We start from the raw sequence: 574,786 nt of genomic DNA, 5'->3' as shown, positions 1-574,786 counted from the left end.
TGAGTGTTTTGTCATGCTGGATGATGCACAGCTGTTGTCTGGAATGAACCCTGTGGCTCTGTGGTCTCCTGGCTGTGCTCACGACCCACGCTGGGTCAGGGGTGTCAGAGCTTGAGATGGAAATACCCATCCCCTCCAGGGTTTCAGCGATGATTGGCAGGTCTGTCTCCCCCTATGGCTGACCTTGAGACTTCAGACCCCAAAGAGAAACACTGGTGGGTGGTGGTGGAGTCGGGGTCATGCTGTGTTGACTGCTGTGAAGAGGTTTCTGCAAAGTCACCTTCTTGAGAGCAATGTGACCAAACAATGGATGAAGTCTAAAGAATAACATATAGAACAACAGAATTAAAACTTTCATTCTCTCCCAGGGCTCTGAATGTTCACACCACATACAGTACCATCATTAAATTAAACAAATATAAATGTTCATAGTCTTCATAATGGTACAAAACAGTCTGAAAGTTCTAGGACATATATTACCTCTTTGATTTTCATTACAGGAAGGATTATCTCACTTTTAATATACAAGAAATAATCCAGAAAAAAAACCTCAAGATATACAAAATGTTTAGTAACGGCTTTATCTGACTATTATCTGCTCAATAGCCACCTGATGCCCTGCTGCCACTCCTCTTCCATGAGACATTGCCAGTTATATCCCACAAAGAAACAGGAGCCAGGACCCGTCCGTTGAGAAAGCACCCAAAGTTACAACTTTAAAATGGATTAGGTAAGTAGTAAAGCAGTAAAATTGTGAAACTCATGAAACACAACGAGTCACATGTTTTTCTGCTGTTTGAGGAGCCTAAGACACTTAGTAATTTTTGAAACAAATGTGTTACCATCTGAACACAGGATGGTGTCAGAGAGTCACTTCCTCTAAGCAGCGCTATAGTGTGTGTGGACAGCAAGAACAGGAAATGAAACATAAGTAATTAACATTTCTAAGATGGTAAGTCATCACAGTTACTGAAACATCAGAAGAAAAACAAAGACAGAAATACTTGAGGGTATATAATTTCCAAGGCAATTTAGTGGAACAGACTAAAATCATAAACACAGAAACCACGAGAGATGAGTAGCCTACAGTGAGTTCAACAGTAACTTCTGCTATGATGATAATTGAAAGTTGAGTCATTATTTTTATTTAGCTGTATGTCCAACAGATGCTGTAACAAGTTCAACAGAGTTAACAGCCTAAAAAGTGAAACCAGATGTATGCTATAATGAATGTCCACTGGTACGAGTGTTATTGTAGTCCACCACACACAAAGAAATGCAAAATTCATGAAATAATCAACATTTTTGTCTTCTAGCCAAATAAAAGAGTAATTTGGATGGACAAGGCAGAGTTAAAGTCATGCTGAAAGTATTTACAACAAGTTTCAAGTTATAGTATTCCTTTGAATGAATACAAGCGATTATGCTTAAACTGCTGTATGATGTACTTTTCATTCTTTTTATGGACACAAAATTATGTATATTTATCATTTTGGACAGGAAACCATTACTGCAAGCGGAAGTGGAAAATCTAAACCTCTTATTAGACACACTTGTCTGTCAAGCTTAAAAAAAATCTACAGTACCACATAAAACAAGTTGTGGTACTTCAACATTGGAATTCCTGTGGTAATCAGTGCCTTCCTGTTATACATGTGTTGTGGTATTTTTGTGGTAGTCTGAGATTTAGTGACCTTTTTGACAATTCACTACAAGATATTTTGTGTTAAGACATATGAGTCCAAGTTTGACATTGTAGTTTCTTATTTTGTAGTGTGGAGCAGAAACAAAAAAAAACAAAGTGTGTGTGTGTGTGCGCACCACGTGTTTTTTGACACGTGAAAGAAAAAAAAAAGATCCTCTCAGTCATAGTAAGGGGAAAATAATCAGGCTTTGTGACAAGGGGTGGTCGGTAGCTGTTTCCTGTCTTTATGCTAGGCTAAGCTAGCTGGCTGCTTGCTCTAGCTTTTTTGACATGCGACTGGTATCAATCTTGTTTTCCAACTCTGAATGAAAGCAACTGAATGTATTTTGCAGATTATACAACATATAGTTCCATCCAAGTCATATGATTGAATAAGATGACCTCCAACACCTTGGATGTTTTACTATATGTATCACTGAATACCAATAGTTAAAGTTACAGAAAATGGTCTTTGTCTAGATTGTCCAAATGTGTTCCTGGAAATCTTGCATGCCACCAAATCAACGGTTAAGGAAGAAAATGGAAACATACAGATAAACGTACATGATACAAAGTAGCACTAATGAGTAGCCATACACAAGGTAGCAAGTGTGCAGGAAACTGATTGGTTTGGCAACAATCAAGTTCAAACTGTCAAACAGTGGAATTAATTGTGTGAGTGGAGCCAAATGAGCCAGTGAACGTACTGTTTACTACCACACCTTGTAGAACTGTTGTTGAAAGTAGTTGAAAGTAATATTACACTCCAGGTTGTGCTGTTGTACTGAATATCAGCACAGCTGTAATTATCCATGCTGTTATTCGGTACAACAGCACTCTCGCTTCTGTAATATTGTCAGATGCTTCCTTCAAAACACTGCACAATGAAGACGCGGCCACAAGCATAAACATTATTTATAAGACCTTCCTGTGCCCTATATCTCCAGTTTACATGTTTATAATTTTCTTCTTCATTTTCTGCTGGCCTTTATGCCTTTTGCTGAAATCTCTTTATGGCCTCAGGCCAGGAACACCATGTTCCCTGTTGTCTCGGCCTGGTCTAATCTCTCCCTGCTTGGACAGCTCATTAGCATCTGTCAGCACGCCCAAAACTCAAAATGACCCTCGAGAGTTGAGGCGATGTCTGCGAAGACGTGGAAGTGAACAGAGTCGATAATGTTGCTGGAGTGTTTTGATGACAGACATGACTGTTGGAAGGGACCACAGCCATTACTCTGCTGGGGGGAGCATGTGACGACAAGGTAGCGCTGAGAGACCTGTGTTGAGAATTAAGGTTTAAAGAAAAGTGGGCAAAGTTGATGTAGGTTACATCATCGGTTTACAAAGCTGGCTTATAAAATTATAAATGACTTTGCCAAAAAAATCTTATTACCTTTATTTCCCATGTTTCCTTTGATGAAACCTTCAACAAAGATTACGTTAAAGCTTCCTTGCAGCTGGATGACAGAGCTCAATTCTCACAGCAACATTTTATCACCCATCTTGCATTAATTAAATCAGAGTGCCTCTCATTCTGATCACATTGTACAAGTGTGGGAATGGCAGCTACTTCAACCAGCCCACATTTCGACTCTGATTCATAACAACCGCAGCCCCAATGGGCCCAGACAGGACCACCGTCCTGTGGGCATAATACATACAGAGTGAAATCATAACAAATCTCTTCCTCACAGGATCCCACCACATGACTTCATTTTGGGTGGGGGAATTATGGCATTCAATCAAAATACACTTCTCATGACCTCAGTTTGGATAGATCTTCTTCTTCGATACCACATGTCTGGGGATGACTTCATATAAGGGGAGGAAGGCGCCTGTCAAACAAATGTGCCTTGTTTTGGGGGGATTTCTGTGATCTGATTCACACAACAAAAAGTTAAAATATGTCCGAGGCTGCTTTAGCGCTGGTGATTCCTATCTCCAGGTGCCCAATGGTTCTTGGGAGAGTGAAGGAATTGAAAGAGTTTATAAGCAGAGAGTGCAGGTGGCTGTCAATTGTGTTTCTGTCTGTGCATTGTGTCTGCTGCAGTGTGTTTTCATTTTATTGAACAAAGCATTACGTCAGCCCCACACCCACACAATCCAGTAATGGCTATGTGTGAACAAAACTGCTCTTTGGTCAGATTTGCTTTGCAACATGGAAGAACTGACAAAGAGGGAGTGAAGTGTCCGTGTCCGTATGATATAATTCCTCAGTGAGTTTATCTGTTGATTTGCTGCTGTGTCTTTTGTTTGCTTTGGTTTCCACCTAGATATAAGAATGTCATTATGTTCACCTTCCCTCTGGTGACAAGACTTTCGCTGCATGTAAAAGAACAGTGACGCTGTTGTGCACTCCTTTGACACCTTATGTTTTAAAGATACAGTATCTATGGTCTGGATAAACAAAGACGTCATCCGACCACCAAATGATTTCAGTGTATATTATAAACTGTCAGTCATTAACATGAGCTACAAACAGATAACACTGTCTGGCAGGTAAATCTTGCAGTAGTTGTTTAGTCCGGTCAACGTCGACAGATATTGAAATAGTAAGGAAACACAAACAACCAATCACATTGCAGCAAACAATTGTGCATTATAAAATACGGACCAAGTTATGTGATTGTTATGACTACATTTCTCTTGGCATGCAATTTAATGTAAGTGTTGAAATTGCTCTTGATGACCTGCAGGAAGTTTAATTTCAGTTTGTTGCAAACACAACATTGACATTACGTCACCTTTAATATGGAGGAAGTAGCAAATGGTTACCTCAGTTACACATCCAGCAGTTAAAGAGCAACAAAATTATTTATTTTGATTCGTAACCAGGTGAATAAGGTCAATATTCAATCTCTTAATGCTCTGTTTTTGTCTCTAGATCAACTCATGAGGGACATAACTGAATCTAAGCTGCTAAATACTGTACTTTGTTCATCATCTAGGTGCTAGCTATGTCTGTCTTTAAACTTGTTCTGAACAGGTAGGTTACTATCAGTTTAGCAGAGCTTTTATACTAAATAGAGCTGTCTGTTGCAAACAGAAATCGATCGAACAAAGTATCCAGAGCCGTATAGACAGAGAGTCGCGTCAGTGGAGGTCCAATATGCTCCATGATCCGCCATTGGGATGTCGCAACTCTATCTCTCTACGGCTGTGAATGTACCGTCCCTCACTCAGTTAGTCAGTCACATACACACTCATGTGTAGGGCTGACTCCAGCGGTCAGCCAAAAAGTATCAATTATAGCCACTTTAAGATATGAAAGTGAAGAATGTAAATGCTAGAAAACTTATCATAGCTGAGGCCCAGTTGTACCAGAGAGTGTTACAGCAAGATTCCTCCACATACATTTATAATATATGCAGAGCTAGAAGCTTGGTTACAGGAAATATTCACAGCGCTAGCTAGAAGATTACAGTAGCTGGCGAGCTAACAGCAACCGGGAACATGCTAGCACAGTCAGTCAGAAGCTCCGGAAATTTCTTTCTATTTTCTCTGCACTGAGACGTTTACATAACTCTCTGGCATTTTGATCCAAGGATTACACATTATTTCATCAAATAAAGAACGATTGAAGGGGGGATTTAGGTTTTTCCAAGCTAGGGCGTGAAGCTAATGATTGTCTGATTAATTCACTGAGTTTATTACAAGATGTCTTTATTGACTCCTCTCATAACTGTAGGCAAACTATTCTTTCTTTTCTGAAGTAGTTTTTACTCTGACAGGAAATACTGAAGTTAAATTGGACTGTGTAACACATCTAAATAGCTGCAAAGGCTTAATCTAATGCTCTTATACTTTCCATTTCCTCAAACCTTAGCATTAGATGCTTGTTACCGGAATTGAGGAAATTTGCACGGTAGCCTATTGTAAATCATATATGAAATCTTCTGGTTTGATGGCAATTACACTTAAATAATAATAATAATTTAGCTCTATATTTTAAATTTTTCTTTTTAGATTTTAAAAGCTAGTGTGACTTGTTGAAGTTGCTGTTTAAGTGTTTAAAAACTATAGGCCTACAATCAATTAAAATAGCAGCTTAACCAAGTTCAAGTCTAAGTGTTTGCGTTCTGCTGCTTCTGAGCACATGCAATGTAACTATTCCCAGTGATGCAGAGCACAATTACTGTACCTCAGATTTAGCCTGCTAGCCTGTGTCTCTGCAATAGGGCCAAAAACAAAGTCTAGCTGCCAGACCTGGAGAGTTTAGCCTCACTCAGCCCTCCTCAGTCAGCAATTTGGTGGTTCCTTGGGACCACTGTTAAGGCTTGGGTGGCTGCGTCACCGGACTTTCCCAGGACAAGAGAATGGCATGGCGTGGTTCAGCTGTCACCAAGGGTCAGCAGGGAGAGTTGGTCCTTTAGCTGGTCAGCCAAAACATCTAGCATTCAGCTAGCCTCAGCTGCTAATAGCGCTGGTGTTGGCAAGAGTGGACGAGTTAAATATAGAACCATACTTTTAGCATCAAGTCAAAAAGGGTAGAGAGGGACAATGGAGGATGCTGCTAAGTGAAAAGATCTGGCCCTGTGACAAAGGGCATCACACCGCACCTCTGCCTCGCTCCTCACTGGGTAACGGCCTCTTTCAACTGCTGAGCGGGAGTACAAAAGTGCCTCCCCACCTCCCTCGCCCCCCCTTCTGCCTTTTATTCTCACACACTCTTCAACTGACTTCTAGCGAGGATAGGAGGGAAAGAAAATGAGAGGTGTGTTTTAGACAGCCGTGCAGAGCAGAAGTGGATAGGCTGTGGGAGTGAAAGAGGGAGGGAGGGTGAGAGAGGGAAGTTACAGTGCTCTGTGAGCGCTCTCTTCCATTCCCTCTCTGACCTGAGGAACTGAGAGGAGAGAGAGAGAGAGGGCAAAGCTTGAGATGGCTCTTGGCACAACTCAGTAGACACTACAAGTGGACCACACAGGCCAGAGGATATCATTGGATACTTTCCTTGCCTTTCTCTAGGATTACCCTTGGTGTGACTACTAATTGCTCAAACCTGGGGACAACACAACAGCAGGTAAGTCAGCTTCTCCTCAGTGTCTCTTAATGAATGCTTTCTTATTCTACCTACTTTAGCGTGGGAAAACAGCCACAGAAGCACACACATATGCCTCCAGCAAAGTACAGCTTATCAGCTTTTCTGCTTTCAGGCTGAAATACAGGAAACAGCTGAGCTACAGGTGCAGCTGCTTAGCTGTCATTTATTTATGAAGACAATAAAAAGCATTGATTGATAGAAATCTACTTACTTGGCTTAAATGGAGCTGTGGTTGGAGCTACTTTGCACGATATGAATGAAACAACTATTCCCTGACGCATGCACTTAATTCAGCTTACTTTTTAATCATTTAAATAACATGGATTTTGACATGTTGCATTAATAACTCGGCAGTTAGAAGACAAGGGACCACTTTTGGTGCTGTTAATGGCGATACAGAACTGGCATTGTGACAACACATACAGAAAAGAGAGTCATGAATCAAACATTTCTCTATGAATTACATCTTATACTACTGTATGAATAAGGCCATTTAGTGTGAGGGCTTCTGTGGGAGGAGAAGCCCACAGCTTCACCAGACAACAGGGGATAATGGTGCCCTGAGATATTGAGAATGTAGGAGAAGTAATCCATCTTATTTGGCAGTTCATGTTAAATGATATGCGCTCATATAGAAATACACACATGCAACTTTCAGCTGCTCCCACAGCTGCCAAATCCAACACCTCTGAAGCGCTGTGAGTATCTCACGATTGCTCTTATTGTACAGCAAATACATTACACAGAGTACATGTATACACATCACAGCCTGACACTGAGACGCTTCTGAGGCCTTCATGAGCTGCAGCGAGATGACATCTTTCATCCTGAATATTTATGGATAGTAATGACGCCAAAATGAATTCCATTTTATCTGCATGAAGTCATCAGCCTGTTGGAGGAGACACATGGCTCCTGCTAGCCGCTGTCCATTTGTCAAGCAGCACATCTCCTTCCCTCAGTAAACCTAAAAGAAAACATGAAATGTATCTCGCCCTCTGCAAGGGAATCTAACGCAGGTGTGGCTTACACCGCTGTCAAAGATCCTCTCTGTCAGTGCTCAGGGGCTCTGTGCAACCTCACCCTTCCTCCCACCCTCTCCAGCTGATTTGGTCTCTGTGCTCTCAGTGATATCACCGCTAAAACAAGACAAAGAGAACAAGTGGCAAGAGATTACTCATTAACATTTTTGTGCTTGTTCCAGCCTTATCTAAGCTTATCCGCTCCAGCTCGGCACATGCCCTGTACCGAGTCTGTGGAGCTCAATCAGGCGAATGGCTGCACGAGAAAGACGGATTTGCGAATGTTGACTGGGCAGTTATCAGTCGCAGCCCGTGAATGAATCAGTCTTACTGTAAATCAATGATGTGGTCCCTGTGTAAACTGAAACGAAGCGGGCAGAGCTTGGATGTCTGCCAAAGCAGCATTGATTTGAGATGCACTAAATGTGTCACTGGCTTACCTCATGATATTACTATAGCTCTATGTCACTCAAGTGACATATTTTGTTAAGGAGGTAATCAAGTGTAACTGTGAGGTGCAGTGGTAGCGTCTTTGTTGCAATGTTTAGCGAGACCAATGTTAAACAGACAGATGAGCACACTGGGAATGGACAGTCAGGATGTGTTATTAAACTCAGCAATGCTGTGTTTCTGCATCGTGTTCTTCTTGCATGTGCAGCTTGTTTTTTTTAAGAACAGCTTGCCTCCTAACACAAGAAAAAAGCTTTTCACAGAAAGAATAAGAAGATTAAAAGCCGATAACGTAATTTGCATTAGCAGAATTAAGTTATAAAGGACTAGACACTGAGCTTTGAAGGGAAGAACTCGTGTCTTTCAATGCTTCAAATGCATTGCTTTCATGATTCTTTGACACCTTTACGGTCTCCTGCACATTATCAACTCTCCGACCCCATTCCTTCCTCACAGTGCATGCGTGACTGCATGTGTGTTGTATGTGAGATTATAAGCACACACATAAATCTGTTTTCAGGATATGTCTACATGCATGAACACACACACACACACACACACACACACACACACACACACACACACACACACACACACACACACACACACAATATACTGGGAGATGGAGCTCATTGCTGCCAGTAGTTGGTGTCTTCCCCATGCGTCTGGTGGGCCTCAACAACAGCTGACACTGACACATGCAGCTCCAGTCGTATAAGGGCCTCTGGTCTTGAATTCCAAAAATGCAGTTTAGACACATTTGGATATTTCGCAGAACAGTGGTACTTATAACTCGTGGTTTAAAAATAAGTCCTTAAATGCCATGGCAACTCAAGATCTTTTAAAGATCATTTGATATGTAGTTAGCGAGATGGCACAGTAGAAGGTTCTGACATGTAGTAATATTAGAACTAGTGAGGTCATACATGAAGTATGCATACTGTAGGGATATCCCAAGTTTTAAAAATATTCATCAGACTTTAACAGGATAACATAATGGAAGGTTTGATGTAAGAGACTTCTTAAATTCCACAGAAGGGAAACATTAGTTGAGCTCAAACATATTCCCACCCTCTCTACCCATCCCATGCTTTTCCCATGCACCCGTGCTTCATGACAGGAAGTGACATAATCACGATTCTTCCACTGAACTTGTGTGTGATGATGACAGCAACAAAAGACCCAGAGACTTTCTCATGTGATGTCACCCACATAGAGGGAACAAAAGTGTGTGTTTACAGATAGCACCAAGATAAGACTGGTCACTGCAGGTCATTGTCCCTTTGTGCTGAAGACCAAATATCGCACTGTAATTTCACACATCTCTTTGTGAGACAGAGTTCCTCAACTCCCTGCCATTTTATACTCTGTGTTGTTTTTGTCCCACCTGCAAAAATGCATTTCATTGTCTTTACGGTTAGATAAAAGTAAACAACTGTCACGATACCATCACAGAACAATACCAAAGCTCGACCACAAAACTTAAATGGGTACTGGTGGTGAAGATTTGGAATAGTGTGGTTAGCAGAATATTACATTATCATTCCAACTTCTGCAGTGTGTCACACTTTTACTCTAACTGTCCAAAACAAACAGACAAATACATAGTTAAACTTTACAAAGTGTCTCCCCTGATACGCTCCGATCCCCGTTCACTCTTGTAACTCATGCGCACACACTCACTTTCAATCTCTCTCACTCACTTGCTCCACCACCCACACTCACGCACTCAGCTATTCCCAAACAGAACTACGCTTGGAGTACAACACGAAGCTCACACAGTTGCAAGGTTGAGGACATTGAACCTACTGGAGCGCAAGACGTGCGCTTTGACAATGACAAGCAAAGAGTCCTGTGCGCCAATTTGTTTCATATATGGCAACCCAGGGTGACGAAATGGGCAGTGGGCGGTATCACACGGGCCAAAACGCACACAGACGTTCCTCACCGGAATGGAAATTTCAGAAGGAGAATATACCGGCTGCAGCATTGCTGTCGGAGAAGCCAGTATTTCAACGTAGCATGTTTCCTTAATCTCTGATGACATATCATGGCCATTTTATGATAAATTCCAGTAATTACATATTGTTCCTTTAAAGCCCAGAAATGTCTCTTCTACACCTTTTTTTGGTCTCCACCGTCTCACCCCAAAATACCTTGGTCTTTTACTTGCCAGATGTTTATCCCTCTTCTTTGTGGTGGTTTTGGTCTGCAGTTGGCATGTCAAAGTTTCTTTGACAACAAGAGTAAAGCCCCTTTTACATGGTCAGTTCAATCCACAACTGTTACGCCTCGTCTTTAACGTAAAACACACGGAGGCTGAATGGTGGGGCAAAGTCGTCCCAGTCAGCCAGCACCAGAGGTTGTAACAGAGGCAACAGGGTCAATGTAAATGGCGGAGCCAGTTAGCCGGTTAGCAACGAGGGTAACTTCATTACCACTCTGGCAGCTCTCTGAACTTGTACTTAGGCATAACATTGCTGTGAGTTACATGCTAATGCTAGAATGTTCACGGTGACAATGTTATGGTCTTAGAATGCTTGTATAAAATTTCATGGCAATCTATTCAATTATTGTTGAGATATTTCTGTCTGGATAAAATTGGTGGATCCAACGACTGACAGACCAACATTGCCATCAGTGGAGGCATCTATAAGCATGGCTAAAAGCAGCTGCCTGCTGCTAGCAATCGTTTAATAAGAGCAGTGAGACTGAACCATGCAATTTAGTTCTGATCTGTCGAATGTTAAGTGATAATAGATCTCTGTAGAATGAGAAAAGTAGAGACCTAGTTCTTTACATTATCGAATAATCCAAACTCAATGGATTGACTTACTGGGACTAAGATAACAAATTAAAGCCTGGGTCTGAAAGTAAAATTAAATAGCTGGTTCAATTGATGATGACCACACTTGCAGCCAAAATACTTTATTACATCTACCAACCAATAAAAAGACAGGATTGAGGAGTGGTCATAGTCTATATATAAAGATCTTAATATACAGTCTATGGGCACGCCCATAGAATGTATATTGAGTTACAGGAGCATGTGATGATATATGTTTAGAAATTCAATTAACTATTAGGGTTTTAGTTGTCAATGTATCTACAGTGACTTCAGATTTATGAACCTCAAACACAGTTTAATGTCTCTGGTCAAAGTGTGGAACCAGCATCACTTGGAGCAATATTTTATAAACCTGCTCAATAACCACTGTAGTCACAAAATGTCAGGAGACACAGGGCTTCAATGAAAACAAAGGAGTTGTTCAATCAAACCAATGCATTTATTGATTAAAACCTAATCAATGAAGATCCAAAAGGCCCCAAATATTTTGACACAGCGCTAGACAAGGACAAAAAACAGGTTACTTCTTCCCCTCAGAGAATGTAGGACCACTAGCCGGGACAGGGACTACAATCTGAGGAATTCTGATCTAGTATGCATTTAGACGAGACTTCAGACAAATGGCTGATCCCATGACATTGCATTGCATCTGAGAGAGCTTTATCCATATGTTGTCTTGCTGTTTCTATTCATAGAGCAGCCAGAACTTGATCTCCTCGCTGTAAAAATGATATCCACTCATACCCATTGGTTTGGAAGAACCCAGTGCTTGATAAGACGCTCTCTTATCAGGACTCAATAAATGCTGCAGTTATTGGAATTCTCCTGAATTTTCAGGCCTTAACGTGTAACTTAAATGCATGTGTTCCTTTTCACCAACATGTACATGAAGTAATTATGACAAATGGAGGTGAGTCATGTTTTCCAGCAGCTGCATCAATCCATATGCTTAGTAACAGTATGTGTGGCTTTAGATCAGTGGGGTTGGCATGTTGTATGTTTGAATACATTATATATCAAAGTCTCCCAGACACATCACTGTTCATTATGCATGTTCGAACAGCATTTTTTAAACCATAAAGATGTGCTGTTGCTCCTGCGAATATATAAACAGGGACTGTACGAGTTCATAAAAGAAACAAAATGAATAATTAACAAAGCGCCACCAGCAGAAATATCATAAATATGTCATAGTATATAAGTGACTTATTCAGGAGCTACTTGGGCTGTTTTTTGAAGCAAGGAGCAAGTATGTCTGACCTGACAGTAGGTTCACTATTAAAATGGGAAGTTACAAGTTGAGAGGTACCAACGTTGATCTCAGTGGGCTCATTACTGAAACCTTAACTGCTGAAGCTACAGAAGGCTCCAGTGAGAGGATCAGGTTAATGTAACATCAGGAGAATACTACAAGATGAAACCCACCACCTATGCTGACATTTTGCTCCAGCATGTCATGCCAACATCGGAGTTATTGTCAGGATGAGGTATTAATAGAAGCCATCATAAAAGGAAGACAAGCTGTAAATGCTTGAGTTTCTCACATGTAGGCTCTTCGACAGTTCTTTTGAAGACCAGCTCCAGCCATGTTTTGAGACATGCTCTGCTTGAAATAATAAATTGCGTCTGATATGTTTTTCCCCTAAAATATGTTTAATTACCTCGTAAAAAATCCTCCCAAGGCATCTTCTTCTTCTCCCTCATTAAAAATTCCCCAATCTGCATAGTCCCCGCCCACTATCGCATTTCAAACTGCCCCCTCTGTTGCGAAAACAAAATGTCTCTGCCACTGTTTAGTAGCAACTTATTGAAACTTAGCTAGCTTGAAGTTAAGTAATTAGTAGTAGTAACATTAACGTTAGTAGTCAGTAGTGAGTTTGTAAAAATTACAATGACAGTTAGAGCTGGCTCGTGCATCGTCAACGTGGTTGCCATAGGTTACACATAATGATATGCATAGCATCACCTCATCCATTCACAGGATTGACTCCTTAGGTTTGTGACGTCTCAAACCTGCCTATCTGAAAACGTGTTCAGCCTGTCCTTGGTACACTGCAGTTTAAAAGCAGACAGGCCCAGCCATGGCGATGACTGCTTAAGTTGTCCATGATATGTCTTGTAGCACATGAAAAACACCACATGGAGATGTTTACAAGGTTAAAATCTTGATTTTCACTGGAGGGGGTCTTTAAATATTACTAGAAAACTGCACTTAAAAAGTAGAATATCAAGGGAATGTGACAGTGTTGCTATCTGAGTCTGTTTTGCAACCCTTCTCTGCCTCTGGCATCTTTATTTTCTTAGAACATGGCTGTTATGTAAAATGTGACCCCAGAGGTCACTGGCTGTCTGGGCTGGAACACGCTGTCCATCATAATCCTGACACAGGCTTCAGCTTTGAACCCTCCCAAAACTTTCAATATCAAATGGATTGAACTTGTAGCTTTGAGTCTCATCAACAGCTTCAGTTCTGATGGAAATTCCCATATCTTGGCGGGTTTGTGTGTTTTTCTTGTCAGGACGGAAGAGCTTCCCGAGTGTACTGCATTTTATCAGTGTCCTCTGGCAGAACAAGTTGCCAAACACTCGCATGCAAAGAACATTTCCCACTCCTTATTTAGTCACATTGGGATTGTGGTGTGAATATATATCAAACGCACTGAATCAAACCAATCTTTTTCCCTCTAACATATGTTGTTACATTATTTGCAGCTGCTGTCCTCATCCCTCTTTTCTGGTAAATTAATTTGGCCGAAAGTTGGACATTTATCACCAGCCCTCTCCCCCTCCTCACCTTTTGTCTGAATCACAGACCAGCAAAATTATCTCCTCAATGATATAAAATGTGTTACAATTATAGGACTTGGTCTAGTGCTATCAAACCCCATCCCCCCAACAGTTTGCATTTATGCTATCATTGCTAATGCTAATGTTCTAGCTATTTTTTTACAGCTCAATTTCTGGAATACTTGCACATGAGCGCCCGTAGGGTTTAAATTCAGACTATATACAGGAACATCAAGTAGAACTAGTAAATTACTTAGTTATAAATGTCCTTCAGATATTTTGCAATATACAGTATCTTGAATTGTCTTGTTTTGCCAAATCCAGAACCCAGATATATTCAACTCAGAATGATATCAACACCAAAAAGCAGCAAATCTTCACATCTGAGAAACTAAAGCTATGAGTATTTGACATTTTCTCTGAAATAAAGAATTTTTAATCGACATTTGCTCTTGCTTAATCTTCTATTGACTGACTAACCCTCTGATCAAATAATTGCTTCAAATCTTAAGCCTAGTGATCATCACTGACACTGTGAAGTAAATCTGCGGTGTGTTACTGTCAACTCCAGGCGTTGCAGGTTTTTTAGGAGCTCTGTATTCTCATGTATGAAGTGCTTGGAGTGGGATAAAGTCCTGGTATTCAGTAACGTGCTGACCAATGACAAAAATGTTATAGCCCCTTTTTTATTTTGGAATGGAGCATGTGTTTCGTTGAGGCCTATAAATACTGCTAAATGTGACAACTGGACTTGCCCAAACCATGGGATAGATTTGGGGTCCTGCTTTAAATTTAGGCTCAGGCCTTGACTGGGGCCTTGCAGGCCTCTCAGGGTATTAGGCCACCCTTTCATATCAGAAGACACCATGGAATAGGATGCTTTTCAATCCGACACATTGTGCCGATGGTTTAGATGCCTTGAAAATGGAGGGCATTGTGGCGTGTTGGCCTCTGAGTAAAGGACTTATTGTCTTCCAGCTCTCCTCTTTTTTCCATATGGACAAATGGGAATATTGCATGTCAGACTGGAATCCAGGCCACGTGCATTAGGAATTCCCATTTGTTGCCCTGGAGAATTCACTACAAGCAAGTCTGCAGTGAGAAAGTCAAGGTGGATCAAAGACTTGTCATCAATAGGGGTTGGTGACGAACGAAATTTGATGTCAAAGACTTGTCAAACAAAGTGTTGTCATCAGTCTAGGGCCTGTGAAATTGTAAGGATTCATACTATTATTACTATCTCCTACAGCTGTCAGGAAAATATTTTATATGATTCTGTGTTACTTTGGATAATAGTTTATGATTTTAAAAGGTGCTATATCAACAATATTTTTCAACTGGATCAGACGACAATGTGCAATGTAAAAGGTGTTGCTTATGACAAACCCAAAAAGAATGATCAACTTGTTTCCCTTGCTTCTATTGAGTGTTTTAGCATCCTACAGCTTATAGTTTTGGTTCATCAGACACAGCATTCACCTTTTTCAGGGAAAAAGTTCTAAAAACCCTGTAAACTAAGGGACTTAAACAGCACCAGCAACATCAGGCAGCCAAAGTTCGAAGCTGGCACAGGGCAACATTTTGAACAAAAGAAGCTGATATTTACATTACGAGTTAGAAAATCCACAGGGTATGTTTTATGTTAAATTTAAAATTAAAATTAGCTACCGTCCCACAACCGCTTACTAGCATCTAACAACTTACTAACATTCCCTTTTGATACATAGTATAGTGTTAGATAGTAAAATAGGTATGGGGTAAATTCCTAGCTAACTGTAATGTTAGCAAGCTAAGTATTGTTAGCTAGGATTTGGAGGAGTGCTTTTGTTAGCTGTTATGACCATAGACTGTATAAAAAGATGGATGACATGACAGCTCCCTAAAAGTGAAGCCAAAACATTTCGGGTGCCCCCTTCTGACTGGCTGCAGTTTAGGTCATAAAGCCCGCCTCCTCCATGTTAACAGATGGGACATGAGTCAAACTATAAAATCAAAATACACGCCAAATCAATTTTTCTCAAACATAGTTTCAGTCATTACAGTTAGTTCTTATCATGCTGATTTATGTCCATTTGTTCATTTTTCTGGCAAGTTTAGTTTAAGTCGTTATTTGATGCTATGAAAAGGAGGGAACGTAACTAACACAATCACTGCAGTCACTGAAGTTTCCATATCAGGGAACGTCTGCTTCAGACCAACACAAAGAAGCTGCGGGATCTTTTCTGTTTTTTCAGTGATTTAAGTGTGTGTTTTGGTTAGCGGAAGTGGCTACAGCGGCTCCACCCGCCAATCTCTACTGTGCAACTCTGGCTCCAAAAGCGTCACCAGTGCAAGATAGCAGCGCCTGTCACAGGGGCTATTTTGGCATTAATTTCGTACAATGAAAGCAGATGGAGACGTGTCGTCCATCTATGCAGTCATTGGTTGTGGCTAAGCTGTTGGTACAGAGCAAGTTATGGAATACTTTGTTTTACCTGGAAATATGGAACATTCTTCCGGATTTTTACTATCCTTTTCAGTTGATGTAAATGGAATGGTAAATGGACTGTACTTATATAGGGCTTTTCTAGTCTTTGCGACCACTCAAAGCTGCTTTTACACTACAAATCACATTCACCCATTCACACACTGATGGCAGAGGCTGCTACGTAAAGTGCCCAACTGTCAATCAGTTACCACATTCATACCCGTTGGCTATGCCAGCGGGAGCAATTTGGGGTTCAGTGTCTTGCTCAAGGACACTTCGACATGTAGCCTGACGGAGCTGGGGATCGAAACTCCGACCTTCCGATTGAAAGACGACCGACTCTACCACTGAGCCACAGCCAAGAAAGTCAAGAAAAGATGTACGAAGTTCCCTGTGTTTAAAGGCTTTATAAGATTTTAACGAACCTAGTATAAAACAGTTGCACATTATAACAGCTGATTGTGACATCAGAGAAAGATGGCCACCTTGTGAATATGGTGAATGTTAATTAAATCATTACTCATAATAACTTTTTATCGCCATTTAGCTCTCATCTATAATTACGCACACCCACACTCTGCTCATTGCCCTGTTGACCGAGAGGGACACCACAAACGAGGTGAGCTGTTACAGTAGCTTCTCTGAATTTACGTGGCATCAGCCCAGAAATTAAAAATAAACCTGGTGCCTAAGTCAGTGTCAACCATTTTGCCGCCCGTACTTGGGAACTCTGCCCGAGTCATTTACAGCACTGCACATGTTTCTATATTTCATCACTCATGCCACAGTAGTGCCAATTTTAATGCCGTCCACCACTGGGCCTTTCTCTGGTCATTCAAACTCTCTGGCACTGCATGAATGGTTGGATAACCACTATAAATGGTTTGTGTACGCTGCTGTGCTGTGACTTTTAACTCAATGATAGTGAGCCCACAGATGAAACTTATACTTATGGACAGGAAAGAAGGCACTGCAATTAATCTCCAGTTAAGAATCAGCTCTCTTTGGAGCCAATGTGCACTCTCTGAACTCCCAGAACTACAATAAGGAATGCACTTAATGTGTTGCTTTGTCAGATTTTTTTCTTTTCTGTTTGAACTTAGAGATGCATTCACTGTTATCTTGTGCTATGTATATGTGCTTTTGTCTTTTTCCTGGAAACAGGTAGGATTCAAAGAGATTGGTTTCAAGCATCATTAGAAGTCACTGCATTCTTAACTTTGCAGACCACTATTACAGAGGAAGATAAACATTTTTCTTGACGTGAACCGAGGACCATTGCTAGACTTGCTTTCAAACATTTGGAAACCTTACACCCCTTTGACATCACTACTTTTAATCTGGTAGGACTGATCCAAATTGTTATTGATGTTCTACTTTAAGCCTCCCAGATGCAGATGGTCTCAAAATGATTAATATCTGGATACAGTTGTGTGTGTGTGTGTGTGTGTGTGTGTGTGTGTGTGTGTGTGCATGTAAGTGTGTACTCTACCATGTACCTTAATAGTTGTGTTTTTAGAATGTATTAGCGTGCATCCTGTGCTTAAGAGCAACTTCATGACATTTTGGCAAGCCTACTCAGTACATGATTCAGAGGTCAGGGTGCTGTGATCATTACAGTGCTACAGTGGGGATTTTTGGGGCCCAGGGGTGTTTTCTTTTGGAAGTTAATACAGGTGTTGATGTCAGATCTAAAAGCAAAAACCAAGAGTGAACTTGCTCATTGTCTTAAGGCTGATGTTAGAGATATTAAACAAACACATCCCCACACTCACCAGCATACACAATTGAACACAAAGAGGGGCAAACACACCTCTAGTGAAATGACCTACAGTGCATGAACATTTGTTACAGTAATTTCCAGGGAACTTTCACAACCAGCTCTTGATCAACTGATTCGAGGGAATTATAGGAAAGCCTTTCCCCACATTTGTGTTAAGGAGGAAATAAACAACCAAATAGGCTTAGAAACTCATGTGATGCTAATCTTCAGTTAAATTAGTGACACAATGACCAGTGTGCTAACAGCTATGCTAAGCTGACTGCAGTTTGCCACTTCCTTCTTTTAGACTGCTGTAATACCTAAACTCACGTGTCGCCATTAAGAATGCATGAAAACTAGTTAGTAGGCAAAAAGAGAAGTTAGTTAGAAGTTAATTAGTAAGGTTAAAGTACTGGCTCAACAAATAGCTAGCTTGTAGTAGCCTATTTCTTAAATGGTGACAGCTAAAGCTTATAAACAGTTGTAACAAGCTAGCTTAAGGACACAATTAAACAGCTATAAACTTAGCTAATACGTAGCTAAAAGTGATGTTTAAATGTTTGAAATAGTTAACTTAATGTAACACTAATTTATGAAAAGTTAATAAAGTACTGACTAAACATAAAATGATAAGCTAAAGTAGTACATAATCATTTGAAATTGGTAGTAAAAGTAATTCATAACCAGATGATATAGCCTAGTTAGCTAAAAGTAATGGATTAATGGCTAAAATAGTTAGCTAGTATTAATGCTAATGTATAAACAGTTCAAGTTAGCTAAGCCTTGTAAAAACACCCCATTGTAAGCGTTAAATGCAACCTTGTCCAAATCAACCATACAGTATTTAAACAGTATGTAATAGTATCAAATAAAATTCACTTAAAATAATTTTTCTAATGACTTTAGGAACATTAAAGAGGGTGAGGGGAACTTTAACTCTTCAAACATGGATGTGGAGTACATTAAACAAGGTAGGAACCACTGAAATAATGCACTGTATTAGCAAAGATGCATAACTCTACAATGTTATCCTCCCAGCAAACTGTATGTTTAAGTAATCAAGGCTACAACACCAGCATGCTACCGGCCACCTCAACGTGGCCTGTGTCGTTACATATGATGAATGTAGTAAAATTAAATTTAGAGTCTGTCAACAACGGATTTATTTTCAGGATCTGGATAAAATGTTTCACTCAGACCTTTAATGTCAGCAGACAAGGTTAAAGCACCCAGGAGTGCCACAAATGTGCTTCCTGACTATCAGCACTCAGCATGAGATACACAACCCCTGTGAGGGAACGGGATGTGTCAGGAATGCACACACCGCCATACAGCACACACACACATAGTGCTGGATAATTATTGATACATATGCCAGATAAGGACCGTTACATGGAAAAGTGTTCCAGTTGTTATCTGGTGTATTTGTAAGCCGACAGCATCATAGTGTTAATAAGATTGGATATAGGTGAGTCTTAGCAACAAATGGGAAGTGTGTTATGAAGAAATGTAGTCAATGCCAAAGTTATAAAACTCATGTGACAATGCACCAACACAATCTGAAATATTATAGTGGACCAATGTTTAGATAACTTTCAACTGAAATGGCAAAAAAAGTTGATTCTGTTCTTTGTGCAGGTAGAGGATGAGGTCCAAAAGCAACGGGGTGGAGAGCCCAGCCAATGGGGTCCTTGGGGTTCCGCAAGGGGACCCTGACATCAGCCCAGAACAGGAAGTGGGTCTACCTGTGAAGAGCCTGATGACCAAAGCTCAGCAGAAGGAGGGTGAGGATAAGGTGATCTCTGAAAAAGAGAAGCTGCTGTGTGATTCCCCTGTCGCTGGAGAAAAAAAAGGGGACGTCATGGATCTGCCCAAAGAGGATCTGCTGAGACTGCTGGGGATCATGGAAGGAGAGGTTCAGGTAGGTTGGGTGTTGTTTCCAAATGTATTTTGCATATTATTTCTCTTCAACCCTTGACCTCCTGTAATAAGTAGGGTGAGCGCAATAATGAAGGGAAGAAAACATTCCTTTAAATGGCATTGTGTCTGTTTGAAGGAAAGTGTCTATGCTTTCATTAGACAGGCAGTTGGGCTGCATTTTTTAGCACAATAGCTCTATCTTGTGGTTTAAAGTGGCAGTTCAACATGCCTGAGAAAACAAGCTTCCCAAGTCACTGTTTAAACAAAATTTGGAATCCCTGAGAGAAATTCCATAGGCAGGTTTAATTTAATTTAATTTAATTTATGTTTTGACACCCTTCAAATGTAATGTAATATACCCAGAAACATTAGAACAAATAACCCATTCACACATTATTGAGGCCATTTTTAACGCATTCTTTCTCCCATTTGCATGCCTTTGACAAAGAAACTTGTGTCTCTTCAAACCAGATGGTGTGAACAAAAACTCCTCCTCCTCGAGTCATAATATACTGTAGCATGTGTATATATATCTATGTGATTTCAGGCCAGAGAAGATGTTATCTGCATGCTTAAGACCAAACCAACAGCCCCAGGGGCCCTCGAATCATGTTATGGATCTGCAGCTCCTGGTTCAGCCCTGCAGGCCCTGCAGAGGGACGGCTTCATCACTGGCACCGTGCCGCACAACCACAGTGTCTACCAAAAGCCTTTGGTTGAGGTCAGTTAGCAACTTTACTGTCAACCTGTTTCTACTGTCAACCCATTTTGAAAACTCAGAAACTCAAACTCTGAGGGATTATTATTATTATTATTATTTTTTTTTTTCAGGTTTAATGGGTTTCCAATCATGACAAATCTTTAAGTCATGTAAAATCATGACAAGTCAAGTCATTTGTCAGTGACATGCTGGAAAGCAGTGTTAATAATATTTAAGTGGTCAACAGTTTGATGTGAAATTCCTAAACAGTCGGTGAAAGTGTGTACAACTTTTGTGTGTTTCTCTTGGGTGGCTGTGAATATTGCATTTTTGCCCTTTCTCAGCTGGAGCATCTGCAGGAGAAGCACAAAGAGACATACAGGAGGATGCTGGGACAGTTGCTGCTCGCTGAGAAGTGCCATCGCCGTACAGTGCACGAACTGGACACAGAGAAACGCAAACATGTAGACTACATGAACAAGAGCGACGACTTCACCAACCTTCTGGAGCAGGAGAGAGAAAGGTGAGGAGGAAATGAACTCTGAAGCTGGGGCACTAAATTGCCACATGATTTAGAACAGCGGGACAAAACTTTTTAGTTGGGCTACTAAGGATTGAGTTACTATTATGAATTATGGAAAAAAAACTCACCAAAAAAACCCTTTATGAGATGCCATATTGTAACATTATTGCACGTGTTGGTCCATATAGATCTCCTGGTGTAAAGCTTCCAAATGAGTTTTTGGTCGGTTTCTTACTGCACAATCTTTCAAATTTGCCAACGTGCACAAAAGAGTCCACACGAAAAAGGGAAAAAAGCTAAAACTTTAGCAAGAAAAGAAAAGAGAACCTAAGGGCCTGTGTCCACGTTTTTTTTTGGCGCTGGCAAAAAAAACAATGTTGCCTATTGTCAATAAAACCAATGTTCAGCATTTTCAGCGCTCAGCATCCTGAGTCCAAAAACTCTCTCAGCATCAGCAGTTTATTGTTGCTGCGCTCACAATGCACTCAGTTGAAAATTCTATTGTAATGTCACTTCTCCCTCACCGACCAATCAAAATCAAGAAGGGGCGGGACTTCAGATATCAGCTTTGTCCAACACCAATGGTGGAGGAGAAGCGTATCGTTTCGTTTTTAGAGGGTACAATTTCCAGGTGTAGAGCTGCTGTTAATGCAAGAACATGATTCCTTTCCATTGTTTTCTTTGTTAAATGTCCTTGAATAAAAGCAAATATTAAGCATACAGAGCAATTTTAAACAGACTTAATGATAACTACCAAGGGAGCCAGACAACTTTTATAACCTAGCAACAGTAAGCGTCCGCAAGAAGCATTCTGAAATTGAGGTTGTGGGTGCTGCCAGCGCAAGAAACAATGTTGGTGGACACAGGCCCCAACCCTTCACCAATGCATGTCTTATTTAAACACTGACATATTTATGTCAACATTTGTGTGACACAATTCAATTTACATTAAATACAGGAAAATTGCATCTTTTGTACTTCTGTCATACATTTTCTTTGTGTAGGCTATTGTAATTTTATGGAGCGGAAGATAACATTAGTTATCACTTAAGTGGTACCATAAGACAGTGTTTGATGTCTATATAACTTCAACTGGTATATTAAATCAAACAGTATGTTTTCCATATGGGGATTCATGACAGTAGAGACAGGATAAAGAAAATGATGGATTACAGAGAAAGGGATACTGAAAACGTGGTAAAACCAATGTGGAACGCATAAAGTCAAAGGGGTGAGAGAATCCAGGGAGAAAGTGTGGTGGAGGAATCTATCGACATCGGAGAATGTGTGAAAGATGGCATCATCAGCCATGAGAGGGAAGAAGAGACGAGAGGGGGAGGAGCTGGTGACTAGAGTGATAACCTCACATACCTTCATGTGACCGGGAGGAGGGAGGTGGAGAGGGGTGAGGATGGGGTCAGGCTCTTTGCTGTGGGAAAGAGGGAGGTCAGTGGTAGAGAAGGGGAGGAGACATGGGTGGAGGAACAGGAGAAAAAGACAAGAGAAGGGATAAAGGGCTTTGACGGGAGAAAATCTCCCATGACATCATCTGTGAAACGAAGTCACCGCTGAGGTTGCGACCTGGCTTGTTGGTCAAGGGGAGACAGGGGATGAGAGGTCAGGTGGAAAGAAACACTCGGAGAGGGGACGGTTACATCACGTGTGTGGAGGGCCTCACGCAGATCAAACAAGCTTGGCTGTGAGAGTGGAGATGTGCTCTGAATGTGTATGAGGACAGAGGCCCTAATTAACGTAATTACCGATGAAAGAGTTTAATTGGCTGTTGCTTGTTAGGGAATGTTTTTTGTTGCATTTCCCATCACACATGATTGTCCATTCTCACACCATAACCATGACAGATTGGGATGTTGTGTGCATTAATTGTATGTTGTAGAAGTTAAATTAGCATGTGCTTTTCTTTGCATATTAGCATTAGAAGTTAGCCTACAGGCATGAGAGTATGTGTGAAGGAGAAAGCATCTGTACCATATAGGATATACTGTATATATATCCATATAGTCAGTCATGTGTAGAGCAGACTGGAGACCACTTATATGCTGCATTTCATGTACTGTCAGAACTTCAAACAGTTCATTTGCAGCACTGACCCAGTGAAGGCACTGAATACATCTCTTCCTTGAGCTTTTACTGCAGGACACAGGAAACAGACCATGGAAGTTAAATCACAGTCGTGACAGCCGAGCTGCCATCACACAGCAGAGAGGGCGCTGGGAAATGAGCAGCAGACTTTAGCTTCGTATCATGGCTACTAGTTTGACGGGTTTCAAGAGACAGAAAACAAGAGTATGGTCATAATTCAAAACATTTCAAAACAAAGAATTTGTTCTTCATCGTAAATCAATGTGCACACATGAATATACTTGAGTAAAGTTTGATGTATGTTTTTATATTTTACTGACAGTCGACTGAACTTTACTGCATAATATATTTAAACTGAAGGGAAATATATGCATGAAAAGGTACAGATGTAAAGCAGAGAAATAGAATCATGAAATAAAAGTCAGGTTTTTATCTTGATGTACAAGTAAATTTGTGCATCTTACCATCTAACAAAACAGTTGTTACACTGCAGGTGGGCCTTCAGTGAACACAACCATGCTAGCTACTCTGATGGGCTGCACTTAGGCACTGCGATGCTTTGAGCTAAAAGCTGACATGCTAACAATGAAAATGTTAACACAGTGAAGACTAGCAAGTATAAGTTATACAATATGCACCATCATTATTATTATAGAGCTAGGCATGCTTATATTTGCCACAAATACTTGAAGATATCACACAAAAGCCCCTTTCCCACTGGTCAAAAAAACACACACCTGCTAACACCCGGCTTTTTTACTTAAAGGGAAAGGTTACAATCAGCATTCAGACCCAGGTCAAATGACTCTGCAGTAGACCCAGGTAATTATCACTTCGACTCCGATCGTCATTGATGGGAACACCAAACCCGGGTCTCCACATTAATCTCTGCCCCCTTTCTGGCACTATACTATGCTCCGTTGGTAACTTCTGCACCTCCTTGTCATCTCAGCTACAAATTCCACCCGTCTCCGCCCGAGCAGCGCTCGAACATCATTCCAAATTTGTTGCTGCCGAGTTCAGTCTGATACACAGACTGAATGAGTAATACATACAATAAAGACCTAACCACTGTAACATCTTCACTGTTTACTAACTCTGTTTCCGGTGCGTTTGTGACATCAGACGGTGATGCAGCAGAAAAGAGGCTGAAAGAGTGTACTTCACTGGCAATGGGAAAAGAGACTATCTGCATTTCCCGGGTCTGAAAAACCTGTGTCAACACGTTAATTTTGGTGGGAAAGGGGTAAAATTGACATTTTGACCTGACCCCAGCACTTGATATTTCAGGGATCAGATTACCAAGCTACTAAGATCCGTCCTTAGGGGAGCATTAATGTCTGTTCCAAATTGCATAAGGTGTCAACCTCATGGAGGCACTGGAGAAATTTCAGGGATCACCAAATTCAGACAATGAATATAGACTTCATTGCATGTCATCCACCGCCAGTCTGGACAAAAGTGGTTGACTAAGGGGCCAAGGTTGGGTCCAAAATCATTACCCATTCACTTCTCCCCACTCTCTATAAAATAACTTCTGTTAAAAAGACACTACCCAGCTCAGTTTCTCTTCTCCATAGACCATATTCACACGGCTGCCATTTTCCTGTGATGTCACACTCAGAGTAAGAAGCTCAAATGCTGTTACAATGTCATATAATGTCACACTGCTGTGTTCCAGGAGTAATATAAATGTTGAGAATCTGACAAATTATCATTTCAGCACTTCCTGATAAATAAGCAACTGAAAAAACATGGAAAAGACAAAAGAGACAGAAAACAACCTATTTGTTAGCTAGCTAGTGGCTGAATGCTAAAGTTAGCTGTTGTCAGACTGTAGCTTATAAATTGGCATATATAACCAGATTTCCCTCCAGATTTTTCTTGTCAGTTGCTGATCAACTAAGAAGAAATGAAACAACATTATAACAGCATTTGAGCTTCCCATCCTGAGCATGGCGTGAGATTGTATTAGACTGTATAATAAGTAGTGAGGGATCCCTGACAAAGCTCGGGTGACATTGCAATCCCTTGAGCAGGGCTGCTTGCATGAAAAAAATATTGTGCCATGATCAAAAGCTTTAAAATTGATAACAGTACGCCCAGGCTTCAGTTTGAAGCATGCTATAAATCATAAGTGAACTACTTTACTTCCACTTGATCCTCGGTTTGCATGCAAGAAAGAGGCGACCTCCTTCTAATGCCAGGTAGTTTCCAGCAGGTTCTTTGGCTCACGCGCAGGTCGGCCTCTGTCACCTCAGAGCAAAGGGGATGAACTCTGCTGGGTCTTTATCTGTCAGCACCTGCAGAGCCCAGATTCTTCTATGTGTCGCCATAGAAGGACACGAAACTGACTCGGAGTCTTGAGCAGACAGAAACAGGAAATGTAAGGAGAAAATACAGACAAGCACATGAAGCGTAAAGGCTGATTCAAAAACACATGACGACATTACATTCTTTGCACAAAAAGAGTAGCGCCAACGCCTTTACAGTAGCACGCACATTTCTGTCATGTCTTGTGCTGCTCTGTTTTGACATTCACTCTTTCAGGTGGGATGGAAGCATGTCATCTTCTCATCTTTATCACTGCGATCTCCTCCAGCCATCTGGGTGAGAGTGAGGAGAGAAAAGTCAAAAGGTCTTGTGCCAAACATCTGCAGGAATGCAGAGGATGGGCACATTCTAACTGGTAGCCATCAGCCATTAACACCCAACTCAGACAACAGGCAATTTATATGTCAAGAAGTTAAAATATTTAAGTGGCATGTGTCATGATTAACTGAAGAAAAAGCTCCTGTTCCAAAGAGTTTAAAGCCACGCACACAAAATGAAAATGCACACCTGAAACTTAAAACTAAAATAATTGTTTTAGTACAAACTTGACATTCTTCTTCTTGAATTGTACGATGTCCCCTTTGCTTCTGATTCCTCTCCTTTAACACCACATAAATCTTATGCACTGTACACTATCACCGGCTTTCAGAGGTTAACTGTAAATGCTTTTACTCTGTCAAGAGAGGTCATTACTGTACAGCACTGTTTGGACAGCTTTTTGGCAGCTCATATCTGCTTGAATCCTCAACGTCCATACACAGAGGGGCTGCAGTGCCTCTGAGCAAATTCCCCAGGAAGCATGGGATGAGATGTTCCATGACGAAAAAAATGTTCTCTCATGGATGTTGGCTTACAGATCACACCTGTGTAATTGCTTAAAAAATATTCTTTTAATTGACTAAGAGGCCAAAACTCCCTAATTTAAACAACAGTCAACATACATATTTCCCTATTTTTATACAGAGAGATGACCCTTAATTAGTCTGCATTCCTTATCGGAGTCACTGTGTTTTTTGGGGTTTAAGCATTCATAGCTTTGTACAAGCATTTGTATTCTCCAGTCAGGTTTGGATCCACTGTTTACCACCAATCATCCAGTTATTTCTCCCTTAGTAACAGAGCAAAGCCTCGAAAGACTAAGCTTCGGTTCCTACACGTGTTGACCACTGCTGCAGATACCACTGACATCATGACTTTGACCTTAACATGAAAGTAACTTTAGAAGGCCAATTTCTAGGATATCAATGCCATCTGACTGTGTATGTATGAATTTTAAGAGCTGCACTCAGAGATCTGGATGGCTTCTTTGCACAGTGGCCAAAACCATTAATTCCACTTGGCAATGAAGGCGGCTGTTACTGTGAATCACTGTAGATGTTTACTGTCATTTGCAAACTGACTTTCTGCATTTAGTGTTTCAGATTCAAATTCATTCATAGAGGTTGTACAAAAGGGGTCTGTTATAAGATTAAATATATGTAAACAGTTTAATTCAAAAGTCAGAGCACACCCTTCATGTCCTCCCTGATCTTTTTCACCTCAAGGGAGACATCAACCTCATCCCAATCTGGTTTCCTCATCACATGTAAACTTTGCAAGGAACCCAGTTCAAGTCCATTTTCCCCTCGAGTGAATCTACAGCAGACACACTCTCCTGTCTAATGTACTAGTGAGATTATAGCTTCTGGTTGGCATAGGCATTATCCTGTACACTTTGTACGATGGAGATAAACTTGAATTTGCACCAGCTTTGTGCCTTTGTTAACTGTTGTTACCCCTCAAACATGCCATGTTTCATAAAGCAGGAAAATTGCGGGGAGTTCTGCAAAGCACTCCTCCTGTGGCAAGGGTCCCACCCCCTTCACAGTGTCCACAGCAGAGCAGCACACACTCTCATACACACATTACTGCCTTATATGGATGAGGTGACATCACTCCGTAGAGGTCCGGTGGTGCTCCGATGTATGTATTCACCTTTCATTGTCCTGATAACATGCTTGGAATGTAAGGAGGAGATCTGTGGAAAAGGAGACCGCTCTACGACTTATGTATTCTTAGTGGATTTTGTATAATGGCAGAAAATACCTTTGTGTTGGCTATACAGCATCCATAGTGGGTAAGTTTTTGATGTTTTTTTCTGTGTAAAGTTTCATATGTTTTGTGACTGTGTCCATTAAAAATTAGTGTTTGAGCTGTGGATGCACAATCCTCCTGGTTGTACTGGTGCCGGTATTAATTTGGTTTCCTTTTTGCAATGCAAAAATGTCCAGGTTGAATGTTGTATGTCTGTGGGAGTGTGCAGAGAGAGGATGCAGCTTTGCATTCAATCTGCTTTGCATGCATTTTGTTGGAGCTGGGATGAGAATGGGCATGAGCAGCATAGAAAGAAGCTCAGAGAAAAGAAGACCACTTGGTGAGAGGGTGTTAAACTTTCACTTGCAATTTGTGTTCTTAGTCTCTATCCTAACAACAGAGAGAAAATACCAGGAGAGTTTGGGATTTGTGCTGTGGATCTTACGAGTTTTCCCTCCTTAATGAAGAGTATAGTTTTCTATTCACATTTTTTTCTATCTAAAATAGATACCATCGCTTTAAATGTTACAGTAGTTATAGTTAAAATATGTAAAATACATAAAATAATATCTTGTGTTTGCATATTTTGTATGTGAGTTTTGAGATTATAACTTACATAAAGAAAATCAATGCTCAAACTAATCTTATAATATGTTTGAACAGAAAACCACTCGTGACCATTGCAACATTAACTGGGATGAAACGTGATCACAAATACAGAGACGTAGTTACGGACTTGAAAATCAATAAACACCTAACTAATACCTTGTCTTTGTCTTTTCCCTCCAAATCTTAGACTGAAGAGGCTGCTTGAGACGGAAAAGGCCTACCAGGTTAAAAAGGAGAAAGAACACTCTAAACGCCTGGCCAAGGTGCGAGAGGAGCTGGTCAAGCTGAAGTCCTTTGCCCTGATGTTGGTCAATGAGCGCCAGCAGAACCTAGAGCAAATGGACCAACAGAGCCAGCGGGTCCAGGAACTAAGCCAGCAGCTTCAGCAGCGGGAGCAGACGCTAAGTGAAGCCAGGGAGCGTGCTCAGGAGGATGGCCATAGGGTGCTGAGCCTGGAAGCTGAGCTTAAGGAGAAATCTGCCAAGCTCACCCAACAACACGAGGAGATGAGTGCCAAGCTGGCCAGCCAGGAGATCCACAGCCGTCAACTTAATGCCAAACTATTAGGGCTCACGCATAAAGTGGAGGAGCAAGAGGAAAGCAACAGAGCTTTGAGGAAATCTGAGGAGGAACTGCAGGAGCTGAGGGAGAAGATTGGCAAAGGGGAATGCGGCAACTCAAACTTGATCGCTGAGTTGGAGAACTTGCGGAAGCGACTGCTGGAGATGGAAGGAAAGGATGAGGAGATCACCAAGACTGAAAATCAGTGTAAAGAGCTAAGAAAGAGGCTATTAGAGGAGGATGGTAAGAGCAAAGACCTCAGGCTGGAAGTGGAGAAGCTCCAGAATAGAATGATGGAGTTAGAGAAACTCGAGGCAGCCTTCAGCTTAAGCAAGGCTGAGTGTGCACAGTTACACACTGCTCTAGAGAAAGAGAAAGGCCTGACCAAAGAGCTCTCAGATGAAGTCATCGCTCTCAGGATCCGTATGAAAGAGCTTGAGTCTTCTGAACTAAAGTTAGAAAAGTCCGAGCTGAGCCTTAAGGATGACTTGAGTAAGCTGAAGTCATTGACTGTTGCTTTGATGGACGAACGAAAGACCCTGATGGAGAGAATGAAGTCCGATGAGAAGAAAAAAGACGAAATGAGTAAGATGGTCAAAGCTGAGCAGGGTAAAGTTATGGAGGTGACTGAGAAACTGATAGAGGAAAGCAAAAAACTCTTGAAGATGAAGTCAGAGATGGAAACCAAAGTAGAAATTCTCACCATTGAAAAGGGGGAGTTGGGCACCAAGCTAGCCTATGAAATTGATAAAACTAAAGATCTTAATTCTAAGGTCAGTCAAATGAAAAAAAGGTTGGATGGGTTCGAGCAAGGAGAAAAGATATCAGTAAAGAATTCAGTAAAATGTGAGCTGGGAAGAATGTCCGACCACATTAAAAGAGAAGACAATAAAGTTAAGGAGTTGACATTTGAAATTGAGCGCCTGAAAAATCGTCTCAAACAACTTGAAGTAGTTGAGGGAGATTTGATCAAGACAGAGGATCAGTACGACATGTTGGAAAAACAGTTCATGACAGAACGAGACAAAGCCAACATTCTTTCCCAACAGGTGGAGGAAATGAGGAGTCAGATCGCACGAAACAAAGCAATCGAGAAAGGAGAGGAGGAAAGCCAGGAAGAAGACCTCCGACAGCGATGCAAGAGAGAGGAGGTCAAAACCAGGGAACTGAATGCCGATGTTGTAGCCCTCAAGGAGAAGATCCATGAACTGATGCATAAAGAAGACCAACTTTCTCAGCTCCAAGTGGATTACTCTATCCTGCAACAGAGGTTCCTGGAAGAGGAGGAAAAGGCAAAGAATATGGGCACTGAAGTTTTCCATCTCACCAAAGAACTGGAGATTGCAAAGCGCCACAGTCGAGCACTAAGGCCTAGCTTGAATGGAAGAAGAATGGTCGACATTGCTGTGACATCCACTGGAGTACAGACAGAGGCGTCGTCCACTGGGTTAGCAGAAGAGGATACCCCAGCTGTATTCATCAGGAAGTCTGTTCAAGAAGAGAATCACATCATGAGCAACCTCAGACAGAAGTGCCTGAAGAAGCCAACAGAAAAGAGCGCCGGTATAGAGCGTTTCCCTTCAAATAGCAGCGACTTAGGTATGAAGAAATCCTGGATTCCCTGGATGAGGAAAAAGGACAACACCCATCATGAGACCAATTTGGAAAAGCCCTCGCAAATGAATGGAAATCATTTGCCTTCTGAGCTTACCATGACCCCAAAGCAAGGGCAGCCTTTACACATCCGAGTAACACCAGACCACAAAAACAACATGGCCACTCTTGAGATTAGCAGTTCTACTGCTGAGGACGTTTTCTCTAGCTCAGCTCCCCTAAGCCCCAATCCATCTCAACCTAAATCCAGAATCACAATCATTCCCAACTACTCTGCTGCAACCAACAAGAAGAAGTCCACCATTGGACATCAGGGCCCTGAAAGAGCCAAATCTCCAGTCACCATCACAACGATATCCAGAGCCAAATCACCAGAAAGCAGCCGAGCTCCATCCTCTGCCTCAGGAAGGCCCTTGTCCCCTGTCTCAATTATGACGGTGAGCACTGCTATAGTGCCTGAAGCATCTGCCTCCCCAGAACCCCAGGAGATGACCATGGGCCGAGCTGTGTTCAAGGTTACCCCAGAGAAGCAAATGGTCCCAATGCCTATACGGAAAGGCCACAACAACACCGGAATCATCACCGCGACTGATGATAACAAGATCCATATTCACCTAGGCAACAGCCTCAGCCCAAAGATGGTAGTCAGGCCGGTGGCTGCTGTGACAGAGAGCAAGGAAATGACCTTATCAACTGGAACAGTTTTACGTTCCCCCCGCCAAATCACCACCACTACTACCAGGAGCACACAGAGCAAAGTGATGAGCAGTATCACCATTTCCCCTGTGGCAACCAACACTTCCAGACCCACACAAAGCATGGTAAGTTTAACTTTGAGGTTGGTTCATCCAAATTATGAAATAAAATGCTCTCTCATTGCTTAGTTTGGTTCATCCATCCTGGCAGATACCTGCACAACAGAAATTAACCCTTTTGTTAGGACTACTTGGAACAGTCCATTGGAAGCTGGTTTAAAGTATGTTGTATGTAAAAGCCCCTCAAAAGCAGACATCCCAGCACATTGGCAAATTTAAAACTATAGTACAATATTTTGGGAAAATACACCTACTTGCTTTTTAGTTTGTAGCTAGATGAGAAGATCAGTACACTGCTCATGTCTTTCTGTTAAAGACGTATATGTACCTGATAGATGTTTTCCACACATTCACTCACCAGAGTAATGTTTTATCAGTATAAGTTCCTTTTCCTCAGTCCACTGCGGTAAATGCGCTTGGCTGGCCGCCATTGTTCAGAACATTTTTCAGGCCAGAGAGATCACATGACCCAAAATCTGGGCTGTGATTGGAGCTTTTCTGATGTAATTCTGTATGTTGACCACAAGAGGTCGCTGCTGATCTGACTATTTTAGGATCGGAGGAGGTTGATCTTTTTCAATATAAAAGTGTACAGTCAACATTGAACAATGACGTTGTCTGTTGATGTTGATGTACAAGTTGATACGTATATCAATACCTTAAGTTAACAAAAACTGTCCACTAGAACTTTTTAAGCGTCATAATTACCACATTATATATAAAAACCCAACAAAGTTTAAACTGGAAACTCGATTGTGTCACGCTAAACTGACTATAACCATTTGTAAAATAATATTTTGACATTTCACAAGGGATATATAGTTACATTTCTACACTGATGAAACACACCAGTCCAGTCTTTGAGCTAAGTAGAGCTATCTGGCTGCTGACTGCAGGCTTATCTTTAATGTACAGTCATGAGAAAGGTATTGATCTTCTCTTGTCAGTCTCAGACAGAAAGTGCTCATTTCCCAAAATGCCATTGATTTCATTAAGATGCAACTTTGTTGTATTTTATGTGTGACAATGGTTTGATACGTTTCACTACACATCATGTCAGGTTTCATGAGGTGAATTTAACAGCTTCATTTCACACTGCTAAGAATGGGAGCTGAAGCAACACAGTGTTGGGGTTCCATTGGACCCTATAATATGCTCTTTGTGGATCAGATGGATAGCGTGACAGAAATGGCCCTATGTGCAGGCCTCATAACACCAGAGCTAATGATGTGGCATTTTGCCACTCTGGTACAATCATGCTGTAATTTATAGTTGTTAGCCAGTGTTTACATTCACAAACAGCAATGCAGGGCTCTGTGCCCGCCGGCTGACACAAAACAGCCTTGCAACTGTAACAGCACACTGAAAACTAGCCTGGACATGTGCTCGGGCTGAAGTGAAAGAATGAGTAAATATTTACATTTTTCATTCACACAGTTCCTATAGTACATATGATCAGTTACATTGCTTATAAACTCTGAATTCCTTCTTTCCTGTAATGGGTTTGACCCCTTTTCCATTATTTACACTTCATGTCCTTCCAAAGTGCTCCACTGTATTCATTCTCCTGCCTGAGAAACTGTACTCTCTTTCCCTATTGTCAACAGACTGGGCACGATGCCCAGCCAACTCGTCCAGGGCTGACCCGCATCCCAATGTCCAAGAGCCTGAAGACGGGGAAGGCTGTGCTGGGATCCCTGGGGATCTCTGGTGGAGTGAAGCTGGAGTCACGGGCTGAGAGTCAGTCTATGAGGATAGAAGTTAAAAAATCTACAGTAAATAGCCATACTTTACAAAATGGTGGAAAAGCCTGAGGAACATAATAGTTCCAACAAATACTCAGATATACTGTATATGAATATGGTGCTTCATAGAGATCCAATATCTGTATACAACAAGGCATAGAGGCATTTTTGTCAATAAATAAGCCTTTGATTTCTATTTTTTGTAAAGTCTTATGTACTTTTCTGTTTCGTATCCATTTCTGCTATTTAGATGGAAACATATTCTCTGTATTTACAGTGTGTATTGTAATGGGCATTTGAGTTAAATATTAAATCAGACCTTGCTGCTACTAACTGTTTCTTGCTTTGGTGGTTGTCTCACATCTTAGGATATTTTTATTATGTTTTATAAGGACCCATTACAGGTCAAAATACTCATTTTCATGTAAAGTATGTTGATTTTGAAAGGTTTGTACTGAAATGTATTTTAAATAAATGTGATTTCAAAGCTAGTGGGAAATGCTCATTTCCATATGAAAATAAGAAACCCAAATATAAGGCAAAGACTGTAAAAGTACTCCACTGAAAATACTCCACTACAGTAAAAGCTGTGCATTTCAAACCTTACTTCAGTAACAGTACAGAAGTGTTATCAGCCAAATGTAGTCAAAGTTTGAGAAGTAAAAGTCATTGTGCAGTAAAAGAGTATCACAGTTACAAAATAGGATGACAACTTGTGTGTGGGTTGGTAAACTTTGAATTAAAATGTGAGTGATGTGCTGAATATGAGAAACTGACGAAGCTGACTGCTGGAGAGAAGACGTCAGCTATCTGCAGAACAGCCCCATCTTGTGGCCTCTCTGTGTTACTGTAAAAATAATCAAGTTTACCAGAGATTTCACACAAAACAGATTCTGTTTGAGTATAGCAGGCTAGGAGCAGGTCATACTGGACCACAGGCCATCAGGGATCAGACTCTCCACTTCCTCCTTCTCCTTCACAGTGACAGATCCCCCTCATAGTAGATGGCTATTATGATAGTTCACTGCATCACCAATTCCTCTTCACTTGTAGTTGACCAATTTTGATGAATGAATGTTGACAGATAAGCTGATGAAGTGTTACATTTGCTTGTTTGACTTATACAATATTACAATATTTTTAAGTATACTGAAATGCATCTATAACCCTGGCATTATCATTTCCATTACCATGTCTTTTTATTGACAAAAAAACAAAGATGTAAATGACATTTAAAAAAATCTTACAATATATATCCTGCTCATGTCTGTTTTAGGATTACGACTCAATATAAATGAATAAACAATGTTATTTATCTTAATACTTTTACATTCAAAGGAAGCCAGGAAACAAATAATTGATTTGACAAAAATGTACCCTGATTAGTTCTTATTTCAGTTCCCTCAATGTAGCCAACTGTCTTTCGTGTGCTCTCCTGTCATCTGGCTACTGTGGTCATCAAACCTTAAAAAAACAACAACAAAAAAACACCTTGCATTTTTGTTTTGTTCAAAATGACCTAAACCCCAGGGGACAGATGTTATATGAAAAAAAGACAGAAAATGCTGATTTTATCTAATAATCTTAAATATAATTATTTTATTCAAAATGGGCCTTATGTGTCAGAAGTATTTAAGGTAAATTTTACAATAATACCCATCAATCAATTATCTATACTGCGTTCCCTGTTCAGGGTCACTGGGTGAGAGGTGGGGTGCACCCTGGTCATTTTCAGGGTTGCTACATAGAGACAGACAACCTTTCACATTCACACCTGCCAGCAATTTTATGTCTTTGGACTGTGGGATGACGCCAGAGTACCAGGAGGGAACGCATGCACTGGGAGAACATGCGAACTCCGCACATAAAGGCCCCAACGTTCCTGGATTCGAACCAGTAACCTTGTAGCTGTGAGGTGACGGGGCAAACCACTGCACCAGCGTGCAGCCTTATTAGATTCATATTTATTCAACATTAAGAAAGTTGAATGGGACCCTGGGACAAATGGAAACAGAAAAATCATCACATGAAAGGTCACTTGTTGTAATATTTTGAAAATCACAGGGTTTTTTTCTTTTCCTTTTTCATTGTCATCTTATTTTTAAGGGACAAATTACAACTTTTCCTCCTTTATTACAATCTGAACTCAGGTTAAATACCTCACATAACCACAGTGGAGATCGAATTCCTCTCACCTGTCAGTGGAGTGCTATGACTCCTAATGAGCTATTGTTTTGCAGTATGACCTTTGACCCTAGCAAAGGGAATCATAAAGGTATATTCCAGCCTATGGAGGTGTCGTCCTCATAAAATGCTACATGAAGACACTGATTTAGTTGGCGAGTACATACACTTAACAAAGCAACACAAATGGAGCAAGTATTCTATCAATGCTGCTTTAAAAGGCGTCACATGGAGGAAAAGTGTACCACTGTTTAAATCCTCACTCGTCCTCTATGTGGGTGCTTAAAAGCCTAGCTCACAAAAACAGGACTCACAGCTCTCAGCCCTGTCTTCAGAACATGGTTGTCAGTCTTATTTGTAGTTAAAATGAGCTCGGAGTGATGGCTGAATTAAACTGCTGCATCTATGCCTACCTGCCTTTGTCGTAAGAGGAATCTGCAGCGACAGGCCAGCTAGCATTCAGCACTACCTGTTAGATCAGAGGATTTCATACTATATCTCCTATACCAAACATTTCATTAGTAAAAAAAACACACCTGATTTCTCTTTATGTAGAACAGAAAAGAAACAGTTTCACTTGCAAATTCAAGAGTCATTTTGATATCATGTATATATTTTCTGTAGTACAAATATCACTATTTTCTGAAATGCAGATCTTTTGAATAATGTAATTATGATCACCCATAACATATAATACAGAGCCCATTTAATCTAAAACAATAGTAAAATACATATTCAATAGATGCAAAGGTTTTTCTTTTTAAATACTATTTATGTTTCAATCTTGTCAAGGAGTCCTTACACACTTCAAAAAAAGCCATTCTCCTCTAAACAAACTATTAAGTGCAAACAAGTTTTTTCTATTTAAAAAACTATTAGCTTTGTGACAGAGGGGAAATAACAAGCCGATTCCCCAAGTGGTTCCAAACCTCTTCAAAATATTTTGCTAGTTGGACAATTATTTATAGTTTATTTCTAGTGTTAATTGGCAAAACTTGAAAAATACCTGCTGAATCAAATGGGGGTTTCTATTCATTATTCATATGATGATCAGCACAGAAAATGTCTAATCTAATGATTTCTGTGGTATCAAAATTCAACATTAAGGAGTTCAATTGTAATTCAATTTTATAATTGGGAGCCATGTTCATAAAATTCTTAGTCTTTAGCAGGTTTTTGTTTTTTTTGCTAAATATTTTAAACCAGTTTTTGAAACCGTTTCATCAATGTAAATCTTTACCTTTAGCATCAGCTGTTTGTGCAATACATTGTTAAAGGGGCGTCTTCATTTTCGGTGATGATGTAACAGCTACGTTTCATCACGCTATTGGCTCAGAAGCTTCCGGCTTCTTCTTCTTGGATGAGATTAACAAGACAGACAAAATACTACTACCACTACTACTACTACCACAATGAGTAAGGTACAACATTTGGATTGGGTATAGGGTAAATGTCCTTTCTTAAAAACTTAAAAAGTTTGCCTTAACGTTTTGTCTCTGGCTTACTACGTGGGATTAAGCAGGGCCCGTCGGCTTTCAACTACAGTAGATTAGTTTTGCTCGAAGCGGATTGCAGCCATGATGGCGTCAAGCTACAACGCTAAGGAAGATGACGGAAACCACTCGGGTGCTGCGAACCACGGAGGCGCAGGGGCTGTGAAGAGTAAAAAGCCGGATAACACAGCGTTCAAACAGCAGCGACTACCAGCTTGGCAACCAATCCTGACAGCAGGCACTGTGCTACCCGCTTTCTTCGTAATTGGTCTTATCTTTATCCCCATCGGCATCGGCCTGTATGTCTCATCAAACAACATCAAAGAGTTCGAGGTACAGTAACAGCTGACCATTTAACTACCTACCTAACTTCACAACCCCACTGACTAGCTCCGTCTAGGTTCTTCTACATAGTACTATTTACTAAGAGGCGACAGCAAGCCATGTAAATTCAATGTAAATCAGCTAAACTTGTTCTGTGAGAGGCAAGAACGCAAAGCTTTTTCACAGCTGTCAATTTAAGTATCTCGCAACTAAATAGCTAAAACTATTGCAGTTTCATTGATTGTTACAATCAGTGCTTTTAATCAATCAAGCAACCAATCAATCAGACTTTATTTGTATAGCTCTTGAAAGACATCTAAAATGTAGCACAAAGTGCTTTACAAATACAGAAAATAAACAAAAACAAAATAGAAACAACCTGCACCCCTACCCCCCAATTCACGCACAAGGCTTAAATAAAAACAGAGCAGACAAAAATGAGGAAACGCTATCGTGAACTTATAATGAGGAAACACTGGAGGTAGGGTTAAAATGTTAAAACTCAAAATAGCAGAATACAATGGAGAACATAAATGAGACCATAAAACATTAAAAGGTTATCCATAAAAATAAACTAGAATAAAATAATAAAACACAAAATAAGATGATATGACACTAAGTAAATAAATAATCCAGAAACTGGTGTAAAGTAATAAAGCACTAAAGTAAGATAAAAACACACTTAATCAGTATATATGAATCACTAAAACAGATTAAGATGCAAAAGATAAAAAAATAAGTAAATAAATAAAATAAAATTCAGTTAGAAGTCAGACTAAAAAGGTAGGTCTTTAGTTTTTAAAAAAAAAATTTGACGCTCTGTGCTGCCCTCAGGTCTTCAGGTAGGCTGATAAAAAGATGCCTCACTGTAGGTTTTGGTTTTGACTTTAAACTTTAATTAAACTTTGTAGTCATCTGGTAAATGCACTGTACTTATATAGCGCTTTTCTAGTCTTGCCACCACTCAAAGCTGCCTTTACACTACATGTCACATTCACCCATTCACACACACTGATGGCAAAGGCCTAAGTGCCAATCTCCTAAAAGATCTATGCTCATTCATGATGACTATGCCACCGGGAGCTATTTGGGGTTCAGTGTCTTGACAGGGGACACTTCGACATCAGTACGATAACTCGTTTCCTGTATTTTGTCCACACATTTACACCAAAATCTCAGAAAAACCTTTAATTTATATAAATAAGGGTAGATGACAGAACCCCCCCCATTTTCAATAGGTAACCTAAAAAATAAACCAAAAAAATTTAATTATTTAACCTTCATAAAACTTAAAATCTTCACTTCTGCTATTATTTAATTGTCTGGTTTCTAATTTTCAGATTGATTACACTGGTGTTGACATCTCCAATCCATGCTACACCTGTGCCAAGAACTTCAGCTGGAACAGCACAACACCGTGTCAATGCTCTGTGTCCTTCACATTGGAGCAGCCATTTGAGGTGAGTACCTGCTTACAGGATGCCGACCTGATGAATAATATATGCTTCCCCATTAAAAGTAATGGTGTTGCTTGAAGCATAATAAAAGAACAAAATGCCCTACTGACACTAAAGGCCCATTAAGTTCTATTTGAAGTCCAAAGAACGGCGCACTCAAGGTTTTTATAGAGCATTATCATTGATCTTTGTAGTCTCAAAATATGCAGCCCATTAACTTTCAGAGGGCTTTTATTGATTACTTATATAAAGCTCTCAGCGTTTTCATCTAAACATTTTAGACAAACCAGTGTCGCTAAGTGCAGTTTATATTTAGGTTATAATTTAGCATGATTGCAATCTTAAGGTGCAACTGAAAACCCAAATGTGTTTTTTTTTTTCCTCATCTAAGAATATTCAAAAGTTCTGTGAACTGTGAGCTATGTACAGAGAGGGTTGATGATCTTAAGACTCACTTAGATGTCATGTTGCTGCAGTATTTCCTAGCTTGTACTGATAAACTCTGTCTAATGCAATCTCTCCTCCCTTGCAGAGCAATGTCTTCATGTACTACGGCTTATCAAACTTCTATCAGAACCACAGACGCTATGTGAAGTCTAGGGATGACAGCCAGCTGAATGGTGACCGCTCAGCTTTGACGGTATGATCTTGAGAATATTATAGTATTAAAAAATGCAGAGATATCACTTAATGCTTTTTTAATCAGTTTAACCCTGCTTCTTATTTTAGAACCCCAGCAAGGAATGTGAACCATACCGTACAAGTGAGGGAGCACCCATTGCTCCCTGTGGAGCCATAGCTAACAGTCTTTTCAATGGTAAGTGAGTCATGGTGGACTTTTTTTTCTCCTCAGCAGTGTATGCAACAAATTAATTATTGGCTACTCCAGACTTCACTTGAAGTCTCACCTGACTTTATAAACTCCTACTATAAGCTCCTTAAAGTCTGACATAACAAAAGTTCAGCTCATTAGCTGCACTTACTTAAAGCGACAATATTAAATGTGGTATTTCTTTGTTTCAGACACTCTGGAGCTGTATCATATTGATTCCAATGGCACCAGAAATGAAATTCCTCTGGTTAAGAAGGGCATCGCGTGGTGGACAGACAAGCATGTGAAATTTAGGAATCCTGGTGGAAACAACAACCTCACTGTAGCTTTCCAAGGTGATTTTAGCAAACTGTGCAAAGGATCTTTTAGCTCAAAACACTGGTGTTTTCAGTCACTAGCTTGGTTTTGTCTTGTTCTTTCTCAGGCACATCTAAGCCGGTGAACTGGAGGAAGCCAGTGTACGAGTTGGACCCTTCAGATCCTGAGAACAATGGCTTTATCAATGAGGACTTCATTGTGTGGATGCGCACAGCTGCTTTGCCTACCTTTCGCAAGCTCTATCGCATCATCCAGAAGAAGTCTAGCACGACCCCCACTCTACCCAGCGGCATATACGTCTTGGACATCACTTACAGTATCCTTTGAATTACAGCTAGATAAAACATCGTCACTTAGTTCAGTTTTGATTTGAGTTATACTTGAGCATAATTGCAGTCCTTAGGTGAAACCAAAGTGTCATAGAATGACATCTATCCCATCTGAGGACATAAAAAAACCTGTATTGGATACAAAAGAACATTTTTCTTCATTGGCCATTGAAACTAAGCAAGCCTTAGGCTATAGAGCTTACAAATATCCTTTTCCCACAGAAATTAGCGCGTTGACACAGGTTTTTCAGACCTGGAAAGACCCGCAAATAAACGCAGATTTTCTTTTTTTACGTTGCCAGTGAAGTACAGTATACTCCTTTTGTTCTCTTTTCTGCTGCGTCACCGTCTGACGTCCCAAACGTGCCGGAAACATGGTTAGTAAACAGTGAAGATGTGACGGTTGTTAGGTCTTTATTGTATCTATTACTCATTCAGTCTGTGTCTATGTCAGTCTATTTATCAAACTCGGCACCAACAAATTTGGAACGATGTCCGGGCGCTGCTCGGACAGAGATGGGCGTAATTTGTAGCTGTGCGTGTCATAGCATCGTCCCGGAAAGGTGGCTGCGATTAACGTGTTGAGGCGCTAATTACCCGGCTCTGAATGCCCTTTGTAACCATTCCCACAAAACAAAGAAGCCGGGTGTTAGCGGGTTTTTTGACCAGTGGGAAAGGGGCTTTACACACTATGATATGTGTCCTAATATAAAGCATGAAGAGGTAATATTATTATTCAGAAATACACCGATTATAGCTCAGCTTAAATCAGATAGATAGGTAGATAGATAGATATGTTGCAAATCTAGGGTCACCAATCTAAGCAGAGAACAGCAAAACCGTAAAACATCAAGTAAATATCTCAATAAATGGAAATTAGCTTTTCGTAAGCTTGCTGTGATGTACTATTATATATACTCTAAAATCAGTTCTTTTTGTTTCATGTCGCTGTTAGAAACATTTTCAAGAAACTTGTTTACAGAGTTGTCTGGAAAACTGCTAGGTACCAAATTCCAGGCGAAAGCCAATCACAGGTTGTTTGATCTCAGCACGTTTATTAATAGAAGGCTATCTGTGTTTTGCCAAGCCATGTTATCTAAATTTCAGATGATGAAATTTACAAGCCATGCACACTTATCCAGTAGGTTCTTCAAATTACCAGATAATTATAGTTATACTTGAACAAATGTCACTCTGCAGTGGTTAGAAAGAAAAAAAAAGTTAGGTGACTTTATTGACACTAAAAGCCGAGTGTACCTAAGCAATGATCAGTGATTAGGTTGGAGGAGTCAGACTAATGGATATTTAATACATTTGCAGGGTCATATGATCTTAACGCATTAGGATTTTATTAATTTTGTTGGCCAAATCAATGATTCAGAGAGGATGTTTTGGCTTTTACACATTAAAAGCTTGAGCCCATTAAATGCATAATTAATAGTAGGACACAGTTTATTTCTTGAAGACATCCCTTTGCTGAGCTGAAAGATAAATGAATAGCAGTGATGTGTGATGTGTAACCCTGTCTCCAAATGTCTTTCAATTGGTTGTTTTTTCTTTAACCATATGCAATCAGATTACCCCGTGCTCAGTTTTGATGGTCGCAAGCGCATGATCCTGAGCACCATCTCGTGGATGGGAGGGAAGAACCCCTTCCTCGGCATTGCCTACATCACTGTGGGCTCCATTTGCTTCTTCCTGGGTGTGGTTCTGCTCATCATCCACCACAAATATGACAACCGCAACAACAGTGCAGATATTCCAAACTAGACTCTTCTTGTGTCGCTTTCCTGCCTCTGCATGCATGGGTGACCCTAAAGGGTCCGTTGTGGACTGCTTGTTGATGTCAGCGTGAATACACTGGTCTCTGTCATTGTCTGTTGTGTGTTTGTGTAAGGACGGCAGTTTCCTTCATCAAAAGCTGTGTTTATGTGTAGGGCAACAAAAGAAGAATGTTGTTTGAACAGTTTGTGTGTCTGTACATATAGCTTAAAGTCTGCTGCTAAGAATGTAATTTCCTGTCCACAAAAATGTTTTTAATTTTCTATTTATCTATACATTATCAAAGTATCTGTTTTACTTTAGCAGTGCTTTGCGAATGGCTTAATTATTGAAGGATGTATGTATTTTCATTGCAAGTTTTTGTCCCTATTATGTACTGTTCCATCTCCTGCTGATGAATGTACCATTATATTTCAATGACATACCTCTCTGGTCTTTGAGATTACCTTGAATATCATGGGATAATCATTGCACGTGTGTCTTTTATTATGGCGAGCATTGATGTTTAAAATGAAGCGTTTTATCCTAAAACAGTAATGGATACTCTTAAAATAAGAAACTAAAGTAAGGTTATCTACCCTCTCTGTTGTGACTGGTTGTATAAGATGACTGCGCCAGTCACAAGACATCTTTTAGAAATTAATAGTCAAATGTGTATTAATCATGAAAACATTATCCTATACCACTATATCCACTATATCCCTTAATGCTTAGATTCTGGGCAATGTCTCAAGCTGATTGGAGCACAAATTTTTATTTCATTTTTTACAGTTTGAGCTGTATGTTAAGTTATCTGGCGTTCTTCAATGTTGACCAAATAAGCACTTTAAAAGTGTCACATTTGTTAGTTTATTCCATTGTTTCACCTCATCCTCTGTTATGATAATACGTTCTTGATTTATTTAAAGTTAGTAAATTGTTTAAATTGGAAATTTCTAGGTTTTATAAGGTTTGTAGGGTCCAATTAAACAACTTGGTGAATGTATGTTATTTGTGATGTTATTTTAGATCACTACAACAGGTGAAAGTTTCGCCTATGCACAACCACTGATTTGTTGTAGATGGGTTTTTTTCTTCCTTTTGCTTCTCTTATGGTTATAATAATCACATATCGAGTACTATATTAGTATTTATGAAATTGTACTAATAATAACAATGTCACGCGACCGGATGTGACAGGCCCACCGATGGATTGTGGGAAGTCAGACTGTCAGTGTCCTTGCGGTGTAGCGTTACCTGAACCTCTCCGTTCAACATACAGAAGTTTGCCAACATGTACAGACAACTTATGGTAAGCGAGACGTTTAATTTAAGTTATTTATCGTAAAACGGTTCGGTTTTGTCACTGAAGTGTTAATTGTGGATCATTATGGTGTAACTGACAAATATTTGTTAAAGTTTACTTAGTTTGTGAGCACGAGTAACGGTCCATAAGGACTTCAAACTTGATTTAGCTAACGTTTGCCAGCTAGCAGTTTAGAGCTATTAATAATGTGAAGACAAGTTACAACGTGTAAGTGGTACATATAGTATTGTTTTTACATAATGTTATTATTGAGTGTCAATTACTTTCACTCAGTTAACGGCCTTGCCTGCTTCAAAATCCACTTGACCACCACGAACCGTGCGTCGTTACGTCAAGCATGTATCAGGGACGTAATGTATGTACTCGGCAAACAGGCAGACGACAGGGTTTTGTGAAAGATCACGGTCAAGTTGTTAGGTTAGTTTTTTTGAGACTTTTTTTTTTGGTGAGATTGAACTGAAGTAGGTAGTCAAGCAATTTTTGTCAGATTGCCATCAGTCCACGTTATTTTGCTAAAGAAAATCTATCCCCAAACCATTAACAACCATGAAATAATTTTGGACATATGCATTGATTGCATTATGAAGAACCACCTTTATGAAGCTAATAAGATGAAAGCAGTGAGTTGACCTCTGTATTGACTGACATGCAAATGCAATGCAGTGGGTTTGCCAGAAGAGGTCACCACTTTCATTGTAAAGCGCTTCAAACAACGAACTATTTTTAGCTCACTTGCTTGCACTAGTCTAATGCTTCATAAATTATGATTTCTCCTATTACTTGTCAAAGCCAGCTTGCTGAACTATCATAGAAACTTTTCCAACTTTTTCTAACTTAAATACACTTTGTGTATTCTCATTTTGTGCTAGTGCCAAGAAGTTGTTTTTTGATTGTTTGTCATTCTTACATTCTAACTGTTCAAACCACATAATTCTCAGTTAAGTGTTTGTGCCACCAGGGACTTCGGCAGCTTTCTAGGCGGACCATCTCCAGCAGTGCCCGCAGACAGATTGATAACACTGTAAAGGAAAAACAAAAAATGTTTCAGGTAGGGTTAATCTATTTAAGCTCACAACGTGTGATCCCATCAATGTCCCATCTGATCTTTTCAATGTCTCAGAAGATGTGTGACTCCTGTGAACCACAGGAGTAGCCTTGTCTGATGAAAAACTTAACTAGCTTAAAGATGAAAGTTGTATATGCTGTATATATATGTATATTCATTTAGCCAAAACAGTATGCAAGATTTGTGAAGAATGAGCAGGTTTAAAGCACTTTGGGCTAAAATCCCAACCATAACATAATTTGTAGGCCTTTACTTTTAAAGTAATTATGTGCCTGTTTAAGTTGTGGTTTGCAAACTTTGTTTTTGTTTGTCAGTGTTTATAGCTAGATAGAGAATGAGACCTTTTTATACGGATAATGGTAATGTTAAAGCTTCTACTTTATTCCCAGGTTCTGGAGACAGAATCTAATTGTATCCTCTTTGTAGCCTGACAGATAAGTATCACTGGGTTTTGCCCCTACAATGCTCAAATGACCTTCAACTGTAGCTGGGACTGGTTTTATACTAATAATGCTTGCAAGCTGCTAATTAAAAATCTATTGCAAAATCAGCGTTCCAATGTGGCAGGCTTTGCTGATACTTGCATAGTGCTAGAAATTACTGTAGCCATAGTTGACAAATGGCCTACCCATGCTTCTAAATCCCAGAGCAAGCACTGCTTCATTGCATAGTGTACTGTATGCCACCACTTAATAGCTATGGTTAACCAAAGATGAGCTCAACAAAAAAATACATACCATAGAAACAGGAATACATTAAGCTAAAAGTTCTTCATTAATATTGTATATAATGATATGCCTTTATTCTCCACTCTGTGAACAGGAGGACAATGGTATGCCTATCCATCTGAAGGGCGGGACGAAGGATGCTCTGCTCTTCAGAGCCACAATGACTCTCACTGTGTTTGGTAAGTCAGCATTTGTCTGAGATTTGATGAGTCAGGCTCCCTCCAGATGTCTCAGTCTGTGTTTTGGGGAAAAAAAAACTTTTATACACGTGACTTGACCCCCAATGTTATTACTGAAGAAGTCAAATAACTGTAATTTCAAAATGCATCATGCAGGGTTGTTTGAAGTCAGGACAATTAGCTTGTGTTGTATCTCAGTCACATCTGTAATACTTGTTTGATCTCTTCTCAGGGAGTGGATATGTTGTGTATGAGCTGTTCAGTGCTGCAATGCCCAAGAAGCCACAGTGAAGGACTTTACCATGTGATGAAACCATAATGCATGTGCTGTATGTAATGCATAATCTCTTGTTGTGCAGATTGACAATATCTGAAGTTATTTGTCCTCTCAATAATATCAGTATTTATGAATGTATGTAAGAAATTATTATTTATTGATTGTACAAATCATGAGGTGAAACAAAAATAAAAATATACATCTGTATGAAATGTGTGACCTTTAAGAACGTGGTGTATAATCCCGGTCGGATTGGATTGGATTGTAGAGCTTTGCTTTGACCACTAGAGGGCACCAAAAACCAATCAGTCAGAAGCGCTCTCATTGTGGCAGCGTGAGAGCAGGCTTTAACTGAAATACTTTGCTTTTTCCAACAAAGTTTATTTTACTTTGATCCCAACATAAAAAAAATAAACCAGATAATATGCTAACTCTTGTTTTGGTTCATATAAGCATCTTGAACATTTTATGTGGAATACCACGACAGACGGAGCAAAGTGATCTCTGTTTATAAAACATAAAAATAACTTTTATTTCAGCTGACATATGTGTAAACACATTGGATAAGGTTGCCTGTTGTCCATATAAGACACATCCCCCTTAGTGTTGTCTGACCAACTGGTGCCCTGCTGTGAAGTCACATTGGCACTGGAAACTCATTAAATCACCAACCAAAGGAATGCAGGCAAAAATGTAATTTCCAAACTTTGTATCGGTCTTAGCGGGGGACATGCATCAACTGACGAGGCAGAGGTTTCGTAAGAAGCCCATACGATGGTAAACTGAGAGCTGGGAACTGCCCCCCTATTAAGTAGCCGATGGTGGAAAGATTCTTCCCACTTGGAAAGAGGCTTTTCCTTCTTGGACATCTGCTGGCGGAGCTTCCAGTAGCCAGAGAGGAGAGAGGGATCCTTTTGCAGCTCCTGAAACTTTTCTCTCACTTTCCAGAGGGGGAGGCTTCCAGCAGGCTGCTCTCACAGTTGGTCGGTTGATTTTTTGGGGGGTTGAATAGGTGAGTACACTGACTTTTATTAATGAGTTATTTTGGCATTTTAGAAAAAAAAGAATTAACTTAATTTTGAAAGTTTTACCTTTTTGTGAGTTTTGCCATAATTTGATCATTCAGCGGTAAATCTATTTTTTTTAACGAGGACAACGGCATTTTAAGACGAGTTAAATAACTTGAGATAACAGTTTAAGACATTTAAAATGTGTTACGTTTTTCACGTATTAGACGCTCACGTCAGTGAATTGAACTTTTAAGCCATTAAAAAAAAACTTGAATCAAAGCTGAGTGAGGGTAGGATTTAAACACGGAGATTTTCCGGAGAACGATATGCATACCTATTGTGCTTTATTTGATACATTAAGTAATTTTAATAAGATGAAGCCTAATTGTGCCGGAATTTTGTCGGGGCTGCAGTTTTGCTGCTCGTGCACCAGGCGGGGCGCACAGCCCGTGGAAGAGATCACAGACGCTGAAATCAGCCTTTACTTTATGAAAGTGCTCTATGCACGAGATTATTCTAAACACATGCAAGGATGGTTGCACTGTTATTTTTTTGCGTGCACTTATGGTATGAGGTGTAAAAGTCTCTTACTGATGCGTATAATGTAATAAAACAGTCAAAGAGAAATACATCTAGTCAAAGAGAAGCTTTATTATATTCAAAAAAATAGATTTGTGTGACCAGGGACTGAAATCAAAATGCCTTTTTAAATTTTAAACATTCAAATAAACACACAAATAACTTATATTATGACTGAGTTCTTGGTAAGCAAACCCCATCTCTGTGGGGCTTAAGCGAGCGAGACCATAGGTAAGACTATAGTGTATGTAGTGAGCTGCAAAGTGAGCTTTTCAGGATGGCTAGAGGGCAATGGATTTTCAGATTATTCATGTAAAAATCAATTATGAACAAGTGTTGAATTTTTTTTTTGTTAATCCCTCAATACCAAACACATACAGTGTATAACTCTTTACTAAGTACCACCTCAGGGTATGGGCGTCAGCTGGAGGCAGCAAGGTGTGGCACTTATTGTGTAAGGGAGTCTAGATGGGTCTTGCAGTTTCAGCAATGAGAGCTATTGATATTGAGTCCCAAGTATTTTGGGAGGGCATTTGGTCCCACTGCATATGTTATTAATCATGTGGTTGTGGTTAAAGGCAAACTGGCTATTCCTCAGCTTATGCTTTGACTAAATATTAACAGAGAAATTAAAAAGACATAAACGTATCCTTAGCGTTTGGTGACTAGTCAAACCCCCAAAGTGAGCTGTATCAAAGATCTTCAGCTTCAACACGTTTCCTCTCTTTGTCCGCAGACTGGTTAATGTGCTGCTGACCTTCAGGGCCAAACATGAAGATAGGGCTGTCACTGGCCACAGCTGCCTTGCTTGCAGCCCTGTTATCCTGCATAGATGCTCAAGGTAAATGAAACCATCCGGCCCCTGTCCACTTACATATACCATTCCACTCTGTCTCTTTATCTCCTGCTTCTCTTCTTTCACCTTATATCTCCACTGGTTGTTTTTGTGACAGGGATAAGCCTTTTACTTTAATGTCAGAGAGTCATTACATAGACACTGAACTTTTTGTATTGATAAACTGAATAAAGTTATCTTATTTCGTGTGTATGCTATTTCATAATGTGACTTTTGGACTGCTGACTGATTCCTTTGTGACAGACATGCTTTTATCCCTCATTTGTAGCGTATTTTGTCAGATTAATCTGTCAGGACTCATTACAGGCTTTGATGTTGAATCCAAATCCAGAACTCATTTACTTCTATAAGGCTGTAATTTAGCTGGTTTAAACCAATGCTTCAGAGGCAATTTTCTCATTCAGATTTGGCTTGGAATAAACCAAGCACCCTTAAACTTATTACATTTAAAATTATAATTAAATGCATTAAACAGCAGGGCAAAGAGTAGAGCAAAAGTCATTATATGGCAAAATGTTTCCCCATAAATGTTTAAGCAGGGCTGTTCCTGTTTCAGTTTTATGACAGCAAGCCTGTGCACTTTTTCCAAAGCAAAATTTGGAAGACCGCCAGGTCCTCGGTAATTAGCCACTGAAATGCTACATCACATATTTTTAAATTGTTATGATTATGCTGAGGTTGTAGTAGGAAATTGTAAACCTGTGTCAACCTCCCTGCAGCCAATTTAGAGCTGCTGCAGTGGCTTGGTGTTTTAAGTCATTAAATTACTTATGGAACCAAAGTCATAGTACAAACATTGGAATTTGAGCCCAGTTATGGAAATGCATTAAAAAAGACCCTCAAACTGCATTTAATTAGAAGAACATGTAAAAGGTAGAGTAATGCAAGTATTAAAGGAGGTAGTATCTGTTGAGAAAATTTGCCTTGTTGTGAAATTGAAAATGGAAATAACCAAGGAAATCACAAGTGCTTAAAAACTGTACTTTGGTGACGTTCTTGAAAAACTCTGTTACTTTCCGACCTCGATTTCTTCCTCGTACATTACTGTTTTAAGAGCTGTTAAATACTTCTTGCTGTACACGCCATAAGAGCTAACATGTCATAGACTGTTAACACTCTGTCAGTAGATTTGACAGAAAATGACTCAAAGTAATTTCTTATGCAAACATTTCAGCCCAATATAACAGCAAATATGGAAATATGGTATGGAAACCTTTCTGATTTTTTCCTTTTGAAAGCCCTCTGGCGGGATGAGAGGAGTCGAACGTCTACCCTCACATATCTCCACTAACGGAATGGAAAGATGAAATATGAGAATAGCAAATTAATCCTCAGACAGCACAAAGACAAAGAGCCTTTCTAGGGCTCCTTTGCGGGCTTTCGCAAAAACGCTGAATTGCAGTACATATGGAAAGTTAATATGCAGTGGTGTTTAATGTCAGCACATGTTGCGGAATTATTTTGGCATCTGTCCTGCCTCTTTGGGAGAGTCGGCGTTCTTTCCTCGTCTTCTTGGTCTCTCCTCCTGGCAGTAGCTCTGGCCAGGATAGCTGGCTGGCTGGTGTACTGGCTTCAGGCTGAGGTTACTAACAGAGCAGTAGCCAGACTCTGGACCCTGAGCGCCAGAGGTGTCCTTTATTAGGAACTGATGGGACAGACATCAACATAACAAGAGCAACCACAAGGTCCAAATAACATACCAGAGATTATTTTGACAGAACCGCCTTTGTGCCTCGAGTGTATTTTAAACCTGAAGGACATATGGTCAGAGAAGTTGTAACAAACTGTGATGCTCGGACCATCTTGAACAAACGTGGGAGTGGCAGGTGCCTAACTCATGCAAGTGGAAGTGTTTTATCCAAACTTTTCAATCCAAACATCCATCGCTTTGCTACTTTCCACCAACCATCCACCTTAACTCCTACACACCTACACTCAAAGACACACACACAAACTTCCAAACCCCTTACCATTTTGATGTTGGAGTACTCGCGGAGAAATCAGGGGGAACGCAGTCCATCGGTCCTCCTTGAGTTGATATGCCAGGTTGGTGATCCTCCAATCCTCCAATTATTTGGTGGGCTCCTGTTTGTCATCTGCCTGTGCATTCAGTGTGTCCCAAGCTATGGCTTCCTCCTCGAAGTGTATTTTAAAATGATATTCTTGCCTCCAATGGCATTCTTATTCTTACTTAACAGCTGGCTTGCACCCACATCGCAAAACTATATACTTTGTCTAATGCATGCTCATTTACTTGACAATACATCATCCCTAAAATGGTATGCTACAACTGGTACAACTGTTGATATATTAGAGCCTGGTCTAGAACTTAACCTAAGAGAAAGTTATATCACCCTAACCTATTAACAAAAATGTATGTGTCTTCTTTCCTGTCTTTCATTGTGTCACTATGATGAATGTTTGTAATGGAACACTAATTCCTGTACAATCACATGAGTTTTTTTGTGAATGCATGAAACATATCAAGAACTTAGTTTTTTTAATGAATGAAGAAGTTAAATACATTTAAAACTAACTGTATGACAAATGACAGCGGATAACTTGCACTTTCACTCAGTGTTTGCACTTTGGTAGAGTTTGTATGGAGTTAGGTTAGTTGTATACAGTGCTTGAGTTGCTGGCCGTTGGTTGGGCAACTCAAACAAATGCCATTTTACTCCGAAATGGCCAAAAGGAATTTTGCGCTTCGACTCTTTTAACACTCAGATTTAACTCTGTGCATGTAAACAACAATGCTAAAATCTAATACTCTTCCCCTAATGAATGTAAATCTGTTTTTTCTCGACTGGTAGCCTCGAAGCTGTAAGAAAGAATATCATTTTAAAATATGTTTGTCATCTCTGTCTGTGTGGTCCCACTGTACATGGAAACTACCGTCCAGTCCGTCAAAGTTGTTGAGCCAAACAACTTTCTCATGTACATGATGCATGACGCTGTGATCAAGTCAGCTTGATGTAAAGACGCGTGGTCTTGTCACACTGTGTATGTCTTCCTGTATTTATTTTAATGTACACACTCTTTAGTTTATTTGAACAGTCTCTTGAGTGTCAACAGTAATTTTGTTCTCTTATGCCTTCATGTGCATTGTGCTGCCAATGAAAAAGTACACAAGGGTCTCCGGCGACGAATTGTGTATTCTTTTAAAAGGTTTGCAATGGATGTGTGCCACTCACTCGTGCAAAGAGTTTTAACCAAATAAATATCAAACCACTTTTCATGTTTGAAATATGTTTATATACGACGTATATATAACATATGGAGTTCAATTGTCAAGAGTTCCTTCAACGACTACATGGCAACCTTGATTCCATTGTATAATCAGAGACTTGTGAATGAAGTCACAGTTGTATTTTTGTTATGCTGAGATCAACTATACCATAAAAGCAGTTAGTGTGTGGTCAGAGCATGCTTTATAATGACTGCACTCAGCATGTGTTGGATGGTTCACTCAGTGTTTGCACTTTGGTAGAGTTTGTGTGGAGTTGTGCACATTTTGTGTATGACAGTGCTTGAGTTGCTGGCCGTTGGTTGGGCAACTCAAACAAATGCCATTTTACTCCGAAATGGCTTTTCACACTTATTTTAAATGTTGTCACGTGTCACCCTCACAAATGGACGTCAGTGCTATGTGTCTGTCCCCAACAACGAACCATTCCACTTCAGTCATGAAGTGTTTGTCGTTGGGATTAATGTGAATGCTTGACTGGATTATTTTGAATTGATCAAAAATATAACCATATTCATACAGAGGCTGTTCATGTTTGTTGTGATTTAACAATGTTTCGCCTCTTATTTGCAGTGGAACCACCCTCAAACTTGAAATTTAAAATTCTAAATGAGAACACAGTGGACATGTCATGGACAAGACCCTCGTCAAGGGTAGAGGGCTTCAGAATACAAGTTATATCAGATGCAGGTATGTCCCTATGGAGTTTGTTGGGGATCTTAACCCGCTAATGTCATACTTTCCAACATTTGATTTACTGTTAAATTCCCTTTCTAGATGAACCAGCCAGAGATTTTACCCTTGATGCATATGCCACCACAACCTCAATCACTAACCTGACCCCTGACTTGGACTACTCAGTGTCCATAAACTCCTTTGATGGGTCAGAGGAGAGTATTCCCATCTTTGGACAACTGACCAGTAAGTTTACATTTTACAGCAAGTCTTTTTAAGACTGCTCCGAAAAAAGCTGTCTATAGATTTTCAATTGAAAAATGGAAGTAAACAAATATTTTTTGTATAAGACACTAAAACAAGGTTAGGATTGTGTTGTCAGTTTACCGACTTTTGTTATGTCACAAAAATAACTCTTGTATCTCATTTGTGTGCCATAAAAATGAGGGTTGTTTAGCCTGTTCTGACAAACAGAAATCTTCTCCTATTGTTTGATGATATGCAAGAGAGTAATATTCTCCTTTAGAAAAACTACAACTTATTTCATTTAAGGTTGTCATCTAGCCGTGAAATGTAGCAAGCAGTAAGAAATCACATCTGTGTTTACTGACCCGTTGAATTTCTCACAGCTTCACTCTAATGCAGCATAAAGATATGTGTTTGTGTGCATGTGGTTTTGATCCTGTCAACTTTTATGATGTGTTCATTTTCTTGCCTTTTTTCACTGTGAAAAAGCACACAGTGAGTAAGGGGCGTCATTGTGCAGCGCCAACTCACCAAGTGTTTCCTGTGTTTCAGTTCAGTCCAGTAACACCAGTGGACGAGTCGTGAGGCCAAAGATAGATGCAATCAGTGAGTATGTTTACTCTAGTGTCAACCAAAATCCGAACAGGGCCTGTCCTCCACGTAGTATTTCAGTTTTTTTGAGTAAAATATTTTCCCTTCATGACTGTCACCATGTTTTTTCCTCGTTGGAATAATTTGGTCAGGTCTACAATTTACTTTCTGCTGGGGTTGTCACCGTGTAAGCAGAGGATCTGACAGTGACAGGAAGGGCACACATTGGTTCCTTTAATTGAAACCAGTTGGGTCATTAAGAAAAAAGGGAAAGGAAGGCTTGAAGCCTGGAGACATGGGTTCTGGTGTGCGTCATGAGGGGAGGGAAAGGGAGCAGGAGGGGGTTGTCAAGAAATGACGTATTCAATGTGCCACCTAGAAGCAAGTGCCGTCCCTTAAACTGTTAAATATGTGGCAAGGATTGCATTTCTCAATCTGATGGCAAACTGTCCTCTGCTCACGTCATGACACCAATCTGTGTGGATATTACGATCCCATTTCTTTCAACCTGTTGATTCTCAGGGAAACTTTACCCATACGTCCAGATTCTCCTAAAACCCCCCAAATTGTTTGACTACAGCCCGACTTTTATGCCATCATTTTCTACATAAGGTCAGGGAATTTTAAGGGGGAAAAAAAGTCCTTCCAAGAATGGTGCTGCAGAGATGTGAAGAGCAGAATTTAGAATCAATGAGATTAAGGGGAATGAGGATTGAAGTCCATCCACATAAGCTGTGCCAAATATTTCAATAGAGTCATCTTAAGTGTTCCAGAAACTTCATCAATGATTTAAAGCCCCGTTTGATTTCTAAGTATACAAGTGAACATTGCTGGTTAAACCTCTGCTAAATGTTTAGTCTATGAAGCCACATTTTTGCCGGCTGTAATGACTATACCAGTCGGCTGTTTGGCACCGGAGGATATTTCCTTTGATGTCAGAATGCAAATCTCATAGCCATCCAACTAACTGTCAAGGAACTGATTTTATTTAGACTGACAGGAGAAAAAATGGATCACTGTAAAAATGTAGTTCCAAGACTAAGCTGCTGCCATACCTTTGTTGGCACATTTCTGGCCTAGACAGTAATTTAATTTGACATGCGTTTCATCATTTTAAATGTTTACACCTATCATTAACCGGTTGTAAAGCTAAACCATTCCAAATCTGAAAAGTCACAATAACTTCAAATCTGTTATTTAATTTTCTAACTGACTGACTCTCATTTCGCTTCCGTCTTTCCCTAGAGTGCTCGGTCAGTGCTATAGCAGATTTGGTTTTCCTGGTGGACGGCTCATGGAGTGTGGGCAGAGAAAACTTTAAGCACATCCGTAGTTTCATCGGCGCCATGGCAGGGGCCTTTGACATTGGTGAGGACAAGACTCGGGTGGCCGTGGTTCAGTACAGTACAGACACCCGCACAGAGTTCCCCCTCAATCGTTACACCAGAAGAGGAGACCTGCTCCAAGCCATCAGCTCCCTGCCGTACAAAGGGGGAAATACCATGACAGGTAAGGCTAAGAGTACAGAGATGGAAAAGTGTTCATTCTTAGATTTGTACCCTGCTGTAATTGAGCCAATATGGGTTTGCATGCTTGGATTGAAGATGCAAGACAAATGCTTTAAAATACACATACATTTCTGTTTAAAGGCGATGCCATAGATTACCTGCTGAAAAACATCTTTACGGAGGCAGCTGGATCCAGGAAAGCTTTTCCTAAGGTAGCCATGATCATCACTGATGGAAAATCCCAGGACCCAGTGGAGGAGTATTCTAAAAGGCTTAGGAACATTGGAGTGGAAATATTTGTCCTAGGTATGGTTTATTATTCAGTGTTCTGTTGAATAAGCTCTCCCATGTGAAAGTCTGCCTGTTCTTGGAAATAATTTCATTTTCCATTGATTGCAATATCCATATTTGACTCGATAAAAGTCGTTTACGCAATGCACTAAAACTGTCAGCAGACTACCACATCTGTAATGCAGCCGCTGTGTAAAGAAAAAATTGGTTTGATGTTTTTCAAATTCACATTTTCCCACATAGGTATCAAAGGAGCAGATGAGGAGGAACTAAGGGAAATGGCCTCCACACCTCACAGCAAACACGTGTACAATGTTCCCAACTTTGACTTGATCCAAGAGGTGCAGAAAAAGATCATCACAGAGGTGTGCTCCGGTGTTGATGAGCAGCTCAGCTCTCTGGTCAGCGGAGAAGAGAGTAAGTCAGAAGATCTTAATCATATGTGTCACAATATATGAGGTTCTATGGCTTTGACGCAAACATTTTGATGCTAAATTAATCTTAAAACTCATGTGAGAATATATTTCCTGCAATTTTCCCCCAGTGGTGGAGCCAGCCTCTAACCTGCAGGTCACAGAAATTGCTTCGAAGTCAATGAGGGTGACTTGGGACGCCTCCCTGGGTGATATCACAGGCTACAAGGTGACCCTTATCCCAATGCTAACTGGAATGAAACGCCAAGAGCTGTACATGGGACCCGCCCAGACATCCATCAATGTCCGTGACCTTTCCCCTGAGACTGAGTATGAGATCAGCCTGTATGCCCTCAAAGGTTTGTCTCCCAGTGAACCAGTCATGGCCATGGAAAAGACCCAGCCTGTCAAGGTGTCAACAGGTAAGGTCGTGTTTGATCTGTTATCTTTGCTTAATTTTGACAATTGACTATATATGCATGTGTAGGTACCTTCTTTCATCAGGCAGTCATAAAAGGTCTATAACAAACCTATTATGTCTTGTCTTTTTCAAGAATGCTCTCTGGGAGTGGATGTTCAGGCTGATGTGGTCCTTCTGGTTGACGGCTCATACAGTATTGGATTACAAAACTTTGCCAAAGTCCGTGCCTTCTTGGAGGTTCTGGTTAATTCCTTTGACGTTGCGCCCAACAAGGTCCAACTCAGCTTGGTCCAGTACAGTCGCGATCCACACACTGAGTTTGCCCTCAACACCCATCATGACATTAGTGCTGTCGTCAAGGCTGTGCGCACTTTCCCCTACCGTGGAGGCTCAACGAACACTGGCAGAGCCATGACCTATGTCAGGGAGAAGATCTTTGTTCCTGCCCGTGGAGCAAGACAGAATGTTCCTCGCGTCATGGTCCTGATCACAGACGGAAAGTCATCAGACTCCTTCAAGAATGCAGCAACCAACCTGAGGAATATTGATGTGGAGATCTTTGCCGTTGGTGTGAAGGATGCAGTGAGGTCAGAGTTGGAGGCCATCGCTAATCCCCCGTCAGAAAATCATGTCTTTGAGGTGGAGGACTTTGATGCCTTCCAGAGGATCTCTAAAGAGCTGACTCAGTCCATCTGTCTGAGGATTGAACAGGAGCTGCTCAACATCAAAAAGAGGAGTAAGTTGGAGGATAAATCCAATAACTATGACCTGGCGTGTAGCCACATTATAAACCAATGACCTCTTGGCATTAGTTTTGGATATCTACCATTTGCTAAGTATGCCTGTACCTTCATGTTGGTCCATTCTGTCCTCATCAGATATTTCTCTTTAAGAGTTGGTGCCATACAGAGGAGCCAATACAATTAACAGAAAGCACCATAATTGTTACAGTACAGTATAAATTGTTGAACGTCAAGGCTCAGGCAAAATTTGATCAAGTTACACAAGCTTAGCCTGCCAATGAACATACCAAAAAACCTGATGCATGCTTCTTGAATAAGCTCTATCAGTCCATATGTTATCATTTACTGAGAACCCACAGAGACTGGAACAACAGTGCTTTTATGACTTGACCATAATTCTGATTCTGAAGGCCAGCCTCTGAGCTGTGGTTGTTTAATGCGGTGAAAGAATGATGATACCAAACAATAGGCTTATTGATACCGAAGCCTGTAGTCCCAAACCACACACCACTTATTGGGCATTCACTGCTTGGTAACTGAATTTTTTTTCACCTTAGCTGAACAAGGTTACAGAAATGCTTTGCTTTTCAGCTAGGCGTAAAATGAAGTTGATGTCTGTGGCCAAAGCAATGGGCAGGGAGGAGAAGGAATACAAAACAGCTACATTTGCCCCATAGATCTTACAGATTTACTCATTTGCAACTTTTCCATGTTTTGGACATTTGCACTGGCTTTGAATGACAGACATTCATAACAACTTATCTTTTACTTTCAGGTCTGCTTCCACCCACGAGCTTGGTGTTTTCCGAGATTACTTCCCGAAGCTTCCGTAGCACCTGGACACCTCCTGCTGCAAATGCCATGTCCTACCTGGTGCGTTTCCGCAAGGCTGAAGACGTCACTGGAGACTATGTTACCCTGGCAGTGCCCGGTGATACCACTACTGCTGTTCTGCCCCACTTAACTCCCCTCACCACCTACGAGGTCAATGTCTTCGCTCAGTATGACAAAGGAGACAGTTTCCCTTTGATTGGTGAAGAGACCACTTTAGAAGGTGAGATAGACTTACTCGGTCCAAGTCCAACTCTGTAAAAGTCGTCAGAATGAGAATGTTTAGGATCTAAAATTTGCTTTCCTTTTCAGAGCAAGGGACTGTTCGAAACCTAAGAGTTTCAGAGGAGACAATTGACAGCTTTAGGGTGTCATGGGAAGCTGCTCCAGGTCCGGTGATAAGGTATCGTCTGTCCTATATCCCGCTGAGTGGTGGTGGGGAAAATCTCGAGGCCCAAACCATTGGACCAGAGACTACTATAGTTCTCCAGGAGCTTTTCCCCCTTACAACCTACCGTGTGTCTGTGTCTGCTGAGTACTCTACAGGCATGGGGGATGACATGCAAATAGATGGAACCACCAAGGAAGGTGAGTTAGAAAAACATGTTCTCCGGAAATTTGTTGTCTGCGCATTGGAAATGAATTACTGATCCATTTTTTTTGCTTTCAGTCCGTGGCTCTCCTCGTGATCTTCGTGTCTTTAATGAAACCATCTCTACTATGAAACTGGCATGGCAGGCTGCTCCAGGAAATGTCCTTCAGTACCGCATTGCCTTCAAACCTTCTGAGGGCGGTGAAAGGAAGGAGATATCTGTCAAGGGAGATACAACCCTGGCTCTGCTGAAGAACCTCCAACCAGCCACTGAATACGAGCTGTTTGTTAGCGCTCGCTATTCTTCTGGTGTGGGTGAACCTCTTCTGGGCACCGGAACCACCTTGGAAGGTAAGGGAGAACACTACATTGCTAATGTCTTTTTTGAGACCTTTGACGCATGGTTCATTGGATTTTTACAGCCAATGTGTGACAGATATTTGAACCATGCTTTGTTGCTTTAGACTCAGGAAACCACATTTGTTGTTATTGTTATTTTGTTAAGTTTATGAGATCCTGCTTGATGTAAAACTACTGGAATTGGGTCAGTTTTCTCCCCTCAAGTCCTTTTAAGACTGTAGCATTCGGTATTTCTCACAGACTACATCCAAATTAAGGAAGTTAAGCTTTTGCTTTGTAAGGTTGGTTGGGTATATGGGCTGCGGTTAGAGGGGAAAAGACAGGAATGTGGAACTTGCTGTAGTACTTTTGGCATTGAGTGAAGGTTAGGGTGGCTTTGCCGCCCTGAAGGCAGCGAGATGGAAATGGGTGGGGTGCTTGTAAACTTTGAGAACATATGAAATGGCTTGGAACAGACTTTGACAGCCATATGCCTGCTTGGTAATGCCTTTACATCTTGGCCTGAGACATAGAATGTATTGTGTAACAGAGTGTATACAACTTTAATATTAGTGACTGGAGACTATGTTAAGTACAGTTCAACTGACACTGGGTTAATTGAAGGAAATGATACATACCATAGATGGTTGTTTATAGACGGTGTGGATGACACAACAGGGGGCAGGTCTTCTGTTGACGTCACACACAGTCAGATGAGGGATCGTTGTAGTGCCTCACCACAGGAGACGAAGTCAAAAAGAGTTCTTTTGAGAGAGAAGGTGGGAGGTTATAGCTCTGGGGGGGGGGCACTTACCAACAGAGGAGCATACCTAGCTTTCAGTCCGTCTCACTTATAATTGTGAAACCAGTGAATGAAATATGAAATTAGTAGAACCTGGCTGAGCATTGAATTATAGTGTGGAGTTAGCAACCCAATATTTTCTTTCTGTTTTGTTCAACTTTTGTATGCCGAGATGAAAGCAGCACAGCGGCTGTCTGTAATCTTGTCCATGGTTACTGGACTTGAAATGGACTCATCTCTGAGGGCAGTTTGAGGCCACAGACACATCAAAGCAGCTCTATTTATCATAATAGCTAGGGGAGGGGGGGGCTTTTTGTTCCTTAATGTCTTCTTCCTGCACTCCTTGAAGTAGTAACGCTCAATTTAATGGATATTTATTGCAGAGCACATGGACTTGTGCAGAAGGTTTAAAAGCAAAACTCTAGAAATTTAACATTTTAGCAACAAATTAACATCTGGAATAAATAATTTTTATATTTACATGACTGCATGTTTGTTTTTTTGCTGTTTTTTCCTATTTTTTTCTGTTCCCACACTGACCAAAGGGCTTGGTTGTGGTCTTCGAATTTGTTTCCACATGTCAAATCTGTGCTGTCATCTCCCAAACACCCCCACAGGAAAAAGCTCCATGACAAAGCACTTTGTTTAGCCAGCTCCATTAAGCTGTCATGACGTCAGCATGCCTCAACACTGATCTCATTGTTTTGAGTGTCACTCACTTTGAGTGACCCTCTCTGTGAAGTCCATGTGGGCGAGAACTGGAAGAGAGTGGCTCGCACAAAGCCCTCCCTTGTGGCTAACGGTGAATGGTAGCCAATACAGAAGCCTTGAGCAGGACAGGATTATAACTTCCTGAAATGACTCAGGAGGAGGAAAAATAAGGTGTCATTGTGAATGCTTAGATGAACATCACAAATATGGTAATTATAAACAAACATGGGAAAATGATTTACTTAAGATGAGGCAGTTTTATCCAGCATGTGGAGGACGTTACCTTAGAGGACCTTGTAAGCTGTTTGAGCTGTCCGTCTGGTCACAGTGAGAACTGTCTGTTCATCTTCCTTAAGGGTGGGGCAAAGGACAGGCAGAGGCAGAGAGCGAGAGAGAGAGAGAGAGAGAGAGAGAGAGAGAGAGAGAGAGAGAGAGAGAGAGAGAGAGAGAGAGAGAGAGAGAGAGAGAGAGCGAGGATGAGTAGAATTAAAGGTTCTTCAAAAGATTATGTGAGCTACAATGCTTCAGGGTGGCCTAGTGGAACTGAGAGGTCAAATATTCAACCCCTGAAGCAGCCATTGCACCAAACTCTGTAATCATTAACTGCTTGTATGACCCGGCAAATGTTTCCTAATGTGCCTCAGGGACTTTGGTTCAATCTTTAACTTGGGCAGCAGAAGGCCAGGTGAAACTGCAGCATCTTGGTTTGATTTCCGTTTAAACTGATGCCTTTGGGAACTTTAAAGACGGACGTTTGGCTGTTTCAGCGGTTGTCCCAGACTGTTTTCCCTCGCCACTCTAAAGGTCCTTTGAGGTAAAAGGCCAGGGACAGACAACCTTGGCACAAAGACACTGACAGCTTCATCTTTGTGGCTCAGATGCATGCCGGCGTGAACCAAAAGCAATAAAGTGAGGAAGTTTGGGGTTGGGTGCCAGTGCTGAGATGGCACTTTGTCGTAACTATGTATTTCCTGCAGTCATTTTTGAGGAGTTTACAGAGAAAGCAAGGCTGAGTAAGTGAGAGCTCAGTTTGGTCTTTTGACTCAGTGTCTGTCTGCTTTTTTATACTGACATCCAAATAACTAACAAGGCTGGGAATCACCATAGACGTTGGCCTGTTGCACTGAGGAATCCAGCTGCCATAGAAAATCATTACGATTATTTTCCCAGCATGAGCTTGTCGACTTTTTATGAACATTTCTATCGCCTGCAGGCATTTTTGTAATAGCTGCAGCCATTTTCAAGCTTTAGACATCTTTGGCTGCAGATGTGAAGGTTATGCCAGCACATGTCCTGGAGCAAATCTCTCAGATGATCTTCTGTTATGTCACATGTGGTTTTCTGGAAAGAGGGTGAGGCTGTGAATTTGTGATCTGGTCTTGTCAACATTCTTAATTTGAGAGTACACTTCTCCTTGAAGGGTGGGAAGCAGTTGGAGAGCTGAGAAAGAAGATAATGAGATTCAAGTTACGTGTTTCTATGTTTATATACACAAGCCGCAGCAAATTCTCTCTGTTAAGAATTGTGACAGCCACGCAGATAGAGTTATGATAGTGGGCGAATGCATATATTACATGCAAACTGAAGTTTTCGCTAAATCTGTGCACCATGTGTTTCATGTATGTGCACTCCTTCTCTTGAGCCTGTCTGCAACCTGATGAAAAGCGAGCCACCGTCTGCAGAAGTCATTATCTCGCGATCCTTTCGTCCTTGGTTCACACACAGCCGGAAAAGTCAGTCAAGGTTATCCTCTGCTTTTGGCAAAGATAACCCCTTTGATGGATTGATCTGGATTTTTATAAGCGGCCCACACTGTTTTCATGCTCCTCCAAAATCTGGAACTCTTCATTAGTCGATGCTCGTGGCCATTACTCCTTAAATCAGGCCTCTGCTCTGAAGGTGCGTTCTGCTACGCTTGGTGGCCAGGGCTGCTGCTGTTGTTACTGTTCAGATCAGTTTCTTATGCATCCTTAATAGATGGATGCTAAGAAGGACTTATCGGTTGACATATAGACGATATGACTGCTGGTTCTGCGGCACGGTTGATTAACATTTCCGAATTTCCATGCATCGCACTTGTGGTTGATTTGTGATGCATCCTGCTCTTTGCAATTGGCTCTTTCATTAAACCATATCTGGTGAGGGTTGATGAATGAAGTTTGAGATAGACCACCCGGCTGCACTGCTTTCCCTGTGATTATTTTGCCATTAGGTGCTGGCATGCAGGGGCCGAGGGGCTTGAATGAGGATTAGGATCCCGGAGGTTGTGTGGGAGGCTGCATGTGGCAGCCCATTCTGGTGCGGTGCATCCTCTAAATGGCAGCCAGACTGGAGTGATGAGAGTCCATCACTCCATGGGCATCCCTCTCAGCCAAGCATGTGTTGGCTGCTTGTCATGAAACACCACCACAAATTCCCTCCACTGTATTTCTTTCCCTCTCTGCTCTCAGATGGTCTCTCGGGAAAAGTGAGCGAAGGAGGAAAAGGGAGAGAGCGCAACATCTGCGATTGTAGCAAACGCACATTTGTGGATCAGGTTTCATCTGTTTCTATGGAAAATTAGAGTGCTGCCGGGAGAGCCACTAAGGATATGTGATTTGTGATTAGTTTTGCAGAGATTTTTCCACCAGTCTGTAATTATGAAGGGAGAAATTCACGTTGTTCAAGCAGATCCTTAAGGGTTAAAACAGAGACAGATGAGCGATTTAATGCTGAGGTTTCTCTCGCTGACCATTTTGTGTCTCACTCACTTTGTCAATCCTCCGTGTAGCTGCATTAGAAAGGAACACCACATGTACAAAACATGTTTGTACCTCGGTACTAACACAGCTTAGTCCAATTATTTTGCATCAGACCAAATCAAAACAAAGAAAATCTGTGAGAGTTCTTTAGGTAAACAGAAGTAAACCTGTAGTGCTACTTATTCTCTGTCTCCATCTCCATGATGTATAGACTGATGTCAAACTTTATTTTCTCTAACTCTGTTCCTTTTTATTCATCCACAGAGCTCGGCTCACCCAGAGACTTGGTGACCAGTGATGTCACTGAGAGCAGCTTTGCTGTGTCATGGGAGGCGGCCCCCGGTAACGTTCGTCGGTACCGGATCAAGTGGAAGTCTCTTTTCACTAACGAGGAGGGAGAGAAGGCAATCTCAGGAGACACCACGGCCACAGTTCTAGATGGTCTGACCCCGGAAACACGTTATCAGGTCTCTGTGTTTGCAGCCTACGGCCATGGAGAGGGCCAGCCATTGGTTGGAGAGGAAACTACGGATGGTAAGATACTTTAGCTACTCCGCAAAACACTTATGCCAAATATTTCCCTTTTCCCTTCTTCTTTGAGAACACTTTTCTCCTCTTTTGCTTGCACTTTATTTTTCTATCCTAAATGTCACACCTTTGGGATTTCCCAAAAAGTGTGAAGCTAAGGTAAATGTGAAACCAAAGCTCAAAAGCCATAAACTCTTTAGGACCACAAAGGGACAGCTGCATGTTTTCTGCTTGCATTATTTATTTTTTATGTGTAACTGTTAAAAAGATCATTTTTAAAGCCAAGGATGCAGTTCAAGACGTCCATGTAATAAACACATCTTAGGCCATAATATTTCGTATGCCTGTTGAGTTAGAGACATAATTTAGGAGATCATCACTGTGAAATATGGGGCAGTGAAGCAGGTTTGAAAAGGATCCAGGAAACACAGCTTAGCTGTTAGCACCATTTGTAAGCAACACCTACCGTTCTGCAGGGAGATAACGTCATAGCTGTTGGCGCAGGCCTGAGCCGTCAAGGATACAGAGTCTTTGTGTGCAAGTCTTTAAGACTGTGCGTGTGTGTTATATGTATGTACAAAGGTGATGTAATATCCAGCACACCTGCACAGGGGTTTCATGAGAGAGATGAGATGCAGGGCAGATAGACGCTGGCCTCTCCCTTGTTAGACTACACTCATGCCTGGATGAGAAAAGCACATTGAGTGGAAACTCGCACCAGTTGGGAGGGACTTTGTCCACCAGTTAGTGAAATGGAATGTGCCCAAGGAAAAACATTTCCAACCATCATTATTGTTTATTGATTCTGGCAAGCGAGAAAAGCAGCAGACATGCACAGCGAACACAACTGCGAGGCAGCTCTGTAGACTTAGATGTTCACTTTGCTCCCACTATCTGCTGTTCTCTTTGCATGCTCTCGACTCCTATCACAGGTCTCTCAGGGCAGAGTCACACACGGCAAACTTGGATGCACTGTTTTTTTCCATCAATAAAAGTCGTCCCTCTGAAGTGGAGCGTTCTGAATATTTTCCTTGTTTTCGGCCTCTGACAGCTCTAAGTTGCCTTTCCTGCTCTGAATAGAAGAAATGCTCGAAAGGATGCACAATGGAAAGAAATAGAACTATGGCTTTGCTTAAATTCACTAGATTTCCAAGCCTGGCGCCCAAACCCACCAACTAAACACGATCAATCATGTAAATTTGGGCCTGTTTAATGTATACCTCTGTAAATGTGAAATATTTGGGTAGGTTTGTGTCCACACGCATTTGGAAACTGAGCAGATATCCGGATGAAAGACTGTGAGGTAGCCAAGCGTGTAACTATTTAGTTTACTTACCAGCAGGAAAGCTATGCTGCTTATATTTCCAAAGGTATATGGGTATATAGGCGCCTTAGCGCACATTTAGCGTGCATTCCCATCTGAACAAGGCCCAAAATCTACATTTTCCCCCAGACCATCCATTCATCATTTCTCCTCTTTTAACCTTTCTTTCCTTCTTTACAGTCTCGGCAGCTGGCAGAATAATTGCTGTCTCTGAGGAGGCGGAGAAGAGCATGAAGGTGACATGGCAACCAGCACCTGGAAATGTACTCAACTACCGCGTTACCTACAAACCAAAGGTGGGAGGGCGGCAGCTCGCAACCAAGGTGCCCGGTGGCACGACCTTTACTGTTCTGAGGCGCCTTACTCCCCTCACCACCTATGACATCACTGTTCTGCCTGTCTACCGTTCTGGAGAAGGCAAAGCGAGGCAAGGAGAAGGAACAACATGTACGTTGGTCTATCAGGCAGCACACCACAAATGTTTCTCTTTCTGATGCCAAGTTACTGATTATCCAATACAGACTCAACCACATCCTCATCACAATCATAATCAACTCTCTCTAAATGACTAAAGCCATATTACGGTTAATGTGCACATTTATCTTCATTCGAGGATTTTGTTCTTCATATTTAATCATTCAGTTCACAATTTCCTCCTCTCTTCCTAGTGACACCTTACAAAGGTCCCAGGAACCTCCAGACTTCAGAGCCCTCTAAGACCAGTTTCCGTGTGACCTGGGACCCTGCTCCCGGTGATGTTAAGGGCTACAAAGTCACTTTCCACCCTGTAGGGAAAGACATTGACCTGGGAGAACTTCAGGTCGGTCCCTATGACAACACTGTGGTGCTGGAGGAGCTGAGGTATGTCTTTAGGCTGGTATTTCCTAATCTTCAGTATATCGTGCAAAAAAAAAAAAAAAAATCTGACGATTACATGTCTTTTGTTTGACAGAGCTGACACCAAATACAGCGTGAATGTGTTTGGTGTGTTTGAAGGAGGCGAGAGTATGCCATTGGCTGGAGAGGAGGCAACCACTCTCACTGAAACACCCGATCCTCCGTTTTATGTGCCAGGTAAAGTTATCTAAAATTGTGCTATAATCTCACATATTTATGACAAAAATCTGAAATATAACCAAAGGAATAACATGTTCTCTGCTAAAATTAACTATAACATGAACCACTGAAGTGGTTTTACTCTCTGCGCCTGTCATCTGTTAAAGCAGTGTCTCCAGTGTGTTATGTCTCTTGGAAGCAATAGTCAAACATTGAGACTCTTATCACTTAGTCAAGTTTAGCTTAGGAATATTCGATGTAAACTCACGCCTCATAAAAGCTGAAGAGTTTCTCTAAATGCCTTTCCTCAAAGCTAATTGTCCCACCAAGTAACAGACGTAATGGCTGCTCCAGCTGTCTGCCCTTTTCTCGCTTACTTTACTGTGTCACTTTGGGCTTCCGCTTTTTATTTCCACTCCAAGCGCAGCCAGTGTAGATTCAAGCCATACGCATATAATGTGTTTGCAGTTCTGAAAATGTTTTTACTACCTCGTGAGTCAGAGCGCGGCAGGCAGTAAGTGTGAGAAGAGGAAAAAATGTTGTGCTTGCTGGAAGGAACTGTAAAGGTCAGTTTGGCCGCCCAGCTGCAGGTCTGTTCCTAATAAGGACGCAGATTCAGAGACAGACGCAGCTTCAGAAGATAAAAGAGAAGAGGTGAGAGAATCTTACCCTCCCCTGTACTGTAGACAGACTGCAGGTCAGCTCTTAACAAGCCGCTGGAACTTTAGGCCAAGAAAGTTATACTTGTGGCAAAAGCCTTACATAACATTGTCTTTTAATACTTGTCTTGTTAACACTACAAATGTTATTCTTTCTTTCTTTGTTGATCTACCTCTAGCTGACATGTTTCTGTAACTCTGCAGACTTTCATTGTAGTCCCTTCTTTCTTGCCAGTGGAATCTTGACAGCTGTCTGCCCGCCAATGGGGTGGGGTCTTAGTTTCCCCTGTCAGCAAACGATCTGTAAATCAAATATGTAACCTGTTTTCAGTTGCAGACAGTGGCAGTTAGTGCAACATCTGCCTTTCTCCAGTGCACATCTGCAGCCCTTTTTTTTAGGTGCCGAGGATCAGAAGCTTTCCTTGTCATCAAACAGTTGTTTGGAAAACAGGATCTGAATGTTACCGTGTACCTCTGGAGGGCACAGTTATCTCTTCTATGGTGGCCTTTGATATGTCACAGGCCATTAAAGGCTTGCTCTCCTGATTTGCCTCGGGGACTCGTGGATCCAAACAAGAACAACTGAGAGGAAAAACTGCCTCGACATGCCAAAAGACAAGAAGATGATCATTATAACACCTGGAAAAATAAAGTTCTCATTGAATGTTTTACTTCATGCTTTGTAATATGTTGTTATGTTGTTGATTATACCCTGGGTGATGTTTGATCTTTTGTTTGGTTCAAGGCTTAAAATGAAATTGTGTTCTTATCTCTTTCTTTCCTTTACCTCTCGCACCTCTTTGAGCACCTCTTTCATCATTACAATCCACCACACACACACAACATTTTATGTACATGAGAGTTGAACATGGATTTTCTTTAAAATACTTAGTTTGAAACAGTCAACTTTGTCCAATAAAGACACTTATTAATGTTGCCCTTACAGATGTAACTTGTAGGACCACAGCACAGGCTGACATTGTGCTGCTGGTGGATGGGTCCTGGAGTATCGGACGTCTCAACTTCAAGACCATTCGTGCCTTCATCGCCCGTATGGTGGGAGTCTTTGACATCGGCCCTGACAGGGTCCAAATTGGTGGGTACAATCAGAATAAGGACAGATATATTTGATTCATGATCTGAAAAGATCTCTGCATAAGTATGACACAAGTATTTTTTTGTCTTTAGGTCTTGCTCAGTACAGTGGAGACCCAAAGACTTATTGGCACTTGAATGAACATCCAACCCGGGACTCCCTCCTGAATGCTGTGGCTAACCTGCCCTACAAAGGAGGAAACACCCTGACTGGTACTCTAATCTATGTTTGTCTAAGTTAATTTACAGCTCCTTGGAACAGCCCATATTATTCTTCTGCGAGCACACTCTTAGATTGTGCATCTGTGATGTTATCTTTGCAGGTCTGGCTCTGAACTACCTCCTCCAGAACAATTTCAAAGAGAATGTCGGGATGCGACCCAACGCTAGACAGATCGGTGTGCTGATCACTGACGGCAAATCCCAGGACGACGTCAATGTCAACTCTCAGGCCTTGCGCGATCAGGGCATTGAGCTCTATGCCATCGGTAAGCTTAAATCAGCTTACACAAACTAATTGTATGAATTAAGGTAATAAATGGTAAGAACTCTAAATGTCTTCTTTTAGGTGTGAAGAATGCTGACGAGAACGAGTTGAGGTCCATTGCCACTGATCCGGATACTATCCACATGTACAATGTGGCTGACTTCTCCTTCCTGTTGGACATTGTTGACGGCCTAACTGAAAACCTCTGTAACAGCGTCAAGGGCCCAGGTACTTATGAGTTTACATTAAAATATGCATCATTGAGGAACAGTATACGGGACTGCAAGAACAGAAGCCCTCTTATTTACAAAAAAAATCCTTCATTCCAAGTGATAGGGAGTATAAACATAGAGTGTATCATCCCAGACCTGCAGACAGTTGCATGGCTGGCCAAATGTGGAAATCAACACTGGAAGCAAAGAGCAAGCCAAGCGCTTAAAATGATTACAGACTATTATTTTCTTCTTCTACTAATATTCTTTCAGCCTCCCTGGAGTAGGAAATCATCCGCTCCTTAATTCAATTAAAGAGCTGCTATCGGTTACTGTAGGGGAACTCCTCAGAGAGGATGGAGGAGTCTCAATAAGTACTGTGGTGTGTGATTCTGTTAGGACATATTAGTAAACAGGCAAGCTTCTATCTACTGCTGGGTCTATTTTTTACTAGCTTATTCGTGTATAACTGAAGTCACTAAGTGATGCTATACTTTTTTATGACGATGTTTAATGTCTTCTTATGCTTACATCTGAATAGGAGGTGCACCAGATGCTCCTACTAACCTGAGAACATCCGAGGTGACTCACCACTCCTTCAGAGCTACCTGGGACGCCCCTGAAGACCCCGTGGAGAAGTTCCGTGTCGAGTACATGACTGCGTCTGGACTTCCAGAACAGGTATTACCTGCCAGATAGAAGAATGCATCTGCCTCACCACTAACTCAATCATTCACAAAGCTGCAGGAAGTGTAGCACATCTCCCTGTGCTGGTGTTAAGGTTTTAGTTGGCTGTAGTGTGTCCTGATCCACTGTTTTTGCAAGTAATGGGAATCTCCACTCAAGCTTCTATTTCCAGCCTCCGGTTTGTTTTGGCCTCTCGTTGTTTAGGTTTCTAATTACATTAAGATCTCACACAGGGAAAGGAAACAAAAACAGCTCTCAGTTTAGAGGATTAGAAAGCAAATAATGACCTTATGATAGCTCTATTGGCAAGCAGGGTTTTGGCTCCGCAGTCTGCGGAATAGATGCATCTTTGGTGTCTGATTCCAATTACATGTAGGAAGATGTTTGTTTTTGTCGAGCTCCCATGGTTTTGTTTAACAGTGAACATAGAGGATGAGGTTTTATTATTGTTTATGCATCTGGAAGTGAAGCACATGCTGAGTTTGGCAGGGGGATTTTTGCTTTTAATTGGATAGCTTTACAAAACGCTCAAGTCAATCATGTCAATAGATAGAGCCTTTGGTTGTTACTAAACTTCTTTTTGCAGAAAGTATCTACATGCACCTAAAGTTATCAATAAGCTTTGTGTCGCACACTGTCACAGACGATTCCTTTAGCTGCAGAGTTCTAACTTTCCCCCTCTGCGTTAGGTGTTTGTGGACGGGACTGAGAGCACAGTGGTTCTCCAGGGCCTCACCCCTGAGACAAAGTACATGGTCAACGTCTACTCGGTGGTGGGAGAGGAGAGCAGCGAGCCTCTTGACGGAGCTGAGACCACACGTATGTCATCTCTTTCTGGCACTTATCATTTGATTTAAGGAGATTCACATATACAGATCCATTTAGGGTAAACTTTGCAAGTGGAAATGTACACTGCTGAAACTAAGCTGCTTAATAACAAATCACCTTTCTTGGCTCCGATCACCCAGATAAATGGGCTTGTCACACAGCAACAGTTTAAATTTCAGCTGGCTCTTGACCAATAATTTACCTTCAACCTTTACTTTAATGAACCGCAGCTTGTAAGCACCGAGTAAGCATAACACCAATTTAATGCACTCAGTGACTGCACTTCCTCTGTCTCCTGGGTCTTCATTTCTTAAATTTCAAAGGTATATATCTTGGTCTGTCTTACCATGTGGCTGCAGAAAGATAGTCAATCTTAATTAGACAGAAATTCAAAAGGCAAATACATGATTACACTGGGCGTAAGTTTATGTTCTTTCTTTCTTTCTTTTAAGATGTTGTTAATAGTTTTATTGGTGCTCTCTAGAGTAGCAAAGAGTTAACAGTGTTATATAGCATCAATAAAAGTTCTTATAAAACAGCACAGATTGTTGAGATTACACAGTTTGAATGGCCTGAGAACATTTTCCTGCAATCAAAGGATAATCCCTAAAAAGTGTGTGTATCGGCTCCTTTGGATAACTTGTATGGATAAGAAGTGTGTGTGTGTATTTATGTGTATTCACATGTTAAATTGCCGTTAACATCACTTTCTCGTTGTCTAGTGCCCCTGAGCGCCGTGAGGACGATGGACATTTATGATGAGCAGACCACCACCATGCGGGTGAGATGGGAGAGGGCGCAGGGTGCCACTGACTACATGCTGCTCTACAGCGCCATCAATGCCACTCAGCCAACAGCTGACCAGGAGGTAAGAGACATTCACAGAAAGCACTGAGAATACATCCTATCTGAGCGCTCGGGCGTGCAGCCAATCAGCTGTGGATTTGACGGATTTAAACAAGGAACAAGCGACCACATTCACATGTGTTTATGAGTAGACAGGATCACACGTTCGCATGCATTCATATGCACCAAACACGAGAAGTGACCAGACACTTCGGCTTACTGTCAGCACTTCTTGACATGACATTTTACAAAGCCACCAGTGTTCGCCTCACCATTCAGCACACAAGGCAAAAGGGAAAACACAGAGAAACATTGTCAGTCCCGAGGGGGTGGGTGAACCATGAGCTCAGTCTGCCAAGGGAACATCATCATTTGTTTATGAGGTGTCAAACCCAGTGGGTCAAAACCGGAATCAGCAGATGTGTCGCAACCAAAATATTTCTCCCACTGTTGTTATCCAAATGTCTCTGTCTACGTCACTGAGGAGTCCCTGTCATCTGCTTCCCCTTTGACCTTCTGATATTCTTTGCTCTGGTCCCTTTGCAGATCAGAGTGGGAGGGGATACAGCCGATGTCCAGCTGGTGAAGTTAACCCCCAACACGGCCTACTCACTCTCCCTGTTCGCCCTGTATGGAGAGTCAGCAAGTGAACCACTGACCAAGCAGGGAGTCACTCGTATGTACCTTAAAAATCATCATAGATTTCATTAAGGCACATGTATTGCTTATTGTTCATGTGTGGGCCACAGTGGACTCTCCTGAAACTAACACTAACCTTCTTCCTGTTGTTCAGAGCCCCTGCCACCTGCGGGCGAGCTGAAGGTTCGTGACATCACCCACAGCGCCATGAGGCTCATTTGGGATGCTGCTCCTGGACCTGTTCGCAAGTACCTTGTCACCTACAAGCCCGAGGATGGAGATGCAAAAGAAGTGAGTTTGGTTCCGACCCTCTTCTTTCCTTGGTATTGCTGAAACAATGGAATACAAGTAAACAAGATATCAGCAGCTTATGTTTTTAGCAGCACCAAACCCTGATGATTTTCCTACAAACCTTCATTGCCTGTAGTCTGTTTGAGCCATTAGGTTTGATGGTGATGAATTTCTATCAATATTTTTGACTGATGGCTCGATATATTGGCTGAGAGCTCCTAATGGAAACTGCAGGCGACTGGCCGGACGTTGGGGAATGTTTTGGAGTCCTATGAAAAGGTTATGAAATTCTCAGAACACAGTTTTTGGGGGATTAAAGTGAGGTTTTAGTACAGGGGATTGGACCAATACTTTATGGTTGTATGTCGCCCTTTGGGAGTTGTAGGGCAACAGCAGCAAACCTTGTGGTTTGCCTTTGCTACTTTCTTAGACATAAATCAAGTTGAGTTGATCCTTAAAGCTCCAACGATGGAAACACACATGTGAAAGTCACCCAGAGTGCCAAATTGTGAATGTCAGAAATCTAGTGTGTGGGAAGAGGGAACCTACTACCCAGAAAGTAGCAGAATGTCATGTTGAACCTCATGAATCATGTGATAGAGCTCAATAAGCGACTATAACTCCTCGCAACACAGTAGGCATATTCCCATATTATTCCAGGTGAAGACTTTCATGGTTTCATTGTCCAGGAAGACAAATATGTTGTCTGTTAAACTCAAATTAAAAGGCGGAAGATCTGACAAACATATGGAACTGTTCACGCTAATGAGTGTTCAGAATGAATCCCTTAATTGCAATTTCTTGAAATGAACCTAGTAAAACTTAATGGAATCAAGAGCCATAAAAGCAGTGGGTCGTTTCATAGAAGTAATCCAGGTGTTTGGTCGAAATCTGTTGCTTTTTTGTTGTGATTCTTGTTTGTTCACATTTTCCTCTGGAAACAAACAGTTTTATACCTTCAAGTCAAGTTTCCTACCAGTCTTATTAGGCGCACATTCCGGCTGTCGCCGGTATTCCAGGAAAGTGGTGCTGTGAACGGAATTACAATTTCACAAGACTTGGCAAATTTTGGCTGAAGAGAAAAACATCTGAAGTTCTTTTAACGTTTAAAGTTATTTTGACATGATTTGCAAAGCTCCATATATTTGCAAATGGATTTCATGAAATGATATTAAACAAGCGTGTTTATTCTACAGCTGGAAGTAGAAGGAAGTGTGACCACCAGAATACTCGACAACCTGATCTCACAAACTGAATATGGCCTGGCTGTTACTCCCATCTACGATGAGGGACCTGGTCAGCCCATGTTGGGAGAGGGAATCACTGGTAAGAATGAAAATTGTCATTATTATGACATTAAAGATGATATCATTGGCTGTTTCCCTTAATGAGATAAAGATTACACTTAACGTTCCTCCCTCTCCTCTGAAGATGTGGTTCCTGCCCCAAAGAACCTGCAGTTCTCTGATGTAACCCAGACCAGCTTTAGAGCCACCTGGGAGCACGGAGCCCCTGACGTGGCTTTGTACCGCATTGGCTGGACTAAGAAGGGAGATACCAACTTCCAATACGTAAGAAAGAAACATCTGTCCAAATATTTACAATTCATGCAGGTATTTATTCATGAGTCCTGCAGGAAGCATTTTGGCGATGCTTTTAAAAAGACCTCCAGAGGAGGCAGTGAGAACATCTAAAAAACAGACCTTTGCACCAATCCGGTTATAATCCCTCTAAAATGGATCTTGTGTTGTGTTAGTGGTTTGTATTGGCAAAATATTTTAGTCAAGTGCCTTCCCACATGCTCTGTTTGTGTTTTCCTCATCAGGCCATTCTGAACAATGATGACACATCCCACGTTCTGGAGAACTTGGAGCCAGACACGCCCTACGATGTGTCTGTCACTGCAATCTATCCTGATGAATCAGAGAGCGAGGATCTGCTGGGCACTGAGAGGACATGTAAGATGCACACACACCCCGGCTGCTCTGTGATAATGAATAAACACTCACTATAGTAACACTGTTCTTCTCGACAGAATCTCTGTTGCATTGACCAGTGATTAACCTTTTGTTTTTACCTTTTGGAACTATGCTGTGAAAAATGTTTAGCGAAGGGTATCCCCATTATACCTTTGTATTTTTGCCTCTATAGTGTCCAGGCAAGGTGGTAGTAGCTCAGGTAAGTATTTGTGGTAAAGAAAGAGGATGCTTTTTATTTCAAGTGCTGAAAGCATGTTTATTACTCCAACCATTGGAGAATCATCATTTCATCATCAAGCTGGGCCCTTAACCCATCCACTGCTCCAATGGTGCTGTGCTGCAGCTGAAACAGCCAGTTTAATTATGTGTTTGTTTGTCCATGTCGTCTCTTTTTGTCCCATTGTCCATGCCAACCATCCCATGGCTGTTTCTCATCATATTCACACTCAGTCAAATGTCCATTCATGGCTGAAGAAGGATTTCAACGATGCATGCCCTTGAAAAACAGGGATTTGAATCCTTTCCCATTCCATCATCCATCATCCGTCATCTTTTCATCCATCCATCTATCATCGCATTCATCCATGCATTTATCAGTCCATCCATTATCATCCTTTCATCAATCCATTGCTGTTCAAGAGAATCCATCACTGCTTCCGAAAAGACAAAATCCCAGACAGGGATCGTCTTTTCTTCTTTAAAGCTGCAATCCTTGATACAAAGACCTTTAGCTATACATAAAGTAAAAAAAGTGCATCATGTAGAAGTTAATTAACTGATATTTTTAACATAAACTGCCTAAGGTATCAAGGACTGTGTCTTTAAAAGATGTTTTTCAGGAAATCCATGAAAGAAATGCTTCACCACTTATAACAGTAAAACTTATTGACATGGTTCTAACTGCGATATGTGTGTGCATGCGTTTTCCAGTAATTCAGGGACCTCCCACCAACTTAGTTGTGTTCAATGAAACCACCACCAGCATGAACGCCAGGTGGAATCCGGCTCCGGGCCGCGTCCAGAACTACAAGATCACTTATGTCCCAACAGCTGGAGGCAGGAGCCAGACTGTAAGTAACACAACAGACTAACACAACAATCCACACGATACACACTGTGTTCACTCTAGTTTGTGGGGAAAATATGAACTACTTCTTCTTTAAATGTCCTATTCTAGCCTGATTCATTGGAGCTCAATCTATAATTTATAAACAAGACAAACTGCTGTTCATGCAATTAAGCTCAATCAATAGATTTGTTTCTCCCTACAGAGATTTGCCTCATAGAAATAATAGTGTTCTGCTAAAACTCACATTAAGTTTAAAAGGCAGCATTAATGTGCTTCTTATTTTTTCTAAATATTTCCTGAGTCTGTAAAAGTCTCCTGCTGGTCATTGATTTTTTGGCTGCCCTACTGAAGTGCAAACGTCTTTCTGGATGAAAGTTGAATATTTCGTTTCAATTAGCTGTCAGACATTTCTCACTGTTTCCACAAGCCAGACTTAAAAGTAAGACTCAAATGTGCTAAATGGTGCATGCACACGCTCGTAGGAAAGACTACACAATGATAACCACACTGATAAGCTGCTTAAATCAACAATAAATGTCCCAACCAATTTTGGTGGAAATGTTTTCCCAACTACTTGGAATTTATTGGCTGTCAGGAGTTGCTTAAGGGAGATACATTTAAGTGTTGTAAAAGGTTCACATGACACATTGTGAGGGGCCGATCATTTAACAGCTCTTAAAAGAGATAGTAAACAGATATCCAGCGATCAAACATTTATCTTTACTGTGCTTTGATGGTTCCCATGCAGTCTGTGCTGCTTGGCCATCTGCAAGTTGTGTGTGTGCACTTAAAATTGAAAGCACTTTCCCTGTCAGGTAAGTGTATGTTTGTATAATGAGAGGGTACTCTGCTACAGGTGTGATACATTATATACAGTAGAGGGTGCTTAAAGTGGCTGTGCACACAAACGTAGTTATTAGTTCACTCTCTTTCACCTTTTAAAAAAAAAGGCTCAGATGGCATCCAACATTTGTCACGCTGGAGAGGGTAGCTGAGGGTTTAAAGTAATTTCTTGTAATTTACCCTGTCAGACGTTCTGTTAAAACTCAGCTTTAGTTAGCGTTTAATTGGTTGACCATAAGTTTCCCTTTTAACATAAAATGGAATATTTTCCTCTTTAGTGCTTAATTAAATTAAGTTGTGCTGATTGCCTGGGTGATATCATGCTGAAGGGTTGACGGAAAACTGGAAGCCTACACACTTGCATCAGCCAAGTCGTCTTGGTTCACTGTCAGGATTTCACTGACTATAGCTAGTCCAGGGAGGGTTGCATTATTTCGTCTGGGAAAACAAGTCTGTTTTCGGAAATGTCTGACACACATTTTTGCACTTGTGTACAAGAAAACTAATGCAGTGCCAAATGATAAATCATGCAGCCTTCTGTTTTTCTTGTGCTGTTAAAAGATTCATCTACTTGGTGTAGACACAGAGCTGTGTGGCAATAAATGAAACTATAAAAGGATTAAAATGAACATCAAAGCACAGGCGTATACGGTATTACACACGAATCTAAATGCTAGCATGGACTCCTAGCTCACTTAGACTTCCTGTTTGTCCTCACTCCCTTAAGCTTCTGCCAAAAGTAAAGTAGTAAATTCATCACCAGTCTTGACTGTTTAGAGAAGACATCCGACTGTTTCTGCCATCAGCATGCAGATTTACCTTGGCCAGCGTGCTGTGTATTTTTTCCAAAACATTCTTCCTCTGAAGTGTTTACAGACGAGTATTTTTTAAGGTGAAATTCTTTCCATAAAGTTATTGACATCAATTTATGAGATCCATGGAGAGTTGTTAAACTCTTGATCCCATCCAAGACATGGATCAAATATCTCGTCCGAGTGTGTCCTGGAGCTTCTACAGGTTGTTAAAAACCATAGCCAGACAGATGAACAAAAACAAGAGAGAATGAATCGACTAGGTGGCTTGTACTTCAAACTACTGAGGAAGTAAAGTATTATTTCAGTAGCTGAGTTAACCATGCTGTGTATGATTAACGATGGGCCACAAACATTTGTGACTGATTCCAAGAGTGGTAATTGTTGATGAAAGAAGATGTAAGTAAGCTAACATTTATTCATTCCCAAATAGACCCAGGTTGGGGGGAAGAAAACCACTGTCCTGCTTCCCAAGCTGACCCCTGACACTGAATACTCCATCACTGTGGTGGCCTCCTACGCCAGAGGAGTCAGCAAGGAGCTTAATGGCCTTGGAAAGACCAGTAAGTTGTCCTCTACTTTTGTGCTCCCAAATATAAGGTGACACCAATATTAAGTGTCTGACGTTATCATGGTTTAATGTGTTTCTTATTGATTTAGACCTTATGGGCACTTATTGAATATGACTGTTCAGTAACAGTGTTTGAGATAAATGTGCAGTAATAAGTCATCATGTCTCTATCTTATTCCAGAGCCTTTGGGTGGTGTTCAAAACCTTCAAGTAACTGACCCCACTACTAGCACCCTTAATGTCCAATGGGAGGCTGCTGAGGGCAACGTGCGTCAGTACAGGATCTTCTATGTCCCTGCAGCTGGAGGAGAAGAAGAGATGGTAAGCTTGTGCATTAGAGCACGTTGCTTAAAATGTATCCACAATAAAGCCTTATCTGCGGTGGCCAGAGCCCAACCTGATGTACAACTTGTTATAATTCCCTCCAGGCCCAGGTATCAGGCAGCACTTACAACACTGTGCTGAAGAACCTGCAGTCTGACACTGTCTACACCGTAACTGTGGCTCCCGTCTACCCCGCTGGAGAGGGTCTACGCATGTCTGAGAATGGCAAAACATGTAAGCACTGCATGCATGTAATCACAAGTTACAATGGTGATTCCTGCAGGGAAGTTCAGGAGTACTAACAACCTTGTAGGACAGCTTTAAGGGTTTAGAATAGCTCAAGCTGAATGAGAGGAGGAACTCTGAGAATGACATCCTGCATGACTGCTGTGGGACTTTTTTCCCCAAGTCAGGAATCCTTCATGTCTGTCCAGAGTGAACTTATTGGCCTTAGTTGTTGGCTTACTCTTTCTGTATGTCACAAACCTTAAATAAAGCAGTCATTTGCTTCAAAATGACGTCCAAACTCTGTAAGCTAAGCCCTAGTGATCAAATGCCAAGTTTCTCAATGGGTGATAAAATGCACACATAATTTACACCATGCAAATGTAACATCAAACTTAGCATAAATTCCCATTGTTAAGCTCATTCAGCTTTGTTTGAACTTCATCGAACAACAGAGACTTTCCAGTTTCTCCCACAATTTCAGACCACCGATCTCTGCTGGTAATGAGTCAGCATTTTGTGGGGTGATTGCGTAGGAAGGAATTCCTCCGGGTTGGCAGGATTATAATGGTGTCTCCTCTCTCTTTACCGTAATATTGTCCATTTATAGGGTGGAATGAAGGGTAGTGGTCAGGATAATAGTGGGTCTGGGGAATGGGGGAGGGGATTTATTGAGTAATTGGCTCTCCTTTGGGAAAAAGAAACAGAAGGGGGGGTTAGAAATGAATGGAGAGCATTATACGTTTTATGGCTCTCAGCTCACTTGGCTAAGGTCGTGCTCCATTCCTGCCACTGTTACCCCAATTTTCCCTTTTGTACCAATAGTCCCTCATGTTCTGTGGCTTCTCCCTAGACCTGTTAACCAAACTCTTATACAGTATGTACAGTATTACGGCAACAAATCCTTTTACTGCTAACCTTGTAACTTCAGTGCCTCTGTAGAAAACGGTGTCATCTCCGGTCAAGCAGCACTACCTCCTTTATTCTCCCCTGTTCATCCAATTTAAGGAAGAACCGCTCCAGCTATTTCAGCTTCCTTAGCTAGTCACTGACTGTTAATTGCGCCTTTAAATTCAAAGCAGCTTTCTAGTCAACAGGCTTTGGTGTGTGAAACTTTAAAGTACGGAAGCTCGCTCACTGTGTTTAGCCCACTGTGTTTTTTCCCCTGCATTTATTGGCTTATTATGGGGTGCGGCACAAAGCCTCTACACATCTGCTCTGGTTTCTTTTAAAGGCGAGCTTCACACAGGGCTGCATATACGCCTTGTGTATCCTTTTCATTAACCTTTAGGGCACTCACAGGAAGTGTCCTGTTGATAGCAGTATTGTTAAATAGCGTCTTAAACGTGTCTCTGTTGGTTGCTGGGCAGCATTGTTTCCATTTTATTGAAATGTTCTCATGTAGTCATTGGACTCGTCCGTCCACAAAGCTAGTCTGGACCATGTTCATTTAAACACGTTCAAACACCCCACATGAAACTACAGAAGGTAAAGCTTTAACGTTACTGAAGCACAAATACCAAAAGAAGTATCCTCTAATTTACTGACCTCTGTCCATTCCCCATTTACCTGTCAGTACCTGTCTACCAATCTCTCTGTTTTTCCCTCCTCTGCCTCTCTTTCCATCTGTCCTCACAATCTGTACAAACCACTTGAATTGCTGCCCTTTAACCTCCCTCTGTCAACACTCTTTACTCCGAACCATCTTCCTCTCATCACTCTTTGTGATTTAACTTACCCTGACCATCACCCTAACCTCTTTCTTTGTTACCTCTGTCTCTACCTATTATCAAACATTCCTGGCTCGGCAGTGGAGCGCAGCCCTGTCAAGAACATCCAGGTTTTCAACCCGACGACCAACACCTTGAATGTCCGCTGGGAGCCTGCCACAGGCCCCGTCCAGCAGTACCGGGTGGTCTACTCTCCTCTAACTGGCGCGAGGCCCGCTGAGTCGGTGAGTTTCCAACCACTGTGTGGGAAGAAGTGTAGTATAGCACATATGCACGCAAAGAAAGAACATTTACAAAGATGTTAAACTACACTCAAATGCATCTTTATTCTTTAAGCTCAGCCAATCAGTGATCATTGTAACAGCCTCTTCCTTAAGTTTAAATAGACAACATTAGTCTGTTCACCAAATGGTCCATGTGAGTGTTTTTTAATGCATACATGTGGGCAGTTACTGACAGCTGAATTCTTCTCTCTCACTAACTGCAAAAGGTTTTAACCACGACTGCGTTCATTAAAGCAGAAATCCTTACAATGCACCTCCTAGTCTTAGCACGATATGTGGCATCTGGCACCAGTGTGCCCACATCGTCACGTGCAAAAGATTTCTGGGTGGTTTAAAGAATCCACAAGCAACTTTTGAAGTGTTACTTGCACCATAAGTTCTCTCTGCAGCATCTGCACCAAAGATTGCACCATTAAGAACAGTTTCTTCTTTGGGACTCAGTTTACATCGGCTTTGAAGAGCGAGGCACACTCTGGTTTATTGATTGAGAGGTGCTCTCTGCTGTTAGCCCTGTTTCTTAGCACTTTTATGGCAGGCTCAGGCCTCTTTCCATGGCTAGATCCAATGATATGCGTCAGTGGCAATGTGGTCTTTCTCAGCCAGCACCATCAAATTTAACACCAGCTGGAGATTTGTAGCACGAATTACCAGCTTTACCGGTGTCGCCTGTGATATTATTCTTACACCGAGACTCTCAACACTTCAGTACATCTTTAAACCAGGAGAGAGCCGACTCAAAGAACTGCAAGCCAGGACAGTGCTGTTGCATTTTCACGTGACATGAAGAGACAGTAAGCAGATTCACCCATTTGCTCCTCTAACACTCACATACTTTACTCGCTCGCAGAGGTTATCACCAGGCCAGAGCCCTCCAGGAGCACTTAACGTACTCTGGCCAAATAACAATTACAGAAAGAGAGAGTGAGGGGGAGGCTGGGTCCCTATGTAATCAGCTGTCGTCACTGTCAGACTGGGTTAAACATTGGTGCCGGCTGTCAAACTTCAAAGGATTACTTGGCTCTTCCTTTCACTTAGTGCTGACAGCAGAGGGTTGTTGAGTAAAAGGAAGGTGTTGTAGGGAGTGAACAACACGAGCAGCTGTCAGAAAAGAGGCGAAAGGTTTTTGTTTGTGTATGTGCAGAGCGGGGGGTTTGCATCATGTCTGTGCGCCCCTACACAACTGCTAACGTTTAAATAAACACATTTACTCCTATCTGTAGTGATCCTGTTAGGAATAAAGTCTTTACATGCTGATATAAAACTGATTGCTGATGTGTTCTGTGTCTCTGCTCAGGTCTTGGTACCAGGGACCACCACTACGGCTCTGCTGCAGCAGCTGCTCCCAAACACCGATTACAATGTTGGAGTTGTTGCTCTGTACAGCGATGGCGAAGGACCCAGCATCAGTGATGATGGGAAGACATGTAAGAACCTGGGTTTAAAGACAGTCAGTGACAGACAGACAGTAACTTTTCAAGCAATCAACAATGTGACACAAAGAGATGTTTGGAATGTAAATCACAAAGCAGCTATTTTTTCTTCTCCGCTCAGTGCCCCGCAGTGGCCCGAGGAACATGCGTGTATACGACCCAACCACCAGCACTCTCTCTGTGAGCTGGGAACACGCTGAAGGTCCTGTCATGCAGTACCGCATCACTTACGCTCAGACCACAGGAGACCCCATTGAGGAATTTGTAAGCATGTTTACGATTCCACATAATTCCACTGTTTAAGTTATAATACAAACCACTGCACCCACTAATATGATGCTGATTTCTTCTTTTATTAATCCCTTTGTTCATGTGGTATCTCTCATGTCTTTAGACTACAGTACCAGGGAACAGAAACAATGTGGTCCTGCAGAACCTGGATCCAGACACTCCCTATAATATCAAAGTGACAGCCATCTATAATGATGGACCAGGAGGAGAGCTAGAAGGAGATGGACGCACAGGTATAAACTCTAAAATCTCTTCAGTCCATGTGTGCATTTTTAACGCTAAGATCATCTGATTGCATGAAACTAAGCATACTGACAGACACGATCAAAGGAAATATTGTAGCACCGCACACCAGGGAAGGTACTCCATAGCAGATAATCTAAATAGATTGATCCACTGATTAGGATCCTTAATCACTGCAGCAAAAGTGGAATAACTGAAATTCTTGACTTGTCATCAAGGCCAAAAGAACCATGAGTCTTGCCGGAGAGTTATGAACTGGCCGTACTCCAGAGAGGGAAATTGCTTGCCTGCAGTTCTGGCCAGTGTCTTGCCTAATTTAGTTTCTCAAACAAAAGAAGCCTATTACATATCATGATCACACTCACTGCTTGAGGCAGCTTAAGTTTTTTTTTTTTTTTCAAATTTCTCTGATGTGGTTGAATTTATCATCCGATTGATGAAATGTAAGATGCATTAATCTTAATCCAAAAGCTATAATACGCCATAATAAGGGAATTACCCTGCTGATTATTCACCGACACTTAAATCACTCGTTCCCATTGCAATGTAGCCAAACACGTGTTGACTGTGCTGTCCTGTCTTGCAGTGGGTATGCTCGGCCCCAGGAATCTTCGTGTGTCTGACGAGTGGTACACGCGCTTCAGGGTGTCCTGGGACGCCGCCCCTTCCAGAGTTAATGGATACAATCTCCTTTACAGGCCTGAGGGTATGGATGTGTTCTTACGAGGATAAAATAGTGATAAAATATGTATTTTTATTATATTCTTCATCAAGTAACAACATTTTATTTTCTCCTTTCAGGCTCCAATGATGAGTTTTTGGAGGTGATGGTTGGAGACGTTACCTCACACCAACTGCCTAACCTGAAACCTGGAACCACCTATGACCTGCAGGTGCTGGCACAGTACAACACAGGCCTCAGTGCACCACTGATTGGACAAGGCACCACATGTAAGTTGATGGTGCTATTATGTTTGATTGACAGGTTTATCTGTGCAAAATTAAATGGATTTTTGTAGTTTTCACTGCCAGATGTTGTTGTGAAAGAACAGTATGTACTAAGTCTACTGCTTTCCCTTCAGTGTACCTGAATGTGACAGACCTGACCACCTACAATGTTGGCTATGACTCATTCTGCCTCAGATGGGCCCCTCACAGAGCTGCAACCTCCTACAGGCTCAAAGTGAATCCTTTTGACAGTAAGTGCTGTAGTCTATCAAACACTATAAATGTCATGTTGAATTAGACTTTGAATTTATTAGATAATGGCAACTTAAACCTGTCTTATCTGGATTTTCTTCTCCTTTAGCCTCCAAGAGCGGAGCTCAGGAGATCACCGTCAGAGGATCTGAGAGCTCTCACTGCTTTGATGGCTTGACTCCTGACACTCTGTACAACGCCACAGTTTACGCTCAAACCCCCAACCTGGAGGGACCTGGAGTCAGCGTTAAGGAGAGAACATGTAAGATAAGAAACTCAATGCTCGGTTAATTCTAACTAATGAGAGTGCAGCACTCATCGGTTAAAGCCAAAGGAGCCTCCAATTTATTTAGCATTTGAATTTCTGTTTTGTCTTCATGCAGTGGTCAAACCCACAGAGGTGCCAACTGAGCCCCCCACCCCACCTGCTCCAGTAACAGTCCCGCCTGCGCTGGATGGTGAGGAGAGCTTTGACATTAGCTTCTGTTCTCTTAAGTGATAAATCTTACGGCTTAGCTGAGATCAGGCTTTTCATTAACATCATTGTTCCTGCTCTGCAGTGTGCAAAGGTGCCAAGGCAGACCTGGTCTTCCTGATCGATGGTTCCTGGAGTATTGGAGATGAGAGCTTCATCAAGGTGATCCAGTTTGTCACAAGCATGACTGGAGCCTTCGATGTCATCAGTCCGAAAGGCATGCAGGTCAGAATAAACCTTGGTGCTATCTATCTTCTGTTTATTTTCCGAACATTTTCTTAAGATCTTATGTAATGTTCGAAAGATGTCTTTGCTATTTCTTATGTGTTTTGTGATATATAATATCATTTGTTTTCTGTTTAGGTTTCATTTGTCCAGTACAGCGACGACGCCAAGACTGAGTTCAAGCTAAACACCTACCATGACAAGGGAATAGTGTTGTCAGCTTTGCAGACTGTGCGCTACAGAGGAGGCAACACAAAGACAGGTACACCTCTGAGTGTTATCTTCTTTATCTTTACATGGAGAAGGTGGCTTTTCTGGATTTCGTGTTCTCCGGGCATCTCTCATTCTCCTCCTCCTCCTTCATCCAGGCATATCTCTGAAGCATGTCTATGAGAAGGTTTTCACCTCCGACAGCGGCATGAGGAGGAACGTCCCCAAGGTGCTGGTGGTGGTCACAGATGGACGCTCCCAGGACGATGTGAAGAAGACTGCAGAAAAGCTGCAGCACTCTGGTATGTGTGAAATTATAAATCGTTCCCATGTGTGTTTTGGTTTTGTGTTGCATGAACAGTGCATACTGTATGGAGCGGAGCTGTTTCGGATTATCCTAATTCCTGTTTCGCATCCAAACTTCGATTTCCTTCATCGGAGCCAAAGTTTGTGGCTGATTTTATAAACTGTTTAATAATCCCAACAGCGGCGAAACTGCCTGTGGTTATTGGAAGCCTAACAATGGTCTTTGTGTTTAATGTGTGTGTGTTTTGTCCCCACAGGCTACAGTGTGTTTGTGGTCGGAGTGGCCGATGTGGACATGTCAGAGTTGAGACTTATCGGCAGCAAGCCCAGTGAGAGACATGTGTTTGTTGTGGACGACTATGACGCGTTTGCCAAGATCCAGGACAACCTGATCACCTTTATCTGTGAAACAGCCACTTCCAGTAAGGCAGATCATAATATATCATTAACACATGACTAAAGTAAATGATATCGCTTATTGCTTTTGTTTTTACAAACCTTTACAATTTTCTGTCCTGTTACAGCTTGTCCTCTGATCTACATCAATGGGTTCACAACACCTGGTGAGTGTACAGCATCACAATACACAGTAACTTATCTCTACAGGCCTTGTTTGCGTGATCAAAACTATGTTTCAAGAAGGTCTCTCTTTTTCCATTGTGTCAACATGGCTCCGTTTTCTCTACCCTCAGGCTTCAGGATGCTGGAGGCTTTCAACATCACCGACCGGACGTTCGCTGGCATGAATGGTGTGTCCATGGAGCCGGGCTCCTTCAACAGCTACATCGCCTACAGATTGCACAAGGATTCCTTCATAAACCAGCCCACCAAGTAAGAGATGAGGCTGAAAAGGATTTGTGTGTGTCAAACAGAGGAAGTGGGATTCTCACTGTATGCATGTTCCCAGCCTATTGGTCTTATCTCTTGTGCACTATAACCCTGCCCAGCCCACAGTCATTATTTATAATAGCCCCTGCAGTCTGAGGGGATTCCCAAGTGCCTATTTTTTTGTTGCAACTGGTTGAAAAAGAGCTTCTAAGAGGAATCAAATAATTTGGTTAAAGAATTCAAAAATCCCTTCCTCCCACCTGTTTCTTAATAATATAATGACCACAGAAATAACCCCTGGGTCAAGAGCTTTGTCTCTTCCCTGTGCCTCATTTAAGAGGCCTTAGGCAACTACAAAGTATCTAAATCTCCTCAGCATACTCTGTTAATATGTGTAAAATGATGCGTATTCCTTGTGAGTGGGAACAGCCGTTGACTTAATGCGCATAAATGAGAGCACTTTGAACTGCAGCAAGGAAGAGGGGACAGAAAATAATTCCAATATGTGGACAATTTCTGCAAGGCCGGAGGGAAAACTGGCAATAATTTACAGGTTCTGAGGCCTGTGTGACAAACTGAATGCTGTGTCATAGAAGCAAGATGTTAAGGTCTTAATATATATTTCTAAAATGCGGAGTCATGACTCATGAAATGTATGTTTTTCACACTAACAGGGAGATCCATCCCGATGGTCTTCCCCCATCCTACACCATCATCCTGCTCTTCCGCCTGCTGCCCGACACACCCTCTGAACCTTTTGATATCTGGCAGATTTCCGACAAGAACAACAACCCCGAGGTCGGGGTCACCGTCAACCGTAAGCCTCCCATCCTGTTTTGGCCCTCAGCTGGAGGGGAAAGCTGCTATAGCTGACCCAAAATATACACAGCTGTGCACTTTAGCTGCCTTCTTTCTCACTCTGTTTTAATTTACAAAAAGCCGAATTTAATTGAGCTTCCTCTGATATGATATGCAGCACAAATAAGGTAACAGAAGCACACAGAACTAAATATGACTGACTTTGATCCTCTGCTCTGATTATATTTTGTAGTTGTCTTGACTTTTTGATAGCTTCAAGAAGGCATCATTTTTAAATAAGTATCTTTTACAAATTTGCACACATGGTCAATGCATGCAAATAATTACAGGCAAAGCCCTAATCCCTACAAGCCTTCTCTTCATCCTTCTTCTCTACAACCATGTGTTCTCCATAGTCCTGTCTGTGCTTTGCGTGCCACCCCATCGTAACACGCTGTCACGGATTCATCAAAGGCTCTTCTCCTTTCAGCTTCCAGCAAAACAATCGCCTTCTACAACAAGGACACCCGAGGAGAGATTCAGAAAGCCACGTTTAACGAGGCCCAAGTGAAGCAGGTTTTCCATGGCAGCTTCCACAAGGTAAACACAATGCATGATTCTTACAGAGAGGAGCGCGATGCTCACCACATAGTGATGTCTTTAAAGTCGGGCTTTAATAGGACAGACTTTGAGTCCTTTGTGGTTACATGTTGCTGATTTATCTTGTTAGATCTTATTTCAGTCAGAGTTTTGTTTTCATTCTTTTAACTTCTTTCAGAGATATTGTTTTAAATCATTTAACATGTCTCGGGGCGACTTTTATGCTTAATTAAAGTTGGCTGACATTTTAACAGGACAAACAGCCACTGCTATGTAGCTGTTTCATGTTACCTGTCAGAACGTCCCTGCTCTCTATCTTAGAGTGTCGCTGCTGCTGTCAAAGTGAACAGTAAACTTTTCCTGTGGGCAGTTAATTTGATAAATGGGTGGTAGAAGCTATAAATACATTTCAGGAGAGGTTGGAGGGAAATTCTAATACCTCAGGGACCCAGAGTAGTTGTTAAACTAATTGTTAAAGTTAACGCTTAGGGTCTGATCGCATCTAGACCAAAGACTATCCTGGAAGTAGTTAGGTTGATTCCAAGCCAGTCTAATCCCATCTGCATTACAGGGTACTGGATTGAATTTTATTTTATTTATTGTGATAATATTTATAATTGTTCTCCAGTCTTTTACTTCTACACCAATCTCGGATCCCATTGGCTATAGTCTGACGACGATATAGCCTCTGGGGACAACGGTGAACATGCCGGGCATGTAGCCGGCGGTTAGCGATAAAAGACTTCCAGTTAAGACTTCCTTAACGTGTGCTGCATTGTTTCCAGAAAAAGAAACCTTTTTCTTTGCCGAAATTTCGACATCATGATGCAGATTAGTAAAAAGTCAAAATGAAGCTTTTTCAGGTCTGTCCTCAAGAAGAGAAGAAGACTTTTAAAATGCTCGTTTGTTGAATGGAGGTCGGATCGATCTGATACATTTGAGGAAGTTGGGAAATCTGAACGGCTTTTGTGACGCCGTCTCAGGGAATTTATCTCAAGTTGAATTTTTGATCTAGAACGGATTGTTAGCTGTTAGCATGTAGACGTCTGTTTATAGAGATTAATAAGAAGCTAAATCACCATCAGATGACGCTGATGGGAGCTGGGATGTCATTACGGCGCATTACGTTCCGCCTGCTTTTGCTCTCCATACGGACTGTTTTTCCTGCATATGGTGCAGCCTGCTGATGCATGACTGGTCAATATTACTCAAAACCAGAACACTTGTCATCCCTAAAATCCACGTCCCTGTCTGCAGTATCTACATTTCTATGTAGAATCTGTAGATAGAAATTACTTCTGCACTAAAACAAAAGTTGGAAGACACATTAATATAATGAATTCCTGAAATTGATAAATCAAAATTTCTCATTTCTACAGATCTCATACTGGAACTCAAAATCATCTCTTATTAGACTTCCCTTGCCTTGTAATCTCCCATCTCTCTCTTAGTTTGTAACACAAACAGATTTCTAATACAGTATAGTTTTGAGTCCATCATGACAAATGTTTATGATGTCATCAAGGTTTATCTTACACTTGGCTACCTTTCATAGTCACAGAGGACTATACACAGTTGGACAGCTGTGTCCATCCTACAAAACTAAACTTTGTGAAAAATTGTTGCAGTGTCCCTTTAAACGTTTGCTTCAGTTATTATATTAGAAGGTATAACACTTGCAATATGTAATAAGGAAACTTTGCGGTTGTGGGAGCACTTTGGCAATTTTTAAAGCACACATTATTGGCTGAAAAATGCAAGCATGGCGAGCGATGGATTAAAAAGTTGAATCCAGATGTTTCCGATGTCATTTTCTTGACTCTGAAATGTATTCATCCATCCACACTGCCTTTTATGTAAGAAATGAAGAGTTCCCTCCTTTAGGCTAACGCTTATTGAAATAATTATTCACATCAAATACTCCACTCAACATCATACTTTCATCTTACTTAATAACAATAACCACCCACAGTGGTGTTATTGTTTTGATTCTTTGTTTCTTTTCAGTGGTCTAAGCCCGACATTAACCCCACATGCTAACCTTATAACTGTGATACACAGCAGTGATAGATTATGGAGTCTCTTGCGGCCGCAGCAAGAGGTAAAAAGAGACATCAAATGCATTTAAGTCCAACTCCAAACAGCAGCAAAAAAAAAAACATCCTCTGTTATGTTCCACCACCGTGGGGTGCAGAGACTAGAACAATGGAGGACAGTATATTTTCATACCGAGCTGGAATAACTTAAGATGTTAGATTCATCGCTGGTGGAAAAACGACTGGTTCCAATGTACTCAAAGTCACGTCCAATTGCACTGAGTCTGTTCCCAAGGACAGCTTGTCCCCTCTTTAGAACAACAGTTTCTTTTCCCCCTGATACTAAGGTAATCAGAATGAATGAACCAGGGTCTTATCCAACATCAAAGTTCGCCCACTTCCTCATATTACAGAGTTTTTGAACAGGGGGCTGAAAGCGATATAACAGCCCCCAAGTCAGAGAGTACTGTAAGTGTCCTTTCAGTTTGACCATTAAGCATCTACACGATTAATTGCAGCTTAACTCCATGAATGAACAGAACCTTGGAAAATGTTGGGTCAGGACTTGAATGACATCACTGCTGGTCTAGTTGGACTGTAGCCTGATCTGTGTGTGTGCGTGTATATAAGTGTGTGTTCTCCCAGTTTGTGGCCTCAGTGGAGCCTGCAGTCTGACTGTGCACTGGGTGGCTAGTTTGTAGTGCAGTAGTTGTTCTTCAATGAGGTGCAGCGGTTTACCTAGCTACTTATTTACTGGTCTGCTGAGTAAGTGCCACTTCACACAGCTGTGGTGGTGTGTGTGTACATGTTGTCAGCGGTTTGCCAACACTTTATCCATGGCTATTACAGAGTGACCTCAGCGTTTTTGTGTGTGTGTGACTGTGTGTGTGTGGGTGTGTGTGTTTGGGTGCTCAAAGTGACCATTAGGGTTGTCACAAATGGCACTGTCCATGTGTGAGGAAAAACAAAACTTAACCCTAAATTATATGTTGATCTTTAGGTTTCAGATTAATGAGTTACAGCTCCAACAAAGGATTATTATTACATTTTTACAGATTCTATCCTCAATTAATTAATTTATTCTTTAGTCTATAAAATTTAAAGGGCCAGTTGGCCGATTTTCAACATCAGTCCGATCATGCTATTATGGGGAGCTAATGCTATTATGGTAGGAAAAAAATGCAGTTTCGCTCTTTGCCGTTAGAGGACACTATCCACTTCTACAATGGGCCCAGGAAAACCTGGCCTCCGCCAGATGACGCGTTTTACGTCATCTGGCGGAGGCCAGGGAGCTTGCTAAGCTACACTTCCTCAATCTAGGACGCCCACCTCCTCCATGTCTCGTTCAAAATCATCAGGTTTGAAATGTAGACTGCAGACCCAAATATTTTTTAGACGATCCACCAGTATATTCTCGTCGTATTTCGGATTCTGTTCCACTCTGAGCCGTTGCCTGCAGCGAAAACGGTAGTATTTCACTCCAGCGTCTCTCGCTGGGCTGTTCCTTTCAGAGTGAGGAGCGCAATGCACGCTGGGTGTTGTAAGAATGTAGAAGGGGCGAAACCACGAGCTGTTTGTAAAACTTTCTCCACAGCTATGGCGCCAATTTCAGATATTATCGCCTCGATTACAGAGAACACCAACAGTGGCTTTTTCCAGGGGCCGATTGCTCCTTTAAGCAAAAACAACAACTGGCCATCACATCTTCTCAAAGTCCATGGTTGCCTTTTTAAATGTCTTGTTTTTTCCAAACCAACAGTCCAAAACTCATATTCAGTTTAATATTTAAGACGCTTGTACTGTGAAACACTGACTTGACATATAATGCCACCATTTTCATATTTACTAGATGCTGCAAAATTAGAACGTTAAATCTTGTCTTTTTCCAGGCAGTGCCACATCATTTCAACCCAAACCTCAATTCTAATTTTGTGCAATCATTGATGCTAAATAATTTAATCCACAATTTTGGTTTGAACATCATAAATCTACATCTACCACACTACTTATTTTGGAGTGTTTGCAGATCTGGCTGGTTAGTAAAGAGTAACCCAGGCCGGAGAGGTTGTGTTCTCCTGCTCATGCTCCCAAACATGTGGGAAAGCTCTCAGAGATGACTTCAGCAGATGCTAGCCACTCACTAGCCCACTGGGGAATCCCCACCCACACTCCAGTCCGGAGTGGGAACCTTCCTGTTATAACTAAAGTGAAGAAGACTTTTTCCATGAGTCGCAGTGACTAGACTACATTGGTTAAGCTTGAACATGCACGTTGCTGTAGTCACCTAACAGCACACTGTGCTTTGCTCGAGGCTAAAAAACACTAAAACCTTGAACTCAGTCCTTCAAACTTTCCTGTCAGAGACTTTATTGTGGAGGCTTTGCCAATATACACAAACACTAATTAAGACAGAGAAGGAGGTGTTTGCCAAAATTTGCCTGAAAGCAATTATAAACTAATTTGTGACAAGCTTCTATTGGACATGAGGTTGCTTCGTTCTGTGACCTGTACAAGTAAACACACTGAAAGAAGAAACAGGAAATTATCTTCACAAAAAAGTCCTCATTGCATATTTGCATGTGCCAGATCAGACATGGAGGCATCCCAGTCTAAAAGTGATACAATGAATATGATCAGCCAATCTAATGGAGATTCTACACCGATTATGGGTCTAAATGAAAGCTAACTTTTTCTTGGAGGCGTTTTATGGAGAGCACTCACACCTGCTTATGAGTGCATGCATGAAATCAAGTCTCAGGATAATGAAACCAAGGAAAAGTTAAGACGGAGCCAAGAACGATAAAATCTAGTCTGATAGAAATCGTTGAGCTTTGTCAAGCGTTCTGGAGCCGAGACGTTGTCAGCCTGAAATGGCTCTCTGACTGTGGAGTGTTGACACAGTGAAGCACAGTGAAACCGTCTGCGTGAACAATTGGTGAATGAAAATTGCTCCTCTGTCATCGCTTCGCTGCTGTACGACTTTATCACGAGCATCGACAGAGCGAGCGGTGGTCACTAGAGTGCTGGTTCATCTGAGGCCTTATTTTCCAGTGGCTTGTGTTTTTGTGTGTTTACTTACTGGTCAGTGAGGTAATATATACATGCTCACTATTTGCCATCCCAATATATCATCCAAAGCTGTTTTGGTAAGCCCGTAGGCGCATCATGGTATAACGTCTCCATGCCAGGATCCCGGGATAAAAGACACCCCTCTCTCTTTGTGGTCACCAGATCCTTTTTTTTCTGTTGCCAAGGAAGTCAACTGTAATTTTGTGATTGGTTGCCAAGAACTGTGGTCTAGTCTGCGGTCGGTATGGCTTTGTAGAAATAAATGGTAGCTTGCTTTTCCTGACATAAAGAAAGCTTGTCTGAAAGAGTGAGGGAAAAGTATGGAAAATGTAGGACTTTTGATGGCACACCGCAAATGATATTGTTTCAAGATGTTGAGCAGGGTTCAAAATCTTTCACTCTGTCATCCTGTGTTGTTGTAAAATCACGGACTACAGCTTTAAATCTCTATTGAAATAACAGCAGTTGTATATTTGCCTTTTTTGAAGTCCATTCATCTTTAGAGGCATCAAACAGCAGCCCCCTGCCAAATCAGTAACCACGCTTGGGTAATATCAGAATCTACAATTAATGTGGTTCTGCAGAGACTAAACAATTCCCTGAATGTAGCAATTACATTAAACACAGTATCAGCATCTTTATATGCTTCAGACAACATGGTTTAAAGGGGTTCAGTGAGGTTGTGTCTGGCCTTATGGTTGCACTTTCTTAAATAAGTTCCCTTCTCTTAAAAAGGGCAATCATGCCACTTCCAAATAGAATTAACGCCAACCCAGCATTTCAAAAGCTCCAGATTTCTTACTACTCTGCCAAATGTTTGTGTTGCAACAAAGCCCCGCAGATGTGATGTATTAGGAAGACTGGTTTTGTTAATGATGCCCTCTCTCCATCCTCTCCCTCCTGCAGCTCCACATCACAGTCTCTCCAGAGAAAGTCAAGCTCAACGTGGACTGCCAAGAGGTGGCAGAGAAGCCCATCAAGGAGGCCAACAACATCACGCTGGACGGCTATGAAGTGCTTGGCAAGTTGGTCAAGTCTGGAGGCGGGAGGAGGCAGTCTGCGACAGTAAGTGAAAAAGACAAAAATTAGAAGGCTTAGAAAAAAACTTTCCAACGAATTAATATCGAAAACTTCTGCTGCGTTGATGCACAATTAATTTTAAAGTGCTCCCAGTGAGTGCAGCAGGGATCTATTTGTCTCTTTAAAGGAACTCATTGTTCATTTACAACTGTGCATTTTTCATCACTAATGAGAGCCATTTGTAACACCCCTGTTTTTTTTTTTTGCTCTTCTCCTGTTGTGTAGTTCCAACTCCAGATGTTCGATATTATCTGCAGCTTGAGCTGGATCAGCCGAGACAAATGCTGCGACCTGCCCGCCACAGTAAGAACAAGTGTCACTTTAGGAACGCCATCTGTGGCGATACTTCGGCAGATTTCTATCACATGTTTTGATGCACATGTAGGACCAGACGATTAATCTCTATGTTTAGAATAAACAGTAGAACCATTGCGATTGTATCTACTATATATACTGTACACTGCAGGCATATGCATGCATACCTCAAGGTTCATGCATGCTCGTATGTAGTCATTACTGATAACTAGATTGCTGTTTAATAAGAGAGTGCTGTAGCTGAGCTGACTAGAACCTTGTCTCCTGTGTAATTTGTGCTAATCGGCCTGTTGCCAGTATGATCCCCCGATTACATGCAAACAAGTTCTCCTTAGATCACAGAGCAGGCAATAAATCTCATTTGTTTTGATACACTATGATAAATACAGGATGCCTGCACATTTATCCAATTATGAGTAATTCATCTATAATTAGCATCAGATATTAATAAATCACATGAATGACTGCAGTGTTATACAACTCATATCCCAAAAAGAGAACAAAGTCTGCTGCTGTCACTGAGCACACAGACTGTGCAGGAGTTAATCACAAGCCACTGTTCCATCATGACCTCTGCTGGGTTTCTATACTGTCACTTCTTCTTCATCTCCGTGCAGAGTCAGACTCACAGTTTTGCCAGGATACTGTCGCACAGCTACATCAAGGATTTCCTTTTGTGCCCCTCGTATTCTGAAGTTTGCCAAGACATGGTCTTAATTATGAGTGGTTGAAGTGTACGTGTGTTTATTCCTCTTCTGTCTTCCTCTTCAGAGAGATGAGGCCAAGTGTCCGTCCCTGCCGCACTCCTGCACATGCACACAGGACAGCATTGGCCCTCAGGGGCCTCCTGGACCTTCGGTAAAGACATCCCTCCTTGTCTTCTGTGTCTTCACTCATACCTTTGTCTGTGCTCACCAGATGGCATCCATATTTTCATGATGATGAAAAAGCCATACTTTTCTCTGCTAGTGTTATAATGACTGCACAGCTATAATAAGCTACCTGCCATTTGCCTGGTAAACATTTTGACCTTAAGTCAACTGAGGATGGCCCTCGCACAGGGAGTGGTATTTTCTTTTCCTTCCGAGAGAGCCGTCGGGATCAGACCTGTGGCACGCTATGAATCGCGGGCTTAGGCAGAAGTGTCAAAAGATAAATGCCTGTCAGAAAAAGGTCTGCACTACGTATGCCTGGTAACCCTACTAAGCCCCTGCGAGGATTTCGTAGAGCCTGTTTTTTTTTTAAGTGCTTTTGGAATCCGCTCCTGATGTTACACTCACTCTGTGTTTCTGGCTCTTTGCTCTTCCAGGGAAGCCCAGGTTCTAAGGGACCAAGAGGAGATAGAGGAGAGCAGGGCAACGCTGTGAGTAACACCGTACATCAACTTAAGCACACACATGTCTCATATTTTTCTCTTCTTATTCTGTAACTTAAGCACACAAATTAATTGACCCCTTTCATAGCCAGTGAAGCTTGTTGACGCTAAATGATGCTAAATCCACACATGATGGTTCTTCAGCTACAGCTTTAAGCTAGCTTACATAATCACATCTGAGTTCAGTTATCCACTGTATATTGTTCCTCAGCGTGATTTAAAGGGGGCCTGTGTCAAGTACCATTAAGCCCCATTTCCAGTTTTAATGTTCATTCTCTGTTTTGCGTTTTTATTTTTGTAGCTATTAAAAGTCTTTTTTTTTGTCTGGGTAACGCTGTAGGGTTCGATGGGTCCACGGGGTGATCCAGGACTTCCAGGCGCAATGGGACCACCGGGTCCACAGGGCCCTAACGGACTGTCTCTACCCGGGGAACCTGTAAGTTAACATACACTACAAAAAGCCCACCGAGGGAAATAACAGTGAAATATTTGAGATTGTGAGAAATGTGTAGACCAGCGTCATTGTTGCAGATCCACCAGTTTTATAGCTAAAGCCACTTTAAACTCCCCTTTACCTCTAGCCGGGCAGAAAGCTAGAGCTTCTTTATTTTCCTACCTGCAGATGTTCTTGTCAAAACATGACATCAATCACATTTACAGTATAAAACAAGGACTAAAGCTTCTTTCAATTCTCTCCTTTCCTCTTCCTCCTGCACCTCCAGGGTCGCCAAGGACCAAAGGGAGATGCTGGAGACCAAGGCCTGGCTGGTCTGCAAGTAAGTCCTCCCCTCTCATTTTGTGGTTTATGAACAGGAAACAGGAGCGTATCCATAGAGAGCAGCGTTGCTACTGGAGCCTGGACTCAGTCCAAACAGCAAGATTGAAACCACAGTCAGAGTGGGAGGTTTACCATGCCATCCTCAAGGGAGACCCACACTCTCAATTCAGCATGTTGATTGACAAACAGTAGGAGGCCGGTGATGCAGTTAAATTATTATGGAGCCCAGACTCGTGTTACCAAAGGGGGAAACGGGGAATGGAACATGTTCTCTCCCAGCCTCGTAATTGAAGATGATCCTGACTTGGTTGAGACTAAAGGTCTGTCTGAAAATTGAGCATTTTTGATTCATAGAAGATGCCGTTCTGGGGACGTCTTGGATGAACATGAAAGTCAAATAAAACCAGACTCACCGAAAACATTTGCAGCTCTTATATCATATGTCCTTACTGTATATCACCACTTTGTCAAGTCAGGAGCAGATCCGAGTTCAAGCTAAACTGCTGTCACATCGCTGGGAAAACCTTTGGGTGGAAGGGCATTTCTGAGTGGGCTGGTATTACGTAGCCATCTCTTGGCCGAGCAAGCCATCATTCATCCAGATGAGATCATTCCGCCAACTCCCACCATTCAACAGGAGGAACATCACCAATGGTTATTCTGGCATCTGAATAAGAAAACTCTGACATGGGGGAAAAGTCCTATTCTATGAACTCCAGAGTGTACTGGCTAGGTATCTCCTCACAATAACACGTATTGTTCATCATGTGTCAACAGACGAAGAGAAAAATGTTCCAGTTTATAGTTACAAGATGATATATTATCTTTGGCTAAATAAGTGGGAAACTGCACCATTTTTTCCTGTAAGTTCTAGTGGAAGAGAGGCATCAGGGAGCTGTTTAAACGTGTTCTTCCTGATCATTAGCATTTGATTAAGTGTGTCTGCTTTTTTCCCAGGGTTCTCCCGGGCCACGTGGTCCTCTGGGCCCTGTTGGACCGAGCGGAGTGCGGGTAAGACCTACCTCCAGGCCTGCTTAGTGTACACACTGTGTTAAAAGCCTGCAAATGTATCCAACACTTAGTTAAGCTAATGTTTAGCATTTGATCACCCACTTAGCTCGGTGTATACAGCAGCACTGTTGTGTAACTGTTGTGTGAAGACAGATTCAAGGCTGAAACCAACATGAAGCCGTGACACTGATGTATTGCATGAACACGGGGTCCCCAGCGTGCTGTAACCCATGTGCGATTGTATGTTGTTTCTACATAGGGGCCACCAGGAAAGGAGGGACAATCTGGACCCAGAGGCCCCCCAGGACCCATGGTGAGTGTGTGTGTGTGTTTACATCTGAGTCTTTGTGTTGTGCAGGACAGAGCCAAATAAATACTCCTTGAAGCGTGCTTTTTCTCCTGATCGACCTGCAACAATTACTCCTCGGGCTCCACATTTGCATTCTGCTGGAACAGGGCATAAAAAAGAAGACTGTAGGCCCCCTTCACTGCTATAGGGATGGTGCATGCATCTCGTTTTCTTCTTCTGTGGTTTCAAGGAGGTCTGAATCTACTTAATCCAGCCATCACGCCAACAGGCAACATGCCAGTATGCAATTCACATGCACTATACCATCCTGAGTGCTCCAAGACCCATTAGCAGTTCCGTTGTCTGGTGTGTTTATACTTGTGTGCGTGCATCCTATCCCTGTTGGCTGTTGTGCACGTGTGTGTTTCCATCTCCTCTGTAGTGTTCTTGGCGGCTTGTGCCACAATCCCCCCCACCACCCCCTCGCACATGTCAAAGCATAGATCCCACCTTATAGCTTGTTACACAACAGTTAACAGGGTGCAGGAGTTAAACGTTGCAATTATGTTTACTGTGCGGTCATTTAAATTAAACACTGCTCTTTGTGTTTTCTCCTTTTTGCAGGGAAGCCCTGGAAATCCAGGTGTACCAGGAATTACTGGAAAACCAGGGAAACCAGGAGACACAGGAAACCCAGTACGTGCTGAATAACAAGACACAAACTGTGGTCACATGACAGCGTTATGGGAATGTTGAGGTTGCTGCTGTTTCTAACACTGTTCTTCTCATTAACAGGGAACTGTCGGCCTTAAAGGAGAGAAAGGAGAGAGGGTACGTGTTATGTTTTATGAAACTACCATACACAAGTTATCATACTTTACCAATACGATAATCAATGCCATGACTTCATGAAAATGTATTTTTTTCTTCAGGGAGATTTTGCGTCCCAGAACATGATGCGCTCCATTGCCAGACAAGTTTGCGAACAGCTTGTGAACAGTGAGCAAAACTTTTCTTCACCTTTACGAACTTTAAAGTCTTTAAAGAATAATCCAACTGATTGTCGTTCTTCTCTTGTAGGTCAGATGACCAGAATCGACATGATGCTTAACCAGATTCCTTCTGGATACCGTAGCAACTCTCCGGGGCCAACTGGTCCTCCTGGCCCTCCTGGCAACGAAGGATCCCGTGGAGAGCCTGGACAACAAGGTCGAACTGGTTTCCCCGGAAACCCAGGTTTACCTGGAAGTCAAGGAGAGAGAGGTAGTTTATCTCTCTTTTTCTGAATGTTTGGTAGCGTTACAAAGAATTGTATGACCTTGTGTCGTCTACATATGATTCCAGTTACCAATGCGGCATATATATGATCCTGAATCCCTGCGTTTGTGATTCTAACTCTAACTGTCTCTGGTTTATGTAGGTTTGCAAGGAGAGAAGGGCGAGAGGGGATCTCCAGGAACTGGTATCAGAGGACAAAGAGGCGCAAATGGGCCACAAGGTAACACATTGTTTTATTTTTCTCTCTTTTCTTGGTTAAAAAAGCCCAAATTTCCACATGAACATTGTTCTCCAGCAACCGTAGGCGGTCAGCTTGTCTCCCACTGTTGTCTTACGGCTTTCTCTGTACAATAAAACTGTTTCACAGTGACAGATTGTCCCCTGCCTTCACGGACCTTACAGGGACACTGAGTTCTCCCGTTAGTCCAATTAAAGTGACACATTCCAGCCAGAGGCTAAAATTTACCTACACTATGTGTCTCAGGCACCTTCGTTTGGGCAGCTGCTCCGCATAAATTCTTTGGAGAGACCCCAAACATATTCCCAATTCTTTCCTTTCTTAAAGTTTTATGCCTGGTGTATATTGAGCTTCTCCAAACACTGCTCACATTTCAGATTTTATACAGTCAATGGAAGGAATTTACGTCCATCATAAGGAGAGAATTTCTGTCTGGAGTTTAGACAATCTTGAATCAGTTTTCAGTCAAGGTCACGACTGTTTTATAAACAGTTGTTACAAATTGTTGTAATGTTGGTTTGTCAGTTTGAAGAAGACCATAGTCTTTTTTTAAACTGATATCAAATATGTTTCTGTAAAAAGCCACTTCAGAAGGTTTCCTGTCCCCAGGGAAATCATAGCAGAACAACAGGAACCTCTATTGATGTCTACCCCACAATACCAAACAGTGACAAGTCTGTTTCTGTGAATGAACTGAGACACAACTGAAGACCAGTGGGAGGAAGTCCACTCTGATGACTCACTTTTGTGTGTGTGTATTACATATGTGTGTGAGAATTGGATTGTGGTACAATGAGTTTTCTTTGATGGCTTCATTGACAACACATGGGCTCACTTAAGGGAGAGAAAGAGAGAGAGAGGGGGAAAATTCCATCCTGAGTTTTTACCGTCTAGACAGACGGGGCCGGGGGGCTAACTCCATGCAGCCCAGGAGTCTTTTTTTCTTGGTCAAGCTTTTTAATTGAGCCATTGAAAAATGTAAATTACAGTGCCGCGGCCCTGTGTTAGCCCCGCAATTTTCACTGAAGATTTACTGGTGATGTCAGCGGTGTTTTCTGTGTCGAGTTCCAGAGACTTCAGAGAAACTGGCCTTACTTACCTTCTCTCTCTACCTCTTGCAGGGCCACCAGGAGAGTCAAGAACAGGACCCCCTGGTCCTTCCGGCTCCGCTGGGGCTCGTGGCCCTCCTGGTCGCCAGGGTACTCCAGGGGTGAGGGGACCACCAGGACCCCCTGGTTATTGCGACTCCTCTCAGTGTGTTGGCATTCCTTACAATGGACAAGGATACACAGGTACACTCAACACTGTCTAGGGCCTGCATGGTAATACATTAGATTAAGACTAAGTGTATGCAGACTAATGACATTTGCTACTCTTCTTCTTTCTTTGACAATGTATGGAGATATTAAAGTCAGAGTGATGGTTTTTAAATATAAAGCAGTTAAAGCTTATTTACATGAAAAGTTGACTGACTGTTCAATAAGCCCCGCTCTTTAAACAGAGGGTACCTGATTTAAGATAGAGGTAGACAAAAGGAGGATTATTACTTCTACCCAGCATCAAATGAATTTTCTGACAGACGTAACTGTTGCTAGTATGCTTTCTCGGGACTCCTTAAAAGCACGATATTTCACCCAGATGGGTGTGGCTTTGCAGTACGTAACAGTGCATGCGTCGGCGAGCTCCTTGACCATCAGCCTTCTCAGTGCTAACTGATAGCAAGATAACTTTAGGTTAACAGGTTGCCTTTGAAACAAGCCTCGCATGCAAAGCACTAGGTAACCTTTGCCCCAAGTTACAATCAGGCGCGAGGCCTCCTGTAGGTTTAATCTCGGAGTAAGGGCAACGATTAGGTTAGTAAACAACTTTTTAGGTTACAGTTTTGCTAGCTTATCCGAAAACTGACGAGACGACCCGAATGCAAGCCAACGAGAATGCGCATCAGGCACACAACACTCCTGTGTGACGCAGGACATAAGGCACCGCCCAAGGGTTAAATGCATTGTTTTAAGGGAGTCCCATGTTTTCTCAGCCATAGCTAGCAAAATAATTAAGCTAATATTAGCTCCAAAAGTTATTTGTTTGGCTAACCAAAACCAGAATTCTGTGAAATGTTCTTGTAAACATGCACTTAAAGGACAGGTTGGATTAAAGGGTTCGGTGAGCAGTCGGTTAGGAGCCTCTCTATTTCAATACCTCCATACATTTGAAAAATAATTTTATAACTGGCATGTAACATTCTAGCTAGTGGTGAATGATGACTTGCATTAAATCAAATAAGATGCTTACAACTTTGTTCCACAGAGAAAAACTCACACCCTCTTTGAACTATTTTCAGGTTTGGCATAATAAACCTTCTAAGTCACCTGTGCCGCTTACACTTTGACGTCCCATTTCTGAGATGTTTGCCCGTTTGCTATGGGGCATGTAAGGATAATCACCATGGACATAATTATTGAACATTATAAAACACAAACATTACGAAAGCCAATAAACAGAGCGGAGCGGACAGGCACTAACATCATCTCACAGCTACGAGCTACATGATGGCAACCTGCTGGCCTGTTTGCATCTTGAACCACAAACCGGTGGTGGGGAAAAAAAACAAAGACTGAGCATTTCTACAAAGGAAGGAGCATGTACAAATACCACCCATAAAACAAGTACTAACAAAGGGGATTTCATAATTGAAAGCAATGTTAATGTAGAGGTCATGTGTGTAAATAAAACTAATTTTTGTGCCTTGTAAATGATGTATGAATCAGGACATTTCACTAAAAATCAAGTTAACATCTGTATTGAGCTTGTGCCTCATAACCCGCTGCTTACTTACCACCAGCATAACCTCCGTTTATGGCGCCTTAAGTGACTCAAACAGCTCTAGTCCAGACTGAAGCATGTTCCATTTGTACTTTTAATCATCATGTTTTGTACGCTGACCACACCGGTGCTAAATGTTGCTCTCTTGCCTTTTCCATGTGTCCATTGTAGTATGAGCTGGTTATTTTACTACGTCTTATTATCCAGTAACTTGATGGATTTATTGTAAATTTCATCGCAGCATTTGAAAGTGTTTTTATTTACCTTTTTTTTCTGTACTTAAGGAAGTTTGACACAGGGAACTTTCTGTAATTTCATAGTGCAATATATTTCAAATTGTGCATTTAAAAAGTTGGAGAACCATTTTTTCTGATTGGCCATCCCAAATATTTTTCTAGCCAACCGCTACCCACCTGAACCCGAGGTAGTGTCTATACCCGAGGAGCCTGCTGGAGAGTTTGAGACAATACAATCACCCGGTTACACACGAAACCTACGAGGAAAGAGATCACTACCACAAGACAAAACAGAGAGGCTAGCGTCATAGCTGAGCTCTCAGAAAGTGTAATATTGAAATGACGTCCGTGATCATTTACATGAGGATTTTCAGAACAAGTACTTATATGGGTTTGATACCCCTGGCTTTAGTGAACATATATTTTCTGACATGAAAAAGTTTAGCAAGATGAATGCAGACCTTCATGTTCATTCATCACAAACCTGTGTGCTTGCTAAGTGTTCCATTTAAGTGTCTGCTTGTAATATAACTGCAAGTGTTTATCGGACTCCAATGTATAATGCACTAATCATGTGAAAACCAGCAGGACGTACAGTATGTATATGAACATTTTCAGACCACCCACGTTGTTGTTGTCAAACTTCAGTATGTAAAGCTGTTTCAGATCCTCCAAAGGTAAAAAAAAGTGACGATTAATTTGATCCCCAAAGATTTTTCATTGTGTTTTTTTTTTGCCTGTTAACCAAATGATAATCTGACTTATTGTAACAAACTAAACTTGTTTTTCTTTTGTTTGTTACCCAAGGTGGAATTGCATGTTTGTGTTGTATATTTACTGAGGAAGTCAGAATATAGTTGTTGTTTTCTATCAGTGCAGTTTGGATTTGGTTGCAAGACTATGGACATAGAATTGCTTTTCTCATGTTTTAACTGCACATTTTGTGAATTCCACACAGCCTTATTTTCTTATTTATTTCTGAAACAGAAGAGGCATTTTTCAATAAAACTACTGAAAATGTAGAATCTGTGTCAGATTTCCACTCATTTTGCTGATCATCCCTTAAAGGGGCCATATCTTTTAAATGGATATTCTCATATTTTGCATGGGTTCCGCATTTTTGGGTGTTATTGTTCACAGTGAAAACTGTGTTTTTCCAGAATTACATGTTTAAAAAGGTAGCCTCTGAAATGGACCGTTCAGAACAGCTGCAGGTTTCTGCAAGTTCATCAAAGTGCTGTACAACCAAACATAAAAGTCATAAAAACAACACAATAAAACACTAAGACCAATTAAAAGACAACAGGACAATAAAATAGTAAAAAGCGTTATGACCAATAATAACGGAAACAGACTAAGAATAATAAAAAGGTAGGCCTAACTCTCATGGAGAGCCTAAAGCCAAGGGATTAAAGTGCGTTTTTGAGGTTTGATTTAAAAACAGGCAGGGTGGAGGACAGCCGGACATGTGGAGGAAGAGCGTTCCAGAGCTTTGGAGCTGCGTCTGAGAAGGCTTGGTCACCCCTGAGCTTCAACCTCGACCTTAGGACAGCCAGAAGCAACTGGTCAATAGATCTGAGAAACGTGAGGTTTTAAAATGTCAGAAAGAAAGATTGGAGCAAGCCCATTTAATGATTTATAAGTTAATAATAAAATCTTCCTAAAATGCATGGGGAGCCAGTGAAGAGAAGCCAGAACAGGGGACATGTGCTCACGTTTGCGTGTACCAGTTTAAAGACGAGCTGCAGCGTTCTGAATGAGCTGAAGGCGAGACAGAGAGGCTTGGCTAACACCAATGTAAAGTGCATTGCAGTAGTCAAGACAGGTGGTGATAGAAGCATGCAGAACTTTTTCTAAATCATTACAAGATTAAAAAAAGACTTGACCCTGATTAAAAGCCGCAGCTGAAAAAAGCTTGATTTGACAACTGCATTTATCCACTTGTCCATCTTAAAGTCCTTATTACAGAGGATTTCATGACAGGTTCTAGGGAGGACAGGTCCAAGTTGGGGGCGCTGCAGCCTCCAAATTGACCAATCATCATTCACCGCCATTCACCTCAGGCTGCAAACTTTCCATTCCGATACCTCCTGGCGTTTCTGGCTCGTACATATAAGGCCGAATAACCGATCCAAGAGCAGCCATGTTTTCTACATCTTTTGAGTGACAGTGTAGTGTGGCAGCTCCTCCACGTGGGATTGTACACCTGGGGGAGGGGCTACGTGGTCGCTCCAAATACTATCTGGAGCTAGTCTAACCTTTGAACGGCTTGTTCGTTTCGGCCCCGAAACATAAATCAAAATATATATACAGTTTTTTAAACGAGACAAACTTCACAAACGTGATTCAAAAACACATTAGAATGATAGAAAACAGATATGAAACAGAATATGTCCCCTTTAACATCTCACAGTGTCTGTACATTGTGTATGCAGCCCCGAGTGAAGAACAAAGCTCAGATCCTCAGCAGCTGTCTAATGACTCCTCAACATGCAACCATCTTTCCTTTTATTCTACACCCCTTTACATGAAACAGAGTTTATTTGATCTTGAATGACAGAACCAGTTCTTCCCAACACTGGGCTTTGAGGAAAACGCTTTGAAGTTTGAAACTTTATTTATTTTGACAGCTGAAGATATTTTGCGCCCTCCACAATGTCAGCTCATGTCAAAGCACCAAGAAGAGAAAGCAGAGCGTCTGATAACAAACAGTCCACAAATAACTAACATGTCCAACATGTGAGCAGCTTCAGAGTCTTTTACATACAGTGTGCTTTTATGCTTTCAGGTTGAAATGATTAACTGTAGATTTCCATGAGGAAACAGTAGAAAATCAGATTAGGCCGATACCAGCCCTGGAAAACTCATAGATCCCTCCCCGTTAAGCATATCTAAAGGTGAAATGAAAGATGTATGAGGTAAGTACCAAGTGACCCCGTTTTTATGTGTGGTGATGAAGGGAAAGCATGTCTGAGGAGGAGTTCTGCACGAATGCCAGAGATAAGAACAAGCAGGAGGGGTGACGTATGGAGGCCGAATGGGAGAAATCCAGTTTGTTACTCTTATTTTAACAAGCAATGTATAAAGCAACTTACAGCAAAAGCCCTTCAATCAGCCTTTAAATAGATTTTATGGGAGGTTACATTTCATGGCAGTTGGAAATACTTGCAGGTGACGGTCTTGCAGTATGAACGTCTGAACAGCTGCTACATGTTAGTCATGAAGGGGACGGAGGAGAATCTGCAGAAGCGTTTCACGTACAGAAATGAGCTTACATGAGAGTAAATGTAAGGAACATCAAGCTTTAGCAGTACTGTCATATACAGGAGAATAAAACCTGCAGTGATGGTGTCAGTGCACACCTCATGATGGTGGATTAAGATATTTAGCTAACAGCAGCATTCTCAGACATACTGGCCTTGCTGAAATATCTTCACACCTGTTGTAAGTGATACGCCATTCATACGTTTTCACAACACCGGGCTCTGATTACTGTTTCAACACCATTCATCGTCCTACACAACGCTTTAGCCATCGAGGCCCCTTTATGCCACTGTAACCAATCAAACCATGTTTCCCTAAAGGTATACAAAACAGTCTTCAGTGATGCCATCCTCACCGTAACCCCTCTGGTTTCTGTCTGCTGAGTTTCTTTACGTTTGTTGACAAACCAGCATGCATCTGTGTTCACTTTGTGGTCGGAGTTTCAAGTGGGCTGTTCAGAGTCTGCGGTTGTTACGGTTTTGAACAAACTCCTGTTTTATCTCCAGTTGTCCCCCCACAAACAGCAGACAAAGTGTCTCTTAGAAAGCAGTTGATATGACAATTGGTGGTTTGATGCCGCAAGCAATTACAAAATTAAGGCTGACAACTGCATTCATTGATTTATTCGGCCTTTCAAGGGCATGGGAAACAAACAATAAACACAATGTTGACATATTATTGTCAGCGTGCTGACCCTTACATCAACCATCAGGACACCTGGCAAACATGAGTTTAATATTTAAATTTTCTTTTGTTGTTTTTTTTTTTTTTTACCTCTGATTTGGTCTCAACCATCTCCTGAGGGAAGTATTTGGCTTCTTAGCTATTAAACGTTCACAAGCTAGCCACTGACTTTCTCTGCCTGCTCTGAAGTGCTAGGTGGCTCGCATTCAGTGTGTTTTTTACAGAGATTTTCTGCTGCAAACAGCAGCTGGTTGCATGTGGAAATGGTGCTGATGGGAGCCATGACAATTCAAACAGTAAAGGTACAATTTTTAAACCAAAATAACAAGCTGACAGATATAAAGCACTCAAATGCGCTAAGTTAAAGTACAGATTTGGGTAGTATTATTCTGCAGATTAATCACGACAAGCATTTCTTAAAATATAAAATAAAGATAAGTGCTGCTTTAAACTGTTTTTATTAGTCCTTAATCTAATACAGGAAGTGTTTGTGAGTGACAAATCATAGCTAAAGGATTAAGCTCCACCACTCAGAAATGTCAGATCTGGGATCAATGTTTTACTCATGCCATATCAAAGAGTGAAGAGCAAACTGATATGACCGTATAAATTGAATGTTTTATGCAATTTTACATCATTTCAAACTTTCTAAAGTTTCCAAGCCTTTTTACACTGTATCACTATGGCAGCAACAGATCCATATCAAGCATGTGACATCAACATTGGCACATCAAAACACGGACTGAGATTCAAAGAAAGCAAGGCTAACTACAGCACTTCACCACTTCTCGATTTACTTTGGAGTTGTTTAACTGACTAAAAGTTTAAAGAACACGAAGCACGCTGCCTGGCTCCCAGTGAATTCTCTCACAGCAGTTTATAAGATTCAGTGCCATGACAGAATGAAACCATGCATATGCATTGAGATGAAATAGCCTCATACTGAAAAGTAATCATAAGTGACTGTAAAGTAGAGTTTTATTTGGACTTTTAGGACCACTATGAAAGCAGTACCATGAGAATTGGTGGGATGACAGCTCAATAATGGAGATCACATGCTGAGGAACACGGACAAGTGGAAAGTTTTCTTATTTTAAACATGTAACAGCTCCCATCCTAATGTGATCCTTTGTACAGTGCATTAATCATTACAATGCAGACCCTACATAGAGGTATAAAACACAGTCCTCAAATGGTCTTCTGGCAACCAAAAGCACATGTTAATATAAGTTGCTCTGATGTAAATGGATGGTAAACAGACTGTACTCATACAGTGTCAACCACTCACAGAGCTTTTACACTACATGTCACGTTCACCCTTTCACACCACAAATCAGTGAAGCATTCATCCACATTCATACACCATAGGCTATGCCTTCAGGGTTCAGTATTTTACCCAAGGCGACTTTGACATGTAGACAGGATCCAACCACCAACCTTCTGATTGGAAGGCGACCCACTATACCTCTGAGCCCCAACAAATGTACTTATAAAGCGCTTAACTAGTCTTGTGACCACTAGTCACACTGCTTTTACACTACATGTCACATTCACCCATTCACACACATTCAAACACTGATGGCAGAGGCTGCTATGTTAAGTGCCCAACTGTCAATCAGTCATCACACACCGTCGGCTAAGCCACCAGGAGCAATTTGGGGTTCAGTAGGGAGCTGGGAATCGAACCACCAACCTTTCGATTGAAAGACGACCGACCCTACCACTGAGCCACAGCCGCCCCAAAACCAATTCTGACTTACAGTTTAGACAATATGCCACATTACAGGTATGGTGCATTTAATATTTATACTCTATGCATATCATTTTCCTGCAAAGAGCCAGGGCTGCCCCTGAATAAAGATTTTCCCTGTGGACTATAGGTCTTGAGTCATTGTTTTGGGGCTTCAGAGAAGTTCCAGGACTAAGAAAAAAGGTTAATATGAACCCTACGCTAAAATAGAGAGAAACGCAAAACCATTAAAATCAGCCTTTTACAAGTCAAGCATTCAGCAAGCCTCCTGTTAACGACTTGCAAATGGCAAAAGAGGTAATGATTAAAAATGTTTCTGAAGAAACAGCAAGGAGACAGAACATTTATTTCAACAATTTCAACTTAGTATAACTTCATCCTTTCCCTGCTAGGTCCTACTACTCTAGTGGGGAGTGTACTGGTGTCTTTCTACTGAATCATGTGTCTTTAGCTGGCTTGTTGTTGCTTACTAGCTAACAAACTGGTGACGAATGGTGGCAAGACGTTGTGGTAACATTTTGAAAATGTGTTAATCACTTAGTATAGTGAACTACTGTAAAAACATGGCCCTTTGTACACAACCTAGTCTTGAACCTGAGCTTATCTAGATACTTTCTGCTGATGACTGTAATACAAAAATCCATGGAAAAATGCAATTTACTGTATCCGCAGTAAACATGACTCCTTGATGGGGTTTAAGGCTTTTTATTTTTCTGTAACTAACCAACCAATGAAAACTCAGTAGGCAAAGACTCTTTCAATTGACCAACGTTTGGTTGATTATGTGGCTCAGCCCCAGAAAGAGCAGATACCAATGTAAGAACTCTAAATAAGAAGCTAGCAGCTGGTTAGCCTAGCTTAGCACAGAGACTGAATAATAAAAGAAACGGCTTGCCTGACTCTGTCCAAAAGGTAAGAAAACCCAACTACCATTGGGTTATACACTATTTAACACATTATATCTAGTTTTTTTAACTTAAAAAAACAAAAATCATACTGTTGCGTAAGAGATCCTGGCTGGTTTTAATTCGGACAAAGCCAGGCTAGCTGTTTCCCCTGCTATGACAACTGGCTGCTTGCTGTATTTCCACAAAATGTTGAACTATTCTTTCCAGAATCCAGGAACCTGTCACAAGCTTCACTTGGCTGAAACATGGACTCATTCACACATGTAACAGAAACTGACATATTATATGAAGTCTATTCATACAAGAGTTTAGCTAAGGTTTAAAACCCTCAATAGGATAATGAGAGAGGTTGACCAATATGAGTTTATGATGACCAATACTTATAAAGGGTTTAATTCAATGGCCTTTTCTACAAGGCAACTCGTGTTCAGATTTTATGGTTTGTTTTTCTTTGTTCCAAAAAAAGTTGTCCCCTGAATTTTTCTTTTGGCAGTGTTGACAAGCCTCTGAACCAACACTTAGACTTTGTCACACTCCAACTTTCCAGCAAAATGCAGAAAAACTATAACGTTTAGTTTTTTATGGAATCCAATGAAAAACCCATTTACAGTAAATTGCGACATTTCCGTAATCTGTACCATATACTGTATCTAATCTTGTTTGGCATTAATGTGGGGGACTCAGTGCACAAAGGGAAGGGGACAAGAATGTATATGAATTGCTTCGCCTAAAGCAGCCACCCATTAAAACAGAGCGGTTTTGGTTCTTGGCTCGCCAACCAAAATCTGAGGAAGGAATGAAGTAGTGCTTTTGAACTTAAAGGGGGGTTTGACTCCTCAGAGGGCAAATATTCAGTCAGCATACAGACAGTAGGTTTCCACTGGCTGAGAAGCCAAAAGCAACTGCAGAAAAGCACTCCCCTTTGAATATGGGAAAAGGAGAGCCACAAGTTCTCCAGCTGACCTTGTAAAAACTAAACTTTGATTGTGAATGATTCCCCTTAAAAACCCCATGTCCTCATTTGCCGTGTTACCTGTCACCAAAATGTCCTCCAGACGTGTATAAAAACAAAGAACTATGCAGTGTTTTAGATAATAATCACAGTTGATGCCTTGCAATGGTCCCTGTTACTGCTGCCTGTAGTATTGTATAACTTCAATCACTATTGAGAGAGACGTATGACTCTCAATAGGAAAGAGGTATTGAAAGAGGAATCATTATACAACTGATATTGTTTCAACCTTTTTGTCACAGGATTCTTAAAATTAAGCTTCAGATTTCAGCCATGGTTGATTTGGCAGCATACTGGTAATACATACTGTGATAACAGCATGTGCATTACTGGAAACTCTCCTTGAACTGCGACTTTGTCAGAAATGAATCACAAGAGCAACTCAAGGTAGTTGTTTACAGTGCAGCCAAACAAACTCATGTTGCTTAAATAAGGAGGTCCATAATAATTCCAAACACTTTAGATTTTATGGGTCTCACTACACCAGTAGTTTTCCACAAAACAGCAGGGCGATATAAGGATCTGTTCACCTTGTAGAGAAGCCTGCAACTCTTCATCTAACAGCTCGCTGTGGCTGCTCCATACTGTTTTTTTTAATCCCCTTGCACGATTTATAAATGATCAGCTGATGAAATAATGCTGACAGTGGCTGTTGTCTTGTTTTATGAGCACGTTTTTGATGAACTATCAGTAAGCTCAACCCCTATGACAGCCTATTTTGTGTACTGTGGCTGTTTCACAATAAAAGCTACCATTTGTATTACAATTACGTTTGAATCAGAATCAAGTTTATTGCCAAATAGGTTTACACACAGGAATTTGACTTGCTGTTTAGGTGCAGAACAATTAACACAGAAGTAGAATGATACGGATGAGTGGATGATACGCTGCGGCCCGCGCTTGTTCTTGGCAGTGGCAGAAGCGTACGAGACGGTGATGGAGCAATGACGGCGGTGTAGAAGTGCACCATCATTGTCTTTGGCAGGTTGTATTTCTTCAGCTGCCGCTGGAAGTACATCCTCTGCTGTCCCTTTTTGATGAGGGAGCCGATGTTCAGCTCCCACTTGAGGTCCTGGCTGATGATGGTCCCCAGGAAGCGGATGGACTCCACAGTGGAAACAGTGGAGTCACTGATGGTGATGGGGGCGGGTGTGGCTGCATTCCTCCTAAAAGCTACAACCATGTCCACAGTCTTCAGAGCATTAATCTGTAGAAGCAGCAGCTGTGTTTGCAACGAGCTGACAGAATTCAGGTGATTGTTTCCTATGTATGCGTGGATTGGCAATTGAACTCCAGTGGCAGAAAGGCAGATTGCCTCACTTACAATCTTAGAACCCATCAGGTATTGTCTGACGATATCAGAACGATATAGCGTCTTGAACCAACGACCAAGTTTTGGGGCTTTTGGTGTAGACAGTAGTTATTCCGGGCCTTACTTCCGTTTCCTTACCCTGTTCATTGTTTACAGTTCATCTAGCAGTTCAACCAATGAGAATGGAGTTGGAGTTTAGAGACAATGTCCACGACTGCATTGTTGAGCTGCACTCACATGTAAATGTCACTTTACAGAGAATTTTAAAAAGCCAAATTGTTGTCAGATGATAGCTGATGGGTTTGGGAATTGCACTACAGCTCTTGCGGTCTGCCTCTCTCTACACGGACTGCTTTCATCAGCAGAATCTGTACCAATTTTCAGACAATAGTTAGCATCAAACATGTGGTTGGTTTCATTTAATGAAAGCCTGAAGGATTATAGGTATTATAATATAATAATATAACTTCCCTAGTTTAAGTTATTGAACAATGAAAGGCAGGAAAGTCAATGAAAGTGCATCACCCAGGTCAGCGCTCTGCACTCTGTTGCAGGACATGGAGTGCACAGCTGTGGAGATCACTGGTTGAAGGCCAGAAAGTGTTTTGATTCCTCTGCCTCTCCCAAAAAAAGGTTGTATGTTTGCGAAATTTCACAGCATGGTGGTCTCAGATGTTCTGTTGTTGTGACTAGAGGGCAAATGTGGGGGGAAACTTATTCAGGGGAACACAAGATAATGGTTGAATCTTTGGCTCGGTCACATTTTAAATTCATCCAGCAGCGTAGGTGTGAATGAACCGGAGTAGAACCTGGCAGATTTAACATATGCCTCCACCTTTTTCCTCCTAATGTAACCAGTTTGCCTGTTAATTTTTTTCCTGATGGGGGTGTTTAAACACTCCTAGGCAGCTGTGAAGTATTTTATTTGAATAAGTCATCCCAACTTTCTACACGGTCCATCTGCCTCCATTAGAAGTCACTTATTTCAGGTTTATTTTCCAGCGTTTTCAGCCCAGTGAGGTTTTACAGCATTACAAGCCAAATAATGATGCAGGAATCAAACATCTTGTGGCAGCACACTGCGCTTCTAGTTAGCCTTTCTCTACAAAAATATCAGATATTACAATGCAGCTGCTTGTAAGAGGGATCTAGCATGAGTCAAAATGAAGTGTGACAAACATGGTGGGAAGATGTCATCCGTGTCATCTTGTATTGATTAAGTGACATCCACATGTAAGAGTGATTTCAAGCGAGGACTGAGGAAAGATTGTTAAGATTGTTCCACGCTGAAGTCGTTTGGAACAGGACACATGTATTTATGCAACCAGTTGTTGACGGTAAAATAAGATGCGATGCAATTAAAAGTATGCCTCGGAGGACGGAGAAAGTTCTGGTGACAGGATGCAGCTACATGACTTCACACAAGCTCAGATGAGCTAAGACAGGATGCTCGTATAAACAACCTTTAAATGACGAACAGATATCTGTCAGTAGGTGTTCCATGTCTCTCTGGAGAGACGGGCACACGAGGATTAAAAGCGTTCTTGGTTTTGAAATTGAGTGTAATTCTGGCCAAAGTCTTGCTCGTGATATAAATCAGTAGTTCTCAGCCTTTTTTGGTTTGGCTATAGGCCTTTAAGTGGTCGTGGGTTGTGTGCTGTGATTTTCCCCTCTCAGATTTGTCTCATTTGAAGCCAATAGTGGTAAAGATATTTAAGCTTGTCAATGCAAAAAAAGGCAGGGCCTGAAGCTTGGTGATGCACGTGTGTCTACTTGCAGGGGAGGTGTTTAACTGCTGTAGCTTAAGGGAGGATCATTATTTCGTTAGCTGGCCTGGCAATGCTAGCGCTAGCCAGTGACAATATCTCATGGAGCTTTTTCTCTATTTTTCTCTCTTCCCTTAACTTCCCCCTGGAATATCATTCACCATTACACACCATTTCATCAATAATATGTTATTAAAGAGGGAAAACATTTGTTTCATGGGGAAAAAATACAAATTGGAAAATAGTTAGAGGGAAAAAAAGATTTATTTTCTGTAACAGATTTTTTCCTTTATCCTTTTAATCATCTGGTTACCCTTTAAATTCACCTTGGGAATGCTTGGGAGGTCCTGTCCCAGAGTTTGGAAACCACTGGTCAAACTCAATCATGGAATAGTATCAATAAATGGTTGTTGACCTAGTGAAAAATCTTAGAACTCTAGACAAAACAAAAAGCCAAATAAAAAAAGGGATACATTTCACAATAGCTGGAAAGTTGGACGATGCAACCAGACATTAGAGACTGAGTTCATTCACATGTTTGTGGGTGATGCTGTTCAGGTCTGATTGCGTGGGCTGGACAGACGGTTCCTTTTTCCCCAGAGGCTAGTGGAGGGGGAGAAAAAAAATGGCTTAATAGGGTCAATGTAATGCTGTGTCACTCTTTCCTGTCAGAGTAACTTTGAGAAAATCCTCCTCAGTTTCCCCTCCAGGCTGCAGCAGCTGGCAGAGCACGTCACGATGACCTGTGGACCCCGAACAGAGGAAGCGTCTCCATGACTCAGCTCCCAGAGGGGTCTGTGAATGTCTGTGGGAGAAAGCAAAGGGGCTGCTGTTCTGGGAAAGACAAATAGGAAAGAGAGAAAGTATGGAAATATGTGTCAGACTGATTATGTTTTAATTCTATCCTTTTTTGACCTGAAAGGAAATGACGATTTAACGATATATTAATGTCAAGACTTTGATTTAATGGTCAAAAGCTGCAATCAAGTGTTATTTTAGGGTTTTAATTTGATCACAAAACCCTGTTTTAATTTTTGAAGGTTTTACAACTTACCACAAATACTCTGAAATGTAGTTGAAGGCCCAGTAAAAAAAAAACTAAATGAGAGGTCCTTGAATTAGTAATGCTTCAAAAAACTATTTTAGAGGTCAAGAATTAACTTTCCAACTCTTCCCTGTTTAAGGTTACAGTGAGGTTTTTACCACCGAGTTAAATCAACTGTACGTGTAAATACACTGAATTCTGGTAATTGTCCGTGACAACCACTTTAATAGTTGTCTCGCACTGACATTTATAATATCTTGAGAGGTTTTCTGTTTATAAATCGTATTAAATCTTACATTTTTGCAAGATGACGGACCATGACCTCATTAAACACTTGAGAGTGTGTTACCCACATGAGAAAGAATTTGGTCTCTACATATAATGTCATTCTGCCTATGAGCCATCTTGTAAACATGTGTGGGACCCATCGTGATGTTAAGCATGTAAAGGGACACTGGGCACCCCCCCAACCTCATGTTTAATTTTTGTTGTTTTGTATATCCATTTGTTTAGTCAGAAGGTGATTAATATTCATGTACAAAAGCATCAGTAATATTTTAGTAGGTTTATCTGTGGTTAAAATGAGTAAGGCTCACACAGGCACTTCTGGGCAGCTTAGGGGTCTTTAGGATGCACGTTGCATATGCGTCATTCAGAAGACTGAGATGTCCGGTAATATTCAGCCACGATGAGCTGATGTGCTTGTGTTTCTGTATTTCCAGGTGAGCAAAAGTGATGAAACAATGTATAAAAGTAGCGACACAAATGTGTATTGAGTGTGTGAGAGAAACGGATGACTTTTTATTGCAAATAAGTCGGTTTTGTCTAAGTTTTGTAATTGATTCTCCTTAAACTGCCACACCTTCCGTGTTTGCTAGTTAGGAAAGTGAGTAAAGTAACCACATGTGTCCTGCTTTAATATTAGCTGTGTGAGTGTGATGAATATTGTCAAAGTACGAGTCAAGCAAACATTTATTGCCTTACGTTTGAGTGAGCGAGAGTGTGAAGCATATGCGTCATTCAGAAGACTGAGATGTCCGGTAATATTCAGCCACGATGAGCTGATGTGCTTGTGTTTCTGTATTTCCAGAGAGGAGTAAACGTATAAAAAACCCATGCACGCCTGGAAGTCTCTTTTGTGTTCCAAGTGTGCAACATATGTCTTGTAAAGATTCCATGTTAAATAGGTGTTTTGGCTCGACAAAAGTGTTTTCAGAAAGTCGGATATCATCAAAAACATAAGGATTTATCCTCTACAGATCATGGCATCCATTGAAATTCCAGCCTTTACGGCAGTCCTTGACGTCTTGGGAACAAAATAGACACTTAATGGAGAGTCCAACATGTAAAGGGATCGTCTCCTGGGGAACATGAATCTGCTCTGGAAGTTCATGCCAATCAACTGCACAAAGTGAAAAAATACAAGTAATTTCTAAGTGGTTCACATGTGATAGTAAAACGGAATGCAAGATTGGTGCTGCATCAGTGGTCTGGAGCTTTGGGGAATGGCCAAAAGAATGAGTTAGAATGAGTTTGAGGGCTTATAAATAGACCTTGGGGGATGAGCTCAGACTTTGGAATAGATCCACAGCTCCTTCTTGGTGAGAAGATCCAGTTTCGGCATCCGATTAGGAGGCCTCTTGGGCACCTGGTTTACCATCATCTCCAACTGGAAGTAGACAGGGCAGACATGAACACACACTGGGAAATTCTACCATGTGACCTGTGAATGCTTTGGGATACCCTTGGGTGAGCATAAGGATGTTGCCTGGGAGAAGGACGTATGGGCACAAATGCTAAGCCTGCCACTACTGTGACCCAGACCTTAGATTTGCATCATAAAATTGATGGATGGATGCTTGGTTGGTGCTAGACGAAAGGTCAGGAGGTCAGCAAAACAATAATGTGTCCTTCGGGAGACCTACAAAACCTACGGCAAATTTCAGGCCGTTAAGTATTGCCATGAGCCGAAAAACTCAAGGGGAAGCTTAAACCGGATTGCCGTGCAAGAAGAAACCTCAGAGTCATCGAGCATTTAGAACCTCTTCTGGAGACAATTAATGATTCATTCCTAATTTCGCAGTAATCTGCCTTTGGATTTAAAACAAGTGGTGGTAGACCAATTTGTTTTACAAACCTGTCATCCTTAAGCCTAGCCAACAGTCAGGCAAAATAGAAGGCTACAGAGTAGAGAGTGTAGAAAAATGTTGGTTTAATTCAAAGGATAAGTTTGTTAAGGTAACTTAGACAGAATTTGAGTCTTGAGTGAATTGTCACCAATTTTAGAATTGGTGGGCCTTGACAAATCGTAGAAGTGGTTTGTTCTGAATGTAGCTGGGAAGAAAGCTTTCTAAAAATACTACCACAGAAAACTTGGATTAAAGCTTCACGTTGTTTCTAGAAGACTGAGAAAAACTGAGCTAATTCCATCCATACTGCTGCAGTTAACAAGTAGTGAGCAGCCAGCAGTGTAAAACTACATGCACAGCAGCCCTTCCATGTGTCCCTTGGTGGTCATTTTGAGGCATTTTACAGCTTCACACTGAAGTCATTGTCGGATGTCTTGGTGGAACATGTTTAAGGTTACAGAACGCACAGTACATCACAACTCAGTGCACTGACATGGTGTTTCCATCAAAGGTACTAAAGTTGTCACCACGATAAAATGTGGCTACAACGGCCTGTATTCAAATGATAAAAGATTTTTTTAGGAAGAAGTTAATCATAGATAGTACACCTGCAAGTGTAACATAAATCATTATATTTCTTGTTGGTTTCCTCTTTTGAACTCTCCGGGAAGATGATATGAGTAATTTCTTCCTCAGACTATAATGAAGAGGGGGGCAACATAGTTGAGGTGTTATGAGGCATGATGGTCTCCATCCCTGGTGGGAGGGACATTCCAAGTGGATGATAGCGGAGGTTTTATAATCCTGTTCCTATCAGTGATGGATTTCACAGATGATCACCGTCTGCTGTTACAGAGGAACCGGATGACAACTGGAGGAGTTGTGGTCGTCCCTTTTCCACCCCAGCATAATGCCTCAACAAATAATGTGCAATGGCAGCAGTTGGTCCTGGTTTGAATTTAATACATTGTCAATTCTAGTCAAATGAATGTAAAAAAAAAACATGATTCTTTTTCACAGTAGTGAAAAATGAGCAATATATTCACATGTTGCATATTAATGGCATACACATATAGAGAGTAACATGGTGTCTACTTCAGTGTGTTTAGTGTGTGGACCCTTTGTGTCTGTTGCTATGTCTGTCTCAGCACATTTGCAGTTTCCAATGATGACTCTAGCAGATCTACCATTTGAAATTCTTATTGACTTTTGAAACAATGCCTCCTTGATTGCACAGAGGTAGACCATAGAAGACTCCTCATATTTTGCTGATGCTGGCAGCTTGTGTTAGCTGCAGCTAAAAAGTGGGCTGCATCCTATATACCATTGCGACCATATGTTATTGTGTTGCGGTATTTTACCCAGACGATGGGGCTATTATCTAGCTAAAGTTGTCGGTTGTGAAGTGGTGACTTCACACCTCCGCATTAAACTGCTACAACATCTCCTATTTACAACATGCTGCAGTGCTGTTTGACTGCAGCACTTGATTGTTTCTAACGCTTCGTCACCGACATGCACCGTCATGATTGTCATTGCAGTCACCACCCTCACAACAATCAGCGTAACCCCTAGCTACAGCATAGGTAGCTAGCAGGATTGCAAACTCGACATGGCAAAAACAGATGGTAGTTTGTGATTTGTGTGTTTTGAAGGTGTTATAAATGAAAATAAATTGAAATAGTGTTGAAATAATACACATTTTTATTAATAAATAGTTATAGAAAACCGTATCTCCCTCTGGGCTACCCCCCCAAAACAGACAGCATCTTATATTCCAGTGCAGTGAAATATTAATTTCACGCTATGTCTTTCCACATGAGTTTTACCTAAATAAAAGTCATAAAACTTCAAAGATATAGGAATTTATTTCACTGATACAATGTCAGAGTAACTCACACATATTGTTTTCACAGTATAATTTGGCTACAAAGGCTCTAACCTGCAATGAAAAAAGTGCTCCTGCAGCTAGCTAAGAAGTTAACCTAACCTATAGACATAGCTGACTAATCATGTGTCAAGCTAGCTCCTGTAAAATAATCTTGTGAAAAGGGTCTTAAATGCAAAATGTAACATTATGTAGGCTTTAATGAACTAGATCGAGGCTAAGCTGTCCCTAGCTAAATGGTAGCTAGCTAGCTGGTGACTACTGCAGGTATTAAGGTAGGAATGCTAACAGTCGTAGCTTACTGTGGGGCAGATGAACACCCTGTGTAATCTGTTCCCTGCACTTTTTCTCTTGTATTTTTTCTTTTGAAAGGTTTTGTCGAGTCATTAAAAGCTCAACAAACCTGCTACAGCTGTGAATCTATCATTGGACGATCACTGTTCGGATAAAGGGTATAGGAAAAGGTTATATCTACTCAGCAAGTGGAACTTGTACTAATTAAACAGTTCATCAAAAATGGTTGTGTTTGGCCCCTGTGAAAGCAAATGCGATTCATGATTGTCCTCGCTTTTCTTGTTTAAACATGAGGTGAGCAGCAATACCAGAACACAGAATAATATCCCGGTAATTAACTTTAATTACTGCAATTAAGCCCAGGTCTCTGAAAGAGGATTAATCATTATTCTTTAATGGTCCAATAAATCTTCATCTGAACAAAAAGAGTCTTTTCTTTTGTTTTACTGTTCGAAGGACTCCCAGCACACACCAGATGCAGAAAGGCACATCTGTTAAAATGAACTATAGATATGGAAATAATAAACTAAGGTTTGATCAGATAGGTTTGATAAAGATGCTGCTAAATGACAAAAAGACAGTTGTTTGAAGTGTAGCCTAATTTTTCTCCTCACCTGGTCTAACAATGTTGTGCTGTCGCTTTTGACATTTTTTTTTGCCTGATTCTGGGGAAAACGCTGCCTGGTAATCCAATTGAAACTCAATCACAGGTTTAAATGGATTAAGTCTGAGTTCCCTGTGTCATTTTAACTGGCAGGTTGACCATTTTGCCAGAGTTAATCAAATTTTCGTTTTTTTAACTGCTGTTGGATGTAATTTTCAAATCTTTGTGTGATGTAAATGCTTTTAGAATGAGTCATGAATGGAAGGTTTTGATGTCTGATGAAGTTTGTAATTTTGGCCTCATTCTCAGCCCTGGATGTCAGCTGACTGCTGATTAAAAGGCTTTTTGGGCGGTTTGGCGGTCCTGGTTTTGACCTCAAATGCATTCAAATGGCTCCTCTCACAAAACGATATACTGTTCAACACAACTTGGAATTTCTTGTTTAATTTGAGCATCTCAGTAGAGCTGAAATCAATTAGCATTGATTTGCTCTCAGCCAATTTCATTCTCCTTTGTCTCCCTTCTCAACTTGTTTACCCGATGTCAGTTAAATGGAAGTTGTGGTTGAACTTTTTCTTCGTGACCCAGAAGTTTGGTGGTATCTGACTGTTAACTTTTTTTATTCATAGTCAACAAATCCAATGAAAAGACCAAAACCATATATCGTTCGAACTGATTTAAGTGTAGCTAACGTCTGATATAGCTTATTTCTCTGCCATAGACATGCATTGTTGTCCAAGTACAAACGAAAAAATGCACACACTTACATTAGTCACACTGGTTGACATGTTCATCATTACAATTAACAAAGGCAATATAGTTTGTTTACATATTGCGCGCCTTTTGCTTCGGTTAAGCCGGAACGCAATGTAACAACACACACTGGCGTGTCTTTATTGCTTGGTTTAATTTAAAATAGCACAGGCAGTGTAATGGCGGAGCTTTCTTATGGCACTGTTGTTAAATCACAATGTAAAAAGGGCTACAGTCAATACCACATCAACTGCTAGCTTTTGTAAATACAAAGAGCACCAAATATTAATCCACAGCTAAAAGTAGTTCCCATTAAAAACACCATTTATTTCTACTTCAGTAATATTTGATAAAAAATTAGAATGCCAAGCTGTTTGAGGAAATCCCTGGGCCTTTTTTTAAAAGAAAACATTAATCCACTTTTTAAGATGTACATCTTTGGTAGGAATAAATGGGCTCAGAACTGAATGACATAAATAGGGTAACAAAGTCTGAAAGTAGTGGGAGATAAATAAGTCATTATTGGTTTGTTTTTTTCTAGGGATTTGTTAACAATAGAAAAATAAAGCCACAACATATTTATTCTTTGATAGTCTTTTCTCTGATTTGAAATATTTCTTCACAATTACTGTACCCGAAAATATGTCTTTCTTTGGCAGCGTAAAAGGCATTTACTTTATAGACTTTTCATCCAACTATCACTTGGAGCTTGATCTTGTTTAAATAAAAAATGGCTATCTTCAGTTTCCCGGTAGCTTTTCGTTTGCCTGCACCAAGAGTCAAGTAATATAATACCTGATGGACTTATGTCTAAATCCCTCAGGCTCTCCCATTGTTCAGTCCGAATACACCTTTTTTCACTTTGTATATATATCATGACATGAACTTTGGGCCAAACCGTTCTATAGCTGGGGTTTTGTTTGGGTTCATGGGGCTCCTTCATTGCGCTCTGTGTAGATTTTAACTTTGTCTTCATACTTATAGACCTTATAGGTCCAAACTTTCCTCTGCTCAGGCAGAGTTTAGTTACAGGCAGGAGACACCAGAGACTCCCAACAGTGAAGGTGATTTTCTTGTCTGAAAACCTCCCATTTTCCTTTGTTTAGCTTACAGGTTTAACGCTTCCTTTTGGGCTGTCTTCACTGCGATTCCATCTGGGAGGTTTGTTACACAACTTGCCCACTGAAACTGATCCTGACTCATTAAACGTGTCTTCCTGACTCATTAAACGTGTCCTGGTGACTTTGTGGTTTAAGGTGTACACCGTATAAAATTAGTCTCTGAGCCTTCAGTTTATCATGCGTCTTTCCAAACATTTTTGTTTCTCTTTTAACTTTGACCAGTGTAAAGGCCTGAAATTTGTGGGAAAGGAAAAATAAAACATTGATAATTTTGGTATTTCTTCATGTCCACATAACAGCAAGAAGCTGCACTCTGTGGTTTAGAAAACTTGAACTTGGACTATAGGACCGTTTAGCTGCTACTTGTAGGTTTGATAATACATCTGCAGCTACCACCTCCTGCTGTATTGTTGTCATGAGCAAAAGAAGACAATGACTTGAAAAAGTAATCAGGAAGCCAAAACCGCATGCTTACTAAGCTGTCATGACCAATTTTTCTACCAGCCTTACCATGAGCCGAATTCCCTTTATATGAATCCTGAATAGTACTTTAAGGAATAATTTGACATTTACATGTTTATTCGCTTTCTTGTGGAGAACATGAGGACATTAATTAGTCTCATGGCTGTAAGCTAAATATAAAGGTAAAGGCAGGAGAGTGGTATTCTACTCATGTGGTCGCTACTCGCTTGCACCCGACATGCCTGGAAATTGTTAGCACTTGTCGCACGTTGGCACTTGATTTACCTTGCTTGTTGTTCTTCTTCTTTTATTTAGGGAATGTAGTGGAGGAAATGTGGAAGTTGACAGAAATATAAACATTCAAGTTAAGTACAGATACTGCCAGAAAATACTTCAGAAATACTATACCACTGAGCATAGCCTAGCATAAAGTCTGTGAACTGGGGAAACCTGGTTCTCTTCATAGGTAACAAAACTACCAATAAAGCTCAGTTATTAGCATGCTAGCTCTAATTTGACAACTTTTAGCATACCTTAGTGTAAAATAAGCTTAATGTAAGCTTAATGTTAAGTGTTAGCTAGGCCAATTAAGTTTTGATCAAGCTAAGCTAACTGTCCTCTGGTTGTAGCTACACACATGGTGGTGGAACAGGATTTTCATGACATTGTTCTCAATAAGAAAGTGGATTTCCTGAAGTATCAAGCTCCTATATGTTATATGTCACATATGCCAGGTAGCCTACTGCAACTTTAGCTTGTATTAAATACACATTGGGCCTACATCAGCTGAAGATATGCGTGTGCAGGATTTGTGATTGACTTTAGGAGTTAATAACACAACGAGTGTAAAAAGAGTAATTATTTTGAACCAGGGTGTGTGTTGGTATTTCCCAGTTCTGGAAAAGATGACTCAGATTTGGGCCTAGCTTTTCGATGACAGACAGAAAAATAAAGATTGAGCCTTCAAGTTGTTGTGCTCAACACATGGCATTTTCTCTCTCATTTATCATTTATAAACTTGATCCACTGTCGTATTTACTTCACCTGTCTCTGAAATCACACCATCTTCCATGTGTTTTCCATTACCCAGTGCTAGCTGTAGTATTACAGTGTTGTGACTGATGGTCGAGCCAGGTTTCAGCAGATGTCTTTGGTTTTGTTTCTTATTTTCCTCCATCCCACATGAGTTTACTGTGAACAACAGTTTGGATTAGATTGGAAAGTTTACACCAGACCCCCTCCCCTCTGAGTCCACTTAAATCTCTGCACGGCTAGATTATAATCACTTTTTTCCCAGGCCGAGGAGGTAAGTGGATGAGCGCTCTTGCGTGATTCGAAGGTAGTTCCAGACTAATCTTGGGGATTCCTCTGAGGTAACCCGCCTCCTGTATTATTTTACAAGGACACCTGCAAACAACCACAGCTTGAGGACAAGGTGACTTCATTTTCCTGTCTGCAGATTAAAAAGTTATCATGATGAAAATGTTATTACTTTCCCATAGCGCTTTTTATCCATCTTCCTAAAAGACATCATACCCTCATAAAGAAGGCCTGTCTGCCTTTAAAACTGTCATGCTGTCAGAATCTCTCTGAGAGATGAGCCAGGGCTTCTTGTTTGAAGGATGGCAGGTAGCACAGGCCATCGTTCTGTCCAAAGACTGCTTCAAACAAGGATCTGATGGTGTATGATGTGATATGAATTGTCTTTACACACATTATAACTGCACTGATGTGCTGGCTAACAGTGATTCCCAGAAGGCTTCCTCCAATGTGAAACAAATGCCCTCTCTGTCTCAGTGGGACTTGTGTGAACTTTACCAGATTTGGGTCTTGTTTAAAAGACTGTCTAAAAAAAGAAAGCAAAGTGCCTGAACAGCATCCACTAGCAACTAAACCCTAAAAGGAGACATCATCCACTTATAAAAGTCTACTTCTTATGTTCATGAAAACATTTCTCACAGTATTCAAACTCATTCCTCATAATAACAAAGATGCTAATGTTCATCTTTAACAGGAAGGTAATTGATAGCAAATGTAAGGATATAACTTTAATACAAAGATTAATGGAAGTTTAAGGCAGTTTGACATCATGGGTAATTTTCTCTTAAAAGTAATTTTAGTAGCAAAGAGTGATGTTAAACAGCAAAAGAACAATAAGGCCTTTGAATATGACTCTGTGATTTGTAGGGAGAGTGAGCATTTACGCAATGTGTACTGTAAGCTGGAAATGAGCTTCAGTCGGGTCCTTGGATGCACTGCGCCATCCAGACCTCAGTAAGAAGAACTATATTATTATTAATTTATGCAGCTGCTTTTTTTGGATGCTCACATGGATGGATGTAGAGAAACCTCTCTGTTGGTTTGTCTGGGCACCAAGGCTGAGAGTCGCTTAGTGTCCTCCTGCAGTGAGTCAGCAGGCCAGCTTCCACCAGAGTGTGAGATCCTCTGGCTGTGAGCCACGCTGTTTGGGCCACTGAGGCCAAGTTTATGATGACGGCCACTCAGACAGTGCCTGTTAGAGGAACAGTGCTGCCTCCAAGTGACTGGGAAAGTCCAGTCAGCCAGTGTGTGTGTGTGAGAGAGAGAAAGAGATTAGTCAGAGATATAGTCTTGTTTGATTCCTTGTTGTGCGTCACGTCCTACAAACAACTTAAAAATGGGAGAAAAAATAAACGGCATCTCATGTAGCGAACATCAATGAAGGGTCATGATGTGTAAAATCTTATTATAAACATCTTATAAACATATTTAGAATGTAGTCTCAGAAATGTGCTCATGTTTGCACAGATTTACATTTTATTTTACTTTTTGACCAAACCAAACTGTGGGCTGTTCAAAGTTCTCCTGAATTTCAAAGGTCGCTTTGAAGGTTAAATAGTGCTATGGAGGAGTGGTTTTTTTTATATGGAGTTCCAGATTTTGTTTACATTATACACATGCAGGAGGACACAGGCAAGGCAACACACATGTCTACTAAAGATGTCATGGCAGTCTGCTGATTGAAAGTTGGTGGCGTTAAGTTGAAAGAAGTTTCGCAATGTACCCACAAAGGCAATGAAGAACACAACATGATACCAGCAAACACTGATGTAGATTTCAAATTGTTAAAAAAAACAGCTTTTAAGGTTTATAAGGAAGCAAATAAAGAATATTTGTGAGGTCCCAGGGACAGAATTAACCTTTTTCTGGTAGAAACACAGAATGAAAACAGAGTTTTGTTCATTTTCTGGAAAACTCACAGAGCACCTTGAACATGGGCGTCCTTTACTAGGTGGGGCTTTGGAGGCAGGACTGGTGTAAGCAAAAAGGCAGAAGACCTCTTCTGCAGAAAACATCTTGACGTGTCACAGTAGGAAAAGCACAGATATGAATAATAAACAAAACAATGGCTGAGTTCCATGTAGCTGCTTCAGTTTTATGGGCCCCTTTATGTGTATGCTGGATCACTTTTTTGGCATACTTGAATTCAAAAGAGGCATATAACAGTTATTATCAACACTTGTGCTTTTACAGCAAGACATAAATAGTAAATGGGCTCCACTCAGATAGCGCCTTTCTTGTCTTCCTACCCCCGAAGCCGCTTTTACACTACATGTCACATTCAACCTTTCACGCACACATTCACACACTAATCAAGGCCACTTTTCAGCTGGTCATTCACACTCATTCATACACCAATGGATATGCCTTTGATACTTCCACATGTAGACAGAAGGAATTGGGGATCAAACCACCATCCTTCCAATTGGAGGGCGACCCACTCTACCAACCTACCTCTGAGCCACAGTTGCCACCACCAACCCAACCGCCATAGTCAAATGTGACGAAGTATTCTCTTCCCCTGCCGCAGCCTGAGCTGTAGCCATCGCCTCGCTGTTTTCTGTATGGGTCTAATGTGCAACATCTGCATCTGTTCATTTAGAAAAAATAATGCTCCACGTGCACGTGGCACATGCAAGTGTTGGGCTTCTTCGTTAATCAGCAGTTTTAGTTGGAAAGTCAGTGTTTTTGGAAAGAATAAAGTGTCTGAATTCTCTCCAGTGCAAGCAACAGAAGGTCTTGTTAAGCAGGTTTATAAAATCAGGTAACATCAGAGCATCAATAACAAAATCAAGACTTCTGAACTGTTGAGTCAACTTAATCAAATTAGACTTTTTTCCACTGGCAGATTTAAGCTTCAAGCTGAACCTTCCAATTTGAGCAGGCAGTACAAAGTTTGCTCAGTTTTAAATGGTGGAATGAATGTGATGATACAAAAACATGAGCGTAAGGAAAGACAAACCTGGCAAATTAGTAATAAATGGAAGACTTGTGAAGAGACACGGCCCGAGTCATCTTTGACTGCACTCCATCTACCCACAATCCATTTCGTTTGTCACCAAGCCAAACAACAACACTTTAGGCCACAGGAGCAGCAGTGATGTTCATTCAGGGACCTGTTTCTTTACGCACTGTAGAATTCTTTGTCAGAAGTAACGTCTGCTTTCTGTTAAACCCAGTCTGAGTAAAATGTCTGCGTTGGCTCTCTGCAGAGGCTTCACACCTTAAAGTTGTTATTGATTTATTTATTCATGGCCTCAACGTGTCCCTCGCTGCTGAGAAATATGTCGAGAAAATGGGATCCTTGTCTGTGCAGTCAGGCACTGTCTGCTTCAATTAGAAATGTTCAAACCATAGCCGGAACTTTTTCCACTGTTTGCTCTTCATCCGCTCACATTTTCCATCTGCCATGGAAGCTTAAATTCCAGCGTTTGGAAGCAGAGTCTTTCTTTCTTTCACTTTTGCACCTCACATATCAGCCAAAATGTCAACAATATAAGTATCAAAACGCTGGGAACGCCTGGTGCTCGGTTCCTTTTTAAATGTACCATAGATTGTGAGTTTTATTCGGAGATGCAAATTGTTTCTGTTACTTGAACAAGGTAGGGGTTTTCTTCATCCAAATGTGCATGTCTTACAGTCAGGCACAGCTGTATGTCTCACATTTTTATAGCATGTGTTCCCTCTTTCCACCCTCTACAACAGGTCATTTATAGATGCTTTGTAATTCCAATCTATCCCAATGAGCTTCAGAAGAAAATGGTGAATCATTGGAAACCGTTTAAGACTCTTGAGTAATTTTCCGCAATCATTCCAGTAAATAAACAGTTTTTTGGGAAACCATAAATAGCAGACGAATGATTGTTACTTTGGCACCAATATTACATCATAATGTCGAACCAGGCTGTGGTGCTTTGTTTGAGGTTAGTTTGGTTTTAGCATGGTATCAGGTGAACCATGGAAAGAATGGTCATCATTCAGTCTGCTCTTGTGTTGTGTTTATCTGTCATTCTTACATGGAATTCACAGGGTTTTTTTCCTTGCCAGCTTTAGTTGTTCTTAAAGGGACAGTTCGGTTTTTAAGTGGGGTTTGTTTAAGGTACTTATCAGTAGTAAGTGTACTACATACAGTAGATTACAGTCGGCACAGATTGATTTTTTCAAACTGCTTCACTTTGACGTCAGACAATCCTTTCTCTCAGCACTATGTGTCACTCTGCACAACGGTCCTGTATACCTACAGACAGCTGATCTGATACCGTGCGCTGCATGCGTAGGTATACAGGGCTGTTGTGCAGAGTAAGACATAGTGCCAAGGGAAAGAGCCGTCAAAAATACAGTGTACACTTCAACTGAAATGTGTATTTATATGTAGGATTCTTTTAAGTGGCTAAAGTACATGGTACTCCTGACCCTGTAAGAAATCATCGGGGCTTACCTTAGCTTTCATGTGCGGACAGCTTCTCCTAACACGGGCCATGCTAACTGTAATCTTGTGGGTGGCTGTGGCTCAGTGGTAGAGTCGGTCGTCTCTCAATCGGAAGGTTGGGGGTTCGATTCCTTATCTAACTGTGCTTGGGCAAGACATTGAAGCCCAAATTGCTCCCAAAGGCATAGCCATTGGGTATGAATGTGCATCGATCTGATTGGAGATTGGCACTTCGGCCTTTGTCATCAGTGTGCGAATCTGAGTGTTAAAGGGTGAATGAAACATGTAGTGTAAAAGCAGCTTTGAGTGGTCGGAAGACTAGACTTGTAAGTGCAGTTCATTTATCTACTACACTTACAATAAGTACCTCACACAGTACTTCAAAAAACTTTAACTATCCCTTTAAGGCAAATTTAAGTTTTGTTTAAATGACATGATTTGTTTGAGACACATCTGTGTATCAAAGGATACAGGACTGTTAGATAGATGGTCATATATACCTTTATTTGGCAGAATAAGTAAGCATGATTCTTAATGCAGCCAGTAAAGGAGTATGTGGCATAAAGTTTCACGGCACAAATAGAAGCTAAATTATGCATTTTGTCATACAAGTTTGACAAAAAGCGAAGCGGAGTTTAGTCTAGCTTTCCTGCTGTCATAACTTGTATTTGTAAAAGCTCTTCTGTCCTGTTTGACCTCTTCAGTAGATGACTAATGCTGTACTCAAATGTCTGGGAACATGGCATCATTGCAGAAGAAGTGAGACTGAGATCTTTCCTGTGGGTAATTACATGCAAACCAATTCCTGTTTCATGCAATGAGTCTGGACATTTTGGGTTTCTCTTTGTTGGAAAATGAAAAGGCTCACCCCCGCATTACACCATAGACTTTGGGGGTACGATACCCACACTCCCAGAGTCCCTGCCAGAGTTTGTTTTTTCAAATGAAACCATAACGCTCGTGCTCTCCTCCTCCCCTGAATTAGCTGAAGCAGCATTGAAGAGAGGTTGAAAGATCACATTCTTCCAAGCCAACACTGTTTAATGGTTGCACACAGAAGCAAGAGACAAGAGGAATTTTTCCTAATTACTTTAAACCTCTTTTGAGGGATGACGCATCAGGGGGACTGAGGTTGCTCTTTGAGGCTCATATATGCTTTTAGGGGAGGAAGAGGAAGGAAGGGCCTCCTCCTGAGAAGATAGTAATCATTTTTTATATCCGGGGTTCAGCCTTTTACTTGTTTGCTTTGGTTTCCTTCAATAAAACCAACACCACCTGTCGAAAAGGTCATATCATATAATTAAATTCTTCTGGAACTATTAATCACTCAGCATGAAGGCCGAGGTTATCTGAGTTCATGACACGCTGAGTTCAAGATCGTTAAAGTGTCCTTATGCTAAACATTTCGTTGTATTATGTTACCCACAAAACTTTATTAACATATAAATGTCAATGTCTTTAAAGCTGCTCTTATCCTAACGTGATGAATGGAATGAACAATGGTTGAAACAACAATGTGACATTGTAAAAAGGGGTTGCTCATAGAGTTTATCCCATGGTAAATTATCACCTGTTCCCACAACAAACCATTTCAGCGTCTTTCAGTGATTTGTTTTGTTTTACAGCCTGCACCTTTTTTGTTTTGGTTCAGTGTTGTTGCTCTCGTAAGCGTTGTTTCCATTAGCAGCTGACAGCTGTTTTCAGTGAGAAAGCTAAAAAAAACACAATAGGTTTTGTCTACTCGACACCAAAAAAAGGCTGGACAACTAAGTGACGGTAGTTAAAGTGTAGCATTTAGGGGCGCTCAGTCGGTAGAGAAGGCGCCCCGTATACAGAGGCAATATGCTCGATCAGCATGTCATGCCGTCTCTCTCCTCCCACTTTTCCTGTCATATCTTCACTGCACTATCTATAAAAATCTAAAAAGTGAAGTATTTAGCAACTAGATATTGGTCATCCACTAATCGGAGGATGAGCAGTGTGATCCCAGGCTCTTCCAGTCTGTATATGAAAATGTCCTTGGGCAAGATACTAAACCCCAACTGCTCCTGGTGCAAATGGTTTGTGTTCAGCGCTTGTAGCGGTAGGGAGACAAGAAAGGAAAGAAAGACGCTATATAAGTCAGTCCATTAACCATTAACCAAATTTCCCCCAAGAGATGCTGAAGACTAAAAGAGAGCTACAGCAGAGTGAATATTGGACTTACAATTGCCAGCTTGCTTGTAACACAGCTCCAGAATGAGTGATAATGTTGCTCCAGAACTGCTGGATATGTACAAGATAACTATCTGCTAAGTAGTTTACCGTATCAAACTCAAAAGGAATATGTCATTATTGTGTTTACAACTTGTTTCCACTGCGTCTTAGTGGTTAAAAAACTGTATTTGCAGGTTTAAAGATAAGGGGCTCTATTTAGACGGCAGAAGGCGCGCAGTCTAAGTGATTTAGGCCGTGTCCGACGCACTTTTCTTGTTAGACGGCACACAATCTGGGCGCTAACCGAGGCGCAAGGCGCAAAGAGGTTGGCTTAAATCCCTGTATTATTCATAGACGTGTTTTCAGCAAAACATGACTCAAACCAATCAGAGTGTCAGCTCTTATTCCCTTTAAGAGCCAGGTGCGCCTGCAGGCAGGCATATCGCTATTTACACGGCGGATTTTAGTCATTCTTCTTATATAAACCGGACCTGACCAGCACCAGCTGTGCATCCCTGTGTTAGTGACAATCAGAGACTCGTGCTGTGAACTCTCTGATGTATGTCCATAATGCGCCCTTTAAATAGCAGAGAGACTGCGCCACAGACTTTAGACTTTAGACCAGGTTTTTGTTGGTCTGAGACGCATGCATCATTTTATGAATATCTATGTGCATGGAAAAATGTATCGGTAAGTATCGAAAACTCCAAGGAAAGGTGGTAATTGGTAAATGGACTGTACTTTTATAGTGTTTCTCAAGTCTTCCGACCACTCAAAGCACTTTTACACTACTGTACATGTCACAGTCACCCATTCACACACACACACACACACACACACACACACACACACACACACACACACACACACTCATACACTGATGGCAAATGCTACTCTGTAAAGTGCCAATTTCCAATCAGGATATAATGATTGATGCACCTTCATACACCCATGAACATGGAGCAATCTGCAGGTGTCTTGCCCAAGGACACTTTGAAATGTGGACTGTAGCACTCAGGGATCAAACAACCAACCATCCGATTGAGAGACAACCGACTCTACCACTGAGCAACAGCTCTCCTCGTAACAAGGAAAACTAATTTAATTACAGTATGCAAATGGCTTAAGTAATAGGGGTTGATTTTACGCCCGTGATTCAGTGTTTAAACAGTATACTTTACTGTAATAACATAATTAAATACGATTGTTCAGCAAATGAACAAAAATCGACTTCTTGTGAATCACATTTCCTCTTCATGCACGATAAGTTCAGCAATATTAGGAAACTCAGGAGCAACTGTTCTGCAGTTTGAAATGAGTCTGCAAATTGATTTAGTTAATGTGCATTGAAATGCATGCCTTCTTTTCTGACTTTTTCCAGACAGCGATTGTGTTAGCTTGAACATTTTAACAATGGGAAACTCTGTCACGAATATAATTACAGGCCCTATAACAGCAGCAGTCAACAATGAGAGCCGCTGCACCCTGGGAAGTAGGAATCCTTGGTGTTTTGGCTCCAACACAGAGAATGACAAGCATGACCAATCCTCTCTTATTTTCTATTCGCACCGTCTGCCCATTAACCACAACCACAAAAGTGCCACTCAGCAACATGTGAGCCTCGGGGCAATTGTAGCTGGATTCAGGGTTTAATGGTTATGGCGGCCACAAAGGTTACTGAACTAAACAAAGAACGCCTCTTGCTGGGTTGGTGGTCTGAGCATAATTCTTTGACCTTTTCACTCTTTCACCTTGCTGCATAGGTCAAAGGTCACCATCTTACATTACTAAAAAGGGTCTGTCTTCTGTCTTGAGAATCTGACATACTGTAATAATAGGAAACTTGGATTAAACAGCAGACTAGCTCCATCAGTTGTTATTTGATCTTTGTGTTTAGGTAACCAACATGACAACCATGCAATTATAGGTTTTCAAAAATGTCAGCACTTCCTGTGAGAAGGATAAAGAGTTTGCAACTCTGCCATGAGAACTGAAATCAGAGAGATCTCCACAAATGTCACAAAAAGTAAAATCTAATATATTTCCTTGTAATTTCTCAGATGGGGAATAATTGCATATTGTAAATGTTATCAGCTTTAAGAGCAGCATCGCAGCATCAGACGACTATAACTGTATCCGTCCGTACATGACATCACGTAGAGTGCGGTTAGCCGTCTGCTGGCTTCCAGTCAGCGGCAGTGTCAGGGAATGCTCCTTAATTACCCCAGTAAATAGCACATCCTGACTCACTCTATAATTTGACATTAGGAAGGAGCTTGTAATGCTGAAAATAGCACACATTGGTCAAATTTGTGCTTAAGTGAATGGCAAACATTACCAGCTTCTTTGCCCTGAGTTACGAGGTAGAGTTTTACACAGCTGGTCTTTGAAGGTTATCTGACCATCTGTTGTGCTGAAGCACTTCATGTTTTCAGTGGGAAATAGATGTTGGGGAAAAACTCAACCTTCAATTGATAACAGTGACTGTGTTTGATCAGTTTGTGATGGTCTGTGCATTACAGGAAATGGCTTTTTTTTTTAAATGGTTTACTCTTTCTTTCTCTACTTTTACAGCACTTAAGCTTAGTTTGAACTCTAAAAGAAGACAAAATAGTTGCTGTTACTTTGAGACATTTAAGATATTTTACACATTCAATCACAAATATTTCAGTCTTGAGCTTGTGAGCACAACCCACTGGCGATAATCTGTATTTAAGGGAGCAGACGCCCAGATTTAACCAGACGTCTACGGCTGACTCCCTTCGTTATGGTTGTAACTCTTGCTTTTCCTCGCTTTCGTTTGTAGACTGTTTGACTTAATATGAGTGTCAAATTTTTTTCTTTTTCTTTGGATTTCCACTTCTTTTTGAAGGTGTATCTGTATCTTGTTCAGCCATAGTAGATAACCGTCTCCTTGCGTGCAGCCACTTAGCTCCGCCTACTCTCTGACAGACCAACCTCTCCTGGGTGATGGAAAATACAGTCACTAACTGGCCGTCGCTTGTGATTTTTTCCGCGAATGTCGCCACAGAGACCCAGTCTATAAAAATATGATATACTGCAAATGCAAAGGCTTTCATCAGTGGGCCATAGGCTCAATCAACATTGTGTTACCTCATTCGGCGATAGTGACTTAAAAGACATTTATCTAAATAAAAAATTTCGAGATTGTAACTTTAAACATTGATGGCCCTGTAAGGACATTTTCCTGAAATTCCACATAAGTGCCGCCATGGCCAACATCGTACATTACTTGTTATTGAAAATCTTGAACATAGGCAGAAGGACCGTTAATATTCTACCTTCATCAGTAGAAACATTGGAGGACCAAAACATGCACAAAAGAGGTCCTAAGCTGTTCACAGACTGCAAGGCCAGTACGATCCCTTTCCATACTATTAATTGTAGGAGGCAGTTTAATTCTGAGATGTTTATTGCTGACACTTTAAATTGAGCCTGGTTAAATTTTTAAAATCACAAGCACTATTCAAACGGCCTAATGGTGCAGAAATAAGCAATCAGTGTCTTTTTCAGAGCAATTTCGACCTAACCTTTGCTAATGTAAGACAGCATTACAGCCACCATAAGCTCCTAGTCATTCCAGTCCAATTAAGGCAATAGCAGCCAAACCCCTGAGCATAAATGATTGTAACTTGTAATAATAATAACTATAAAAACCTTCACCAACAAGAGTTTACAAAGCGCCTTGACAAAGAAAGCATAAAACTAAACACCATAATTTAACGAAATAAATGTTAAATATATTAATATAGTTGCTTCATTGTGTGTCCTTGCTATCAAATCTAAGTAACTAAGCAGACGCAGTTGTAGACATAAAACAGAGACTCTGCAGTTTACAATATATCATAATGTCCAGTGGTGGTGTTAAGTGATGGGAACGTACAGCAGTAAACTCGCAGTAACAGTCTGAACACCCTGTGGAAATATGGAGACTGGCCTTGAGCTCTTGGGATTATTGAACAGGATATGGCTTCTAAACTTGATCTTGAAATGAAAAAGACAAAATAAATACAGTAGTTACATGAAGCAGATGAGTAATGAGGCCTGCCATAGCTGGTCTTAATGCTAAAGGATGATATTAATTAGTGTAGGCGAGAGCTTTCTACAGTGACCTAATATAAGCTATTCAGGGAATATTGTGTTTCATAACATACAGTAATGTGTTTCATTACTGAGAGTGATAAATATGAACTCTAACTGTACTTCTTAACTGTAATTCCTTAGTGAAAACGTTCCTATGATTCGTTTTGTAACACACTTAAACACTGTAACACATGGACGTTAAGAGGAATATATTTCATCGGTCATCAGCTTTTAGTCCACTACGATCAGCTTTCCATGAGCGGGTGCACAGCCTTGTAAAGTCTCGTATTCCACTGATTCACTGACTCCAAACAATTCGTTTGTTTCCTGGAATTTGATTTAATAGATGGAAATTGTTTTATAAAAAAGCTTGTGTGCAGCGTGTCCCACTTCTGTTTCGTCTGGTTCTCACTCCGATGGCAACCATGACTGCTTTCTCTTCATCCACATCCAGAACAATTACATAACCATTTTCCTTTATGTATCTAAGTTACAACATGGAGCTTTAAATAAATGCAACTTAATTTAAACCAAAGGGCATACATGTGTTAGCTTAATAAAACAAAAGCTGTGCTTTAGGTGCTTGTATTGTATGTGATGTTACCAATTTTGTTATGTCTTGCAACTATAGATTGTTGTATGTCGTACATACACTGGTTGATTGATTTTTCATACAGAAAAAAAAGATAAATAATGTTATTACACAGGTGTGTGTCAAAATACTTGATTCTGATTCGTTCATTATGGCAATCCGAGGACTACTATTTCTCGATAGCAGACTGTTGTTATGAAGAACAGACCTTTGCTAGGAATGCAGCTCTAATCACAGAATCCGGAGGACTAACTGTAATCATGTCAATCCACTGAAAGAAGTCCGGTAAATTTGATGTTGGTCTGTTTACAGAGGGAAAAACAGAAAACAGTAGGAATCAGCGGAGAGAAAGCAATAAAGGTTACAAGGCACAAAAGCTGAAGGCTACGACAGAGAGATCTGCAAAACTAAGGACGGCACACGAAATAAATATTAAACAAAACACAGTGTGGGATACAGTGGTGTTTAAAAAAAGGGTGAATGGAAAAGGAAATGTCAACTGACTCTGAAAATGATGAGACAGAAAACCTCGATCAGCTAGCTTAGCTCATTTTAAGAAGGCTACAGAGTTCACCGTCGCTATGGACGCAGCTCTAACTGTGAGTGTAACAGACTATTTTTTAACAGAAAATGGAAATATAATCATTTCTAAATTAATATTCATTTCAAAATCTATATATTGTGTAAAATAATTGATTTCATAAATAAATAGCTGTGTAATAAGTGGGATATGTATAGTGTGTCATGAGTTTCTAGTTTAGTTCTGGTTTTGTCTTGTATTTCGGTGTTCAGTTATTATTGTTTCACATTGTCACATTGTCTATTGTCATGAGTTCTCGTCGTTTAGTTTTGTATTCAGTTTATTCTGTGTTCTTGTCAGTAGTTAGTCTTGTTTAGTTTAGTATTTCACTTGTGTCTCTTTGGTTAGATAATTTCCTGTTTTACTTTGTCACCTTGTCTCTCGTGTTGATCCACTTCCTGCCTTTGTGTTTCCCGCTTGTTTGATTATGTGCCCTACCCTGATTGTTTTCACCTGCCCTTGATTGTCTCACCTGTGTCTGATTAGCCTCACCTCCTAAGTTTATTTAGTCTTTGTGCTCCCCTGTCTCTGTGCTGGTTCATTGTCCTTGTCTTTGTCTGTGCAAAAAACCTTACGCATGTCTTCCTGTGTTTGCCGATGTATCATTTAGGATTTTGGATTTTGGATTGCCCGGCTCCTTGTGGTTTTGCCTGTTTTTGTTGGCTCTTCAGTTGGATTTTTGTTTTATTAAATCATTTAAATCTGCATCTGGGTCCTCACCTTTTTGGGAACAATGAACCCTGACATAGTGAGCAAGTTGTTATCGCGGAATGGAACCCTGAAGGGGTGAGACAACAACCTGAGTGTGAGCGATAACAACAATATCATTACATGTGCAATCAATCAAGCGCCACAGAGCTTTACACAAAAGCAACTTATTTTAAACTGAAGTATATTTTTTTCTTAGCTTCTTTCAAAATAAAAGCTCTGTTGTGTGTCCTTGTGTTGTATGATGTTATTTTATGAAAATAATTGTTATATTATTCTACTAACAATTGTTAATATACAGTATACTATATACAATAAATGATAAATAAAATGCCATAAAAGGTTAATTAAAAGCTGTCAGACTGTCGTACATGACAAAGACACCATCCATAAGCCGGGTGGGTTTACAGGATAAAGATGCTCAGACTTCTCCTGAAGTGTTCTGTAACCAAAGTCTCAGTTAAACTGAAGGTGCCTTTGTTGGCCTTACCATGTCGTCCTTTCAACTGAACCACAAAACCACACTTTCCATGGTGCCGTTCTCCCAGACAGCCCGCTCTGCCACTACCTGTAGAGGCAGGATCTGAGGGGCCATGTGGGCTTTGTGACTCATAGAGTCCACAGCTGAGAGGCCTTACATACACATTCAGGGCTGGAGCAGTAAATCACACTTGCTCCTACAGTACTGTGAGCCCTGTTTGCGGTATAGTGCTAATATAATGCTAATACCTGGAGATCAGCACTTAAACAGTAATTAAACCTAAAGATTTGAAGCACAGGCCAACAGGACTAGGAAAATGAAACTTCAGTTGGTTCCGAAAATCTATTAATTGCTATTTATTGTACCCGGGTTCTGGGAAATTTCTCTTACATACGCAACAAGGGTTTAAAGAAACAAATGCTTTTTATTGTCAAAGTATTTTTATTACTGTATGAGGACACTGGTAGGCAGAACGTTGTCGCCACACTGAAATTTATATAATCAACCCCAGCTCTACATAAAAACCCTAAATCCTTTTCAACATGTCATTTAGGGGACTGTTAATAATTGATACCATTAATGTTAAATAAAAGGACAAACTATTTGCAAGACAAACTCAATTCATCCACAATTAATGAGGAAACTCTTTGATAAAATCTTTTTACAGCACACACTTCAGAGGAGATATCACATGCAAATTCACGCTTCATAGCTTTTTGCTTCGCTAACGTTCGGCCTTGTAGTCAGAAAAAACTGGCGATTGCTTTCAAGTGTGTTGGGTGCTAGCCCAGTCATATGGTTTCTGACGACGCATCATTCTACCACCTGTCGAAAACAACTTGAAGCTGCCACACTGGCTAGAACTGCTCAGTATCATCTTCTGTACTTTTTTTTTGCTTTGTTTAAGGAAAAAAGTTTGTTTTAGACTTTTCTATCTATCTTTCCTTTTTTATAAAATACCTGAGAGTTTTACCCTGTCAGGCCTCTGAAACATTTACACACTATAGGGCACTCAGAGAGCGCAGACCACTCCCTACCAAGGCCGATAGTCCAGTTTTATATGGTATGCAGATCTGCATCGCAACCTCTTAGCTATAAGAATGATGTTAAAATATGGTTGTGCATAGCTAAAGCGTCATCATCTCAGCTGTGTATATGTCATGTACTTCTAACTAAAAAATCATGCTATGATCATGTCCAAATACTTCAAATACTTTTCCCCGAAAAAGGATGAAAATGACAAAATGATCTGTTATCATTCAGGCACGAGGGTTACAATTTGGTCTCTAATATTGTTTGTTGAGTCTGATCAGCTGTTACTTTCTTGTTTGCGAGTTGGATTTAGATCCCGTTTAGAATTGCATGCTGCTACATCCTTCCACGGAATTTCGTGGCAATGGGGGCAAGTAGTGTTTGTGTAATCCTGCTATAAAACAGAATAAACAAAGTGAACCATAAACTCTGGTGTTGAAGTAGTTGTTGAAATGGTCACAACTCAACATCATAGTATGCAACTAGTAATAAGAAGTCAGAAATAGACTGTGTCTTACTTTATAGGATGGGGAGCAAAATAAATACACTACAGTCTGTAGGTATGCTGCAGCTACATTATTGTCGTAAACAACTAATATTCAGAGACCACGGGTTTATATTTCCATAATGTTTGTTAAATCCTCCGGCCTTGAACTTCAACTTTAAGTGGAAAGAAAAAACGCATGACAGATTCTCGCACTGGTGGAAAAAGATCTCTAAGCGTTGCCACATGTTCATGTAGACGTCGAGAAACCATCATGTAACAGGAGAAATGCAGACAAGCACAGATAGTTTCTGCTTCGCGGTTTGCCATAAGATTCATAAATGAAATTACCATACAGCTCCCAGTGATCGCCAGGATGGAGATTCTGAGTAACAGCCATCGAGGGAGGGAGTAAAGGAGACGTCTGGGATGATGATTGTGGACACGGTGTGATGGACCTTCTTCTGTCCGTACGTCTGACCTGTTCCAGGTGTGTTTTTATGTAATGGTTGGTTCTATATTTACCCTGGCAAGATAAAACATTGTTGACCAAATGTACACGCATACATTGTGATTAGACTACAGAATGTATGCATCTGAACTTTTACCTTTATTAATTACTTTTACTGGAGGAAAGTGTCCTTTTTCAGCAATGTCCTCGTCCACACATTTAGGCTTTGAAGGTGCTCATTACATCCACAGTCTGGCATGCTGACTACTGAACAGCTCCACTGAACAGTGGGGGGTTAATGGCCTTGCTTGAGGCACCAAGATGGTGCTAATGAGGGAGCTTCCCGTCATAAGTCAGGGAGGTGACTTTTCACAATGTGTACTAAAATAATTGACTCAGTTTATCATGAAAAATCTAAACAATCAATCAATATGTATTTATATCATCAGCACCAAATCATGACCAAAGTTATCCTAGGACACTTTACATAAAGAGCAGGTCTATACCGTACCCTTTATGAAAAATATTTACAGAGACCCGGCATGAATCATCTGTAAGCAAGTACATGGTAACATTTGGCAACCATGGCAAGAAAAACAGGCAGAAACCTCGAGCAGAACCCGAGTCATGGTGAACAGCCACCTGCCTCAAGTGAAAGGGCAGAGAAAGTAGAACAGAGGGGGAGAGAGAGAGAGATGGATAGAGACAGACAGACAGACAAACAGAGCAACAATACAGACTAATGGCTACAATGTGGTAGCTCAGTCTGAAGGGACTTGGCTTGGGGACTAGAGGGTGACAGGTTCAAGTCCTGGTACAGACCAATCATGGAATTAGGGCTGGTGGCTGGAGAGGTGTCAGCTCCTTTCCTGGACACTGTCGAGGTGCCTTTAAGCAAGGCACACAATCCCCCATCCACCATCATCATGTGCAGCCCCCTCACTCTGACATGTCTCCATCAATGCATGTCCATAGGGTTCTGTTTGTGCTTGTGTGTATTTCGGGCGTATGTTTGTGAAAACAGAATTGAATTTCCCCTCTGGGATTGACATAATATGTCTTAAAGTAATACGAAAAAATATGTGTTATATTAGCAAGAACAAGTATAGTTAATATCAGTATGAGTGATGATAACAGTTGAAGCGGTTGAAGTCAAACAGGTCAAATATTAGCATAAACAGCTGGAATTATTATTATATTATATAATACGTAAATATTATCAGTAAGACTGAAAGTGGCCACGAATATTATAAACGACCAGTGACATGTATGTCACGGTCGGCCTAAAGTTAAGAGTTCCAATAAAACCACCAGCAGATTTCATTCCTTTAAGAGAAGGATGCTAAGGAGGGACTTCCTGCAGATATTGGCGTTAATAATAGCCAATAGCATTAGAGAATTAAAAAAACAAAACCTGACCCATAACGAGCTAGCTAATTGGTAGGTGTCTGTGATGTCCAGAGATTCATGAAGTAGAGATATAAATGTCTTGCTTCTTTGGCTGGCAATAGAAAGATGCATTCTGGGAAGCAGGACTTCCCAGACAATACTGACTCATCAGAAGCAGGTGTCCAGAGGGGCTTTCATCTCAGTGAAGTTGCCAAGGGCATTTGTAACAACCTTAGGTCCAAGTCTTGTTCGTAAGTCATCACTCACTTTCTCATTTGCAATCTCACAACACGACCATAAAGCTGTCACTACATTTTCAAAGACACCCCATCATGCACCTCAGTGGCTCACAGATTACTGGAATGATTGGAAACACATGCCACAGGAGCTGTCATTAATGTGGAGCTTTTACCTATGAATCAGGCAAAAATTCGGATTAAACTAACATGGAAAGAACATAGCTGTCCCTGGTGTTGATAACCAGCAGCAGGTTACTTTGACGGACAGCAGGATTCAATTGTCAGATGAGGCAGCCTGTGTGAAGTAAAATATTTGCGTAAGATTCCGAGAGCTTCCTTTCCCCCGAGCTCTGATGTACAGTAACAGCCTTAATAATCGTGTCCTGATGTAACGGTGGTATCACCGCTACTGCCCTGTTTATCTCTCGAATCTCATCCCTGGTCAGCTTTGGTCTTTGAGTGTTTTTACAGCATAACTGGACACAGACTTTCCACTAAGATCTGTCAACGGGGGATGAGTAAAAGTCTGCCTGGGCCACGTCCATCAGAGGAAGACTCCATATTTATGCCTGTTGCCAGCAGGCTAATTCACAACACATGTGCTGGAGAGTGAAGAGGAGGAAGTCTGGGAGCTGGAGAGACAGAGACTAATGCTGCTACTGCATTTTAATCCTACTTCATTAAGTAAAGATTATACTTTGTAAAAAAGATTACCACATGAGGCATCCTGGTGAGATGGCACGTGTGACATTGGGTATGAAGCCAGCAACTATCGCACTTTCCTCATCCCCTTAGTCTTCATTACGTGTCACTTTTCCCATCCAGGAGATTCAAATAAAGCACATTGGCGAAAAAATATTTCACATCAAACACTCCTTATACTCACTTTAACCCCTCATAAAAACTCTTCTCATTATTAAAACCATAAATTGTCAGTGGCAGACACATGAAGTTAACATAATTTCAACAATGACATCATCGTGCAGACTCCATGTTAACAACAGCTGTAGCTATTAGCGATAGTCATCTTGGCTGTAACAATTACCGATGAATTATGAGGCTGCAAAACGAGGATGCGATTTTTTTTTTCCGTCTGTTTGTCCATTATTCACTGATAATCCTCCAGCGTTAGCAGAAAGATGTACCCTGGCTGCGGCCGGCCTTTCCTGGCTACAAGCATGCTAATCTGTCCCAATGGGTGGTCAAGCCACCAGCCTGCGTTCAACTCATCCTTCCCGGCTCAACCTAAGCCACACAGCTAACCCTAAGTGGAGTGAATGGAATAATGAGGCATATTGTTGTTAAATTTTAAGCAGAGTCAATGGATCTTTTTTCTGCCTGATCAACACAGGATGGACCAAATAACAAAAAAACCCTGCTCCCAGGAAGCAAATCACTACCACCTGTTTTGGGCTTGTCCTAAAGTTCACACTGTGCGGTGTAAGATCCACAAAGAATTAGCTGCCAGGAAGGCAATAACAAAAAGAACGGCGTAAGCCACTAACCTAGAGGACTGGTGTGATATAATCTATCTTTATAATGAATCAGATCCCCTTCTTGTTGAGTGGAAATCCTATATTGCCCCAAAACACCCTTCTTGTGTTTAACTCAGTTTATGGAAGATAAAAATACCTGTGTGTATACATATCTGTATCTTCTTTTACCTCCTCTACATTTTGGCTTTCTTTCATTAATATAGGCTACTGTAAAAAAGCCGAAAAAGATGGATCACTCTGGAAGGTATCTGAACAATGATGAGTGTATAACCATCTATGATTCTATGTGATTTCAACAACAACAACAAAAATATATATACACACCGATCAGCCAAAGCATATGTCCAACAGAAGAGCTACTGAGGCTTAGATTGCTGCAAAAGTTCATGTTGATTCTGATAGAAAGGTGTCAGAACACACTGCATCACAGTCTGTTGCGTATGTGGCTGCGTTGCTGCAGATTGGTCAGGGTGCCCATGCTGACCCCTGTCGAAAGCGCCTACAATGGGCATGTGAGCATCAGAACTGGACCATGGAGCAATGGAAGAAGGGATCTGATGGTCTGATGAGTCACGTTTTCTTTTCCATCATGCGGATGGCCAGGTGCACTATGGGAAGAAGGCAAGCCATTCATTCCTGCCTTTCATGTGGACGTTACTTTGACACGTACCACCTACCCAAACATTGTTGCAGACCAAGTACACCCCTTCATTGAAACTTTATTCCCTAATGGCAGTGGCCACTTTCAGCAGGATAATGCTCCCTGCCACACTGCAAAAATGGTTCAGGATTGATTTCAGCAACACGACGAGTTCAAGGTGTTGACTTGGCCTCCACATTCCCCACATCTCAATCCAAACGAGCATCTGTGGGATGTGCTGGACAAACAAGTCCGATAGATGGAGGCCCCACCTCGCACCTTACAGGACTTAAAGGATCTGCTGCTAACGTCTTGGTGCCAGATACCTTAGCGCACCTTCAGAGGTCTAGTTGAGTCAGGACGGGTCAGGGCAGGGGGGCCGAGACAATAATAGTCAGGTGGTTATTATGTTACAGCTGATCAGTGTAAATCACATGCATCAGTCACACAAAGAACTGTGAGCTGTGAAGAACTGCGGTCTGACAGTTTCTGTCCAACAGCAACTGCAGAAAGCAAATAAAGGCAACTTAGCTGTAAGAAGAGGCCATTTGGACACTGTCAGAAACATTTCAAATTGAAAAAAGTTTAATGAAAACATATGCTAAACATTGAAAAATTGACTGTCAAAAGCAATGACAATAAACACACTATCAGCATATCACCACTACACAAATTACAGCCTCAAACAACAGCATCACAAGCGTTGCTCAAATTTACTGCGGGGCTGTTGTTTGTGATTTAATGCACATTTCTTTTCATTTCCACAGGCTGTATTTTCTGTGAAGATAAATAGTGACAGTTTCTCTTGATATACTGAGATTGAACCAGATGAAAAACAGCTGCAAGAAATTATTTTTTATTATCATGTTAATGCGTTCCATCTGTAACGAATCTATAGTTGTGTTGCTCTGAGATTAAAGGCCTTTTCTTAGAACATCATTCATATAGTATGGATCCAAATATTTAAACCCACTGTGTATGTACTTTTAATGTGTTATTATTTATGTTCGTTAAAAAATGAAGCAGTCTGGTGTCTACATGTAGTATTTAGTGACAGTCCATCAACTTTCTTTGAGTCAAAATATTAAAATGACTTCAGGTGGTGTAGAAGTCAAAATTTAAAGTGTATCTGATCTGAACACATCCAATGAAACAATGGACAAATAAACTGTACTTATCTTTCATCGCCATCTTTTCCAGAGCTGTGTGAAGCTGTTGTTCAAACAGGGTCAGAGGAGTAAAATTCATACATGGCTAAAAGAGATATTTCAGTTTCTCTCCTGGCATTCAACCACCTCTCGTATCCACACTGACCTAAAATGAGCACTGTCTGGATTTTTTATGTGTCTCTTCACCACAGACGGTTGAATTTTGTTGTTTTGGAGAAGACTGACTGGGGGGCGATATCTGTGTGACAAAAACATCATCTACCACAGTGTGGTAGGTTAAATAATATTCTTTTCTTCCTGAACAGTTTTCTATTTACCCGTCTGTGCTTTCTGGCCTGTTGTCGTAGGGGAAAATATAATCACAAACAAATCTGTCTTCTTGGGCCTGATTGTACACTCACCGTGAAATTCTGAAAACCACCAAACCCGCTTGTATAATAATGGCTTCACCTTTAATCAGCTTGCAGAAATGTGAATGTCTTAACATCGGATATTTTCGATGACATTTCTGAGCAACACTCTACACTGATGCTGTTTGAAGGGTGTCGGTTCATGGAGCATTGTGTGCCAGTTATGAGGCAACGTGCAATGAATGATGCAGACGATAAACAGACTGGAAACTAAATACACGTAAGGAAAAAAAATCATCACAGCAAGCACATTAGCTGCAAATGAGCTGCAGATTGTTGGAGAGAGCTGATGCAGGTATTTGATAAGATTAATTTTCTGTGTAACTACAAAGATATGTGTGGGAATGGAAACTGTAAGACTGCTCTGTTCCTGTAAAAGGAATGGAAGAACAGGAGTGATGAAGTGCCATCATGACTGGTCAGAGTTCCAATGAAATCTAAGCAGTTTTTCAAGTTTCCTTTTTATCCCATACATCTTGAATTCATTTTCTACATATATGCCAGTATCTGAAAAACAAAATTCATAATTCTTCATGTTTATGACTTTGTCATTTCCCGAAAAAGATTTTTGACATCCAATGAAACGCATCCTTAAATTTTAAGGTCGTGACCCCATGGCTAGAAATGCTGCCAGTTACTCTCCACAGCTCAGGGACTACAAGCTAGCTAGCAGGTTAGCATCTCATGCTAGCTAACCCCTTTGATTTTCCCGCCACTCCGTTGTTCTCCTTGGGTTTCAATTCCTGTACATCGAATCAAATAGCACTCTGCTAGCCACTTCATGGGGAAATTAAGTTATCACAATACCTGGATTATCTATTTTAATAATATTTAGTGGATACATCTGAATGGAGTAATATGGAATGCAATACCTTCTACCATTGGGCTGGCTTTGTAGCGGTGTCTCAATTCAGGAGCTGCATCCATGGTTTACAGAGGGTTTTCTGTTTGCGACTTGCGTCACAAAGCGTCGTTCATGGCGCCACTCCTGTCGCCTGGCAACAGGTAGCTAGCTGGCTAACTAACTAGCTCACATAACGTCAAGTAACTTATTATTTTGCAGACACTTAAAATGTTTCAAGCCCCCTTTTATTTTCTGATATAATCATTAGCTATTTGATTGAGTTGAAACCAAAAACGTTAACATTTTAAAGTGTATTTGTCTGCAAAGTCCCCAATCTTTTTTGAATTGTCGCGCAATGAATCTCGGGATACGTTGGGCTAAGAAGGATGCACCTAGTGGATCCTTCATGGCTCGGGAAAAGGAGGACGCATTTGTCAGCCGCATCTGAGGGAGCCTTTGAAATGGGACAGCCTTCGATGTGCCGCGGTGATGCAATCGGCCTTCAAATACATCCTTCGAAGGATGCACCCCCTGAATTGGGACACAGCTGTTGCTCCCCTAAAGGTCAACTTTGCCAAGGCGACATACAACTGGTCAACAGCATGAATTTTGCAGTTGAACAATAGTTGACCTAGATGTAAAATATTTTTGACAACTTACTTGTGCATCAGTGATCACACCAATTACTGTATAGATAATTACTGTACTACGCTAAAGTTTAAAATGTTGTTGTGACCCGGCCTACATACCTTTTGACTTATAGAAGTCAGTGTAACAACACTTAGAAATGTGTACACTAAGAGGCACTGAAAACACAACACTGTCATTTCAATTTTTTGGTCATTATTATTTCTTCATTGGATATATTCATTTAAGACTCATCAATCATTTTATGACAAGCCAGAAATTGTACAACAAAATAAAAACATTCAGGAACACAACACTGTGCTTTGAACTGACAAGGTTGTTGATTTTGCAGAGAAAGGTCCAATCCCACCCACACAACAGCATACATCCGCTCCACATTGTCCAACATGTGTTCAGTGGGAATCATATTCAGAAAAAAGGAAGTATCAACCCCTAAACGCACTGCCACTCTTGTTTCTGTCACAAACTTGTGCTTTGTGTGGCATGCTGACTAGTGTGTCTTAACTGGGTGTTTCTGGCCTTTGGTTAATGTTAATGTTAATTGTCAGTATTTTGGTGTCATACGGTTAAAGTTGTGCCGGGAAAAGTACAACAGCTCATAATGATGCAGTCTAACAATCCAGAAGTAAACATCTGCAAGGCCTCATGTCACGCATTCTTATCTCAGAGTCCTTTCATCTCTGTTATTGCATTGTTCCATTAGGTTTTGCCCGTCTCTGAGATGGTTGATTTCCTTGTCAACAAAATTACCGCCCTCTGACAATCCTTTGTTCTTATTTTTCCAATACTTTTTCTTTGCTTATTTCATGTTGTTGAAATTTGGATATTGTAGATAAAGAGAAAAATATATAATCCTTTTGACACTGATACATTTAATATCAAATACATGTCTATTTGAAGGTCAGTCTTCTGACAGCTCAGATCAATTGACCATCATCCAAATCAAATGTACAGTGCTTCCTTCTCTGGCATGGTGAGGACATCGTGCTGATGTTCATCATAAACAGCTCAGCAAAGCAGAGTGAGGGGTCTGTGGGTTGGATGTGGACGAGTGATGCTGGCTGAGTTGAGATCAAGATGTTAGACAGTGAAAGGCACAGAAATACAGAATATTATCACACAATGAAAGTGGCCAGACTGTATGATCTCTTTGAGCCAGCAGCGGGCACTGGACCAGAATCCTGCCCTCAGTCCTACTCAGTCCTGCATCTGGCCCTGTCATTACGCTCCACACACCATGATGGGTATTAGTGATGATAATGGAGGCAAGCAGTTTACCTTATTTAGCTGCAATGTCGTAGCCATGAAGGTTACATACTCCATCGAGATTAAGCAGACTGGATCAGATGGAAAAAAAATGTGTTCAGCTAGATTCGATGTGAATCTTTCTCCGTGATTTAGAACAACATCTGGGAATTATGAGCTGTTACTAGCAGACATCTGTTTATTTTTAATTCTTAGGTGTTTTAGATGACCTCATAACGATAGACAAACACACATTAGGTTTCCTTATTTAGGTTTAGTAGGCATTATTAACCTTCTGCCAAGCTCTATGGCTGCCAGCAGGAATATATTTCAAAAGCCATGACTGAATATTTACCTGATTTCAGGATGAAGATGAGGCATTTGAATTCGATGGCCATCCCTATTTATTTAAGCCAGAGTATACGGACAAAGAGCTACACTTTCTTTACACCAACACAACAATCTCTACCAAAATCTCTCCAACTCTAACTCACATTTCCACCGTCCTGTTCAGGTAACATCTCACCACCCACGGGATTTCAGAGAGATTCTTCTCCTTGGGCAAAACTTCTGTTTCTGGTTACACAAAAAGGATCTTACTCTTTAATAAAAGGACGATCTTTGTAAGGATCATTCCTGTAATGTTGTCGGACACCTGGAGTCACAATCTGAGCCTGTCAGTGGCAAAAATATGCACTTTTAGTGGATGTACTTTGATTGGGCGCCCCAGGGGATTATGTTGCAGCCATTGCTGCCATATATATTGCGGCAGACCGATTCCAAAGTTTTTGTTCCTATGAGTCATTTCGGCACCCAAATTTGTAAAAAAAAAAAAAAAAAATAGGGCCCAGGTTTACAAATACCTAACTTCTTCTTTAACACCAATAGCTCCTAAGTTAATGAATATATTGAAAATGAGAATAATTCCGCTCTATCAAAATACTTGTACATTTTGAGCTTGAATCCACAACCTCAAAATGAAACAAAAGATTTACTAAAAGAAGTGTTTACACAACCCTCTTCCTCATCCACGTTAAAAGTGCCGCTTACCTTTATTATCCTTGATTCATTAACTCAGTGTAACACATACACCATGAATGTAATACATACACCAATCAGATAAAAGGAAGAGTAATGAAAGTAAGATTCCTGATTGACAAGAAATGTAATTCATCTTATTAAATGTGCATGTTGTTGTGTATAAAGAGAAGACACAAAAGTCACTTAAAACCAAGAAGACTGAGCACAAGAGCTGCACCTGGACCCAGGACCAGAGGAACCTGGTAGGAGAGCATGATCTTAGAGATATATTGAGACATTTATTCAACATTTATTCTGAAATCACTCAAAAAAAAAATTGGTAATTCTGTCATGAGTGCTTTGACGAACCTGTAAAAATGAAAAACTTAATTTTATAAATTCAACAGTCGTGATTTATTCCTCATTATGATCATACCTGTTAATAGGTTGGTAGTTTTAAAAGCAAACAGACAACCTTGAAATATTCTCCATACGTCATCTTCTTCTTTTTCTTCCAAATGGAATTTCGCATTGCCCAAACATAAGCAAAAACAACCACAAAAAGTGTTTCTCAGTCAGCAACAGTGTGCTATGAGAGTTTCACCTCCGGGTTTAATGGCCTTAGCAGGCATTTCTACAGAAGCCCTTAGTGGACATGCATCCATACATTATATTTACTCAGTTCTCCTGTGTAGAGTTATTTCTGGTTGTTTTCTCGAAATTTCGACTTATTTTTCATGTTATCACGAGATAACGATGCGGCACCATAACAACGTCAGATTAAGATATAACTCGTAGCCCTAGAGTTGTAAAAGCACAAAACAAACATAGAAACAGGCTTAACTTACCTCATTTGTGTGGGCAGGGGCAACATGGCATGTCGTGGTCTGTGATATCACAGTGACCAGCCTGCTTTGTTTTCTAGATCCCCGAAAATTATCCCATTTTCACGAAAAAACAAGCTTTGTAATATCGAGATAATAATAATAATAATATAACAATAATAATACGTTTAATTACCTTGTAAATGAGTCATGAGTCATTCTAGTTTAGTTATGTTGTTTTGTATTTTGGTGTTTAGATATTATTTCCTGTTTTGCTTTGTCACTTTGTCTCTTCTTGTCTTGAGTTCTTGTTGTTTAGTTTTGTATTTAGTATAAAGTGTTCCTGTGTTGGTTTTATTTTGGTTTAGTTGTGCATTTCTTGTAGAGAATTTCCTGTTTTACTTTGTAGTCCTACGTTTGGTTTCTAGTGTTTCCTGTTTTATTTTGTAGTTCTTGCCCCTTGTATGTCATGTCTTGTTTTACTTCCTTCCTTTGTTCTGTTTGCCGCCTTTTAGATTGTGTGCCCTGCCCTCATTGTGTTCACCTATGTTAATTAGTCTCACCTGTCCCTGATTACCCTGTGTGTATTTAGTGTCTGTGTTCCTACCCTTCTGTGCCAGTTCATTGTCGTCCATCCTGTGGAGTCTATGTCTTTGACCTTCCTGCTGTGATTTTGTTCCTCGTGTCTTCTTTGGATTATTTTCGTGCCTCCCCTGATTTCCTTGTGGCACCTTGTTTTCCCTTGGACTATCTGTTTCCTGGTATTGTTTGTAAGTTTTTTTTTTGTGTCTTTTGATTTTCCTTTATTGTCTTTTGTTGGAGTTTAGATTTTGTTTGTAAGTTTTTGCCTTTTTTTAATTAAACCTTATATCTAAGTCTGCTCCTATCCGGGTCCTCACCTTTTTGTTTCTACTGAAACCGTAACCGAATGAACTGGCCTAACATGGACCCAGCAGACTTTGAAAATGTTGATTGTTTTAACAATCCCCTGCTGACTCCTGCTCACCGGGTCCAGTCGGCTCCCCTGCTGACTCCTGCTCCCCGGGTCCAGTGCACCTGGATCTGGTTCCCCATTGTTGGCGGTCCGCCCGACACCTGCTCCTGGTTCACCTTCGGTGGTCCGCCCGACACAGGCTCCTGGTTCCCCGTCGGCGGTCCGACTGACACCTGCACCTGCTCCTGGTTCTCTGTCGGTGGTCCAGCTGACACCTGCACCTGGATCTGGTTCCCCATTGTTGGCGGTCCGGCCAACACCTGCTCCTGGTTCACCTTCGGTGGTCCGGCCGACACCGGCTCCTGGTTCTGGTTCCCTGTTGGTGGTCCGGCTGACCCTAGTTCCTGGTTCTCCGTCGGCGCAGACGGGGAACCAGGAGCAGGTGTCAGCCGGACCGCCAACAATGGGGAATGTTTACAAGGTTAAACACTCTATTTTCAGTGGAGGGAGTCCTTACAATTTCTGACGGTTTCAGATTTTAAAATTAGTGCATATGGTCATTATGTTGTGAAAATGTGTGAACATTTTGTCTTTTGCCAGCACTTCACACACATTACTTTATCCCAAATTTACAACCAACTCTCTAATCTACTGCAAAGTTATGACACCAGAAATGTATTTTGAGCAAACTACTTGGGAGTACTTATTAAGTCTGCCTTTGTTCTTTTTAGCACAACAAACATGGCCCCACCAAAAACACGTTCAGTAGACACGCCTGAAAATATCCTCATTTAGCTGATAGCAGTTATGGTTTGACTGTAAAATGAGCACCTTTGAGAAGTCTAACACGAAAGTGCGAATCTTTTAAAGAGACATCCAATCTCAACAGGTTTGATTGATTTTACGTTGTAAAGCTTGTAATATTTGCTATGTAACATTTACTGTTTACTCCAGTAAGTCATTCAGATGCTTAATAATGGGATGGTTGGGATGGTTAACCAACTTTCATCACCAAGTTCACGTGATGTATAGTTGTGGTTTACATTCTACACATTATCTATCCATCCATTATCTTTACTGCTTATCTTGTTCATGGTTGCAGGGGGCTGGAGCCTGTCCCCACTGTCATCGGCCGAGAGGCGGGGTACACCCGCGACTGATCACCAACACAGAAGGTAGAGACAGACAACATTTCCCACTTACAGTCACACCTACCAATTAACCCAATCAGAGTCACAAATTAACCCAAGGAGCATGTCTATGGACTGTGGGAGAAATCCCAGAGGGAACCCACGCATGCACAAGAAACTCCACACAGAAAGGCCTCGTAAGTCTGAACCGTTCGTGTGGCAATAAACGAGAGCCTTGTAGGTATATTGATATTAGGCTAAGGATAAAGCATAAATGTTTTGATGTGTCCAAAAAGAGTAGCAAGTTTAAGCTTTTTCACCTGTAATATTCATTTTACTTTTCATTAAACTTTTGTTGGAGGGGAGGCATACGGAAACATTTTGTTTGTTTCACCCACTGTGTAAACCCCATTTGTGAGTTTGTGTGAACCTGCAACAAGAAAACAACATTTTTGGAAAGAAGTTTTGCAATTTTGTCCTGATGCTTGAAGCTCACATTTTAGTTGGTGAACATGTGTTGCTGTAATATTGTAAACAGACTCATTACATCAACCACAGGCATTATAGAGCAGAATACTGTGCATGTACAAGGACAAATGGTTCAGTAGCCTTTTACATAATATATATTTATGTTGTTCAGTGGTTTCTGGCACTGTCACTCACACAGAGTATATATTACAGTCTAAGCCTCTCCCCCGCTCCCCGTCTTTAGCCATGTGCTTAAACATTTTCCTCCGTTTTCTGTCCTGCGGTTTAAGGGAAAGCTTGTATTTCCAGGAGATTTGTATGAAGCTTCGAGCAAACACTGGAAACACCTCAACTGGATTTGAAATTAAGCTGGAGCCTAATCAGAGACCGGTGGGCGAATGCACACAATCAGCAGAAAGTTCCTCCAAGCAGAGGCAAAAATGGCGGGGGAGGAAGGGGAAGATGTTGAGGCGCCACAAAGAATCCCGGATACTATCACACATTTACAGACTGATCCATTAACATTTTTGGTTTTGAGGAGTTTATCTTCACTATTCAAAGCAAAAGAACACAATGTTTTGTCTTTTAAAACTTGTTTGTTTTCTTAACATCACAGAATACATTGAATAGAATAGTCTGTGACCCTGATAATACCAACAGACGTTTCCTGCTATTGCAGCCTCTGGCACTTCTTTTCCATCAAAATTTATTGACCATCACTTAATTTCTATCGTGATGCCACTGTAAACAGATAGGATGAAGTATGATAATATTTTTAAAGGATTTGCCACGGCAGTCCCTGTTTATGTCTCCAGCCAGACTGGTAGGAAAGAGTTCCTCTGACTCCTCCAAAGTAAACACGACGATTTAATGATCTTCCCAGGTAATTCTCTTTTAAAGGATATTCCGAAAGCAGCACGGCTTTTAAGCAAAGAAATGTCAATACCTCTCTGGCATGAAGCCTCATCCCTTGAATAGTCTATTATGATATGTATAAGAAAACTCCTACATCTTCTCTTGCATTAATCAGGTTTAAGTCAGTTATACATTTTACAAATGATGAACAGTCCATTTTTCATCTTGTGACAAGAAATGTAGAATAGAGCTATACAAAGAATACAAGACCATTATTTACTTTACCTTTAAAACGACTCTAGTAGTACCGTAAAATATGGAATATAAGTCGCACTGGAATATAAGACACAGTCTGGTTTTGGGGGTATCCCACAGGGAAAAAGGTTTTCTATAGCTATTTATTAATAAAAACATGTATACGAGTTATTTCAACACTGTTACAATTTATTTTCCTTTAAAACACATTCAAAACACACAAATTACAGCCTAACATCTGTTTTTGCCATGTCGAGTTTGCAATCTTGTCCATGATGAAGCGTTAGCAACAATCAAGTTATTTTTCCTCTCTTTAAACAGCGAGGAAAACAGCACTGCAGCGTATTGTAAATAGGAGACGTTGTAGCGGCTTGGATCTGGAAACAGTTTAATGCGGAGGTGTGACGTCACCACTGCATAATGCCACCATCTGGGTAAAATACCGTAACACAATAACATACCTCCCTCTGCATTTTGCATGGTCGCACCGTTATATAGAACAGAGCCTACTTTTTAGATGAACAAGTATTAAAAGTGCGTCTTATACACCGAATTTTACAGTATATCATCAATGAAAGAAGTCCAATTTGTGTTTTTTGTACTTGCTGGATTCTTAATTTTGTTATGAACCATGGTGAAACAGAAATCAAAGCTGTGTCGTGAATATTAGAGTTGAGTTCCACTGTTAAATATAAAGAATATAAATAATACAGATAATAATATAATCTAAAGCCCCATCATTGGACTTAACGGGATAGGCCTATACATCAGACTGCTATCAAAAGTCAGCACGTTTTCTGCCTCCACAGCTCATCACATGTCTGCACTTTGTATTTTATGTTTCACTTGCGGCGCTTTTTTATTTCTTTTTCGGTTTGGCATGCTCTGCTTTTTCCAGTTCTTTTCTCCAGCACAGGAGCATAAACTTAATACTACCTAATGGCCGCATCTTCCTTTTTGACAGGGTGTTGAGGAAAATATTCAGAGATTTAAAGCCCTATTTTCCTCCCACACAGAAACAGACAGCACCTTTGGTCTCGTAACATATGTGTTTATCTCTGGATGTGGGATGCATAATTTTGGATCATAGTTTTTAAGGAATCCTCATCAGGTTGTTCAGAATACATGCTGAGGTGATCATACTGGACTTAATATTCACAGTGTTGGGAGAACTAGATGGTCCTAGTGCTTGGAGACTCACAGGATTTCCATAATGCTTGGTGCGTGAGTCTCTAAGAGTTTCTACAGATGTGTGAGATATATTTCCATCGCTGGCTTTGGGCATAATGTCACGTACCTCCTATCAAAACACCCAGCGCACCTCAACACGGATCAGCCAACAGTCAAACCTGATCCTGACTGGAACAGAGCGCACCAAACTCCCTTGACCGGTTTCACACATTTTAATCCGGACTGTGATCACACAGTGTGTGTTTTGCAGACGCTGAAGAGAATGTGGGCATCCAGACTCCCTGTTGATTTGTGACACCGCTGCCAGGCCTCTGCTGAAAAGAGGATGCAGGCGGCCTTTTTTTAAACTTTCTACGAAACGTGTTCGAATTGACAATGTCTTTAATTCTTCCGTGCAAAAGAAGAATGAAGTGCATGAAAATTCACTGAGTGATATTTCAAACCTAGTAAACAACTACATTCTCACAATAAATTTTTCCACGTTTCAAGTGAGTGAGTGTTACAAGAACAAATAAAAAAAAAAAAGAGTGATGTTTTTAACAGATTTTCATGTGGACAGTTAAAAGTTGCAGATGTTCTCCGTCCACTTAACTTTTTTTTCCTCTTATTTATCTCTATCGCTATTTTTGTGTTGCTGAAAGTGCATTTGTGTGTATGTGTTAATTTTGCTGAGAACATAGAACAGACAGAGGATGATGGGAAATCAAGCATCCTAATTGATAGTTTTAGACAGACTCTCTGTTCTCTGGTTGTTCAAGACATACGTGATGTTTCTGTTGGTGAGAAGTAACGTTGTTACCTCGTTCCTTCAGGCAGAAATATAACGACCAGCGATAAGCTGAAAGTTGCGGCTGTTGCTCATTACGACCGAGGCCTCCGGAGCGCATGATATCTGCTGCTCAGCGGTTCTGTGTTTTGTAAGTCGACAATCTGCAGGGATGGAATACATTTCTTTTTCATGCCGAAAGGCAGCTTGAAGTATTTTCAGGATTCATAAAACCCAGACTCCCTTCTCATTTGAAATAAATCATTGCATAAAAACAACCTCAGTAGTTTTTCTCTGGATTCCAGATAAATGGAACACACATTTCATCGTAGCATTTCATTAAGGATGAAATGCAGCACACAATGGAACAATGAATCTTTGTAGCTTATTCTGTAACATGATGAGGACATGTGATTGTTTTCAGATGACACCTCCTGTCTCCTGTCCATGGCCAGATTACCTGTGAGGGGACTGCAGGGCAGAAAATTACTGTGAGTCCCTGATGGTCCCTCATAGAAACGTTCCCTTAACCCACTTTGCCCAGAGTCCCAGACTCCCCGTTATGTCTTCACTGGATTATTACCCTGCCAGTCAGGATATGTATGTAGCCTACCATGTAAGCTTATTCTCAACAGAAAAATATAACTTGATTATGACACAGGCGCCACTGAGGGCCCTTAATATTTTCTTGTCGGATATGCAAGAAGCATGGTCAGTACACCACTTTGGTCCAGACAAAATTGGATGCATTGCCATGAAATTCATGTTTCTTTCAAGTGGCTTGGATTATCTCCGGACTTTTCCACTAGTGCAATCATTAGGTCAAAGTTTCCATTTATCCAATATTTGAGCATAACCATATGCGCGTTATTTTATTGCTAATTTGCAGATATTTGCAAGCTATTAGACTAAACTAAGGTGGTTCACATGGTAAACATTAACCTGTTAACCTTAAGTCTGTTAGTATTGTCATTGTGAGAACGTTGCCACACTAGTGTTAGCATTATGGCGAAGCAAAAATTAGCAAGCTAAAACACTAAACTCAGGTGTTAGCGTTATGGTAAATAGTCGTAAATTAGTAGTAAAGTAAATAGTAGCAAGCTAACACACTCGCCTGGTGGTTGACATTGTTAAAAAAAATGTTAAGTTTGTTAGCATAGTTATTGTAAGCATGTTGCAACTCTAGTGTTAGCATTATGGCAAAGCACCACTGTTCCTGCTGACAAGCTCATACAGCTGCTAGAATGACTGCTTGAACCCCCCTGAGGAGCTTTTAGCTGGTTATGAGACAGACTAAAATTAATACTGATGCCTCTATGACCAACAAAACAAAACATGACCATCTGCGAGATGATTATAGTACTTATAATGCTTATTACCATTGCCACCGGGTTGGTGTTAGACAATTAACCGCTAGCTGTCAAAACAGCCGGGGTTTTTTTGGTTCATTTTTTACATTTTCCACGACAAAGATTCACATTGAGTAATATGTTGGACAGTTAAAAGGAAGCATGAGATTTTTCCTAAGTAAGTCCTCCCTATACATTTACCGGACCAGACCAGGGCAGCAAAGAGGTAAAAAGAATCACAATGTGTCCACAGAGTATCTCACAGCACCTTTAATGTTCTTTTTTGATGAATATCACCAACAAGTTTATGAGAATCAAATTGCAGACAAAGTCAGAAATATTTGCCCAGTTCCAGCCAGTTTTACTTCAATTAATCAACAGTGATTGTAATCTCAAAAAAAAGTTCTAAAGTGTATTAAATGTATTCTTAGTTCCTGAGAAGACATTCAACTGTAACATTTACCACATAATATGATTCTGTAATTAAAAGGTATTTTAGGCAACAGCTCCGACATGCAGCACTTGTAAATATACATGTAATAACACACTGACAAGGAGGTGGACTTGTTTTCGTCTCTGCTCTCCACAGATGTAGCCAGTATAAAACCAATCTGTTTATTTTCTTTAAAAGTTCAAACATGCTCCTGAAAAGATGTTATGTTCTCTACTGCCTCTATAGGAAATAAAAAGAAGTGCATTCATACTGGAGGAGCAAGACAGAGAAGTGCAGGAAAGGTGCGTCAAGAGAAGGGATTCCCCTCCGTCATAATGCTAACATGTGTGGCTGTTTCTCACCCTCTGGCACATGTACAATAGACAGGTCACAGACAGTCAAAACCAACGTGGAAGAATTCAACGGCAGCCGGTTTAGTTGCACGATGTGAATTTTACAGCCTCTTCTGAAAGAAATAAAGTTTAAAATAATGTTGGCAGGGCTTGAAAGTTGACCTTTTGCATTGAGGATGCAGTTCCCTGAAGAAAGGTGCAGATCAGGACACATGGAGTAATGTCATGTTTGAAGTGGACTCTGTTATAGTAATACGTCTGCTCTTGCAGGTGCACTCGCTGGATGGTCTTGAAACTAAACAGAACTTAAAATTAAAGCCTAAACGTAATTATTGGTTTCTTTGCTTTTAATTTTCAGATGCTTATCGTGGGTTGAGCTTTCCTGCAAAACTTTCCGATTGTTTTCCTTCAGCTGTGCCCGAAGCTTTTATTTTTGGCGTCGCTTGCAGAAACGGGCCCCCAGCTTTCTCTGATTGCAGGCTGTCAATCATCTTGTGTGTTTAATGGCTTGTCCGCATGGGGATGTGGAGCCCCCACAACAAAGTCTGCTCTGCCTCTGCAGCTGAGACGTGTGAGTAAACGAGCTGGGAGTAGACTTAAAAATGATTACTGAGCTGTTGGCTGATTACAGTGTATACAGCTCTGAACATGGCCCACACATTTGAACATGTTTGATTACGCTTCCTCTTCTTTATGTTTAGCCTCTTTAGATTTCACTTTAACTGCTGTATTCAAATTTGAAAAAAAAATATGCCAGTGCACACTAGGACACAAATAATACTTCAAACTAAGGACAAGATTAAAAACAACCGTAACGGAAAAACCACATGAATTACCATGTTTTCCACACATGATGATCATGTGATCAGATGTTCTAAAATATGGAGTGCATGTGAAAAACAGGAACTTACATGGGCTTCAAAATTAACATCAAGAATATGTTCTAAAATTGCTGACACCACAATTATGTCTAAGATACAAAAATAGAGCCACTAACAACTTTTTGTCGCAGCTTAGCCTAACTACTGGACACAGGGTAATACAGTTAGCCTGTTTCTGACAAAAAAAAAGCTTACCAGTACTTTTAAATCTTGCTAATAAACACACGTCATTTGTTTAAGTGTAAAAAACGCTAGCCTGCTGATACCAATCTTCTGATCACATTCTTTATACTAAGCTAAGCTAATTTGCTGCTAGCGTAAATACTAAATGGACTGTACTTTTACAGCGCTTTTCTTGACTTCTGACCACTCAAAGCTGCTTTTACACTACATGTCACATTCACCCACCCATGGCGATGACCCAAGTGCCAATTTCAATCAGGATCTATGCATTCATACCAAAGGACAATTCAACATGTGACTGTGGCAGTCAGGGAATCGAACCCCCAACCTTCCGATTGAGAGATTGCCGGCTCTACCACGGAACCACAGCCACATAAATCCCCATACCACAAAACCTAAAAAGTCTCATTGGACTTTACAATCTGTGCAGCATATGACACCATCTATCCCTGTCTAACATCTGCATTAAAAGTATTTTGACAGTCATATTTTTGCATGACTTTACATCCATATAATTCACACAATATGAGCTGACTCCTTTAGACTCCTTATATTCACTCCACTGCAGGGCAGTTATTCTCTCTGCCATCAGAGCACCACCCCTCTCTGCTGCCAGTGGAGCAAAGGCATGAAAGAAATGGACTTTTACCAAGAAGGAAAATAAGAAAATATATTAATTCATCCCACATGACATTTAGTTCATTCATTGCAGGCCTATAATTCTCTAATAAATATGAGCAGCCCCAATTCGATCTTAAATGAAGCTGTGTGAAATTATTTGGCTAAATATATTAATGAATGAAAGTCTCCATTTCTTTCTATTTTGGTGGTTAATAGTATTTCAAACTTCATTACAAACAAAGCCATTGCTTGTGTCTTAATCTACAATTCCTGTCATTTTCTATTAATTGTGGCTGTAAACCAAGTTCAGTTTATTAATAAAACTGCTGTAGAGTCATCGCTGAGTTTGCAGGTCTGCCAAATTTCACATGTCAATGTCTTATTTAACATAAACCTTGCCCTAACTGCTTAGGCGGTTATACTTTTTCAACAAGGCCACCTGTCTACTTCTGCACTGCAAAAGTCAACTCTAATTTATTGTTCCAAAGAGGATCCTGGAAATGGCGCAACGGCAGACGGATCATCGTCTGCTCCCTTTTTTGTACAAGCTGTTGAGTGGAAAATACTTCAGCTTTGTATTTAGACACTCAGACAAAGTATGATAGCAGCTGTTAATGAGGTTAATTATGGCTTCATCTATGAAATGTTGGTCACTGACTCGTCTTTAGAGTTTGGCTACCTCTTGTGATCTATCCAGCAGACAAATCTGAGGTGAGAAGTCATATTTTAAATAGCCATGAGGGCCTGCATTCTTTATAAGACACAAAAATTATTTCCCCTCTACGACAGGTTCATTACTATCCAAACGACTCTCGCACAATATTTGTCCAATACAAACCATCATAAGTAACTTTAGATGACGGTGTTATGTCATTCTCAGTCTGGTCGAGAGTAACTCAACTGGTTATGCAATGGCAGTAAGAGAAAAGCTCCAAATGTCTGGCTATATAAGGCTTTCGGCAGCACACTTGGTACTGTTTGTCCTCTCCAGGCCTCACTAATCTTTGTACAAAGATCTTCTTTAGAGCCCAGCCAAGACTTTTTCTTATTTATTAACATCATACAAGGAAAAATAGGAAAAACTAATACTGGCACTGATGTATTTTCTTAACCGTCATGGAAAATTACCAAACACAGTGCCCTCCTGGGTACTATATGGCTGTCTATTGGGAATTATTAGGCTGGTACTTAGCAACGATTCATCATAATTTAAGTGGTTCTCAATTTGTTCCTTAGTTGTTTCCTAGTTGAATAATCATTAACTGATCATAAGCTTTAAATTTGATTAGGCAGTTACTCATTAAACATGCTGTGAGGAGTGGTTATGACTGGGTATGAAACAGACTGAAATAAATACTGATGGCTCTATAAGAGCTCCAGGGGTACAACAGGCCATCGGGAAGAAGATTGATTACTTTGCTATAGTTATTTTTAATGCCTGTAACAACTGCCACCAGGTTGCTGTCAGAGAGGGCATCCCTTAGTGTTAGGCATTACCAATTGTCTTTACTTGTACTTTGTGTGACTAACCTCTCTGCCTGTTCCTTGGGGTGCGTGGTTTGTCCGTTGTTTGTGATCTGTTGTAAACCTCTTGAAACTCATATCAATTGTTTGGTGCTCCCCTCCCTGAGCCACTCACTTGGCTTTCGGTTAACCTTTGGCTTGTTTTTCTGTACTATACAACATTGCACCACACACTTCTTCAGTCATGCAGCCTTGTGATTCCACTCACCATTGTTACTTTAACGTTTCTTTTTAGTTATTCCTTTTTTTTAATAACTTTTTAATGGATCTTTTTGTGCGCGTCTCCGCATTTAGTCATGGCCATGCGGCCTTGTGTGTGACCAATGGAGTCTCGTCCATCCAAATTAGATTAGTTTTAGGCCAGGGTTTGGTGTGCTTGTTTATGTTGAGTTTTATTTGCAAACTCGGTTTCGGCTGTGGTGTATGGTAACATTCAGCAGACCCTGTGTTTGGGAGACGTATTTTGGAGTGGAAAGTTGATTGTTTGGTTTGGCTGCTGATGAAGTCAGGGGAGTTTCTTCCTTGTTTAGTCAGTGTGTGTTGACACAAGTAAGAGGGGGACTGACATCCCAATGCTGGGCTCTCCTGCTAAGGCTGGCATGTAAGATTGTTGGTATTGAATGGTGGGGGATGCTGAAACAGGTGTCAGTTGCCTTGGAGGATGTAGTCCGGTTGGTATTGCAAGACCTGTTGGGAAGTGGAGGATTCTGGCACCAGGTTTTATTATTTTCTGGTTGATATCTCTATGACGTCTATAACGTCTTGTTATTGGCATTGTCATCCAGAACAGAGTTGGTGTTTACAAAGTGTTGGAAACACGCTGACATGAGGTTGGTAAAAACTTTTACTTCATCGTCAGATCTGTGAAATATAATTCTTTTGTGTTTCAATGTCTTTCGAAGTGTGGCCTTGAGAATACGAGTTGATCCAAACTTTCCTCTCTGTCTCTTTTTTGATGAAGGGTTTGGGCATGGAGCGGACTGTTGTGGCTTGCTGGACTTACTTAGTCCCACAAGCAGCGGAGGAAATTTCAGCTTCTTTTGACGTCTGCTGGTGAAAACTTTGGACATAATCATCTCTTTTCCGTATGAATCATCTGATGGAGAAAGAAAGACGACATCCATTTCGTACAACACAAGTAACCATTGCTGTACTAAACTCCTTTCACTCTTAAGCCCCCTCATCGTTCTTCAAGGACAAGCATTTATCTGTAATTTGCCATCTATCGCTAGCTGGGTCCCATCACACTGTAATTCTAATTCTCTGGACAGGGAAGCCATGCCTTGTTTTTGGCTCCACCTTCTTGCCAACTGGAACCAGATTATTATTATTTTATGATGAACAGCCTAGCTTTGGAGTAGGCACTGATTTGGCTTTTGGGTGGCGTTCGGCTTGTTTCTCTGTACAACACTGCACCAAATATATCTCCACTCATACAGCCTCCTACACCACTGATTTTAATGATTAGATCCAATATTACCAGTTTAAACCTTTCTCAAACCCCTTGCAGCAGTATGGAGTTTATTAATTTTAAAACCTTTTGGCCAACAATTGGATTCTACAGCTCAGTGGAATTCTAGCAAGTCAGTAAACTTCTGTGGACAATAATGATCAGGAAGCTTTTCAAGAAAATGCTTCAGACTCCAGTGTTCCAAGAGAACAGCAGCCGTCTTTGTGCACTTCCATTCGGGGAAATGCTCCAGGCATTAATTACTCCATTAATCTCCATTGTCCACTGGATGTGGTTGTTCTGCCGTGAAGATTCATGGCTGGACTAAGCGTTTGTTTTCTTAGGCATATTTATGGTTTGATTGATTGACGGCTTACCAACAGGCTTTTCAAGGGAAAAAATGATGAATGCCAACTTTAAAATTATAACAGGAGGTGGCAGGAAAGAGGAGTCTTTTTTCACTCCTGTGATGATACGCTTTGTAAAGAGAAAAGCTATATCAAGAAAATATCAGAATATATGAGTTTAGAGACAGTGATTGTGATGGCTTTTGGGCACAAACCATAGGGTATTGTTTTTTGAGTGTGGGAAGGAGGCAATATTTTCAGCCAGAAGCAGTTTATAATTTTGTCCTAAAATAATGAATCTTTTGACAAGTAAAGAAACAAGTCTTTTGGTAAAGTTTTGTGATCTTCTCCTTGATGCAATCAGCAACAGACTGTCACAGCTTTGTGCTGTACTGTATTTTGTGTCTTTATAAACAAATTCAGAGATGATTTATGGCTCTAAATCAAAGCACTTTAGGGCAATACTTGTATGATCACATGTCCTGTAGCCAACGGTACAAACTTAACCTTGCTGAATGTCCCTGTGCTTTACTTAAATTACCCAGCAAACCTTGTGTTTAAAAAGAATAAATTAATGAAATACTTCATGGCTTTTTATGTAAAATGGATTGTTCTGCGTGTGTTTCACGGACCTCCATGGTCATTACTTTAGCAACAGACAGAATAATGTGGAAGTCTGACTACCTCCTCATCCTGAACGTTATTCACTGAGTGGACAAGCTGGTATGGACTTTAGTGCAGATGGATTTTAAACAGTCACAACTGGACGGTTTACCAATACACCATAAACTACATATTAACATGCAATAACAATTATTGTCGTTTTTGCACAGTAGATCGATGGAACTGATTACTAACATGAACACTTACATTATTGTCTTGCCAATTATGAAATTAAAAACCCATGGCGTTGTAAAAACTGTGGAACAATAAACAGATTTCTCTTTTATGTCTAAACAAAGATTTAACAACAGTCCAGTCCAGCAAATGTTAAAAGATCAATTGTGAAATCTGCTCAGCATCTTCCCCATAAAGTAAGATGTTTAAATACTCGTCAGTGGGACTCCCACCAGTCACGGTCTTTGTATAATGTCAACGTACGGTCAAAATCTAATCTAGCTCAAGTAATACATTGTGGGAATATGCAGGTTTTTCATGCTTCCTCCTCTCAGATCAACAACCACCTGCTTTCAATTTAAAGCCAAGGTTCACGAGGGTAGAGATGAAATGTGGAAAGTTCCGTCCACTACATATTTCGTGTCCAGTGCTCTCGGACCTGCAAGTGGTTGATTTATGTCGAACATGTTGCACACTAATTCAATATGCCCTTTTGCTCTCTCTCTCTGTATCACTGACAAACATGCAAACAGCCATGGATCACATCACAACGCTACCAAACAGCATGCACGAAAGGAGATAGAAGCAGCTGAGACAACAAGATTCAGGTGCATCGGCTACTCAACGACCCTGCAGTTATGTTGTTTTAAAATGTTGACATCTGCTTCATCCAATTCTTGTAGAAGGGAAGAGTGCTGCTCTAAATAGAACAAAGGATGAGGGATAGAGAGAGCTTACAGATGAAGATTAGGCGTAACCTTACTACATTGTCAAACTATTCCATTCTCTGCTGACATAGGTAGTCTACTGTGTTGCATGCCAACATACAATTATAGAAGCATTGAAAGAAATCACACAACAGGAAGAAGTCTCATTTGTGAAGGAGCTGCTCACGTAACTTTGATGTTTTCTTTATAACGATGCCGCAACTGCTAGCTGTGGAAATGTTCATGTGGAAATGTGGTATAAAGAGTGTTTAGAGTGAGTTTAGCTATCAGAAAATGTAATCATCATCATACAACTTAAGCTGATGTGGTCCACTCCTAATTTGTTTTTCTCGTGGGTCTGCTTTCGTGACCATCTATCAAAGGCATCTCTATATTTACAACAAACAAAACCCAGACTGAAGCCTTCCCAAAAAACAAAATGTGACAGGAAATGGGCTAATGTGTGTTAACAAGGCTACACCTTGCTAAATTAAAAACTTGTAAAACGGAAACGGATTTATACATGATACAAATATTTATTTCCTGTACTTTAAGGTGTAGCTAACTGAACCAACCGACAAAGTAAACATTAGCTTGCTTCAACTGAAAAGAAGAGACTATATATGTTCGACATTCCTGACCTAACAATTGAATAAGTAACACAAAATAACATAATATTCCTGAAAAAAACAAAACATTGCACTTATGTAAATTAGTGTTGGGAATTACGACTCTTAGAAGGGAGCCGGATCTCCGTCGCTTTCCTGAGGCGTTCTTTCGAACGGATCCGAAGTGAGAGTGGTCAGACTCGCAAGCGTGCCTGCACTTCTCAATTAATCAACCTCATTGAACTCTGTATGACCACAGAGATGTCAACAAAAAAACAACAAACTTGGTGGAGGGTTATGATGTTGCTCACCATTGGCACTATGTTGTGGTGACATGATTCCGCTGCACGTGACCTAGTACAGCGGAGTTGCAGTTGAAAAAAGCTGTCTGGTAATCCGGCATAAAGGGGAGTGGATCTAGGGCGGGCAGTGAAATTTGGGTGCAACAATAAGAAGGACGGCTCTCACCTACAACTCGGTTCCCACCGTTCGCACCAAAGAGCCGTTCAAAAGAATCGGATTGTTTGCGAACATCACAACACTAATGTAAATTACTGTGCTTTGCTAAAAGACCAAATAACGTTAGCTAGCTAGGTTAGCATAATAGAGAGCAGAAAACGGATACAAACTGACGACAAATTATGGAGCCAAGTGCTGGATTGTCACAAAATGCCAGTTAGTAGCTAAACACAACATTTAAGCATATCAAAGGATTTTTTCTATGTCTACCAGAAGGGGAAAATTATATTGACAAACTCAATAATGTCTGTATGTGTCTCTTCTGCTAACCTTTCTTTTCTTGAAGAAATGATCTCCTGGAATGGCCAGAAGTCATATACTTTGATAACAACAACTATTTGATTAAATCATCTGGTAGATTATCATTTAACCTAACAAAGATCAAAACCAGGCGTTCAGAGCTTAGTTTCAACCTCTACAGTTGCTCTGGCCAAAAACTGAGAGTCAGTATCCCACAGTTTTCCTGTTTTTCCTGCTGATGCCTCGCATCTTTTTCTTCCTCTAAAAGGCTTACTTTTTCTGATACATTTCATAATGTATGCACTTTAAAGAAAAATGTATTGTAAATGTAATGTTAATGTATTTTTACCAAACTTGTAAAAAGACAAGTTGTATGACGCTCCACTAAAAGTAATTGTTGTAAGCAGTGCTGCAGCATGTGATGCTAGCAGTGACCTCCTTCTTGTATTTGCACCTAGCAATCTCTTATTGTAATTACTAGCTAGGACATTTCATGTGTAATAATAGTGCAGCAGATTTAGTAATTAGTTTAACACGACCTAGTTGATATTTTTTTATGCAAAAGTTTTAAAAAAAAAACTGTATAATCAGGTCCAGGTTTCTTATGGTTCTACTTCTTCTGTTTGTACTGTGTTATCTGCATCTAAAACAAAGTCCACTGCTGGATTATTTTATAATGCTACATGTGTCTTTAAAAATCGTTCCCTTGAGCGTTCATTCAAACAAGCACAGAGCAGAAAATTTCTGACAAAAAACAAACAGCCTGTGCCTTTAAGCGAGCATTTACTCTCTGCTGTCAACATTTGTGGATATCTGAAGGTAAATTGGGGTGAAATGGCAGCAGAGATATTCGATCTAACAATTACTGTATTGCCTTCCCACAAAGTCTCTCCTCAAGTGACTCTTTGTGTCAATGCAAACCAAATGGCTCAGCCACACAATAAAATCTTGTGCTTCACATCTGGTGAACAAAATTGCCTCTTACCACTGTGAGTGACTGCAAGGTATGAGGAGGGATTATTATTATTATCTCCAGACGGGGAAATTAGATCCATGGATTGAGTACCTGAGATTAAAGGCTGTATTTAAATGACACTGAAACACCTTGAGCTTTAAGATACAGAGCTCACTTAATGATGACATTGTAGGGATCTGATGCCACACTCACAAGCGTCCATCAAATAATTTATTTGGTCTGCCCTCAAAACTTCTCTTCCTCTGTTTGCATGTCGCCACGCTTCAATGGAAGAAGGATGTGGAAGGATGTGATCAAACTAAATATGGCCTTGAGTGGCAGATTTGACTATACCAGCTCCAAGCATTTGGTTTGTTCAGCTTTGGAGCTTTGAAATCAAATTTAACATCTCGGATTACTGCTTGACATCTCCATCATCTGCTGAGTGATTGGTCTTAATCCACTCCTTTTGCTTTTAGCCCCACAGCAGACTTTTACCCGGCCATGTCCCCAGATATGACCAATTACGATAAATGCTGTTTACTGTAATTTCTTTGTCCTTGTTGCCAACCAGCTTTCATTATGTTTTATTTACAATAAACAAGGCCTTCACATGTCACTGTGCTTGGCTGCTCGTAAAAGAAAAAAACTCCTATGGCTTCAGTGTGTGATAATAGTCCTTTTAACCACAACAATATGAGCAATAACAATGTACTCTATTTAGATGAAGAGACGGGCTATGTTTCTCAGCATTGTGAAACAGTGATTGAATAGCACAAGACCTTGAAGGCACAGCCCTTATTATTTACACCGAGAACCACCACAACATAGATGATCTTCTATAGCAAGTTATAAATCCTCCTTTTGTCGGGCCAAAATACTTCTGGAGACCTTGAGAAAAACTTGCCAATAATGTGAGAACAATCTACAAAGCAGTTAACATAATGTCTATGGGTTTCCGCCCCCAGAATCACTACATTAGCTCCACTGAGTCAATATATACAATATTAACATGTCTTATGATGTAAAGAAGGCGAGGAAATGGAAAGCTGAAAGTCAGCAACTCATGAGCCTTAAATGTTTACATCTCAGCCCCCTGAATGAGGAAGTGCACATGGGAAGCACCTCAGATGATTGTTGTTTGACTAACCCAGAGCTAATGGTGTTGCTTGATTGTGTAAAAGAGAGATCATTAGCGGTGTAAAGCTTCCTGACATCAAAGGACATATGTTGATAGAATCTAGTGCATTTTCCCATGCACCATGTCGCACAAACCTCATGAGATTTGCTTGAGATAAATCTTTTTTTTGTTCATTTGTTTATGTGTTATTTGATTTCAAGAATATTTTAGACCACAATAAAAAAGTTATCACTCTAAATCCTGTGTCATGTCAGTGTTAACCAGATAGTGGCTAACTTTGTATGCTGTGGTTTGCTGCACTTCAGCCAGAGATATACTTGCTTTTAACTACACGTTTGCGTCCGCTTGATGGCTGCCATGCATTCTGTGCATCTGTTTTAAGCATCGGCTGTGCAACTCCTCAAAAATGTATGCTGCGCATACATGACTCGAGATGCAGAATGCACGGTAGGGGCCATGTTTAGGCAGAGGTTATGTGACAGGGTCAACACAGCAGCAGGAACAACATTAAGTATGATAAGTATGTGAACATTTATGACGCAGCTGGTTGTGTACACAAACGCACAGCTAAAAAGCAAGTTCATCTCTGGCCGTAAGGCATTTGTAAGGTTTTCTGAAAAACATTTATGTTTTTACCATGAGATTGTGTAACTACCTCACCTTTTGTTTAGTCACTTCCTGTTAAGGTACGTCCTGGATCTGCAGAAATGACCAGACAGACAGTATGCTCTGGAGGTAATCCACTGCCATCCACTGTGAAGCATCTTTAAGGAAATACTGTAAGTAGTTGTAGTAATTGACAGTAGTCATGATAAATAAATTGTATCAGGAGTTATTTCATGAAAAATTGTTTTATAATTGTTTTCTATAAGAAAAATGTGTTTATTTACAATTATGTATGATATAATGCTCTTTAAGAAAACAGAGACTGAATATTCGTATCTTTTCATGTTCAGTTTTCAGCAGCATATTAATGAGAAAGCTTGACAATAAAGGGTACATCTTACTATGACTGGTTATAGACACTGTTTCAACAACAATGTTGACGAGTGCATTGAGAGTGAATTATTTTGAAATGAACGAGCAACGACCCTGTTCCCATTACGCAGAAGGGTTTCATCCAACGTTAACATAAAAATATTGACGATATCAACTTGAAAAATGTATTTAGCTCCAAACATAACAGCTTTTTATCCACGAAAAAGTCAATTCTAATGAAGAGCTGGAATGAAATTGTAATTATGTGAAAATGATGACTCTCACTTACCTCAGATATAATAGGTGCTGTGATAAGTGCTCACAGCAGCTATTGTTCCATTTAAGACATAATTATCTTTAAATAGAGCTATGTGCTAAATTTAGACCTTGAGGTTTGCCTTGGCATTATAAAATGACCCCAAAAACACATTTGTTTGTGACTGGTAAACTTGCATGATTCTTTGAAAATGAGCTCAGCTTTCATGTGGTATGTGCTGCCTATATGAAGGCAGGCGAAAGAGCAGCTGGACCTGCCGTGTCCATAAGAACGGAAAAACTCCCTAGACAAGCCAAACCTCATGTATGGCCGAATCCCCCGACTCCGACATGACGCTGTCTTTATAGCAAAGATCAGCTTACATGCCCCCGATCCAAACCACAGTCCTGATGAATGAATATGCAAAAACAGATCCATGACCTTTTTAAAAGAACAGCTTCTTTCTATTCAATACATTAACAGAGCGTGAAGAATTTAACTTTGCATCCTGAAGGACTGGAGGGCACATGGAATCTGGTCCGCTGCCCTTCGAGCATCTGCAACAGTTAACCAAATTGCTGGGCTGACAGAAACAGAGAGGCATACATGGTGCAAATTTCAGGGTTTGTGTTCGCTCCGTTGATGAGGGATCCACTAAAACCCACGCCGGCACCACAACTGAGAGCTGGATGGCCACATCTCTTTTGGCTTGGTTGCTTGGATGGATTGATGTCCCCTATATAGAAGCCAGTAAAGAAGGAATACAGAGAGTAGGGGTTTCCCTTTTGACATTATTACAGAGTTTGGTAAATAGTGGGTGTCTAACAGACGGCCATAGTGCTGGTGTTTGATTACTGGTATCATAACTCAACATTGAGAGGGTATTGTGGGCATATAATTGTTTAAAGTGACTAAGCAGTGACACACTATGGGAGACAGTACACCACTGACATGAATATAAATGATCTTTTAAATAAATTTTTGTTCATATTTGGGGATAATTATCCAAAGAAAGTGTACATAAAATTGTACCTTACTTAAACTCCTGTGAGGAGTTTTTAGCTGGTTATGAAATGGACTGAAATTAACAGTGATGCCTCGATATGACCTACAAGGGCAAACAAAAACCTCAGTGACAAGATTGATTATATCTTTGTGGAGGTGGGCGTGGCTGGCATGAAGGGAGAGGTGTGGGGGTGGCTCAGGAGAGCAGCGCCAGGTGAGTTGATTGGCACAGCTGGTGCTCGTTAGCTAATCCGCTCTCCCCTTTTTTATACAGTAGCGTGCTGGACCTTGGGTCGACTCACACACATAAGGAAGGACTTCACGTCGTTGAATGAAGCTCCTCATACTGTTTTCGTTGAACTGTTAAGATTGCTTTTCCGGAGTGGAATTCGGGCTGGGCAGCGGAGGCGCACGGCAAGATAAAAGTATCCTTTTGTTTATAGTGTGTGTTTGTTGTGGCAAGAAAGTCCCAGAACCCTCTTGTCAGCAACTTAATTTCAATCTCCAGTAGGTAATGAAACATGGTTGAGGTCGCAGAAGATAGTAAAAAGTGTAAAACTGTAATTGAGCCACCTGCTGTGTTTGTGTGTGCGCTGGGGAGGACTCACGGTGACATAAGTCGTGCTTCAATCTTATATAATATCTTATATATCCACTGCCGGGGGGTAGGTGTCAGACGAGGCAATTAAACGCTGCCAATTCTTTATTTTCCATGGCAAAGTTTCACAGGAATTTGAATGTTAAAAGAAAGAAAGATTCGATTTTTTTGTTAAAAAAAAACGTACACATGTACAGGACAAGATCAGCAAAGAGGTAAGAGGTACCACTTTGTCCACAGGGGTCACCAAAATCAAAGCAAACTGAAAGTTCCTCACAGGAGCTTTAAAAGGCGAAGCAAAAAAAAGTAACTTCCCTCTCTGAGTTGACTTCTGGAAAATGTTACAACATCAAACGTGATTGTTAAATTACTTTCTAACAGCCTTTTTGCCCCCTTTCCCCAGCCTCAGGATTTGCTTAGCCGGGATTAATTAGACTGTTTTCTTCTTGTTTATCTCCCGAGAGCTGTGGACTGATTTGAAACACATAAAGGTAGCATTATAACCCAACACAATAAATTGATTATGTGTGTGTTAGTCATTGACTAACTCACCAATTTCCATTCATGCTCAGGCATGCTATCTTGCGACCCGATGACATGCTGGTCAGCCCTCTGGCGTACCTCCTACTCAAAGAGCCGACCAATTATGAGCCATTACAGCTCTTTAAAAGGTAACAGGGGACTATTTTCTGTTATCCTAGCTTAAGTCACACTGAGCTTGTAGGTATGTTGGGAATCCAGGATTCCACTCTCATCAGGCAGACTTAAAGAAGATTGTAAACCTTTACCATTTAAGAGTATAAATTCAAAGTAGCAAACATGGGATTCCAGGCAAAGACCCAGATTTCCTTTCAAGGAGACAAAAACAACAAAATGTCCCAAAACTGAGGACATTTCACCAGAATGTTCTCATAAATATTAATACAAATCATACCCATTTTTAGAAGCACACATGCTGGAAATAGGGAAGGCACGCCTGTGGATGTGTGTGTGTATGTGAATTCATGGACTATGTTTGTGTGTACTAGCATCTGTAGGTGTGGGTATGAAGCACTGTCGGAGCATGTATGTGTGTGTTTGTGTATCCTGTCGCATCCAGATGCCCCAGATGTGTTTCCGAGGAACAGAGCTTCATGTGGGCTGTGGTTTTTGGGCCTGAAAGGATGAAGATGAGAGAGACACTCATCAGTCCATCCTCCTCAGATCGTAGCGAGACTGGAGGATCAGGGAAATGGTTGATAAAAGACCCGAAACACAGAGCTTTGAGCTGTTCTGATGACTGAACAGTGAATGAGTGGATGGCAGCAATAAGATCAAAAGATTGCGTGTGACTCGAACTCTCTGTACATAAACATAGTCCAAATTTAACCCTGCCGGGGGTCCCAGTAATGGTGAAAATGATTCATCCAAATGCTAGGTGATCACATCTGGAAACAAGTCTGCTTCGGAAAACAACAGTCTTTCCGAATTAACCAGCAATCATCATCAATCTAATGGTTTCATAATGTATAAGGAATCCATGTGTTTTTGTGTGAACTTTGTAGCTATTAGGGGGGAGTCCCCTGGTGTTTGAGAGATCTATCTTTTGGATAACCATCCTGACCCAGAGAGAAAGAACAAAGTGTTATGTGGAATAAAATGTTAAATGGAATAACAACAGCGTCATAGGCAGAAAAGCTCATTATCTTTTACTGTCTTCATGCTGCTTTGTGTTATTCCTAAATTTACCTTCTACTGTAATGAAATAAACACCTATGATTGACTATCGTTAACTCACATGTGGCCTACATACATGTAACCTGACAAGAATTTCGTTGCATTTCATTGTATTGTTTATGAGGGTGAATTAAGGTGGTGGTGAAACACAGCAGTTGGTAGACGAGCCTCGAATGCACTTAATTTTATTGTGCGCAATAAAATGCAGTCACGTTTAATTCAACTGAAACCAAGTGACATAGCTTCCTCAGTAATGTTGGGAAGTGTTTACAACACAGTATTTCCAGGAATTCTCTGGTATTAATGGGGAAGTTTCTACAATAGGAATTTACAATAACTGCTCCCAAGTATCTCCATCTGTATACTTCCTTTGTATTTTCTAGTACAGAAAATCAAAGCTTTAAAGACACCCTCCAGTGCAGATCAAGTTTTTAACCTTCTCCATGTGGTGTTTTTCATGTGCTACAAGACATATCAGGGACAACATAAGCAGTCATCTCCATGGCTGGGCCTGTCTGCTTTTAAACTGCAATGTACCAAGGACAGGCTGAACAACACGTTTTCAGATTGGAAGGTTTGAGACGTCACAAACCTAAGGAGTCAATCCCGTTAGTGGACGGGGTGACGCTATGCATATCATTATGTAATGTGATATCACCTATGGCAACCACTTCGGCGATGCAGGAGCCAGCTGTAACCGTCATCGTAATTTCGTACAGTTACTATATGCAGTTACTGTGGCCGTTGACCAATCATAGTGCTTTATTCCAAAAAGAGGCTGTCAATAACTATTTTCCATCGTAGTTTTCACTCTTTAAGACAAATTTATTGAAGTTAATAACAAAAATTGGTGGAGTTCCCCTTTAAAGTAATTTCAGACTGTGTTTTTTAGGCTGAGTCGGTCATGAACATCAAGTACATACACTGGTAAATGATGCTAGGGTTACAAATACACCTCCATTTACAGGCCTAAGGGGTTGTCTTATACTCTGAAAGTCAAAATATGGACTCAAAAACAAGAAATCCCCAGAATCCTTTGTTCTTGTCTCCACGTTCAAATGGAGCCGTGGGATGAAATATCCCAGAGACCTGCCAGATTTTCCAACTTGATATCAGGAGTTTTGATGTTATCTGAGCACAGCCCTCAGCATCCTCGGTGTCTGGGAGTCTAAGAGGAGGAGCTGCAGATGAACAGTGACACCTGCTGGCTAAGTGCTCCCACCCCCTCACATCCCCCATCCCTCTCTCACTGAAGGCGTACAATGTGCTCTCCTGATCCAAATTTTACACTTACACCGTGAGCTTATTGACAACAGTAGACTTTGGCATGATTGTGGTTTTGAAAAGTAAAATAGAGAGCTTTTAACTTGCAAGATGTGTAACAGATTTTGTGGTTAGCACACCATGAATGGGAGGGTAGTTTTCGTGCGCAGAAAGTGCCACAACATGTATCAATAAGTGCCGAGGTCTTCATTTTCTACATATTTATTCAACAAACTTCATCGATGTTTAAATAAAATAAACCAGACGGATGGAAATCCACTTGAAGATAATTAAATGTTTCCAGAGTTGGTGTTAAATCTATTATCTGTCTGTAGGTTTGGCCTTCCATATATCCATCCACACGCTGACTTGCATGGTCGCCCGCCTGTCTTTCTTCATGACATCACCCCTCACCACTCTGGATCCTATTACCAGACCCTGTCCTCTCCCCCTCCCCCTGAGGAGTCGGGGATGTCTCCTGGTCTCTCCATGCTCAGCTGACACTGCCACCGTGTTGTGTACTTAATCAACCGGCTTCATCTCCCCCCAGGCCGTCACTTTGACCCATGACCCCTTTAAAGGTTTAAGAAGCAAAGAATAACAAATAAAAGGCCTGTTAAGCAGTGTTACTCAGTCACTGCGGTGTCCTGCCTTGCTTCTTGGTATTAGTGTAAGCCTACAGATGGGACGCAGTCAGATGGAGCCTGGCCCCACTTTACAGATTGTGGCCCCTTTGGCCTTATAAATGACTGCAGAGAGACTCAATGTTTGCTCGTAACTTCTTGAAGTACTATTGATTCAGCAGAGGTTGTAAATATAGATATCATGTACAGAAACTTAGGCTGCTGCAGTGACCTTAAATGTACACTGTTTTGCAGATTCCAGCTCCTGCTCTCCCTCCACCTTCAGAATACACTCAACATCTGTGTGTTGAACTTACGAGATCCTCCATAAACTGCCTCTGAGCTGTTCCTCTGTCTGGCCCGACCAAAAGCTTCGGTGATTTTATTGACATCCTGCTTGAAGAGAGAATAAAGGGCTCAGCAGCTCCAGTCTCTGCATGGAGGCAGCAGGCTGCAGACAGCCTCTGGTCACAGCTTACAAGTAAGTCTCCACAGCTGAAATTATGGCGAACACACTTTGTGACTGAATGATGCTGATTATTTTTCTGTTTGCAAAACTGAAACAAATAGTTCTGGCGGGGCTTTGTTGAAGACTTTGTGTTGCATGACGAAGCAAACAAGCTACCGTGGAGTTCCAGGCCCTGAGATTTCTTAGTTAGAAAATAATACTGGAAATTCATGGACAAGAATTTACACACATGAATAAAATAAATGTTAAAACAGGGAAAGCAAGATGTTGACTTTTTTTTCATAAGGAACCCCAAACCCAAAAGTAATGGCTATATTATATAAGTCAGACAGCGTTTATTGACTGCCTGTTATTTCTCCGTCTGTTAAAACATCTCAGGCTCACTGGCTCTGCAGCTTGTGCTGAGGCTGTATAAATCATAAACACATGTCAAAAAACAATAAGTCCCTTAGTTTTTCCACATTAATCAGTAATGTGGACAACCACTAAACCTACAACAGACTTGGTCTACAATAGAATCGTAGTGACCTGACCAAAATGTTTGAATTGCTGTCTTTTTGAAAGGTTAAATATCTGCCATGGCCAAAAATTGTTCCCAGTCAAACCCATCAAAAATGCCCCTTTTTTTACTCACTCGAGAATGGAGCAGATCCCAGCCGTCACTTGGGCGAGAGGCGGGGTACACCATAGACTGGTCACCAGTCAATCCCAAGGCTGACACATAGATACAGACGACCTTTCAAGCTCACACTTCCACCTATGGGCAATTTTAGAGTCACCAATGAACAATCAATGTATTTGGACTGTGAGGGAAGCTAGAGAACCAGGAGGGAACCCACGCATGCACAGGGAGAACGTGCAAACTCCACACAGAAATTCCCCCTATGTCGGACACGGGATTCGAACCAGTGACCTTTTAGCTGTGAGGCGACAGTGCTAACCACTGCATGACCATGCAGCCTCTCATTTGCTTTTATTCGAATCAATGCTGCCGTCCACGTATGCTGCAGAAGAGGTCATCTATAGGCTGCTTTAGACCCAATGGCAGCAAAGAAATGGGACAACATCGCTTACACCAGCTCCTGCACATCACTAACTTTGTCATTAGCGAACATTGTATTACATATTAACCTTCATCAACCTTTCTCTTGTAGTTTACGTGTGTTATCGGGATGCTTGTTTAGCTCAGTCGGTAGAGCAGGCGCAGCATGTACAGTAGCAGAGTCGTCAACATATTGACTGTGGCTTAAACATGGACTCACGGCCCTTTGGTGCATGTCTACCCTACTCTCTCCTTCCCATATATACTGTCTATCTTTACTGTCCTAAAAATAAAGGCAGAAGGCCTGAAAATAATCCCAAAGAAAAAAGTGTTATGTCAGGATGTTGTTCATATTTGTTTGTATCTGTTCATCTGGAGGCCAAGAACATAGAAAAGGGGGACCCCGTGATCCCCTCCTGTACAGAGATACCTCTACAAACGACCAAACCTTCTAACCCACTACTGCAGTTTATGTCAAAATGCTGTGTAAGGGAAACAAATTTAAGCTCATTTCCAATTAGCATTAATAATTCATTACAGACTATTGTGAATCAGTTGTCTATTAAGGTCAAACATACATAAGACGATACAAAAGTGTCCTTCACAGGTCTTAAACCTAGCAGAAGTGGGGCAGTGGGTGAAGTGTCTCTGGGTCAGTTTTTATGGGCCTGCCTGGGACACATTTTTCGGGGCATTCTGCAGTGACCTGGGGCCCAAAATCCTTCCAGAAGGCTTTTATGAGCTTATAATGACCACCTCAGCTTTATTCCAGCGAGGCAGTTACACACAGGCCGGACAGAGCCAAATGAGGTCATGCTTTAAGTAATGACCGGACCCATTTCCGACTACAGCATTACCTGCTGGAAGGTGATTATTTCTACATATGCAATCACTGGTGTCCCTGCACAAATACATCAGTCCCAATCCACCATTACATTCCTGGAGTATAAAGTGGAACGTTTTTAGTTTCATCCAAACTATGAAACAAAACATTTAAAAGATGATTAGAGAAGAAAGCAACACAAGGTAACTCAACCTCTCTGGTCAAGAGCTTAAACTCCCAGACGATGGTGATGTAATGTTAATCTGAGTGGAAGTGTGTGTATGTGTGTGTGTTCTCGCATAAATCACCACCTGTAGCATCCACACCTCACGGACCCTCTCGCCAACAGTCAATAAAATTGGCCCAGGCTAAGAACCAGGCGTCCTGCCGCACAAACGTGGGAAGAAGAGGAAGTGCTGAGTCGACACGGTGTCGTATTGTTTTAGTGGAGAAATGTGATGACCGGAGAGGTTTGTCGTGCAGAACCGGAGTTTGGGGGCCTGTTTTTAATGAGCGGAAAATAAAGCCTGGGAGCTGAATTTGCATGAAAGGCTTGAAAACTAATCATGAAGCGCAGTGGGCGCTGGAAGAAACAGAATGCCTGTGCTTTCCGTGGTCGGAAGGGGATCGAATTTCCCAAGATTAGCTGCTTTCAACACATTTATAAAGAAAGAAAGGGTGGCATTACTTCATTAAGTTAATTCATCACTTTGCTTTACAAAACATCCTTAAGGCAACTTTATCATCCACTTTATTGCTATCAGCACCTTCCACTTCGGTTTGTTCACCATGTGTTAAATGAAGAATGAGGTCAGTCCTCAGGCAGACGGGTTGTGTCACAACTAAAGATTGTTAATGGGGCAGACTGTGTCGAGTCGAGCTGATGTCATGACATCGCTTTTTTTTTTTTTCTCTTGCTGCTGCTTTCTGCGAGAAACACAAAATAAGATAATGACAAGCTGTTAATCTCATTATCACATTAGGATCATTGAGCCACACGAGGAAATAAGCAGCAGCAATTACGCACTGCAAATTAAAACCAGGAACACCTTTGTGTCACAACTGTACATTTTGGCACAGCTTAAAGGGAGCCATCGGTTTGGCCCTGCATTATTTAAAGGGGATGACAAGCCTGTAAAGATATATATATATATATATATATAGATTATTTTACACTGAATGCAAACTTATAAAGTGGAGTAATGTGCGTGATAGTGGGCAGATGGTAAACTCCAGACAGACTTCTTGAACTGGTCTGAAAAGTGAGATGTGGAAAATAGATGGACCGTTTCCAGATCTTGAGGTTTGGATATCGCACAAAGTCTGGAAAAGGCATCACAAACACTGTTATCCTTCACTGACTTGAGGCACATGAAACATTATATGTTGTTTTATATCTGCTGTCATTTAATTTGATACGATATTTCCTGTTGTGGAAAAAAAACCCAAGTTGTTTGACCGTAATACTGCTCCAGCATTAGCATCAGGATTGAAAAAACAGCAGTGAAAAAACAGCAGTGAGCAGTCAAAAAAATGAAGTTTAAGAAGGTCTGTGATTTAGTGATAGATGTGTGGGAACACAGTGACAGGCTGGAATAATACACTTTTTAGATGTGTACCATGTAACTTGTCTTCCTGTCTCTTTAGGCTGTCAAACTAGCAGATCTAGGAAAGGAGGACGTACAAAAAGAGCAGAGTTGGTCGCCTCTCACTTGAAAGGTTGGGGGTTTGATCTCTGACTGTATGTTACAGTCACATATCGAAGCACAGTCCATTTACCATAACAATGGCTGAAGGCGGATATAGTGAAACAGGATTTCTCTGTGGGTTGCTCAGTTTTACTGCAGTTGAGAGAAATGACATTAACTTCCTATTTACACATGAGAAGTATTTCTTTTTTCTTTTTTCAAGGTAAAAATAAAAAAACTTGAATTTATTCTTGCTGCAGCTCATGGAAGCAAATAAACCAAACAATCAGTGTATGAATAAGGACCGGTTCTGCTAGTAGAAGCTGTGCAGAGCAGCATCCATGCGATAGCTGCAGAATTAGCATGACTAACGATTTGTGAAAACAATCTGACCACAGGGTCCACTGAGTAGCTGATATAGAGCTGCTTCTTTCTGAGTTGTTATTAAGTGGTCAGAATATAAAGGAAACATGAGCTTCTACATTTCCATGACAAGCTCCGTCTGTTGACGAAAGCATGTGATGTGATAGAAAGCTCCAGAACAGCTAGTTAGTGGAGTTGGTGATGAGACTGTCCACTGAACTGCGAAATCCGATAACAAACATGAACTTTCAACCTTAGCTTGACTCTCAGACTATAAATAAAGAATTTATGATAGTCAGTGGTTTGGCTACAGTTGAAGACTCTTCTTTCTGACTATAAATTAGTACTGAAAACTGCAACTACAGCCACAGTTTACTGATTGAGTGTATTATGGACACCAACATGACCATTTGGATGTTTGCGTTTTTTTAAAAGATGATTTTCTTTTTGGCTTTTGCCTTTATTCGATAGGACAGCTGAAGACAGACGGGAAATGTGGGGAGGAGAGAGCGGGGGATGACATGCACCAAATGATCACAGGCCGGGAGTCGAACCTGTACACGGGGCGCCTGCTTTACCAACCGGATGTTCCCATTTTAACCATTCTTTCTCAACCAGTAGTTTGAGAATGAAGGTGAATGTTAGAATGAGTAATCTACTGTATATTCATCTACATTTTTCCAGAGCGATTTCCTAGTTTAGGATTAGTCGCTTTGGTTGTGTGCACTGGAAAGCCAAATAAATGTGTGTGGCATGGTTACAGAGGATGTACTGACACACAAAATGAAAGAAATGTTAAGTGTTGTCATAATAACGTAAGATAAAACATTTAAAGTGAAACTATTTAGCATATTTATCCTCTCAAAGTCACCTCCATCTATCTGTCCACCCACCATCTCCTCAACATTCCCATCAGAGTAGGTTATTTTTTGAGCACACTTGAGATGTTTGTATCTCTCTCTCTCACACACACAACCACACACACATAACCACACACTATGGTTCATGCATCCTGTTTGCGTCTGAAGTTGTTGAGCTGCTTCTGTTTAGTCTGGCTGCTATAAGAGAAAACCACTCTGAAAGAGAGGCAACAGAACTCTCTTTAAAAATAGCTCACATTTGTGTCTTATTAAAGTTCTTCATGCCTTTATTTTACAGATGATTTCATGTGATGATTTTACTCCACAGACGTGGTCAATGCTGATAATTTTGTCACCTTGCTTCCCAGAAGAGATGTTAATTTGACTGCAGTAAAAAAGGAGCACATCATTTCACTGTGGAAATGTTGGAAATGACACTTTTATACCAAGAATAATGTTGTCTTGGCTTTTCTGGAGGAAAAAAAGTTTGAGTTTTACAACCTGCAGCATGATGACGTTAAACATGTCATTACTTATTTGAAATCCAGATCCTTATTATCACCGTCCTGTTAAGCCACTTCTGGAGTAATTGTGATTTTATGGTTATATCTTACTACTCCATCGAGCCCATCAATGTTCACCCAGCAGATACACAGTCCTGTGTCCTGAGTCCTGTTAATGAAATTACCAGTACAAGTGGTGAAATATGTTAAAACGTGTACAAATCTTAACAAAAACATTGAGGTAAGACTGTTCTTACGCTGCACTCAAGTCGAGACCACAGGGACGGGGAATCAAAATATTTTTTCTGTGAAATTGAGTCATACATGCTGGGGAAAGGCCTGTTCTCTGTCTGCAGCAGGTATTTCAATCTGTTGTTTAAATCTTCGCACAATAATGACATCAGCAACGACGTGTGTCATAACTCTGCTGCTTCCTGACAGGGATGGCAGAGATTTAGGACAAGAGGAAATCCTTTGACTTGGTGTCCATCTGTTCAACAGCTCAGAACTGCAGATAAATTGATGAATGGGTGTGTTGCTGTGTTATCAAGACAGCCAGGGACTTGGACTTCTTTCATTGGACTAAATGAGAGTCAGAAGAGTCACAACAGGCTGATTATTATCTATATGAAGGAACGGGAACTATAACTGTAGTGAAAACCCTTTAATGGTTGCGCTATCAAAATAAATCCACCATCCTTCAAACATTGAGACATATGAGGAAGACTAATCTCTAAACCATGCCTCTTGGCTTGCCGTACTCCTCTAGAACAAGTCATCCTATAGCATGAGATCTCATAGGACAGAAAACCCGAGTGTTTCCCCTTTCTGTTCCGCCTCTTTACTGTTCTGCGGTATTAGGGTGGCTCTATTCTCGGCCCACTGGAGTTTCAGGGTCTGCTGGCTTTCATTGTGCTTCAGCGCTCAAGTGGCATAACCACTTGGCCAGAAAGAACCCCCACCTGGCTGTTCCACCAGGAAAGCAAGCGTTGATGTTCAGATTACAGTAAAAGCGATGGCCCTTGAGAGCTGTGAATGACCCCTGTTCTGTAGTTCATTGTTTATAGTGGGCTTATAAAGGGCCAAATATCTCTCTGTGGGTTTGTAAAAATCTAATAGTTAGGTAGTAATATGTCCACTTTGGTATATATGACAATAATTATTTAATAAAGTAAATAATGATAATTTGACTGTTTTACAAGACGATTTATGAAGAATTGATCTCCCCTGACACTAATAAAAATCACAGCCAGGGAGGACAAACTGAGGTGAAACTTTTCTGATCCGTTTCTTTGCTCTTCGCTCATTAGAAGCCATCTTTCACTTTAACTGCTTGTCAATGAGCGGAGAAGCTGACAGTGTGACTCACCAGAGACAAGACACAAATCACCTCCCTTAAAACACACATCCAACCCCCCTACCAGCCATATCCACCATGACCAGCTTGCGGCACGTGAGCCTCGCGGTTTGAAGTGGAAAAAATGGCTCTAAATCAGAGAACCACAAATCACAGGCGGCCGACAGTTCAGCTCCAACAATCACTGGTATTCACGTGCAGGCACATGTACCCAAACGCACCTCTCAGACGGAGCTTTCTGGTTTATGTTCTCATCAATGCATGTGGCTAGATAGGGAAAGAAAGACGAGAGAAATAGTTGAGGGAGTGGGGCGGTCCAATTAAGCAATTACAAGCTTTGAGGCCCAGATTTTCCATGACTTTATCTCAACAGCTTCTGGAGTTCAGCATGGAGGCTCCGCAGCGTCTCCTGGAAAGAGGCCTGAGACAGGGAGATGGTGGTTTCTGATACAGATGGATGTCCATTCCCTTTAGCCCCGGGGTTCAGTGGTCTGCACTTACATGATACATCAGGTGGAGTATAGACAACCTAAAGGGCTGATACCATGCTGTGGAGAAACGGCGCTCTATCAGTCCTCACTTCTATCTTCTCCAGCCTCACGTTTCTCTCCCATCCATCTTCACCTTCACCTTTAGTTTTCTTCTTTCCTTCAACTCTCTGTCACTACAGCTGTAATTTACTCTCTCACTCCTAAATTTAACTCTCTCAGAAATGTCAACAGAGGTTACCTGGATGAAAGAAAAGGGCTGGGCTTTCATCTCAGGCAAGCCGGAGTTCAGCCTGTCTGGGCATGGTTATGTAACACTTGGCAGGACTGGCTCTCACAGCTCCTGCCCATTCACCACAGTGTGTGCAGGCTGCGGCCTGCATGGCATTGAGCTTAACCCAACTATATTTCATGTCTGACTCTGCACACAGGAAGATAATGTCTGCCGTTGATCACCTCTGCTTGATGTTTTCTGCATATGCTGGCTCCCCCAGCGCAAAAGGAGCGGCTGTAAAATCTATTTAGGTCAGCGCTATTACGTTTCGGCCCTTGCTCCCTGTCTCAGCAGTTTAGGGGTTCAGACTGCCTTCACTCCATTTGTCTCCATCCGGTAGATGTTTCTGCCTTATGTATGGTGCATAGTTTACAGGAAACAAGGAGGACAGAACTTACAATGATACAACACAGAAAAGAAAATGGAAACATTTTTTTCTAACTTTGGAATATCTTAGGAGGTTAGCTCAGCGTGCGTGTTCTTTTTCAGTAACACTTTCCGAACATCCGTCTAGTTACACACGCCTGCCTGTCACGACTGAGCAGCTTGACTCGAGAAATCAGGACTGAAGTACATTTTATAGGGGAACCTTTAACATGAACGATGGGATGGGAATACTTTATGGGAATTGCTCTACATTTTGGGAAACATGCCCATTTACCTTTTTAGTCAAGCATAAACTCAGATGTTGTACCGTCAATAAAGTTGAAGCCAGGAACCTGTTAGCTTAGCTTAGCTTAAAGACTGGAAACAGGTTAAAACAGCTAGCTTGGCCCTGTCCAAAGGTCAAATAATCCATGTACAAGCAACTCCAAGACTCAAGGATTAAAACATCAGATTGCTTCGTCCCTACAAACACTGAAGCATGAAAACATTTTCTTGTTTGTGTTATAGCGTTGTGTCCCAGACAGACAGTAACGTCCTGAAATTTCCACTAGTCTCTTGGTTATATCATGCAAAGGAGAGTAAGGCAAGTACAGTATGCTGCTCTTATTATTAAAAAGACCAAAATAAAGAGCAAGGACTCAAATAAAGACTAGTTGTTTAAAGTCAGTTGTAATTCAGGGTTAAAGATATCAGGAATTTCTGACAATGGCAACACAGATTTGGCGCATTCGTCTTCCAAGAATGTTCCGTTTTTATTTTTTCTTTGTTCATCAGCATGAATAAGAAAAAAAACACTACTGGCCGGTGTTCATGAAACTTGGGGGAAGAGTGGATCATTGGCCAAGGAAGAAGTCATTACACTTTGGACCGGATCCGACTCACGTACGAGCCATTTTGGGCTGATCCTTATTTGGATCACTAACATGCAATAATACTGACCAAATTGTGACATCAGTGTCTAAATAACAGTGGATCAGACTCAAAAACAAATTAAAGCATCTCCCTTGAGAACATACAGTTTTTTGTAACAACTGTTTGGAATAAAAATCTATTAGTTCATGAGTCTTATGTCTAAGTATTGCTAGTCAGCTAGGCCATATTTTAACATAATTCTTAGGGTTTTGATAATATATCCGGTGGTTGTGCCCGCAGATTTGCATATAGAAGACTGGACTATAGGCCTTGTTGGAGGTCTGTGCTCTCCAGGGGCCCTTAAAGTATAAATTTGGTTCACTTGTCAATGAACTACTCCAAGATTATAGCACAGAAAAACAATATTCAGGCTATTTAAAGCTCCTGTGAGAAACTTCTGGTTTGTGATGATTTTGGCCAGTACCGAACAGAACAGTACCTCTTACCTCTTTGCTGATTTTGTCCTGCACATGCTAAGTGGTGGTTTTTAACAAAAATCTCATCCTGCTTTCTTTAACAGTCATATGTATCACATATGTAAAAAAAAAAAAAAAAGTAAACAAAGGCAGCGTGCAGTTAATCGCTCCGTCTGACACCTACCACCCGCCAGCACTTTCAGGCATTAAAAATAACTACATAGAAATAATCAATCTTGTCCCCGATGGTCTGGTTTGCTTTTGTGGGTCATATGGAGTAATCACATTGAATTTTAGTCTGTTTAATAACCAGCGAAAAACTCTTCACAGGAGCTTTAAGCAACTGCAAGGCCAGAAACGGGGGGACCATCTTGAAATAATATGTGAACTCTCCCAAGTCAGAATATCTGTAGGTTTCCCTGTTCTTCCCATTCTGCTTGCTTTGTGTTCAATGCTGTAAAATGTCAACTTGACATTTTTACTCTTTAGTTATCTTATCTAGTTCAAGGGAAGCTGGAAGGGGGATTTTAGTACCATAGAAGAGACACAGGCTCTTTATGGTAAGCCTGGCTCGCAGCTAGAAAGCGTGTCTAACTTTTCTTTATGATCTTTTTAAATCATACACATAATACATCTACTGTTTTTATTATTATTATTATTATTTACAATAAAAAGTATATAATGTGTCACATTACACATCATCACTTACCGTTATTTGCCACCATACAAGAATACCGTCATGGATATCTTGTGCCCAAGCACTGGACTGTTAGGATTTCCATCTCTCCCATTCCAAATGAAATATCCTTTCAATGTGTTCCCATGCCTGTGTGTGTTTATATACAGTGTGCAGTGAATAAAATATGTGCACTTGGGTGTGCTTTGTTGGATGTTTTTTTCAGCTACACAAAAACCAGTGCTGGAGAAGATCCAGTGCAGCAGATGACCAACCTGCCTCATGTGGACCTCAGATGTTTGAGGAGAGCTGATAGAAAAGGAAAATTCCACAGAGTGCAAACAGTAATTCACCAGCAGCAGATTTGACAGTGGATGGTATGGTATAAGCAGATCTGAAAGAGTCAAAAGGGAACAAGAACAACATGGCTGTCAGTTGTGTCGGTGAAGACTTCAGCAGGTCACTTCAGATGTGGAGGATGAGGGCACGGAGAGGTTACAGTTCTATCGTAAACCTGGGATCATCCATCCTGGGAACAGAAAGATAGATGATGCCAATTTAAGAGCGAGGTCTCCCTGTCAGCACAGCAGGGTTTAAGACTGAGAGTCTGAGCAGAGCGTGGGACGGTTAACGAGCATGCATAGAGACTAATGACAATGATGGTGTTATTTTTCACCACCATTTGTCACCGTTTGATCTACAATGTTAGATCATATACCCATATGCTCTGAAGGTGAAGAGATTGAGAGCATGGCAGGAAAATTTTCCTTGCAACCTTGCAGAGGACGCTAATGTGAGTCCTTGCTTAGCTAAATCCACATTAACTAGCTAACATGCTAAGCTGACACAGAATTTTAGCTGCTAGTCTGACAACCAGGATTACGACAAGTATCCAGGAAGTCACTGCTTGTAGTCAAAAAATGGTCCAAAAACACACTTCCAGTGTTTATGCTAAGCTAACTGTCTACTGGACTCAGTCTCATAGGTGTATTTAACAGGCAGATATGGAAGCGGTGGAATTTTGATTAACTTTATATTATTAGTTTTTCATGTTCTAGACAATTTAGTGGAAATGTTTTCCTAAAAAACACAGCAATTTATTTGAGACCATACTCATGTTGTAGCTATTCCACTGTATTTTTCCCAGTTTAGTGGCCTCCATGAGTTGTCATTTCTACTTCATTACTTCATTTCTGTGTAAGATCAGCTTTTCATCTTTCCTTTTCAATTAATCAGGACTTATTGTCAGCATACAAAGAGACACAAACACCTGCAATGACCTACGTGTTTTTGAATGGAAAACTAATGGCTCTACAAAAACGACTTCAAAAGCCACAGGGTATCAGTATTTCATTTCACATGCCATTTACGTGCGAGGTCCATTTATAGTACGAACAATTTGACATTTATACAGCACATATCACACAAATCCTGCATACTGTGTTTTTCCCGTTGATTTTTGTACAGAGGTGTGTGGTGCAGCCCCAGCTAGCAGGGAACATTCCCATAACATTGGCTAACATTACCTACAAGTTCTAATCATGTTTGAAAGAAAAGGTTTTAATGAAGATAAAGAATGTTTTAAAGATGTTTATCATTTCAAATAATGTTCTTGTAATGTTGAAACAAAGCGTTTTAACTGCAACATTCTGAATATATTTTCAGGATGTTATTGAGGCCTGAACTATCACAACGTGATTTATAAAACGTAAAGTTCCGGTGTCCCTCAGGGATCAGTCCTCTGCCCTTCGCTATTTTCTATCTACATGCTTTTGGTGACTTAATCCGCAAACATGTTATCAATTTTCATTGCTAAGCTGACGATCCACAGCTGTATGTACCTGTAAAGTCGTATGACTCTTTCCAACTCCAACAATTAGAGACATGTCCATCAGAAATAAAAAAAATGGATGGGTATGATTTTTTTGCTGTTAAATGCTGATAAAACAGAGCTAATAGTTTTTAATTAATAGCTCAACAATCAAAAACCTTGGAGTGATTTTTGATTCCTGCCTTACATTCCAGTCTCATATCAAGGCTATTAACAACAGCATTTTTTCATCTCAGAAATTATTTCCAAAATTCAACCTATTCTCTCATTAGGCGATGCTGAAGCTCTAATCCATGCATCTTCCAGACTTGATTATTATAATGTCCTTTTCTCGGGTCTTCCTAGCTGTGCTGCTAGAAGTCTTCGGCTTGTTCAGAATGCTGCAGCTAGAATATTGACAAAAACTAGAAAATGTGACCATATCACAACTATTCTGGCCTCTCCTCATTGGCTACCAGTACAAGCTAGAGCTGATTTTAAGGTTCTTCTTTTAACCTATAAGACCCTGCATGGACTTGCACCACCAAACCTATCCAAGCTAATTAAACCATATATACCACCACGCCCTCTTCGCTCTCACAATGCCGGTTATTTATTCTTGCTGTATGTTTTGTCCTATGTATATATTTTTACATTGTAAAGTGTATTGATACCATGTTGCATGGTCATTTTGCACTTTAAACAAAATTGATTGATTGATCGGTTCCTGAAATATGATTTGTTAACAAAAGAACATTCTCACTGAAACTTTCTGAGAATGTTTTCAGAGAACGTTCTTTTACTATTAAAAGAAACCTTCTGGGAACCAAATAAAAACTTTACGCTCAAAACATTAAGAGAACATTGCACGTAAAATTCTCAGAACGTTCTTAGAACATAAAATTTCCAGCAGGGGCAGTACTGACAAAACAGACATTGAAGGCCTCTTGTTTTGGCTGTTCAGCCCACAGCAGTCCATCAGCCCCTGCTCGGTTTCCTTCCAGTTAGTCACATATGTTGTCCTGACAGACATTCCTGTTCTGTCTGCTGCAACAAGAGCCCAGCTCGTCTCCAAACACCACTTAATTGACGGGGTCATTTAAGTGTAAAAAATCAGAAGCAGATTGGGTGTGTTTCCCTGAGGTGTGCGATGTGTCAGCAGCCTCATGGGTGGAGTGCTTGTTCACTCATTCATACAGGACATGTACATACAGATGCTGTCTGGAGCTAAAGAGAGGGAGATGTCACATGACAGCAGCATACCTAAAAAATTGACTTTAGTTTTAGGCATTTCTTCGTTTTTGTCATGCAAATATACCTAACAATTTCTCTGATTGCCTTACCAGAAGAAAAATGTGCAACCAATTATCCTTATGAAAAGACTGTCCAAACATATTTAGCACTTAAGATCAGTCAGATAAGAATAAAGTGCTTATGGTGCCAATACATGTGACAGTGGGGGTCGTGAAGAGGTGAAGTGAAGGGGTTGCCCTTCAAACAGAAAGTGGGCGGTTCGATTCCAGCTCTTCAAGTCGACTTGTCGAAGTATCCTTGGGCAACATACTGAACCTTGCACGGCACCTTCATTAGTGTATGAATGTGTATGAATGCTGATATGTAGTGTAAAGTGCCTTGAGTGGTCGGAAGACTGGACAGGCGCTGCAGTCCATTTACCATTACTGGAGTCATCACAAGCCTCATTAAGGTTGTAAAGGCTGGACTGGCTGCTAACTTTAGCCCCAAATGTCAAAGGTCGTCACATGATCTGTGTTTGGAGAAATGTCCTGTTTCCGTGCTGTTGCTGCTGGATGTCTCCATGACAAAAGGTGAAGTGTCGCCCACAGACAGGCCGTAAAGTTTATGAGCCCTTGACTGTGAATGTGAACAGCTTGACTTTCCACTAGAGATAATTATAGCCTTTAATTCATTTGATGCATTCTGATAACATCTGAACACAAACAAACACATCGCTTAAGGGCACTTTTCTTGGCTGCTTGCCTTTTATCATCTGGATTTATGACTCACTGACAAATTATCTCATGTCTGGATGCCACTGCGCCTAATAACATGAACACACACAAACACATCTTCGCTCATTAATAGTAATGGGGTGGCAACATTTTACACCTGGAAGAGTTAGCTTTGACTATCTAGCCTGTGACTGCCCAGGGGACCTCCCTATAACTGTCACTCAGTATATTGTAGTGGGCCCTAAGTGGCCCGCAGCCCAGGAGCAAAATGGAAATGTTCTGCTGCTGAGTTTTATACCATCTGCCCTCCTGCAAAACTCCTTAAACTGTGACAGGAAATATTTAGACAACAAGATCAGCTCTGTTGAAATCACAGGACAGATGGGACCAGACAGAGCAGAGATAAAGAGAAGCAGACAGTATGTATGTTAACTGTCCCATATTAACAAGGTGAGAATTTCCATTTTATTTATATGTTTCCTTTTATATATGCTGCATTACCAGTACCAGTTGTTTTTTTAGTGTTCTACTTCTACACTTGAACTACAGTTTTCTTGCATTTGTAAACCTACAATGAAACATATCCAATCCTGATTCTATCTATTTCCTAACTTAATCTACAAAATTACCATTTATGAAATTAACTATTGACCTTAAAAGAGTAGTCATACGATATGGTATTGTACTTGCAAGACACAAACTTTAAAAAGAAAGGTCAAAGTAGGTACAACAAGCAAACCTAACTAGTTCAGTAATACAACCAGTAGTATACCTGTCAGTGTAGTGCATGTTGCTGATATGGCAATATTCCAGTTGGTGTTGTATGCAGATGTGTAATCTTCTGTTCGGAGCTGGGATAAAATAACCCTGATGACATCACTAGGTTATTTAAACCAGGAGAGACTTCATTATGAGTAAACAATTATTTATTTTACAAGTTCTGAAAAGAATGAGAATGTGCAATGTCCCACCATGATGTTTATGAATTCAAGATGCGCTTTTGAGGCCGACAGCAGGATAGGATGACCCCCGATGGAGTCTAGACACCGGTGGAGGTGGCTAATGAAGGATGGATGTTGGATGTGATGAGGAGTGGACTTCGTAAGAGCTGTACCTGGACACTGAAGAATTTGATTTGGAGGTGACAGGGGTGGAGAAGGCTCGTAACAATCAACAATTAAACAACAGACTGACAGCAGCAGAGAGGGAACAGATTTCAAGTTTGACTGGTGCAAAATCAAACACACACATGTACACACACACATACACTTCAAATGGTAAATCCAATTTTTTTTTTCTGCCACACAATATCATTTTTTATTTTGCATGCCAGTGTGCAACACAGTTATCCAGAAGAGACCTGATTATTAGAGTTGATATTGTAAAAAAGATCAATTGAATTCAACATTGGTGCTTCATTAAATATGTTTGAGGCTCTATGCCTTGAGCCGACCCTGTGTCTCACTTTTGTGGCGTCCTATAAAATCCGCGCATCTACTGCACCCTAATTCTAAGCAGGTTCTGAGCAGGTAGTGTGTTACTTCTGGAGTGGTGAGTACAAGTTAGTAAGGAAATGGAAATGAACTAAAAGCAGTCAGTATGTCGACTAACAATGCTTAGTCGACATACTGTACATAAGTCTGTACTTCTTGGGGGGGGGGAGAACAGGAATAAAATGTTATATTACGTACAACAAATTATGGTCTATATGTCATGAGTTGTTTTGTTTTGTATTTAATTCCTTTCATTGTTTAAAAAGAATTTCCTGTTTAATTTTGTTGTTTACCACCCTTGTAATATTTTATTTCCTGCCTTTTTGTGTTTTCGCGCTTGTTTGATTATGTGCCCTGCCCTGATTGTTTTCACCTGTTCCTTGATTGTCTCACCTGTGTCTGATTAGCCTCGCCTCCCCAGTGTATTTAGTCTTTGTCTTCCCCTGTCTCTGTGCCAGTTCATTGTTCGTCAAACCTTATGTCATTTCTCTTGTTCTACCTTTAGTGGACTGTTTTTAGTTTTATCCCTGGACTCCCTGGAGTAAACATATGGGACACACTGAATAAAGTTGGAATATAGAATAGCAATGATACACGGTTAGCGCCCGGCTCATATTTTACTCCATACACGCCATCTAAAACTGAGACCCAAGTGTTTTCAGCAGCGTTCAGGTCCACCATTTAAGTGCTCATTATCATGAAGCCATACGTCAGTGGAATAACAGAGCGGGAGCGTTTATTTTCTCAGCTCCCTCCATTCATCAATCCTATGATCCCTGCTACTGCATGAACCCTCACGTCACATTTTGTTTAAGTCAGCCTGCGTGTTTCCTCCGTGCCGAGTAATCAAAGCAAGTTGATCACACAAACCCAGACGACGCAGACAGTGTTTGGGTCCGAATCAGTCGGCAGGAACTCCCACTCCTTCTGTGGTTTAGACACATAATAATCTCATGTCAGTCAGATTTGTCTGTGCAAACGCACATATGCTCTCCCTCTGGCTTTCCCACAAATAAACAATCTTTGATTTCATCTCGTCTTTTTTGTCTGTCCAACTGGGTCTCATGTCTGCATACAGTGCGAACACGCTCGCACATACACACACATACAGTATGGAGCCGTGGGGTAAACCTATTTGCACCTGTTTCTGATTACTCTAATTGGCCGGTGAGGTGGAGGAAATGTGTGACAGCTGAATCTGGGGTAGCGAAACTGACCCTGGTGAAAAATGAGTGGAAAACTAGGCAAGCACCTACTGAGAGATGTCATGCTAGCATTTGTAGTCATGGTTTGCTCCATTTGTGTGTGTGAGTGCAAGACCTGTTAAGTTTAGTCTGCCTTACTGTGAATCACTCATTCTCTCACTCTTTCTTTAGCACACACAAACATTAACAGATTTAACAGAACCCCAGACTCCGGCTGATTCACATGCCAAATAGAGTGAGTGTCTGAACGAATGGAGCACAGAGGTGATGAGTCAAGAAACAATCTCGAACCAGACATAATCAATCGATCACACTTTAAGAGCTAGTAGCATTGAAGACTTTCCCAATGATGCCCTTTCAGCACATTTAAAACAGCTCTAACATGGCTGGAAAAGAGTCTAAGTGGTTTTTCACTTGCACATAAGGAAATATAGAGGGCAGGCTATGGAAGTAACTGTGAAATCCGTTAGGAAGTGAATTGGAGAGTGTCGGGGAAAGCCACAAAAAGCTGTGTGATAATTGGACCTGATCCAGGACCGTATAGAATACTATGTTTTAGTTCTCTATGGCTATATCCCAGAACTTGGGCAGTCGAAACCTTTTTGTGTGGTCATTTCAGTCACAAATCTACTCCTGAAATGTGCTAAGGTAAGAATGTTGAAAATACAGTTACTTCTTGGAAGTAAATCTATGAAGGGATTTATACAATAAGCTGGAAAACAAGACCAAATGCTAACAGCTCTTTAAGACTGAAGACACTTGGGCACAGTGGTGCTTTGAACTAAATGCCCCGTGCTTTGAAGTAGACACCCAGTGGCCAGGTGGAGGGGTCGTCGCCAGTGTTGGGTAACGTTACTTTTAAAAGATACTCGTTACGTTAGTGGGTTACTTACTGAGAAAAGTACCAGCTGTCCTCTCTGCCATCTTGCTAGTTGAGTTAGCTAGCTAAGCATGCGCACTGACACAGCTGTGTTTACCTTCTGCTTGAGCGCAGCTACCTGCCAAGAAGTAGGAAAGAAACAGAAACAGTACTTTACTGGGAAAAACGTAAACGTAGTAAAAGTAGCTAATGGATTACTTGAATTGCAGAACCAACGCATTACTTTACTCGTTACAACAAAAGCGTAATCTTAGTACTATAATTGATTACTTTGTTATGCGTTACTCCCCAAACACTGGTCAAAGTCAGCATTCTGACATGCTCACAAAGGCAATGCTAACATGCATTTATTTATAATCTTTAATGTGTTAACCACCTTAGCGTGGCATGTTAGCATGCTATTATTTGATTGTTAGCAATAAACAGAAAGCACGGATGAGGCTGATGTGGATGTTGTTAGTTTTTAAGTGATTTAGTCCCACCAAAGAATTAGACAAATACAGTTTGGACCTGATGACAATGATTATAATTGATTAACTCAAAATCACATACTAAAAGGTTGCTCCAAATGAATAGTCAGAGGATCACCAAAATCATTGTCTTTCATTGTCATGGGCACATGAATGTCGGTACCAAACGTCATGACAATCCATCCAAAAACTGTTTACATATTTCAGTCCGGACCAGGTGGCCTAGCGAACCCACTGACATTGCTGCCGTTAGAACAATCCAACAACAGTAGATTATTCAATTTGTATTTTCGGCATTTTAAGTAACATATTTTATGAATGGATCAGAGACTGAAAGGTTTAGGAGAAGGCCTTGTAGGATCATAATTTGTAGTACAGTATCCTGGATCTGAGTTGTGTGGTATTATGTCTCATAGGGCTTGTAGCGGTTCATTCTTGTATAAATAACAGTTATGCTTACACAATAACAGCTGACACACCAAGAGACAGTGACTCACTTAAGCAGACAGAACTTGCTCGTGCAAGCACACAGACACTAATCACCCAAACATAATCTCTGCTGGTGACAAAGACTGGACCAGACTCCTCAAGTTTGGTATCACCTCCACCTGAGAGTATCATTCCATGGTGATAGGATCAGGGACGTTTTCCCTCCAGCAGGATGACTGAGTGGACTTTCAGCCCTGCTTTGTTCCTGTGGAGTCCCCTCTGTCTGGGATGGATTTGCCTGTCTGGGTCAGCCTGTGCAGGGTTGCCTGGGGGTTGTGTAAATACACGCTAACTCTGGGTGGGATGGAAGCTCAAAGGGATTTTCCATGACTCGCCCGGTGAATGAAGCGTGCCTTGCCAAACAAATGCATCATCCTCCTCCCGACTGCAGTCGTCTAGGCAGCATCACCAGGGAGTTTGACGTTTCCCCTTCGATTAATCTTTGTTGTTGCTGCAACCCTTCCAGTTCTGACATGACAGCGACAGCGTTGGCTATCCATATGATGTGGTTGTTTGTTGTGATGGTGATTCTTTCCTACTGATGTCATCGAGGGAAGAGCCACAGGGAGCAATTTAGTATCTCTTGTTTTTTGTTGAAATGAAGCATCAAACTTGCAGAAGCACTTCCTAACCACATTATCTTGCACTGAATAACTGCGGCTAGAAATGTAAACTAGCGAGTCTTTATTATGCAATTCATCATTATAATAACACAATCTATCATTGTCATGGCTGAGCATGAAGAGCAACAACAGAACTACACTGAAATAAACACAGAGCTGTCCTCTGACTTTTCTTTTTCATGAGTGTGTTCATCAACAAACAGATCAGGAGACAGATTTCTGTCAGTTATTCTCACACTTTGATCATCAAAACCTGCTGTCACTGTGAACTGCTCATTAGAACACACGTTTTCATCTTGCAATCTATCACCTTAAGACTAACAACAATGTTGCATGTTTCTTTAATGGCTCCCATCAGGAGATGAAGCTCATAAATCACCATCCCCTTCACTATATTAACCCCGTATGAATCTCCTTGGTTGCAGGCCAGCATTAGTCCTGTCACAGCCCCATTGAGAGGAGTGATTATTAAAAATGTCATTGGACTCAATGTACCTGATTAATGAGCTTCGACCTCAGTGTCGCTTTCGGCATGATGATACCAAACAAACAACAAGCTGCAGAAATTTCTTCAGAAAAGAGAGGAGTGATTTCAGGAAAAGCTTCACTTTGGGGCATAATTTAAAATTTAACGAGACAAGATGATAAGGCGGTGAAAGATTGATTCTCTGTAAGAGCATCCAAGGATCATTGCCAAGAAGGTTTCTAGGTGCATTACAGTAAACACACCTAAACAAAGTAAACAGCAGAACGACAAATTAAACAATACAAATATTAAGATTATAATATAAATATATATCTGTTTGGTCCATTAATCGCTGGTCTTCTCTTCCATTGTGCAGTTGTCTGACATAGTAAATGAATGACATCATTACCAGTGTTTGCCCCTGACTGATTGTCTGTTTTTGTAGCCTGACCCACAACAAGGCCCTGGCTGTAAGGGTCATTTGTCATGACCTCTATGTTTGTAGTGCTCTCCCACAAGAATGCACATTTAAACCACAGCCACAGCACAGTTTAATTAAACCACACAAGTATTTCCAGGATATAAACTCTCAGACAGCACAAAGGATGCGACCGAACACTTTTAAACGCACTTCTCGAAAGCTTTGCTAAGATGCAACAAAACTTTCCTTCTCCGTCTTTGACGAGAGAACATAATCCATGACATCCTCTTTACATGATGGAAATCCTCTTTGCACTTTTTATATTTAAAAGCAAGATAAAAGTTATCATAAAAATCTTAATGTATGAGTTTGCAGGCCTAAAGCATTTCCTGTTTGTGATAATATCAGTTTATAAGAGCTCAGGAGCTCGCCTTGGCATCCGAAGAGTAGCTATTATGATAACAAGCCTGCCATCTGGTGTAGGTGAGTGGCACTGCAGGCTTTTCAGATTTTTGTGCAGCACAAGGGAACAGCAGAGAGCCATGACTTGTGACAACTTTTATAAAAATTATTCAGATTGTGTAATTATCAATAAGATCATTTTATGTGAGTTGGAGTGTCCCCCTTTTTCCGGAAGTAACTGAAGCTCCTGATGTATGGAAACAGGCCGAGCAACACGCTCATATAAGGTAATGTATTATAGCAACAACATATGTGAACAATGTGAGGAGTAGCAGAGATAATAAGAACAAGACTGCGTAGTCATATGGTTTGTGGGATATGTCAACACATTCACAGTAAAATAACTGCATCTACAATAAGTGGGAGTTCTAACTGTGTTTTATCTCGCAGTACTGTGCTTAATCAACTCCGCTAAAATATTTTCTTCCTTTTTAAAAAAAATAATAAGTCAGAGGAAGTAATTTTGGGAGCTCTTCTTGCAAGTTATAACCATTCATCATGTTCAAATGAAGCCAACAGTTTGTCTCAAATATTTGCTTTTTGTGTAACTCATAATCTTAACTTCATTCCATGTCTGCTTTTGCTTATGAACAAAAAAGCTTTATTATCCCTGCAGGGATTTGTTTTTGCCCGATGAGCCTTAAAAAACATCTTACACATAAAAAACAGACGCGCAATGCTGTTAAGACACGAAACAGCACATTGTCAGGAAGATCATATGGGTAGATTAAGCCTGATGTCAAAGGTCGGACTCAGCTACAAAATAAAAGTCTGTGCGCTGGTGGAGATTCAGTAACTTTACGCGGCTTCAACAGGGCAGATATGTGCTAAAACCAGACTTGATCATATTTAACTTTGGTAAATATAAATATATAGCTCCCCATATGTTCTGAATTATCTTGGGTACATTTGGGATTTACAAAGAGCTGGCAAACCCTATTGTACATACTGTGACATGCCATGAATTGAACACAGTAGGCTTTAATCTTAGAAACAACATCCATATTTCATGATACGCCAGTAATGGCAAACCTGATTACTCTCCAGTGAGGACTTACATGTGTGTTCCCTCTGCATACTTATACAGGTCAGTCTGCATTCCTCTGGCTGACAGCTTTGTGGCATGGCAGAGGGGTTAAGGAAGGCTTTATCTCACTCCAAATGACCTTACAGGGCATTTTCCCGCTTGGTGCAATATATTGAGACCCTAACTCAGCGAGGTCTGGTTCACTCATGCAGAACTGTTATATATCAACATAAAGAAAAAACATATTAAACCCAAAAGTCGCTGGAAAGTACAGTAGAGCCGTAGAAAAAATATTATTTTAGCCTTTCTATTCCAGGCAGCTTAACATGTCTGCAGTTTCGGGCCAAGTTGGCGTCAACAGGACACATGTGGGACAGAGAAATCAATTTTATTTGTTCCCCTGCCAACTGTACGTGAGTTCTTTATCAATCTTTCTAATCCAGTCAAAACTGGGAATCACATGGGGAATACAACTATTCCAAAACTAAATAAAGAAACAAATATATATATAGTTGAGTACATAAATGAAGTTGGACGGTAGGTTTCCAAGGTCAGTCATTTTTCACTCACATTCTATCCAAAAACAATACAAAACTAAGCACATCATAAAGAGAAGAAAGCCTGAGCAAGACAGCAGCATGCAAACAGTCTTCTAAACATTACAATCATCTGTCAAAAAATATGTATAAAAGAAACATTTCACATTTTAATCAGTGCATATAAACATCTGTGCATGCTGAGATTATGTCTTTCTAAGTACATTCCTTATATTCTTTATATTCCTTCTAAGCTAAATTGTTTATCAAATTAGGCTACAGTTAAAAAAGCAGTGACTCCAAGAAACAGGCAAATCATATTGAAGGTAGCGCTCCTTATTGAGTGAGAGTGAGACAGCTGGGAGGACACTGTGATGGTGATCCCTGGCCTACACAAATCACAGCCCTCACCACAGTAGAAGCAGGAGTTCATGCTGTTCAGAGACTTTGAGTTGTATGTTCTTCTTGCTTTTCTCGCTGTGGGAAACAAAAATGAATCATGTTATATTATACCATACTGGCCAGTGACTTCAGGTATGTTTAATTTCTGGTCAGTTCAAAGTAGACTTTAGCTTTATAGCAAAACAGCATCAACTATTTCACTTTCAGTTCAGTGATGTGGAAAATATATAAGCATATAACTACTATACAATGAAACTACAGCAAAATTGAAAGACTGTCTGAAACTGTACTCACTTGGTTCATAGTAGTCGCAAACCTGCACCACAGCGTCCTGTACGTGGGCCACTTTGTAATCTCTGACGACTGGAAGTGTGATGCACACCTTTGACTTGGTAAGCTGCAAATAAAATAGAAGTGCAATAAAACCTCCGTTAGCCACCTGTTAGCTGCTAGTTGGCAGCTGTTTGTAAGCTGTTAGTACTGCTACAGAACAGCAGCAACTGGGCAGAGTAATAGTAAGAGTTACTATAGTGTACTGAATGTGTAACGGTAGAAGTCAAATATTTCTATATTCAGAGATACATTAGAGGCAGAACTTCTTATAGTTCATCTCAAGGTCGAGAATAAAGTTAGTCAAATGACATACATGAACAAACCGATAAATGTAAATAACACTAGACTACTGTTAATGATGTTTTTTTTTCTTCATTAACAAGGCATTTATGAAGCTAAACAGATAGCTACAAGCTAACTACCCAACATAGCCTAGATAACAGCAGTAAATAGCCAATGAGTAGATTGGTTTGTTAGGGGGCGCTAGCTTACTAAATTAGCTAGCTACTATAGGTTGCAGTACCCTGTATCTGAATTTCCCATTTTAAGTTAGCAACCAGTTATGCTATTCATGCTAGTTGTCATGTTAATTTTCTCATCTTTAACACCTTAAATTGTACTAACAAGAAAGCTGAGATTCTTAGCTAACAATAGCTAACATGTAAGTTTTCTGGGAATGAGGGTTGTTAAATGACAAGCTAATTAAGGCTAATCCTGATAATTACTTAAAATTAAACTACTTTCATGGACTAAAATTGAAATAAAATAAAGTATTTATTCCTTTATTCTTGGCAGTGTGGTAAAGACTTGAGAACACAATTTAACCATTATTGTTGTGTGGTCCACCTTGACTCTTTATGTCTGACCATAAATGGATGTTATTATGAAACACTTACTGAATCTAGGTAGAGGATGACTTTCTCAGCCAGTATTTCCACCTTTCTGATCAATTCTGTTGGGGCAGCAGCTCCGGGAGCGAGACTGAACCCACTGAGCATGCCCACATCCATTATAACCATGCCTGTTTGAGATATCACCTGATTGTCCTTCAATCTAGAAAGGACAGAATCAGACGTCATGTTACTTTAGTACATTGTTTTGTTGTATATTTGACATGCCTGACAACAAAACCTAAAAAATATGGATGTTGTAAGCCTATTTGACAATAATAACATTAAATTAACTTGAAATGTTGGTCAATACATGTTGTAGTACTTACCTTGTGCATATAGACAACAGCATGTGAGTGTGGTCTCTTTCCTCAGTAACCTCAACATCTAAAGAGAAAGCCTCCTCGTCTTTAGTGTGCTGGAGGTTCTCTGAAAACACTTTGCTCTCCAGGTTGTAGAAGACATTTATCTGAAAGGATTCATGGACATGTTTAAAAATGCATAAACTTAGATTTACAGGTTTACGGCACTGCCAGATATTATATGGGTCTGTAGTGTCTATGATTTAGTGCAAAAGCCTCAAGGTGCAGAAAAAACTACAAAACTGAACTCCTTTCCATAAAGCAAAAATTAAGTAAAGCTTGAATGTCTGTATTTGTTGACGTTTTTCAACATAAAAGTACTGGAGGATGGACGGTTAAAGACAGGATGTATAATAGAACAGGTCTGGATTGTTGTAATATGGAACATAATGAAAAGATTAACCTTTCACCAAACTCCTACTCTGTGTGATATTATCTGGACTCACATTGAATGCAGACAGGACTTGAAGGTCCAGTATGTGTTCCAGATGTTAATTGATGGGAGTCCATTATCATGCTACATTTGCATTTATCTGTTTTGGTTTAGCATTTCCAATGCAGTACATTGTGCTGAGTGAAGCCCTCCTGTACAGCTGCTGTGTTCAATTTATTCTGGTCATGGTCCGGTTAAACTATTCTTTATGTTAAGCTGAATGTGTGATAGGTATCAAAACATTCCTGCATTGTGAGAGGTTGTTTGAAAATGTGGTGTTACATTCTTGTTGTAGATTTTAACAGAATTCATATTAAAGATGTGATCAAATCTGCTGCTTAGAGTTAATACATTTTATGTACTGATTGTACTGTTCAGAGAAAGAAAAGGTGTACCTGAAATATTGCAAATCCTCTTCCTTCCATGTATATATTTAGGTTTATATCTTTGTCAGCATTTATCTAAGAAACATAAAGTTAGAGAAGCAAAAGAAAGTCCAGGACGACCACAGTTCAGTCATAAAATACAATGAATAAAGCATCATATAAAATATCCGATAAATCAAGGATGGGAATCGACCCAGATCTATTACCTCCTGGCTCTGATATGTCCGATAGTTGGTGGAGTTGATGCTAAATTGTGACACAGTGGATGTTGGGGCAGATATATTGAGCCTGAGATCAATGGAGTGGGCACCACTGAAGGCAGCATAGTAAGCCAGAGCCTGGAGCGCAACTATGGTGTCCTGAGAGGAGAGAAGGATAAAAGGTCAAAATGCCTGTATCTGGATCCCATCTGCTATCACATGGTGCAGAATAACTGTGACTTTTCCCCTTATTATTGACAAACTGAATATGTACTGTATATCTTACATTGTATTTCCTGTTGCATAGTTATATTTCAGTTTTTCAAGAAACAAAAAGCTGTTGTGTTACCTGTGTTGTGCCATAGCCTCCTAGATGGTTTCTCTGCTTGCTTAACCATTTCATGAGAGCGATGCCCTCCACCAAGCTGCCACGCCTAAAAAGAGCCAGCAGCATATAAGAGGCCATCTCGATCTGTGCGGAGCGCGGCTGCCAGTCTGGTGACTCCAAGCCAGCTGATGATCTCCACATCATGACTCCATCTTTGATACACAATGACAGACAACTTTAATGATTAAAAGTTATAAAAAATATTGTTCCTACAGATTTATCATTTTGCACACAGACAAAGTGCTGTAATGTTTTTTGTTGCTGCTACTCCTGTTCTTATTCCTGAAGAAACCAGATCTTAAGAACTTTAAGACCCACAAGAGTCAATTTAATAGGTTTGAAATCCCTCCTTGTGTGGTTCGTGGATATATTGGGATTCCCTAAAGGAGGTGGAGTAACTTGCTGCCACTATGAGGTGGCCCAGCATAAACAGATGGATGGTTTGAATTATTAACCAAAACTGGTCAACTCATTGCCCGACCACAGATGGTGGGACAGTACAGTAACTACTTGTAGTTCTTTAGTCATTGGCGTTAGAAAATATATGAAAACATCTGTACTCTCAGCCCAAATGGAACAAAACTGTGGGTGGCAGTTTCCTAGGATGTAACATGGACTAATCTGGTACAGTATATAAAAAAAGAAGAAGAAAATAAATTGTATCTTTGAAACTAAGGCATAACAGTAGATTTGTTACTTGTTAATTTACCTCTGTAGTCAGCTCTCCTGCTGAGCTCAGTCAGAACAGTGCTCGTCACAGGGCTATTAGCCAGAGCTAAAGCGTAGGCCACCAGACACAGGCTGTAGTTACTGACCACTCCACTGGTCACTTTGTTCTCCAGGTACGTCTGAGCCAGGGACACATTCTTGGGATACATGTCCTTCACAGAGAATAGATCATTATAGTCAACAAGGTTATCTAATAAACATTATAAACTGCACTTAAATAGAAGCAATACCTATAACATCAATGCCTCAGATACTGCCTAAAATTAGGTATGGGGTATTGGTCAGTCAATGCACCAATCCAATAGCATAACTAGCTCCCCAACAACTAACTATTTCTTCCTCGCCGAAACTGCAACCTCCAGAGCAATAACATATTTATTATTTGTTCCACCAGCAACTTATGTTTCAGAGTCACAAAGAGGCATTGAGTTCAGCTTAATTGTCATGTGGCAATCGCAAACAAAAGTGTTTCGCTAGCTAAGATTGTGCTTGTAGTCAGAGTGAGCAAGACATTAGCATTTTCATCACATACTTAAAGGTTGTATTTATCATAAATTTAAAAAAAATTAAGATAATTCAAATTGTTAATTTAACCCAAAATAATGCAGTTTCATGTAAAAGTCACGGTCCCTACGATGCCCTTTGGTGGACACAGGACATTAGGAAAGGCTGGGAGCGGTGCTGCTGCTAACATTAGCCCATCTTGTTTTTGGGTTAGCAGTCCTTTGGTGCACTGAGCCAAGCCATTCAACAAAGATAGGAATCATATCACATGTATGCAGAGTGAGTAGTATACAGCTTTTAAAAAATAATAATAGTACGTATAATTTTTATCGCACTGGTACTGGAGGCCCACTCAATATCACTTAATTACACAAATCTCCCTAACTCACCGCATAATTCCCGTCCTCCAGCAGCGCGATGAGCACATATGCAGTCAGTGCTACCGGACCATTGTCCAGACCTCCCTGCATTTCAGTGTGGATTAACCTGCCCACCTCACTGAACTCTCCCTGGGGCCCCTGACGTGTCAAGAGCCAGGTACTGGCCCTGGTCAGGACACTCTGATCTACCTGCATGTAGGGCTGAGCCTGCAGGAAGCACCTCAGCACGAAAGCTGTCAACCTGGGACCACAGAAAGAAGGAGGAGCAGAGGAGCCACAGACATTATAACATTACATTATAGTACAACTTTAACAGCATAATTTAATTTTAAAAAAGGCATGCTTGAGTGAACTAGTGCAGGAGTTTCATTACATTGTCGACCTACCATGTGTTACCAGAGGTGCTACTGGCTCCAAAAGCACTGAAAGAACCATCATCTCGTTGGTAGGACAGTTGTCTCTGATATCCTGAGGTAGGAAACACAACACTAACTTAAAAGATGCCCTATTTTATCTAAGCAGCAAATGAAATACAGTAAATTTATCATTTGTCAGTGATTTTTAAACGGCTGCTCACCTTCCTTCATGTAATCCAGAGCCCTGCTCCTGATCTCCTTGTCATCCTGGGTTGACCTGTCCAGGTACTGGAGGACATAAATACTTGGAGCAAAGTGGATCATGTTCTGCTCTCCACAACCAAGAGGCAGCTGGACCAGAGAGTCCAAGTTGCTGATGGACAAGGCCAAGATTTCACCTGTACGAAGCAATACAGAAGGATTTAACTGTTGCACAACATGTTCACCTATATGATTTGAGACTACAGCCATAAAGGGGACAGTAGATACTGTACATCATTATAACTCTTTCCATATTAACCATGGTACTGCATGCTACTATTTAAGATTCTGAAGTTGGAATAATTTGTATGTTCTGTTGTTTCAAAGGAGAAGTTTCACAAATGATAAATGCCTCCAGCAAAACACTTACATTATGTGTCACTACAGTGGTTAAAGTGATTTTAGGCCTTTGAGATTGCCACTTAAAAAGTCTCATTAGTGATTTTGCAATTCAAGCCATGGAAAAATGGGGAAGAAACTATAAAAAGTACAGACAAAAAAAAAACCCTTCATCCTGCACATTTGCTTAATGTTAAAAAAGCTCACTATCACAACAAGTACAGAAACCACAAATTTGGCTCCAACTAAGGAAAATGCTGAGACTCGCCCTCCCACCATGACGAATGCCCAACATCCCTGACCCGAATGGAGCCAAGCCCAACAGCCTAACAGCTGCTCAGAATCTGCCCGCCATAAACATTCCTGTTTGATGTCCGTTGTTTCCATTTTACAGCATTCACTACCTAAATGTTTTCAGGACAGGGCTGACTTTAATGCCCGAGCCCTTCAACTAAACACAAAGGAAAATGCGAGCACTCATTACACATGCCTAATTGACTGAAAAGTAAACACAAGAGCGCTCAGATGAAACTGCCAATAGCACAACAGGGAGGACAAATGGTAGACGTACCAACCAGTGCCACATGGGCCCTCTGGCTGCCTGGAACCACATCTGGTGGAAAGGAGAAGGAGACAGATCTGGAGTTGTTGGGCTTCACTGGTGCCAGCTCCAGGAAAAGACTCTCTGAGAAGGACTGTTCAACTCCCTCAGGCTTCAGGGACATGGAAGTAATATACTGTTATCATAGGATTAAACATATGCCACAGAGCACATTGCATTTCATACTATATCCTTAACTCTAACTGTATCACATAGAAATGCATAGGGAGGGAAAATAGTATTTGAGTCAGCAACCTCTGTACCACTACCCTCAACCTAAGTAAGTTAGACTACACACGCTAGATTCATAGATGTTATCAAGTGTTTCCATCATACCACACCTTTATGAGCACTCTCCAAACAAGGCTGTCAGAGGCATCCGCAGATATGGCGTCCACAGATATTTCCATCTCGCCCAAAGCCACAGGCCTTATAGGGAACATTGCTACAGCAGACACATGACTCCCTAAGGTGAGCTTTTGGGCATTCAACACTGAGGCTTCCCCTCTGTCTGCCAAAACAAACTCAAAGGCTTCACTCTGAGCTAGCAGCACGATGACCTGTGGATATATGGGCATAAAGGAAACAGAGCTCAATCCTTTAAAACGGTGACAGTGACAGATCATTGCACTTTACTAACAAATAATGACTGTGTTTTTGGAGTTGTTAAAGGAAAAGTGGTGCAAATATAAAATGATTTACCAGTTCGATCTTAGCATAATGTTTAGTGAACATGTAGTCCTTCATACCTCTATTTCTTCCTCTAAGTGGTTGATGATGTTCACCTCCAGCACAATCTCCTCCCCTCTGATGAGTTGTGATGGGACATCCAGAGACAAAGAAAAATCTTTGGACACGGTCAACTGTGAATAAGAGAACATAAACAGATTGAAGAGTTACTTTGGATGGCATTGATGCAAAAGCACGGCCTACCTTTCTGCTGTCACCACTTTCTGTAAGCGGTGCTTGCATGTACGAGGAGAGTATAGGGGCATCGTTATTAATCGTCATTCAAATATAAATATATGTTTTATTGGTTATCATGCGAAAAATATTTGTATTATTGTCGAGTATAAATTTCAATATATTTGTCCCCCCAAAAATCCTTCAGCTTTTGTCTGTCTTGACCGGTGATCTGCAATGGTCCTTGAATGTTACACGATTGCAGCACTCATTGATTTATGAGTGATGATGAGAAGATAACTCCCATGATATTTCAAGATGATTGATCCAACATTGTTTGCAGCTTTATCCTATTACTGTAACTATAAGGTTGTATTATTGCTTGTACCTATTTACAAAAATACTGTATGCATTAGTGTGTGTGAAATAAGCTTACAAAGGACCTATCATGAACGAATAGGGACATTAATCTTATCGCATCAGAGGCTCTTCTGCCCATGGCCAACAGATCTCTGCAGCACAGTGGATCATGTTCTCTGCAGCTGTCCTCAGGATTGTCATGTAAATGTTTCAGTGAGGGGCAGCACAGTGATGCAGTGGTTAGCACTGTCGCCTCACAGCAAGAAGGTCTGTAGTGTGAATCCTGGTTTGGATGTAGGGGGCCTTTCTGTGTGGAGTTTGGATGTTCTGCCTGTGCATGCGTTGGTTCCCTCCGGGTACTCTGGCTTCCTCCCACAGTCCAAAGACATGCTCGTTAGGATAATTTGTAACTCTAAAATTGCCCGTATGTGTGAATGTAAGTGTGAGATGTTTCTATGTGTCAGCCTGTGATTGACTGGTGACCAGTCCAGAGTGTACCCCCCACTCTCGCCCAGTGCCAGCTGGGATCGACTCCATTCCCCCTGCAAACCTTCACAGTATAAGCGGTAAAGAGAATGGATTGATAGATGGATGTTTCAGTGGCTCATGCTCAGAAGTTCATTTCCAAGGTAGCTTTGCTGTCACCTTTAATGTATCACAGGATAAATGTGAGAATGCAGAAAAAGTGACAGCGTTGGTTGAGAGGGGGGTACACTCTGTTGCATCTGAGGCCACTAACAGCACTGCCTGGCCGAAACACTCCGTTTTGTCACTTGTTCCATTTTAAACATGATGTCTCTTTGTTGCATGGTTTTTCCTACCGTTTGTCCTGAAGAATATTAAAGTAAGCTGAACTGTCTGGAACTACTTTAGTGGTCAAAAGGGATCAAGTTCAGCCAGCACAAAAGTTTTGAATCTATAGTACAAAAATTTGGAAATACAGGACCCAAACAAAATGTGAATCACCTGTGATCCTAAAATCTGAGATCTCTGCTCTGTCAGGGTCTAAAGCTTTGAGTGACACCCTCTTCAAATGGTCTAGTGATACATCAGAAAAGCAAACAAAAAAACAGGCTGATGATGCTCTCCTGCCTCTAAGCACCTCCATGGATGCTCCTGATGTGGTGTCTGAAACTGTCTGCACTCTTATTGTGCTTACTGTCTTTCCTCTTTGATAAAGCTTATAGTTAGGGCTGGCTCAGGCTTGGACTAGCCCATAGTTATGCTGCTATAGGTTTAGACTGCCGGGGGGATCTGACACACCATGCTCCTCTCTCTCTCTCTCTCTCTCTCTCTCTCTCCCTCTCTGTCTCTCTGTCTCTCTCTGTCTCTCTCCCACTCTCTCTCCCTCTCCCTCTCTCTCTGTCATATTAATGCAGCTCATTAACTCTGTATCTTCTGGTCCCATTAACATTAGTAACCATATATCTTCCCGGGAGTTCTTGTGCTCCCTTGTCTTGAAGGTTCCTGGGGATCGTTGCTGCAGACCAGCTGCTGCTGTGGACCTGCTCGACTGCAACAACTACTAACATCAGCCTTCCCCATAGTATCATTATTGTTGCTGCTAATGCTAATAGTAGACCTGTTGACTTTAACTGTTACAATTACGATTACCTCAGCCTTTATCATTACTCTGCTTCTCGCGCTAATTTATTTATGTATTTATTTTGCTAATCTTCACCCTAGTCTACCACTATTATTGGCATTGTAACCATAAGTATGTGTCTGTTGTTGTTCCTGTAACAAGGACTTATGTTGTTGTTGTAACAAGAACATATGTTGTTGTTTCTCTATTTGCCTGTCTCTATCCTGCATCTCCTTCTATCCCATTTTCGGCCCATCCAGTCGAGGCAGATGGCTGTTCAACATGAGTCTGGTTCTGCTCGAGGTTTCTGCCTGTTAAAAGGAAGTTTTTCCTTGCCAATGTGCCGAATATTGCTAAGTGCTACTCATGGTGGATTCATGTTGGGCCTCTCTTTAAATAACATAACAAAGAGTCGGTCTAGACCTGCTCTTTTTGTAAAGTATCTCGAGATAACTCTGGTTATGATTTGGCGCTATACAAATAAAATTTGATTGATGATTGATTGATTGTTGACCTGCATCATTTTCATATCAGTTAAGTTACAATCAAGTTACATGTAGCATGAAAACCAAAAGTTTAATATAGGGTTAATATGTCAAAAGTTGAGACAATTTTTGCGCTTCCTTGGAAAACACATTTCCAAAGAAATAAGCATAGGTGTTATATATACAATTATAGTGCAGCCCAACAGGGCAGCTACCATAACAGTGGCCCCTTGTTTTGACGTTACCAAGAAAATGATCATTACCACCAAAATGACAAAATATCCAGTACAATTGAATTCAAACGTGTAAACGTATTACTACGTTTTTGTTTTATTTTACATGGACGAAGTGGAGGGCTTGTTAACTATGGCCAAAGTAGGCATGGTCTACCTGGCCTTTAAAGCTGATAGGCGTGTACAGCAGGGTTGGAAATTAACTTTTTTTGTCCACCTGCCACTGTGGCTGGTGGATTCCAAAACCAAAAGCCACTTAATTTTTTTAAACGCTTAAAGAAAATTCTGACATTCTTCTGGATGGTAAATGCCTTCAATGCAGCAGTATCCTCCGAGGCAGATTTTCCTGAAATATCTATTTTATATTGAGACGACTTGTTGTCTTTTATGGCAGATTATAACAGTTTTAGGATTTTAGTTCCCACAATGAAACTATTAGTTGTCTTATTGGCATCCGAAGTGTGTTGGTGGCATGCCGAACAAACCACTCCTGGGACTCTCCATTGTTGTTATCTCCACTTTTCATTAAAGAAAGGTTTTCTGACCTTCGCCTCTTTGGGCTGTCTTATCCTGACAGAGTTTAGCAAGCTACTTATGAAATGTAGTTAGCTAAGCTACCAGTTACTGTACATTTAATTTAGCTTCGCTGTACTAAAGGTACCCATCAGAGAAATGTAGCAGCTAAGCTACAGCCAGGTAGCAACAGGTAGCTTGTTACTTTAAAGCTATTCTTATTTACAATAATATTGTTATGTTATTTTTTATTTTGACTGCTATGTACTAAAATTAATAGTCATAACTACATACAGGAAAGTACTTTTTGACCCAGATAGTTGCTTTTACATAGGGCTACTTGTCATTTAACTGAAAAAAAAATGTGTGTATGCCTGGATAATACTAAGCCCTTCTCCCATGTGTTTCTCTGCATCATTGCCAGAGAGAAATGATGGGAGCGTCCTGAAAGTAGCTTAAATGACAAAAAGTGTGCACATTTGCTCAGAAATAGGAGGTGACTCACATTGCCCCACTCTCCCCTAATCCTAACGTTTCAGCTTTTCTACCGTTGCCTCAGTTTTTGTGCACCTCTTCTCATCTATGTTCTGTAGTTAGCTGTTGATAAGTTGCTAACTGGCGTTTGCAGACTACTGATGATGGTTAACTTAGTAAGGGATGGTTGTTTTAGCTTATTCACTGGAAATCATCTGAGTGAGTGATCCTCCATGAAGTAAACTCACAAGCTGTCCCGAACAGCAGAGACGTCGCAGGCATCTGCTAAAGGATTAGACAGTGGTGTTCCCGACATACGGAAATAGCGCTGTCCGCTTGACACACACGTCCGCGTATGCCATGAAGTCATTAAGGGGGCTTTCACATTAGGGACCCAGGCCCAGATCCGAGTACACTTGAGCCTGAAGTCCAGTTCGTTTGATTAGTGCAAATTGTACTGTACTCGTACGCATCAAGTGTGAAAAGCTACTGTACCCTATTGGAAATAATGAACCCACAAGAATTTAAGTTCATGTTTCTAGCGCCTCTAGTGGCTGTTCCTGTCATTGCATGTGTTAATGATACTTCTTCCTGTGAACCATAGAAGAAGAGTGTTAGACAGAAAGTCCCGCCTCTTCAGGAAAAAGGAGCAGAGTGGTCTCGTGTGAAGACAATCTGTAGCCATCCTTCTGTTTGCAGACCTTTGAGTGGCAATTTCAGGAAGTTTATTGTTTATTATTATCATCTTTATGTTTTAAATGAACAATTTTTGGTTATTTGCTACAATTTCATTATATAGTGTTACTTTGTTACTGCACGTTAGCTTGAAATATGCTTCTAACTGCACGTGTTCTAACAGCACCGCCGTTCTCATCCTCTGAACTGCACGACCATGGCTGATACTGTAGGAATGTAGGTGAGAGGTTGTTCTTGAGACTTTCTCCAAAATATGAATAATAGTAGGCATAGTGCGAAGGTTTGTTCCATTGAATAGGCTTGGGATCATGCAGTTTGCACACTTTTTGACCCTTGAACGACAACATAAACAATGTTACGTGGTTGATGATACTCCTCTTCTTCTCCTTGTTTTTGAGGTGCATTACCACCACCTTCTGCTTCTGAGTCCAACCGCAAGTGTACTCGGGTACAGAACAAAATTACTAATGTGAAAGCTGACCTGCAGGGGAGAGGAGTAGGGCTGCAACGATTAGTCGACATAATCGATTACGTCGACTATAAAAATCCGTTGACGCGGAATTTTAGCGCGACTGGTGGAACATTTCATTGGAAACAAAACACCGAAACACGTTAAGTGCAAACTCTGCAAAGTCCAACTCTCATTTCATGGCAGCACTACGGCAATGCATGAACACCTTAAACGCAAACACCCTGGAGCCCTGGTGTCTTCAAATACCGCAGATGGGTGAGTTCGTCAGTTACGTTGATACCTTGTAGATCTTTTATTTTCAATTACTGACCACTTTGTGCTTTAGCCAGCAGCCTTAAAATTAAGTACTAAATATATCATATTGTGGTGTCATTAAGTGCGTAATTTGCTGTAGTTTGTGAATTTTGGCGAAGCTTGCCATGACGTATACATTTCCTGTTCCTGTTAATACTAGCATTTTCTGAATTGTAGACCTTCTCCACTTAATAACAACTAATTCGACTGTGATTTGGAGCACATTAATAATTAATTTGTCATATATTTAATCAGTGCTCCCACTTTAATTCAATTAACTACAGACCAGATGGTGGCAATGAAGATCCAGAAACAGAGTCAAGAACACATCATTCAAAACGAATTGATGATGCTAGAGGCCATCAGGGATCTTGACCCAGAGAAAAAGAACATCCTAAGATTCATGGACCATTTCAAGTTTCAGAATTTCTCCTGTCTGGCTATCAAGTTGCTTGACAGAAGCCTCTTGGACCTTATAATAGAGAGGAAGATGACTTTATTGAGTCTTCATGAAATTCGCCCTGTGACCCACCAGCTACTTGTCGCATTTGAAGCCCTGAAAGATATTGGCATCGCCCACACAGACCTGAAGCCTGACAACACAATGCTTGTCAATCACAAGGATCAGCCCTTCAAGGTGAAGCTGATTGACTTCGGTCTGGCCTATCCAGTGAGCCTACTGCATGAGAGAAAGAAAATGCAGGTAGAGGGGTACAGGGCTCCTGAGGTGACCTTTGGCCTACCCCTGTCTGAAGCTGTTGACATTTGGAGAGTCGATTGCATCATAGCATTCCTGTACTTTGGCATGTCCCTCTTCTCTGGAATGTGTAAATATAGCAGTATGAAAGCTATTGTGCACTTCCTGGGTCTGCCAGAGGACCACCTGCTGAGGGAGGCAGAGAACACCTGGAAGTATTTCAGCATTGACAACGGTCAATTGTGGAGACTCAAGGCAGCAAAGGAGTTCAAGAAGGCAACTGGTCTCAAACCAGAAGTTTGTAGCATCGTAAACAGACGTTGTGGAGCATAAAGATAGGATGGCATTTTTAAGGCTCCTAAAATGGTGTTTACATCTGGATGCTGGAAGGAGAGCCACTCCCAGGGAAGCCCTCAGACACCCTTTTGTTACACTGGATCACCTGGTGTGATGATGTGTTTCCCCGTCAGAGGATTCACTTATTAACAAGGAAGACTCAATAACTGAGAGATCTGATGCTGAAGATGCGGACACTTACCCTGGTAAAGATGAAGAAATTAAGACTACCAGTGACCAATATTCAGACGATGAAAGCTCCATTTGTGCAGATTCATACAATGAGAGCTCCAGTGATGATGAGGATGATTCAGAGCCAGCCACCGGTGACATCTTGGATGGACATTTAACCCCGCTAAGTTACAGTGATGAAGATAGTATTGGGCCAGTCCCCGGTGAGAGTTCTACTACTTCACACTCAGACACCATGATTTCAAAACATGGATATTCAAAAGGACCTTTCGCAGCCACTCACTTTCAGGATGGAGTTAGAGACACTGCTACTCCCACTAAAGAGGAGGGAGAAGCTGCAGCTACATCCATTGATGAATGTGATTGTGAGCTCATTGTCACTACTACTTATGTTGATGGAGCTTCAGCTGCCGCTGGCTCAACAGCTGGAGCTGCAGCCAGCTTTTCTTCAAGCGACGGAGTTGCAGCTGCCATTACACCTACTGATGCCAATGATGTAAAGACTGGCCCCAATGGAGGCCAAAGGAGAAACCTGTTCTAGCGAACCAGGAAGTTCTTCCGTGGACTGAAGAAACGGGTGGTCGCCATCTTTAAACCAAAGAACTAATGTTGATGAAGCAAGGCACAGTGTTCGGTGGAGCTAACATATTCTCCCTGTGTCCTTGTTTCATGTATATCTTTATATATTAACTGTAAACTCAATAAAAATGTAAAAATAAAAATGCCAATATGGAATTGTTTGCATTCTGAAATGAAGATATTTGTTCATTCATATGTCATCTGAACACACTTCTTGGCTTTGAGAGGTTTGAAGGGAACAAAAGTTTGTTGAAAATAATTTTTAACTTCACTGGAGTGGTGAGGTGCAACATGCACACCCAAAGTAGCATTGTAACAAGGTACAACATTACGTTCTCAAATGGAAAATAATATGAAACACAATGGTTATGGTGGAGTTTTATTATGGCTATTAAAAAGAACAACTATCAACTAGAACAAACTTCAATGATTGAAGTGATTGTTTTAGTTACGTTTCCTCTTGCGGATCGTCCTCCGCTAATCATAAAGTGATTGGTTGCAGGAGCCAAATTAGTCAGCAGAGCTGTCAATCATAATTTTTACAGTGTCAAATAACTAATTAAAAATGAACTTGTCAGAAAAATGAACACTTGATAATAAGTAACTCTAATTGACAAACATTTTTCTGGCATGTATTTTGATTTTATAGTTTGACTCATTTCCCATCTGTTAACATGGAGGAGGTGAGCTTTATGACCTATACTGCAGCCAGTCAGCAGGGGGCGCTCGAAATGTTTTGGGTTCACTTTTAGGGAGCTGTCATGCCATCCATCTTTTTATACAGTCTATGGTGCGCCCATGTGCAGGGGTTGAGCCTGGACTGATTTTAATAATGACAATATATTATTAAAGCTGCAGTAGGTAAGATGGAGAAGAGAGCGGACTTTGCTCCAAATTTTGAAAGATTACAACCTCCAGGTCCCTCCCCTTCTCTCTCCGCGGCGCTCAGTCCTGCCTTCAAAGCCCTACCAGTAGAGGAGGCTACCATGCGCGCGCAAGCTAGTAACCACAGCAACTGAAGGAGCCAGATATACACTATGTAAAAATGTGAAATTACAACAACCACAGCCGTTGTGTTACACCGCCAACACTATCGAAGCAGATATACATCAGACTATCGGAAATCAGTGTTTTTGCTGTGAACGGTAATCTACAGCTAATTCTATTTAGCAAAACCACCAGCACTTAGTTTGTTAACAGAGACTGTGGAAAAAACAGCGCCAACTAAGCAGAAACACACTGATGTTGTGAACATTTAGCTGTGAGAGCACAGGCACACAGAACTATCAGGAGAAGTCCGAAACGGTAACACTGCCTGGGCACTTAACTAAGATATTTTTAGCCACAGCGCCATGAAATGATGCTGAACAGTAGCCACATTGAGAACAAGCTAACGTTAGCCCAACTGCAACACCAACGTAACACAACGTCACAGTAACCGCAGAAATGAAGCTGGGGTAATTACCTGTAGAGTAGAACTGTCTAACTCTGCATCGCTTTTTAATCCTTTAAGGTCCCGTAGCTCTCTTCACCTCGGAAATGCCGCTCCAATGTTTACTCTTGTTTCATTTCTGTCTCGGTCCAACTCTTTCTTTTTAGCTTGCTCTTCCTCATTTCTCTTCTTCGGTTTAACGGTCTTTGTAGTATAAGCCTAGTTGGCAATAGAGGGATGGGCAGTTTTTTCATTCCTTGTGTTTGTTTTTAAAGTCGAGCTGAAACGGCATTTCGAGATATCTAGCTTCCGTACTGTGACATATTTCCGAGTGAAACAGGACGTGCAGGCAGGGCATATCATTAGAGGGATTTGATTTGATCGTTGAGAAGTGGGCGTAGACAGACGTTCTCCACAGTGTAGTAGCTAGCTAACTGACCGAGCGTTCTTGTTGCTCTGCGGCTAAATGTTGCAGATTGATTGGTTGAAATTGTTTGGTGCTAACTTACGTAAGCACACGTTAAATTTAGTTTTACCGGAAGAAAAAATTATCGGATTTTGACGGTGTGAGCATGCCCGGAGTAGTGGTGCTGCGCTGCGTGATTGACAGCAGCCTGAGAAACTGCTCGGCTTTGATTGGTTGTGTGTTTCAAGAGCGCTGGATTCTTACAAATGCCATTAGGAGCAGTAGGAGGAGCCAGAGGAACATGATTTTTTTTTACAGATTATCCCTCTCATGTACTACTGCATGTTTAAAGTGACAGATTGAGCAAATATGACCAAAAGTTAGTTTTAATAATGTTTCCTACTGCAGCTTTAACAGCATGTAAATTCTAGAGACAAATATATTTTTTGATCACATAAAAGGTGGAATTGTTGTCAAAAAATTTTTGGGAAATACAAACCCAGAATTGATTTTTTAAAAATGACTCAAAGGGACATAAATTGAGTTTTTAAGTTACCTTCTGTGGCACAGGAGTGAAGCCCAAACCAAGGTTTTCTGACATCACCAGTGCAGCAGCTGTCAAAGCAGTGACTCCATCGGGTACTGTTATCTTCCCACTTGTCCATGTTTTATCACTGATAGAAAAAAATATAACATTGAATTTATTCTCCAGGGTTTGTCCTTTACATGTGTCTGTAGTGAACAATGCTTAAACATTTGAATCACCTACTCATTTGGATCACTTATTCTTTTCCAGCACGTTTCAGCACTCACCTAACATTAGTGTCTAACCACAGCATGGATTCACTGCTTTCACTCCAATGGCTCCAGTACTTCTCTACCATTAGGGTTCGTCCTTTTGAAAACCACATAGGAGACAGACAGGAAACAGGAGGAAGCTTAGACTTCTCAAATATCTGAGGAATGATGATTAAATCCAGAAATATTGAAAATGCGGGGCCAATACAATATGCTAGATGTCCACGAGAGGGCCTCCAAAGACTCAGTAGAAATAAGGCTCATTGTTTCCACTATAATCATACCATACTTAGGTCCATTAGGCTGATCTTTCCTATAAAGTCTGGCATTGGTTAGCATCCTGATATGGCATTCCTATGGTGTGGAAGACACAAAAAGGATAATGACAATAGTAAATCTGTCCACAATCAGATCATGCTTTATTATAGTGACAGTGAATGAAATGTAGGTCAGTCCTGGTTGGTGATGTAAGGTGTAAAACAGTCTCAACTTGAAGGATGCCTGAGGAAATCTCACGTTGTGAAATGCTTTATTCTAACAGAAACAATACGCTCCCCGAGTGCTTAAGAGATGAGTAAAGGTCAGGTGAGAAAGCCGAATGTGGTGAAGCTTTGTTTCTTCCGTCTTGCATCGATAAATAACCCTCAGGTGCTGCACCCAACACACTAGAGTTACCAGCTCTTAGAAACAGCGGAGTCACCTCCGAACAAAGCAGACATATATGTTACATCCAGACAAACCGGTTTAGTAGTGTCACACTGAATGTCCATACAGTATCTAACAGGGAGAGAGATGTGTCTAAGAGGAATTTGCAACAGATTAAGGAGACGGGGAAGACGGGTTCTTTGTGATTAAACTGTGAAATGGACAAAGAAGAAATCAAACTAATCTGATGGTACCTAAAAGGTCAGTTTTAAATTTCAGAGATTAAATGTTGCTCATTGTCTGAATATATAACCTTTTAAACCTTTGGGCTTTAGTAAATCAAAAGGAATGTCATACTTGCTCCACTTTCAAGTCCAGGTTCGCCTGTGGAGACTCATCATGCATCCCCATGACCACGATTCCTACCTGCGACCCAGGTTCTGAGGCAGTCACAGTAAGCGATACCTGCTCACCGGGCTGGGCTCTGTCACTGCTCCAGTTTAGAGACACCTGCAGAAAGCAAACACATACAATCAAATCACGGGCTTGTACAGGATTATTATGCAACTTTTACACATAACCAAAAACATTGAAAAAACAAATGCTAGTACATAGTTGTGTTGGTTGATGGGTATGCATGCTGTGTCACTGGCGACCTCTCCGTCAGAGAGGATGCAGTAGACGGTGACACAGGCTTCAGGGGACCAGGACACTGCTGGAGTCAGAGAGAAAGAGGAGGAAGTCTTTGTTCCAGCAGCCACCACCTGACCTCTAGAGTTCACCTGAAAGTGCAATAATGAAAGGAAAGATTTTATATTTTGCATTTAAATCACACACATGATGAATATTATATAGTGTTCTCTACACTTTGCATAATTTAGCACTGAGATACCCAATGACAGCATCATTGCCCAGGCCAAGACAGGCAGCAGCACATTGAACAACATTTCTGACAAAGGGGTGCTGGTTTAGCTCAGTTGGTAGAGCAGGCGCCCCATATACAGAGGCTACAGTCCTTGTCGCACCGATGGCAGGTTCGACTCCCGGTCTGCCGATCATTTGGTGCATGTCATCCCCCACTATCTTCTCCCAACATTTCCTGTCTATCTTCAGCTGTCCTATCCATTAAAGGCAAAAAAGCCAAAAAAATAATCTTGAAAAAAAAAAAGAAGTTTCTGACATATAATGAGCAGCCATATGTATAAAGACAGGAACTGGTAGGAGCAAAAAAAAGACAAATTCAAATGTGTATTAGGGAGGGTGGCTGGTTCAAGTCCCGGTACGCACCAACCATGGAATTGGGGCTGGTAGCTAAAGAGGTGCCAGTTCCTTTCCTGGGCACTGTTGAGATGTCCTTCAGCAAGGCACCAAGTCCCCCAGCTGCTCAGGGCGCATGATCACGAGCAGCCCCCTAACTCTGACTTCTCTCCATTAATGTACGTTCCTGTACCTACATTTTTGAAAGATTTAGGTACAGGAACGTTTGTGCATGAGCGTATTTTGGGCCAATGTTATGTAATAACAGTGAAAAACATTGAATTTCCCCTCAGGGATTAATAAGGTATTTCTTCATTTCTTCATCTCAATTTGGCGGTCTATTGAAGCTGCAATTGCCATCGCTGCCCTGCACCAGTACAGTACTCATACTTTCAGCCCCACCACTACCCCAGCATCCACCTGCAGGCTCTGGCTAGAGAGGTGTAAGATATTATCTCATCACTCCTCAGATTTCTGCATGTAAAATAAAACTACAAGGAGTGATGAGGTCAGAGCCTAGACGTCAAACACAAGCTATGTTGTGCTGCTGCAATAAACATTTCAAACTATTACAAAAGTGAGTTGTCTGACTGAATTAAATAAAATAGTATAAAAGGGATGGATATAGTCAGAAATGTACATTTTGATTGTATGTGTAGGGAAAACTGGTGTTACCCCCAATGGGCTCTCAAGCTTTGTGAATACTTTTTACTGCTTCCCTTTGTTTGTAAAAAAAAAAAGAATAATAATATACATCATTTGAGACAAAATTTCTACATAATTAGTGTTAACATGCAATCTGTCATTGATCCAGAAAAAAATGCCGGATTATGTTTATATATATATATATATATATATATATATTTATACATCAAAAAATGTCATTTATTTAACCAAACATACCACAAAGTGAAGTTCAGTCGGCTGAAAGGTGCTCTCCACGTCTATTTCAACAGGCAATGCAATCTGAAAGGTGAATATTGTTTTAGTTGCACAAATAACAACATAATTAAGGCATGTTTGCTATATTATTCATGTGGATGAAACAAATTATGTGATTCCACTCAAGTCACCTGTGCAGGTAAGGTGTTTATTGGGGAGATCTGAATATATGAGCCACTGGGAGAGGAGTAGTTGTTGTAGATGGTCAGAGTCTGCTCACTGGATTGGAATCTTGCCTGAATATAAACACAAGGTGCAGAAAATTTCCGGGGACATAAATCATAAACTATATTTGCTTTTTCTTGATACTGAGGGTTAAGGAAAGTAAATTTGCACGGTGAAATCTGCTTTACAATCTTAGGATGTTCTGGGGTCATTTTCTTAGCGGTATTCACGGTGTAATCCTACTGTACTGAAACTACTCATCTTACATACAACGAAACTGCCAAACTGGGATTTTTTTCAAAAGGACCAACATTCCAGGTAATATAAATACAAAATACTAACCCGAATAAAAAGTATCTCTACTTGATCCTGTAACTCAGACTTAATGTGGATGTTCCCGTCCTCAGGCACTGGAAGTGTCAGAGTCGTAGGTTCAGCATTAGGACTGGATGTTCTCTGAGTGACTTCAATCACAGCAGAGTGCATTAGATCCTGTGAGCTGAGGGGCGTCCTGTCATATCTAGAGATCCTTAGCTGTGGAGCAGAAGAGAAGGGAGTTAGCTCATCGAAATAACAGTTTAAGAAAATGAATATAAAGATTTACTCACTTTTGTAGAGAAGTGTAAAGATGGCTTCAGTGTAGCTGGATAATCATGGAATGCTAGCTGGAATGTGTCCTTCATGAGGTGGATTTCCACTGTTTTGTTCACCTTAAAGCCTTTGGGGATGATGCAACAGCATGGTCACAGGATGAAAGTGAGATACATGCTTTGCTTCAATCAACAAAGTTTCAAATTAAACCTCACCTGTTGATTTGTCAGTTACACCTGCAACAACACGTACACGGCTGCCTCTGCTGATTCCTGATGAAGTGTGAAGGGCTTGAAGGAGATCTTTGCTGAAGGAAAATTGTGTTGAGCCATATAACTGAAAAAACAACAATCAAAAGTTAGCCAATGTGCGGATACTGTGTTTACTGTGTGGATACTTTACTGTAAATGCTACCTAAAAGAGAATCTACTGTCAACCCTCACCTCTTTAGTTTGTGTTTGCATGACTGGAGTGTCTGCATTGAACGCTGCAGACACAAGCATCAGTGAGACAGCAAGCGTCCCCTGCACAGGTTGTCCACTGGGGTAACTAGAGGGGATAAAACACAAAGTATTAATGCTGCTTAAAATGTGTTTAAATGTGACAGTTATGATGCCTGAGATACAATCACTCACAGAGCTCTCACTGATCCTGAGATGTTATCTCCTACGAGGACCTGCGACAAGGTCTTGAGCAGCACTTCAAAGGGACGCTCTGCAACAGCAGGACAATCGTAGAAATGTCAGTAATTATGTCAACCTAAAAATAAACCTAAGAGTCGTGCTAGCAGTTATCAGAGTCACAGCCAGATTAGCAGCTTTGTGAGGGTGTACTTTGGAACAGCAGTGCTTTAAGCTAAATGCTAACAATGACAGTGCTAACATGTTGATGTTTGAAAGATATGTTTGCCATATTAACCAAATCAAAGTTTAGCACGTTAGTGTGATAAAATATTGTTTAATGTCATTAGTTTTGCAAGTCTGCAGTCGTAAACTAAAGTATGGGCGATATGGAAATGTGACCTGATGATGGTAGTACAGGAAAAGTCAGTTAATCAAAAGTTTTAAGTAGGGAAATAAAACCTGGTCCAAGTTTTATGGATATCCATCGAGTAATTTTTGAAAGATTTAGGTACATTTTCTACCACCTCAAAAACATTTCCAGACTCCGATCATCACTCCCTAACTCTGTGGCAGAGACTCTCATACATGCCTTCATTACCGTCCGTCTGGATTACTGCAATGGAGTCCTGTCCGGGATACCCAGCAAATCCCTGGACAGGCTCCAGTATGTTCAGGATTGTGCTGCCAGGGTTCTGAACCACACCAAGCCCTGGCAACACGTCACCCCAACCCTCAAAATCTAAATTATTATTATTAATATTATTATTATTATTATTATCATTATTATTAAATATCTAAAATGTGAACCTCATGGGAGCACCAGAAGAAAGGAAAAGGTATCACCAAGGTTCAAAGGATTCATCCTCTTGGGAGTATGAATGTCAATACCAAACCTTTATAGCAATCAATCCATTGTTTTAGAGATATTTCAGTCTACAACAAAGTGGTTGACTGACCAATCGACCAACTGATGCACTGGCAATGGTCCACAAATAATATTGCAATAAATTAGTCGATCTATTACCATAGTGCTCCACAATGAATGTTCTCTCATCGGTAACACCCTGTAGAAAAAAGGATGAGAAGTGAAATTAGATGTTGTTTTTCCTATGAAATTTAAAGTATATAAAGCTAAGGGTATGTTTTAAACCTACATTCACTGTGGTCGTGATCGCCCACTCTCCAAGAAGAGGCGTCTGGGATAAAACTAATTCCATTAACACAATCCCCTGATTCCCTTTGGACTCCCACTTCTTGACGACATTCCCACTGGGATCCTGCGGACGACAAATGACCATCAGTCAAACTTCCTAACACCACACAATAGCCTGCAAAAAAATCCCTTCAATGTCTCAACGTCTCAAAACCCACCTGTACAGAGACCTCCACTCTGCCTTTGTACGGGTGGTTATCCAACTGAACGGACACAATCCTGACTCGGACCGTATCGCCTGGCTGGTAGTGTGGTCTGTCGGTTTGGATGAAGGTGGAGACGTTCTTGAGGCTGAAGATGACGGTGGTGGTGTTGGTGAAAATGAGAGTGTCGTCCGTGTAGCCGCTCACAGTCAAGTTTACGAGGGAATTGTGGGTAATAGATCCAGAAATCTAGAGCAATTATAAAAGTATTTTTAGAAATATGAGCGAAACAAAGATTTTTAAATGAAGAAAGAACAAAGATAAGAAAACTCATACTCACAGGAGGGAGTGTGAGGACCCTGGTCAAACCTTGAGAACAGAACGACACGTTAGCCCCCCAAAAAGTTAAGAAATAATATATATCTGCTGTGTGGAGCTGCAGAGCTACCTCCTTCAAAGTCCTCTGTTTGGGATACTTTGGTGTTGCCATGTGCCACTTCAGCTTTCACCTGGCCAGAGAAGTCAGCAACGATGGTGACAGCCAGCGTAGTCGGTGTCCCAGCGTGCAACACCTCTGGAGCTGAGACAAGAAACAGCGTCCTGGTATAAAGAGGAGGAATGGCTCGTTATTGATTGGTCAAACCAGTTGGTTACTACACAAAAACTGCAGAAATATTGAAAGCTCCAAATCTTTTACTGTCACTTACCTGGATGAAACCTGACAGGAACCAGGAACAGCACGACATAGAAGTCCAAATAACACAACCACTGTCCATATCCCATCCATGCTGCTGTTATCTGCTTCGCCGAACGTTCAACTTTTAATTCCGACACCAAACTGACAGCGACCGTGTCGAGAACCACAAGTGACCTGACCTACGAGATACAAAACCCCACCTCCTGTCTTCACACCAACGCTCATGAGAGTGTCCTCACATGCTCATACACACCGTTACACCCACACACACACACACACACACACACACACACACACACACACACACTAGGATGCTTATACGTATTATCACACATATAGTCTTTGTCACACACAAAGGATGAAGAGGAGTAGGGGGGGTTAGTTCACACACACCTAACGCCTTTGCCCAGGGGGATGTGTCTCGTCTGTCTATTCAGGGTTTGACAATTCCCAGTCCCGTCCAAAGCAGTGAGAGAGACGTTCTGGTGATACTGTATCCATACTGAGAAGAAAATAAGCTCTTGAATGTCAGAAGGAACACGACCCTGCATGCAACATGTGACACTAAACCACTCGGGAGTTTGATTCTTGGTATTTATGTGAAAACAGAGGCTGTTCGTTGAATCTGCGTTGTTTACTTAAACATTTCACTGCTTTACACGGCCTCCTAGGAAAAGAAATCCATATCATAGGAATTCAGCTCTGTGGTGAACTGGTTGGACGTTTTAAAACCCTTGTGACAGCACAGGAGAAAACAACGGGGTGTCAGTGAGACTTTGTCTGGGGAGACATTAAACAGTCCCTCAAACTCTTAGTTTCAAACTTAGAAACTTAGGAATGTAATTTATTTATTTTTTGCAGAATATGCAGCAAAAATACATTTCACTAAGAGACTAAAAATAGCAGCATGGAGGAGATATGCTGACATTGTGGGACCATGTTTTAACCTCTAAGCAATAATTAACACTAAGGTGCAAAACATGTAATTACTTTTCTTTACCAGCAGGTGGAAGCAGAGTCCAGACTAAGCCACCACTGTAAAGTTCAGCAGAGTTGGATAAGATGTAAACAACATCCGTCCATTATCCATACCAGTGGTTCTCAAAGTGGGGTCCACGAACCATAGCCTGGGGGTCCGCGAAATAATTATAATAAATATGTAATTGATTATAAAATTGTGCTGTATCTTTAAAAACTGCATGTCAACAGATGAGGACCATTTGCACCAATGAAACACGCATATTGTGTCCATTACTCCCGCCCACTTTAGCTTTGGACCAATAGAAACGGATATGATTGTGACACATCACGTCAATATGTCGTGAATCACTCGACTCACTCAGGTCGCAACTAACCGTTTCTGCCGCTGTCTTACTACTGTTCATTTTCTGAAAGCTTTTAAGATCAATTACTTAAAAGTTTAAATTCTGAAAAAAGTTTGAATAAAATGACCCTCTGTTTTAAAGTATGTAAGTGGTATTAACATGATTTAAATGGAAATTTTTACTTTAATAACTATCAAACAGGTCTGAAGTATTAAGGTTGATATGTTTTACAATACAAATAATTCCAATGGCATCTAAGAGTGCAAATGGTAGTACGCATATGCTTAATCAGTGTTACGATTATAAGGGGGTCCTTGAAAAATGTTCTCCCCTGTAAAGTTTGAGAACCCCTGATCTATACTGCTGATCCTGTTCATGGTTGTGGAGGTTTGGAGCCTATCCCAGCTGTCATTGGGCGAGAGGCGGGGTTACTTCTACGCTCACACGCACACCTAGATGCAACTTTTTAGATTCACCAATGAATCTAACGAGCATGTCTTTGGACTGAGGGAGGAAGCCGAAGTACCGGAGGGAACCCACGCATTCACGGGGAGAACATGCAAACTCCACACTGAAAGGTACCCTGTGACCAAACCTGGATTCTAACCAGGATCCTTCTAGCTGTGAGCCAACAGCGCTAACCAATACATTTTATTGTTGTCAGTGTTAAATGTAATTGAAGTTTCTTGTAAGGTCACAGGGTTACACAATACCCACACAGTAATATTTGCATCATATTAACATTTTATTTTTTAGGTATCATTTTTTTCACACTAGTTACATATAAACATGTTTTACAATAAGTGTATTTCAAGACAAGCCCCCCAACCCCCCAATATTTGGCACATAAGACTTTGGCAACAAACTCAGCTTTTAATTTTAAACTAGTTATTTAGTTCTTCAGCACCGGGGCAGTATGAGTGTCCGTTTGCATCTGTGTGGATAATGTAACGCGAGATGCACCTAAACACCACTGGCATACCTGTGATCAAATGGAGGCACTTTTAGAGTTTGATCTTTGATACATGCTAAACTTAATTTTTGCTCAGTCTGCAGGCTTGCAACCAAATACCAGCCGACCCTGTAAAACATCTGTTCTGTACATTATTACATTCTTACAGCAACACATTGCTGATAATAGTGCATATTTACAGAGTGCTAAAAAGGAAAAAGTCTAATCTTTGCAGAGCATCACAGAAAAGGTTCAAAAGGTGAAACATAAAGGCAGATCGGCTTATGTGAGAATGTGCAGTTTAGATAAAGGACAAGCTGTAATACAGTACTTTGTGTCAGTGAAGTACCAGTGTGGAGACATTTACAGCAACTTTACATCTACAATACTCTTCCTTAGAGGAATGATATGAAAAGGATCCACGTATTATTCATTTCTGATGATGGTCTTTATTTTTGAAAGTTACCGTTTGTAACTTGTTTTAATAAACAGCTGATTGATCCTTCCCCTCTGTCTCAGCTGGTCAGATTCTTACTTTTAACTCATATTGAATGGCTGAAAGTATTTCAGAGAAATAAGAAAATATACAACAATGAAATATAAACTGTGGAGCTGAAATTATTTAAAACCTGTTACATAATTGGCACGTTTGACAAAAAAAACCATCCACCCATCCATTATCTATACCACTTATCCCATTCGTGGTCGAATGGAGCCGTAGCCGAGCCCGGCTGTCATTGGGCAAGAGGCAGGGTACACCCTGGACTGATCGCCAGTCAATCTCAGTGCTGACACATAGAGAAATGCTCACATTCACACCAACGGCCAATTTAGAGTCACCAATAAACCTAATGAGCATGTCTTTGGACCGTGGGAGGAATCTGGAGTATCCGGGGGGAACTTATACATGCATGGAGAGAACATGCAAACTCCACACTAGAAAGACCCCCTAAGTCCGAACCGAGATTCTAGCTGTCAGGACGCAGCGCTAACCACTGCACCACCACTGTGCAGCGACAGAAAACCAAGTAGAAGGAAAATCACTCAATAGCACCAAATTGTAATTTCTACTTTTTTTGTGTGTGTGTTTCAGGTATCAATATGTTTATAATTGAACAATTTGATGATAAATATGTCTGAGAGCTAAACAGGATAGACTTACGTCCAGTGTTACAAACACATCTGTCTGGCAGTAAAAATTGTGTTTGTTCTCTGTGTTTCTATTTGCCCGAGCCAGCGTCTGTAAAGTGACATTGTAAATGAATGGAAACCACATTCTGATCGCTGATATTCACCCATGCATACATCATTTGGTTATAAAGGCTTTTACCACTGTGATTGTTGTTTTCAAAGTGTCCTGCTGCTTTAAGAAAATGTTTTTATTTCACAATGTTGCGAATTGAAGCTTTGAATTCCTTTCTTTGTCAACAGAGGAACATCTCGAGTTTCCAGACACCTAACAGAGTTTTAGTGTTGTATCCAGATATCCATCATTTTAAAGAACTCATATTGTTTCCTTTTAAGCGTCCTTAAGGATCCACTTGTCTGTCAGTGCCTCCAGCAGTCACATCTCAAAGTGACGGTAGATGCTCTCCACGTAATTCAGGACCCTCTGCCAGTCAGGACCGCCGGCTCGCAGCATCTCCTCTACTGTCTGTGGTAACAAGAGTTTAGATAAGTTAAGATTAAACTCAACCTTACATGTGTCATATAATCGTCATATAACATGACTGAATAAGGATTTCAGTTATTTATGGTGGTAAGATGCTTACCAGGGACCGTGAAATCCCCACAGTCTCTCCTGTTTTAAATGCCACACTGAGATTATCCCTCTACAAAGATAAAAAAAAGTTTAACACCATAAATCACTTGGTTCTGTGCATTAAACAGGCTCCAGGTAGAGTCCCTACCTTGTTCTCTGGGGTCAGAGTGTTGTATGGGATGTGTGAGGGGAGGTAGGTGTGGTACACAGCACAGAAAGCGAGACCGTCGGCCCAGCTGCTGCTGAAGTTGGTGATGTCAATATTCTGCTTGGACAGAAAAAGATTACGGTGACACAAGAGAACCAACGAGTTAATTTTAAACAGTCAACTGAAATTTCAGCAGGCAGGCATTTTTCACAAGAGGCATTTTGAAAAACGGACGGATGGAAAAGAAAATGAATCATGGCTGAATTCCATTTAGCAGCTTCAGTTTCTTCATTCAAGTATTGTACATGCTGGCTCACTGTCACACAATCATGGCCTACAAGGACACTGGACTAAAGCATAGCCATTGATAATATTATTAATAAAACCATTTCTTCTCCTGCTATGACAACTCAAAGTGTCTGCTGTGAGAGATGTGCAATATACAATATGATCCAAAAATCTCATTTTCTGTGATATACCATGTCCACTTTTCTATGCAATGTTTGCACTGTATATTTCTACCTCTATGTACTGTATGCAGTGTACAAGTTGTTTGATAATGTTGTGCATTGTGTGCACCATGTGTGCTTTCTGTCATTTCTTTGCTGCTGTAAACACGCTCCCTGTTGTGGGATCAATAAAGGTTTAGCTTATCTTATCTTGATGTTGATGTACACATGTTGGAAAGCTAGATTGTTACTAGCTAGCATGAATACCAAAAGCATTAAAACACCTCTTTAAGTGTGGAGGTAATTTCTCTTGTGGTTCTCAGCATCAGATCAGCATGAGATCATACACTATAATCACTATAAATCACCACACTCACATACTACAAGTATGGGTATGTTCCCTGCTGTCTCAGGGCCATCCACTTTTCTTTTAGGATTTACCACTGCACCAATCAGCAGTGAGAATTGTCTTCTCTCTGTAAAAGATGATTTCTTTGTTCCACGGGTCCATCTTAGTGATGGGAATTACAGCTCTTTGAAGGGAGCCGGATCTTATGGCTCCTTTCCTTTCCCAGAGCCGTTCATATTTAAAGTTCAGAAACAAAAACAGAGATGTCTCCAAAAAAACTACGAACTTGGTGGAAGGTTATAATGTTGCTCACCGTCGGCACTATGTTGTGGTGACATGATTCAGCTGCACGTGACCTAGTATAGCGGAGTTGCATTTGAAAAAAGCTGCCTGTGATAATACGCCATAAAGGGGAGTGGATCTAGGGCAGGCAGAGAAATATGGGCACAGCTTTAACAAGAACGGCTCTCACCTACGACACTGTTCCTGTCATTTGCATCAAAGAGTCGTTAAAAAGGATCGGATCGTTCGCAAACGTCACAACACTAGTCCATCAGGTTAAATGTTTCCATGCCGAGTGTGAATGCACGACACAATAAATGTTTCCCCTCAGAGTTGTGTTTCAGGTATCTTTTGAGATGTGTTTATTGCGCATGTTGACATCACAATGACATTGCAAATGGTAATTTTATGTTGCAGCTCTTGAGCACACTGTGTTCACTAAATTTATTATTTAATAGCTCTCTAAATCCTTTTTTAATAACTGTACCTGAACTGAACTATGCTAAGGTTGTCGTACTTGTGGGAAAGTTTTAATTGCTCATTATCTGCAGTTGAGGAGGCAGTTTGTGCTTTTAAAAAGCTGTTATTCTTGGCATTGTGCGTGTATGCGTGTACAGCTCTTTGTAAGTGCCACATTCTTCTATTAGTTATTGTGTTGTTTTTATTATCTGTTTTGGAAGGATAACATTGTTAAGTGTGCAGCTCTTACTTACAGTTTTGTAAAGTAGTTTAAATCTGATATCTGTAAAGAGCGTGTGTATTCAACAAATCCAGTTTTTATTCCATTTTAATGTTTTATATTTACCACTGCTGCTGAAGAGATAAAGTGATACAGAAGAAGTCAGGTATGTTGAAGTGAACATCCTAGGTTAATACTTCATTTGTTACTGAACGTTTATATAGCTATTGAATTTACTGTATATGGAAATCTCCTTCTTATTAGTATCTCTTAAAATACACTAAAAAAACAAGTGGACAAGTGAATTGTATTGACTGTGGCTGTTCAATATAACGAACCAGGAAATCTAAAGGTTACAGAGAGATGTGGAGGCTGTTGCTTGGGGAAATACTATTCAATTACACCTTTGCTTTCAGGATAAGCCTGTGTAGAGGGGCTTCTTTAAAGATGACATATATGAACTGAATCAGCTGCAGGATCACCTTGTAGCCTTGCGTTCGGCTCTGACACCAGCGCAGCAGCGAGTTTCTCTTGGAGCCTCCATGGCGACGCAGCAGCAGGTTGAAACCATCCTGAGACCTGACAACAACAAGATACAAACTGCTCAGGGCTTCACTTTTCTTTAACACAGCAGGAGTTGTTATAAGTTCGGCTTTTGTGGAAGATCTTGTTCCATGGTTGACTCGGTTACTGAAGAGGAAACCTAATTAACGCATTGATTCAAGTACAAGGTGTTTTGGCCCCAGTATCGAGCTTTATGAGTTCAATAGACAAATGTACTCGGGTCAAACGGGGGAATTAGATTTACACAGGATGTAGCAAAGGGGCTGTGTGCGTGTGCGTGTGCGTGTGCGTGTGCGTGTGCGTGTGTAGACTCACTTGGTGGGAGGCAGCTCAGAAAGGCTAGAGTTGTACTTGTTTAGAGACTCCTCACGTTTTCCTGTAAAGACAATACAGACTGTTGTTATTACTCATCATCTTTAAACATGCTAATGGGAAGTTATACATGTCAAAAGCAGCAGTATTTCATTTTTGGCCACTTTGTCTCAAGCAGACCAAGTTTTTACTCTGATGGGCTGAAACACACTGGGAAAAATATCGCAGTAGTCGATACATCTAACAGAAACCTTAGCATTCATAGTGCTGTTTCAAATATTTGTCCTCCTTCATATTCTGTTTTGGTCCACAACTTCTTAGAAAAATAAGTGACTCTTTCACAGCTAAATACACTTACATGTTTACTGGATAGTAGTTTGCTAGCTTTGGGTGCTGAGCAGGCAGTGAACAGTTTGTTTTTCTGAATGTTTACGCAGAAAAACAGCTGGAAATGATGGTGTAAGATCAGTGAGAGTAACTGAAAGTGAAGTTACGGGCCATGAATTCTAAAACTTTGAGCTGAAAGTTGCTTAAAAGACCTGTAGAGCTGAGGGGGACTGCAATTTGCAAAAATGCAAGGGTTCCCTGAAGTTTTTCATGTGAATAAACAATATAACTCAGTGTTTACCAAAACGCATCTTTGAGGTCTAACAAACATATTGAATGCATTTTCTTCCTCACATAACATTTGCACAGCTGATTTCTGGAATATCTTAAGTCCTACGTCGTTTACGCTCACAGCTGCATTCTAGCAGCCTTCTTCTTCACTGCCTTTGTTTTCTGCACTTCCTGGCACATTACCGTTATTCTTCTGCATCCTTGTGCACATGTGCAACACAAGCAGAACATTAAGCCAACACCAGTTTGAAAAATATCATTAATGAAAATAAATGAAACAGGAGAAACCTGTTATTGCAAAAATAACCCAGCACTTGTAAAAGCATATCCCCATTAGCGTTGCGATTGGTTAAAACCATAGACTGTATAAAACAATGGACGACATGACAGCTCCCGAAAAGTGAAGCCAAAACATTTGGAGCGCCCCCTGCTGACTGGCATAAAGGTCATAAATCCTGCCTCCTTCATGTTAACAGGTGGGACATGTCAAACTATGAAATCAAAATACAAATAAATGTTATCAAACATGGTTTCTGTCATTATAGTTATTTCTTATCATGCTGATTTACGTCCAAGTGTTCATTTTTCTGACAAGTTTAGTTTTAATTAGTCATTTGATGCTGAAAAATGATGATTGACAGCTCTGTTGACAAATATGGCTCCAGGTTAGAGGAGGATCTGCGAGAGGAAACGTAACTTAAACAATCTCTGCAGTCACTGAAGTTTTCATGTCTGTGAACGTCTGCTTCAGACCAACACAAGAAGCTGTGCTGCTGTTAAATATGCCACAAGCAGGATCTTTTTTTCCCCTGGTAATTTAAGTGTGTGTTTTGGTTAGCGGAAGTGGCTCCCACCGATCTCTACTGCGCAACTCTGGCTCCAAATGACGTCACCATCACAAGATGGCAGCGCCTATCACAGGGGCTATTTTGGCATCAATTCTGTACAATGAGAGTAGATATAGACGCGTCGTCAATCTATATATACAGTCATTGGTCAAAACTCTTCGGCAGACCAATTTGCTGATAAAATTGATAAAAGGTACAGCTATATCACAACAACAAACATACTGCTTGCAGGCACTGTACAAAAGCATTTTGAACACACTCACCTGTATCAGTGCTCGATCTGCTGTCTTGCCAATCCAGACTTCTTCTGCCTCTTAGCGGCCCAGAGTTCTTTAAAACAAACATGTGATTCAAATTAGGTCATAATCATTACATTAACAGCAAACCACTGATTTCCTGGCTAATAACTGAACTCTACTGAAGCTCTAGTCTTCATCGAGATAAAGCATCTCACCTTGTTTGTAGGTACAAGTGTGGAGGCAGTATTTGACTGCGAGGTTCCATTCTGCATGGTGGGGGCCTCTGAGGAAGCAGGTAATCTGGATAGACTTCTGTAACATGACAATACATAGTAGGGAATGAGAAAAACAGGCACCATAAACCACGGTGGTAACATTTTTTTCTAAAACAGCTGTTCCACTTTGCTCCAGCAGTAAATCAAGCTGTTCAAACTGCCCTCAAGTTGCCCTTAAAGGCCTGCAGGTTGAGTGAAACCTTAATAACAGAGCAGTGCTGACCAAATTTGGTGATTGTTATCGATTTGTGACTGCTCCCTCACAGACAGAAAAACAGAAGCTTTGTTTTGAGATGTGATTTTCTAAACTTAATAAATACAACGGTAGATTTTAGTATCTCACCTTGACCTCTCTGTGGTCACCGTCCTTCGTGCCTCGCTGGGTCTCACCTCCTCTCCGCTCCTCTCCTCATTGGTCACATTTCTCAGGTAACGCTTGGTCACATTTTTACAGTCTGTCCGGGCCTCCTCGCTGACAACATTCTTCATTACCTCATTAGGAGTCTTACTCTCCGTTCCTTCTCCCCCCAACCTGTACACCCCTCTCTCCCTGCCCCTCTGGGTCCCTTCTTTGCTGTCAGAGTTGTTAGATGGTTCACTGGCTGGTCCATTGGGCCTCTCTGGTTCCTGACATGAAGCCTGGGTGGCCAGTCTCTGTCTGCTCTCCTCTAACTCCCCCCTCAGGCTGACGAGTTGCATATCAGCCTCTTTCAGTCTCTGCTGGGCTGCTGCAAGCTCCCTCTCGACATCCTTGTGCGCCGTTCGGAGCGCCGTCATCTCTTCTTCTGCCTCGGCTCTCAGGCGGTCTGCCACTGACACCGCCACCTGTAGGTCGGCCTGGAACTGCAGCCATTCTCCACGCTCGGTCTGGAAGAGAAACAATATAGCTGTTTGAATAACGATATGTGTGGTGCCTAATGGTAGATGCATGAACACTGGGGATTCAGAAATTTAACATGTTCTCTAACCGATTACTCGTCCCATTGCCTAAACGAAAAACGTTTGGGTTTTTTTGGTTGTTTTGTTTTGTTTTTTTCCCCAGTCTACAAAAGTTGCGCAATGTAATCAATGCAGAGTAGGGATGTAAATAATAAATATATCTCTTGACACGCCGTCATGACAAGATCTTATGTTTATTAAAGTTACCATCAAGTTAGGTGTTTATTTACTTGTTGTTTATTTACTTGTTGTTGCTGCTGGATCAGGGCTGTCATTTCCAGTGCGTGAGTAATGGACACTGGACAGTGTATTAATATCTGTTGGCATGATTGTCGGTGCCACAGGTAGTTATGTTTGAGGATAATAATAAATTTACCTCTTAGTTGTGTGTATCTCTTTCTGCGAGTATTAAAGAGAGCACGCATCAGAATGAGCGTGCATGATGGAGAGCTTGTTGTCAGTCTCCGGCTGTTCTTTCTAAAAAATGATATTTAATTCTTAGAGGTTAACAATTAATGACCATTAACAGGGGTCGGTGGTTTGTCAGATTTCCATTGCTTACCCGATGGCGTGTGGCAACGTTGCCATAGGGATTATTTTTAAAACACAGAAAGCAAACAACAAACAACAACAATTATAGGCCGAGATGACACAGGGAACTTACAGGGAGAAAATGTAGAATGTAGAAACCTATCTTTGTGATCTTTTATTTATTATACAAACTCCACTTTGCACTATAACCGTTTGAAGTCATTTATAAAGTCAAATTAGAATCACTGGCTGTACTTTGTACCCACTTTTGCTGCTAACAGTGATTTTCCTTACAAAATTGGGGCTGATGGAAAACTCATTATATTTGCAGTTATAAATCAAAGCATATGAGAACATACAAAATGAATTTATGATGCCTCTATATCATCAAAATTCATCCCTATCTGCTAAAGTGGCTAACAAAGAAGGCTAACATAAATCATTCCGCTTGTGTTTTCATCACAGTATAAACAGGTTACTCATGCCTCTACACTCACACAAGCATAATTATAGTGTGAAGCATTCAAATGATTAAAACTGGCATTTTAAAAACCAAACCGTCTCTGGATGCCAAAACAAACATCAGCTGACAATGACTATCATCAAATAAATAATCAAACATCCATTTGGCCTCATTAAGAGGCTGCAAGTTGAACTGAACTGAGCGGCAAGCCTCAGCAGGCACAGAGCAGAGCAGGCACGTTGACTCTAATGAGGCAGAACTGAAATGTGAAAGGGTTTTCTTCGAGTGTTTTCTGAATGTCATCTTCACAAGAATATGTGTTCGAATTTTGGGATGAAAAAAAAGAACGCCAAACAAGTTTGGACACAGGCAAAAGAAAAACCTGATTTAAGCAACATTTTGGGAGCAGGGCCAAGGCTGCATTGTGAAACTGCCTTCTGTGTCACCAACACTTCGGCTAAAAACTCAATAAAAGGCTTTTTTTCTTCTTATCCGCGGTTACCTAGAAACTAGCAGGGTGGTCAGAGAGAAACCGTACTTTGGCAAGGTCTCACTTTCATATCTTTCAGGATGAGTGATGTACAAAAAGTTTTTATTCTTTAGGAGTATGATTGCCTCAGACATGCACAAACACCAACCCAGACATCAAACGACGCACTCAGAACCAATGAGGCCAACGCTAAATGATAGCAGACCAGTAAAGAATTTTAAGAAACCATAAAAATAAAAGAAGAGAGGGCATGAGAAAGAAAAAGAGAGGACAATAAAAGTGGTTGAAATCTTGAGTTTGAGGAGAAATGTAAACCAGGGAGACGTGAGGAAATGCGGAGGGGTGGGAGGGTTGGTAATTAGATGAAGAATGGATGGAGATGTGGAGGAGGAGGAGGAGGATGTCTGCGCCAAGTCGCTCCCTCATCTGACCAGTGACTCAAGACCACAGCTGGACTCGATTATAGTCCGTGCACACACATACATACACACACACATATCATATTCCCTTCTTCTCTCCCACACGTACACCTCCGTTATTATCTTACCTCACCACCAAACCACACTGTTCAATTTTCTCACACACATCTACACATTCAGGGTACGTTTGAGTGCTCTGTTCCTGGCAACATTTGTCAAGTGAGTAGCAGGATAACGGTCTCTGTTCTATATTAAGTAAGGCTGAAACTTCTTGTCTTCACAAAGCCTTTGTTATCTGGACGTGGACACTCCAACTGGAGCATGTCCGTTTAAAGAAACAGGAAGGGGCGCTCCTCAGTTCACAGTGAGATAAGGGTGTGGATTGTCAGTCTTGAGACACACACACACACTTACTCCCTCAAGAGCTGACCTAGTGCCCCACTGCATGACCAGATGTGGTATCCAGCAGTCACAGGGACACACACACAGATACACTTGTCTTTACTATTGATGCACATCTGAGTCCATGAAAATTCCTGGAAAGTGTCCAGAGCACTAGGAGGTTCTGTCAGTGTGTGTGCGCTTCATCCATCTGTCCCTGGTTCACCTCCACGCCCAGTCTTCGTAATGCATACTTGGGGAAACATCTCAGCTCTGTAATGGCTCCTCTCTCCAGCTCTCCACAGCCTGTGCTGTGTATTCAAAAGTGTTTGAATACAAAGTTACACCTATTAAGGGGCATTCATTCCCTCTATAGCCGTCGCAAGCAGGTACAAAATGGCCAAATTCCCCCTGACTGGCACATGAAAATAACTTGGTGGAGCCTTCAAGTTGCATATCTAAATGTCCCCGAGACATCAGAGATAGGGGTCCCAAGTCACTGCTATTTATTCTGTGCTGCAAATTGGACACAGCATGCACACAGGTACTCAATTCCAACCCTCCAAAACACTCTATATCTATATTTGAACAGCTGCCCTCTTTGAGTTTGGGCTTCTGAAGCATCCTAGCGTAGAGAAAAGGGAACTTGAAGATCATTACTGGAAGTCTCCGGCAGCGTTCACCTGGAACTGATTCCAAAGCAGCTTTGAGATCGACTAAATCTCCAGAAGGGAACACAAATCGGAGCAGCCCCCACAAACACCCACTTCCCCGCCATGAATGGAGTGTTTTCATTTTTGTTGGTTAAGACAATTGAAGACTGGTGGTGCACATAAGCACAGACAGATGGTACATCGGATAACATCCTCAGTCGTTAGCTGCACATTGGGTAATCATGTGTCTATTTTTCAGAATTCAGTCTAACTTCTGTTCACTGGAAATACATTATGAGTGTGGATGACGGAGAAAGATGTGAGCAGTTGGAAGAAGAAAGAGGTGCAGAGGAGAGGCTTAGCAGACAAAATGTGCCTGGAAGAATAATGGCTGCTTAAATTACATGGAAAAAGAGGTCAAAGAAACAAAAAGGTCAGAGTTAAAGGAAAAGGGCTTAAGCATCTTAGGGTCACGTGACAAGATGGATCGAAGTGAAAGGGAAGAGCAGGAGGTGATGAAGAGAGGAGGGGTGGGTTGAGAACAAGGGAGAGAGGATTGGAGGGATGAGATAGAGAGGAACATTGCAGCAAAAAAGGGTAATTGTTTTGAGTTCCTGTGCTTTGGGAGGAGCGGTCAGCTCTCTGATGGAGGAAGAATAAGAGAAGGAAGAAAAGGCAGAGAGGCACAGCCAAGGGAAGAAGGAGGGAGCTTCCCCACAAAGCTAATAGAACTGGCCAAGACTTTCAATGCAAAGTACATGTTTGTGTGTGTGTCTCACGTGCAGCACACACACAAAAACACATGGCCAGTCAGTCACTGCGAGTTACAGCCCCCCGACCCAACCTCGTCACACAGCACAAAACAAAACAAGTTTTGTCTCCTGAACAGCCGAATGTGAACCCCCTCCTCCGCACTGCACTCCCCTTCTCTGGCTCCCAGGACAGCAGAGCAGACCGAGAGGGTTCATAAAGTCGAGCTTTGCTAGCTTATATTGCCCTACAGAGGGCCCATGTAAACACAGTGTTGGATTGGCCCGATTTTTAAAACCGACTACCTCTCAGTGCTCCACCACAGTCTCTGTGAGGTTTAGCTGGCCTGTGCGAGGCTTTTATTTCCAGGGCAATCTAAGGATGTGGGAAAGTGTAGAAGAGAGGAAGGAAAAACAGCAAGGGAGCAGGGATTAAATATCAAGTTGAGAAGAGGGGACACCGAGGACGTGTGAAGAGAACATGTCATGTGCATCAAGGCAAACTAACAGAATCTATGACAGTCACAGAGGGAAAAGAGTAGAAAAGAGTTGGGATTGAGTAAGACATCCTGTAGTCATGTCCCAGCTGTTGTAATCTGTGGCAGATCTGGAGGAAGCTGGGGGCCTCTGGCTACAATCCTCATAAGGGAGGGTCAGGAATTGGAACACACGACTGACAGGAAATTACCGCAGCATATCGCCATCCTCATAAGTGCATGAAACGCCCAAGCAAGAGGACTGAAAATTACTAGATTTTTTACTCCTATTTCTGTATAGCTTGTTCAACTTTGGGATTGGGGCCTGGGTATCTCTAGCTGGGGTGACAGAAAGAGAAGCTTAGCTTGACTTCAGTGTAGTGAAGAAGGCAAAATGTTTCTTGTTAACATTTAGGATGGACTGTTTGTTCCCTTGACATGGAGCCACATCCATATGAAACTCTGATCTTCTCTACAAGTATGATAAACTTCAACAGAAGATGATCCCAACTCTTTTCCTCTCTGGGCCTCTCAGAAGAAGCAGAGGACAGGAAGACCTTAATTAGTAAAGCTGCAGTTCCCAGTGGGGCCCACTCCAAGGCCTATTGCTGAGAGGCGGTAACAGGGTGTGTTTTGGTGTTATCTCTAGGATGAAAGGTCAAGAGCAATACTCTGACTTGTATAATGAGTAATATGAGTGTATAACTTCCTGTTTAGATTGCTATACTTGTCCACCTCAGTCTTTCAAATGTAAAAAGAAAAGATAAAAGACACATCATAGGACCAAAATGCACCAAATGCAAAACACACTTTAAATGATTTTTGAATATTCTCTGTCAAACTGACTGCCTGTTAATGCCCACTCCTCATAGTTAGCATCACTATTTCTGTCAAGCTTTCCTCTTTCACACAGCACATATGCAGTTACCAATCTCAAAAACCATAGTCATTTTCAGTTTGAAGTGTCCTTCAAGTCATACAGGGGTTAAAAAAAAAGCAGACTTCTCAACTTAAGACAGCAACCACCAGTTTTGCTAGCTGAAGACGTAATCGTTGCTAGCAGATACGTTTTTGCTAGCATACTAAGCTAACGCTAGCTTAAACTTTGTCTCTGAAAAGCTTTAAATGTCTTGAACTGTCTTGTATTTTGTCTAATGGCTATAAGATATTGTACTTAAAAGAGTGATTCTTATATTGCAGAGCTAGTTAGTTAGCAAATGCACAAATGTAATCAGTCGCATTTCATTCTAACATAAGCCTTTCGTTTACATTTGTTAACTATATGTTTAAATTTTAACATGGTAAAAGGATTAAAGAATGAGGCGTAACTTGTACTTGTACTTGAACGTAACCCTTCAAAATAATTCTTCCTAGCTTTGTAGCGCTTGGTTACAAGAGGTGTTAAGCTTGTTAGCAAGCCCTGCTAAAGCTAGTAGCTTTGAGCAGATTAACATGCTGTTAAATTTATGACTCCCACTTTTGCCCCTGTATTAGCTCTAGGTTTTGGAATGGCAAGCAATAAAAGACACCAAATTTTATATATGGACAAACATACACCACACCATATACTTATAAAAGAAATATAAATCATAATAAACTAGTATGACTGGACTTTGTGGAATGGTTGAGGCAGTTGTAGATTATCATTAGGGTCACACAGAGCACACCAAAAGTATAAAAGAAGAAGAAACTATATTTTAAATATAAATCGAAAAAAATATATTTTTAAAACTAATAACTTCTCTAGCAAGTCTTACCTGCAATGTACCCTTTAGACCCTTCACTTCTGTCAGTAGATGCTTCAGTATCTCTGAGGAAAGGATACAGAAATGTCAGAAGACATACCATGCATATCAAATATATAAAAATGTCAAGTAAATGTATTTGCCCTTCTCAAAATAGGGAAATGTTAGGCCTTCAATGAGATGAAAATTCATAGTGCTCAAACAAACTTCTGGAGGGCTCAATATTATTTTCCCCCATATATAAAGTACATTTAGGAAGTTAAAATACTAATACTACACTTGCCTGTTGTGTTCGTGGCCCCATCCTGACTGGCAGTGATACCCAAAGTTGTCCTACATTCCTCTAGAAGCCTCTTCAGCTCCTCACTCTGACTGTCTGTAGGTTCATGAGCGGGCAGCAAAGACTGACTCAAACCACTGTCCCTTTCTCTCCAGTTCTTCACCAAAGAGCTGCCCACCACAGGTGAGCCACCACACAGAGAAGAGGGGGTCTTTGTAGGGCTGACGGTCACAGTCTTCCCCTGGGAGACCGGAGTCCGAGGGGTAGAGGTAGGAGGACCCCCGTTCCTCCCCAAAGAAGATTGTCTTTTAAACACAGCTGTTCCTGGCTTGTTGTGCACCGGGCTTACTGCAGGGCCGATGGTGGGGCTATTTGACCTGACAGGTGGATGTGGCTTCCACTCAGGACGAGGACAGGAAGTGGTAGGGGTGTTGCTGGAATGTGTTTTCTTCACACTTGGTGTGAGGACCGGGATTGGAGGTGGAGATGAAACTGGGGCTGCAGGGGAAGGTTGAGGTGAGGTCGGATTAACGAGGGGGGGGACACCAGGTATGAAAGCAGGCTCATCACTCTGTGGAGAAGCAGGAGGAGTGTGGAAGCTTTCCCCTTGGACCCCTGGAGACAGAAAACAACCGAATTCAGAAGAAATAAGAAAGAACATTTTTAAAATCCCCTGAAGACAAGTTTTAAGGTTTATAAATATACTCTGATTTGAATATTATTGTGTCTGATATTATTTTTCCAAAATTAAATCTACTCTCTGATTATAAAAACACAGAATGTACTTTCCATTTCAAAAGTTAACTACTAAAACCGAGATGTGTCACACTTAAATTATGTACAGTACATATATGTGGGCTGGAGGTTTTAAGATTAAGATAAACTTAGTGTCAAATTTAAAATATACATCATTCTGCACAGTGAAAGTTCAACATTTAAATTAATTAACAAAAATGTATTTGAGTGGAGGAGAACTTGTAGCTGTCTTTAAGTTTGAATAATCGTGGGTGACACAACATAAATGACTAAGCAGCTGAATCGAGGACAGAGTGAAGGAAGAAAACATTTCAGTGGTCACTGGTCTGGCATGTTGACATTGAAAGCACCATTCAGTGAGGTGACCAGAGCAGCACGGCCCTCATTAGCCAGCAGACATCCAGGCCTGGCCCCTCAAGATGAATGCTTTAATAGAAACATTCCTCTTGGATTCCTCATCAACAATGCTGCTGCGACACTCATTCTCCAAATTCAGTAACACCCACATATACAGAGGATTAATGTTTCCCACACATAGACCAAATTGTAGCAGTAGGTTGGAAATAAGTTAACAATAATACAATAAATTTTACTTCTGGGCTTGGTGTTCCTCCTCGCCCATGTGAGCATCATGTCTCCTTTTCTTTCCTCCTTTTCCTTGTTTGGACATAAGACTCAATACTAGGGAAATGAGTGTGTTTTTTTTCTGGAATGATGTAAGAGCAGCAGTTGAACATTTGCAAAGTTACGCACCACCTGCTGTGCGGCCGAATCATTGAGAAAGAATGACAGGATTGTCTAATAACTTTCTCATGCCAGCCCTGCTTTTTATTTCTTCATTCCAAACCTTAATGTGCTCGTCCAACCATGCGCACGGCTGGTAGACTGACTGAATGAGAGACTGTGTGTGTGTGTGTGCGTGTGTGTGTGTGTGTGTGTCTACCGGGGTCTGTGTGTGTGTGTCAGATAGCATTAGGCTTCCTATGATTAATCCGCTGCCCTTGTGCTGAGCCGGGGAATTCTGCCGATTCATCACAGCTGGCCCGGCGGGGCCAGAACGAATCACAGGGGGACGCGAGGAGAATGACCACTGACTGAGCAACACGCAGGAGGGCTGCCAAGATTCCTGCTGCCACACACATACAGACACACACATACGCACACACACACACAGACTTTCTGCTTGCTTCTCCTATTGTTGCCTTCAATTTCCTGATTACCCCTAATCCACCCTACTTTCATACACCCCTCATAGCACACTCACTTTTGCTCTATTTTTCCTATCTTTCCCCTGTACCATCCTCCTGCCACTACATGTATCAGAGACTAAAGGAGTGCTGGCTTCCTTCTCAATAAAATCTCAAAACATGAGGCCAACACGCCCACACAAACACACATTGCCAGGCGTCTGTATACTGCCAAACCCTTGAAATCCATTTCAGAACGACAGAAAGACAGACCAAAGAAGCTTTAAGGGGAGTGATCTGACAAGACATGGTTTAAAAAGGAATTGCAATGTCATGACAGTGTGTGTGACCTACCTGTGGGTGCATGGCCGTCCTTGCTGGAAAAGTTGCCCATACTGCAGTAATGGGGTTTGGGCCACTGATGGGGCCCTGCAGGTGCTTGTTGCTGTTTCACTCAGCCCAGACCAGAGTGGCACTGTGGAGGTGACCTACACACAGACACACCCACACACACAAATACACACCAGGACGTCCAGTAAAATGATGGAATAAGTCATGCACTTCTGCTCTGTTATCCGGCTGAGAATTAATTCAGTGGGCACAGCTCTGAGCAGAACCATGATCCTCTTTGAGGTAGACTGAAGGAGTTCACAGGGAGCTGCTGCATTTGAATGTTTGAAGAACATCAGCGTGTTTACACAACGAGGTTTAATCACAGGGATGAGATCAGCCGCAGAAGAAAGACATACTATAGAGTGACCGCATGTGATAAACAAAGCTGGTGGCATGGCAGGTTGTTCCCATGCATCTAAATGAGAATAAACTGTGCACATGAGACGAGATATTTCCACACATCCCGCGATATCGAAACTACACAAGTAGCCAAAGTTGGCAAAATACATTTCAGATCAAACCTGACAACATTTTAATGTACCGCCACAGACTTTAGCGCGCGATCAAAACATTTCCAAAATAGCCCGAATTAATGTGCATCAGAGTTTAAAACGTGTTTGGAAAAGTAACTTAAATTCTCCCCCGATGCGTTAAAGCACACATCTTTACTTTGAAAAGCAATAAAATGCAGATACAGACCCTTAAAAGTGGATAAATGACTCCCAAATCCTTTTGTTCTGAGTTTGTTGGACTCTCCTCCACGCTTTGCTTCTTTCAGCGCTGCTCAGCCGAGCGCACTGCCCCGCTGTGTTCCCACAGAGGAGAGGCGACGGCACATGGTCAGTTGCAACTGCATTTTCTTGGAAAGTAGCCTATTTCACTCCGAGCAAACATTTTGCCGCTGATAAGGAGTCAACCCCTGATTTCAATCCGCACTGATAAAAACAAAGAACAGGAAAACTTAGGACATCTATGCAAGTACCATGTCGCCTGCTTGTGTCCACTGGAGGGCGCAGAGAGGCTGTGTTAGGAGGAACCTGTCTCCTCTGGGATGTGTGCTGGCCTCTCTTCACTCAGCTCTTAACCTTTTATTAAACCGTCTCTCACAGGTGACCCATTGACTTACTGTAGCAGAAAGATCCAGGCTGAAAAATTCTAATTGAAGTTTTCTTTAGCCTCTACATCTAACATACTGTGTTTCTGAGTTTCTGTTCAGACCTGCATGCTTTACACAAAGTCAGTATTTCAGCTCTTTGGCTTTAATGCAACCAATGATTTGATTGAATTCTGTTATAGACAATATACACATAACACAATTGTCCAGTTATTGACAAATGAAAGAAGGAAACAAAATACCACGATTAGCATTTTTTTAACCAGAAGCTTAAAGATTAAAACATTAAAAGTTAATGGGAATTTTTGGTCCAGGCCTGCTGCACCACCTGTAAGAAATACAAGATTTAAGTAAAAGTAATGACTTGAATATTTGATTAGATATTTATGCAAAATACGCTTTCTAAAATGCCAAGTACATTAACCCGACACTGTTTCTTCAGTTTTTCCACCTGCTTTGAAAACCTTCAGAAGAATAGTATCAACTCTTCCGATTCCTCCACCCACAACTCCAAACACACGTGTAAGAATTTTGATTGACAACTGACCGTGCGTCTTTTAATGTCTATTTCTGTGTAGGTACAGGTCAGGACGCTCTTTTAAATAAATATTTTCTGTGTAATCTTGTGTATCTTTGGGGGGTGCTGAGTGTATTTTGTACTCTTTTAATGTCTAGATCTCATTGTTTTACTTACCTGCCCAGGGACTACAGGTGGAAAATAGCAATTTGCTAAAACCCAGTACAATACATCTTTCCTTGTTTTATACTGTATATAAGGTTAATGTTATTTGTGCATTGTCCCTTTGACTCCATTCAGGTGCATTTAGAAATCTGATTGTTTCATGTAAGAGAGAAATAAAGTGGATTTAGCTGCTAATTTTACTGATAGCCCATATTTGAACATTGTCTATTTTATTGAGTCTACATAATCAGTATTATAATCAGCAGGTGCTCTTTGATAAGCATATTGCAACCAAGTATTTGATTTTACCAATTTCTATGTTGTGTAATTTAATGTTAGATCTTACGCCTCTTGAATATATACACTTTTGACACAAAAAAACTGCTTCTGATTCAAGTATTTAATCAACTTTTTTTACTTCACAATTCACAGTTTTTATTCACTTAGATGTCCACAGTCACTTGAGGTAGTTATGTGACTGTGGACGTCCCGTCATGTTCAATCCTTCCCGACTTAGCTTTACTTTATCAACCATTGGAAATTGCACTATAGAGGTTATAATCAGGATTCATTGTGGCTACTGTCTCCATGGATAATAAAATATGATGACCCCCTCATGTGAAGCCTGTGATCTGTACTGGATGTGATTTAAATTCTTACGTCTACACGACTGAAAGATTCGGCTTTTATAAAGTTGTAAAATCAGAGTCTAATCTCTTTCAGCCTCATTACAGCAAAACGTTTTTTCACTTTTCACTACAACATTTATTTCTTGGCACAGAAACATTTCATAACACAACTCTGTACAAAACTGTGTGACCCACTAAGTGCAACAGTAGAACAGCATGTTTTTCAGATGCTTTTATTTCATTAATCTCTTGCAACATCTATTCATTCAACATCAATTATAGAACAGGACATCTCATTTAACAGACACAGCTGAACTCCAGTTTGTAGAGTTTTACAGATCGAGCGCTAATGTGTGACTACAACAAGCTAACAGATGAGCACTGAGCTTTCAAACGTTCCCTGTTTTTTTACTCCAACAGCTAACATGTTTTCCTTCCCGTCTGTGGCGTCATGGCAGTTCTCCCTCATAAACTGTACGATGCTGAGTGTAATAGGAAGTTTGCTGCAGTGAGGAGACAAGCTCTCTCTCTGATTGAGATCAATCGGTTTTCACAGTGCTCTGTACTCACTGTGCACCACTGCAGTATAGAGAGAATCTATCAAAACCAGCCAGGTGTGTTACACAACCTCCAGCCCCCCTCCTACATGGATTTCACACTCGTGGAGGTGCAATGTGATTATAAGATGTGATTCTCTGCCAGCGTGACGGATATGTTCAGACTTGGATTTCGAAGCAGATAACTGTAACATAAATTAAGACAAAGTTTTAAACTCCAATTTACCCTGTGTTTTCCCTTTTTTGCACCCATCACAACCCCATTATGAGATTGTTTAGAGGTGTCAGCCTCTGTCCAGAGTAGGGTGACCAATTGTTCTGCGTCTGATGCCAGTTGGAGCCATTAGCCGCCTCTGCTGAGTGGATTACGACCATTTTATTAGTGACCTACTGTCCTAGCGTTCTGGAGGGCCTCTATCAGGGCTCTAAAAACTCCAGACCTGCTACAACTTGCTGCCGATTCAATTTGGCAGACAGACATGGATGGCTCTCCAGCAATGAAAAACTGGATTACAAGGTCTGGCTGACCTCTAAGTGATGAAACACTCGATTCTGTCACCATCAGTCTTTTTCACAACTTTTCAGAGTACTTCTGAATGAAAACTTCCTCCTTCCTATCCCTGCTTGTTGGCTGGTGCTCTCTCTTGTGTGAGCATGATATCCGGGAAAACAAAACTCAATTTTTCAAAAATACGTAGTTCAAACAACAGGAAGTACAGTTAAAGATAGAATGACCTGTGCTATCCACAAGGCACAGCACGCATTCTCAACCATACTCAGTGTCTCGCCACATCCCTACAGTCCCCTCTTCACTGCTACATTTGTTGGTGTAGACACAATGGAAACACCAATCCCATAATCTATAAATCCATCTCTGACACTGGGATGAATGGTGGACACTGCAGGGGGAACGGCACAAAGTAAGGATGCACAAAAACTGTACGACTCACAGGTCCTTGTCCCTAATACCAGATTAGGAGAGTGACAATGTTTGCCAGGAGTGATTTCCCACCTGGAGTAATCCCTACAGAGGACACAAGCTTATCCACGAGGAATCACCATTTTACTTTGCTGACCTGACCCCTGCTGTGCACAGCAAGGTATATTTGGATTCCTAATCCATCAAGGTGTAGTTGTTAAAGCGTTGTTTGCATGACTCAGGTTTCAATGCCTAATGTACTTGACTTTCTTCTTTTAGAAGAATTGTTGTCAGTTCCCAAAACTGCCCCGCCACTCTCTCTTCGACTTCCACTGAACTAAACCCCTGGAGAATACGACTTCTCTAAACACAGGAAGAACCAGTCACTAATTCAGCCACAAAGCCAACCTGTGTCTTCAACAACTATATACTTGATTGACAGCTGATGCCAGACAGTGCCAGCAAACACCAAGGCTTGCTGATGAATGGCACCTGCTTCTCCTCAGAGGAAATCAATTGAAGTCATGGGCAAGGATGGGCTGCTCGAGCACTTACATGGCTGCCTGCCTGGGGAGTGAAGTAGAGGGTTTGGGGGACAGAGAGAGTTGCCAACCATCTGTGTACAGAGGGACACTGCCAAGCGTCAGACCCTTTTTACGCAAAGCCATAAAACAGACACACAATGTCTCCAAATTAAACATGTTAGCTCCTTCAAGCTACATTCAGCAACACTCTTTGGGAAGTTCCAGCATCATTACGTACTCATCCAATCATTGATATTGCTTAGTACCCTCTCAGTGCATTGATGACTCTAAAATTAGTGACTAATTGATACACTCCAGGAGCATTTGGACTATTTTTATATGTGTTGCACTAATTACAGAACTCCTTCTTGCTACAGGACATCCAACTTCCTGACAATAAAAGATTGAGGTTAGTCAAGTATCCACACTTGCACATCGCAAGAGAGCACATGGGCCACACTTGGAAAGTGGGCCAGCATAGCTACAATCTTGGACATGTGTAAATGTAGTTACTCAAACTCAACCTGTCATGTCGGCCAATCTACATCCAAACTAACACAGGTTACTTTGAGGGAACTTTCTGGCCCACAAAGGATGGAGGTGGGATTTCCTGGTAGGCACCAGCCCGGCGGGTAACATCCAGGAAGGCGCTCCTTTGGGCCCCTGTGCCCGGCATGCCGGCATCGGTGTGTGTGCCAATCAACTGCAGCACACGAGCGGAGGGCCGATGGTGAAGGGCCAACTGCCTGGAGCTGTAGCCACACATCCCGATCCCCAAGGCCCCCAGCAGCATCGCCATGCCGGGCATGGTCTTCTCAGCTGGAGGCATCACGGCCACATTGTGGTAGGCCTGCGTCTGAAGAAGGAGAAAAGTGGAGAGTGAAACATTATCAGAGGGATGTTCAATTTTCTTGGTATTATATGAGAATGGAAGGCAATTAGAGTGAATCATGTCAGTCCAGAAATAACATAATTCCTGGAAGAAAGGGTCCAACGAGTTATGATTTTATCTCCAAAGTATATAATGGATGTGGATCAATTAAAGACCTTGCAACCATTTTCAAAAGCATTTTTCTGCATCAAACGAGCGAGCTAGAATCTGCTCACCTTGCCCCATCTGCCCCTCCCACCAATCCCAGAGAGATTAAAAACTCATCTCCCCTCATTTACAAAAAAGCGGTGCGTCTCTTTTGACAAACAAAAAGCTCGTCTATTTTGTGACACGGCCAATTTCCTCAGAGGGCCCTTGACAATCATAAAGAGTACAGGAGTAAATAATAGAAACCTCCTCGTTTCTAATGGAGCTGTGTCACAGACAGTTAAGAAGCCATTCCTGTAGCTCAATCACCCGCTTCCTATTTCCATTTCTGATGTAATGGACTGTCACAGACTCTGATTTCTCAATTGCCTGTGGTAAACACCTTGGAAAAAGTGTATGGTGAGCTAAAACAAAGGGCATCCTATTTTTACAGAACAAACTGTGTATATGATATAATAGCGCTGTATTTCATCATCTTGTCACAGCAATCTGTAAAGGCACTAGAGGAAGCATAAGGCAGCTTAGTGAAACCAACTTGCTGTGTGCACTGTCTCTGTCTATTGATCCTGTACGTGCCAATAAAACCAGTACCTTGCAAACACGTCATTAAATCAATGGCTGCTCTCACGACTGTCAGAGCTATTTCATCTGCCACTTTCTTCTTCTTCTAAGAGGCAGAGCATGCCAAGCACCTCGTAATCTAGACTTCAAATCCGAGACATTGAGAGAGCTCTCGGGCTTTTTTGTTCCAAAGGTGTTAAATCAAGAAGTTCTTTGATGCAGAAAAAGACCAAAGAAGTGCAAGCCACTTTTACTGAAACATTACAGCCAAGCAACTTCCAATGACTCAGCACTTTTTAATCCTGCACATCTTACAGCACATGAAAAGTTTCAGTAAGTGGTGACAACTTGACTCAAAATGTTGTCCAGTTAAATTCACAGATGCTCAACTGAACATAGCACAAATGCTAATACTCACTTGCAGCAGCCTGATGTATCCAGGAGTCAGTCTTGGGAGTCTGAAAAACATCTCGGAGCGTCCCACGATGGTGTTAAATCAGGAATGAGTGAAAGGCCAGATAGCACTCGGCCCTGTTTCTCAAGCTCCTCTTCCTGGTCTCCCAGGACGGGGAAACCCACAGCAAGTGGGGCTGTCCCGGATAGTGGACTCCTCAATCTGTGCTCAGCTGTCTGATGATGGACAGCCTGGTCAGCCCTTATAAAGGCTCCTTCCTGTCATTACGTAAGAGGCAGGCTGCAGGTGGTGTGTCTAAGGGGATTACAGGAGAAGGCAACAGGGACAAAGATCTAAACAGAAGCTGTTTGGGTGCAGTGTGACTAAAGTTGATTCCCGGAAAGTCATGTCAAAATGCAAAATGATGGATGAGAAGTGAACAGAACATTATCGTTAATTTAACTGATACTGACTTCAGTGGTTCCTTTAATAGCTTTATCCAGAGGGCCAAAGTTATTGGAAGTCTGAACCTCTAGAGCACCATTGAACCCTGCAAAGTGAGTTGATTTGGTGGCTTTTCTGTTGATGTTGAGAGAAGCTTCTCCTGCTATGTCAGCAATTTTATTTAAGCTTTAATATTCTTCCTGGCCTGGGGGTCCCCAACCCAGAGTTTAAGGGTTATAATGAGGTGGCTGTGCTGATAACGCCTCTTTCACTGGATGAGATGAATTCTCTCCATTGAGAGCAGCCGACAGTGACCTTCTTCTCATCTCTGTAATATGACGGAGCATTAATAATGCAAAGTAATAACGCTACTGAAACTAGTGATGCTTACATTGTTTTGTGTCCAAAAAGAATCATAAAGCAACATTCTAAAGAGAGAAACCCACTGCTGACGTCAGTGCTAGCTTAAGGCAAGGTAACGCAAAACATAAACAAGACTAAGAGGCTACATGCTAGCTGCTCTGATGTAGATGGTAATGTTAGTTCTGCCGGAATATTTACACAAAGTAAGTATTGGACAAATTCACATTTTGACCTCATGGTGGACCTTGACATATTTGTGTCCACTTAGGGGCAATTTAAAAACACAAATGTAGACCTCTTGCTGGCGCTAGCACTCTGAGATCCATGACTGAAACTTCACTGAATAGCAATATTTTTTCATGCCGATAGTGACACCCGAAATATCAATAGATCACTACAGTCATAATTAATCTGTGGCAAATTTCATTGCAATCCACTGAATGGTTGTTCAGAAATTTCTAATGTCTATAATACCCCTTTACCACCTTTTACCATTACCAGTGAAGTATACTCTTTTCGGTCTCTTTTCTGCTGTGTCACCTTCTGATGTCACAAACACGCCCGAAACAGGGTTAGTAAATACTGAAGATGTTGCGGTGGTTAGGTCTTTATTGTATCTATTACTCATTCAGTCTGTTAATTAAACTCGGCGCCGACAAATTTGGAACGATGTTGAAGCGCTGCTTGGACGGAGACGGGCGGAATTTTTAAGTGAGATGACAAGGAGTCAACGACGGAGCATAGCATCGTGCCGGACAGGGGTAGATTAGCGTGTTGACACGGGTTTGGTGTTCCCATCAATGCCGATTGTGGCCTTTCCCATTAAGCAGAAAAGCTGGGAATTTGTGGGTTTTTTGACCAGTGGGAAAGCGGCTTAAAAGTCCATTTAGAGCACATCAGACAAGCCGACATTGCCATCCCAAGAACCAGCTAGCATGGCTAAAAAAATGCTCATGTAATGACCCCCCTTTTATTATGTATATAATCAAGTTGGGCTATGTTCTCTTTGCCCTTATTGTCTCCTCTGTATAATATCTGCAGAATGATCCCACAAGCTTTCATCAGGCACTTGATGCATCGGACCGTGAATAGAGGGTACAGATGGCAGCCTTGTGCTAATTGCTCACCAATGCAATGCCCAACACACCTCAGAGCTGTGTAGCTGTGTTACAGTGTTCAGTACAACCTACCAGTGTCCACTGGTGCAGACCAGTTCTTAAGAGACAGGTATTATACTGAAGTGGATCAGTAGCAGTCAGCTTTCTCTAAGATCGCCACAATATCCATGTCCAGCTGAGTTAATTCTCTGCCCTTTTCCTGAACTCAGCCTTTAACATTGAGCTTAGGGCAAAATGTGTAAGAATAGATTATCTGGGCTCTAGATGCAGAAGGTTAGGACTCCCTAGGAGTCCAAGAGCCCGACAACAACAAACTATGTTGCTATACTGAGCTCACAGTTAGATAAGAGCAACAAGTGGGTATCATGCAATGAGACTACTAATTATTATACATCATTTAGCCCCGTAATGAAAATCTGCTGGGCCTGGGACAAAATAAGTTTACCCAGTACTATCTGCCCAACTTCTATTTATTCATCCAGTCCAGAAGAGAAGATACTTGAAATAGCAACTTGGTCAGGCATTGATTTGTGGAGAGTCTATTGTAGATAATTGAGGACATATTAGGTTAACCGGCTGGGTCTAAATGTCAGAATATCTGAAACCATACTGGACTAGAGCTGACATTTGCTTTTATGGCAATTAGGGGGCCGAGAGGAGTGGGCCGGGAATTGTGTTTATAAAAAGGTTTGATTCATTTCAACTTCCTAAGACTCAGCAAACAGGGAGGTAAGTCACGGCTCGGTTAATCGCTACTTCAAGCTTACTCATGGTGGGTGCAAGGTTTGAGCTAAGGATTTACTTTGTTTTTGTATAATAAAGGCCTGAACGTGGATTGGAATAAGCCAAAGAACAAAAAACAATGTCTAATATTTTTTTATAGATAGCATAATAATAAATACAACATTCTGAAATGCAATAGATGAATAAAACATTTCCCTTCTCTAAAGAAATAAAGAACAGTGGAAATAATCCGTCAGGATAGTCTTGGCTCCAGTGTGACTGACAGTCTCATGGGTGCATTGTAGAAAGCCCTGTCTTCTTGTCTCCCTGCATGGGAAGAACGTCTGTGATCCAGTATTGGAGCAGTGAAACGACTGCAGTGGTTTCCTCTAAAACACAAAAGAGACAGAAAGGAACATTTCAGTTACAGCTGAGACTGCTGCTGCTGACAACACAATACAAGAGGAACCGGCAGTGTTTTCAACAAAGAGACTTATTTGCTGTTGTATTTCCCACATAGTAAATCAAAACTCGAGTCAGTGTCCCAATATACCTTCTGCCTCTTTCTGCATGCACACATCCAACATAACGCATTCAGAGACAGAATATTTCTTCACTATTCTAGTCCAGTAAAGTAAAAATGCAATCTAGTGAAATAATGCAGAATATAAAACAGTATAAAGGGAAACATTCAAGGTGATGTCATTCATGAGAAGAACTCCAGAGTGCAAAATAAGTGTAGAGCAAATGTGCTTTATACTTGCTCCTGCAGTCAATTGATTGCCACTGCAAAGGTAAGGAGACATAGCTGCAGAGAAATCAGTTCAACAACTTTAAAAGCACACTCCTCCACAAGCACACGGAGTGACATAATATCAGATCATTTAAAACTGCCTTAAATGTGAGGCTAAACAGGAGGAATGCCACTGCTTTCACTGCATATGTTATCATAGTAACTATTTATAAATAAGATTCATTTACAAGGACTTCTTCCCTGATACAACCTGCTGGCAGAGTTGTATGTAAAAACAGCATCATCTTAAAACAGCGAATTGAAGCATGACTCATACAATATGAGGCGTGTTGGGAGTGAGTTGAGAAAAGCTTTCAGGCAGCTGTGGAGCAGGTGCATGGAGAGCACCGGCACAACTAAACCAGGCTGTACTTTGGGCTCTGCTCGTGAGATGGAAAAGTAGTTTTTACACAGTGTTGTCTTGGTGACAGGGGCCAGAAGAGACAAGTGCAACTTTGTAGCCACCAATATGGCTGTTGCCTGAATCTCCTTTCTAGTCCCTCTCTCTCTACCTATCCCTCCCTGCCTCACACACATACACTTGTGCGTGTGCAGGCAGCAAAGTCCCTGCTGATCCTATTATGCAGGCAGCTAGCCAACCGTGTAAGTGCACAAACACACACAAACACACATGCACAGGTGGAAACGTGTCTGGGGACTGTTGAGATGTTTTGGCAGGATGAAGGCGTAATGAACAAGTTGAAACATGTTAGTTAACTGGTAGCGGAGGTCACCTGTGTATGAGATGTAATATGGATATGATCAGCTCTAGTGCTACACATTAAGGGCAGGTATGTACAGGTAAAGGCTGTTGAGGGCAAGTGAGGGCAGGTATACTCAGGTTAACAATTGGGATCAATGTAAAAATAGAATAGAGAGCAAGCACAAACAGACAAAGGCATGTATTAACCTGCAGGGACAGGTCACTGAGGTTTCTGGGGCAGATTGAGGCAAGAAGAAGCCGCTATGGACAGGGACGAACGTGAGTGAATGCAACAAGCATGGGGCAGAATGTAGTACAAGCAAAGATCCCATCATATTTAACCAATGTAACCTTTCATGGCTTGAATTTGTGCTGTTTCACTTACCTGCAGACATAGAAGAGGTGCTGTGGAGCTCCTCTAGTGCCTTTTCCAGTTTGTCCGTCTCTTTCTGCTGAACTAAAACCTTCAGGCTGTAGAGCTGCTTCAGGACAGAGGTGGGCTTGGCCCCCGTGGCGATGCTGCTCAGAAGGTCATCCACTATCTCAGACTGAAGAGGAAGCTTGTCTGCACACGATGCAGCTGGATGGCACAGAAGAATTCAGGTGGTCTGTTAAAGGCATCATCGTTGTAATTGAGTATTTTATCTAACTTTAGAAGAGTGATATACACCTGTAGCTCAGAAAAAAATGTCTTAAAAATCTGGCACCAAATATACAGCAATAGTTGTCAAACACATTTTATATTCTTACTTTTTAATCCGTTGCCTCCACTACACGTACTTGTCTAGACATCACAACAGAAAAACATCTGATGCTCATTTTTTTCATTTAAGTAGACAGACTGGATGAATCTCATATTAGTCAGTCTCATCATTTATTATTAGTCTCACTTATTTACGAGGCTGCTCTACCAGGTACTGACAACTTACTGTTATTTTCATCCTGGGGCATGGCCTAATCTTTGGCGCTCCCTGCAGATTAATTAACTTTTTTCTCTTTTCTTTCTTTGGCAAATTCAAACCTGTGATTAAAAACAGTGACTTAAGAGACAAATCGATAAACTTGGTTTTGTCGGTCTGTCGCTAAAGTACCTAAATTAAACATGATGTTATTTTCACTTTAATAATCTCTGAAACATCGTAACTTGACAAAGTCTTGTCATGTTTTTAAAAAAATGTATAAATGAGTCAAATCTGTTTTCATTAAATGGGGCGACGCCTGAGAACTAGTTTAGGCAGACAACTCGAGCAGCACTGATTTAATATTTGATATGCGTCTCTTCCACAGTCGCCTGACAACACTTCCTCCCAATTGTTGGTCTATTTAAGCTCCAAGATTTCTGGTCTCTCCCTCTGCTCTGTCATTGCCACCGCTGCCCTGCAACAGTACTGCGCTCTTACTTTCAGCCCCACCACCACCCGAGCATCCACCTGCAGGCTCCGAATAAGGGGTTTAAGATATTATCTAATCACTCCTCAATTTCTGCATGTAAAATAAATCTGCGAGGAGTGATGAGGTCGGAGCCTAGACGCTGTAATAAACATTTCAAACTATAAGTTGTCTTACTGAACTTCAGACACTTAGCTTTATCCAGCTAGTACATTAAAATGGCGCTGCAATTTTAGCTATAACACTTTCATCCAATCACTGATGCAATGTTTTTGACTCCTTTTCTGTCTAATTCATGCCGGCAACTTAAAATCACGGCTCAAAAAAGCACAGTTGTGTTGTGGCAGTAGTGCAATCAATTCTGTTCAACATTTTTCATGAAGATGCTTTCAGCATTTGGCTGAATTAAATGATGTGTTTATAAACTTTATTTTGAAAAACACCAGATTGTAGCATCATAAATCACCAAATAAATCAAAACCAAACTATTCCTTGGCTGGGTGTTTATTTCCCAAATATTAAAGCTCCTGTGAGGAACTTTCAGTTTGTGTTGATATTGGCATCCTGCTTTCTTCAATAGTCACATGTATCACTCACTTTAAATTTTTGCCCTGGAAAAGGTAAAAAAAGGCAGTGTGCAGTTAATCGCTTCGTCTGACACCTACCCCCCGCCAGCAGTTTCAGACATTAAAAAAACTATATAGTAGGGGATGGGAATAAGAATTGGGGTCAGGATTCGATTCAGAATCGATTTTCGATTCAAAACGATTTTCGATTCAAAATCGATTTTTGAATTTGTACATGCTTCAGGATCTACTCCAGTCCTTTGTGAGCTAATAAAGGCGGTGCAGCAAATAATGGAATGAAAGCATGATTATATCATTTTCATTTTTTGAAGAAGTTATCAGCTGATTACAATGATAACACAAAAAGGCAAATCTAAGACCAAAGGTAACATTTACCTCAGGGGTTGACAATGAGCACAGTTTTCCACTGCCATTAAAACCACTGGCCCTGAAGTAATTTGTTTTTGTAATTTATTTATATGTCAAACTTTGTTTCTCCTTATGTAAGGGTTCTGATTACTGAATGTGTGTTCAATTGTGGAACTATTATAAACTAATATAAACCAAAATAATCATATAGTTATAAATAAAGAGGTTTAATGATAACAGTAATTTTTTCAACAAAAGCTTTATGGTCTTCTACTTTCTGTCGGTACACACAACCTTGACTTTTCCTGTTGTTTTATGTGTGGGTAACACTGCTATGGATGTTATCAGCGTTGGGGGAAGTAAGTCTCTGTCGGTACACACAACCTTGACTTTTCCTGTTGTTCTATGTGTGGGTAACACTGCTATGGATGTTATCAGCGTTGGGGGAAGTAAGTCTCTGAAAACTTAAATGTGTGTGTTTATCTCAGTAATGACGGTATTGCAAAAGTCCATGTGGTCTTTGAATATGACACTGGTGACGTTATTGAAACCACCCACCTCTATCTTCCTCTTATTTTCATAGTCCAGTGCACTCTGCTTTTTTTCCCCCAACTGTTCTTCCTGGCATTTGACCAGGAGTAGGGTTTTTTTAATAACACTTCACTAGTCCGCGGTAGCTTGCTAACATCAATAAGCGTGTTTTAGAATGACAGCTGCTCTGTCGCGAGTGCAGCGAGTAGAGTGTGACGTGTTGTTGACAGCAGTAGCCAAAAAGCCTGCAGTGATGCTGACATCCGATTGAGATTACAGCGGGATTTAGCTTTTGGATCCTACTGGCGCACCAGGCCAATTAAATGCTTTACCTACTGGCCCCAGGGGTTACAAACATACAAATGGGCAAGTGCTTATGTCGCGCCCTGTACCTTGTGTTCTACGGAGTTGCGAAGTGCGCACAGTGAGACGGGGAAACAAGTTTGTAAAAATCAACTTATGGAAGTTATGAATCGATTTAGAATCTTAGAAGAACCCCTACTATAAAGAAATAATAAATGTTGTTGCTGATGGTCTGGTTTGCTTTTGTTGGTCGTAGAAGTAATTTCAGTCTGTTTCATAACCAGCAAAAAACTCCTCACAGGAGCTTTAACATGAATGATTAGAAGATTTAGTTATGGCTACAACATTTAGCAGAGACAACATTAAGAAACAAGCAGATCCAAGAAGGCGAACCTGTCTCTGTTCAATACTTACAATCAGACATATAGATTTCCATTGTGGTCCTGAGGAAGTCTGTCACCTCAGCGGCTCTCCTCTCCATATCCTCCTCCTCCTCCTCTTCTTCTTCCCCATCTTTTTGGTATGTGAACTCCAGGGCAGCGGCACGGGGCATCAGACCCATGGAGCGCAGCTTCTCTTTGTGCCGTTTCTTCTTTAGCTTTCTCTTCTTATTCCTGCTGATTCTTTCTTCTCCCTCATCCACAGGCGTCTGACCTGTGCTGGACTCAGTCACTGGGGCTGCTCCATCTCTCCCAGAGTCTGAATGGAGGGCTGATTTCCTTTTCCTTCTCCTCCTTTTTCTTATCTGTTCTTCTTCCACTTTATCTTGGTCTTCATTGCTATCATTGTCGCTGTCCTCTGTGGGGAGCAAGATTGTAAACTCTTGATTAGTTTTAAAACACTGCTAACCTTAATTAATCCATTAAAGCAAAACCTGCCTTATTCAGAATTGTTGAAAGAATTTATTCTGCCTCTCATATTAGAGATGGGTGAGTTTCACCTGTACTCTGGATTAGGTCTAAGAAATGCCAACAGTTAGGCTAAAACTAGTGGGAAGCTTGAGTCCTGAAAAGTCCCATGTGGCTTTGTTTTCTTCCAGCCAATCCCTGCACCAGCTGATTCCACAAAATAGCTACTCTGTGTTTATAGCTGGTGGCATTCTAATCAGCAAGACCTGCTGGTTTACAAAAAAGAAAATATACAATGTGTAATAAAGGGGGGGAAATTTACTTTTTAGAATGTAAACATCTACCAGCCACTGACAGACTAATGTTAAAATTCACCAGAGACTATATAGTAAATCATCATATCAGCCACTTCAAACTCCTTTACTGGGTCTTTTACTCACTCTGTAAAAATCATGCATAATTAAATCTACACCTCCCATGATGCTTGTTACCACCTCCTTTAATCTGAATCCAACACTCTGATGAAAGATGAAATGAAAAGGTGGGAAACGCTCAGGTTATGCAGAAGCTTATCATCGTGCAGAAACGCACACACACAAAATCGCAAGAATCGCCTCATTCTTCCTTCCTTATGAAAATCATCATTAAGGCTCAAGCTGTTACCTTTTAGCTTTGCAATTTGATTTATTTTGCTCCCGTTAAGTGAATTTCCAAACTTTAAAACACATCTGTCTTCTGTTATGTCTTATTACTTTAACTAAGAATGACCAAAAGCTTAGCAGAGAGTAATGGGACTCTTGCTGGCTGAGCAGCTTCCCTTCCACCTCGCCACCCTGCCCATCTCTTTAACAGCTCACATAGCACTGAGAGGTCGAGGAAACCAGCTCCCATCGAATTCTTGGTGACCCGTTCACAGTAGTGAGCAGTGAACTGGCTGGCAGCCAGAACATAATGCAGCTGAGAGAGTGGCACTGCATCAACAACCAGTGCTTAAAAGCAACCCAGGAGGAGCTGCTGTAACATGGACTGTAGTGATGCCAGGACTTCTCTTTGAGGATCAATGAAGCAAAATGTGAAAATAACTTGCTGTAGTATTGTTACTAATCTAATAGACAATTTGGCAGTACTGTCCTGTCTGCTTAAGTGAGTGCCAGTTATGCCATAGGTGATTTATATCAATCCTGTCCTTTTTTGTTGTATTAAAAAGTAACTAAAGTCAATGTGTGGCTGAACAAAGCAGAAAAGAGATTTCAAGCCTAAATGCCCGTCTTTGATAGCCACATGGTCGCATAGAAGATATGAAAAAATAGAGAAAAACACTAAAGATAGAGAGTAAATATTTTGCCTGTACACACCTTGGCTGTTTGCCCAGAAAAAAGTGTTTTGCCTGGTGACCAAAGGATGATCCCTGCAGGGCTAATACAGGTACACAAAGAATCAGCCCAAATCTTCAACCTACTAAACCCTAAAACAGCACATAATTATGGAACTTTTAGGTAGCTTATTGCAATGAAATACCCTGAACTAGGGATGTGCACTTTAACCGGTTAACCGACCATTAATAATTTCAACCGGTTAATACAACCAGTTATACGGTTAAATAAAATGTTGTCTTTTTTAAATATACATATACTGTATAAATGGAAAACACGTTTAGCTGAGCTGAGCCTGAGAGGAAAGCAAAATGAAACGAGCAGTTTAAAGGTTAAAAAAACTGGAAAAACAAAGCTTCGTTGCATATCTCTGCTCCTGGGACATCATGGTACAGTCTGAGCGGGTATTCTCCACTGCGGGTCTCAGAGTCAACAGAGTGTGCACCAGACTAACCCCACAGCATGTCGACATGTTGCTATATCCTCACCAAAACTAGCAGACAAACTGTCTCCTACATAATAAGGACTGGTGTAAGCTTGGCCTTTTTAAGTTTCCATGGCCTGTTGTTAATGTATTGCCTGTTTTTGAGCAGAAACAAAACTTAACATTTACGCACGAGGCACAGCTGCATAACTCATTAATTATTTAAAACTCCACGGCCACACGCCGCCGTCAGGTCCGGACAGGATCTTATGTTTATTAAAGTTCTGTGTGCTGACCGTCAAAGAAAGATCAGCTTTAAATGTTTATTTACTTAGTGTTGCTGCTGGATCACATGGATGTATTCTCCAGTGCGTAATAGACACTGGACAGTGTATTAATATGTATGGGGACGATTGTTGGTGCCACAGGTACTTATGTATGAGGATAATAATAAATTTACCTCCTGTTTTCGGTCTCCGGCTGGGCTTTCTAAAAATGATCTTTAATTCTTATCGTTAACGATTAATGACCGTTAACAGGGGTCTGTTAGTCCCAGACCATTATAAGGTTTTCTAATTATTCATTGTACAATTTTCTTTACTATATCCCATCAACTACTTCTTATTTTACTGTTTCTATAAAGTTATATTGATTGATTTACAATCACAAAATCTTAATGAAGCCCGACCCAAGCTGAACTTTAAAAGGACTTCGTATCTCAATTTCCATCAAGGCTCAGTGCCCACTATATCAAAAATGTGATTCAATTAAGGCGCTGTTAGGCTGATGGGAGCAATTAATCAAACTTAACCACATCATTCATTCTACAGGGCCCCTTTAGACGCCGCACTATCTCAGCCAACAAATCTCTCTTCTCCTATTGAGGTAAAGCAGAAGCCTGTCAGGTGGATGGAGGTCTGCATTAAAGATGATAATGAGTAATGAGCCATAATGAGCCAGGACTGTTATTACCGTCTGATCATTCCACCGGTTCACGACAGGAGAAAGCGCAGACAGAATAAACAGTCTTTAAATGATGCATATCAACTGCACCCGTTTGAATTATTATCAAAGCAAACTGCCTGCCAGCTCTACTCATCCCAAATCAAGAGCATTTCATCTTGGCATTGACATTAGCTCACTATGCAGCCCCGAAGATGGCATTACACACGGGTAAATATCCCCTAGATAAGTTGTAAAGTTAACTCTGACAGACACATTGAATAGATAAATCAAAGCAAATTTAATCTAGACTTAAACACCATCTATGCTGCATTCAAGTTTTCACCAGTTCAAAACACAATTGATCATCACTGCCTGCTCCCTTTACCTCGAGTGGCAGAGAAAAACCAGAAGAGTGACTTAAATGCTAGAGAGAACCAACCCGGAGGAACCCCGTGCCGTAAATCTATCCTAGCTTTATGGTGCACAGCGCAAGTCCATAAATGTTAGATTATGGTCTTCTTACCAGCTGGGTCCTCTGCACTATTTATGCTTTCTTGCTGGCCAAGTGTGATAGATTTCTCGGAATCTGTTTTGTAGTCTGCAGGAGGAGGTAGGACAGTGTACAGCCGCCGCTTGCCCGGATTGGTTTCACTCTGTGTCTTCCCTGCACTGCCTAAAACAGACATACAAAATCAAAGAATCTCATAAACTTTAGGTGTAAGAACAGCTGGATGACAGAAATATTACAATTATGTTTTGTTGCGTGTATTTATTCATAAACAAAGAGAAAAGTCAGAAAGGAAAAGTTTTTTTTTTAATCCTACCAGTTGTAGTGTCCACTTGAGAAGCCTTTCTTTTCACATAGGTTTTTTTGGCTAGAGCATCGACAATGTTTGGTGGGCTGGGCTCCCTCTCCAGTTTAGGAGCTGCAGGGTAAAGCTTCTTGAGTACTTTTGATTGAAATACTGAGGGACACAAAACACAAGACAAAAAAAATTAACACTTCCTGGTTATAAAATGCATATAAATCATGAGATGCCATACTATTCTTCACATTCAAAGCAGCAATTTCATGCTAAAATCTGTCAGATAAACAATGTAAATCAAACAAGTGTTGAGTGTGCTTAACAGCATGTTATCAGCCTGACATGTGTTTCTGAGGTAGCACAAAAGATGAAGTCAAGGAAGAAACAGGCTTAACCAATCAGCTTGAAAGGGATGCTGGTTTATGAAGCAAGTGCATGTGACGGCCACTATATTACAATCCTGCTATTGCTACTACATCATTTATTCATCATTTAGGATATAACAACTATTTATGTATTTATCTGCTGTAATATATTAACAATATTATACTTTGCCAAGTATATTTCTGTATTTTTATTACCTCATCCATACCGTGCAATAACGTCTGTACAATTACTTTTCATGTGCAATTATTACTTATTCTTTAATATTTCACTTTACTTGTCCATAACCATATCAACATGCTACACACTGTTTTTTGTACTAACACTTAAACATACACAATAAGTAAAAGGTGTACATAGTGTATATATCAATCATTAATATAATTGTATTCTATTGTCTATTTTTTATCTATCACTTGTTTTACCCTGTCCTTTACTTTGAGCTGTTGTAACTAGTCAATGAAGTCTTATCTTACTTGCACTACTACTACTACTACTACTAATGATAATGATGATGATGATTATGATGATGAGAAGAAGAAAAAGAAGTAGAGAAGAAGAAGAAGAAGACGAACAACAACAACAACAGCTATGCACTAGCAAGAAACCCTACCATTTAATAATATTCGAATGTTTTCCTTGTGCATTTCTACTAAGCTTCATCAAGCTTCAACAAATAGTTTAACGTTAATGGGACAGAATGTGAAGAGAAAGCTTATATTAGGTCGACGTAACCTGCTATTGACAGATTCAAATCATTTTCAGGGCACTGTGTGGCATAAAAAGAGCTTAGCAATAGTTTGACATCGGAACACGTGCGTTTGTTTACAACACGTAAGCTAGCATGTATCGTTAGCTTGCTACTATAGCCAACTAATTCCATGTTTTTTAAAGAGACTAACACTGTTGCTGTCATACCCACCACACTCACCTTCAGCTCTATGTGCCATATCGACGTATACAGTTGTCTAAGTGGAGGCGAAGAGGACTGAAGTTTAAATGTAACATGGGGCTATAGCTAATAAGCTAGCACGTTGAGTTGGCTAGCCTACAGTGTCTTCACGCTAGTTTATTATGGCTCGCCTCATTACGTGGTTACATCACAACGTTAAAATTGTGAATAGTGTGTACCGCTTCGTGTTAAAAATCGATAAAGGATCGAGAACTAGAATCAGCTAAGTTTGTAAAAGTCCAATACTGGAAGGACTCCTCCTGCAACAGTATCAACGAGACAGCAGCACAGCTCAGACACTCCAGAGACTGGTAGGAGAGACTGCATGGGAAGGTGTCACTCGGTCCAGCCGCGCCAAATTCCCTTCAAATCAATAGCAATTTAAGTTATCACTTGTTATCAGAAAAGTATGTAACGTCTATATCATAAAACTATATATTGTTTTGATCAGTCTAAGCCATTCTTCAAATCGGCATACAAAGCAGCCTTGTTAAATACGCACACAGTATAATGTGTAGAATAGCATAGTTTTTTTGGAAACTGCTCGAACTTCGTGTATTTGATGACAATGACAGACAATAGGGGTTTACATTTTTTGTTTTGTTTTACTTGACATTAGTGCAAGACGATTTAAATTGTAACAAATAGTACTAGTAGGAAAATGTTCTAAAATTACTGGTTTTAGAAGTGTCATACAAAAATAACGAAGCCCTTTTTATTTTTGCAACTTTCTGTCATCAAGTGTTTCATCCATGAGTGTCTGCGGACGCATCAGACTAGAGCTCCCCATGTGTTTGGATCCTGTAACAGCAGCGGTCGGGGCGTGCGCACACAGAGCCAGCTGTAGAACGGGGTGGATGCGAGGTGAGAATACTAAGCAGCCTCATGGCTCAGCATCAGGACCGGGCTGAGTTAGGATTTGCGCACCCTTCCAACTTGGTTTGGGACCTCAGCATGTGAACGGGTTTTGCGGGAGGAGGATCCACCTAGAATGTCAGCTCTGAAGAAGGTAAGTCCTTCTCTCTCTTTTATTAATCTTTAAGCACATATTTAACTCCTTAGAATACTATATGTGCAGCCTGTACATAAATTATATCTGTAAATGTATGTAAATTCGAAAAATCTTTGCAGCAGTAAAAAATGGGTGTGTGTTTAAAGCAGTACATTTGCAGGATATCTCAGTTTTGTAAGGCAATCACACTTTTAGATTATTAAAATACACATCTACACTTTTAAACTATATTAAGTACCAAAATGCAAATTAGCTTACCTAAGGCCAGTTATCACAGTAAAGGTAATATAACATGATTTTTGCATCACTTTTGCATGCACATGAATGTTGTTCACCACTCCTCTGATTTGCCTTCTGCATGTCTTTCCTGCACTTAGAAAGCAACATTTCAGGCAGAAAAAAGCCCTCTTAGTACAAGGCTAACTTCTTAAATGGATGTTATGTTAGGTTTCAGCTCCCCCAGACTCCTCCTGTTGTGCACTGTCACGTAATACTGTATGTACCATGCCGACTGTAGTCTCTCTGTGGGTGGATGAGCTTCACTGACTGTGTCTGACACAGCCCAAGCTCAGCACTGGCAATTCTGAATGAGAGTGGAGCTCCATACAGCTTAACAAAAGAAGGCATTGGATGTTTTTTTTGAAAGAATAGATGGACTACACAGACCGGTGTAAACATGTTACGTAATAGCTTGCATTGGATACGGAATGGAACAACATATGCACAATTCCCTCAAGGTTTCTGATTAATCAGGAAGTGAGACTTGCAGTCCTCTGAATAACTGTGCAGGTTTAAGCCTCTTTTGTTGTTTGCAAGAATATGAAATAGTTAACTGCTTGTTTGCATAAAAAAAAAAAAAACTGCGAGCTGTTCTCTGACACATCATGATGTTTAAGATTCAGTGTAGTTGCAAGTATCGATGTCTCAGCTCTGACAGATTCCCATGATCGAGCAGCACATAAAGAAGGGAAGTTGTATAGAATGCCTGCTTCAGCACTGCTGCCGAATCCACAGCAGATACACAGCACTCAGCACCCACTGTGAGTGACAAAAAGTGCTGGCTGCCAGCACTCACATATTCAGACATCATAATCACAGAGGTGCTAAAAATAGGGGAACATATTCATTGCAATGCTTTAGAAGCTCAATGGAGTTACTGCTATTCACCCTCGCGGCTAAGTTTTACCAGGATTCTCGTCGATGCAGCACTTCTACCTTGTTCAACAATAGAAAACGTTATTATTTTTAGGGCAGGAGGGGTCAACCAGCCTTTTCAATGACACACAGCTGCTTGGATGCAACACTGATGTGTGAGAGATTCACTTTTTCGCCTCTAATACTAAAACTGTTCAGCAGATAAAACATGGAAACTGCAGCTTCTGCCATAGTAACAAGCATGCTTTATTTTGGGTACTCGGAAAGTGTCCCGTGGCTGTGTTCATTCATTATGCAGGGGGTGAGAATTGCTATAAAGCAATGGTAATGGCGCTAAGCAGTGGAGCAAATGTAATTACTTTTAATCAATAAGCAGGTTATTGACAGTAACTTTGTGTATGGATATTTCTTTAAAGGATGTGCCTGTGCAAAATGTATGCATATGTTCCCTGTGAATACCTGAAAGAGAGGGAAACTGTGGGTGGACAGGTGCCAGGTGGCAGGTGAGAAGTACATGTCACCTCTGTGAGTCCTTATGTGACTGAAAAATAAATTACTTGTCACTTACCAACCTTGCAGGGGGGCTCACCTTTTACCTCATCTTTTACCTCTCTTTACACCAGGAGACTAATCAGTCCTCCAAACAATGCCTGATGATTCATACGAGGTGGAAAAATCCTTGCTCATCCTACGAGGCAATTTCTTTTACTTGAAAAGATGAGAGCCAAATTAAAAGCTACCACTTGCGCACAAAGAATAAAGGACAAAAAAACCTAATTGGAAACCCACACTATTTCCCCTCAGGAGCACTTTGCAACTCAAGGTAGCGGATATTTCCAGCGCTGCTGTCAAATTGCCTGAATGCACAAGCACACATACAAACTGACTCTTGCAGAGTTGTCAATGAGAAGCTTGTGCAGTCTTTGCCTACTTGGCAGTGACTCGATGACACTCTCATAATCTGTTTGAAGATGCATTGAAAACTTGAAACGCTACATTTCTGCAAGTGGTGATGTCATATTGGACTACAGAGGGGCTGGGGGGCGGCAGTGGTAAATGTAGTCCAGTGTGACAAAAAGTAAGTGTTGAAACATTCAGCTGGCTCGTTTCTTATTCATCCGCTCACCGTGACAGATGTTTTGTGCTCTCTCCCGCCATGTCCCCCTCTCTCACTTAAACACTTTCTCATACCTTATCCAGTCATGCACCTAATGCATCACACTCACCTCCCTCCTTCTCCCCCCCCTCTCTCTCTCTCTGTCCCTGTATTCCCTCTCTTTTTATGCCTCTATTCATTCTCTGATGAATGCCCCCCTGCATCTGTAATAGTTTGGCTTCAGTAGAGGGATGCAGAGGGAATGGAGGGGATGGATGGGAGCCGGTTTTATCAATCTAATAATGCATGAGAGCCAAGTGTGTGTAATGTATATACAGTATGTGAGTGTTTGTGTGTCAGTGTATATCTATGCACCAAAAGTACTAAGTTAATAACCCTTGTGCTGTATAGTTTGTATACCTTCTGTAACCCTCATCATGTATGATGATTTTACCAGCAGATGTTGTCCTTTTGAAGTCGGCACAGCAATGACCCTCCACGTCTCCTGTCAGCTGTATGCCTTTGAAACTCTGACTGAAGACAAAGCTAAATCATCTCATAGACTAAAAGGGAAGTATAATTCTTTCCCTTGAGGCCCTCTGTCAAAATGTGAAATTTGAAACTAATGCAAGAGCAAGACCCCGTTCAATTCCAAGTGTGCTCCAGGTCTTCCTTGTAGAGTATAATTTCTAATGCCACTGCCGTTGGTGAAAGGCTCAGCTCTTTTACAACCCAGTCTTTACCAGACCCTTTAAACTGAGCACTGAACTTGAATATATCAGCTTAATAAAATAGGCCACTTTAGTGAAGGGCGTTAAAGCAGCAGCATTTTTTGATTAGGACCGGTCTAAGAGATTTGATTAAGCTCCGTAGAATTGCTTAGTGCTTTAATCGTCCTAATGTGATCCAGCTGTTTAACAAAACGCAGTGGACCTAGGTGGGTTTGAACGATAGAGAGCCATTTATGGGTCTTTTTAACTATCCACCTCCAACTTTGGACACTTACACTTATGGCACTATCCTAGGCCACTCCTTTAGATGATCTCCCATTGCCCCATTATTGGATTTTAGGTATCCTCTGACCTCCATCTGACCCTGCAAACACCTCCCTGCACTTTCCCTGAACGAGCATCTGGATGGGATCTCAGTACCGCTTTTCCCCCTTTCATCTATGCCTTGTTTTGTCTCTGGTGGTGCGTGTTCTAAATAAGTGAACTAAAAGCTGCACATGTAGTTTGTTCCCTTGCTGTATCTTACACAAGCCATAATCTAACTGAAAACTTTGAGTTCGGAGTCACAGGGTGTGTGTTTTAGAACAAATATCTACTAAACACACCCAATGTGTAGTAAATTGCTATGCTCAAGACTGAGATTGCCGTAAAGTTCACATTTTATATTTTTGTTTTACCTATGACACTGGAGGGTTTAACTTTACGATTCTTACAGTTATGATTTGTTACTAACACAGCGCTAAAGAGGTAAGCACTATTGCATTGCATCATATTACGTAATTATTCTGTGCGTCATATCTATTTAAGCATTTGCTGGGATGATTGGTCACAGTGTAACCCTTATCTTCTGCTCAATCCGCACACCACTGCATTTGATTTCTTGCCTGTGTTAGAAGGAAGCAGAAAGGGCTTTAGGCGGTCAGGAAGAGCTTTGAATCTATTGGAGTGACTCCACTTCCTGTCTGTCCTTTTAGATCACCATTAAGTCCTCAAGAGTTGCACTTTAACCCTCAGCAGAGGCACAAAGATATCCTACTTTACACTGCCACTTAATTGCTTGCACCCTGCAATAGTAGAATGTGGAGATAGGTCTGTGTGTGTTTATGTGCCCGGCATCTAGACAGGCATTGGCTTTGTGAGCATCCTGACACAGCACTGGGACAAGAGCGGTTCCTGTTGACCGCTCTGTGCCCCGGTCTAACTAGCCTGTGTTGTCTGGAGTCTCAGAACGCTTACACGAACATGGTGCATTGGAGCCTGACTCGTTTGGAGGAATTTACACCAAAGTCTAAAACTAAGTTTACAGGGATCATGCACATCCCACTGTGCTCTCTATACTGGGAAACATTAAAGAAACGACCATTACTTTAGCTTTTTTGATGCTGGGGCTTTACTTTTAAGAGCATCAGTTTTTGCACCAGTTTAATCACAGAGGCTATTTCTGATCCTCACTCTCATGACCCAGACTCCATCAGACAGTAGATAAAACAATCTCCCAGACAAATGGACTTTCAGGGGGGAACATAATCAGTACTTTTATATCTGGGGTCATTTTTTAGAGAGCTGATATCAAAGAGAAAAGTTACTTTGTGGACTCAAATGGTGTGTGACTCAACTGAGTCGGCCCATTTCATGTCTATCTCAGTTAATGCGCGTGCATTTGGTTGTTTCTCGCCTTTTCCGCTTCTGCATCAATCGTCTTTTTGTACGTTCTGCTGGACTGTAAAGCACATTTAAGTCTCTGTAACAAGAGGCACGAACAGTGTTTTACCCAAAAATGGAGAGCATCTTTAATAGAAGCAACTACTGAAAAGATGTAAAATATTAATGCATTAGAGAATTTCCGTGTGCTATTCGCTACACTTGCCTGGATACTCTGTCGTCACATTTGTCTGAGATGAGTGATTCTAAAAGTAGCTGAAGTTTATTCTGGCTGATAAATGTTGCCACCATGTGGTGCAGGAAGATTACTTTTATTCGTTGTATTGCAATGATGTTGATAGCTAATACACACATATCTAAAGGTGCTTTTCAAACAAAAGTACCAGGAACTTTTAGTTCCAGTAGCTTCTCTTCAAGGATCTAAATGGTTCCTGTGGCCCATTGATGTCTACGTTTTCACAGATGCCTGAAGTCCCGGGAAGATTATGCAACACAGGCCAATAACGTATGGAGAAGCAATAAAAATAACTGCACTACACCGCCAGTCCAGTAGGTGGCGGTAAGAAAAAGGTGAAGGTCACACAACAAAGATGACGGCATAAAACGCAACGAACATCATTTGTGCAACACTACAGTTAGCCTTTTAGCTAGTGGTGGGTAGTAACACGTTACACTTACTCCGTTACATTTACTTGAGTAATGTTTCCAAAAGAAATTACTTCTAAGAGTCCTTGTTTTGTAAAATACTTTTCACTCTTACTTGAGTACATTTGCGATAAAAAATATGTACTTCTACTCCGTTACATTGGGCTACACACGTCTCGCTACTTTTATTGACACCAGGGTTGGAAATTAAGCACCCGCCAGTCCGCAGTATAACTGTTAAGGATCAGTTTATGACTTCACCACATACGCGGACGTGACTGTGTAGCGTCACTGCTGCTGGGGACAGTTCGCGAGTTTACTTCACAGAGGAACACTCACTCAGATGATTTCTAGCGAATAAGCTAATGCAGCCAACTCTGAGGTGTACAGAACGGTTTGGATTAGGGGAGAGTGGGGCAACGTGCGCCGCCTCATTTTTCTGGACAGCTGTGCACACTGTTTGTCATGTAAGCATACATTCATGAAGCACTTGATCATTTCTTTCTGGCAGTGAAGGAGAGAAACACAAAGGAGAAGGGCTTAGTAATATTTAGGCCTGAACAAATTTTTTTTGGTTTGCAACGAATCATTTTAGAAGGCTATGTCAATTTTAAACCAAACTATCTGGGTCAAATGGTAGAGTCGGTCGTCTTTCAATTGGAAGGTCGGAGGTTCGATCCCCAGCTCCTTCAAGTGTCCTTGGGCAAGACACTGAACCCCAAATTGCTCCCTGTGGCATAGCCAACGGGTATGAATGTGATAACTGATTGACAGTTGGGCGCTTTACGTAGCAGCCTCTGCCATCAGTGTATGAATGGTTGCGTGAATGTGATTAGTGTAAAAGCAGCTTTGATTGGTCGCAAAGACTAGAAAAGGGCTATATAAGTGCAGTCCACTTACCATTTACTCTTACTCAAGTAGTGATTTCTATCACTACTTTTACTTCTACTTGAGTAAATATAATTATAAAGTACCTGTACTTTTACTTGAGTACCATTTTTGGTTACTCTACCCACCTCTGCTGTTAGCATGGAGGAGATTCAGCTTGTGCTGTTTTTGCTCGTGCTTTATTGCATTGCAAATGGATTAATTGAATCGATGATAACAGTGAGATTGCAGCTGCAGTCTTTTAAACACAACGCTGTGAGTACTCGACCAATCAGAAACGATCAGCATAGCAGGCCCCGCCCTGAAAGTTCCTGGACCTTTGGAAAGTACTACCTCCCGAGCAGGGACTTTTCAGGGGATGAATCAATTACCCTGGAATTAAATTTAGACCTTGGTTCCTGCTATCGAAATGCACAGAGTCCCTCAAAAGGTTCCTAGTTCCTGGGCAAAGTTCCTGCTGTCAAAAAGCACCTTATCATAATCTTCTGGCTCTGGAAAAACTATGAGATCTTTATTCTTCAACAAAAATGCTTGAAATACAGAAAATAAAAAGTGAATTATTCCTTAATCAGCATTTACATGTTTAATACCCTGCTTTATGACCTAAATAGTTCACTTTACTGCACTATCATCTCATGCATTTCCAGCCTTTATGCCCCGAGAGATGTAGATGTAACAGGGCGATAACATAGCGAGTTCGTGGAAACATCTAATTCTGGGGAGTTTAATGATGTCTCACCAGAATTCTCTCTCATGCAGCCTCAGGCTACAAGAAAATGGCTACCAGTCCTATTGGAAGAGCTTAATGGTAAACTGCTGCTATATTGCCAAATGGAGCCTTTTATTAACTAATTGACTAAATAGGGTTTGAAGACTCATTCACAAGGCGACTGTAGTCCCAAGGCCACAGCTCTAAGGATCTATTTTTTTCTTTTGATGACTGAAAAGAAATAATATTAAAGAAGTGTTGGGTGATTTTAGGTTTTATTATAATCAAGGTTATTCATTCATGTGTGGCTGCTCTTTGTGTGAAATCAGGCGATAAAATGTTATGTGAAAGAAACCAGCTATTAAAGTCTACGAATAATGTGAGAAAACAAATCAGCACAAACACCTAAAATATCAGGATGATTCTTCCCTGTTTTGTATTTCCACTTGTCCCAGTTGTCTCTGGGATTGTCCTGGTTTGTCTGGTAAATCTGTCTTTTGAAAACATGCAGAGAAAAATCCTCTCTTGTGCTCATCCCAAGATAAGCTTAAAAAGACAAACAAGCGGATGCCTAACACATTTTCTCATGTGAAATTAGATGCCTTGCTTCCAGACTCCAATCCTGTTAGAGCGTAAATGCAGGCAAGTGACGACTCTGTGTCTGAAACACCGAACGCTGCACTGACGGTGCGGTTTCTGCACTCCTCCAGTGCAAGTCTTTGCTAGCCAGCTTCAGCTATGAATGTACATCATGCAGCTGTTGGAGGCATTACAAACCAATCACTGTATCTCTCATCTCTGCAGAGAGTCTATTTTTATCTGCTGGATAACATGCTTCATCAGTGTTTACTGGACAGCATGTTGTTACATGTCATGGAATAGAAGTTGTGCAGAGTACTATCAAGGAAAACAGGTGAAATGTTGAGACTCAAGGATGTGCTTCTGTTCACCAAAAATATTGTCATATGATGTCACTGCAATAACAAAGAGATAAAACAGTCTTTTTGTTTAAATCTTTATAATTATAAGTCATATTTTCTTAATCAAGGGAGTGTCATGAGTTTTTGTTTAGTTTGCATTTAGTTTATATTCATGTTCAGATATCGTTTCCTGTTTCACTTTGCCTTTGTGTGTTTTTTCCCGCTTGTTTGATTATCGTTTTCACCTGCTCCTTGATTGTCTCACCTGTGCCTGATCACCCTCACCTCCCCAATGTATTTCGTCTTTGTCTTCCCCTGTCTTTGTGCCAGTTCGTCCTATGTCGATCCCTTGTGAAACCTTACGTCAACATTAGTCTGCCCAGCTCCTGCGTTCCTCGTGACTCCCCCGTGTTTTTCACCTGTTGCTGTTATATATTTTTTCCTTTGGATCATTTGTTGCCTGCATTCACAGTAAGCCTTTTGGATTTGACCTTTTGTTTATTAAACCTTGTTATTGTCTGCATCTGGGTCCTCTCCCTTTTTTGTGTTTATACCAAACGTGACAGTGAGTACAAAAGTTCCAAGTCATGGAAGACACATGTGAACGCAACATTATACTTCTATGATTGTCAGGTCCCCTTGACAACCTCCCATATAAGTCAAGGACTGCTTTGCTTTTCAAAGACATGTAATATTAAGTCAAACCATACTCTCTGTGTCTGTGTCACAATACAGAGCTGATCTGATGAGTCATATTTTTGTCCTTGTTTGAAGTCTGAGGTCTTGTAAATAAATGTTGCCCACTCATGGAGCAAAACTTTATATGGTGATTTGGGGGTATAAAAAGATGGTAATCATCAAGCTAAATTATGTGATCACGGCAAGTTTGTCCAGTTAAGACAGTTTAGCGACAGTTTGGTGAAAATTCAAAAAAACTATGAGAGATTAAAGACAGGAACCTGAACAGATTCTTGCAATGACTCTAAGCAATCATTCACACCTAGCATGGATACCACCTGAAGTACATAGATGACTAAATTCTAAGGGAAAATGCATTGCAAATGCAGGTTTCATTTTATGGCAGGGTTTCCTCTTGGTATTATGCTGGTAGAGTAGAAAATGAGACTGAAAAGCCCTCCTCCTGTATGCATGATGTAGTGAGTTTATATCACATTGAATGTCCCTCAGGGACGACCCATTACAGTCCTTTTCTATGTTTTATTCCTGGGCTTCTCTCCAAGAGGTACCTTTATGTACGCTTCTCTATTTAATTAAAAGGGACACTTATCTGATCAGTCTTGTTCGGTCGCAGAGAAAAGTAAAACCCAGAGAGAGATGAGTGCAAATGTAAAGGAATGTTAACAATATCATGAAGAAAAAGGGAGCTGAGAGAAAGAAGAGGAAGTCTGTCTTTATTACAAAAGTCATTAAAGACAACAATGAGGCTGTCATTCTGACACAAGGACAAAGAAGCATTGATAACACTTGCTGAGCCACCTCCACATCTCCGGCGCTTTGATTCCCAGGGCTTCTTTCTAGTGGAAATTCAGCATATAAAACAGGATACTTTTCATAGCCACCTGTCTTATTTTCACTTTCAGGTGAAATCAAGATTAAAGCAGCTAAGCAACAACTTTGGATTGATTACATTTTCAAAGAACTCTTCACAGACTAGCTTGTAAGCATGCATTATTGATCAGTACGGCCACCCCAGGCTTGTGAGTAGTGCAATAATTGGCTGTTGTATTTGCTGCTACAACTTCCTGGCATGGCCGAGCTGCTGATGGAACAGAGAGAGCTTCTAAAATTGGCCCGTTGACGTGACCACACCAGATTGACTCCGAACTTTGCCAACCTTTCCCCTGACTCAGTTATATAGCTATATTATATCTCTTTGCTGCTCCAATTGACCATATTCACACAGCAGCCATTTTCTCCTGATGTCAGACTCAGGGTCGGTAGCTCAAATTCTGTTGTAATGTTGTACTGTTGTCTTCCAGTAGGACGGTCGTAAAAAAATTCAGAGAAAAAACTGGCCATTTTGAAGTTACAACAACATAGTTAAAAACCTTTTAGCTTTGGTCAGACAACAGCTAACCTTAGCATTCAGCCACAAGTTAATATTACTGTGGGCTAGGAAGTGGCTGAAAGCTTATATTACTGTTTGGTGGTGTTATGGTAATTTCCTAGCTTCTTAATGTTAGCTTTGAAGGCTAGCTAGCTGTGTTAGCTTTGTCAGTAGCTAGCAGATTATCAAATATGTTATTTTACTTTTAAAATATAGCTCCTAGCTACTCAATGTTAGCTAGGAACTGGTCGAATGCCAATGTTTGCTATTTCTTATCAAATATGTTATTTTAATTTGACATATGGCCCAACTTCCCTCCAGATTTTCACATTGAATTGCCTTCTCAGTTGATTAAATCAGAAGGAAATTATAACGAATTTCAGATTTCGTACATTGACATGAGTGACAACTGGGAAACGCATCATTTCCTAGCTTCTAAAAGTTAGCTACGAACTTGTTGAATGCTAATGTTAGCTTTGTCTTTCGGTAGCTAGCTAGGTTATCAAACATGATATTTTACTTTGAAATATGGCCCAATGTCCCTCTGGATTTTCACATTCATTTGTCTGTTCAGGTGCTCATTGAATTGGAAGGAAATTATAGAGACTGTCAGATTCCTTACTGTGTTACAACTAGGAAACGCATCATTTCCTAGCTACTTAATATTAGCTATATTAGCAAAGTTTTTGGTTGCTTATTAAATCGGGAAAAAATTAGGACAACTGTCAAATACTGTACATTCATATGACTAAACACTTGGAACACAGTTTTACTCATTATAGCAGTTTGTGAGCTCGACACCCTGTGCATCAATCAGAGAAAAATGGCCGCTGTGTGAATATGGTGAATGGAGTCCCTTTGGAATGTTAGCGCATCATATCATTCCCTTCACGCACCATTTAACCCACCTTCGACTGTTTCTAGATTGAATCACAGACACACAGTTCTAAATGAACGTCTGCACACTGGGACTATCATTTAGTGCTCTGCCGCTCAGATAACTGTGAGGAGGAAAGGTCTCAGATAAATATGGGAGCAGCTCCTTTTGATGCAAATGGTGTGAGAAATGAGTGTCTGCTGCCACTCCGTAATCGTGGGTCACAGCATGGCTCAGTGCTTTTTCCTCTCAGCTCCACCTTGTTTATCTGCGGTGATATTAAAGCCTCTCCTCTCTCTCTCTCTCTCTCTCTCTCTCTCTCGCTCTCTCTTTCTTTCTGTTCTACTATGCTTTCTTTGAAGGTGTTGCCAGGCATACTGCAGAAGCATTGCTGTATCTTACCAGACAGGAACGCAGGTAAGAAGCAAACAGATGTCCCCTCTCCACTAAACACAGCGGGCACACACAGAGCAGCGACGGTAGAGAGAGCCAGTCAGTGGGAGTAATGAATGGGTGATGACGCTGGGGAATGGGTGCTCAGTGGGTGGGTCATATTTGTCTGTCTACCTGTTTTTCAAGTGTGCTATTAACATCTGTGAGCTCATACATCATCTGCTGGCTATATACACTCTTCCTTACTGCTGATTTTTCACATAGGGATCCCAGTTTTTACTCTTTTTTTTTGCTGTTACTCAATGTCAACGCATTTCAAAAGGATTTAAGACCATTTAAGTGTGACCTTTTTTTCTCTACATACATGTCAGAGGGAGGGAAAAAGTTGGGGGCAGTTGTTGCGAACTTGTGATGATGACAGGCTTCTTCACATCGTTGCAGGTGTGAAGAGGTTGCTGATGAAATTGAAGAGCAGGGAGATATACTCAGGTACCTGGCCGCAGTCCTCACAGTAATGACTTCTTTTACCTCTCTGTCTGCGTTCACTCCTGGCGACTCTCTAACCTCTCGACTGCAATGAGACTGCATGCCCATGGGCTCCCACACCATCCATCCCACTAACAAAACCTCACTAATGCTGGCCCGACGCGTAGCGTTTTTCAGACTCGGGGCCATTTCTTCTTTCAACTTTCTGCAGTGACCTCCTGTCCCTTGTTGTGCACTTTGTTCTGCAAAGAGTGCAAAAGTGCTATCTACTTTAAAATGTTGTGTTTCTCAGACACATGACAAGAATGGTAACTGCACACCCTTCCAGGTGTGACCTAAATGCAGAAGAGTAAAGCAAGGCCGCAGCAACCTTGGCAATTAAGAGGCACTTGGAAACTTGTTATGAGTTTAAGGCGTTGGATCTAGGAAGTGAGACATCTCACAGCGTGAAATTAATGTTTAATGGGCCATATAGACAAGATCATCTGCGCTTAGGCAGATAAGGAGCTACACAAACTTGTAATTTAGTAGTTTAACTGTTATTTTGAGCATAAAAGTTCTGGGCCACATTTTAATTAATCCAATCCACTCTGTTTGGGCTTGGTGTTGTGGAACAATCCTCTTTGTGAAGTTTAATAACTCTCAGAAAAGTGCATGAAAAGAATTACAGATTTAAGCTCAAGTTTTATAGAATCTTTCATAAGACTTAACTTTCCCTGCAGGATGAGTTGCTGTGTGTTTAGTTGGGGTGTGTGGCAATCAATGCATGAATATGGAGGACCCAAGGGTGCACTGCTTGGCTGGTCTAAGAACAAGGTGTTCTGACAGAGTGGACACTTATTAAAATAACCTTATAATAACCTTATGAATATGTAAAGGTGGAGCAAAGGAACTTTCAAGGGTATTTTAGCAAACAAAAAGATACCTCTGTCCTGAAGGTATCTATATTCTGATGGATGGGGCTGTCAGAAAGACACAGTACACGCCACTTCTCTTGAATACTCAGCTGACGGGCATCAGCAAACCCCTGATTTTGTCAAAGTGCTTCGCCAAGTTTATAGATCATCATTCAGCCACAAGTTCCATCTGAAATGTCAGAGCTTTTTCTGAGCAACTTCAGCAACGCACACCGGCAACCTCAGTGCCCGCAGTACCTTGGCATCCTGTCTCCATGGCAACACTTTTGAGGTGTCAGTAGATGCAAAGACTGCATTGTGTCCGTTTAATAAGCATTGCTTCTCTGTACTCATGTAGTGATGTAAGGCTGATCTATTTGCAAATGCCAACAGATTACAGTCTAAATTAACACCAGCACTGGAGGGCGTTCTCAGTTGTGAGTACAGTAGTGGTGAGTCAGACCTGCATCTGCAGAATGAGAGACATGAGTTGAAACATTTAGTGTAAGGCTTCAGGAAAGAGAGGAGTGGTTTCAGTAAGAGGAGAGGAATATCTGGAAAATGATGAAGAGCAAGTAAGATTAGAGGAGACTTTGGGAGTAATGGCCGTGAAAAGATTGGTATCTCCGGCTGGTGAATATGATTATGGCTCTGCGCTGCATGTGTGAATGTGTGTGTGTCCATGTCTGTGTGCATGTGCTCTGCTCTACTGTACTCCATCGAGCGAGGAGCGCCCTCTCCTGGACAGTTTCCCAGCTCTCATAAATCCAAAAACACTTCCCCTTCCTGCTCCCTGCTTCTCTTTCTCAGAGGCTAAATCTTGTGCATTGAAACTGGAGGGAGCTCACACCCTCTCTCTTGTGTCCCCCTTCTCCTAATGTTCACAAGTACTACTATTTATAGATAGTAACTAACGTCTGAATGTTTCACCATTCTTTTACCATTTTCCATGTCACTGCTGGATATCTTGCATCCTTTTAACGTTTCTCCCTATCCCCCGCTCAGAGCCACTCTCCTGCTCTAGCCTTTTGGAAAACTGTAACTGCTAATTTCCACTTATGTAATCCACTGGAACCTAAAAATCTCTTTGAAGATGTGTACGTAATGACACTGAGTACTTTGCGATGTTCACATCCATGGAACGAGCAGAAGGGTAGTTAAGTTACAAAGAGCAAGCAGATTTAAATTGTAGATTTTCAGCGCCTCACATTGCTTTTGCCTCAATTACACCATGATTGCAAAGGTGCTGGAAAGAGTCATGCTGACTATTGCATTCTGGGAAAGCTTTCTATCATCCTTTGCAGTATTTGGACACTTCTGTTTTGCATGCACGGCCTTATATCCTTATTGATTTTGTCTTCCTCAAGTCTTGCAGCCCACCACACACACACAAGCACAGTAATACACACAGACATTATCCATTGCCTCCATTTACAATCCCCATGTGTTGTACCCCCTGCGCATGTTACATTGCCTACTGTTATTGTTTTGCTTGTATTTTCCACCATTAGAATTATTAGAAGTAGTAGAACATATTCATATTGCATGCAGGATTTGTAAATGTAGGAGCATGCAAAGTCACATTTTTGTGCATGAGGTTTGCTTCTGTTTTTTGTGTGAAAAACAGGAAGTTTAAATACTTTTCATTATGCAACTTGATGCATGTGATTGTGCTGTACCACGATCTGCTGCATAGTTCAGAGTTTATTCTAAGGGATTAATTCAGGCATGACAAAACTGCAAAAATGTCTTATCTAAAGGTATATTAAGTAGGATGTTTCCTTGCATTTTGTCAACAACACATTCAAACTTGGTCCCTCCTCCTGGGTTTCTCGTCACTCTCTCATACGAGAACACGCTCGCCCCACAGAGCTAACACCAACAGCATCACTGTTACCTTTGCGCTAGCATGCTAACCACTGGTTACCATTGCACTAGCATGCTAACCACTGGTTACCATTGCGCTAGCATGCTAAACACCGGTTACCTTTGCGCTAGCATGCTAACCGCTGGTTAGCTTGTCCTACCCGGTTTGAGGCACCTACCTTTCCAACAGAAAGAAGGCCAACTCTGCATCGCTCTTTCGCCATGTCCACCGGTCTGAATGGGGCCCAGTTGCTAATTTGAACCACTCCCACACTCACCTATACGCTGTGATTGGCTCAGGGGACCACAACAGTGCCCCTCCTGAAAACGTCCCGTGCAAAGCAAAAAAACAGAAAAGATGCAGAGGGAAGGGTCTCACAAGGGTCTGCACACACACTCACCAACACACATGTATGTATGTGTGCCCAAAAGTGGTGATTTATATTATATTACATTTGTAAAATTCTTTATTTTATTTTTCTAGGAAAATTTTACTTATTATACCTTTAGAGTGCACCTCCTGAAGATTTCAGCTTCGTTATCTTTGGCGGCTCCTATGGTAATAAACGGTAATTGCGGGAGCACACTTCTCAGATATCCAGACAGTGTTGCATGTGTGACGTCCACGGTCAGCTCCGGCTGTAACTCTTGATTTTCCTCCTGACTGTCGCTTTCCTTGTTTGCCTTCATCTGGGGGTTGAATTTGTTCCTTTGGATTTTTACTTATTTTTGAAGTTGTATCTGTAGTCATCGATCTTTTCTTTGTTTGTTCAGCCATAGTAGATTACTGTTTACTCGCAACACTTGCAGAGACCGGAAAAACACTCTCTGGCAGACCAACCACCAAAGTGGTACAAAACATGTGTACACATCATGTCAGAGTGAGGACATTATGGTCCAAAATAAATAATAGGCAACATGTGCCAAATATACTAGTTCTATGTCAGATTGTCAGCAATTACATAAAGAACCAATAGCTTTGTATGTATTTTGAATGCTAGTACCATGTTTGATGGGATACTCTCACCAAAGTGTTGCCTTTAATTAGCTAAATTTCCCTCCTGCTGTGTAATCTGTTTCAACTTAAATTGGAAGGGTCTGTCTGAGGACATGTTGCCATAGAAACAAGTTGGGCAGGAGGACTTGGGGAATACGTAGGAGACGTTAGATTGAAGGCAAGAAAAGTTTAGTAAAGATGAAAATAATAACAAAATATTTTTAACCTTAACCCTCAGTGTCTATTGTCTGAAATGTTTGTGTGTGTCCTCATCCAGAGACAGCTCAAGTCTCAAATCTACATCAGTCTAATGGCTCTCCTCTTTACCTTGTTTAGCCTCTGTCCAGAGTCGCAGCACGTCCATCTTAATGCTTCACGTGTCCTGCCCGAGCCTCTGCGTCCTGCTGTGAGTCTCACTGACACGGGAGTGAATCAGCAGCTGCTCTATTAACTTGAGTAATTAACGGGCGAGCTGTCACTTTAACGGGCGAGCTGTCATTTTCTCAGAGTGTGTCCAGCCTGCTTTATGAAAATGCATGCAGACACACACATCACACTGACACATATTTTTTATACACACACACACACACACACACACACACACACACGAACACAGTCCTTTATTGCACACATGCACAAAGTATCCTTCTGCACTCTTGATATCAATCTGTAACAAAGCAGGACGACCAGGGCGAGCCTGTTTCTTTCTGATAGCTCTCAGAGGCCTTGATGCCAACTCCTTACGCTCTTCATACGCACTCACCAAAGAAGAAGTCACCCACAGAGGAAGAGAGGGACTGTTTTTGAGAGGAAAGCATAAATATTATGCATGGACTTGATAAGCAAAAAAAAAAAAGATGAGTGAATCTGCAAGATGATGGTGAGAAGCAAAACAGAAGGATGAGAGAATAAGGGGGAGCTGAGAGAGTGAAGTTTCAGTGAAGAGTGTATGTGTGTGTGTGTGTGTGTGTGTGTGTGTGTGTGTGTGTGTGTGCTGGAGGCCCTCAGGAGCTCCCCCCATGTCTGCTAAACCCTCGACTGCTGTAGTTGATAATGAATCCTGCAGTATCTCTCCTCCTCAGCCTCCCCTACTTTCTTCTGTTATTCTGTACCCTCGACACCCCCCTCCCCACCTCCTCCTCTTCACTCCCTCCAGCACCACCAAAGCGAACGCACTGAACTGTTACAAGAGGGTGTAGCTCTGAAACATGGCCTCTTCCCCCAGGCCGCTGTCTCCGTGCAATCGGACTGCTGCGGCAACAAATTGATTGTAAACAAATATGACACAGAAGCATAATGAATGAGAGGGAAAGTCAGCAATACATTTCAATAGCTCCCATGTTGTGTCACAGATCTCTAACCTTACAAATGCTGGTCAAGGTGCAGCTTAGCTTAAAATTCATGATACAGCGCCTGCGGACATTTAGAGAATACTGACTTTAAGTAAGCAGCAACAGAACGATGACAGGATGTCATTTATTTGTGTGGATTTGTACACATATGGGAATGCAGTAGTTGCAGATCACAAAGGTATGTGCTGCTCTGATGCTCTCAGGTGTAAATGTAAGGGTTGGATCTGAGGCCATGTGCTGCCATAGCTAGCAAAATGCTAGTTAGGTTAAAAGTTTGTTAGCTTGTGTTGGTAAATAGCATACTTGTTGCTGATTTGTTGTGAGGTAAAGCCAAGTGTTCCATATGGCATAAGGCTAGTTAGCTTAACATGTTAGCTAGAATGTTGTCAGAATGTTGCTAACTCATCGATGTCTGTTGGTTCTGGTCTTAGTCTTTGAAGAGCCTGCAGTCTTTTGGTTGTTACGGTATTTAAAGACCATAAAGGGACTTTGCATACATATCTAGGAAACCAAGATACAGAAACATGATGCTAATACTAAGGCCATATATCACAAGTGGCTAAGAGGCAATGTGTCTTATATAAGTTACAATTTGTGACCAGGAATAGCAGTTTTAAGCCACATCGAAGGAAACTATGTCACACCTTTAAGAATTGGGTTTCAGAAAGTTACCCTAAGGAAAGCATTGAATAGAGCCAAACATCTGGGCAGACAAAGAAACAACATTTAGTCCAGAAGTAGAAAACACTAAACGGACAAAGAGGAATTGGGGTATAATTAAGAGTGATGGTCAGATCTTCACGCAACCATCAGTTTTAGGAGATTCCCTACTCAACCAGATAAACTGGAATTCAGCCATCTTCATCAAACACTACACAAACAGAGCTGGGCTCAAAAGGAGTCCCACAAGAGTAACCATTGTAATCACTACGCAAATATAATTCAGACAAATACAGCTATGGATTTTACAACTCAGAAGGAGTGACGATCAATCATTTTATCAACTTCAAACCTCATTCGTTATCTATCATCTAAAATGTCCCAGTGGCTGAGTTGTTTACATTACAGGAACAAAAAGACACATTTGCCGGACAAACACAAATACGCTATTCGCACAGGAATGTAAACTACCATATGGTTACTCACTATCTTGGCTTTGATAACAGTAACCATCCACTTTAAAGTCTTTGGCATTGACCACATCCCATCTTTGATAATGTTACAAAGAAAACATAACCAGTTAGAGACCATTTGGATCTACAAATTAAGCTACTAAACATGTTGGGATCATAACATGGCCATTACACCAAGGAAAATAACTAAGGATTTGGCTGTTCATGAATTTTACAACTTTAGGACTTAATGATTTTAATAAGAATATGTTAGTTAAGTGTTTGTACTGGGAATTTGATTCAGCTCAAAAGATTACAAACGTCTTTAACATAATATAAGTAGAATTGGTGGCCTTGGTCACATGCTGTTAGTGATAGCAATGAGCTAGTTAGCTTAACATGTTGGTGGCTGATTGTTTGCAAGCTGATGATGTAATCTGGTGATGTGTAGTTGAAAAGTTGTAAAATGACTGGAACTAAAAAGGAAATGATGGCTCGACAACTGAGCAGTAAATGGCATTCAGATTATACTTCCCATCAAGCCATCTGGACCAGTTTAGCCTAAGTAGATGTAATGTAGATATAGGTCTGATTAAGCAGCAAGAGTAGGGCAGTTTGAAATGTTCTAGGTCAGGTTAAAGCACATTTTACTATTTGCACTGCTGAATATAAATCTGAGAGAAAATCCCGTTTGTACAGTCGTCTAAAAGTGTTGTACACACTAGGTGTGTGTTTGTGAGTGTGCTTCACACTTACCTGCTCATCACCGTATCTGTGAGCCATGTGCTTCAACTCTCCGTAGAGGTTTCTGTCATTGAACTACACAGTGTCTGACTGGAGGACAGCTGCTCTCTGTGGACGGTCTGTCTCAGCTCGTCCCTGACATAATGAGCAGGCTGGGAGGAAGCTTTGATTTAACGCTGAGTCACTCTCCTCCACGCTGCTCATTAATGGATGAATGACTGTGGCAGGAAGTGAAAGAAATGGGAGGTGGTCCTGATTTTTGGTGCTGCGTTGACAGACCTTTAAATTCCCTTTAATTCTTGGTGACTGCCTACTCTCACCTCATCAGCACATGGATACAGGTGTTGCACTTATGCTACGTTTCCACCTCAGGAACTAATCTCAAAGCCTAAGGACTTTAGGAGGTATTCAGTGCGTTTTCAGAGTCTGAATAAAGGCCATGGGGGCTTTACATTACTCACCAAAAGGTCCCAGCAGGGGGTAGAACTTTCTGACAATACAGGGAGCTCAGGGCTGGGACTTGCAGCACTGAACAATATACACTAATCAGCCATAACATTATGACCACTGACAGGTGAAGTGAATACAATTGATTATCTTGCTACAATGGCATCTGGCAGTGGGTGGGATATGTTAGGCAGCATGTGAACCCTTTGTCCTCGAAGTAAATGGTTGTGCAAGCGCAAGGATTTGAGAGACTTTGACAAGCTCTGTTTTGTGGCGGCTAGACGACTGCGTCAGAGCATCTCCAAAACTGCAGTGCTTGTGGGTGCAGTGGTCAGTACCGACCAAAAGTGGTCCATGGAAGGAAAACCGTTGAACCTGCGACAGGGCGGCCAAGGCTCATTATTGCGTGGGGGGAGCGAAGGCTGGCCCATGTGGTCAGATCCAACCTAAGAGCTACTGAAGCTCAAACTGCTTAAAAAGTTAATGCTGGTTCTGATAGAAAGGTGTCAGAACACACAGTGCATCACAGTTTGTTGCGTATGGGGCAGCGTGGCCGCAGACCGGTCAGGGTGCCCATGCTGACCCCTGTCCATTGCTGAAAGCGCCTACAATGGGCACTTGAGCATCAGAACTGGACCACAGAGCAAAGGAAGAAGGTGGCCTGGTCTGATGAGTCATGTTTTCTTTTACAACATGTGGATGGCCCAATGCATGTGCGTCGCTTAACTGGGGAAGACATGGCACCAGGATGCAATACGGGAAGAAGGCAAGCCGGCGGAGGCAGTGTGATGCTTTGGGCAATGCTCTGCTGGGAAACCTTGGGTCCATGTGGATGTTTTTTTGACACGTACCACCTACCTAAACATTGTTTCAGACCAAGTACACCCCTTCATGGAAACTGTATTCCCTAATAGCAGTGGCCTCTTTCAACTGGATAATGAGCCCTGCCACACTGCAAAAATGGATCAGGAATGGTTTGAGGAACACGCCAACGAGTTCAAGGTGTTGACTTGGCCTCCAAATTACCCAGGTTTCAATCCAATTGAGCATCTGTGGGATGTGCTGGACAAGTCCGATCCATGGAGGCCCCGCCTTGCAACAGGACTTAAAGGATCTGCTGCTAACGTCTTGGTGCCAGCAACCACCGCACACCTGCAGAGGTCTAGTGGAGTCCATGCCTCGACGGGTCAGGGCTCTTTTGGTGGCAAAACGGGGACCTACACAATGTTAGGCAGGTGGTCATAATGTTATGGTGGATTGGTGTAGCTGTGTACAAGTTTACCATCTGGAGTAGGGCATCTCTTTAAATAGTAGCTCAGACTGGGTTCCTTTCGTGGAAATTTCTTTGGTCGCTTGATGGAAATTTGTGTTTGTTTAAATGAACAAACACTAAAGGTGTTTGGTGGTAAAATTAAAGACAAATATTTGTCATGCAATTTTAATTCGTTTGTCTACTAATCATTTTGAGGCTACAAATGTCCCTGTCTTTGTTGTGTTCAGTTTCCCAGATTACAGTAAGTGGAAGAGACAGTTTATTTGTTAACACACACAGTGTCCCTCTCACTCTGTTCTGCAGTAATACAAAAGACTGACTCTCCTCTGTAAATCCAGTTATCTTTATAAACTCTGTCTGTTTGAACAGATCTGCTCCCTCTGTTGTCTCGTTCACCTTGCATTACCAGAGCTCCCTGTTCTCTCCACAGCAGAACATTAACTCTTTCAGAATCACATTCAGTCCCTTGTTCACCAAAATACTGTTTTGTTCTGTATTTAGTTTGAGAGAAAAAAAGTAGGACATCTTTAGACATAAAAATTCAATATATTTTGTCATTGCTCTTGTTTTTTTTTATTGTTTCATGTCGTTAGGGAGTAACCAGTTGGGTTTTCTGATCTGACTATAACTTGATTGGAATAAGAAATTGGAACCCTTTTTCATGGCATGAAGTGTCCTCATTTCTTAAACTAATAATGTTAATTCAACCACAGGACCCATTAAGTAGCTCCTGATGTGCTTTTGAAGAGATTACATAATCTGCCAAAACAAATCAAGGACAAGTTTTCAGACTCACCTCAGCCTAAAAGCACAGTCTTTGTCTCTTAGGGAAGATCCTGTGATGAAATCGCAAGCTCCAGAAAAGCTTCTTAATGGACCCTGTGTTGAGAGAGCTTGGTCAACTGTTTACAAGATCAATACTGGATTTTCAATCACAATATATGTTTTTTGCAGTCTGACATGGCAGCTTGCAGGTGATGTCTACATTGCTGCATGAAACCTTGCTGCTTGCTGTTGTTGCAAATAGAATGTAGGTACGTTTTTGACCTTCTTTGGTTCAATTTTCTTTCAATTTACAGGCAGCCTTTAAAACGACTAGGATCCCCTTGGGACTTTAGCTCGAGTTTTGCAGGAGCAACAGTTTCTTTGTCTTTGATTTTACCAGTCCAGCAGACTGTGAGCTGCAGTCAACCTTCTTGCACATGCTGATGTTATCCACTTGACGGTGTTTTGCTATGTTAGCTAGGCAAATCGTCTACGATACCAAACAAGCTAACGTTTGCTTGTTTGCTAACGGTAGCTTGTTGCCAGCTTTCAGCCAGCTGGCTTACCTTAGCCTAGACAGATAAAGCAACAATATCGGCTAATAGAAAACAATCGGTAGTTATACACATTTGCTTTGTTCTGCTACGTAATTCACTGTTGGCCAAAATCAACACCGTTTGTCATGTTAGCTGGCCAAGTTATTTGTCAAGCTAGATAACTGACATACACACACAGATAGACTTCAGTGTCTAAGTGTCTGTGTTACCTTGTCTAACCTGTCCTTGTTTTAAAGTTTAGTATGTCTGTTTAGTATGCGCGTCTGTACATCGAGGGCAAAGAAAACCCGGAGTCAAATTCCTTGTATGTGCCCACATCCGATTCTGAGATAGTATTTTGGTAGTCATAACGTTAGCAAGCATGCTAAGGTTAGCCAACTGGCTCTACCGTAAATACACTGCATGACCCTGGCATTGTGGTCTGTAACCGAACGGCTAATTACGCTGGCGAACCAGCAAATCATCACAAGCATTAGCGAACATTTAGCCAGCTAAAAGCACAATATCACAACGATATATATTTCACATGCTTTGCAGCGATGTCAGCTTACCTGTCCAATAGCAAGAAAGCAAGTTCTGGGTCTGTTCTGATCCCCAAAAGCAATCGAAGATCTCTCCATGATTCGCATGCCCTGCTGATGTTGACTCTAGCTTCCCCCCTGACGTCAGTCACATTCCTGTTTGGTCAGACGGTGGTCTTGTGTGTACTTTGTGTTGGATGTTGTTGTGGGCGCCGGTCATTTGTTGGCATTGTCCGTCTCCATTTCTCAGCTTGCGTTGTCTGGTGTTGTATACTGTTGACTGCAGGGGCGGAGAATGAGCTCTAGGCAGCGAGGCGAAGTACTCGGGAGTGTGCATATATGTCACATCCTCTTCCTTTTGAGGGTAAACCGGCCCAAATGCTTTAGAGGCAATGGAGGAAGTTGGGTCTCAATTTTTCAATTCTTCTACTATCTCTTCACACATTGGCAATATAAAATGATTAAAAAATTAATACAAATCTTACACAATGCACCTTACAATATTGATGCTACAACAGTTCACTTGGAATAAAAGAGAGCAGCAATCGTGCATTTGCTTTTTTTTACAAAGCAAATTGCAGGGTAAGCTGCAGCCTGCATCATGCATGTTAACTAGTTGCCTCCATGGAATAGAGGTTCAAATTCCAAGGTGACAGAGAGAGGGAAATCTCATCTTAAATCTGAGAGTGCTTGACCAGCTTGGTTGTCCAAACACAGTCAGGCAATATTTGTACTTGTGTGTGCGCGCGAGTATCTGTGATTGTGTGTCTGAAGGTGATAGTGAGAAATAGCGAGCTGTCTGCTACGCTCTAGTGGTCTCAAGTGTCAGAGTTTGTGTTGGAACTGGCTGCAGACTTTGTTTTACAGTTTGTCTGTGTAAAGTGTCAACTAAAAGGATTGTGGGTGTCAGAAATGGTTTCTGTTCAAGTGAAGAAGTTGGAATCTTTGCTTTCAAGTTTTAAAAGTCTTGAGGCTTTTATTTTGTTAATATGCTTTTTCTCCCACACTGACATGGGATTGCTGGATAAATTTGCTCGGACTGTGTGCATGCATGTGTATATTAAGTTAACAGCAGTGATCCATGTATCCATCCATTCTCTATACCGCTTATCCTGTTCAGGGTCATGTGGGAGCTGGAGCCTATCCCAGCTGTTATTGGGCGAGAGGCGGGGGTACACCCTGGATTGATCGCATGTCAATTACAGGAAACAAACAACCTTTCATGCTCACACTCACACCTACGGGCAATTTTAGAGTCACCAATTAACCTAACGAGCATGCCTTTGGACTGTGGGAGGAAGCCGGAGTACCCGGAGGGAACCCACGCATGCACGGGATGATACGGATTCTATTTAAGGTAGCTTATCTTAGATATCTGAATGCATGGTGTTCTGTTTTCACCACAATGACATTCCAGGAGGAGAAGAAGAAAAGTGTTAGGCAACAACATTCAAATCTTCAGTTTCAGATCACTCACATTATTTGTCCCTTATTAATATACTATTAAAAGCGGCCTATACACTTATGGAGGATTTACCTCTCTCTCTTCCCTCCCCTGTTACCTCTCTAGTTGTTGTACCCGATGTTCCGAACACGTTTTTCCCATTACAGCAATTACACTAAAGTGACACCATTCATTTCAGCGCTCATTATTAGCACAGCGGCTATGCTGAATCGATGGCACCCATTTGGCAGCCCGGAGCTCTCCCACACCTGACAAGGAGAGTCACACTGAGCTCCACCTGTTTGTCTGAACACGCTGCAGGCAGATGCCTCTCTGTATTCTTCCTCTCTTTTTATTTGTCTTGTCTATTCACATTTATCATTGGGTGCGCTTCCATCGCTGTACAAAAAGAAGTAAAATGAAAAACCAATCTCAATACAAATATTTGTCTTCCTGTTTGCCTCAGAGGGCGGTGATGGCTCACACTATCACTTCATACTGAAAGAAACATTTTCTGTGACTGTCAGCTTCCATTGTTGTCTCAAGAGTATTTACCACAGGTCATTTTTTTAGCCATTGCTCTGACAGATAACAGTGACCATGTCTGGTAACAAAATCAGTTTGTTTTCACAGGAAGTGACATTATCTGTTGGAGGATGTAGCCGACGGGGTAGCGGCTGGCAGTCTGGAGAGGGAAGCTGTGATTTGATTATCCAGTATCACAACAAACACAAAGCAGGAAGTCATAACAACTACCTGCTTTGTTGTGACTGATTCTCTAGTGTCTAATGAAAACGAAAGACAGTACATTTTAGAGCAGCACTAGAGCAGGAGGCAGATGGATGCTCTATTAGCTGAAAAAAAAAAAAAATAATAATAATAATAATACATTTTATTTATAAAGCGCTTTAAAAGGTACTCAAAGGCACTTTACGTAAAAGAAATAACGGAAGCAACAATAGCAAATACATTAAGAACATACACAATGCACTAAATAATAACAGGTCATTGGTTAAAAGCAGATTTAAATAGGTGGGTTTTGAGTGCGATTTTAAATGAAGGAAGAGAGGGAGAGGTTCTGAGGTGTTGGGGGAGAGAGTTCCAGAGGGAGGGGGCAGCAATGGAAAAGGCTCTGTCCCCCCAGATCCGGTATTTGGTTCGGGTGAGAGGGGTGAGGAGGTTGGCATCAGTCGATCTTAGGTTGCGGGTGGGGGTGTATTGGAGAAGGAGGTCATTGAGGTAGGAGGGGGCAAGATTGTGAAGGGCCTTGTAGGTGTTTGGTAGGATATTGAATTGTGTACGAAATTTGATGGGAAGCCAGTGGAGGTGTTGTAGGACAGGGGTGATGTGGTCTCTGGTGCGACAGTGGGTGAGCAGACGGACGGCAGAGTTTTGGATGTACTGGAGTTTATTGAGGATTGTGGAGGATGTGCCATAAACAATGCTATTGCAATAGTCCAGTCGTGAGGTGATGAAGGCATGAATGAGTGTTTCAGCAGCTGAGAAGGTGAGTGAAGGGTGAAGACGGGCAATGTTTTTGAGATGGAAGAAGGTAGTTTTGGTGACGTAGTTGACGTGATGTTCAAATGTGAGAGATTGGTCGAAAATGACACCAAGTTTGCGGATGTGGGTGGAAGCAGGAACAGTGGAGCCATCAATACAAAGAAGGGTGAAGTCGGGCAGGATGAGATGAGTGATTTGGGACCGATGATGAGGATTTCTGATTTGTTGCTATTGAGTTTGAGAAGGTTTGCTTGCATCCAGGTTTTGATGTCCATAAGGCAGTCTGTGATGGTGGAGTGAGTTGCAGCAGTGATGGATTTGGTGGAGATGTAGAGCTGGGTGTCGTCGGCATAACAGTGAAAGTGGAGGTCATGGCGGCGTATGATGTGACCAAGGGGGAGCATTTACAGGATGAAAAGGAGGGGACCGAGCACTGAGCCTTGGGGGATGCCTTGAGAGAGAGGGACTGTTTTAGAGGTGGATTTGTTGATGCTGATAAACTGTTGGCGGTTGGAGAGGTATGACTTGAAACAGGAGAGGGCAGTTCCATTGATGCTGAGGGAGGATTCAAGGCGGGTGAGAAGAATGGAGAGATTGATAGTGTCGAAGGCTGCAGTAAAGTCGAGAAGGATGAGGATATTAAGGGAGTGGGTGTCGGAGAAGAGGAGGAGGTCGTTGGTAACTTTAAGAAGGGCAGTCTCTGTGCTGTGATGGGTTCTGAAGCCGGATTGAAATGGTTCATAGAAATGATAGGAGTCCAGGGAGGTTTTGAGTTGGGAGGTGATGGCGCGTTATTGTTGGGGATGTCAGGGTCAAGGCCAGGTTTTTTGAGGAGGGGTGTGAAAGAGCCGGTAGACAGGGAGGAGTTGATTACAGAGAGGATGAGGGGGAGGAGAGCAGGAAGGCAGGCTTTGACTAAGGTGGTGGGGATGGGGTCAAGGTCGCAGCTGGAAGTCTTCATGGCAGACAGTGATTTGTAAAGTTCAAAGAGGGAGATCAGGGAGAATTGGGGGAGTGAGGGATCTGTAAGACGGGGAGTGGCAGAGTCAGGATCAGGATTGGGGGGGAGGAGCTTGAGGTGGCGAGTTGGTTGTAGATTGAATCAGTTTTTGTTTGGTAAAATGACGTGAATGAGTTGCATTTGTCAGCTGTAAAGGAGTGGGTGGAGTTGTCCATGGGTTTGAAAAGTTTGTTGATTGTGGAGAATAATGTCTTGGGGTTAGCGGGATGGATGAGGCAAGAGTAGTAGGTGGAGCGTGCAGTGTTGAGGGCGTGTTTGTATTGTATGTAGTCTTTGTATGCTAGGGTGTGTACAGTGAGGCCGGTTTTCTTGTAGAGTCGTTCTAGTTGTTGTTTCCGGGATTTCATCAGACAGAGTTCAGGGATGTACCAGGGAGCAGTGTGAGTGAATGAGACTGTTCTGGTTTTTTAGGGGAGCAAGCTGGTCAAGACAGGAGGATAGTGAGTTATTGTCGAGGTTGACCAGGCCAGTGGGGGAGGTGCTCAAGGGGGAGGTGAGGGTGGAAAGTTTTCCAGTGAGGCAGGATGGCAGGGAGGAAGGGCAGATGGACTTTAGATGGATATTACGGAAAGTGATAGTGCGGATGTGTTTGGGCTCTGGAATGGGGATGTCAATGTTCATGATGATGGCTAGGTGGTCCGAGATGGTGAGGTCAGAGCTGAAGGGTGGTTGATGGTTGATGGTAATACCGGTGGAGCAGACCAGGTCAAGGAATGTGGCCATGGTTATGGGTGGGGAAGTTGATATGTTGGGTGAGGTTGAAGCATTTAAGTACGTCCAGAAATTCTAAGGCTAATTTGCAGTCGCTGGAGTCAATGTGGAGGTTGAAATCACCCGGCAGCAGGATGGAGGGTGAGATGGAGCAGAGCTGAGAGAGAAAATCTGAGAGGTCAGAAAGAAAGACTGGATTATGTTTAAGGGGGCGGTATACTATTGAAATGACAACGGGTTTAGGGCCAGAGAGTTTGAAGGTCAGGTGTTCAAATGAGGATGGGGAAAGGATAGTGGCGAGGTTGGTTTTGAAATGTTGGCGGTGGAGGGCAGCAATTCTGCCACCGCGGCTGTCCGGGCGTGCTTTATCCAGGAAGGAGTAACCATTGGGGGTTGTTTGGTTGAGTGTGAAGTAGTCCAGGGGTTTATGCCAGGTTTCAGTGAGACAGAGAAAATCCAGGTTATTGTCAGTGATGAATTAATTGAGGATGAGGCTTTTGTTGCTAAGTGACCGGGTGTTGAACAGAGCAAGTGTCATACTGTGTTTTCTATTTATGGGATGGGAGGATTTGGGTAGGGTACGGAGGTTGGCTGGATTCACATGCTGTTTATTGCGGTGTAGTAATGAGGAAGCAGAGGTGCGTTGCTGAGTCCACAGGGATGGAATGGAGTTGGCAGAGGTGGAATTATAAATAAACTTGTGACAAGAGCCTTTATGAGCATAACTGGGTTGGATCTGGATGAGGTTGTTCTTATTATTAGCTTTAATAGTGCGTTGTGGACGGGACAGCCTGTGTGTTACAGAGGAGAGAATGGGGTGACCGGGAGCTGAGGGAGGCAATGACAGGTGGGGCAAAAAGGGGGTATTTTGCTGTTTCACATTTAAAGACATATGTATGTAATGTTACAATGCTGGATGTCCGTACGAAACGTGAGTGAAGTTTCAAATCTGTAGGTAAAAGTATGTTGGAGTAATCCCCAGGCTTCTCATCTCAGTCTGCAGGCTGCCGGGTTTCACACAGTTTCTTCACAGGCTTCGAAGAGCTTGCCAATCAGAAGAAAGCGGGCATGTGGGGCGGGGTTTCTTAAAGGGACAGAGCTGAGTGAGTCGTGTCAGGCAGAGGATGTATGAGGGCCGGCACAGAGCACCAGTGTGAGAAAAATGATAAGTGTAATTTATGCTAAGCTACTCCACAGGGTACATTCTTTACAGTGTGTGCACTGAATTCAAAAAGCATTTTAAATAGCGTGACTACTTAAAAAAAAACAAAAAAACTTTTTTGACTCCTATCTGAGTATCATTAACCTTTCAAACCGGTCTGTGCAATATTTTGCTCCACCATCTGTCCTCACCACTCTCTGTTGCCTCAAGCCTTCCTGATCTCTCCCACCATAAGGCTTTCCTTGGGTTTGTGCATCCAGGCACCCGTCTCCACAAGGCAGCCAAACCAAATGCTCTAACTACTCTCTCGTCCAGCCAAACACCATTTGTTGAATGTAATTGAACGCGTTTATGCCCAGAGGGACCAACAGATCAAGGCCTCTCCTCCACCGCTCATCCTTCAAATAATAATCTGAAAAACAGCATGGAAATCATCTCCCACTCTGTTTATTAACATTGCTCTGTGACGGTGCACCAGTGGACGGATACTGCTATCCCTCTTCCTTGCAAGGACACAGAAAGTGAGACATCGGCTTCAGCTCTCTTTGAAGTTGTGACTGACTCAGATTTTTATTGCAGTAAGCGTTTTTCAAATATATTTTGTCACATTTTTCTTGATGTGTCATCAGTTACTTCTCTTTGTCAGCAGGAATCGTTATTTCTGGAGTGACCTGACTCCTCTGTTTCCCCTTTCTTCACATTGCCTCGCACAAATTGGCATTTTTGCTTCTTTGGTGAAATCTTCTGCAAATCCCTTTTTCAAGGCTGCAGGCGGAGTGGGGCTTCAATTGCTCTGTTTATTCCAGGATATTGGAAATGAAATGATGAATGCCTTAGACACGACAGGAGGTGGACTGTTGCCTTGTTTAATATTTGTTTTATTAAAATGATTGATTAATTTATAAATCGACTCTAGAACAGAGTGTAAGGAGTAACTGGCCACTGTCACACTCTTTGGAGTGACGTCATCTCTTCCCGATAGCACCTTTACAGCCAGAGTCAGACCTCCAACCAGATGATTAGCTGCTTTGGGTTAAAATGCTGCGTTTGTAAGAGAAATTGAAGAAAGGAGCATGAAAAGAGACCCAAACAATGCAGAAAAGTTAAACCTGCCCGGCCGCAAGCAGAGACTCCGGGAGGTAACTTGGCTTGTCTTAGAAATAGTTATGCCACTTAACTGCTCATATAATCTCTTTTTACAGATTGTTTATCAAAATATACAACAAAATGTAGAATCTGTAGGTGTGAGTCTGGATTTTATACGGCAAGTGTTCTGGTTTCCGTCTGTAGTACATTTCGTGTCTGAGTATTGACCAATCTCATTTCAGCAGGCTTGATATGCAGGAAAAGAAAGCAAAAGCGGGCGGAACATAATCAACTGTAAAGATATCCTGGCTTTCATCAAGATTTAGCTTCTTATTAATCTCTGTAAACAGACATCTGCAGCAAGTTCAGCTAACAGTCCTTTCTAGATCAAAAATTCAACTTGAGATGTAATTGGTTGACGTTGTGTCGAGAAAGGCGTTCAGCGTTAAGATTTCCCTGACTTCCTTGAATGCATCAGAAATGATCGATCAGACCTCCATTTAACAAGCCATTTAAAAGTTTTCTTCTCCTCTTGATGACAGACCTGACAAAGCTTCATTTTTACTTTTTACAAATAAACATTATGATCTTATTTCAGCAAACTCAAGACCCGTTAATTGAAAGTAAATCACAAGAAAAACTGTGTCTTATTTGGGTTCATACTGCAAGAGTAAGCTAGAGTGCAGCCTCTGTGTAACTGACTGTTTACAGTGAAACTGAGACTGACTAGAAACAGATGAGCGTGCGCTCCTCCGGGGGATTTAATGAACCAAGAAATGGCAGTGTTTATTTTGCTGACATATCTGGAGGGGCAACATTCGCTTCACTTTTGATCTGAACACACTGGACTATAAATGATGCAGCGCACGGAAAAGGAAGTCTTGACTGGAAGTCCTTATCGCTAAACGCTAGCTAAACCAGAATGCCCGAAATGTTTGGTGTTGCTCCCAGAGGCTATATCGTTAGATGACAGCCGATGGGTTCCCAGATTGCTCCTCATAAAACCATAACCCCTTCTAATTTAAATCTTTTAGATTTTGTACCAATCAATAAAAGATGTTAACTACTTGAAGAGTTATTGGCAGGGAAATTAAATCTGGACTGAGTTTGGCTAGCTCTTCTTGCTGTTTCCAGTCTTTATGCTAAGCTAAGCTAACCATCTCCTGGCTCCAACTTCATACTTAATGTACATAAAAGAACTGTAGATATCCTTATGCAACTCTCTGCAAGAGAGATAATAAGCTTATATCCAAAATGTTAAGATTATTCCAAAATATCTTTTTGAATAATATCCCACATTCATCGATATAATACTGCAGATGACAAACACCAAAGTTGTTAAAAAGCCATTTTGAATAAAGAATTAGAAGCTAAATGAGGCACATTTTCCAATACATTGAACTTGTGCCCAGAGACGACAGAAATGCTGGAGGTCATTAATTATGAAGTGAGATGAAATACTGTTCACTAACATTTAATAGACCAAAGTGAATATTCAGAGTGGACACTCTGAATGTCAGGCTTATGATTGATCGCCCCATCGTGTCACTGAGGACAAAGAGATGGCCGACAGGAAGTGCTCTGTTCCAAGTTCAGAGGCCATATTGAACTTAATCAAATTACATGAAATCATAAATCTAATAGAGTGTTGGTTTGATGGTTTATTGATCGATTATTAAGAGAATATTATTGAACAGCTAATTCTGTTCCTCATCTGCTGTGATAAGACAGATGTTTGACAACCGGCTTTCCCTCCCTCAGTCCAAACTCCTGAGTCTCACTGTGAGGGAATCCTGCGCGGACAAATGGACAAACAAGAGAAACATCCACGGAAAAGTTTCTGAATGTTTTTTTAATGAGAGAGAGGCATGCAGTGTGAGACGAGGCAGGAGCCTTTTGGTTTGTTTGTCACGGCAGCGTCAAATGTTCTGCATAACTCGAGACAAAAATAAAACCTTACTTTGGAAGTTATTTTGGTGGATGTTATATAACTGTCAGTGAAGGGAGTAATTACTAAGAAACTCTGCACTTAGCGTCATAAACTAAAAGTTCAATGTTAGCACGGTAACAGAAAAATGTCAGTTCGCAGCAAAATAATATTGCAGTACAGGATAACCAATTACCTTTTTAACTCTGACTTGCTCTTGATTTAATACTGACTGCATTTGTATGATGTTCTTCGATTACTAAATAATGAGAATTTTGCAATCCAGATGAATCTCCATCAAACAGACAAAAGCTTTAAAAGCTACAATAACTCAGTCCTGACTGAAGTCATTCATTCAGACATTTAGGTTATTTCTTGATACTGTTCTGGAAACACGTCTTCATGCTCAGCCATACAGCAGCGCAGAACAGCTGTTAGTCTGCAGTATCTAGACCCAACACAATTTACAAAGGTGGATGCGCCCTGATTTTGGTTCTTGTATTATCAAGTATATGAACAATACTTGATAATACATGATTTAAATGATGGAATCAGAGCATCTTTCACCTGGAGCTATTACAAAAACAATGTCTGATCAACTCAAAGAAAATCCAATAGAGATGAGTAGTAAACCATCCATCCAATATCTATACTGCTTATCCTGTTCAGGGTTGCGGGGGGCTGGAGCCAATCCCAACTGTCATTGGGCAAGAGGCGGGGTACACCTTGGACTGATCGGCAGTCTATCACAGACCTGACACATACAACAGACAACCTTTCACGCTCACACCAATGAACCTAACGAGCATGTCATTGGACTGTGGGAGGAAGCCGGAGTACCTGGAGGGAACCCACGCATGCACTGGGAGAACATGCAAACTCACATACAGACAAAGACCCCTACATCCGAACCGGGATTCAAATCAGGAACTTTCTAGCTGTGAGGCGACGGCTAACCCCTGCACCACCGTGCAGCCCCGAGTAGGAAACCAATCTGCTCAAAAGCCACACGGCACGGCAATGCTGATAGTTGTACAGTCAATCCACCGCTTTACTCCAGACTGAAATATCTCAACATCAGAAGGATTGCAAAAACATTTTCTTCAGATGTTTTTTGGCAGCTGAAGGATGATGATCTTTCAGGCTTTGTTAAGCCTCTAATTTCACTTTTACTGCCACCATGAGGTTGATATCTGTGGCTGTGCTTGATTTATCTTCACAACTATTGGTTTGGTTGCCATGAAATAGGCAACAGATGTTCAAAGTTTTCGAGGATTAAGTCGCTTGTTTTTTGTGAACCCTCTTCCTCTAGCACCCCAGCAGGGGAAAGTCTTATTTGACATTCAAACTATTACATGAATTTGCACAAAATTGCTGATCCTCTGACTTCTTTTAGTACCACAATGAGGGTGACATTTTCATTTTTTAGTGAAATATCTTGATGATTAAAAGTGGATTAACATGTAATTTGTGATTATAGATTCTCATTCCAGAGGGGATGAATTCTATTAACTCTGATCACCATCATCAGCTTAAAGTTTCCGTTAGCTGAATACTTTGGTTTTCGACAAAATACCTGCTAAAATACCTGATAAACAGCAAGTTACCACGCTAAACATAGAGGGTGCCCATAGTAAACATTCTATTTTGGGAACATCATCATGCTAGTATTGTCATTAGCTGTGTCTCAATTCGGGGGCCGCATTAAGGACACGGTCTACGGAGGATGAGTCATGTGTAGTTTGCGTAGATCGCTAAGGCCGAACTGAAACGTGACGGTCTGGTCTACGGAGCATTCCTGTTACCCTTACCCTTACTCGCCCTTACCCTTGTGCCACAAAGTGCCTTTTCTGTCGCCTAGCAACAGGTACTTAGGTAACTTCACCTATTATTCATTCCATTTTCAAGGCCCCTTTCATTTTTTTATCGCTAGCCATTTGATGAAGTCGAATCAGTGAACCAAAAACAAATACATTTTAAAGTGTATCGTTCGGCCGCGCAAGAGTCCCCCATCTCGTTTAAATTGGTGCGCAAGGAATCTCGGGATAAGTTGGGCCATGAAGGATGCACTCGATGGATCCTTTGTGGCCTGGGAAAAGGAGGGACTCATTCGGCAGCAGCATCTGAAGGAGCCTTCGAAGTGGGACAGCCTTTGCAGTGACGCAATCTTCCTCCAACAGCTTGGAGGCTCTTGATAAACAGCTAATTGTGAGCACGCTACATGCTGATGTTAGCATTTAGCTCAAAATATTACTGTACCTAAGCGGGCCACAGCCTCACTTAGTGGCCAGTGCCAGCATGTATGAACACTCGTAGGCTTGTTTATACTTAGTATAAACAGGAGTAAATTCAGAAGCCATAAAACGTGGTGCTTCATGATGAGCTGAGAGGAACTCGTTGTTAGATGCATGTTTTCTCATCGCACTATATTTACCTTGCGCGGACCACAAACATAAAGCCCCCCCCGCGTTACAAATCACGCCGGCCTGAACGCAGAAACAAATATTGGTTTTCCTGGCCGGGCGGAGGAAGAGCTTGTGAAAGCAGCACTTCTCCTAAAGCAATAAAGGCCAGACAGTCATGAAGACAGATGGAGGTTATCTCTCCCATCTAGCGTGTCCGACGGCGCAGGCCCAGATAAAGCCCTGCAGGGACCACCACAGGGGGAAACTCGCACGGGGGCTCTCATTAAGACGGCAGTAATGGTGTTTCACCATGGCACACCTGCCTCAGCAGAATGTGGTGTGGATCTGAGAGCGAGAGACACAGTCCATTAATGTTGATCCACGGCTTTTGTCCGCCTGCTGTGCTGCATCATAGCCAATCAGTGCATTTCACTCCGTAGCTATATGACGCCATATGTTTAAGATTATCGACAGCTGAGGTTTATACATCAGTGTGCCACTTTGTACCCAAGTGGTGAGGTGACATCTTGAGGAAGCATCTGCATAAAGGATGCTGATAACACTTCCCTGGTAATGGTAGCAGGAAAACGGCTCATGCATCATTCTGGATGTAAAGTCGGCTGTGTTTAGCGTCTGCAGATATTACGTCCAACCTGGAGGGATTGATGGCTCTGTGTTTGGACGGCGTAGACAGACTGGCATATGGCTGTCATCATAATTAAAAGCTCAGGTGTGAGAACTGATTGAGACTTAACATTCAAATTGACACTCTACAGCTCACAGTGGCACAAAATGATCCCCTGTTTTGATCCCTTTACTCATGACATGCACCTACATCTACTCAATGCTCTGCACCACCAGCCGATATATCATTACACTATTACAAAGTTAAACTTCAGGAGGCGACATCTTATTTTTAGTAATCGTGAGGCAGATTATGTAATCCCGCAGCCTGCCACATCCTCAGCCCTGAGACGGTTTGAGCATACGGCCTCGCCTCTCTTCGAGCAGCTGTGAGAACGGTTAATAATTCATGCAGTCGTATAGCTTCTGTCTTCACTGAATGTATCAGGGAGCAGAGCTTCCTCTTGCAGCACCTGGCACAGTCGGCTTTGATAAAAGTATTTAGGATGGTAGAGGAGTGTATAATAGTAAGTTAAATATTTATGGGCTTGTCTGAAAAGGTTGCACAGTTCCAGCGTTGGAATCAATACGTTAAATCCTGCTTAGCTGTTGTACAATAACGGGTGGACGGGCGCTTAGCTCAGGCAGTAGAGTGCACCCCACATGCAGTCAAAGTCCGTGCTGCATCTTCCCCTGATTTGAATCCAGTTCTAGGCCCTTTGGCATATGTCAATCCCTCTCTCTCTTCAGCTTTCGTTTCAAAATAAAGGTATATAAAAAACATACTGTATATAATAAAAAAATATCTTAAAAAGAAAAGGGGGTGGAAGTCTTTAAAGTACTAATCTCGAAGATTTCAGTTTAATTCTCTTTGGCGGCACCTACGGCGATAATTGCGGGAGCACACTTCCCAGATATCCAAACAGTGTTGCATGTGTGACGTCCACGGTTGGCTCCGGTTGTAACTCTTGATTTGCCTCGCTGACGGTCGTTGCCTTCATCTGAGCGCCGAATTTGTTTCTTTTTGTTGGATTTTCACTTAGTTTTGAATTTGTATCTGTAGTCATCGATCTTTTCTTTGTTTGTTCAGCCATAGTAGATTACCGTTTACTCATTGCACTTGCAGAGACCGGAAAAGCAGCCGCTTAGCTCCGCCTACCCTCTCTGGCAAACCAACCACTGCTGGGGGATGGAAAACGCGTCTGTAATACTGCAAATGCAAAGGCTTTCATCAGTGGGCCAATCATCATTGTGTTGCCTCATTCCGCAATAGATAGTGACTTAACAGACATAAAGCGATTATCACTTTAAGTAATGGCTCCTCTATTGAATTACCAAGGACTCAGAATGCCTGAAGATGCTCACACGGCTTTCTAAATCTGTGTGTGTGAATTGTACAGCTACAAAAAAACAATGCATTTGAGAAGTCTCTGCACATTTTACCTGGAGAAGAAAGAGCCTATTCTGGATTTTACTCTTCTTATATGTAATTGTACAATGGATCTTGGCAGTAAAAAACATTGTTTTACTCAGTAAGAGTGCATCTGTTCCAGTACTGTTTGCACAACCCCTCTATATTCCAGCTGATTAGAGATGAACTTCTGTGTGAGACCATGAGATGGTGCTGTGAGTCCAAACTGGGATCATAACTGTAGTAAAAAAACACATCATGCTATAACACATGGTGCACATCACTAATCTTGATCTCATGTTTAGTAACGTTGACTGATGCTTTCTGATTTCATGCATTTATACATCAGATCATGCAGGCGATGGCGCTCCAGGTGAAGGACTCTGCAAGGACAAAAGGATCCGCAGCTCTGAACAAAACCTCTTTTACTCACTTCTTCCCTCCTCAGCCCCTTAATAAGATTCACCCGCGCTGCTTTGCATTCACCTATCGTGCACTGTGAGTCAGCTTATCTTTAGTCTGCACGACTGAGAGGGTGAATCTCCGGCTGCAGCAAACAGGCCTTTTGCAATAGATTTACATCATTTTCTCGTAGAGCCGAGCTGCTCCCTGAACAGAGCTGGGATGTGGGCTAGTGGAGCGGACCGGGGACCCGTGAAGCATTCAATCTGTGTGCCATCACAACGCATCAACTCGGCTCCTCAGCGCTGCTACCGGCCTGCACACACTCAGATGACTGTTTGGAGAGGGTTTAAGCAGCCTGCCTAAACACTGCAAGGTCAACACAGGAGGAAGAAGAGGCAGAATTTAAACAGGATGTCAGTTCAGAGTGAAGTCTGAGAGAAATGATTGAAACGAGGCAGGAGGGCGACAGGTGCACTGGCCTATTTTTAGTGGATTCTTTATACATGAAACACTGACATTGCGATATCTTAAATAAAACTTATTGTACAAACAACTACTAAAGAAGTTCTTAGTTTGTATATCAACAACAATTTCTAACAATATCCAAAGATACGTTTAATCTGTGCATGACCGGCCCTGTCGCAGTAAGTTTCCTTCTACCTGCTGACTCACACAAGAGCTGCAGGTGAAGCCACTGCAAGTACACATTCTGCAGCACACCCCGGAAGAGGTGCCGCTGATACAAAAGTGCATGCATTAAAAAGCCGTTCACGTAACCGAAAGCCTGCCTCGATCATCCAACTGACATTATCTGTGACGGCAGCAGCGTCCCGTGCATGTTTGCGGGCAGGTGACACTCAGACTCTCCTGCACAGCGGTCGGTTCTCTCCTGTGCTTTGGTGAATTGGTGCACTAATGTGACACCAGATGGACTTTTCTTTTAGATAAGTCACTGAAAACAAGAAACTGGGGAGTTTTTCTTTTGTATCAAGCTAAAAAAGTAGCAGAATGACTGTGTTTTAGGTCGCATCACACATATGCACACATCACACTGCCGATATGTCATGCAGCCCTTGTACTTAGATCAGATTTTAACAGCTCATAATCTCCCCTCAGACGCCCTGTGAAGAATCATGTAGGTCCACAGTAATGATCAGCGGTCCTGCATAATATATAACTGTCACACTATTTATTATCCACAGTGTTTTGACCGTACATTAGAATTTTCAATGTTGGTGTTCCCGGACCATTTGCAAAATTGTGGCAATTAATCATCGTGGGGACACCCTTTATTACCATCTAACAGCGCCGGGAAGTCAGCTGAGTCAGCACATATCGATGAAAGTCCATTTAAATACTTTAATTATTAACACGCTGTCTTACACCTAAGCTCTGCAGCTGGGGATTTCCTCACTGAGAGGAAAAGAGGGCAGAGTGTAACAGTGTAGGAGCTGCAGGTAATTAGAGTTTGCAGTCTGACTAACACCTTTAGTTTCCTCTGTGTCTGCAGCCTTTACAGATTTCTCTCCTCATATTACCCGAGGCAAAAAAGTACATTTTGTTTTCTCACCGATAAGAGAAACAAGGATGTTTTCTGATTTAATCCCGTCGGCTTATCGCGCCATACCAATCAGGTGTTGTGTTGTGTCTGCCCTCGGTGCAGGAATTTGGGGAAGTTGCTGAGGTGTGGAGAGTTAGTCAAGGAAAACAAATTTGCAGACGCACACTGGCACATCATCTCCAGCCAGTTTTTTTTTGTGATGGAACAAGCCTCCATGCAGGGGGAACATGAGGATGCTAGAGACTGTAGCCGCCGCTCATCCATGCTGGGCAGGGGCCCAAAGAGAGGCGGGTATAAGGGATGGAGAGTGCTGGCTTTGCTGTGGTGGTTTCTGGGGGAGAAGAAGAAAAAAAGTCGTGTGGCTTCTTGATAAAATAGATCAAAAAACATTGTTTCACAGCGTGATACACAAGGACCAAAACCCATTTCCAAATCATTGCGTTTTCCAGGCCCCCTTTCTTCACCTTATCTACCTCTTCCTTTCCATCAGTCGCTTCTATATTTTCCTTCCCTGAGTGATTCACACTTATCCTGCCACTCAGCTGTCCCTTTCCCCATTTAGATAGTTCTGCTGTGTTTTGATACACACACCGAAAACGGGCTCGGTGCAGAAACATCTGAAATATATCCCAGATTTTGTCACACTTTTAAAAATGTTTGTAAAATCCATCCATAATGCATGGCCAGATTTCTGAGCCTGCTTTTTTGTCCCTTTTAAACTTCCTCCCTCATGGGGGAGCTGTGATCTCTTATTCCGAGCCATGTCAGGAAAAATACTACAACAGTGGTGCCTCGCAGCCTGGCACGCTCGCACACTTGCTCACACATATTACATTTGACCCTTGAAGGAAAATCTTAATTGCAGGAGAGTGATCTTTTGACCCCCTGTCTTTGTTTTTCTGACAGTGCCAGCAGTGTGTGGCAGATAGAGTGCCCCCGTTATCGCATCCGGCTAAAATTTGAAATTGAAGGATTATAGTAAGTCCTGGCAGAGTGGCTGTCCTCTCCACTGCTATTTTATGGATTTCAGCACCCCTCTGACTTTGGCTTGGCTGAGGGAAATGCGTCTGCACTGCAGAGGTAAATGCTTTTCAGGATAGAAATCGCTTGTGGCTCAGTATTGAGAGGAGGAACAGCATATTTGTACACCACCTCATGCTCAGGTTTGTATTCCTCCCTGAAAATTTCAGCTCAAACCTTTGCCCCTGGTTCCCAAGATGTTCTGAAAAATGAATCCATGATTTAAAAACCAGACTCGGCCAGAAATCTGACAAAAAAAAAAAAAGGTCCGCTGACGGAGTCGTGCTGTCTGGTTTGCCCGTTGCCATTTGGGCTGTGAGATGAACAGGCGGATCGGCATGAGAGAACAGGAGGAGAGAGAGACAAAGAGAGGAGAGAGACCCAGAGAGACAGTTTGTGGTGAAGAGGAGAGAAAGACAGACTGTGTGGAGGAAGGCAGGTCTCTCAGCCACAGCTCAGTGTGCTGGATATTGGAGATACAGACACTGAGCAGCAGTGCGGAGACACATTTGATATAGTACAGAGAAATATGGATGAACGCAGACTTTCAGCTGCCACCACAACCAGCAGCTGGTGTCTTGCAGATATGGCTTCTAGTAAAAAGTACGACCATCATCAAATAACATGACTTATAAGATGATAATTTTAATACTCCTGGTATACTTACTTTCTGTTTTATCTAAATTTAAAGCATTTATAATAATGGTACCATATAGCAGGTTCTTTCTAAATGGTGGCTGACAAGTGCAATGGCTGTGCTGCAACAGCCCAAGCAATTTCCTTTAGGAGAAACAGGCTGCAAATTCCAAAACACATGCACAATTCCAAAACACATGCAACAACGGAAATGTGCTGCAAAAAGCCGAAACAAGTACACGAACAGTTAATGTGCTGCAAATACATAAACGATGCAAATGAAAATCACACAAATCCAGAAAACTCATGCAAAAGAAAGGTGCTGTAAATGCAGTCATCACAATGAAACTCCCCCAGGCCTGTAGGGGGCGCTCAGTGGAACAGCTTAATTTTTGGGAGGGATGTCAGGCATTGGTTAGGGACTATCTCTGGATAACTAAGGGGTTAATTGGCAGCAGCACCAGACTGCCAGGAGCCAAACCCTGCATGCAAACCACCAAGCTACTGTCTTTACTGTCGTTAAACTGACCTCCGTTGGTCTCAGGGATTCTATTAGTGGCAGCAGAGCAATGTTACAATGTTACAATGTTACAATTTTATTTAGCGACGTACATCTGAGAGTTAATACAATACAATGTCTCCCCCGCAGGCCTGAGAATTTAAAACCTCAACCTAGTTTGAGGAGTAAACACCAACACACGCCCCTGTGCTCACAGCCTGACAACGGGGAGATCTGCAGCTATGGAAGCTACATTAGCAGTGGTTACTTTAGCAATGCAATCCATTAACTTAAGTTATGAGGGTTTTTTTGTACTTGTTATAAAGTTGTGTTTTTACACCACATAATCAATAAATTCAGTCTCTTTCTCTCTCTCTCTCTCTCTCTCTCTCTCTCTCTTCCTCTTTCCCCCGTCAATAATAAAACAGTTCCACTGAGCGCCCCCTACAGGCCTGGAGCACTTCCGTTATCATTACCAGATTTGCAGTGTTTTCTGGCTTTGTGCGTTTTGACTTTGCATCATTGATGTATTTGCAGTGCCCTTGCTGTTAATGCATTTGTTTTTTTAAAGCACGTTTCTTTCTTTGCATTTGTTATGGACTTTTGTATGTGTTTTTGAATTAGCATCATTGCTGAATTTGCAGCCTGTAAAAATTGTATTATTACACAAACAACTATTTCAGAAAAAACAACAAATAAAAGAGGAAAAAAAGTGAAAGTATATGAACGCCAAGCCTATAAATCAAATATCCATATAATAAACATTAAGTTAAAGTCCTGTTGATGTGGGCAACCTTCTATTATGAAAATGAAAGGAATTATCCCGTCACCACTATAGATGTGTCTTTGTATATTCATTTATCAGTCTGTTTTCAATCTTCATGTTGCAATCTCTGTCATTACTGTGCTGCCAGTCTGGCTATTGAAGGTGATTATATACATTAACACTGTGAAAAGCTGAAACTGGCCAATTATATCAGGACAGCTGATGCAGCCTCAGGCTCTTATGGAGACAGTTTAAACCCAATTATACATCTACATTAAAATGTCTTTCTTAGCATGAAAGGATAATAAAGGTTTGGGCGTTAAAGACACTGAATATTCAGATCATTTAAACACGAAAGACTCGAGTGGCATTGAGCTCATATGTTCGTGCTCTGCTGTGAATCACGTGGAAAACAGACAATTAAACGTCTTCCATGTTGACTCAGAAACCTCAGTGGTGGAGCGAAGCTGAGGAACTGTGCTGCAAAATTAAAGCTTCTCCTCTCCTCATCAAAGTGCAGAAACAGGCAGAGGGAGTTAGCAGCGGGGGAACTTTGATGACAGTCGGCTCTCTTTCTCTCTGTCCTAATTCGGCCCCATGAAACTCTGCATTATTGATAAATCACAGGGCTTCCCCCTTTCCTCTCTGTTCGCACCGTTGAATATTGGGAATTGGCGATTCTAGAGAAGAATTATCTTATACCTTGTGGGAGCGTGGAGGAGGCTTTCGTGCTGTCCAACAGTTGAATCACACAATCTGCACAGGCTTGTGTTTTAGGCAGGAAAGCAGCAGCAGCACTGTCTTTTTTATTATGTGCCTCTTTGTCTCTTAATCTCCCCATCACAGTTGTTTCTCTCTTATGTATTCTAATGACCGCCCTGGCAGCCTTCTCAGACTTTATTTTCCCTCCTTGTGGTGTAGAAAGGGAATATTAAAGGTAATGCACACTTTGAAAAATGATGGTGTTTCAAAGATGAGCAGTCACAAACTCTGTTGAATAATGAATGAACAATAGCAAAGTGTTACTCTGGCCTATTTCTCTTTTCTTCACAGATTCTGGGCTGTCAAAAATGTTACATTGGATAAGGGGTGATAGTCTTAGAGATATAAAAGCAGTAGATCATTGTTTTGTAACTGTAAAGTCAGAATAATACATTTATGTGAACATCTTTTTAATGTTTGCACTCATAGTACCTATTACATCCAGTAGTAGGGTGATTTATTTTGACTAATGAACCTTGTGTTAGAAAAATTCAGTGTGTGCGTGGTCCAATGTAAAATGACAAAGGTGGCACGAGGACGGAGCTTCGTTACGGCGCTGAGGCAGTGTAAAAAAGGATTACATTTCCATCACCCTCAGTTGTTCTTTGTGTTTGGGGCGGCTGTGGCTCTGACTTTCAATCAGAAGGTTGGTGGTTCGATCCCCAGCTCCATCAGTCCACATGTAGAAGTATCTTTGGGCAAGACACTGAACCCCAAATTGCTCCTGTGAAATAGCCATGGTTGTGTGAATGTGATTAGTATTGGCTGACATACGGGCACTTTATGTAGCAGCCTCTGCCATCTGTGTGTTAATGTGAGTGTGACAGGGTGAATGTGACATGTAGTGTAAATGTGCTAGAAAAGCACTGTACAAGTGCAGTCTGTTTACCATTTAGTGCTTTTTAGCGAATGAGCATGCTAACTGTTAGGGGGTGAATATCAACATTCAGCCTGCTTAGCATCAGCATGTTAGCATTGCAAATGTAATTGCTAGCATGTTAGCATGCTTATGTTAGCTTGTAGTTTTAAGCACCAATGTATCTAAGTACAACCTCACAAGTGTGACTCTTTGTCTTATTTACCCAGAAGTGACACATGTTCGCATCAATGACTGTATATAAAGATGGACGCGTCTCCATCTGCTCTTGTTGTACGAAATTGAACACTGAACATCCCCCGTGATAGGCACTGCAATCAAACGATGGTGATGTCATTTGGAGCCAGAGTTGTGCAGTAGAGATCGTAGCCACTTCTGCTAACCAAAACCTGGTCCTCCAAAAATCCTGCACACCGTTTAACGGCAGAACAGCTTCTTGTGTTGGTCTGAAGCAGACGTTCACAGATATGAGAACTTCAGTGAATGTAGTGATTGTTTTAGTTACGTCTCCTCTCGCCGACCGTCCTCTAGTTTGCTAATCCGAACTGATCGGCTGCAGGAGCCGTATTTGTCAACAGAAGTGTCAATCATTCTTTTTACAGCATCAAATAACTAATTAAAACTAAACTTGTCAGAAAAAAATTTACTTGGACGTAAATCTGCATGATAAGAACTAACTATAAGGACAGAAACTATGTTTGAGAAAAACTGATTTGGCGTGAATTTTGATTGTATAGTTTGACTTAAGGCCCATCTGTTAATATGGAGGAGGCGGCTTTATGACCTATACTGCAGCCAGTCAGCAGGGGGCACTCGAAATGTTTGGGCTTCACTTTTAGGGAACTGTCATGTCGTCCATCTTTTTACACAGTCTATGTTACGCATGCATATCCATACTGTACAAAAATCAACTGAGCTCAACATAGGCATTATTCTGTCTGTTCATGTGTTCATGTACATTTATGGACATTTATGTTAGTTTTTTAAAATATCTAAAATAAATCCAAATAGAAAATCCAAATAGAGAGCAGTAAAGTGAAAATCTGTTTTCTCTTTATTAACTTCTGGCTCTGTGCACATTATGTAGTGGTTGTTAGTGGAAGCACAGTACTCCATCACTGTCATACCCAGAATCACAGTAAATAGAGCCCCCTTGGCTATGATTAGTGTGGCATATACTCCTAATACCTATTAGTCCAGTAGATTCAGGCTTAGCTTAATGACTTACTTTTTGTCTTGGCTTAAGAGGTTAGACTTTAAGAATCAGTCGGGATGACAATCAAACATTTTGAGGTAACCCCTTGAGGTTATTTACAAAGCAGTAAGAATATAGTGTGTCCCTCTGAAATAGAGTTTCAGATTGGAGGTAGTCCACTTGTTTTTTCCCCAAAGCAAGACATTCTTGAATACCACAAATACCCTACAACAATCTGCCTCTTCCTTGGTGAGCAGCGTCTCTATCGCTGTGTGTTTGTAGGGTCTGAGCTCTCACAGTGAGCGAGATCAGATAACCCGCTGTTTCATGTTAACCACTGTGATCCTTGTGTCAGTATGTGCTGTGTTGCTGGTAATATCCAATAAGTAGGCAAATATGCACAAGATTTACAACGATGATAGGATACTGGACGTGGTCTGTGCGTTCCAGCGCAGGATTTAGGTCTGCAATGGAGGTCCTTGTTTATCATTAAATATGCTTTGTTCAGCAGGGGAGGAAGGTGATATTTTGCACTCATGGAGATAAATAGACATTATGACCAGTATGGAGAGGCAGTGTTATAATGCAGTTTTCCCACTCAGTAGAATTAATTTCCCATGTCACGAGCTGGAAGGAAGCTTAATTCTATCAACACAAACACACAGACACACGTCGTATTAACGAAACCCAGCTCATGGGAGAACACGTGTGTGTTTGTGTGTCTCCATTGGGCCAGCTGGCGTGTTAATTCTGTGTTGTTGTCCTCCAAATGGCGTTAAGGGAAGCCGGTCGTAGAGAAGCCACATGTGTGCACAGTTCTGCCACGGTAGGTCAAGCTGGTTTAACGTAAGCGGCACTTTGTTTTAATTTTCTTCAGTAAATAGCAACAGATGACCTCTAATCTGTCTTTGTGTCACAGCGCCAGATGCAGGGTCGAACATGTGGAGGCAGCATTTTCTGCAAGAGGGCCTGTGAAATGAGTCACATGCTAATGACTTGAAACTAATTGCTGCTTTGATAGAAATATTTCACCTTACTGGATGCAGGGAAGTGAGATTTAAAAAGGTTTATATTTTTCAATGTGAATAATTTAGCTAGAGAAATCCATTGCTGTCGTCATGTTTTCCGTTGTGGGACATGTAGTTTATAATGTTATCAGCAGATGTTCTTCTCATAATTCGTAGTAATTTTCACCATTTAAAGCTCCTGTGAGGAACTTTCAGTTTGTATTGATTTTGGCGCCCCCTGTGGACATAGCTGTACCTTCTCTCTTTGCTGAATTTGTTCTGTACATGCTAAAGTGGTGGTTTTTAACAAAAAAAATCTCATCCTGCTTTCTTTAACAGTCATATGTGTCACTCCCTTTAAATTTTAGCCCTGGAAAATATAAACAAAGGCAGCGTGCAGTTAATGCGCTTCGTCTGACACCTACGCCCCGCCAGCAGTTCCAGACATTAAAATTGCTATATAGAAATAATCAATCTTGTCGCTGATGGTCTGGTTTGCTTTTGTAGGTCATATAGAGTAATCAGAATTAATTTCAGTCTGTTTCATAACCAGCGAAAAACTCCTCACAGGAGCTTTAAGTCAGCAGTAGACGAAATAAGGACTTGTATTACCAGCCAGCAACAATTTATCTTGTTTGTTGTTATGAAAAGCATTTTTTAGCTGTAGCTAGCTAGCTAAGGTAAGTTTCACTATTTGCTCAAAACACTGTCCCCTGTTAACTTACTTACAGTTTACTTACAATATTACAATTTCAGTTAGCAGACGCTTTTGTCCAAAGCGACTTAGATCAGAGAGTTTATACAGCACAGGCGCAAGGATCACAGGGAGACAGGATGGAACAACGTCAATAAGTGCCAACAAACTGCTTCAAACTCAGTTGGACTCAGCTGAACACAGGTGCCGACAGTGCACAGAGGCATTGCACAGGTATAGAAGAAGATTTTTTTCTTGTCAATATCGTCATCATGAATATCTTAATCAACATCAACAGCATCCTCAATGTCATAATCATCGATATCATTACATCAATATCCTTAAGTTTGGAGGTGTTCATGAAAGTTGGCTCTTTAGCTTTATCTTAAAGGTGTAAAGGGACTCTGCGGACCAAATGGAGTTTGGTGACTCATTCCACCATCGGGGGACTACTGAGGAGAGGAGTCTAGTTAGCGACTTAGAGCCCTGTTGTGATGGGAGTACCAGGCGACTTTCATTGGCAGAGCGTAGTGGGCGGGAGGGTTTTTGAATTTGATGCAGGTGGCAACTGGGAGTTAGTGGAGGGATATGAACAGGGGAGTGATGTGTGCTGTTTTGGGTTGGTTGAAGACCAGTTGCACTCCAGCTGACTAATTTTAAATCGAGAACACAGTGGAGGTGGTTATTACAGCTACATACATAATATTGTGCTAAAATACTGAAACTAAAGATTTGCAAAAATTCTGCATAATCATCTGTTTATAATCCATGTTAAACAACATTGTTGTAGTTTTTCAGTGCACAACAATACAAGCCCTTTTATTGTAAGTTAAATGTCGGATCAAACTGTAAATAATCCAATTTAATCTGCTTAGCTGCTTAGCTTACATAGATGTACACTTAATTGTTTGTGTTACCGAACATCATAGTTTCAGTTTAATATTCAAAAGAGAAAGGCCTTATAGGATTAGGGCTGTGTGTTCTGTGAATGCAAATCCAACAACAAGCAGGGCAGAGATGCTAACATTACCCTTAGCTTTGATAGAGCAGCATCCAGTGATTCTGTATAGCTCCCATACTGTGAGGAAAAACTACACAGCGGATGTGCTGGTCCAGAATGGAGCTTTTTTAAATTTAATGTACCCCCACAAGAAAGTGTAGTATGAAATGCCAATGTCCTCGACAAAAGCGCTCTTTAGGTTAAAGCTATTAGAAGTAAGCTAGTTAGCAAGGCATGCTAACAATCGCAGCTCACATTAAAGCTGATAAACAGCCGGTTTAATCCATTCCTTACACTTTTCCTCTTCAGTTTTTGGTTTAAAAATATCCAAGCCCTTGTTCATACTACATTCCATGCACATCACTTCAACATGTGATCCTGACAGGTTTGACAGGCCAAATAAATGTTACTAAACTGTGATTGTACAATCTCTATCATAGGAGAGGTTTATGCAAATGGTACCTCAATGGTACATCAATACCTGGTTTCTTGGAGTTATTTGATTTGAATGTATGTCCATATTGACCCAGGCATTAAAAAATCACTGTCCTAATTCACTCAGTACATTCCCTCTGTGATGTTTGAATGATTCCCACACTGGTCTGAAGTCTATAATACCAGTCTTGTAATAGCAGGGCCCCATGTGCATAATCTCCCTGATTTGCCCTTTATTGAGCTCACTAGTCGTCTCCCCATCTGAATGAGAGACTTCATACTCATTACAATTTTCGCGGTGCTGCGCAGAAGCCCAGCTTGTGAACATAAAGCGATATTGGATTTCAGTGTGAACACTATTCTTCTTCATACGGAGCCTTTTTTTTTTTCATTAAGTCCAGCTTTGGTTCTGCAAACACTACCACATCTAGGGCAGTGTAATAATCACCATTGCTCACTCTCTAATGCATCTCCTTTCCCTTTTGTCTTTCCACTCCGTGCCATGTGAAATTGTTTGTCCCTGAAGTCTTTTATGGGAACAGAATAACACCCCCTGACAGAGTTTCTGTCACCATTACCAGCGTCCTTTGCCAAGGTTTGTGTCAGATTAGGGAGAAATAATTGGAGACACTGTGTCATTGAGAATGCACATTTTGGGCCTCTAGACATGCAGATGTCAAAGTGGCCTGCAGAGAGTTTGGAAGGCCTGCAAATGAATGAGTGAGTATGTGAGTAGTAGCCTATGTGTGTGTTGGTATGTTGTTTAACTGTATCATGGCTCTGCTCCCTTCAGATTTAGACTTTTTCTTTTTCTGGAACTTCAGTTTCATCTTGTGTAAACACTAACCAATATTTTCAGAGATTTGAAGAAATTGGACCATGTAACTGTCTAAAGGTCATGAATGTGGCTCATAGACAAATATAGTATTTCAAACAGCAGCACTACTTCCTAGTGGGAAATGAAAAAATTGTGTTGCAGTGGTGGAAGTAATTGAGTAGCTTTTTGGTGTACTTTTTTGAGTATTTTTCAGTCAGTCATTTTATTTTTACTTAAGTATTTTTTAAATGAGGTAAAGTAATTTGCTACATTTGTACATCCATCTGTTACTGAGTAAAATATTTTCATACGGATATTGTCAGCTCTTTAAATAACATAACAAAGAGTCGGTCTAGACCTGCTCTTTTTGTAAAGTGTCTCGAGATAACTCTGGTTATGATTTGGCGCTATACAAATAAAATGTGATTGATTGATGATAGACAGAAAGCTGACTTGGACCAGACACCAAGAGAGTTGGGAGGAAACACCACCTTAGACACAGACTGAAGGAAGTTTTTTGTTTAACCAGAAACAGCCGTTAGATCGCTCTCTTCAAACCCACCAGACTCCATTAACAAAAACATTTTACGTCATTTTACCTTCCAGTGGGATATTTCAGTACTCTTTACACCTCTGATGTTATGTCATATAATATGAACACGACTCTGGTGCAGCTTTGTACTTTTAAAAAGCCGTTTTAATGTGAAATACAGTTTTATTTGTCGGGTAAAATGAGTTTTTAATCTTGTGACCTTTTCCTTTTTTCCCATGTAGCAATTTGTATTTTATCAGAGTTTCAATGATAAGTATGGACAAAAGGGGACTATTTCTAGTCTCCTTTCTTATTATTGCTTTCAGACTGAAGTGCATTTCGGTCATGATTGCTTTTGTAATTCAGACCTGAAGACATTTGTAGTTCTAAAGGGAAATATTGGGCCCCATTGTGGTTTCTTTTGGGTTGGTTTTTATGCCCTTACTGGAATCATCAGTGCAGATATGATGGGAAATGATGGGATAGACAGACAGGGGATGTTATGACCCTGGCCAGTGCTGAACAAGAGACTGTGTGTTCATGGACAGTGCCTGCAACCACCAGGAAACACGTTGTTGTAATGACCTTCAGAGCCCTGTGAACTGATGGAACTGCACTTTTGAACTACAAAAAGTAACAGTTAATCAGTGGCCTTCATGAAATATGTCAGACTCTCTATTTTAGGAAGTTTAAAAAAAGAGAATTAATTTTAGTGTCTGGTAATGAGAAAAAATGTCAACATACTCAAACCAAACGTGCTTTGACAAACCTTTTTCATTGCTCCATTGTTGTACCACATCTTAGAATGTCAGAAGTCTATTTCATAAATGTGAACTGCAATACGGCAACTCAGATGGTCAAACTTCAGAGTTGAAGCGAGCATCTTTTCTATTAAACCACATCGTTGGGGGAGACAAAACACAGCTTATGCAACCATAACTACACATCAGCAGTGGGATAATGAGGCCTTGCATGCTTGCATTTGTTGCTGTAATTTCATGTATTTTAAACGGAGGATTAACTGGTGTGACCTCAGCAGGAAAACGGCTGTCGTGTAAGAAACTGAATGTGCTGACAGTTTATCATATTTTTGATGATACCACAGGGGGGAGGGGACGGCCCCGGCTCTGATTTACACCTCTGAAGTCTCCTGGCCGTAAACATTCACCCTCCACCCCAGTGTTTTAAAGAACTAATGATTTAGATGAATCAGAGACAAACTGCTGAAGGTCTCCTTTCTGCTGGGCCACTGCCACAAAGCGGCCTGCTGAGTCAGGACTCTGAATAGGCAAACACATCATTTACGAAGCTCATCACAAACGCGGGCCTCCAGATGGATGTCCGGCCTTGATCGGGAAGTCCGGAGTGAGACGGACATTATTCTGCAATTTTTATACTACATCAAGTGTTAGGGATTCCCACGAATGTGGTTAAATGAAAAGAGCTCACGAAGGAAATCATAGGGATAATTATATTGGAGGCGCTTATCAAAGAAAACAGTATTTTAAAAGTTTCTGTTTATGCTACCTGCCTAGGGGATGCACATTAGCATTCTTGCTAACTCCTCCTGTGTTTTTATACTGATGTTTATCAACATGCTATGTGACTGTGACTGTGTAAAGATGGAAGATGCGTCTCCACTTTGTTAAGTCGAAATCCCCCCCCCCCCCCCCCCCCCAGCTGGTGCTGCCAGAGTTTGCACAGCAGAGATCGGCTGGTGGAGCCGCGTGTTGACGTCCCACCCCTTCTGCGAACCGAAACACACATTTAACTGTATGAAAAAAAGCTGAAGCTGAAAATTCACTGTAGTAAATTTTTTAGTTATGTTTGCTCTACTCTGCTACTTGGGAAGAGAACGCTGCTTAGAGCTGTCAATAAAGACCTTAGACCCCTTTTTATATCTGTCCCCTAACCTTGCAAACCCAACCTCTCCCAACCCCATTACAAATCACCTTCCTCACCACTGAAACCGCTCTCATATCACTCCCTACTCTCTCAAGGCCGTCAAACTACTTTCAATTTCATCTTCCTTTTTTCTCTCTTTCTGTTTATTTGTTTTTGTGTTGTTTGTGCTTTGATAACGTCTAATCACGTTGTAACTGTGTTTATTGTCCCCAAACACCATGTTTTGCATGTGTCGTACTGTGTTACACTTGTATTCACATTCTCACAATAAAAAGCAAAAAGAAAAGACCCCTTTTCATAGCATCAAATAACTCATTAAAACTCATAAAAACAAAAAAATGATAAAACTAGCAGGGCTGCACGATATTGGAAAAACTGACATAGCAATAACTTTTTGTTTTGTGATATTTATTGCAATTTTAAAAACTACATGAAATTATAGCAGATAAAAGCAGCATGTTTTAATGTTCATATAAACAATTAACCATCTTACTTAACGGCCAGGTGAGCGAAAGCTCACCATCTCCTACTTCCTTTCGGCACACACAACCTCACGTCATGTGAGGTGGTTCACAATATTGGCCAGTAATATCAAGACCACCACTAAAAATGTCGGTGTTCTGTTTGACCAGCATTTGAATTTTGATGCTCGTATCTCAAAAGTCGTTCAGTCTTGCTTTTACCAGCTGAGAAATATTGCCAAAATCAAACCTATGTTAACAACCACACAAGTGTAGACTACTGTAACTCCCTCCTCACCGGCATTACTCAGTCCTCAATAGCACACCTCCAAATGGTCCAAAATGCACCAGCTAGGTTGTTAATAAGTACTGGTCTACAGTCTCATATCACTCCAATTCTTGCCTCCCTCCATTGGCTTCCAGTAAAGAGAACTATTGAGCCCTTATTCGAGTGGCCAGCCTCTCTGTTCTTCCGATCAAGGCCTTTTATCAGTTCCTCTATCACAATTCAAATCCGGAGGAGATCGTGCATTTGAAGTTGCAGCCCCTAAACTCTGAAACAGTCCACCCCAGAACATGAGGTCGGCTGAATCGGTGGTCAGTTTTAAACGGCTGCTAAAAGTTAGTTAGTTAGTTAGTTAGTTATGCTAGTATGCTTGTTTCACGTATATGTATGTGTTTGTATTTCTGCCTGTCTGTCTGTGCAGGATTTTACTTGTGCACTTTCTATTGTATGTAAAGCACTTTGTAACTGTGTGTTTTAAAAGGGGCTATACAAATAAAGTTTATTGTTATATTATGTGTGCACTGCAGGTGTCGCTTAAAGTAAACACTCCGTGGCACGTCCGCTCCATGAACGGTCCGTTTATGTAGCCACAGCGTAAACCAACACAGGGATGAGGTGCTGCTGATAACTGGAATACATTCGCTAATAAGCCACTTCACGTAACAGAGCGTTGGCCTTGACCATGATCTGTGTGGGCAGCAGTGTCGTGTTTACAGTTTACATGTCAGGTGATGCACAGAGTCTGCAACACAGCGGTCAGTTCACTCTGTGCTCTGGTGCACTAATGTGATTTCAGACAGACTTACAGCTCAGTTCACGTTAAAAAAGTTGTAGCTTTAAACAACTGAACAAAACCATTGAACACAGGTGGTTACATTTAATTGTTTGTTTAATTGGAAACATTTTTGTGTCTGTGTTACAGAACAAAATCCCACAGTCTCAACTGTCAGCTGTCAGCAGTGAGAACAATTGCACCCAGTTGACACAATCAGGATGGATCTGCGATTGTGGCAATCACATTAAGTAAGCTGCTAAGGAGAGAGAGGAGCGAGTGAAAGGTGTAAACAACATGAAAGAAATATGAAAACAGTTTCATCAAATCGCTCAGCCATTAGTTTCCACCACAGGGTTTCCTCGTAAATACCGACCTGTACATCACTGTGTGTTTGCATGTGTGTTTTACCTCTTTATCATGCTCTTGCAGTCTGGGGGCTTTCGCTCACACATTTGTCTTAGTTGGATGTGTTATTACCTTCGGGAAAATCCATCACGCTGCTTAATTCAGCCAAGTAATCACCTGCTCAGAGTCGTTTCTTGTGCTTTCCTAAACTGCAAACAGAACGGCTCGGCATATTCAGCACATTGTTTTTCTCCGGGCCTAACCAGGCGTCATTCATCAGGCCTCGTGTTGACCCAGTCGATGCACAGGCGGCTGTAGAAGTGTGTGAAAAATACACGTCGGTTGTACGCTACTTTCTGCGGTTCACCCTTCTCATAGCCTGAGGATGTGAATATGTTGGCCCCCTCCAGACGCCGACGGGCTTCTGTATCTTTTAAAACTGCTGTAAATGATTCAAACGCTCTCACAAGCGGCTTTATTCCCCGGTGTGCTGCAAAGAGCTGCGATGTGGATCGATGCACCACACTGTTAATGCAGGCGTATTACAGGGTTGTGAGGTTTGTGTGTGAGAAATCCTGTGGCTGGTATCACCTTGAACAACCACAGCAGTGTTTAGCAATAGACAGGTGGTTACATAACGCGCACACACACACACACACACACAGTTTACACAAAGCACAAACAAAACGTAAGAGCAAATGAGATCAGGGAAAGCAGATAAACTAGGAGAGCTATTATCTGCAAGCAGAGCCAGATATGCCAGGAATACAGGCTCGGTATTGAATTAACTCCGGATTTGATTTGTCTGATAGACTTAGGTTTTTCCTCTCGCATACATTCAATGTCACTTTGTTTCAGTAGCTTTAACATTGTGCAGGATACACACCCTAATAACACTCATACAGTCCAGACTGTGGAAGTGATGCATATGCGTGGGCTTGTTCAGGATGTGGGTTATTTTTGCTGAACAATATCCTGGTTTGAAGCTGCATAGCTAACAAACTGGTAATTCTTTTGCTGTCTGTTATGTAAATCCACCATATTGATATAGAAATGTCTCACCAGGTGAGTCTTAAGATGTGTCATGCTGCTGTAAATTTTCCCTTCTTTCATTTATATCTCAAAAGTCTAGATTTTAGATGTGGAGCAGTGCGAATCGCATCGTGTTAACCGACATGTTTTTTTCTCTGCGAGCCTTCTAACACTTATGTTACTCTCGTAAAAGGTCAACGTCAGAGTCTTCCCAGAGTAGTGACATTGAGCACAGTATGCAGGATTAGCAACAACTCGTCAGTAAATGGATTCATAACTTTAGAATCGGGCCATCATCTGGCTCGTATGACATTTAAACCACCCAGAGCTCTGCATACCGATGTAGTCGCATCTTTAATGTAAAAATCAGTAACCTATTACTATCTGTGAATCTTAACAACCCTATTAAAATATTAGGGACTGTCTTGTGAACTACACTGATGGAGGTGAGTCAAGGTAAAATCCTAACCCCGTTAAGGTGGCACCCTACAGATTTTACTTGTTAAAGTCCGTTTACAAGTGACTGGGAGTACAAGCCAGGTTGTTCAAAGTTTGTGGACACAAACCAGCTGATGCTGCGCACACTGAAGAACTTGAGGTTGACCGTTTGAGCGTGCGCGGAGGAGTGGTGCTGCGCAGCGTGTGATTGACAGCAGCCTGAGAGACTGCTCGGCTCTGATTGGTTGTTGTGGTTCGGGAGCGGTGGATTCTTGCAAATGCCATTAGGAGCAGTATTTTAACAGATTATCTCTTGACGAAAGTTGACGAAAAGTTAGTTTTAATAATATTACCTACTGAACCTTTAACTGTGACTCTCGATGAGCTTTTTAAGCTTAAGAAAATTATACAACTGGCATTACCCAGCTCTTTCTCTCTTAACCCACTGTCACCAAGGGCTTGTGAATGGCAGAATTATTAGGTTTCTGTAATTTGAATTGAATTTCTGTTTTGATACTAAGTACCTAACCTACATTTAAAGAAAGATTGTGAAACAGCATATTTAAATATATAATATAATATATATAATTATATTTAGTCCTACCTCTAAAAGCATCACCTGTCTAAAACCTTTGAGTGTTCATTGAAAAATAGATTTTTAAAGTTATAGGCCGATATTATCCACCAGCGCAAAGCGCCAAAGCATGCAGCACAACTGTTATTTCTATCTTCCAACCAATGCAGTCGTAATTTTCACGCCCAGCGTACACGTTGTGTAAATAGCAAGTGATCATTTGCCACTGTTAACGCCCATGGGCATGTTGGTTTTGAAATGAGGTGTGGCCAGGCAAACGGGCGGCACGTTGCTATCTAGAGGATGCAGAAAGCGACCGCGCCTTAGACCAACAAAAACCTGGTCTAAAGTCTAAAGTCTGTGGTGCAATCTGTGTTTGCTATTTAAAGGGCGCATTATGGACAGACATCGGTGAGTTCACAACACGAGTCTCTGCTCGTCACTCACACGGGGATGCACAGCAGAGCTTCTACTCATAAGGAAAAAGCAGTGTATTTGCAGAAAAGTGGAAAAACCTTGTTTAAGGGAGGTTTTCCCTCGTCTCCTTAAATCATGATACTTACCGATATGCTGAGAAGTGCAGGAAGATGTGGACAAGCTCACCGCTGCCTCCACACATACACCTGCTTCACCTCAGGGAGATTCCTGCTCCAGCCACGCATGGGCCAAAAACTACTGAGACCGACACAAAGCTCTCCATAAAGCGCGCTCATTCAGACGCACACTCTCTATAATACAGAAGAAACAGACACACACTCACACACGCGCAACTAAGAGGTACATTTATTACCATACCCAGACATAACTACCTGTGGCACCAACAATCGTGCCCACAGATATTAAAACACTGTCCAGTGTCAATACAGCCATGTGATCCAGCAGCAACAATAAGTAAATAAACATTTAAAGCTTACCTTTCTTTGATGGTCAGCATGCAGAACTTTAATAAACACAAGATCCTGTCCGTCTGGAGACTTTACTGCTGTGCCTCGTGTGTAACACAGCATGACTCTTCTCATTTTCATTTCTGTTGGGCAGTGGGATTGCTTTACTTGCTTTTACATCAATCCGTGCTTCGACATATATTGTACAGTAACCTGTGTTTTCTTCTGTGTTCAAGGACACAGCGGAAAGAAGTAAGTTGAATATGCTGGTCGGGGTCCGGTTTATAGAGAAGAATGACTGAAATCCGCTGTGTAAATAGCAACACGCCTGCCTGCTCTTAAAGGGAATGACAGCTTTGATTGACTGAAACTGGACTGTAAATGACATTACCGAAAAGTTGTAATCTATAGCACCTTGCCAGCACATTTTTTCCTCCCTTTTGTCTTTGTACTCTACTTTTATTTAAGATGATCCACCATCAAAATATTCAGAATATGACCATGTCGGGGCGCAGGTTTAGCTCAGCAGTTAAATCGAGCGCTTTATATACAGAGGTTACAGTCCTCGATGTGGCAGGTTGGACTCCCACCCTTGGCCTTTTGTCACATGTCATCCCATATGCTATGCTTATCTCAGTGGAAATAAGACAAGAAAAAGATCCCTTTATCTGCAATGTTTTAGTACAATGCAATTAAATTATTAAGGAGTGATAGTATATTCACTAGTATAGTGAATAAATATTTGGTCACGTTTCACTGCTTCACAATAAAAGCAGATCTGTGTTTCACAACAATTAACAGTGATTCTGGTATCACTGAGCTGGAATGACAAACAGATTACATGCATGCATAGTTTCTGTGAATCCCTCATGTGGTGGCAAGTAATATTTAATTTCATGCGAGAATGAATGAAAACAATCACAGTGTATAGAGATGTAACAACATAATGACAAATAGTATTACAAACTGGGTATTCTATAAGGATTATATATTCAGAATTTATAGTCGTCTTTTACATTTGTTGTGTGAACCGTGTTCATACAAATATAAAGACGAGGAAATAAAAGACAATTGAAACCATCTCCTTTAATGCTAGTTTTTTTTATTTCCTGTCATAAAGACATGTTTTATATAAGGAAACAACTAGATTTACTGTTTTTGAATGCAGCTCCTCCATGCAGAATACACACTACAGTGAGCGGACCTCTCAGGTGTTGTGTGTACCATTAAAAAAAAACACTGATAAGAGCACATAAGTCGAACACAACAAGACAAGGTGCGACGTGTCTCCTTTGCACAGGCAAAGTCATTGGAGAGCAGCGATAAGGCCGGATGGTGAATGACTAGAATGAATAGTTAGCCGCTGCTGTAACCTCATTACAAGGACAAACCTCGTACAGCAGGAGGCTGATATCTCTGGCACAGCCCCCCTTCGCCGTCTCCAATTTGAATAGAGAAGGGAATAATGCCTAATGCCTTCCCCTCCGTGGATATTGGCTTGTGTGGGACAGCGACCCGTGAAATGAATATTTCTGTGAGATGAGATTTGTTACACACAAAAGGAAGGCCTGCTTTTCCAGCCGACCGAGAAACACCCGACACAGGAGAGTAGAGGTATTGTGAGTTCAGGACACGGAAAGCTCAGAGAATGATAATAATACCTGTGGAAAGGGCAGATGAGGAGAAGAGGAGGATGAATCAGGAGATGAGGAGAGGGAAGGAAAAGTCAGGATTGGTAGGATGACGGGTAGATTGATGTGGGGTGCAACGAGGTAACAAAGAGGAGGTTTATATTCTAACTTAGAGAATTTAAAAGTTTATTTACTGACTTTTGACCTGATTTACCATGTCGTACTGTATTCATTGGGATGCTCCTTAAGTCGTGTCATTTTTGGCATACAGAATATCCCAATGTACAATGCTTTGTCTATTTATGACATAAGTTCAAATCCTGATATATATATATCACATATAAATATCACATGACCATTGTGCTGCAAAGGTTCGTAGACGGGGCTCCAAAGACCTTCTGATAGTGTCTATTCATTTATAGCGGTATCTCTCCTACTGAGATACTCAAAGTAATACAAAAAAAGATACAGATAACTTTGCATTGCTACAATAGACTGCAATTCAAGTCAGAAAACTAACATTGTAATAGTTTGAAATATTTTTTACAGCAGCAGAACATAGCTTGTGTTTACCATCTAGGCTCTGACCTCATCACTCCTCGCTGATTTATTTTACATGCAGAAATTTGAGGAGTGATGAGACAATATCTTACACCCTCCAGCCGAAGCCTGCAGGTGGATCCCGGGGTGGTGGTGGGGCTGAAAGTAAGAGCGCAGTACTGCTGCAGGGCAGTGGTGGCAATGACAGCAGAGGGAGAGACTGGAAATCTTGCAGCTTAAATAGACAGCCAAATTGGGTGGAAGTGTTTGTCAGGTGATTGAAGAAAGTGATGCATACCAATTGTGCAGCTCGAGTTGCCTGCATAGCTTGCAGGCTTGCCCCATGCTAAAGGCTCTGGACATCGTTGGGCTGCCTTGGCTGACACGTCTCTTCAATGTCGCCTGGTGGTCTGGGACAGTACCTGTGGAATGGCAGACTGGGGTGGTAGTTCCCAATTCCACACTTCTCAGCCTCCGGGCTAAAGTTTATTCCAGGGTGCTGAAAGGAGGCTTCGGCTGATAGCCAAACCTCATTTACAGGAGGAACGATGCGGATTCCAACCTGGCAGTGGAAAAGTGGACCAACTCTTTACCCTGGCAGGGCTGCTTGGGGGGCCACGGGAGTTTGCTCATCCAGACAACATGTGTTTTTGTGGACTTGGACAAGGCTTACGATTGTGTCCCCCGTAGAGTCCTGTTGGGGGGTACTGAGGGAGTATGGGGTACCTGGGCTGTTGGTATGAGCCATCCGGTCTCTGTATAACCAAAGTGAGAGCTGTGTCCGCATCCACGGCACAAAGTCAGACACCCTCCTGGTGTGTGTTGACCTCCGTCAGGGTTGTCCCTTGTCACCGATTCTGTTTGGGATTTTTGTGGAAAGGATCTCTATGCGCAACCGGTGGGAGGAGGGTTTCCAGTTTGGGGACCTCAGAATTTCATCTCTGCTTTTTGCGATTATGTTGTACTGTTGGCTTCATCAAGCTTGGACCTCCAGCAGGCACTAGGGCGGTTTGCAGCCGAGTGTGACGCGGTTGGGATGAGAGTGATCACCTCCAAGTCTGAGGCCATGGTTCTCTGCCGGAAAATGGTGGATTGCCCCCTCCGGTGGGGAGTGAGTCTCTGCCTCAAGTGAAGGAATTTAAGTACAGTATCTCGGGGTCTTGTTCACGAGTGAGGGCAAAATGGATCGTGAGATTGACAGGCAGATCAGTGCAGCATCTGCAGTCATGCAGGCGTTGGGCCGGACTGTCGTGGTGAAGAGGGAGCTGAGCCTGAAGGCAAAGCTCGATCTACGTTCCAACCCTCACCAATTGCCACGAGCTTTGGGTAGTGACTGGAAGAATGAGATCGTGGAAACAAGCGGCTGAAATTAGTTTCCTTCGGAAGGTGTCTGGGCTCAGCCTTAGAGACAGGGTGAGGAGCTCTGAAATCCAGGGGGGAGCTCAGAGTAGAGCCGCTGTTCCTTTGCACTGAAAGGAGCCAGTTGAGGTGGTTCGGGCATCTGATTAGGAAGCCTCCTGGGCACCTCCCTTTGGAGGTTTTCCGGGCACGTCCAGCTGGGTGGACCCGGGGCAGACCCAGAGCTCGCGGATACTATATATCCCGTCTGGCCTGGGAACGCCTCAGAATCCCCCAGGAGGAACTGGAAAATGTAGCTGGAGAGAGGGACGTCTGGGTCACCTTGCGTAGCCTGCTGCCACTGTGACCTGGCCCCGGATAAGCAGAAGATGATGGATGGATGGAATCCTGTAGGCGTGTCTGAAAATTGAAATGATCAATGAAGTTACGTCTTGCGTCATGCGTAAATGTGCACCGCGCCTCTCTTGGGGAGACGCACTTCCAATTTCCAAGATGGCGCTGCGGATGGCAGTCTTGGTACTTCGCTCTCTAGTACTTTATGTGTTCTGTATATACTGAAAATACTACAACCATCTAGCTCTTGTATAACAACCTGATTCATAACAATATTTATCCCTGCACCTTTGCATTGTTCATTGCACTATTGCCTCTTCTTTATAAGTGTTGCTGTGTTTTTTAAATGATGTATATATATATATTTATATATATATTAATTCTTAGTAATATATATTTGTATCCACAGGCCTGTAGTTTTAGTTTTTAGTGTCTTAAGTGTCTGTGTTACTTTGTCTAACCTGTGTTGTTTTAAGTAGTATGTCAATTTGTGTGTCTGTACCAATGACTGTATAGATGGACAACGCGTCTCCATCTGCTCCCATTGTACGAAATTGATGCCAAAATAGCCCCTGTGATAGGCGCTGCCATCTTGCGATGGTGACGTCATATGGAGCCAGAGTCTGCGCAGTAAAGATCGCTGAGTGAAGCGGCCGTAGCCACTTCCGCTAACCCAAACACACACTTAACTTACCGAAAAAACAGCAAGGATCCCGCACACCGGCGTGTTAAACAGAAGAATAGCTTCTCTGTGTTGGTCTGAGGTTAACGTTCACAGGTATGGAAACATCAATGACTGTAGTGATTGTTTTAGTTACGTTTCCACTCGTGGATCGTCCTCTACTCTGCTCACCCGGAACTGATTGGCTGCAGGAGCCGAATTTTTCAACAGAGCTGTCAATCATCATTTTGACAGCATCAAATAACTAATTAAAAATAAACTTGTCAGAAAAATGAACACTTGGACGTAAATCAGCATGATAATAACTAGCTATAATGACAGAAACCATGTTTGAGAAAAATTTATTCGGCGTGTATTTTGATTTTATAGTTTGACCCATGTCCCACCTGTTCACATGGAGGAGGTGGGCTTTATGACCTATACTGCAGCCAGTCAGCAGGGGGCGCCCGAAATGTTTTGGCTTCATTTTTAGGGAGCTGTCATGTCGTCCATCTTTTTATACAGTCTATGGTCTGTACATTGAGAGTAAAATGTTTGTATGCATGGGTTTCCTTTTAGGTGTGTATGGCACAATATCAGCCTTGTGGTTAGCTCACCAAAATGTTACCGATCTGCATACTCCAATTCTATGTTTGCATTTCTATTTTTGCCTTTTTAATGAGTTCAGGCAGGTAATATACAAAGATATACATGAAACAAGGACACAGGGAGAATATGTTAGCTCCATCGAACACTGCCTTGCTTCATCAACATTAGTTCTTTGGTTTAAAGATGGCGACCACCCGTTTCTTCAGTCCACGGAAGAACTTCCTGGTTCGCTGGAACAGGTTTCTCTTTTGGTCTCCATCGGGGTCTTTACATCATTGGCATCAGTAGGTGTAATGGCAGCTGCAGCTCCGTCATTTGAAGTGAAGCTGGCTGCAGGTACAGCTGTTGAGCCAGCGGCAGCTGAAGCTCCGTCAACATAAGTAGTAGTGACAATGGGCTCACAATCACATTCATGAATGGATGTAGCAGCAGGTCCTCCCTCCTCCTTAGTGGGAGTAACAATGTCTCTGACTCCATCCTGAAAGTGAGTGGCTGCGAAAGGTCCCGTTGAATATCCATGTTTTGTAATTTCATTGTGTCTGAGTGTGAAGAAGTAGAACTCTCATCAGGGACTGGCTCAATACTGTCTTCATCACTGTAACTTGCCATGTTTGAGTGTCCATCGAAGATGTCACTAGTGGGTGGCTCTTTATCGTCCTTATCATCACCGGTGGCTGGCTCTTTATCGTCCTCATCATCACCGGTGGTTGGCTCTTTATCGTCCTCATCATCACCGGTGGTTGGCTCTTTATCATCCTCATCATCACTGGAGCTCTCATTGCATGAATCTTCACAAATGGAGCTCTCAATGTCTTCATTTCAGCGTCTTTACCAGGGGAAGTGTCTGCATCTTCAGCTCCAGATCTCTCAGTTATTGAGTCTTCCTCGGTAATAAGTGAATCCTCTGACAGGGAAACACTCATAAACTGCAGGGCCTTGTCTTTTTAGGTTCTGGTGTCCACATCATCAACCAGGTGATCCAGGGTAACAAAAGGGTGTCTGAGGGCTTCCCTGGGAGTGGCTCTCGTTTCAGCATTCAGATGTAAACACCATTTTAGGAGGTTCAAAAATGCCATCCTATCTTTATACTCCACAGCATCTGTTTTTGCTGGGCGTCTCTCTACAGCATCCTCCAAATTTAAGACGGAGTCGAAAAACGTCTTTGAAACTTGTGGTTTGACGCCAGTTGCCGTCGTGTATTCCTCTGCTGACTTTAGTCTCCACGATTAACCGTTGTCATCCAACACAATGCTGAAATATTTCCAGGTGTTCTCTGCCTCCCTAAGCAGGTGGTCATCTGGCAGACCCAGGAGATGCACAATAGTTTTCTTATTACCATATTCAAATTTTCCAGTGAAGAGGGACAAGCCAAAATACAGGAATGCCATGATGCATCCCAATCCCCACATGTCAACGGCTTCAGACAGGGGGAGGCCCAAGGTCACCTCAGGAGCCCTGTATCCCTGTACCTGCATTTTCTGTCCCACATGCAGTAGTCTCACTGGCCGCGCCAGACCAAAGTCAATCTGCCTCACCTCGAAGGGCTGGTCCTTGTGATTGACAAACATTATGTTGTCAGGCGTCAGGTCTGTGTGGGCGACGCCAATATCTTTAAGGGCTTCAAATGCGACCAGTAGCTGGTGGGTCACAGGGCGAATTTCATGAAGACTCAGGGAAGTCCACTTCCTCTCTTTCATCAGGTCCCAGAGGCTTCTGTCAAGCAACTCAAAGGCCAGACAGGAGAGGTTGTGGAACATGAAATTGTCTATGAATCTTACAGTGTTCTTTTTCTCTGGGTCGAGATCCCTGATGGCCTCTAGCATCACCATTTCTTTTTGAATGATGGTGATGATTCTGGATCTTCATTGCCACCATCGGTCTGTAGTTCAATCGAGACACTTGGCAACTTTGCCAAAAGATCCCTCTCTATTGAAGCCCAGTACCAGGTATTTGGTGGAGTGGCTGGAGATGATGTCCTGCTTCTGTACCTGAAAGGCAGGCACGATCTGCTTGCTCTTTTCAGCCATAATGTATTGAGAAATACTAAAAGTAACAACAACAGATTTTATTGATCAATAATTCAGTCCAGGCTGTTAGAATCAGAGCCATTAATACAGTGGTTGTATTTGCATTCAGGTCAGCATTAATAAGTCAGACCTGCCACATTTAATCATGTTTTGTAATGAAGCTTTAACTATCTTGGACTAAACAGGTGATTATTTGAGCTTTCACCTGCTGTAGAGAGAGCCACAAATAGATTAGCACAAATAGATAAAGATGAGTCAACATCAAATAATGTGTTTATGTGAAAGCATATTTTAGTCAATCTTGAAACAACATGGATATGATTAATTTAAGTGGGAGTTGCCATGTCCTTCTTATCAACTTCAACATAAGTGTTCCCAAAGTCTGGCACCAGAGCAGAATTAGGATGACGTACTGATCCTCCCCCTTTTTTAGTTTCCTTGCACTTAGTGAGGTCACTTCTGTGTCTCAACTGCTTGTAGGCCTTGTGAGAATACCACTTGTCTTATTTTGGCAGCCATTTTCCCCCCCATAATAGCTACACTGTGTTTATTGGGCATCATTCATTTTCATAGATTTTCTTTTTTAAAATGTTCCCAAGAATAGCCTTGAAATCTGATTCATGATATTAAACTTCAGCCTTGTTTGTGCTTGTGTTCTTTTCATGATAAATGCCAAAATCCTTGTTGAAAGAAAGTTGAAAGCTGAAAGAAACTACAAATCATAGTGAACACTCCTAATAACCCCATTGAAGGCATGATACTGCGGGCCTGTGAGTAATGTAAGATGTTAGTTCTGCAAGTCAAGTAATCCATTCTATAGTTACTTTTTCATAAAAAGTACAGAACAGCTTCTTGTGTTGGTCAACAGAGCTGTCAATCGTCCTTTTTACAGCATAAAATAACTAATTAAATGTCAACTTCTCAGAAAAATAAACACTTGGAGGTAAATCAGCATGATAAGAACTATAATGACAGAAACCATGTTTGAGAAAAATGTATTTGGGGTGTATTTTGATTTTATAGTTTGACTCATGTCCCGGGACTGCACGGTGATGCAGTGGTTAGCGCTGTTGCCTCCAAGCTAGAAGTTCACTGGTTTAAACCCCGGTTAGTACAAAGTTAGCCTTTCTGTGCGGAGTTTGCATGTTCTCCCAGTGCATGTGTGGGTTCTCTCCTGGGTCTCCGGCTTCCTCCCACGGTCCAAAGACATGCTCATTAGGTACATTGGTGACTCTAAATTGCCCATAGGTGTGGGTAAGAGTGCGAAAGTTTGTCTCTATGTGTCAGCCCTGTGATTGACTGGCTACCAGTCCAGGGTGTACCCCGCCTTTCACCCAATGACAGCGGGGATAGGCTCCAGCCCCCCCGCGACCCTGAACAGGATTAGCCGTATAGATAATGGATGGATGGATGGATGGACTCATGTCCCATCTGTTAACATGGAGGAGGCAGGCTTTATGACCTATACCGCAGCCACTCAGCAGGGGCGCTCGAAATATTTTGACTTCACTTTTAGGGAGCTGTCATGTCGTCCATCTTTTATGCAGTCTATTGTGTGCACACACAAAAATCTAGCCATGCAGTAAAACAGAAGTCTATAAGTCCTTACATAGATCTAAAGACCATCAGACTCCAAATACAAGAAACTTTATTAGTCCTGAAATGGAGCTTCAGCCGTGCAGCTGTGGATATTAAATATAACACACATAAATCATACATACATTGCATGCTATTCCTCATTCAGGGAAAGCTGTAATGAAAAGGTGGAAATGGTTCAAATAGATAAAGTAAAATAAAGTATGCTTTGATCTCACATCTGAGAAGAAGAAAAAAAAGGAAAAATACAGAAGAAAGACACTAATCACTGGAAGTGGACAGGCCAGCTTACAGTTATCTGAGCTTGACCAGCACATTGGAGCTATTAATGGAGGGACAGCCCTCTCCAGTGTTCCATCAACAGAGCATTTGGACACGGACCTGCTGCTGGGCCATGCGTCCATTGCTTCAGCTCTCCACTACCTAAGAAAGAGAAGGTGGTGAGTTGTTTTTCAGAACTTAAACAATCTGACGGTACATTCTTTCTCAAAGCTGTAAAACCATCAAACATGTGGCTCATGTGTATTTGCATATTTGCAGTATATAGTATTATTACTGCGTGTTTGTGGCGACATTTGCAGAGAAAATCACAAGCGGCGCCCAGTTAGTGACGCGTTTTCCATCACCCAGCAGTGGTTGGTCTGCCTGAGAGGGTAGGCGGAGGAAAATCAAGAGTTACAACCGTAACAAAAGGAGCCAACCGTAGACGTCTGGTTGTCTGGGGCGTATGCGCCTTCAATTACCTTTTATCACCACAAGGTGTCGCCAAACAGAACAAAACTGAGAACTTCGAGATTATCAGTTTAATGATCCAAGAAAGAAGCAGTCATGAATTGAGCTGAAGGGTGTCTTAAGGATTCCCTCGAGGTTATAATAGTTTTGAATTTTTAGTAGTTTTTATTTATATTTCGTTTTTGACTTTTTTTTTTCAATTTCAGCTAATTAGTTTGTAATGCTGGTTAGTTTTTATTAGTTTTAGTGTAAGTTTTAGTTTTTTTGCAATATGGGATTGTCAGGGGTGAGACCCCAAATGGGCCAGACAAAAGTATTGTGTAATATAAACTCAAAACATCATAAATCGTTGTCAAACAGCCACAGCTAAAAAAACTGGAAGATGGATGTAACATCCACCAAAAATGTATGGGTGTAACGGATCACAAAACTCATGGTTCAGATTGTTTCAAGGTTTTGAGTCACAGATTGGATCATTTTTCGGATCAGCAAAAAAAAAAAAAAAAAAAATTATATACAGGTAGGCGCCGACGCCAATCTCGAAGCACAATGATAACAGTGAGCTGTGGTCTTTTAAACATGGCGGGTAAATATAAAACGCTCGACCAATCAGAAACGATCAGCACTGCAGGCCCCGCCCTGAAAGTTCCTGGACCTTTGAAAAATACTACCCCCCGAGCAGGGACTTGTCAGGGGGTAAATCAGTTACCCCGGAACTCAATGTAGACCCTGGTTCCTGCTATCGAAACGCACCGTATGACATAGCAACAGCATTTGAGCTGCCCACCCTGACTGTGACGTCAGAGGAATACAGTCTGCATGTGAATACAGTCAATTGATCAGCTGGCTTGAATGTATGCAGAGACATTAATGAGGTGCTTGACATTGACCAAAACTTTGACCCTTCAGTTAAATTCTGATGCATTTTTTAGTTTTGAGAGCTCAACTCAGTTTTGTTTTCATCAAATGTATTAACACTTAAGCCCCAGAACGTCTTTCAGCATATACCCAAAGACAGGACAGTAAGAGAGTAACTGGAAGCATGGTGAATGACAACTGTAAAATACAACATGATGGATCTAAATCTCAACAGCAAACCAGAGCAGTCTTCATTTTAAGCTTATTGTAATTCAGATTATTAAGGTGTATTGGTGTATGGAATATATGTGTTGATATATTCATTTTTTGTATTTCCATCTTGGTCATATAATGTGGTTTTACTGAAAGCTATATATTTTGAATTACATTAAACATGTAAACACTGAACTAGGGATAAGACTTGAAAACAATCAAAAGCTATGGCACACAGAAGTGTCATGCTCTGTATTAGAACTTTATTAAATTGAATCGTCCCCACCAAAATAAATAATTTCAAGAAAAAGAAGTGACTTACAGGAACAGAGGAAAAGGTGTTGTTCAAATATTAATCCAACAGGTATCACCCTATCAGCCCATCTCATTATAAACCCAGACGGCCCATCTTCTCTTTCATCTCCTCCCTTGCTCTCTTTAATTTTGTTACATGAACGAGGCCGGCAACAATATCAGCATAATGCATGTACCCACCTTTCCGGTGAGGGGAGAATGGATTTTTTTCAGTGGGCTCATAAATCTCCGACCTGGTTGAGCACACCGTTAGCATGCGCGGTGGTTGGCTGGACCGGCTCTCTTGGCCGAGACTATAGATCTGGATTGACAGCTGCTCCGTCCTGTCTGCCACTGTTAATCATTGAAGGATTTGGGCTGCCGGCAAGCGGCGCTGCCAAGCGACCTTGAGCCCTGCCGATGCCGAAAGACTCCGACTGAAAGCCCGCTCCCCTGTCGCAGCATGCGAGAGGCACTTCAGCCAGGTGGCCCGATTGCCCCATAAGAGAGATTGATTGGTAGCTAAATGTGCTGCGTTATTGGAGTGTTTCCTTTTAGGACATGCTTTGAATATGCATGTCCACTTATGTGTATGCTCAGTGTGGATAATGTGACCGGTTATGTAACTTCACTGCACCATCAATCCCTGTGGGATCTTTATTAATGAACCCTTTCAAACTTTGTCTTTTAACTTAATTTTTAATGCTCTGTTTGCACCGTCACACGTTCTTGTTGACTGAGAAAGCAAATAAAAGAGACGTAGACATTTAGATGGAAGGAAGGAAATGAGACTTCTCCATGTTTGGAAAGAGCTCTTGATACGATAGAGAAGGACTGAGAAGAAGCCAGAGAACGGGGACCAAACATGTAGTTGAGCATGGAAAGAAAAATGATTAGCTGCCATGCACAGGAAGAATGGCCCCGACAGTCTAAGACTGCTTGGTGCCTAGTTCAAAGTAAAAGCCTCTCACTATGTCTTCTTCTGTTCCTTCTCTCCGTTTATATTCTCTCCATAACTCTCCATCTGTTCCAGTAAACACTCAGTAAAGAAGAAGTCCAGTCCCAGACTCCAGTGCCAGACTTTCGCTCCAGCCATGCAGTTGGACCCAGCAGCAGCGAATGCCTGTTTTGCCTGCCTCTCCTCTCCTCTCCTCTCCTCTCCTCTCCTCTCCCTCTCTCGCTGCGCGCTGCTCTGCTCTGCTCTGCTGCAGTGGATGGTCCTCACGGTGCGCTCACAACTCGTCTCAGTGGAGCAGATCTGAGCATCTCACTGTTATTTTCACACCCTTCTTTCCTTTCTAGCCCTCGTTCTTTTGGCAACCCCTCCTTTTGCCTTTCATCAAAGGGTCTGGATAAATGTGACAGACAAGTCATAGGATAGATGAGAGAGACGAGAAGAGCTCAGGAAGTCTTTAATCCAACATTTCTTGCACATATGACTGTGTTATGTCCTGCTGTCTCCGGGTGACAGAGAAGCTCTCGCTCTTAGATTCCTCCTGCTTTTAGACTTTGCCAGGTAAGTTCTCCCTCTGCTTGGATGTTTTTTATTGTGTGTGTGTGATGCATCGGGTGACAGAGGAGCGCTCTCTGCTTGTTGTCCCTGAGGGGGGGTTGACATGTTCTGATGAAGAGATGAGATTTTGGCAGAAGTTGTGCGCAAACAGGTCCAAACGCAGAGTACGGTTAACATATGGCATGCAGCAATGTGTGTGTGTTTGTGCAAATCTGTGTGTTTCTGGGCTCTCTGAGCTAACAGATTTGCTGAAAAGCTCTGCAATAAATTCACATACTACTGCAGCAACTTAAAATCGTCACCTTTTTAAACACTGAGGCAGGATTGCATGTGTTTACTCTCTTGCCTGCTCCACGCATCCATTCTGCTATCTATATGAGGTGTCAGGGAGTGGTGGTAGCGTCCACTAATGTGTATTTGGGTCCCTCTGAGTGTATTTTTTGGGGGGGGCTGGGCTATAAAAAAGTGCAGCATTTTTGTTTTCCTCTTCTTTGAGGGAAACCCTGCAGACGTACTGGATGTGGAGTGCAGTGCAGCACAAATGAAAGCAGGGAGAATCCATGACAGCATCGATGAGGGAGCGCACCGTGTGTGCGAGTGCGTACATGCGGGTGCGTGGGTGGCTGTATGCTTCTAATGTAAACTCTCTAATGCAGGGTCGAGCTCCGAGTGGGCAGCCTGCACATCACTCAGTGTTTTGTGAATGAAGTGCTTTTAGTGTGTTCAAGGAGAGAGAGTGCGTGAGTGTGCATGCATGTTTTCACTATTATGTGTAAGTGTAGTGTTTCTCGTCCCTCGATAACAGCAGCACACACACACTCTCTTTGGGGAAACACTCCCAGAGTATTTTGCCATCTCTTCATCGGGTATTGGGTGGTGTTTGACTGTGGGTGGCGACTTGGTGACGATTTACAACCTGGGTTCCCGGGTCCTCGCCCTCGGTGTAAATCAGCCTGCCTGGTGAAGCACAGAACCACCGCAGCCGGTTAGAAGAGCAGCTTTGGATGTTCATGTGCACTGCTGCACTGCAGACAGACTCTCTCCCTCCAAAACAGACTGTGTGCTACTCAGCCACAGACAGCGTAGGCTTGCTTAGAGAGGCTCTTCATCTATCAGCCTATGGTATTTGAACAGATGCTTGAAACCCAAAGTAACTTTCAGTAGTGTTTTTGCAGGTGCAGGTGGATCTATCCGAGGGGAATTATAGCCTGTGTGTGGAGTTAACATTGCCGTGCTTGAACAACTGTCTCACTAAAGCCCCTGTGCTGAAGACCAATAATCAACCCCCAGCAGTTCCTGCGGCTCGTACGACCCTTCAAAGTGGTGCTCATTAATTAGAATTACAGGCCCTAATTTAAAAGGGGCTTCCTGCATTGTTTCCTACTACAAAAGTGTAGCGCAGCCAAAAAGAAGCCATCCTTCAAGTCACTGTCATCGCAATCATCTGCTCAAGTGTCATTGAGCCAGAACACTGAATCCTCGCCATCCTGAAGAGTGCTTTATCACATGTATGTGTGGCGTTGTGTTTTGCTGCCTTCAATTGGGTGAAAATGGCCATTGCATTTGTTGAAAACAATCAAGCAGCTAGTGGCGTAGGGCCACTCTTAGTGTCTAGATAAGTGGTCCATTTCAATCCATGTTGCATGCTCGTGAAGTCATCCTGCTAATGAACAGAAGATGTAAAGAGGAAGATGAATGTGTTCTGAAATGTGTACTTAATCCATGTATGTATAAAGTATGTTTATGAATGCCCATACAGTATAAAGCGCCAGGACAAGTGGCCACTTGATTTCAAAGTTACAAGCTCAGAACGTAGTTTGGCGTACAACAATTTCCTTGAAATAAAATAAGGTATCTATTTCATCATATGTATCACCAGTGAATAACATAGAGGAGCAGAATTGTATTTTCTGTTCATTTTTGATATTGAAAAATTGTATTGTATTACTATACAATTAGTGTATCCAAATAAATGAAGACAATGGAACCTTGTGAACAATCACGTTTTAACCATTGCAGTGACGACATATTTGCTAACGTTGTGTAATAGATTGATGTCTTTGACATGTAAGTCACACACTATTATGCAACTGGAATATTCAGACCAAACCAGTTATTTCCCTTTCACATGAGGAGTTTCCTTTAAGACTTCCAGGAACGCTAATAAGACTTTGAATTTGATGTAAGTCAATAATTTAAACTAAGAGAGCATGATCTAAATCTTTATCCTAATGTAGCACTCTGACTGGCACATCTGTTTAAAAGGTATAAAACAAGCAACGATACAGTTATATCAACAGACCTTTTTATTTAACTTCATAAACTGTGTTACACAAAGAACACTGCACATAGTATAAGGAAGTAATAGGTGTGCTTGAAAACACTTAACATTCTCTTTGCAACCCTGACTGACTACTTTGCATTGATTATGCAATTGTTCTTTTAAAGTAGTATCAGAAATAGATCCAATTTAATTTTATGAAGCCAGATGGCAGAATTAATGTTAGGCCACATTTTGCAGGTTGATGTATGAGTCATATGCATATACATTTCAAAAGGCCATTACCTCTTATCCAGTATTTATCTGCAATACATTTACTTCACTTTGTACTCTCACATTGTAATCAAGCCCCAAACTGTGTGCTTACTTACTTTGAGCCATCTAGATATACAGTGTGTATGAACCCAGCAGACAATGACAGGGTATAGACACAGACTGTATAAACAATGGACGTAGCCACTGTGATGTCAACTATAATTTTGGCAGACGCCATGTTGGTTTTCTGAAGCCAGAGAAGCAAGCGGTTGGCAAATCCCATGTTATGAAAGCCATACAGCAAAAGCTTGTGGCTACTTCATTAGCTAGCTCATTAGCTAGTTAACAACCATTGTATGCGCAGTGGTAGCTAGCTGGCGTTGCGTATTTATCAGACAAAAGAACTCAAGTGATCATATGGAAGGTTTCCGACTCGCTGCATGCTTTAACATCTCTGGAGGGAGAGTGTATCAACAGGTAAAACACAAACCTGTTAGCTTTAAAAAACTGTCTGTGTTCACTGCAAGGAAAAGCGAACAACAATCCTGACTCCCTTGCAAGTTAATCTTGTATAAGAAACACTGAGCAGGCTAACAAGCCAGGTTCGGTGAGTGCAGACTCCAATTTCTGCTAGTTAGTGCTAACACATAAATAGTAAAAATTTCACTCGCTAAAAAAGCTGGAGACTTCTTTAAAGTGTAACTGCACCGAGTGGGCGAGGGATGTGACACACAGTCACAAGGCACATAAACCACAGAGGGCTCGTTTGAGGTGAAGGACTTCTCCCCTCCAGAGTCCCCTGAAGAGCACTTTAGTGTGGAGCCGTTGGCTTCAGCCCCACTAATGCCTGAAGCCGGAGCTTTCGGAGTTGAGGCAACGCAAGCACTTATGCGCCAACTGCGCATGCAGCCTGTTCCCGTTATATCTGATTCTGAAGAGAGAATGGGCGCAGTCTCTGAGTGGTAACGTAACATTAGCTAGAAGGCTAATGCAGAGTGTGCTAGCAAAAATAGTGTAAACTCTAGTGAATGATGTCTCGATCAGGATATATTTGAAAATGAGTGCGGTTTCACAGACTCCCTCTCAAAGACAGGGGCCGGGGGGAGTACCGCCCACCTCTGATTGACAGGCGTTAACATTCCTTTTTTTGAAAATACATTTCATGATGTAACTTTGTCATAAACGGTAATCGGCTGGCAAGGTCCGAGGTTGATTTAAAACAGTAGATGGCGTGTTTGAGCTATGTCCAAACCAATGAAATGGCGATTTTTATACATTTGGTAAGAATTGTCAATATTAACACCGACATTGATGTGTTTCATCAAAGTACAGCAATATAGTTTAGAATACAGCTCAAAAAACATGTTTAAGTGTGCAGTTACTCTTTAAGGGTTTGTACAATAAACCACACAGCAGGCAATATTATTTTTTCAATATTTGCAGTGTTATATCTACAAACACATCAGCTGAAAGGTGACGTTCAGGGACTGAATTAGTTGAGGTGACACCTAGCAGCACCTACCTGTCACTCAAAGCAGCCAATGCCGCTAATTGTGCATAACTTAAAGGCTCAATATAATCTTAAGGTCTGAGGTTTATAAAAATTCACTCCCAGTATAGTTGTCATGCATAGAGGTCTTACCCTTTTAGACCAAAACCGTTTTTTTTGTGCATGGCTGTAAACATGTTTAATATTGCTGTTAAGCAATTTAATATGGGGCCTTATCAGGATTAAGCCAGCCTCCAGTGGCCACATGTGGAACTGCAGTTTGTGGCACTTCCCAGCTTGGCTTTATTTTTCAGCCCCTGAAGTTGCTGCTTGGGCACAGATTGTCTCGTGAGACATTTCCTCTGTTGGACCCGTCTTTTCTCTGCAGCCTGTTGGGGGGAATCCAAACGAAGCGGGAGTGAGGCAGATCAAGAGATAGGATTATTGAAATTTATGCTGTCACATTTACTTTCAAGCAACATGAATGAGTGAATGATGTGTTTTCCTGCGGTTAATTAACATGGCCTGTGTGCATGTGACCATGTTTTATGCACACTTCGAACATGCATCCTGAATTAACACACACACAGCGATCAGCTTTTCAAATATTGCAGAGACGGAAGATCCATCTTGAGCGTTGTCGGCAGATCACATTGGATATCTGGGACAATAGACTCACAGCTTTTGACAGTGACAGTCATGGAAGCTCAAGCGCTGAAGCTCACGAACAACGAAAACAGCCGTCAGCCACAAACAAATCAGAGAGTAACAGCATTGAGGGAATCCTGCAGCCCATCATCCCTCTGTATCCTGACATGCTGTAGCTGTGCAAGTATCCTGCAGCGTTTCACAAGAGTAACATGTTTGTGTGATAGAAAAATCCATAATAAGTATGACAAGCAGAAGTTAATTCAATATGTGGAAGAAGCCTGGAGTTACACATATAAAAGTGAGTAAAGGAAGGCCAGGGCTCTTAAAAAGGTCATTGTGCTGTGGAGGTTTGCAGATAATCAAGTGTTTTTTGTGGCTGTTTGCATCGCTACGCTAACAAATCATGTTTGGTAAGCTCGGATTTCACGGTTTGCGGGCCGTTCATGTTGATTTGCACAGCTTAGAGAAGCATAATGTTATAACCCAGCAGGCACCAACTACTGGAACGACAGCGAAGTGTCTCTGAAAGAGTGTTACACACCGGTAGAAAATGGTTGACAGCTTAATTGTGATGAATTTAATGTGCCGCAGGTTGTTGTTTCAGCGGCTGAGGATGAAGTTCCACAGCTCGGGATAAATGCAGGAGCTGTTGGGGGACACACAGATGGTGGCCTGGCTTGTTACATCAGGTCACCGGTCAGAAAGTGTTCCAAATTGGGATAAAGCGGCCCACACGCTGTAGATGATCAGCCGCCAGTGTCAGTTTGTCGCATGTGTGTGTCTCTTACACGTGTATGTGTTCGTGTGTGGCCAGGTTCAGCTGTCAGTGCACAATCTTTCTGCTGGGATAATCGTTTTGACTCCAATCAGTGTCCAACTGACTCCATCAACCCCGCTCTTTATGGAAAACTAAACACACACACACACACACAGCAACACAAACATGCGGGATGCCAGTGAGGTTCTGAACAGCCGCCTCTTCAGAGCAGGCTTCTCTCCCGGCGGGGCATCTTGAACGCAACCCAAAAGAAAAACAAGAGAAGAAAGCCGTCTCTTCTTCTGCCTCAGCTTCTCTCTCTCTGTCTCTCCCTCTCTGTGTGTCTGTCACTCTCCAACACACAATTTACAGCCCTCCTTTTCTCCCTCTCTCTCTCTCTGCTTCATCTCCTCTTCCTTCTTTATCTCTCTCTCTCTCTGGCTGTCAATAGGTTGCACTGCAGCCCGGGCTCAGTCTCTGAGCCACAGGTAAAGCATTAAAACCAAATGACTCATGCACTGAAACAGAACAAGCTCTTTGCTACTTGAGAGCACTGCTCGGACCGTTTCTCCAAAGTTACACCCGAATAAGCCGCTCCTGCTGCGCCGCTTTCTCCCTTTACCTCCAGCAGCAGTTTGCTGACACACCCTCACGCCTCTGATAGACACGAGTCACAGGATGATAAACTGTTGTGCGCTCTGGCGCACCGCCCTCCCTGCCTTGTGCTGCTTTGTAACGGCCATGTGTGTTTGAGTGTGTTTGGAACTGCCCTCTTTTTCTGCAGTACAGGTTTGCCCAGGTTTTTACGTGACAAGGTGCACATAAAGGATGCAATGTTGGATAACATCTGAAGGGACTAAGCATTGCTTTTTTGTCAAGCAATTACTGGCAGGACAAGATTCCTGTCTTAAAGATAAAAACGTTCCCTTATCCTGGTTAAAAGTGATTTATGCAATTGAAAAAAAAAGACTTTTTGATATTTGAACTCAACAGCCAAAAAAACACACCCCACCCTTCATCAGTCTGCACCCAGACTTCATGGGTGTGCATCGCCACGGAAAACACTCAAACACAAACAATTTTTATCCCTATCTTTGGGCCGCTCCATTTCTCAGAGGTAGTGAAAGATGGAGATGAAAGTGACGTGTACGAATTCTACCTGTTGCTTTCAGTTGGATTAGTGTTCTAAAGCCACTTTATACTTAGCCTGCTGATAGCTTGAGCTGTGTCAAACACCAGGTTTTTTACACATAATAGGGCTGTGCAAGAAGTCGCAATTTCATCATTATCGCAATACGAGCATTTGCAATAAGCACATCGCCAAAGTCTGAATTTATCACAATGAATAAGAAACATAATGCATGTAAACAAGCCATGCTTTCTCACTCAGCATTTTACACTATTTTGATGCGATCAGATGAAGCCCAAGCTAGCTATCAGCCACTGATTAGAGTGTCACTTGATAAAAAAAACAGCTTCCTGGAATTATTTTGGATTCAGGAAGGACATGTTGCAAACACATATATTATGTAAAACATGCACTCTGTTGCACTATCTATTAACCGCACAACATATCACAATATTGAACAAAGTTATTGCACATTGAGTTTTCTCATATTGTGCAGGCCTACAGTATGAACACATACTGACCAAGTTGAGGACTTGGAGGAGGTATTAATTGTATGTAATATTCAAAAGTAGGTTAAATGAATGCTACAGCACCTTCTGCTTTTTAATTGACCCCATCCCTGCACCACTAACAAACCTATTTCCTGTGCCTGGGTTTGAAAATCTGCTTTTGTTTGACACCGCATCCCAGGGCCTTGCTCCCATAGTTGCCATGGAGACGCCATTAGGCAGTGGTGCCGCCCCAATTTTCGTATATTTCTTTGCATAACCCCACGCCAAACGGTGCTGTTTGCCGGGGACTCGCCCGTGCCAACTGCGTGTGTGGGTGGAGAGATGGGTGCATGTGCATGTGTTTGTGAGTGAGAGCGAGTGGGAGAGAAAAGAAGAAAGAGATCAAAACAAAGTGGGAGGGACCGAGAGAATGAACGAAAGCAGGGGGGAAAGGATGACAGGGAGAGGAATGAATGATGGAGACAATAAGTGGAAAAACACACAAACAGAACATGTACACACACAGACACACACACACACACACACACACACACACACACGTCCTCCAGCAGGGATGACTGTGTACGTGTGAGTGAGCAGGGTGAGTGTGTGGGTGGAGGGATGCCGCAGCAGTGCAGCTTATCTCGCCTTCAGTTTGATCCCTGCGTCTCGCTCTCTCAGGGGCTCCTCACCGTATTACCTCCAGCCCATTCACACAGAATGATGCCCAATCCGGATTCACCCTCGCTATTATCACACATGACACCCTGATTATAACTCTAATACGTTTTTAGATATCTGTAAAGTGTATAAACTTGTTTTATTAGACATATATTGATGTATAGTGTTAGCCAATCAAATTGGGACTACACTATAACCTGGGTATACATATACTGAACTAGTACCTGAAACTTGTTGTGCATTATTGTTGTGTGTTTGTTGATCCACTGCAGCTATTTGCTCCTTTTCATTACTGAAAAATCAATTTGCCAATCATCTGATTTCCTGCAGCAGTAGGCTGTTTGCGACTGCAGAACCTGCATACAGTATGTTAACATGTAAAACCTTGCCAGGGTAATTAAACATGAATCACCCTGTTTGCATGAAACATGGTATAATCCCAAGTCTATTCACCAACAGTGAAATGCACCTCCTTTTTCATTGGTTGCGTTGTTCCTTTGGTCAGGAGATGTAACAGAAGAACATTTATTTGAATGCATGTTTATGGCAGATCTTAAGATTTTTAGGGGGTTTACATCAAAGTGGGAGCTTACTATGAAGTTAATGTCCATGTTAGGTTTTCCTTTATTGACCCCATACAAAAGTTTGTTCTCTGCTTTTAACCCATCCTCAGTATAAGGGGTCACGAGCATGAGGAGATAAGTGTAATTAGTAGTAATTAAATAATTAAGCATTATTGACCATGTTTGCAGATAGCATGATATAATGACAGCTTTAAAAATTAACAAAACAAAGTGAAACTCACTGTGATTCTTAGTAGTTGCATTTCTTGGTCAGCAGATGTCATCATTTGACACTTTTCGGGCCCTTCGCTACAGCGCAGCGCAAGTGTCGTATTGCTATTTTCCACCCAACGCAGTTGTCATTTGCACGCCCAGCGCCCACGTTGTGTAAATAGCAAGTGATCTTGCGCCCACGTTAGCGCCCGTGGGTGTGTTGGTCTTAAAATGAGGTGTGGTCAGGCACACGGCCTAACAGTGTGTCTGGAGATTTAAATAATTATTGAAGCTACGCTGTTGTGCCTCATCCGTAAATGTTCACAGCGCTGTCTTAATTTTAGTTTCTGCTGGACAGTGGGATCGCTTCAGTGGCTTTAATCTGTGCATCGGCTTGTATCGTACAGTGGCCCGTGTGTGTTCTGCATGTGAAGGGGCACAGAGAAAGAAAGAAGTTAAATATGCCTGAGCCAGTTTATATAAGAACAATGACTGAAATAGGCCTTGTAAACAGCAGAACGCCTGCCTGCAGGCGCACCGGGCTCTTAAAGGGACTGAGAGGTGACACTGATTGGTTTGGTTCATGTCATGCTGAAAATACACCTATGAATAATCCAGGCACCAAACCAATCTCTTTGCGCCTTGCACTTCGGTCAGATATCGCTGTGTAACTAGCAAAAGTGGACACACCCTAAATCGCCAAGATGCAAAAATGCAAAAGCATGTATGATGATGGGTCTTTAGACTTGGGGCTCTTTGCTTTGAAGTAAATATCTATCTAAAGTTATCCTTTAGTGATCACCATTCTGAAAATTGTATCTGCATTTAAGCCCCTCTTTGTAGCTGGAGTCTTGAGTAAGAACTTCTACAGAATAGCTTTAAATCAAACCAGCAATATTTCATGCTTAAGTCATGCTTTTGTCATTTGCACAGTTGATGCTTGTGACTATTTGTGTTTCACAAGCTCAGCTGCATATCTGTACAACTGACTGCCTACATCACGCGGTTCAGCCATGTGGTTTAATGTAGAGATGTACAGCTTAATCACTGATACGTCTGCAAGACAAGCCTGTGGAATAAGTCAGGAGCAGATACACTAAACTGCAGGATTTGATGGTACAGTTCTTTTACTTTCATGAGAATTTGTGAGCACATTTGTACTCGCTTGAGTACATTTAACAGGCCATAGAAAAGTGTGTTTGAGATGAAGTGAACTTTGCTACTCGTCAAAAGCATGCTAATGAGAACACCTGCATTATTGCTCATTTTGTGCTGATGTTCTATTCTGTTGCTTTGAAAACAAAGCTTGTTCTTTTGAAAAATGTACCTGATGTCTGCTCAGGGTTCTTCCATGCTGATGTTACCATCCTGCCTTCTACTCTCAGACTCTCCAGAACTCAAACCTTACACCACTTTAAACTAAAATGGGCTGAAATGATCTATGATTGCTTTGAAAGCGCTGTTCTGCCCTAATCATTGATGGTAACCTCTTCCACACTCTGAGATAACTGTGTGAGACTTCAGAAAATTCTCCCATGACTCTGCACAAGAATTTAAATCCATCGCTGCAGGACCTTGGTTTTCAAATATGTAGCGATCTTCTCCACATCTTTGACTCCAGGCTCGTTTTGGATTCTGCTAGGTGCATTGCTATCACAGAGGGTTCTGGAGTAGAGTGATTGGAGATGCTTAGACCTGCAGCCGATAGTCTTGACCTCTGATAGGCCGTACTGTGCTCCCTCAAGGCTATAGCGAAGGGAGGCAGGTCAAAGGTGAGGCTGCATCTCGTGGGGAACATGGGGTTATCATTGCTGGATTTTGAGATGGAGAAAGAAGGAGGCAAATTGCACTTTGCGCTCAAAGAGACAAATGGAACAGGAGTATTAAGTTGTATATTATATAAGCTACATATCCCGAATATATTAACTAAGCCTCGGATCAGCCAGTATCCAGAATACTGTCATGACTGTATCATGGTCTCAAGGCTGGCAGAAGGACTTTCTCTATTCCTCCGCTCTCTAGACGCTCTTTTCATCCTCCCAATTTACTCTGTACAAACTGTCTATCTCTCTCTTTTATCCTCCCACGCCCACAAAGGTATACGCACACATTCTCTCCTCTGATTCTCTCTCCCCTCGCTTGTTTACCCAGTGTATTTTTCTGCAGTATAAGCATAAGAAAAGTTTAATGCTGCTCAGGACATCTTGAAAGGAGTCAGTTTGAATCTACTGCTGTAAATTCTCTCTGAACGTCTCCCTCTCGCTCGCTCTCCGTCTGATTCCTGCACAGAGACGAGTCCATGTGCTGCGAGGGTGCAGCTCTGACAGCGCCAAAAAAAAAAGAAGCAAACAACACAAACAAACCATCCATATGCCTTCAGTGGTATTAATGTATTCTCTCACAAGTCTTGCTGGTGTCTCTCTCCCAGTGCCTTCACAAACCCCGACATTAAAAAGTCAGTCGGTGCGTTAGAGACCGTCTGATGGGTGTTTAAAGTGTCGCGTCTGTGACTTGCCTATGGCTTGCTAATGAGAAGGACGGGTGCTGCGGTCACATCGCTTAGCCGACACAATGTGATGCACTGACCTCTTCCAAAAATAGCGGGTGCGATTTATCAAGCTAGACATGATATGCCCTGCGCTTGGTGATGTTCAAGGCCAGCGTGCATTGACAATCGTTTGCTGCCAATTCATATGTTTGCATTAGCTTGGCATTGCTTTTGTATATAACCACATTTATAAGTCGTTTACAGCTCTGGAAGTAAATACAAAGAGCTGAATGTTTATAGAACTCAATGCAGCTGAAGTTGTCAGTATGGCATTGTGAGAGGCTGAAAAGCTAAGTGACTGTGGCCTTAAAGAAACAAGGTTATGTGCAGTGTTGGGTATGGATCAAGGAGCCATGTGTGTTTGTGTGAGCAATGTTTTTCCAGTAATGAAAGGCTTGTCAATATGTAGAGTTAATACTAATGCTGCCAAAATGTGGTATCAGGTATCTGTGAGTACGCATTTCAATGCACCGATCCAATAGCATCCTTTATTAGCTATGCAACGTTAGCCGCTAACAGCACAGCACAGCTTGTTCTTAGGACTGAGCAAAGTACAACAATGAAAGCAAACATCCAAACGCTCAAAGTACACAGTGGTAAAAAAAAATATATATATATATATATATATATGTTTCTTTTTGTAGAGGTATTCTTAGTATTTTTAAGTATAGGTATTATGATCAGTATAGGGAAAAGAAAGAAATCGTATCCTTGGTTACTTTGACCCAGAAGATCAGCTCAGTTGTTGTCTTACTAAGAGAAAGAGGAAGGGTTGGGATCAGTGAATGGTACATGGTGAATAGGCTGCACATATAAAATGCTTTTCTAGACTCCCAACCACTCAAAGCGCTTCTAACTACATGCCGCATTCACCCTTCCACACACACATTCACACACTGATGGCAGACGCTGCTGTGCACAGTACTATTCTCCCGTCAGGATCCAACCAACCATTCATACACACTCATACACCTATGGCTATGTAATGTGGGGTTCAGTGTCTTACCCAAGGACGCTTTGACGTGCAGAGTGCAGGAGACAGGGATCAAACTGACAACGCCTTCTGATTGAGAGACGACCCACTCTACCGCTGAGGGCCTCACCAGTGAAGAGACTTGTAGCTTGAGGTGGAACTTTAAGGTTGGCTTATTTAAACGTTGTGTCTTCTTAGCTGACTGACTAAGTTGAAATTTTTAATTTTTTACAAGGCAACTCTTTTTTTTTTTTAAGATAATTTTGTTGCAGCTCATTTATAGAACAGACAGAAAATGTGGGGGGTAGAGAGTGGGGGATGACATGCCCCAAATGATAGACGGACCGCAAGTCGAACCTGCGATCAGTGCGTTGAGGACTGTAGCCTCTGTACATGGGGCGTCTGCTCTACCAACTGAGCTAAACCAGCGCACATTTTAAAGGAAATGGGTATAATGCAATAGTTAAATGTTTTGAGTTAATAATATGTAATAACAAATGCACTTTTGTAGTCTAGTCGAGTCTGCTGATGGCATAGGCGGCTATGCTAACCTAATGCCATTCACACACACGTGCACACCCATGGCTATGCCGCTGGAAGCAATGTGGCGTTCAGTGTCCTGCCCCTGTAGTTCCCACATCCATGAACATGTTTGTTGCGATAGCAGTCAAGATGTTATGGACACTCACTGTGCATTGTTTTACATTCCTGTTACCTCTGCACAGTGCACATATTCTTTCCATGTTATACTGTTAACCTTTGCAAATTCCTTTGTCAATATTTTGCACATTCCCACAGAAAGTGTCTTTGATTCTAAAACATATGCATCCATTTTCTTCCGCTTCTCGGGGGCCGGGTCGCGGAGGTATTTTAAAACACGTTATTATAACATCTTTTCACATTCTCTCACTGAATACGTCTATATTTACATTTCTTTCATGACTTTTGCAGCACCTATTTTTTCCCTTCCTTATTTTGCTCCAGTATTATTTTTATGCACCCTTGTACAAATTTCTTGCTTGTGAAAAACTAACTTGGCATTAAACCTGATTCAGATCTCTGCAGGCTTGATAGCCACCTGTTTGTGCTCTGCTGCTTGCTATAAACACACAAACATAAACACACATACGCCAAACTGCTATTTGGTCACAGTTTTCATTGCCTTTTTAACACTCAAACTACACTTAACAGGAGTCTTTTATGGAGCTTTTCATTCAGAACCCACAAATGATTTGATAAATGTGATGACAACTGGAACAGTGACGGGGGCTGGGGTTCTTGTTAACAATGGTGCTCAGGTACAGGCAGGAGCAGATGAAAGTACAACAGCTGCAGGCAGAAAAAAAGCATTCGGAGCAGGCAAAGTGCGCCGAACATGATAAGAGTTAATATGAACAGGATTACCAAGAGTGCCTTCTTTCTTAGATGCTTTGTTAAAGTAGGTCCTCAAGGCAACAAGAAGTTAAACCTCATAGACCTCAAGAGAAGGTTTGTGATCAGATCACCAAGACTATAAGTGTTGATGACCGCTGTGTTTTTTAAGTGACCAAATGCCCTGCCATGTAACGTAGAAATGCTGCCATCAACTTCCATTGCTCACCACATTACGCAATCAGCCATCACGAAAATGCAATTACACCCACTCCCCCATAGCTTCTATTAATAGCCACAGATAAATCAACAATGTGACGCGTCCATGACACCCTGCCAAAAGTTTAATCAAATGACAAATGTGACATGAGTGTAGTGAGTCCAATGTTTTAGACGTGGAATAACTTCAGTGGCACAGACATAACTTTTATGCTGCTTGTAAAGCATGTGAGCTTTAAAAAAAAATGATGGCTGCCTCAACGAGTGTGGTATTGAGCCTTTAAACACGAACCTAATTCTCACATTTACACCCTCCCCATGCGTGCTCAGTAGAAATGTGACACCTTTGCGACGATGCGGTGGCGATCTAACACCTTCATATGCAGTACTGTATGTGTGTGTGCAGCAACACAACCAGGCCCTCCTACAAACAGCTGATCTGCTGCAGGTCGAGCCAGCGACCTGCTGACTAGTAAAAGGCAGGGTCATTAGGCCAGGTGGTGCCGCTGTGATTCCCACTGAGAAGCACATGTCTGGCATTGACACCTACAGACAGGAATATAGATTTGCACGCGCAGATCATTAATCATTGTTCCAGTAAAATATGATGAAGGCTCAACCTGCTATCATACATACTCTTGGCTGACCTCTGCAGTCAGGTATGGAAGTGGCCTGAGGTCAGAGGGGTGACTGACTGGTGCTGTGTCATCACGTCCTGTGCACTGACGTGTGAAAGTACTGTTTCTAGAAAGTTAACCAGGTTGGTGTTGCGTTAAAACACAAACAAAACAAGCCACTATACTGTAGTGCCTCTCATTGATCTCTATTAAATTCAAGTCACACAGCTCAGCATTCATCTTTCTGAAAATAAATACCCAGTGATGTTTGAAAATCCCAGCGGGTCCTTTAATAACACTTACTGCTACTCCTCAAAGACTTTTCTAACCATCTGAATCAAAACATGTTTTGTCCGCCTCATGATATGAAATGTTTGTAACCATTTGTTAAGTTGAGATGCCAATTTAATAATAACACATGAGCGGCACAAACTTGGGATGGCGCTATGGAAGTAAAAAGAGCTGCATGTCCTTCACTGGAACTTTGTCTAGGATATAAACTAAGTCCCAGGAACATCAGGTGGTAGTACTTCCCAAAAGCAAAAGGCATTTGGGGGTGGGCCTTGCAGTGCTGATTGTTTCTGATTGGTCGAGTACTCTGAGCGTACAGAAGACAAACTGAGCAGCACGTACTTATACACTTTTTTGGATGTGTTGCTGGATCACATGCTGCTGAAGTGAGAGCATGCACACGCTGTCGCTGTTAATCATACTTACTATAACTTCTAATATTTAGGTATAATATAGTTGTTTCATTTGTGTGTATAGGTTTTGTACTTAAAAAAATAACACAATAACAGTGGCAACAAATAAATAATTGATTCTCCATTCTCCGAGGACTCAAAAAGAAACTGTATCTTCAAAAATCCCTTTAAAAAGTACCAAGCAGGTTTTTATTTTAAAAAAAATTACACAACAGATTTTAAAAAATGAAAAAATTTGATGCTAAATTCTTGACGCAAGAAAGTAAAAATTACGGACCGAATAAAATGTCACAAATGAGAAGCCACAAAAAGCAACTAACAGTCTGTTGCAACACATCACAAAAACGGGGTCTCAAGTAATCTCCTGCTTCTAACCGGGAAGATAGCAAGTCATAGTTTTGGATTATGGGGTGGCCAATTAACGAGGGGGGCCCATGCCACCCCCTGGACACACCCCTGAGTGGCTATTCTTGTGCGTCTGAAAACAATGAGAGGAACTCCTGCACACTGTCTTGCTTACTGCTGACAGAAACATGGATTGAACATTTCGGCAGGAAGCATGACAGTGTGTCAGGCTAATTTGCTTAATTGTCGCAGGTTAGAGCTCTGTGTAAACATAGACGACAATAGGCTGTGGGAACCTTTTAGTCCCTTAAAAATCAGCGCTGAACCGCCTCCTTGCCTCCAGATCTCTTCTGAATGCCAGTTTGGCTGTTGCTTGCCACCAGGTAGCTGTTCATGAAGATAATTTCTCCAGACATGAACTCAACGAACCGGATCTGGATCCACTGGAGACAAATGAGACAAATCTCACCGCCTTCTCAGAGAGAGTTGTGAAACAAACACGGCTCTCGATTTGCCTGCCAATTGCAAGAGTAAACCAGCTCTGTGAATGACAATGGGCCTCGCTGTGTCAGCTTGAGTGATTTCAGGGAACAGATGCACCACACAGATGGGCATTGGTCTTTTTTTCATTAGCAGGCATATGAAGCGAGCTCTCAATGTGTCCACGGGGCTTTTAGAAAGCTTGCATTTATGATATCATTCAGGCTGGCAACTAGAACGTTTAGGGCCTGCCACATCTTGTCTGTAATGCTCGGGCTTTGTTTTGGAACATATATGGTATAATATCAAAAGATATTGTTCATCGCCACATACTGGCAAATTACCATGAAGATTTTTGAAGTTAAAGTACTTCCATGGGTAGTCTCTCTCTCTCACTGGGCAATTGTAATAAATAAAAGACTGACTTTCATTACGCTGTGCCAGTCTGAATAATTTGGGCTTCAGTGAGGTTGTGAACCCATCACCAGGACGTCCTTTTACACTGTTGATTTGTTTCTGAGGCCTAAGTAGCTGGTTATTACCAGAGGATGTTAAAGAAAGGGCAGTAATTCAGGACTGCTTTGGCCGTCATATATTACATTTTATACTTGTGACTGTCCTGCAGTGTCTTGTGTTTTAGTTTTAGTGACCTGAGGATAATTTCAAAGTGAAAACATGCACACACACGGCTCATGAATCCAAATGTGTGTGCCGTTTTCACTGAAGATTGAAGACTTTTTTATTATTCATGTGAAAGCCATCTCGTCCAACACATTGGCAAACAGCGTTCAATTGTTCTAATAGAAACGTCTTTGATCTGATTACTGGATTTGTTTAGAGCCATAAAACTGCAATAATAACCCATAAACACACAAACCCACCCACACAAAGTGTTTTATCATTCCTGCCGTTGCTGCTGTGGCTCCTGCCAGCCTGATTAGGGTCCAAGGCCTCGAAGCCATTACAGCATTGATTGGAATCATATTTTGTTGCAGGGGCGGCAGATGCCGATCGACAAGTAAACTCCCAGGCATGTTCCACATATGGGAGTTGATGTGCTCGCCATTAATTAAATCACCCTGGGTCATAGAGACTGCCAGTGCATGATGGCTTTTATCTGAAGCGCGTAAATCACCGGCATTGTGGGGAAAATGTAAATGAAGTCTAAGCGAAGTGCGGTGTCCCCTGAGTGTTCTTTGATTGGATGGAGTTATTCTGCACAGTTCTGTCACAATGATTTAAACCCCACGTCTCTGTGCTGCAGCCACAGAACAATATTCACATGTCTGTTCATTATGACTCAGTCCAGCTCTTTGGTTTAATCCTGTGCAGATTTACTCATGGGTGGTTTTCCATTCAAACACCACTTTTATTGTCATTTAATTAACCCGCATCACTGTGTTTTTGTGTCATCACTCCAAGCTAGCTGTCTGGAGTATGGTGGGCATTAGTGCACAAGTGCTAGAATAATCCAAAACCGAGCACTTATTTTGAATGTCACTTTTTGTCTTACACCAAAGTAGATTGATGTTTTTAGACAGAAATGTTATCTGGCTGGTAGAATGACAACCAGCTGGCATAAGAGTGATGTTTGTAAGTATTTTGAGATACCTGTGGAGTAGGGATTGGCATTTCCAGTAATCTCAATATTTATCGCAAATTATATATTTTTTTTACCATTAAAAAAACATACGTCGGACACAGACCGGAAATGGGAGGCTATATGCCTCTAAGAGAACATTACTATCTAATACGTTTACACTGATGTAAATAAATAGCCAACAATGGAAAGCAAGTGCAATTTCAAATGCATTTCTTGAACAACCTTAACAGGCCCTTCAACTAATGTTGTTGTAAAATTCCGTTGTCAAACGTCACAGCAGAGAGGACTGTACGGACTTCTGTTCTGTGTTGCTGAACACGTTAACTTGGCGTGATCGTGGCTTGTCCTCCGGCTCAACAAACGCCATCAGCTCACGGAAGCCTTCCTCTTCCACAACTCTTAAATGGGAGCATATCTCCAGTCACCGTGTCCGTTATTAGCAGGCTAATCTTCTCCGCTCTGGTATCCTCACAGCGATGTGTGCTAATACGGCTAGCAAATGATGCGATGCCAGACTGCCTGTTGTCTGTCTCCACTGGCTTCTCCTTATGCTTTGAGCGCATGTGGTTAGACATCAAACTACTATTTCTATGATATACTTGTTTAACACCACATTTCTTGCACAGAATGTTATCATCATCTTTTTTGTCAAAGTACTTCCAGAGTTAAACCTCTTCCGAAAACAACGCGAGTAGTGTAACGTTACTCAAATAATGATGTCAACAACGAGTATTTGTCCCCGTCCCTACTGTGGAGTAGATTAGCAAAATTTCTAGTTAAAAACTCAAAATCATTTTTATCACACTGGTGCTCTGCGTAGGCCATTATACTGCCGCCGCCTAAAACGACTCAGCTATGTCCCTTTAAGAAACACCGCCCTTACAAGCCCACTTTCTTCTGACTGGCCAGCTCTCTAAAGTCTGCTGAAGCTGCACTTTATGACTTCACAAAGTGCAGCGTGTAGAAAAAACAGTGTGAAACCTGGCATTCACAGCAGCCTTCAGACTGAGCTGAGAAGCCTGGGGATTACTCCAACATACTTTTACCTACAGATTTGAAACTCCTCACTATGGACATCCAACATTGTAACATTATATACTATATGCCTTGTCACAAAACGGGTAGTCTTGTGATCACATATTAAAGCGCAAGTAGAAAACAGAGGAAACAGAAAAGAGGCAATTTTTCATAAGCTAGCAGTGTTAGCATGCGCAGTTAAGACGCGACCAGAGTAGAAGATTAGCCTGCTTGTCACAAAAGTATTGAATTGAGATTTAGTTAAATTAGTGGAAGGAGAAGGTTTCCACAAGCTAACAGCGTTTTTTTAACTGGAGAACAAGCTAACATTGCTGCAAAAAACTGACGATACAAGAGTGGAAAAAATGTTTGCACAAGTCAAGGACTGATGTGCCAATCGCTAACAAGTTAGCTGTTACTAAAGGCTTTGCGACATCCTTTGTGAGCGATATGTAACTGTCATGCTATTTTAGAACTAGGATTTAGAGACCGCTCTCCCGCAGACACACTTTTCTGATGACATTTACACTGTGGCTAGCATAGCAGCAAAACATTCGCGAACGCGCACCTCCCTTCTGTGAGTACTGGATTGCTCTTTAATTATTAATGTGAGTTCTCAAATATGGAAATGACTTCAAATAGTCCAGACTTAAAATTCTGTTTCTTCCTGGCTTTGTAAATTGGATGATACACTCATGTATGACTCAACTTTTATCCTTGGAAGTTCAAGGCTCGTCCTGACACAGACAGACCGCTCCCATAAGTTCCAGCTGTTTATTCTCGCCAGGCGATCAATCTTTTACTGCTGTCCTCAAAGGGACGACTGACTAATGGAGATGAGACTCAACATTTTTTATCTCTTTCAGCCAGCAAAATTAGCTGCTAAACACGAACCTAAAAGCAAACCGTCTGTGAAATGCTGATGCAAAATCAAATCTTTTTTTTTTACAACATTCTTAATCTGTTATTCAGGGTCCTAAATCGGAAGTAAGTCCACTGGTGCTTTTTTGTCCGTCTGATTATCTCTTGTTTCAAGCCCAAAAAGGAAAATGTTTCTGACACTTTCATCTGTTTCCATCCTTTCATGTGCTCATTTTTAATCTTCCCATCTCTCACATCACTCCTCTGATGTAGCCCTCTGCAGGACCCTAAAATCTGGGCTCACTTTCTCTTTTATATGACTTCCTTTAAAAGCAAAGTGAAACTATCAGTGGCAGACATACTCGCTGCAGTGTTACTTCATTATCGTCTCATGTTAACAGTGATAATCGCAATCGGTCACTTTGGGTGAGATGGACTGTTCTTCTATCTTCTGTGAGGCCGCACTGAGGTTATGGTGTGTTTATACTATGATATTTGAAGATGCATATTTGAGGGCTGCATTTTCAATTGATAATATTGTCTAAAGGATGTGTTATCTGATGCTCTATATTCAGATATTGTACATGTAGGAGGTGCTGTTCAAACTTGAAATTACATTTTATGATTAATTCATTATCAAAATTGATGCTGTTATTAAATCCTGCCTTCGAGAAAGCGCACAATTAATTCCCACCCACAATTCACCGCTCTCCATTGACTTTGTATTGCATGTAGGTGCCTCCTAGTCAATTTCTAGTCACAAATTCCTGTGATAATATGAACTACCATGACATAAAAACTGGGCCTTTTAAGTGGACTTAACTGGATACAGGCAATAATACGTGAAACATCAGCAGGAAGCACTCAGTTATAAGGCTAAGGTAAAATGAACTTGCCTGGTGATTCAGTTACATAGTTGTATAGTGAAAATGGTCTGGCCAAATACTGTACCATTTCATCTCTGGTAGAGGGTTAAAAATACCTGCTTAATGTGCTGATTTTTTAAGCTAGCTACAGGCTAGTTAGCGCTTTAGCACATGGCTGTTTCTTGTGATGCTAATTTTTTCCCCCCTCATTTTGGTTGGGGTTTTCAGATTATGGTGTCAGCTCTGTCTCTGTGGAGAACGAAAGTTGTGTGACCACCTAACTGAAGGTGTTTGTCAGTCATCGAATGGTCAGCCCCCTTGTCCTTAACTTATCACGTGCCTCTATGAAACATACGAGGTGCTCCCCTTTGCTTTAAAAATGAGGCACTAGTCTATTCTTAAAAGCAGGTTCTCTCCAATCACCCCGCGGCCAACTCCTGTTGAATTGAAAGTGAAAACATGGCAGTGACATTTAAAATAAAGCTGAATAATGTGAACACACCCTCAGGTGGTCGTGACTGCCAGTATCCACCTTTAAAGCTGGAGCTGTGCTGTTAGCTGGATAAGTGAATGAATAAGTGCAGGACGGCAGCCTTCTGTTGGTACATGGCAAACTTTTATTTTTCACTTCCAGAGATAATGCTTTACAAGAATGATATTGTTATCGCTGTAATATTTTAACTCAAGCACCCGAGCACCATGTTCTTTTAAAAATACACTCACCCACTCTTTCTTTTGACAATTCTTGTATTTAATCAAACCTATTATGACATGCCTTTGCCTTATTTAAAGGTTTTACTCACCACAGGTTGTCAGCAGTCTGTTGAGTACAGAGAGCAGAGTTTCCTAAAACCAGAGCTGGCGCCTTTTAGCGCAAGCTAATACTTAGTCATGGCTACTTAAGGACAGCTCTGATGGACTCCTGTGCTGGCCCTTGCTAGTTGGAGCTCGCTAACCCGGCCACTGTGAATACAAAGTCAGGGCTAATGTACTCCAGAAGTCATTTCAGAGTGTTCTCAGTCTATTAAGGGGCAGAGCTGAAACAATGGACTGTCACTATTCAAATATATGCGGCGAATAATTAGTTAGTTTTAGAATGAATGTTGACATGCTTGCAGAAGTACGTCGACATCAGTATGTGTGGCTAGTGAACAGGTTTATCCAGTGCTGATGTTGTTGCATGGATGGGGGTCAGCTGGGAATCCACGCCTGGTTGCACACCACTAACCACCAATCCGCAGGGCTTACTGATCGATGCTTAAAGAACATCTGAGGGAGCAGAGGGGATTTCGATAGAGCAGTCAAGGCCTCAGCGTGCCATTCCCACATTTATCACTCACCTTCCACTCCTTCAGATGAGTCCACACTTAGCTCAGATCGAGGCGATTTAACCAAATAACCCATCGCATGAATAAGTGAATGATTTAATCTCGCACCATCACATTACGAAAGAAATAACACGCTCTGATAGATGGCTGAGGCTATGAAGTCGTAAAGAGGACATAAAAGGGGCCATCGATGTGATATTTATCGCATTTGCAAACACGGTTCTGCTACGACTCATAAGCTATTGAGGATGACCCCCGCATTATATAATATTCATCCTTCTGTCTGGGATAAACCCTTCCCCGTGCGACAACCCCTGACTTCAAGCGTCTTCAACGCATCCGAGAGAGGTCCCTGGACTGAACAGAGCGTCAGCATCCCCCCTCCATGTTCCTCTCTGCAGTGGAAGTGGGCCGCATTAAATCAGCGGCGGTGGAGACGGCGGATTAGCTTTGTGCTTATGCATCTGCTCTAAGTAAGAGAGTGTGAGGGAAAACACTTTGCACACAGGAAGGAGACTCCGCAAACACCTTGTTCGCCTCCTCCTCCTCCCTCGTAGCCATCGCCATGGCAACGGGATGTCTGCAAATATCGGAGGGCTACTATGTGTGTGTGTGTGTGTGTGTGTGTGTGGACCCGCATATGCACACTGGCTTTTTATGTGTGAGTGTGATACAGGCCGGTGTGAGAGAAAGTCTCCAAGGACTTGTGTCTTTCGAGGCTTCCTCTCTTTTCCTTTTTTTTTTTGTTAGTTTTGAGTCCCTTCAATCCGTCTCTCTTTCTCACTTTCACTTCCTCTGACATCTGTCTTGTCTCTGGCCATCTTCTCTCCTCTCACGCGTCACCCCCCATTTTTCAGGCGTCGTACAGTTTTTGTCTTCTCATTCCACGTCTGCAGCAATGTTTCCTTCCCTGAATCGTACACTGCAGAGCAAAAAAAAAAAAAAACCTGTATTATGGTTGCTAGGTTACAGAGGGACAAGGAGCATCTCTGAAGAATCCCTCCATTATGAATTGTCACATCGTATGGCCTTTAGCTTTAAGAAAACACGCTGTATTTAGACAAACTACTCTGCTGCATGCTGCACTGTTACTTCTGATTTCAGATGCAGATAGAAGTGGACGAACCCATATCAGCTTTCCTGTAGCCTTTAGCCTTTTGCACTGTAAGCATTTACCCCTGCAGTGTCTAATCCTGCAGAGAACTGTAGTTATGTTGTCTTTCCATCGAGCTGCTGTGACACACATTCAAGGTCCTCTGACAGCGAGGGGCAGAGGCAGGGAGGCGGATACAAGCAGTGTGACGATAGCAGGTCAGTGGAGCTAACATCATGCTGTGGGGAAAGCCCAGTGAACAGTGTGATAGTGTTTACTTTCATTCACCAGGCGTCAGCGCATTGAAACACATCCTAACCCGTTCAATATGGTGGAAGCGAACGCCTCTATCTGGACCATCAAGCATGATTTATACGTGTGGGTGTGCGGCTTCCTGATTCCAGCCTGCCTTCCTGATTTCCTCTCCTCTCTTAAATTGGTGTTGATCTTATGCGCTGTTAGTAAATATTGTTTGTGCTCCATTTGGTGTTGCATCAACTGTAGACTGTAATATCATGCTTTTGTGCTTTGGATGAATTTCATATCTTTGCCCTTTTAGCATCCTACCTTTCATTTCTCAGATAAACAGTTGGGTTTCTTTGCTGCATGTCTCTGAAATATTGCTTAGTCTGGCTTCAGTCATGTGTTTGGCTCCAGGCTGTCAGTTTGTATTTCAGTACTTATTCACATTATGCAGTGAATTAAGTTGCCAGATGTTAATATTTTATTTTTATGCCAAGAATTATGGCTACAAATGCAGAAAATAGAAAGAGACTTCATTAAGAAAAAACACTTCTATAAATGACTTATGACGTAACAGAATCAAAGTAAAATAATAAAAGTCAAGCTTTATTGCTAGATATTTTTGTTGCTTGATTTTGTGATGTGTGAATGGGAATAAAATATGATCATAACACAATAAGGAAAAAACATGGTTATGACAAAAATTATGTAAAGGTACGGTTTAGATGTACTGCACGGTGGTGCAGTGGTTAGCGCTGTCGCCTCACAGCTAGAAGGTTCCTATTTCCAATACCAGTTCGGACGACGTGGGCCTTTCTGTGTGGAGTTTGCATGTTCTCCCAGTGCAGGCGTGGGTTCTCTCCAGGTACTCCCGCCCCATCTCCATTTTGCTGTATGGAATTGATGCCAAAGCAGCCCCTGTGATAGGCGCTGCCATCTTGCGATGGTGACATCATTTGGAGCCAGAGCTGCGCAGTAGAGATCGGTGGGTGGAGCCGCCGTTGCCACTTCCGCTAAACAAAACTCACTTATCGTACTTACTGAAAAAGATCCCGGACGTCGGCTTATTTAACAGCAGAACAGCTTCTTCGTAAGCAGACGTTCACAGGTATGGAAACTTCAATGACAGTAGTGATTGTTTTAGTTAAATTTCTTCTCACTGTTCCTCCTCTATTCTGCTAATCCGGAACAGATCGGCTGCAGGAGGCGTATTTGTCAACAGAGCTGTCAATCATCCTTTTGACAGCATCAAATCACTAATTAAAACTAAACTTGACATAAATCAGCATGATAAGAACTAACTATAATGACAGTAGTATAATGACTGTTTGAGAAACATTTATTTGGCGTGTATTTTGATTTTATAGTTTGACTCATGTCCCATCTGTTAACATGGAGGAGGCGGGCTTTATGACCTGTACTGCAGCCAGTCAGCAGGGGGCGATAAGGATGTTTTGGTTTAACTTTTAGGGAGCTGTCATGTCGTCCATCTTTTTATACAGTCTATGGTCTCTACTTGTGAGCTCTGTGATTGACAGGCCATCAGTCCAGGGTGTACCCCACCTCTCGCCCAATGACAGCTGGGATAGGCTCCATTCCCCTGCACCCCTGAACAGGATAAGCGGTATAGATAATGGATGGATGGATGGATGGTATTTTAGTAGTCAAATCAAACATTTTGGAGAGTCTTGTTTTTTGGTTGCATTCTACGACAGTTTGAAGTGAGAAAAAAATCTTGTTCGACTCTTGAATGCATTTACATTTAAGAGCAGAGCTTGAAAAAATATTCAGATCTTAATATACACTCATCATACAGGACTTTGAATACACTCCACAGGAACTATACTTTGATATGATTTTCCTGTAACTAAAGTCAACCTTGCTTTTCTAACTGAGCATTTACAAGATAACAAAAAGACAGAAGGACCCGGCACAGCTCCAGTATGGCCGCCGCTGACATGGCTGACCAGGTGTTAGACACATCGTACGCTGCCTCTGGGCCTGCTTCGTCTGCTTTCTTCTCACAGCCCATTAGGCCCATTCTAGGAGACGGAGCATAATGCAATACCCTGGACAGTACTCATATCGTACACACACACATACACACTAACACATGCACATAACGTGTACCAGTCCCAGGCGTATCAGCGTGCGCCAAAGACAGCAGGTGTGTAGCTGCAGAAATCTGCTGCGTGAAGATGCCGGGTGCCAATCTTTCATCATTACACAGTCGCACAATCACGTGGAATAATGTTGTGACATTACGGTGACATGGAGAGCGAAACAAAGCGAGTGTGTAGGGGGGAGAGGGTGAGGTGTGGTTGTTTACTAGCCATGCCAGGTTATGGCTTACATCTGCGTTCCAATGCATGCAGAGATCGGCTGTTTGAAGTTTGTTTTGATGCTGGGATGTGGAGGGTTTATGTGTGTGAGCGGATGCAGGAGTGTGTAATGTGTGTGTTTACCACACTGGATGACTCATACTCAGTTGCACACGTGTCAGCTGCTGTAAGTTGTGTGTGTGTGTGTGTGTGAGAAATAACCAAAATAGAGCGGCATGTCTGCACCTCAGATGTCTCCACTTTGTGAAGTTTTACAAAGTGAGTTGTGTTTGTGTCTATAGCGAGAGCATATGGCGTCTTAAGAGGAATACATCACACACAAAGACACGCACACTCACTCTGTGATATCTGATGCTGCTGAGAGTGCTGATAGCCAGAAGAGTTTTCTTTAAAGAGTGAATAGTCAGCGGGGTGATTTATCAGCGAATACTCTGTCGCTCCCGCTCTCTCTGTCTCTCCATCTCCCTCTCTCTCCCCGCCTCTCTCGCCCTCCTTCCCTCCCTCCCTCTCTCTCCGTCCCCTTCATGTCCCTCAGTGTAAAATATGAACACGTCAAGCCTATAAATCTGGACGGGAGATAATGAGAGTTGGTCCCCTCAGTCCAGTGGGCCACCAGCCAGGCTCGGCGCCAATGACATCATCCTTCGGGAGACGGAGGAGATTGATGAGCGCGGTGACACTGTGCCATCGCTTCTGAATCAGACTCGCACCCATGCAGATTTGGGCGCACACTTCTGCCCCGGTCTCAAGACCTGCCACATGAGAAGTGGGTGTGATCTGTGTTGGGGTCAGGTGCTGCGAGCACTGGTCTGAGACCGTTCCAGCTTAGTAAATAAAACGGTAATAGAAAGAATGAACACATTCGTCCTTGTGCAAATGTTGAATTTATTAGCAATAATTGGTTAAATTCAATTGACTCAGGGGTTAACTTACTTCTGCCTGAATGAGTTATGACCAGTAGCTTATGTTGGCTAATGTTAGCTAGTCTTAGAATCTTAATCTTGCAGCGACATAACATAGCTTGTGTTTAGCATCAAGGCTCTGACCTCATCACTCCCCGCAGTTTTATTTTACATGCAGAAATCTGAGGAGTGATCAGATAATATCTTACACCCCCTCTAGCCGGAGCCTGCAGGTGGATGGTGGGGCTGAAAGTAAGAGCACAGTAGTGGTGCAGGGCGATGGTGGCTATGACAGAGCGGAGGGAGAGACCGGACACATCATGCAGCTTAAACAGACCGCCAGATTGTGAGGAAGTGTTTGTCAGGTGATTGTGGAGAGTGACGCATGTCAAGTGTGAAATCAGTGCAGCTCCAGCTGCCTGCCTGAACTAGCTCACAGGCGTCGCTCCATTTTACCCACTTTGTCTACGTCTGCTAGAGTCACATTTGGTTTTGTCCAGTAAAGATGCGTAGCTTTGATGTAACAAAGTGTAAGTATATGGTCAGATAATTATGATCAAAGTTGGTTGATATTTTAAATTTCAATGCCAGTGTTGATATGATAGTTAAGTCAGTGCTAAATCAATGTAAGATAAGATAAGATAATCCTTTATTCATTCCCAGGGGGGAATTCGAGTGTTGCAGCAGTACAAAGACAAAATAGCAAGAAACTAAATACAGTATAAAAATAAAAATAGATAGATAGGCTACAGTCCTCGATGCAGCAGCCACAGGTTAGAATCCCGCCCTCGGCCCTGTGCTGCATGTCATCCTGCTCTGTCTTCTCCCCATATTTTCTGTCTCTCTTCAGCTGTCCTATAAATAAATGCAAACATGGCTAAAAAAATAATCTTTTTCCACAAATCATTAGTTTAGAAACTCTACATGTAAAAAAGAATTCATTCAGAATTGGTTGATTATTAATTTAAATTAGCAACTATATGATATGAGATACATAAACATCATTACAAGTTGGACCAATTACTAATGCCAGCTTTTGGTACTTGGCATCACTTAAGGCTATATTGCATTTAATTCAAACCTCGACATGTACAGTGGGGCAAAAAAGTATTTAGTCAGCCACCAATTGTGCAAGTTCTCCCACTTAAAAAGATGAGAGAGGCCTGTAATTTTCATCATAGGTATACCTCAACTATGAGAGACAAAATGAGAAAAAAAAATCTAGAAAATCACATTGTCTGATTTTTTTTTTTTTTTTTACATATATGTTTATTAGTTTTCCAACAGGTAATACAACACAAAACAAAACAAAAAACAAAAACAAGACAAACATTTGGCTCACATACATATTCAAATCCATACAGCATTCTGAGCTATGATACAAACCCTCTTGTGAGAATGGTGGAAACATTCAGACCAACATATGACAGAAAGGGTTCCCATGTTTTACGAAAGGCATCATCATTGCTGTGAAGTTTACATGTCAAATGGTCCAACACAACATATTCAAATACAACCCTTTGCCACTGAGCCTTAGATGGAGCTTTATCTGTGATCCAATTCAAAAGAATACACTTTCTAGCACAAAAAGCAAGTATCTGATAAAGTCTTCTTTTAAATTTGTCAGTGATGGACATGTCAGATATACCAAGTAGCAGGTATAAAGGGTTATTATTACTGTTAATAGACAGAATCTTATTAATTTCCTGCCCTATGACCTGCCAAAACTGCTGTACTTCTCTACAATCCCACAAACAATGTGTCAGACTACCAGTTTCTATCTTACACTTGGGGCACAGTGGAGATGTATTAGGGTTGTATTTATGACGTTGAGAGGGAGAGATATGAACCCTGTGTAGGAGCTTCAACATTGTCTGATTTTTAAAGAATTTATTTGCAAATTATGGTGGAAAATAAGTATTTGGTCAATAACAAAAGTTCATCTCAATACTTTGTTATATACCCTTTGTTGGCAATGACAGAGGTCAAACGTTTTCTGTAAGTCTTCACAAGGTTTTCACACACTGTTGCTGGTATTTTGGCCCATTCCTCCATGCAGATCTCCTCTAGAGCAGTGATGTTTTGGGCCTGTCGCTGGGCAACATGGACTTTCAACTCCCTCCACAGATTTTCTATGGGGTTGAGATCTGGAGATTGGCTAGGCCACTCCAGGACCTTGAAATGCTTCTTACGAAGCCACTCCTTCGTTGCCCGGGCGGTGTGTTTGGGATCATTGTCATGCTGAAAGACCCAGCCACGTTTCATCTTCAATGCCCTTGCTGATGGAAGGAGGTTTTCACTTAAAATCTCACGATACATGGCCCCATTCATTCTTTCCTTTACACGGATCAGTCGTCCTGGTCCCCTTGCAGAAAAACAGCCCCAAAGCATGATGTTTCCACCCCCATGCTTCACAGTAGGTATGGTGTTCTTTGGATGCAACTCGGCATTCTTTCTCCTCCAAACACGACAAGTTGAGTTTTTACCAAAAAGTTCTATTTTGGTTTCATCTGACCATATGACATTCTCCCAATCCTCTTCTGGATCATCCAAATGCTCTCTAGCAAACTTCAGACGGGCCTGGACATGTACTGGCTTAAGCAGGGGGACACGTCTGGCACTGCAGGATTTGAGTCCCTGGCGGCGTAGTGTGTTACTGATGGTAGCCTTTGTTACTTTGGTCCCAGCTCTCTGCAGGTCATTCACTAGGTCCCCCCGTGTGGTTCTGGGATTTTTGTTCACCGTTCTTGTGATCATTTTGACCCCACGGGGTGAGATCTTGCGTGGAGCCCCAGATCGAGGGAGATTATCAGTGGTCTTGTATGTCTTCCATTTTCTAATAATTGCTCCCAGAGTTGATTTCTTCACACCAAGCTGCTTACCTATTGCAGATTCAGTCTTCCCAGCCTGGTGCAGGTCTACAATTTTGTTTCTGGTGTCCTTTGACAGCTCTTTGGTCTTAGCCATAGTGGACTTTGGAGTGTGGCTGTTTGAGGTTGTGGACAGGTGTCTTTTATACTGATAACGAGTTCAAACAGGTGCCATTAATACAGGTAATGAGTGGAGGACAGAGGAGCCTCTTAAAGAAGAAGTTACAGGTCTGTGAGAGCCAGAAATCTTGCTTGTTTGTAGGTGACCAAATACTTATTTTACCGAGGAATTTACCAATTAATTCATTAAAAATCCTACAATGTGATTTCCTGGATTCTTTCCCCCCATTCTGTCTCTCATAGTTGAAGTGTACCTATGATGAAAATTACAGGCATCTCTCATCTTTTTAAGTGGGAGAACTTGCACAATTGGTGGCTGACTAAATACTTTTTTGCCCCACTGTATTCAGTGGATAGCCATACAATGCTGTTCAGGCTTTCATGGTGCTGAGATGGTGATTCCTTATGACTTTGGTGATACCGTGACTTACTCGTGGAGCCAAAAGCTCATCAGAGTTTGGACTGATTAGAAATTTCTAAACACTGTCCTAATGAGTTGGCACAAAATGTGATAAAGACGTTCATGGCTCTATGGTGATATAGTTCCCTATCTTTGACTCCCGTCTCTTCATCTCTGAGCATCGTGTGGTTGAAGTTCGTTCGTGAAATGTCTCTGGAACTACCACTACCGACCTTCAAGTATTCATCTTGCTGTGAACTCCTGATGATACCCGGTGCTCTGGACTTATTTTGGTCCGTAAAGTTCTGAAACACAGTTGTTAATTGTGACATCTCCCAGGCTAAATGTGTTCTGCAAAAAAAAATCAACCTTAATGACTCTATTTTGTCTTGTGTTGGGCATGAAATTCTGATTTTCCATAAACAGTTGACAAATTTTGTCCTTGCCATGAGATGAGTTTCCAATTCAGCCCCAAATTACCTCCTTCAATCAACTCTCATTTTCCTAATGCAGATGGAGTCATTTGCATAACTCTGCCTTGCTCCATAATTGAAAATTACTGAAACAAGGAAAAACTCTTTTGGAAACAAATAGAGTCATATTGTCCCCCTACTTTTTTCCAAGGCAGCGGAGACGTGCCCGCAGAGAAGCCCACACTGCACATCCCTGTCTGTGTGCTTCCCTGCTCGCCCACTCTGTCCTCTCTGTATGTCTTGTTTGCTCTGCATCTACAAAGCTGAAACGTCTGAATGAATAAGTTTAATAGACAGTAGCCCCAGTACCACTGTCACTGACCTTGCTGATTACTTTCATGCTTGACAGACTTTCTTTCCTGCTTCTTGGTCCGTTGTTATTGAGCACGGTTGCCGAACACATGTCGGACACAATGAGCTGCAATAGAGCTCGACAATGATCGCACATATTGATTCAAAGCAGTAACAGTTATGCAACGAGGATTTTGCTTTTGCAATCTGTTATATTTGCAGTTTAAAGTCAGTCTTTGGACGTGGTATTTGTAGTAAAGGGTGGCTTTTATGAATGGAGGGATTTTGAAGTGATGAGTCACCGAGCACATAAACAACAGCGATGCTTGTGCAGGTTTGGCATCACTTCTGCCTTTTTTTTTTTAATAATTCAGGAAGTTGACTTTTCTGGTGATGTTTTCCTCTGTGGCAAACAGTTGTTAAATCAATGAGTAAGCACAGTACGCGCTGATTCAAAGCAGAGAGGTCAGTAACTACAACAATATTTCACTGTGGAAATAAATCTGAGGGGGGAATGTGCAGCTCTTGGGCCCTGCTCAACCTGTGCAGATGACACACAAAGACTCGCTCTCGAAGCACACGCAGAGGGTTGAATGCACCCCAGAGTGCACTGCAGAGCAAACAGCGTCTCTGCGCTCCGGTGCCGTTTGCGCCTATTTAAATGAGTCATTATATATTTGGCCCCTTTCTATGCAAATGAGCCTTGTGGCAAAAAGCACCTAATTCACAAACGTCAGCGCAGTTAGAGAGAAAATATTACCGCCTGCAGAAAACTGGGGGTAGCATTATAAGGGCTGTCATGCTCTGAGTCCACTGATCATGACGACAATTCCACCTTTTTTGTGATCAGAAAATGTATTCGTCTGTAAATAAAGTCGCAAAATTTTGTCATCAGGAGACCAATCTGTCCGGGGCTGTACGAGGCTCAACCCCGCCACACGGGCACACTTTGATCACATGTGGAGACGGTCTGGAGCTGCTGTTGCGCGTTCGTTTGAAATAATGAAGCTGCGTTAAACTAGTAAACTCCTGTCGAGGTTTGACTTTACAATACGCTGCCCCCTCCTCTCCCTGCTCATCATCGATCTGTGCATGGAGTTGAGATCCGTCAGTGAGTGTGCACTCAGTCAATGCAGCACCGCGCAGCAGAGAGTGCAGGCGCAGACAGATCCTCCTCACAAAACAAGAGCAAACTGCATGGATCTGCGAAGCTTTATCTTCCTGTTTGCGCTTGAATATCATCAGTGCAATTTGCTTTGTGAATCGGACCCTAAGACGGAGCAGACAGCCGGTGCAAATGATGCGCAATTTATGGAGCCATCAGCGGCCGCAATTCATTCTTAGTGAGTCTTTATGTTGCTGTAATTCCTTCGTGCATGTTTTAAATGTTGCTTATTAGCTTGAAGGTGCACAATAAACATCTTTCTTTGCTTCTCTTCTAACATCTGCTGCTGTAAAACTCTTTATGTCTGTCTGTGTCGCCCTATTTTGTATCATAAAGTGGCACGGGTCTTGTAAAAGTTTTAGCATGCACAGAAAGGTGGCAGAAGATGCCGAACACTTTCTCAGAGATTTATGTTAAAATACTGCAGAGAAAGCTACTTTTTCATGTGTTATTAACTATAAGTTGACCACAGCTGATGATGGCAGGTCAAGCCAATGTGACCTCCTGTCAACCTGAACATCAGCTGACCTTGGACGGTTATAAATAACTGACTTGTTGCAAGTTTGAAATAAAGAGGCAGACAAAGATTGTCAGTTCCGATCTGGACAAGGCTCAAGAAGAAACGATGAAGAGTGAAAGGCTGATGTGAGGATGGAGTGAGCGAAGAGGGCCAGCAGATGTAGAGGAAGGAGAAGTGAGGGATGTGTCATTGACGTCTCCACCCCCCCCCCCCCCCCCAGCAGGTGTCAATATGGTCATCCAAGGGGCAGAGCGCTCCTGATAGATGCTCCAGTAAGACAGAGGGCTGCTGGGGCGTGAAGGAGGCCATCAATTTCCTCCCCGCACAAGTCCTTCCGTCTGTGTCTGTCTATGCATCTCTCTCTTTCTCTTCGGCCCTCCATCCTTCTCCATCTGTCCAAACTCATGTCCTTCTCTCTAACAGACATCCACCTCTCTTCTCCTTCTATCATCCACACTTCAGCACAGTTTAGAAGCAGGAAATCACTTAAATACAGTCGCAGACTCTCCTCTTCCCTAAAATATTTATCTCTCTTCTTCCTCTTGACTCCTCTCTCCTCCCTGGAGGTAAGAGAAGCACCTATAAATCCCATGAAGGGCCCTTGGGGTTGATGGGAAAAAAACGATGAGATGTTTTACCTCCTCTTTTTTTGGACTTCTCTTCCCTTTCTCTGCCCAAGTATATCCCTCCCATCCTCCCTCTGTCTGCTTTTTGCCTTCACAATCAGGCTGTTGTGTGTTGGGCTCAGGGACTAACATGGCAACAAACTGCTGAACGAAATGTTGCTTCACATGTACAGACACATACTGTGAACACACTGTGACCACCCACACACTGAAATACAGCACACAGCTTTCATGCATTTACACACAAATTCAGGCCCACATACATAATGCATATACGTCCATATATGCTTATACTGTAAGCACTGTATATGAAATTACACATCCATATACCACCCTTTTACGTACACAGGAGATGACATATAGAGAAGAAGGCCCATATAAATGATTAAAATTGGTGCATCGCTGCTTCAATTCTGAGTAATTCCATCGCCACTCAAAGACATGAAAAAAACATGAATAAGCTATATCCAGGTATGCACTGACTTACCAATAAAACACACTTTAAAGGTACACTTTAACCCCCTGTAATGCAGTGATGTACAAGTATGCTTCAGGGTGTGTCACCACACTGTGACATCACTGTTGCATGTGTTTAGAGGTACAAAAAAAGAACAGACTTTATCTGGAACTTGCATCCAAAGAGGGCAATGAAACACAAAGGAATATCCACCTATTAGCCATAACATTATGACCACCTGACTAATATTGTGCAGGTCCCTGACCTGACCCATCTAGACTTCTAAAGGTGTGCTGAGGTATCTGGCAGCAAGACGTTAGCAGCAGATCCTTTGAGTCCTGTAAGGTGCGAGGTGGGGCCTCCATTGATCGGACTTCTCTGTCCAGCACATCCCTCAGATGCTCGATTGGATTGAGATCTGGAGACTTTGAAGGCCAAGTCAACACCTTGAAGTCATGGTATTCCTCAAACCATTCCTGGACCATTTTTGCAGTGTGGCAGGGCTCGTTATCCTTCTGAAAGAGGCCACTGCCATTGGGGAATATAGTTTCAATGAAGGGGTGTACTTGGTCTGCAACAATGTTTAGGTAGGTGGTACGTGTCAAAGTAACGTCTACATGAATGGCAGGACCCAAGGTTTCCCAGCAGAACATTGCCCAAAGCATTACACTGCCTCAACCAGCTCGCCTTCTTCCCATAGTGCATCCTGGTGGTCCTGGTTAGAGAGGCACATGCACCCAGCCATCCAGATGACGTAAAAGAAAACGTCACTCATCAGACCATTACACCTTCCATTGCTTCGTGGTCCAGTTTTGATGCTGACATGCCCATTGTAGGCGCTTTCAGCAGTGAACAGGGGCCAGTGTGGACACCCTGATCGGTCTGCGGCTATGCAGCCCCATACGCAACAAACTGTGATGCACTTTGTGTTGTGACACCTTTCTATCCGAACCAGCATGAACTTTTTCAATAATCTGAGCTGCAGTAACTCTTCTGTTGGATCAGACCACACGGGCTGGCCTTCGCTCCCTACGCGCATCAATGAGCCTGTCGCTGGTACAAAGGTTTTCCTTACTTGGACCACTTTTGGTGGTCCTGACCACTACAGACCGGGAACACCCTACAAGAGCCGCAGTTTTGGGGATGCACTGACCCAGTCGTCCAGCCAGTGGTTGGATTCCACTTCCAATTTGATTCCAATCTATGTCCCAGATCTTTTGGTAGTTGAATCTCTTAAGAAATACATTAAGACAGCTTAAATCTTGTTCAGTGCTTATGGTAGCTTGCACCAGTTGAAATGAGAAGTAGCCTACTGTTCGGGGTAGCTCATATCAGCTGTGGGTAATTACTGTTTAAGTTGCCCAAAGGCTAAAGTGAAGCTTCTTGTAGTTGTCTGGTTGATGTTGCCTCTGTACGCTGCCAAAGAGTGATTGTTACAAAAAGAAGCAACACTGTTTTTAAAGTTAAACAAGATCAACTGAGAGGTTGCCAATCGAAGCTGTCGGACTCACCTGTTTAAACTTTCATATGATGTCATATCAATATTTTAAGCTTGTCAGCTTTAAAGTGCTGAATCAGCTCGTCTTCTACCTAAGGGCAAGAAGCTTATGAAAGAAAACGGGTAAAAGTGAGTATAAGCTACACACAAAAATGGACTTTACTATGTATTTAGATGTATTGGTTGAACTGAAATGAACCTTAGTCCCTGGTAAACACAAAAGAAACTCTAAGAAATCCTCAGCAGCTGCAATAAACCAGAGAGCGGGGTTATGAATCTCTCTGTGCAGCTAGTTGTGGTTGCCTCGAGCATCAGCCGCCTCGCAGCCGCGCACACACACACACATACACACACATACGCACACACTCAGATTTCCTAAATAGACAGGGGATGCGTCTTGACAAGTGATGGCTTTTTACTCGCTGCAGAATGACAGTGTTTGTCTGTAACTGAAGGTCGTGCTTAGATCCCTGCACTGGCGTCACACAGAACCGCCCACTGCTTCTTCTACACAGAGCTACGGGAACACACTAAAAGCTTTTATTTCACCATTTGTTCTAATGCACCTTGTTCTGGAGCTCACACAACAGTGAAGCTGTGTTCTCACAGTGTCTTCATCCACAAACACTGATGGCTGGCATGATTTCAGGAGCTTGCTGTTTGATGTCAGACGCCAGCTGTTTCCAGTATAAGGAGGAATATTCTAAATATTTCTCACAATCAGCTGACTTCCTGTTGGATCTTGATATTACACATTGATATTTGTTGTTCTCTGAATGATTTCTAATTATTAAAATAAACATGGTGTACACTACGTATTTGACTCAAGTCCCCGGTAAAAATGATACATTTTAAAAAAGTCTAACAGTTTTGGAGAAGTATGATCACGCTCCCACGTCAGTCCAATAAATACAGCACTTGAGGCAGTCGACAGCTAGCTTAGCTTAGCATGTTGACCAGAAACAGAGAAAACAGCTTCCCAGGCTCTTTTCCAAAGTCAAACAAAATCCACCGTTCAGCAACTTTGCCAATTAACAAACAAACATGTTATATGTGGTCTATGTAAATCTGTACAAAAACTAAGGTGTGAAATCCAGAGTTAGTAGTCAATTAGTTGCTCAAGAAAATTGCATGCTACGTAACCCTTGTAAAACCAAATCTTACCCTGTTTACACTTTTACTTGACTATGCAATATCACACAAGAGGTCATGCTGTTGTACTACATATCTGCACAGACCTGATGTGGGCACAGCCGTGCTGTTATTCAGAACAACAGCACAACCTTGAGTGTGATATTGCTTTTATTCAACAGTCCTACAAGCAACATATGCTAGTAAACAGTAATAAGCAACAACACATATTCTTATTTTTGGTATATTATTTCATTCCTTTGGCTCCAACAAAATAATTAGTTCTTGACAAAACTGGACTGTTACCAAGCAACACATTGCCAGCGACATTTTCCTACACTCTGGCTACTTTGTGCATGTCTCCACCCTACCGCAGAGCAGCTAATTTGCAATTATCTGAATGTTTCCATTAATCATGCAACCAGTAAAATAACAGTCTGTTTATATAGTTTGGTGTCCTTTATGATTCTAGGGAACCAGCTGGATCAATCCAGCAGATTGATACACAGCCCCTGTGACATTATACTCTATATCTGCACTCATGGAATACCTCTTGTCCAATCCGATAACTTGTTTCAAACTAACTGTTGTATAATGCAATATAATATGCAAATATTGTGTATTTCAAGAGCTTTCACTGGGAACATTTTTTAATTGTTGGACAGAGCAAGGCTTGCTATTTCCTCCTGCTGTCAGGCCTTATGCTATGCTAAGCTAACAGGCTGCTGATGTAGCTTCTTATTTAAAGGACAGACATGAACGTGGTGTCAATCTTCTCATCTATCTCTCGGGAATAAAGCAAAAAGGAGTAACATTTTAAATGATTCCTTAAAGCCTGAGACCCTAGTCATTCATACATATTGATAATGTATTATTGCCGATCATATTTGCAACCAATCTTCCTCATGTACAAAGATATGTGTGTGTATGCAGCACACCCTGTGTAAGTGTGTGACAATGCAGTGTAATTAGCCGCTGAAGAGGCAGGCAGGGCTTATACTGGCAGGCTGATGAGTTCTCCTCCAGCCCTGCGCTCAGCACAGCATCTCCTCCGAGAAGTGCTACATCAGCTCCGGGGGGAGACTGCATATACACAGGGGGCCCCCCGCTGAAGATGGATTGTGCCAGTCAAGGGGAAGGTAAACTGAAATTGGTGATCGTTGCATAGATGAGGCAAGAAGCTGAGGGCGTGGGAGTGTGTTCTTGTGAATTGTTGGAGAATAATTGTGTGAGTCACTTTATCTGTGCGTGGTGATGCCCGTGAGTACACAATCCTTTTGGTTCCTGTGTGTCAGCGCTCATGTGTGTGAGCTGTACATTACTGTGTGCTTCCTTTTATTGACTACCTATTGACCCAGCCAATAAACAAGTCTTTATTTGAGTAGTGTCTCACAATGTGTGCTGCCCGACTCACAACAAACAAACAGAAGCTTATAGGGCATTCCTTGCTGTAAATCCCAAGCACAGGACACAGCCTCTGGTTTCAAAAGTAAACCTGTCCCATAAAACAGCTTTCTCTCTAAATGGCCAGCAGGGGGCAACTCCACCAATACGTGCAAAAAACTGATTGTATAAAACCAGATGGGAAAATTACTGCATTTCTCAGTTTGTTTATTACCTCAATAAACATTCTCCTAATTCTTCAGTACAGCATCATATCAGTTTTGTAAAATATGGTCCAATTAAAGGGCCAGTTCACTGATTTTCAACCTCAGTCCTATCATGCTATTATGGGGAGCTAATGCCATTATGTTAAAAAAGAAAATTGAATCTGTGCCTTTGGAGGACGCTATCCGCTTCTCCAATGGGCCCTGGAAAAAGCTCTGCCAGACTACGTAAAATGCATCATCTGGCGGAGCCCAGGGAGCTTGCTAAACTACACTTCCTCAATCTAGGACGCCCGCCTCTGATGTCATGTCTCGTTCAAAATCGTCAGGTTTGAAATGTAGACTGCAAACCTGAAGATTTTTTACACGATCCACCGGTATACTCGTCATATTTCGAATTGCGTACCGCTCTGAGGCATTGCCTAGTGCGATCAATGTCCTTGACTGGAAAATGGTAGTATTTAACTCAATTGTCTCTCGCTGAGTCCTGTGATTGACTGGCGACCAGTCCAGGGTGTAACCCCACCTTCCGCCCAATGATAGCTGGGATAAGCTCCAGCCCCCCCCGCAACCCTGAACAGGAAAAGCGGTATAGATAATAGATGGATGGATGGATGTCTCTCGCTGGGCCGTTCCTTTCAGAGGGAGGGGTGCAATGCACGCTGGGTATTGTAGGAATGTACAATGGGTGAAACCATGAGCTGTTTGTACAACTTTCTCCACAGCTATGGCACCAATTTCAAATATTATATCTATCGATTACAGAGAACACCAGCTTTGACTGACGGTGGCTTTGTCCAGGGGGGAATTGCTCCTTTAAGTGTAAAATCAATGATAAAGGAAGGTATGCTTTTGGGTGTGGCTACCTGTGATTGACAAGTCAATACCACGGAGGACTTTCAAAGAGAATTGAGATGTAGCAATGTTGATCCACTTCCTCGTCCAAATATGGTCACTTCTGGCTAAAAAAAACCAAGATGGCAACAAAAATGCCCAACTCAATGCTTCAAAAGGGGTGTCCAGGGGCGCTGTTTAGCTCAGTTGGTATAGCAGGCGCCCCATGTACAGAGGCTGCAGTCCTCGTCGCACTGATCGCAGGTACGACTCCCGGTCTGCCGATCATTTGGTGCATGTCATCCCCCACTCTCTACTCCCAACATTTCCTGTCTATCTTCAACTGTCCTATAAATAAAGCCAAAGGCCAAAAAATAATCTTTAAAAAAAAAAGGGGTGTCCAACCAATGGGTTATGTCAAGGCGGCTACATCCACTTCTTTTATACACGCTCTGATCCCAAGTTGCTGAAAAACTGCACTAACTCCCTGAGAAAACTTTTTGTGCGACCATGCCTCTCACCTTGCTTTATATAGCCTTGTGCGTTTTCTCGGGGATGCAGCATTCTTGTGAAAAAGCCAGAACAATCTTAGCGCTAGCTTATTAGCACCTGTGTCTCTCACACATCATCTAAACAAGGGGGAAAGATAGAGAGAGTTAAAGGCGGATCAGCTGACGGAGAAGGTGTGAGCAAGCTGCGCGTCTATGGAAATGAAGGCTTCAATTATGGATGAATACATTATCAGATCGAGGCTAAGGATTTGCTCTCCCTGTTTGTTGTGTTTGGAGACGGGCTGCTACCAGGGGACACCACAGACCCCTGTGCGTATTTGTGGATTAGTTTACTCACAACCAAGAATAGGTCAGCGTACTTGACGCACGCTAACTAAAACAAGCATTCTTTTACAGACTGACATTTGAATCTAAATCAGCCTGTGTTTTTGATTGTAAATGTTATTGCATAGATGGTATTGAGCTGGGGGGGGGGGGGGGTTCCCGTTCTTTTAACTGTTATTACGTGTGATAATTATATTAATACTTGGCTGGATGTAAAAAACAACACATTTCACTGTGGTTCTTCTTCTTAAAGTCATTAGTTTCCCAGCTTCCCTTTCTTTCTTCCTCCTATCTATTTTCTCCTTCAATGAGTCGATTGTGCAGTTCAGGCAGTTGCTTGGAAACCCTTTCAGTATCTTAGGTAGCATAAATAGAAAAACCCATTTGGTGTGGTTTCATCTCCAAACAACAGCATCAGATGAATCCTTTGTTGATGTTTTTTGCTTTCCTAGATGTTTTCATCCTAGCAGGATTATTAGACTGTTGTCTTTTAATTTCAAGCATTTGTCTTCTCCTGAAACGGGTGCTGAAAAGAAACCATCAAAGTTGAAGAGTAAATTCATCTGAAAATATTGTTCTTTAATAAAGGGGATGTAGAACTGGACTCAAGGATATCTGACATCACTGTGGTGTGATGACAGGTGCCATAGGGCCCACATGTGACTACACCCAGCAGTGTTACTGTTGCGTATGGTCATTCTTTGCTATACTTTTTGTGGTTGCTAAAATTGCTAAATGTGCTTCCTTCAGCATTTAGCTCATACCACAGTCTCGCAGAACATCTATCATGGCTATGACTCTTTAGCCATTTTCACACTTTAGCCACATGCACCGCGCTCCTGAAAATTTCTCCGACATTGTCCAGGTGGGCTGCACATGTGAACGCAACTGGTCGTATTTTTCATGAGGGTGAGACGAAGTGTGAAGGCAGCAGGTCAAAGTCAGGAACAGTGGGCGGAGTGATGTCGCCTATATTATGCGACCGGTGCAAAATCAGACGAGTGAAACATGATGGAGGATGATTAAAAGTAAGTGAAGTAAATCCTTTACAATGAACTTGACGACAGCTTTGTGACATGCGATGGAGAATGGGTTTAACTTCTGTGTCTGACTTCTGCCAACGTTACCCGCTGCAGATGAAGCTGGAGCTGCTGCTTGACTGACGCTGTCTGTTGATTTAAGTGGAACATAACTTAAAAGTGCCAATAACCGAAGCTAGCTAATATCAGTGACTGTCACTGAAGAACTACAGGCTTATTCATAAGAACCATGTGTTACTATCTGAGCCACCGGGACTGGGAGGCTGCACTGTGGACGTACTAGCAGCAATGCTAACAATGGAGTTAGCATTAGCCGTTTTGCTAACGCAGTCAAACATGCTCTCACGCACTGCTTCAGATATACAGACTTTTGAACTTGTATGTGTTTCTTGGTTGCTGGTGTTACCCCCTTGAGACGCAACTACCTTTTAACTTATTGAACGAAGATGCATCAAAGTTAAAGTTGGTAAAGCGAGCTCAAACTATCGAACACTTTGTTCTGTCCGCCATATAGACCTACTAGACTTTCTTCAGACCAAAACAATGCAAAGTCGTGCCTGACGCCGGCCGCTTCATCATCAATAAGGGGCGAATGCCAGCTACGCTAGGATGAAACGATAGAATGAAAACAACAATAAATAAGACGGAACGTTAAATACAGAGAGGAGAACTGTTTGTTCATGTGTTTATCAGTTCTTTCAGTACCAACCAATCACGTTACGATACCACAAAATACCGGTTCTCATCCCGAAGAGATTCTGGAGCCAAATGACTACACTGCCACGCTACGTTATGACTTCCACAGTATACTTCTTACGTCATGTCCCGCCTCATGAGACCCCCAGTGTGTGAAGGGGCAACTCTGGAAAATGTCAGGGGCAGAAATGTTATTAAAATTGTCAGGACTGCATGTGTTAAGGGGTTTCAGTCTTGTTAGCTTACAGATACAGATTACAGAAAATATACCAGTTTAACTCATTGACTCTGTACTCCATAGTGACTCAAATTAGTATCAAATTCTTGTCCCTTGTTCTGAAAAAACAAAGTAATAAGTTTGCTGACTGCCGACTGCTTCACACATCCAATTGGAAAGCTAATGAGAAGACCAAGAACAGTTCCCACACTGTAAAAAGACCCTGACCAAGATCAATATCAAGCCCACACAGGGATGCTCAGGAGCGCTTTAAATTCCAACAGGCAGAACAAACTAATACAGCCAATTGCTTTGACTCTGTGGAATTGTACTGTAGGGAGCAGGAAGTAAAAAACACTAATTAAACCAGTAAATTTTCTCCAGGCGTCAGCTGTCTGCCATTGCACTGCAGGCCACACAGATTGTCTGTAGAGCAACCCCACAGACCCCAACCAGCACTAATAGAGAGAAGAATCCAAATACACGGTCACGTCATCGTCACAGTGCTATTAGTTCTGCAGAAGCGGCAGAAACAGTTGTGTTTTCTCGCTGGAATTGTCTTAAGAGTCCTCAGTATTCTCAGTTTCTGTAAGTGGAGTCTTCTAGCAACAGGGAGCTTTTTGATTTACACTTTTGTATGATGAAGGAGAGCGTTTAGGAAATAGAGGAGGTGTTGTGAAGGAGCATTGAAAGTTAAGCAGGGAGACTTCAGTGCCCCCGCAAGAAACCGGCAGACAGTTTAATCATGAGAGGAAGCCGAGGCTGTGACACTTTACAACCTACCCAGTCTGACAGCGACAACGAACATTTAAAGAGCTCTTTCATTCATCAGCTGCTCTGCCAAGCTGTCCTCGCTGCACCCTGCCCATGAGCAAGGTCATCCGGGGAGGGGAGTGAGAAATGGCAGCGCTTTTAATGTGTTGAGGATTTATGAGCATGTTTTGTTGCCGTGTATCCCCATGAATGAAGGGATTTGGCCCCTTAATAAAAAAGAGCTGCCTCACTGTTTCCCCCCCCTAAAATAAGACAAGTCGTGGCCGCGAGGTTGCTGCTGATCTAATTAAGGCCCTAATTAGCAGTGATAAGATGAAGATGAAAAAACAACATGGCCTCTTTTGGCCACTGCTACAAACACTGACACATCACAGCTGTTTTGGGGCCATCTGCGGAAACTGAAGCCCGAGGACATGACGCTTATTTTCATCATCATCCTGTTCATTATGCCCAGTGTTTCTGAAAAACAAACACTTTTAATAATCTTTTTTAACGATAACTTTGGAGCTCTTATTGGTTCCTGAGAAAAACTGAAACTCAGTCAGTAAATTGAGGTTTGCGTCGGAATAATAATGGACAAATAACACGAGGAATATCGCGACTTTTCATCCCTGTTTACAGGAAAATGCATGATGCATGTGAAGCCTGAAACAACCTTAATCTTTCCTAATGTAAATCATAAAAATGGCGGATAATGTGTGCTCGTAAATTAATGCAGTCTCACCCAGGTTTGTGTTCATGTTTTTGGCACAGAGCATCTATTGCACATGGCAGTGATGAATTGAAGCAATATAATTTCTCATTTTCTTTTGTTTTTTTCCCCCCTTTGACGCCTGTCTCTGCATCATTTTGTCTTTTTATGCAGCCGCATGTGGCTGATGGCCGTATTATGCATGGTGGCTGGGTTTCTATTATGTTGCACATGGGCACCGCTCTGCAAGGACATTAGGAGCTAAAAAAAAACCTGTGTTCTCCTCGTTGTTTGTTCAGGTTTATTGTTTTTATTTGCTTTTGACTGAGAGAGTTGCTGAATCCTTAACGTTTCTATATCGAGGCGGATGACCTTGATATTTGTTCTCATACACACACGCACAAACATACACTTTCGCATATGTGCTTGCCTCTATTAATCTCCTGTTGTCTCTCTTTGGTCCTTGTTTAGAATCACAGTGCACACTGTGTGGTGAACCAGAAGGTGAGTGGGCCTCGCCATTCCCCGGTAGCTCTTGTCATCGTCATCTCTCGGCTTGTCGTCCCGGGAGGGGTGGGAGGTGGAGTGGGGGCGAGGCTGTGCTGCAGACGCACCGCTCTTCAGTCTTCATCACAGCAACGCAAAGGGCGTGGGTTTTTAGATGTAGAACAAAAACACAATGTACATAAAGACAGCATCCTCCTGGTTTTGATTCTATTTTTATCTGCCACATTGTAAAACATCCAACAAATACCCTTCTGCAGTGTGGGGTTGGTCAGTAAATGTAACTCCAGGAGGCGGCCATCTTTATGCACTTTAGCTTGCTCTCACTGATCTGACTGATTGACAGCATGAAGGCTGAAGGACACACACATATTCAGACTGCTGATTCACCACATGCATCTGCCTCACATCTCACTGGATGTAACTACAACATCAGACATATCTGAATAGCTGAAAGCTGCTGCGCTCTTAAGCTTGCCTCTATATTAAGAGCTCTTCATACGCACTCTCACTGCCTCATTTTCCATTTCCAAGCTCACATCGCTCCCATTAGTCTCCGTCCATTTCATCCTTTAAACATTCTCTCTGCATGGATTACATTTGAGGGGTTATATGCCTTTTTAGTCCCTCTCCTCTATTGCTGGTCAATATTGCATAAGTGTTTCATCTGTTGTCTGTCACATAGGAGCATGCACTTCCTGACAATCTCACAAAAAGGTAGTGACGAGAAATTATCAGTGAGCACAACAGGAGTTGGCATTTTTTTTCTGCATTTAGCAGGGAGACGAGCTATAAACATGCTCAGTGACAGGCCCAGTGACAGATATGACATTTCCCTCTGGACTTAACCTTGTCCAGGAATCGGCCTTGTGCCTCTAAGCCCAATAAGCATCATTCTGTGTCTCAAAAATCAATGGTGCTCTCTCTGCTTTGCTTGATTGGATTAAGACGTAATCAAATCGAGCGCGATAACTGTGTGCCGGTGACCTTCCCCGCTGAGACAGGCAGAAAGAAGAGGGAGGACAGGCCTAAAGGGAAGGACGAGAGGATGTGTGTTCATGCTGAGTGTGTGTTTGCGTGCGTGTGTACAGTACTGGATGTGTGCCAATGTGTGTGTAGCGGGGCAGGAGGGAGATCCCGAGGCATCAGCACGCTGTTGCTCCGTGTTGCACAGGGCATCGGGGCCACAGAGCCACAGGGAGAAGCATGTTGTCGAACCTCTAGAGGGAGACTGGCTTTGGAAAGAGTGTGTGGTGGTGTGTGTGTGTGTACATTTGAAGTAATATTATGGTTCTAAACCTTAAATGCACATTTTCTATTCTTATTTTTTATTTTTTTCTATTTTATGATCAGAAATAGTTAATAGTTAATAATGGTTTGAACGCAGCAGGCCTTTCTGTGTGGAGTTTGCATGTTCTCCCCGTGCATGTGTGGGTTTCCTCCTGTTACTCCGGCTTCCTCCCTGAGTCCAAAGCTCGTCGGGTTGATTGGTGACTGTAAAATCATGGGTGTGGGCGTCAAAGGTTGTCTGTCTCTATGTGTGACTGGGGATCAGTCCAGGGTGTACCCCGCCTCTCACCCAATGACAGCCCAACCACAACCCTGAACAGGATAAGCCGTATAGATAATGGAAGGATCAGAAATAGAAGTAGCGTAGCTCGATAGTCCACTGTTTGTTAGGTAGGAAAGTATGTGAGTGTGTGTTTTTGAGTGTGTTGTGGTCGGTGGATTGCAGAACTGAGTGATAGTGTGTCTTTAGGGCTCAGCATTCAACCTCACTGCTTCTTGAGTTCTGACTGAAATCTGTCGTTAAAGTGTCAAGTTACCAAACTTGGCATTCAATGCCTGAAGAGATTCTTCTTGCATGAATCCTCTTTGATAAGCTTGTTTTACTGATTTTAAATGCAAGTTTGAGAAATTTGGCCTATATTTAATTACGCATTAGTTAAAAGGAGCTTAGCATGATTGAGGGGGCACTAATCGGCAAGGGATTTAAAGTATTGCAATAATAATGTCTTATTTTGAGTATTATTTCTGGCCATCTGATGATTTTAGGTCAAACATTCATTCGCATTTACGCTACGTTTTGGTCTCCACCAACTTTCAAACTATCTTCTCTTCTCTCACTATCTATCCATATATTTCTGTTAATCTGTAGATAGATAGATAGATAGATTGATAGATTGATAGACTGATGACGAAAAGAGTACAGTGGAATCTACAGCCCATGTTTTGCCTTGAAACATGGCTGATGACAGCTGTGACAGTGAACAGTCATGATGCTGCCATGTACCAAAATAATTGGCGTAAGGTGCTGAACCACAAACTGCACAGACAGAAGATCATTCATTTATTTGTGGGTTTGTGATTATGAGCGACATTTTGGACATGAAACATCAGTCTCAGTCATTTTCAATTAAGGATTTTGATCATTTATCAATCTTAATCCAAACTGAGACATCACATCCTCACCAACGTCCAAAATCACACAACATCCCCAGCTCTTATCTCTCTGTTTGTGTGTTTGCTCTGAGAATTGTCAGAGAAGAATTGAATCTATTTACAAGGCCAACCAAGGCCCCGTAGCCTGCAGGTCATTTCTGTCCTGTGAGGGAGACAAAGAGAAAAGCGTATCATGGTGCGAGGGAGAAAAACATGGAGAGAGATTGAAGTGCAAACATGCACATTTGCACATCATGTCTGCTTGTCTTTGTGCAGAATGCTGAGCCAGGGGCAACTTGTCCTGCTGGGACCCCCTTATCTCATAATACATATGTATTACATCACGTTACACACACTACAACAAATAGAAACATGACTGGACGCTACATAGTGGCTGCAGCGTAATATAAAAACTACATTTAGAAGTTCAGGAAGGATTCAATTTTCAAGTTTTAAAGTGTAATTTTTTAGTGCTAAGTTTTTGGTCATACAGCTCTATTCTCTGATGCTCTTTCAACTTGTTTGTTAAATACAGATTGCACAAAAGAGCCTGAAATGCTGAAGGCACAGCTGCTTATTCAACTTCCTGAATAGCTGTTTATTTAAAAAAGAAATGCACCAATTATAGTTTCCCTGGGTTATTTGGTTAAATGGACCATGCCCATATTTTTGCAATGATACAAGGCCTGTCTCCAAACAGTGTTGAGAAATAGCCGCCCAAATGAGAAGGCAGTGCGAAAGTACAGTATAAATAACACACTTTTATTCAACACAGATAAAAAAAATGACATTACTCAGCTGTGTTTCTCTGCTGCAGGAGGAAGAATCAGAGGCTTGATAATAGCTATTATAGAACAAGGACAGGGAGGACACTTTTATAGACGCGAGGGTGGAATAAAAATAAACATTATTGAAAAGTCTAAGCCACTGGACTCACCTTGCCAGGAAATGCATGACTTCAAACCCCCAAACCTGAAGTTATTAGGTAGTCATACCCAGAGAATACATGATACCTTTAATAAAAACTCAAAGAAGTTTAGCCAAGGTCTGACATATGGTGTCGGTGTTGTTTTGCATTACTCATGCGGGGACAAGGAAGTCACAGCTGTTTTTTGAGGCGAAATAAGAGCCCCGTCCTTCAACTGATGCACGGACAGTTTACTCACTGACAGCAGGCGTAGTGTGAGGGAGCATTTCATCATTATCCGAAACCTTCACCAGGACCCTGAACTTCACCGTGAGGGAGAGAAAGGAAGGAAACAGTGGGGGGAGAGAAACAGGGGTTAGAGGGAGGTGAAGAGCGTGGGATGCAATAAGGAGCACAGAGAAGGAGACTAGAAAAAAACAAGCAATTACATTTATATGCTATTAATTTTTTGGAACATATTCAATGGCTTTTTCCAGGGAAGGAATATTCCAGTGTATTCCTCCACAAGCTGTGTAAAAGTGGTTTGTTGCATGTTAATAAAGTAAACTCTTTCTCAAATCTTAACCAAGTGCTCCAGAGCACACACTTCCAAACACTCAGCGAGACTAAATAATTAATATCAGATCCGTGTTGTGGCTTTTTATTGTTGTTTTAATGTTTTCCACATCGCCTTTAATCCCCATCCCAGCCCTGCTGAATGAATCTGCTGGCAACCAAGCGTCTACTTGTTTTAAAGGTCAACGCACTGAACTTTGCAGCAAGCTTAATGGATCAATACTCTACAGTTTTATACTTCTATACTTACAGTCTGTGCCTCAAACTGTACTTAATCAACACTGTAAATGGCTGTCCCTCAGAAATGTTCCAACATACTCCAGCATCGTACAGTAAAAGCCCCCTCACCATTTCCTCAGGAGAGTGGGGGGCATCTTGGAGTTATGGGTAATATCATTACGGCCTAATGCATATTCCCTCGGTGCCACCAATCACTGTCTAATATTGAATTGGGCGGCATGGATTTTTAATTTTCACAAACCCAGTTACATTGTATGTTGGCTAGACGAATAGGATGCAAGCCAGACCGCCGGCCAAGGTCAGTGTCCAATATAGAGGGAGCTTGTTGGTAGGTGTGAGGGGAGTACTGATGCTGTGCATTATACAACACAGAGGAGCCACAGCAGTAATAGTGCACTCTGTGGCCCTACAGTTTACATATGTATTTTGTGGTCAGGAGTAATGCTTTTTAAAGTCAAGCTGAAATTCATGTTTGGAAAAAAATGGCCATATATCTCTGGTTTGTGTATTCATCTGTGGACTTATTTGGTTACAACTGTAATTACTAAAAAACTGTATTTATTATATTGCAGAGAAAGTGCACACATCATTGTTATTCTGAAGGGGGACATTCACTTTTGGCAGAAGCCTACATTGTTGGTACCAGTAATTTAATGGTGAAATATCTGTAGACACTAAAAATAGTTGCTTAAATTCCATATTCACATGACAGCCATTCTCCTCTGATGTCATGCTCTGGTTTGGAAGGTCAAATGCTGTTATATTGTTGTACTGTTGTGACCAAGGTTTGCATATCATTTCAACGTCATCTTTTGACCACTTCTCGACTGACCAGCAACTGAAAGACAATGGATGTTGTTTAGCAGCAGCTTACGTTATCAATTAACCACTTACAAGATAACATTTTTGATGTTTGAAAGAGTTACAGGATACAATAGGAAAGGCATACTTTCTGGTTAGCAAAAATGTTGGTTTAATGCTAACATCATCAGCTTTCATCTAGCTGTTGTGACCCAAGAATAAGCACATGTGCTGTTTTAAATTGAAATATGGCCTGACGTCCCTCCAGATTTTCACTATCAATTGATTTTCCGATTGCTGAGTGGTGAAATGATGATTTGTCAGATGCCCTACATTTATAAGACTAACAACCTCAAACGCAGCAGTATAACACATACAAACAGCATTTGAGTTTCCCACCCTGAGCGTGAAGTCAAGAAAAAAATGGCCGCCGGGTATCGTGAATTAGTCCCATTTGTTATTTGAGTAGTCCCGACATTACTCTGGTACTCTGCATTACAGTCACTCCACATTATGATTCAAATGCCAAAATAATGAAGGGAGTGCTGAGGTAACAAGACGAGACAATGCGTGAGTTTTGACGGTCAACTACTGGACCCAAAATAGAGAAACGGCTAACACTAGCTTGATTGTCCTATACTTCCTACAAGGTGGGATGTAAACAGAACTGACTGTGTCAGAGCTGCTAATGTTTTAGTAGGTGTTTAAATAATATGAATTAATAGAAACATTGAGTTGGATTAAGTTTAATGTTAGCAAACTAAGCTAACTAGCTTACATTCTGGAGGTAAATTAGTCCAGCTTGCTTGCTTCTGAGCATTGTTAGCAGGCAAATGTCTGAAACGCAGCTCCTGTATAGTGATTATTTTACTCAACACAAAATTGAGAGGAATTCAAATTTCATTGGACTTGAAAGTATAAAGGAACAGCAAGAGCTTCAGTAGCTTTGGCTAGCTACAGTATGTTAGTACAGTGTGAGTGTGTTGGAACCTCACAAAACGGGCTATTTCTGCTTCCGATGCTCAATTTGGCAAATTCAGAGACCTCTTGCCTTCATCTTGACAACTCATGTTTCTTGGGCTTAAGCTTAACCGTCCTTTGCCAGCGAATCTGGCGGAGCTCCATACACAATACTGGACACAGTGAAGAAGCCAGGCAGCCTTTACAGCCAATAATGCGACATTGGATAGCGGCGCCGTCCCCGGCTCTTGGAGTCCGACATAATGTTCATGGGGCTTAGTGTTTGAGCGAAACGGCAAAGAAGTGGCTTTTATGTCACTCACAGCCGCTAGAGAGTAAGAGACGGAGCGAGCAGAGGGAGTGAGAAATAAATATAACATCTGAAGATTGCCTGCAGCTGTCCAGTGAAGTGGGATTAAGAAAACATGCTATTTAAACAGCGAGCCACTTTTTTTCCCTCACTAGGCGCCAGGGAAAAGTGCGGCAGGCAGTCAATCTTCTGAGCTTATCATCAAGTGACCAAAGTTGCTCTCTCAGCTTTCTTGACCCCTCATTCTCTTTGGAGCCGCAGACACACACAAAACCAGCACTCATTGTCACTCAACACACTCCTCTGTCGCTTAAGTCCCCTTTTTGATATTTTTACAGCCTTCAGTACATTTGAAATTACTTTTTAATGGCTCAGGGCGACACTTCTAGCTAGGAACGTGATATAAAGCATCTTATCAGGCCAGCATAATGAAGCAGGCAGCGAGGAGAAAGTTGTTGCAGATGGCTGGCACTGCCTCATGTATTACATGCCATCTAATCTAGCTTCAATTTGAGTGCAGGCATGACAAATGTGTGGGGATGTATCTGGTCTGGAGATTGAAATGGAACAAGTTTCTCTCCTTTTCACACTTCGCTGCCATCGATCTGGCTGCCTCTGAGTCACCAGAAACGCCAAAATCGGTGGATAGAGTAATGAGAAGGTAAAAGATACAGACACCTTAGCAGAGCGAGCTGGTGAGAGACCCTCAGCAGTCTAGCAGGAGTAAAAATCAGAGGTAGTGTCTGTCTTTGGCTGTTCACCACTAGCATGATTTTGTTTCTGCAATGTGACAAGAGAAACCCCAGCACTCCCAATCAGGCTGCAAGAGCCTCCACTCTGTGTCTGTGTGTGTGTGTGTGTGTGTGTGTGTGTGTGTCTCCCAGGTGTGCAGCTGTCCAGGTCTGGCTGTAATGGCTGCAGGGGAGCGTACAGTGTGCAGCTTTGCTCACAGAATCCTGGGAGAGCGATGGGGAAAAGCTTGACATCACTCCAGGCAAAAGACTGATGAGCAGCAGAGACATCGCAGAAAGTTTGCACCAACTCAGAGGGGAGCGTCTCAGTTGAGCTTTTGTGAATGCTCCCATTTATGAGTCATGTAAGAAAACCCAGCCAGAGCATGTTGGCAAAAATGTAATATTCCCTTTTTCAGCGAGATGACTCACGGATAAATATTTCTGCAAATATTTGTATCGTTATCACCCATAAGCATCGAGCTCTCTGGCAGAATATAGTCAATAAAATTAGAGTGATTTTTGTATTTCATCGCTGCCTCTAACTTCTCCGTAGCTCATGTGGTTTTTATTGGACTCTGGGGGTGATAACAAGAGCAACTGACCATCGGCATGCAGATAGTCTCATTACTAGGAAGGCTCCCAGGGGCTGTGGTATAAATTGGCTGGAGAATGTGTCATCACTCTGCTACTGATGCAGACATAGTCCAGCTCTTATTTCACAGTGGAAGGTAAAATGTCAAACAATCACACTACAACTTTTGGATGGGTAGAAGCATAATCATGACCCATTGGTGTGGCAGGAACAAATATGGTCTGAGTTAAAACTGGGATTCAGAATAATTTGGTGACTGCAAAAGGCACAGCAGAAGAAGCTCTGAGTGCTCCCTACATATGGGGGATATCTTTATACAGATCTGCTTCAGTGGATTCTCAGTGGATGTTTTCCTTGGTTGAAATATTATGCAACAGTTGAGTTGTTGGGCTTTGCAAAGCTATTTTTTTACATCGGCAAGCAGAAGGTAATGTTTGATTGGGGAAAACGTTGCATTTTGGCAGCATCGTGAACTAATATCAGGGCACCGTTGAAGTATAGTTGGACACATTTGCAGTTTGTAGGATCGATGAAACCATTTGTAAACATGTGTTTCTATTTACAGTGTATTCAGGTGCAACAGAAAAAGATGTGACACGAAAGTTGGTTACAAAGTTGCAATGCAGAGGTCGCCTCACAGCAAGAAGTTTCCTTCTTGTATTCCTGGTTTAGCCTTTCTGTCAGGGACCAATCCAGAGAGGTGGCCTGGGCCCCCCTTGAAATCTGATTGGCCAACCCAAATCCTACACTATAATTGGCTATTTGTCTTGTCAGAGGCGGGACTTTCTTTGTATTTCAATGTGTCATGTTTCCTTTTGTTAGTACTTTAAAGCTCCTGTGAGGAACTTTCAGTTTGTGTTGATTTTGGCGCCCCCTGTGGAGAAAGATGTACCTTGTATCTCTTTGCTGATTTTGTCCTGTACATGCTTAGGTGGCAGTTTTTCCACAAAAAATCTCATCCTGCTTTCTTGCAGTCATGTATCACTCACTTTAAATTGTTGCCCTGTAAAATGTAAACAAAGGCAACGTGCATTTAATCACTTCATCTGACACCTAACCCCCGCCAGCAGTTTCATGCATTAAGAATAACTATATAGATATAAGCAATCTTGTCGCTGATAGTCTGGTTTGATTTGTGGGTCATATAGAGTAATCAGAATTAATTTCAGTCTGTTTCATAACCATCAAAAAACTTCTCACAGGAGCTTTAAAGTTAGTACTTAAAGTAGATATGATTAGCGATAAAAGCCACCTCTGCATGAGTCAGTGCCCCAGTTAGGCCACCCCAGTCAAAACGGTCTGGATCCGCCGCTGCTTTCTGTGGGAAGTTCATGTTCTTCCTGTGTTTGCGGTTCTCTCCGGGTGCTCCTGCTGCCTCCCGCAGTCCAGAAACATGCTTGTTAGGTTAATTGGTGACTCTAAAAATTGAATGAGTTTTAAAGATTGTTTTTATTTGTCAGCCCTGTGATTGACTAGCGATAAGTCCAGGAAGTACTCTTCCTCTCGACCAATGACAGCTGGGATCGTCTCTACGACCCTCGACAAGATAGTAGGAGTTGATAATGGATCAGCAGATAACATATGCATGCACTGTACATAGTTGGTTTTTATAAGGTTTGTAAGTACCTATATTGAGGTACCTATATTACTTGAGGTATAATACATGGATAGAGGATGGAGTATCCACATTGTGATTCAAGTATTATGACCAATGAGAGAGCATTGTAACAATGGAGAAAAGGTCAACATTCAGTGTCAACTGTAATTGACTGTTAACATTTATATCCAGGTAGGAAAATAATGTTTAATGAGGTACCAGTCCTTCATGGTTATGCCGCCTCGTATGCAGCATGTCTGACTCTATCCTCTTCCTGTTCATTATTGTCTTCCTCTTATTTCTCTCATTCTCGCTTAATGTATTCACTCCATTATGTAACTCAAGATGGCCAATTTAGCACTATTATAATTGCTGTTAGTATCTCACCACTGTCTACTTATTAAAAACCAAGAAAACAGACAAACACCCACTGAGGTTTCCAATATGCTGAAACAAAAATAATTTGTTCCAGCCATTTTAAATGAAGCAAACACAGTAGCACATAAAGCATCCTGCTGATCAGCCGCTCTTTCTCTCTCCCGTCCATCTGTCCAGCCTTTGTGCTCCTCTTAATGTGGGCATGTCCGCCGCTTCACACTGCTGTGGTCATCAGTGCCGAGGTCTTCTCCCTCCGGGCGCTGCCTCTTTTTCTTCAGAGCTGCTAATTAAAACACAAAACCCTGCCTCGGGGAGCCTCTCGCTATCTTTCCCCTTCACCACCTCTTTCTCTTTTTATTCCCCTTTTAAACACACACTCGGGGGCAAAGGTGGGAATTTCCCTCCAGTTTGTTCCACTCAGTCAGGCATGAACTCTTCAGATTTTTGCAACAACAGGAACCAATTACTGTAATACGACTCGTAAAATTCGCTAATTTCACATTATTCCTGTGCTGGCTGCCTCCCTTTGGTCGTCCTCAGTCCACATGATCGAAGGCCTCGTGTGTATTGAGCACCAAAGACACTAATCATTACTCGTCACAATGATAGCACCTCAGAGATTGTGGTGATTACACACCAGCACTGCAAACTTTTTCATATTTAAGCCCGGCATTGTATTTTTGATTACAATCCAAGTTTATTTCTGCACTTTTATTCATGAAGTCTCTGCAGATGCAATGCTTGAGTAGCCAAGCGTTAGACAGGTCCGGAGTTATCAGATGATGCCCTGGAATCGCGAGCACACTGTTGCTATGTATAGGCTCTGAGCACTCAGAAGAATGGAGTACAAGACTGATGGCCACTGTCAGCCTCTAGCTTGGGTGAATCATGAACACTCCTATTTTCACCCATCTGAATTTCCACATAATGTTCCACCTCTCTTCCTCGCTGAATCTGTTGTCTCCCGGCGTTTTGTTTTGGTAGGACTTTTGCAGGCCGAGGAGCGGAGGGTCGATTCTTCTCTATAATCGGAATTGACGTCATTGACATTTGACTTTGTGTTGGCAAAGCAGCTCATAAAACAAGCAGGGCTGCAGCTTGGCGACACGACGCTCATCAGTTTATTGTGCCGCATTGTTTACAAGTTGATAAGCTCAAACAGCTTGAGGTCACAGAGAGGCACAATCCCTTTACGTAAGAGGGAGAGTCAGTCCTCGGTGCCCTATGACAGACAGTAAGTCTCTCAGTGACACTGAATCACTGCGGCGTGGGAGATAATGAATACAGAAAACATCCTACAGTAGAACATTGGGGTTATTTCTCTCTGGATTCAAGGATGTTCTAGTTTCATTGCCAAACTCTACCTTTCAGTCTGCATTGTTCCTCTCTAGTGCACGTGTCTGCACCAAAATCACATTATCACGCTCTGCCGCCTCTTCATTTAGCCTGATATTTTCTCAGTCGTGTGGGGAGAAGACTTTGGATTCTTGAAAGCATGCAGCCAGGAGGAAATAAAGCTTATTCTTTCCATCAGATCTGTTCTATTCTGCCCTGCTTTTCCTAATGACAAATAGGCGACTCCACTGCTTTATAACACCACCCCTTATGCACCAAATGCAGGGTTTTTTTAATGAGGATGTGTTTGCATGCTGGATTTTGGGATGCAGCACTTCAGTGGCGACTCTATCTGCAGCCCTATTAGCTATTAACCTCAGTGCAACTCAGGTGAACACAAAATGAGTTGAGCAAGTCGGACAGATTTCCCACCGGCCCAGAATTCATTGCCTCCAGTCGGGCTAAGGCTTGATAGCAACACATATGCTCAGAGGAGCAAAGTTAAGCCAGGAATACTGAATGAAGCAGAGGAAAGAACAGCGCCATTATCGCTCTAACAAAACTGAATCCTTACATAATAAGTCAGGCCAATAAACAGACTGCAGTCGATAATTTTCTCGTCATTATGTCGCTTTGTGTCTGATGAGCTCTCGAGCGTCTTCTATCACACTATTCTTCTTTTGTAATCATCACAACCCGTCCCTTGCAGCACAAAAATCTTTAAGGCTACTGCTTATTCGCATTTATGACAGTTGTGCCTGCATGCCTGGGAGGTGCAGTCCTCGAGCTGGAGACACACTTTTCAATGCTAAAAATAAACACATCTCATGGTCCCGCATCCCGTTTTTTAAGAGGAAAAAACACCCAAAGAGCACAAATAAGAGAGCGAGAAATAATGCTCGCAGCGGGAACTGCTGGAGGGAACTGTCATTATTTTCAGCAACAATTATGACAAAACTGCACTTCTGTGAGTTTGTTCTGTCCCCGACCCCCACCAGGGAACGTTTGAATCATCCATGAGCGAGGCCGCCCAAATGATTTCTATTCCAACAAAAGTTTCCAAGAAGTCTTTGTGAAGAAATGATTTATTGGCGATGCAGTTTAGAAATTCTGTGGATTGCCAGGATCGCATATGAGCTGATGGTGATGTGAGTCACGTCGGAAGAGTCGTAGTTGCGGTGATTGCTTCAAATTTGGTGTCTTTGTATGGGAAATTAGCTCTGTGCATCTGAAAAGAAGAATGAGTGCAGCCTTTTGTTGTCACAGACTGTTCAATCACACTATCTCCTGTGGCAAACTAACCTCCAGACACAATTGACAGCTCTTATTTGGTCGGATCTGTGTGTGATAACCAGCCCCAATCTGACGTGGCAATAATCTAAGATCAGTGGGGTTAATAGTGTGTGCTGTGTCCTCACTTTAAAGCCCCCCACTTCCTTAAGGGTCCTCCCCATCATGACTCAATGTCCGGTTCTGGTGTGAAACATTAATCCCTCGCCCGGCCTCAGCTGAGGTCACTTCGGGTTAATCTTCGTGGCAGGAAGCAGAGCGGTCGAGCTGAGGATGATGGATGTGTGCCACGGATCATGGCCCTCCGTCACGTGTTTTACTGAGATGTAATACACCCTGTTGCTCACATTAGTCACATTACTCGTGGCAACGAGGTCTTGGAGTATGTGTCAAGAGTGACATGAAGCCTGTTTTGCATTTTTGTTAAATCAAACAGATTCAGGCAGCACTGACATTCTTTTTGTCTGTTTTGTAGCAGCAGGGTCACTACCTTTGAGCTCACCTGAAGAGCTTATTTTGGGCTCACTCTCACACACTGCACACTCTGACAGCCGGGCCCACTTAACGTTCATTCTAAAACCCAAACAATCCATCACTGTGGGCTGTAAGGGCACTTCTGCACAGGTAATGCAACCTGTGGTATTTCCTTGTGGCACCCAGAAGACCTCTCTAAACTGTTCACGCCTCCTTTTCGCACATTTCCACTTACCTGCCCAGCTTCAGAGGTGAAACCAGCAGAGTACTTTTGAACTGCATGTTGATGGTTGGATGAGACCTTCTGTCTGGATGGATGAGAGGCCTATAACTCTTTATTTCTCCGTCTCTCCTCTAGTTGCTGTCTGATTCAGAGAGGTTGATTCATGGTTTTGTAGGTGTGGGAGGACACAAGCTGCGAGGCTGCTGGGACAACAGCTTGTGTTTCTGTTATACATAGAAAGCCCAGAATGATCTAGTCCGCTACTGAGGTCCACACTGAAGTATCAAAACAACTTTTGGCCATGAATTTTGGCCAGTGTTGGGTAACATTACTTTGAAGACTATCTCGTTACGCTACTGCATTACCTCCCGAGAAAAGTAACATGTAAGATTACTTTTGCGTTCCCAAAAGTTAAAACCCCTTTGCAACTCTTTACGCAGGTCGCTTATATTGTCAGGACAGCGTGTAGCCTACTGTACACCTACCTTTGAATGAATTGACTCTACCACCTATAGCCTAATAACAGGACTGACAGACGTAATATAACCTTTACAGCTCTTTATTAAGCTAACATTCTGACAGCGAACTGGGCAGAGGCATACAGTATTAGGCACAGCTGTTTCAATGAAAACAAAACAACACAGGCTCTTAGTCCCACCAGTGTAGCGGAGCTGTGTTTAGTTTGCAGCTTCTTCAAATTTGAAGTAGAGCTCTTCACAGCTGACAAACACCTCCAGAGACAATTTACATTTCACCGTGATGTTGCTCTTGTCCCTGTCGCCCAAAAATTCAAAGTAATGGGAATATTTCCATAAACAAGAAAAGTATTAATAAAAGTGTTAACAAAATATCCATATTCAACATAAAGCATGTTCAAAAAGGAGTAGGATGAAGTTTACACTTATTTTTTTCTACCCCTTATCTACTTTTCAACAATTATAACACAAATATACACCCAGTTTCCATAGTAGAAACAATAAATACATAACTGAATTAATCAATTTAATAAGCTATGACAATCTTTCCTCTTCTCTATACCTACTGAAAATGTATCTTTTGCCGAATAGTTTAAACAGAATGAGGTTTGTGCTTTGCTTGAGTTCGATGTTCAAATGGTTCCACAAATTCACCCCACAGATGGTTATGCACTTGCTCTTCACTGTTTCGAAACACAAACAGTGCTTCAGGGTTTTTCTTTTTTTATGGCGAAGAAAGGAAAAGGGAAACACAGCAAGTTTTTTTCTAGTAATGGATTACTTAATGTAAGTAACTGAATCAAAAACTAATAACTAATAAAAGTAACTAAATTATAGATTACTTGACTTGCAGAAGTAACACGTTACGTTACTCGTTACTACAAAAAAGTAATCCAAGTACTCTAACAGATTACTACTACTACTATTTGTAACGCGTTACCCCCAGCACTGATTCTGGCACAGATATTCAAAGTACCTTGTGGATGAACCTTAATGACTTTCATGATCTCCTGAAATGACTTTGAGCACCATCAGGAGATTGTTTTATGTAGTTTTCAGGAAAATTTCTCAGCAACCACTGGACGGATTATGAAGTAATTTAGTGTCACAAGCAATCTTAACTTACCCATGACTTTTTATCTAGCACAATATGTCTTACAAAACCAAAGGCAGACCCATTAGCCTTTGCTTTATGTTTAGCCATTATTTGCAATGTTAGCATGCTTAAATGTTTTACTAGGCTATAGTAAACACCATGGCTGCTTAATTTTCTGTCATTGTAAGCATGTTTGCATGCTCATGTAAGTATGTTTTTTACCTGAAAGCATTGCTCTGCTGCCTCACAGATCTGCTAGCATGTTGTCAAATCACAAGTCTACAACGAAAAGAGATTTTATGTTGGAGAAGCTGAAAACAGAGAATGTCGTGTATTTGCTTGATAGTTACACCAATCAAAACTTTAGCAGAATAATTAGTTTCACCTTTAATTCACAGGGCATAGCATGTTTTGTGTATTCTGCATGCATGGACTATTTTAATTAATACATCAGGGAGCAAGTTTAAGTTGGCATTTGCAAAAAACAAAAACAAAAAAACTCAATTGTAAGTACAACATTGATTTTAAGAGTTTCAACTCCGACTACAAATGACGATATGAGCTACAACAGTGTGCCGGCTGGTAGTATGCAACCTTACTTAGGATCTATTACTAGCTACAAAGTTATGATGACAATCTAAGGACTTCCTGCTCAGACTATTTTTAAAATCATAATTTAATGTTGCGACCTGTGTTGTCGGAATCAATAGAAAAAGGGGCCATTGAGGTCAAGACACACTGACCTTTGCTATTGACTTAATCCACATTTATCTGGTGACCCAGAAGTATCTCTTCAAGCTTATGGGAAAACCCATGAACACTTTAATTAGTCCCAGTACCATTTGACTTTATATCCTCGTATACTGCCGCTCTGTGGACCTCGCCTGCCCCTTCCCTCCTGTAAAAGTAACGGAGCCACATTCAGTGTTTACAAAAGCATCCCTCCTAATCTGTCTGTGATCACGTTTTCACACCGAGCAGCCTGATAACTCGGTGAGGGATGGCCCCCGCTCAGCGAGAGAACACAACATTAATAACTCAAGGTAATGAGTAATTATCTACTGCCTTTATCAGATTGACAAAAGCCATGTTATTAGCAGAACGAAGGGACCAGCATCAATTAAATCCCCTCGTCTCGTTGTTCACGTTCAGGCACCAAGTATGACAAGCGAAACATAATTAGGCATTAAATGGTATTAAATTGACCATTGGGTGAAACAGATTCACAGCGCGTTTCATATATTCCTCGTTAAGTCATGCAAAACAGCATTAATCCATCATAAGCATGCCGCGCTGCATACTTCGCCTTCTCTCACCTCGCCGTGTGTTAATTCCTCTTCTTCTTTCGGCTCCCTTTTTGCCCCCATGTCTGCTTTCTCTGAACGCCAAGCGACGTGCGAGTTTCTCATTTACAGTAGGATCACACTCTTACATAGACCTCGCAGCACGCAGCAGTTTGTTGATTTTGAATTACACCTGCAAATATTGAATACTTTGTAATTCGTGTTTTCTCAGACTCGTGTAATCTCCCTGATGAGGAACGGGGAGAGAAAAAAAAAATGTCAAGGAGGATGAACAAGCTACATTACACAAACTGTTTAGCTCTTCTTTCAATTATGTTCCTCAATGCTCGTGGTGGAGTAATTGTTGTGGGCTCATTTGTTTGCATCGTGCGTACACATCGCATATACTGCAGGAGGTTTTCAAAGCTCGGGCCTCAAGGACAAGCATTAGAGACCAATCAGGGAGCAGTGTGATGCAACGATGCGGTTGTTACCCTCGGGGGCTCGCCTTGTTGGATATGGAGATTAGAGAGGGTGTGATATCACAGGCTCTTTAATTGATTTTAGTCAAGGAGCAGACCACCCAGATGTAGTGCCATTTCTCTATTCCAATACCAATTAATACTGAAAAATCCCATTTTATCCTTAGAAATGATGTTAACACTACTAAAAACTGTCTTTACTAACATATAGTGACATTAGTCATCTTGGCTCATGATGTAGAGCATGCACACCCAGCATTTGCTTTGCATCTGCTGGAGATGAATCTTCACTGTGCATGGTGACGTGGGTAATTTACAATGTGCGGCTGCAAAGCAGTGATCTAACTAGTTTTAAGACTTTAATCTTTATTTTCTATAAATACATCAAACTAAATACATACCTACAAATCTGAACATTCATGTTATCAACCTGTATGACAGCCTCTAACTCTTCTGAAGGACCTGGCCCAGAATGGCAGACACTTTGGTGAGCCAAAACTAGTCTATAGCCCCTTTTACACTGCCAGTTCATGGCGGGAATATTACGCCTCTATTGCGCCTCGTCTTCTGTGTAAAACACATGGAGGCGGAATGGTTGGGCGAAGTCGTTCCCCCTCTAAGACGGCATAGAGTAACAGAGGTGTAACGGCATCAGCGTAAACGGCGGAGCCGGCAGGGTGGAACAGCGTTGTGTGTGTCTGTGAAGCATGCTTTGTTTGTTTACACCTAAAGCACGTTTTTGCTTCCACAATGCTGGAAAGCTAAACACACACTGGGGCGCCTTGGGCTCAGTGGTAGAGTCGGTCGTCTCTCAATTGGGTGGTTGGGGGTTCGATCCCTGACTGCTACAGTCTACATGTCGAAGTGTCCTTGGGCAAGACACTGAAGCCCAAATTGCTCCTGGTGGCACTTAGGTCATTGCAATGAGTGTGCGAAAGGGTGAATGTGGCATGTAGTGTAAAAGCGCTTTGACTGGTCAGAAGACTAGAAAAGCGCTATTTAAGTACAGTCCATTTACCATTGCTTGGTCCAGTGTAAAATGGCAAAGGGCTTATTATGGCACTGTGACGGAATTGCAATGGAAAAAAGCTACTAGGGATGTAACAATACCTCGCAATGGAGTTAAAAATCGATACATATAAGTGACGAGTCCACACGATAAGATGAAGCGATGAATCGCAATACTATTTTTTACACAGCCGAGGGCGCTATCTGCTTTTGGCTTCTCTTGTTCGACGTGATCACGTCTTTTGCGTCTGTAGTTAAATCGAGGAGTAAATAAATTGTTTAACTGTCGCACTTGTGATGCGCACCTGTGCAATTGGCTTTTAGACATTACTTTTCGCAGCTTAACCTGCAGCACACTCGCGTTGAGGTTGTGTGTCTCGACAGCAAGTAGAAGACTTAAGCCTTCGTTTCCAAAACTTCACCAGGCTTCTTACGCTGATTAAACATACATTTGAATGCTGTACAACTGCAGCCTACACGTCTGTTTATAAAGAAAACGTGTTGCTTCACCTGAACACTCTCTACTTTAATGCGGGTGTCTGAGTTAAAAAGTAGGGAGGGGAAAAGAATTTGAATTTTCGGCATTTAAGTAAGATGATGGCTCACTTAGCTATTGAAGAGGTTTTGGACCATGGGGAGATTTTATCCCCCTTCCTATGTAGACATGTTCTATGTCATCAGATCTCTGACTCTCCCTGATTTGTCCGAAACTGTCAAATTACTCCCTGAAAACTAATTTGGCTCATTCCCAGTCAATGCTGAGATTGTTTTGTTTATCAATTAAGCTCTTAATCGAAATGGAGAGTTCATGTTTTCCTTGTCAACTGTGATCAAAAATTTCACAAGTTTATCTCTCGGTAGTTTCACTCGTACAGCCAACTTCATGAAACAGGTAAAGTGAGACAGATTGCATGACGTTAACAGTAATGTGCTTTCAGGTTTCATTTCTGACTCTATGATTACAAATCAGTGATGATTTCCAGAACAAATTCAGCACATTGAACTTTAAGCCAGATGCTGCGCATTTAGTCTAGAAATACCAACTTTGGAGGACCGGCCACTAATTGTGGACACAGCTAGCGGCTGCTGTGCTGTACCGCTGTCACATCTCCCTATGCACAGTGTGACTGTGTGAGGCCCCGGGCAAAGACACACACTCTGGTCCTGGCTGTGATGTGCTCAAGCTTTGTTTCTAAGCAACCTCTAACTCAAAGCTAGGATGAAATGAAGTCGAAGAGGTGTTGTGGAGTCCTGAGGGGGTGGGTGGACGGAGGGAAAGATGGTCAGAGATTTCTTTTGACGATCTTTGATACTCTTGAATCCTCAAGAGTAGAATACTTGAATGTGTCTCTTGAGTCATATTGTACAACCAAGTCAGATTGTATTGCCATTTCATATTTCTACCCAAAGTGAGTGTTCCTGACAAAACTTTTGCGCTGTTCTACCTGAACACTGACCTCTCCTTCACCATCATTCTTTTCCCCCTGCGCCTGCCACTCTTCTTCAACACACTCCCCCGTCTGACAGCGCACAGATTCCCACACATGTCTGACGTTATGAATGACTTCTGCTCACCCAGCAGAGATCCCAAAATGGCTTGTTGATGACATTCGGTCAGGCCTCTGGGATTGAGGATAAAAATAGCGGGAAGAAGTGATTTAAACTGTATGTTTACTCTGTTTTTTGAGCCCACACATTCACACATGCACTGCACAACTGAACGTGTCCAAACATTAGCCGGAGGAGCTGCCTGTGAGACCGCACATCAGAATCAGTTGAACTTCAGATTGAACAAAAATCACAAGAAAAAATTGCAATGTACTCTCTTCTAAAAAATTCTAATTCCTTTATTGTCGAAACAAATTGAAAAATATAAATAGATTGAAATACGCAGTGTGGTGACCAAGTCATCTTTGCTTAAGTCTCAAGTAAGTCTCGAGTCATTTTTTCTTGGGCAAGTCAAGTCAAGTCACAGGTTATGTCAAGTCAAGTCGAGTCCTTACCTAAGGCAAGTCAAGTCACTTTTTTTCCACCCAAGATGCAGCACTCTTACCTGTAGTACCCAGTCTTTATAAAGAGAAAAGACAAGGTGTTAGTAGCCCATCTAATAATGATATTCTTGGCCAATTTATATAACGTGTTCAAAAAGTATGACAGTGAATTGTATCTGCATTATCTCGGCACAGACGCAGCCATGATGATGGTCTGGTCTGAGACAGTATTGAGTAGTAACGAGTACAACTGATGAGGCTTCTCTTTGGGGAAAAAACATCAGCTAGCAGGGGACTTTGATGTTGCGTGTTGCCATAGCGAGGAGTTTGACTGACAGCCAGTCCTCCAATCATGACAATCACATACCGGGGAACTTTTTGAGTCGTCCAATCATGAATCCCAGTTTGCGCTGCATACATACTTGATAGTTAAACGGAATCTTGACAACACTGAATTCTATAATTTTGTGTTTAAAAGCTAACATTCAAACTTATGAACACACTCAAGCCATCCAAGTCATCATGCCTCAAGTCAAGGCTCAGGTCATTAACTTGCAAGTCCAAGTTGAGCCTCAAGTCATTTGTTTTTTGCCAAGTCATCAAAACAGTGACTGGAGTCAACTTGAGTCCAAGTCATCAAGTCTCAAGTCCACATCTCTGGAAATATGTGACCATGACCTTGACAATAAAGGCATTTAGAAGAGAAGTCTGTCTTCCGACTTGTCACCAGCAGCTTGGTGATACAGCAGAGTCGGTCTTCTTTCAATTGCAAGGTTGGTGGTTCAATCCTTGACTGTTACAGTCTACATGTCGAAGTGTCGGGCAAGACGCTGAGTCCCAAATTGCTATGAATGTCCATAGATCCTGATTAGAGATTGACACTTTCCATAGCAGTGTTTCAGTGTGAAAGAGTGAATGTGACAGTAGTGTTAAAGCACTTTGAGTGGTCTGAATATAAGTCATTTTGTCATGTACCTTCCATGCACTACATATGTGAAGAACAAAGCCCAACCATGTCCAGACCTGACTGCTGGGACGTTGTCCAGAGTCCACGTGTAAAAACAGCCTCAGCATCAAACAACAGGTGACAGCTGCTTTAAACCCGATCCGGTCTGGCTTATATCCATGTTTTACATGTCTCCTTTTATCCCATTACAGCTACTTGTGCTGGATCTTGGGGGGTGGGGGTAAATCAGCCCTCTTACTGCACCGAGTTATTACTAGAATAATGCGGTTTGAGTGACTGCCTGGGGAGGCAAATAAAAGCCAGCCTGCCCCCCTTCAGAGTGATTTTGCACAAATGTTAATGATCGAGGCAGCATGAGAGAACATATCTGAACTACATTATTCTTACATATTAGACGTGTAAGACGGCATCATGTGACGTATGATATAAAGTAGAAGCACTCATTGCTTTTACCATCATTTGCCACAGCGTTATTGGCAAATTAACATGAGTACTGCCTGCAAATGTGACTTTGACTTAAATATGACTTTAATATTTTAATCAGAAATATATTAATTAGCATCTGGGTTGTCAAACTACAAAAAGTAAGACAGCTCAGACCTTTATTAACTAATCATTCTGGTCATACAAAGGTGCTCTGTTATTAACTTCTCATTACTGTGGGTCATTTTGGAGGCATTCAGTGGGCTGCAACCTGCCGGAGAAGATTAATTGACACAAACCAGAATTCAATTTAAATGGCTCTTTTAATATTTCATACTGTGTCAACATTTATATTCATCATAACTCCACACACTTTACTAACTAATGCCTTTCTTCATCTGATCAAATACAGCGTAGACTTTGACAAGTGCCATAAGTACGCTTAAAATAATTCTTGAAGTATCTTAAGTTAAAACTATTTGCAACCCTTAAAGTATCTTAAGTTTTTAAACATTAAGCTTTAAGAATAGGATGTAAAGTCGCCATAACAACACATATCGTACAGTCACATCTAGGGCTGCACGATAAATAGTTTAACAATTGCAACTGCGATGTGCGCATGTGCAGCAGTCACATCGCAGGACGTGAGACATCGTTTCCCATCACTAATCCACAAGAAAAGTCTGTCTGATATCACCATCAGTGCAGCTCTTCATCAGAGCACAGAGAGGACTGACCTCTGTGCTGCAGGGTCTGTGGGTCACCTGCCTTAAAACATGTACACGACGCTGCTGCCGTAACAGATAACAGGGGGCTGTTGGCTCAGTGGCAGAGTCGGTCGTCTTTCAATCGGAAGGTCAGAGGTCGATCCCCAGCTCCCTCAGGCTACATGTCGAAGTGTCCTCGGGCAAGACACTGAACCCCAAATTGCTCCTGGTGGCATAGCCAACGGGTATGAATGTTATAACTGATTGACAGTTGGGCACTTTACGTAGCAGCCTCTGCCATCAGCGTATGAATGAGTGTGTGAATGGGTGAATGTGATATGTAGTGTAAAAGCAGCTTTGAGTGGTCGCAAAGACTAGAAAAGCGCTATATAAGTACAGTCCTTTCACCATTACCATTCAAAGGTGGATTCACGTTATAAGTGGCACCTCGCCCCGGTGCTGGTTAACGCTGTCGCAACATATACGGACCGTTCCCAGACAGGACAAACAGCAGAGTGTTGACATTTAGCGGCGGTGAGGTTGTGTGTGCCCGACAGGAAGTAGGATACAGTGAGCTTTCGTTTCCAAATCTTACTGTCACCGGGCTGGTCACGCTGATTAAACATGCATTTATATGTAACGCAACTGCAGCCCACAAGTCTGTTTGTATTTATTTTGTATAGAAACGTGTCACTCCACCTGAGCTCGCTCTACTTTCTTATGCAGTTGTCAGAGTCACCGAACCAAGTGTGAAAAAAGTAGGAGAGGAGTTTCATTTTGTTAGAAGAAAATAGACTTAAAAGTCCCAAATATCAAAGTTGTTTATTGTTAATTGTATATATGTACATAAAAACACACTGTGTTAACTGGTATAATTGTATGTACTTTTTTATATCGCAACAAATATCGCAAACAAAAAGTTATCGCAATGTCACTTTTGTCCAATATAGTGCAGCCCTAGTCACATCAGTAATAATACTTGCAGCTGTTTGCAGATCATCACCCAACAAGTATATTAACACAAATCCATGGAGTGTCTCCATCTTCTGTTTTGGCTGCTAAATAGTTTTTGTATGATTCGTTCATGTCACCCTGGGAATTGTCAGTAGCACTTCTTTTGTTTCACTGCTGAAATTAGGACGGTTAAACAATAAGACGGGCGGTTACACTAATTACATCTCACTGTCAGATGTGTCCAGGTTCACCTCCGCTCCCCAGAGCGTCATGCAACCATCCAATCCAAACCAGCATGTGGGTGTGCTGACTGAGGTTTGTGCATGTCTGTGTGCACACAAATATTAGCCAATGATTGTTTTGTGCAGGGGCAGAGTTCAGAGTTTGAATTCCTCCAGTCACCCACACTACATGTGATCCTTACTTTGCAAAGCACTCCATCTATTCTGTTTGTTTCCACCCTCAAACGCTGCCAGTACACTTCATTTTCTAATCTGATTATATCCAGATTAACATCACAGCAAATCATTTAACACGCTAATTGACTTGTGCCTCTAATGTTCTGGCTGACTTTGGAAAAAGCGGCGAATGAGAGACAAGGATCTAAACGGACTTTCCGTATCGCTTCCATCTCCAAAAAGTCATTACGTTCGGCCTCCACCCTCCGTTCTCTGGGCTGCTGTGGTCTGCAGAGAGGAAAATTACATTAGAGGGGAAAGGATTTCAATTGTCTTCTCCAGACTGAGGAGTGTGGATGCCTTCAGGGCCCGTGGGACCTGTGGAGTTTTTAAAATCAGCTCTGTGATGGGATTGTCTCTAGGGGACCGAGGGCTGGTCTGGATGCTGCGGCGACGGACCTGCTGAGCATTAAAAAGCCTCTGATGTACTTATTACTTACGTCATCCCTGCAAATAATAACAGTGTGACAATATCTAATCATCTCTCATTTTGTCCTCAAGTCCTCGGTGGCAGCATCAACAGCAAAGGCTGGGAACTTCAGAGCGTGTTGCTATAGCAGCCAGGAACAGTTCTGAGGCTTCCTTTAACAAGTTGCCCGGGAATGCAGTCCTGGCTGTTACATAAGAAGTGACATACTCTCTTTCTGTCTCGCGCACACACACACACTCGCAGGGCTTTTCCTGTGGCAGAATTTCACATTCAGCATGATTTATTCATAGCTGGATAGCTGGCGCAGGATTTATGATTTCACCATGTAAATGCAAGCCCATGCAATCGACAACACTTGGCAGGAATTGGAGCAGGGGCATTGTGGAACTCCGAGAAAATTTCTGTTGCAGTTGCAAATTTAAGTGGGTTTGAAAAGATGCAAAATTTATGAGAAATGATGCACAGATTGGAAGGAAGAGAGAATGCCACATGAGCTGGGCTGTGTGTTTTGAACATGTGCATTCGGCCTTGTGTTATATTGCACAATACAAAAGAGGAACCAAAAGGTTTAGACGCGCAAAAGCAAGAATTGTCATCCTGGGAGGAACAATGAGCACTGATCCCGACACTTTGTTACATTTCTCTCCATCACCTATCGTTCCGTCCCCGCTTTGACTGGCACAGAGAGAGAAGGGAGCCGAGAAGGAGCGCTGAGCGCAGCAGATAACACCCTTCATCATTAGCGGGCTCTCGATAAGTATTCAGACATTCAGCGGCTTCTCCTTATCAGGCCGCCATAATCTCTCTGCGGCTAAATACTGAGGCTGCCGTCAGCTCGGCGCTCTGTAGGTGAAATTATGTGTTGGTGAATGGAACCTTGTCTTTTAAGGTTTGATGGGACAGCCTGCCAATAACCTAATCATGTTTGAAGAGATTAGTGTCGAGCATGATGGACTTATGTTCAGAGGGTTATCCCAATATGCATATGTGCTGTTGTAGCTCCTGTTCACTGTGTATCACTGTCATATTGCGGTCACTTGTACCTGTTATCTCCCATAACATACAGTCACTCACAAACTGTCTTCTGTTAATCATTACTGTTGTTTACAGGAGCTCAGCAGACAAAAGCCATTTACCTCAGCTAGCTTCTCCCTCCTCTAATCTCTCCCTCCGCGCTCGTAGGAAAACCTCTATACCCTACTGGGAGAGAGATAGTGGGGTGTAGGCTTTGACTGCTGGTGTGAGGTTGGGAGGGAGTGGGAGGGGGGTCTCTCGCTGCCATCTCTCACATCCATACCGCACTGTCGGGTGTGTAAGCACAGCCACGTGCAGCATGGTGCAGCTGGACCGCTACAGGCTACAGTGTAACATGCCAGGCATGCTCGACTGTGCTCTGAAACATCAGCATGCTGGGGTTGAATTTGTTGGATGACTTTATTTCCTCTAAGCAATCTATTTCTTTTCCTCTTCTGGCCAGAAACATTTTAAATTTATTGATATTATTCTTTTGTATAAGATAGAGCATATTATTTCAGCAGAAAATTACTTTACCGCAGTTTTAATATGTCTGAGTGGTTGTATGGGGCAGTCTTTATACTGTATCTTTACAACGCAAAGCTAAATATATAAATCTCCTAATGCACCAAGATCGTCTTGTTTTCAGCAAAGGCAAATAATGCTTGAATGTTTTGTTGCAAATTCTTGTAGACTTGCTAATAAAGTTGGTTCAACAGAGCTTTGCGCTCTGATTTGGGATGATGCCACTTGTTGAACAGGCCTATTTTTTTTGGAAAAGGTTGTTGAAGATAAAGGGTTGATCTGTATTATTTTAAGGCTGTTCACCAGTATTTTGCGTTGACATTTACATGGTTGCAGTAATGAAGTTTGAAGAATGTCTCTATATCTGGTCCATGTGGTTCTGGTTCTATTTATTCTACATAGAAATGTAGGCAAGTTTCCGTTTGTAGTACGCTTGTAGTCCGAGTAATATTGACCAAATCACTTATCAGCAGGAGGCTGCGGCGTATACAGGAAAAACAGTCTGTGTGGAGAACAAAAGCAGGCGGAACGTAATCCGCCATATCTCGGCTCCCATCAGCGTCATCTGACCACTATTTAGCTTCTTTTTAATCTCTATAAACAGACACCTGCATGCTAACAGCTAACAATCCGTTCTAGATCTAAAATTCAACTTGAGATAAATTCGCCTGAAGCTGTCATGATCCGTTCAGCGTTCAGATTTCCCGACTTCCTCGAATGCATCAGAAAAGATGGCTCCGACCTCCATTCAACAAACAATATTTTAAAAGTAGTTTTCTTCTCCTCTTGAGGACAGAACTGACAAAGCTTGTTATTTTACTTTTTACCAATCTGCATCATGATGTTTAAATTTCAGCAAAGCTAAGACCCATTAATTAAAGTAAAGCAAGAAAAACGGTTTCTTTTTCTGTAAACAATGCAGCACGTTGAAAAAAAAGACACGCCCGGCATGTTCACCGTCGTCTCGAGAGGCCGTATCATCGTCAGACTACAGCCGATGGGATCCGAGCTTGCCTCGATGTCAACCATTTCATTTTGAAGCCTTCGCCATCTTGTTTTATTGGAACCCTATGTCACCATATCTGGGCAACAGGGCAAATAGGCACTTCTACATCTCCATCCTGATCCCAATAACTTCCCTGCTTTATTGTTGATACATTAAGGGACCATGATTTACTGACTAATCAATCAGAAGAAGACTTGAAAGATGTTTACTGAGGTAATAAATCAATACTCTCCTCAGGTTTCATATAATCTGACTTACAATCACGGAGTGACCAGAGCAGTAGCCCCCTGCTGGCTATTACAAAGAATGTAGGTTTAAAGCACACAAGCCAGAATAAGTCTTATATCTGTGTTTCCTCCCAGGAAATGTTTCTAATTGGAAACATTACACACGGTTGAGTGGAGTTCCCAGTACATACTACGGTCTTATTTTTGTACACAGACATATTCTTAGATATGCACACCCTCCCTGTAGTGCAGCAATACTTCACCATGACATCTCTCTTTATGCAATGGGACATTTAGTCAGATGTTTTCAAAATAAAAGCAGCGTGAACTACAGCCATTGTGACAGAGCGGTTTCAGCTGTCAGCCGTGACTAGCGAATAAACACAGAATGTTTTTCATTGTTTTAACACTGGTGACAAAGTGAATCATAGATTTCAAAGCAGCTTGTCACTTAAAAATTCACAGCAGTGAGTGTGGGAACTGCTTTTATTTTGAGTTTAAATCATTCTTGTGGTTCAGCGACGATGGCTAAGTCGCCAGAGCCTGAATTCCCAGTTGGATTTAAGGTCAGTTGTAGGAGCAAGACCTCCTCCATTGTGTGAGGGTGTGAGCTACCATGCGAAACATACAGTACATGTCAATGTGTGACACATGCTGTGCTGACTCATCATACAATCATGTAACAGACTTTTCACTTCATGTCTCAGCATTAGGCGTCAATCAGAGCAAGGTTTTTTTTTCAAGTTTTATGCTGGGCAGACGAGGCATATGAGGACAAATGTCAGTGACAAGTTATTGCCTCTAAATTGCTGCAGCGGTTTCAAACAGCTCAGTTAGTTGAGTAATGGATTAGCGGCTGAAATGCTGCGAGTTCAGCTGCAGCTCTCATTCCACACTTGAAATGTAAAGCGTGCATGAATCGTCCTGTGCTGTCACTCCGACGGACAAGCGAGCGGAATATCTGCCAAAGCCGTAAGCCGTCGGCCTTAGTCTGATTTCAGCTGCTGTGGTTGATACGGAGAGAGGCTTGAAGAGCTGACACATTTGCTGCTTTGACTCTTTATCCGCTGCCTCCTTCTCCAATCTAATAGCTCAGACCGTTTGCTGATTTGCCCCGAGGGCTGAGGACACAATTCCCCTTCCTTTGATTTTTTGAAGAAAGGCCAGAATTCTTGGAGGACTGCATTTAACCTTTGGGAGATGGATAAGAAAGCTGCTCTATCGATTTGTTTTGCTCGGAAAGGAAGGCGTGTGGTTTTCCTCTGGCCAGTTGAAGACAAAGCTGCTGGAATACCGAGACAGGGCTGTTTCGGGAAAAATATTCAGTCATACTGCTGCTTTAATGCTTCATATTTCCTTGTCTTTGACATTTTTTCACGGTATACAATATACAATCAAGGGCTGCACGGTGCTGCAGTGGTTAGCGCTGTCACCTCACAGTCAGAAGGTTCCTAGATCTAATTCCAGTTTGGATGAAGTAGGCCTTTCTGCGTGAGGTTTGCATGTGTGCATCCGTTGGTTCCCTCCAGGTATTCTGGCTTCCTCCCACAGTCCAAAGACATGCTCGTTAGGTTCATTTGTGACTCTAAAATTGCCCGTAGGTGTCAATGTGAGCGTGACAGGTTGTCTGTATGTGTCAGTCCTGTGATTGATGGCGATCAGTCCAGGGTGTAAGCCCGCCTCTCACCCAATGACAGCTGGGTTAGGCTCCAGCCCTCCGCAACCCTGAATAGAATAAGTGGTATAGATAATGGATGGATGAATAATTTATCAATATATTTAAACGCTAAAGGGTTGAAATAAACTTTTTGCATCTGTTTCAAATATTAAAAGTGTAAAGATTCTCAGGCAACAACAATACAATGTTCACTTTTTTCATGTATAAATTATTCATTAGTATTTCCAACATTGCCATTAGCAGTGAAGCGGTGTTTTAGGTGTTTTAAGGCAAAGATTGTAATCACAAGTCCCTCATGTGTTGCCTCTTCTTTGGGACTCTTCCTCACAGCCGCCTTTGGCTTAATCCCCTCTTAAATAGTGCTGCCGATAGCCGCCATGCTAACCAGTGCCAAGTCTGAAGGTCGCATGCCTTTGATCTCTCAGTCTAGTCCGGCGCTTTATTATCTTTCAACTTTGTTTTCAACTCCAGTTAAGGTCTGAGCCAGGGGAAGAGTGGGAGCTGTCAGTGATACTCAGTGCAGATATAATGCTATTTAAATGCTAATGTGTTAAGAGGAGCAAAACGACCTTTATTCACACTCTGCACGCGGGCCGAGCAGCAGCACCAAACAGAGGCTTTTAATAAATGAGCCTCTTCCTCTGACTCTGCTTCCCTTCCCTCCACACCTCGTGTCAGGTATTAGGAGTGTTTATCACTGTTGTGCCTGGAGGGGTTTGGCAATATTAAAGTGCTGGATACTGGCTCAGGTCTTAAGCCAGATATTCCCTGGAAATGTCTCTTTATCAAGGGAGGTCTTCTCATGCCTGCATTAACAAAGTCTATTTGTGTGGTAGAGCTACTCCTGGAAAGCTGAGAACTCAAATATTCATTTGGTAAGACCTCCAGTTGGCTTTACAAAATAAATCCCTAAATGGCTATTAAGATTTCATCGTTTACAAGATTTTTAGCTGGAGCAGAATTATCCACAGAGGTCTCCTCATCTCCAAAACAAACAGAGCTGATAATTAAGACAGGTAAAAACACTAAATAAAGCTGTTTCCCATTAAAAACAGTGTCCCTCCGACCAAGGGCGTACTATTGAGTAGGGATGGTACACGTCCCTACCAATATACAGAAATTACTGAATTGTGCTTGCCAATAATTTTGTCCAAAAATGTACATAAGCTTAAATGTTGCACTTTCAACCTGCGGAGGAGTCGTGCACGTGAGACAGCCATCACTCTAGCCACTTTCTCACTGGTCAAAAAACCCACTAACATCTTTGGTTACAGTGGGACATTTTGAAATGAAAACACCTCGTCATCAAAGCGTGCGGTGTCAAAAGTAACGTTTATCCATTATAATTAATGGATAAAATAAAGGATAAAACTGATTTACTGCTACAAAAACTAGGTTACTGAGGTGGAGATAAGGACACGGAGAAGGAGTTAATATACTCAAGTAATTTCCTCTTTCAGTTTAAAGCAATGATGAAACAATATTAATTTGTTTGTGAGTTCATAATTCCTTCATGAGGCAGGGAGAGAGCAGAGGAAGCAGAGAAATCATTCTGTCCTCACTCTGTCAACGAAACTACTCCGAGACTAGTCGGGGATATAATGACATGAATAATCATGTTTTAAATCTTGCTAGAAAAAAAATAAAATTGAATAAATGTAAAAAGTTGTACAATGAAAACTTTGTCCTTTCCTCCAGCCCGCTTTCTCAGCGGTCACAGGACGTCAGAAGGGTCTGTAAGATGAGATGTTGCTAGCTTATTTACAGGTGTTTGTTGTTAGGTAAGGCTTTCTTAGTGTTCCTCATTTATGAGATTTTTACCAAGACTTGAATTATCCACCGAGGTCTCCTCCTCTCCAAAACAAACAGATCAGGTAATTAGAATCAGTCAAAGTACTGAACCAAACAGTTCCATGTTGACGCTCTTTGGGAGACTTTCAGGGCCCTGTGGCTGCAGGCCGAGATGCCACTAACTTTAGCTCACAAGCTTACTAAAATCCTTCCTCTGGTTAAATGATATAGGAAAAAACGACTTGAAATAGTTAGAAAGTGGTCGTCACGAAAGGATTAAATGTCAACAGACAGCCGACGTTTGTGGAAAACTGTAAAATGTGCATCTTACAGGTAAAGCTTGATAGCGAATTGTCGAGTCATGTGCAGCCCAAGTGTTTAGTATAGCAGTTTATCCTGTAGCATATAGAAGACAATATAACAGATCACAGCCTTTTTCTTATATTAGTTATTCCTATCCGTCCTCATTTGCATCATCATTATCATCGCCCCCGACATTCCAAGGAAATGTTCTCTTCCTGCTATAAGATGAGTTGAAATTTCCTTGCCATCCACTTTCTACCTCACCCTCCATCCCAGCGGTCCATCCAAGCAGTTGGCACCTTTGCCAGAAAGCTGATAATGTGATGGCAGGTGCTGCTATCAGTGTAAAAACAACAAGCCCTCTCCCTGTCCACAGATGTCACAGATACTTGTCTCCCTGTTTGCAGAGGACGTGCCAGAAGGTTGCGTGCTCCCCGGGAGAGCTGATTCCTTCAAACCGCCTCGCGTTAATATAAAATAACCTTCAAAATGTTTTGTAGGACTTACTTTTTAAATGGTTTTTCTGTCCTTTCACAAAACTTAAGCTATCAGCAGAGGAAGAGGCGAGAGAGAGGAGAAGGAGAAAAGGCAGGCGGAGGAGTCTGTCATCTGTCGTATAATCCCAGGAAATGCCATAACTCTGCCGGGAGATAATTTATTCAGCGCGGCTCCCGGAGATACCTCAAGGAATAGGCAGCTGTCAGGGAAAGGCCATGGAGTAAGGAAGTGACATAACTTCAGACAGAATTGCAGCATCACATCAATCAATAGTGCACCATCATCCTTCTGCTGCAATTATGAGCAAGCAGTGAACTACACTGACTTAGGCCAGGCAGGTTGACCTGATCTAGCCTGTTGATTTGTACTACATGTTATGGTTATGATGGGCGTTTGCAGCATTACGCCACAGTCACAGTCTCGAAATATCTTTTGGATAATAACACCCTGACAATATTTTGGACGTCTAAAAAGGACACACTGTCTCGACACTAGTTAAGATAAGCAAATTGTTGCTGTTGGATCTATCATCCAGCATCCACTTGGATCCAGGCGCTTGAGTCTTAAATGACAAGTGCCCGAGGATGTCAGTAGCCTGGATTCATTTCAGGCTGCCATGTAGACGTCCTCGTGTAAAACTGGTAAACAAGGAGAATTTGTTTCATCTTGAAAGATGGAGGACAAAAAGTCTGCACCTCAGGGGTTGAAATCTAAGACATCATTAAAAATAAGCTTGAATGGAAAACATTTTATCCAATTTGAAGGATGAAAAGGAACGTCCACCATTAGTCACAAAGCACTCACAGCACAGTAAGTCATCCTCGTGATCATGGAGGGTTTTTTTTATTTCAGAATATGGGACTTTTTCAGAGCGATTGAGATAATAATCAGGAGACCCAGTATAGTATAGTAGACCCATATAGACCCAGTGACAGAGCGATTCAGTTAAAAAAATCTTTTGCTATGACTTAATAGTTGCTGGGAAGGAGTCTGATACGATATGGACCAGTTTGGCCATTGATTTATTGCCACTTAAAGACCTCTTTTCCTTGTAATTATAGTTCAATCAGGAAATGAAGTAGGGAAGAACATTTATTTTACAATGATGTAGTAATGAATCATGGTCAGAAGTCTTTGGTGTGTGGACTCTATGGAGAGATATGGCAGTGTTCGGTAACAATACTTTTAAAAGTAATTCATTATGTTACAGGATTACTGCCATTAAAAAGAAAGTTGTTACGTTACTGCGTTACCTGCTGAGAAAAGTAAGGCGTTAGAGTACTTTTGCATTACCAAAAATGAAAACTCCCTTTGCGACTCTTTACACATGTCGGTTATATTGCCATGATGGTGTGTAGCCTACTGTACGTCTATCTTTGAATGTATTGACTCTACTGTCATTGCACTGCCTCGTTTACGGCCCTTAATCTGTAACTCTGCAGCTTAATAACAGAACTGACAGACGCAATATAACCTTTACTTTACAATCCGACTGTGAACTGGGCAGAGTCATACAGTATTAGGCACAGCTGTTTCAATGAAAACAACACAGGCTCTAAGTCCCGCCAGTGTTGCGGAGCTGTGTTTAGCTGCAGATGCTTCTTCACATTTGAAGTAGAGCTCTTCACAGCTGACAAGCACCTATCCTCCAGATACAACTTACATTTCACCGTCATGTTGTTCTTGTCACCTTCGCCCAGGAATTCTAAATAATGGGAATATTTCCACAAAGTAAATGCTGTCCTCTCTGCCACCTCGTTAGTCAGCTAGCTAGGCATGCACAGACACAACAGTAGTGCTTTGTTTGAAATGCCAAACTGTACTAGCAGTACGTACTGATTTGGCCAAAATGCAGTATGCAAACAAAAGCAAAATGTTCAGTATGCCCAAAATACCCGGATGTTGTACTGATTTGGAAAAAATCTCCAGAATGCATCGGACCTGTCAACCTCGCCCATTGTATCCCACAATGCAAAGCGCTGGAAAGTCACAACAGCAAGTTATAATAGCAGACAGCAGCAGCATTCGACCAGAAGGGGGCGCTATAGCTGAAGAAGCGGCGGTTTACTTCCTTTTTCCACAACCGGAAACTGCCGCCTGGTATAGCACACTGCAAAATAAATTACATACTACTGCCGAACGCAGTATGTAGTATATATTATCCAATTTTGAACACAGCCCAAGCTTACCTTTCGCTGGTACGCAGCTACCTGCCAAGAAGTAGGACAGAAACAGAAACAGTGCTTAGGGGATTTTCTGTTTTTTGTGATGACAAGAGGAAAAGCAATTTATTTTCCACCAACAGATTACTTTGTCTGAAAAAGTAACTAAATATGGATTACTTAAATTGCAATAAGTTACTCGTTACAACAAAAAACTAATACGAGTGCTCTAAAGGATATAAAGCGTTACCTCCAACACTGATGTGAGCAGCCGCAAGATATATCCCCCCATGGAGTCTAGACACTGGTGGTGGAGGTGTTGGCCAATGATGTCATCTAAGGCTGATGAGATGATGTGCTGATGATTAAGACTGGGCGGGATGGGGAGGTGGATGGTGGTGCATAAGGATGGCATAAATGAACTTGAGGCAGAGAACAGCCATATTTAAAAAGACAGAAATGATTGCAGACAATTGGACAGCTGATGAGAACAGCTGATGAGAGCAGGAAATGAGAGTGAGTATGCGTGAGGGGAGTGTGAGCAAAATGGTAAAGATATGAACAATAGAACCGGCATGCAAAATATAGTCTTCCTGACTGAACTTAATGAACTTAGAGCTTCATTTATGACCAAAACTTGAACTTTATTGTCCCCAAAGGGAAATTTGTCTTACAGGTAATGACAAAGACATAGGCACAAAAAACATGGCGAAATACATAAATGTACGAATAACTCAGGTGACAAAACCCTAGTTATAAAATTAGCATTAAAACCATCATCAGTCCGTAGTGAATGGGGAACTAATCATCAGCCGCATCATCGTGTGAATGTAACATTTTGCTTCTAAGAGATTAAATAAATGGTTCATCTCATTGGACCTGGCCTTTGATGGTCCTAATCTTCAATAAGAGGATAAAAGCTTGAATTTTCAATACACCGTTGAATTTCTAATGGCTTAAAAGTTGCCCTAAAATGAGACAGATCAGGCAGTTTAACACCAATGATCATACTGGCCACTTTAATTATATGTTGAAGGTTAAAATCTTTACACACATTGTAGCCCTCACCACCAGCAAAAGGAACTACATATCGAGAGCCCTGGGAGTGACCATTTCCCAGTCAGGGTTATGAAAATGGATCAACTTAATTTTCCTCATTTAACATTTGTTTAATTTTACTACAGCTCATGGCAAACTCTTAAAGGGGAACTTCATCTCCCCAAAATCTGGTAATAGGGTTTGGGGAGAACTTCCTCTTATCTCAAAAAGTAGTATGAAGTTTTTTGTTGTTCCAAACAGCTAAATTTGGACGGAGGAAGAAATATAAGTCTCTGTAGGTCATTAGTACTGTCATTAGTACATTACTAATGACCCACAGAGGCTTATATTTCTTGCTCCGTCCACCAGTCGGTTTAGAACTGAAGAAGTATTTCAGATGAAAGGTGAAATGTCTTCAAGAACTTCAACCAAGTCCAGTTGCCTTTTGGATTAAGCTCAGAATTACCATGACCTGGATGACTGAGAACCTTCGGGGGTCATCTATAACATTTAGCACACTTCCTGCCCCGCGTTATATTTCAGCCCCCATCATCCTGACGTGATTTATAGGCAGGACATTGTAATTACCATGACTGCCAACGGGTGTGAGGCATGAAGATAAAGTAAACCTATAGCTGATGAAGTTAAATACACTGGGATTGAGTCTTGGGACGTCTGCCCTTGGTGACCGATCACACAGAAATGGGTTTTAATATAAGACTACACGGCCAACGGAAAGAAAATGAGGGAGGGAGCATTTGTTGATCGTCTCCCAAGGACGGCGTACACCTCACAGCGCTCTCCTCAGGGATTTGACGGATGACACCAGCACCAAGGAGTGATAGGCTATTATTTCACTTTGCATTGGATAAATGGCAGTGCGGGCTTTTACCTGTCGCCTGCCTTTCTCTTTCTTTCATTCTCTCTTTTTTCCCTGTCTCTCTCAGCAGTATGCCAAAACAGACGTGAATAGAAGGAGAAAATAGGACAACTGACATATTGTCGGTGCAATATGTTGATTTCACTTCACAGATGTGCTGCTTTTTGAGTTTTCATGTCTTTTGTACTGCTCTCGAAGTGGATATGAAGGTTTAGAGTATGGTCGATAATGACCAGCCTGTTTGAGGACTTGTCATTTGGTACTTAGCTTTTCCACCCTCATGAAATGTGTTTGCAAGCCCTCAAATATTCTCTCTCTTTCTCTTTCAGACCAGCAGTATTCATGGTCGCCCTCGCAGTACTTCGATGAGGACAGCTACTCACCTCCACCCAGGAACATGAAGGGTCTCTCTGGCGGCCGCCCTGCCCAGCTCCAGCTCACCTCTCCCACCTCAGCCCACACCTGCGGCCTCGCCGACTGCGACCATTCCCTGGACCATCACCTTCACCATGGCAACTCACGGCCCCCCTCCTACCTCCTCAGCCCCACTGAGAGCTGCCCCCTTGATAGTCACCACCGCTGCTCACCTCGGAGCTCCATCCACTCCGAGTGTATGGTGATGCCTGTGTCCATGTCAACCACTGACCACTCAATCTCTAGTAGCACTTTCCCCCGCATGCACTACGGTAGTGCTTCGCGGGAGAGCGGTGGCAACACTTCTGGCGGCAGGGAATCCCGAGACGATTGTGGCTCGTCCTCGCATGGCGGCAGCGGCAAAATGAACCGAATCCCAGCAAACCTCCTGGACCAATTTGAGAAACAGATGCCACTGCACCGGGATGGCTTCCACACACTGCAATACCAACGCACCTCCACCACAACCACGACTACAGAGCAGCGCAACGAAAGCCCCGGGCGAATACGCCACTTAGTCCACTCAGTCCAGAAGCTCTTCACCAAGTCGCACTCTCTAGAAGGTTCCTCCAAGATGAATGGTACCAAAAGCGACTCGCACCGGGACAGCTCACACCACCACCATCACCACCACCAAGGCCACCACAAACACAGCAAACGCAGCAAGAGCAAAGAACGTAAATCCGAAGGCAGCGGCAAGCAACGCTCAGGAGGATGGTGGAGTTCGGATGACAACCTGGATAGTGACAGCACGTACAGAACACCTAGCGTCATGTCTCGGCATCCTGTGGACCACATCAGCCACTGCTACCCTGACTCGATGCACGGACACCTGGCAGGAGATATGTCGCTTAAGACATCCAAGAGTAACAACGATGTGAAGTGCTCAGCCTGCGAGAGTATAAGCATGGCGCCGGAGGGAAAGTTCATGAAGAGGAGCTCTTGGTCAACGCTAACGGTCAGCCAAGCCAAGGAGGCCTACAGGAAGTCTTCACTCAACCTGGAGAAGCCCATGATGCCCACCGACCTCAAGCCCAACCTTAGGCCCTGTCACTATCTACAGGTGAGTTTGGCTTCTGTTGCTATGTGTCAATGTATGGCTCGTGTATCCCAAGCAGTAGTACTTTTTCCAGTCAACTCTACAGCTGTTGATATCATAGAAACTAAATACCTGCATGCACATTACTTTAAATGTCTCAGACTTACATATGAATTTTATTTATTTGAATGTGTCTTGATGATTGGTTTTTAGGGAGTTTTGGTGAAAGGAACAGGTGGTGATTTGGAGGGAGCCACATAATAGCTAGAAGCAATTGAAAAGATAATAAAAACACTAATTTCATCTGTCAGTTCAGTGATGAAACGCCCATTTACCATTATATAAAATACTTAAGGCACTGCAGAACACTGAAAAACACCACACCCAAACTTTACCGTATATTGTAGCACAATATAAAGCATCTTTTCTCTACAGGCATCGCTCGTAAGTAGACAGGAAAGTTGAGAAAGTTGCTCATCTTGGCTGGATTTCTGATTGATCTAAGAGACAGTGTTTTGTTTGTCTCTTCCCCGTGTATCACAATGTGAGCATGTCCAATGGCTCAGCATGTGGCTGGCAGTTGAAAGGACTAGCACAGCAGGACAAATCAATTAACTCCATAAATGATCTGCGCCAGAGGGGAAGAGTTGGCAATGTAAGAATAAAGGACCATAGATCACTGTTGATTTTTGCCGTGTTGTTTGCTTCGATTCCGCATCCATTGAAATAGGTTAGCATTTAGCTCAGGCCCACGATAGCACCTCTGGGATCAATTCAGAGTGAGTCAGCACTTTACAATGAAGTGTCTCATCGGTTTTATATGCACGCTGAAGGGCAAGAGAAAGAGAAAAATAAAATTAAAATGCAGAGGGAAGAAAAGGTTGTGTAACAACGCTGCTCAGTATACAACAATGTGATATCTGATAGCATCGTGTAAGTAGTGCCTGTAGTCAAAATAAAGTGAGCACTTCAGCACATTGGTTGGGGAAACGAGGAGTCTCAGAGCTCTAAGCAGAGAGTGTGTCTTATGGATTAGAGACTGTTGTAAACGGAAAGCCAATACATTACTCAAATCAGCCAATAGAGCCAAAGACACCAGTCAATCTAAGCTTACGTCAACAGAAAAAGTCCGTGAGGATGATTTCTGACTGTTGCATTTTTAAACATAACTGATTATCATTTTAAACTCGGCAGACAGTGAACTCATCCACTCCCACTCCACAATCCCACTAAGTGCCCCAATCTCTCAATGAGGGAGTCAGTGTTTAGTGCCCCCCTCCCTGCCCCTTCCTTACTTCCATTTGGTCATTCAGCTGAGGTAGTGTCCAAGTCGCGGCACCATAAACACTTCTAAAAATATCCTCCTCTCCTCCTTCCTGCCGCAGGGCTATATTTAGCCCAGCGTTATCAATCCAATCCGTGCAGGGTGACACATCTTCCCTCCCTGGAGAATCAATGCCCTCTCAGAGAGCTGGAAGATGTTTCGAAAGAGAAAGAGAAAGTTGAAGATACATACCACAGTTTTTGCCTCTGTTGGATTCACTGTGATACTAACAGAATCAGAGGGGAGGAAACCGGCAAAGAAATGACTGTTGTTGCACCCCATGGTCGTGGCTGTTGCTCATCACCACAGAGAGCCTGAGCCAATAGGAATGATACCTCTATCACACCGAGGGGTCACATTGAGAACTTTACACTTCCTGCTGCTGCTGAATTGGGATTACGAACTGTCTGCAGTATTACACCATAAACTGTATCCAGGGAGAGTGTGTGAACTGACTGTCGGTCCATGTGTGAGTGAGAGTGTGTGTGGGAGTGTTTCGGTTTATCGCGCACCAGATGGTTTGATGATGTGCTAGTCACCTTGTTTGCGTCCTTGGTTGATGACAGAAGGAATTAAAAAACTTCTGAAGTGTTTTAGAAGTATGAGACAGACTTAGAATCTAGATGTTAATTTATGTGCATGTAGAAGGTGGACGGAATCTTTGTGTGTGTATGTGAGGAAGCCCATGTGTGTGTGAGAGATCGATTAGCTGGACATCGAGGAAGACAGAGATGGATTTATATTGGCTGGCCTTTCTCTGAAATGACAAATGTTGAGAATCGGACATGGCATTAGCCATCGCTCTCTGTCTGTGGTTAAGTCATTTCACAAATTAGCCCCAATTGCCCCCCCCCCCCGCCCTACACACACACACACGTAGGGTTTGCTTAATGCTAATGAAAGGAGGTGATCGTGGCGAAGCATTCTTCTTCCGTTGGCAACAGCATGGATACATTTCAAATTCTGCACTCCCTCCTTCGTTCACTCTCACACACTCTCCAAATTAGATATGTAAATACACCTGGACTGCAGTAGCAGCTGTAACCCACGCCTCCTCCACCTACCCAAAACTTCACAGCTCAATAACTTTGTCTTACCGACAACTCTGAGCCTTGACTGAGTCCGCTGCCCCAGCAATCGCTACCCTGTTCCCATCCCGCATACAGTACTGTAAAACAAAGGCAGGATTAGCCTTTTGATAGTTTTGCTGATAAAGCATTGCAGAGGGATTTAATAAGCCAATTAATTGCCATGTTGGCTTGCCAAAGGTGGAGCTTGAGATGCAGTAAGACTGCTGATTAAATTACAAAAGCGAAGTGCAAAGTAGCAGAAACCAAACTGGCACTGTGAGTGAAAGCTACAGTAACGCCACCGACACACACGCACAGGGGTGGCCTAACTTTTTTAATAAGGGGTTCCCAGATAGCTTTCAGCCCACAGAGCGCTACTTAGTCAGATTTTGTCCCAGGAACTCAGGGATCAGACAGCCGTTTATAGCTAAATGTTACTCATCTCTGCTGCCTGAGGCGACAGGGTGGCTTTGTGGTCACCACTGAGTCTGCGAGCATCTGCTCCTATTAGTGTTTTACTTTCTCAAACCCCTGACATCTGATTCTACGAGCAGGGTGTGAGGATATAACAATTTCATTGTCAATTGTTAAGCACATTCTCCAATATCCTGTTTTGTTGGTGCTATTGCTTTCCCAGGCAAAATCAATAGTTATGCCTGACAATAATAGAATCCTAATTTCTGGAGGGTTTAACACCAATATTTTCTGCTTTAGTAGCATTTTCATGTCAATAATTCTTTACTTTATTTAATGGTCTAAACATAGTTTCAGACATACACTGTAGAGTGTGGAAACCGTGGAGCTGTTAAATAGAGGATACCCTGAACTGATTTGCTGTTTCAATCTAACAATAAGATTGAGTTGTGGGGGCCATTAAAAGCCTTGTGATAGGGTAGGTAGTACCGGCTTAAGGTTAGGGTTACCCCCTACCCTAACCTTAACCCCCCATCTTCCCATCTCTCTCTTTTCTCCTTTCTTCCCTCATGGAAATGAGGGTGCAGGGGCGGGTAGACCGCACAGCCCGATCCGGCGGGGGCAAGTGCTAGCCCCGGACAGGGCACCTCACCCTGGCTCAGCCTTCCCCGTCTTCTTTCCAACACACCTCTCTCTACAAACTCTTCTCTCTGTCCTTCTCTCTATTTTTCTCCTTTGAGCTTAATATGTTATTGTAGTATCCGCGTTGTCAATATCTAGAGCTCGCATGGCAGAGCCTGGATCTGTTGAAGGCAGTGCTGCTTGGGTTGCGGTGACCAATAAGGGTCATGTGGTGGGTTAATTATAAGTAATGGGATGAGGGCACAATGGGAGGGGTGTCTTCACTGAGCACTTATCCTTCAAATTCTTCTTGTGATGTTTGTTCTTCCATTTGTTTTGTCTGTTAGTAGTGAACTACATGGTTAAGTGGTCTCCTGTTAAGAGATGAATCTGATGGTTCTTAAAGGTATTCCTGGGAGAAGTTGGATGCACAATGTTTTCATTGCTTTGCGCACGTTACACAGGTGTTCCAATTGAATCCATCAGCATGACTGTATTAGATCACATTAAATGTAAACAGTATACTCAAAATCTTCACTTGTAGTGTGCCGAGACCTGTGTACTTGGCTCCTTAAACATGTAGGAAATCTTTCTTTTGGTCACTACAGCCCTTTCTTGAAGAACCATTGCAGAGTGTGTCATCGCCATTTGACAGTTGTCACATGTTTGCATCAGTCACATGTTTGCATCTGACACACGTACCTCCCTGTCTCTCTCTGTCTTTTTAAAATTGGTTGTCTCAGCATGTGGGGACCACATCCCTCCTCTTTTTCCCTACACTCAAAAAACATGTCCATCAATTTGTTCTACTTTTTTTTGTAGATTTCTCTGATTGTGTACTTTTCTTCTGTTCCTCAAGGTTTCTCTAAAAGATTTTCTATTCTACTTGTTCCTTGGCCTCAGCTGGGGAGAATAGCATGGTGTATTTGGTTTGAATAGGTTTGTTCTGTCCTGTCCTTTTTTTGTAGTTTTTGTTAAAAACTTTGATCTATATTTAGGTAGTGCTACAAAACTGAAGTTAGTCATCAACTAAACTGGATTGCAAGACTTTTACAGGCTAGCGCACTCGTACCAATGAGTTTATATCAACCATCAATGTTTGGTTTGCCAGAAATGATTGGGGCAGCAACAATAGCAGCAAAAACAAGGGCAGTGAGTATGGCAGAGCTTATGACAAATGGGCCGTAGCCGTGGAACCAATGTATTGGCCTACACTGTAGCCTGAAGCGCACCTCCTCAGAAATATAGCTACACGTCATTGAGGCGCGGCCCGACAACTGTCATTGGTCGGCTTGGTAGCTTGCATTGCCCCTTTATGTAGGCTACGCTGTTGACTCTGTGTAGATACAACGCATAAGTATGAATCAGGCTTTACCCACAGGAAGAAAAACATACTGTACAACAGGGCGGCTGCGGCTCAGAGGTAGAGTGGGTCGTCCTTCGATTAGAAGGTCAGCGTTACATTTCGAGCTACCACATGTCAAAGTGTCCCTGAGCTGAACGTTGAATTGCTTCTGAAGGCATATAGGAAAGGGTGAATGCGACATGCAGTGTAAGGCTCTTTGAGTGGTTGGGAGACTAGAAAGGAGCTATATAAGAGCAGTCCATTTACCACCAAAAACAGCCAAGGATCGGCCATGCTACTGGTAAGGATCTATGAATGGCAACCCATAGGTCCTTTTATCCAGACTGAAATATCTCAATAACTATTGGATGAATTGCTATATAATTTTGTACAGATATCCATAGTGCCCAAAGTGCAAATCCTAATAAATTTGTGATACTAAAAATTCATTTTAGCGCCATGATCGTTGTCCGAATTACAGTTATTATTTGCCCCTTTTACACTGCAGGTTCAAGGCGGGATTATTAGGCCTCTGCTGGGTCTCGTCTTTTATGTAAAGCGCACACGAGGCAGAATGGTGGGGCGAAGTCATTCCACCTCTAAGGTAGTAACAGATGCATACCACTGCCAAACTTACAGTCCCTGAAAAATGCCCTTACATAGCCGCTAACATGGAAGTAGACTCTTTAGCTTTCAGATTTATTCTCCAAAAGATTAAGGGAGTTTAACAATGGCTCAGTTTGTCCTGCATCCCAGTGTTTGTGTAAAATCATATTTATTTCCCTTCAAGCATGTCTATTCACACTTTCATACTCACATCTGATATCAAGTGTCAGTAAACAAACAATATGAAGACGAGATGAACACAGACTGTAAAATATTGCATGCGTGGGCGTATATGTGTGAAAGAGAGAGACAAGAGAGGAGTTATGTGGTGGGCGTGTGGTAGGTTTTTAGTCAGGTCTAGTGAGGAATCCATGGATTCATTCTCCCCTGCGAGGTAGGAAGAGGAGACAGAGAGAGGGAAAAAAAGAAAACAGCACTTGCTCCAACACACACAGCGTATCCAAGCAATCTTGTGGGAGGAAATGAGGGGCTGGAGGCTGGTGGGTGGGATTACCAATGATTGGACCTCTAAAAGCTCTCTAACTCTCTCCCTTCCTTCCCTTCTCTCTCTCTATCTTTTCCATTACTCCATCTTTCTACACTTTATCCCCTCCATCCTGCCCCCCCCCCCTCTCTCTCTGTCTCTCTGTCTATCTTACTCCATTTTTTAACTTAATGGCAGTGACTTATGTTTCTTCGTGGGAGAGGTGCTGTGTATAGATAGAGCCGCAGAGTTAATCAATGAAATGCACTGCTGCACTGCAGGAGCATTGGCTGAGACCTGCCTAGCCCAGCGCACACACTCACACACACACACGCACACAAACGTACACATACTTTACTGCCTGTGCTCTCCTACAGAGCCAATGATCAGAGCAATGAAAGTAAAGGTAGACATGCATGACTAATATGCTAAAGTCTGAGCAATCCTGCTATGAGATGCTTGTGAGCCATTTCACCAAAGTTATTTATTATCCAAGTTGAGGTGCCAAAACAGCTTGGGTATAGTGTAAGTGTAAGGAGTTGCGGCTGTAATTGGGTCATGTAATTAAACAATGTCACAATAGAGGAAGTACTGTTGTACTGAAAAATAGCACGGCTTAAGATAATCACAGCTGTGCGGATATTCAGTATAACAGCACGGCCTTGAGGCTGATATTGCTTATAAACAGTTCTACAGGTGGTATATAATGGTTGTATAACAGTATGGGTTTTTTTATCATTAATTTGATACCACCAACACAACTATATCTTGACAAGAACTGGACTGATGCCAGCAACCATAAACATTTTTCTGCACTGTGGCTACTTCTATACATTTTCATGCAACCAGTGTCTGCTGACAGTTGCATTGATTGCCTGTTCCATCTAGAGTCTAGATGGATCAAGCTGGTACCGAGATTCTAGATTGTCTCAATTCTAGAGAAAGACCGCCTGCTTTAACGTTAATTCTGAACACCTGAAGTGGAGTGATACATCTAATTAAAAGTCCCAGTGCTGTTATACGCTATATCAGCACTCATGGAATGCATCTTGTCCAATCAGGTTGCCTGGTCGGAACTTACTGTTATATAAATAATTTTTTGAATAAGTCTTTTTCATGGAGCAGAATCCGATTAATTAAAGGACATAAAAGTTCTGTTGTGAAAATTGAACTTTAAATATTAGTCTTCACACTTGAGATGTGAATTTTCACACAGCTGCCACAAACCGCAGCTCATAGTCACAAAGGGCCTTACGTAATTGCCATAAAATGCACATTTTAACACAACATATTTATTCAGGAACAACAGAATCGTTAAAACTCCCCTGAAGATAGAATAATTGCACTTGGCAGTGGGCTGGTAGAGCGCGCCCACCTCTGAATCCCACATCTTCCCTTTGTGAGATCTTAAGGTCAAGGTGAACTCCAGGTTGACAAGCGTCCATGTATCAGCTCCACTGAGCATGCTGAGACGTCATGTGTGTTTTTCCCGGGCAGTAGATGCGAGCGTGCTGCTGCCCAGCCTGTTTCTTTATCTTCACAGGGAGAAACCCTCCAATCTATCCAGTTTATCAGCGAATCCAAATTAAACAAATCTCACCACAGCTTGTGCCTGTCCTCTGGCGTTCCGTTCATTAATTAGACGTCTAAAAATATCAAACCCCTCCAAGACTTAATTAACCCACCGACTCCATTTGGTAGCTGGTGCATGCCTGTCTTTGGAGGGGAGATGGATGACTTTTATCAGTGTGTGTGAGTGTGCGTCCGTGTCTGTTTGGGTTGTGCTCGTGCACGCTCACCTCTGTGCATGTTTCGGAAAGAAGAAATCAGTATTCTGAAGTCATTCATGCATGTCTCCGTCCTTGTCTGCATGGGTGTGTTATCTTTTTGTGGTAACTTACCTTTTTTCATGATGTAACACTAAAGCCTTGCAGTGAAATTTTCCACTGAGCTGTAAGGGCTCACGATAATCCCCATCAATCATGCCTTCTTGCCACAACATGGATGAAACATAAGCGTCAAAGGCCACTTTGACCCACCATTCCATGTGATTAAGAAAGAGTGGGTTGTAATGAAGCCATAATTGATCAATTATTCACGCCATTTCCATTTGATGCGACACTTGTTAGAACCATAATCGTTAGTGGGCGTACACTGATGCCAGAGGTTCTTAGAATTAGTGTCACAGTGATGTCATTTTCTCAGGGTACAAACATGTAGATAGTGTGCAGGTAGCATTCCAGCTACTTTTCTATGTTAAACTGTATTTTTAACAGTGTTGTGTTCTAAAGGATCATCTCTGTTTTGATTTCTCTTTGAATAACAATCACATTTCAGTTGTTATTTTCCAATAGTTGACATTTGCTTTAGTCTCAGTCATGAGTCTGACGCATTAGTGACATTTTGATGCAGCCTATCTCTTCCTGACATTTCCCACAACCAGTAAGCTGGCACCTCACTGTGAATTTCACTGTGAACCTGTGAGTAGTGACTTAGTCACTCACTGGGCGAGAAAAGTTTCACTAAACAAAGACATATTATCAGTATCGCACATTTGCAACAGCATTTATATGACATTTAAATCATAAATAGTGGTTGGAAGGCTATTTTAAGACTGCAGCTTGTGTCCAGAATTACTGAAAAGTCAAAGAAATATGAACCCCAGTTATTTAACTTAATGAAATCTGGAGCCGGGCGGATTGGCACCGTGCCGAGGCTGATCCGACTGCCAGCATGTCAAAGTGACAGATGGATACAGCAGCGGAGGAGCCTTCAACTTCCACACTGAATTTAATGATTACTGACAACGGCATATTTTATGAGTGCTGATCGTTGACCATGGAAATGCGTGTCCAGCTGAAGTCGCGCAGTCAGCAGAGTGCAACACGGTAAATCCCAAAACACAAGAAGAAAACTAAGAAGAAAAGCAAGAGAGGTTTGTATTTTTGTATGACTGTGGAGGGTCTCTGCATCTGTGTGTGTCATCTATGTATGAGGCTAAGACGCTGACTCAGCTGCTGTTATTGTTACAGTAATTGAACTCGGTTGTTCTGTACTGTTTAACAAAACGAGAGTGTGTGTGAGTTAGAGAGAAAAAGAAAGAGTGGTACTGTGTGTAATGAGCTTGTGCACAATCATCATCACTTTATTGCAGTGGTGGGGGAATTGGCCCTGCAGATTATAATAAGCTACACCGCCATCCCCAACACAGAAACCCATTAAGATCATATCATAATGTTCTTCTGTATGTTGTATAACGGCATGTACGATAATAGTCGCATTTTTCTTTCACACCAAGAGCAGAAAATAATTATGCTCCACGTGATCTGTTTTCAGCATTATTCGGTTGATTCCGGTAACAAAATCATTTGTCACAGTGCTCAACTTCAAACAGCCAGAACGCCTGTATGCAAGATGTTCTGTTTGTCTTCCTGCTCACTGAACATTCAAGAGACTTAAGGCTGCCGTGGTGCCTCACATTGGGTGTGAAATATCCACTCCATATGCAGCAAAGACAGGCTGCAATTGCGAGTAAGATGCACTGTTCTCCCTCTGAATGGGATAATGGTGATGCTGATGTCTGGATACTCAATTACCTGGTTTAACGAGTGCAAGAAAATTGCGAAATGTAAACTGCCTGGTTTGTCTTGATGGCAGGTTTCCACATAGGAGCAAAGCAGCTCCTATTCTCCATTTCCAAGCTTTCTCAGCAGTAATTATAATAAACAGAGCAGCCAAATTTATAAAAGGTGTTTCAGCCTTTCTGCGGTTTGTAACCCAGCCGAGTCACAGACCAGCTTAAACACAGACCAGCTGTGAAAGCCGTGAGAAGGTTTTAATGCGTGTTGATTCATCAAGTAAATGGTCCTGTGTAACTCAATGGATGGAACTAACTGTGACAGAAGTAAGGGGTTCGCTTTGAGTGGGTATCAAATGTGCATTGCTCCATCACTGGGAAATGTAATAAATTTGTTTTTATGGTGTAGTGCTTTAACCTTGCTTCATTAAGATTAACATGGTTCTCAATCAGTTAAACCTCAGTCCCTTTAGAGTGTTTTCAGGATTGCAGTGCAGAGGTGGAAATATGGCCTTTTACCCGAGGTAATGTTAGTAAAAAGATACAGGCAGCATATCAAATTTTAAAAGAGTAATCAAAGCAGTGTACCACCTGGTCACAATTGAACAGGAGATGGATACAGCCAGACTTGCTGATGAATAAACACAACGTTCAAGAGCTAAATAGTCTGATATTTCCTCAAAAATCGGTGGTTAAACAGAGAGTGAATATTGGACTACATTTATCAGTTGGCCAGAGGCATGACTGTATGTGTAAGAGGCATAATTAAATGCTAGTGTTGTGTCTTGTTGGCAAGATAAGCAAAAAGGCAGCTGTTTGCTACCATGTCTGCTTTTATAAATTTGGTAATATGTTGTGTTTAAAAATTCCTGTGCTGCCGCCAAGTAACCCAAAAATTATTCCATTGACTATTTTCCCCTTTTAATGACACTCAGGTGCCCCAGGATGACTGGGGGGGTTACCCTGGTGATGGGAAGGATGACGAGATCCCTTGTCGTCGGATGCGGAGCAGCAGCTACGTTAAAGCCATGGGGGATGAGGAGAGTGGAGAGTCGGACTCCAGCCCCAAGACATCGCCTCAGAAATTTGTGCGGCCCGACGCCCTGGTCAAGGCCATCATCAGACCCAGGGACCTGCTGGACTCTCAGAGGTACAACACATGAATGTTATCAAAGTTCATAGAGATTGGTCCCTTCTTTTGTTTTTTTTCCTGCATGTCACTTTTCATTTTATCACCCATCAGTTTGTGTTCGTAAAAAAAAAAATACAATCCCAAGCAAAACTTTTACGATCTAAGCGTTGGTTAAAGACCAATGATCTTAGTGTCCTGTGGGTGGGATACCCCTGGGATCCATTCTGGGCACACTGAGGTTTTTTATGCTACCACTGGGGGTGTCAGAAAGAAAAGGTTTCAAATTCTGCATATTATGGCTTTAAATAAATGTACCTTCCAGTAAAGTAAGACAATTCTGTTGGCTTCTTATGTAAGTCAAGTTGTTCCAGAAAAGGACTAGAAGTATCAAATATTAGAAGAATGTAATCAATGAAAATCCAGGAAACTATGTGATTTCTAGAAAGACATGTTTAGATTTAACCTAACTCACTAGGACATTTTGAAATGTTTTCAAGACATGTTTCGTACTTTGTTGTGTCTTACATGTTTCTTACAAACCTTTTCAAGCCTAGATCTATTGATGTTTTGGGAAATATGATAATTTGATGTGTGGTCATATCGGTGTTTCAGTGTGTTCTTATAAGAAGGCTTTTGTTTTGGTAACTCGGCAGCGGAAGAAAGCACTCATAAGAGGATTACATGATCAGACAAGCAGAAGACAATGTCACAGAAAAACAAACACAAGCAGATATGTTCTGCAGAGATACAGGGAGATGATGACAACATTAACAAAGTCATGAGATTAGGAGGGAATTAGATAATAAAGTACATGCACCAAAAATGGAGTAACGTAGCCTCACCTGTAGTAATGCTTTAACTGTTCGTTAATAGCTTTTACCCCCAAGGTATTTGCTGGGTTTATGTTATCATTAACATAAATATTAAGATTATCTACCTATCTTAATGTGTGTGTGCAAAGCCAATTATTATAGTGTACAGTAATGACACACTGCAGGAGCGATGTAACTCTGCAGGGGTTCCTCTGAAGCTGTTTGAGGTCAGAAAGAGATCCTGCTGCTTTTATTGTGTGTTTTATGTCATGATAATTGTCTGTTGTATAGTTCTGCTATGTATTAGCCTCACCTTCTCTCACCTCACATCCTACACACTATATCCAGTCATTTTCAGCCCACTTCACCTGAACATGGTATTGGCTGAATACCAACCACATATACAAAGGATGTCTTCGTCCTTTGATTTGTTTGTACTCAGAGTTTATTAAAAAGACAGTTAATGTTCTTTTTTCAAAGGCAAAACTATTAAAAATGTACTTATCTTCTTTTTTAGCTCCCTATTGTGCTTTCCAATTGTATTGTTATAGTACTTTGTCATTGCGCTGTGTCTGACAGATTCATCTTTACCACAGTTATTTTTTTAAATAAGGCATTAAGAGGCAGCAAATTCACTGTGTTCCTCCCTTCAAAGGTACCTGTTCCTCCTTTGTTTGCAGCAGAATGTGAAAACAGTAATTACCACCTAGATTCAGAAGTCTATTTTCATGACAATTTAAAAAAAAGTCCTAGACCTGCTCTTACAAAACACTTTTTTTTCTGCATTTGCTCTCTGAGGTGCGTATGATGAGTGCATTTACTCGTCAAGGTTGGAGTTCACTTCAGAGGTTTCCATCAGAGGCCTTTAGCAGCATCTTAAAGACCTGTTTGTGTGCACTCTATTGTAGACAGTTAGATGCAACCTTTCCCTTTATTTTTTATTACTTTATAAAAATACTTAAGGGTTAACTTACACTGTACTTAAACTCTAAGGGCTGGACCTTTGAAGCCTTGCAGGGGTTACTGTGGTGCAGTAAATGGACTTAGCGCTTTTGCTGTCTTCCGACCACTTTTATACTACATGTCACATTCATCCTTTCACACACACATTCACACACTGATGACAAAGGCTTAAGTGCCAATCTCCAATCAGGATCTATGCCTTCGGGAGCAGGGTACTGCCCAACGACACTTCGACATGTGACTGTAGCAGTCAGGGATTGAACGCCGCCCCGAGCCACAGATGCAGTTTGGAGTCATCGGTTAAAAAGAAGTATGCTTTTATAAACTGCTGTGTCTCACTTTATTTTTGACCAATCACCTGTTTTCTGTCCCATCAATTAAAATCTGTTTCCGCCATCCACTCTGACACCATTATGTGGACAGTGCAATATCTGACTGGTGAAATATTCCTTTTTCTGATCACAACAATGTGAGACAGTCCAATATATTGATGATTATCAGTCAAATGCAGATATCTGTGCATGTATTGTCCAGGTAGCAGTATCAGGCTGTCCCTGGGGCAGGAGCTGCTGTGGGGAGGCAACAGCACGCAGAACATTTTTCTAGCATTTGGGCAGCCAATATGGCCTATAGAAAGTGGTCTGGTACTGTCATAAAACCTTCCCCAAAGATTAAAAATGATGTCATAATGTGGAAGCTGTTGCATGTGCCTTGGGACTTATCAATAAGACATTACCAGCAATTGAGGTTGGTAAAAGCAAGTAGGGCTTGTCTCACCAACCTTGTCTTACCCCAATTATTTAGCTGTTAAAAGTATCCAGATGGTTGTGTTAATATTGTATGACTTAAAGCTCCTGTGATGACTTTTTTAGCTCCTTATGAAACAGACTGAAATTAATACTAATGCCTCTGTATGACCTACAAAAGCAAACGAGATCACCAGCGACAGCGAGGCACACCCTACGTATAGAGGCACATTCCTCGATGCAATGGCCCCGGGTTCAGCTCTGACCCTCAGCCCTTTGCTGCATGTCATCCCCTCTCTCTCTTCTTATATTTCCATCTCTTATCCACTGTTCTGTACATTAAAGGATTAAATGCCACCAAAAAAAAACTTCTGCACAGAGTCGGACTGGGAACAAAATTCGGTCCTGGCAATTTTCGTCTGGACCGGCCCCATTTTTCTCCAACATACGCAGCGCAATATCGCAGTGGGGGGGAGTGCAGTGTGGCGCAGTGAGGACACCGATCTGTGTGTGTTTCTCATGCTCTGCCCCTGACTCAAAAGGGTCACGATCGCTCCCGTATTTCTGTTTACAACCTTGACAAAGAATAAAATACGTCTCAACAAGCTGTGCATTAGATGAGCAGGAGGTGATCCATGCGTAGGTTATCAGTTATCATAAGTGTTGGGAGGAGACAGACATTAGGAGAGGAGCAGATATGACACAGATCTGTGTGTGTTTTGATGCTCTGTACCTGAATCAATAACGTTGCGATCTGTCCGTATTTCCGTGCACAGTTAAAGTATAAACATTGTCACGTCATGTGATGCGAAGCCAGGGTTGCCAGGTCTGCGGTTATAGCGGAGTCGGGCTACTTTTGAAGAGACCAGAGGCCAGACCATTCCCGTTACAATTAGTGCTCCGGTGCGATTGCATCCCTTTCAGAAGCTCTGTAATCCAGCCTGAACTGCAGTGCCTTTTTGAGTAGTGGGCTGCGGCCGGCAAGTCGATTTTTTTCTCCCACAATTCCCAGTGGGCCTGCCCATCTGGCATTTGCCAGAGTTGCCAGATTGGGAGGACAGGATCAGATGTACCGCTTTTTCCACAGGGGTGGCCAAGATTGACGCAAATGGAAAGTTCCTCACCGTGGCTTTAAGCCAAAGTTAGAAGCTGTATTGTGCTGAATTCATTGGAAATTGTTCTAAGTAGACAAAATCTGTCCTTTTTTCTGTCAGTGTCATGCTAGAAAGGGAACTTTGACAATTACAACTCAGGATAGCTGTACACTACATGCTTCGACAACTGTCTATAGGTAATGCCAGTGTGGCTAAAAGCTGGTGATGGCTTTATTCCCTCAATGCTATTTATTGTATTATCCCCCATTGTATATGAGATTAAATGTTAAGATAATATTTGTGATGAAGATGAAAAAGAGAGTATATTTGTGGTTATAGGTAGAAAATGTGGCTGGATATAACCTTACATAGATCCATGGAACTGCATAAACGGACAATTAATATGACAAAGTAGAAAAATACAGGTACTCTTCAGATATGACTGCAAGAATTATCTGTTAGACAACAAGCACACAGCTTGGCCTGGGATGCCCTAACTTGGTTTGTTGGTTATTTCTATTCCATGCAGTGTGTCTTACTCGGGGATAGACTAGTGAGAATCTTCTTACAAACCTTCTGCAACTTCTGCATAAATCATGCAGAGTGTCTGTTCAGCTTTTAGTCTGCATGAGCCCAAAGGCACATCATCTGACAAAAAAATGTAGATATTATGCAAGACAACCTTGTGTCTGACCTCAGTGTAGAGGATGACCTGTGACAGATATATAGCTGCAGTATGCAATGTCAGACAGTCACACATACAGACAGTGATACACAGTGACTAATGCTGATGATTCCCTCACTCTTATTGCCATATCGTCATGTCTTCATGCTGCTGACGCCATGCTCATTGCTATTCAGCAGAGGCTTTGAAATTGGTACTCTCTCATATGAAACAGCCCTTTCCCTGGAAGCTTGGAACCGCTGGGGGCAACGCAGACGAAATCTGCTAATACGGATTGTAACTGTTAAGCTGACCCTGATGAAAACACGTACGTGCACAAACCCGAACAGAATTAATGATAAGTATTGTTGGCCGTGTTTCTGATGCCTCTCAGTAGGATGGCAGGAGACGGAACAACGACAGAAGAGAAATTCAGCTTTTGTCACGGGCCATCAGTAGTACCCGCACATGTTTATATAATAGACCAGATATTCCCAGAGGATATATAATGATCAGGCAGATACATAATGATATGTGACAAAGAAGACAGAGTCATTTGGCCATTTTTGCAGTCTTTCTTCCAGAGTATAAAGTAATGTATGAGGTATGCTTTAGTTTTCACATCTTGCAAAGCTTCCCCTGACTATTTATTTTGAACGGTTGTAAACAGTGAATGATTTATGAGGATGCAACAGCAGGAAGGGCTATCAGTTTCAGTTATTGTACTCTGAGGCCCCTCTGAATAATAGCTCTCTTAGTGGTTAGACCGACAGTCTGATGGTTCTGCTGAAAGGAAGATATTGACCAGCATGGATCAGGCTGTGTGGCCATTGACTGCAGCAGCAGCATTGTTGGTATTTAGGGAGTCATTACTAAAGAGTCCTGATACTCCCTGAACCTAGTCGAAGAGTGTAACAATTGGCTATCACTTATCCTGCATTTTTAGTAAATAGAGAGGTTTCAGTTTTTTGTCCTCTGAAACACCTGTTTTTTTTCTGATCACAACAATGTGAGACTGGTCAATATATCGTCCAATATTAGCTAAGTGCATACATTTCTGAATATATTGGTCCAGTGAGGGTATTTGGCTTTGTCAGGGAGCAGGGGAAGCCACTTTATAGTAGACACAATCTTTGGAAATATCAGGTGACCTGTACTGAAGGTGCTAATTATTGCTGTTCTGGCACCTGACTGGATCACAGACTGTCCTGACTTCTGATTCGCTTTTGCTGTGAGCCAGCATAATTCTCACCTGCCAGACAACAAGGACTTAATTTATACCCTTAAAACAAGACAACAATAGTTCGATAGAATATTGTACCCAGAGTGTGGTATTCTTAACATCAAAAAATAATTGAAATAATTACTTGATTTAAATGAAACTATAATCACATATTGTCAAAAATTGTCAAAACAGTGGAAATTGATGATGTATTTCGAAATAATTACGTCTAAAGGCAACACGGACATGAAAAACAAGAGGACCTAGGATTGAACCATGTGGAACACCACAAGAAATGTTTGTCTACAATAGAGAGCATAAGAAAGCCTTAGAAAAAACAGAGAAACATATTTTATAAAGAACACCAATTAAAACCTAAGTCTGTGAAGCTAACCACTTTTACATTATTTGAGCAGACATGACGTTCTTTACACAGAGGCATCCCACCTTTTAACTTTAACTCTCAGGAACCTTAAATAGATTAATTTGAGTCTCACCGTTTTGACTATGTTGTAGGCATTTGTTTTCATTTGTTTGGTAGTTTCAAATAAAAGAAGAAAATAATCAAGTGAAGAAAAAGGTTTGGTAATTTGAGACCATTTCTTTTTTGTATTCACGAAACAATTACTTTATTGTGATATATACTATTTCCAGGATAAAAAAATGTATATACCATGATAGAAGATTTTGGCTATATTGCAACACTCCAGTGATCAAGGCTCCTCCTTCCACTATGAAGAATAAATAGAGAGATCACAGCCCTTCTTTAAACCTGAGTTATTCTTGTAGCCCACACAAGTGGCAAACAGAATTGTGAGGCAATTACACAGCCAAAATGTTTGTTGGAGGCGGTGTTTCTAGGCCACTGTCGTCTTTTGGCGTTATCATGTACCTTAATCAATGGTGACTGAAACTGAGCAGATCATGGTAAAAATTTGAGCTAGTCAATGTTGAACGGTATAAATAACAGACAAAATAAGCTCACACAATATGCATATAGACATTGAGAACAACAATTACCATTGGAGTTTTAGTTTCATGTCGAAGCCAACAGTCTGATAGGTAGATCAGTGTCCTCCGAAGCTTTGGTTTCACTCTACCAAATGGTCAAATCAGTGGTGGAAAGTGGCTGTAAATATAACAGCAGCTCATCAATCCATACTTTCTTTCAGTGGTAGAATGAGGCTTTCTGAAATGCAGGACCATTCCACTTAAAGGGAACCCTAAGAAGCCTGTTTTTTTTTTTCTCCATTTGAAGCGCACGTTAGAGGGCAAAGGCTTAGCATACTATTATAGCTCATTTGTAGACATTAAAAGCGCAGTTAGAGTAGACTGGAACTTTTCAACTTCAGAATTACATTTCTATGAATCATAATCACACAATTACCAGAAAGGGTACAGGGCACAATCATATTTGCAAACCCAGATTTCTTTGATCATTTTACCCTAAAGAATAGGTACAGGAAACCAAACGTTATTGGTACTTTGATTTGTTGATATTTCTTTACACTGTAAAATTGTAAATCATACATTTGGATAAAGAAACCCTCGACTTTTATAGGAATGAGGAGGATTTCATTCAGCCACAGTTTAAATAAGTCTTTTAATTATAAGGTCTATGTTATTATTGGATTGTCTGCAAATATTTGATGACCTGAGTCCCTCATCCTTTTGTTAGAGGTTTTTTATTCATGCCGCCATCATGCTGTGGTCCAAATCTGTTGCTGTTAAGCCCACACAAAAGGGGCACCCCGGATGCGAGTGCTGCCTGACATGAGAGCTCTCATGCTATTATGCTTCATTGGCCTTGTTGGGATGGAATTAGATTGGATTCAGGACAGATGTGGTATAGGTTGGATTTTCTCTGCTCTTGTAGCAATTTGACGTCCCGCACGGGGATTTAGATGGGCCAAACACAAATTTGACAGCAGCCGTTCCCTGAAGCAAATCATGTTAAAGTGAGAACAGGCTGTCAGGTTGTGTCACCTCCCTCCATATTTCCCTCTTTCAAGCTCGCTGTCGTTATCATGGTTGACAGGGTCGCCTCTTTGTTCGTCACACCAATAAAGAACATATAACAGTCTTGGGCGCACTGAGCTGGAACAGCCTGCCCACTGGAAGAAAAGTTAGGTGTCAATGATTGTTTTAATTAATATTCATTGAACACCCCCCCACCTCTTCATTGTAACTCCTGTGCATTCTATAAGCTGCACAGCCGATAGCCGTGATGAGTCAGCTTTTTTTGCGCCATGGTCGGACATGCCAAAGATGTTTAACGAATGGATTAATGATGATGGGACGTGAATGACATGAAGCAAATTTCATTATTAGCCATTAGTCACTCATGACTATGTCACTGACTTGATCAGTAATGATATGTCACGTCTGATAGTATTTTGCATTGACACATGCACAGAAGGTCATCAATAAGTAACATCCTTCTCAGGCAACTGTTCTCTCTTTGAATGACTTTGGCCCGGTGTCTAAACCCCAAAAGCCGATCAATCCCCAACATTTTTACCAGTTTCTAAAATAACTCACATTTGTTTGCCCCCATCCTTGATTAGCTTCTTGAGGCAACATAATTAATCAAAGTTAACAGTGGCAAAGCATTCAATAATTCCTGATTCAACATACTGTAATTACTCATTCAGATTGCATTGGGAATGAGCCTTTTTTCACCACAGCTCAAGGTCAAAGCAGAGCCCCTATCCATTGTGTGTCTGAGTGTGTCTGAGTAAGTTGTGTCAAGCATAGTTAACCTACTTAATTATTGGCGAGGCTTATTACTAACTTTTTTTTTTTGCCTCGACTATAGATGTAGGATTTCATGCTATGGCAAAATGGCATTCAGAAAGGTATTAACTTCTGTATGGCTCTTGATCTTTTAGTATATGGCTTGCATACAAAAGCTTTAACAGAAAGAGTTTTGTGGGTTTAACAAGTCAAAGTGTGTTCAGTATGGATACACTGACTGCTAATGGTACGAAGCACAGTGACTTTTCATATGTTTCCTTCTTCAGGGCTTCTTTTCCAAGATGAGATGAACTCCTCTTGTTTTCATCCACCCCATTGGGAATGTAATTATTCTCCATAGGGTTTTTTTTCAGTGCATTCTGTCTGTCACGAAGGAGCCATATCTGCTGAATGCACATTCTGGACTAACAAACAGTTTAAAAGTGGCCTTATACCCTACCTCTAAAGTTTGTATTTTTGTTAGCACACACTTCACATTAATCCTTGTAAAATCTTTTCTCCTGCAGCAATCTTTTTGTCTTGCTTCAGAATTCTCATCTGTCCTTGTTCTTTCTTTATGCCCTGTTCAATCAAACGCCTCACTTTGAACCCTTTCTTCTCCAAAAATTAGCACATAACAGCTTTTGTCAAGGCTGGGCTTTGTTTTACCACAGAGAGTACTTTTCCTAGCAGAGTGAAAGGCAGGAAGTGTGAGATTCCCATCTTCCACTGCCTTTATATTGGCCAACAATGGAAGTGCATTAGCACCAGTCAGAGACGTTAAATGAAATTTGCTCTGGCATGATTTGATTTAGGGCCAACGCATTTTCAAAACAGCCTCCCTTCATTCATCTGACGATAATGCATATCTTTACAGGCAGGGATGGAGGGAGTATGCTTAAGTTATATGCACATAGTATGTCTGATACTGTCAGCTGAAAAGCTCAGATAAGTTTAATTGCTCAGGAAAGGGTGCTCAGGTAGGTTATTTATCATCTTAATTAGCCAAACATAGAAACATTAGCTGTGACTCAATTCGGGCTGCATCATTCAAAGGATGTGGTCTACGAAGGATGCGTCCTTCATAGCCTGTGCAGACCGCTAAAGCCGAACTGAAATGAAACGGTCTCGTCTACGGAGGATTTCCTGTTTGCGTTACCAGCTGTTCCTGCCCTTACCCCTGCATCATCCAACGCTGCTCCTGTCGCCTAGCAACACATAGCTAGCTATCATAACAAACGTCACGTAACTTTATCGCAAGCTTTCGACAGGGTTGAAACCTAAAACGTTTACCTTTAAAAGTGTATTTCTCACCCGCATAAAAGTCCGCCATCTCATTTGAATTGGTGCGCAATGGATTCTTCGTAGCCTGGAATGAGGATGCATTTGTCGGACGCATTTGAAGGAGCCTTCAAATAGGACAGCCTTCGACACACTGCTGTGACGCAATTGGTCACCAAATATGTCCTTGAACGGATGTAGCACCTGAATTGGGACACAACTATTGAGTGTGTTTTCATTCACATTAGTATCTTTAATTTTTTAGTAGTTTTGAGCCTTATAATGGAACAGGAGAAACCAGGCAATTCATGATCATATGAGGATCCAGGTTTATGACCATATCTGTGTAATTGTTACTTGATTTCTTACCATCTAAGCTACCAACAAATTATATGCAGAAACCTGGATAAGGTGTTAAAATGCCATAGTATTCTGGTTTCTATCTGCTCTATATTTTAGAAGTGACACTTCAAATATAGAGCAGGTCTAGACTGTACTCTATGTAATATTATTTACAGAAACCCAACATTAGCACTTGGAAACAGTAGCAAGGGAAAACTTCCCTTTAACAGGCAGAAACCTTGAGCAGAACAAGATTCATTTAAAGAGCCGAAGGAGCAGTTTTCTTGTGTTGTGTAAAAATTGTTCGAATTGTTGTTTATTCTGCACCTACTGCGCAGTAAATCATAACACACTCTTCATTACGTTGCTTGTGTGTCACATTGTCGTTTCATTTATTTGATGTTGCTTTGACCAGGCTATTTTGTCCGTCAACTAAATGTAACTTTAACATTCTCCCTCTTTTATCATTACCTGAAGGCCATGTTCGTCATTTTGTATCAACCTAATGTTTGCAGGACTTCTGTGAAAACTCCCAAGCAAACATTCAGTTCACCACAAATGCCACACAGAGCCAGTTCCATTGGACTTGTTCCCAGTGACGTCACATCCATCCAATCCATCCTCATGGGACCCAGTAACTCTCTTTTCTTCTCTACCCACAGCTCTTACCGCCTGGATAAAATCAACAGTGACATGCGTAACTACATCACCAATTTTGCTGCAGACTTAAGGTGAATACAGGCTCTCCCCTCCCCATACCTCTCTGTTGCTGCCATGTTGCAGTGGTCAGACATCGGAGCCAGCTGGCTCGATGCCCTGCTGACATACTCAATATGGCGCCTCACAGAGCAAACACTCAAGACCAGTCAATGAGAGGTCACCTGGGGCAATCTGCTCATACTGGCAAAGCCTAAGGCACTGATAAACATCATATAGATATGATTTGATTCTCTGCTACATATTACACCGACATAGTAAACAATCACTTCATCATACAGTATTTAAAATGTGCTAGTAACGTAGTATGTTTGGACACATAAATCACATTAAGAGATAGTACGTCTTCCCATTTCCAGCCTCTTCATTCAGACTTAATCTCTAGATGTTTCTGTCATAAGATGTCTTTGGATGTTTTGAAGGTTGATATTACTTTGCAAATACACACAGCCTTGCTACAGCCTGACAAGATGGATCGGGGGACTTTTAATCACACTGGCATTTTCCTCGCTGCCAAACATCAGCGTTTATCTCTATAAAAAGCCCAGAAACTGCTTACTCATCCCTGCCTGTCATTAGAAATAGATCTGGCGGAGGGAACCTCACTTTGGAATTCCTAATGTGACTCACATAGGTTTCTTATAGCACCTTTCTTCTTCTATGCTTTTCTATAGTCTTCTCTCCAGCAGATCTCAAACCGGGCTGGGGTGTCAGAACCTCTCTCTTCCACTGCTGGGCTAGCACATTTAATTGACCTGGCTGACACAAGGGGGCTCTCTGAAGTGCTTGCTCACTAACTAGCTTCTGATTTGCATTTCCCTCATCTCCAAGCATTGATTGGATGTTTCAGCACTACAGAAATCGAAGTGCCTTTTTAAGGACACTGGTGAATACATCAGTGGGAGACACAATGTCATAACCAGTCTCCCTTTGAAGTTCCAGAGGAGGCCCACTACCGTTAATAACACTTAATTGTTTTTGTCATTAAGTTTGTTACATTATGTACACCTGCAGCAACTAGCCAAACTGCTTCTTTATAAGTTTAAGGGGGGGTATTGTGCTAATTTCAAGCTTCATATTTCACTCTGTGATACCTGTGGAGTAGCTTAGCATAATTTACAGTTTAAAAAAATTACAGCCACTGCCTGAAATGACTCAGTCAGCTCTGTCCCTTTATGAAACCCCCGCCCCTACAAGCCCACTTTCTTCTGATTGGCCAGCTCTCCGAAGCCTGCTGAGGCCGAACTTTGTGACATCACAAAGTGCAGCGTGTAAAAAAAACCTGTCTGAAACCTGCAATATACTTTTACAGACAGATTTGAAACTTCACCCACGTTTAGTCTGGACATCCAACATTGTAACATTATGTGTACGTCTTAAAACGTGTGAAATGAAACAGCATAATACCCCCTTTTTAAGTTATACGAAATTAACTTGCTTAACATGTCATGATTGATGAGTGTAGTCTCACTCCCTGCATGCTTTTCCTTTTCTCTCTCTGTTCAGTCAGAGCTACCACTTGCAAGCCACCAGGGACATGCACCCAAGCATTGCCCTGGATCCCTCTACCAACTACAACTCTCCCAAGTTTCGCTCCAGGAACCAGAGCTATATGCGGGCCGTCAGCACCCTTAGTCAGGCTAGCTGTGTTAGCCAAGTTAGCCAGGTGAGTGTCTAACCTTTTGGTTAAGATTTTTTTATACCTACCTTATACCGGACAGAAATGGTTCTTTCACTGGAGTCTGCTGAGAGACCCTGAGGAGGTCCCAGGTGGCGGCTTATTCTTTGAACAAATACTGTTCAGATTTTACTTGTCAGAACCAACACATGCCTTTTTTTAACTCAATTTTACTCGCCCTTGTTTCATATGACAGTTCATTTCACAGTGATTATCTGGATAAATGAAAGGACTCCAACAGGGGTTGTTGAGATATTCATCTCCCTCTTAAAAGAGAGGAAATATTGATTTGTTCAGAGTCTTAAAAGCTCAACCTCTACTAATTCCAAATCCCGACAGAACACAATGTTTATCTTTGATTCTTGTTGTTGTGAAATGGCAGTGCAGTGATAATGATCAAACAATTTCTACTCAGTAAGCAACCATTTGTAATAGCTTATGTCAAAATCAACATGTTGTTGAGTTGTATTCCCACAAAGCAAGAGCAACAGCTTAATCAACGTGCCCACAGGTTATTTGCTAGCATGTAAATAAGACAAAACAATTTCCAGGCAACAAAAACACAAAAATTGCTTTATGACATTATTAAAACATTATTTTGATTCCTCTTTCGTGTATTGCTTATTAAAACATTAAGCCGTTTCATTATAGCAGCAAGCCTTGTTTTTCTTCTAACAGAAATTGACAGAGAACACCATGTCAGCTTTTATAACCAACAAATTAATTTCTCCAGATAAACAAAGAAATAGCCCCGCTTGCTTAACAATGGAAAGAGCTTTCTTATGGCTTTTTTTGTCTCACAGGTGAGTGAAACAGAAATAAACGGCCAGTTTGAATCAGTGTGCGAGTCGGTGTTTAGTGAGGTGGAATCTCAGGCCATGGAGGCTTTGGATCTGCCCGGGTGCTTCAGAACCCGGAGTCACAGCTACCTGCGAGCCATCCAGGCCGGCTACTCCCAAGACGATGACTGCATCCCCCCCATGGCCTCCACTGTTACCTCCACCATAAGGTCTACCACAGGTAAGGCCATTTGGACATTAAATTTATGTGCACCGTACAATGTGGGACATCCTGGATGTTGGTATTTTTGTTTGTACTTACAAACTGAAAAGAAAAGCTTACATCTGGCATTGACATGTGTTAATGGATGGATATAGAACAGTTGCATACTGGTTGTACTGTAAAGCAGCTTCATACCTTTGCATGAGTCACTCTTGTATGTTACCATTGTTTTTGATTGACGTATGATTACCATAGCTACCTCTTGTGAGCTGTGCTAGTTCATCCTACTGTATTACGGATACAGTGCTTCATCTGCTCATCCACTGGATGCAACAGAGAGTAAAGCTATGAACCCTATTGAAAATCACAAATGGAAAAGAAAATCAGGTCAGAATTAGGACGTGATTGCTTTTTACGCAACATTTTGAAAACCTGACTTGCTTTATGATGCCACTTGGTGACACTTGTGAATGCACTCTCAGCTGTAATGTCAACTGGGAAAATGTGAAACTTCCATATGCAAACTATGCATTGTTCATTTGTAATCCGAATTCATGCAAAAATATACAAAATTTGTTTGCTCACATATTGTTCACTTCACACAAATTATTGTGTGCCGTTACAGAGCTCATACTTACACACAATGAGATCGCATTTCAGAGCTGCACACTGTTGTGTCTATACCAGGATAATATAAAGCTGACGATGAATTCACCAGTAACTGAACTCCTCTCACACTGTTTAGTCACATTAGTCACATACGCAAACTTTGTCCAATTAATCTAAACCTACTCAGCTGACACGTGCCTTTATTTATGATACAGATGAGATTATGAGTCTTTATTACAAATTGTTAGCTGCTGGTGGTCTCAACAACTCCCATGAATGCTGGATTCACAAAGGAAATGATACGTCCTTTTAAGGATGAAGAATGTGGGAAGAAAAGAAGAAAAAGTGCCTGGATGAGAAGTCTGAGTGGATTCCACCTCTTCCCACTGTAGTTTCACACACATGACATCAGTTACACTATAATAGGGAGGGTTGGAGGTGTGTCCATCTGGAGATGTGCTGATTGATTCTTCTTACCTATTAATGATTGCTTACACTGCTTTCTCAGTCAACTCATATCTTTACATTTTTAGGGTACAGAGTTGGGTTTGTGATGGATTTCTCCAACACTCTGGACATGGAGCAATTAGTGCTTTAAATCAATCTGTTAAACTGGAACTCACATTTTCAATAGGGTTCATACTATACTTCCTGATTGATAGGAAACGGTTTGGAAGCTTTGCTCATCTTTGCCTCTTTTCATTGCACAAAGTACACATTCCTTTACCTTGACCAAAAGCAAAAGAGCATGCAAGGATTGTTCTTACACTTCATTTATTGGAAATAGTGTCCATTCTCTGTGATGTGTTCCTGGAGCTAGGAGTTTCAGCTTTGTGCATTGAAAAGGTGTGAAGAATGCATGCTACAAATTAAGGTTGAGAAGGCAGTGTAAACCATTAACAGAAATGAGTCAAAATGGGAGGACTTTCCCAGTGTTACACTGGTTTTTAACAATGTGAAGGATAATGATATTACAGATTGTAAATATTCTGAATTAAAAACTAGCAAATACGTATCAAGGATTTACATATATGTGAATTGAGGCAATAATCATACGGATAGCACTTAGGTGTTGTAGATTTCTAATATAATCTTATTTTGACTCATGGCATTCAGTGCATGATTTGTTGTTTCTGCTTTGTGGCAATAAAAAGCACATTCTCTCCAGCTGCTCACACCTGTGGCCCTATTAAAGATACATATCTACATTTGTCTTCCAGACAGAAATTATGTGCAGGAAGACTCTTGTTTACCCAACCGGGCCAGTATACATGAGGAACTGGCAGACACGGCCCCTTTGGCTCATGATGATCTGGGCTGCCCAATCAGAAGAGACAGGCTTTACCAACAAGATAACATGGGCGCTAAGGCCAAGCCTTTGTCCGGACCGCCTGTTTCTCCAAGCCTCTTCAGATCACCCAGATCAAGTGCCCCAGAACGGCCATCGCCAAAAGCAATCCAGGCCAGTATCAAAGAGTCAGCTACCTTGGCTGCAGCTATCAGCATGCAGTGGAAGGAAGAGGTCTCAGCCATGCGTCGAGAGCTAGCTGAACTAAGGAGGGACCTCTGTAAAGAGCTTCGTGCTTTCAACAGTAATTTCAACACTTTCACGCAGCATTACAACACATGGTCCCCCCAAGGGGGCAACGTGGCTGCTGGGGCTGATGCAGGTTTTGGTGGAGGGGTTCGGGCAGGAGCAGGAACAGGACCGAGATCTGGGGTAGGGGCAGCAGGACTTGGAACCTCTGCAACAGATAGAAGCACTGGGGGTGCTCGGGAGAAGAAACCACAGGTATCAAAAGTTTCTGTGGGGACCCAGGCCAGGAGCAAGGTTCTGGTCCGACAAAGCACTGCAGATGCAGCTGTAAATTGTCCAGATGAGAAGGAAGAAAAGAAAGGCTCTCGCCACAAACTGCCAAAACAGCTCTCTATGGACCCAAGCATTCTTGCTTGTCCACAGTCAATGTACGTGGAGAGTGCCATACCACTTTCTCTGGATCCAATTCTTCCAGGCTCTGTTAGAGCAAACCAACAGGAGCCATTTGACTTGACTCCTTTGCCCTCTGGAGTAAAACCAGAACCAGAGTTACTTGACCATGCAAGTGTGAGTTCACCTGACACAGTCCCTAATGAGCCACTTAAAACTCATGGTTCAGTGCCTGTTTCGCCAGAAGCAACCCTCGAGAGCCCTCAGAAGTTAGTGACAGTGGAACAAGAAGTGCAAAAATTTCCTCAGCTAATAAAAACAAAACTAGCAAATGAGTCCCTTTCAGGTCCTGAACCATCTCAGCCTGACGACATGAAATCCCCAGACTCTGAGTTAATTGAAAGAGATAAGATACAGCTACCTTATCCAGTACCTGTAGTTACAGTGTCTCCACCAGAGGAACATGATTATGACGTCATGTCAGATCCAGAGTCTCCAGATCCTGTCACTGTAGACAAGCCAGATCCATTGCCTGCAGACCCTACTACTGTGTCATATTCAGAATTAGAAAATACAGAGCCCGTAGACCAGTCAGACCTGCAAATGGTGTCATCATCTGAACCTAATAGTCAAGGCCCGATCTCTTCCTGTGATGCAGCCACACTTGGTCTTGATATTGCTACACCATCTAGTTTAGAGACTGACATCATGTGTCCATCTATAGTGATATCAGAGTACCTTGACAATGACTGTCCTGCAAGCCCAACGGACAGTGACACAAATCCAGATCCCATTATCACCCTTCCAGATGACCCTTCTGACCTTCCCCCTGAGCAAATTACATCAGTCTCAACCTTTACACCTAGTTCAGTAGAAACTGAACTCCACACTGATCCTGAGTCCCAAGACTCGGAGTGGCCACCACTTCCTGAACCACTTGATACCACTCCTATATTTCACGCTGATCTGGTCCACTTTGACTTGGTAATGCTGACCTCCCTAGATCAAGATGATCTTGACTCTGTGTTCATGGACCCTGAACCAGAACCGCTCGATATGAGTATTGACTCTCCATCTTACACAGAGGATTTAGATCCACCGATCTACCAGTCAGAAAGTTCAACTTCACCTCTTCCCACTGTTGACCCTGCCACTCTGTGCCCCTTGGATCTTTCACAGTCAACAGAATCCGTCTGTTTGGATCCAGCTATGGAGTATCGCTTAGCTCATATGCCTCAGGAAGTGGCTACAGATTTACATACAGTCCAACTACCACTGGTCACTGTCACAATATCCCCTCCTAGTTCTGTATCTCCTGATACATCGCTTGAAATAGACTCTGTACCAACAAGTCCAGCCCCAGGTTCTCTGTCACAAGATATAGACCAATCACCAACAGATCTCGAAGACATACCCTCAGAGGACCTGGCACAAATGCAGCAAGATGATATGATTGTAGAAACACTGGAGTGTATGGCTGTATCCATGGAATTTGGGGAACTTGTGGAAGAAGAGACCACGGTTGGTCCAGAAAGGCCCTCAAGCGATCAGGCCTTTCTGTGGTACAGGTGGCAGAGGAGGGGCCAGAGACGAGAATCAATGCACAGAAGTGCCAGTGTGGAACTCTGGAGCGGGAGATACGAGTACAACAGTGCAGAAATCACATACGTGTCTCTCACTCTGTGACCTCATACCTCATTCTCAGCAGACAAAATGTAGCTCAAAGTAAATTTATAGTTCATGGTCTGTAGCTGCCAGTGCACTTTAGAGTGAAGTGCAGATCCAAATGTCATGTGATGGTTGGCATTCAAACCATTGACTTCCTCCTACACAAACCTTCAGTTATTTTCCAGGAAAAAAAGACTGCACTGGTAGCAGCACAAACCATCTCTCAAGGATTTAATCAAACTGCAAGATGTGATGAACCCCAGGTGGTGACGAATTAATTGAAACATTTGCTGAAAGCAGTATGAACCTTTTTGAAGCTCTTGTCACCATGGATATGAATTATCTTCCAGGACAGTACTGCTTATTGAAGTGTACCTTTTTTAATTGTTGGGAACACCAGTTATGAATGCGCTTGTCCAGTTGGTGTAAAATATTAAAGACATTTTACACTATCTATTTTAAGAGACTCTTCTGGAGCTCTGGTAAAGACTATGGACAAAATGGCCTGGTGTACGCAAGGTCAAGACAATCCTTACAGTGCTGATGGAAACAATCCTTCCTTTGTCTTATTTTGAACTCTATTTATTGTCACTCTCGAGTGGAGTAAAGTTATTCTTAGCAGTTATCATATAACTTTAAGGACATACTGTTTACTATGTGAGCTATTGGATGGACTATAAAGCAAAATATGATGCTGTGGAATGATGTCTGCAAAATCTAAGAAGGAGCCGGAATACTGTACTGTTAATTTGTTGGGGGAAAGAAATCACATACTTCAACTTAAGCTCAAATCTAATCAAATACCAGGACAGTAATGGTATGTAGCCTCTATATTCACACAACTTCATATTTACTACATCCACATACACTTTGCAACCAGAACATACAGCACACATATACACATCTTTGCTGGACAATAGGTAATAGGATAGTTTTAATTCAAAAATACAAAGTGAATCGACTATATTATTATCAACAGGCCTTGTTGAAAGGTGATATTGTATTTTTTACTGTAAGATATCATCTTGATGCTCAGGAATCAAAGACTGAGAATGTAATGCAAGTGGGACAGAGGTTTAATGTGATGTTTAACTGTGTTCCTTCCTGAAAAGAGGTGTATATCATGTGGCTATTTTTTAAAATGTGTGACAATGAATGATCAAAATAGTGTTGTAATGGTGCATGACAGATGGCCTAAATATTTTGTTCATTTCATATACAGTGCCTCATTGTAAGTATTCAGTTCTATTCATAGTTTTGTTTTGATATACAGTGCAATGAGAGACTTCTACACACCCCTGGAGATGCAGAACTCTGTTACCAGCAATGAAATGCTACAAAGCCAGGCAAAATCACAAGAAATATCTGTGCTATCTGTCCAATTAATGGGCTTTATATGGAGTCGCCAACTGAAGTCTGTGCTCTAATAAAGTGTGCTGGAACAAAAATAATTTCTTAGCTGAACATCAATGAGCTGGCAGAAATGGATTTTCTCCTGTGTTGTCTTGAATAGGAAAATGTGCAGGGCACTTTATGAAAGTTTGCTAAATTGACTGAATTTAAAAGGTTTTCTAAGGGATGGGAAGTTAATTAGGTTGTATTGTTCATTTTCCTAATTTCACGGCCATAGAACGCACTACCTTTTCCTCCCAAGACCACTTCCATGCTAGACTTTTCATTTGCAAAATTGTTATCTGAAAGTGGCACATAATTTAACCTGTACGCCAGTGATTTTACGTTTATTCATTGGATATAATCAGAAAAGAAACTGCTACAGCATTCAGTCGTGCAATGAAAGATACTGACATATAATAACAGGCATTTTTTCCCTGTTAACTTTAGGGGGGTGGAGGGAATGCTGTGATAGGTAGATTTTGAAGAGAAAACTAGACCTAAGAGTTACGATTTTATTATTTAAAGACAAACTGTACAAGAAAGTCAATTATCTCAGTGGCACGCAAGATAAGGAAGCTTCTCTTCTTCAGTTTACATGATTGTTTTGACTGCCTTCTGTATAAATCTATTGTCATTTATTGTGAATGTCGTACAGCTACAGGGAAGTGTAACAGGCAGTGGCCTTTGCAGAAACATTTCATCAATAACAAGGTTGAACAAAGCCAAAATATCACTATCAATGAAAGAAGTGCACGGAGCCACAGTGACGTTACACAGTGACTTTTAGAACGAGAGGGTTGGTAAGCATTGCTATCTTGACTGACATTTCACCCTCTTAGCTAGTTGTCAATCACAAGGTGGAGAAGCCAAAAGCATACCCTCCTTTATTGTCTTTTTTGCTCTAATTGGGACCATGATCTAAAAAATGAACATCATGCTCTATTGAAGAGAAGCTGACAGAAGCGATTGAGACCACAAACTAAATAGATTTTTTACTAAGGTAATAAATCAAGTGAGAAGTCTCATCCACTTCAATTGGACTTCTTTTTGCTGCTCATGGAGTAGCTGGTGTCCATGAGAAAGAATGACAGTAAGGAACTTCCAACCTTAGTCACGCTCTGCTCAAGGAACATGGACTTCCAAGTTAGGATTTCCATTCTTGCAATTCCTCCCAGGATCCACTCTGTGTATGCCTTATGAAATGTGAATACTTGTAATTTATGTTTGGGCAGATGTGCCCACTTTTCTTAATATCCACCCCACTGCCTTGTTTTCAGGGATCCAGTTCTGCCTCCCCTCCACCTGCAGCATTGATCGGACTCCTCAGCAAACCCCAGGTAAAGCTGATACCTGGGGCATCTTCCATTGCTCTATCTGTCAGATATGTTGTTTTAATGAGTTGTCCTGTGGCCAGTAGCTATTAAGCACATTTTTAAATAATGTTGCGTATCTCCTATTACCACACACGCACAGCCAGAGACAGCAAATGTGGACTTCAATTTGAATAATGATTTATAAGTAAACATGCAGTGAGCAAGCAGTGATACTCTCACTTGCAATTAGGAGTTTATTGTATAAAAAATGAGTCAGTCACACAATAAAGACCTTTTTCTTGATTGGTGCTAATTCAACAGTGGAAAGTGTCCTCAAATACATTAGTTGTTATTATCTGTGTTTCTTTTTGTAAAGCGCTTTTTCTAGAGATAGAGACAGATACAGAACTATGACTAATATTATCAGTGACTACTATAATAATGATAATATTAGTATGACTGATGTTAATAATTGTAGCAGTGGGAGTCAAGCAGGTCCACGGTAGGTGGTCCACAACAATGATCCACAGGAACCTGCGAGACAAGAGAGCACGAAAAACTCGGAAGAAGATATAAAGTCTGTAACATGCAGCAAAGAGGAGGAGGGAAAAGGATTCCCACAGCAGTCTAAGCCTAAAGCACAGTAACGGTCTGGTCTGCTTTAAGCCTGCTCTTAGTAGAGAGTAGAGAAAGTAGAGAGAGTATCTGCCTCCCGGAACCAAAGTAGTAGATGATTCCACAGACAAGGGGCCTCATAAGTGAAGGCTCTACCTCGAGACTTTAGGTAAAACAAGCAGGCCTACATTCTGGGAGCACAATGTTCTATATTGGTAACAGGGCACTATGAACTTTTTATGATATTGCTTGAGCTTTGTAGGTGAGAAGAAGGATTTTAAATTCTATTCTATATTTTATAAGGAGCCTGTGCTGAGAAGTTAATACAATATCAATACCCTTGCTGCAGCATTTTGGACCAGCTGAAGAGTTATTAGAGACTTTGAGTAAATGGTAAATGGACTGTATTTATATAGCGCTTTTCTGGTCTTGCGACCACTCAAAGCTGCTTTTTACACTACATGTCACATTCACGCATTCACACAAAGATTCACACACTGGTGGCAGAGGCCTAAGAGCCAATCTCCAATCAGATCTATGCCCATGCTTACTTGATGGCTATGCAACTGGGAGCAATTCGGGGTTCAGTGTCTTGCCCAAGGACACTTGGCGACTGACATGTGACTGTGAATAAGCAGCCTGTCAATGGGATATTTCAACTATCCAGCCTAGAAGTAACAAATGCATGGACTAGTTTTTCTGCATAATGTGGAGAGAGAATGGGACGTGCCTGACTTTTGCAATGTTACGTAGGTGGAAAAAAAGACTAAAAAAGTTTTATGTGGGAGTTAACTGACAAATAGATCTCTGAGGTTCCTTACAGTGGAGCTGGATGCTAGACTAGGACAGCTAAATTGTGAGATAATGTATCTCTTAGATGTAACAGTAAGTTCAGTTTTGTCTGAGTTAAGTTGCAGAAAATTGCTGGTCAGCCAGGTCTTAATGTCCTTAAGGCATGCTTTGAGTTTAGTTAACTGATTGGTTTCTTCTGGCTTTTTTGCCAATTGAGTACAATTGAGTATCATCTGCATAACAATTAAAATTTGAGTGTTTCCTGATGATATTGCTTACAGATAGCATATTCTATAGTGTGAAAAGAATGGGTCCGAGCACTGAACCTTGTGGAACTCTGTGACAAACTTCAGCATACACAGAGGACTTAAACATGTACCAAATCAGATCGATCTTATAAATAGGACTTAAACCAACTTAATGCAGTTCTTGCCTATGCCAATTCATTGTTCCAGTCTCTGCAACAGGATGTGATGGTCAATTGTGTCAAATATAGCACTAACATCTAAAAAAAAAAAATTTCCCTGTCCTGAGCAATTAGGTGATCATTTGTAACTTTACCAGTGCTGTCTAATGATGATGGTTTCACTTTCTGCAACCTGCCTTCCAACATCCATCCCAAAGTCTCTTATATCACAAGTGTGCACAAACATAAACAGGACCCTTTGGATGCTTTTACAATTAGCCTCAGTTGCATTTAGTTATCCATCTAGTTGACAAGAGACCTATTTGTTTACAGTGCATCTAACTGGTGGGATGCAAATGCTATTCAATGTAGTGTGACTTTGGTTAACAGCAGAACAAAGTTTGAGGCTTTATAGACGGGCCAAGAATATCCTTTACACCCAGATCAAGATAAACTGGCTATGAGATGAAAATGTTTGCTGCAACAGGGCTGTTTTGTTTGCTGCATTTTTTTTACTGATTCATCAAAATGCTCTGGACATCTTAAAACTTTCAAATCAGGGTTTATTAAATACACTTAAATAAAGGCTAACCCAGTCTGGCTTTGGTTTTCTTTTGTTGGCTATTTTTAGATTTATTTCTTTATTGTTTTTTATCTGCATCACCGGTGACAGCGCCAATAATGGAGTTGACCATCCATCTTCCTGTCCCTCCTTCCCTCCAGATCATTTACATATCCTTAAAAGCCTGCTGCAAAACAAACTGCTGCATTTCCTTTACAGTGATAAATCCAATCTGGAAGAAAGACTCTTAACGACGTGCCACTCAACTCGCCCCTACCCCGCCCCCATGTTAGCATACAAGCCAGCCCTGATAGATAGAGAGGTACTAACAGAGATGGAGTGCTTGAATCACTGCCTTTGTGTCTCACGTTAATCAGCCTCACTGGCACAGTGGTAGTTGTTTGTACTTGTGTGTGTTTATGTGTGTGTGAGAGAGAGGGAGATTAAATTGAGTATTCCCACTGAATATATATTAAGCTGCTTCTAAAAAAAAACTCTTTTGTTGAAATGTTCGAGCGCTACCTCGTGCCAGGTGTTCTAAATCTGGACGCTTTAGGCCGTTTCATTAAAACTATTTTTAAAGCTACTGTGAGGAACTTTTATTTTGTGTTGATTTTGGCGGCCCTGACAAAGCGGCACGTCTTATTATTGCTCATTCTGTTACATGCCGAAGTATAATTTCGGCAAAAGTTCCTTCTGCTATCATTTCTCATACCACTCACTGCAAATCTTATCTTCCTAAGTCACAATACGATACGCGCTACATGGCCCACGATAACGATAATATCACGATACAGCGATTCTGCGATCATTGATATACACTGAACAAAAATATAAACCCAACACTTTTGTTTTTGCTCCCATTTTTCATGAGCTTAACTCAAAGATCTAAGACTTTTCCTATGTACACAAAAGGCCTATTTCTCTCAAATGTTGTTCACAATTTTGTATAAATCTGTGTTAGTGAGCACTTCTCCTTTGCCGAGATAATCCATCCAAACCGCTCACCCACACGACGCCATACACGCTGTCTGCCATCTGCCCTGTACAGTGAAAACCGGGATTCATCCGTGAAGAGAACACCTCTCCAAAGTGCCGGACGCCATTGAATGTGAGCATTTGCCCACTCAAGTCATTTACGACGACGAACTGCAGTCAGGTCGAGACCCCGATGAGGACGACCAGCATGCAAATGAGCTTCCTTGAGACGGTTTCTGACAGTTTATGCAGAAATTCTTTGGTTATGCAAATCGATTGTTGCAGCAGCTGTCTGGGTGGCTGGTCTCAGACGATCTTGGAGGTGAAGATGCTGGATGTGGTGGTCCTGGGCTGATGTGGTTACATGTGGTCTGCGGTTGTGAGGCCGGTTGGATGTACTGCTAAATTCTCTGAAACGCCTTTGGAGACGGCTTATGGTAGAGAAATGAACATTCAATTCACAGGTAACAGCTCTGGTGGACATTCCTGCAGTCAGCATGTCAATTGCACACTCCCTCAAAACTTGCAACATCTGTGGCGTTGAGCTGTGTGATAAAACTGCACATTTTAGAGTGGCCTTTTATGGTGGGCAGCCTAAGGCACACCTGTGCAATAATCATGCTGTCTAATCAGCATCTTGATATGCCATACCTGTGAGGTGGATGGATTATCTCGGCAAAGGAGAAGTGCTCACCAACACAGATTTAGACACATTGGTGAACAATATTTGAGAGAAATAGGCCTTTTGTGTACATAGAAAAAGTCTTAGATCTTTCAGTTCAGCTCATGAAAAATGGGAGCAAAAACAAAAGCGTTGCGTTTATATTTTTGTTCAGTGTATTTCATGACAATCATATAATGATATATCATGATGTGTGATTAACTTTTTCGGCCAATTGGGGTCAGTCAAAATCGCTGGGAAATCTGTTTAGAGTGATATATTTGTAAATTAAGCTATTGATATTTGGCAGCAGCCTATCGAAGTCAGGACGACAATTTTTTGCCGTATTAATAATTTGTCCCACCCCTAGTATAGAGGCATCAGTATTAATTTCGGTCACAGTAGGTTTAAGAATGACACGTTTGTTTGATGAGATAAGATAAGAGACTTTTTCTTTTCTTCCTTGTCCAAAATGTGACCATCTTTTACTTTAAAGGTTGTTTTATTGTCTGAGATCTGAGAATTCATTCGGCTGTACCTCTTGATTTTCCTCGCTGACGGTCGCTTTCCTTTTCAGACTGTTTGCCTTCATCTGAGTGTCGAATTAGTTTCTTTTACTTTGTATTTTCACTTATTGTTGAAGTTGTATCTCTAGTCATCAATCTTTTGTTTGTTTGTTCAGCCATAGTAGATTACTGTTTACTCGCAACACTTGCAGAGAGCGGAAAAGCAGCCGCTTAGCTCCGCCTACCCTCCCAACCACTGCTGGGTGATGGAAAACACGTCACTAACTGGGCGCTGCTTGTGATTTTTTTCACGAATGTCGCCACAGACACCAGTCCGTAATAATAATACTATATACTGCAAATGCAAAGGCTTTCATCAGTGGGCCATAAGGGCTTAACAGACATTTATTTACATGAAAATCTTCAAGATTAGAAGTTAAGTATGCGTCATTAGTGGCCAACAAACCTCTCTTGGTAATGCTATCAGTCTACAGTTGAGATTCACTTTGTTCACTGTTGCTTCAAACAGGTGAGCGGCTGAGTTACTGAGCGAGTAGTTGACTGAGTGTGCACTGGCTGAGTTCAGATGAAATCTAAATGCTGAGTAATACTGCCACGGCCAAGATGGGAACAAGAGTAATGACTCCCCTTTGCACGACTGGCTTGCTTATAATGGCTCTATTTTTGTCCTGCTGCTGAATCATGCCCCCTGAATGGGTCATCTCTTTCCTCCCTTGATCTCTCCACGCTCGCTGATTTATCCTTGCTCTCTGTCTCACACACACACACACACACATCGTCTCTTTCACTGTCTCTTCCTTTCTGCACAGATCCCCTCTCCTCCTTTCCCTTGCTCACCTCTACAATACCGTTTTTTCCCCGTCTTCGTCATTCTTCCCTAATGCATCTCTTCATCCATGAGAAGTTAATTTTGTGAATGGACAGCAGCATGAGTCATTAAACCCTCAGAGCAGAACGCTCTTCATAGACCAGACATCTCTTGCTATTTATAAACACAGCCAAAATGGGGGTGAGAAAGAGGCCCAAAGGTGTCACACATTCGCGGTGAAGTACTGGTTTTTGTTACCATAGATGGCTCTCTTTGTAAAAGGGGTTGTAAATTAAAGAGGAAAGACTTTCTGTTGTTGCAGACAACAGTGTCTTTGTTCTGTATTTTGTTTGTTCAGGCTACAATGTAATTAGGGAGAAATGCTATTAATTCTCCACCACAACTTTGGGAGGCCTGTGTGGGGTTGGCAGCTCATTAGAAGTGAAAATGGATCAGATTCTGGTGTCGTAAGAACTTCCTTAATTGCTTCGTGTGATGTAAACATTTGTAAGACAGAAACAGAAACAAAGAGTTCCACACTGTCTGCCTCTTTGTCAGGGAAAACGATAACCCATAACTTAACCTGCAGCGTGACTCAGTCCTCTTCCTCTTTGCCTTCGTTCTTTCTTCTATTCTTGGCTTCGAGGTACCTGGCACACTCTCGGCTTTGATCATAACACACTAAACACAGCTCGTGCTTCAGAGGTTTCAGCCTGGAACTACACTGAGTGAGCTTTTCTCTCCAAGCTGTGCTTGAAAATAAAGACTCTACAAAGCCTAGAGGGCGTTCATGACCAATTCCTCAGTCCATCTCTCTTTGGATTAAGACCATTTTCTCATTTGCACTTGAAAGAAAGTAATCCCCCCTCTTTCTGTCATGAAATGGACAGAATAAGAAGACGAGAGTTGTCAGGCTTCCTTAAGCACTGCCGTCAAACCAGAATCCTCCACACATGAGTACTGTTGATTACCTCGCTGCTTTTTCAGCCTCATCCATGTCTGACGAGTGTCTCGTGTCACAGAGGATTTTATGTTCTCTGCTACTCTGCTGACTTATTCATCACTTAAAGATATACATATACTTATAACTTTTTAACGGTGTCTGCATTTCCAGCTATACTCTCTTACCTGAGCAGTGAAAGTTAGCAAGAGGAGGAAAAAGGCATCTGTACAGGTAGATGAGCAATCGCATGTCTTGAACAGGAACGACTCATTATAACAATTCAGAATCAGAATCGGGGGTTTATTGCCAAGTAGGTTTACACAAAGAAGGAGTTTGTCTTGGTGTGCTGGTGCAGAACATTAACACTGAACTAATATAAAAATACTTTTCATGAGGCTGGCAGCAGAGGGGCGTGAGGTTGTGGTCCTGACGGAGCGCAGCCTCTTGCCGGAGGGGAGGATCTCAAAGAGACAGTGTCTGGGGTGAGAGGGGTCAGCCACAATCTTACCTGCGCGCCTCAGGGTCCTGGAGGTGTACAGGTCCTCGAGAGCTGGCAGATTGCAGCCGATCACCCTCTCTGCAGGGCGGATGATACGCTGCAGAGCATTAAACATTAAACCCAATTTAAAAAGGTTGCAATAAATGATGCTTATACATGTTTAGTAAGCAGTCACATTTTTTATCAAATTGTGATAAAAATACTTTGTAATAAAAGTGAGGTCATTAGGCTGTAATATTAATTGGTTATTCAATGGAAAAAATAATATCTTAATAAGCTTGATGTCATAATATGGATATAACTGTCTGCATGGTAATTCTGCCACATGTGCTTGAGATGTTGAGAGGCACTAGCACTAGCTAGCACTACTTTAATAACCAAATTAGCAACCAGGAAGTTAGAGGCATAGATTATGGATGTTTAAAGGTTATATTTTAGATTTTTATTTTTGCAAACAAATTCCATAAAAAGACAAAACCAACAATTAAAACAAAGCCTGAAATAGCTTAGCGCCTCTGAGCTTCATTGTTGTCCAAAAACCATTAAAGATACCTCAGTGTGCAACACTTTTGAACTGGGTGACAGGTTCCTTTATTACTATGAACATGTGCTTATGTATAGACTAACTAGAGCTGTAAATGTGTATCTTTATGCTGCTGTCCCCCAATAGTCCCCAATAAATAACCTGTTTACTCCTTTTGGACTCAAGTACGCCAAAAAATAGAGGTAGGGACATATTGTCAAATTGCAGGCACAAGCTTGACTGATGTCTCTTGTTTGTATGAAGCTAGAACTTTGAAGAAGGACCAGTCTATCCTTGATGACTAGTTACTCACTGTCTATGGAGTTGCTTCCATCTTGCTGTTGATACAGTTTGCCACGATGCTCTTTTTGTCCCTGCTGCCATTGGGCTTTCAAAGACAGATATAATATATCCCCAACCTCATCATTTCAGGCTTGCATGTTTGGCGGTTTAGGTTTTGAATGGTGTATTGTGTCAATGTTATTTTAACCTCTATACTTTTTCATCATTTTCCAGCCATCACTTACACACCCAGCTACAAGAAGACCCCTCCTCCAGTCCCACCTCGCACCACCTCCAAACCCCTCATCTCCATCACGGCCCAGAGCAGCACCGAGTCCACCCAGGATGCTTACCACGAGGGGAGGCACCTTCATGGAGGGATGTGGGCCCCTGACGGCCTCAGCCTGGGGCTGAGCCCAGGCAGGGGCCTGTATAACTCCACTGACAGCCTGGACAGCACCAAGGCTGTGACCATCGCCATGGAGGCGGCTGGAGTCATGGCCGGAAAGAGACACCCATCAACAGACAGCCACAGCTCGGTGCTCACCTGTGACAAGGCCGTCCTGGTGTCCAAAGCTGAGGAGTACTTGAAGACACCTCGATCCTCTATAGGAATACAGGTGAGTCAGGTCTCGAAATGTGTGCAAAGAAATCTCACATAGGATCAAATAAGTGCTCCAATTCTTTCAACTCACACACATTCATAAGCAGAAACAGTGCTCTCTTTAAAGCAGCTAAAAATAGAAAGAGTGAGTCATCTTACCGCAACCCGTCAATTCAAATTCAACTCATGCTGGAGCAGGTTTTAAGTGAATGGTAGTTCACGCCACGGTTCATTCACTCCGTCTACATTTACTGTGCCGATTTCTTTCTCTCTAATATAACAGTCCTCATGCTCCCTCCCTCTTTCTTTTTGTCTCTCTCCACCTCCGACTTTGTGATCTTATCTTGGATTTGTCTGTCTTATTCTCTGATAGTAGCTGAGGTTCTGGTGCTGTAGATCTCCAGTGGTATTCTGGAGGTTGCAGGTCTGCTGCTGAACAAAGGGTTAGGGAAACATGGCAGCTCACATCATTACTTTAGGGCCGTTTATCATCTTATCAAAGAGTCATTGTGTGCATTTGTAAGTCAATGACTGTAATGTCTCTTGCTTTGTGCACAAGATGTTTGCGCTCCTTGTATTGTTCAATTCTCATCCCCTCTTTATCATCATTTTCCTTACTCCATATTTACTGTTTTCCAATAATCAATCCACGTATAATTAGTATTCAATGCCATCAACTCAAATGTAACTTTCTTTCCCTCACAAAAATCTATATTCAGACCCTCCTTCCCGTGTCTGCTGACTGTCCAATTTGCCGGGGCGAAGTTGAACTTGAATTACTTCAAATATTTAAAGAACAAAAAGGGAGACTACTTCATTAATCTCATTCTGAAGTGTTTAAACGTTGATGTTCAGCTTCTTGCTGAATTAAATCAAGCACACTCTAAAGAGGTTGCTGTGTTTTTTTTCACACAATATTAAGAAACTCATTTGCCTGAAAATCGGCCCAACACTCACATTATATTAAAGCCATTGACTGTCAGGTATTGCCAACGGGGAGACAGGCGGCGGATAAATGATCCCTTCAAAGTCAATTGATCCTGTTACACTCGCTGCGTTATGTCATCCAAACTTAGATAATATCCAGCAGATAGAGAGCCCAGACATGCATTTCACTAGAAGCCTTCTACACATTAGTTCTTGTAGCCCATTCAAATGATGTAAAGTAATTTATTCCAAATTAGGTTTGCTAAGTAACTTGGTTACTTGGTTACTGTCTTTTTTCAGCAGTAACTTGATTCATAAAACTTTGGGTTACTGGACGTAATCCCGGGTTCTTTGTCAACAGAATGAGATCAACTGACTACAGATGCTCTAATGACAACAAGTCTGATATATCCAAGGTGGTGGGATGCTCCCAAACAGGATAATCCCCCAAGGTATCTCCGAAGTCAACGTGAAAAGATGAGATGGTCGCTAAGTACAACAAAGAACAAAGGCCTTGCTCTTATCTTCTTATTCTTTTAGGAAACACAGCAGGTTCACCGCTGAACATTAACACTGAGATTAAGAACTGATGAGGTATGTGTTATGGTGGTAGACGGAGGTCAAAGACTTTTCTCCTCTTCTCCTTAATCTTTTTAACTCAAAAGACCTTTGTTAGGTCATTTTCTGCATCCCTAACCTTTGCCTTCTGTTCAGGTCCAGGGCCCTTTTACCTGAGACTGCAAGTCACATTACTCAACTGCAGCCTTGTACTAATGTACCACACAGATCTCTTCCCTGAGGGCAGGGTTAGGTGACCTAGTAGCTAACAGTCGGCTCTAGGTTTTCCGCCTTTTTTCCCCTGTGTATCCTAGGGAAAACATGTACTGAGGCGCTTTATTTTGCAAGGTAGAGAAATGCTAGAGGAAGCTACGAGAGCAGCTACGAGGGCCAGTGGGTAAAACCTCCTAACTCTTTGCAGGTGAGGTGGGTACAAACAATAGTAGGCGTATTGCCCCTTTAGCCTTTTGGTCAGTAGCGCTATCAAACAGGGTTTAACCTGAGATTACTGCATTAGCCGGAGGGTCTATACATTAGCTTGGTGCGGCTGTGGCTCACTGCAATCTGTGTATGTGAATGGGTGAATGTGATAGGTAGTGTAAAAGCAGCTTTGAGTGGTCGCAAAGACCAGAAAAGCGCTTTATAAGTAACAGTCCATATATTTAGTTACAGTCATCAGCAGCCCTGCTAAGCAAATTTTGTGAAGCAGGTGGAGCTGTTCCCCTTAATGTGGATACTACTTCAAATGAACCTTTGTAACTTCACTTTACTTTAAAAGGACTCCAGCTGTGTTCGTGACGTTGTCTTCAGGTCATCTGTGACTTTAAATATCTCTAATATCTGGCTGAAATTCAAGCTAGCCTAAATAAGCTTAAGGAGCTTTGTATAGTTTCTGAATAGAAGAAAAGTGCTAATGATGTAAAAGGGTATGTTGACTGTGGTAACATAAAGGGGAGTGTCCCCAGCACAGTTTGACCTGTCTGTCAAAGAAACCTGTGGTGTGACTGGAGCTTCCATAGTTGGTCATGCTAGTGGTTCTCAGAGTGAAACACCGAACAACTTCGTAAAGTGTGTTTTCCTTTACTAAGGAGAGGGATTAAGATAAACCTGGTTAACACAGCTAACTTTTTACTTAAGAGATAAACTCCTGCCTGAGCCGTTACAGGGAGGGTGCATTGACATGCATGCCCGCTAGCTTCGTACACCTGCTCAGCCACCACATCTCTGGAAGTGTTGACAAATGTATCCAGCGATCCTCACAGCGACCTATTAAATTCTTTCTTTTTTAAAATCATTTTCCTTTTCTCAGCACCCGACTCGTGTTTACGAAATCTGTCACGCTCTCGTGCGGCCAACATTGTTTCCCCTTCTTCTTCATCCTTGCAGTGAGCAGCGAGATGGAGCACACACTACATCTACATCACGACGCAATATTGAAAATGAAAAAAACTGAATCATTGGTTAGGTTAGATTTTTGAGTATGCATAATGGAATTGACAAACAGGAATTTCATTTCAGAATCATGGTGGGTGAACAACAGTCTTGAAAATATTATATATAGTAAGAAAAAAATGCAAAGAGGGCCAGGTCCGAATTTTGAAGTTTTGCTGCAGACCCAGTGTGAAGCCTTAGAGGCGCAAGGCCCTGTGCGGTTGCACACTTCGCGCAGCCCATGCAACGGACTCCTGATCATGTAAACATACAGCTATTTTTAACAGGGTGCTTCTGCAGGACTGAGTTAAAATATAAGAGAACAAATCCGAACTATAATTGGGACCAAAACTGGAAGAGAAAACAGCATCACAGAATATTGGACTTGAAATTGCTTTTTCAGAACAGGAAGTTATTTCAGTACAGTGCGTTGGAAAAAACAGAACTGTTGTTGTAAACACTTCAAGGAAGTTTTGGGGGTCCGGAAATATTTTCACTGTAGGATATTTGAATAGTCCCTCTTGTTTTTTATGGTCAGAAGAGGTTTGATTTGCTCCACTTAATCCTCCTCTTGATAACAGAAATAGTAAACATAGAAATATAATCCACAGTACTTAAAAACTAAAAGTAAACGGAAGTTGAAATAAATGTAACAATAAGCCTGTTCCCTCAGCTAAACAGTGGACTGTTTATAAGAAAAAAAACAAGCTTTTAACAGTGTTGCCTGTGCCTGAAAGATAATAAAAAATAAGTAACACACTGTATATATATCATTAATCACTAATTTATCCTTTTTAATTCATTCACCCTGTCCCCACAGAGTTCACTCTCTGACTCTTATATGCACGTCCAAACTCAGACATCCCCTCACTCTCTAAATTTGAACCGTTTCCTATAATAGGCAGATAGCTCTCCTCTCTCGCTCAGAAAGCTAACACCTCTCACAGATGGAGTGCTTACAGTATCTGCTTCCTGTTAGCCAGGGTCAGAGTCAGTCATCCTGGGGATGATCGGGGCACGTAACCACAGTAATGGGTGAAGCTAATTCTGAAATGCAGAACTGCGACATTCAAACCTCATTGTCGTGCTTCACCGAACTTCACGGTGGGTGACACTCAGTCGAAGCGCAATCTTTCCAAATCAGCAAGCAAAGTAGCTCGGATTTAGCTCACTCATTACCAACAGAGGGGAATACAGATGAAATAGAGTGTGGATGAGATAAGTGTGTAGCTGAATGAGCTAAATAGTGTCAGTCCAAACTGAGAGGAGGAAGGAGTTACTAGGGTGCTGGTGAATGTATTTATAAGTATGTGTGGGCTTTTGTGTGGACGTCAATAAGACTGACAGATATTGGCTTTTAAATTGGCTTCAGTCATGTGTGTTTTTATTGTCAGTACGGGTGCAAAAGGTCAACATTTACAGAAACATTTCACAGAGCCGAAATGTAACATTAAAATCTGTCCAGGGTCGACCTTTAAATAGAATCCAACCCCTCAACAACACCCCACCAACATTTTCAATTTCAATTTCAATTTCTGCCAGAACAAAGGGGCATGGTTCATCACATGTGAATGTGGCTTGGCTAGAGCGAGGCCTGATTTAGCTAGGTATTAGGACTCCCTTTAACTTCCCCAAAGCAAACTAGGAATCTGCTAAATCCCAACAATACCATAAAATATGCACTTGGTAATTAATCTAAGCCAGGAAGTAAAGGTTTGGTGTCTACACAGTTGAGAATAGAACCGAAGTATTTTAGACTCAGCATCAGCTGTTTGGCAGTGAGGGAGGCAGGATGCTGTGTAGTTACTCAACACACACATGCCACACACGCACTGACCCAAAAGGGATAAAAGAGTGTAATTGGTGAAGAAAACAAGAAGTGTAAAAATAACACACACATGCAGTCACAATTATGTGGCTGTGAAGTGCAGGTGAGGACGGCCTATCTCCGCCGACAGTCCACACTCTTGGATGGTGTTCAAGCCACCTGGCCTGCAATACTAAAGAACAAAACAGTTAACATATAGTCAGTCTGTAGTAGTGCTTTCTTACAGAGGGGGGTAAAATAACCCAACTTATAAAAACAAAACACTACATTTAATCACAGTGGTGGATTAAGTATATCACATCATTACTTGAATCAAAGTAAAGATACTCCTGGTCAAATATTACTCCAATACAAGTGAAAGTTGCTCAGTCAAATTATTGCTCAGAGTTAAAGCACTGGAGTACTTTCTTTTAAAAATCCTTAGTATTCAAACTACTAGGAAGGCAGCACAATGTGAGCTAATCTAGACTGCTTACATACTGAAATAACTCAAATTGATAATATTGAAGGTGTTGACAAAAGTCCTACCTTCATATTGAGGACACTGAGGTCATATTTTCAGTATTGTTATGGGAATTTGGGTCTTTATCAATCTGGTGGAGGAGGAGGGTTTACATTCTATAGTTTAAAATTTACATATCGTGAATTTTTGGTTGGCAGAATCCAGAGAGTTATACTTAATTTATTCAACATATTTTCATTGTACCAAAGAAAAGGCTTTAAAAGATTGTTTTATACTCTCACTTTGGGAAATAAGTACAGAAAGTATTGATTCATTCACCTGGACCAAATTGACTTTTAATTCTCCTAGGACTTTTTAAAAATACTGTTTATTCTAGTACTTATTCATAATTGTTTTTTTAAATTAGATTTAATTGGGGTGATTTTGTAAGCAGTTGTGGATTTCCAAAGAATTTCCCACTGAGAATGGCTGCAGTTTGGTGTAACAAAAATGTAAATGAATTGCAACTCACTACATGTCATACAAATCTAAATAATTATATTGTTAGAGCCATAGAGAACATTGGGTTTGTATTAACAGATTGTGCCTCATTTGAACATAGTTGTAAGTTATATACTGTAGTATTTACCATTGATTTGTAAATTTCTATCTCATGTATATCTATACCATAGCAGATTTATAAAGATATTTGGTCTCTTAATTTGTTAATCCTGCTATCAAAATTTTTTCCAAGTGTCGTAAAGCACGGTCAAGTGTAGTAAAGTGCCATGTGGGCACCTGTTGGCACATGCTCCTTTGATCACGAGGCATTCAAGTGAGCAGGACGGGGAGCACCAGTTTTTCTGACCATTGCCAATATGAACAGGTATCTTGTTTGTTTGTTTATTGTTGTTGTTGTTTATAGGTTGAAAGTCAAGAGAAAAGTATGTTTTATTTTTGTAACTGTTGACTTCTTTATGCTTTATTAAAGCATCTGATTGTTTCATTTTCTTTCCTCTTTTGGATCACGTTGAAGTTTGCCTTTTGGAGAGCACGTGTCAGAAACCTCACGTCCTGCAAGAGTGGCAAAGAAGGTTTTTATTTAAAGTTGCCACTACATATATGTCCTTCATTACGGTGTCTAGAGTCGGTTTGTGTTCTCAGTATTTCAAGAATCCTGGCTGTGTCCCTGCACACACACTCCAACATATATAAATCTAACACTCACACAGTGAATTGTCTCCTGGTGGCAGAATTGTTACAATCTGATTCCTCACAGCAGGTATTGGTTTTGTGTTAAAAAAAAATGTTGCTTTTGCTTTCCATTCACAGGCTGCTCTGTGTAACTACAAGGCCATGTTGTTGCCTGCCAGTTTATGAATAGAGACTATTTCAGTAGCGAGATGAAATGACAGTAATGTGTTGCAGCAGGGAACACTTTGCACAAATTGACTCTGCAATTGATCTATATTGCACGCTGCTTCAGCTGCATGGACATGATATCATAGGGCCAATCGGTCTGCCTCACCTACTACTGGAAGTATAATTAACCTGAATTAGCCTGCCTCTGTATTGATTTGCCATTTCCTTTTCGACAGCCCTATCTTAGAGGAGGTCAACACATCTCTAATCTTTGATCTTTGACCTTGTGGACGTGGTGTTGTCTTGACTTTTCAATGTCCTTGGGGACCACTTTATAGCCACTTCAGACAACTGTACCTTAAAGCTGAGATTTGTTTGTGTTCAAAAGTACTGATTGATTTATTTACGAGAACAGTTTTAATTGGAGTTTTAATGAGGCCGTACAAAGAGGAAGTCAAAGCTTTTAACCTTAAACACAGTCATCGGATGGGAAAAGTCACCAGGTGGTGTTTGGATGAAAGTGGTTCAAGTTTTTGCTGATGCTCACAGTTTGCACACCTGTGCTGACGTTGTGAATGTGACGCAGTGTGTGTATTAATAAGTGTGTGTGCGAGCCCTGTATCTTTGGTTACCTCTACCAAAAACATCTCCAGGGTAGGTAAGCCTTTTGGACATAAATCTCACAGCCTCCAGGATGTCTTGTCCACCTTCAGTCCTCATCAATCACATGAAACTCTCTCTTTTCATGATGTGGACTTCCCTCTGCTTCTAACACAAAGTAATGGAGGTCACCTCAGCAAGCTGCTCCACACTCATTTCCTCCCTGCTAACAGCTTCTCCCAAGAGGCCTGACAGAATACAAAATGGCTCTCCAAAAATGTCATTCCCCAGCTTTAATACTGACCACTCGACACCAAAGGTAGGGTTGACATTTCCCCACATCACGAGACACGCCTTATTTTGAAAAAAGCCTTTGACTCACTCTCATAGCCATTACACAACATCGAGCTCAAGATTTATGAATGTCAGACACTATGAAGGCCTCCTGTGGACATATCTCAATGGCTCTAACAATCATTCTGGTGGGAAATAGTTGTGGATTCACAGAAATATGCACACATTTATCTTTTAGCCACACTAGCAGCTAATTGATGCAGTTGCTAACATTAGCAGGCTAACATGCTTACAGTGTGTACGCTTACATGCTGATGAGTAGCAGGTGAAATGTATGCTAATACACTAATGCGTATCAGGTATAATATATGCTAACATGCCGATGTGTAGCAGGTAACATGTATGCTAACATGCTGACGGAGGCAAGTTAAATGTATGCTAACATGCTGATGTGCAGCAGGTAAATATATGCTAACACACTGATGAGTAGTAGGTCAGATGTATGCCAGCATGCTGATGAAAAGCAATTTAAATGTATGCTAACATGCTGATGTGTAGCTGGTATAATGTATGCTAACATGCTGATGTGTAGCTGGTATAATGTATGCTAACATGATGATGTGTGGCAGGTAAAATGTATGCTAACACGCTGATGAGTAGCAGGTTTAATTTGGCTTGCTCACCATCAGATTTTAGCATGTTAGCATGTTAACATTTGCTATAGCTGAGGTAGTGTTTTGGACAATCACCATACTTCTCTATCTTTTGATTTGCAGAAATTGTGAACGCTATACAAAGGATGAAGGGAAAGTAAAGACAAAAAAAGAAAGAGAGAAGCACTTGAAGAAACCAAGTCACAGACAGAAAAGAGCAGACAAATAATGAGCAGTGACAGGGTTTCCATAAAAACAGGGAGAGGTCCAGACTGTGATAAAGAGTCCCTAAATCTGAGCAGCTGGATCAGGATCAGAGCCATACAGGGACTGGCAAGATCAACATAAGTATCTGCCTTCCATTCCCATAATATCCACTAATGGGCATATATGTGGCACCATGTAACTATGGTCACATTGCTATGAATGCAACAACACAGATTCACACGTACTTGGTCGGCCTACTGAGCATTTTTCTTTGGAATTTTGCTAGTAATTTGTGTTATTTATGAAAAAGTTATTGAAAAGGCTCACTAAACAGAAGAATCTTCATTTATTAATTTAGCTAACGAGCTAACATTGAAATATTATCAGTGGATTTGGCTATCTTGTTAGCAAACAGTTAGCTAAGCAGACAGAAAGCAACATTAGCATTAATTTCAACCTTGTTTCTGGCCCCAGATGAATGTAAGTTGATTATTCACTCTCTATTTAGCGACAAGCTAGTTGCCAACTTTGTCAGCTGCATTTGTGGAGCTGGGTTGGTAGCGTATAGAAGATTTATTAGAGCTGTATTAAGAAAAAGGTTTTCTGTGTTCAGAGGGATAGGCTACTGAACAGAGATGTGAACCAGAACAATAAATTCATGGTCAGTCAAAAGAAAACAAGCTCCACTGTAAAGCTGAGTGCGGGTGATAATCCGCTGTGAGTTCATTTTTACAACTGTGTCCCTTCCCATTTCACAGTCATTTGACCCATTGTTCATATTAAAAATATTATTAGCACCGCCTTGACCTAGCAGAGTCCTGCCTACAGGGTGAAAACGGTTTCATAATTGAAAATTATAGCACAACAAAATATTCCTTTCCTTCCCTCTTTTTAAGATTTGAGAATAACCACAGCACATACTATATGGCGCTCAGGTGATACTTAAGCCATTTTCAACACAGAAATAGGCCTATAGAAAGCCTATGAATATTGTATATGTTACGCACATTCCGCCAACCATGAACATTTCTAACTAAATTGACTTTATAAGGTATTATAAAGTGTGCAGCAAACAGCACAGCCTCATTCATTTGTTAAATTGATTTCCATAGAAACCTGAAAACCTCTGTAGGAAACCTCTTCAGTCTTGTTGCCTTTGCTGCCTCCATAAATCATACAATGTTTACTTTCTGACAGGCCAACCACAGTCAAGGCGCTCTGTCCAGTCCCAAACCAATAAACCCAGAAGCACCGGGGAATGTTCACATAATGAGAAGCACTTTTGGTTTGTTTCATTTCTTCACATTAGGTGGAGGCAGCCACGGACTCTGAGTCTGAAAGCAAAGGCTTGCGGGAGTACCACTCTGTTGGGATCCAGGTGGAGGACGACAAGAAAGGGTGAGATAATGATTGTGGGATTTTAAGCTCATTAGAAAACTCCAATCTTTGATATTTGCTCTTGCTATTATGAATAATAGTCCTATTGTTTTTTTACCATTATGCGGTCTGTGTTTAAATGTGTGTATGCACTCTTCCATGTCTCTCCACCTCAGACAGGGCAGGTTCAAACGCTCCAACAGTGTGACAGCAGCTGTCCAGGCTGACATGGAGTTGGAGGGCTTCCCTATCATGGAGGACAAAGGCCTGCAGTTTGGTGGAGGCTTCCAGCGCCACTCTGAGCCAAGCACGCCCACCCAGTATGGGGCCGTTCGAACAGTACGCACCCAGGGCCTCTTCAGTTACCGTGAGGATTACCGTACCCCCGCTGAGCCCCCCAGTCCCAGAGAGACCACCAGCGAGTCCACGTGGCAGCTGGAGCCCCCCTCTCCACGGGACAGCGTGGCCTCGCCGGGTGAGTCGGGCAGGGCGTCTCCCTCCCTGCGGAGGGATGGGAGCTGGTTCATGCAGCTTCTGCACACAGAGACGAAGAGGATGGAGGGGTGGTGTAAAGAGATGGAGGCAGAGGCTGAAGAGAATGACCTGACGGAGGAAAGTGAGTGTTATTGTGAAGGCTGATAAGATAATAATTTGTGTAAACATACTGAAACATGGATACTGTACTGGATGCACTGCACTCTACTGAATGTGCTGTCCTTTTTATACTGTGTGTGTGTATGTGTGTGTATGTGTGTGTATGTGTGTGTGTGTGTGTGTGTGTGTGTGTGTGTGTGTGTGTGTTTCAGTCCTGGGCAAAATCCGAAGTGCAGTGGGAAGTGCTCAGCTGCTCATGTCTCAGAAATTCCAGCAATTCTACTGGCTGTGTCAGCAAAACCTGGTAAGAAACCTATTGAAGAGAGGAAGAGTGTGTGTGTTTCTCTGTGTGTGTGTTCTTAGAATACTCTGAATTCATTTGTAATTCTGACAAAATGTTTTATTGTTCTTCATGCTAGCTACACTAGCTAAGCCCAGTTGTGGTCTGATCTGTCTGACACGTTGAGAGAATACATTTTTTGGTTTGTCGTTTATGATTTGCATGGCTGGTCATAGGCACAATGTCGCAGAGCCAACTAGGGCTGGGTATCGATAAGGATTTCTCAATTCGATTCAATTCTGATTCACAAGTTCCTGATTCGATTCAATTTCCCATCCGATTCAATATCGAGTTGGTTAGGGGTATTTTGCAATATCAATGCACCTCTAACCTGGTGCATTATCAAAATGTGTAATGTTTACAACGAGAATTGACCCCAAAGAAGTTACACCATGTACTTTTGATTTAACATGACAAACACACAACAGTCAACACAATATTAACAATTTTATGAATTAAACAGTTTATTAACTTTTTTCCAGTTTCATATTTAGTCTGTACATCTAGCTCATGGTTTTGATTAAACAAACGGGTGTGCGAGATTTTGCCATGAGATCTCATAGCGTGAAGAACAAAACCACATGAGAGTTATTGCCAAAGCCGACACTAACAGAGAGCAACATAAACATCATTGCAAAACTAACTTACATATTCATGGACGCACACACAATAAAAACAGTTGGGCATGTCTCCCTCACTGCCGTGTTTCGGGAGGATTTGCTGAGTTGTGCTGCATTCAGGGCCGCTCAGAAATGTGAATGATCAGACATGTTTTTACACATAATTTTCATTCAAAAGAGAATCGATTCGAATCGGAAAAATTGATTTTTTAAACTCAGCCCTCGTGCCAACCTCACCTATTTGGAGGTTTGAGCTAAAGTCCAGATTTTTTTCCTTCCCTTCATCTCCTTCTGAAGACAATTCATAGTTTAACTTTGCTGTAATGTTAATGAACAATAGTCAGAACCTGAAGCGGAATTATATATAATGTTTAATAAAGTTTCAGTGCTCTTATACTCTATATTAGCACTTACATAATGCTTCTTGTCTAATGAAATTACTTTTTTGGAAATAACGTTAATGTTGTATAAATTTAAATATTGTCAGGTTGTTTTTTATTTATGTCAATAACAACAAATACAAAATATTACTTCTATTTATAACACACATTGTTAACAATTAGTGAGAGTAAATCTTAATGTAGCTCTACATAATTTATGTAAGATGGACCATGAATGTTAAAGCATGCAACAAAAGGACCAAAAGTGGAAAGAAAGTAACCAGATGCCATTTTCATTATTCCATCCAATATGTTATCCGTTTTTCTCCATGTTGTCATGAATAAAACATTTCGCAGTCTTGGTACAAAAGTCAGATTTTGTTATTTTCACAGCAACACAGACAAACTCAGCAGTCAAGTCACATTTAGGTCAAATAGAGTTTTGTAACCAGTTTGTAGGCTCCAGATCACAATTGAAATAATGAGACTTCAGAGTTCAACTTGTTTTAAATGAATAAATCAGAAAACTTCACATCTGAATTTTAAGTGAGGGAAGCAAAATGGGTACGACGCAGCTGCAAAGTGAACAAACCATTAAAGCCCCAAAAACACTGGCTGTGCTGTGAAATTAACTTTAATCATTAGCAACAGTTCCACGCTCCTTTATGTGTCCTCACGACCTTTCTTCCCCAACCTTCAGCACACATTTAATGCTTTAACCGACACTAACAAACTGAATCAAATCTCCACGAATATCATTGATTGTTGAAGGGTACTACATTAAGAATCAATAGCTACCCCGCACGTTCGTATGTGACCTGAATGTTTTGAAAAGAGCAATACATGAGCGTGGATGGGTGTATTTTTAGCGATGCAGCCAAACCAAATATCCAGACACCAGCAGCTTTATTGCTCACCCAGAGCAGGAACACACATTGGGTCAGGGTTTTCTGCCTCATATTCTTGCACTGTTCACAACTCGTTTTATTGATCCGAGCCAAGTACCCAATATTTCAAATGAAGTTGGTGCAGAGTTATGAGAGATAGTGCTGCTGTCTTTTGCGATGTGCTGCAGAAATTGCTCATTCAGGGGGAGTGGGAGTTGTATGGGTATTAGTCACAAGCTTTGTCCCACTGAGAGATATTGTGCAAGTTTACTTAACAACTTTTACATTGAAAGAGGTTGCATCTCTTTCTCAACATGCCTAATACATGTGGGACTATATTATCTTCATATTTTGGCTTCATTTCATTCCACAAATTAGAAGCTTAAAAGGATGTGTTTTGACGGCCTGCTTCTCTCTCCCTCATGGATCGACTTTCACATTCCGTGATTCTAAAAAACGCTCTAAAAAGAGAGACAAACACTTCTCTGGGAGTAGCTCAGGATTAAAAACACACACACTAGCACAGCCAGGGCTTAAAACTCACTGACTCCTCCCAAATCTGGCAGCTCTGGAAATGTGAAGCCTTAAGACTTCTGAGACAGTTTGCTGAGCATCATCAGTTCAGGGGTCGGAATAAAGCTGATGAAGTGCTGAGGCGCTCCTTCAGTAATTACAGACAACGTAAAAGTGATCCATACAAAGCTTTCCTTACATGATGGACACAGTGATATCTGAAATATGGAGTAATTTAGATAAATCCTTTGGCTGTACAAAGGAGAATTATACTAATCTTATGATACTTAACAAATATCAAAGTAAAAGTTTGACTTTCTTTTAAAATATTATGCAAATTTTGAGAATTTGAGTCATGCTACTTCAGGTTTCAAAAATAAGCAAACAGTGAATTGTGGTTACTGTAAATGTAAATGTCAGAATCCCTGACATAGTTTTATATACTGATGCACATTTTGGTAAAAGTCACGATGATTTGTACTTAAGCTAAAAGATCAACTCTGCACTTAAACACTGGGGGGAAAAAAGCCAAAAAAAGATTATGTAATATCTCAGCCTGTAGTATAGAGAAGACCAGGTGCTGCCATCATAACTGTAAATCTTTTGAACCATCAGACAGCAGCACCCATCACCAGCCACCTAATCTAAATGTCACACAGTTTAAAGTGAGGGAATGTCTCGGGGGGTTATTGAGTCGACATGTCTGAATACAGATGTGTTACTGCAGTAGCTTTGCTATTTCTCGAATCTGGGATCCGACACAGCTTAAGTTGTTAATTCTGCAGTTTTGAGACAAATCAAAAAATAACGTGAAAGAGAAAGCTGATGAATAATATGTGCGACTGCTTTACTCAGGCTGCACGGTGGTGCAGTGGTTAGCGCTGTCACCTCACAGATAAAAGGTTACTAGTTCATATCCCAGTGGGCCTTTCTGTGAGGAGTTTGCATGTTCTGTCCGGTCTGTCGCTATGTGTCAGCCCTGTGATTGACTGGCGATCAGTCCAGAGTGTACCCTGCCTAACCACAACTCTAACCATAGCCCAATGACAGCTGGAATCGACTCCAGCTGCCCGTGTCATGAACAGGCGCTATAGATAATGGATGGATGCTTTCTCAAAATCAGCCATCGCAATCATGTGATTAGAAATGATACGCCACATACCTGGATCCAAATGAAACCATCATTGGTGCATTGGTGCATGCAGTTTTACAGTTAAATTAGTTACATTCAGGGCTGCACAGCGGTGCAGTGGTTAGCGCCGTTGCCTCGCAGCTAGAAGGTTTGTAGTTTGAATGCCAGTTTGGACAAAGTGGGCCTTTCTGTGTGGACTTTGCATGTTCTCTCTGTGCATGCGTGGGTTCTCCAGCTTCATCCCACAGTCCAAAGACATGCTCGTTAGGTTCACTGGTGACTCTAAATTGCCCGTAGGTGCGAGTGTGAGCTTGAAAGGTTGTCTGTTTCTAAGTGACAGCCCTGTAATTGACTGGGGATCAGTCCAGGGTGTACCCGGCCCCTCACCCAATGACAGCTGCAATCGGCTCCGGCAGAGTTTAATAAGTTAAATTTATAATGAAAACATTATATGGAAGAACAAAAAAAGTAGGTAGAAAGGAAGTGATTGGTGTAAATTTGACTCAGCCATTCACCGAGAACACATGAAGAGCTTTATAATGAATTGTGTCCTCAGTACTTCCTCAGGGTTCTAATCATCGGCACAAAACTGCACCTGCTCATACAGTCAACGTTGCCTCTTAAATGTCCATAGGCCAGACAGAGAGCAAACCCCTGACCTTGGTATTATCAGCACTAGGTTGAATAAAAGGTTGTGAATAAATTGAAGAGTGTGCAGAATAAGGAGCTCTTTAAATAATGAGACCATTGTTGAGGCTATCCGCTGTCTTTGACACAAGTGTTACACCATAGATCAGTGCAGTGAATGCTGCTACAAGAACCCCTTTCCAACTGAATATTTGCACTGGATTTTTGATGGATAAAACTGGAATTGAATTAAAGTCTCTAATGAACAAATATTAATAATATGCAAACACTTTCTTCGAGATCATTCCAGAAATAAACATTATTTTTTAAATATCCCAGCCCGGACGCAGTAAACAGAAAGCAAACATTAATTAATCTTGAGATATTAATGGATGTGATGTTTGTTTTAGAGAAAAACATGAATCATAGATCTTTGTCTTCTGCATAAATTTTAAATCTGCTGGGAGAAAGCTTTGAAAATGTGCAGACGGAGCCCACAGCTCAAATATTCAGGCCGTATCATCCTTGTACTTTGTTATATTTATACTGCCAAATTGAAGTTGAAGAATGAACATGTAGAGCATTGGTGCATAATTAATTTGAAAACCCCAAAACTACCAGAACCAGAAATATTTTAACATATACATTTATAATTACCTCTATATTCTTTCATTAATATAGTTTATTAATACGTTTTAGCACACAGCCTTAGACTGAATTAAAACTGGCAGCAACTGTGGGCCACTTTGTTAAGCCAATGAGGTCAATCTTTTAGGTACAGACTAGAGTGATGAGAAGCACTGACTCGACAAAGTTTATCATTTTTGAGATCATTTATGGAATAAAAGACAACTTTGTTCTTGTCACACGTTGTTATCACTCATTTAAACCAAAGTCCCCCAAACTGGTATTCAGGCCTGTTTTGGGTGTGATAAGGACATCTAGTGGATCTGAGCTGAAGTACAACAAGAAGTGTGGTCATGAATGTTCTCTGTGCATACACTGTGAATATAAAGTGTTTATAATCTCCACTTTAGACACTGAACTGAATGTGGTTTTAAACTTAATATAACCACTTACATTAACAATATGCTTGTAGTTACTCTTCTCTTCTGTGTTCCTCGTAGGACCCCAGTGCCATGCCGCGGCCCACCTCTCAGGACCTGGCTGGGTTCTGGGACCTGCTGCAGCTCTCCATCGACGACGTCACCGTGAAGTTTGACCAGCTGCAGCAGATCAAGAACAACAACTGGAGGGCCCTTGACAGCCCAGAGAAGAAGGTGACACTTTCAGTCCACTGAGACAGCATTAAGATATATCAGCATTTTTATTGCATGTATTTAGCAAAGTGATTCTAATAAAACCAAAAACCAACCGGCGAATCAAAGTCGTGCGAACACCTCTTAATTATTCTCTTATCTTCATGCAGCAACAAGCTCCCGTACCAAAGAAGACAATTCGACAGAAGAGCGTGATACAAAGGGAGAAATCCCTGGACCTCCCAGACAGGCACCGGCAGGAGGCCCGGCGGCGGCTAATGGCAGCCAAGCGGGCAGCTTCCTTCCGGCAGAACTCAGCCTCAGAGCGAGCAGACAGCATCGAGATCTATATTCCCGAGGCGCAGACTAGACTTTGAGAAGACAGGGTCGGGGGCCAACACGCCTCCTTGCACCCACGTTCTAACAACTTTAAAACTAGCCTTTTTTCTAGACTGCTACTCTCTCTACTCTTCCTTTATCCATCTGTTGTCTGATCTCGATAGCCATCCTCAGAGCCCATCGCCAAAACCCATTGGTCTGCAGGATGTGCCAAGCCTCCTCTCCCATTGCCCGAATAAGTGTTAGCAGAAATGTATGTCTGACATGGGTGGGCTGGGTTTCTCCTTGGTTTGCTGTTGATCCTGACACCCAGCCTACAAGCTTGTTCATCCAACGCCCTGGATGGGTGCGTCTGTAGTTTTTCCGCATTTGCAAAGTGCCATTTAAAAAGTGCAGCTTTGAAAACCTACCAGCAACCAGGCCTTTGAGCTAATAAAAAGAGTAAATGAGAGAAATTATATTTATTTCAAGTTGTTCAAATATGGTCGAAGTAAGAAAACCCTTCAGTATTTTTCAATGATTTAAGGTTAAACTATGACTTTTTTTGTCTTTTGGGGGGGTAAATATCACTTACTGGCTTAATATCACAAAATTGTTGTAAGTTAAAATCTTTTAAAAGTGCCAATGCTTGAAATACCTCAACTATGTGCATGTGGCACTGATCACCCATTAAAGGTTATTCAGGCAGCCCTTATAAGCTCTGGACTGGTCAGTGTTGAGAAATGCAGCTTTCTATCCAATCTGGTTGTAGTCAAACATTTTTCTCGGTCTGGATTGGTGGAAGAATGACATCTGTCAGCTCATCAACATGCACATTTCCTATATATCTCATGTTCCTGTTGCCAACTTTCACATAATGACATTTACTTGAAGCTGAAAACATGCAAGTCTTGTGCCAACATTTACATTATGTCAATGCAGTAGAAAAAACTATGAAGGTTTGCGTAACTCCTTAGATCAAATGTGTAGACAAATGCACTTATGCACTTATTACAATTCTCTCTATTTCCAAGGGAAATGTACATAACCAAGTTCACAATAGTACTGTTGTATTTTTGAATTGTGAGCAGGAAGAATATTCATAGTATATATTTATTTTCCCTCATGTCCACTCCTTGCCTGCCCTCTCTATTGCTTTCGACAAATCTAGATTTGTTGCATACATACTGTGGCTCCATCACACACACCTAAAACCATACTGCTGTGTTTTCCTCTAACATACTTCTCTCAGGCCCTCTAAAGTAGCGCCCTAAGCCACTGTTAATGAGGAGAGATGGAAAAACTGCCAAAACATAAACAGAATATCTGCATAGTAGTTTCTTTAACCCCCCAAATTATTATTTTTTTTCATATTTCCTGAAAAGTTCTGTGTTGTGGAAAGTCTCCTGAAGCAGTTTCATAACAGCGCTCGTTCCCTCAAGGAGAGCTGATAATAATGAAACAAAACTGGGGCAAAGTTATCCCAGAGAGATGCAAGCAGGAAGTCCCAAATAACTAGATTTTTTGGTATTCTCCTGTACAAGGAAATACACGAGAAACAGGATGTGAACTCTCTGTGGTTAGGCAGTCATAACAGAGTTAGCTATATGGTTTTATTTGCCTTCGATACTACAGTGTTGAGATGTAGCAACTGTGCTAGCTTTTGAGGACGTCAAACTTAGCCTACTTCCTGTGTGACTCACTGTAATTCTTTAACACAACATAGAGATTTCCACATTACTAAAATAACAAAGTCTACTGTCAGCAAGCTGTAACTCTTACAGCTACCTCAGTGGTTCACAAATTTGGGTCACATTTGGGCGAGAAAGAATTACCTAGCTAACTGTACCAACTGACAGAACAACGATAGCTTGCTAACATATGACCTGTTTAGATTGAGGAGTAAAGAGTGTTTTGAGGTTTACATGACATATCTGATCTCAAACTTGATTCAAAAAATAATTTAAATAATGATTTAAACAGCAAAGGTTTTAAATGACATTTACTGACAATAAAACCACACACTTTAAATTGGTGACAAAATGTCTAAGTTATGCTAGCATAACCAGATATTTCTGTGACACACATCATTTAGATGCTAACTATCTAAGACATTTTTAAGTTTTAGTGGTGCAACCAGATTCAGCAAATCATTAGTTTGAATCTAGCCAGTTTAAGCACTAAGAAAGGATTTTACACTGAAACTTAGTGATGGATTTATGAAAAGCTGGATGTATGAAGAAAATTATGTGGCTCATTAGCTCATCTAGAGCTAAAATTTTGCTACTCTTTGTTATAAACTTTGGTTCGAGTAACTTGAACATTAGTCCTCATTATATTGTCATTGCTGTATTTAAATCACTGGCCTAAAGACTGAAGACTATCTGTTAAAAGTAAGGATAATCAACCAACTATAGGGTGCTGCTTTTTATTAAGTAAATACAGAACTAGACAAACAATCAATGCAACAAAATGTGCCATCAGGTGTCTTTGGTTGAGTGATTGTGCCAGTGTGCATTATGGGTAGGACCATAGAGATTTATCATACAGTAGGAACAATAACTGTTAGATTTGGATCTTTTCTGTTAGTATGTGTATTTTTTTTACGTGTGTGTTGGATCTTGTTTTTGTAGCACAGTGCTGACATATTCAGAAAACAGAGGGTGTATCTGGGGTCAGTATGACTTGATTTCTCTATTACTACCCAACTGTGGCCTGACCTGAATCTCTCTCTAACACACACAGATACATATTGTCCTTTTATCGTCAGCACAAACTTATTTAAGATACCATATCATTGCAAAGATGTACTTTTTAAATTATATTTTCCATAAAATACAATCCAAAATATTTAACCATATGCATCTTTGGTAAATGTACAATCTTAGCCCAAAATGACTCCCAGTATGGATGTGTTAAACCAACCTTTCACTGTTTCAGAGAACACCAGACAATGGTGAGTTGTCGGATTCTTGTAGCAGACAGCATATTTCAGAGAGCTAGTAGTTTATTCAGTCTAACAAACCACCAAAGACAGTGTTTCAAACATGCAGTGCAATACTTAAAATACATATTTGGGAGAGTGAGATTATTCATTTAAAAAAAAAACTCACCCATCTATAATGCTGCTTTTTTTTCATTACAGAGGCAGGGACATGACAGTAGGTTTCTGGAAAGTGTCTGGGTGCCTGATGCCAGGCAGTTGGCAGAGCGGAGACGTTTTCCTGCTGTTGCCACAGTGGCAGGCAGACAGGGAGAGAAACAGACCCGGCCTGACATATGCTGGCTTAGAGGAGACGAGAGCTCCGCACTGAGCCCCAAACTGTTCGTGTTGTCTGCAGTTGTGTAGCTGGGAGGCTGTTCTTGTGAGGATCGCTCGGTGCTGTGCTGGTTTTTTCTTTTTTTTCAGCCTGCCTTTGACTAAGCAAAGCAGCTTATGTAAGATTTGGGGTCCTTGGTGAGATCAAGCAAAGAGCCTCAGAGGCCCTTCAAAGCTTGTGTTGATAAATGTATTGCTGAAAAGTGGCCAAAATGTAGAACTTAAGCATCAGCACTACATAGTAGTGTCTCTGAAGGCTGTCATTGAAACAACAGAGGAATTTCTCTTATGCAAAATGAGAGCTGTGCAGAAAGTGAAGAGTATCCACCACCATAGAGCAGTTTAAAGCACACCTCTTGCTTCTTCATGAGGCTTTCATATGATTGCAATGAGATTTTTTATATTTAAGGATATTTCAGATGTTAAGTGGAATCAAGAGTCAGCAGTGAGCGTGAGATGTTGAAAAGGATTTGTGCAGTTGAGACACAGACTTCAGTTAACTTTGAGCTTCAGTTCGAGGTAAGAATTTGCTTGCAGAAATCATCCATCTAGTTTTGAGAAAAAAAATATGACCTTGGCACCAAGACTCTCTGAGCCATTTTCTAAACTAAGAACTCTCTGCTGTTAAGGCTGGGTCAGTTTTGTCACCCACTGTCCAAAAAGAAATGAACAAACCATTAGGATCTCCTGTTACAAGGCGATCTTCTGTTTCCTTTTTTAAAACCTAATTCAGTTTGTGTTTTATGTTGGACCCCTTTGGTGGACTTCAATGGTGTGCTTGTGATACTATGAACATTGCAGGGTTCCCCACTTATCAAAAAGCCACTATGCCGATTATTCAGTTATAAAATTATGGTAATTTAACAGTTAGTCACCCACCAAACATTGTGCAAACCCTGAGGCATTAAAGTCGTGTCACATTAAATGTCATGAGGGCAGCAATTAAACTACAAGTGCCATCATTTTCGACTCATCCAGCACGTTAAAATCATTACCCCACACACAGGCACACATCATCCATCAAGTTCACATACTCATACCGCTCCTGCCATCGCCTCCATGTTCCCATTTCTGATATCCTTATATCTACATCTGTGGCCTCACTTCTGGTACTAATATCTGCTTTTAAATCCAGAACCCATGATGTGAAATATTTCAAGGGGACTTTTTCGTAACCGTGCCGTGGAAAGACAAACTGATACACTTCCTTGAAGTTGGAATGTGAAACCACTCTATAATTACTAGATACAATGAAAAAGGTAGTTGTTTAGCTAAAACTATTTTCATCTCTTGTATATCATATCTATAGTGAGGATGAATATAATGCCAAATATTCATTATTTGTAAAGAAATATATATAGATATATAAATATATAATATATGCGTCATTGAAACAAAACTATTTTCTGCATTTGCTCATGTTTTGTTGTCATTTTTACTTTGTTATGGTTGTTTTATAAGCTGATATGATGGCATGCGAAATACTGATTCTGAATGTAGGCTTATTTATTTGTTTTTTCTTTAAGAATTATGGCACTGTCCGACTGATATGTTATGTATTTATTTAAGTCGATCCCATATGCATATTTCAGTGTGTTATTTCACTGTAAGTTATTGTATCATCGGGTCAACAACATTTCCCATCATTCTTTCCTAGCTGAGCTATTGAAAGATTTTGCCTCTTTGAGTAGTTTATTCATTGCTAAGGTCATCCGGTGTAAATAATTCTGCAATTAAATTTTTTGGAGAAAAAGTTTGGAAAAGGTTTGTCTGTGTGGTCGCTGTTCACTCTGATCCAGCTATAAACATAGTAATGCACTCTCACTACTGAGATTGTAAAAGCTCTCTATAAAATGTTGTGAATTTCAACACAACCCCCTAAAGATTTTATTTCATATAGTGTCAGACACCGAACTGTATTTTACAGCTACTCAGTGCGTGTCCTAATAACGTCAGTATTCCCGGCGGTTGTATTTCAGCTCACAGAAGAAAACATCAATGTCTGTTTTTGACATTTCAAGCATTTTATATCTTCATGCAGGCTGCTAACTAAAATAGCAATGAGATAAGGATAAAGGGCAGCTCTGAATCATCTGTCACAGTTGATCTTTTACTGTTTTTGGTCAAGTGAGTAATTAGTCACCAGCGATTTGGCATTTATATCCTATATAGAATATTACATAGTATACCTAACATTCATGACTTTGTTTTCCATAGAGCCCCGAAAAAATATCCATCTGACATCACTAACCTTTGACTTTGAATTTACAAAAATGTCAAAATATTAACATCAACAGATCCTCCAAATCAAAAATGATATCATTCAAAGACATTTGATTAGGATGAAGGGACACTACAGTGATTAAATGTGACAGTATTTGCCTTAGAGGAATTCTTAAAGGGGCAATGCATGTACAAATTGTTTAATATCAAAATGTGTTGTATTAGAAAGTTAGCTGTGAACAAACTTTGGTAATATTTATCATGATGATAACAGGTAAGATCAGCAAACATGCTATTCTCATTTTAATCTGATTTAGGCCTATTATAAAACAACAGTAGTGCACCAAATACCGGTTTAAGAATGACCTCTGCAGGTTGTAAGGGGTGTTTGCAAGAATGGGATGATTGCTACAGTGTCTTAGGACTGTACTTCATCCATCCATTATCTATATCGCTGTTCAGGGTCACGGGGGGCTGGGGCCTATCACAGCTGTCATAGGGCGAGAAGCAGGGTACACTTTGGGCTGATCGCCAGTCAATCACAGGGCTGACTCATAGAGACAGGCAACCTATCACGCACACGTTTACGCCAACGGGAATTTTAGAGTCATAACGTTTTATGAATTTATATAAAACCCCCAAATGATTTTTCACCAAACTGCATTTTACTGCTATTCAAAGCTTGTTCTTATAACGTCAGCATTCCCTGTGGTAGTACTTTAGCTCACAGACAGAAACATCAATGAATGTATTCAACTGTTTTTGACATTTCATGCATAGAGTCATCAGTTTACCTAACGAGCATGTCTTTGGACTGTGGGGGGAAGCCGGAGTACCCGGAGGCAACCCATGCATGAACGGGGAGAGCATGCAAACGCCACACAGAAATGCCACCTAAGTCCCAACAAGGATTCGAACCAGGAGCCGTCTAGCTGTGAGGCGACAGCACTAACAACTGTACCACTGTAGTGTCTGACTGTACTTAAAACTTTAACTAATCCAAACTTCCAAATCCCCAGTCTTAAAGATCCTGCATGCATGTATTTTCAATAATTCTTGCTGATTAGATCTCGGGCAGGTTTAGGAGGCCATCCTGGGAATTGCATAAGGTCACCTAACACCTAATAAGTATTTTTAAAAAGTGAAGTTTGTAGAAGAGGGTATCTGTGCACCCAGAAGTTGAATTAATGCAATGTTTTGACCTACAAAATCCTTGCAGGGGAACAAAACAGCCATGATTTTTCCCGCCCTACAAAGTGGAAAGTCAGGAAGGTGTCAAGGTTTTAAAGGTAGGATGGATCTTTTTTCTTTCTATTATACACATAATTGTTTTAATGTTCTTGTACTTTATGTGTTAATTTTTGTTGATCTTATAATTAAAAGAAAAATCAGCAATTTAACTTCCAGCTCACCTCATTTAAAAACTTTACAGGACTCAGTTTAAACCCCACTCTCTTAAACAATGGCATGTATACAGGGCAAGATCACCCCCTGCTGGACTAATAAAAAAATACAGGTTAATTTAACAGATGTTGGATTTCTCTGTATATCTGTCTTCCTTTATAACCAAAGAAGGATTTAATCCAGATTTAATTTGACTTAAATGTTTGATCTGATGCAAAACTGTGATTATTATTGCAATATTTTCCTCGGACGAGATCATCTAAGGAAGCTGTTCGCTCGCCGTCTTTTCCCTTTTCGTCCAAATTCCCTTATTGTCGGGCCTTTGTAGAGTACTGATAAATATACAACTCCTTGAAACTCTAAGAAATATGTTGTAGTAGACTAAATAGCTGGTCCTCCTGCTTTCATCTTTTTTATTGGAAAGCAAAAATAACAAAAATTCTTGCTTCTAATTACTCATTGATGAGAATACATGTAACATACTCGCACCAGTGTATTACCTCCTGCAGCCTATACTTTTTCATATAGTGTGTGGAGTGGTTGCAAAGCTAAGATTGTGCATCAAGTAAAAATAAAGCACTGTCACATCTTAACAAGAAGGCCCTGGCCCACTTCTTTTGTGTTTGGAGTCTACAGGAAGCCTTTGTGTTTCTGTGGTTTTCCAGCTGTAATGTAGTAATCTGTGGCTATCAGTCTGTGTGAATGTGTGTTATCACTATCCAGTGAAGGATGCAACTAGCTTATGGCTCAGTCCGTGCAAGGGTAAGCTGCATTGTCTCCTGCAACCCTGCTTATATGCCAATACACAATTTGAACCACTTGCACTCACAGGTTTTTTTTTACAATGTAACCACATATATATTTTTTAATCATTATCCCCTTCATATCTGTGCAGACTTGCCTTCAATTTTTCTTTTTGTAATGTATTATAAAAAGTATAAATAATCACGTTTCTGTATGCACATAAAAAATAAGGACAGTTAAAAATAAATAACATTTAACCATATATTATCCTTATACCGTACATATTTACTCTTGTATACATTTGTAAGATATGTCTCTATGACAGAAAAAGAAAAACCAAACTTAATGCATATAACCAACGATCTAGGAAACAGCCAATAGGACTTGGTGCTACTACAGCGCTACAGCGGCTTTGACCAATGGGTTGTTCGGAAGTTTAAAGTGGGCGTTACTTCCTGTTTGGAGGTCATATGACCAAATTGAAGTCGTATGATGTGAGTTTTCCTATTGTAACCTGCACCAACGACAACGGGATACCGAGTACTGAAGAGAAGCTGGAGTACGGTATGTATGAAATTGATGTTAGGTAGTTTGTGGAGAGTAATAGTCACTGCGTTGGACTCCTTGGTATTTTGTTTTGCGTGATTCGGCTCCACCTTTGGTCGTCGAGGTTGTTTTTTTCGTGCTAACTTAAGGATACAGCACGGTGACTTGGTTGAATTTGGAACTGGACTCTCACTGAACATTCTTTTTTTTTTTGTATAAATATAACAGATTGACTTGTATAAAACGATAGTGTCTACTCGGTCTCAAATTGGTATGATCGTTTTACTGAGTTACAAACTAATGGAAAGTTGGTTCAAAACCGTCTGAGGTCCAGAATGACGGTTCGTTATATAGCTACACGTTGAAAAAGAAGTCGATTTTATATTAAGTTACACGTGTAACCGAATGCTTATGGACCTTGTTCTGTTTGTTCATTGACAGTAGTGTATTTTATTTTTATTAAGTAGATTATATGCTGTCTGTCTTTTCTTCAGCTGCTTTCATCTGTTTTATAGGTGTGACCCTCACCATGCATCCAGCAGTCCCACTTTAAAACCCCACATGCAGCTGAGCCTCCCCTCAGCCTGAGCTCTGGTATCCTCACTCAAGGACCATGGATCCTGCCCAGCAGGCCAGCCCGCTTCCCCTGCCCAGTGCAGAATACTTCTCATGGGACTACCGTCTCCAGCTTTTGTGCCTGGGCTTTGCCTTCTATGCAGCCATATTCCTGCTCTCCCACCTGCTGTCTGTGGTTGTGTCCGGCACCTACAACTCCCTGATAGCTAAGGAGAAAGTTTTCTGGAACCTCGCAGCAACTCGGGCAGTATTTGGCATCCAGAGTACTGTAGCAGGTCTCCGGGCTCTGACCGAGGAGTCAGCGTTAAGCAGAGACAGAGTGCTGGGACAAGAAGACTGGTCATGGTTCAATATCCTCACGGCTACAGGTTTTTTTATGTTTGAGAATGTAGCACTTCACACCTCCAGCGTAGTATTTCGGTCATTTGACCTCCCACTGGCGACACACCATTTCTTCGCCCTGTCAGGATATGCAGGAGCAGTGGTGTGGGACTCACTGGGACACTACCTGCCCATGGTTACGCTGCTGCTGGAAATGAGCACGCCATTTACATGTATATCCTGGATGTTACTGAAGGTAGGGGGCTTAAAGGTTCCATATTTAAGGAGTAATTGCACTTTGTCAATGTATTGGTTGGTATGTGTAGTTATTTAATTATTTAATTAAGTTCCAAGGGCTCGATTTGCATCTGATACTGCTGGTTGATCACGTTTTTCTTACAGATTCTTTAAATAACTACACGTGCCACCAGGTTTCATTTCTCTCATGTCTTGTGGTCCTAATTATTGTAAACAGTTCTTAGAAAGGGGAAGTTCTACAAACAGATGTCTCAGTCAGTACCTCAACTTTCTCTGTTCCCCCTACTCACAGATTTGACTTGATTGCTCATTAGTTACAAAGATATAAAATTAATACTCTGAAAGAAAAAGAAAGAAAATCATGTCCCAACCCAGGAATAATTTTCTCTCAATCTTTCCCCCCCCCCCTGACAGGCTGGCTGGGCCAGCACCCTGTTCTGGAAAGCCAACCAGTGGGTGATGATCCATACGTTCCACTGTCGCATGGTGCTCACCTACTACATGTGGTGGGTAACTGTCACCCACTGGAGAGAGCTCAGCACCCACGTGGCCCTGCCCCAACTCCTGCTCTTCTTCACTGGTCTCGGTCTGCTCACATTTATCATTAACCCCATCTGGACGCATAAGAAGACCATGCAGCTGCTCAATCCTGTGGACTGGAACTTTGGCAATAAGCCTGCACCGGTAAGCGGCGCTACAGAGGGTCAGTCTGAGGCTTCTGTCAAACCCCACGCCAGCTGAGGGATACCAAAAAGGTCTTTCCTATCTGAATGATACCAAATTTGTTGATCTTTTATTCCTTTTGAATGGATGTTTGACGTGACTTTTAGAGTGATGATACTAAGATTTTTTGTTTTGTTTTTATACATTGGAACTATGAGTCTGTTTCGTTACAAGGGAACTGTGTTTAAAAATGCCACTAGAGGCTAACCCTGGCTGTCTGGTACTGTTTTGATGACGTTTCATACATTGTCTTCCCTAAGGATTTACACCAGAGTGGTTTTCATATTAGTTTGTTTTTTGGGAAAGTAAATAAATTCTCCACTAGGTTAGCACAGATTTTAAAACGTAGGTGTGGTTGTGTGGAGCAGTGGAATTTGGTCTTTCTTGTTTTCATCACCTTCAGGGCACTGTGTTCACCATTTACAACGTATCCACTTTACCAGTCACATTATAGGTTATTTCTTCACAACGGGTAAAAATACACAAGAGAATACTTCCTGCTAAAGCCGTTCAGAAACAGAAATTTAAGTTAAGTTAAAACTTTAATAAGTTAAAACCCCTTTTATCACACAACACAAATAATGTAAAATAACTGTACATCTTCAGTATTAAATTATTCACATCCTGTAATGCTTGAGGAGGCTTTGCTCCATAAACAGTATATTTATGTGTACCCACAGCCTCTTGTTGTCAGTTGATATTGACAGTCCAGTTTATTTATCAGATAAAACAAACCTAGTCACATCACATGTAGTAAACCAGAGAGGTTTTTTTAAATCTCAAAATGTAATCAATTTACTCATTAGACGAGTCACATCAACACCTTTATTACACATGGCTCCATTCCTGCTTTTACACCAGACACAGTCCTTCAGCACTGATTGGGTAAAGAATGAGGTTCTAAAGGTAATCATTGAAGGGATTAGATATTTAGTGGACAGTTAGATCAGTCTATTTACATTGAGTCACACTGGTTGTTTTTGAACTGTGAATCCTCTTTCAGTGGAGAGAAAAAAATATTTAACGTGGTCATGGAAGAAAAAAAAGAAGGCCTTTAACAGAATCTTCTTTGTTGGTGGACAAAAGCTCAGGACCGGTCCACTCCACAAAGGCTCTTTTGTTTAACATGGAGATGTCATGTTGCGAAACTGAAGCAGTATTGATACAGAATAACCACAGCAGTTTGATCGTGAGACTTCTTTGGTGTTTTGAGTCAAAGTAGATGTTTATTTCTACTTTGGCCACATCAAAGTATCTGTAATGCTTTTGCGTTTCACACCATGGTCTCATTGTACTGGAAATCTTGTTCTTGTGTGTTTTGCTTGTCTGTTGTCATATACCTGGTCGACAGCATTTTTGTTCAGTTGTCACTCTGATAAACTGTCTTCTGATTCTCCATGTTTTTGCTGTAACAGAAAAGCTTCTGTGGCTTATATGTAATTATTAAGTTAGTTGAATTTTTGTACCTTAGAATTTGCTTAGAGCTATCAAGCACAGTATAAATCAGTCCCCTGCAGTGGTTAATAAACAGTTAGACATGTGACTTTTCATTGCCTGGTGTTCCTCACGAGAATTATCTGTGTAACTTCTAGAAACATGGGCTGTTCTATGAACATGTCTTGTTTTACTTCACCTGCTTCATAAATCACTGCAATAACTGAAATGAAGGTACACTTTGTTTCCTTTTAGTAAATGGCTTTGTACATTTGTGTGCATCATACAGACCCCATGACTGAATTCACACAAAGAAATGTATTTATGACATTTGAAAACACATCAATTTTTATTGGGGAAAAAACGTTTTTTCTAACTGTAAATTTGCCCTCACTTTAACATTATTACCAAATTATAGTATCAGATACTGTTTGATTTTCACTCTGCATTTATTTTCTTATGACAGTTTAGAACCAATGTTTTGAACTAACATTATGTGTGAGGTAGAGGCTGTAACAATGAGTGCCATATGTCGTAACATTCAACATCCTGTTGAACATGTGTTGGAAAATGCAATAATTTGATTTAACAAAATAAATAGTTTTCTCCCACCCAAATGCAATAGTATGTCCCTTGTATTTGTTATTAGATTACATTTGTTAAGGCTGTAAAAAGGCGCATCTGCCTGTAGGTGGCAGAAAAGGAGCAACTATCACTGAAAGTTACAGTGATAAACTTTTATTTTGAGTGGATTTTGGCGGCCCCTGTGGACAAAGTGGTACGTCTTTTCTGTGCTGATCCTGTCCTGAACATGTGTTAGTAGTACTCTCTAAACAAAAATCTCCCCCTGCTTCTTTTTAACTGTCGTATCACTCATATCAATCACTTTTAATCTTTGAGTGAAAATGTAAACAAAGGCACTTCCGGTCTGCGTGCTGAAATCAAATGTCCCAGAATCAGACTACACTTTTACTTTAAGTTAAGACGCTTAATAATAAAGCATTTCTGTTTTCTCACTGACAAGGCACTTTACACAATTTGACCAAACATAAATCCAACATCATCTCCGGACAGCTGTTTCCAGGGGAGCCACCTCACATGTGACGTGGGCAGTTTGGAGCCGCTGTGTCCTACCCGAGCCGATCCTGCAGGAGAAGACGTCGGAAGCATGATTGATGTTGTTTGCAGCCAATCACAGCATGCCCAAGTGGACTCTTCGGCCAATCAGCTTTTTTGAGGAGGTAAAGGGTTTTCATGGATGGAGTAAGCCTGCATCGAGCAGGGTGAAGTTAAAAGAAGGACTCTGGGCGAAAACTGGATTTGTTTTGATGTTTTTTAAGTTTTTAGAAGTCTAAACTGTATGACGTTTAACACTTGCACGGTGTTATTGCGAAAGGTTACGGCAATTTGTCTGGGAAAGGTCATAAAATGGTGAGTTGAGGACTTTTTTTTAAGTTTCTGACAAAGTTTTGAACATCCCCATCATATCGGTTTTGCTAACTGGTAGTACAGGTGAACAGTGGCGTTACGCTTAATATTTGAAAAATAGTCATGTGAAATGTTTCTACTGTGTGTTTCCGTTTTTATTTTTGTCCTATAGTACAGTGTATTGGGAGAAGTCTATAACGTGGCGCCTCAGCTAACTTGGAAAAGTTGCCAACACTGCTACAGTGCGATACGAAAGGGAGTCAGTATTGTTGTTCTAGCATGTATCTTAATTAATGCATCATAACAAAGGAGTAAATGGAATGTAAACTTGAAATGCGTTGGCTAAACTCATCATCTTACCTGGACAGTATACTACTGTTTATGTCCTCAGGCTTTGGTTTTGAGTGTCAAGCATAACCTCACACAACTCTACTGAACCCCCTGTTCCCCTTCAAGGATGCAATTGCAGGTGCAAGATAGCCTTTTGCTTTTATAATGACGATAAAAAACAATGGCTATACATAGAAACTATAAGAATGTCTGTGGACTAAAACGTATCTAATATAATAAGTTAAAGTGGATGTGTTCCTGAGTTTGCAGCATTAAGCCAAACCACAAATTCAAGAAGTCATGCATAGCATTCCTCTGTGAGAGCTCTGCACAGCTTCAGTCAACTGGAAGATCTGCCTAAACAGGTAGTTAAATCATTATTTAATTAAACTCTGTCTCTTTGTAGTTGCCCGTCTGCATAGAAAAAGGCAAGTGCTTTCAGAAATCTATTTAGATTTGCTATGGTTAGAGAAATGTTTTTAACACAATGGGGGGCCTTGATCATCTCTGTATTGTCTGGTGTTAAGCATGTCCAGTTCACTCGGCCTGCACATGTTTGAAATGGGACATTGAGAGGGGTCACACACACATACACAAAAATCTCATCTGGTCATTTGTTAAACAAATTAGCTTGGTAGCCTTGCTGCAAATACAGATGCTTAATGCCTCCCACTGTAATAACACCTAGAGAAGGCTGTCCAGGGAGCAGGGATCCTTGCTCTGATTTACTGCAGTTTCCTGATGTAAGCACTCATGTAAGTCATGTGTTACCTTTTCTCCAGCTCTTTTTAAAGTAGGTGTTTTTAGAAACCTCTGGGACGTAACTGTTGGTGTTTTGAGGAAAGTGGTTGGGCAATCAATGCTAAAGCTATTTGCTATGTCTGTTATGTAGGTGCTTAGGGAGACCATATTTTAGCATCTTATCAACGCTTTTGTTATTGGTGTGAAAATATGGACTAGAGCCAAACTGCATCACCCTCTCATTTTATTTTTATTCTCTGTGAACACAGATGTAGCTCTGTGGATAAATGCCAGGAATTGCTAATTGCTAAAGTAATTGTGACCAAGCAGGAACTCTAATTTGCCAGTAGTGGCTCCTGGAAGTCCCTTCAGTTTACCATGACTAAGCTTGGACTGTCAGAGTACGCAGTGGTTGAGCAGAGGAGCATACCAGACATTTTTAAAAAGGCAGTTTTGGATTTTCTGTCCACCCACCACAACCCCACCAAAGATCCTCTGAAATAAAACATGGATTAGCAGCTGCAACAGCTGGGAGAGAAAAGCCACTGCTCCTCTGCAGGTGGATGGGAGACATTGCGAACATACCACACACTTGTTTTGCAGTTGAGAACATGTGTCATATTGAGTATTTTTGTATCTGTAACCACACATTGTATACTGTTATTTCTATGGCATTTTTGCCCTTATTTGACGGTAGAGGGAAAGCAATACAGGAAATGAAGGAGGAGGGGTAGAGAGTGAGCTACAGAAGACAACTCTGTATAATGTCTCTTGGCAAGCTTGGGTAAAGTCAGGGGTCATCTTGGCTTCAGAAAGTGTCTCCACCCTTTGAAGTCGGAGCATCGAATGGTACTCTGATGATCAAGAGCGTTGTAGTTTGTCCGTCGTAATTTATTGCAATCTCACTGAGTTTCTCTATTCATATTGTAATGCGTTCAGAGCTGAAATCCAGCCAGTCAACAAAAGCTCTTTGAAGCAGCCGCTCATCCGCTGCTAATCACACACTAGATAGTGTTCTTCTGGTTACATGTTGGGCTCTTAGAGCTTTGCTGTGGCTCACTGGGAGGGTGGAGCACAGTGAGGAGTGACAGCCAAGGCTGCGGCTGCCTCTGTTTTCAAACGGACACCATGTTTCAAATATTTTACAGCCATTGCCTCTCATTTTGTCTCGTGACTCCCAAACCGTGAGGGCCCTGTCACTAGTTTGTGTCTTTTCCTAAAAAAGAAGGTAAGGCCAGTGTTAAGTAAAACTTAGGATTGTAATGTAAAAATGACTGTTCTTATAGTAGGATTTTATTAAGGGTAAGAAGTGGTACTATAATTTTGCAGTTGTAAGCTACAGTGATAGCTTAGCATTCACCACATTCATAGCTTGTTGCTGAACCCAGACGTCCCCTCGCGTGTCCAATAGATCACACCTCTCACAGCAAATGAAAACACTGCAGCCCTGCAGGCCTGATTATTGAAGTGTAATCCCAACCATCCACTCCTATTAGGCCTATAATTATAACTGCTAGCTGATGGGGAATACCAGACTCATCTTCTGCTCTACAGGGTGTTATTATTCTTCAGTGTATTGAGGTTAGGTTAGGTTACACTGACTGGGGGCTTTGGGAAAGGTGTAAACATTAGGCGTAAAAAGACGTTTGCTGCTCGCCTCATTGAAGGATCAGGAAGATTGCTTGCAAAGTGGTGATTCATCATGATACTCATGTCTATGACTATGTTTCTAATTAGTCTTTTGCTGATCCATTCAACAGTCTCAACTTGCCAGTAGTCAGGAGGATTCTCACTTTTGGATGTGAGCTATCTTGTGCCTGTTTGTGAGCTTCCCCACCCATTTGAGGTCAGGCTGGGTGGGAGAATGTGGCATGTTGGCCCGGATACTGTGAGACTGTGAAGGTTTCAAAGCTGATCCTGTATGAGCTTCAGAGCTTAAGATTTGGGAAACAGGCTCCGCTGGAAACAGCAGAGTATATTTATCTTTTCATCACCAAGTTCAGTTCAGTGTAGAAGACTGCTAACAAAATGTTTAGAGTGCGTTGTTCGTAATGCCAATGATGGAGCTTTGGTTCCTGTATGGGCCTCCAATGCTATTAACCAATGGTTTGCAATGCCAATGAGGGTATGAAATCAGCACTAGCAGCATGTAATGATGTAACAGTGAAACTATTCTCCGCTTATAAGACACATAAACCACACAAACCCCAAGTTCAAGATCTTTAGCAGTAGTGCTATTTTCCAGCTCTTAAATGCTGATTGCATAGGGGCTACAAACAGGTACCTTTTTACCTTGTTAGCATGCAGCAGAGTGCTGACCTGTCCTCCCCTGAACTTCCTCACAAATACATTACAGTACTTTGTTAGGCCTGTCAGTCAACTCTTTGTAGGCCTCTGGATGTGCTGTTTTTCAGTCGAAGCCTGATTACTGTAATCCTGGCAGAAGTAGAAGATTGAGACACCCTGCTCAATAAAACATTCAGCAGAAGAGCTGCAAAGCCAAAAACAGACACTCACAGCAGACTACAAGTCTCCCTCTCTCTCTCTCCCATACCACCCTCTCACCCAGGCTTTTGTTTATGACTTTCAGCCCGTGTGTGGAATGCCACTTGTTGTTAAGTGTGCTCCAGAAAACTCTACAGTACAACCAAACCCCCCTTACAAAACAAGGGGGTTTTGACGTAGAATAGCCTTCAGAAACACATGCAATCAATTGATGCCATAAGTGGTGGGTAAAGGGTTTGAGGCAGATCAGGAAAAATACAAAAGAAACTGAAGGGAAAATACTATAGCATTCATACTGTATATATAAAAAGCTTCGTCTTTATTTTCAGTTATCATATGGTTTGTCTGTCTGCAAGTTCCATCAAGTTGATTTCTTCTTCTTAGACGATGTGTCATTTGTTTATTGTCATGAATTCAGAGTTTATTTGTTGTCTGAACAAAAAACTAACTTTACAATTGTCATAGAAACAGCTGTAGAATTTGGTTATCAGTTTACATAGGTGGCATAATCCTCCACACTACGGGTTTGTATGTACCATACATATAGTCAACATGTTTCTGATCCTTCCCGTTGTCTGTTCTTTAAAATAGGTTATTAGAATACACAGGTGAGCAAATCGTCTGCATTACAGCAGATCAGACCAGATGACTGGTTTCCTGTCTGCAGAGCACAGCTCAGCCTTCCCAGCATGTAATGACATGCTCAGCTGAGTCTGTCATCAACTGTGAGGCTGAATTTACCTGGCTGCTGCTGTCTTCTGCTCTGTCCTCAATCATTGCTTTCAGATTAGACTGCAATACAGTGGCATTTAATTAAACACGGTGGAGATAAGCAGAGCGGTTATAAATTAATTATGGGGAATAGTTTTTTGCCATCTGGGTATGGGTCTATACGCTCACCTGATTGCTTTTATTGCACAGTGTTAAGGCGTGCGTGTTTGCGTACAGAAGCATGCTGCATTATAGACAGGCCAGTGACCGATGTTACAGATGTAGTGAGGGCTTTAAGTTGTTCTTCTTCATGGGATATGCTAGGTGCTTGTATGTTGCACATTTGAAGTCGCTTCACACCACAGGCCCTGCAGGATGTAATTTGCAGAAAGGTGCATTTAGTTTTCTTCAGGAAGCAGGTAAAAAAGCAGAAAAAAGCAGACTAATTATAGTAGAGGGGATGATTGGAGGAATCTGCAGACTGGTCTCAAAGTAGTTAGAAAGACTGACTTTGCTTAATGTGCGACAGGGGATTCAAACACTGAGCCAGCTATTTTAAAGTTCATTATATTAATTGTTACAAATGTAAAAGCACGTTACAAAAATGCTTTAATTGTAAAAAAAAAGATTTGTTGTTAACCAGACACTGTGATTTATCTCTTCTGTGCCTCTGCGCCGAGATGAGCACACCTCAATATTTTCCTTCTCCTCCCCTCCCTTCCTTCCTTTTCCTGCTCTCCTAGAAATCGAACAATGCATCTGAAGAGAGAGATGAGTCACCCCTCGAGGCTCCTGTCAGGGCTCGGCTGTTTGTTGTCAATCCAAAATGTGCCAGTCAATTTACAACCATGTGTGTCATGTAACTACCTGTTTATTCAAACACCGCGTTTCCGGAGCTGCTCCTGCCCGTCTCTATGAATTCTTCTCAGTTGCTGTTTTTCCTCCAGCTATACATTTACTACCTGCTGTTAGCTTTAGCGTTATTTGCCATCCATGCTGAATTTGCAGACACTGATTCTGTGTGTTCGCATCCACTGTTCTGGCCTTGTGCCCGATGAACACGGTGGAAGACAAAGAAGCAGAGGAATTCTTATTATTTGTAGACAAAACAAGCTTTGAGACTTGAGAATGAGTTATCCTTTCGATCTTGTTTGCTGCAACACTGGGCTGTAGGTTTGTCGTAGTCAGATGTGAGAGCGTTGTGAACTTATACTGTGGCATGTTTTGAACTATATTGATTGCATGGATATAATATGTGGTCTACATGCCACAACAATGGCTGCTTTATGCTACAGCATGATGTCATGACTCTGCCATCTATTCTAGTGGGTACTAGCAAGCTGAGGAAGTCTGGGGAAAAAAAGCACTTTTATTCCAGAGGAGGCCTTGACAGAAACTGTCACCTCTGGATACGAATAGTGCATCTGCAAACAAAGGCTGTGCTGCTGAGGAATGCAATGCTTTCTCATGCCCGTGCAGGTCCAAAGGTCTCTCCTGCCTCAGCATGCTAATGACATTTCCCTCAGCCAAAACGTATGGTTGCTATTAAGTCAAAACTTCACACTGACCGCTGCAGCCTAATTGCTCATACGTACTGTAGTTGATTTTATTTCAAGTCATGTCAGGAATAAAGTCTGTTTTCTACATGGGGAAATCTACAGACATTGAAATGTTTTTTCCCAGCCTGCAGTAAAATGTAACCTTTTCAGTAAAGAAGCATGAGATTACATTTTTCCTCGGCTTGAGCTGTAGTAAAATAAGTGGATACCTCTAGCTGACTGTGTTAAGTTATCTCATTTACATTTTATTGCATTTGATCTCTATAAGATCTTTAGGAAAGCATGCAAATGTAACTCTTTGTAGCTTATTTAAGACTTTAAAGGGGGGATATTATGCCAATGTCAAGCTTTACATTTCACTCTGCGATACCCGTGGAGTAGCTTAGCATTTTATTACAGCTAAAAAAGCTCATCATTTTTCTCACACTGGTGCTCTGTGCAGGCCCTCATACAGCGTCTGCTTGAAACGGCTCAGTCAGCTCTGTCCCTTTAAGAAACCCTACCCCTCCAAGCCTGCTTTCTTCTGATTGGCCAGCTCTTTGAAGCCTGCTGAGGCTGCACTTTGTGACAATGGATGTGGAGGAATCTTCGAGTACTCGTTGTCGACGTCATCATTCGAGTAACGTTACACTACTCGCGCACCTGCACATGCGTTGTTTTCGGCTAAAGCAGTAACTCAGTTAGCTTACATGCACCATGTCACCCGTGACCGGGAAAAGTGATGTCTGGAAGTACTTTGACAAAAAAGATGATGATAACGTTCTGTGCAAGATATGTGGTGTTAAACATGTAAAGCATAGAAATAATAGTTCAGTGTTTAACCACATGCACTTAAAGCATAAGGGGAAGCCAGAGGAGGCAGACAACAGGCAGTCTCACATCACATCATTTGCTAGCCCTATTAGCACACGTTGTTGTGATGATACCAGAGCGGAGAAGATTAGCCTGCTAATAACGAAAATGGTGACTGGAGATATGCTCCCATTAAGTTTTGTGGAGGGAGAGGGCTTCCGTGAGCTTATTGCGTTTGTTGAGTATTTGAAATAGCAATTGCTTTCCATTGTTGGCAATTTATTTACAGTAATGTAAAAGTGTTAGATAGTAATGCCTACTTCCGGGCTGCGAGGTCCGCGTCCGACGTATGTTTTATTAACAGTAAAGAAATATAGATTTTGCGAGTTCTCGATTACTCGTTCGTAAGGTAATTAGATAACTCGAATATTGAGATTGGAAATGCCTATCGTTATTTGTGAGGTCACAAAGTGCAGCGTGTAGAAAAAACTGTGTGAAACCTGGTGTTCACAGTAGCCTGCAGACTGAGCTGAGAAGCCTGGGGATTACTCAAACATACTTTTACCTACAGATTTGAACCCACTTTTTGTATGGACATCCAACATTGTAACATTATATAAATGTCTTAAAATGTAAAACGGCATAATACCCCCTCTTTAAGTAAATATGCTTATTTTGACATGGCAGCACCATAGTAAACTTATTTTGGGATACATATTAACTATTGACAGCAATAAATCAATAAATACCTGCGTTTTCACAATAAACAAGGGTAAAAAATGCATCTGAGCCTGTTTTAAATCACTTAAGTAAATAACTACAGAACCCCCACCTCCCTTCTTTTCATGCTTCCTCTTCAGAGTGTGCCCCATCAATTATAACGGTGGCCTGGCATGTTTACACCCATGACATTACACAAGCTCACAATTAGCATGTGAATGTTTGTGTATACTTCAACACGTGGTCGTATCAACAGTCCCAAGGAGCACTATAAGAGCTTCTTTTGTTTTCATTCATTTGTCTGAATTAGCTTTGCTTCAGACTCTGTTGTTGACACAAAAGGTACCAGACCGTGACCACAACACAGCCATGCTCCTCTGCTGACAAAGTGCTGCTGTGATAGAGAAACAACATGGAAGAACAGGGCTGGTTGGGCTTTCAGGCTCTGACTGGCTTACATAGGCCTCACCAGAAGTGCTGAACTAATGATGTGTGGAAATATTCTTAAGTTTGGAACTACTGAGTGTATCAACCTGCCTATTTTGCCATTACATGTTGTTTGTTTTTTCTTTAGGAATGTGTGTCGGCATAGTTGATCCCCTTCATGCTGCTGTCTGAAGAGCTTCTGCAGGAGAAGAGCAGCAAGCATGGACGTGGAAGACTTTCCTCCCCCACCTCCTGAAAGTAATGTCAACAAAGCGTTTTCACTCACACATGCTATGCACTTTGTCCTTGACTTCACAGAGCAACTCCGAAACACGGGCAGACAGCTGAGAGTGATATGGGCCGGTTAGCTCAGTTGGTTAGAGCGTGGTGCTAATAACGCCAAGGTCGCGGGTTCGATCCCCGTACGGGCCATAAACTTTTGAGTAGGTGAACAGAATGAGGTAAAGGTGATTCTTGTAGTAAGGGTCATTAACCACACCCTGTAATAACATCTCACTCACCATAACTAAATGGTAGTACAAAGCAGTGTTGTAACCAAGATTTTTTCTCGGGCAAGTCAAGTCAAGTCACAGGTTATGTGAAGTCAAGTCGAGTCCTTAGTTAAGGCAAGTCAAGTCCCAAGTCAAGTCACTCTATTCCACCCAAGATACAGCACTCTTACCTGTAGCACCTGGTCTTTATAAAGAGAAAAGACAAGGTATTAGTAGCGTTAGTGAACATATCTGGCTGTATCTGGCTAATGTTAGCTAACATCAACCCTCACACTTACGGATCCAAATGAGTCTTCAAATGATGAAAAACGTTTGATGTTGTAGTCTGGCTGTCAGAAATCTTCGATGAGCAGGTCTTACATTCAGCAGTTTGTTTTTTCCTTCACATGTGAAATTTTTGAATCCCAAATGGTGACTCTTGGCACAGACGCAGGCATGATGATGGTCTGGTCTGAGACCGTATAGAGTTGTAATGAGTATGACTGATGAGGCTTCTGTCTGGTAGCGTGGGGTTTTGATGTTGCGTGTTGCCATAGCGAGGAGTTTGACTGACAGCCAGTCATCTAGTCATGACAATCACATACCGGGAGCTTTTTGAGTAGTCCAATCATGATTCCCAGTTTGCACTGCACACATACTTGATAGTTAGAGAGAAACTTGACATGAACATTGAATTATATTATGTTATATTTAACAGCTAACATTCATAATATGAACACACCGTGTCATCCCAGTCATCATACCTCAAGTAAAGTCAAGTCTGAAGTCATTAATTTGCAAGTCCAAGTCTAGTCTCAATCAAAACAGTGACTCGAGTCGACTCAAGTCCAAGTCACCATGACTCGAGTCCACATCTATAGTACAAAGCAGTAGATAAGGTGTATATAAATGCAGGAAAACTATCTGACATTAGTTGTTCAATGAAGTTGTCTGTCTATTATTAAAATTGACTGTTGATGTTGAAACCCTGCACAGCTCCCAATTGAGTCTTAAAGCATCAACTTACAAGTTATAGGACATACTGAGATGCTATTGCACGAAACTCCAGACAACTTTTTGTTGACGGTTTTACTTTTCTCACATCTTTTGTAGCCTGCTTTGAGAGAAAGATTACAGCTCTCAACCAGTACTGTCACCTGCTAGCTTCTGTAGGTCATCTCGTGGTCAGATCGCTTCCTGGAGGAACGCTATAGCTGGACAGTACGAGTAAACAACACAGATTCCTCTCCTCCTCTTCTCCACTGCTGGGGAGTGTGTGGGCAGCAGAACGAGGGAGTAAGGAGGGTAGAATGTGCTGCGCTGCTGTGAATACCAGACAATGTGCCTCAGTATTATGCTGAATACCCGGCAGCAGCACACACACATATTACACACACTAACGGACACACACTGCCCTCCGGGGATAGACACAGGCCAGTTAAATGCTTCGTCTCCAGCTGGCCGGTGACTTGCTTTGTTGCCAGGGCGATGCTGGAGCGGATTGTAACCCGGTGACTCATTGGAGCGGACCATTATGAAGCAGAGTGGAGATAGACCCCAAAGAACAAAATCCATATTGTTATTATGAATTGACAATGGACACCTCAGCAAGGGTTTGTGTGTCATCTTGCATAAGTGCGTGTGTGTATATTTCTCAGTGATCTTCTACTTTGCATTCTCACTGGGATAAAGAGATGTGCGAAAGCATCCAAAGTAAAGATACACTTTTATTTCCAGTTGGGATTTACATAACAATTAGATGATGAGGCTACAAGACCCTCACATAACTGATTATGTGTGTATGTGTGTGTGTGTACACACAGATGTGTGCCTGCACTTGAAGTAAGGTCAACATCCAGCACAGTCTATAATTAGGCTGCGGGCATGCATACCAATACAGCCATCTATCAATGGCCTCCTCTACACACTGCTGCAGATGTACTATTGAATGACCATTTGTGACTCGTCATCAGGCCAAATCCAATCAAATCATGCCCTGTACTATTCTGGCACGGTCAAGTGTTTCACATTGACTGCACAGACAGAGGATCGGAGGGCATATTGAGACAATTATACACAATGAATATTCATGCCAGAGTCCTGGAGTGCCGCTGAGTATTAGCCAGCGAGCTGTGCCTTATCTCTGTGTCCCACACCATTCATTATCCTACAGATGGAAAAAGACTGATAGCATCTCTCTTTCCAGATTTGCCATTTACACCTCTCTTCTCGTGCAATGTTAGTCATAGCTGCAGATGGACGTGGGGTCAAAGTGTTGACCTGAAACATTAGTCACAGACTGTTCCCTCACACTCTGACTACAGGGTGGAACGACTACCTGTCAAAGCCTGAGGGAACAGCACTGCTGATTTAGAGCTGTGTACATCGCTGTGAGGGACTTCAAAGTTGTCGGGTTTGCTACAGGGAGTTTCTTTGAGTTAAGATTTACTTGGTCACTATCAGTACTCTGCTCAAACCTGGGGGCATAACTGGGGGCATGTTGCAACAGTGAACGTGTTTCTTTTGATGGTAGTGACGGTAAAGAATAGCCTTATCAGTTAACTTTAGCTGGCCATATAAATGCTTAAGTTGACTGAGTTCAGCAGGAGCAATGTTTGAAAAACATTAAGGATATAATAATGTGTGAAAAGGAAATGGTTGCACACAGAAAGCCGGGGGAAGGGAGAGGTCAAAATGCCGAAACCCGGGATCGAACCAGGGACCTTTAGATCTTCAGTCTAACGCTCTCCCAACTGAGCTAAAGCTGGGGAACAATAGTCTGTATGGCGGGGGGAAGAAAGAGGAAAGAAGGGGAAGAAGGGGGAAGGAAGAAAAAGAGGGAAAAGAGAGGAAAAAGAGAGAAAAAGAGAGAAAAGGAGAGAAAATGAGGACTCTTAATGGCTCTTCTGCATGTGAAAAGCCCCTCCAGCTCATAATTTTTTATAATAATTCCAGAAATCACCCAAATGTTGAATATTTGTGGTTTCTGTAAATAGGAATTATGGATCCAAAGGTCTCAGGTTCAATCCCTGCCTGGATCAACACAAATTTCACCCAAAGTGCTTTGGATTGTTTAGATTAAAAAAGTGAAATAAGTTAAATGAGTTATATGAGTTATATGACATAAGAAAACACTTATTAGTATTCAGATTTAGTGAAATCAATACTATTTGTCATTCTGTATTTTATTATGCATTCATGATGTGCAGGAAAGTGATAGTGTGATTTTCATTTCACCTCAGTTTTTAGTTTTATTGTTTTATAGTTTTATTGACATTAATTCAAAGAACTGTATAAGTTATAAGACATTATTCCGAACTAATGAATTGAAAATATTAGCTTTTATTGTCTCTTTTCCATCTAAGTAATTTTATAGTCACAATATTATGGTACTGTATTGTGTTATCATCTGCATGGTGGGGCAAAAAGCAAAACCTTGTTTGACTCCTGGTTTTACACTGAGATTTAAATAAGTCAAATGAAAGAATTGTTGTAGAAACAAACCACATATTTATTATAAATAGAAAACACAGTGAAAACAAAGACGTCCCACCCCCCAAACCCTCTCTTTCACGCACCCCATCTCCACACACACGCACACAACATTATAGAACGACAATTAATTGAACACAACAAAATAAATAAGAAAAATTATGCCAAAAATTATTAATCAAATGACTCCAGTAGTGCAAAGAACACAATAGTGAATAAATACAATACCAAAAAAAAAGAATAAAATACAAATGTCTGCCCTTTTCCACTAAATGTCTTCCAGCCACTGCTCCAGTGGCATCCCTGCATGGGTCTGACAGTAGATGGTCTGTGGCCGCTTTCTTCGGTGGCTACACTTTCTTGGGAGGCTAAAGAGAAGCAGAAACATTAGTATAAAGAATACAACATCAACAATCTGCACATGACAATTTGATATTAGTTTACAAATACCTTCTTAGTATTGAAACCACAGTCACATGTCTGTGGGCCCTTGAACAGAGTTGCCTGCCCCCTCAGCTGCATTGGGCATTCCTCAATCTGTAATATTTCATGACAACAAATAAGCAAGTGTCTTTTTAAAAACATTTAGCTTCATCATTTATAACTGTATGCTAATTGCTTTATACAACTCTACCTTCTGATAGAGGTCATGCCACTTCTTCTGGCGGGGAGCAGGCCTGTTTCTTGCATCGGACGGCCAAACACCTGCGGCAGCAAACCTCCGCAGGCGTCACATCCATTCATCATCACCCATAGTCCTGTGTTTTTGTTGTGTTGAAGCCATCTGTGGCCAAAGAGGAGAAAAAATGTACACTATCAAATCCCACCATCTTAACACATAATGCTACCATCATAAGGTAAGATAAGACAGAACAAAGTCAATGTTAATATAGTATAGATATGTGGAATTAACTTATTCACAACTACTAATAAAACATAGCGATTAAGCATGGAATATAGGGCAAAAATACATAAACGAAGGGTACAACAGGTAAAAGTAAGGGTCAGTAAGGGTCATGTTGTGTGTAATAATTCAAGTTTCATTAGAAGTATATATAAGTTATAAGGTCATACTGTAAACAAAACACTGTTACTGTGAAATTGTTATTTAGCCTACCACACAGCAAAACTCCCCATTCTTTTTTAGTAACTGACCCCTCCCTCCACGAGATGTTAATAAATAATCAATAAGCTCATGAAATAGGGCAATGTTATATTCTATATATAAAAAACTTAGCCGAAATGGCCTCAACAACGTTAGTATCGAGGTGATACGACAACGACGTGCGGAGATACAGGATGCATGACGATGTAACACGACAAAATACAATACAAACATAACTTACGCGTCTCTAACGCTGACAACAATAATCATTGTAGTGAATGAAGACATTGACCGTGTTAACCAAGACGACTGTCGGTCTTTTTTTTTTTTATACCGACAACTGGATTTGACACAAAGACGCTAACCACAATGGCGCGAACGATCAATATAATAATATATGGATGACAATAGTTGTATTGATGCCATTTACCTTGAGATTGAGAGCTGAAATTCCGCTTCGAGTTTGAGTTTGCCGCCGCATCCGGTTCCCCGCAGAAAGTTGGACTTGCGTGGCTAAGATTGGCTGAGAGCAGGGAGGGGGGCGGGAGCTAGAAAGCTGAAATCCCCCGAGCGCCATTGGTTGGGAAAGATGAAAATTCTGAAATCCCCGCGACGCGATTGGCTTTGAAAGCTGAAATCGGGAGGACGCGATTGGAGGCTCGGAAACAGTCGGACGGGGGTGAGGTACCGCTATTTCGGCGGGTGACACTGCTGGGGACGCCTCATTAACTCGTACTGAAAATGACCCCCCTTTGTTGCTTGGAATTTGCTGTTTTTTTTGGGAGCACAGTCAGGATATGAGAATAAGACTTTAGACTGTAAGTTAATCAAGTCGAGCTGTGACTACTGATGAAAGTGCTCAAAGAATCTGTGGTATGCTTGAAGCGACAAAGATAGAATATCATTCTAAGACTTAAGGAGACCTCCTAAATGTTGGCTCTCTACAGGAACATCCGCAGAGGAAGAGAAGGATTCAATTGTGGGAATGGGGATTCCTTCCTTTCAGGCTCAGTAGTTTGGGTTTCACTTTTTCCTTCCATGAACCCTGTTTAAATGATTACCTAATATTTTCCACAACATTAAACTCTGGTTGGATTTTTTGAATGTTTTCTCTCCGTCTTTTTTCTTTCAATCCTCCAGTTCATAAGGCAAAACATGAAGCCGGCTGATGAAAGTTGAGCCAGTGCATTCCTAATCCTTGTACATTCTCTGGCACTTAATTGAGCTTCACTGACTCGGGCCCACACTGTATTCATCAGATCAGAAATAATGCAGAAATTCAGGCTGCTCTGGAGTCACTGGAGGGAGTAACAGTTCTCTTTCCTGTCGGCCTAATTGCAGTGTGGAAAGTGGAAAGACATTTGTTGTTCCCTTCCTGTCTGCTGCCAAGTGACTTCTCTGATGTGAACGTGACGCCTTTGAACCCTAACTACATCTTGTAGCTCTGCTATAGTTTGTGTTTGCTTTAAAGTCGAGCAGCTGATGCTGTTTCGGTCCTTTATGTTAAGAATTCTATAGGAAAACAGACTGCTGTAGAAGACCCCACCCTTAATTATAAGTCTGTATGTGGCTCAGTCCTTTAACTTCAACAGCCCAAGGACAAAAAGTGCCACCCACAGTGTGTCTGTAAACATTCTCTAAAGGAGTCATTGAGTGAAATAATATGATTATTGAGTTAAATCTTACCTAAATATAACTTAGGTTGACCAAATCCTCAAAAGCACATGGTGTGGTATGATGACATTTACTGTCATCACATAGTTATGTGGTTTATTAGTGTAAGCTTATCCTTTTTTAAGAAGGATCTACCAACTTCACTGTGTAAGGAAAATTAGATTTTCAAATGTAATTGCCTGTTTGTCATTGCCCATCGTTTAGTGACCCTAGGAATTGATATTTTCATCTTCCCAGTTGGGATGGGTGATATAAGTATTTGCTCAAACTATATGTTCTTGTGATATAGCAACATATATCTATAGCTCTGTTTTCATGGGATAAGCAAAGTCTGTATATTACTACAGTTTACAGACATTATGCCCCCAGATATGATTGAAAATGTCAACATAACACGTAACATCTCATCTTAAAGCCTTAAGCCTGTTGAAAGATAGAAAAATGTTCCTTTCCGCATGTTGCCATGCATATCATCCATCTCATCGTCTTTCGAGATTTCGCACTTGTGTTGGATTTAAGTTTGCTCTTTCTGTGAATGGGTCGGAGATAACAAAAACATTGAAAAAAGAAAATAAATATTGAACCGCAAATTACTGAGATGCCGATTCGCCGATTCTTATATTATCAGATGGCCTCTGTGTTTGCCAAAATATGGTAGGTAATTTGCCCTGGAATTTTTACTTCACAAATTAGGGACATGGCCGATTCGCACGGGATTAAGATCACAGACAACCTCCACAATTATTACAAATTACGAGAGGTCCCCAGGCAATACTATTCCTGTGCGAATAGGGCTTATGTCAATTTCCTTGAAATCAATTTGAGTTCATTAATTTTACAGTACATGGATATGGAATTTCTGTGACTGATACCAAGTCCACCAATATGGTTGTGATGCAGTGACATTCTGAGCTGGAATGAAAATACACTTTTTCTAATTGGATTGTGCATCAATATGACTTCTTTGACTTAAAACCTTATTAAAGTATACTTAACAATAGTATATTGGTGGTGTTCGAAATGGCATACTACATACTACAGTATAAACTGTATACTATATACTACATACTGCGTTAGGCGGTAGTATGTAGTACAGAGCTGTTCAAATATATTTTGCAGTGTGCTATGCCAGCCGCCAGTTTCCGGTTTTGGAAAGCGGAGGTAAACAATAGCCTGCCAATAGCAAACAGCTGCGTCTGTAGCTACAGCACCCCCTTCTGCTCTTCAGGAATGCTGCTGCTGTCTGCCATTTCAACTGCTGTTGTGACGTTCGAGCGCTTTGCATTATAGGATACAGTAGGCGAGATAGACTGGTCCAATTCATACAGGACATTTTTTCCAGATCAACCCGACATCCGTGTATTTTTGGCATACTGTAAATTTTGCTTTTGTTAGCATACTGCGTACAACAGACTACATTTTGGCCAAATCAGTATGTACTGCTAGTATAGTATGCCATTTTGAACACAGCCATTATCAGTTCATTTTAGTGCCGCTGCTCAGCATTTGCTCTGCTACAAGTGATGCAAACAGCGCTGAGAGTATTGCAAACAATGGAATTGGAGCGTGTTCTGCCGGACAAACTGCATGAAGTTTGTGAATTTATAAGCCAATATTGGCCCATAACATTGGTCAAATGATATATCGTTAGCGTTCTAATATGGATTGAATAAAACTAGAGCAATGTCTGTTTTTGCTTATCGTTACAGAATTGCAATATTCCTTTCAGTATCATTTTATAATCAGGTATATATTTAAGAAAACCTTTACCAGTTGACAAATCATAATTATCCCATGGTACATATCAACACACCTCCCAACTCTTTTACCTGATAAACTCTAGATCAGTAATATAACGCAGCACTCTGTCTCTTTTTCCAGTGTTGGCAGACAGTGTCCCCTTTGCAGATGAAGACGAGGGGGAAGCATTTGACTTTGATGACAGCGGTGATGACATCCCTGAGGCTGACCGCCTACCACCTGCACCTCCACCCCCTCCAGCCCCCAGCAGCAATGATCAGAGCCAGGACAACATGGTGAGCAGTCAACCTGAGGGCCATCTCCCCAGCCCAGACCCCCCAGCACCTTCCAGCACATCCGACACAGCTCCATCATCAGCAGACGCAACAGCCGCCACAAGCAGATCCACCACAGCAGGTGGAGAGGGGACATCTGCTGCTGAGGGGACTGATGACATGGAGACAGATTTACCACCACCTCCACCCCCTCCCCTTAACGATGACGCAGAGGCAGATTCGGGAAGAACAGGTTTGCAACCCAAAAGTGTTGACATTTTATTGCCATCTTGAGGGGAATGAGTATTACTTTGGAAATAAGTTCAGCGTCAGTAATGCTTCAAATATGTCTGATAATTTTTAACAGCCATCCAAAGTTGTCCACATTCCCCTGTCATGTTTGTGAACATTATCTGGCTCTAATCCAGCCCCTTCAGCTCAGGCTGAAGTGAAGCAGTAAAGTGGGGCAGTCTGTCTCTCTCATGACACCTTGTATCTCTTGCTGCCTGGTGCTGGAGGATGTCTGGCTTTTATCACCGAAAGCCGTGACAGCAGCAGCGGGCAGCGTCAGGCTCCTCTTATTCTCACTCACTCACTGTAATGAAGTGATGTAAACACTGCACTAGTTTTTTAGCGTTTTCCCTAATACATTATGCATGAACGGAACTCCTATTTTTATCATCCCAAGAAGCCTCCATTAACTAACATAGATATTCACTCAGTTCTTTAATACAAAATGTCCTTACTCTGAAGGATTCAAACTGAAATTAGATGTAGCTGATCGTTTTATTATTATGTGTTTCAATAAATAACATTCTTCTACTGTTTTCATGTTTCCTTTGATGTGTCTTCCTTCTCTCACCAGGCAAGGAAGTCCAGGATGCGTCCATCAATGAACTGCCGGCCGTCCCCAGGAGCTCCTCCCAGGGCAAAGTCAACCCTTACTCTGTGATCGATATCACTCCTCTCCAACTGCAGCAGCTGGAGCAGCAGCATGGACCCTCCTCTTCCCCTTCCTCACCAGTGGAGCCAAAGGAAAAAGAGGGAGAAACCCAGGATATACACACCAGCTCAAGTGGCTTCACTTCAGGATACTCAGTCCCAGTGCCCTGTGGCTACGCAACCCCCTCAGGAGTACCGCTAATCACACCAACTTACACCACACCCGTCATCATTCGTCACCTCTCTGTGGATGAGGATGGTAAAGTAGAGCCTGCAGAAGTCGGGAATTCATACAATACTTCCCTAATTAAAAGATTTATGAAGAAGATAATGACAATAATGAGGTAGATCAGATGTTAGAGTTATTTTTTATCTAGATATCGAGATCTTTGTCTATAGTTTGAGTGAAACCCTTCCTCTCTTTCTCTCTGCACTCAGGGATACAAGGCTGTGACACGTAAATGCTGTCTCAGCTGCTTCTTTCCCCTGTCTTTTCTTTTTCTCTTGTTTTTCCTAAAGCCTTGCCACAAGGAAGTAGGGACTAAATTTAGCCTTCCCCAAAGATCTGTGTTGATTTTCCGGTTTCCCTAAAATCTAGCAGTAGCCGAGTCCAAGCCCGAGGCCTGGCAGGCTGAGGAGTCTGATTACACTGTAATTATCTTACTGTGGTCACACCAGATTGAAATACTCAGATGTTTGGCAAAATAGTTATTTTATGTGTGCAAAGATGTAGAAAATTCTTTACACTTTTTGCAGTCTTGTATTCTTCTGTGTGTTGATATGGCCACCTTATACAGTCATCCCTAATTATATGCTTTGTTCTTAGGTAAACAGAAGGGTTATCTTATTGTGGATCAATTTATGTATATATGTATATGTGTCGAGTGAAACTTGTGGCACATTTCCAGAAAATATCACCTGTGTTAATCATAGGTTAGAATGTATGTAGGTATAATTAGTGACACCTGGTGGTACATGAAAAGAATTACAATGGGGGTTCTAGATCTTGAAAATGCTTTACATACATGGTGCGGAAATCTGTAACAATCCTATTGTTCATAGTAAAATGTATTCTAAATATATTTGAACTATATTCTATAATAATATGCCATACTTAAGTTTACATGGCATCTGGAGAACTGTAGGACTCTAAGGTCACAGGCAGGAAAATGTATTCAGTTGTAGGTTTTCTTTGTGTAACGTTTCCTCTTTTTCTTCCGCCAGTCACTGTGATTGGGACTGGCAACACCTCTGTTGACAGGTATGTGGCAAACTACACAGCTAGGACATGTTTGTACCAGTCATCAGGTACAAGCGAGATATGTAGGGATGGGACGTTATTGGTACCTGCAGATTATGGCTTGAAAATGACGTATTGGCATCAGCAGATATGTCCTTTTTCTGCCAATATTTACCGGCGATAAAACAACGCTTTAATTCTGCCTAAATGCTTCATGATTCCTTAAAAAGTCTTGACGTAATGCTACGACATTAACTCTTCCTTCAAGCATGAAGAAGGGTGCAAGAAGTCTACCATATGGCAGTTTTGGGCTAAAACAAAAAGAGTAGGCATGATATCAATTCCGCTACAGGGGAGACTTGATGTTCTCTGCAATTAGGTGGAAAATGTACCTAATATATCGGTATCGAAATCAGCAAAGAGGTATCGGCACAATGGATATCGGCAAAAATCGTGCATCCCTAATGCAAAGTATACTCCATTACTACTACTATCCTAATCTCAGTGGTATTGCATATGTTAATATAACTGTTTTTGTGTTTTTGTTTATATAAACAATAAAGTACAGAATTATGTATTTGTTTTTTGACATTAAGCCAACAACAAAAATGAATGTGTGTGCAGAGTTATAATTGTATTTGTTTGCATGTTTTCTCAAGTGTTTTCAGTGAAGAGTATCCACCTATCAGAGAGGAGGATGCTTTGGCTAAATGGGCGTCAGATCCTGCCAACACAGCATGGATGGAAAGTAAGGAATGATCCCCACTATAAATGTGCACAAGTCAAGATGCATGTATCATTTTCATAGAAGAAACACTGCTTTTGTTTCAGTTCTCTGTACTTGTCTCTGACCACACACTGCACGCTTTCAGAGTGCTATAATCTTTTGTCTTCTTATGACACAACTGAATTCCCAGACACTTCCTTCCCAGTTCTTTTGAGGAAGCGGTCCCTTGTGTGCTTTTCTTTTAGACCCCCCACTTGCATTACATCCTGTTTGGGGTGTAAACAAGCCAAGCTATCTGACGTGAGAATTATTTCATTTCTTCTTGTGAATGTTTCTTTTATGCTCCAGATCCAGATGAGGTAATTTATGATGACGTGCCCAGAGAGAACTCTGACTCGAACACAGGTTTGTAACATTTATTTTTCATTCCTCCTTTTCACTAATTCAGTGTTTCAGTTTCTGTTTGAAGCCTCAAACATTTGCTTTTTGTGCCCTCTTGTTTTCCCTAAAGTCGGATATTTGAAATATTAATGCAGGGTTGCATGAAAATATGCTGATGTTGAGTTTTGTGGTTTGCAATCCAATACAGCAGCCTGTCCATTAATATAACCTTTGGGAGGCCATTAATACAAAGGCTTGTTGAGGGTGTTTTCAGGAACAACTTGTGATATTAATGCAATATTGTACAACTTAGCTTAACTTATCTTCTCAGTGGAAACAAAACATCACAAGACTAACAATAACAAATGTATCTGCATATACATCATCCAGATCCAGATGAGATGATCTACGATGATGTGGAGCTCGGCGAGGAGGGTGGCTGCAACAGCTCCCTCGACAACGGCTGGAGCTCCAGCGAGTTTGAAAGCTATGACGAGGCCAGTGACGGGGAAGGTCGCACTGAAAACGGCCTGCCCCACGCTTTTATGAGAGGAAAGCCACCCCAGAGGAAAACCCATGTATGTGTAATCACCATCTTCCAGTTTTCCTGCCAGCTGTACAACCAACAAACAACGCTTGTGTTAGTATAACGTCCATCTGTAAGTGGGCGGCTGACAGCAGTGGATAATGCAGGGATACATTTTGTTTGTGATTGTAGTCTAAGTTTAAACAAATCCTGCTATTGTGCATGTTCGTAGACCTTTTGTCAAGTTTTTTAATGAATCAAGTTTTTAATGATGTACATTCCATTTATGCATTTCATGTGGAATCAACTGTTTGCTTCTGCAGACCTGGCAGAGATCATTCTATCCATAGACAGCTTGCTTATATCTGAAAATGTTTTGGCTTGTGGTTTTGAGAATTCAACTTCACGCTGTTTTTCAGTGTAACCTGGACAGAAATATGTATTAGCTTCAGGCAAAAAAAAAATTGTCCTCAATTTTCAATTGCCCTAGAAATAAGTGGGTGAAACAGCCAGCAGTAAATGCATTCAGCCATATTTTAAGTGGCTCCAAAAAGGGGAAAAAGCCCATGAACAGAAACATTTCACTTCAGTTTAAAGCAACATTATGCATTTGGTGCTCCTACAGCACTCTCCCTTACCAACTAGTTAAAGCCAGTCCGAGATTTAGTCTGAGGGCGGGTTCACAACAGCCTTATTTAGTATGATTGAAGCAAACCCTTTAGCGTTTGTCCCCTTGGTGCGGTACGTTTAGGTCGGTGTGAACGCCGGTATCAAATGAGAACGTAAAACAGACTTAAAGTAGGACCAAATACAGGAAGCAGATTATAAAACTGTGCATTGTGGGTTAACGGGTGCTGACACAGCCAAGCAGCCAGGCAGCAAGATGAGTAGAGGACAGACGTGGGGGAGTGATGAGGAAATAGAAATATGAGCTGACCAAACAATTTCACAAATGCTTGTGGAAACACATAAGAATACAGAGGTATTCAAACTGTTAAGTGAAAAACTAAAGGAGAATGGAACTGATCGAACTGTGGAACAAAGTTAAAAAACTTCAGACAACATCTCATCTTCAGACAACAAGTCCGCAATCGTGTTGAGTGTGATAGAGGAGTGTGCTTTCATTCTCCTTATACACATCAGTATAAAATGATTTTGAAGCTGCTCTTTTAAGGTCAAATAGTTGCATAATGTTGCTTTAAATGGAAAAAATGAGGATAGAATCAGCCGTTCTGGCAACCCATATCAGTATTACAGTGAGGTAGCTGTGGCTCTAAGGTGCAAGTTCATTCCAAAACCATAACCAGTAACGCCTGCTTTGCTTTCGTTTAGCTCTCTCAAGATCTGACTCGCTTGAAAGAACACTATGAGAAAAAGATGAAAGATCTAATGGCAAATACAGTGGGAACGGTAGAGCTGCAGCAGATAAAACAGAAACACGAGCAGAAGGTAAACTACCTGAGGCTCACCTCACCTGTCTGTGCTAGACAAAGTAGTCCCACCCCTTTGCTCTCAGTCTAGCTAACCACTTTGGGTGTCCCTTACTGACTCGGTACCCTCATCCTGCTCTGATATGAATGCCTTGTGGTGGTGGTACTGGTGATGGATTTGCATACAGTTCATTTGCTGCTTGTCTGCTGCACTGATCTGTCCTGCTTTACGTGTATGCATTGGAGGCTGTGCATCTTAGGATGTATATCCTAGATTAGAAGTTGTCAGATTGTGTATTTATCATTTACTTCATGTTCATCTTCATCCCTACTCTAACACTGCTCCTGTCCTGCTGAACTCAGTTCAGTAGCTTCTTAACCATAGGATTAGATAAAGTAAACTAAACAGCACCCTGTAATGAAGTTCTCCACAATGGAAATTGACAGTGTTACTTTTGCCAAACAGATAATAGTGTGTTTTTATCTCATCAAAGATGCAAAAGCTGGTGAAGGCAGCTAAGGAAGGGACCAAAGATGGGCTTGAGAAAACCAAAGCTGCAGTGAAGAAGGGACGCTCCTTCATCAAAACCAAGTCTTTCTGTAATGGTATGAGATCCATAAAAGGCAGCTTGCCTCCATAACACGAATCCCTTTAGCTCAGACAACCCCTCCTTATCCCTTCTGTTTATTTTAAATGCATGTTAAAGTTACTGTATTTAAAGCTCCAGACCATCAACAACAAGACTGATGACTTTTATATAGTTATTTTTAATGCCTGAAACCGCTGCTGGGGGGGAGGTGTCAGACGAAGTGATTAACTGCACGCTGCCTTTGTTTACATTTTCCAATTTAAAGTGAGTCATACATATGACTGAAAGCAGGATACGATTTTATGTTAAAAACCACCACTTAACCCTCTGAGGCTCTTAGGACATTATTGTCCATTTTTTGAAAAAATTATTTCAGTGGAAACGTGGAAAAAAAGTGGAAATAGTATTACTGCAGTATTTTACATAGGTTTTATCACCAAGAAATAACAAGAATTGTATGCATAGGCCTATAATGAGTAAATGGCTGATTTTAGAGGTGAACAGTAAAAATGACAGATTTTACTATTTTTCTCAAAAATGAAACCCTAACATTACAGAATGCATGATTATAATCAGCAATGGCTTTGAGATAAAAAAATGTGGTTTGAATGGGAGTTAATGGGACATTTTTATGTCCTTAACTTTTAAATAGGGTAGTAAATTTTAAATCTGATGCTACACAAAAACTAATAATGCATCAAAGTCAATATTTTGGTTAATCCTTGACATATCCAAGACTGATTAAACAAAAATGCCCCAGCCACCCAACATTTGTTATATGGAAAATAGCCCATTTTTTGTGTGTTATTTCACAAGAAATATGATTTTCATTTTTCAAACTGGCATTTAAAGGGTTAAAATCCTGATAATTATTCAATATTTGATAGTTTTGATCAGGACTGAAGTTGATCAAAAGATTTAACCCAAAAAGCAGAAAAAAAATATTAATCTGTACTATTTTTATAGCAGTTCTTGTAAGTGGACATTTTTGTCCATAATGTCTAAATAGGGTAGTAAATTTTAAATCTGATGCTACACAAAAACTAATAATGCATCAAAGTCAATATTTTGGTTAATCCTTGACATATCCAAGACTGATAAAAAAAAAATGCCCCAGCCACCCAACATTTGTTATATGGAAAATAGCTAATTTTTTTGCTTTTTTTCATAAATAATAACAGTGATATCGAGTAATCAAACAGGCATTTAAAGGGTTAAAAACTTCTCAAAATTATTGAATGTTTAGTTTTGAGAAGGACTGAAGTTGTTTGAGAGATTTATGCAGAAAAAAGTAGAAAAAATATATTAATCTGTATTTTTTATGTAGTTTTATGGGAGGTGGACATTTTTGTCCTTAACAACCAATTAGGATGGGAATTAAGACGAAGTCGGAGGGTTAAACATGTACAGGACAAAATCAGCAAAGAGATTAGAGGTATGGCTTTGTCCACAGAGGGCGCCAAAATCAACACAAACCATAAGTTCCTCACAGTAGCATTAAGTAGAGAGGGCAACTTAATTAAGCATGATGGCTTGTTTTTTAATGGCAACCATTTGTTTATTGTGCCTACATTGTTCTAAATTCTTCTTAAACTTGTAGAGAGGAAGTCGGCCTGTTTTGAGGAAGAGGAGTCTGAACTCTTCATTGAGGTGGACTGTTTCAATGTTGAGCCAGTGCTGTGTCCAGCACCAGAGGGTCTTTCACAGCAACAGGTAACAAACATGCTCTACAGTTTTTATCCCTATTTATGTCATTCTTTACTCTGTGAGTTTGTGCCATCTGGAGACTAATAGTTTGGTATTTTTCCTCTACAGCTGGTGAGAAGATATATACTGGGATCTATATTAGAAAGTGAGAAGAACTATCTTGATGCACTGAAGAGGATATTAGAGGTATGCAAGTGCAATGCAGTGATATCCACTTTAAAGGGTTGTTATTACAGTTCGCTTTGTCTGCTTTATCAGCAATATGAGAAGCCCCTGTCCCAGATTGAGCCAAGGCTGCTGAGCGACAGGAAACTGAAGATGACCTTCTATCGTGTGCGTGAGATCCTGCAGTGCCACTTCCTGTTCCAGATTGCCCTGGCAAGCCGCGTGGCTGAGTGGGACAGCCTGGAGATGATCGGGGACGTCTTTGTGGCATCGGTAAGCCGTCATTTTAAAGCCTTTTGACAAGAACTGAATATATTTCATTTAAAGTCCATACATAGATGTGGTTCCCCTTATTTTATCTAGCTTTTGTTGTATCAATTCAAACTAATGGCCTTTATGATTGCATGCAGTACAGCCTAACTGCCATCTTACCATACTACTTCATGTCAAACACACTTGCTTCAGGCAGACATAGAAAGCCACACTGGCTCTCTTTTAGTATGTACTCCACCCTCCTTTTGTCTTTGGCTGCCTTGCAACATCAAAGCAAAAGACCACATCTCCAACACTCATGCTCACCCTTTTACTTCCTTGTTTTTACACTAAAATCGACCCCTGGCATCACATCAGACGAGCCGTGAGACCCACACGAGACTCGTTTAAAGTCTGTTCACTGCCCTCTCTAACCTCACAATTCACAGTTGTCATAAAAATAACACCTACAAAATAAGAGCTTATTTTGGGAAAAGAATATTTCCTATCCCGTTTTGTGTTTATGTAGAACAATATAAAATATAGATTACATAAATATAAAAAGTAAAGGTCATGTTTTAACTGCAAAAAAAGTATATTAGAGTCTTTTTTGCAGTTTTAGGAAAGGTGCAATAATCCTCTGAGGTGGCTTAAGTCCCCCATATTTAAAATCAGTGAAGGAATGGACCTCAAAAACTACTAAGGAATATGCTTAAACAGCAACCTTGAAAAATATTAATGTACAGTCAGTAATAAAGTCATGCCTTATTGGCCTTCGACCAAAACATTGAAGATCATATTTTTATCCTATACATCTAATACAATACAAAACACATGGCTTGTTTTGTCCCTTTTCAAAAAGCATTTGAATCGAAGACGTTATTTATAAGATACTGAAAAATTGGAATAGGAGGAAAGGTTAATTATAGTTCATACACTGACGCAGTAAGTTTTCGGTCACATAGTAACCTCAATCCTCATTTGGTGTTTATGAGGCTGCAGACTGAGTGTGAAGCCCTTTTCCCACTGGTCAAAAAAACACTAACACCCTGCTTTTTTGCTTAATGGGAAAGGTTGTGAACTCTTGGGCTTTTGATACCAACGTCAGATCGATTAAATTCCACGTGATCGACAATAATCAATCATCGATTAACCTTTACCGATCCCTATATGGTACCTCCTGAAACTTTAGAACTCTAGAACTCGGCACAATGACTGACATTTGGTTCCATTCCGGAATAGCATGACTTCTAAGCCAAAGCGTCAAAGGCAATTCCAAATTCCATACCCTATATAAGTGGCCCTTCAGCAGTTACCTTCAGCAGTCGCCTTCTGGTTGCCTTCGAAGTAAGAAGCCAAGTGAACTGTGCTATTTTTGGAAACATTAACCAACAAAACTGTATTTTTAAATACAATATGGATGAGAAGAACAACAAGACCGTGCCTGCCTTTCCGGTACAGAAGCAGGACATCATCTCCAGCCACTCCACCAAATACCTGGTACTGGACTTTAATGGAGAGGGATCTTTTGGCAAAGTTGCCAAGTGTCTCGATATTAATACAGACCAGATGGTGGCAATGAAGATCCACAAACAGAGTCAAGAAGACATGATTCAATATGAAGTGGAAATGCTTAATGCGATCAGGGATCTCGACCCAGAGAAAAAGAACATTGTGAGATTCATAGACAATTTCATGTTCAACAACCTCTCCTGTCTGGCCTTTGAGTTGCTTGACAGAAGCCTCTGGGACATGATGAAAGAAAGGAAGTGGACTTCCCTGAGTCTTCAGGAAATTCGCCCTGTGACCCACCAGCTACTGGTGGCATTTGAAGCCCTTAAAGAAATTGGCATCGCCCACACAGACCTGAAGCCTGACAACATAATGTTTGTCAATCACAAGGATCAGCCCTTTAAGGTGAAGCTGATTGACTTTGGTCTGGCGCGTCCAGTGCGCCAACTGCATGTGGGACAGCAAATGCAGGTACAGGGATACAGGGCTCCTGAGGTGACCTTGGGCCTCCCCCTGTCTGAAGCCGTTGACATGTGGGGATTGGGATGCATCATGGCATTCCTGTACTTTGGCATGTCCCTCTTCACTGGAAAATGTGAATATTGCAATATCAAAGCTATTGTGCATCTCCTGGGTCTGCCAGACGACCACCTGCTGAGGGAGGCAGAGAACACCTGGAAATTTTTCAGCATTGTGTGGGATGACAACGGTCAATCTTGGAGACTCAAGTCAGCAGAGGAGTACACAACAACAACTGGCGTCAAACCAGAAGTTTCAAAGACATTTTTCAACTCCGTCTTAAATTTGGAGGATGCTGTAGAGAGACGCCCAGCAAAAACAGATGCTGTGGAGTATAAAGACAGGATGGCATTTTTGAACCTCCTAAAATGGCTTTTACATCTGGATGCTGAAAGGAGAGCCACTCCTAGGGAAGCCCTCAGACACCCTTTTGTTACACTGGATCACCTGGTTGCTGATGTGGACACCAGCACCTATAAAGACAAAGCCCTGCAGTTTATGAGTTATGAGTTTATTAAGGAGGAAGACTCAATAACTGAGAGATCTGGAGCTGAAGACGACAATTATTCAGACATTGAGAGCTCCATTTTTACAGATTCTTACAATGAGAGCTCCAATGATGATGAGGAAGATAAAGAGCCAACCACCGGTGATGATGAGGACGATAAAGAGCCACCCACCGGTGATGATGAGGACAATAAAGAGCCAGCCACTGGTGATGAGGGCGATAAAGAGCCACCCACTAGTGACATCTTAGATGGACAATCAACCCCGCCAAGTTACAGTGATGAAGACAGTATTGAGCCAGTCCCTGATGAGAGTTCTACTTCTTCACACTCAGACACTGAAATGACAAAAAATGGATATTCAAGAGGACCTTTAGCGGCCACTCACTTTCAGGATGAAGTCAGAAACATTGCTACCCCCACTAAAGAGGAGGGAGGAGCTGCTGCTACATCCATTCATGAATGTGATTGTGAGCCCATTGTCACTACCACTTGTGTTGACGGAGCTTCAGCTGCTGCTGGCTCAACAGCTGGACCTGCAGCCAGCTTCACTTCAAATGACGGAGCTGCAGCTGCCATTACACCTACAGAAGCCAATGATGTAAAGACCCCGATGGAGACCAAAAGAGCCGATGGAGGCCAAAGGAGAAACCTGTTCCAGCGAACCAGGAAGTTCTTCCGTGGACTGAAGAAACGGGTGGTCGCCATCTTTAAACCAAAGAACTAATGTTGATGAAGCAATGCACAGTGTTTGATTGAGCTAACATGTTCTCCCTGTGTCCTTGTTTTATATATGTCTTTATGTCAATTAAATGCAAAAATAAAAATGCAAACATATAATTGCTCTCGTTCTGAAATGAAGAATATTTGTTCATACATATGTGATGTTAAACAGTTTTAAAATGTCATCTGACCACACTCCTCGGCTTTTAAAGGTTCGAAGGGAACAAGAGAATTGTTGCAATAACTTTCAAAGTGCAACATGCACAACACCATTGTTACTTCCTCAAAGGGAAAATACTCTTACCTTACTCTGCTCCTCTTTTGGTTTCACATTCTAAGAGTCGGGCTTGTTCGTTAGACTTTTCTAATGAATTGAATGAGTCAGAAAGCTACTATTTTAAACTGTGTTGATTCTAAAGTCAGTTTAGAAAAAGTGCTTCAGAGTCAAGGCAAATCAGAAACTGCCTCAATACAACCCTAATCCTATGTGATTAAAAGAACAATACATAAAAAGAACTATAAATAAACAAAACAAGAAACAGAATAATGTTACAATGTTACAATGCTGCAGGATAAAAATGTAGTAGGTTTAGCCCAGTTTGTAGATCTCCCACGCCATGTACAGAAACTTTAGTCCTCGCTGCAGCGGCCCAGGTTCGACTCCAACCCTCGGTCCTTTGCTGCCTGTTATCCCTCACTCTCTCTTCCCAATATGTTCTGTCTCTCTTAGACTGTCCTATTAAATACAGGCAAATGGCCATAAAATAATCCTATTATAATTTTAAAATAAATAAGTTACAAGCAGAAACAGCTAAAAGCAAGAGAAAAAATGTGGTTCTTTGTGGTGGACAAGTACGGAATGTGAAATGGGAGACTATTCCAGCTCCTGGGAGCAGCAACAGAACAAGCCTGGTTACCTTTGGCTTTTCAGGCAGAAGGAAGGACTAAAAGGATAATCTTGTCAGGATGATCTAAGTCATCTGTGGGGAGACGATGCAGTAAGCAGAGTGCGTATGCACAAAACAAGGCCTGAAAAAGTCTTATGCCACTTCACATGCAACAGTTGTGATCTATTGTTTTTACAGTCTTTATCCCCGGCGCACGTAGAAATGCTTCCAGTGTTGTTTCCAAAATGATCTTAGCCACAGGTTTTTGATCATTTTTGTGTGTGAAATCACTGTAGTGAACACAACAGTGCTGCTAGCGCATAGAGCGTACTGGACACACACTATGATGGCTGCCACACACACCCTGCACATCTTTACTACCTGCACATCTGGATTGTGTACATTTTCTGATTGTGCGATATCCATAAATATATGAATTCTGCAGTGATGATGGACTGTCTGGCACTGCTGGAGGGTTCAGCCAGTGCAGCGGGATAAGCGGTATACTGTAGATAATGGATGGATGCAGCCAGTATTTAATGGCATTGCCCATTAATGACTATCAACTAAATTTAGTATGTTAAGGAAAAATCCCACAGATTTTTTTCTGTTGGAGGTGGAAAAACAAAATTTGCTTTGGAAACTGTAAATACATGTGGCTACACAAAGCAAAATTTAAATGTTTGATTTTGAATATTTATCATGCGTTAATTGGTTGACAAAGTGGTGTTTTTTTATATTATTAAAATATAAGTTGTTCTGAATCTAATGATACCAAGCCTTTGATTTAACTCCTAGTAGTTTTTGAGATACAGTCATTTCTGTAACACATTTCTAGTTGATAGACACAAGGGTAGTCAGGTTTTTTGAGTTTTTGCAAAAAACCCTCTGGAAATACAGGTTCCTGTGATCACATGTTCAAAAACTCTCATGCACATCAAGACCAGATTGACTCAAGTAAGAATGATTCCCAAAAAATATTTTCCAATCAACTTTTAGGAAGAAACGAAGAGAAATGTAGCTTCATAACCAGGCGTTTCCAACAGGGCTTCCATTCACTTCAATATATGTTAAGGATGCATGCTAATGGCTAACGGGCCCAAAGGAATGAATGTAGTCTGATTAGCCTAAGACCTTTGAGGTGCCTTAACCACTAAACACATTTACAAACAAACATACACATACAAAAACATATGCACACATACACACGCAAAATCTCAGACACATGCCCACACGCATGCGTACACACACACACACACACACACACACACACACACACATTCAGAGGGAGAGAACAAAGGCCATTACCAGACACTTGTTTGCAAACGTCTTTGCCCTTTGAAATGCAGGTGCAGCAGTTTTTTTTAGTTTTGCTATTTGTTGCTCAGTTGGCCACTGCCAGTCTAACAGATTTCAGGGGATTGTGCAATAGTTGTACAGTAGTAGTAGTAGTAGTAGTAGCTTGTGCGCGTGTGCGCGTGTGCGCGTGTGCATGCGCTTGTATAAGTGTCATGGATATTTAGTTTGGATGAATTTGACATGAAAACAGTCATTTTGTTCATAGGACAAACCCCATAGGACAACATAGAAACACCATGGAATACCAGAGACAATTTCACTAATTTCTGCAAAATATGACTACTGGACAAAGATAAAGCAGTGCATTATCAAAATTATTTTTGAATATAAATTGTAAGAGTCTAGACTATGTGTGTATGAAGAATTATGAAGATGTGATATTCCTAACCTGTTGGTTTAGAGGGTTTTTTTGTGAAAAATCTAAAAACTTGCTACCCCTTGTGACTAACAACTAAAAATAGTCGTTTAAGAAAAACTGGCGCTGTGGCCTCATACTTTAGCAGATTTGAAAAATGTCAGTGGATTTGTTCTTAGCTCAGCTAGTACTAAAATTCCACTGTGGACTGTGGCGTGTGGGCAAGGTGCCTACAGATGACGCATACAGGTACAATTGTGTCATCAGCATAACAGTAATACAGCATATTATATTTGTCAATGACAAAGCCATTGGTGAGAATGTAATAAGGCTAGTTGAGATACCTGAGTTGTTTGTGTTTAGAAAGCATCCTTTTTTGTGGGCTGAAGAAGAAAAACATTTATCAGATGCTACAAAGGCATGCCTGTAAAAAGACATGACGTATTGGTAAAAATAAAACAGTTTTTTAGTATAAAGTTGTTTTTTTACTCAGTGAATCCACTGGCGAGAAGGTATTGGATGCACAAAATGGCAATTATAAAAGCATTTGCACATTAGAGTAAAGATTTTGATCTATCGCTGAATGAGGTAACACAATGGTGATTGAGCTTATGGCCCACTGATGAAAGCCTTTGCATTTGCAGTATTATGGACCGGGTGTTTGTGGTGACATTCACGGAAAAAGTCACAAGTAGCGCCCAGTTAGTGACCCGTTTACCATCACCCAGCAGTGGTTGGCCTGCCAGAGAGGGTAGGTGGAGCTAAGCGGCTGCTTTTCCAGTCTCTGCAAGTGTTAACAGAAATCTACTATGGCTGAACAAACAAAGAAAAGATCAATGACTACCAACCGTAGACGTCTGGTTATCTGGGACGTATGCCCCCCGCATTTGCCTTTATCGCCATGAGGTGCCACCAAAGAGAATGAAACTGAGAACTTCGAGATTATCAGTTTAAAGTGTTCCCAACAAATACATACAAGACAATAATGACACTATAGCCAGGAAGATCTTGTTTGTCTTTTCCAAACCTGTTACAAATTATGTGTTGTACTATAGCCTTGTAAGTAGTATTGGGAATTACGGCTCTTTGAAGGAAGCGGAGTCTTATGGCTCTGTTCCTTTACGAGAACGGCTCATCGTTCTTTATGATACAAGTCTGTATGACTACAGAGATGTCAACAAAAAACTATGTTGCGATGACGTGATTCTGCTGCACATGACCTAGTGCAGCGCAGTTGCAGAACCTCAGCTCCCATAGTTCGCTCCAAAGAGACGTTCAAAAGAATCGGATCGTTCGCAAACATCACAGCACTACTTGTAAGTGGTTCATGTGTTTTCATCTGTTTCTGAACAGTTCTCAAAGTCCATGGTGCTGGATGCCTACAGTGAGTATGTGAACAACTTCAGCACTGCGATGGCAGTGGTGAGGAAGACGTGCGCCTCCAAACCTGGCTTCCTGGAATTCCTCAAGGTTTGTGAGAAACACACATGCAAAATACAAAAGTTTTAAACTAATACTTTTTCTCATAACAACATAAATACTTTCAAAAATACAAAATAATTAACTGAAAAGTTGCATCCTTTTAAAAATCTATGGACTGGTTCCTTGCTACACTGCACCAACTCCTCTTCTCACCTACAGCATCGTCAAGAGACCAGCAGCGACCGAGTGACTTTGTATAGCCTGATGATGAAACCCATCCAGAGGTTTCCACAATTCATTCTGCTCCTTCAGGTATGATGTAATCTTATTTCAAGCAGCAGACTGCAGCATACAAAAGAGAGTGTAGTATACACATTGACCAGCAGAGGGAGTGCCATTCACATAAATCAAGGCACTTTGTTTTTCAACACACTTAACCTCGAGGGGAGGCTGGGGAAAGGCTCTGAGGGGAAATGGTTTCCTCTGATCTCTTTTTATCCTGCTTAGGCATATTTACTTTATTTACATCACTTGCAGAAAAATATAGGACACTTGGTTGCTTATTTTTGAAGTATAAACAGAAGTATAAATAGACCAATTCCAGTAGCTTTTCTTGATACCAGGGTTTGTAATCTGCTTTTTTTCTTTTATTAAATATCAGACAGGAGGACATTTGCTATACATCAATGACTTTAGACGTGATTGTGTAGAGTTGTACGGGCAAAGCTTTAATTATTCCATTAATTAAACTGTTAAAAAGTGGGAAGAGATTGGTCCTTAGTGTGGATAATCAACAAATGACTGTATGACCTCTCCGTGCCTCCTCATCAGGACATGCTGAAGAACACACCAGTGGGCCATGCAGACCGCCTGCCTCTGCAGATGGCCCTGACTGAACTAGAGACACTTGCAGAGAAGCTCAATGAGAAGAAGAGGGAAGCGGACCAGCGCTGCGAGATCCGTCACATTGCAAAGGCCATGAACGAACGCTACCTCAACAAGGTCTGCCTTGGTTTGAAAACAATAGACATGATTGCTGATTGAGTAAGCAGTCAGAGTTGATGATGTGCTAAATGCTCAGTCATTGTTGAAATATTTGGCTGATGTTTTATTCTTTTAGCATATGCTCCGGCGTTTCTCTCTGTCCCAGTGTGGGCGGCCATCAGGCACCCGGGCTTCACAAGTGTTCTCCTGCCTGGATAGCATATTTTTAACACCAGCTCACCCCAAGGTGTAATTATTTGTCTATCTGAGGCAACCGACTCTGGCATCTGGGTAGAACCATGTGTATACAGGATACCCTACACATGTCATGGCCTTTCATTGATCAGAATCATTGTTTATCTCTAGTAACCATATTATATTCTTCTCATTAGAGAGTGACAGGAATCATGGGGAAAGGAAGAGCAGAATGACATGTGACAAAGCGTCTTTGCCAGACCTAATATGCTCCAGAACACCCGTAATACCTAGAGTTAAAAGGTTGTACTGTAGTCTAGTCTACATTCTTTCTCTAGGCTTGATATAATTAAATAAAAACTAACCAGAAATCCTAACTTCTACTGTACGTTCATGCAGTATAACTCTGACTTTTCATCCCTTTCGATTAGCTTCTGAGTAACGGCAGCCGCTACCTGATCCGCTCAGATGAAATGGTGGAGACGGTCTATAACGAACGTGGGGAAATCATCAAAACCAAAGAGCGACGCCTCTTCCTGCTCAACGATGTCCTCATGTGTGCCACGGCCAACATACGGTGAGTGAGAGTGACCGCAAACCAGACCTGCTCTAATCTCCCCTTTAATTTGCTCCTTCTCTCGTCTGTATATGTTGTGCTCCTGTTTGTATCGTTCACTTTGCCTACTGTAAGGAATGCAACTGGAATTTCCCGCCTGTAAAAATCACATCAGTTTAAGTCACTAAAATTAGTGACCTACTTTAAAATGAAATGTAGAGAAAGACGGTAAGCACAGCATGTAGCCGGTGTCCTTGGAGTGACTTTTGACCACACTGAGCCTCTTGGTTTGGAGTGATTTGTACCCACTGTGGCTTGCTCTGTAGCCAAGAGAGATGGAGAGCCCCGTTCCTGGACATTTCAGCTTCTATCCTGTAATCGTGACATGTTGGTCACCACATATTGCCTCTGGGAGACTTACAGTACACTCACCCAGAATATTGGTTTTTTAGATGAGTGACATTTACCTCCTTATCTTCCAAACACGTCATCTATAGGCCCCTGCCACTGAAACTGATCTTGTGTTTCTTTGACATACTCACATACAGAAATGTATTTTGCACATCTCTTTCTGCTCTGTCCAGATTTCAGGACGGCAGTGGCAGCGGTAATGGAAACGCCCCGCTCGACCAGAAGTTCCTCCTAAAGTGGAGCGTGCCTTTGAGCTTTGTGGAAGTGCTGGAGTTTGGATCCAGCGAGGACATGGCCGACAGCAGCCACTACCCCGCCCCCCATTCTGGAGAGAAGGTGGTCATCAACGCCAAGCCAAGTATGAACCGCATCCTGTCACATTCAGTTAATCTAATAAGCCCGTCTGTCTGTGCCGCTGTTTCTCTTTATACGAATTAGGGGCAAAAGGTCTGTTAGAAAAGGTAAGAGAGTTTAATTAGCTTAGATGGTAGAGAGTGTCACGCCACGAGGATTTGAGTCTCTGGGATGGGAGCCAACGGCTGCTGGTCAGTGTTTCCTGACCAGGTCAATGAAATCTTCAGGGTTCATTAAAACACTGTATGCTTGAGTAGTAAGTAAAGTAAGAGGCTCTCCAGCTAGGGATCAATATTGCTTGCCTCCTGTTATAAGTACAAAGAATAAATAGATAGTTTTGACTTGCTGGACATTTACAGACATTTCTAAAATGGTGTCGGCCCCGCAGAGACCGTCCAGCAACTCTTTGTGTGTTTTTTCCTTCCGCAGTCCTCCGGTCTCCTGGCTGCAGAGTCAAATGATTTCAGTCTTTCCACTGGGCTCTCCCCTGTCACAGACAGCTGCTCAGCCACTTTAAAACACCCCAGATCAGACACACAGGAGGCGTAATGAGAGCGTAAGAGTCTGTGGTGACAGCGCTGCAGTTTTTATTCTAGGATCTGGATTTCCCTTTGTGTGTGTGTGTGTGTGTGTGTGTGTGTGTGTGTGTGTGTGTGTGTGTGTGTGTGCCGAGGTAATGGTACTGTATAATCCTTTTTGTGTCAAAGGTTGTTTGTATTCAAGAAGAGGTCAAAGGCTCACTCTTTCTGTTGGTTGTGGGCTGGATTCACTCCCACTGAAACACACAGCATCATCTCTCTCTCTCACTGTAATCTGATGCTCTTAAACTGTTGCATGATGTTCAGTCTTTTGTAGCCAGGTGGCACAGTGTTACAATTATCATTTATATAATCGTCATAAATCCTGTGATGTCTTCTTATGTGGTGCAGCACACAGTACCACTGCCACGAATGCTTAATAGATGTTCAGTTATAGCCAGGATACATTTCACCCCTTGAGAACAGAGTATAAAAATAACAACTGTAAGTGAAAATAAGGAGGACAATGCTAATGTTGTTGTATTAGACTCCTGCTGTGTGCGGTTGTTATTCAAGTGACAGCATGTGAAATGGATAGTCCATATGGGGCCTTTACATTTACCCACACATGCGTCCTTCCTATCTTTTGATGCTGAAAATATCAACTGCCTTAATATGTTTCAACCCTGTCTTTACCTCCGCCTAAGCCACATTTGGTGCACTCTCCATTGCACCCATCCTCTGCCTGACCGCTAGCCTCCCCCACTGATACTTCACTACACTACAGGAACAGATGGCACAGACAGACCTGAGTAACGTCTGGTCTGACTGTAGGGTTTTCCTAGGGCTCCAACTGACACAGGATCACAGCCTCATCTTAACCTGATGTTATGATACAAGTGTATGTTCCCTCTCCTTAAAGGCCTGAGGAAGGCCATGTGGGGCTACATGTATTGTTTTGCAATGATGTGCGAGTTGTGAGTCAATCGTTCGAAACGAACGTCTCTTTTTACTGACTCAGTAGTCACAAGTCTTCATCTCCACTAACCTCGTTCACTGGCTCACCCCTCCTACTAGCCACTGCAAACTGCGAATTTGAGGCAAGACCATCTTATACGATGGTCTTGCCTCAAATTCGCAGTGGCTCGCCCTGTGAGAAAAACAACCACTTTGGCGCTTCAACTCGGTACTGTACGATTTAATTTAACCTCCATTAATGTTAGCTAGCTAACCAGAGCTTAGCCAATCGGGCGATGGAAGTCTTTAGTGCGCATACTCTATAGGCGCTTGGGCCGGTGGGGCAGTCAAGCTCCGGATAAGCTACTCAAGTGACTCGAAAACCTGACTCTTTAGTGAGTGACTCATACAAACTTGAGCGAGTTAAAAGAGTCGTACCTCCCATCCCTTTTGTTCTTAGATACAGCAGTGCGTGGAGTTAAACGTTGTGGAAGTTGATTCTGAGTATGAATGACTTTTAAAAAGCGCTTCAAAAAAGGCAGAATTGTGTTATTTCCCTTACTGTATCAGTTGACATAACTTCCCTCGGTCCACTCCCTCTGATTTAGTTATTCCCTCACAAACGTCAACTCTGTGTGTGTCTTTGGAAATGTGTGTGAGCATACAAATGTGCGCAATGTCCAGGAACTTTTGACAAGTGGAAACGATTGTTCCTCAGTCCACTGTGTTCAGCCAAAAGCAGCTTGTTGACCAGCCCGCATGAAGACAATGAAAAGACTCTCCAGAGAATGATGTCACCCCTCTGCGTGTCTCTCTGCTTAGTTCATCTCCTCCCCGCACTGCACAGCAATCAGACCTCCATGCAGACTGGTCATTTCAAGTCATACTCCTGCCGCTCGCAGTCAGTATGTAATTTGTAGATAGTGTGTTTGTTTTTAGGAAGTGTGTAATTGCTGGGATGACTGGTGTGATTCCTGTGATGCTTCCAGGGCCTGTTTTGTTTGAAACCTTGTCGCATTTGGCGCGCACACAAAGAGCCATTGAAGAAGTTGGATCCAGATTGAAATGGGTTACACAGAGCCTGTTTTTTTTTCTGTGGGAACGGCCTGTTCAGTCATGGTAGAATGCTATTCTTCGTTTCGCCTTTGAACTGTGAAGCACAGATAAGATACAGCAGAAAGATGGTATTTATATTTATAGATTCAGCTTTTTACACAGGAGGGAAAAGGAGGAAATACACAGCAAGTCTTTAACAGTTAGGACTGTAAAACATGTAGTTCTATTATAAATAAAGTGTTGTGCACAACATAAAGCAAGCATGCAAGTTTATTCAGCGTTTCTGCCTTGACCTGAATTCAGCCCCCCGTGTCTCAGCCTTTGCCGAGGCAGATGAGCCATGAAAATTGCATACAGCACAATTAGAGAAGGCAGATATTTGAAATGAACAAAAAACATAACAAAAGAGCACAACACACTCTTGGCTGCTCTTATCAGTGATTAAAGTAAACACAAATTAGCTTTAGATGTACTGTAGGGTGGCTATTATTCGATCCAGTGACATGAATGAAATACAATTAGAGTTCACTGACCATGAAAAGATCAATGCAATCAAAAACCCATACACACAACTGTAGGCCTGCCGTGTCCTGTGCTGCTCATGCATGTGTAAGGATTTCTCAGTCCGTGGGCAGCATCTCAGAGGGAGACATCTCAGAGTAAGAGACCACCTACAAATGCAAACTTTGGCAACGCACAAACAGGGAGAAAAGTTTCCCTGGACGCCCAGTCAACGAGACCTTCAGGAGAAGGACTGGACGGGGTTGCCATGGAGTTGAAGCACCCGACAGACTCTGTGTGACTATTGTGGAAGAAGACGAGGAGGAGGAGGAGAAGAGAGGCAGAATGGCTAAAGCAAACGAGTCGTTTTGGTGCCAAAGACTCTAATGCAGTTTAACTCTTTGTTCCCTGATGCACACTCTCAACGCCTGATGTAGTGTGCACTGAAATGTTTGCAGTTAGCTTTTAATTTGAAAGGGCCCTGTCTTTGTTAAATGACCCATTTGATCGAATGACCTCGATAACTCTTCTGTGGACAACTTTGCCCAACTGACATGCATTTCCCATGTGCTCTGTACGAGCTGTTCTTCCTTAACATCTTAGTGATTTTATGTGTGTGAAGGCCGGCCAGACCTTTGATGAGCCATGTGGTTGTGTTCTGTTCTGCAGGGCTTTGTACACATAAAGTAAGCGTTGTTGATACAGAAGAACAACATAGTAACTGCTCTTTTAATCATATCACAAATATCCAGTAGGTTTTATATTTTGAATGCAAAAGGATTATATAGGCTGACATGCAGAAAAAAACACGAGACCACAATGACCTACAAGCGAGCGCACTGGTGAGATTCACTGCCAAGTTTGCAGAGCTGTCACAACTCCCCGTGGGAAACTGACTGATTGGCCTTTATTGATCTCTGTCTGTTTGTCCAATTTTAACTGCTTCTCTCATCAGACCGGCTTCAATCACTGCTGCTTATGTATCCAGCTGTCTATAACGGCACTGTTGGAGACACTAGCTTTTTATGTCTCAGCTTAATTTCCGTTGTACCTCACAGTTTCTCTCTGACTAGCGCAAGGACACCACTTTTTTCATAGGTATTCACTGCAATCTTTGAGTTGAAAAAGGGCTATAAGTCACCTTTTTCATCGCTTTTCCCTGTAGTACAGCGTTCATACTGCCCATTCACATCTATTGCAAATTATTTTGGCTGCAAAAATCCTGATGTTTTCAGACACAGTTTTCTTTTGTGTGTTTCTTTGCAGACAAGCTGTACATGGGCCCCGGTCAGTTGTACCAAGATCTGCAGAACCTAATCCATGACCTCAGCCTGGTGAACCAGATCTCGGGCATGATCGGCAGCCTCAAAGGCAACTACCAGGTACTATACAGTTCAAGCTCTGAGTTAGAAGAACATCATTTTAACATTTCTACTCTTCGATGGTGGTGTGAAACTAAATTGACTAAATCATATTTTGTCCCAATAAGCATCACTGTATCGTGTCTGTAAGGGTCAAGCCAAATTTAAAACGCTTAAAAAGTCATACATTTAACTTGCTGTGAATGACTGAGGACATGCATTGCATATTATTGTAACTAAATATGACATCTTGGAATAATTATACTGTCTGGTAATATTGTTGGAAGCTTGACAAAAGTTGACATTGACAAATGTACCTCAGGACTCTTAAAATCACATCCATCCTGTTTCCCCTCAGACGTTCATAAGGGCTGGGCTGTTATGCAGACATATAATGTTTAAGCTGTGGAATGTGCCAGCGTGGATAATTTGTCTCTTGGAGTCTAGGAGTCTCTTAAGTCCCGATTTGCACCATTCAAGCCTGTCATATCATTCGGCCACACACAGACAGGAGTCTGTGTGTGTGCTGTTGGAGTGGAGGTTTACTTTGCAGAACACAGGATGAGTGTGCGAGGCTGTGTTTGTGCTGTGCTGGTAGGTCTGTCAGAGGCAGAGTGGGAGGCAGAGTAACAGAGCGGCTCTCAGAGAGACATGTGATGATGGGAAAGGAAGGAATGAAGCAGGGCTGAGATGTGTGAGCTGTACACTGCCAACACAACATTTCATAACCCAAATGATCCTGGAAGTATTCTAAGAATAGATTAATACTGAAATGTTCATGGATAACATGGAGTCAGAAATGATATTTTAAGGCCTAATTTATAATTAATTTGTCTTGTAAAGATAATCCTTGCAATGCATACAGTCCAGTATGATGCACTACATATGCATTACACAACAAACGGCGACCTTGGTATTCAAAAAGCTTCCTGAAATTGCGAAAAAAGAAAATACACATTACAAATGTATCAAAGGAACTACAGGAAGGAGACAAATTAGAGGAAAAAAACAACATAAAGATTCTTAAAGGGCCAGTTCGCCAACTTTCAACCTAAGTCCTATCATGCTATTATGGGGAGCTAATGCCATTATGGTAAAACAAGAAAATGCATTTTTGCTCTGTGCCTTTGGAGGACGCTATCCGCTCCTCCAATGGGCCCTGGAAAACCTCCGCCAGACGACGTGAAACGCGTCATCTGGCGGAGACCAGGGAGCTTGCTAAACTACACTTCCTCAATCTTGGACGCCTGCATCCGATGTCATGTCTCGTTCAAAATCGTCAGGTTTGAAATGTAGACTGCAGACCTGAAGATTTTTTCGACGATCAACCGGTATATTCTCGTCGTGTTTTGAATTCTATACTGCTCTGAGCCATTGCCTGCAGCGAAAACGGTAGTATTTAACTCCAGCGTCTCTCGCTGGGCTGTTCCTTTCAGAGAGAGTATGTGAAAGGGTCGTAGTGCACGCTGGGTGTTGTAGGAATGTAGAATGGGCGAAACCACGAGCAGTTTGTAAAACTTCCTCCACAGCTATGGCGACAATTTAAAATATTATTGCTTCTATCGATTACAGAGAACACCAGCTTTTTCAAGGGGCGAACTGCTCCTTTAATTAGGTGTCTGAGTTATTACATGCCACAAAGTATAGCTTAACCTTTTGGTGTAGAGGGTGTTGTCTAACACATCGGTCCAAATTCTCCCATAGGTGCTAGATTGGGTTGAGATCTGGATCTTGGAATGGTCTTCATTTTTTAACTTGAATATTTAAAGTAAAATTACTGATGTTTCAGGGGTCTGCTGTAATTGCATATCTCTCTTCCTCCTTCTCTATCCCCCTATTTTTCATCCCTCCAATGTCCTTGTGTACAGAATGTAAACCCAACAGTGGCCCACGACTGGGTATCAGGTCTCCAGAGGCTGATAATGAAGAAGGAGGAGGAGATCAGAGCAGCTGACCGATGTCGGATACAACTCCAGCTGCCGGGCAAACAAGACAAGTTGGTTTTTTAAACTCATATATAAATACCCTCCAATTTCTCTTAAAGAAAGCACATACAATATTTTAACATCTTAACTTGTTTATCGTAGGTTTGTCGTTATCCCCTTTTACCCTGCTTTCTCCTTCTGCCCTCCCAGTCACCCTGCATGCCTTCAGCTGTATGAGAGAGTGTTTTGGATATTTAGATAAACAACTTTATCCACCCGCTCTAATCTGAGGCATGAATCTCAGGGGAGGAAATGTGCATTCGAGTCTGCAGTCAAAGCTGCCCAGCTCTGCAGCTGTGACTGGACACAAATAATCATGTCACACGTTTATTACACACACTCTTATATTCTGCACGTGGTCCCCCAAGGGACCACCTTGTTTTGGCTTTTTCACATACTCTCTCTCCCTTTCACTTCCTCACTCGACCCCTCATCCCTGCAGCACTTAGCTGGTGAGATTATCCACGGGTATGTTTGGAAACACAGCTGTGCCCTCTGTCATTCCTCTGCTAATCCCTCAATCACAGAACACACAAAACACAACACTCCCACCGTCAGCTAGTGACAGGAGGGATGCATTTCAGACGCAAGCGCACACACAAAACATATAGAACAAATACACACACATATCCTCTACGAGAGCTGCTGGTAGAAGCGATAACTGACATTGATGTGTATCGCATTTCTGTCACATTCTGTCTCATCAGTCAACATTGAATAGACAGTCATGAGCCCCCTCGGCTGGTTTTCAAACCAGACAGATCTCCTCTCTTTTGCCATGTCTCGTATTTTACTGTACCAGCTGCTAATCAGCGGATTGGTCTGTATATAATATGTAATAGTTACAGAAGTGCTCAGAGAAATGTTCCAATTCAGACCCCATATGGTTGTTAAAGTGTCGACACATCTCGCAGCTCATGACTCTTTAATTACAGTCTTTTAATGATGACAAACACTAATTAATTAGAGTGTCGACTCGTCTTTATTAGTCAAATATCAACGTTTAAGTTTTCTTTACTTTCAAATGCCTGTTGAGCATGAAATTTGTACTTTAAATAAAACAGTTTTTCTTTTGTCCTCTATTGCAGGTCGGGTAAACCTACGTACTTCAGCGCAGTGTTCAATACTCTCAGCCCAGCTGTCAAGCAGTCTTGGATCAGTAACTTGCAGATGGCGAAGCTGGCTCTAGGTACAGAACTGAACACTTCCTGGCTGTAAATCTTCCCGCCTCAGTTGTTTTTCCATTTTAACTTTGTATTCATGTAGTTACACAATATGAGGGTTCACTTTATTGACTTCTTGATTTATTTATCTCCTCAATCCATTGATTGCCTCACTCTGATTACATTACAAGTGCTGGGAAAAAATAGCATATTCCTGAGTATGTGGGGCCGGTTAGCTCAGTTGGTTAGAGCGTGGTGCTAATAACGCCAAGGTCGCGGGTTCGATCCCCGTACTGGCCACATGGTTTTGAGATAAGAAATACATGTCAGACTGATTGTCAAATGACTACTAGTTGTTGTTAGGTCAACTGCACGTTATGACAAAAATGATGAGAAAACAAAAGCTGTACCAAAACATGTTTAAAGTTGTAATCTCAAAGATCTCAGTTTCATTGTCTTTGGCGGTCCCTGTGGCGATAAACGGTAATTGAGCACACTTGCCACATATCCAGACAAATGCTGTGTCCGAAACCGCCTACTACATACTCAAGCAGTATGTACTGCATACTGCCTACTAACCTGACTATAAGGATGCCATTCCAACATACTCAGAGCCGTCTTCTCCGTATCACGTGACTTAATCGGTTACGTATGTCCGGTCTGATCTCCGGTCCATCTCCGGTCCATCTCCGCCATAGTAGAAGCTGAATAGCCGCAATGCATTTTGGGGCGGTTGAGTACAACCAGTGAGCTCCCGTCTCATACTCAAACATCCGGGCTGATCTAGTATACATCCGGGCATTTCTCGCAAACACAAAATTGCATACTATGAGATGAGAACGCGTGACATACTCAATTTTCCGTCACATTAAGTATGATTAGTATGATTAGTATGATTAGTATGATAGTATGCGGTTTGGGACACACCAAGTGTATCCAGAACTGTAGCCTCTTAGCTCCGACTACCCTCTCTGGCAGACTAACCACTGCTAGGTGATGGAAAACATGTCAAGAACTGGGCGCTGGTCCATAATACTCCAAATGCAAAGGCTTTCATCAGTGGGCCATAGGCTCAATCACCATTGTGTTACCTCATTCAGCGATAGATGGTGACTTAACAGACATTTATTTAAATGGAAATCTTCAAGATTACTTTAAAGGTATCAATAAATAAGATTATTACTTTAGTTTTACAATGTTAGTCTCATTTTCCTAAAAACAGATAACTGCATACTTTACATTATTTAATCAATTGCTTATCCTGTGTGTGTTTGTGTTTTACATCAGAGGAGGACAACCTGCAGGGCTGGTTCTTTGCAGAGGATGATGGGAATCACATGAAAAAGCAGAAACACCCTCTCTTGCTCCGTCAGATGCCTGTCGTCATGTCAAAACTACAGGAGTTCAAGGTGAGACATTTTTCTTTCCTGACTTTTTTTCTTACTATCAAATATATGCAGATAAGTGTGAAGGCAATTTCTGATGAGGAGAAATGCTTTTATTGATGTCTTGAATGTAATTACAGACAGGAGTTGGTTTGGTTTAACATACACGCTTCCCTGTTCCCTGTAGAAGTTGGTCAAAAGAAATGACCTTGATTCAGGTGTGGTGCTTCTATCGTGAAAGCCAATGGATAGATCCTTGTAGCCAGTGCTCTCATTATAGCACTGACAAGTGACCAGTTAAACATAGGTTGGTGCCCCTATTCTGTATGAGGCCGGTTAGCTCAGTTGGTTAGAGCGTGGTGCTAATAACGCCAAGGTCGCGGGTTCGATCCCCGTACTGGCCACAGGCTTTTGAGTAGGTGAACAGAATGAGTTAAAGGTCATTGTTGTAGTTAGGGTCATTGACCACACTGTCCATGCAATAATATCTCACTCACTAACTAAATGAAAGCAGTAGATAAGGCGCATATAAATGCAGGAAAACAAACAAATATCCAAGGTTAGTTGTTCATTGCAGTTGTCTGTCATTTCTCTAGCAAGTATTTTCTTACAGTGACCGTCATTTTTTATTGTTTTCCTAAGCTTTAAAAAATCTATGATTAATCAAAAAAGGGGGAAATAATTGCCAGATAAATCACCATTAAAACTGATTGTTGATGTTGAAACCTTACACAGATCACAAAGGAGTCTTAAAGCAATCAACTTACAAGTTATAGGACATAATGAGATGCTATTGGGCTAAACTCCAGACAACTTTTTGTTACTTTTCTCACATCTTTTGTAGCCTTCTTTTAGAGAAAGATTACAGTTCTCGACCAGTAGTGTCACCTGCTAGCTTCTGTAGGTCATCTCGTGGTCACGCCGCTTCCTGGAGGACCGCTAAATGACCAGCATTGACTGATTAGTGCACAGGTGCGGGGCCGGTTAGCTCAGTTGGTTAGAGCATGGTGCTAATAACACCAAGGCCGCAGGTTCAATCCCCATACGGGCCACACGGTTTTTAATGAGTATGTGTCTCAGGATGAAAGCACTCAATTATAACCTCATGCTGCTGTTGTGATCATTTACATTTGTTGAGCTACAAGCTATCTGACTGTCACTATCTGTGTGTGTGTGCCACATTGTTGCCTGATCGTAATCGTAGTACAAAGGGTAGATCGGCTCAGTTCAGTTTCTCACAGAATTGTTCTCATAATGCAAAGGTTGTCAATTCCCTCTCTGAGCCGGCCACATTATACATCTGACATGTGGGAGGTTTAACACTGGTTTATTGTCCACCTCTGCTCTGATAGGGTCAAGTAAGACATAACATAAGACATGGTATTCAGTGACTTCCTCCCATTTAGAAGATATTATTACTACATTGAGAAACAAGCACATTGAAGTAGTTGCTTCTTAAGTATTCCTTGTATGTAGATGTTCAGCTTTTAAGGCTGGACACCGGTAAACATTTCCGGAACGGGGTCAGATTACGTGAACCAGTGACAGGCAACCCTAGGAAAAAACTAGCTGGGCTGAAAGGTATGTGGGGCCGGTTAGCTCAGTTGGTTAGAGCGTGGTGCTAATAACGCCAAGGTCGCGGGTTCGATCCCCGTACGGGCCACACGGCTTTGAGCTAAGACACACACATGTCAGATGTTAGTTGTTCAGAGGAGTGTTGTGATAGCTGTATTGTTGGAAAATGCAGGGGCTTTTACACAACTACGGATTCTTTGTTTGTTTTTATGTGCCTCCTTGACCCGCTCATGTCTTAGTTCTCCTAAGATGCCAGTAAGGAATTTCATAGCATTAGCTTTATCACCTGTCTTAATAACTGATACAAGTGTCCACAGAAGCCTTTACTTAATTAATTTAAACCTAACAGTACCTTTGAGGGCTGAACTTCTGAGACCTAGAGGTTTTTATCGTAAAGGGAGACTCTGTTATTCTCTCTATGAATTCCTACATGGTGACTTGATGTACTCAGCTGACCTCTTTCTTTATCTCTTTTTACACTCTCTTGCTTCTTCCTGTTCTGTGGCAGGTGGAATGTGCTGTTCATAATCCAGAGCCCCACATCAACACAGAGAGCACAGCTGACACTCCAGTCGTGGGCCACGGCTGTGTCTGGGTGAGACATTTTTCCTGTATTGTTCAGAGAAGAAGCAGCGCATTAACATATATTTAACTAATTATATGTTACCTACAATAATTAAGTAAAAATAAAGTTCTGTAGAAACACATTCATGGGCTCTGAAATCTGAGTTTTGGACTAGTTAAGTGTTTTGAGTGGCTTAAGCAAGTGACTCTGACTCTTAGTTCTGGCATAGAGGTGATTTTCTCTCTAATGTGTAAGCAGAGCAGATGGTAAGTTTCTACTTTTTATTCATTAAAACGTCCTCTTGAGAAATATAATCAGGGTTTTTAAATTATTGCCTCAGTATTTAAGTTTTTCTCTAAATAAACAATGGCTGTCATAACAATAGTAATCACTGCTAATGTGGGGCTTTTGACAATCAGGGAAAACCTTGGATCTGTATAAGAAATAAACATCCCTCTAGCTGTTTATTTTCATGGTGAGGTAATATTTAAACATTTGCTGAGAGATGTTTAACACAAATACTAACATTTTTTTAAAGTCTTAGAATGTTTTTTTTTACATAATTGAATTTCTTAGGGGATTAGTACTGGATTTATAAGATTTTGCTCTTAAATTTTGGCCTTTTATCACACCGTTGAATTGAAAACATTGAATTGTCATAGTTTTTTTTCTCCTGAGTAATGTATATCCAGTTTGGTTTCTACCGTGCTTTTTTAGGCTGAGTATCTCTTACAAAAGTGTTCAGTCATATATACAATCATCTAGATAAATTAATTAATAACATATCCCTAAACAAAAATGTCTCTTTGTCTTCGTTCAGGTTGCAAGTTGCACCAACCAGATGGGCCAGATCTCTATAGTGGCCATGCAGCACTCCAGCCCTAAGGTGACCGAGTGTTTCAATGTAGAGTCCCGTATCCTCTGCATGGCTTACATCCCTGCAGAGGAGCCCCAGGAGAATGGCGAGAAGGTCCCAGAAAACAACCATGTCGCCACAACGAAGGCCAGTGATACCCCTAGTGTTTGTCTGGGCATGGAGGAGGGCAGGTACAGCACACAACGCACTTCCAAAGTTATCTAGATGTTAGCTTAAATGTCTGTGGGAAACAGTTAAATTGAGCTGTACCAAAAAATGTTTTATATATTATTTAAAGGACACAGTGTTTTGTTTTTGTATCCACAGGTAAATGTAATTTTTTATTAATGTTGTAATTTCTTTATGGTAAATGTCAATGATGTGTTTGTGACACGTGTGTTATTGACACATCTTGCTCCTAATAATGACGTGATAAACATGGTTTTCTGGACTTTTCACTTTGTCATATATGTTATTAATAGTACATAGAGTGGCAACATAGTGGCCAATATATTTGTCGTATTTATGGTAACAGATTGTTAAAATGCACTCTAGTTGTTTTAAAGTCGAGGTGAAATGAAAAAGGTCATTTTAATCCTTTTAGATCACATCCCCGGTAATATTGTGCATCTATTTGACAATATAGGCCAAAAAAAATACAGAAAATCCATTTCTTTGTATTCTTATATCAAAATCTGATCATTTTCATCAAAAAAAAATATCCCGTGTGCTTACGTAGGCTAGAACCAACCAATTTCAACCAATCAATCTGCAACATTTAGCCGCAGAGCACCAAGAACGTTTGGTCAGTTAGCTAGCTACTGCGCTTTGGAGAACTTCTGTCTACGCCCACTTCGCAACGATCAAATCAAATCCCTCTAATGATATGTCCCGCCTGCACGTCCTGTTTCACTCGGAAATACGTCACGATACGGAAGCTAGATACTCTTGAAATACCGTTACAGCTCGACTTTAAGAAGTCACTTAATGACAAACCCTTTCAAATCAGCATCATAATGGAAGTACACCAAAAAAATATATACATATTTTATCCATTCATCACAAAATTCTCAAAATGCCTTATATGAGCCAAAGCTCACATTATAGCTCTGACAGTGACATGCTCCTCACTGAGGAGACATCATTATTCCACTGACAAACAAGCACATTGGACCGACCACTTCCTAAAGTTCCTCTGTGTTTAGATGTGTACTTGTTTGGGATTCAGATACGATGAGGCGCAATGACTGACAGCTTCACATGCATGGGGCCGGTTAGCTCAGTTGGTTAGAGCGTGGTGCTAATAACGCCAAGGTCGCGGGTTCGATCCCCGTATGGGCCACTTGGATTTTAATGAGCATGTGTCTTTGGATGATAGCGCATAGACTAATCCATATAAAATAGTGTCAATTATAACACAGTGCACCACATGCTGCTGTAGTGATCATTTACATTTGTTGGGCGTACATTAATCAGTAGAAATATTATTCATCCTGTTATATGACTGTCACTATCTGTGTGTGTGTGTGTGTTCCCAATTTAGTTTTTTTGATTACAAGATGTTAGAAGAAATCAAACATTTAACCCACAAAATGGGTTTAAATAAATGTTATTGGCTTAAAGAATTGTAGATACCAATTGAAAGTGTCGACAGATGCAAAATGTCCCACAAACATAATATACAACATAGTGACAAAGTCTCTTTAACTGTATTGTATCCAAAAAGTTTAAAATTTGTTTATACTTTTATCTCCTGTCCTGTATAGCATCATCATCTATAAGAGCAGCCAGCGATCCAAGAAGGTACGTCTGCAGCATTTCTTCACTCCGGACAAGTCGACCGTCACCAGCCTGGTCTACAAGAAACACTGTCTGTACGCCGGCCTGGTCAGCGGCTCTGTGGCCATCTACTCCAGATCACAAGGTGTGTGTTTCAGGAGGGGAGAGACTGGTGGTTTTGTGTATCTCTTGTGTTAAAGTCTCATAATTGAACCTTTGTATTGTTTGTTGATGCTCTTAAATAGCTGAAATTGGGGCAATTACGAGGTTAAATCACTGTTATTGTGTGAAACAGAAAATGCATTCAGTGAGTTGATTAGATTTGGTTTTCAAACTGTGCAGGCTGACAGTGTTTACTTCAATATGCACTGCACTAGCAGCCTTAACCGTAATTGGCCACTTTGGTGAATAAGTGCACTGTTGTTGACTGGCTTGATAACTTTGTTATTAAATTTAGCAACTTTTAAAACTCCTCTGCTGACATCATTTTGCAAAAGGAATAAGCACTATATCAGCTGTCTTTCTCCAGTTATCCATGCAGATCATTTCATGTGTTACTATGCTAAACATGTTGCTGTATTGACACAGCTTAGCATTTGGTATCCCTCAATGAAAGGGGTTATTCTGGGTAGAACATACTAAGACTTCTTGTTTTGTGGAGCATCGCTCAGACGGTTATTTTCTCTCTCTGAGTCACCGGGTCGTTGTTAGTTTTGTAAGTCAGAGGCTCAGTGTGTAGCTCGGGGTCAGGGGTCTCTTCTGCTCTGTGTGGAAGTTCTGTTTCCGTTTGCTCGGTTGTCTGGGAGAAGCCAATCTGTTAGCGGTGACCTATTTAATGCCTTCCCTCCCAGACGAGCACAGACACATTAGAGGAGAGATACGGGGCTGCAGTCTTCCCACAATCTATCACATTCTGCGCTTTGTTCCTCCTCTCTCTGTCTTTGTCTGCTTTTTCTCTCTGTCAAATAATGTGGGTAAAGATAAGTACATTGGGATCGCTGTCTTGTGATGCATCCATTGCTAGAGGTGTGTTTTTAATAACCTCAGTCACACATTCATTTCTCTCCTCATATGACTCAAAAGTTCCTCCTCGGAGATGTTGGAAATCTAATTTAAGTTTCCTCGCTCAATTTCTAGCTTGTGTTCTGTTTGGCAAGGAGACAGATTGAGACAAAGAGATACAGAATAGGTGAGATGGCCTGAGGACAGAAACACAGGAGGGAAACTGTTCTCACATTCTTCCGTTGAGCTACAGTTTGCCTGCAGAAACAAACTGTATGTATGTATGCAACCGTTCAGGAATGTACTGTCGAGCTGTTCATTACTGCTTGTTTGATGCACATGTCACCTCTTTCCCCCCTTCACTCACCAATTATTACAATGCCAAACACGCTGGTACAGAGAGTGTGCCAGTGTATTTGTAACTGAATGTCCCAACAGTTTCAGTAGATGCTTTCCATCTTTCATCAGCCTGGGGTGTCAAATATATTCCCAGAAGGAAATCCTGGCCCTAAACCCTCTGAGTCTGTCTTGTTTGATTTCTGCCCATCAACAGTTTTGTCACTCTCACTGGAACATGAAGCCTGCTGCTAAAATGATGACTCATTTTGGATGTAGGGAGACTGGTCCCTGCGTCCCGGTTATAATGCTGCTCAAGTACTTTGTCACAGCGGAAGGCTCAGCCTGTACCCCATTAGCATTAAAAGCAGACCAACTGTTTACATTGCAGAGAAGACAGCGAGCAGAGCCAGGAGAAATGATCAGCTTATGTTCTTTGATGTTAAAATGTCAGCTGATCAAAGGGGACCCTCACAGTGAATAGTGACAAGGCATCCAAAACAACTGAACAGACGGGGATGTTGCTTTGTCTTCAAAGCAATCAGTGCTGAGTTATCCTGCGTGGAAATGCTGTACAGCAGAAGATGCGGCGTGTCTGAAGCTGGCAAGGCAGCCTCATTCTGCCATGCTAGCTGTTTCCTCTGTAAGTGACTGTGTAGGAGATGAAGAAGGAAGGAGGCAGTGACTCGGCAAAGGTCACGTCATGGACAGACAGTCAGAACATTATTCTGCTCTATGCTGCCAGCCTAAATCCTCCCGAGAGAGTGCCGAGCATCATATGTAGTTGGCTGCATCTTTGTCAAAATAAGAAAAATTATAGTCTTGTTTATAGAGATGTACTGATTCCATTTTTTGGAGTCTGTTACCTAAACTCCAGTATCGGCAGATACCTAATACTTCTCCAATACTAGTGTGAAAAATACTCAGCTGTATACCACTAATCCTGTGTGTGTGATTTCATTGTTATCATTATGTATTCTCTGGCTCAGTACACTGAGGAAAACTAGAAACAAGCTAAGCTAACATTAGCGGCAGGCAGCCTAACGTCCTGTTTCTGCCGAAGAGAATAGGAGAAACAGATTTTTAACAAAACATTTTCAAACCATTTTTTTTTTTTAAATTCATAACTTGAAATAAAAAATGACACCCCCAAAATGTGAAATGGGAACACACTGCTAGTTGACATTTTGCTAGCTTAAACAACATAAAACTGTCCTCCAGCAGGCTGCACGGTGGTGCAGTGGTTAGCGGTCCTGGCTTGAATCCCGGTTCGGACGTAGGGGGCCTGTCTGTGTGGGGTTTGCATGATCTCTCTGTGCATGTGTGGGTTCCCTCCACGTACTCCGGCTGCCTCCCACAGTCCAAAGACATGCTTGTTAGGTTCATTGGTGACTCTAAATTGCCCGTAGGAGTGTGAGCATGAAAGGTTGTCTCTCTCTATGTGATTGACTGGCGATCATTCCAGGTTGTACCCCACCTCTCGCCTAATTACAACTGGGATGGGCTCCAGCCCCCCTGCGACCCTGAACAGGATAAGCGGTATAGATAATGTATGGATAGATGGATGTCCTCCAGTAGCACCTTGTTGTTGTTTGCTAACATCACTACCTGAAGCCAATTCTTCTTTCCTAATCTCAAACAGTAGTTGCCTCCTGCAGCCATAATATGTTTCATTGCTGTGTGGGTTTTTGTTTGTTAGAAGAAGAATCAGTTAAATGACGGGAGGTCTGAAAACTGTAATGTTGGATCGGTGCTCGACTATCCTTCTGGTAGTTTCCTGATACTGCATTTTAGGCAGGTCAGAGGCATTTCCCATTCTGGTATCTGTATTGGAACAACCCCGCTTGTTTGATTAATGTTCAGTGTTTGTCACATACACTGTGATGCGAGATTTGTTGCAGCTGACACTGACATGAAGGAATGCTACAGTTGAAGAAATGAGAGATGTGGGCAGGCTTACATAAGACTGCAAGTTGGCACTCCTGTCTTCTTTTTCTTTTCCTCCACTGCTCATTTTCCTTTTGTACTTTTATCCTCACTTGCATTCACCTACACAGTATGATTATTAGAATAATATACACAGGGCATTGCTGGAATGCTAACCGCACCTAGCCCCTTTAGAGGGAGATTACCATTACTTCCCCAGTCATTATACTGTACCTCTCAAAGAACATCTCTCTCTCCCTGCGTGGCACCTCTGCCTTCAATAGCCGCCTTTGTGCCTTCTCTTAACAAACAGGACTGGTGAGGCCTCGCTCATTTCCTGGCAGAGATTAGCCGAGGGAATGTGGTATCAGGAGGAAATGAAGTCGGGTCATTTTTTACTTTTGCACATCCCTATTTTTGTGCGTAAATTTAATCAACTCTAGATTTTTTCTTGCATTTCCTTCAATTTACGACGACATTGTTTGAAATCTAAAACAGTGATTATACTAGTTGCAGAAATGTAATGTGTTATTTATACAGAGACTGCATGGGGTGTTACATTGCAGTAGAGCTGGCAGTGTAGGTGCCCAGGCACATGTAGAACAGAGTGTGTAGGAGGAGTGTGTGGGATAGAGCCCGGCTCTGACTAATGCTTCACAGCCCATCTATATTCATAGTGAAGGCTGTGAAAACCATCAATGGCCACTCCACCAGCACAAGCAGAGTCATATAAATGCAGACGACCTTTTCAGACGACATTTATAAAGATGAAGTGACTATAACGGTGTCCTCTATATAAGTATAAACCATTCTTCTTTAACCTTTGCATGAAAATGCTAGAGGTTTAGATGGCAGAAGATAATGCAATGATATTTATAAAGACATGGTTGTAGCTTATGTTTCACTGTACTGTATCTTTATTAGACTCTAACTGAATATAAATGCATTGTGTGCTTTCATATAAACCGCATTTGGTGCATGGGGTACTTTGTGAAATGCAGTGTTTTTATTTATTTGAATACTGACGTGCTTATATTGTGTTTGTTGTTACAGATGGATTGTGGAGCAGTGATAAGCCAAAGGTGCTCAAGCTGGGAGTCCTCCCAGTCAAGGCCATGCTGGCTGTAGAGGAGCACTTATGGGCTTCATCGGGTGGACAGGTCTTTATCATCAGCAGCCACACACACTGTGTAGAGGTACGTTACTCAGCTCGAATACTGTGGCTATTTAATAAATGCCATGTCTGCATCATAAACAGAGCAGTTGTGTGTTTGGCGTAAATGACAGTAACAGTAAATGTCTTTGTATCTGTGCCAAAGTTAATGATCCTATCTGTGTGGCGAGTCTGTGGCATAATAAGTGTTTAACTAAAGAGTGGCTTTGACTAGGAAACAAAATAAGTAAGGACATAGTTGGCTGTGGCCATTCTTTTTTTACTTTAAAGTAAAAAGAAATTTGAAGCAAGAATTGCTCTTTTAGGGTGTTTGGTTCAACATGGAGAGGGAGATGTGTGTTGCATTTTAAAGACTGAAAAAAAAAAGTAAGTCCAGTAAGTTAGTAAGGCAAAAAATACAGAAAGGAAAAGAGTCATGTTGGTATAGGAAAGTTGTAAAGCAGAGGAGATTTCCAAAGAAGCAACTAGTGTAAACTGACGTCCCTTTTAAGTGTTAAGAACCTCTAGGAAATTAAGCTTCCTCATTTCCCTTCCCAGCGTTTTCTTCTTTCCATTTCCTGAAATATGGATGGTAATCCCTGTGTGTGTTCTGGCCTGGTTTAGGGAATGGAAGCACCTGCCATTGGTCCAGGAATAGTAACCTTCCTCTGACATGCACTCACTTATAATCTGTTTAGCCTCATTAAGCTCATTATGTTGGACCACCTGCCTGTCTCGCTCTCTTTCCCTAACTGAGGACTTACAGTAAGTCCAGGATGGTGACTGTGAGTAAGAGACTGAGAGGAAACAGAGGATGTTTAAAGAAATAAGGAAAAAAAGGTTACATATAAAAAACAATTCTTACAGTGTGTGAAAAACAAAAATGCAGGACATATCTTTCCTGCTCCTTCATGACCTCATTGTAATAGAACCCCGAACTGACACACTTGTGAATGGACTCTCGTTAGACAAATATAACTCCACCCACATGTAATGTAATGTGTGGTGAGATTATGTAACCAGAGGTGATGGGAAAAATGCCCGTTGTATTGGTATCCATGCCCAGAACATTCAAATTCACACTCTGCATATATTTGAAACTTTTCTTACTCACAATAATGAAATAAAGGAAAATCAAGAGTTCATGAAAGTCTCATTATGTCCTGAAATACTGATATCACCCCAGAATGAATAAGTTTGCATTTGGGCAAAATAAACTAGGTAATTGGGTCAGTGTACTTTTTGGTCTTGGAATTTTCCTTTTAGAAACAGAAATCAAAAAACAAATGGCTATTTGATTTTCATTTAAAAAAATAAATAAAAACAAGCCATTTTTTGGTCAGAAATGGTAGATATAAAATTGAAGTACTATACATCACAAGAGAAAGTATTTTGGTATAAAAACCTGCATTTTAAATACATGTCTAACGCTTGTGACAAAACAAACTGCTTGAAAATCGATTCACAATTCAGACCTCCTGCTGTCAATAGACTTACGTACATTAGGGGGTGCGGCTCCCCCTCTCCAATATGGCAGCCACATTGACGTATTGCTCCTGTGAACAGCAGCGGCTGAAGCGGTATCTATGCGGATAAATCTATGGATGCCGCCAACCATAAAACTACTCATCCAGGTCATGGTAATTCTAGGCTTAATCCAATAGGCAACTCACCTCTCATCCGAAAGGCTTCTTCAGTTCTAAACTGACTGGTGGATGGAGCTAGAAATATAAGCCTCTGTAGGACCTACAGAGGCTTATATTTGTAGCTCCGTCCAAAATGACTTGTTTCTCTTTTTTCATTTTGAAATAAAAATCAAATAATCATTTGTTTTCTGTTTGTAAAAGGAAAATTCAAAGACCTAAAAGTACACAGACCACTATCTGTGGGCTGTTCGTTTTCATAAGCTTTCAAAAATCTGTTGTCACAGAGAGCCAACAAAGGACAATCAAAATTCACCTCGGAGCTCCTGTCATGTTAAACCCTGATTTAAAAGCTCTCTAACAACTGTACTGAGTTATTTGTGAAAAGCCTGCAGCACTTTGATTTTTGCATCCTAGTACAATAGACCAAATGAATATATATTCTGACTGTAATATACAGTTATTTAATACTTATCTAGCTGAGTGGGAACCATGACTTGGGAATATAGTCTTAAGTACTACAATAACTGTCCTCCCCCAGGCTGAATGTATTACAGTATAAAGACACAGTATGTAACCCTGTCACTTTGCCCTGTCTGCCACATCCAGAGGCAGCTGGAGGCCCACCAGGAGGAGGGCATGGTGGTGTCCCACATGGTGGTGGCTGGGGTGGGCATCTGGATCGCCTTCAGCTCTGGATCCACTCTGCGCCTTTTCCACACAGAGACCCTGGAGCACCTGCAGGACATTAACATCGCCACACCTGTGCACAATACACTACCTGGTAAGACAAACATAACTATCTTTTTCACATAAAATCTGATACGTTATATTTTCTCGTGGGTATGATATTTTTTAAGGTGATTTTATGTTTTATTCTAAACAGGAACACGTAACAAAAGAAAGTGAACTGTATCATTTAGAGGGCTTTCTCAACTTGGTACAGCCTTGTGTTTTAAGATTCAGTCATAATGATTTTGTGGTCATACCACCTTTACCACCCCAATTATCCTCAATTACCCTCTTTCACTTCTATGTTCCTGCCCTTGAGAGCAGTATAGTGTAAGCTGTGCGCCTGACGTGAGTCTGAAACCTTTTGAAGACTGTCAAACTCTCTGATGCAATGCAGCAAAGCATACATGTCTTTAAATCACATCTTTGATCATCTAGTCAAATACGCATACAGCACATACGTATGTGGACTGAGATGCAGTCCAGTGAGCTCATGTTTTCAAAGAGCTGTCTTGGTCTGTGCCTGTCGGTAATTAGCTGACATCAGTGTAGGTGCTCATCCAGACAGCTCTTGTTATGGCAGGTGTGTCATTCAAAGGCTCCTTCAGTCTAAACAGGGAATCAGGAACCTCTCATTATATCTCTATTCATAGTGTTGCTTTAAGAAACCGTTTGACCCCGTCAAGAATGTTATAACAAAACATTTGCCTCTAAGCCTAATGCAGACCAGACTTCAACACTTGTAGAAAAACAGCAACAAATAATGGGGCATCCTTATGACAACTAACGTAACATAGAGACCATAAATTATGACATCCCATTGAAATACAGAGCATATTAGCAGCTGGGCTAAACTCCTGGATTTCAGTATTTTTTATGTTTATATTTATTTTAATTAAACACAAGATACTTGTGCGCCCTAATGATAAGGATAAGCACTCAGTGAAGAAACCCCTCCCCTTGTTCCCTTATCCCAATACTTATAATTAACCTACCACCGCAACCCAAGCAGCATTGCCAACTTCTACAGACCCAGGCTCCGCTCATGCAAGCTCCAGGTATTGACAGCGCTGATGCTACCTACCCTACCACATGGCTTCTACTGGCCCCCACATTTGATTTAAACACACGAAAGAAAAATATAGAGAGAAGGACAGAGAGAAGAGTTTGTAGAGAGAGGTGTGTTAGAAAGAAGACGGGGATGGTAGAGCCAGGATGAGGTGTCCTGTCTGGGGCTAGCACTCACCCTTGTACCTCCCCCTACTCCCCCATTTTCATGAGCGAAGAGATGAGATGGGCAGCGAAAGCACATCAACAGGCTTATCAAGTGGGCTCCTGCCTTCATCACCGCCTATCAAAAATGAGTGCTATCAAATCCTTATGTAAAAAATGCAACTATTTCTGGTGCCAGCGTTATATATGAAGAAGGAACAGCATAGAAGAGAGGATTACTATTACATTTGTTTAAGCCCCCAAATGACAATATTTCCCCTCTAACTGCTTCGTCTGACATCTCCCTTACGGCCTTTCGCTGACTCTGTCCATGCACTCCCATTAAATATAATTTCTCAGCTATCTTAAAAATTTGACCTCAATCAATAAGGATGTAATGCTGGCACTGACTATTTCCCATAATGGCGAGACCTATTCATAAAACAAACAAAGCTATCTGCATGGTGATCACTAGAGATAATATTAAACATTAAGAACAATGTAGGAGTAATGTAGGTTGTTTTTTTCCCTTCCACAGATCTAATAAAGCACTAGTAATAAGTGCAGGGATTCTGTCCTGAACAGGGGTTTGTCCCTACTTAAAGAGAGCAATTTACTCGGCTTTCATCATTCCACTATGAAGGCTTACCTTTGATCTGTGGTTGTGCAACTGCAGATGTAAACCCTGTCATTACGAGGTTGTAATATGTGCAGAACAGAGTCAAAGGCGGGACAAATGAGCCGTGTCTGACAGACAATTTAATACCAGATTAGCCTTAATTGTAGGGAGGAATATTTGTTTTAGAGGCTTTGAAAATTTTACTGTATTGAACCGTGCTGTACTACTGTTTTGAATTTATGAGTGTGTTCTTTAGCACAAGTTACATTGTAGATTAGTAGTTTGCAGCATTTGGTTGTGAAACAGTTTCCTGCCAAGCCGACCAAAGTCGCTGAGGATGTTCAGGTCAAATGAAATTACTCGGAGGGAGGCAATCTTCCTCGGCTGAAGTCATCAGAGCGGCCCGCTGCTTTGGATCTTGTAATCTGCTGTGTTATATCAGCTTGACCCAAAAAGTCACAGCCCAAAAGACTGATTGTTGCTTCTGTTAGTACGAAGTCAGGATTTGTTCAGACCAATTGGTGCTGCCTTCCATCTCTTTCCCCGTCATGCTGAGTCATGCAGACAGCTCTGCTTAGGCGTGCGTTTCCAGAAGCATTCTCTGTGATGTTGCCTTGAAGTTTTACAAAAATGTTTTTGACAATAGACTTTTTTCCTCTTGCAGCTGGATAGTGCAGGGTTTCGATACTTAAATGAGGTTGTGATCTGAGTTTTGTGATGACAGACGTGCGTGTGTGTTGAGGTCTGCCGTTAATGACTTGCCTGCAGTTGTTCTGTGCTATCTCATCTTCAGCGTCATTAGCGGTGCTGTCATTAGTTCAGCTCTGCCTAGACTGCGTGCAAATGTAGTCTTCAGAGTGACTTCTCCTCTATTGCCACAAGGTAGTAATAACATTCGGAAGGGCATCGGAAGGACTGAGCTACTGTGTGGAGAGATCAGGGTAACTCTTTTTTTTTCCACTTTTATAGATCAGCAGAATGTCGGCTCGTATGTAAAAGCTTGTGTAGCTCAAAGGAAAGGGTTTTAAATGTTAATAAGATGTTGGAGCAGCAACAAACTGCAATAAAGAGTCATCCACTAGCAGTTTGTAGTAACCATGGCTACAGTTTGTTCAATGTGGCACATTAATAAACAGCATTTCTGCAGCTTCTGACTGCAGATAAAACAGATTTATGGACAGCACTGGCAATCGGAGAAACTCTAAATTTACAAACCCAGTTTGCAGTTTAAAATGTAAGAGGTATCCAGCCCCCACTTCCTCTGATATCAAGTGTTACGTGGAAGGCCGCTTTATAAGACAGATGTGAATGTTAAACGTTGCCTGCTTTGGGACCTCTCTGCCTATATTAGCTAATAGAATCCATGCAACCGCAGAGGAAGCTGGTTCTGGGACAGCCCACCGCACATGAAAGCTTTCATCCTCTGGGCCTCGCCATTAAAGGCTCACTTCCTCTGATAACGCCGTTCAGTCACAGACAGTCGGTCAGTAGGAAATCAGGTTTTTCACACCACACTTATAGTTTAATATCCAAAAAGGTTATTATTTTAATATTCTAATGAAGCATGAAGTTCACCTGTCTGCTGCTCTCTCTGTGGTCTGTGACCTGTGCTTTTCCAGAACCTTCCACAGCCGTGTTTATTGCTGCTGGCGGAACAAAGTGAGACCAAAGAATTTGCTGTTTCTGCACAAACTCTGATGTAATTCAAACTGCCAGCCAAACTGTTTGCACAGGAGGGGCTGCATGCAATCGATGCGATTGGTCTTTCACACTCAAATCTCTGCTCCATACATGTACGTTTACTGACATACAAGCGTAAAAATAGCATCAGCTTATCAGAAAATGACAAGAAATAACATCGTTCTGATGTTTGATGTCTGATTTCGGGATAAGCGTAATCTCCAGGAAGTCCGCAGCATTATGAGGGGATATTACATTACAGAGCCTGATTCACTTTGTGCTTCGCCACAAAACACACAGTCAGGCTCACAATGGGAGACGTGGGGCGTCGTCTTCTGTGTTAATGCCTCTGTGAATGGTGGAGTGTTGAAATGCAAGTGGGGTTATTCTTCTCATGTTCATGCATGTTGGAGCAATTCTGCTAAGTCCAAGCGTATTAGACAGCGGGCTAATGTGCTGTAATAGCAGTCATTTCCACTGGAACCTAGCCTATGAGGCTCATGTTAAGAGTAATTTAGTCTTATTAGCAGCTGCTTGGGTAATAATTTCAGCATTGTGAAGTTAATGGCTACTTTCTCTCTATATTACCAAGTCATACATACATCTATTTATTCTTATGAGTTAGACATCTTAAGATAAGATAGGAAAAGATAGAACTTTATTAATAAATATATAGTGTATAAGGGTTAAAAGCAAAGAGACAGTGCCTGATAGAATGATGAAATCCACTGCAGAAGCACAAAAGCCATGAATTAGTCATAACTTAACCATATTAAAAATGATTTTGCAATATATAAATAAAATCAGAAAAGTTCAAAGAGCAGCAGTCTTCCATCAAAGCAGCCCGTGCTGTGACGATGTCTCAGAGGACGCTGCTGTGCTGAGGGTCTGGTCCGCCTTTGTCTGCTGCTCCGTGACCTAAATATGCAGCCATGCATGGCCTAATGGGAGACAAACATTACGGGAGGGGGGGTCAGTAAATAACACCTCCAGCTCTTCTTTGTTTGGCCGCCACCATTGTTGCACCTATCCTAACATGTCTAAGACACCTACCAGTGAGTGAACATCCCTTCCATCAGAGATGAAAGGATTTAGTTCACAGGTTTGGACTGGATGACTAACTGTAGCAGTTATGTGAAGAAGCTCCAGTTAAAACTTGTCTTAATCTTCTCTGGGAAGCAAGGTAGATTGAGTCATGGTTCGTCATGATCAGTCAGGTATACAGTGTTTGATCATTTTATCACTTTCATGTGTGAATTAGCTTTCTTGCTCACAAAAGAGCTTATGGTGCGGTCGGGTCAGTCCACAAATTTGATCTTAATAACCACCATCCACCCATTATTTATAGGGCTTATATTGCTCAGGGTCAAAGGGGGGCTGGAGCCGATTCCAGCTGTCATTGGGCGAGACTACCATACACACACATTCACACCTACGGGAGGTACCCCCCTACATCCAAACAAGGATTCGAACAAGGAACCTTCCAACTATGAGGCGACAGTGCTAACCACCATGCAAATAATAATAATAATAAATTATTTACAGACATTCTTGGTCACCAGAGCATGTAGCCCTCTGTCTTTGGTCATCCCTTTTATTTCTTGTAGCCCCATAATAACTTTTGTGCGTATTTTGTAAAGTCGAAACAACTTTTATCAACCTCTGATCCTCATAATTAGCAATATTAGCATGCTAACTTGGGGCGGCTGTGGCTCAGTGGTAGAGTTGGTCGTCTTTCAGGAAGGTTGGCGGTTCGATCCCCAGCTCCCTCAGTCTACATCAAAGTGTCCTTGGGCAAGACATTAAATTGCACCCGATGGCATAGCCAACGGTGTGTGAATGTGATAACTGATTGACAGTTGGGCACTTTATGTAGCAGCCTCGGCCATCAGTGTGTGAATGAGTATGTGAAAGGGTGAATGTGGCACGTGGTGTAAAAGTAGCTTTGAGTGGTAGCAAGACTAGAGAAGTGCTATATAAGTCCAGTCCATCCATTTAACTTTCTTAACTAATGTTGAAAATGTCAAACATTCTATCAGCATGTACACATTGTCATTCTTAGCATGTTTCCATGCTAGCATTAGCATTAACTAAAGCACTGCTCTACATCCTAAAAAGCCGCTAACATAACTCTTGATCACATTCATAGAATCAAGCAGCCAAAACTTTGCACTTTGAATGATGCAGTTGATAAAATGTGTGTTAATTGTTGAGTTAACCTATTTAACATGTTTTGAGAGTTAATGTGAATTCCTGTTGTAGTAACGGAGAGTGTAATTGTTCCCATTGTGCTGATCTGAGTTATTTTGGAGCCTGATCGAATAGCTGACACAGTGTATTATTGTAGTGTTTGGGATTAGCCCCTCCCTCCTGCTGTTGGTTGTCAGGACTAAGTGCAGATCAAAGTGTTGCTCTGGTGTAGGATCAGGGCCAGAGCTTGGCCCTGTTGACATTCATTCTGGGTTTATTTTAGTTCACCCTCTGGGTGGGGAACTCCAAATATTATGAAAGGAGGAAGTTGAGCAAGGCCCCCAACCGGCAGACTGTGTGTTTCTGCTAACTCTGGGCCCTCATTAGAAGCACATGTGGGCAGGACTCGGGGCCCGGTCCTTGACTGTACCTGCCTGCTTATCTGGCATGATTCCTGGAAGTGTGGCAGTGTGGCGTGTGTGTGCCCCATGCACGGGGTCAGCTCGAGTGAGGGGGGTCAGGCAGAGAGACTGGCAGTAATTTTTCCTAAAGCCCAAGAGGATTACTTTGAGGGAGGAAATTCAAGTCAAGCTGTGGAGCAGTAATGACTCATGACAGTCTCGCCTCCCACATAGCTGGGCTGGAATGACTGTTTTTGCAAAACCCCAGATTCTTATTACAGTCACAGAAATGATGATAAAATGTCTCACCAGATACTATTTGTTGCACAGTTTATTCCTGACAAAGCTCCTGTGTCTGAGATGAGTGCCAAATTCCACATAATAAGTCACCTAACGGAGCAACATGTCAGCAGGCCTGACTTTATTGCATCCTTTTTGAAAGCTGCTGTTAACTTAACAATCAAAGCTCTTACAGTGCAGAGCAGCCTCACTGTGATTCTTCTAACCAGAAGGGAGGAAAAGGTCAGGTCTGATTGTCCTGTTGCTGCTTCAACAGAGCCACAGCTCCTTGCTTAATTACAGCATTACGCTTCACTCATTCTGTTACATAACACTTTTGTGTTTGTTTGTTTGTTTGACTCTAAGTACACATAATGGGGCATTTTTCTGTGTGCAGACACTTGAAAAGAGCGGCTTTTATTCAGGCTCCTCTTTACGTTGCCCTGGAGACGAATAACCGCTGAACATTGTTGCTGTAGAAATACCCCTACTCACTAAAAAGATACGCCCCCAGCCCGTCCTCCCACGCACCACACAGTATTCAAGTGGCCCATTAACTTTGCTCTTTTATGATTTTCCCGTGTGCACAAGTGTGCATGAGCACAGTGCATCTGTGTGATTTATAACAGGGCAGGCTTAAAACTGTGAATTGCTCAAAGTGTTAGAATATTTTTGCCAAGAAACATTTTAGCTCTGCCTCTCAATATTTCAATTGAGTTTAACCCAATTTCTGGAAGATTAAAGCAGTGTTATGTTTCTATTTTTCTCTACAGGGAACCAGAGAGTGTCAGTGAGCAGCCTGCTGGTCTGTCATGGTCTGCTGCTGGTCGGAACAAACCTGGGAGTGACGGTGGCCCTCTCTGTCCCCAGACTGCAGGGGATCCCCAAGGTCACAGGTAACACTGATACATTACTATTACTGTGGTTTCAACATAGACAAATGATGAACGTAGCCACCGTGACGTCACCCATTTGTTTCATGACAATGAAGCCGAAATATGGCCGCCGCCATGTTGGTTTGCTGGAGCCTGAAGTGACCAAATTTGGATGAGAGGGCGGTGCTGCAGAGGAGCGAGTGGTTGAAAAACACCAAGTTATCAAAGCTAAACAGGCTGTGTCTGTGTCTGATCCATTAACTCATGAATGAGCTAGTATAACTTCATGTTTCCCACAGAGTGGGAAAGTTAAGTTCAGTGACTGTGTGTCTGTGTTGACGTCTAGCAGACAGCCAGCAGGATCCACCTGTCACTCAAGTGACCAGGCTTAATGTAATTAAAACAAGTATATCATTAAAAAAAATAAACCCCCCATACATACAGTTATCTTGAACAATAAAACTAGCTATTTATCATGAAACCGTTTTTTGTACCAGGCTGTAAACATGTTTATTTCTGCTGTAAAAATGGGCATTTTCCCATCTGCCGTAATGTTATTCTTTGGTTTCTGGAGCCAGCCTCAAGTGGCCACTCAAGGAACTGCAGTTTTTTCAACTTCCGTATTGGCTTCATTTTTCACCATAGAGGTTGCCACTTGGGTTTCAACTGTAATTACATACAGGCCTGTATCTCTCATTTTTAATTACTTCGATTGATTTATCATTTAAACTAGGAAAATGAGGAAGGCTTTTTTCTTTTTAATAGGTCTTCACAAACTTCTAATGATGATTTTTTCAAATTGCTTGTCCTGTGCTTTGTCCAACCAACAGGCGAAACCAACATTTAAAACTCAGAAAAGCAGCAAATCTTTACATGTTAGAATCTGGAACCAGGAATTTTGTGTGAATTTTTGATTCACAAATGACAATAATTTATGGCAAATACTTATTTTAGGAATCAGTTATAATTGTTCATCACTTCTTACATACACCGACATGCCATATGCACCTAAAGATTATTTCTGTTGATTATCTAATCATTAATTTGTCAAAAATTGATTCATCATTTGGTCTTAGAAATACCAAAAAGATATACGAATATGAAAAAAGGCTGGAGGTGACATCTTAGCATTTCTTATGATGTCTCATCAACAATCCAGATATTTAGTTCACAAACTTAAAAATGAGAAGAAAAGCAGCAAATCCTCACACTGGAGAAGCTATGCACTGAATGTTTGGCCTTGTTACACTAAGAAGTACTTCAGGACAAGAAATAAAAATATGCTCATATTAATCTTCTGTTGATTGCAGTTCGTGATCAGTTGACCTTGACCGTATTTGGGAAACTGATGTGGGTTGAGACCAAATGATTTACAAAGAAAAAGTGGCAAATTGAACATTAAGAAGTGTTAAGAGTATTACTTTCAAGTTTGTAAAAGTCCTCGTCTGAATATTACAGTGTCTGTTCCTGTTTCAGGTCGGGGTATGGTGTCCCTACATGCTCACAATGGACCAGTCAAGTTCCTCACTGTGGCTGCTGCAGTTTGTAACCGGCCCTCTGGTCATCACTCCTCCACCCCGCCCTCCTCAAACCAGCCAACAGAGGCAGAGGGTGGGGAGAACAGCCAGCCCCCCTCAGATTCAGCCTTGCCTCCCCCTCAGGGACGGGGTGTGTGGCTGGGAGAGGCGGGCTGCACCACCATGGCCCTCCAGGACTCCCTATCCTCTTCCTGCGGCTCCTTAGCCCCCTCCCAGGGCTCCTTGGAGCACGGGCCCGAGGACGGGGCCCTTTATGACATGCTGCATGACCCCGCTCATCACCAGAGGGGCCGCCGGTCCAGCAAGGTGGACGTCAGCTCTCTGCTGGTGGTGTCTGGAGGCTTGGGCCACCGCCGGGTCAACAAAAAGACCAAACAGTCTCGGCATGAGGACACCACCTCTACCATCATGGTCTGGCAGATCCCCTTACTCAGCATGTGACACCAAAAGCAGGCAGGTTGCTTTTCCTCTGTTACCAATAGATGACTAAATTTAAAAAGATTCTAACCCCTGTTCTCTGTGTCTTTCCAGGTTAAAAAAGAAGTGCTGCTCACAACTCTCACCAGCAGATTTGTTGTTACACTCCAAGGAACATTTGGGATCAATCACAGCAGCTTAATGTCTTACTGAAACCAGACGTGCATTACGCATCATCCACAGTATTCTCATAATATTTCTAATGATGTTTCCTACCATAAAACACAAAGGATCATTTTAACCACTCAATCATGATGCTTTACGGCACCAACAACTCTCTCCGGACCAGTCAAAGGATATACTGTACTTGTAAAGGATATACTTGTTTGAAAACACTGAAAGGTCTTTAATTTCACCCTCTCGTGAAGTTGGTTTCTGTTCTGTAACATGGCTAATACATAACTCTCCAGTGTTAGTGCCATACAAGGTGACTGTATAGGACTGCAGTATTTAAATCAGTGTTGAAAAGAAATGAGACTTAGGTAATGATGAGGGCTTGGAATCTGTTACATGAAAGTTTTATAAAGACTAGCAGTAGATTATCTGTAAAGGCCAGAGTTGTAAATATGAAGTTTGACAGCTCAGGATTACATGTGTATGTGTTTAGGGGTGAAAGAAAGTTTCAGTGTTTATATGGAATCCGATCATGTTACTGTACGAGCAGCTGTTAACAAAGAAAAGGGATGAAAAAGGTGAAATGACTGAATTAGTTTGAGACGGCTTGATGAGAACCCCTGGCTGGCCAGGTTTCTATTCATAAAGGGATGAAAGAGAGAAGGAGAGATTTTTGTTTCCCCCTAATGCGAATTTGTTTCTCACATAAGGATATTTAAAAAAACACAAAAAGCTTTATACGTTTGCCACTTTTGTATGTACTTCTTTTATTTGTATTAACAAATTCATAAACTTTTATTGACCAACTTTGTGTTCTTCGATTGAATTTTATTTTGAAAGTATGATGGGAATATCCACTTGTATTAACTTCTCTATCAGCAAATTTATATAAAGAAGAGACTCCTCCCAGGAAATACTAATCAACCCTTTTGCAACTTCCAGGTTGGGCAACAGTGTCAGCAGGCCCTCTTTTTCCCATCTCACACTAACCCTGTACTCCACTCTCCTTGTGTGCAGCCATCTCTACATGCCGGGACTAGCAATGTGCCTGCGGGGCCGCAGGACCTGAGCCTGATACAGCTCTTCCGGGATTTCTCTGCTCATTTCTCCCACTGTTGAACACAGAGGGTCAAGGCTTTTTCTCTCTTGTAACGCCCACGTTCACTGTTGCACAACCATGTTTCATTATGTTATCTGTTCCTACAAAAATAGAAACGCTGATTCCAGGCTGGAGCTGGAGCTGCTCCTGTGCTACAATCCCAACCATGATCTCATCAGATTTTTTGTGTAGTAACTAACAATCTTCTGTAGCTTGTATTTTTTAACTGTAAGTGTCTCACTATACCAACCAAGTAATCCAGTTCTCGGTTAGCCCAGATGGGTGTTGCCATTGGTATCACTACAACGCTTCAATTGGAGGTCTTTCGTTTGACCCTGGAGGCAACTCATTTGGTATATCAGTCCTCAGCCAGTCTTTGCTCTCAGAATATCTGGCATTAAAACCTCCCTGCTGAACGCCCTCTAATCTCACAGGGCTGATAGGTTTTTGATGCCCTTGCGGTTGCTCCCCTCTATTTTTATAACCCAAGGCCAGTTGTTACGACAGGCAGTCTTCGCTGTGAAAGAGGTTATGGACCCTGGATTAAAACGGCTGATGCTGCTGCCCTGTGAGGTTGTGCTATTTCTTATCAGGCCTTTTTACGTGTGTGTGTGTGTGTGTGCCTCTTTTATCGCTGTAGTAACATCAGCATCTCCAACCCCAGGGCTGCTTTTTTTGACACAAATGGCATTTATGCAGCTTTTGCCACACATATACGGCCTATGCTGCATCGTGTTTAAGTAGAAAATGGTGTTGGATCATCAAAAGGAAAGTGTGATTATATTTCCAAAGCATTGTCAGTCTGTTTTGAGGTTAAAGCTGCCTCAAGTGTACATTTACAGTTTATTTTAAAGAGCCATCACTAAACTGTCTCATGCTCAAGCAGGTGGAGTGTACTAATGGAGTCTTTATTGATTTTTGAATAGTGTTACTGAAATATAAAATCCCTATGGGGACTCAGAGTGTCTGGTACTTAATGTTAACTTAATGTGTACCAGCATCAGTGTAATATTATAATAGGTACTTTACTTTGTAGGCCAATTTCACATTAAGGCTGGGACTTTTTATTAATGAGAAAATGAGTTTTAGTTAGGTTTATGTCAGCAGCGAAAGTGATGGGGATTTCCCCTATATCCCATCCCCTGATCCCCCCACCCATCGTGGTACCCAGGACAGGGATGATGCGTAAAGGAATGTCGCATCTCTGAGATGCATCCAGCGCGCGCACAACAGATGGAGCCTCGTGCTCCTGCTGTTGAGTGTAGGGTTAATTCCGACAGATGGGGCGTGGTTTAGATCAATGACAACCACCTCACTGTAGTCAACTGTAAAAAAAGACAACAAAATCACCGTCCTGGCAGGTCCGCGTGCTGGTTTCTCTGCTGTCCGCGATGTGCTGACGTCTCGTGCTTCCTGGAGAAAAAGACGCTGCAGCTGCTCTCAACACTTCCACAGGAGGAAATTAGTTTGCGACGGATGATCTGAAGGAGGTGCGACCTGGAGTGGACCGTTTTATCGGTCCTCTGCCTCGCCTCCGCCGCTGAATCAAGGAAGGTTTCCGTGCAGGAGCGGATGAAACATCACCTGAGTGGGTCGATGGAATAAAGGGGAGCGGATGGGATAACGCGGCTGCGATTGTCGGTGAGGTAAAGTCATCCAGGGGAGCACAGCCTGGCTGGTTCATGAGGATTGCGACTACCTTACGTAACGAGCTTTGTGGGGAGACTGGCAGGGAATGTGCTGCTGCCGAGCTGTTTAATCACAGCGAGGAAACGCAGGTAGGTCACATTATACTGTCAGTTAACTTAAATCCAATAATATGGATCGTAATTTGATTAAAAATAGGTCCACGTAAAATACTTATTTTCTTTCTTTATTTGGCTAAAATATAAAACGCTGTTTTTATGTGTCCGTCCGAGATTATCTGGCAATGTGTAAAAATAGTTTTGATGCAATAATAAACGCCTTTTCCGAGTTATATTACGGATTAATTCCCCCATCAGCTCAACAGCATTTGCGCATGCGCTCTAAATGACTCCAGATTAACACAAATAATGGCCAGGCTGGGTGATTATTGCAGTAGGTCATGCAGTTAACAGCCACAAGAAGCTACATGTTGGAACTGCCTATGCCTATGTGTCATTGTTATACTGTCGATAAATCACATTAAACGGCAGTTCTGCTGCAGGAGAACTGACTGCATTGATGACACATTTATACAGGAGTGTATTACACAAGCAGAAAGTAATTTTTTCCTTCAAATTTCACAGTTTCCAGGCTTTTATTGGAGAAAGGGCGCCCCTTAGAGAATGCACAAGCCTTTGCAGCCTCAAGGCTCATTTTTCCCTCCTCTTTTGGGCCGTGTTTAAATTCCCTCCTTGTTTGCTCTCTGTGTAGGTGAAAGAAAAGGAGAACAAGCTCAAGTTTCTCTATCCAGCATGATCGGAAAAGACACTGCCTCCCATCACCAGTGATTACGTCAGGATGAACGAGGGGTGCAGACAGGGAGGAGGAGCCATCACTGTGAAGGCTGATGTCATCCTCCATGCCGTGAACCCTGACCTCGTCACGCCCTCTGACAAAGACGGGAGTTTATGTCCAGGTTTTGCCAAAGGGTTCTTGAAGGACGCCCAGGATTTCAGCCCCCCTCCCGTGTTCGAGAAGGAGTACCTGTTGGACGGGAGTCCGATGGAGAATAACAACGTGGATCATCAGAAAGGAAACGGTGCGTACATCTCAAGAACTGATGAGTTTCCCCTCTCCAATGATAAGGGAACTCCAGATCTGTCTCCTAACACTGACTCTGCTGTATCCAATCACATCGCTGTCATGAAACAAAACTGTACAAGCAGTGAAATCCACAATGGCGCCAGAGCGAAAGTGTCTTACAGTGCAGATTCCTCCATATGCTCGCCCAGCCAGGCCAAACAGGAAACTGATTGGTCAGTGCTAGAATCAAACCTTGAGCGCAGGGACAGCAGCCATGAAGCTGAAAACGCAAAATCTAAAAAAGAGCCTGATTTAGTCATCGAAGTGGGCGGGCAGAAGATCAACGCTCACAAGTCCGTCCTGGCAGAAAAGAGTGATTACTTCAAAGCACGGCTGTCACGAGACATCCTGAAAGTGAAGGGCGTCAGTTACAAGACTTTGTCCACGTTGATAGACTATGTTTACACCTCTAAGATGAATGTTTCTAAGCAGAATGTCGTAGATGTCATCACAGGGGCTAAAATCCTCCAGATCCCCTGTGCCGTGCAGGCCGCCATGGACTCAATGTCTGCACAGATCACCCCAGAGAACTGCTACGAGATTCTCTCCATCGCCAAAAAGCAGCGACTCAGCGAACTGAAGGAGACCGCCTATGGATTCATGAGCGACAACTTCCTCCAGGTCCTAAAAGACCCAGCCGTGTACGGGCGCCTGACTGGATCAGAGCGGGATCTGATCCTGAAGAAGAGGATGGAGGGGAGGAAGACGCTAATGGTGGCTGAGATTAATGACGTGTTTGATCGTGTGGGGAGCAGGCCGCCGAGCCGCTGCGGCAGCCGACCTCAGAGCCCGCTGTCGGTAGGGTCTTTGGAGGAGAATCATATGATTTACTACTTTAATGAAACAGCAAATGACTGGAGGTCCTTGACTGCAATGCCCGAGGACATAAACACTAAAGGGTGCGGGATCTGTACCATGTATAACTACCTGTTTGTGGCAGGGGGGATAAAGGGCTATGGGGAGAAGGGCAAGGTTTCAGACAAGGTCTTCTGTTACAACCCCATAACTAACCGCTGGGCCGAGGTCAGACCAATGATTCAGGCCCGTGCGCAGCTAAAGCTTGTGTCCATGGATGGCTACTTGTACGCCATCGGAGGGGAATGTTTGTTTACAGTGGAAAAATATGATCCTCGCATGGACCGCTGGACCACAGTGGCCCCCTTGCCTAAGGGAGCCTTCGCCGTGGCCCACGAGGCCACGACATGCAGCGGCGAACTTTACGTTTCAGGAGGCTCTCTCTTCTACCGCCTTCTAAAGTACGACACGAAGAGGGACGAGTGGCAGGAGTGTCCCTACAACAACAGCAGGAAGAAGTCCACCGACATGGTGGCGCTGAAAAGCTTCATTTACCGCTTCGATGTCAACAGAGAGCTGGGGATCAACGTGTTCAAGTACAACAGCATAGTGAAAATGTGGCATGATTGTGCATCACAGAGGCTTGGAAGTCATTTACCCTTCAGGTGTGCTGTTATCGGGAACTGCATCTACTGCGTGAACAAAAGCCAGACTCTTCAGTTTGTAGTGGAGGAGGAGAACGCCTACTTTGTGGAGGAGCCGCTGAGGGCGCCTCTGGAAGCAAAAGGCGTTCTTTTTCCTTTTGTTCTCACTCTGCCTGAGAAGGCTGACAGAGTTACATAGTGTGTGTGAGTGTGTGTAAGAGTGTGTGTGTGAGCCAGAATTACTCAATAAATGTGTCATAGCAAAACTGGAATAAGCAGAACCTTATAAACACTCTTCAATGTCAGCTTTCTCTCTCAGTGTCTCAACGCCTGCTTGCAATGGAATGTGTGTATTTGCATGGCAACTTAATGTGTCTGCAGCCTTAAATGGGACATTTTTTTTAGTGATGAATGAATGAAAAACTTTATTTGTATCCGACTGTAGATAATGTCATGATGACAGTGACTGTAGGTTAATTAGTGTATTTTATGTGTTCACTTTGGTTTGGTGCACTTTTACAGATAGAGTAGATATTATTTAGAGCATATTAACTAGTTGACTGTTGACTTTGGTAACAAAAACAAGTTTTTTGTTGAGAGTATAAAAAAGAGTGGAAGCAGCTGTAGTGCGCTTTATGACAGGTTCTATGCAAATGAGACTGAGTATACACGTGGGTCTGCTGTAATGCTATTTAAGAGGTACTATAATGGGAATCTGACTGCAAAGAAATAGATATTTCCTTAAACTAGGGCTGCAAATAATGATTGTTTTCTTTCTTTATATCAATAACTGATTAAATGTCTGGTCAAAAAAATATTGATGGAAGGGAAAAGAACACTTCAAATCCTCACATTTGAGAAACTGGAAATTACATTTGATTTATTATCAAACTAGTTCTCAATTCCTTTTAGTAGACTGAGTAATTGCTGCAGCTGTACCTCATCTCTGATCTGCATTGCCTCGTGAATAAGGTCAAAGTATTGTTTAAAAGCAGCTTTATCAGTCTTATAGCAGACAAATACTCCCTTTGCAGAGCATTTAAAGCAGGTACAGGATGCTGTAACTACAGTAACCCAGGAAATTATGTACATGGTAATTCAGTTCTGCATTTCAGCTCTAAGAAGCTGAAAACAATCTTAAAATAAGAAGCAATATAAAATAAGAAGGCTATAAATTGGAAACATAGAGTTAAAAAAATGACATTTATTTTTAGATTCACAAAATGCTATTTTGCTTATAGTGCATACTCACAATGTCACTGTTCTTACATTTAGCACATTTGCCAAAGACAAATAACAATTCATGCAGGCTAAAACAAATAACTGAAACGCCATTAACATCTTTTGTGGATTAAAGAAGGTGTCCCTTCGCCTCAGTCATTTTAAAAAGTAATGCAATAGTTGTCTTTGAAAGAGGAAGGGCGTCATGTTTGCTGCTAACAGGCACTTTCTGGGAAGTTAAAGGAAATCTAGCCATTCAGAATACACAAAGAAGCAGCTTTTATCTTTAAATGTATATGTTTAAGGCAACACCACTGCACTACACTGTTAGCAGGTTTCTTCACAGGCTAGGTCAATCCTTCAGGTCAAAGGTCAAATCAGATGCTAGAGGTCTGCAGCAGGTCATGGTCATGGTCCTTTTGCTTCCACAAACAAGATATCCTGCTTTAATGACACTAACGAACCTTCTTCTTCTTGCATCAGTGCACACTTGTAACAATCCTGCTTTATACTTCCTTCTTTTAGACATGTCACAGTGTTTGTTTGCTGCTGCAATAACACAGTGGGAGTTTTGTATGGAAGCTAAAGCTGATATATTCTTGGAACAAACTGCTTTTGATAACGTTTGTAGAAAAGGCTCCGAGCAGTCAATATGACTGGGACAGAATGGATGTGGTTTTGATATCTCGCTGGCTGCCATCTGTATTTTTGTGATTTTTTTCTATGGATCTGGTAGTTGTGGAACTGCTGCTGTGATGGACGGTAAAGTGATGCAATGCTAGGCAGTGGCTTCCTGTTCAAGGCATATGGAGCGGGCTAACAAATTAGCTGTTGGATAATGTATATCAGTCAGAACTAAGTGCTTCAAATAAAATATTTTGTGTCTGAATATGACCTTGTTTTCTTTAGCATGGTGAAGCAGTCTTTACCTGGAACAGAGCTGCCACCTAGTGGATATTGACTGTAACAGCAAATGGTAATACTGCTGTGCTAACATGACATTTACATGGCAACAAATGTAAAGTAATACTTGTTCCATCCATCTCATCTCTTTATCTACACTGCTTATGTTCAGGGTCGCGGGGAGTGCTGGAGCCAATCCCAGCTGTCCTTGAGAGAGAGGCGGGGTACACCCCGGACTGATCGCCAGTCAATCACAGGGCTGACACATAGAGACAGACAACCATTCACATTCACACCTTCAGGGCAATTTAAGAGTCAAAAATGAACCTAACGAGCATGTCTTTGGACTGTATCCAGAGGGAACCCACGCACGCACAGGGAGAATTCGAGCCAGCACCCAGGCGACAGCTCTAACCACTGCACCACCATGCAGCCCCGTAATGCTTGTTATATACATAAAATCACTTGAAATATTAGTTTCATATCAGTTGGCTCTATGAGTTTAGGCCTATATCAACATCAATATGGCAAATCCAGCTTATTTCAGCCTGCCCAGTTACTGTATGAGTGTATAAGGAGCTCTTTATAACAAGCTAATCACATGCATCATCAATTGAAGCCCATTTTTCAACATCATAATGAGGAGAAGGTGTATTTAATGATTAAAATAATGAGATATTGCAGTAAAGTATCATTATCATATACAGTTGGGAATAAAAATCAGCAACTCAAATGTGACCAAGTATCATAATTATATTATTATAAGTATATTAATGATCTTTTTTCATAAGTAGGCCATATAATCTCAAAGTGAGTGATTTATAACAATAAGTTAGAACTATGAGAATCTTTGTCATGACTCATTAAACTCCTCCTAATAATGACAAATAGTCTAATTGCATGACAATTAAATAAATGAATGTAATGTTAGTCAGCTTAAAATGTTATTTAACTATAGCTTTAGTAATTAAAGCAACATAAAGAATGTAATGTGGAGAAAAAAAATCTTCTCTAGAATAGAATAGAATATCTTTATTGTCATTGTACATGTACAACGAAATTGAGTGCAAACCTTATTTGTTCAGACAGAACACATAAAACAGTAAAAAAAAAAAAAACAGTATAAAAATAGAAATATATATTTATCACATAAAAACACACACACACACACACACACACACAGGGCATGTTCCAGTTCTAATAAATAAATAATAAAGTGCATTAATGCAGTTAAGTGCCGTTACTGCTTTTGGATAACAACTGTTTTTTAACCTGTTTGTCCTTGTTTTAATTGTCCTGTATCTTCTGCCCGAAGGCAGCAGTTCAAACAGGTGGTGACCCGGGTGTGAGGGGTCTCTGAGGATGTTGTGGGCTTTGTGGAGGTTGCGAGAGCTGTACAGCTCATCCAGGGAGGGAAGAGGGCAGCCGATGATGTTCTGGGACGTGTTGACGACCCTCTGGAGCGCTTTCCTGTCAGCTGCTGTGCAGCTGGAGAACCACACACACATGCAGTATGTCATTACATTCTCTATGGAGCAACGGTAGAAGGACACCAGCTGTTTCTGTTTGATGTGGCTCTTCTTGAGGAGTCTCAAGAAGTAGAGTCTCTGCTGGGCCTTCTTAATCATCGCTGTGGTGTTTGTGCTCCAGGTCAGGTCCTCCTCAATCTGGATGCCCAGAAACCTCTATCCTTTCATTGAAAATGTAAACAGGGAGAGAGAGGGATCACCTTGATGTGACACTGATCTTTTATCATTGGGGGTGGTTTTAAAAGTTCAGAATTACTAAATATGTTGTAAAGCTGAAAATAAGGCTTTAGCTTCACTTTAAACCCTGTGGCCACAGGTGGCAAGTACAACATAGTGGCACATTTAATTTCCTTCATTTCCCATGATTCTCTTGGGTCGATCGTTTTAAAGACATCATCACTAGGAGACCCAACTATGAGCCAGTGGATTGGGACCATTAGCAAAAGCACCCAAAGCATTTTGGGTGAAAAGGTTTAAATGTTCCTAATACACAGTGTTACAGAAGCACAACACTGACTCAGTAATTTCAGTTACACAGCAGTGTATTTGACACATGACATAAACTACTGGCCATACCGACTAAGACAGCATCAACAGCAACAACAGTAATGAGTGTTAAACTGAAGGGTGTTTAATAATTCCTCATAAATTCCACTTTTGGTTTCTAAGAGGAAGATCTCTATTTGAAAAGCTGCACTGTGAAGCTTTAAGTCAAGTTTTTAGAATTTGTTGCACTTGTAAAACAACACAAGTAAAACTAAACTTCCTTTTTATGACTCTCCAGCATAGATTTTAGAATTCATTTACCAGTCTCCATCACAATTAAGGCTAACACCACTCATATACTGTGTCCGTAAATCCTCATTCAGATACTCAAGTGTGCCTTGGTCCATGTTTGAGCCCAGAGCACAACTGTATGTGGGCATCAGTGCAGTCTAGGCAATCACAAAATGTAGATTCTCAATGAAGCTTTCAACAGACCACTGTTAAGTCAGAATGTAATTTTTTTTAATGCTGTTTCAGTTCCTAAAGGTTTACAGGATAGCGACTATTTGTATAACCACACAGTAGAAACTAACCTCTTCAATGTCCTAACAGTGGAAAGAAAGGGAAGCCAGCAGCTCTGTGTTTATTTGAAAAAAAGACAGAAAGACAAAAAACACTGACTAAAGATGCAGGGGAATTTTCTTTCCCTCTGTCTTCAAGACAACTACATGAAACTTTTAATACACGGCCCATGATCCTTTGCATCGTCCTGTACTCATACACTGTTTTGCTGCATTATAACTACTCAGTTTAATTTTGTTTTTTCTATTTTGCTAGTACTACTAGTCCCCATGGTGCCTCATTTCAACACCTAAGTCATGTGGAAAGTCATCGTTGAATGTTAAGATGAAGGCTGTTTCCCCTACTGCAGACATCAGGGGACAGGAAACAACAGGCTACTTGCATTTAAGTGAACAATGACAAAAAAAATGAAAGGATGGGAGTATAAGGTTGAATACACAGTGTAATGGGAACATACAGCAGCCTTCATTCAAGTATAGTGAGTATGCCCCACTACTGGACCACCAAATGCGTGTAAAAATTTGTGTTGTGTTTTCAAAACTCTATGCTACAATCAGCAACCCCCCCCCCCCCCCAAAAAAAATATACATACATAAACACAGTGCAGCAAAACATAATTTGACACCATCATTTATTGTTCACAACAATAAACCTACTGGAATATTCTACGAGGAAATAAAAGCTTTAAAAATCTGTAGTTGTCATAGCAAAAGTAGGCAACATGACCTCAGTATTGTGTACATAGAAATACAAACAAATAACCACAAACAACTGCCTGAAGAATGACCATAAAGGTTAACATTTACTATTTGTTGCTCTGATGTGTCTACTTCCTGTATTTATTACTAATTTCATCCTTTCACCACTGGAGGGCAGTATGAGCATGATGGAAAAAATGGACTCGCCACAACAGAATCCTTTTCCACCCATGCTTGCATTGGACTACCAGTACACTGTCCAACAGGTTAGCTATTATTAAGTTGTGGCCAAGATGGTTTGTATATTGTTTAATGTTTGATTTTTATGGTCAAAAAATGTTTAACTCTGACGTTAAAAGTGGCCACAACACTTAATAGTGACTTCAAAACTGAAAGGTTTATTTAATTGTTCAGTTCTCATAAGTTACCATAGCTACTATTAGTTGTCAAAAGTGTCAGCTTTTATATCAAAATGTCAATTACATTTTTATTAACATCAGTTATTATTTCTGATGAAGTTAAATCAGTTGTATGTCTGTTGTTGTAATATATATAAATAACTTAACATTTAACAGCAAACATTTTTTTTTGTATTTCCATTTTTAAACGCAGCAGGTCAGATTAGGAAGAAAGGAAGATGTCACTTCTTCTGCTCGCCCTCATGAGCTGTCATTGTCATAACAACTCACTCAACTTAAAACCCAAACTCAAGTACCCTGAGCCTGTTGCCATGGAGCTATGATGATTGACAGCCCCCTGACGGTTGACCTGCGTATCCGGTAATGTTTTTTTAATCAATGCACAAGCTTGATGAGCTAGCTAGCTATATAGCTAACAACACACGTGTCCACCTTATTCAATATGTTACACTAAACGTAATTCAAAACGGACCCGTACGGACCGGTACACCGTTTTTATGAATATTGATACAAGCTAAATACACAGCTGCCTTGCTTTAATGGAAAACCTAGCAGCTAGTATACATGTCATTACCTTGTTAATGTTAATGTTAGCTAACTTAATGTTAGTCAACTTATTAGGTGACGAGTTTATGTAACAGTATAGTTAACCACAGCTACAGTTTCTTGCAGACCCAAAGGTGCTGTTAAAGGTTGAAAGTTATGAAACAGCTAATGACGTAGGTTTTTAGATGAGATTAATTTGTCACGCATAGAGATGCTAAGGTCAAATTAGCTAAGGCATGCTAACTGCAGGGCTGTCCCAATAAAGCATGATAACACATTGAGGTTAGCTTGTATTGTATAAGAACTTGCACTTGTACAAACATACTGAGAGGATGAGACATTTGTGTGGTATATGGCTAAGGTATAGCTAGGCATACATGTTTAACATTGTTAGAAGTAGAACAAATACAATATATTACATTTATAGCTATTTCATGGATAAGTTGGAAATAGGCTATATATGCAGCTAGTTTAGATTAGCTAAAGTCAAGCTAAGGTTAGAAGATAAACTAGAGCCGTGACAGTTTTTTCTTTTGTTTTTGCTGTCTCACCAGGTTTCCAACATGACTTGGTTTGGTGAAGAGCTGAATGCACTCATTGCAGTTCAGTTAAACCAAATACATGAACCTGCAGCACAGAGAGTAAAAGGTAATGGGGTGTTCTCATAGATGTTGGGTGTGGTGGTAACAGCAATCTTGCTAATCATTTACTGTGATTTGGGCTAAACTTTTTGACAGCATCTTAATAATTCTTGGAAGTAACCTAAACCTCTGCCAAAAGGTTTCACCTCAGAACTCAAAATAGGCCACAGACTCTTTACTTGCTCATTATGACTTAACGTGTATGTGTTTCACATCTCTTTCGACACTGTCTTCAAATTGTCTGCCTATAAAGCCCTCAGGAGGTGGGAGGTTGGAAGTACTGATGATCTGGTGTCCAACTTGAAACAGGACTCGTTCTTTGAGAATCTTCTGGAGATGATGAAGTTTGAAATACAAGAATGGTGCGATGTAATAATCCGGTACGACCAGCGAGGCAAAGGCATGAGTTTCATCAGCAGTGGCAGTCCTTGTACAGGCCTATACATCCACTGAGATCTTGCCTGATGGGGCTCTCAATGGAGGTAAGCAGCTAGCCCCACGCTGCAGCTGTCTTTAGTTTTCTTACTGAATACTAATTATGTTTGCATAATTGGTTTTAGTCATTTAAATGGGGAGCTTGTTAATTTTCCCCCCCTGTTTTCACCTACAGCTAAATTTAGCTAACAAGGTCTGTCTGAATCTGAACTGCTTTGTTCAAAAAATGAGGCATTAGTGTTTTAGACTTCAGAGTGCAGTGTCAATTGATCTCACATCTTGAAAGAATGAAGATAAAATTTGAAGCGACTTAAAACTGCTTATGTGATAAGCTGTTAGGAATGTTTTTGTGCTCTGCTGCTGAATGGCTTTGAGCTGCCTCTTGTTCGTGTAATGGCAAAGAGATGAAAAAAAAAGTGACATTTTCTTTTAATTTCCAGTTGATTATCCGTGATTATGCACTAAAACAGCAAACTTGCACCCCTTTAAAGAGGCAGAGTGAAAATGTGAAAGGCTGGGAATTAGAATCCCCAGAAAAAAGTATGGCCTGGGGAAAAGCATCATGTAGCCTAATGTGCTTTTCCGCATCCACCCCACACTCTCTCATTTTTTCCATTTGAATATACACAGAATTATTTACACCTTCAAGGCAACTTGACTGAACTGCACATCAGTCAATTAGTAAATCAGAAATTTTCTGTGATTTCAGTTTAGCGTGGAGTCCTTGGCTCCCTCTGGTCCCCCCCTTTTAGTCTCCCATCCTGACAGTGACAAATTACTCCTCTGCTTGGCGAGATTGAAAATTAAAAGCATTTAAAGTTGCTCATGCATTTATGCTAATGAGAAATTCAGATATGATTTGCATGCCAAAGAGGCTAGTCAGAGAACTCATCATTGCCCCCACCACCTCCAGCCCTGCATTTCTTTAGGCTCTGTTTTCCTCTTTATACGTGAGAAAAGAAGGAGATGTGGTGTGTAAACACTCTCAGAATGTGGCATTTTATATGGCTGCGTTTCATTACATACAAGAAAATGTATTATTGCCTCTAAAGAGGTTCTTTGTACAGTATTTATGATACAACCTAGCATTGGCAGCCCCCCTATAGCCACTCAGCCAAATTGGGTCATTGTGTCTGGTGTTGTCACATCACGCCACAGGAGGAAACACTATGAACATAATGACATTGTGCAGCTACTGCTCATGCTGTCTCCTGTCGCCATTTGGATATGGACTATTAAATACAGGATGTGCCTACTAGTATAACACTGGCAAGGAAGAGTTTGAATTATGAACACGAGTGTGTGGGCATAAGCTTCTAAAATCGAATATGAAAATGTTTGTTCAGATGAAAAAGGCTTTGTTTTGTGATAAACATGTGCAGAACACTTTGGAACCAGAGGATTAAAACTCTTGGCTGATTTGTTTTCCCCAGTAAGCTCCATCCTCGTCTTCCTCTCCAAATATCAAAGCGCACCCTTCTTTGAATTTATTTGTTCCACAGTTACTAAATGATTGTAACCTTGGAAACAAGATGCATTAATGAAGGTGGAAAATGAAATGGGACTTTAATTTGTTTCAGTGTTCGTAGCTGAGGTGAAATGGATTAGCTTTGATTGAGGTGTGAGATGAAGAAGGAAAGCGCTGACATGACACTTGTTTTTGTCATCATGTCATTTCAAGGAGGATGCGGCAGCAATTATGAATATGGGTACACAGCAATTAAAAGCGGTAGTATTCATTAATAATTTTTATATTAATTTTTCAGTGCCCGCTTAAATGATTGCCACTGCACACAGGCTTTCCAATTATGCCGCTTAATTAGAAATGTCAATAATAAGAAATAATTAAACTTGGGAATACATTAAGGTTGTCAGAAATACTTACAAAGTTATGACCATCACTCAAATGATGTTTTCTCTAATATGTTTGGCAATGATTGTTACATTAAAGATGAGACTGTGATCAATGTGTGACAAACTGAACTGAATAGTTAGTAAGTTACATGACCGCAAACTCAGATCCACCGACGCCAACCTCCTTACCCCTCTCGCCCGATCCAAGCATCAGACTTGGGGGGACAGAGCCTTCTCCATTCTGCCCCCTCCCTCTGGAACTCTCTCCCCCAACACCTCAGACACTCTCCCTCACTCCCCTCTTTCTTTTACTGTCTTTGTTATTGTTTTCTTTGTCATGTAAAGTACCTGTCAGTACCTCTTAAAGTGCTATACAAATACAGTTTATTATTATTATTATCATTATCACCTATGTATATATTTTTTAGAGGCACTGCTATCAGAAGCTGCTTTTAGTTTCAGGATGCAGACTTATACAGGTAGTGACTCCTGTGCTTTTACACCTCTCCCTTTTAGAGGACTTCCTGACCAAGGCTCTGCATGACATACCTACCTGCTTCAGGTCAGCAAGGAGATGGCAGAAAGATCCACAAGACGTCCAAACACAGGTCTGTTGTCTTTTTTTAATATAACATTAGGATTCATCACCAGTGGAAATGATCATTTTAACTGCAATTCAGAGCACAAGAAGATACAATATTTACCCATTTATAAGATTGATATCTCTGTTCCGTAAAAGAATAAACCCACAATTAGTCGGTTAAATGATAACCTAGCAATTATCAATTTTCACTTAATGAAAGTGTTACACTTTAAATATTTAATACGTACATAGTACAATATTGTTACGTTCCCCAAAGCTGGTTCGGGGATGAGAGGAGTAACTATAAAACATAATTTATTAAACAACTGAAAATTAGCTTCTATCACTACAACAAACAAAAGAAAAGCTGATCTTTCTTTTTACATTATTTTTTTGTCTTTTTGCCTTTTATTTGATAGGACAGCTGAAGATAGACAGGAAATGTGGGGAGTAGAGAGCAGGGGGATGACATGCACCAAATGAGCTGTAGACTGGGAGTCAAACCTGCGTCGAGGACGGTAGCCTCTGTACATGGTGCCGCCTGCTCTACCAACTGAGCTAAACCGGTGCCCCCCAGCTGATCTATCTTAAATAAGCCCAAACACTATTAACCAAAATTACAACTAACAACAAAGAAACACAAAGGCCTCGAAGAAAAACACCCTCCTTCCACCGAAGGAGAAAGCACTAGACACGCAGCCGAATGACCCCCTGGCAACTGGCTGCCTCCTCTCTGCTGCTCTTTATACCCCTTGATTAGGATGTTAGCACAGGTGAGGTGAATCACCTGCTGCAACAAGCGTAGGGCAACACCTGAGGAGCACACAGGAGAGAGAGAGACAAGAAAACACCATGGCTGTGTTCGAAATGGCGTGCTATAGATTGCGTACTATATACTGCACATTGCGTTCGGCGGTAGTATGGAGGAGCTTTTCACATTTATTTTGCAGCATGGCAGAAGTAAACAATAACCGTTGCTTCTTTAGCTATAGCGCCCCCTTCTGCTGGAATGCTGCTGCCGTCCATCATTTCAACTGCTGCTGTGACGCTCTAGTGCTTTGCATTGTGGGATGCAGTAGAAGAGGTAGAGTGGTCCGATGCATACCGGAGATTTTTTCCAAATCAGTACAACATCCGGATGTTTTTGGCATACTGCACATTTTGCTTTTGTTTGCATACTGCATACCACATTTTGGCCAAATCAGTACGTACTGCTAGTATAGTATGGCATTTCGAACACAGCGCATAACACACACAAGGTACTAATGCACGTAACAAATATACAGTGTATTTAAGTTCAATGAAATTGTTGATTTCCACTCATATTTTGTTAGATTCATAAATGTGTTTAAATAGTGTGAATTTCATGTGTGCAGCCCTTTCAAACTAATTCAATTTAAATAATATTCAGTGAATTTAAATCATCATCCTTTCCCTTTAAATAATAAAGTAAATAGTTCATTCTTGTGATCTCAGATGCTTTAATAAGCAACTATAAACATTGGCATTCATCTCTTACACATGCTAAAAACCTAGCTTTATTTTGAAATTCTATCAGAAGATAAAAGTCAAACAAATGATGTCGTCTGGTCATAAACTTCTAATAACTTTACTCCAAAGAAGCCTTTTCTTCATCCTGTAGTTCTTATACTTGTGTAGACACGGCTCCCCATTCAGTGCCCGTGGATTTGTTCTGTTTGTCTCGATATTAAAGGAACAAGAGAGCCTTCACTTTCTTGTTTTTATCTTGAGAGACAAACCAATTTTGAACAGCCTTTAATCATAGGAATACATTATCATTCCAATATAGATCTCACAGGTAGCTGCATATTGATAGTAGATTTAAGACGGGCTAATAATCAAGTAGAGCCATCACCTGTTGACTGCAGCGGAAAGAAAGACTTGAAAGCATCTGTACCTCAAAGCAATGGCAGCCTCTAATGATAGGATCGGCTTTGGCACAGCACGTTGGCCATGTTTCCCTCAAAGCCTTGTGTGACAGCTCTTTAATTGGACTGCTCCGTTCCCCCAGTGCTATTAAATGTTACTCGCCACTATTGCTCGGCTGTTATGGCGTAATTATTCCACAATATACTGTGATAAAATCAAGCAAGGCAAAGTTGATCTCAAGGAATATTCCACGTCTATTTATGAATACAGGCAATTTCATGTTCATTTGGACCTTGATATCCCTCTCTGAGACTCACTGAATCATTTCTGCTTCTAATCAAGTGCTAACTGAGCGCTCATGCATGTAAGGGAACGAGGATCTCAGACTGCTTGGTGTTACAGTTAAAGCAATGTTTTGTGCTTCCATCAGAGGATAATTACAGAGACCATGTCCAATTACCTTTGTGTGTTGTTTGTAGTTCTTCAAGTCAACAGCAAAAATGATTCTGCAGTCGTTGTGAGAATATAATCTCATCATCATTCAGCCTCTGTAAATAATAAGTGAATATCTCATTGGAGCTCCACGCGAGGTTGCATCCTCGACCTTGATACTGTTGACATCTCTCTCTGTCTGTCTCTTACTTGTTGCTCTTGTTTCCCCCCGCTGAACGAGGAAAGAGTAAAAAGACCCAAGTGAACCAAAGCCTATATCAGTCAGATGAGAGAAAATGGTGTGTGTGTGTCTCGTGTTGCCTGCGGCTGCAGATTAGCCGTGAGAGCCAGAGGATCGCCCCCGCTCTCTGACAAATGAGAAAAGCCACAGTGGCCCTGGCCAAAGTGACAGGCCAAATGGAAGCAATTCCTCCCGAGGCAGGGGAGAGCAGCTGTGACCAGGGCCTGCTATGCCACTCTAGACAGGACCCTGTGTGTGTGCGTCAGTGTGTGTGTGTGTGCGTGTGTGTTTGTAGGCTATAGGGACTTAACCCAAGAGACAATTGGCATTTCTCTCCTGGCGGTCCACCTGAAGCCGCGTTGCTGACCTATGGGAAAGCCCATCAGTCGCAGATGACCGTACACCTTTACCTGGAGGTGGGGGTGTTCCATGTGTGTTTGTTTTACCCTGCTCTGTCCTGCCTTGTGCTCTACAGGAAGCATCACATTGCCGCTATAGCTGGTTTTGGGATGTCGGACTTCCTACATATTAATTTATGTTAAGGTAAAGAGCATTAGACGAATATTGCGCACCTGGTTGAGGGATCACTCCCTTTAAAAAGCAGTGCCAGGGTTCATCAACCTAGCCCCACTTGAGAGCTCTGTGGATGTGTGGGTAATTAACACTGAGCCCTGATGGATTAAATACTACCCTGCTGAGATCGACTCTGTCTGCTGCCGTTGGCATAGTGACCTGCTAGCAACAAGACACTTTCAGGGGCAAGAGTTGCAAAGAGAGCGATATGAACAACAGGGTTGGAAAGGAATGAGGAGGGTGTTTATTGGTCCAAAACATTCTGAATAAACAAGAGAAGTGGACATAAAGGGTTTAAGGCCTAAAAGATGAGGATAAGAAGATGGATAGCTCCGGGTTAGGCTATTCCCACCAGTGTGTTGTGTTCTGCCTCCAGTTCCGTCAGGCTATCTGTCAAGAGATGACTCCAAACCTGCATCTGTACAACGTCTTTCCTCCGTGTCTTTAAATCTCTCCGCTCTCCCCTGCCTCTCTCTCTCTCTCTCTCTCTCTCTCTCTCCTATCACCCAGGGCCAAGTGGATCAGGCTTCACTCCGACACAGCCATCATAATTACTCCACGCCGGAAGAATCAATTACAGCTAAGCACCATTATTTCCAGAACGGAGCTAAACATTAAAGTTTAAAAACTCCAAATTATTAAAAAGTCATGCTCTCAGGGACACATACAGAATATTTACTGTTAACAAATAACTTAATAACTTCACTCCTAATTATTAATTCATGGCTCCCATTGGCTCAGCAGGACTTGTCTCATGGTTAATTCTCTGCCTTTATACATTGTTAAATATGCATCACTTCTCGATTCTTCTATATGAGCTTTGGCAAATCTAACAGAGCTTTGTGGCTTTATTAGAAAATCTGCGCTGCAGTTTTGTCTGTTGACATTATTGTTGTGTAGACAAATGCTTTGTTTACGGCTCAAAAAATGGATGCTGTTTCGTCTGTTCTTTTTGCTGATATTTGCCAGTATGGTTTAATAAAGCGGATCACTTTTACTTTGAGGAATGGCATGGTCATTTGGATCATGTTTTTGATGTTTTCGGCTTGAAGATGAAATTGTTAACCAGGAAGATATTTTTCAACTCACTATTTTTTTTCCTTTTCATAAAATCAATCAATCCTGACTCCTGTGAATCTCTTGTTTTGACGCAGTCTTGAAGTCTATCGGCTGTATCAGTTCCTTAAGGCATTTGCTTCGGGGGGCACTTCTCTTTTATTACCTGAGGGGATGCACACAGGATATCACCAATAGGATGTATTTCCTCATTGGCTTTTTATTCCAAACTCAACTTGTTTGACCTGCACAAGATTAATTTTATTGCTGACTTCTTCTAATAGCCGCAGCAAACATTTCCCATTATAGGATCCACATACAGTAGTCCATGAAATGCAAATATAACGATATACATCCTCCTCTGTTAAAGGAGGTATGAATGGAATTTAATGGGCCAAGGGAAGGCTAAGGAAAAGGAAAGCGAAGGTGCTTGCTGTGTTAGCCCCTTCCAGCTGAGTGAATCAAAAACAATGTGGCAGAACCTGAAATAGTTCGCAGCTTTAGAAAAAAGTCCCCAAGGGGCTGTAAATTGGCTCTCAGAAGAGGGAAAGAGAAACAATTGCCCTTTACCTACGAGGTTGCATGTCATCTCTCTGAAACTCACTGCTGGGCAGATTAAGGTCAAGTAGACCTAACCCCTCCTCATCCCCCTTTTTTCCCCCCCTCTCCTCTGAAGGGAGCAGGAAGAGGGCGAATAAAATGATGACAGGGAGGGATTGAGAAAGAGAGAGAGCGGGGAGAAACTGGGATTCTGAAGGTCTTTGAAAGAGGTTTTACACCCATCCCAGGTGGTTTTCCTCTTTCACTCTGTTGATAATGGCCGCTTGTCAAGGAGGATGAGCCCACCTGCTCTTTGTAACTGTGTCCTGCTGGTTCAGCTCATAGCCTTAACATAAATGTGAAAGGAGCAGTTGGCTGTTAGTAGGGGTCCTGCATTTGGGATGTGAGTGGCCCCTTAATGTAGCTTTAAAGGTACAATATTAGATGAAAGGAAGGACTACATTTTAGAGACCTTCTCCTAAGCAGCCTGTAACCAAAATGTAGGCCTACTAAAATACAGTAGGTCGACCCATTAGACCTCCCTGACCCCACATTTTGGAGATGACATAGTCAACTACGACGCTAACACCATATTATGTCATTAGGTACTGCTCGTCACAGATGATAAATCAATGAAACTGAAGTGGCAGGCCTGCCAATTGTAATTACAGAATCAATTGACACACAATTAAGTCTTTTGTTTCAGTGGATTGTCCTGTCACTCAGAAAAGAGCTCCTGCGCGTTCCGTAATATGCGAGTGAATGGCATAACATTTTGCCTTCCTCCTGTCAAGGGCACAGTTACGAAGTCTGCCGGCAATTAAGAACTATAATGTGCTGAGTCGAGCACGGCAACAAAATAGGCAGCAATTTCTCCTGCTCCTGGTGAAATTATGCTTATCAGGTACCTCGCCTCAGCAAAGGTGAAGGGTCGGCCCGGGCAGGCAGGCAGCATTTCTCCACATAATTGAGAGAAGTTTGGATTTAATTGTATAATTAATCTTGTCGAATTAAGTTACACAGAAGTCCGACCCTTAAATTAGGCAGTCTGGAATATTTTAAATTGCCTTAATGTGAAATCTGGCTCCAGAATGCACTTTGTTCCCTCCTGATGGTATGAGGTAAATTTTTAGCCATGATGAACACGGCATGCTGTAATAACCTGTTAGCAGTTCTTATCACGCTGTTCCTTTATGTGATTAATTTCCTCAGAAAGTAATTGCAAATTCAAAGAGAAGCTCATTTTATTGTATAGCTTTTTGTTAGGCGGGAGAGTGAAAATGTAAAGGCAGAATTCATTGTGATCTCATCACACTGGATTTAAACATGGGAAGAGCTACATGTGCACCTATTGTTGTATTTGATGATGGTTTTTGTAGTTTTATGATGAAATCTTTGACTGTGTTATTTTTTGATTGATCAACATTCAATTTGGATTTTATAATATTTTGGATTCCAAAAATTTGGAATATAGACTCCTCTGTGAGCCGAGTGGATTGACTTTGTGACTACATTGAAGTTGTCGCAGCTATCCTGTTTAGAAGTGGGGGTGTATTGGTTTTTGTGATGCGTGGCTTGTGGCAGCATCACTGTCTAATGTTTACATGCACTATGTGAACTAGCATCATACCCATGTGGTGGTGATGGAATAAAGGGAGGCAAGTGGTTTTTGTGCATCTGGACCATTGTAGAAATAGACTGTATAAAAAGATGGACGACATGACAGCTCCCTAAAAGTGAAGCCAAAACATCTCAAGCGCCCCCTGCTGACTGCTGGCTGCAGTATAGGTCATAAAGCCCGCCTCCTCCATGTTAACAGATGGGACATGAGTCAAACTATAAAATCACAATACACGCCAAATAAATGTTTCTCAAACATGGTTTCTGTCATTATAGCTAGTTCTTATCATTCTGATTTACGTCCAAGTGTTAATTTTTCTGACAAGTTTAGTTTTAATTAGTTATTTGATGCTGTAATAAGGATGATTGACAGCTCTGCTGACAAATACAACTCTTGCAGCCGATCAGTCCCGGATTAGCAGAGTAGAGGAGGAACGGCGAGAGGGAACATAACTAAAACAATTACTACAGTCATTTCCATATCTGTGAACGTCTGCTTCAGACCAACACAAGAAGCTGTTAAACACGCTGGTATGCAGGATCTTTGCTGTTTTTTTCGGCAAGTTAAGCGTGTGTTTTGGGAAGCCTATTGCACAACTCTGGCTCCAAATGACGTCACCATTGCAATATGGCAGCACCCATCACAGGGGCTATTTTGGCTTCAGTTTTGTACAATGAGAGCAGATGGAGACGATTCATCCATCTATAAACTCTGGACTCACCTGAAAAGCGTTCAGTGTCTTTGTTAGTATGTGTTTCTTTAATTCTAATGACTGTCAGTTATCAGTTATACAGTATAAGCTAGTCTGTTTACATCATATGATAACAAAGTTTCACAGCAAAGTGTAAACAAATGGACTATTGCTAAAATGATCAGCTAATATATTTTTTAAATATTTTGCACCCAGGGCTCCATGTAAAGCCGCTTTGTGTATAATGCCAGTGTAACCTTGTTGAATTGAAGTGAAGCTGAAGTGCAGAATGTTCAATGGTTCTACTTTTAAAGGTGAACATTTCTATGTGGCTCTATTATATCAATATATCATTCTAAATGTAATGCCTTAGACTGATGTCTACTTAGCTTAGCTCAGAAACAAAATGAACCACATTTCTGACATTTAAAATACTGAAAGGCTAATCAATACATCACATTAATCATTAAGAAAATAATAACTTAGTCGCCACTTTAAAAGGTTTCCTTTCAGTGGTGTGAATGAGCAGAATCTGGTAGTCATCACTGTGATTCAAACTTTTGTTTCTGCTGTCAGAGGGCAGAGATTGTGTTGTAGCCACCAGTGAATGGACATGTTTTGAAGAGCACGGTAATCCTGTGTGTATGTGCTCTAAAGCAGATGAATAGCTTAAGTCCTTGGATGTATGCATATTGAGCTAAGTTTTTTCCATGAATCTGTAAGTGACATCTGTACACGACCAATTTATTTCATCATCCTGAAGTGGTTTTAGACGACTGAGAGAGTTATATGTAATATTATGAATAGCACTCTGACAGTGGAGCTCAATGCCAGCCGTACTTAATAACACCAGCTAAGCTCTGTCCTAAAGACGGCTTGTAACTGTAAGGCACCAATGCTGTGATATGGTCGTATTACTTTGCCAGAAATCCAAAGCTCAGACTCCATCTCTAAACAAATAAATGCACCTCGCAGTATATCAGTCAGATAATCTTGTTTCAAGTCACAGTTAAGAGTGCATCTCAGAGCAGTGTCTCTCAACAGACTTCGGAGAGATTAGAAACACTTGAGTGGAGATTGGTTTGGGAGAGGAAAGCCAGTCGAGGGCGTCACACGGGAAGGGATAAAAACCAGGGAGTGCCAATGACCTGACAATATTCTGAGGTGTTGATTACGCAAATGTGAACATCACAAGTTTGGTCTTCACGATAAGGAAAGAGATTTTTTTGTGAACATTAGTCCCAATATGTACTAAGATAAACGTATAGCTAAATATAAGTTTGCTTAGATCCTGGTGCACAGTGATTAGTTTGCTGCAGATATTTCCTTTTTTTGCAGCTGCGTTGTGCACTCATCACAACATTTCTATTTGCCGCAATATGGCAATATGGAGATGTGAATTCATGTCCGATCGTCTACTGCCTAGAAAGCAGAAGGCCCGTGGGGTATTCTTCTTAACACAGCGACCTTACTCTGCTGTTGTTGTCAGATTTAGTAACAGCAGACGCATGAGAGGAGCCGGTAGGAAAAAGTCTCCTTCAGCTTGTTCGAATGCCAACTGTGTGCACGAGCTTTCAAAGGGCCCTCTTTTATGTGCATGACGTATGACTGTTTCTGTGTAGCCGGCATCTCCCGGAGAGAAGCGCTACCCCAGCGCACATTCCTGTCACCCAGAATACCGATGGAGGATCTGCCCTTGTGCACTTCCCCCTGAAGTGCGTACTTACATAGATGGCTCTATTCTGCACTGGTGTGTGTGTGTTTCCTTGTAGTGTACTTTCTGCAAGTGGGGAGACGTAGGGCTGCTGCAGTGGAGTATTCTGGAGTGTGATTATTTTTAGTGTCTCTGTCTGTCCCAGTCTCTCTCTCTGTTTCCAAATTGAGGCAGGTACTTCTGCAATAAACCCATTTGTGGTTCCTGGCAGATTGTAAGACTCTCAAGGGCTCAGAGATGTGGTTTTGTGCTCTTTTGAATTACTGTGGTCGTATTTTTTGTCTAGAAGGGGCATACTGTCCCCACAGAGAACCTTCATGCTGTATGGGAACGTGCTCTACGTCCTGGCCATTGAGACTCAACATGGTTAAAGGTATTAGGATAGTAGTAGTAGGTAGTAGGTGGTAGTAGTAGGTAGTAGGATTTTCCCTTGCATTTTGTCAACAACACATTCAAACTGGGCCCCTCCTCCTGGGCTCTTCGTCACCAGAAGCTCACTCCCAGAAGTCACCAGAAGCTCACTCTCATCCCAGAAACCCACCTCTTTTCTCTGGCTTTTAATACCATGTAGCGTGTTGATCTTGTGTTTTTATCTTATTTTATTACTTTTACCCTTTTGTGTCCATCGTTTTATTGTGCTTCTGTTGTGTTATTTATTGTGTTTTTTATCTTGCTGTGCAGCACTTTGGGAACCCTGTGTTTGTTAAAATCGTGCTATATGAATAAAATGGATTGGATTGGATTGGATTGGATCTCGTGCGAGAACACACCCACCCCGCTGAGCTAACACAGACAGCATTACGGTTACTGTTGCGCTAGCATGCTAACCAAAGGTTACCTTTGCACTAGCATGCTAACCGCCGGTTATCGTTGCGCTAGCATGCTAGCTGCCGGTCACCGTTGTGCTAGCATACTAACCGCCAGTTTGAGGCACCTACCTGTACAACAGAAAGGAGGCCAACTCTGTATCGCTCTCTTGCCATGTTTGCCGGTCTGAATGGGGCCCAGTTGCTAATTTGAACCACTCCCACACTCACATATACGCTGTGATTGGCTCAGGGAACCACAACAGCGCCCCTCCTGAAAACATCCCGTGCAAAGCAAAACAACAGAATAGATGCAGAGGGAAGGGTCTCACAAGGGTCTGCACACACACTCACCAACACGCATGTATAGAGGCCCATAAGTGATGATTCATATTATATAATATTTGTCTAGAAGGAAAAGGAAAGAAAGGAAAATCTAGAAAAACCCTACTTATTTTACCTTTAACCTTTAACCTTCATACTTTTTCTTTGCAGTTAGCCATTCCAGCAAACTGTTTTGAAACTGAATCGAGCTGCTTTTTTTCGGACCTCCTTGCTTTATTTGGCGTCTTTCTCTTTTCCCAATTCGACTTTGATTGTTCAGGGAAATCTTGTGAAATGCAAATGGGACCAAACAGAATGTAATTGCTGCTGTGTGATGATTACAAGGGAGAACTAATGATGTCCCAACACCGGGGTCAGGTAGGGTTTAATTAGAGGAGGCACAATCAGTGTCACTCCACTCCTGAGCATTCCTGTTGGTGGTGCCTGCCTGGTCCTGTGCCAGCTAAAGAAAATAGGCTGCTGATGTGAAAAGAGGTTGGGGGGGGGTTGGGCAGAAATTAATGTAGCTAAGTTCCTTTGTTCAGAAGTGGTGTGTTTTGGAAATGGAGCCCCGTAAGAAGCATTGGCCTGTCTGCAGATAAAGGTGGAGGTTAATGAACGGAGCAGAATGGAAAAGGTCGCCATTGGTGCAAAAACATTCGTCCATTGTGAGAAAATCCTTGTGATTTGTTTAACTAAATTCATGAACGGCAGCATGTATTCTTCATGCTAACAAGCTGAAAAAATCTCCCCTGCCTTTCTCTATGATCATGAATTATTGTTCAGCAGGACTATGTTGTGCAACTGAGCAGATTACTCAAACAAGGAGACCAGATTGGACAGATGAGTGAGACCAGCCAAGGAGAATAACTGTGGCCAACATTCCTGATTATCCAATCAGCGCTCCAAAAACATCAATTCCATCTCGTCAATAGATAATTAAGAGGGATAATTGGCCGACTGCGCTGTGGGCAGACAAGCACTGCTGGTAAAGTTCCATCCCTTACCTCAGCATCCAACACACACTCACAGACACTCACACACAGCAGAGACATCTGTCCCCTGAAGGTCAACATTACATTTAAAATAATGACTGGGAGCTCAAGTACTTTACTTTATTTAATCTGAATTTTAAAATATATTGTATGGGAAACATATTTATAAAATATCCTACAATGTAGAATGTAATGCGACTATCTTTTGGGATGTTAAATGGTGTAAGTGGAGTGACATGTCAGCTGTTCCACGTCAAGATACTCCATGTGGACTTTTTAACCACTTCAAATGATTGTCCCACTTAGCCCATTTTTACCAGGGTCCTTTTGAAAACCAGAGCCTTTTATTGTCAACCATCTTGCTCAGAGCTAATCCTTTGTTTTAGATCCACGAGTGCCTGTGAAGTACAGGCCAGCAGATTTAACCGGACAGGGCCACAGATTTAAAACATTGACCTGCCCGGTTTCAACAGCTGTGTTGCTAATCCATTCCATCGCTCTGACTGTCCTCCGCCTTTTTCCTGCTCTGGTGGATAGCAAGGTCCTTAATGTGTGAGATCAAGAGGAAAATAAGGCTCTCCAAATGGAATCAAATCACACGGAGGGGCTGCCCGGCTCGCAGCAAAAGGGGCCTCTGCAGCATTAGGGCCAGAGTAAGACAGAGCAATTGGACTGTAATTCCTTTTGCAGCTATTAGCCCGTCACAGCTTGCTGTTCACTCGTTTGCTCGGTCCGCTTCTCATCCCCCTCCCCGACCAGCCAGTCTTTGATTAATTCATTAATTCACAAACAGAAGCTGAATCACATCTCAGCACTTGCTTGACTCAAATTGGATGCAGGCTAACAATCAGTCCCTCCCACCCCAGACTGATCTGACAAATAAAAAAATACAGCATTACTGAGTAAATAGATCTTTGTCCATTCGGCCTGATAATTTGTTGCATTTTCATGTTTTATTTATGCTCAGAGGAGCCGCCTGCTCTCGTATATCACAAACCCAACGAGGCAAGGCGGGTAGGGGTGTATTGATTTGGGTTGACTGTGCACCCCTCCACACAGCGCTACCCTCACAGCCCCTGCTACGCCCCTCGCAGTTTGTATTCGTCTCAAGCTTTTAGCCCTCTAGCCCTTGTGGATTGGCTCTCATTCAATGGTCCTTCTTCTTGGCTCACACAAGGCCCAATCCCATTCCCATGCATTCAATATTCCCATTATAAGCTCATTAGTCTAGTCATTGTTTTGGGCTCATTAATAGGATATCCATCGCCTTAGACACCTCTGAATTACCATGTCACAGTGTGGCCCCTTTCAGAGCACCGACAGTGGGTGGATTTGCAGAGTTGTGTGAGCGTGTGTGAGCGTGTGTGTCTGTGTGCCTCTCACACTTTTGTGTGCCAATGTCGACCTTGAGTTTGCTGACATGCCAGCCCCTCTAGAAACCTGCTGACACACTTCATGTAGATACACATGCACTCACACATACACACAGTCCTCAGAATCTGTTCCCCGCCCACTCGCTCCCAGAGGCTTGTCCGTCAGTAATGCAGGAGACAGCGGAGCAGGCGAGCAAGGGGGGGTGGCTTGGGCTGGATCAGGGTTTTTAACATGCGAAGCAGGTCCTCCTGTGCGTACGTATTGATCCTCGGAGGGCTCCCAGGCCCCCTTTTTTCCTTTCTTTCCCCGGCAGTGGAGGCCATTCATCACCGAGGCCATGACTGGAGAGCTCAAACAGCCGTCTCTGTCAGAAAATGGGCTGTGCCGTGCCACGCCGAACTGGCCTCCCTCATCAGGAGGGATGAAGCCTTGACACAGTGGCTCATGGCGTGATCTGTTCCTCTCACTCACAGGAGTCATCCATAGCGTGCTGGTCAATGCGCAGACATGCCTCTATAAAGCCAAGCTCCCCTTAACTGCTCTATTGGATTGCAGTGTTCCACTCTCACCTAACATGTTTTTATCGATTTGCAAGGAGTAAAAAAAATCATAAAAAGAGGATACTAAGCAAGCTGCGTTTTGGTAAAAGTAACTCGTCTTGCTGTGATAAAAAAAGAAGTTTTAAATGGTTTTTCCTCTGGAGGGTCATTTTTTAATCTGCGCTCAAAGAGGAAATATGAATCTGAATATCCAGGTCATGTTTATCTTTCTCCTGGCTGGTGATTTATGCAAGTCTCCTGCAGTCCCTCTTCCTTCCTGCCTCCTGCCACACCTAGGTCCTCCCCTGCACCCTCATGTTTGATTGATAGTGACTTTCTACGCCACGGGGAGATGAGCATCCCAGCTGAGCTGCCAAGGCTGGAGCTCCAGCCTCAGCCTAAGTTTGGGCCATGACAAGGACGTTGCAGGGAGAAAGACAGATGGTGGGAGGGAGCAGAGCGGAGCGTGGCCTCAGCATCAGATGTGTTTTAAATAACTTTGACAGAGGAGTTTGAGCCGTCTCTCTGGGCTGGAGCTAATCTGATGTGAGAGGATGCCACACTGAGGCTGATAGGACACAGAGATAGAGCAGGGGAGGGGACGGCCGAGGAAAGCGTGGAGGGGGAGAGAGAAAGGGTAATAGAGGTGCTCACTCAGCTGGTGGGAAATCTGCCCTCTTCATCTTTTCATCTCTCCAGCCTCTCTCTTTCTCACTCTGCCCCTGCCTCCCTCACCCAGTTATATCCATTTACCACCAAGCCCCGGCTCTCCTCTCCTCTCTCTTCTGTCTCTTTCACACTTTGCGTCACGCTCCCTCTGGCCTCCCTCCATCGTTTTCCCTGTCGTCCCCTTCGCTCACCATCTCCCCCCGCCACCACCGCTCCCTCCCTCTGTCTTTCACAGACGATTTAGGAAGTCACAGCCTCTCCCTTCCATTTATGAAATTGCTCATGTTATTTCCTGCCCCCGCTCCAAACCCCCCCCCCCCCCGCCCCCCCCCCCCCAACCCATGCCCAGCTCTCTCCCTCATAAGTCTTTGTGGATTCATCCTCTCTCCGCAGATACTCCCCGAATGGCCCGACCCTCCATCCAGAAAGCGCACAGCTCAGTGGCCAATGCTCCAAAAAAACAAAGATTCATCCGGAGGGTAATATTCTCAGACAGCAGGACTAGCCCCTGACACCGTGACCCGGCCAAAACACTGAGCATCCATTCTTAATCCCCAACCCGTGGCCTCTTGTTTACTCCATCGCCCTCTGGCCACTGTGAAAAGGCACATGCTGCTCCATTTTCCCGTGGCTGTGTCTTTTTTATGGCTTATTGCTCTGAGGCCATCTCTGTTATGAGCGTTGTCCCAGCGCTGGCGTAGACAGGGAGATTTACAGGGCCTCAGAACATGTTTTTTTGCACACAATGGTGAAGCACTGCATCTGTTTCAGGGCTTTGGAGGACAGTGGAGCAGCAGAATGGAATTATTAATTGAAGATAGAGGACAGATACTTCACATGAGGAAATTGAACATAATTTAACAGGCCAGATTAAGATTAAAGATTGATTCGTTTTTGGCCTTTGGGGCAGCAGAAAAGCCGTAAACACAAACTGACATTACATTATAAAGTTGGAGAAACATCTCGGCTAAACATCCAGTTTGAGTTTAGTTTCAACCTGGCAAAGATAAGTCCAACATTCACATTTCTGTCTCTGAACTCCAGAGGCAAATCTTTAGCTCTTTAGCTGCTAAATGGTCCAGCATGTACTTCTGCTAGCAGCTAACTTTCTGTCTGCTCTTTAGTGCTGTGCAGAAGCGTACAGTGGGTGATCAGATTTTTAGTTTCTTACTATGAACAGCTGCCTGCTGCAGCTGCAAATTAAGTTAACGAGCAAGGTGAGAGCGTGCTAGAACAGTGGATCTCTAACGTTCTTCCACCATGTACCGTTTGAATTATTCTTTTAAGCCATGTACCGTCCGTGCAGTGCCAAAATATTTGTGGTAGAAAAATAAGCCTTTGTAGAGAGATGCAACACACGCTGTGCCTTTAGTGTTCTATTTACAAATACCTTATAAGTGAACAACACTGGGTGTACTGGCTTCATGTTACTGTTGGCTAATTTCTCAAAGTTGTTCTGCTAAAACAGAGCAAAGCCCAGAGAGGGTTTAAAACAAGCATTCAAATGTATTTTTCCTAAATCACACAGTCATTTTTAGGCCTCTGTAATCGCTTTCTCTTCACTTGTTTCTCTGTGTACTCAGCTGAACTGCTGCTACATTTAAACCGTGAATCCATTTTCTCAAAAACAATAATAAAACTACTACTTGTATCCCCATTTTGTGATAGAAGTTGGTAAAACACAGCTGAGGGGATCTGTATAGTCTGTGTTTGTCACTGTATTTCACTCTCTCACGTCACACACAGTCATTAGATCCACTTGTATTATAACATTTTTGATCAGAGCAGATTAAGCAGTCCCTCCAGGATTTTGTGGGGTTTTTCTCTGATTGTTGCGGCCAAAAATGCCTGATTTTGCAGCAGTTTTTTTAAAAAGTTGCAGTGCTAGTTTTGATGCTTTCTTTTTTCCTGTGTAGCACATTACCCATCCCCTGTGAGCGACGAGGACAAACGCCCTAATAAAGCCATCTATTGGCTGACAAGTTGTTTGAATAAAACTAAAGTCAATAGCCATGAAATCCTTATTTCACATCACAATGCTATCCAAATGTTCAGAGGAGAATACGCATTATTTATTTTATTTACGCTATTCTACTCTTTATTTTGGCTGCTGCGGCAGTATACAACAATTAATATGAGACAGGGGGACTACTGTCTTGCTGTAAAATGACTATTCAAAATCAGTGCTGACACGCATCAGGAACAGAGCTTCTGGTTGGTGGAAAGTTGGGAGCAGAGGGTCTGATTTGTCAATAGACTTAAAGCTCAGGGGATCAATATTTTGAATATTAAATGTGTATGTAAATGGGGAAACAGGATGATTGGTTGAATTCGCAGATAACTGCAATTGGCCAGAAATGCAAGGTCGAGAAAAAGTTGCGGCAATTGGATTTGCGTTAATTTTCAGGAACTTCGTGCAGGGACTGATTAAGGTTTTATTAACAAAATAATACATTTTGAATAGAATGTTAAAACCCTCATATCTGTTGATCATTTTAACATTGTGTCCAATTGTGTTAGCCTGCTAGCTAACAAGATAAAACATGCAAAAGGAAAGATAATAGTGGGACTTTTGTTTTTAGTTTGATAAAGGTTTTATGCTAAGCTAGGCTAAACACGTCTCAAATTAAGTACATTGAATACAGAGATTCTTCTTCTTTATAGATTCTTTTCGAACATTTTTCATTTTCTCAAATGTCTGAACATCCTTTTTAAAAATGTTTTGTTATTAATGGAGTTATTTTAAATCATGTAACCTTCACATACCGTTACAACACTTAATGGATGTAGTACAGTGTTCTTACAATGCATGTAACCTTATTCAATGATAAGGATGCATATGTGTTCCCAAGCTGTGAATTTGTGCACTTGCAATGTATTTTTCAAGTTAGAGAGTGATGGAGAGCTGAACAGACAGAGAGCCAGACAGAAGGAAGTGGGGAATGAGTGTCAAGTGGTGAGGAAAAAAAATCCAGGGGAACCTTGATGGTGCTTGGCTTGCTGTCGGGGAGTGAGAGATGGCAGCGTAAGGGAAGGAGAGAGATTGAGTGAAGGGTGTGTGTGAGGCGAGGGGGGGTGGGGGGTGCAATGTGGCGGCCTGTCCTTGTGCCTCCTCCACTCCTCTCCCCTCAGCCTTCCCCTCTCTCCTCTCAGCCTGTTTCTGGCTCATTACCCCCTCCGCCAGCAGACTTCTCCCTGGGCGGCAGTGAAAAGAACTGTCCTCTCTCGCTCTCACCGACAGCCGCAGCCTGAGCACTGCCCTGCCCTCCTGATATTAATCAACACACACACTCTCTCACACACACACACACACACACACTCCTTCAAGCTCGCACACACGCTCTCCCCAGCGAGCTCCTCTGACGGACAGGCTGGTGGGCAGCCTTCTCTTCTCCTGGCCCTCACTTGCAAATGAGACATCCAGCCCCTCAGAGGAGCAGGCGAGGGACAGGATATTAGAAAAGTTTTATTGGGAAGAAACTTTGTTTTCATTAAACGCTCCTGTGTGAGCGACTGTGGGAGGAGATGCTAAATGTGCCTGTTGCTGCAGGGGGGTTTTATATTTCCCTCACATTTAAAATTAATTAAAAAAATAAAACACTTCATATTGGATAAATACTGCTCATTACAGTGAGTCAGAATTTAGCATTTACATTTCAAATTTCACATTCATACGGTCCAAAAAGTATCACCCACTCACTGTCATTCTTTGACGATAGGATTTGATTATTATTTGACTTTAGTAGTAATTAAAATAGGAAGAACAGGTTCCACTCTATTATTATTCTATTCTATACTATGTATCTATTATTATTGTCCTGAAAGATATAATCTCGAACTTCTCAGTTTTGTTCTATTTGGCGGCACCTAATGGCAACAAAAAGATATTGCGGGCGCGTATGTCACAATTTAACCAGACGTCCACGGCTGGCTCCCTCTTGATTTTCCTCGCTGACGGTTTGCCTTTTATCTGAGCTTCGAGTTTATTTTTCTTTGGATTTTCACTTATTGTTGAAGTTGTATCTGTAGTCATCGATCTTTTCTCTGTTTGTTCAGCCACAGCAGATTACTGTTTACTCGCAACACTTGCAGAGACCGGAAAAGCAGCCGCTTAGCTCCGCCCACCCTCTCTGGCAGACCAACCACTGCTGGGTGATGGAAAACACGTCACTAACTGGGCGCCACTTGTGATTTTTTCCACAGAGTCGCCACAGACACCCAGTCCATAATAATACTATATACTGCAAATGCAAAGGCTTTCATAGGTAGGCCATAGGCTCAATCACCTGTTAATGACTTAACAGATGTTTATCTCAATGAAAATCTTCCAGATTTTTACTTTAATAGTACGGAACAATACCTCAGAATTAGAGCCCAACCCCACACTGCATTTGAAATATAAACGTTTAAAGTTTTTAAAGTACAGTAAATCAACACATCTCACATGAAGGCTTAACATAAAGCAGTCCCTCCAGGAATTTTCAAAGTTTCGTTCCTACAAATTCACGCAAATTCAACTAATCACTGCAACTTTTTCTGGACCTTGCAATTTTGGCCAGTTGCGTCAACTGTTCTGCAAATTTGACCAATCATTCTATTTCACCGCAAGCATTAGGTCATTTACATCACCTAAGTCACTAAATTTTCAAAATATTGATCTCCTGAGATCTGCAATGTTGTATAAACATCGGGGGCCATCTTTTACTTTGACTTTTACATCTTTTTATTACTTACTTGTATGACTGATGGAGTAACTGACTGACTGACTGACTGACTGACTGACGGTACTTTAACAACCGTAGAACGAGAGTTGCGACATCGCAATGGCAGATCATGGAGCATATTGGACCTCCACTGACGCAACTCTCTGTCTATACGGCTCTGGATACTTTGTTCGGGGAGTAGGCGGGGCTGCTCCTCTGCTCCTCATCTGCTGTCCTCACCTACGTTCGCAGCGCGCACCTGCTTTCAAACACGTTTTCATCGCCCTCACAAGGACAGTCCTTGTAACACATTGCCCACAAAAGCGCACATTGACCTGATGCAGTCAGCTACATACTAGGCTTTGACCTAGTTTTTCCTGACATTGAAGGGACAGGAAGTGGTGTCAGAAGACAAACAGCTCGCTCAGCCAATAGATGGCTTATCCCACTCACAGTGGATGTGTAATGTTATACACAGAAAAAAAAAGCCTCAAAACATCACAACTTGCATTGCAACTTTTTGAAAAAGCTGCAGCGAAATCAGGCATTTGTGGCTGCAACAATCCTATCAGCAAACAGTACTTATAAAGCATAATGAGGACATGTTTCAGAGGCTGTACTTAAATTATGATATTTTTTCTATAAATCCTTTGTCATAAAAATTACAGGTGAGCAAGGATGAGCTTCGTTTGCTCAATAGCACAAAATGTGATGATTGTAGCATTGGATGATTTAAGAAGTACATAAAATAACGTCCCACATCTAATATCCTTGCTGATTTTATCTTTTGTTAATGATGTGTGTTGTATTCTAGACATATGGGTAATTAATGGGTATGGATTTGGTTTCAGATTGCCATTTGCAATGACTGGTTTGCTAGTTTTGGCTCCTTGAGTGCACCTTCTGACATGAAAAGAATGTCTGTAGGAAGCATCCGCCCACAGTAAACATCGTTTAGGCCTAAATCCCTCATTTAATGCTTAGATTTAGACATTTAGTATTAGAAACAGCAGTAGATAATAAAGTCTATTTTCAGCTCCAGTATCCATATAAGTCTGAAAAACTCATTTAAAAGGCTGGTGCTGACAGCTGACTTGCTCTCCGAAGCGCTCTACTGTGTTTATTACACACCACCTTCTTGCCTAAAGATATCTCAGAGTCACTACCCCTTCCTCTCTTACCTTCTCTGCCCTCTCTTAAAACCTGTGCCGCTGACAGTGTGCCAGGTGTGCCCATACCCAGGAGACATGCCCGATGTCACAGAGCGAAGCAGGCTCTCGTTGGCCGTGAAGAGAGGCGAGATGCCAGCTCGGCCGCAGAATAACTTTAGTGGGGGGTGGGGGGGCGGAGAAGATCCCCGGTGCCGGTATGTGTGACATTAGCTGGCTGCCTTCCCTCTCCTCTCCGGCTCTGCATTCACACGCTGACTGGGTATGTGACCCCGTGTCCAACTGACATATTCCCTGGCAGGGAGTCAGAATATGAAATGATGGTATTATTCACGTCCTACCTTTGACATTGTCTGTTAGCTGTGCAGCAGGCAGCACAGATAGAGCTGCAATCTGGCAGAACGTCCACCTGAGGCAGTGTGTCTAAACATCCAGAGAAGAAAAAACCCAGGAAATCCACACGCCTCTCCTGTGTTGTTACACAGCATCATCCAAAACAATGAGTATCCACTATGTGTCTCTCCTGGCTGTGCTAATAGCTTAGCTTCCACTATTGTGGTGCTGTCTCCTGGGTGTTCCTCGAGTCTTCCTTTTTCTGATGAGAGCAGCTGGACACTGGGGAGTCTTCGTCTCCTTTCTCAGGCAGACTATGCAATTTAAACCTGCCTCGGGCATGTAGATATTACTCCCCGGCGAGATGGCTGAAAATTAATGGAAATTGTTTTAGAGGAATCATTATTAACATTCTCCTTTAGATGCCCTTTTGTCATTTCAGCCCTGTCGCCTCTCCTGTTTTATTCTCACGCTAATTTATGCAGCCGTTGACATTCCTGTCGGTGTGCAAATGTGCTGGGAAATGTGAATAATCACACTAATAATTAGTAATTGCTCCGTCACTTCAGTGGGCATATATTTTGGCATTAGAAGAATATCAATCATGCATTTATTATCTTATTTAGCTGTTGTTTTTCCTCTTATCTTCACTGCTATTATTCATGCCTTTTAGTATCCGTTATGTGATGCTTAGAATTTTTCTACCTCTTTAGGCACTGCAGAGACGACAGTATGACTCTCTTTATGTTTCTCCCCTAGTCAAGAAGACTTGGTTGTAGCATAGTATAATGTAGCAGGTGCACTCCTCTCTGGAACCAGGAAATCACATTCCCTTACACATACGACTCAATTTCACACCCCTAGCTGGATTAAGAGGACTCTTCACTCCGGGCCTGCGCAGGAAAAAGGGTAAATATCACCCTTGTTCCTGGTACCGGAAAATCCGCTATTTAAATGGGGGAGTAATATAACTGACATTTTCCAGCTCATTATGCAGACCCTGACCTTCACGATGTACGACTTGGATACTTCTCCGGCAAAAGGCGAGGCCTGGTTTTCCCTAATGGGAGATGTTTGACCTTGTCAGGAACTAAGGGGAGGTCAGGGATGAAGGAGGCCCTAATCGGCCCAAGAGAAAAGGGACACAATGGAGGACCACCTATAACAATGACTTAACACTCTAAACAGCAGCTCATGCCTGGCCCACAGTAAGAGATTTTTCAAATCTGAACAGATGTTGAAAATGTGAGAGACCCCACACATGACGAGATATAATCATAGATTTAACTGTTTTGCTCCTTTAGTGTGTGGAGAGTGATTACGCCAAAACAGCACACCACACATTAACAGATACATTCACGAACAACCAGAGTCCAACTCTCAAAACTGGAAATCTCGCACAATCTCTCGCTGTCAAACGAGACTTTAGAGTAAACAAACATGGCGGACAAAATTGGTGATGATAGTTTTTGGACTTTTTCCTGAAAATTCAGGAAGAAAAAAGAACAAACTGTGGATGAAGTGGCGGAGACGGCACGAACATGGGCTGTACATGTTCCTTTATGCTCCCCGTTTGCTTTTGTCGCCATGGCTGCGGTTGTTGTGCTTCTTCCTTCAGACAGCTTGCTTCCCCATTGGCTATTGTTTCGTTCCACGTAACAATCCACAAAGTGCGCGCTTGGGTTCCCCCACCACAACAGGATAACGTATCGTAAATATTGAACATGTTTAGTATTTACGATTTGAAATCGGTGTGGCTACGACATTCTTCCAAGCAGATCGGGGGAAGTTAAATCATACCTCACATACAGGAACATCTGGAGAGATAATCTTTAGAACCATCAAGAAATCGGGACTTTGCTTACGATTGTCGAAAGGAGGGAATCAGGCCCAAAATCCGATTATCTTGCAGTGCAACCCGCTTTAGCTGGCATTAAGTCAGATCAGAGCAGCTAAAACAATTTCTTGAAAGAAATGAGTAAATAATTTATAAAAAGCGATAAGGCCTTTTATAAACATTTAGATAATGTCTGATCTTCAGGGATGATCTTTAGCTGTCGAATGTGTTCTACATCATCTGGTCGTCAGATTTGTGTTTATCTCTGTTTGTGGCCAAACTGTTGAAGCTTATCACACATGGATCCGACTAATCTTCAACTGGCTCTTTGCCTTTATGTCCAACTGCACTTTAAAGACTCCTCAGGATCCCAGATAAATCCATCGCACTCAGTCACCAAACGTAATAGAAAGTAATCATATCGGGAGTCTTTCACGGATTAGGCTGTTTTGAATGTGACTTATAATCTCTTCCATTTGTGTGAACTACAATGATGTGCACTGGGCGCCTGGCAGAGATAATCTTATTACCCAGTTGGCTTTTGTTTTCTGCTGCCTTGCTTTTATTCTTTATTAAAACATTTTGCTGCATTAAACATGCTAATTTGTGGCTGGGCATAATTGGGGTCCTGCTTTTAAAAAACCTCTCCCCTGTTTGGTAGAAGATTAGGAATTTTCATCTACAGGATTATGTATAGAGTACAGTGAAAGCCCATGAAATAGTCTTGCTTTCCATTATGTTTAAAGCCACTCAAGCTTATTAATGTGAAAGGAGAATGTATTATTCGCCACATAACGCCATTGTCATACGACAAAAAGATGTCAGATGGCAGCTATTTTGATTGATGGGATTGGTCGGCTGATTAGTTCGTGTCCAATCAGTGTTCTTAGGGGATCAAAATCAGCTTTCAAACAGACTGAAAAACTGTGGTTGCTCTTGTTAAGTGTATTTTCAGGATTGTTGGAAACATTCACACCCAGAGCCGCAGCAACAAAGCTGTCAGACCTTCTACGCCGCTGTAATCAGAAAAGGAACAGCAGCAAACCGAGCTGTGGACACCAGAAAAGGGAATGTGAGGCAGATAAAAACCCAGCAACTCACGCAGGAATCCTCATTGATCACCAGTGGCTTTTCATGAGCCTCAGATGTGGAGAGATCAGAGCTTCAATCTTACTATGAAATCATATCTCACATTGTGAAACGATTCCCAGATCTGCTACAAAAAAAATGACAAAGAAAGTGCAAAGAGAATATTCAGGTGTCAGTATTTCTGCCACGTTCACCAAGGGGTCTAATAAGTGATCACACGGAAAACGGGGGAATCTCTCCCCCATAATGGCGAGCAACTTTTGATTCTGTGTCAAAACATATTTAAAATTTGAACAGTGCCGTCACTCCTTTGGCGTGCCGCTCCCTCCGTGGGGCTTGTCACAGGAGGCGTCACGGCGTGTGGCTCCAACACACGAAGGCTCCTTTCATTTCTCCGTCTGACATGTTAAGTGTGATGCTACAAAGAGGTTCCATTTTAATTGTTTGGACAGATCACTCAAGGGAGAGGAGGTTTGATTCCGGGTGTTGACAGAATAGGCACAAGGCTTGCTGAGTTGCTTTGGTGTCTGTGTTGGCAATTCTGGCGCTTGCGTTGTATTGATCGTGATTGGCTGTTTACCTCGGGCAGCATTTAGGCTAAAGGCCAAGCATTGTCCGACTCTCATAGGAGCTACTGTTGGGGGAGTAACCAGTAATTGCTGTACCCTTTTGGATTTGTACACACAAATCCATTCAATCAAATCTCGTCCTCTTAATCGATTTTTATTGGATAATCTTCAGGAAAGGAGGAAAGCTGCGGCTAGCTTAGTGGCAAACAGGCCATTGATCTATAAGCACGGGTCAACTGTATGTGTAATATCTGTATTAAATAAGACGTATAGGCACTTGAGCTGTGCGGTGCGGGCACTTTATGAAATAGGGGACTACTTCGGTGAAGCCCAGTGAGTGGTGAGAAATCACCTGTTGATGGCCCATAATGTAATAGAACATTCCTTTTGAATGGGCGGGAACCATAATGTCACACAGTCCATTAATATTCTCCTGCTGTGCCCACGTCTTGGCGCTGTGCTCTGGGGGAATGATTAGGGTGACGGACGACGGGGCGATGACACAAGAAAACAACTTCCCCACCTCCTTTTCTTCTCTTCGCCCCCCACTCCCTTTTTTCTTCGCCTCCCCTCAACCCTTCAACACAACAGCCACAAATTACCCACTTTGCTTGCAATATTATCAGGGCTGATCGTTGGTGTCCATAATTAGAGTCTTAGTGTCGTCTAGCCTCCATTAGGCTAACAATAGAGCCTGGGAACAAGGCCACTTTGGGCAAATAACATGTTGAGAACACTTGACTTTTGTGAAGAGATAGTGAAAAGCATCTGAGGCCATTATGATCCAAACAGCCTTGAATGGTTCTGTATGGCGGGCGACTCTCTGAGAGCCACAGCGAGGCAGACTGGGGAATCATATCCATTGCAGGAAACACACCAAAAACGCATAGGCCGTATTGACAAGCGGAAACACAGTCATGCTCGTCTTTATGCTCAGACGGTGACAGCGTTTTCCCTTTCTGTGCCCATATCCCTGTGACAGAGACACAAATACAAATATCATCACGCTGCACGCTGCAGCCTAGTGGAGCTTGTATTTCAATCACACAGCGTTAGATAGCTCGCTGCTGAGTTTCCTCCCAGGCTACGGAGAGAGAGAGAGCCCGCTCTGTATTCCGAGCCCAGGCCCCGTTTGATCTCCGTCATCGCCCCTCTAAGACATCATTGTGTAACACTGTAAAAGCGGACGGCTTCATGGAGCGAAGGAAATATCAAGGAAGTTATTCATAAATATTAGATAAGATCAAAACAGCCAGTTGCTCTCAGACTCTGAGCTCCTGGGTCAAGCCATCCACATCCCTTTGATTTTTCTTCTTCTATTCAGGCTGAGCAGGGAGGATTGAGCATGCATTGAAATTGAAGCCCCCACTTAACAGAGCTGGAAAACAGGGAAACCACAGAGTCAAATCCCGCTCCTAATAAGCCGCTAATAAATCACAAATCTACTGTTTTGTTTCATTTCTGATCAACACTTTTCATTATTCATAATTTCCTTGTTTTGATTACCGTCCCTAATGCATAGTGCTCCAAACCTGAGGAGATTAATAGGCAGCATTCTCCAAACTCTTCCCCCTCTCCTCCGGAGCTGACACAAATTGGTGAAATATCACTTTGATCATGCCTCCTGAACAACAAACAAAACACAAACCTAATTAGCCTAATTCAAAATCGTTCCAAATGCCTCTGTTTTTTCATGAAAGCCTCCCTTCTGTGTGCCGTTGTTAAAGATAAAACTAAGTTAGTTGGACAGGCAACTCCTCCTAATGTGTGTGTGTAAGTTTGTGGATAACTGCGCAAATTGGTCCCCAAATGCGTCTTCTGACCTTTGACCTTTCACTTGACAGAAGGCAGGGGGCGCCAGTTGCTCGGATGTATCCTTCCTCTCCTCCTCAGGACCGCTGATGCCAGGAAAGCCGAACAAAGAGAACCGGCTTTAAACGGACTTGAAGGCTGTAGCGGGCTTTTCGTTGTGGGAGAGCTCGCTCTGCTGACTCCTTTGTTGATGTTAGTCATCCTATCTGGGTAGAAATGTCAAGTGGCAGGAGAATAAAAACGCTCTCTGATATATTGCACCACTTAAAAAATCCCAAAGACCCGGTGTAAGATCTGCTGCTGTAAACTTTAAACTGGATAAATTATCGTGTCATTGGTTTTACAATGCATATCGTATGGAGTTTTACTGTAGTGTTGACAATCACATCAACAGGCTTCTATATAAACTCATGAATATGCTAAGTCCAATATGAAATGAGCTCATCGTTTGCTGCTAGCGCCACTAATTTGCTGTAAAAGTTGACGCATCCCGTCAGCGTCTATATGCCAAAGGCGACTTTTCCAAGGGCAGCAATGCACCAAAGCTATACGGCATTTGAAGTGTTCACTTACAGCAAGCAGCATGAAGTCTACCTTGCAATGCTAGCGGATTAGCTCGCGTTGCCTCGCTAACATATGCAATGACTGCCGGCGAGCTCTTCCCCATTAGGTTTGCACATCAAAGGCGGAGGGAGAAGTTCTTCACAGGCAGTTAAAAGTGGGCTCAGTGTGGATCTTGTAAATACCGTCTTTGAGTCTGTGCCTCTCGGGGGACACTTCACACACTCCTCCAGTCAGGAGAAGGGAGGGGAGGGAGGGAGAGAGGAGCAGTGACAGGCATCAGAGAGGGCGGAGGGGATGGAGGTATTGAGAGTGGATGGGGGGGTTGTTTCTGAGAGCCCAGTCCCTTGTCACCATCAGGATAGGATCTGTGGATGAAGAAAATCACTCTCCACTACTCTCCTCTCCCCGTCTGTATCCCGCTCTCATCCTCTTCCTCCTCTTCACACTTCACATGATAGCTGACAGTAAAAGTGGAGCATAGCTGTTTTCCGTTTTTCTTTTGAGTCATGTTTTTCATAACACATAAATAGAGCATGCGGCGTCCTGGGAATTCTGTGATTCTGTGTTTCAGTGTACAGGCGGACACAATAGCATCCACTCTTCTCAAGTGTTGTTGAAAACATTTTATCCATCATAGCCGTTTGTAGGGCTCTGGTGAGGCCCTCGACTCCGCAAGGAGCAGAAAGGAATAAGAGATGTTTTGTTAGCAGGCACACAAACACACACACACACCAGACACACGCGCGCACACACAGACACGCTTATACCGTATGCTCCCAAGCCCATCGTTGCCTGGTTTTGCAGACTGATCAATGCAAATGCTGTTATTTACCCAAGCCTGAAATGAAAAGACTATGGATCAATTTGATGCACTTCCATAGGGTGTGCTCACAATGGCTGGCTGGCTTTTTTGTCTCAGCTGCTCTCCCCTTCTCCTCCTCCTTAGCCATCCACCCCTCATCTTAAACAAGACCCCCCCACTCCCTTCAACATCACTAATGCAAAATACACTAGCATGCTCCCTCTCACGTACACAAACCATCATCCAGGCATTCTCTCTCTGCACGCTCCTTCTCTCTTTTTCTTTCAAACACACCCACAGCGTGACACCGGGGCTGCATCCGTCTGAGCTGTGTGTATCTCTGTTGTGCATGTGTGTGTTTGTGTGTGTTTTAGGCTGACCCACTTTCTGTGCTTGGCCAGGCTTGTGCTGCCGCCGCCGCTGCTGCTGCTGCTGTCTGCTGTGCTGTTCTGTGCTGTGCTGCTAGGGGGAGATCCCTGCAGACTCGCTCGGAACAGACTCCAGCTCTCTTCCTGACAGACACTCACCGTGGCATGTTATCCCCCCGCGGATTGGAGACCTCTGCCTCTCTGTCTCTGTGTGCATGTGTGTGTGTGTGTTTCAGATACACCTTGATGCAGATGCACGAATGAACAGGCGTGCACATGGATGCACACATACTAATAGCATCCTTACAAACGCACGCAGACACACACACTCACACACGTATGCAAAGCACATACCATCCCAGATCTGTATATTTTTAATTCCATCCAGCCTCCTCCGGCTCCTCCTCCTCTCTTCTCTGTGTTTGTCTGGAGTTATTGTTTCAATCTTGCTGCATCAGGGGGCCCCTGAAGGTTATAAATTAAACATAAATGCAAATGCGCTGAGCCATTGCCCTCCTCCACCTCCCTCCTCCTGCACACACTCACATACACACACGCACACACACACACACAGCCGCCATCCTCGCCATTCAAACAGATCAGTGTGTCTGCGAATTAATAGGAGAACAGTGGGCTTTTTTTAATGAGCGAGAGAGGGAAATTAGAGTTGCAAAGCCACAGCGCGCACACCCAGAGCTGCAGCCGAGGCAACGGCTTGAAAAGCCGGGCGCCATCATAGAATATGCTAATGCTCCAGGTCCCCTCACTGTCAGCCTTAGTGTTGCTCTAGATGAGATCAGAGCCGAGGCTTTGATCTGGGACGCTGATGGGAGGCAGAATCGTCATGTGCACAAAGTACAGAGAGCAGCAAGGGTGTGGATGAGGCTTGTTCTAATCAGAAAAGGTGCACACAACCGGTGATGAATCCCTAACATGAGGAAATTCTAACCAATCTATAAATACACACACTAACAGCAGCCTCTTTCTATCACCTACACATTCTCTCTCACACACACACACAGGGCATAAATGTGATCTTAGTACGTCCTATAGATAAATAACCATCTGGCTCTGTTGATGCTATAGGCTGAGCTTGAGTGTACTTAACACTATGGAGACTTTGCAGTCGGACCATAAGAATGTTGTCGCTTTTATTCTCTGCCATGTGGGCTCATAAAGCCAAACAGCTAGGAGAGCTTTCTGGGGATGTCACCTGCTTTTTATTTGTCTCCAAACAGCGAGCTTCCATTTGGAAAAGTGGGATTAAGGCTGTTGCCGTCATGGGAGAATATGAATCTGTTGTGTTTATTTTCATGTTGCACGAGTTGTTTCATCAAAAGCAATTCTAAATCTTTTTTCCAGGAGGCCAGATCAGACACACGAGGTCTGTTCCTGCTTGTATTTTTGTACATTTATTTATATTTCAAAGCTCTTACTTGTACTAACACCGCATCTCCAGCAGGGGTCTTCCCATTGTCATGGACCCGGCTTCATGGTGAATTATCCCACAGTATACACACAGTATAAGGCAGAGTGAATTGTGCCTGCTTGTTTCACAAACATGCGACCTAAAGCAGCATTTAAGTGTTAGAAAAAACACACTAAACTCTTATCGTGATCATCTCCACATTTGTTCCCACCACCACCAGTCATCATCATTATCATGGCCATCTTCAGCACAACTCTCATTCCCAAAATCCTTACCCCCCCCTCTCCTCTCTCTCCCCTCTTTCATCCGCAGCTCCCTCTGTTGATCAAATGCATCTGATCTCATCAAAGCGGACCCTCTGCTCATTCAAGTCCCAACAGACACCCCAGCTTCTTTACTAAGCACTATTTTACATTCATGTTTGAATACCACTGATGGGGATAGCGTATCTTGTAGACTTTGGTTTGGTGTGGTCCTACACCGCAGCCTGGGGTTCATTTTTTTTAAAGCTTCTTTTTATTAATTAATTATCATTACAGACAGGTTCCTCTCTGATAAAGTAGATCAAATGAAGGAAATTAAAGAATGTAACCTTTTATTCAAATAAGAGCCTAATGAAGAATGTGT

At 41.6% G+C, this 574,786-nt stretch overlaps 11 protein-coding genes, 1 long non-coding RNA gene and 7 other non-coding genes across 26 annotated transcripts; 14 read left to right on the top strand and 5 right to left on the bottom strand.

Annotated features, from left to right (window-relative positions):
* The first annotated feature begins 6,683 nt into the window (after window positions 1-6,683).
* On the top strand, window positions 6,684-33,343 carry LOC138591466 (filamin-A-interacting protein 1-like). The gene is made up of 6 exons (XM_069662079.1): window positions 6,684-6,704; window positions 19,700-19,982; window positions 20,529-20,702; window positions 21,026-21,204; window positions 28,508-31,316; window positions 32,918-33,343. Exons 2-6 carry the CDS (start codon window positions 19,707-19,709, stop codon window positions 33,122-33,124), a joined length of 3,645 nt encoding a protein of 1,214 aa, XP_069518180.1. The 5' UTR covers window positions 6,684-6,704; window positions 19,700-19,706; the 3' UTR covers window positions 33,125-33,343.
* A 3,254-nt stretch (window positions 33,344-36,597) lies between these two features.
* LOC138591024 (cell cycle control protein 50A-like) lies at window positions 36,598-42,759 on the top strand. The gene is made up of 7 exons (XM_069661518.1): window positions 36,598-37,065; window positions 38,397-38,516; window positions 39,046-39,153; window positions 39,243-39,330; window positions 39,537-39,680; window positions 39,770-39,979; window positions 41,569-42,759. The coding sequence occupies exons 1-7, from the start codon at window positions 36,817-36,819 to the stop codon at window positions 41,760-41,762; spliced, it is 1,113 nt and encodes a 370-aa protein (XP_069517619.1). The 5' UTR covers window positions 36,598-36,816; the 3' UTR covers window positions 41,763-42,759.
* A 219-nt stretch (window positions 42,760-42,978) lies between these two features.
* LOC138591543 (cytochrome c oxidase subunit 7A2, mitochondrial-like) lies at window positions 42,979-45,508 on the top strand. The gene is made up of 4 exons (XM_069662171.1): window positions 42,979-43,065; window positions 44,039-44,128; window positions 44,969-45,053; window positions 45,286-45,508. The coding sequence occupies exons 1-4, from the start codon at window positions 43,048-43,050 to the stop codon at window positions 45,342-45,344; spliced, it is 252 nt and encodes an 83-aa protein (XP_069518272.1). The 5' UTR covers window positions 42,979-43,047; the 3' UTR covers window positions 45,345-45,508.
* Window positions 45,509-46,186: 678 nt separating this feature from the next.
* Window positions 46,187-100,564, top strand: col12a1a (collagen, type XII, alpha 1a). Of its 4 annotated transcripts, XM_069662180.1 has the most exons (66): window positions 46,187-46,342; window positions 47,656-47,760; window positions 51,596-51,712; window positions 51,800-51,943; window positions 52,496-52,549; window positions 53,780-54,043; window positions 54,184-54,348; window positions 54,577-54,750; window positions 54,878-55,168; window positions 55,301-55,903; window positions 56,686-56,964; window positions 57,054-57,329; window positions 57,412-57,684; window positions 62,191-62,460; window positions 63,959-64,225; window positions 64,447-64,639; window positions 64,731-64,852; window positions 66,440-66,589; window positions 66,682-66,801; window positions 66,912-67,076; window positions 67,157-67,303; window positions 67,829-67,968; window positions 68,664-68,793; window positions 69,525-69,670; window positions 70,195-70,324; window positions 70,442-70,578; window positions 71,775-71,904; window positions 72,010-72,149; window positions 72,404-72,536; window positions 72,730-72,756; window positions 73,488-73,627; window positions 75,715-75,844; window positions 76,034-76,173; window positions 76,281-76,410; window positions 78,213-78,355; window positions 79,710-79,839; window positions 79,967-80,109; window positions 80,240-80,369; window positions 80,966-81,085; window positions 81,181-81,330; window positions 81,462-81,578; window positions 81,689-81,841; window positions 81,963-82,037; window positions 82,140-82,279; window positions 82,418-82,541; window positions 82,648-82,791; window positions 83,053-83,217; window positions 83,320-83,358; window positions 83,488-83,626; window positions 84,298-84,440; window positions 84,912-85,021; window positions 91,033-91,191; window positions 91,432-91,509; window positions 92,293-92,379; window positions 92,831-92,884; window positions 93,237-93,332; window positions 93,619-93,672; window positions 94,632-94,685; window positions 94,945-94,998; window positions 95,599-95,670; window positions 95,770-95,805; window positions 95,907-95,973; window positions 96,055-96,237; window positions 96,395-96,472; window positions 97,612-97,782; window positions 99,709-100,564. In XM_069662180.1, exons 2-66 carry the CDS (start codon window positions 47,691-47,693, stop codon window positions 99,855-99,857), a joined length of 9,354 nt encoding a protein of 3,117 aa, XP_069518281.1. In that variant the 5' UTR covers window positions 46,187-46,342; window positions 47,656-47,690; the 3' UTR covers window positions 99,858-100,564. The 4 variants fall into 4 exon arrangements, with proteins under 4 accessions (XP_069518281.1, XP_069518278.1, XP_069518280.1 ...); XM_069662177.1 differs by lacking the exons at window positions 51,596-51,712; window positions 51,800-51,943; window positions 52,496-52,549; ... (10 more) ...; window positions 64,447-64,639; window positions 64,731-64,852; XM_069662179.1 differs by lacking the exons at window positions 51,596-51,712; window positions 51,800-51,943; window positions 52,496-52,549; ... (10 more) ...; window positions 64,447-64,639; window positions 64,731-64,852 and having other exon boundaries at window positions 98,829-99,798.
* Window positions 100,565-191,406: 90,842 nt separating this feature from the next.
* Window positions 191,407-214,520, bottom strand: LOC138591235 (CD109 antigen-like). The gene is made up of 32 exons (XM_069661763.1): window positions 214,441-214,520; window positions 214,182-214,333; window positions 214,074-214,102; window positions 213,749-213,982; window positions 213,532-213,654; window positions 213,402-213,441; window positions 212,390-212,468; window positions 212,198-212,303; window positions 211,970-212,090; window positions 211,772-211,881; window positions 211,506-211,697; window positions 211,130-211,234; window positions 210,960-211,022; window positions 209,411-209,581; window positions 209,157-209,309; window positions 208,439-208,508; window positions 208,170-208,251; window positions 207,913-208,030; window positions 198,449-198,562; window positions 198,041-198,259; window positions 197,670-197,811; window positions 196,720-196,896; window positions 196,529-196,610; window positions 196,152-196,383; window positions 195,239-195,410; window positions 194,491-194,681; window positions 194,148-194,300; window positions 193,951-194,016; window positions 193,090-193,229; window positions 192,767-192,923; window positions 191,832-191,934; window positions 191,407-191,612 (listed from the first exon to the last, which is right to left on the bottom strand). Exons 1-32 carry the CDS (start codon window positions 214,518-214,520, stop codon window positions 191,407-191,409), a joined length of 4,182 nt encoding a protein of 1,393 aa, XP_069517864.1.
* A 1,970-nt stretch (window positions 214,521-216,490) lies between these two features.
* Window positions 216,491-233,580, bottom strand: LOC138591167 (cytospin-A). 2 transcript variants are annotated; one of them, XM_069661688.1, is made up of 12 exons: window positions 233,394-233,580; window positions 232,656-232,789; window positions 230,362-230,973; window positions 230,091-230,143; window positions 223,576-224,099; window positions 223,173-223,269; window positions 222,982-223,048; window positions 221,256-221,316; window positions 220,859-220,955; window positions 218,618-218,734; window positions 218,480-218,539; window positions 216,491-218,361 (listed from the first exon to the last, which is right to left on the bottom strand). In XM_069661688.1, exons 2-12 carry the CDS (start codon window positions 232,693-232,695, stop codon window positions 218,272-218,274), a joined length of 1,818 nt encoding a protein of 605 aa, XP_069517789.1. In that variant the 5' UTR covers window positions 232,696-232,789; window positions 233,394-233,580; the 3' UTR covers window positions 216,491-218,271. The 2 variants fall into 2 exon arrangements, with proteins under 2 accessions (XP_069517789.1, XP_069517790.1); XM_069661689.1 differs by lacking the exon at window positions 233,394-233,580 and having other exon boundaries at window positions 232,656-232,976.
* Window positions 233,581-241,930: 8,350 nt separating this feature from the next.
* On the bottom strand, window positions 241,931-252,381 carry erich1 (glutamate rich 1). The gene is made up of 6 exons (XM_069662397.1): window positions 252,127-252,381; window positions 250,830-250,970; window positions 250,529-250,678; window positions 246,830-247,213; window positions 243,643-243,837; window positions 241,931-242,150 (listed from the first exon to the last, which is right to left on the bottom strand). Exons 1-6 carry the CDS (start codon window positions 252,143-252,145, stop codon window positions 242,050-242,052), a joined length of 990 nt encoding a protein of 329 aa, XP_069518498.1. The 5' UTR covers window positions 252,146-252,381; the 3' UTR covers window positions 241,931-242,049.
* An 11,876-nt stretch (window positions 252,382-264,257) lies between these two features.
* On the top strand, window positions 264,258-453,860 carry dlgap2a (discs, large (Drosophila) homolog-associated protein 2a). The gene is made up of 15 exons (XM_069661762.1): window positions 264,258-264,327; window positions 362,625-362,657; window positions 397,243-397,609; window positions 397,643-398,390; window positions 408,743-408,957; window positions 421,023-421,173; window positions 421,998-422,214; window positions 436,939-437,333; window positions 439,750-439,762; window positions 440,375-440,394; window positions 446,920-447,008; window positions 447,164-447,603; window positions 447,794-447,885; window positions 453,208-453,372; window positions 453,510-453,860. Exons 1-15 carry the CDS (start codon window positions 264,258-264,260, stop codon window positions 453,714-453,716), a joined length of 3,222 nt encoding a protein of 1,073 aa, XP_069517863.1. The 3' UTR covers window positions 453,717-453,860.
* Window positions 453,861-461,825: 7,965 nt separating this feature from the next.
* cln8 (CLN8 transmembrane ER and ERGIC protein) lies at window positions 461,826-465,811 on the top strand. Of its 2 annotated transcripts, none has more exons than XM_069661988.1 (3): window positions 461,826-461,906; window positions 462,409-463,046; window positions 463,463-465,811. In XM_069661988.1, exons 2-3 carry the CDS (start codon window positions 462,507-462,509, stop codon window positions 463,787-463,789), a joined length of 867 nt encoding a protein of 288 aa, XP_069518089.1. In that variant the 5' UTR covers window positions 461,826-461,906; window positions 462,409-462,506; the 3' UTR covers window positions 463,790-465,811. The 2 variants fall into 2 exon arrangements, with proteins under 2 accessions (XP_069518089.1, XP_069518088.1); XM_069661987.1 differs by having other exon boundaries at window positions 461,832-461,911.
* A 682-nt stretch (window positions 465,812-466,493) lies between these two features.
* On the top strand, window positions 466,494-531,620 carry arhgef10 (Rho guanine nucleotide exchange factor (GEF) 10). Of its 2 annotated transcripts, XM_069661487.1 has the most exons (30): window positions 466,494-466,636; window positions 474,566-474,675; window positions 483,061-483,447; window positions 484,060-484,395; window positions 485,361-485,397; window positions 486,036-486,124; window positions 486,452-486,508; window positions 486,875-487,062; window positions 488,343-488,459; window positions 488,935-489,046; window positions 490,631-490,743; window positions 490,846-490,923; window positions 490,996-491,175; window positions 498,369-498,485; window positions 498,657-498,749; window positions 499,269-499,439; window positions 500,048-500,193; window positions 500,757-500,941; window positions 505,236-505,351; window positions 507,199-507,326; window positions 508,404-508,504; window positions 509,766-509,887; window positions 511,947-512,033; window positions 512,824-513,050; window positions 514,626-514,783; window positions 518,956-519,098; window positions 521,308-521,482; window positions 528,585-528,707; window positions 530,163-530,677; window positions 530,756-531,620. In XM_069661487.1, exons 2-29 carry the CDS (start codon window positions 474,639-474,641, stop codon window positions 530,663-530,665), a joined length of 4,326 nt encoding a protein of 1,441 aa, XP_069517588.1. In that variant the 5' UTR covers window positions 466,494-466,636; window positions 474,566-474,638; the 3' UTR covers window positions 530,666-530,677; window positions 530,756-531,620. The 2 variants fall into 2 exon arrangements, with proteins under 2 accessions (XP_069517588.1, XP_069517589.1); XM_069661488.1 differs by lacking the exon at window positions 488,343-488,459.
* On the top strand, window positions 474,776-474,849 carry trnai-aau (transfer RNA isoleucine (anticodon AAU)). Its single transcript has one exon. It is a non-coding gene; the product is annotated as a tRNA-Ile (tRNA).
* trnaf-gaa (transfer RNA phenylalanine (anticodon GAA)) lies at window positions 477,604-477,673 on the bottom strand. Its single transcript has one exon. It is a non-coding gene; the product is annotated as a tRNA-Phe (tRNA).
* On the bottom strand, window positions 478,353-479,998 carry LOC138591010 (uncharacterized). 2 transcript variants are annotated; one of them, XR_011308074.1, is made up of 4 exons: window positions 479,936-479,998; window positions 479,035-479,184; window positions 478,851-478,937; window positions 478,353-478,768 (listed from the first exon to the last, which is right to left on the bottom strand). It is a non-coding gene; the product is annotated as an uncharacterized lncRNA (long non-coding RNA). The 2 variants fall into 2 exon arrangements; XR_011308073.1 differs by lacking the exon at window positions 479,936-479,998 and having other exon boundaries at window positions 479,035-479,508.
* Window positions 508,705-508,778, top strand: trnai-aau (transfer RNA isoleucine (anticodon AAU)). Its single transcript has one exon. It is a non-coding gene; the product is annotated as a tRNA-Ile (tRNA).
* Window positions 510,194-510,267, top strand: trnai-aau (transfer RNA isoleucine (anticodon AAU)). Its single transcript has one exon. It is a non-coding gene; the product is annotated as a tRNA-Ile (tRNA).
* trnai-aau (transfer RNA isoleucine (anticodon AAU)) lies at window positions 510,842-510,915 on the top strand. Its single transcript has one exon. It is a non-coding gene; the product is annotated as a tRNA-Ile (tRNA).
* trnai-aau (transfer RNA isoleucine (anticodon AAU)) lies at window positions 511,453-511,526 on the top strand. Its single transcript has one exon. It is a non-coding gene; the product is annotated as a tRNA-Ile (tRNA).
* Window positions 514,128-514,201, top strand: trnai-aau (transfer RNA isoleucine (anticodon AAU)). Its single transcript has one exon. It is a non-coding gene; the product is annotated as a tRNA-Ile (tRNA).
* A 1,669-nt stretch (window positions 531,621-533,289) lies between the features above and the next one.
* On the top strand, window positions 533,290-538,232 carry LOC138591762 (kelch repeat and BTB domain-containing protein 11). Its single transcript, XM_069662449.1, has 2 exons — window positions 533,290-533,692; window positions 534,312-538,232. The coding sequence occupies exon 2, from the start codon at window positions 534,399-534,401 to the stop codon at window positions 536,319-536,321; it is 1,923 nt and encodes a 640-aa protein (XP_069518550.1). The 5' UTR covers window positions 533,290-533,692; window positions 534,312-534,398; the 3' UTR covers window positions 536,322-538,232.
* Window positions 538,233-574,786: the final 36,554 nt, after the last annotated feature.

This window comes from Semicossyphus pulcher, unplaced genomic scaffold (genome assembly GCF_022749685.1).
Source record: "Semicossyphus pulcher isolate SPU_LCO1_2020_fin unplaced genomic scaffold, fSemPul1.0.p SCAF_14, whole genome shotgun sequence".
NCBI classification, from domain to species: domain Eukaryota; kingdom Metazoa; phylum Chordata; class Actinopteri; order Labriformes; family Labridae; genus Semicossyphus; species Semicossyphus pulcher.
Note: the sequence above shows the minus strand (reverse complement) of the source record. Positions and strands in the feature narration are given on the sequence as shown.

Excerpts from the sequence above, each read along its gene's own strand:
- LOC138591024 (XM_069661518.1), top strand. The coding sequence starts at position 36,817 with ATGATGGCGTCAAGCTACAACGCTAAGGAAGATGACGGAAACCACTCG. Across the intron at positions 37,066-38,396 it reads ACAACATCAAAGAGTTCGAG|ATTGATTACACTGGTGTTGA; the intron begins GTACAGTAACAG and ends TCTAATTTTCAG. Across the intron at positions 39,154-39,242 it reads GTGACCGCTCAGCTTTGACG|AACCCCAGCAAGGAATGTGA; the intron begins GTATGATCTTGA and ends TTCTTATTTTAG.
- LOC138591762 (XM_069662449.1), top strand. The coding sequence starts at position 534,399 with ATGAACGAGGGGTGCAGACAGGGAGGAGGAGCCATCACTGTGAAGGCT.
- LOC138591543 (XM_069662171.1), top strand. Across the intron at positions 44,129-44,968 it reads AAAAACAAAAAATGTTTCAG|GAGGACAATGGTATGCCTAT; the intron begins GTAGGGTTAATC and ends CTCTGTGAACAG. Across the intron at positions 45,054-45,285 it reads AATGACTCTCACTGTGTTTG|GGAGTGGATATGTTGTGTAT; the intron begins GTAAGTCAGCAT and ends ATCTCTTCTCAG.
- dlgap2a (XM_069661762.1), top strand. The coding sequence starts at position 264,258 with ATGCTTTCTTTGAAGGTGTTGCCAGGCATACTGCAGAAGCATTGCTGT. Across the intron at positions 447,604-447,793 it reads GAATGACCTGACGGAGGAAA|TCCTGGGCAAAATCCGAAGT; the intron begins GTGAGTGTTATT and ends TGTGTGTTTCAG. Across the intron at positions 453,373-453,509 it reads AGAAGAAGGTGACACTTTCA|CAACAAGCTCCCGTACCAAA; the intron begins GTCCACTGAGAC and ends ATCTTCATGCAG.
- erich1 (XM_069662397.1), bottom strand. Across the intron at positions 243,838-246,829 it reads GGAAATCTATATGTCTGATT|CTGCATCGTGTGCAGACAAG; the intron begins GTAAGTATTGAA and ends TGTGCCATCCAG. Across the intron at positions 242,151-243,642 it reads CACCTCTTCTATGTCTGCAG|AGGAAACCACTGCAGTCGTT; the intron begins GTAAGTGAAACA and ends TTTGTGTTTTAG.
- LOC138591235 (XM_069661763.1), bottom strand. The coding sequence starts at position 214,520 with ATGGATGGGATATGGACAGTGGTTGTGTTATTTGGACTTCTATGTCGT. Across the intron at positions 211,023-211,129 it reads TAAACACCTTACCTGCACAG|ATTGCATTGCCTGTTGAAAT; the intron begins GTGACTTGAGTG and ends TTCACCTTTCAG. Across the intron at positions 197,812-198,040 it reads TTTGGAGAGTGCTCATAAAG|CCTGAGGGAGTTGAACAGTC; the intron begins GTGTGGTATGAT and ends ATGTCCCTGAAG.
- arhgef10 (XM_069661487.1), top strand. The coding sequence starts at position 474,639 with ATGGACGTGGAAGACTTTCCTCCCCCACCTCCTGAAA. Across the intron at positions 491,176-498,368 it reads GGGACGTCTTTGTGGCATCG|TTCTCAAAGTCCATGGTGCT; the intron begins GTAAGCCGTCAT and ends GTTTCTGAACAG. Across the intron at positions 498,750-499,268 it reads AATTCATTCTGCTCCTTCAG|GACATGCTGAAGAACACACC; the intron begins GTATGATGTAAT and ends CCTCCTCATCAG.
- LOC138591167 (XM_069661688.1), bottom strand. The coding sequence starts at position 232,695 with ATGGGCAACTTTTCCAGCAAGGACGGCCATGCACCCACAG. Across the intron at positions 230,974-232,655 it reads GGACGGCCATGCACCCACAG|GGGTCCAAGGGGAAAGCTTC; the intron begins GTAGGTCACACA and ends TTCTGTCTCCAG. Across the intron at positions 220,956-221,255 it reads TCTGAGCTGCCTCCCACCAA|GTCTCAGGATGGTTTCAACC; the intron begins GTGAGTCTACAC and ends TGTTGTTGTCAG.
- col12a1a (XM_069662180.1), top strand. The coding sequence starts at position 47,691 with ATGAAGATAGGGCTGTCACTGGCCACAGCTGCCTTGCTTGCAGCCCTG. Across the intron at positions 51,713-51,799 it reads ACAAGTTATATCAGATGCAG|ATGAACCAGCCAGAGATTTT; the intron begins GTATGTCCCTAT and ends TTCCCTTTCTAG. Across the intron at positions 95,974-96,054 it reads TTGCGAACAGCTTGTGAACA|GTCAGATGACCAGAATCGAC; the intron begins GTGAGCAAAACT and ends CTTCTCTTGTAG.
- cln8 (XM_069661988.1), top strand. The coding sequence starts at position 462,507 with ATGGATCCTGCCCAGCAGGCCAGCCCGCTTCCCCTGCCCAGTGCAGAA. Across the intron at positions 463,047-463,462 it reads TATCCTGGATGTTACTGAAG|GCTGGCTGGGCCAGCACCCT; the intron begins GTAGGGGGCTTA and ends CCCCCCTGACAG.
- LOC138591466 (XM_069662079.1), top strand. The coding sequence starts at position 19,707 with ATGAGGTCCAAAAGCAACGGGGTGGAGAGCCCAGCCAATGGGGTCCTT. Across the intron at positions 19,983-20,528 it reads TCATGGAAGGAGAGGTTCAG|GCCAGAGAAGATGTTATCTG; the intron begins GTAGGTTGGGTG and ends ATGTGATTTCAG. Across the intron at positions 21,205-28,507 it reads CTGGAGCAGGAGAGAGAAAG|ACTGAAGAGGCTGCTTGAGA; the intron begins GTGAGGAGGAAA and ends TCCAAATCTTAG.